Below are 576,716 nucleotides of genomic sequence, written 5' to 3'. Positions count from 1 at the left end.
CAGCATTTAAATTAAATGAACTATGATTTAATTAAGTTCAGACCCTATTCCTCTACAAACACAATACCCCTGATCCTACATTAGAAATTACTAATCACTATTTTTTTTTAACACTTTTAAAACTACAAACTATATTTAAAAACATAATAACGGTTTTACTTACAATAGTCACAGTTACAATTGTTATACTAACTAAAATATATTATGAAAAATATATTTACTACATGTATTTTAAAGTAAACAATAACAAATGCAACAATGTTCTTACAAATAATATTATATACACACCGAAAAACAATATTCCTACCTTAGATTTTTTAATGTAAAAAATATTTTTGATACAATATTCATGTCACACTATATTTCTATTAAGATATTTTGGTCATTCACCAGTCATCACAACCCCCCAGTCTGTCCATTACAGCTTAGGCTGTTTTTGAATCAGGTGTATCAGTCCACACTGACTTTTTGGGGACAACCATTGACTTTTTGGGGACAACCATGGATACACAGCCCAGAGGAAAATATCAGGTTTTACCAGAGGGTAGCTGGACTTTGGCCATCCCAGATAAATATAGCAGTGATCCTCACATATTTCAAGCCTTTTCTAGCACAAATGTACCCACATTTTATTTCCCACCCCTATTGCTTTTCAACAGACAAGACAAAAGTTCCGTTTTTGATGCCCTATTTATGAAATATGCTATGGTATGGGCAACATTTTTTTTTATTTTGAACCAGAGTCCCTGCTTAGAAAATGACAATTTATTCCTCCAAACATTTAGAGCTAGTTTAAGTAAGTGTCAAATTTTAAAATCAGCACACACCAGTCTGGTTTGTCGGCTGCAAGAGACTTGGGGGCAGATTTACAAGCCCCTTGCGCCACTTTTGCATCATTTTTAACATGGAAAAAATGAAGCAAACGTGTTGCAAGGGGCTTGTAAATCTGCCCCTTAGGACCTAGTGAGTGACATAGCTCATTTCCAACAATTTACTTCTAAATCTTCATGGATGGATAAGGCAGTTGCTGCTGTTCTTTTTTTTAAACCAGCGATTTAAAGTAGATATTAAACATCCCATCATTGGTTAAAAATAGGCCCACAAACCCAACTGTTTTAGTCGATCTTACATTGCAGATCGATGCACAATTGGGAAGCTGCAGAGGGGAAAGGCACAACACAGTTTATAAAATATCACTTCAGTTTCCAACTGAGAAGGGATCTGAAGAAGATCCTAAGAAAGCACCCATGCCCTTCGGGGATTTTTGAAAACTCTTATCAAAATGTGAGAAGGATAGGAAACAACAGGAAGGTTTCTGCTTGTGCTGTGGCCCTCTTGAAAACTGCACCCCAAACTGCCCGTGCTGCAGGAAACAAGATGGCTTGGTCCTGAAAGACAGAACGGCACTAAGCATATCCTCTTTGGAAAGATATGTCACCATGAAACCACATTTTTCCTGCCCTTGTTTTGGACAACTAAACAAGGTCGGATTGCTTTATTAGCTCCATTCATTGGCATCTTGAATCTTTAAATATCAGATATTGCAATGAAACTTCCATTTACCTATTACATTAAAGGCAGCCAAAACCTATTTAAGATGGAACTATGCTCAGCTCCAGGAAAGTAGAGGCTGAGACCAAGACTTTAGTTATGGTGGATAATTCAGGGAATCTACAGGAATTACAATGTGATATCATAGACGCACCTGGATTCACTATGATCCTACTGCATAGATCACAGATCGCTCCGTTCCATTACTGCCTGAAAATGCTACACATAACAGTTAATCTATGTTCTCTTAGCTCAATTAAGCCAGCAAAGCATTTTACCAAAACCTGATCTCAAAGGTGCCTGCAATTTGGTATGCATATGAGAAGGAGAGGAATAGAAGTCTACCTCTATTATCCGTTATGGACATTTGGAATATTTTGTAATGGCGTCGAGGCTATACAATATCCCTGCAGCATTCCAACACTTGTCAATGTCATCTTCAGAGACATGTATCTTATTGTTTATTTAGATTACATCATGTGTTTTTCTAACAACAGTGATAAACGTTGGATTTACCTTCAAGAAATCATTTAACATTTCCAGAAATGTCGTCTTTATGCAAAACCTGAACAGCGTGTATTTGAAACATCTGGAGGTGTCTTCTGTGGCCTTTTTTTGTATGAGAAGGGAGTCAGTGTGGACCCCAGCAAAATTAAGACAGTCCAAGAATGGCCTTATAAAAAAATGTAAAACAAAACACTTTCAAAATTACTAGAAATTCATATCTAACTTTTCCGATATCACACTTACCCAAAAGGGAATTTCCTATATTTGTGGAATTCCCTATATTCGTGTAGCCTTATATCCACTTGCCGTTTCTGGCTGATCCTTCAATACTGCTGAACTGAATTATGCCATCTATTATAGAGAGTTACTTGTTATAAAGGAAGCTTTTGCACACTCAAGGCAATACATGGAAGGATCATTACACCCAGTTCTAGCATGAACAGATCATAAGATTCTCTAGTTTCTCAATCAATGGAATGTGCAAATTCACAGCACGCCAAATGTCCTTTGTTTTAATCTCAGTTCCAATATAACATCTCATACCGTCTTGGAAGTTGACCTGAGAATGCTGATGCACTTTCACAGCAAATAGATGAGACATGGTCAAAATAATGCCTTCCTTGATTTGAGTTGAAGAAGAGTGGCTGAGCAATAGCTATTCAACTATGCCTCTCAGAAACAGAAAAGTTGGAGAAGGGTTTGTGTTGCATTTCAAGATAGCTTGTGATGCATCAAGTTTGGCTGTAGTTACCAATTCAAAAACTTTAATGTCAGAGTGTTTCGTGGTGCCATGACTAATTGCCAGGCAAAAGCAATCCCTATACCTAGCAAGGAATTGCTTAAACACTATTCATTTTCTGGATATTAATAAGAGAACATCATTGCATGTAGTGAAGTGGTGTGGCTCACTGGTTAGAGGCGGCAGACCCGTAAGCAGAAGACGGCCCGGGACCAGGGTTCGATTCCCGACGCCGCAGGGTCGTGGACCAGGGTCAGCTGGCTCGATAACTCTCGCCTCTGTGCCTACTCCAGTCAGGGACCACACTCGGCAACTCTGGGCATTAGCTTGCCTCATCTTCACAACTGCCCCCCCAGACCACCGGGATGCTTGGTCGCACCTTAGAGATACCCATTAGGGACCACCTCTCAGGGTGAGCCAGGACGGGTTCCCCAGCGGTCGAAGCGCAGAGATACTCCTCCGGGAGTCGATTCTAGCGTATATAAACCCACAATTAAATTAAATTAAATGTATCACCTTTTTCGACTCACCCCTTGGATGCACATGATATTGGAGAAAAAATATTGTAATGAGCACTTTTTTGAAAATTAATTTTTGTTTACAGCCTTGAGAAAGTTACATTCATGTAACGAAACATGTGTCGGCTGTCATCGGCTCTTCGCCAACCACCACGACCGGGAAGGCCCTATGATTAGGACCTCTGTTTTGGCTGCAACTACTCATCTGGCTTATAGTGCTCGATTGATCTGTCATACATGCATATAATATGATTATTACATGTACTGTCTACTGAATTACAAATACCTAGGAATGTTATGTTTCAAAAATGTTGCTAACTACCATGCTAAAAGATTGAACAGAGACAATACTAAATTCACAAATACTCAATAGTTTGATGTTCTCTTTTTCTCTTCATTTGATAGACTTGTAATGTTCTCTCACTAATGAAGCAATCGCTGTTGTAGGACTCTCAGTATTGGCCATTTAGCGAAATGCAAACCGTATACTGTTGAACCTACAATTTAGAGTGCCGAGGTACAACCATTTTTCTAAAACCGTCTTGGAAGTTGACCTGAGAATGCTGATGCACTTTCACAGCAAACAGATGAGACAAGGTCAAACAAATGCCTTCCTTGATTTTAGCCATATTCGGGTTTCTAGAAGAGTTGAAGAAAAGTGGCTGAGCAATAGCTATTCAACTATGCCTCTCAGAAACAGAAAGTTTGAAGAAGGGTTTGTGTTGCATTTCAAGATAGCTTGTGATGCATCAAGTTTGGCTGTAGTTACCAATTCAAAAACTTTAATGTCAGAGTGTTTAGTGGTGCCATGACTCAGTAATTGCCAGGCACCCAGAGTAAAGAAAAAACTTGAGTTGTTGAAATGACTCTTCTGTTGTACAGCCTGGACACAACTTACAAGCAGGCGAATATCAAAATCCTCTAGGAACATTTGCAGTCCCTTTCCACACCTTGCACTCCATGGTCCCTTATATTAATGGATTTGATTGTGGAACTTCTTATTTCTGAAGGATGTACACCAATCTGGGAGCGATTTACTGTTTCATCAAACAATTACCTACAGCCCCTTATTTTATTAAGGATGTTATCTAACTCCATGTTTTGGCAGATGATATTGTGACTTTTGGGGCTCAGTTAATTTCAAACTTTTAGACAGAACTCTTGAAAAGTTTAGGTACACTCACACATCTGTCCACAGTTACCTTCCTCAAATTAATGGACAACCTCAGCAGTTAAAACAGTCCCTTGAACGGTATTTGAGATGATTGTTAATGCCAAGCCCAAGTGATTGGGTGCAGTGGTTATCTTTGGGTGAATTTGCAAAAGGTAATTTTTATACAGTGCAATGTATGGTATACATCCTAAACTGTTACCATTCTCTACTCTGTTTCTTTTAGTTCAATTTCTCCTCGCATTATTGCAGAAGTGACCCACTAGGTGTGAGGTTAGTGATATTCTTGACTCCACAATATTACAAGGGCAATTGCAGTACCTATTGTCTTGGAAGTGTTATGATTCTTTTGAGAGGTCTTGGGAACAAGCAGAAATTATACATTCCCAATGAATACTATCTAAGTTCCATTGGCCATTTCCTTATAAACCCAGACTTTGCCCTAAGAGGGGAGGTGTTGGAGTGTATGGCCATATACTTGGTAATTTTTAAGATGGCACATGGAGGGGCAGAATCAGAGTGATATAGGGCCTTGTTTAGGGTTCAACATATTGTTTACTCTGCAACAAATGTGCCGGATATCCTGTCTGCCATATTAAAAGTGCCATTGTATATAAGGCACTTGCAATACAGTCACAGGACATCTGTCACATTTGTGATGGAGTAACCCATCTGGAGAGCTGTAAAGTTGTCCCTAAATCCTTAACCTTAGTCTCATAGCCATGGGCAGTCCCATGTAGAGAGTAGAAAGGGTTGCTAATTTAGTAGAGGTTGGAGAACCAAATGATGATTATGTAGGGATTGTAATAGTTCCCTTGCCACTTAAACATTAATCTCATGAAACTCACTCCAATCTTGATGTTCTCACAAATGGTTGACTTACTGTTTCTGAAGCATAATTGGATTTAAGAAGAGTTGCAAATACAAAAATGATAAAAGAATTTGCTTGCTTTCACATTCATTATAGGTCAAAACAATGCAGTGAGTGATAATTAATTTTTACTTACAAAGTTATAGTAGCAAGAAGTACTCCAAAGTATTCCCAAATCATGATAGCTAACAAAAAAAACAAGTTGCAAAACGTAATCTTCTATTCCTGTTGATATAGAAAAAGCGTGAAATGCCCCGAACTAACACAAGACATGAAATGAAATGAAAATAAATGTGTTAAGCGCGGTTGCTGCCCACGGGCGTCCAAGCGCTGAGTAAAAGCAGAGATGTGACGGAACAGGGGAGATTGGGACTAGGAGGGTTTGGTGAACAGTAGGGTTTTCAGCTTTTTCCGGAATGAGAGCAAGTCAGGGTTGGACCGAAGTGAGAGGGGAAGAGCATTCCAGAGTTTAGCCGTGTTCAACGAGAACAGCCTACCCCCGGTCCTGGCTCTTTTCACTCTGGGAACAACTGCCAGGTAAGCCTCCGTAGACCGAAGGTTCCTGCTAGGGTGGTAAGGGGTGACGAGGTTGTTATTAATTGCTGATCCTGTCTTCCAAAAGGCCCGATGCGCAATACACAGCGCCTTAAAAGCCACTCTATGCCTCACTGGCAGCCAGTGCAGGCTTTTCAGTCCAGGTCTGGCTGACTGGGTTCGCGGAATCTGGAGTAAGGTACGTGCAGCGCAGTTTTGTACCACCTTTAGCTTCCGAAGAGTCATCTCAGGGGCCCCTACGTATAGAGCGTTGTTTGAGTCCAGGCGGGACTGGATGAGGCCTTCTACTGCCACTTTTTTGGCCTCTAGCGGCAGAAGTGGGAGGACCTTCCTCAAGGTTCTGAGTAGGCCAAAACAGGTGGCGGACAGCTTGGTAGCCTGAGTGGAGAAGGAGAGCTTTTTATCTAACCATACTCCCAGGCTCTTGACACTTTCCTTGGGGGTGGGGGGGGGGGGGCGCCCAAACCGCAGGGCCACAAGGAAGTGAAAGGAACTGGCGAGGCTGGGCCTAGGAGCATGAGCTCTGTTTTTTCTCCATTCAGCTTGAGGGAGGAGTTGGTCATCCACTCCTTGACGTCCTCTAAGCATTTCAGCAGACCTACCGGGGAATGCCTGTTGTTCTCTTGGGCCAATGAAACCACTAGCTGAGTGTCGTCGGCGTACGACACGATTTTAATGCCGTACGGTTCGACTACCCCAGCCAGCAGTTTCATGTATACATTAAATAGCACAGGGCTCAGGGAAGAGCCCTGCGGAACTCCGCAGCTGAGAGGTTTGCTGGATGACATTGTGTCGCCGTCGAAGATCTGGAAAGATCTGTCAGACAGGAAGGAGTCGAACCACCTTAATGCGTCACCTGAAACTCCGATGTCATAGAGACGGTTCAGCAAGGTGGCATAGCTAACCGTATCGAAGGCGGCACTTAGATCAAGGAGGATCACTGCCACTGATCCTCCCTGATCCAGTATCCTTCGAGATTCTTCCGTGACTGCTAATAAGGCAGTTTCAGTCCCATGCTTTGGTCTGAAGCCTGTCTGGGATGTGTGTAATAGGGAGTGGTTCTCTAGGAACTGGACCAGCTGGGCATTTATATATTTCTCTAACACCTTGCTAGCCCAAGGAAGGAGTGAAATGGGGCGGTAGCTGGAGTGGTCATCAGGGTCCAGATTAGGTTTTTTCAACAGCGCCCGCACCATGGCTTGCTTCCAGGCTGTGGGGACTGAGCATGTGGATATGGACGAGTTTAGAAGTTCCAAGATTACAGGCAGGGTAGCTTTGCCTGCCTGCATCAGGACTTCTGGAGGAGCTGGGTCACATGATAATTTGATGTTGCTATTGTGGGGGAATAATTGAAGGGGTTTATGCCTGACAATAAATTAAATACTTATATCACTTGGGAAAGTTAAGATGAAGAGAGTTTGGTGTGAAGTGTAACTCAAAATCACAAAACTGAGGACTAACCAAGATGATATTCACAAGAAAAACCAAATTGAAGGCAGAGGGTGAATAAGCCCATTACTTAGGCCCTCATTACAAGTTTCCTGTTAACTCTACAGGGAGATACTAAGGTCAGTAAGAACCATACTACCCGTTATCTCCCCTTAATTTAATAGAGCTTTTGAGTTGAAGTCCCCGGAAAGGCAAAGAATGTGCTCAACCTGAAATTACAGAGCCCTTTATGGCAGCACCCCATACTAGGAAGTTCATAAACCTTGTTATAATCGTTATAATTGTATTCAGATTAGTGAATCTGAATTTTATACACCTGAGGAAGAAGGGCTTCCAGATTATTCCTAGCAGTTGCAAACAGAAACAATATCTAAGCTCCTTCAGGAATATTTATAGTAGAAGAATTCATTTGAAACATAATGATGCTTGTGAAATAGTTGATTAAGGGTCGAAAACGGTTATAAGTCTTCTAGATTCGTTATGAATGTATTTTATGAAACTGTTAGACCAGGCACCATTTGCGTGGGTCTCCTGTCCATTCTTTTGCTGTTGCCTCATGTATTTTTGCTGGTGTTAGATGCTTTGGGCACTGTGCCACTGCTATTAAGTGCCACAGTGCAAGTGCTCCCTATTGTAAATTGATGTATTAATCAGTGGTTCCATGTTTGGCTTTTTGGTTTACTTGTCAGACTCTAGTCTAGTGCACTGAGTGTGCCCAGGGCATGTAAATCCAAATGCTGCTGGTGGGCCTGCAGCACTGGTTGTGCCACCCACAGAGGCAGCCTTGTAAAATGTGTCTAATGTCTGCCATTGCAGAGCCTGCGTGCAGTCTGGAACTGTCATGCTGACTGGGCAAGTGCACCTACTTGCCAGTCCCTAAACCTTCCCTTTTCTTCATATCAGTCAGCCCAATGGTAGGCCCAAGGGCAGGGTGCATTGTAAGTATAAGGTAAGACAAGCCCTGGTGTGTGTGGCATGTCCTAATAGTGAATTACTGCCATTTTTGTTTTTCACTATTGCAAGGCTACCTGTTCTTCACAGGTCAGAATGGGCTGTTAGAGTTATTACCTTTTATAATCCTAACTGTTTAGAGAACATGGTGGAAATTCGAGTTTAGTATGCCTGAACTCAGAATAATAATGCATCTTTTAGTGAAGTTGGTTTTAATATTCTGTGTTTGCGAATACCATTTTCAGAAAGTAGGTATTTGCTTGTATAACCATTCAAACCTGCCACTGCTAGGTTGTGTACTCCTATGTCTGGTTTTGTGAGTGACAGGGCTGGGGGAATTCCAGGAGGCAGGCTAAGTCACCCAGTGGTGAATAGAGAGATCTGCATCTAGATGGGAGGGAGGAGTTGCACCTGAACCTTGAATAGGGCTGTGCCTGCCTCCCACAATGCTGGCTCCACCCCTTGGGGAGCGGCTGATGTCTCTGCACTGCACACTGAAAGAAGAGAAGGAGTCCTGTAACCAAAGTGCCCCAGGACTGTACTTGCCTTCCACAATGCTGGCTCCAGCTCCTGTGGGGCGTCTGATGTGCCTGCCCTGCACTGTGAAAGGAAAGGAGAAGTCTGGTAAACAGAGTGCTTCAGAACTGGTTTGGACTGGGCAAAGGCCCCTCTCCCCTCAGAGAACAAAGGATTTTGGGGTATAAATATTGGGACTCAATTATCAATTCAAAAATACTTTATTCGGATTGCAAGAAATCCATAAAAGTCACACATTTACATAAAGGTACATTTTAAAATAATTACGCGATTTCCTCAAATAGTTAAAAACTGCAGTTGTTTTCCAAGCATTAATGTAAACAATCAATGTGATTCAATTATTAAAGTGCATTCCAATTTACTAAAGTGCTATTGCAGAGGGGACTATAAGGCACATGAGAGTTTCAGGGAGATTCCATTGATTTTCGTGCAGAGAAGATGACTTTCAGAAATGAGCTTACACGAAAAATCAGTTCATCATTTTCTAATTTTAAAAGCATGAGATAGGATTGAGTCAGGGAAACTGGTCTTTGTTTTTTAAAATATGGAACTAAAAACCACTTGATGTATTTCATAAAAAATTTACAATGAAAAAAGAAGTGCAAGTCATTTTGTCTGCTGTGTCCATCACAAGGGCAGGGGCGTAACTCATTTCCAGAATTCATCGTGCTGTGGCCCATTGGAAAACAAAGTGAGTATTTTATGATTCCAGCTCTTAAACGATATCATAACGCCCTTTCCCAGTTGGTCATAGGAAGTCTTAGATATAAAGGGATTTGTTTTGGAGAAAAGTCATTGTTTATATTATTCACATATAATTTGACAGTTTGTTTCTGCAATTCTATCTCCAACCTCTTTTCCCTGAAGAGGGCGTAGAGTTCAATTTGTATATCCTTTTTATCTGTGCTCTTAATCTGGGATGGGTCGTTAAAAAGATGGATTTTGCCAATGCTGTCTAGGCTTTCCTTTGTCGCCTGGAGCCATGGGATACTCATGCCTTTGTCACTGGCTAGACATTCGGACACAATATCCTGTGTTAGAGTAGCACGGTCAGCCAAAATAATGCAGGTCGCGTGGCAATAAAATCAGTTATGTAAGGCAAATTAAGTTCTGCATGGCAAATGTACCCGGATGAAGAGATTGGGGCTCCAAGCAGTTTTCTACATAACCGGTTTTCTTCTGTCTGCAGGCTAGATGGTTTCACTATCCCCCAAATCTCAGCGCCATAGGTTGCTACCGGGACACATTGCAGTCTGTATATTTTCACAATTGCCTTAGTTGTTTCTGACCTCTTTGGCCGTGGCAAGGCAAGGATAGAGTTTATGGCCTTTGAGAACTTGCCTGTGGCGTGGGCAAGATGCCCACTCCACAGGCCGTACGCAGCAAAGACCATACCTAGGTAGGGAAATGATTTGGTAGAGTGCAGCTTCTCTTGACCAATCGAAATGGAGTTGAGTTGTTTGGCCCCTGGCCCACAGGTCATAATAAAAGATTTTTTAAAATTCACTTTCAAGTCCAAGTTCCCCATAAAAAGTGCAAAGCTCTTGACCAGGGCACGTAGGGCATTCGGTGTTAAGCCCATAATCACCGCATCGTCGGCATACAGGAGTGCGGGTAGCAGATTCCCTTGGACTTTCGGGACATCAGTTGTCGTCTTTTTCAGGGAATCGCTCAGTCCGTTTATGTAGATGATAAACAGCAGGGGTGCTAAAACGCACCCCTGTCGAACGCCTCTTTCTACCTTGATTGCCCCTGAAATCTCATCCTCCGAGCCAATTCGTACCTGGGCTTTAGTGTCCGCGTGTAGGTAAGCTAGGAAATGTACCAAGGATTCATCAAGGCCATAGGAGAGAAGTGTCGCCCACAGTTTCGACCTATTTACTAGGTCGAATGCGGACGACAAGTCCATGAAAGCTAGATAGATAGGAGAAGCCCTGGCTATGGTGTATTTGCCTATTACAAGATTAAGATTCAGGCATTGTTCTGTTGTCCCGACCCTGCTTCTGAAGCCCATTTGACATCTGTCCAGCACCCCTGTTTCTTCGGCCCAATCATTCACTCTGTTGTACAGCACCCGGCCCAGAATTTTCAGGGTGTTGTCTAAGAGTGAGATGGGCCTATAATTTGCAGGGTCAGATCTTTCACCTTTTTTGTAGATAGGCACTATTGTGCTTGTGGACCAGGTGTCAGGGATGGTGCCCATCGGTAGACAGTTGAAGACATTGACCAGAATAGGCCCCCAAAAGTCTGGTTTGTGTTTGATTAGGTCAATTGGGAAGCCATCCGGCCCTGGCGCCTTGTTCCCGAGGCTTTGATTGATGGCCAAAACTACCTCCCCCAAGGTTATATCTAATGGGCTCAGTTTACCATAGTTGCAATCTTCTATAGAAGCAGTAGGGTTGGCATATATTTTGGAGAAATGTTGCTCCCAATGCTGGCTTGAAATGGTGCAGCTAATTGGTGACAACTGTTTCCCCATATCCCGCATCTTCCTTACAGCAGACCAAAAGGTTGCACTATTTCCCACAGCAGCAGAGACAATTAATTCATTCCAGTGTTCCTCTATCATGGTGGCCTTCCTTGTCCCTATAGCTATTTTTGTAGGCTTGCCTGGCGGACCGTACATCTACTTGACTCCTCGGTTTAGAATTTAGCGCCCTACGAAGAGCCTTATTTGCCGCTGAACAGCAACTATCGAACCACCTAGGCTCGTCATTATTTTTCCTGTAAGGGACTGTCAGGAGAGTCTTAATAACATGACACAGATTTACAAAGTCTTTGACTATCCTTTGGTGGTTCCCATCAGTAAGTGAGCAAGAGTCAACTATCGATTGGTGGTTGCTTATGATTATGTTCATAATACGTCCGCAGTCCACCCCTTTCCACTTTAGCTTTAAGTTATCAGTTGATGGCACGATGTCCCTTGCTCCCAAGGTGCGGGGCGGTGCTTGAATCGGGCCCAGTCTTAGACTAATTTCCAATGCATTGTGGTCTCCGAAGGCTGTTTCTACAACTCCTGCCAGGGTAACTTTGTCTAATAATTCCACAGACATGAAGATGTAATCTACCGTGCTGGAAAAATCTCTCCCTCTGAAAGTTGGAATATATGCAGTTTCACTATTTTTGCATGTGTCCATTATATTCAATAGGGTGTGTGTATTTATAAAAATGTTCAGTTCATTTCCACGTTTGGTAGCCCTATCTGATTGATTTGCACCTGCTTTGGTTTCCGTCAGTTTGGCATTGAAGTCTCCAGCTAGGATAATCCTATTGTTCGCACGGTTGTTGGCTGATTCGGTTATTCTTGTAATATTCTCGAATAGCTCTATGTAGTTCCTGTTAGGGGTCGAGTGAAAATCGTTATTGTAGAAATTAATCAAATAAAACGATGACCTACATGTGAACTCGATTATTTGAATGTTTGGGCTTTTAGTTGGTATTAATTTGATTGCCCCCCCTAGAGTTATCCTGAATCCAATCAGCAGACCTCCCAGGCGTCCAAAGACTGACTTCTGTGCACTGATGCTGTGACATTCAAAACCCTCTATAACTGTTTCAGAAGTAGCCCATGTCTCTTGTAACATTATTATGTCTCTGTTGGATATGAATTTTAGCCATTCCTGGTCCAACACCCGTTGTTGGAGTCCGGCTACATTCCAGCTGATGATCTTTAATACGCTGTTAAGGTTTTTATGAGGGTAGGGATCTGGAGGGTTGGATGTTACGGGCCCTTTAGTGTTACCAACTATCTGATCTTCTTTTACTAGTGGAAATCTCAAATGATTTTGGGTCAGTTGTGTGCTTGGTCTCTCCTTATCGTACACATCTATGTTTTTAGTAGAGTCAATAGGAGAACCCTGTTTTGTTCCCTCCAGTTCAGTGTACAGTGGCCGAGATGATGATGGGAGTCAATCAACCATCTCAAGGCTGCTGAATCTATTGAAAACTGGTATTCCCCAGTAAGCATCTCTACTTATTATGTTTCTTTGAGGATATCTATGGTTATTTCGCCCCCACTCGCCCCAGTTGTTTCCCACGTCTTTTTGCCCCACCTGGCGCCAGTCTCCCTCAAAGGCATGGTCGTACTGGTTGAACCTATCAGAATTCCTAGATGGGTAGAAGAAAGAAAGGTGCCTTGTTTCTATCCCTTCACTGTACCCCTCACTTCTCCATGAACAAATGTGTTCTACCCTGCGTGGGTCATCAAAGTTAACAATCACACAGTCACCTTGTGTTTTCTGTGTTTCGCGGCCCACCCACGGTACTCTTCTAACTGTTAGGATTTTGCTCCTGCAGTATGGGGGTAAGGGTCTGTTATTGTTTAGCCAATAACTGACTTTATTTAGTAGAGACCAGGTAGGTTCTTCAGTACTGTCTGCTATCTCGGGGACTCTTGGGACTCTGATCCCATGAAATTAGATCACTTTGGAGTACAAGAAGAAACCTTTACTGAGAAGAGGAACCTGAAGACACTGAGGAGAGACTATTCCCAAGCTGAAGTGATGCTTGGGGGATTGGCCTGCAGTTGTTGCCTTACTGCCAAAGGAAGGAGAATGAAACTTTGTGTACTTTGCTTTCAACTTGTGAAGTATCTCCAAGGGCTTGGAAAATAGCTTGCCTCCTGCTGAAATCTCAGGGACAACAGACTTCACCCCCCAGCTCCCCAGAGTTCTTCTGGAAGTGTCTACTGCTGTTTTGGGCCTTCTGAGGAACTGCGTGTCGCAAGGAGCTGGAAGCGCGACTCAACAAGAAGAAGCGTGTTGCCGTCACTGTGCCTGCCATTGCGACTCTGAAGGAGGCTGTCGCCGCTGGAACTGTCGCACTGCACAGCATCGGAGGGAAGTGTGCCGCAACGAAGAAGAAATGTGTCGCGGTCACGGCTGCTGCCTTCGCAACTCTGAAGGAGGGTGTTGACGCTGTAGTTGTCGCACTGCACCGCATCAGGACAAGAATCTCGCAACGAGGTCCGAGCGTATCGCCGTTGCTGTGCCAGCCGTCGCAACTCCGAAGGAGGGTGTCGCCACTGGAACCGTCGCACTGCACCGCATCAAACAAGAGCACCTCACACCACCGAGAAGCGCGCCGCCAACGGAGCTGCTGCCCTCGCATCTTGGATGTCGCCGCTGTAGGTATCTCAATGCGCCGAAGCTTCACGCATCGTGCGAGGAGAGCGTCGCGGCTGGAGCTGTTGTTGTCGCATTGTAAGGGTGTTGCCGCTTCAGTCCAAGCATTGAACCGATAACTTCTCGCATCCCCCTGAAAAGAGTGCTGCATCTGGAAGATCTTCACGTCTTTATTTCTTTGTATCTGAACTTTGCCACATTTCCCATCGCTGCGACATTGCTTGTCGTGGAAGCGCAACGCAACCTAAGGTACATTGAACTAAGCGTAAATCTACCATCTTGAAGTAATCATAGTGTGTATTTTTGTTGTTTATGGTCTTGTGGTAACTCTATATAAATTCTACTTATTTTTTATATAAAACCTGTGTGGTGTCCATTTGTAGTGTTGTCACTGGGTTACTGTATGTGGTCACAACTGCTTAACTTACAACGCCTCTGAAGTAATGCCCTTCTGCTCGTGCCAAGCTACCAAGGGGGCGAGCAGCGGTTATTTTAGGAGTGTAATCCCCTTATCCTGACTAGAGGAAAGGGTCCCTATGTGTCACAAGTACCTACCTGTGCCAACTAGAGACCCCAAAATCTAACAGAAATGATCAGCAGCAGTGAACATTTAGTCAACTGTTAATTGTGCATAAAATCTACGATAGTGATTCAGCGTTTCTGGGTTCATAACTCTACCTTTTCTACCTCTCTCTACTTACTCTTGGTCCTCCATTTGACCTTACTTGTCATACTGAGGGGAAAGAGAGTTAGTATTCTTTGTCAAATCAAATACATTTAATAGTGTAACCCATTTGGCTATGCAATGAGGACCAGGAATCAGTAGCCAAGCATAAGAATGTTTAATACAAATTAGTGATCAGATTCAAAGAGATAACTCTTAAGACCATGTTATAAGGATACAAAATGACAACGGGAAGTCCAAACCTCCTAAATAAATTGAGGCAGACCAATATTAAACAGGAAAGCCATTCTGTGGCTGCTAAGCAGAACAATACCATTAGGATCTGATGCTCAGAAAACATCTTAAGTTCTCAAAATCTAATTCTTCCAAGCACAGTCCAAAGCACAGGAATGGTTTGATTCTCTAAAGAGTGTCAGATATCAAAGAGTTCCATGTAAGAAATAGGGAAAAGGCACAGAAGCTTATGTAGGACAAGTGTTAGCATCTCAGAAGCTTGGTCAAGAGTTTTTAGAAGGTCAGGAAGTTCCTAGGAAGGTTCTGCTAATTGAGTCTATAGAAAGGGGTTCAGCAAAGTAGTCCAGAAAAGGATCAGTGAAGTTAGTCTCCTCAAAGGGGACAAGAGCATCTATCCTCTCCAACTGGGTTGTCAGTAGACCATAGTCTGTGAAGTCCGTAAGTGAGACCCCTTTGACCACATAATTGTCGTGTCCATTGTTTTTGTTCCATTTTCCCCATTGCAGACCGCAACAGCCATAAAAAGTCCCACACTCACTAGACATGAGAACAACATTTCTTTCTCACACCCACATAAAGAATAGTGCTTTCATTCGCCTTCTGGTTTCCCATGTAATTTTGTCAAGGTCTGTTTCTCAGGCTATGTATCTATCCTTAGTACAGAAATGTATCTATTCTAAGCTAACAATGCATGTGAATACCTGCAAGAAAGCCATGTTAGAAGAAAATGGAATAAAGGATATTATAAAAATGCAGCATGGTGAAATACAGACCTAAACTAAAAAGTTGAGTTAACCATTAAACTTTGAGGTGCACATTTAATATGCATGTGCACAATTTAACATAAACAAATTTAAATTACGTAATATATTTAGTTATATTGTATAAGACTTATTGTAAATAATGAATTCTGCAAAGGTAAGTATGATTGAGAACTTCATTTGAATGTACATTCGTGCAACCTTAATGCATACAGTATGGATTATGGTTTCAATTGCGACAGTCTTCTACACAATCAACGATGGTTATTATCAAATTTACAGCAATTATATTGTATACAGAGAATATAGCACACTTTAAAAAAGTCAGGTTTCTTCATCAGTGTAGGCACATTATTTATTAAACAAGGATGGCGTTTACATTATTCAAGCTTCATTAAAACATCTTGAGCAGCATGGTTAAACATATATTTATGAATGCATTCTCTAATTTTAAAATAAATGCACTGAAATAGTAATGTAGCGTGTAACTTTTTCATCAATCATTAAATCAAGTATGAAACATGTGCTAGATGCACGTTCATTTCGCATCTCTGTGGACATTTTCTATCATATTGTTGTGACGTGCGCTGCACCAATGGCAAAGAAATCACACATAACTAAGTTGTTCCTTCCTGTGAATATCTATTAAGAAGCGATATTTTTGTATTTTTTTTAACAACACTATTGTGAACACAATGGCCCTTATTTATGAGGCCTTGCGTCAGTTTTGCGCCGCCGGTGCGTCACTTTTTGTGACGCACCAGCGGCGTACAAAATGCGCCTTGTTGCGCCATATTTAAAAAGTGACGCATCTAGGTAGATGCGTCACTTTTTAAACCCCTGCGCCACATTATACCTGCGTCAGGTATAATGTATGCAGAGGGGGCGTTCCCCCGCAAAAAGGCTCGTAATAGTGACGCAGTGAAATCTATGAGATTTCACTGCGTCACTTTTAGGATGCTGTTGCGTCAAAATCTTGCACCTGCCTCACAGCAGGCGTAAGACTGACGCAAGCCCTTTCACATGGGGCTTTCCCCATGTGAAAGTACGCATTGCTGGAGTTGCGTCACTTTTGTGACACACTCCAGCAATGCGTCACTTTTGTGCTTACAGATGCGTCAGAAATACTGAGGTATCTGTAAGTCCTTGCGACATGATTTTTTTTTTTTTTTTTTTTTTTTTAATCCTCATTTTGCGATTATATAAATAAGAAGGTTTCTGGAGTCTGATGAAAAACTTTGCCTTCACAGCCCCAACACTTTCCGAGATTACCTTTCGGGGTGTATCCCTTTCATTGTTTGATCCATCAGTTTTCCTCCACTTACCCTTTATCTTTTCCAATAATACCATTGGACGATCGGGGGGGAGCTAGCCAATTTGACTACTCGGCAGATATCATTTCTACCTGGTATTATGGGTTATCGCGTATAATCATTGGATTTATTATTCATGACCCGGTAAGTGATATTAATTACTTTGGAAATACTGCTCCCAAATTTCCCAAAAGTTTGTTCTCTTCGTGTATCCCCTGTTTCTGTCAATATTATTGATTTTAATGGTGTAATTTAACCAGTTTGTGTAACTTGGAGCGACCGGTTTAACCCAATTAATACAAATCTCCCTCCGGGCTAACAGCATTAATACGAAAAGTAAACTTTCCTGTTTTTTACTTAACTTATTTCTGCCATCACCTGTGTTTCTGTATATCCCGAAAAATATTAAAGAAGTACTTACAGTTATGTTGGTTTCTAGTATCGTATTCACTGTCTTACCAATCTCCTCCCAATAGTTATTTATTACAGGGCACTTTTGAAACATATGTATATCGTCCGCACTTGCTTCTCCGCATTTGGGGCATAACTTAACATTGGATCCTTTAAATTTGGACAGTTTCTTTGGAGTCCAGTATGCTCGATGAACTGTAAACAGGTGGTTCCTCCTTAATGGTGCTGACTTTATACAGGACCAGCATTTCCCCATTGATTCTTGCCATATCAGTTGTAAGTCTATCTCTTGATCCGGTATGTCTTTTCTCCAAACTTTTTCCGGGATTGTAAACTCTTCCTCTCCTGATTCAATGAGTACCCAATACCACTTTGATATTTCTTTTCTTATTATTGTAGTTCCTGTCATTTCGTTTTCAAGTGTTTCGTTTCCGGTATTTTTCTCTTGTAATGACTTCGCCCAGTTTGATAGCTGGTAATATTTGAATTTTGATATCTTACCATCTGTTAATTCATATAACGAGTTCCATGGGATTATCTCATTTCCTTTTAGGATTTGTCCCCATAGCATAATTCCTGATGTTTTAAGTGGTACTGCTAAAGAATCTTTTAAGCATTCTGGTGACCCTGGTGAGTCCCATATAGGTGCTTTTCCACTGTAATAAGGTATATTTACCGAAGTTCTTATTTGAAACCACAATTTCGCGGCGTTATATAAAATCTTCAATTTTATTTTTTTGAAAAATTTTGGATGTCCAAATTTAAACAAGAAATGATCTGTTTTTTCAGTCATGTTTTGCAGGAAACTTGGGTAATCTTGATACTTCCTCAATAATGGCCTAAAATTCTTGAATTGAAAGGACTTACAGTACTCAAATAAGTCCGGACTTGCTATCCCACCTTGATCTTTCTTCCTCTTGAGTTTACTCCAGGCTATTCTCGTGCTTTTTGAAGCCCAAATAAAACTTGCGATTTCACCCTGAATCTTCTTCAAAGATTCTTTTTTAAAATCCAATGGTATTGTATTGAAGAGGTATGTATATTTTGGAATAATAGACATTTTTATTATGTTGGATCTCCCCAAGAAAGTTAATGGTATGCTTGACCATGTTTTAAGAAGTCTTCTCATTTCTTTAGCTATTATCGTTAAATTTAGTTGCGGGACTTTCTCGATTTCCTTTACCAAAGTAATTCCTAAATATTTTAGTTTGTCTCTGCTATACGGTGTAGGAGGATTACAGTTCCAGCTCATTGCTTCAGTTTTTTCTTTATTCGTCAGATAGCCTGAGACTTTACCAAAATCACTCATCAACTCATCCAATGCTTGATAGGAGCTTTCATAGCTTGTTGTAAATACCATTAAGTCATCAGCATATAATGCTACTTTCTTTGACCAATTTTGATATTCAAATGCAGAGATCTGAGTATGATTCCTAATTAACGTAGCCAGTGGCTCTATATAAAGATTAAAAAGTAACGGTGACAACGGGCAACCTTGCCTTGTGCCACGTTGTATTTTGATGTTGTCACTCAGGTTGCCGTTGATTAGTATTCTAGCTCTTGGATTCCTATATATTTCTTTTACCACATGGGCGACACTTTCCCCCAATTCGTAATTTCTTATGGCTTCGTTTAGAAAATCCCAGCTTACCCTATCAAATGCTTTGGCAGCGTCGTAGGTGATTATAGTAAGGGGAAGATTTTTGGAAGAGGCAATATCAATTGCTGCGAATAACTCATGAGTAATTTCGTGAATTTGCCTTCCTTTTATAAACCCTTTCTGATCTATATTAATCAAGCCAGGCATAACTTTTGCAAGTCGTTTTGCTATAACTTGTGTGACGATTTTATAGTCGCAGTTAAGTAGCGATATTGGTCTATATGACTCACATGTTTTGGGATTTTTTCCGGGTTTTAGAATAACACTAATTATCGCATCATTCCAGGTATCTGGAATTTTCCCATGATCCATAAGTATATCGTTCATTAGGTCTGTTAGTTTATTGATTAGGTGCTCTTTTAATGTTATATAGAATTCGTTCGGAAGTGCATCTGGACCAGCGGCTTTTCCTCTTTTTAAGTTGTTTATCACTTCTCTAACTTCCTCCGGTTTAATCCTTTGATTTATCTCTGTCTTTTCTTCGTATGTTAGTTTTGGAAGGTGAACAGCTTCCAAGTATTTACCAATTTGCTCCTTAGTTGGATTTGTGTCTTCTTCATATATACCAGAGTAAAATTTTGAGAACTCCTTTCTTATTATATCGTCTTCGGAGGTTTCTTGTGCTTGTTCTGATATCTGAATGCATGATATATTATTCCTAGATTGTTCGCGTTTTGTTTTCCATGCCAATAGTTTCCCACACCCTTCTCCGTATTCATAATTTGCTAGTTTACTGTTTTCCCATTTTTCTCTCACAATGTTTTCTAAGTAGTTTGCTAGCTTTTCTTTTAACTCTCGATGTTTTTTCTCTAGTTCTTCTTTTTTGCCTGGAGAGGATTCGTTCTCTAGCTGAAGCTCTGCATTTTTGATGTTTAATTCCATCTTTTTGATATCTAGTTTTTTAGCTTTTGCTTTATGTGCTCCTAAGCTAAGTAATTTACCCCTTATTACGGCTTTGTAGGCGTCCCAAGTTATTTGTTTTGAGGTGCCTATTGCATTGTCTTCAAAATAATGTGATGAAGTAATTTCTAGCTGGCTGATATATTGTTGATTGCTTAGTAAGGATCGATCTACTGTCCATCTAGAAGGAGTAATATCCTTAGGTAAAGATAAAGTTAATTTTACTGCTGAGTGGTCAGATAAATGTGCTGGAAGGTGTTCGATTTTTTTCACTATATTTTGTAAGGATCTGTTTAAGAGGAAGAAGTCTATCCTTGATTTGTGTCCTAGTTTTTTATTCTGAAAAGTGAAAGGATAAACTTTATCTCCTTTTTGTGACCACATGTCTTCCAGGTTTAAGTCGGTTTTATATATGCTTAGCCATTCCCTCATCTTGGGTAGATTAAGGTGTTTATTTGGGGGTAATCTATCTTTTTTTGGGTCCAGTATTATGTTATAATCTCCTCCTATTATTATGGGATCAGATGTTGAAAGAAGTTCCGAATATAGGTTTTGGAGTGGTACAGGATCATCTATATTTGGGCCATAGTATCCTGCTATATTAACCAACTTGCCTTCTATTCTTATTTTTGCAACAGCCCATCTACCTTTACTGTCTACTGTCTTGCTTATGACTTAAGCCTTTAGAGATTTTTTAACAATAATTGCTACCCCCTTCACGTTACAATCTTGTGTAGTATATATACACGTCTCCACCCAGTTTAATCTTTTTATTATCTGTTCCCACTCAGCACCAACAAGGTGAGTTTCTTGGAGTATAATGATCTCACTCTCTGTCTCCTTTATATACTCCAAGATTTTTCTCCTTCTATTGGGGGTTCTTAGTCCGTTAACATTCCATGAGAGAACTTTTATTAATTTTTCTTTTGTCATTTCTTTGGAAAATTTTTTATATAGGGGACTGTGTTAAGGCAATCTTGTATATACATCCTTTGAAGCTCCAGTTTTTGATTATGAGGATAAATTTTTTCTGGTTTTTTCCCTAGTCGCTCTCCACGCACACACCCAGGCTCCGGCGCTCGAGGGAAACTGCCGTATGGGTCCCAGCTTCACCGGCGTGCCTAGCAGGTAACTGTTTATCATTACTCAAAAAGAAAGGTCTTTCTGTTAGGAATTTCTCGCTTTGTTGATCCCTCTAGTCGAGAGTCCGCATAGTAGCATTCGGAGGAATTAATCATTCATTTTCTCGAGCGGTGAGTCGGAGCTCCCGACCGAGCTTGCTAGCCGGCCGCCATCTTCCTCCCAGTGACCTTCGTATCAATCCCCCGTCCTTGCGACATGATGCGTCATACATTAAATATGACGCATCATTGGTGTCGCAAGGAGTGTGCAGTGAAAAGTGACGCATCGCTGTTTTCACGCAGCGATGCGTCTCTTTTCATAAATGAGGCCCAATGTTTTCAATATTTTTGTACTTACCTTTATGAGGATAGAAAACCAATACTTCTGTAAACAATATTTTGTCATCATATTTCTTTTACACCATATAGTTGATTCCGAAATTACGTTAGTGATCCTTCCACCACGCCTATAACCTTGTCACTACTTTACCTTCTTTGTCAGTAGATCTGCTGAGTCTTCAGTTCTTCGTTTTTAATGTTGAGTATACACTCCAATAATCCAAAGTGAAATGGTATTTGGGTTCATTTTCATTTATTAACAACGGTAACTAACTTTAACACTGATAGGCAAGAGGACCCCAAAACTGAAAAAAGAAGCAATCACTGGTAGTTAAAAGACTGATGATAACTCAGAACTAAGGTTTATGAAGTCAGGGCTAAACGTTGGGCGCTCGGCTAACAGAAGGACACAATTACATTATCACATGAATGTATTGCCTCATTACTAATTAGTCTGTCGTGTTATTGATCGTATAGCTTAGTGTATTTGTATACGCCACACAAATAGTCGGATAGGACATCAAGTTTTTTTCGGCCTCTGTCAGATTAAATTTCAATTAATGGGACCTTATTCCGAATTCTATGTTATCGGTAATTTAATGAGACAATGTATCCCTTTTACATAGACGTAAAGTAACAGTTTAAGATCCATTGGATACAGATAAGAAAAACATAAAGAAAATAAATAAAAATAGTTCGAGCACCCCGTAATTCATTTTGCTGCTCTCCAGGATGGCATGAAATTGTGAGCAGATGTTCTATTGCTCTGTGCTAAATTTAGTCTTTTTGCAAGTGCCTCATTAACGCACGGTGTTTACCCAGTGAATGTTGGAATATATACATCCGTTCCGGCTTCCTAAAATGCTTATCGTCATGTGCTCCCAGCTGTTTAGCCACTGAGGATGAATAGCCCAAACATCAAGCATGTTGGTACGCAACACACAGTGGTGTAAATTCCCTTTCACTTATATGAAGGTTAGCCAAACTCCTGATTTCCATTTCCGCAACCAATATTGTTTCCTCTTCCTTAAACTATCTTTTTGATATCAGTAAAACAACTAAAATTGATGTTGTGTTCCTGAAGGGTGATCCAGAAATTAAACTCTACAGATGCATTACCGACTTTGTGGTTTTATTAATCAGCCATGCAGCACCAGAGTCGACTCGAACTGCGAACCAAAAGCAGCTCTGGCAAAAATGTTCACACCAGCTCCAACTAAAATGTTCAAACCATCTATGCACTTTGATATTCCTTTCTCACTCTTTCTCACTCCCTTTTTCTGTTTCTCTCTCTCTCCTCTTTGGTCGGTTGTGCCTTGCCCAAAGCACCATGGGAGCTGCACATCGAGGCAGCGACCGCTGACCATCATAAACCGGCCTCCAATGTCTCCAGCCCCGGCCCCCCGGGGAAATGACAAACAGAATAAATGGCCAACCCGGCCCTGAACAGTACAGTGTATATTCTGCAGCTCTCAGTGTCAAATCAGCTCTAAACTTCAAAGCTCTCTTCCAAGAACCGCGACAAGTGCACAGTGCTTCTCATACCTATAGCTGAGCCAGAGCACCATCACGTGGCAGCAGTTACAGAACACCCATGCTGTGCTTAACCTACCTAGAGCAGTTGGCGTGCAATGTGCTGTCATTAAGTCATTAAGACAAAGTGTCACCGTTGTTAATTTCCTGCTGTATTTTTGTTGGTACTGTCGGCATTGCTTAGTACTTTCCTTATGAGCACATGCGAATACCACGCTCTCTCATTAAGCCGAAATCCGGCGTATGCCTCCTCCAGCTGCATATCTGATGAGCATATTCTCCCAGCATGGCTGCGGGAGGCTGCTCGCAACAGATGCTATGATACAGGCAGAGAGCGTGAATCACATTGTAGGTAATGGTCTCTGTTTATAGGACGGGGTTTCTAGACCTTCATCGGCTTCGCAGAGTTTTCAGCTCATTTTCTGTACATTTTCATTTTTAGTCATGTGTTTGAATTCAGTGTCAAGCTATTCTCATGCTCTTCTTTGTACGTTGCTCGTAGAAATAGTTTGCAATTACATTAAGTACCATGTGTAGTCCTGATGCAGTCTCATATGGAACTATCAAACCTTAAATGTCTTAGACTAAGAATCCAAGAGAAGATGGAAGGAGCCCTGCGAGGAATGAAGGTGCGTAAATTCTGCCAAAAGTAGTGGTGGAATGATATGAGGCTTGAAGATCCATCACCAACTGATCAAGGGCCTAGTTTTGCATAATGGCGTCCAATCAGTAATTAGGAATATTTTATAATTCATAACTATTTCAAGTAAAGATAGTTCTTGACAATAGTCATGTACAAAATCAATTATCAGAATAGCTTCAATGTAAAGGCTGATTGCACACTTTCTTTCATATCCACATCACACCTCAACTTTCTGGTCATTCCCCCGTTTCAGAAGATGAGGCGAGGGGGTGCTACGTTCTCTATACCAGCCCCTCGATTCTCGAACTCCCTTCCATTTGATATCAGATCAATGGCCAATTACTCCATGTTTAAACAACTCCTGACATGGTTTTTTACTCAAGCATATAAATTCGTTTATGAGCTTTAAGTTATATTCTTTAATCAGCGCAAAGAAACCCGATGGTGAATGCTTTATGTATATTTTTAACATAACATCCAAGTATGGAATGGTCACCACACCACTGTTTTAAGAAGAAACACTCAATATAAACCGAATTTCACAGCTTTATTCTTCTTCTTGGAACACCTCAAGGGCTGCAAAGATTTTCTTCCAAGAAGGAGTTTTCACAAGCATTGTTGATATGCGCTTTTTTGGACCATTCAAAATACTTTAGTAATCTATGGGATCTCAGATGCCTATGAAATGAGTTACATGTGCAATAATATGGAGCTATTCTGCATAATGCACATTGTTGGATGTAATGAACATGCATATATTGTACAATCAGGAGACTGTGTTGCTGAGGTGTGTAGATGAAGGGCGTTGGTGTTCCATTTCCTAGTAAAGTGCAACAATAACCTGTGTACATTAGCTGAAATGTAAAAAGAAAAATGTGCAGATGGCTCACATCAGCACCAGAAAAACGTCACTCAAACCTTCATCACCATCTATCTGGTCTACAGCAATGCACCCTACTCTAGAATCACTACCAAATCCTGAAGAGACTCCAGATGGTTCAGAACTCAGCTGCCATATTCATCCTCGACCTCCCCAAACGGACCCACATTACCTCCCACTTCAGAAACCTCCACTGGCTCACCATCCAGAAAAGATGGCAATTTCAAAATGCTGACATACGCCTATAAGGCCCTCCTGGACCAAGGACCAGCACACATCAACCACCTTCTGGACTTTCACCAACCTCCCAGACACCTACGCTCCACCTCCCTCACCTTGGCACAGACTCCCTGCATCTGCCAAAGTCACAGTGGAGGACAATCCTTCTCTTACCTGTCTGCCAAGTCCTGGAACAACCTTCCCCTCCACCTCCGCACGTCATTCTATCTCCCAGAATTAAGAAAGAGACACAAAACCTGGCTTTTCAACTGATCCCAGCAAGAACCTAATGTCTGGATACCCTTTCAGGGGATTCGAAACACTACACTAATCCGAGTTGGTTGATTACAAGAGTTAAAAGAACTGGTTTTGCTACATGAGCTTTTCTCCTTAGAGGATGGACCCTATTCGAGTTGTACAAAAGTCATAGGGGCCGATTCACAGAACTAATCTGAGACAAAATCCTAAATTTACAACTTTTGGTATTCACAGAAGGCACTTACTACTTTTGGTATTCACAGAATGCACTTATGACTAGTAACTTTACGTCCACAATCAGGCAGGAAATTCCACACTTGGGCTGGAATTTCTGCATCTGGATTGGGAATTCCACATTTGTGCCGGGATTTCCGCTTCTGGGACAGAATTTACGATTTTAGGCCAGAATTTCAGAATCTGGGCCAGAATACTCGCATTTGGACCAGATTATCATTTCAAGTGCCTTCCATCCCCCACCATGCTCCAGCTGATGTCAATCAACACTAACTGGAAGACCAGCACCACAAACCATAAAAAAGCAGCATATATTCAAGGGACAGGTTTGGCCACAGAGAGTTCCTGGTGTCATTCGCTGTTCATCTCTACAGGAAAATGTTACAAATGAGGAGGAGGAAGAACTTTACTACTGAGGAGACCACCATGATTGTGGTGTTCATTATGAGGCACCACAAACGCCTATATGGTCTCCCACCTTACTGCACCAGTGGCACACAGAAGGCAGAGCTGTGGCAACAATGAGCCACTGCTGTCTCAGCATTGGGTCAGGAGAGGCGCACAGTCCAGGACATCAAGAATAAGTGGAAGGATGAAAAACAAGAGTGTAAAGGAGAAGTACTCCAGGATCAAGTCGAACAGGATTCTCTCTGCCTCACACTCTAGACCCCGCCTCTGTCTCACCCCACTAGAGGAGGATATCCTTACTACAATCCACCCTCACATGCTCCATGGGTTGCCTGTGAGTGATGTCCACAACGTGGTACCAGGTAAATGGGATAACAAGAATAAGTTATATGAAAAGATTGTCTGTGTTGCACTGCCATCGTGAGTAAGGAAGCTGTATATAAAAATATAGTCAGTCAGAGGCTCATGTGTTTCCCTCTGTATGTTGCACCGCAAGTCCCAGAATACTTTGTATTAGAAATGGCAAATCCCTTTCCTACTATATAAAACATGGGCCCAGTACTGCTGCCGAACATACCTAACACTCTTAAGTAGCAATTGACAAAGTGCCCCTTCCACTTATCCAGACGCATCTGGGTCAGTCAAGAACGTAATGGGGCGGGGTTGCGGTGCAGAGGAAAATCAAATGACAACAGAATAGGGAAAATAAATACAAATTAGCCAAAAAGTAACTCACCTTGTGCCTGCGAAAATCACAAAGCAGAAGGTGAGAGAATCTTTATTTTAAATCATTTAATTACCATATTCTGTTGTCTATTTCCCACCCTGCCACGCCATTAAATCCCCAACGCCTCACTGCTCCTACGTGCAACGGCCTTGGCAGTACTTCACAATACTGTTAGCATGCAGAAGATATGAGGCAATGTCTGACAAGTTCCACATGTACATTTTCGATTTGGTGTCTTTTCTTTCTTCTCACCTATTGACACATTCAGCCAGAGTCAAGACAACCACAATAGCAGAGGTCCCTGCATCTTCTGGGAGGAAACAATATCACCCTGAGCAAGGCATACCACCCTCACAACTGTTAAGTCAAACTGGTCAGGAGATGGTCAAAATGCATACGTAGTCAGCAGACAACAGAGGGACATATAGGGCCTGAATCTGAAAGGTAACCGGAGAGGAAAAACTAGCTTTACAACTATTGGAATTCTGAAGGAACATTTACCTTCAGCAAATGACATTTGTGAATAGCGAAAGACAAAATATAATATATCTAGGCTCATCATACCTTTGTGTTTTGTGAACATTACATGTATTCCACCAATAGTTCCAGAACTGTGAACTCATTCCTGGAATGGAGTGACACCACAAGTCAAAAGGGAGTTCCCACTATATTGTAATTAATTTTGTAGATTAAATCAAGAAATCCAATGCTAACAAATATGACAATGATGAACAAAAAGTGAGATACAATTGTCTGGAGTATTGAGAATGCATCTACTGTCCAACTTAGAATGTTTTTTCTATACATGGAATTGTCCAATCTACCAAGCTGGTCATATATGTTATAATTGGATGCCAGGGTTTTTGGCCTTTAACAAAACACAATAGTGGACCTTACTTCAGGATTTGCAGTTGTGTCAATTTGATAGACGTTGCTTCTAGGCAGTTGGGCCATTATAAGTTAAATGTGGGATCACTCATGATATTTAGTGCTACACGCTTCTGCAACGGTAGTGCCCACAACTGCTTGTGCTTAACTTTTGTGCTTGAAATTGAGTGCATCACGTGGCAGCAGAAATGTAAAGTTGCAATCACACTTATCATGGTAGGTCCAATTATGTCCTCTCCGATTCCAACACCCACATTTACTTCTGCTACAAGGTTGGCTGTGACATCTGGTCAGGGACCACACACTGGGCAGGTGCGGGGCCCTGGTAAGTAAACAGAAGAATAATGTACCTGAATGCTCATAAAATGTACCTTTAATGTCCACTGTATGTTGTATGTGTTGTACAACACTGTTGTCCTGCATCACAATATTCTCACATATGGCATTTAATCACATACCAGATTAGACCATGGTTACTACTGAAAGGATGACACAAAATGTATGCCAAGTGAGTGCGGAATAGACATAAAATAGTACATTGTGTCATATGAAGTGTCCTACACACTACTGGATTGCAATTCAATGATATGAAAACACTCTTGCAAAATATCAATGGTAAAATCACATTGAAATTGATGTGGATGAGGCTCGCACTGATGCCAGTTGTTTTTTTAGATGGGTGTATGGGCTGCTAAGGCACATCTTCAGGAAGTGCAATTTTCAAATCATTTGGCTGAAAAGCACAATGCAAATCCAGTGCAGGCGGCAACCATCAAAGCTTTTCAACTTACCCACAATGTGGTATCCTAGTCAAATGTTGCATTCTGCTGGCCTCCTCTTCTACTGTATTCACATATATATAAGTGAGTGCTTGACATATGAGGTTAGGATGTCTGCTGTACAAGACACCATCCATTGTCAGCTAAGTACTACCATGTGGTTGGAAATGGAGTATGTAAACAGAGGACAGTCAATGTATGGACATGACAAATGTGTGATCTCTCATTCCAAAATGAGCTTTGTGACTTCATGGGTAGAGAAGCACAAATGAGCCACATTCTGTACCTGACTATTGCACATCTCACACATGAACTCGGCAATGCAATGTTTGAACTGTTGTTCAAATGTGATACTGGTCAGCCTGGTCATGTACAATCCTTTTGACTTGTGCACAGACATTATACTCATGAAACATGTTAGTCTGAATAGTGAAGGTTTAATCAATGTACTGCGGAGGAGTCCTGATCATTTATCCCCTTCCTTGAAATATCAGTAACCTTCTCATGCAAGTTTGTCCTTTGATGTGTCATCTCATTGATGTCAGTGCTGTGTGGGGTCAACAGCTGGCAACTGCTGCATGTGAGCAGGGGACCCACATGTAAAGTCCATGAGGTAAACATGCTGCACAATGGCCATGAATATCTGATCAATGGTAATAGAGAATGACATGCACTTGTTAACTCATGGCTACCATCTGGTGTACTGAAATATGGACATGTATGTCTCATCACAGCTGCAGACAAGCTGACACCAGTGCAGCATACAACACCATCCCGGGAATGCATGACATCCTGGCTGCAGCAGTGATACCCTCTTGTACCTGTCTATCAGGTAATTGTGGCGTGAAGTGGTTCCCTATCCTAGATTACTAAACCATGACAAACATCAAAATCCCCTTCTGCATAGAATCTGCAGTCTTTGTTTACAAAGTTACATACATACTATAAGTGTCACATGTGCCTGTTTGTAAATTAGTAATGCAGATCATTGAGAATGGTGTCACTTCCCTCTCCAGCTGCTGGATCGGGAACTGCTCCATCAACTACACCTAGGAGGAGCCAGGTTCAGCAGTTGACATCAGGGGGGATCGCAAAGGAACAGAAAGCTGTGGCTGGTGAGTTTGCTTGTACAATGTACATCTCCGTCTAACACATAAGTGCCCTGGTGTGAGCTGTCATTTGTAGGGGTACCCAAACCAGGTCACATGTACGTCATCTGTTGATGCAAAGTACAGTTAATCCAACCCATGTGTTGCATTTCATCTAATGCTAGATCATTTACTAATACGGTTGCGACCTTAGGGGTTGATGACGATGAGGAGGGTGGACCTTCCACCAGTGTTGGGCGACGGGCAATCAGAGGGGAAAATCCACTGCTCCTCCAGACAGTTATGTCGGTTTCAAGGACTACGCAAGAGGAGGAGGAGGAGAAAGTACCTGCGGATGAAGGATTGGAAGATGATGGTGACCATCCTCTCCGGGGATGACAATTCTGATGCCATGGACAGAAATCTTACCACATTGCTCAAATCTTGCAAGGCACCACACCCTCCGTCCAGCAAAGTGCCTCACAGTCTTGGTGGTTACCCTACATGCTCCTCCATACACAGTGTATCCCAGGCATCCTCTCCACCATCTGGGGGAAGGACAAACCCTATCCCCTGGGCGCCATTCCGCTGTCCACAGGCTTCCACCTGCCACCCCCACTGCCTTTGGACCTCCTGGTCTCATTCATGGCCGACCCCTGCAGAGAGGGCCTGCACCTGGCTACGGGGGCCAGTGGGAGCAGGACTTCTTCCAATAGCAGTCAGATGTGAGGCAGGACATTCTTGCCATAGAGGCTACCCTATCAGACATGTCTGAGTCCCTACAGGACATGCTCCAATTCCCTCAGGTGGTGGACAGACTGACCAATGTTTTGGATAATATGGATAGACCTTGGCAAGAAATGTCCAAGAATATCCATCCAAAGGGAAGGGAGTGCAAGACACCATGTCTTGGCCATGAAGATGATGGAGTGCATGCTGAAAGTGATCCAAAGTCTCCCTTCTCGGTCAACGCACAGAGGATAGCCATCAAATCTGCCTCCAGCACATTATACCCACACACCTGTACCACCAACTGCACAGAACCACAGCAAGGGTACACATCCACAATTGCGCCCTGAACAGGCACTCCCACAACATGCACAACCACCAAAACCCTCTGAAAAGGTAGTCCCATCACATGCACAACTACCACCAACCCCTGAACAGACACTTTCACCACATGCACAACCACCACCACCCCCTGAACAGCCACTTCCACCACGTTCACAGCCACCACTACCTCCTGAACAGGCAATCCCACCACGTGCACAACCACCACCACCCATGAACAGTTACTCCCACAACGTGCACAACCATCACCCCCTGAACAGGCACTCCCACAACCTGCACAACCACCACCACCCCCTAAACAGGCACTCCCACAACGTCCACAACCACCACCACCCCCTTAACAGGCACTCTCATCACCTGCACAAATAGCCCTTGTCCACGCACAAACACCAACTGTACATATACCATCTGCCCCTGCACATGAACTTCACCCTGTACAGGCACATGCACAACACCCACCTACACACAGGCGACAAGTCAGACATGATCCCTCACAGCAATCATCAACTCCGAAATTGCGAAGTCGCAAGCACGATCACCATTGACAATATACCAAAAACTAATTGACCACTTTGAATATGTGTAAATAAAAAGTAATTATCTTCACAAGTCAAGATTCTGTTGCATATCATGTCCTGATAGGCAAATGTATACCAATTTTGGTAGCCTAGAAATGTGAGGATGTATGTGTGTGTGAGACACATTTACAAGTGTAGCCCCGTCATTGCTGCAAGCCATAATGTGCAAAGCAGATAACTCACAAAATACATGTCCATATTTTGTACAAGACATTCACAATGAAGTCAAACACGTTAAAGAAAGTTGGATTCAAAAATATATTTTAAGTAAATAGAAGTGTTTGTTTTGAAAAACAACAACAGTCCGTTTGGAAGGGAGAAAGGAAAGCAAAGGATGATCTAAATACAGAAGGAGAAGGGAACTGGATTGGGGTGGGGCAAAAAAATATAACACATCAGGGAGCGTCAGGGTGGCCAGTCTATTTACAAGGGGAAAAGTAAATAATTGTCCACAAAGAAAAGTATGTCCAACAGGTCAAGTGTCCTTCTGGTCATCCTCTAATACCACAATGTCCAGATCCTCGGGTCCGATGCGGGCACATGGCTGGCCGGTGCAGGAACAGGCACCACACGGGGTTGGGACACACAAGGGGTACGGGGGAAACAGTGTGGGACAATGGACAGGGGGAGACCTTGACGGTGGTGTGGGTAGGAGGTTGGGAGACAAAAGACAACATGGTTGCTGCCAGGGAATTGACACTGGCAGTGAGGGTGGCCAGAGCTCCGACAATTTCCTCGCACATCATGCGTATCTCTAGACACATATGCAGCATGATGCAAGAGGACATGTCTGGCTGATCCTCACATACCCACATCAATTTTTCTGGGACAGCCACAGACAGTTCAAAACCAAGAACACACTGGGGGTCTATTTCAGAGCCTTTCGTACTCCAGAAGAAAACGCACACTCCTAACCAAGTCAGTGGGCGTTACTGAGGCTATATATCAATTAACTTACTCATATCAATCAATCAGGAGTTTGTTAAAGCGCGACTACTCACCTGTGAGGGTCTCAAGGCGCTAGGGGTGGGGGGGGGGAGGGTGGGTACAGGTTCCATTCCATCAAGGAGGGGGTCTGTCGAAGAGCCAGGTTTTGAGGTTTCTTGCGAAGATGCGGAGCGATGTTGTCTGTCTGAGGTGGAGCGGAAGGGCGTTCCATGCTTTGGCCACGAGGAAGGAGAAGGAGCGGCCTCCCGATCTGGTCTTTCTGGTGCGAGGGACCATGGCGTAGGAAAGCTGGGTTGATCGTAGGGTCCTTTGGGGTGCGTGGAATTTGAGTCGGCTGTTCAGGTATGCTGGTCCGGTGCCGTGGAGGGCCTTGTGTGCGTGGGTGAGCATCTTAAAGGTGATTCTCGCCTCGACGGGGAGCCAGTGGTTTGCGCGCAGGTGCTGGGAGATGTGGCAGTGTTTTGGCAGGTTGAGGACCAGTCTTGCGGCGGCGTTCTGGATGTTCTGTAGCTTGCTGATGAGGTTTTTGTTTATTCCGGCGTAGAGTGCGTTGCCGTAGTCGAGTCTGCTGGTAACCAGGGCGTGAGTGACTGTCTTTCGGTGTTCGAGGGGGATCCATTTGAAGGTCTTACGAAGGAGGCGGAGGGTGTGGAAGCAGGAAGATGAGACAGAGTTGATCTGGCGGTCCATTTTGAGCTCGGAGTCCAGGATGATTCCCAGGTTGCGTGCGTGGTCTGTGGGGGTTGGCGGGTTTCCGAGGGCGGTGGGTCACCAGGTGTCGCTCCAGGCATCGGGGTTTGGGCCACTGATGAGTACTTCTGTTTTGTTGGTGTTTAGTTGTTGGCAGCTGTTTTTCATCCATTTGGCGACGGCTTCCATGCCTTCTCGAAAGTTGCGTCTGGCGGTGTTGGGCTCGTTGGATAGGGAGAGGATGAGCTGGGTGTCGTCTGCGTATGACACGATGTTGAGTCCGTAGGTTCTGACGATGGGGGCAAGTGGAGCCATGTAGACGTTGAAGAGCGTCGGGCTGAGGGAGGAGCCCTGGGGGACTCCGCAGGTGGTAGGTGTGGGGTCCGAGAGGAAAGGGAGGAGTCTGACCCGCTGCGTCCTGCCGGAGAGGAAGGAGCAGATGCAGTCGAGGGCCTTGTCCTGGATTCCTGCATCGTAGAGTCTGCGTATTAGGGTGCAGTGGGAGACTGTGTCGAACGCCGCTGATAGGTCAAGGAGGATGAGGGATACTGTTTCTCCTTTGTCCAGTAAGGTGCGGATGTCGTCTGTTGCGGCGAGGAGGGCGGTTTCCGTACTGTGGTTTTTTCTGAAGCCGGATTGGGAGGAGTGCCAAGATAAGCAACCCGTAGGTAGGGATTCACTTCAATTGTCGAATAGACCCATACAGAGGAAAACTGGATGTTCATCAACGTCAGATGTAGATCATGCATTCTCATTTGGTCATCCAAATAGGAATGGTGTGTCTCATGATCATTGAGACTAATCCATAACCTATGCTTATCTGGGTCTCATCTCCAAATGTTGTGAAGACCATGCGAGCAATGATCGTGATGGAGTCCGGTGCAGTGCAGAAAAATAAAGTGTGGTGAGATTAAAAAAGGATAGAAGATCAATACAAAGCTTTAATATAACTTGATCTCTCCCTTACTAAAAACAGGAACAGTGCAAAGATGCAGTTTAACCATATAACTGCATATATCCGGCCCACATGTTTCAGCCTCAAGGGAACCAAATCCCACGGCTTTCTTCAGGGCCACAATCCTTAACGTTTGCTACTGCATATCAAAAACGTGAAACATAACTAAACCAATCAAAGGATACAAATGTGTCGTAAATGTTTCTCTCAATCCTCTGTATCAACCAGTATCGTTAGTATCTGTTCACAAAAGAAATCAGAAATATATAACATAAATCCCAAAGTAAGGTTGCCTCTTGGTCACAGTCCTCAAATAAGTGACTGCTCTTATTAACTCACTATATACTGACCTGCGTTGTACAGGGAGTATACCTCACCTCTCCTGGTACCTTGCTCAGGATAAAATGAGGCCCCGCTCTGAAAAAAGCAAAGAAAGGGATGAAAGAGAAGCGGTAAACAAAAGTGAAATAGTCTTCTCTTGACTGCCTTAACTGATACCCTTATAATCTTTATACCTTTTTGAGCATACACCAGGTCTCCAACAAAACGAGAAAAACAGGCCCTACCCCAAAGCATCCCAAAAGAACCATCTCAGTCTGTGCATTATTTCATCAGAGCTATAAAAGTGCTACGCACGATGTATCTATTTATTGTTACAAATTGCTATCGTTAGAGGGGACATAATAAGGACCCTCTCTTCGAAATCGAAACACCCTAAATATCTATTCTCACTCTCCTCAGTCATTACTTGCTTGTTAGAAAAAGCCTTTAGCAGTAACCCTACTTCAAACACCTCAAAGCCTCACCTGTCCGTCGTTGCCTCGTAGCCTTCAAATGAGCTCAGGGGGAGGCAGGATTCTGGCTGCTTAAAAAGTGTGTGTGCAAGGGGGAGGAGTCTTTCTCGTAACGTTCAACTGTGTGAAATCGTGTCATAACATATAATGTTATATACCCCCTTTACAGAATGCACGCCGTTCTGATGTTGTTAAACTCGCGCTTGTCTTGTTGTTTGTCGGACGGGGATCGGATCTTGTCTGGTGCCTGATCCGACTGGGAATCCCTCTCGCGAGAGCAGCGCGCCGGACTACAAAAATGCGTCATAACGCGAGTCAGTGTAGTTCTGAGGCTGTTTCGCCAACCGGACTTGAAAAAAGCGGATTGTCCGATAAATTTTGTAAATCACGCTCACTACTTCTATATTCACTGTAATAGGTAGGGCGTGTAACTGATAAAATTACATCTATTTGAAGATGACGCCATTAACCCCGTAGGTAGTCCTGATCTATGCATACTTCACAAGAAACTTTATTGAACCCTGTGAACACATGAGGGCAATGGAGCATGTCTGTTTAGGCAGAGCTGAAACATTGACACTGTCCAAACGACGCAGCTACATAGATATAGTATTATAGTTCTGTGAACAGGCGATAGGAACCGTCACAGCCACAGACAGAACAACACACAGAGGAGTTTGGGTGGAACATGAGAGGTGGGGTGCCTCATGTTCGGAGCCAATGTTGGGGTCAACCTGGCAGCTATGACAAGGGGGACAGGTTGCCGGGGATGCAGCTGGAAGCTCCGATGGAATGGGTGCCTCTAGAGGTAGGGAGGGGGTGATGGCAGGCCTAAGTTGGGTAGTAGCCTGCCCTGGAGACACCTCAACAGAACTTACATGTGAATTGTCCAGGGGAGAGTAGCTCTCCTCTCTCCCTGGCCAGAGGTAGCCAGTTCTCCCCCCCCCATCACTTCAATGTCAACAGCTTTCACCCGGTACATGGCACCAGAGTTGTCTTCCTGATTAGTCCGGGTGGGCGCAATCCCCATGCCCCCGATGTTGAAGGTCCCGCCTCATTGTCCTCTTTCTCACTGCTGGAAAGAGGTCGTATCCGCCATTGCACCAAAAATCTCCTGCTCTTAGTCTGAATCTGGTCCTGCTGTTGTTCCATTTGGCCTGGTGTGTCCACTGAAATGTAAAGAAAATCATGATGTATTGTTTGTACACGTCAGGACAAGACACATACCTAGATGAGCTTACATCACGTGTATGCTCACTGTCATCTCCTGATTTGAGTCTGACATGGACATCTCACGAGATTATTTGTGGCTTAAACAACTGTATTGGCCAACCCTCAACTTTGGCATTCTTGTGACATATGGTTCTGTCACTGCTACATGGGCAGGTTCCAAATCCAGTCTACAAAAGGAGATCATAGAGAGTTCAGATGGTATTGAAAAGGGCCTGTGATATGGAGTTTCAGCACATTTATGTCTGGACAAATGTTATCAGCTGTGTAGCATTGTATGGGACAAGACAAATGCCAATTGTGGGTCACACATCCACATAGGGTCTGGGCTACTTGGTTTACTACGTTGTGAGTCTAGCCTTTTGATATTCCCTCACAAAAGCTGACAATCCAGTTCTACATATTGGCTTCAGTCACTGATAAGGTTGTTCTGTGCACCAGTGAACAACAATGGGTAATTGTTACAGCTACCTGTACAGGAAAAATGGCATACAAGCCACTGAGGGTAAGAAGTGTGTCAGTGGACACACTTGGCAAAATTGGACACACTTAAGAGTGAGGCAAGGATCTCATAGTCTGTCTTGACTCCATGGCACACGATGATCTGTCTCAATCAGAACCCAAACTCAACAAATGTAATGCAAGTCACAGCATCCAATACCCATTGGCCTCTCATACACACACTGGACTGTGGCTGTACCATTCCTCATCCAATGCACACATCAGTTATGATTCCCTTGGTTTACTGCTAGTGGTGCTGGCAGTGCAAATTTCAGAACAAATGCATGTGTGGCTCAATTTCCCAGTTGACATGAAGAAACTACAACTCCCAGAATGCACTCTGGCCTGTACAATCCATAAGCCAGAGTGAGCCTTTTGCTTCATGATGACTGCAGCATAGACACAGAATAGGTGAATGGAGGCATAGAACACACAATGGTACAGCTCTGTATTCACTCACATCATACTTCAGACACATATTGCATATAATACACTTACCAGGTCTCTGCTGCTCAAGCGCCTACAACTGAGCATGGAGAGTCGGCCAAGCTGCACGCAGGACCCTCCTGTTCAGGGGAGAGAGGCGAGGATGCTGCATATGGTGCTGGGAAGTTTGGCTCACTAACTCCTCAGCCTTGTGCCAGGCCCAGCGTTTTAGGTCCTCCCATCGCTTGCTGCATGCCCTCACATTCCTGGTGTGAAAACCCATTGCACTGCAGCGCTCACCAATGTCGGCCCTTAGCCTGTCCACCCATATAGCTGAGGAAATTTGGGCAGCACCCCCTCAGCAAAGATGTCTAATTCCCTTTCAGTGAAAGGGGGTGCTTTCTCCTCATAACCCTTAGCCATTTTGGGGGAAATAAGTTTGAAAAGAGCAGCAGGTTGGCAGAGGATCTGATCTGTGAGAGAAGATGACTCAGAATGAACAGAAACAGAAAATGGCTGTCAACAACTTCCTGTGATGTATGTCCTGTCTCCCACTTCCTGTATAACATTTCCTGTATAAAATGTTGTGTTCCGGTTCATTTTCGGAGATTATGGCCCGAAAACGAAATTTTTGGTTCCGAAGCATCAGATCCGCATGCGCGGTGCTTCGCTTCGGAACCAGAAAGTACGTTTTTGGCCGTAACCCCGATATTGAACCGGAATTCATTATTTCATATAGGAAGTGGGAGACAGGAAATATATCACAGTAAGTAGTTGACAGACATTTTGTATTCATTCTGATCCATCCAAAATCACAAATCAAATCTACTGTCAACATGCTGTTCTGTAGTGGAAAAACCTGAAATGACTATGCAAGAGAGAATCATAGACATGTAACAAAAGAGGGAACAGACCATTTAATGACATTTTGTTCAAGACAAGTGGTGGGCTGACACAACATCAAACCCCAGATAAGTTTTCTCCTACTTTACATTATGGGTCATGTAGTCCATATTTAGTGCTCAACACATGTTTGTCGTATTACAGAAATTTGGGGGGAAGCAGTGCTGTGTAACACAGACACATTGTGCCAGATTCACCTATAACATCGTCACTCATGTTGTGGGCCCATCATCTGTGGAGGAGTCAAATCTATTGAGGGCAGAGGCTCTGAGAATGCAATAGTTATGCCCTTTTGTGATTTAGGAACCCATCCCCATAAGGTCCAGGAGGTCTCTCAAAACATGTACAGTTTATCCTCTGCGTCAATAGATTCCTTAGGGGCATCCACTACACCAGTGGCAGTTTGCATAGGGTGTGCTGCAGGGCAGTGGGGCAGGGTGGGGGGTAGGAAACTTGGACATATGACGGAACGGAGGAACGTAATAATTACTTTCCTCCATTCCGCCGTGTGTCCGAGTTTACTACCCCCCACCCTGCCACTGCCCCCGCCCCCACCCCGCAGCACGCCCTATGCGAGCGGCCACTACACCAAACGTATCACTGACATGAGCACATGACCTGAAGCACGGTCAATCTTTCGACTACTGCTAACAGCTGTGGTTTACATGCAGTTAGTGTAGCTGGCAAAGTAGTTTCGGGAAGGAAATTTTGGACAGTCGTAATTAACCAACTTTCATCATTGACAACAGACTGCAAACCACATTTTGTCCATGACACAACAGATTGCTCATGTGAAAAACGTGTCAACCAACTGATCACGGACTTGCATACCCTGACCTTCGTTATGTGCAATGGCCTGGTTTCCCAGATTCAGAGCTAGCCGAGGTACAAGAGGTATGTGTAAGCCATGCATTAAAGCTATGTTGTGCAAAACGCAACAGGCTAATATGATCATGCACATGACTTCAAGAGAGTACAGCAGCCCACCCCCTGTACAGTCAAGACATCTGAATAGCGACTTCAACAGCCCAAAAGTGCTCTCTATGATGGCTCGAGTCCGTATGTGTGCCCTATTGTACCTATGCTGCGGTACAGTGTTTGCACGTCTGCAAGGGGTGAGGAGTTGTGGGGAGAGTGCATACCCAGTGTCACCTGAGACGGGAAGAAAGGGCAATTGGTTACATTTCCCTCTTTGTTTTACACAGGACATGATCTATACTTTGGTACATGCAGTGTCTGTTGAGATCCTGTATGTTGCTTCATGATTCTTATTGTACAATAGTTGCTAATGTAAGGTGGTATTCAGACATTTGAATTGCACATATCCCTCATTTTAGTGCTTGGTACTTACCCAGTAGCCACATGTTGCCAAATTCTCCCGCAGCCATCCACCGGGCAAGAAGTGACATGCTGAATACGAAGCAGTCATGGGTACTGCCTGGAAACACTGCATGAACATCAATGAATCTCGCACTGGCATCACAGACAGCTTGCACATTGATGGAATGCCATTGGTGTATGTTGCAGAAGATGTGTGCAATGCAGCGGGGTGGCTGGAGGGCCACATGGGTACATTCAATTGCACCCAGCACACGTGGGAAGAGAGCAATCTCTAGCTGCCCTTTGTCTCACTGCCAATGGATGGGGCATTCCTGTGTGGAGGTGGGCTCGGGTAGTAAAGCATCTCAATACCTGATGCAAGCACCACGATTGGCTTGCCTGGGAAATGCCCATATGGTCACTGGAGACCTTTTGGAATGACCCAGTGGCAAATAAATGGAGAGCAGAAAGGATCTTGAGATAGGCTGGAATGGCATGGGAGCTGCAGCTCAAAGTGTCAAGTTCCTGCTCCCACTCACATACCACCTCCAAGGTAACTTCTGGAGGGAAAAGGTATCTGACCCTGACATCTTGGCTGGACATCCCAAATAGGTTGATCCTTTGTCTAAAGATCCTCTCTACTCTCCTCCTCCTCCTCAAGTCTTCTTGCCGCATGGCAAGGGGAAGAGCAACTATCACATTCAGCGACATGTTGAAAGGGTTTGTGTGTGTCTGCTCTGCATTCATACATGCTGCAGGGCTTGGGATAGGCTGCAGTGTGTCAGCTGATGCATGGTGGGGGATGGTAGGCACTTGAACAGGTGTTTACCCTTGAGCAAAGTGATCAACAGCCAGAGTGCTGGTATTCCGGGCCAGAATCAGAAATTCCGGGCCGGAATCGGATATTCCGGGCAGGAATCCGAAATTCCAGCCTGGAAGCGGAAATCCCAGCAGAAATGCAGAATTCCCGCTCCGGGTGCGGAAATTCCGGAACGATTGCAGACGTAAAGTTAGTAGTCGTAATTGCATTTTGTAAATACCAAAAGTAGTAAGTGCCTTCTGTGAATACCAAAAGTAGTAAGTTTAGGATTTTGTCTCAGATTAGTACTGTGAATCGGACCCATAGACTTTAGCCTGATAGCTGGGAGTTGTTGGAGTATGAAACTATTAGAACACACTATATTAAAAATATATCTGTAGATCATCAGTAAATATCTATAAATCTGTGTAAATTTCCATGAATAGTCTATGTTTTGAAAAAGTAAATGTCATATTCAAATTAAAAAAAGAAGACAATCTATCAGACAGCCACTGTAATGAAATGGGGAACTTTATCCACATTTTATGACAACTAAAAATCCAAGTATGAGAAGAAATGCTCCTGATTACGTGTCGTAAATTCTTTAAAAACACAGCTCACTTCATAGACAAGAATGCTATGTTTCAATAAAAGACTAAAAAAGGCTCATTACAGATGTAAACTGTTCCTTGTCCCTTTGCCAATGTTTATAACAATGTGTAAATGCAGCATCTGAAAATGTAATGTAATGTAATGTTCTTAGGTATATTCACATCACAGACAAGCTGTACAATCCACGCACTATGGAAGAGAACATTTTCCATGGTAGTACAGCAAATGTAGACAGTGAGCAGAACCGGTAGTTCCACATGCACTAAATTATGCAAATACACATATGATATATGTTGAAATGTAGAATTGTACAATTTTCCTTTTACATAGATACAAATTCAAGCAAAAGCAAAACTCTCCTCAACTGCTGACCTCACCCATCTTTACTCAAAGAAACAAAAGCACGAAGACTGGCTCATCTGTGTGGGCACCAACCCAGCAGACTATGGTACTTACCCAGTAGGAGATGGAGCGCCTGCCCACTTATTTAATAAGGGGCATCTCCCTAAGCGGGGTAGCAACACATTTGTGACAACAGGCAGAATAGATTTCTGGGTAGATTTTAATGATGATATCTATGTTTGATTTTGTGCAAAACCAAAACGGGGTAGGAAATAACTGACTAACCATTTTCTAAGAGAACACATTTGAATTCCTTAGATTTTTTGGGCTTAGCAAAGGGTCAAATGCGTCCCTAAACATGAACTTGGCCTCAATTTAGGGCCTGATTCACAAAGGTAAACATTTACTTTTTTGTAAGTTTACGATTGTTTGCTATTCACAAATGGCCACATGCATCAAAGTCCGTTTTTGCGATTCCTAATTTGCGATTTTTACCGAATCGCAAATAAGGAATCGCAAAACGGGATGCATGATTAAAATTGCATAAAATTTGCGATTCGGTAAAAATCGCAATTTTTACCGAATTGCAAATATTATGCGAATTCCAATTTACGATTTTGCAATTCCCATTGATTCCTATGGGCCAAAAGGCCCATAGGAATCAATGGGAATTGCGAATTCGCAAATTAGAATTCGCAAAATGTTGATGCATTCCATGGGTGCAGGGGGGGTCCTTTGGACCCCCCCCTTCACCCCTGAAATTTATTTTGAAGTGCATGTTTCAAACACACATGTCCTAAGGACATGTGTGTCTGTAACATGACAGTGTTTTAAAATGCAAATTAGAGCATTTTAACACTTTTTCGCAAATTACCACGAGGTTCAACCTCATGATAATTTGCACCCCAGATTTGCGAATTCACAATTTTAAAATTAATCATGCATTGCTTTTAAGGAATAGCAATTTTGCGATTCCTTAAATGCAATCGCATATTTGGAATTCGCTAAAAATAGCGATTTCACCAAAAATGCTTGATGCATCCCAGAAACCTATTTAGGAATCGCAAAGGGCCGATTTTACCGAATCGCACCGTTTGCGATTCCTAAATTGCTTGATGCATGTGGGCCAAAGGGATTTAGGAGTAGTACCTTTACCAGTGTGGAGTCGCTGCAGAAACTCTGGACTAGTAAAGATGCTACTCGTAAATCCCTTTGTGAATAGCAAAGAATCGTAAACTTACAGAAAAGTGTACGTTTACCTTTGTGAATCAGGCCTACAGTTATTTACTGGCTAAAGTGTCTGTGGAATTAAAAAAAGGCAGCTGGGGTAAACATACCATAAACAAGGATGGTGAAAAGCAAGAAAAAATAGGTGATGAGATAGAAACTGAAGTAAACACACCAAACTGATCAACTTTAAGAAAGTTAAAATGCTTGCTGCAGGAACCTATCCAAGAAGTTCCAATCACAGAACAGTTTGGTCGTTATCCTAGCTGTTTTAACAAAAAGTGAACATTTGAGGTTGCGTGCACAGGGGATACATTAAAAAAGTGCCGCTATCGAAAAGAAAGCATTCTAATGTTCACAACAGTTCATATTTAAAAGTAGTGGGACATAGTATTAATGAAACCAAATGTAGGAAACTGCATTGTACCACAAGGAGAATCACAAAACCTGAGGGACAACTCTTAGGTATTTAGGAAAACCTCATTTATAGAAGTGAGAGGTTCTCTTCAGAGTAAATCTTCCACACTTTTTGAACAATATAAAAGAGGGTATGTGCTTGAACAGGTGAATGTTTTGTTTATATACCAGTTTAACCGCTACATAACTATTATATGGAGAATTCTATGTTTTTCATCAAGCATTGCAATGTGCCCATACCAGAACATCTTTTCAATAAAATGCAAACGCTACTGAATTATTTTATTTGAAGGAAAGCAACTAATTCTAAGAGAAGGACGCTCTCTTTTAAAGTTAATGAATGTGCAGACTGAAGCAGGATGTGGGGATTTCACTATGGGGATGCTTGCCCAAGTAGATGGACACCCAGCAACGTTTTGGTTATTTACAAACTATATAGAATTTCACTGCTTTCTTGCATATGGGCAGGGATTTGCCCCTGTCAAGGACAGGAGTTGGGGCCAATGTACTAAGAGACAAGCACCAACAATTAGCGGCCTATTTCTAGTTTTGCAATGCAACATATGTACTAATAGGAATTACCACAAACTCTCCAGGAGCAGTGGTTCACAGAACTAACTACCTAATGAATATTAATTAGGGAGGTCACTATTTATTACCCTCTGGGAATGACTATAAACACAGAAATAGTGACCTGCAAGGAACAGCAAACCACCATCCCTGTGGTTACATTCCCAAATGGGATTTTTTTAAAGAAGTCTGTGTTCTTTTAAAGGGTGGCCTGCGGCCAGACCTTGCACCCAGCTCCTGCATGCAGCAACCCTATGCAGTACAGGACCTTTGGCATTGCACGGCAGGAGAGGAGGGGTTGGACAAAGGGCTTGGCCTTAGGCCGGACCCTGTGGCCAATGCACCCACCGGCAGCCAACTTCACGCCAGGGAAAGCTTTTGCCGATGGACATAGTATTGGCCTTTGCGTCCTGGAGATCATATCCCTGGGCCAAAGCATATATCTTAGGGAGAGGGGGGCATGCAATCCTCCCTTCAAAAACCTTAATACCTCCATGGGACCCCATCGCAGGAGATTAAATTCAAAAAATGGTGGAAGGGGGCTCCATGGCCACCCCTAAGAATGAATAGGCCATGGGACCCTATCCATCAGGGCCTAATTGAAAAGGAAGGGAGGAATCCAGTCCCCCTCCCTGACCCTTAGCAGGCCCAGGGACCCCATTCTCCAGAGCCAATGTCAATACAAAAGGGGGCTATGTGGTCCTCGTCGCTGAGCATTATTATGCCCCAGGGACCCCATCCCTGGGCCAAAATACAATTCCCTGCACACATCAGTGTGGGCTGGAAAACAGAGCACAGATCTGCTCCCAGCATTTTTAAATCTCCCGCAAGCTGGTAGCAGACTTATGGCTTGCTCCGGTTTGGCGGGAGATTAAAAAAGGCTCTTGACAGATGGGAGCACACACATTTCCCTGCCCATGCTGGTGTGAACAGGGAAACTACTGTGCCCCTGGGGTGGGCTCCTAGGGGCACAATAAGTGAGCCGGCCCCAGGGGGTGGGGTCTTTGGGGCCTTTAGAGGCTCAGGGAGTGGGGCCACATGCCCCCTCCTTTTTATTCTAAGTTTGGCCCTGTGGAATGGGGTCCTCAGGCCCTTTTAATGCTTGGGGAGGAGGGCTGCCCTTTTGTTACATTTAAGCAGCAAGGAATGGGTCCCAGGGCCCAATTGGGCTCAGGGAGGGAGGCCATGCACCCGCCTCCAATCATGTATCAACGTGACTGCAGTGGATGGGGTTCCTGGGGCATTTACAGGCTCATGGAGGGGGAACACAACCCCTTCCCTTTATCAAAATGCAGCCCTGGGGGATGTGGGTCCCTGGAGCCTTATTAGTCTCGGGAAGGGAGACCATGCCCCCCTCTACCCTTATGTAATATATGAACCAGCATTTCTCCCACACAGAGGGAGGAGCTGCTTTTAGCACGCTCCCTCTGGGCGGGAGCAATATGTGTTATGTTTGGAAAAAGAACACTGTTAATATTGATAAAATTATGTAGATGCACGCCGTGATATATGTATGTATAACAACGAACTAGCATTGCTGTTGTCAAATCCACCTGATATGACCTCCCCATTAACCCCGGTCAGGAGTACGTGGTCTGATCGGCCTTGCGGCCTAGGCCTGAAGCAACTGATTTACAGATCCTAGGTGAGGTGATACGTAACCCTTACAAAAACACGTGAGCAGGAAATCCCAGATCGATTCCACAGATAGTCTCAGGAGTGGCTACAATAAAACACTTTTGGCCAGAGAGGCATGCATTCCCAAAACACCATAAAACCAGATGCCACACTAAGGGCCTGATTATGATGACAGTGGGACTGCCACCGACAGCCCGTCAGTCACAATCCCACAGCCATCGCAATGAGGTGAGGCCAACCGCCACAGATCCGATGGACACAAGAAGCCAGTCAGACCGTCAGAAGGAGTTGTTTTCTCTACAATGGTGGCAGTGCCAGCCAGGCACAGCTGTAGAGAATACAATGTCAAGTCAAGTCAAACAAGCTTTATTTGGTGCAAAATATACCACCATAAGAGCATTCTATTCAGAGGAAACAGTTACAATTTTTAAAAATAAAAGTATACAACCAAATTTAAAAACAGCAAAACTTCATGGTCAGTCAAAAGATCAAGGTACAGTACATATTTGCATAATACATAGTGATAATAAGCAAGATGACCTATGTCATGTAGATACAAAAAGTGCAAAGTGCTATTGTATATCCCGATATAATGCACAGTATAGAATAGGTGAGGTGACCTGTAACATATGGATACATAAAGTGAATTGTGCTATAGTATGTCCCAGTAAATGGTACATGAGGTAACTACATACACTCGTCTGGCTTTTCATATAACAGTGCATCCAAATGTGAATAAATCTTAATGCCAATCAATTCAATTCAATTCAATTCAATACATCTTTATTCAGCTATAAAATATCCATAGAAGCACAGGTCAAAATACCAGCAAAAATACATACATTCATAATCAATGCACAGTATAAAATGCAGTAGGCAAATGGGAGCTTGTAGTATATAACAAAAAACAACAATAACATAAATATATTAAAAAGAGGAAATGATATGCAGATCAGCAGTATCATATAATAAAGTGCAATTAGTTGTTTAACAAATAGCAGCATGATATAATCAAGTCAAGTCAAAGATCTTTATTCGGAATAAAACATCCATAAAAGTGCATACAGGATATAGTTGCAGAAAAATACATTACAATGATATAACAACCAACAGAGACATAATCTGACCAATTCTACAAAAACACAGGGATGTTTTTTTAAAAACAGTATATACAATTAAAAGATTTTGAATCAGCTAAAAATAGCGACAACAAAAGTAAAAGCTGAGCAAATATATATGCAAAATACAAATGTGCAAATTAGTAGAGATATAAAGTGCAAAGTGCAATGTGCAAATATTATCCATCGATGTGCAAAGTAGCTCGTGAGTGAACAGCAGCTTTAAGAAAACAGCTCACTCTGAATATTATTTCGTCTGAACCCAACAATAATAAGGTCCTCAATGCCATCCTAAAATCCGACAGGTCATGTTTCCGACAGTAAGGCATTAAATAATGAGCAGTAAACAATTTATAAAAGTCACAGAAAAACAGGAAATGCATAAGACATGTTTCATATTTGGGTTACATAAACAACTTAAAGTTTCCAGATCTTTGTTGTAACCCAGGGGGAAGTTTAATAAATTTACAATACTCCCATCCCGAAAGCGGAACAGTAAACTCTTGTTCCATCTACCAAGGTGCAAACGTAGGTATTTCTGGGGCAGGCCAGGGTGACTGCTAGAGGGCTCCAAGTGGCCCATATACTTTATAACAGTACACTTTGAGAAGTTTTTCCTTTCTCGCTCCTCTCTGTAGAGATTATATAGAGCCCTTTCAATCAGGGTCTTATGTGAACGATTTATAAGACTAGGGGAGGTAAACAAATGTCCATGCCCTACACTCATTAAACATTCATTTACAGCTTTTAACCACGGTATACAATGTGCCCTATTACATTTTAAGCAGTCCAAGATTATATCGCGTGTCAATGTGGCAGCCGGATTCGTCCATATCTTTAGCCAGAAAAGGGCTGGCCTTGATCTAACAAAGTCCTCTATGTATGAGATGTTTAATTCACTGTGACATATATAGTTTGAGGAACAAATAACCCCACCCAACACCTTCCGAAAAAAACTATTTTCTTCGGTCTGGATATAGATACAGTTAGTATATCCCCATACCTCTGCGCCATAAGTGCAAGTTGGAATGCATTGAGTTTGATAGATCTTTACTAATGGCACAATCACATCTGCATGATTAGGTTGGCGCAGGGAAGTAATCGAATTTATCGCTTTACCTAGCTTGTTCCTTGCGTAAGAGACATGTGGTGGCCAGGAACCAGTGTTGGAGAACAGCAGTCCCAGATATGGGAAGGTGCAGGTACTTTTCAAAACATTTACCACTGATATAATCTCAGTAATTTTGTACTTTTTCGGGCCACAACTCATAATGAGGGATTTTTTTTAATTTGTGGTTAAACCTAAGTTAGCCATAAAACTAACAAAACCTGAAATTAAAATACGCAGTGCCTTTGGGGTGCGGCCCATTAGGACCGCATCATCTGCGTAAAGGAGGGTAGGTATGGGGATCCCACTTACATGTGGTACATCTTTTGTTTGGGTACTCAGGGAACTGCTCAGTTCATTAATATATAAAATAAAAAGCAGGGGGGCCAGCACACATCCCTGTCTGACCCCCCTGCCAATGACAATATCGCTAGAAACTTCGCCAGATTGGTTAATACGCACACGTGCTCTTAGGTCGCTATGAAGGTAAGATAAAAAATGGACCAAATAATCATCTAAACCATAATTAAGAAGGACGGACCATAAGCGGGAACGATTTACAAAATCAAAGGCAGAACTTAAATCCATGAAACCAAAATATAAGGGGGATTTTTTTGAGATGTTATATTTTGCCATTATTAAATTCAGGTTCAAACATTGTTCTACCGTGCCCACACTACTGCGGAAACCTAGCTGGCTTGGGTGTAGAATATTACTTTCATCTGCCCAAATTCTAATTCTTTTAAAGATTACCCTACCCAGGACTTTCAGGGTGTTGTCAATTAATGATATCGGGCGATAGCACCCAATATAATAAGGTGCAATCAAATGTGAAAAAATAGCAGCATTGTATAATAAAGTGCAATCAAATATAAGCTACAAAAAGAGGAACATGGTATGCAGAGGAGCAATTTCTTACAGAGCACCATCCAAGATAAGAGTTTATAACTCATGTCAAATAGCAGCTTGATGTAATTAAAAGCAATCAGATATGTTATGGGGTGCTCATTGAGGCATGTGAGAAAATAACTTACACAGAAGATCAAATCATCCCTGTTAGAACCGGCTGTCTCTAGTTGGCAGAGGTATGCACTTCTGACAAATAGGGACACACCTTTTCTAGTCAGGGCAAGGGGATCACACCCTTTGATAACCCCTGCTCACCCCCTTGGTAGCTTGGCAGAGCAGACAGGCTTATCTCAGAGGCTGTGCGTTAAGCATTTATGACCACATACAGTAATAAAGTGAATGCACTACAAATGAACACGACACAGTAGTATTATAAAAATAAGGATTTTTATATAAGGCTTAGCACAAGACCAAATAACGACAAAAATATACACAATCTTGATAAATACTCTTGGAAGGGAAAATAATAATCCAAAGGTAGTTTCTTCTTTAGCACAAAGTATTTTCGTATCAAAGCAACTCTTCTTCTTGGAAACACAGTTCTTGGCAACAAGGTAACCCACACGGGAGTTACACGACGTCGAGGCAAAGTTAATCCAAAGGTTCGGCGTCGACCGCGAGGAGCGCTACGTCAAACCTGGAGTCACACGGACCCCCAACAACACAGTACCTTAGGAAAATGAAGCACACGATGATCAGCGGCGTCGAGCAATCCGGCGTCGCGTCTTCGGTGTCGATCAGGCCTCAGCAGGCGTCGTTGTCGATGATGCAGTTGCAAGAGTGAGCAGCGCTCACGGCGTCGAGAGGGCACGAAGTCGATGCGATCAGCAGCGGTGCAGACACGAGGTCCCTTGGAGCTGGTGCCGAACTCACTACTCACTGGCGTTGCTGCTGGCGTTGATCAGGCCCGGCGGCCGGCGTCGAGGAAGCGGGACACTTGAGCCGTCACTCACGGTGTCGAGCTGGATTCGGAGACGTCCGTCGGCGTCGAGATTGCTGGTGTCTTTCAGAGGTGCTGGATTCAGAGGTTCCAGCAAAATAGCACTTGTAGTAGGTGAAGTCCTTTAGCCCTGTGACTTCAACAGGAGACTGGCACTCTTCCAGTCCTTGGAGATTTTCTTAGCAAGCGTGAGAGTACACACACAGTTCCTTTCTCCTGGTTCCTTGGCAAAAATAAAGAAGCACTGCAGGATTCCCCCCAGCAAACAGCACACCGGCAGAAGGGGTAGGCAAGTCCTTAGATCAGCAGGCCTCTTGTCCTTGGTTTCAGGGTTCCTTGTCAGAAGTGATCTAAATTCTTGGTTCAGGGGTCCTTTTCTTATACCCCTTTTTGGCTTTGATCCCTTTGTCCATGCAGGGGAATTTCCCAACATCCTGGGTCTGTTGTGGGTGGAGCCAGGCAGAAGCACCTGGCCTATTCACTGAGCAGGGCTGGGTCCTCAGACGCCCAGCAGGAGGTGGAGCCAGCATTGTCACTGGCAGGAGCAGAGCTATCGGCCTCCTGGTAGGAGGTGGGGCTAGGATCGTCCATGGCAGGCACAAAGCCATCAGCCGCTTGGCAGGAGGTGGAGCCAGCATTGTATCAGGCAGGGCAGGCTATCAGCAACTACTCTCCCCCTACTCTCAACGTAAATGTCCCACTCATCCCACACTGACTCATCCAGACCCCTGGAGCCACCCAGCTCCTGTCACACACACGCAAAACCAGCAGAAACCAGAAATGGTTAGACAAGAAAATAGACACTTTCTAAAAGTGCTATTTTCAAACCCAGAGTCCAAAAACCATCCACACCAACGGATGCGTAATTAAACCCCGAGTTCAGGGATACCAAACTCGACATTGCACCATGCTCCCCGAGCCAGCTAGGATCATAGCATTAATAATCCCGGCGGCCCATTCTAACTAACGGAGAGCAGGTTACCTCGCAATAGTGAAGAACAAAGATGGCTGTAATTCACTATTAGGACATGCCAAATTGGTCAGGCGTGTCCTACCTTATACTTACAACGCACCCTGCCCGTGGGCCTACCATAGGGGTGACTAACATGAAGTTAAGGGAAGGTTTGAGGGACTTGCAAGTAGGTGTACTTGCGCAGCCCATGTGACAGTACCAGGCTGCACGTAGGTCTCGCAATGACCGACCCGTAGACATTCTTTTACGAGGCCGCTCTGGTGGGTGCCACAACACGTGCTGCAAGCCCACGAGCGGCATTTGCATTTACAAGCCCCAGCACTCCTGGTGCACTAGACTAGGGAATGATAGTAAACCAAATAAGCCAAACATGGAATTCAATCGATACATCAATTTAACATAGGAAGCACTTGCACCGTGGCACAGATCAGCAGTGACACCGTGCCCAAAGCATTATCCAGCAAAACATCGTAAAACAGTGGAGGCAAACAGAAAAATGGAGGAGAGACTCAAGCCAATTATGTCAGGTCTAACACGTGTCCCCTCCAGCTGAAATGTGGGGAGAACTACCCTTGACCTAGGGAGTCATCATCACTAAGGCGGAAAAACCTGGACAGACCATCAGCATTGGCGTGATCCGTACCAGGGTGGTGTTCCACTGTGAAGTCCATCCCCTGTAGGGAAATGGACCACCTCAACAGTTTCGGATTCTCACCCCTCATTTGCATCAACCATCTGAGGGGCCTGTGGTCTGTCTGAACCCGGAAGTGAGTCCCAAACAGCTAGGGTCTTAGCTTCTTCAGCGCCCAGACCACAGCAAATGCTTCTCTCTCTATCGCACTCCACCTCGTTTCCCTGGGAAGTAACCTCCGACTGATGAAGGCTACAGGCAAGTCTCGGCCCTCTTCATTCACCTGAGCTAGAACAGCCCCCACGCCATGCTCTGAAGCGTCCGTCTGGACAATAAACTCTTTCGAAAAGTCGGGCGCCTGGAGTATAGGTGCTGTGCACATTGCAGTTTTCAGGGTATCGAAAGCCGTTTGACAGGCATCAGTCCAGATCACATTTTGTGGCTGCTTCCTGGAAGTCAGCGAAGTCAAGGGGTGCACAATGTTGACAAACCTCCTGTAATAACCCGTGAGTCCTAAGAAGGCTCTCACCTGAGTTTGGGTTTTGGGCGGTGCCCAAGCCAGGATGGTATCAATCTTGGGTTGCAGGGATGCAACCTTGCTGCTCCCTACTTGGTGCCCCAAGTACACCACAGAACCCTGCCCAATCTGGCACTTACTGGCTTTGATTGTGAGGCCTGCTCTGCGCAGGGCCAACAACACTTCCTGGAGGTGGTGCAAGTGTTCCTCCCAGCTGGCGCTGAACACTGCGATGTCGTCCAGGTAGGCGGCACTGAAATCCTCCAGTCCAGCCAAGACCTGGTTGACCAACCTCTGGAAGGTGGCAGGGGCATTCTTCATCCCAAAGGGCATCACCCGGAACTGGTAGAGCCCATCTGGTGTGGAGAATGCTGACCTCTCCTTTGCCCCATCAGTTAAGGCGATCTGCCAGTACCTAGACGTCAGATCAAACGTGCTAAGGTACCGGGCAGCCCCCAACCGATCTATGAGCTCATTAGCTCTGGGGATGGGGTGCGCGTCAGTCTTCGTGACTGAATTAAGTCCTCGGTAATCCACGCAGAACCGAAGTTCTGGTGAGGCACCAGGCGCGGCAGCCTTCGGGACCAAGACCACTGGGCTGGCCCAAGGACTGCTAGAGGACTCAACCACCCCTAACGCAAACATTTTGGAGACCTCCTCCTTAATGTATGCTCGGACCTTGTCAGTCACCCTGTAAGCCTTGTGCTTCACAGGAGGGCTGTCTCCGGTGTCAACATCATGGACACACCAATGAGTGACACCCGGAACCAAGGAAAACAGATCAGGGAATTGTCCCAACAGTTGGCGACAATCCTGTTTCTGCTCAAGGGTCAGTGTGTCAGAGAGGACAACACCATCCACTAACCCGTCTTGCTCTTTAGCACACAGGAGGTCAGGAAGAGGCTCACTCTCCTCCTCCATTCCAGCATCTGTAGCTAGGAGCATGCCCACTTCGGACCTTTCTAAGTGGGGCTTCAAACGGTTGACATGCAGGACCCGCAAGGGGTTCTTGGGAGATTTCAAGTCCACCAGGTAGGTGACATCGCTCTTCTTCTCCACAACCTTAAACGGTCCAGTCCACCTGTCCTTGAGCGCACAAGGTTCCACAGGGGACATGACCCACACTTCTTGACCAGCCTGAAGCTCTACCAGAGTGGCATTCCGGTCGTACCAATGCTTCATCTCCTCCTGGCTGGCCTCCAGATTTGCCTGAGCAAGATCTCTGAAGCGCCGAGTCTGGTTCCTAAAGGCCAGCATGTAACTGTATACATCCTGGGGAGGTTTCCTGGGAGATTGCTCCCAGCCTTCCTTGACCAGACTCAAAGGTCCTCTTACTGGGTGACCATACAAAAGCTCAAAGGGGCTGAACCCTAGAGACTTCTGCGGCACCTGTCGGTAAGCAAACAACAGGCATGGCAAGAGGACGTCCCATTTCCGCCTCATTGGTTCTTCAAGACCCATGATCATGCCTTTAAGGGTCCGATTGAATCTCTCAACCAACCCATTACCTTGAGGGTGGTAAGGAGTGGTGAACTTGTAGGTTACCCCACACTCCTTCCACAGAGACTTCATATAGTTGGAAATGAAGTTGGTGCCCCGGTCTGGCACAACCTCTCTGGGGAACCCCATGCGGGAGAAAACGCCCATCAGTGCCCTTCCCACCACGGGGGCCGTCACTGTTCAGAGAGGGATGGCTTCCGGGTACCATGTGGCATGGTCCACCAAGACCAGGATAAACCTGTTGCCCAGGGCTGTCTTGGGGTCCAGGGGCCCAACAATGTCAATACCCACCCGGTCAAAGGGGGTACTGACCACTGGAAAAGGTTGGAGAGGAGCCTTCTGCTTCCTTCTGCTTTTCCCACTTGCCTGGCAAGTGTGACAAGTCTTACAATGGATGTCTACATCCCTGCGCATCTGAGGCCAATAAAAATGGGTGACAAGCCTGTCATAGGTCTTGTCCTGCCCCAGATGTCCAGCTAACGGAACGTCATGAGCCAAACCCAGTAGGAAGGCTCTAAAGCGCTGGGGTACCACCAGCACACAGGCTGACCCAGGCTCAGCAGCCTTAGGCTCGCTATACAGGAGGTCGTTCTCCCAGTAAACAAAATGTGACCCTGACTGATCACCTGAGGATTGGGCTGAGGCCTGCTGCCTCATACCCACAAGAGAAGGGCACACTTTCTGTTCGGCACAGAATTCTTCCCTGGAGGGACCACCATCCTGCTGCCAATGGGTCAGCTCGGGCAGGACTCCCAGTTCAGCAATTTGTTCCCCTGTGGGCTCCAGGGCATCCCCCTCAGGGTCTACCTCCTCCTGGACCACGGGAACTACGGGGGACGGTTTCTCGCCCCTCCTGCCTCTTCTCTTCACAGCTGGGTCCTGGGCCGTATTTTCAGGCTCCGGGATCCCATCAACACCCTTACTCGCTGTCATCGATCGAGTGGTTGCACACACCCACTCTGGCACACCCAACATTCTCAAATGCGTCTCCCTCTCCACCTTAGCCCAAGGGGATTCTTCTAAATCATTGCCCAGGAGACAATCAACAGGCATGGCGGGCCTCACAGCAACTTGAAGAGTACCTGAAACTCCCCCCATTCAAAGGAAACTTGAGCTACCTCACACTCTTTCTGGGAGTTGTCGGCAACAATCACGGGGTAGAATGCGTGGGGAACCACCTGCTCTCTGGACACCAAGTGACACTTGACAGCTGTCACACTCGCTCCGGTGTCTCTGAGAGCTTCCACTCTATGGCCATTAATGGTCACCCACTGCCTATATTTACTAATGTTACTAGGCAGAGGGGGTGGAGGGACCATTTGCATGTCTCCTAGCGAGACCAGGGACATTTCTGCGGGACCCCTCCCACCAGGGACAACCATCTACTCCCCTCCCAGGGCTACACTCGCCAACTGACGGGGGGGTGAACGCGGCGGTGCATTCGAATTCTTCATGGGACACTGGGGGTCATAATACCGGTGTCCCACCTGCCCACAAACGTAGCAGGTCAGGGGGCCCCTATGAACAGGTTTACCCGTCGGGGCCCCTGGATTCTTCTCAGGGGGAGGCTGGGAACCTTTCCCTTGGTTCCCTTGGGGATTACTTTGGGGCCCTTTCTGGGACTCCTTCTGTTTACCCTTGTCCCCCCCACTCTTCTGCTGGGGACCGTGCCCACCTTTGGCTGAGTCTCCCACTGGACCCTTGTGGACCCTGGTACTGACCCAGCGGTCCGCCTCCTCAGCAAGTTTTCTAGGGTTAGATATCTTGCTATCAATAAGGTGCTGGCGCAGCTCTGGAAAACAGTTATTAGACAAATGCTCCCAAGCAAACAAATCATAAAGAGCTTCATAACTTTCCACTTTGCTGCCTTTTACCCAACCATCCATGGCTCTGCAAAAATAAGACACATATTCAACCCACGTCGTACCAGGCAACTTCTTACATTCTCTAAAAGCTTGTCTGTACTTCTCGGGGGTTAGGCCATACCGCAACATTAAAGCATCTTTCATATGAGCATACGACATCCTATCCTCAACAGGCATGTCTAACAGGGTATCTCTTCCCTCATTCACAAAGCGACCCCACAACCCCGCTCCCCAATCCTTCTCAGGGACCCGGTGGGCCAACAATGCTAACTCATATGCTTTAAACCATTGACCAATATCTTCATTCTTATGATAATCTTTTATCACATATTTGGGAAAATAAAACCTACTTTCTGCAGGCACAGATGGGATGCTGCCACCAGAGGGATTCAATTCTAACTTCTTAGCTTGGATCTCCAGCTCCCTCAACCTGGTATCACGCTCCAAAGCTAACTTTTCTCTTTCAAAATCCAACCTTTTGGTCTCCAAATCAGCTTCTCTTCTACCTCTTGCATTTTCTAATTCCAACTGCCCATTTATCTTTAGCCTTGCCATTTCCATGTTGTATGCACGCTCCTTCGCATTTTCTTCTCTTTCTTCAGGGGAAAGACCTTTGGAGGAAACACTGCTTCCGGGAGAGGACACAGGCCCATTCACTGGCGCCTCCTCATCCCCTTCCACTGGCGGTTCCACCACCGGATCAGTGTGATCTCTGGCCTCTAACCAGGCCTGCAATGCTTTGAGATATTCCTCTTTTCTTGAGATGCCTTTGGTAGGCACTTTCAACTGCTTGCAAAAGGATTTCAGCTCCTTTAAGCCGTAGTCGTTTATCTTCGCTCTGTAGAATTCCTCCACGACAACAACAGGGGTAGTGACTCCGGTGTCACTCTTGGTCAAAACTTGCAGTGTTCAAAAAATCAAGCTTCAGAAAAGCGGAGAACCAAAAATAGGATCCTTCCAAATTAGATTGTGGCTGCGCTATGGTCTGCTTTCACTATGTAGCACACACTAATCACTGCACATGGGTCATAAATGCAAGGTTCAAATCTTCACCGCTGCGTCCAATGTTAGAACCGGCTGTCTCTAGTTGGCAGAGGTATGCACTTCTGACAAATAGGGACACACCATTTTTAGTCAGGGCAAGGGGATCACACCCTTTGATAACCCCTGCTTACCCCCTTGGCAGCTTGGCAGAGCAGACAGGCTTATCTCAGAGGCTGTGCGTTAAACATTTATGACCACATACAGTAATAAAGTGAATACACTACAAATGGACACGACGCGGTAGTATTATAAAGATAAGGATTTTTATATAAGGCTTAGCACAAGACCGAATAACGACAAAAATATACACAATCTTGATAAATACTCTTGGAAGGGAAAATAATAGTCCAAATGTAGTTTCTTCTTTAGCACAAAGTCTTTTCGTATCAAAGCAACTCTTCTTCTTGGAAACACAGTTCTTGGCAACAAGGTAACCCACACAGGAGTTACACGACGTCGAGGCAAAGTTAATCCAAAGGTTCGGCGCCGACCGCGAGGAGCGCTACGTCGAGCCCGGAGTCACACGGACCCCCAACAACACAGTACCTTAGGAAAATGAAGCACACGATGATCAGCGGTGTCGAGCAATCCGGCGTCGCGTCTTCGGTGTCGATCAGGCCTCAGCAGGCGTCGTTGTCGATGATGCAGTTGCAAGAGTGAGCAGCGCTCACGGCGTCGAGAGGGCACGAAGTCGATGCGATCAGCAGCGGTGCAGACACGAGGTCCCTGGGAGCTGGAGCCGAACTCACTACTCACTGGCGTTGCTGCTGGCGTCGATCAGGCCCGGCGGCCGGCGTCGAGGAAGCGGGACAGTCACATTTGAGCCGTCACTCACGGTGTCGAGTTGGATTCGGCGACGTCCGTCGGCGTCGAGATTGCTGGTGTCTTTCAGAGGTGCTGGATTCACAGGTTCCAGCAAAATAGCACTTGTAGTAGGTGAAGTCCTTTAGCCCTGTGACTTCAACAGGAGACTGGCACTCTTCCAGTCCTTGGAGATTTTCTTAGCAAGCGTGAGAGTACACACACAGTTCCTCTCTCCTGGTTCCTTGGCAAAAATAAAGAAGCACTGCAGGATTCCCCCCCAGCAAACAGCACACCGGCAGAAGGGGTAGGCAAGTCCTTAGATCAGCAGGCCTCTTGTCCTTGGTTTCAGGGTTCCTTGTCAGAAGTGATCTAAATTCTTGGTTCAGGGGTCCTTCTCTTATACCCCTTTTTGGATTTGATCCCTTTGTCCATGCAGGGGAATTTCCCAACATCCTGGGTCTGTTGTGGGTGGAGCCAGGCAGAAGCACCTGGCCTATTCACTGAGCAGGGCTGGGTCCTCAGACGCCCAGCAGGAGGTGGAGCCAGCATTGTCACTGGCAGGAGCAGAGCTATCGGCCTCCTGGTAGGAGGTGGGGCTAGGATCGTCCATGGCAGGCACAGAGCCATCAGCCGCTTGGCAGGAGGTGGAGCCATCATTGTATCAGGCAGGGCAGGCTATCAGCAACTACTCTCCACCTACTCTCAACGTAAATGTCCCACTCATCCCACACTGACTCATCCAGACCTCTGGAGCCACCCAGCTCCTGTCACACACACGCAAAACCAGCAGAAACCAGAAATGGTTAGACAAGAAAATCGAACCCAGAGTCCAAAAACCATCCACACCAACGGATGCGTAATTAAACCCCGATTTCAGGGATACCAAACTCGACATTGCACCATGCTCCCCGAGCCAGCTAGGATCATAGCATTAATAATCCCGGCTGCCCATTCTAACTAACGGAGAGCAGGTTACCTCGCAATAGTGAAGAACGAAGATTGCTGTAAATCACTATTAGGACATGCCAACTTGGTCAGGCGTGTCCTACCTTATACTTACAACGCACCCTGCCCGTGGGCCTACATTAGGGGTGACTAACATGAAGTTAAGGGAAGGTTTGAGGGACTGGCAAGTAGGTGTACTTGTGCAGCCCGCGTGACAGTACCAGGCTGCACGTAGGTCTCGCAATGACCGACCCGTAGACATTCTTTTACGAGGCCGCTCTGGTGGGTGGCACAGCACGTGCTGCAAGCCCACGAGCGGTATTTGCATTTACAAGCCCCGGCACTCCTGGTGCACTAGACTAGGGACTGATAGTAAACCAAATAGGCCAAACATGGAATTCAATCGATACATCAATTTAACATAGGGAGCACTTGCACCGTGGCACTGATCAGCAGTGGCACCGTGCCCAAAGCATTATCCAGCAAAACATCGTAAAACAGTGGAGGCAAACAGAAAAATGGAGGAGAGACTCAAGCCAATGATGTCAGGTCTAACAATCCCTGCTCAGCTTAAGAATTTCCATATAGGCTATTCTATAATCAGTGATGGCAGTTGCCTTGAAGAAAGGGATCAGAAATTGTTTGGTGTAGTTTTGATAAAAATTACAAAAGTATAATTTTTTTTTAGCATTGATTGATTGCTGCGGTTGCCACAAGGGCAGGGCCTTTGCTCAAGATTAACAATAAAGCCTATAGGGAAGCCCTAGAAAAGTGCCAGCCCTAAGTCGGAAGAACAAACTTCTGTCCCAGCGACCTATATTCTTTAAAAGATAGCTGGATGGCAAGTGTGATGAGGGCAATTAGCGTCCACCAAAGACATATACCTTGCAACTGACAATTTCGAGAGTTCTGTTGCATATCTTGTATTACCGTATTGTTCATATAGAGCCTCCTGCATGGTCTTTTTATTTATACCCTCCAAATCACTTGGATTTAAGAAGATATGTTCGTGATTCACTCTATTCAAACTTTTTCTATCAGCGGCAAGCCATGGTATGTCCCCGCCCTTATCACATTTAAGGCAGTCAGCTATTATATCTCTTGCTAAGGTCGCTGCCGGGTTTTGCCAAACTTTTAGCCAAAATATGGCGGGTCGAGCCCTTATATAGTCTTCAATATAAAACAGTTTTAATTCCTTGTGGCAATCAAAATGTGAGGAGGAAATTGGGGCCCCCAAAAGCTTTCAACAGAATCTATTATCCTCTCCCTAAATACTACTACATTTTGTAAAGCTCCAAACTTCAGCACCGTATTGCAATGGGGATGCACTGTGTTTTATACATTTTATTTATAGATAGCACTAACTCAGTTCTTTTAGATTGCGGGAGACACAAAATTGAGTTGCTGGCCTTTAAATATTTACTCCTGCTAAAGGCCACATGGGCTGACCAGGGCTGACCAGGAGCCATTGCCTGAAATTACTAGCCCCAAATATGGGAAAGAACAAATGCGTAAGAGGCGTTCAGATCCTGAGGTAATTGAAATGATAAGGTGCTTTTTGGGGCCACGGGCCATTATACATTTTTTTTAATTAATGGAGAGATCTAAGCCAGCCATAAAATCTACAAAGCCACTAACTAAAGTTTGTAGTGCTTTCGGTGTGCAGCCCATTACCACTGGAGCATCCACATACAGTAGGGCAGGGAGTATGTAACCATTGATTCTCTGGACATCGTTACTAAGTTCGGACAGTACAATATGTAAATCATTGATGTATAAAATAAATTGTAGAGGGGCCAGTGCGCACTCCTGCCTGGCCCCTCTACCAATATTAATGTCCCCTGAAACCTCCCCGTCATTACTGATCCTCACCCCTGCCTTCAAGTTCATGTGCAAATAAGCTAAAAAATGAACTAAAACCTCATCCAACCCATATTAGTACCGCCCACATGCGTGACCTGTTGACAAAGTCAAAGGCTGAAGTAAGGTCCATTAAAGCCAGGAAAATGGGAGTTTTCCGAGCTATAGTGTATTAAGATTTATGCACTGTTCCACAGTTCCCAATTTACTTCTAAAACCTAGCTGGCACTTATTTAAAATGTGTTCCTCCTCCGCCCAAGACCTGACTTTGTTAAAAAGGATCCTCACAAGAATCTTAAGTGTATTATCAATCAGGGAGATCGGTCTGTAACAGCTAGGGTTGGATTGGTCCCCTTTTTTAAAAATCGGAACAATAATGCTGGTAAACCATGTGCTAGGAATAAAAGTATTTGTTAAATTATTAAAAACATTAAGTAAAAGGGGCGCCCAGAACTCCAGTTTATGCTTGATAAGTTAAATGGAAAACCTAAGCTTTGGTTAATGGCATCCTCGACTTCTGACACAGGTATTTGAATCTACAAAGCAGCCTGAAGGTTGAAGGGGTCCTCACTCAGTGGTGGGGCTGTATATGTCTCCATTCATTCCTATAGGCTTCACAGCCCATCGGAATCAATAGGGAATCGGTAAATACCGAATTCAAACGATTCGGTATTTCCACATCTGGAAATACCTACATCTCCCCCCTTCATATTTACCGACTATGAAATACCGAATCGGTAAAATTCTGTATTTCAGAGTCGGTAAATATGATTTACCTACATCTGGCCCCTAGATTTGTATAAAAATAGGTATATTTTATATAAGGCTTAGCACAAGACCAAAATCACGTAAAAATAAGCCACAATACTATTAGCAAGTTAAGAGTCCTTCAAAAATGCGTGTCTTTATATTCCATGCGCTTCGCGCTGACTGTGCGGCTCTTTTGGGGAAGATCGTATACAAAAAAAAAAGAGTTAACTAAACGTTGCGGACTCTCTGGTCCGGTGCGCACACAGTCAGAGTGCCAATCGTACAGTACCTTTAGGTGGAGTTCAGCTCGGACGAGGCATGTAGGACACGGAGGCGTTCCAGGTGGGTTGTCGACCCTTGTCGATGCGGACCAGGCTCGGTACGGGCGTCTTAGGCCAGGCGTTGAGCGGGGGTCACGGGGTTAGGAGCGGACGGCCCTGAGGTCGAAGCGCTCACTAGTCTGTGCGGTGTTCGAGCTGTACCTTTACTAGCGGGGAGGCCTTGGAGATGCGAACAGCTCGGCACGAGGCGGCCGGTAAGTGGCATACAAACCGTTCTCTCAAGTGCGGGGCGGCCTGTGGGATCCCAATAGCGTGGTGCAAGGCGGCCGGTATGCTTCGAGCGTACGGGCCGTACTCAGCCCTGCGATGCGCTCGGATCCAGACTTCCAGCGGCAGGGGTGCGGCGAGCAGTGCGGCTCAAAGGGGGAGGGTGAAGCAGAGTGCGGCGGCCCTTGTTGGACGGTGCGAGTTACGGTTTGGATTGGAGCGGAGTCACACGGTGGGGGGCGGACAGGCATGGACTTCAAAAGCGGACAGGGGTACGAGGCGCACTGAGATCGCGGCTCAAGCGGCAGGGGAGATCTTAGAAGGTCCCGCAGCTCGGTGAAGGCAGAAGGAGTCCAATGGTCCTGGGGCTCTGTTCAGGGGACAAGCTCACCCACAAGCCCTTGGAGATTGTTGAAAGCACAAGTTGAATAAAGTCTCTTTAGTCTTTTCCTCTCCTCTCTCAGCAAGGCAACTGCTGCAGGCCAATCCCCCAGGTCAGGGACAGTACTCCTCCTTGCAGCTTTCCCAGTTCCTTCTCCTCGGGCAGAGGTTCTTCTTTGTTCAAGCAGGATCTAATTTCTTAGGAGAAGGGCTCCAATATTTATACTACAAATCTTTTGTTCTTTCAGGCCAGGGGGCCTTTGCCTAGTTTGGTCCAGTTCTAGAGCACTTTGTGGATATGCTTCTGACTTCTTCTTTCAGGGTGCAGGGCAGAGACATCAGACGCTCCACAGGAGGTGGAGCCAGCATTGTGGCTGCAGAGCACAGCCCTATTCAGAGTCAAGGGGCACTCCTCCCACCCATCTTTGATGTAATCTTCCTATTCACCACCTGGCTGCCCAGACTGTCTCCTGGAATTCCCCAGCCCTGTCACTCACAGAAACCAGACAGCAGAAATGGTTAGGCAGGCAAATACCAACTTTCTAAAAGTGGTATTTGCAAACACAGAACAATAAAATAAACTTTGCTAAAAGATGTATTTTATTATTCTACCATTTTTCCTGAGTCTGTTAGGATCATAGGATGTAACAATTCTAACAGCCCATTCTGGCCTATGAGAACAAGTAGCCTTGCAATAGTAAAAAACGAAAATGGCTGTAATTCACTATTAGGACATGCCACACACATCAGGGCTTGTCCTACCTTATACTTACAATGCACCCTGCCCTTGGGCCTATCATAGGGGTGACTAATATGAAGTTAAGGGAAGGTTTAGGGACTGGCAAGTAGGTGCACTTGCCCAGTCAGCATGACAGTACCAGACTGCACACGGGTTCTGCAATGGCAGACCTTAGGCACATTTTACAAGGCTGTTTCTGTGGGTGGCAAAACCAGCGCTGCAAGCCCACTAGCAGCATTTGGATTTACAAGCCCTGGCACTCCTGGTGCACTTTACTAGGGTCTGACAGTAAACCAAATAAGCCAATCATGGAAACCAATCAACATATATACTCTATACAGGGAGCACTTGCACTGTGGCACTGATTGGCAGTGGCACTGTGCTCTGAGCAGCTAACACCAGCAAAACACATGAGGCAACAGCAACAAAAATGGAAGGGAAACCAACGCCGATTGTGCCAGGTCTAACACACATGTAGGTTTGCATTAAGTGGTTTTCAGATGTCATGTTCTAAAGAATTGAGCATGGGTCTAGTGGGAATGGGCTCAACTGATGTTTGAATAGGCAACAGTCAATCCAGGCTGTCTAAACCTGACAGAGCTCAAAACCTGTTATGCACCGTATGCGGTGGAATGACAAAGGTGTTTGGTCCCGGGGTTGGTTTGTAGAAAAAGCCCTGGGGCAGTGACCAGCTAAGGGATAGTACTGTTAAGTTCCTGTGTCATTAATATCGATCTTACCAGTTGATGACAACACAGTCTCCCTCTTGTTCTTTGTTAAAGATCCAACCCACCCTACCCAGCGTACCATTATGATGTTTTTAATGTTTGTCACCCTAAACCCTTTGGGCCTCATTTATGAGGCTGTGCGTCACTTTTACGCCGCCGGTGCGTCACTTTTTGTGACACACCAGTGGCGCAAAAAATGCGCCTTGTTGCGCCATATTTACAAAGTGACGCATCTAGGTACATGCGTCACTTTGTAAACCCCTTTGCCACAATATACCTGCTCCACGTATAATGTATGCAAGGGGGGCATATCTTACGCCTGCTTCATGGCAGGCGTAAGTCTGACACAGGCACTAACAACATGGGACTTGCCCATGTGAAAGTACACATTACTGTAGTTGGGCCACTTTTTTCGTGACACACTCCAGCAATGCGTCACTTTTGCGCCTACAGATATGTCAGAAATACTGACGTATCTGTAACTCCTTGCGCCATGATGCATCATATTATAAATATGACGCATCAATCATGACGCAAGGAGTGCGCACTGAGAAGTGACGCATCGCTGCTTTCACGTAGCGATGCGTAATTTCTCATAAATGAGGCCCTTTATGTTTACCAAGCCAATCAGCGCTTTTATTTCGCAATTGGTCCCAAGTCTCAGTCTGATTTTTTCTGAGCCTGCTAAGACTAAGACATAGGGACATGCTGCCGGTGGTAGGCTAAGAATTTCTTTACAGGCTTTAGCAAATGTCCCGCTAGCATGATTTTTGATAGTGGTAGTCGTGCTCTGTGTGTTACACCCTAGAGTGGCTTTATATGTGGGATTTGTGGTGGCAGCACGATCAGCTGGGTGAGTTGGTGGGTGTTGCCTATTAGTACCTCCTGTAGTCAGTGATTTGTCCTGGGCAGGTATGGCTTCTGTTGTTGGTTTGAGCACATTGCACTAGCGGACTCAATTTGGAAACTTCCCCCTTGTTGGACGGTCAATTTAGGAATATTGGTGTGTGTACTTAGCTTGTTTGCCAATGACTCCAAACGATCTAAGCGTTTCCAAAGTGCAGTGAAATTCTTATCTACCAGGTCTCTGGCACGTTCTTATACAGTATCCACTATAATATCTATTGATGTATCACCAAGTCTAAAACGAGTTGGAGGGGCTACTATGGACTCAGTCTGAGTGTGGATTGAGTGATTTAATGTTTCAGATGAAGGTAAATCAACAGTAACATCGGCAGTCTCCATGTTCACAGGGGTCACCGTGCTTTGGATCCATGAGCTCAGGGTGGTGCAAGGTTGTTTTAAACGGGTGGTTGTTTCCTCTTGGAGCTGGTGGGCTTAGTACAGTTTTTTTGTCTTTTTGCCCCTGTGTTTACTGGGTTTGGGGAGACATCCATATTTGGTATGATATCCTTGTTGCAGGCCACTGCTTGGAAATCCTCAATAGCCCATTACCCTCATTGCCCTAATTGCTTTCCTTGTTACAGCCCCTTCCCAAGATTGGTGAATGCCAAGTGGTGCTGAACAATACATTTGCTGTATTTATGACTATTACAGATGTGTATCCACATGCTATACAAAATGTGCTGTCCTTGGAATGCTATGAAAATTGTTTACAAAAAAAAATTGGTGTTGAGGGGGGATAATATAATCATCTTGACCCTCCCCTGCTAAAAGAGTAGTCTGTGGAGCTGCCAGTCCCAAGGACACTCGCCTCTCGGTTAAATCAATCTCAGTGGCAACAGTATTAACTACTCTTTCCAGCATGCTGTTTATGGAGGTAGAGGGGCGGGAGCTTGATATTATGGTACGTTTACCCATAATGTGATATTTCAGCACTCACAGTTACTAAATATGAGAAACAGAGCTTGTAGATAGAGCCTGTCAGAGGGGTGGCGCCTCCTCTGGTCTCTGATGGGTGCAGACAGCCCGCCCTTGGCCTGGGCTTTGCCCGGGTGCGACTCGGGCACTCCAGTGTGTGTCCCACGCTGCGGGAGCACCGCTGTGCTTATGTAGGCACCTCCTGGCGCCTGAGGTGCTGGCAGCGTTAGTGTGGCTCTTGGGGCCGCAAGGGGTGCTGGAAGGTGTAGTCCACTTCCTCCCAGTCACCCGGTGTCAGCTTTCCTCCACCCCCAGATGGGGGAAACAGCAGCGGTGTTGACGGCAGTGAAAATTATCTCCTGTGCTGCAGGATCACCGGTGTGCTTATGTAAGCGCCCCCTGGCGCTTCAGGTGCTGGCAGCGTTAATGGGGCTCACGGGGCCACAAGGGGTGCCAGGAGGGGTAATCTGCTTCCTCCCATTCAGCCGATGTCAGCTTTCCTCCACCCCCAGCAAGAGGGAAACAGCAGAGGTGTTGACAGCGGTGAACATTTGCTCCCCTTTTTATCATTAATATAAACAAAATGAGAGTGTTCATAATTTTCTCATTTTCCAGACCACATACCAAATTAAAAACATTTTTAAAATGAAAAAGCATATTAGATAAAAATAGAGGTTTTAAAACTGATTTTCGGATATCCCTATAAAAGCTACAAAAGAGTGTAACATGCAGCGTAGATTGGGGGACTTTCCATCACACAGGTAATTTGAGAGTTTGTGACGCCACTTTTCCATTTTAGGAAATTCTATATTATAATGAAGTGTGCGATCCTAAGCATTGTTAAATAAAATCTGTGTTGAATATTTCTTACCTGCGTTAAGTATATCGGATGGGCATTCGCACCATATTTTTGGCTTCAACCTCTTTTATGCATTCCCTAGCATACATATATCTTAACTTCAGGTCACTTTTGCTGTAGTCCTGGATAGATGCAGGGTTCTTTCAATCAATGTCTACCTTACAGCATTTTAAGATGGAATAAATATGCTCTAATTAGGGGATTTTGCTGCTATGGTCGAGGGCCAGGCAGTCTAGGATCACACCCCTTTTAAATCTGGTCTCATCTTTGTCCCATATCCCTTGCCAAAGAGTGATCCCTTCCACATTTATTAAATCAATTAAGTATGGTACAGATAATTCTTTATGTACTATGTAATTCGCTGTATTACTAGGGATCGCCAACAGTTTTTTCAGGAATTTATTTTCTTGGATTTGTAGAGTAGCAGTATTGGCTCTCCCCATATGGCAGCCCCATAACAAACACCTTGTAACACACCTGCTTTGATATAGGGCAAGAATTTCCCGTTAAGGGTTTGTTTCCTATTTTTGCTGAAAATCTACAATGTCACTTTCTGCCAGCCATTTCATAGTGGTTCACCTGCCATGAAAGGGCAGGCAGAAAGGGACATTGGGGGCCTGTAGCAGGCTTCCCTTCCCCCCCTGGCCCTCAGCTGTGGGTGTTGAGGGCATCTATGGTGCCCCCTACATGTCCCTGCACAATGTGGCAGGCGCCGCATGGTGCCTGCCACGTAGTGCAGGGATATGTGTTGTGTCCCCTTTTTGTACAGCGGCGTGTGCTGCAGCCAGCAGCACCCACCGCAATGCAAAACAAAGGTATTGTGACCGTCATGATGGCGGTTTCATCCTAATGCCTATTGCAGGACCGCCAACAGACTGTCGGGTGGTCCCATGTACGAAAGGATGGTGGTCGAACTTAAGCCAGACCACCATCCTAATCAGCCGATAAGTTAGGAACACTCAGCCAGTTAGAACACAGCATGCACACTACGCGCATTGATCACGTGTTCCCCATGAAGGACATCTGCACACGTACCCACTGACCCCACATTGTGTCATTGCAAGATCAAAAGCCACTTGCACTTCTTATCGAATGACCAGATGAATGGCCCCATGACTAGGCAACGATTTCTGTCTCCAAAAGAATGTACAAATTGTTTTATGATGCTACATGTAATATATAAAAAGACCGCCAAAACTAATGTGCTTTGAGACAGGTTTCAGACACCGACTTTGTTGGCTGTTCTACTGGCAGCTGTGTTTAATTAAGCCAACTGTTCCTGTTTTGCCAAATGCCTCTTGTCTTTTATTTTTTCAAGGTTAATTCATATTCGATGAACATTTTGGAGAACCAGATAGGAGAGATTGGTTCTTTGAGCCAGACTTCAGCTGAAGGAACAGGACCCTGCTTCCAAACATCCAAAGTCTGGTCATCAGATCATGTCCCTCCAAAATCACGGGAGTAACATGTTCTCTGGCAAGAAATCCCTGACCGCCGCCAAGGGTGGCAGAGCCAAAGCATCCTGGAACCAAGGGAGAAAGAGGCTCTGGAAATGAAATGGGTCTGTAAATGAGCATCGCAGCCCCCGCACATGATGCATGGACAAGCTCACCAACCCAGCTTCTCGAATCAAAAAACACAGGACCTATGAACATCGTACAAGGGAGCAATTGGCCCCATCCCAGTCATTGCCACATCCAAATCACACGTGGGCCACAGAGCAGCTTCTCACCCCCCACTGGTATACCACAGTAAAACTTGCACTACAAGAGACCTTAGGAAGGCAGCCATTGACCTGCAAGAAGCAGTTTAAAAGTAGCCCAAAAACAGCCAACTCAATTAGAGAAAACCTTGTTACATGCCACATGCAGCAACCAGAGGGGCATACATGTATCCTCAGGACACATTGCAATTACCCACAACCCCAAATTGTGACACACCCCCTTCTTTTACAGCACGCCATGCATGTGTACGTCAAATGGTACCACGCATCAAGAAAACTACACACACACACACACACAAATGCACAAGCACACTAGCCAGTGCCACTCATTCTGCTAAACACTCTTCAACTGTGTGACCACTGTGGAACAAAAGCACATACTGTTTATGACCTGTGAGGAAACATGAGGTGGAAAATCTGTTCATACTTGAATCCAGAACTAAGGGCCTTCTTACGAGTTCGGCGGTCCTGACGGTGGCCAGTCAGGAGGCGGTGAGCCCCATCCGTATTATGAGTTGGGCAGATTTGCTTTGAGAAGACCCTAGCTGGACCGCCGGCACGTCCAGCATACTGGCGACCACTACGGGAGGTGTAAGGCTGCCTCTATTGGGTGGTACAGAAGTGCAACACCACCCTCCGAATTACAAGTTAACTTCCTGAGGAGCCGACCGCAGCAGTCAGACCGCCGCATAAAGGTCACCAGAAACGAAGGATCTGGGGTGCATACTCACCGTTTTCCAGTTCTTCCCAGCAGATTTCAATGTTTATCCCATTCTCTAGCTCCCCCTACACAGTAGCATTTTCACCCGAAGGAATCTGACCCCGTCTTCATCAAAATACAGGGGAGTGCATTGGTACCATGTACCCATTACCAGGATCACTGAAATAATATCGTGACACAAATATAAACTTACCAAAATATATAGGAAAAAATATAGAATGCAAATATATTGAATCCCTGTCTCCGAACAAGTAAGTACAAAAATATTGAATCAAAAATATTGTTGTAAAAAATATAGCTAGTCAAAATATCGATTTTATGTCTTAAAAGTAATTGAAAATGAATGTAATAATAAATATAATTAACTTAAACATACTTAAAATACTTAAATAACCTTAAAATTAATAAATAATTAATGTAAGTAAAAATATATATTTTTTTAATACGTATATATATATGAACATATTATTAATAAAAAATATACAATATTTTTACCATTGGATAGCGTAGGGGTAAAAATGACTATTCCCACTCCAGTGAGTGCAACAATAGGGAAAGCGTTGGATAGCGTAGGGGTAAAAATTACTATTCCGAGTCCAGTGAGTGCAACAGTAGGGAAAGCGTGGAATAGTATATGGGTAAAAATGACTATTTCCACTCCAGTGAGTGCAACAGTAGGGAAAGTAAATACTTCAAATATGAATAAAAATAAATTAAACATTAATACCAATTACAAATTCATTAAAAGTAATTACCAATTTATTATAATATAATAATTAGTCAATTAAAAATACAAATAAAAATGTATTATTAAAAATAATTACCTAATAATACAAATTAATTACCAGTTACCAATTAATTAATTAACAATTAAAAAATAATTAAAAATTAATTCAAAATAAATACCAATAAATAAATTAAAAAATTTAATTAATTACAATTAAATTACTTCCCACCCTATTCCACTATAAAACCACAACCCGCAACAGAAAATAAATTAATAAAATTAACAGATTATCAATTAATCAATTAACAAAAATTAATTACCAATCATAATTAAATTATTTACCAATTAAAAATTATTTAACAATTAATTCAAGATAAATACTAATAAATGAATTAAAACATTTAATTAATTAGAATTAAATTACTTTCCACCCTATTCCCCCATAAACCCACAGCCTGCTACAGAAAATAAATTAATATCATTATCAATTAATCAATTAATACAAAATAATTACCAATTATATTTTAATGAATTACCAATTAAAAATTAATTAACAATTAATTCAAAATAAATACCAATAAATAAATACAAATATTTAATTAATTATAAATACATTACTTCCCACCCTATTCCCCTATAAACCCACCGCCTGCTACAGAAAATAAATTAATTTCATTATCAATTAATCAATTAATAAAAAATAATTACCAATTATATTTTACTTAATTGCCCATTAAAAATTAACTAACAATTAATTCAAAATAAATACCAATAAATAAATACAAATATTTAATTAATTATAAATAAATTACTTCCCACCCTATTCCCCTATAAATCCACAACCCGCTACAGATTTATATTACGCAAAAATTAAATACCATAAAATTAATTACTTAAAATAAATGATAAAATAAATATACACTTTTCACACATATACTAACATAAAAAACACTTAAAAAAATTCGATATAATTAAAAAATCCATATTAACTTACCTCAAATTCGATACTTTTGTTGACTATACTCTGTCCATTCGATATTTTGTCCAGTCCATATTTTTAATTCAATATTACTGCAATTCTATATTTATGACTCCATATTTTGACTGTATACCCCATTACCAGTACTGCCCACATATGGGCAGCCGCGGCCCGTGTAGGAGTTGCGGTGGGGCAGACAGGCGGGGCGGAGGAGGGGCAGGTTGGGGTGTTAAAAACAGGCATATGGATAATTGGAGGTAAGTAAACAATGTAATTAATAAAACGAATTTCGTAGCATGCCCTGCATCGCAAAATGCGGGTGAGACACGCTCACCTCGAGGCCACGCCCCCTTCAGCTGAGTTAAAAGCGCGCTGATCAGCGAGCGCGTTAGACTACTCGAACCCTCCTGAGGCACAGCCGGGAGTTAGAATAATTGCGCATTTGCACATTGTTACCTTTTAAAACTTGTGTTCTGTTTTTAAAACTAAAATCCATTACCTGCACCCGTCTTTGCCTGAAAGCACTCCTTTCAGCGGATCTAGCGCTGAGAGGGAGAGCTCGTGGGTTATCTGCCAGCCGCCATCGCCCACGCTGAAACTAGGAACACGCCCACCTCGAGGCCACGCCCCCTTCAGCTGAGTTAAAAGCACGCTGATCTGCGAGCGCATAGTCTACTCGAACCCCCCTGAGGCACAGCCGAGAGTTAGAATAATTGCGCATTTGAACATTGCTACCTTTTAAAACTTGTGTTCTGTTTTTAAAACTAAAATCCATTACCTGCACCCGTCTTTGCCTGAAAGCACTCCTATCAGCGGATCTAGCGCTGAGAGGGAGAGCTCGTGGGCTATCTGCCAGCCGCCATCGCCCACGCTGAAACTAGGGACACGCCCACCTCGAGGCCACGCCCCCTTCAGCTGAGTTAAAAGCGCGCTGATCAGCGAGCGCGTTAGACTACTCGAACCCTCCTGAGGCACAGCCGGGAGTTAGAATAATTGCGCATTTGCACATTATTACCTTTTAAAACTTGTGTTCTGTTTTTAAAACTAAAATCCATTACCTGCACCCGTCTTTGCCTGAAAGCACTCCTATCAGCGGATCTAGCGCTGAGATGGAGAGCTCGTGGGCTATCTGCCAGCCACCATCGCCCACGCTGAAACTAGAGACACGCCCACCTCGAGGCCACGCCCCCTTCAGCTGAGTTAAAAGCACGCTGATCAGCGAGCGCGTTAGACTACTCGAACCCTCCTGAGGCACAGCCGGGAGTTAGAATAATTGCGCATTTGCACATTGTTACCTTTTAAAACTTGTGTTCTGTTTTTAAAACTAAAATCCATTACCTGCACCCGTCTTTGCCTGAAAGCACTCCTATCAGCGGATCTAGCGCTGAGAGGGAGAGCTTGTGGGCTATCTGCCAGCCGCCATCGCCCACGCTGAAACTAGGGACATGCCCATCTCGAGGCCACACCCCCTCCCTGCCCCATAATAATGTGCATTTACCGGAAGCGCAGCGGGCGCGACGATTGCGCGCCGGAGGCGCGCATAAGGCAAGCTCGTCTGCGCTCGTCATCGCAAGCCCGGGCCTAGGGCTAGCCCCCCTGTAACTCGGCCTTCAGATCCCATATACTACAGCGCTGAAACCCTCCATAGCCTCAGGCCATCCTCCAGCATCTGTATTCGACATAGTTATCAAGCTGACACCTTGCCTCAAGCTTGCCCCGAATGTTATCACCCCCATAAACCCAAAATAACTTCTGAACTTCTGCACTAACTCACGCACGACTTCCGCATGTTCTTATTGAACTGCCGTTCCCTACCTAAACACAGGGCTGAAATAGCGCTTCTAATAGAGGAACACACGCCAGACATACTGTTTCTAACAGAAACCTGGCTTTCCTCTGACGCCGACCCCGCGGTCGTAGACGCTCTTCCACCAGGCTTCCAAATTATTCGGCAAGACCGTCCTAAAGGGAGAGGAGGAGGCCTGGCAATTATTCATAAAGAACAGCTTTACTGCCGAGCTGTCCCTGAAACTATCCCGGACTGTGAGAACCTCGCCTTTAACATTGAACTCTCACCTAACAGCTGCTTCTCAGGCACTCTTATTTACCCCCCCCCCCGGCCCCGCGAAGCAGTTCCACGTTAGTCTACCCTTTAGCGTGACCGAACGAGTCAGCGCTACATCCAATATTACCCAGCTAGGCGATTTTAACCTTCACTTTGACTCTTCTTCAGACCATACAGCCTCGACCCTAGCAGACGATCTAGCAGCACTGCAACTTACCCAACGTGTTACTACTCCCACCCACGTGAAGGGCCATTTGCTGGACCCGGTGTTCAGTAACTGCTCTGACCTGCTAACAAGTTCACCTATTCCTCTGCCTTGGACAGACCACTTCTTGGTCCCCATCAGCTGGACTGTGCTTAAGCCCTCACCACCTGTACCTATCACGAGATTCATGCGAGCCTGGTCCCGCCTAGCAGTTGATAACTGGTCTAGCAAACTTGCTAGCAGTCCACCCCTTATCAACGATGATCCTGGCCTAGCCAACCAGGCATACGTTAACTGGATTACTCAAACTCTAGATGACACACTCCCTAAAAATAAAATTACGCTCAACCGCTCCCACAAAACTGCACCGTGGTACACGGAGGCTCTCAGGGACAAGAAACGCCTATGCAGGAAATCGGAGAGACGATGGCGTTCTGATTACTCTGCAGATAATAAAACCCGCTACCGAGAATCCATCAGTGAATATAAAACTCTAGTAAAAGCGGCCCAGGCTACATATTTCTCAGAGAGAATTCTGCTTGCAAAGTCAAAACCTAAGGAAATCTTTCAAATCGTAAAAAAATTAACGAAACCCTCCCCCAGCCTGCAGGCGGTAAAATCCACTGTAATAATGTTGCTGAGTTCTTTCACCAGAAAGTAAACACTATCTACTCAGCCTTTCCCCCCAAAAACCTCACCCACTTAGCCTCACCTTTTGATCCCACAAGTCCCCCCTCTTGTCAACATCTACCCATTTTGACTCACTTTCCTCCTTTGGATCTCGCTACCCTTGAATCCTTAGCACGGAAAGTAAAACCGGATCCCCTGACGACCCAGCCCCGCCAGACATAATAATAGCAGCCTCTCAGACCACTCTGCCCACAATCAGGGAGGTTTTAAACGCATCCATCTCCGCTGGCACTGTTCCGACCGTTTGGAAGCAGGCTATGGTCAGATCTTTATTGAAAAAGACTAATTTAGACCCTACTGACCGACCCATCTCCCTGCTCCCATGGGTGAGCAAGATCCTGGAAAAATATATAAAACAACAGCTGGTAAACTTCCTAGAAGACCACCACTTACTGGATCCCACCCAGACAGGCTTCAGACCGAAACACGGGACTGAGACCGCCCTCCTCATGGTTACCTAGGAAGCCAGAAAAATCCTGGATCAAGGAGGATCAGTGGCAGTGATCCTCCTTGATCTCAGCGTGGCTTTTGACACGGTCAACCACGACACCTTGCTGCGCCGTATGTCCCAGGCCGGGATTAAGGACAAAGCCTGGTCATGGTTTAAGTCCTTCCTAGAGGACAGATCCTTCCGAGTGTTCGAGGGTGAGTCTGTGTCCACAAGCAGACCTCTGAAATGCGGAGTCCCCCAGGGCTCCTCTCTAAGCCCCGCACTTTTTAACTTGTACATGAGGCCACTGGCTGATGTCGTCCGCCCATTTGGGATTAAGATCATCTCTTATGCGGATGACACGCAGCTGGTGGTCTCACTGGCGCAGGAAGCCAACCTGCCTGCACCAGGTGGGCTTAGAGAATGCCTAGAGGAGGTGAAGACCTGGATGTCCTTATCGTCCCTCAAATTGAATGGGGACAAAACGGAGTTGATGCTCCTAGACCCCCCAGATCTCAGCCTTCCCGCCTCTCTGTGGCCGCCCTGTCTGGGTTCCCCTCCAACTCCAAAAAACAATATTAAGAGTCTCGGAGTCTGGCTGATCAGATCTCTGTCCTTTAACGTGCAAGCCACAAAACTCTCAGCCACCTGTTTTGGCATCATGAGGATGTTGAAGAAAATTCTCCCCCTCCTCCCCATGGAAGCCAAACAGGTGGCCATACTGGGGCTAATACAATCACGCCTTGACTTCAATAATGTGCTCTACCTTGATGCCCCAGAATACACTCTGCGAAGGCTCCAGATAGTGCAGAATTGCGCAGCACTCATTTTGCTTGATCTCCCCCGCAGACAATCAGTGAGGGCCGGGCTGGTAAGCCTTCATTGGCTACCGGTGCACCAGAGAGTTATGTTCAAGGCAATGTGTATAGCACACCAGGCCTTCTGGAACACTGGCCCCAGGATTACTCATGACCTAATCACCCACTACACTCCTAGCAGAAGCCTCCGCTCCAGTCAGACCTTCCTCGCAATGGCCCCTAGAATAAAAAGGTCCAGATCAGGAGGCAGGACATTTTCCTATAATGCAGCCAGGTCCTGGAACGCCCTTCCACTGCATCTCAGGGCCAACCCCAATCTTTCTGCGTTTCACAAACAGCTGAAAACCTTTCTATTCATACTGCCCAACTAATTCTAACCTAGCCTCCCTTTTGGGGCTCTCTCGCGGGTTTCTGGTTCTGTTAGCGCTTGGACACTTCCGGGCAGCAATTCGCGCGGTATAAATTCACATCCTATTCCTATTCCTATTCCAATTATCCATATGCCAGTTTTTAGCACTCCCCCCTTGCCCCCCCCGCCCCGCCTCTCTGCCCCACCGCAACTCCCTACACAGGCCACAGCTGCATATGGGTCGGACTCCGGCAATGCGTAGGTGGTATTTTTCCACATATATCATGCACATTTGTGTATTTGACAGATGCAGTCAGAATGTACACACAGGCATTGATATATAGAAAAACCTTACCCCCCTACGCAAGACCACCACGGCGGGCGGAAGGCCACAGGTGCAGCGGTCTCCTAACAGTCACAGATGCAGTCCTTTGGCAGTCGGACTGCAGAACTCCTACAAAAAGGCCCAAAGGTTTGCATTTCAAGGCTCAGTTAGGTGACCTCTTGTGTAGGCTACAGGCAAACAACAACATAAAATTGTCAATGTTCTATAAGTGACCAGCTGACCACTGCTAACATGAGCTCATCTGGACCCTGCTATTGGACTTTGCTGGAGTTTCAATACTCAACTGGTGTTTTACAGTTTGTGGAACCCTTCGATGTGTGTTTATTATCCCGTTACTGATTAAAATCTACTATTTGCAAAAGCTTTAATCTCAGACACCTTTATAGGAGCATGAGACAGGTGGAAAATCAACATTGGAGCCAATAAAAAACATGTTCACTGTGCTAGGAGTTTCCCACCAGCCCTTCATCTGTTTCAATCTGTTTCAATATGAAATCACTTTGTGTGCTTTCTGGACACAGGCTTCATCCTTGTGTGGCTGCAAGAATTTTCCTGAGGGATTCATTCTGGTTTTTAATTTAAACTGGGTATCAGCTGGTGGATGGATGCTACCCGTGCTGCATATTAGGTTTTATTGAATGTTGCTCGACCTCATGTAGCAGCCTTAGATATTTTGCTTCCAGTGTTGTTTTCCTCTTTCTGATGCAAATTAAATATAAATATAAAAAGCAGTCTATCTTTGTTTTACCTTTTTGTATTGTGTTTGTTGTTTTTCAAGAACATAGGGCCTGATTACGATAACGGTGGGACCCCCATCGACAGCATGTTGGTGGAGGTCCCACCATCATCGTAATTGGATGTTCTGCCCGCCACAGTAGGAAGGCGGGCAGATGGGTGGTGGTCGGAGAGACTGACCGCCATGGATCCTACAGGCGCAAGGAGCACGTTGGTCCGTCGGAGGAGCAGCAATTCCTACAATGGTGGTGGTGCCTGCCAGGCACCGCCATATGTATTTCAATGTTCCCTTACACTCGCCCATTCATGGTGGTGAACTCACCATGAAAAGGGAGGCAGAAAGGAACATTGTAGGCCCGTAGTGGGCTCCCCTTCCCGCCAGGACCTCACATTTGGGTTTTGAGAGGCACCATAGTATCCCTGCACCATGTGGCCTTGTACTGCAGGGATATGTGTTATGTCCATATTTTGCACTGCGGCATGTGCTACAGCCCTCAGCACCTGCCGCAGTACATAATATCATATGCACATTGCGACCACCATGGTGGTGGTCGCATCCTAATGCACCCGGCAGGACCTCCAACTTGAAGTCGGGCGGTCCCATTTACGAAAGGATGGCTGTCAGACAAATGTCTGACCGCCATCCGAACTGGCCCCAGAGTCATTCCAAATTGTCAAAATCAAATCAAAAATAAAAATTGTATGGTTTTCTTTTTGATTTATCACCAGTAATTGTAGTATCCAATTCTTTACACTTTTTTCAAATGTAAGGCTGTATGATCTGTCCCTTATGTAACAATCAACCAGCCAAGGTATTCATCTAAAATGTTTTACATTGGAAGTACCATTATATTGAATGTTTTTAGATGGTCAAGTAGCCTCAAACACAAAATTACCTAAAGTTACACAATAATACCAATTGTTAAGCAAACTATTTAGTTAAAACATGTATGCTCAACGAACATTATTTGCCACAGATGATTATCCTAAACACTCTAAGGGCCCTATTACGAGTCTGGCTTTCCGAGGACCTGCCAGACTCATGTTGGTGGGGCAGATCTAGCCACTGCGGGATCGGTGGTCCGACCGTCTGCTTACGACCTGGGTAGTTTAACCGCCTTAGGACTGCCAACTCCGCCAGGGAACCGACATACACTGGTGTTGGAGCAACAGTCGGAGGCTACAATCTGCTTGGTCGGACTGCCATAGTCCCACCAAGCATATTACGAGTATCTTCTCTGTTTTCATGGCAGTTCTACCACCATAAAAACCTTGGTGGAGAGGAAGCAAAGGGGGCCCTATATGGCGCTCTGTGCCTCCACTGCATGTGGATACACACAGGAAAGGAGCATAACATGTTCCCCCTGTGGGCATGCACATAGGTTCCTGCATGACACGCGGCCCACCTGCCGGACTACTTGTAAGTTGGAATCTGGCAGGAGGGCTGGTAACCTTCGTTGGGGCAGTGGAGTGGTGGTTTGCCCCGCAGCGCCAACGGGCTGCCAAAAATCAGAATCGGACCCTAAGTGTAAGTTGGCCACAAATACAGGCAACTATGTTAGAAAAATGTTCGGTGGGGACCTAGAGCCATTTTCAGATAATTTGCAATGGAGTGGTGTTATGATAGAACGGTTTGTTGTGCCTGGTTGGTCTTTTAATTTTTAAACTTTGTATCTAGTTCAAAAAAATTCTTCCTTCCACATGACAAGGCAGCAGGTTGTAGGGGATGAGGGCTACAGGTTTTCCAAAATTCTGCAGATTCAAAGTTGATGCTCGGAGAAGTTCATAGTTGGTGAATGGATATTTTTAGGCCCTTTAAGGTTGCAGTTTGTGTGGATTGGTGTGTAGACTTGCCAAGGTCATCCAGTGGTCTGGAAGCCGAAATTCAACAATTAGCTTCACATATCTAGTAGGAGATTCCCAAACAGGAACATTGAAAGTAAACAAGACACCACAATTAACACTTGAGAGTAGGGACTCACCCCAAAAGACTACACTATAGGGCGAACATTATGGTGACTTGTTAATGGTCATGTGGTGCTCAAGTTAAAAGTGCAGCTTCCATTGTGGATTTAGACACACAGCACATCACACAACAGACCCTTCCCATCACTTCTTTTGCCTGCCTAAAACAGTGCTACAATTGATTAATTCACATGCCCTCTGTGGTCAAGGAGAACAGATCCTGAGTTGTATGTTTCATCCTCCAGTACAGCAAGCGCTGTGAGGAAGTATGTTGTGGATACAACATTTATGTCTGCCACTACTGATTATGTGTGTCTGTGTCTCCTGAAATAAATGTAAATTTGCTGCAGGCTCTAAGTCTCATAAAGCAAACAATCACACAGTGACCCTCACTCTTACAATCTAACAAGGCAAATGCATTTCCATTTATGGTAAGCCTGGGTAACCACACATATGTACATAGTGGAAACTAAACCTCTCCTCCTCTTTGGTCAGTAGAAAGAAGTTCTGTTCCAGGTATTCTGACATACAAAAAAGAGCCATGTTCAACTATCATCTGACATGCTTGTGACAGAGGTGGTCCCTTTTTAAGTTTAGAATGTTCCAGAGCTAATCTAAAATTAACTTCATGCCACAGATAACAAACCACCTCTACAAGCCCAGCCCTGTCTTGTTGCTGTTGAAGGAGTGTTCGTAAGTCATTTAAGTTATTCCCTTTGCAAGTATAGTGGATGAATAGTTATGCAAATCAATTAACTTATTCATGTTGGGTCGCCAAAGTTCACACTATGTGGGTTGATGATGCCAAAGTGTCAGTGCCCGTGCAAATATCACAATTAAAGAGATGTTCAGGAATTATTATCTGTAACTCATAATTATCAATGTTTCTATCGGACTGAATTGAGCAATATTGCTTCAATTTGGAGTATATGACATAGAAACACAATGAAGCGCCATGGAGTTATTATTGTGAATTTACTTCAAGGGGCCATTACATGGAGCCTGAAAATGATGTTGTCCGGAAAGCAGTCCAACCGAATCGGTTACAGAATTCTTTCCGAATGACTCTGGTTCGGGGAGTCCAAACGACCAATTTCAGTGGGCCTGAACACCATTCGGTCAGACTCCCATTGACTTCAATGGGAACCTGTCTTCCAAACTAGAGCACAGGCTCCCATTGAGAAAAGGGGCGGTTGGGGAAAACCTGGCACCCTGTAGGAGGCACCGCATGGTGCCTGCCACACTGTGCATGCAGGTAAAGGGGGACCCAAGGGTACCCCCATGGACCTGATTTTGAAGGCCCAGGGTGAAGGGGGGCCGGATAAGTGCCCCCAAAGTCAGATTCCAGCAGCCAATCCGTGTTGAAACAACCCACTCAGAAAGGCTGTCCGAATCAAGCATCCTACTTGCTTGTGCGGAAACATGGCCCATAGACCTGTACGAGTCGGCTCCAAAAGCCGTTCGGAACTGAGTCGGACAGTTTTAATGTTTTCAGGACATCATGATTGGTTGTCTGGAAATGGGTCCGAGTCGGTCGGTCGGTAACAAGGCTTCCAAATCGGATTTGACCGAATCAGATGCCGTCCAGAGCCTTTCCGGACGGCATCGTAATCGACCCCTTGGCAGTGGATGACCCTTTACATCCTACCAAACATTGGGTTACAGAAATATTCCTATATACTTACATGTTTACAGCAGATTGTGATGGAAACACTTCTGGCTCCAGGAACCACTCAAAACGCATATATATTTTCCAGTTCTTGTTTAAAGTTTGCAGGTGTAAATCATCCTTCAGTACACATAAAAAGTGGGAAAAACATAATGCTGACTGGGGCTCGATGGCGGCCGGTCAGCTGGCCGAGTGAGCTGGTGTTCGGGTTCGCTCCATCTCTCCAGGAGCTGCCCGTGCTTCATGAGCGCCCGAGGAATCTAAAGGATACCGGACTTGTTGTGGCAATAGTCATCCTAGAAACCGGCCTGAATAGGATGTGCTGGCAGCTTTGTGCGTATCGGAACAGTTTGAAACGGACCTCGGCGTTGTGCTGTGATTCAAGCAGGTCGTTCCTCACGCAGCAGTGGCTGCGTTACCTGTGGTCTGCAAAGCCTCAGAGAATGCCGCCGAAGCCCCAAGCAAAGAGCCTTCCACGGGCGGCGGCAAAGTCTACTGCCTCTACAGCAGGACCAGCGGCAGCGGCGGCGGCTTCCTTAGCTGCATCTCGAACAGCCTCACAGTCAGCCCTTGCAGGCCCCGATATCCCGAAGAAGGGGCAGACGGGGGTCGGTAAAACATTAAAAGCAATTCCAGTACCGGCAATATTTAAATCTCGGAGCTTGGCAGGAAAAGGCACGGGGAAAGTCGCAATTCCCCTCATTTGTGAAACAGAGCTGGCAGCTACAGGTGGAGCAGCCGATACCGGTAAGACAGATGCAGGCACGCTGTTCCCTTCCCCAGTGGTAATGTGTGGGAAGGAAGGCGGGGGGCTGCCTGGGACTCTTAAGTCACAAAAAGACAATGTACAGGCGATGAATAACCAGGAGGTGGCTCCCCCAGGTAATGACTCTGTTTCAAGTTTGGATATTAAAACAAAGGGGGTTCTGGGAGATGTAGTCCTGGAGGGCCCAACAACGCAGCCACAGATTGAAGTCTCTCATAACGCTTCCCTGCATACACCAGTACCACCCAAAAGTGCTGATGGTGATCATGATGGGGACAATTTTTTTTCTTTATCAGAGAACACGGGATCTTCAGCAGAAGACAACGGATTGGATAAAGACTGGACTGATGACGATGAGGGCAGCGACCTGGGGGATTGGCGTACTAATGAGATATTGAACTCTATCTCTATGACCAACGGCCCTTCCACAATCCGTAAGGCACCTCAAGACCCTATTACAGATGCAGGCTCTCTGACCTGGGATTATTCGTTTTCTAACCAGTCAGCGCTACAAGTCATGGATCATGAACAAACTCCTTACCCCTCGATTTCAAATACTGGCTCTACCCCAAAGGAGATTTCGTTGGCCGTAATATACCAGACTATTATGGCCCATACAGAAGAGACGTGCCAAGAGAGCGCCCGGGCACAGGGGGCCTGTCGCAGGGTCCAAAATTCACTGCGGAGGGTTATTAAGACTTGTACAGACATAGCTTCCAGGGTTACGGAGGCAGAAGCAAGGATTTCCACGATGGAGGATGATTTTGTGGCACAAAAAAGCACGGTAGATGAAATTCAGCTGCAGAGGGCGGACATTCAAGCAAAGCTTATTGATATTCAGAACCGGGCTCGGAGGAACAATTTAAGAATATTGGGGGTTCCTGAGGGGGCAGAAGGGTCAGACATCCGCCAGTTCGTGATTGACTTATTCACAGAAGCATTCCCTGAAGTAAGGGATTGGGACTGGCGTCTTGAGATCCAACGCGCCCATCGTTTCCCTTTCAAATTAAAGCTTCGCCCAGGTCAAGCAGAGAATAGGCCCCGTGCTATAATGATTTGCATGCAGAATTTTCTAGCACGAGAAAAAATCTATGACCTGGCCAGGCCTGATAGACAAAGGTCGGGGAAAGGCTGTCAGTTTTTTGTAAGGCCAGATTTTTGTCCGGCCACGGTAGAACGGAGGTGGCAGCTCCGTCAACTGATTAATCCTTTTCAGGCTAAGGGGGCGCACGTATTTTTGCTTTTCCCGTCCAAGCTTAAAATCGTCCACCAGGGTCAGACCAGGTATTTTGAGTCTGAGGTTCAGGCCAAAGCCTATTTGGACACTCTGAAATAAAAAAGCAGAAATAAAAGCATCTAGTTCAGAGCTTTTGGTTACTGACTGTAGGGTCACTCCTCAGGTTACTAGTAAGATCTCCGTCATTTATTGAGTTGAATATTTAAAAATGGGTTGCTTCTTAGTTGGCGCTACTAGAGAGTTATGCTCTTGTTGGTTATTTTTGGTTGAGGCACGGGTGGCGGCAGCACCTGGGGGGTGGGGTGAGCTCATACCAGTCTCCTCATCACTGGAACCTCGGTTCCTGCCTAGCGTGGGGGGTGGAAGGGGTAAGGGAGAGGGGGAGGGTGGGTCAAAGGGGGGGGTGGAGTGGGGGGGGTGGGGGTTGGGTTTGGGGCGCACAAAAAAATAAAAAGCTTGAAAAATGTTTTTTTCTATTATGACAGTCATTGCAATGATGTATTAAACCAAAGACGGAATTTAAATGTAATGTTATGGGTAAAAATGAAAATTTATAATGGTGTCAGTTAGGGTAAGCATAGCATCATGGAACGTATGTGGTCTAAACAATGGGAAAAAGCGCGCTCTTTTCGAAAGTGTAATCCAGACATTGCATTTAGAAGTGTTGTGCCTGCAGGAGACCCATGTCCCTTGGAATAGGAGGGATTGCCTTAAAATCCCTGGGTTTGAATTAATAGCATGTTCACAGCAGTCCTCAACGATACGAGGTGTTGCAATTTTAAAGAAACGGGGACTGGGTACTTGCGTGAGATCTAGTCAGGATCCAGGGGGGAGATGGGCAATAGCTTAACTGTTGGTTAATGGTTTACCTTTAACGATTTGCACAGTATATAGCTCCAACTTGGATGACCCTGCAGAATTAGAGTATCTCAATGTTGAATTGGCCTTGTGGGCTCGGCCTATATGCTTCTGCGGGGACATAAATATTAACTTGCCTGCAAATTTCAATGTCGCAGGGGGGCAGAGCTATGCGGGATTAAAACCTAGAGTATACAGAGCCCTGCAAGGTTTAGTTCAAGAACATTGTCTGACTGATATTTGGTTTCACCACTGCAAGAACTTAGATGGTTCTACATATTTCTCAGCTCCTCACAAAAAAATGGTCCGGTTGGACTACTTTTTTGTTTCAAGTCAATTAGCAGAAACCACAACAATTTTTATATCGCCCAGAGTTATTTCGGATCATAACCTACTGACTATTAACTGCTCTTTTACGGGGTCTGCTAGTGCTCCCAGATCCTGGACGTTCGAAAGGAAATTGTTGGTGGAACCATCATATTTAGATCATATGAGACCCTGGCTTATAGAATTTTTGAATATTATTAGAGGTTCTGCCCCAAGCAATGTAGTCTGGGATTCATTGAAGGCTGCAGTTCGGGGCAAGACAAAGAGCTTTTCATTCTTTCGTCAAAAGCAAATTAGGGAAGCAATTAAGATGCGTATGGATGAACTGCGCAATGCAGAGGTCCAGCTTACTGCGGCGATAACCGGGGGACTCGACATATCTCAGTTGCAGCTACAGGTTGCTTGCATTAAAGCCTCTTTGCTTGAGTTCCTTGGCCAGGACCTTGCAGCCAAATACTTACAGTTTCGATCTATGATGTTTGAGCATGGCGAAAGATCTGGCAGGGTCCTGGCCAAACGGCTTCATCAGCGAGGCCTGGCTAATGGCATAGATAAGATCCAGGACGATCATGGAATTATTCAAGATACCCCGGAGGGAGTGCTGTCAGTGTTTTCAAAATTTTATCATACCTTGTATACGGAGGAAATCAGTGCAGGTACGATAGAGTCAGAGTTCGATCCTTTTATTAAGGAACTCAGCACTTCAAGAATATCGGAACAGCAAAATGAGATTCTTGCAGCACCTATTGAGTGGAAGGAGGTAGAGGCAGCTTTAAACTTGTTAGCTACTGGTAAGGCAGCTGGCCCTGACCTTATCCCACTGGAATTCTATAACATATTTAGGGCGGAGATCAAGGATGATCTTTTAACAACTCTGAGGGATGCACAGCAGGGTAGGATTCCAGATTCTTGGCGGTTTACTACAATTATTTTTCTGCTAAAAAAGGGTAAACCGGAGCTGGACCCTGCCTCTTACCGCCCAATCTTGCTCATAAATGCGGATAGTAAGCTGTTCTCGAAAATACTAGCGATAAGATTGGCGAAAGTAATTATCCCCTTAGTATCCATCCGGCAACACGGATTTATCCCGGGAAGAAATACAGCGGACCATGTGTGCCGGGTTATAGCCCTTTTGGACTGGGCTCAGACTACGCGTACTCCCCTTGGCGCAATCCTGTTGCGTGGGGCTTCCTGTGGAGGGTTCTTCACTGGAAGGGGTTCTGTCAAAACTTTATTGTAGCAATGCAGTCATTGTATATCGCTCCCCGTGCAACCCTGTCTATATCTGGCTCACAATCAAGACCGTTTGATATTACCAGGGGCACCCGTCAGGGGTGTCCTTGTTCGCCTCTTTTATTTGCACTTTATATAGATTTATTTATTAACAAACTGGAATTATCATTTAATATTCCTTCTGTTAAGGTAAATTGCGTTGAATATAAAGTATTGGAGTATGCTGATGATCTTATTGTTCTTACTAGTGATGTTATATCAGCCTTTCCAGACATTAAGGAACAGGCAGATTGTTTCGGCCGTATCTCAGGATGCAAACTTAATATCCAGAAAACGCAGGTAATCCAGTCTTCTACTATGGGTCTTTCGGATGCACCAATTGTACAATCTACAACTTACTTGGGCATCAAAATCACGGCTGCAGTGGAGCAAATACCGGAAATGAACATATCACCTATAATAAGTACTGTTAACACCACTCTGCGCAGGTTAGACAACCTACATCTTTCGCTTTTTGGCAGGAGGAACGTACTTAAAATGCTCATCCTACCAAAATTTCTATATATTTTTAGATCTATTCCGCTGGAATTCACCCAGACTAGTCTTAACAGTGCAGAAAGATGTTGTAATAGATTTTTGTGGAGTTATCGTCAGCCCAGAAGGGCTGCTAAATGGATGTGTTTACCATTGGAAAGGGGAGGGTGGGCAGTTCCCAGTCTCCTGCTGTACTATTGGGCTGCATTTCTTTAACACTTGGGTCAGCCAATATTTGGTCAGCGATCTCCACTTCCGACGTCACTTAGTCCTTCTATATTTGAGATTGGGTAAGGGGAGGAGGCCAAGGGGATTCTTTCTTTAATCATTGAGCCCAGTTACTATAAAAAAACCAAGTTCAAGGTGATCAAAGCAATGTATTCAATTTGGAGGAAGGTGCGACGGAGGTGGTTAATCCCCAACATTAACTTTTTTACACCTCTGACTGCTGATAGGCTGCTGCCCTCCATTTTCCAGGACGCAGTCACAATAAGGTGGAGATCGCATGGTAAATTTACTTTGGGCGATCTGGCTCATGAGGGGAACATGGCTTCATTTACTTATTTGAAAGAGAAGTTTGGTTTGGGAACACATGAGTTTTTTAAATATTTACAGTTGCACAGTTATTTATCAAGCCTTCTGCATACTTCTCCGAATGCACTCACGAAAAATGCACTTATGGATCTTATACTGAGGAAAGTAGGTATAGGGGCCCTTGATCAAAATCTTGTGGCGGGGCTTCCAGATGATCTTTCCTCCCATTGTATGAAAACAGATCTTAAATTAGGAATAGTTGGCACAGACATTGGTCGGACCTTGGAATTTGCAAATTCAGTTTTAATTTCAGGGAGCCTTCGTTCCCAAAGCTATATGGCTTTACTCGACTGGTATTACACTCCCAATAAAATATCTAAATGGGGAGGGGGAGTGGCCCAGGGTTGCCCAAGGTGTGCTCTGCCAGCAGCTAATGATGTACATTTGTTTTTTTCATGCGCCAAAATTGAAGAATTTATTCGAGATATACAATTCTTTATTAATAATTCTTTAAAAATGTCAGTTGACATTACAGCAGAACTGGTAATAACGGGTCTGAGACACAAAGTGCTAGGCCGGTTTGGGAAGCTGCTTTTCTCACTATTGCAATGGCATTATTACGGTTATGTATCACCTCTGAATGGATTAACCCGGTTCCCCCCACCTTCCCGAACTGGAGAGCAAGGATCTTAGCTACCTATAATTTAGAATCAGCGGTATTTTTGAGAAGTGGGAGGAAGAGACGGGAGAGGGGTGGGAAAATATGGGCACCATTCAAGCAGTGGTTGGATAATTAATAGTTTACTTTCTACTCTTTGGTTTGGCTTCTTAGTAGTCGCAAGTGCATTCCATGATACTGCTCGTTACTATGATTTAAATTCTTTGTGGTACTATATGTAAAAATGTATTTCACTGCCATGTTTGGAAATCTTTTTCTTTTTTGTGTAAATGTTGTTTTTCAAGCTTTTTTTTTTTAATAAAAAGTTATAATAAAAAGTAAAAAAAAAAAAAAAAGGAAAAACATAATGCTTATATTTTGTAATATGGGAACAATTTACCGGACAAGAGCTCTGCTTTATCTTACACGCACGAAAAGCATTACTCTATGGTACAAGGCTATTTTTTTAGGTATGTGACTGACAAAAGTATGGAAGCAATGGGTGAGATGAAGAATGTCCCATATCTTAATAATTGATATGCATTTTAAAGTTAACACTTTTAAACAAGACAGCACTGCAACTTGCCTTGCCGAAAAAATTTTGAAAGTGTACCCAAAAACATCAAAATTATGACAGTTAACATTTTCAGCCTCCAAAATATAAGAAAGATTTCATTAATTCTTAGTATATGTGGTACTTTATAGAATAAAAACTAAGATTATAATCATTTCCTAAACTATACATAGATTGTTTCAAGTGGAATTGGCAGGGAGCAGCTGTTAAAAGCAAAGTAGGAACATTCAGCATTGCTGGAGCGACTTTGCTGCCTCAATTACATGGCCTCAATTCCACGGCCCATGCATTCAGAATCTGACATGGCAGGTAAACTGCTGCCGTGTCTTATCTGCCATGAGCGACCTAGGTGCCCCATACTAGCCATACTGCAGGCCTCAAGCAACTACGTGCACTCGCAGAGGGCAATACACAAGGGTTTCAAGCAATACTATATATCCCAATATCAATCCACGTTTGCGTTCTGCACCTGAGGACATCCAAGCTTTCTTGGAGCATATGTTGCTTCCCAGTGCTACATTCGATCAGCACAAGCACCTCAATGAGAAAATCACCCTTCGCAAGATTCTGTAGGACATTAGGCAACTAGCCACTGGGAAAACTCTGGGTCCTGATGGACTATCGCTTGATTTCTATAAAACATGCACCACGTTATTGATCCAAAACTGAAAACATTATACAATGACTCCATGGCTGCCTCCCTCCTCCCGTCCTTACTGAGCAAGGTTCTCCTCATTTCGCTGCCCAAACCATGCAGAGACCCTGAGAAGCCACCTCCTACAGGCCATTAGTGCTATTCAACACAGACTACAAGATTTTAGCAAAAATCCTGGCTGACAGCCTGGCCCCTTTGGTTCCACAGCTGGTAAACCCAGACCGAATGGATACTTTCGAGTCAAAAACACCTCCCTACTCACACGGACGTTCTTTCGGATCCTTGAATTTGTCCACACTGATTGGCCATACTCTGGATGTCCGGTGCTAGACCTGGAGAAGACCTTTGTTCCCTGGAATGGGCCTATCTCTTCTAGGAGTTCCCCCGCTATCGGCTGGGCACACGGTTTACCCGGCTAGTCCAACTGCTAAACACAAACCTAACTGCTAGGGTCAGGATGGGGCAACTCATATCTGATCCCATACAGATCCATAGGGGCCCCCATCCGGGTTGCCCATTGTCCCCGCTGCTGTTCTCCCTAGCAGTGGACCACTGGCACACATCCTAAGGGATGGGGGCCTACAATGGGGGATTTCCTTAAACAATGGACAACATTTAGTGTCCCTCTATGCAGATAATATGCTTGTATATATCCAGGAGGTTCAGAGCATACCTGCCCATATAGCCCATGCACTAGACAGGCTTGCAGTGGTTTCTGGAATTAGGGTTAACTGGAGCAAATCTAGAATTTTTCCCTTTGTGGCCAATACACCTGATTTCAGATATATGACCAATGGTGTTCTCTTACTATTGCAATCCAATACCTTTCGATACCTGGGAGGCTGTATGCATCATACCCCATTAGATCTACTGGATGGTCATTTGGACTGAGCAGTTACAAACCTGGTGTCACAAATGATGTTCTGGCAGTCTCTGCCCTATCTGTGGCGGGACACATTGCCTTGTCAAAATGGTCATGCTACTGCGACTCCCATATTACTTTGCCAACTTCCCCTTATATATCACTAAACAATGTTTATACACATTGAAACAATCCCTGGGAACCTTTATCTGGCATGCCTCTCGCCGTGCAGTGGCCATAGCAAAACTATACCTCCCTCCTGTTTGAGGTGCCCTGGAGGTGCCAAACTTTGGACATTACTATTTGACCCCTTTGCTGCAATGGGTGTCCTGGTGGATGGGGGGTTGACAACTGGAGGAAACGGCCGTCCTTGATATGTGTGGCGTACTGCTGCTTCAGATGAAGTCTCTTTCTCAAACACTCGACGAGGCCTTATGCACCAGTACTCCTGATCCAGGGCATGCCGTGTGGCACTGCACTCACCTCACAGCAGAAACTTAGGGCCTCAGGAGGTCAGGAGCACGCCGCAAAGCCGAAGGCATCCTGACCACCGCATTACGACATCACCGTGGGGCTGACGGTGTGTCAGAGGAGCAGCCATAGTGGTGGCATTCTTCGGCTCCAGGAGAGAGCCTGACGTCAATGCCCACTGCATTGCTGTGCCTCTTCCAAGTTCGGTGCACTATTTCCGTGCACCATGTCATGCATGGCAAACAGTGCACACCAACAGTGCAGGCATTGGGGGGGTACAACCTGGGTCCCGGCCACAGTCCACATAGGTTTATTATCCCTGGGGTCCTTTTTTGTGGCCCTTTACGGTTCTTCCTGCAAACCTATTCTTGGTGTTGTCCCCGTCATTAGAAGGTCGGCAGAAAGATAAGACATAATTCCCACAGTGGTGCCCATACCAGTCCACCAACATTGATCAAGGTTGTCCCCACGGCTGTCATCAAGGGAGCTCAGATCTTGGCAGTGGTGGCTGTCTCTCCACCCGCCTTATAATCCAGCAGTTGGACTGCCAGGTATGTGGGCAGTTAGACCTCCAAAAACGATGGCAGTTCCTGAACTTCTAGGGTCATAATCAGGCCCTAAGTCATTGGCATGGTGCAGGAATACACATGCTCGGTGACTTGTCCATTGATAGGTTCCTCCTGTATGTGGAGGAGCTAATTGCAGACATCGGGATACCCCCAGGACAATTCTTCCCATACAAATCAATCACTCAGTCACTGACAGCACACTGGAGTTACATGCAACAGGAGCCGCACATACACTTAACACCGCAGTACATGCATGTGATTGGAACCGGCCATCACCTAATCACCTAGAGCCTTATTTATGAAGGCCTTGGCCACCGGTGCGTCACTTTTAAAATGGGAAAAAGTGACGCACCGGTGGCGCAAGGCCTTCATAAATGAGGCCCCAAGTGCGTTGGCTAGCCAGCTCCATGCACACCCACAACGCTACCTCCCCTGCTGCATTGCGCCAGCACTAGGACACAGACCTAAGCACCGACATACCGCCGGGGAGTGGCAGCGCCTTGTAGAATATCCTACTCTGGTGCCTCGCAATGATCACTTCCGCCTTTTACAGTGTTATGTGTTACATAGGGCACACCTCACTTCTCAAAAAATTAAGCTATACTTCCAATGCACTGACCCAGCCTGTCCAAGCTGCCACACAGTAGATGTGGACTTTATCCACATGTTCTGCCCAACGCTTTCTCAGTATTGACTTGAGATTATGGCCCAACTAGCTAGATGCATGGGACACGGTGACCTACATAGCTGGAGAACCTGCTTATTGGACCATATGCACTCTACCAAGAGAAAAAGGAATAATGCTTAGTTCATAGATCTAGCAACTCTTCTTGCCAAGCGTCAAATTACACTTAGATGGAAGTCTCCCACTACCGTTGCTTTTCATAAGTACATGGACGGAGACTAAGAGCAGCTGCACAAACATCCCATAGTGGCTACGTGGGAGACCCCCAAGCATCACACGACACAGCGATCAACCCTCTAAAACTGCACCAGAGGGGCACACAAGTGCCCATGTATAGATGTTCAGAGCCGAAGGCGAAGTGTGTGTCATATAGGCTTGTTCCCACATTCAAGTTAAGCAGTGTTGGGGTACTACAGATGTATCCTGACTTTTGAAGAGAGCTGCAGGTTCATGTAAACTAATGCAGTTGTTTAAAAGAAAGAAGACTTTTATCTCTTAACATGTATGCAAGGATCCACAAATGCCCAATAATATCAGAATATTAGTCAGCTGCTTCTGAGGAATAATAGGGAACTGAACTAATGTTGATCCATGCTTATTACTACCTGACTGTTGTTATCAATCCATATTGTTTCTGATTCATGGGAAAACACGTAATAAAAAGAGTTGATAAAAAATTGCTACAGATAGAGTTAAGAATGCTAACATATCATGAACATATAAGATAAATGTAATTTATTGGAACCTAAAACAAAAACTGTTACAAATGCAATTTAGAAAACGTTTTAACAAAGTTCTGAATGTACAGATTGAACCGTATTGTTGTTTTAATTGCTCATTAAAAGAAAGAGTATATCAAAATATGCTGCCCAAGAAGCACATTTAAAATGTACTTCAAAACCAGTCTACTGAATTTCCCACCTATATTTAACAATTGGTAACATTTCCAGTTGATTAAACAGGAAACGATGTAGCCTACCCAAGTTTACATTATGTTCTTCTAATAAGTATTGTTCTTAAAGTATTAGTCAAGCACCAGAATCTCACGTGTCTCACTAGAGCGTGTCAAGATCAATTTTAAGAACATTGGTCCGTCATATGTGGCTTCTTGAGGTATGTACAAAGTTATGGAGTCGTTGCAAAGAACTGGTAATTATATTTCATTGTGTTTTAACTCCAGGGACTTAGACTTACCTGTTGTTCAGTAAGAATATATGTAACAGTGAAAATTAAATTTAAAATATCTTTTTCAGGTACCAGCATTGGAGGTGATCAAAATAATTATTCACAGTTATTCATTGTGCATTAGAGTCTTGATGATTCTTTATCGACATATTCTGGACTGTGGGATTTACAATACTTGAAACAGTAAATAGAGACAATAAGCAACCAAGGTTGAGGCCATATAGCCAGAATTAAATGTGCTCTGAGCCCACAATGAGCAGGAATCAATCCTTTGATGAGACAAATATTAAAACCATTTCTGACACAAGCAACAGTGCTGTAGATGGAAAATGACCATTCACGAATACTTAATCATGGACAAATTAAGAATAATACATTATATGTTTTAAAATGTTCATTTAATGGAATGCATTGATAATAAGCAACCATGCTTTTGTTGTTACAATAAAGACTTTGCAAAACATTGGCTTTACATTATAGGAACACCAGAGACAACAATGTGGGTGGATTTTGATTGACAACACATTAAAAACATATTTTGAGTACTTGGAAAAATGACATTACAATCAATTAGCATGCACCCTAAATATTGAAGTTACAATATTGATGATACTAACATATCAAAGACAGAATATCAAGAGTATAATTATAGCAAAGTAAGTAATGGTACAGTATACCATTTTTTAAATAAATATATTAATGAAAATGAATAAAATATTGTGTTTAAAATATTGTTGGTTTTAAAATCATTGTTTATATATCTTTTATGTTTGGAATGTTTATTATGTTTATCTTTATAGTATTTTTGAATTCATATTTGTAGTTTTTTTCATTTGCAGTTTTGTAAAATATTTTTTTTAATATATTTTTGGGTGATTGCTGCTACATTTTTTAAATTTTTTAATTGGCTATTAGGAATATTTAGAGCTTGGGTGGGTAGTATTTAAAAATGATTGTGCTTACAGTTTTAAAAATATAACATTTACATATAGAATATTTTTTTAATATGTATATAACCAATTTTTTTGAGGTTGTTGGGTAAGATAGAGGCTTAGGCTGGGATGCATTTTAAATGCAAGCCATACAAGTAAAAAGTGTTTTTTTAAATTAAAAAAAGTATGAATAATAATTTATTTTATTAGCATTGTTTTATTATTTTGGGTTGTTGGCAAATATGGGGAATTTGGGTGGGTAGTATTTTTTTACGTGTATGTGTTACAACAAAACATACTTTTGATGTAAGTGAATGAATTTTATTTGTAATATAATTTATCAAAAAAGAATTATATAAAAAAGTATTTGATTTTTTTAGCGTGTGTTAGATTGTTATTTTTAGTGTTATTTTTGGAAAGTTTTTAAAAATAGTTTTTTGCTTTTCAAAATTACATTCAGTATATTGTAATGTTTCAAAAAGTGATTTTAAAAAGAAATTGCAAAGTAATACTTAAAAAGTATTTTTTACCATACAGTAAAACATCTTTTATTCTTAAATTATGATTTTTTTTTTAAAATGTGTTTTTTCATCTTTAGGAAATGTGATTTGAATAATACAATATATGTTTGCTTATAAATCATTTAAATTGATCCCTCAGGGGGTCATTATGATGTTGAGCGGATTGCCTTTGCCAGGCTGGCGATAGTCAACGCCGGCCTCCGGAGGCAATCCGCCCGACATCCACATTAGTTTCCCCCCCCCGCCATATTAGTATGGCGGGGGGACCTCGGCGGACGGAGAGACCGTCTGCCGCTTTTCTGCCCCGGTCGCCTTGCGGCCAGGGCGGAAAAGGAATAATATGGTAGCGGTGTCTATCAGACACCGCCAGCAATATTATGATGTGTGCATTTAAGTGCCTTTTCGCGGCGGCGATGCCTCCACTGAAAGGCATGCGGTCTTCACTCTGGGGGCCCCCTGCGGGCCCCCAGAGTGATAGAGAGGTGGGGGTGCACACAGGGGGTACCTGTGGTACCCCCTTGATTTGCATTTACAAAGCGTCAGGCACCGCGCGGTTCCTGCCGCTTTGTAAATGCAAATGCTGAAATGCATTTTTAGCATTGTGGCGGGCGGTGCAGAGAGCACCGCCCGCCAAAATGCTAAAAATACAGGATGTGCCCGCCACTGTGGTGGGCGCATCCTAATACTCCCCACAGGACCACCGCCCTTATGGCGGGCGGTCCGTATTACCACGAGGATGGCGGGCGGGCAAAGTCCACCCGCCATCCTAATGACCCCCTCAGTTTCCACTAATGTAGATTATATTGAATTGGGTATAGTAAATCGAAACCTTTTAATGTCCCCCAATGTAGCTAAAGTTGTTCTTAGACAGCTTTCAATAGTAATATATTGAATAAATAAACTGTACAATTTATATTGTGGTATATACTTTTTGTTTTATTTATCATAAAACAAAAATCATTTATTCCAATTTTTTAATTAATTTTCAAGTATAGTTCAATTTCATACACATTTGTATTGTTTTTACATAAAGATGTGTTTTTATGTCAAGAAACATATAGGTATGTGTTTTAAAGATATTAAACATATTCACATTTTATTCATGATTCTCATAGCACTTAAACATTATTTACACATTTCTATTTTTAATAAACATATAATTTTTAGATGGTTCACATTCGTAACATGTGGTTAGATTTTAGACAATGTATTCCTTATTATACATAATTTGTTTTTCAATTTTAGACAAACGTTTTACTTTTCAATTAATAATGTACAATTACTGTTTAAAAATTGTATTCAAAGAATGCACTGAACGTTTGTATTTAATACTGAAATACAATACAACATCCTTTTGAAAATAATACTTTTATCTTTTCTATTATTACCATTGATCTCTATCAATTAGTCTATTTTTTATTTCTATTAGTACACCGTTACTTTGTTGTATCTATAGGGTTTTAGTCTTTTTTTCAATAGCTTGAGTTTGGAGCCATCATAGTAGGAGGGGGTTCACAGTGTTGTTGCTTAAGGTAATAGAAGACTTTTCTAAATTTTACTCGTCCATGTAAAATTTAGTGGCAGTATTTACGGTTAATAACTATTTTCTAGTGCATTTAGTTGTGCTCTTGATGTAGGTAGCCAAGCAAATACAAAGAGATGATGGACGGAACGCTGAAACTTTTCAGACACACACCCCCAGTCACAGATCTGGGTTGAATCCATCATTGTTATTTAGCTCACTTCGCCACCTAAGACCCAGCCATATACAAATCAGTCTTGACCCTGTTCCTCATGGGAACAGTCCCACCTGAACTGCCAAGCCAGGTTTTCCCTGTTTCATATACAGCATGCATCTTGCCTTGTATTTTCTCAGAAACCTCTTAAGCTTTCATTATTATAAGAACAGTAGGATTATTATTAGACTAAGGAGGTGATTACGATGGCAGAAAGACAACGTCTCTGTGATTGGGACGGCCTGCCTATAAGGCGGCGGTACCGCACATCAAATTACAATGCAGCCGCCACTATGGCTGCAGCACCCGCTGCAATGTTAAAAATGCAGGTTTTGCTTTTCCCTGCACTACGTGGCAGGCACCCCGTGGTGGCTGCCACATGGTGCAGGGAAATGTAGTGGGGCACCATAGGCAAAACGAAGGTCCACCTGCACAAGGTGGGCCCGCCATGAGCCCACAAGGTCAATGCCTGCCAGCCTTTCCATGGCGGTTCCCGCACCAAGAAAAGGCTGGTGGGGATGCAGCATCCTAATGTGGTGGCTGGTGCCTGCTAGGCACCACCACCATTCTAGGGATGCAGGCAGGTCCGACAGGCAATCGTAACAATTGCCTCTGTCGGGCCAGTGGCGTACGGGCTTTCTGCCCACCAGCACATCTCCCGCCATCCTTACCTGGCAGACGTGAAATGGCCTTACAATGTTAGTGAACCCACCACCGGCACTCTATATGGTGGCGGTACCGCACATCAAATTACAGGCCGCCACGATGGTGGCGGAAAAATGCAGTTTTAAAATTGCGGCGGGTGCTCACTGCAATGTTTAAAATGCAGGTTTTGCTTTTCTCTGCACTACGAGGCAGGCACCGTGCGGTGCCTGCCACATGGTGCAGGGAAATGTAGGTAAGTGCAAAACAAAAGTTCCCTTGCCCAGGGGGGCCCACAACGGGCCCCCAAAGTCAATCCCTGCCAGCCTTTTCCCTGCACTACGTGGCAGGCACCACGCGGTGGCTGCTGCATGGTGCAGGGAAATGTAGGGGGGCACCATAGGTAACACGAAAGTCCCCTTGCACAGGGGGGCCTGCAACGGGCCCGCAAAGTCAATGCCTGCCAGCCTTTCCATAGCGGTTCCCTCACCAAGGAAAGACTGGCAGGGATCCAGCATCGTAAAGTGGTGGATGGTACTTGCTAGGCGCCGCCACCATTCTAGGGATGCAGGCGGGTCCGACAAGCAATTATAACAATTGCCTCTGTTGGACCCATGGCGTATGGCCTTACAATGGCAGTGAACCCACCACCGGCAGCCTGCCGGTGGCGGGTTCACCGCCATCGTAATCACCCCCTAAGTTACAGGCTACTTATTCATCAGCTTTATGTATTATGGTCGATGTTGAATGTATATGTGGGCATATCTTCAATTTTATGTCTGTTTGAATTGTTTTGAATATTCACACTTGCTACCCAATAATTTCTGAAAATATTCCCAGCATTTTACCAAAAAGTGAACTTTACTAAGATTTAGAAACTATTTTTTTCTAACCATAAATGTCTTATTGAATGCAAGTCCTGTTTCAGGATCTAGCTGCTACCCTGGTGTTTCTCTATTGAACTAAATCAATAAAAACAAGCATCACAATATGTCAGGAAAAACCTTTTTTTTATCTCAAACTGTTTTTGAATCCAGAATTAACTATTTGAAAATGTCAGCAACAAATAGTGCTGTCAATAAAGTGCATATTCAATATGAGATAGGTGAAGTGCTCAAATATTGCTTAAACATATTATATTGCTTCAGTTGTGTTTTGGTAATGAATAATAGCATTGTGTGACTTTGGAGGATGGTCTTGTATCCCTGGCTTATCAGACACCATCTGTCAACACTTCCCTCTTTCTCCACTGCCTCATGCCACAGGCGGGTGAGAGAATAGCAATGAGCTGGGAGAGAGATTGCCTTGGCGAATGACCTTACTCTCCTAGTAGATTCTCATTATTGCCTACCTACATTTACCCTAGAAGTAATTCATCCAGCTAAGTGGGTCTCTCAATAGGTTATCATTACACAGAATATACTCCCCAGGAGATATTCATTATTTCCCTGTTTATCTTTTCCCACGACGTAGCAGAGGAAGGCATTGCAGGCCAGTCAACAGACAAAAAGTATTGGGACACTTGTTTGATAAATCCACCCATTTCTTTCACAGCTCATCCTCATTCTTAACTTACATTCCTTCAGCCCACAAGTAGCTGAGGGGTGATAAAGCACTATGAATGGGCTGAGCAGAGAAGGGGGTGGCTGGCTTTAGCCGTCACAAATGCTAATTTCAAGTTTCCTAAAATGTTCCATATTGTTCTTGATACAGCTTTTCTTTGATTTAGGCGTTCTTCATCTAATGAGCGAAAGTATAGGCGCCTGCTCTCTCTGCCCTTTGCCTCCTCAGCAGGTGCCTTGGCTCAGGCACCCCTACAGCATCACCCCATGACTGTTAAGGCAGACACACTGCCTGCCTCCAATCCCTAGACCCCCATAGCCTTCTGGCTCTTTGTAACTGCCTGGAATGCCCCTTGACAAGGGCACCTCCAGTCAGAACTCGTCTACAGAATATATAGGAGAATCCTCTCCTCCAGAGCCACCAGCATGTCTGCTTCTACTGTCCACAGAGGTTGTTAGGAGGACACAAGAGTCCAACAGCATCTAAAGCTGCCACTACAGAGAGGGCTTTGTCCACATGAGGTCTCCTTCCTCATCTTCTGTAGTTCCATTTTCTTCTAAACGTTTCTCCCATGTGCAATGGTTTTACTGTGAAGGTGATAGTTCTAAAAGGTGGGAATCGCTTCCCAATCCAAAGGTGCCACATACCCCCTCTACCCTGATAGACACTTTATAAGAGAAATCAATTGGCTACTACACCTCTTTGCACTGAAAGAATCAACCTTTTGTTTGTAACAGCTCTCTTTTGGGCTTAGTTCTACACCTAAATGCTACTGAAAACTGGTTCCTTCCCTCCAAAACTTCAGATGGGAGTCCCTGGTGTGAGTTGTGCCAGAGTTCTGATGCCCCCTTTGGTTCTGTGAGAAAGGCTTGGCCAGGTCTGCCAGAAAGGTAACGGCTAACCAGCCTATGCAGTTTTTCCCTCCCTTTTTCTTCTACCAGGCGAAGGCTTAATACCCCTCCAAATGGCTCTGCTGTCTGAGGGTGACTTAACTCTCCCTGCTGGCAGTAGACTAATTAATTTGTCCGAACAGGGTAGTTGAAAGTCCGATCTGATTCAGGGCTGCAATTTACTGCAAAACCCAAAGTGCATGCAGGAGTGCAAACATGGCGAAATCAATATTACATTTCCACTCTGGACCGTTTTTAGTTTATAGGAATGGACTTTCTTATTTTATCTATTTTGAACCAATGTAAAGTGAATCTTGGCACTCAGTTTTCTCCTAGAACTGGGGCTCAAGGGCTGCTTGTGCCCCTACTGACCTTTACATGCAGTCACATGATGAATTTCAGCACTGGGCAGCTGTTTACTTTAGGAACGATGTTAAACTAATGGGCAAGCTTTTATTTACAGTGGGGTGATAGGGTCTGTGCAGCACAAAGGAGTATTTCTGAATACACAGACCTAAAATCTAGGCTCACTTACAAACTACAATACTCAAAAGAAGCAACGGTGAGGGCAACACACACTGTAGCACAGAAAATAACCCAAATTTGTAATAGAAATAACACAAATGTCTATTCTGATGCAGTATCCGCTCTGAAACCTCCAAATGGATCCACCGTCCTAAGATCCAAAAAATGTCAAATACAATTCCAATAATTAGAGGGAGCGGTCCATACTTCTTGAAAATATCACAGGGCCAACGAATGTTGATTCCCAATTTTATTGTTCACGTTTAAATCACCAACTGACGACAGCTTATTCAATCAGTTTCAACAAATAACGAATCCAAATTTCACCCAAAACATCAGACAGCCGGCGCGTTTCGTCCTATGCAGGACATCATCAGGGCTGTTAAAATATAAATCAAACAAAAAATGTATATTACACTTTTGAAGTTACAATAAACCAATGTTACAATATTGTCATGAAAACACAGTCATTTAAACTTAATGCCTTTCATCCTCCCTATTTAACAGTCTGAAGTATTGCAAAAGTTTTTTCAACATTACAGCGCTTACATACCATTACAAATTCATAGATGCTGTATACCTCAACCCCTGCCTATTTGGCAGTCCGAAGTATTCAATTGAACTTAAAAGATCTATTATCCCAGCCTCACAGAATCAACACATACTGTGGTGTAACCCAAAAACAGCGAAACGCCTACCTTTCAAAATGATCAGTTTTGTGGGATATATCTCTCTAGTCCTCGTTATCAATAAGTATTAAATCGTGATTTAATATATGCAATAAAAACATCCCAATAATATACATGGTACATGTGATGAAGAGTTAATTATTGCTGAGCATTACTCTCATGTTCCCTAACCTAAGTTCCACTAGTATCTCACCTTTTTAGTGAATAATATTCCAAGTCCGGACCTCAACTTCCCTTTATTATTCTCCACGTCTTCTGCTAAAGTCTCTGTAAGACATAACATAATGTCTACCCATTCACTATACATATACATTCCCTATTACCATGTACCATAGTGGCTCCCACTAAAGGCCCCAAATCTGAGCTTACCATTTAAATATCCATAATTCCCTTCAGCGTTTCATCCAATCACCAATCTCTATTTTTCCTATTTAAGCCTGAAAAACACATGTATATATATATATAAATTAAAATCTCATGGACATGCTTACTGCTTCAACACCCATATTGCTAATAGGGCCAACCATCACCTCACCTCGTTACTTCTCTCTCCTGTAGTACCTAATGCACACAAAAATAAAACCAAGAATACAGCTCTCAGTCTCTACCTTTCATAGGTTTGAAACTGTCCAAACACATCCAATAGCCCCTTCTATTTACCTTATTTCACCATCAAGAACGTTCAAGATCCGGGAAGTCTCAGTCAGCGGCGACGGTCATATATTCAGTCCTCCGTGCAAATAACTCTCTATCTTTCCGGATATTTAAACACCTAAGCAACCAATCAGTGTCATTCACCTTCGCGCTCAAATCCCAAGTGTAGCTCTCTCTCTGGTCCGCTACACACCGCTTCCTTTTATACCTTGCTCAAAGTAACATTCAGTCATGGAGCATATCCGGCTAGGGCGCTTATCCTTCAAGCGGCCAATCAGATTTGCGTATTTCGTTCTGACCCCGTTTGTTCGTCTCATCCAGTGTTAAACGAGCGAAGAATTAAATCGTTAAAAGTAAAACATCCAACTGTGCTATCTCAAGTTGCAGTCCTCTAACGTTCAAGCATACATGGCCGCGCTCCTACCAGTGACTTGAAACCTAACGCTAGCCTCGAGGTTGTTTTTGTTTACCTCGGTTTGTTCTATATGCAGCCTGCCAATCAGATTCATTCTGGCCTCTGCGTCACACCAATCAGCAGCCGTGCTAGTGATCAACAGGGTGAATTACAAGTTTTGCATTTGTCTGATAGATGTCTGAATAATGATGAACTGTCCGTCTTGAAAAAAGGATTGTCTTTCTGCCCTAAGTATGAATGTAACTTTACGGATTTGGAAATTGATTCATTTCATTTCTCACGGAAATTGAAATTGAAATGTTTTTTTTCTGAACATGAGAGGCCTGTCAATGTTAATGTAACATCGAATAAAAGCTGTGAAATGACTATCAATGATTTGCGAAACACTCACTTGTTACTGTCTATCACTGAGGGGGAGGATTTGGAAGAGGGAGATGTGGCTGTTTTATTGAATGTACAGACTGATTATAGTTGTTCTAGCAGTTTTAAACCTAGATCCAAGTTTATTCCACAAGGGGGACAATTTAAGGCAATAGATTTGTATACAGTTAAAACCCTGGAAGAGTTACACAGAATACAGGATTCAAACTGGAAGAAAAGGAAGAAAAACAAAGACAATTTGACATTCGGTGAACGTATGGCCCTCAGGGATCTGAGATCAGACAGTAACATAGTTATACAGCCCTCCGACAAAGGGGGTAATATTGTTATCATGAACAGATCAGATTATAGTGGGGAGATTAAGAGACAATTGGAAGATGGGTCTTGTTATGTCAGATTGTCCTCTAATCCTATCGCTAGGGCAGCACAGGAAATAAATGAGAGATTATTCACTTGGAAAGAGGAATGGTTGCTTGATGAAGCAGAATATACATATCTCAGCATTAGTAATCCCTCCTTTCCTTTTATTTACATCCTACCCAAGGTGCATAAATCTAGAACCAAACCACAGGGTAGGCCCATATTTTCGGGGATTGGTAGCTTGACTGAACATCTATCTGAATTTGTAGATTCTTTTCTTAAACCCCTAGTTACCAATCTCCCCTCGTATATTAGGGACACCATGGACGTCCTAAATAAACTAGAGGATGTGACATGGGAAGAAGGATATACCCTGGTCACGATGGATGTGGTGGGGCTATATACGTGCATTCTTATGGATAATGGTTTGACAGGAATGAAACATTTTTTGGGCAGTAGGAATGTGAGCTTAAGGGAGCATTCTAACATGTTGACTGAGATGGCAATATTGATTCTGACGAACAACTATTTTTTGTTTGAAGATGTATGGTACCATCAGATAAGGGGGACTGCGATGGGCTCCAGGTTTGCTCCCTCTTACGCGAACCTATTCATGGGTTGGTTTGAGAGGGAGCATGCCTGGAGCAGAGGAGCGTACAAATGGGTAGACAATATTTTATTCTGGACTTGATTTATCGATGATGTCCTTATGATATGGAGAGGATCAGCCAAAGATTTACAAGACTATTTTCAATATTTGAACCATAACGATTTCAATGTTTCCTTAACCATGGAACACAGCCAGACACATATAGTGTTTTTGGACGTGGAACTAAGTAAAGAGAAAGATAGAATCATCAGCAAATTATATAGAAAGCCTACTGCTACCAATTCAATCCTCAGATCTGACAGTCACCACTCTAAATCAGTGGTTCAAGCAATTCCCTTTGGGGAGATGGTGAGAATTAGGAGAAACTGTAGTAAGAACACAGATTTTTTGTTGGAATTAGATGCCTTGCAAGACAGGTTAACTTAGAGGGGGTATAAAATATCGGACCTGAATAGAGCAAGGAACAGGATCTTTGGGGTAAATAGGAAGCAAACATTAACCCAGAAAATGAAGGATAAGTCAGCAGTGAGACGTATAGCCTTTGTTACTAGATATTGTGAGAATAGAACAGATATCTATAAGGCTCTGAAGAAGAATTGGAATCTTCTTAGAAATGTCCCACAATTGGAAGCGACACTTGGGGATGGTCCTGAGGTCATCTTTAGGAGATGCCCCACAATTAAACAAATGGTCAGCAGGAATTATATAGAACCCATTAAGAAAAAATAGACGGATTGGCTATCCCAAACTCCTGTGGGTTTTTACACTTGTGGCACTTGTAATGTTTGTGAAATAGGATTGAACAGGACTAAGGAATTCAGTTTTAATACTTACCAAGTGTACACAGTCGGGAATTCATTAATTGTAACACAGAGGGCGTTGTATATGCCATATTATGTGAATGCAATCAAGTGTACATTGGGAGTACAAAGAGAAAATTAAAGCTGAGAATACAGGAACATGTCCGATCAGTAATAAATCAAGATGCAAAATCACCCATTTTTCAACATATCAAAACAAATCATTCTTCAAAGAATCATATTAGATTCCATGGGTTACAGAGGGTAATGCCATCGAAATGAAAGGGGTGATTGGGTGCTGCGACTGCGACAGCAGGAGGCGAGATGGATCAGTCGCTGTAGGACAGTACAACACGGACTCAACACTGAGCATGAGCTTCATTACTTTCTCTGAGTTGTTAGGAGTAGATTCAATAGTACATAGTCTCTTTCTGAAGGATTTCTCGTACATAGGACATGCTTGGTGAGCATTAACAGGTTGAATCCACAATAAATATCAGGAATAAGAGTAATTGGAACAGCTGACAGTCTGCAGCTTTGATTCTAAGTGTGAATTGATAGAATATGAAATTGTAATGCTTTAGAACATCGCACATGGTCAAACAGAAGGGTCATGTGCAACTCTTGATCATAAACGCTGTATGGATGGAATAAGGGTATGCAATGATGTGAATATTGCATATAATTATTAGGACCATATTTGGCTGTAAGGTCCCATAATGAGTGGTATATTAGAGTACAAGGATGAGGACCACTTTGTGTGGAACGCAGAAAGGTGATTTTCACACCGGTAGGGGGGCCTGCATAGTTTAATAAATCATTTGTAAATTTAAATACTGATATTATTACTGCAGACAGGCGGCTGTATAATCGAGATATAGCATTTTGAATGAGCTGGCGGTTAGTGGTAATGTAGACACTTCGACACGAGTTTGAAAATAAGAATTGAACCGCAATTAGGTTGGCAGGAATAGCGCGATTATGATTGGGTCGACGTAAGACACAATATCAAGCTTTAATGATAGGCCGGATTTAGAGTTGACCGATATGAATGGAATAAATTAAAAGTCAGTGGAAGACTTGGTTTGTAGCTGTACAAACAACTTGTAGGATATTTGGACGGGCACGGCTGCTGATTGGTGTGACACAGAGGCCTGAATGAATTTGATTGGCAGGCTGCATATAGAACAAACCGAGGTAAACAAAAACAACCTTGAGGCTAGCGTTAGGTTTTAAGTCACTGGTAGGAGCGCGGCCATATATGCTTGAATGTTAGAGGACTGCAACTTGAGATAGCACAGTTGGATGTTTTACTTTTAACGATTTAACTCTTCGCTCGTTTAACACTGGATGAGACGAACGAACGGGGTCAGAACGAAATACGCAAATCTGATTGGCCGCTTGAAGGGATAAGCGCCCTAGCCGGATATGCTCCATGACTGAATGTTACTTTGAGCAAGGTATAAAAGGAAGCGGTGTGTAGCGGACCAGAGAGAGAGCTACACTTGGGATTTGAGCGCGAAGGTGAATGACACAGATTGGTTGCTTAGGTGTTTCAATATCCGGAGAGATAGAGAGTTATTTGCCCGGAGGACTGAAGATATGACCGTTGCCGCTGACTTGAGACTTCCCGGATCTTGAACGTTCTTGATGATGAAATAAGGTAAATAGAAGGGGCTATTGGATGTGTTTGGACAGTTTCAAACCTATGAAAGGTAGAGACTGAGAGCTGTATTCTTGGTTTAATTTTTGTGTGCATTAGGTACTACAGGAGAGAGAAGTAACGAGGTGAGGTGATGGTTAGCCCTATTAGCAATATGGGTGTTGAAGCAGCAAGCATGCCCATGAGATTTTAATTTATATATATATATACATGTGTTTTTCAGGCTTAAGTAGGAAAAATAGAGATTGGTGATTGGATGAAACGCTGAAGGGAATTGTGGATATTTAAATGGTAAGCTCAGATTTGGGGCCTTTAGTGGGAGCCACTATGGTACATGGTAATAGGGAATGTATATGGATAGTGAATGGGTAGACATTATGTTATGTCTTACAGAGACTTTAGCAGAAGACGTGGAGAATAATAAAGGGAAGTTGAGGTCCGGACTTTGAATATTATTCACTAAAAAGGTGAGATACTAGTGGAACTTAGGTTAGGGGACATGAGAGTAATGTTCAGCAATAATTAACTCTTCATCACATGTACCATGTATTTTATTGGGATGTGTTTATTGCAGATATTGAATCACGATTTAATACTTATTGATAACGAGGACTAGAGAGATATATCCCACAAAACTGATCATTTTGAAAGGTAGGCGTTTCGCTGTTTTTGGGTTACACCACAGTATGTGTTGATTCTGTGAGGCTGGGATAATAGATCTTTTAAGTTCAATTGAATACTTCAGACTGTCAAATAGGCAGGGGTTGAGGTATACAGCATCTATGAATTTGTAATGGTATGTAAGGGCTGTAATGTTGAAAAAACTTTTGTAATACTTCAGACTGTTAAATAGGCAGGATGAAAGGCATTAAGTTTAAATGACTGTGTTTTCATGACAATATTGTAACATTGGTTTATTGTAACTTCAAAAGTGTAATGTACGTTTTTTGTTTGATTTATATTTTAACAGCCCTGATGATGTCCTGCATAGGATGAAACCCGCCGGCTGTCTGATGTTTTGAGTGAAATTTGGATTAAATATTTGTTGAAACTGATTGAAGAAGCTGTCGTCAGTTGGTGATTTAAACGTGAACAATAAAATTGGGAATCAACATTCATTGGCCCTGTGATATTTTCCAGAAGTATGGACCGCTCCCTCTAATTATTGGAATTGTATTCCACTTACAAACTACATGTGGTGTCAACGTATAGGGTAATGGGTGTTTTAACGGTATGTTCAGCTGGCAACAACAATAGAAAGTCACGCTGCACCAGTCTCACAATGGTTAAGCCAACAGGAGGGGCCTGATTCACAGAACTAACTTAAGACAAAATCATAAACTCACTACTTTTGGTATTCAACCTTCAAGCAGGCTTTAGAACGGGGACTGGCACCATTGAGCAGACATTTCGCCTACTTATGCTCTATTGGAAAGTAGTGGTGCTGGGAGGGGGCAGTTTGTACTTGGTCTTCATAGACCTACGCACAGCGTTCGACCTGGTCCCACGAGCATTATTGTGGAATGTCCTCAATGGGTTAGGCTTACCATCCTATTTGCTAGCCTTACTCATAAAATTCCACGATAGCAATTTTGCCCAAATTAGATGGGGTTCCCAGTGCGAAAAAACACCTTGCATCCCGGTGAATAGGGGCGTCCGCCAGGGCTGTGTGCTTGCCCCCACTCTGTTTTCTCTCTATGTTAACGGAGTGGTGGAGCATCTTTTACAACATCTATCTGACGCACCGTCCCTGGCGGGGAAGAAAATCCCGACGCTCCTATTCGCGGATGACACCCTTCTAATTTCTAAGTCTCCAGTGGGCATCCAAAAATTGTTATCTAGCTTTAAGTCCTTCTGTGATGATAAAGGTCTGGCCATAAATATAGGCAAGACCAAGGGGCATATTATCAAGCCTGTGCGCTAAAATTATCGCTGCTTTATCGGCCGAAAACGGCCGATAAAGCGGCTATAATGGGCTTGATAATATGCTCTATGGAATTCCAATCGAAGCACATGTTAGATGTGAAGACATCTAACATGGGCTTCGATTGGAATTCCACAGAGCATATTATCAAGCCCATTATCGCCGCTTTATCGGCCGTTTTCGGACGATAAAGCGGCGATAATTTTAGCGCACAGGCTTGATAATATGCCCCCAAGTTCCTTGTCCTCAACCCTCCCAAGAAAGCAGTTGTTCCCCCCGTTCTAGACTCCGTCCATCTAGAGAGAGTCAAGGAATTTGATTATCTGGGCATACGACTTTCCGACTCTATGAGCTGGAGGGCACACCATCAGAAGGTGTTTCTTGCTCACAAGAGGGTAGCAGGAGCCCTGCTTAAACAACAGCGTGCCTCCCCATTGAAACCTATTGGGGCAGTCCTAGATATCTATAGGGCAAGGGTTGTAAGCGCAGCATTATACGGCGCAGAACTGTGGGGCTCACAGAGAATTGATACCTTGCCCTCCCTTGATAATAATTTCCATAAAGACCTCATGAGGCTACCCCACAGTACTCCCACAATCCCCATTTTTCTAGATGCGGGCTCCCGCCCAATATGTGACCAAGCAAAACTACGCCCTCTTTTACTATGGTCCAGAATATGGAATGTCCCCGAACTCCACAGCTACGCAGATGCTCTGGAAGATCTTCTGTCCCTTCCAGGATGCTACAAGATCACCTGGCTTAAGGAAGTTAAGTGCCTCCTTTACAAATTGGGTTTAGGAGATGCTTGGGATAATATATCAGCTCCCTCAAAACAATTACTAAAAAAGGCATACTGGTCTTGGGTGGACAACGAAAGAATGTGCAACTCTAATCACTGTAAATCTGTCGCCCAGTTTCTGTTATTTAAAGAGCTCCCTTTTAGGGAACCCTATTTGGATTCAATCCACAATTCAGGTGACAGATCACTGTACATCAAATTCAGGTTAGGTGTACTCCCTCTCGGTCAATTTACCTCGACCTGGAAGCCGCCCTTACAAACTGTGCCATTCTGTCCCTTTTGCGATATGAGGGTTGAATCTGTTGCACATCTGTTGTTCGAGTGCAATACCTATGTAGCACCTAGAAAGTTGTGGCTGAAACCCCTATGCAGGAGTTTGGGAACAAGATCTCATCTGGAAGCCCTGCGCATATTGCGCTCTGATGCGAGACCCTTTTTCGCCTGCTGCATGGCAAAATTCTTGGGCTGGGCCTGGCGTATAAGAACTGCAAAAAAATTGTTGATACAGTAGTATGTTCTTCTCTTCTTTTGCTCCTTCTTAAAAACTACTTGATTGCTTTTTATAATGTTTATTGTTAATTATGTTGGTCATCATACTGCCTGTCTCAATTATATTTTTAACTGATGTGATGTGCTGCTTTTATGATATGTTTTTATATCGAAATAAAGCTATACTTACTTACTGGTATTCACAGAAGTTAGGATTTTGTCTTCAGTTTGTCTTAAGACAGACTTAAGACAGACTTAAGATAGACTTAAGTTAGGATTATGTCTTAATACAAACTTAAGACAAAATCCTAACTTCTGTGAATACCAAAAGTAGTAAGTTTAGGATTTTGTCTTAAGTTAGTTCTGTGAATCGGGCCCGAGGGCATGCGAGCAATGCATGCATGGAAAAACATGCATGACGCCATGCACACAAGAGAAATCACAAGAGCCAAAGCTATTTATATGTACATGTGCACTGCATTGAGCAACACACAGGGGAACAAGCACAATGTATGCAAAATAATGCATATCTCCTTGGTTTGACACCCTAAGAACAGTTTATACATGGTCTTCATTTTTTGCACGGCCTCCTATGTATGCCACCCTTGTACATAGGGGGCAGCGTAAAAATGAATTGGTGTTGTGGTGGAACGGCCCCGCAAACCCCACTGCCCCCCCTTCATGCTAAGCATACTGTGAAAGGGGGCCTTATGTACAAGACAAAGTTAAGACATGTTAACTGGCTTAACTCTGACTTGTACATAGGACGCAGCCCCAATTGCCACCACAGCGACAGCATATGTGTTGTTGTTGTGGCAATAGGAACTTGTACATATGCACCTATGAATGTACATTGTCATGCTATCTGCTTGTACACCAATACAATGCATGATCATACTATAAACACACATACAAATGCATCTCCCCTTTACGTTGCAAAGGGAAAAACATCACCTCCTGTACAGCAGCCCGTCCCACTCTTCAATGATGAAGAGGACTTAGCAATCATTGACCAGGACACACTCAAACATCTGCTCAACTCAATTAGCGCCCCATCTCCGGAAGCATGGCCATATAGCAGTGTTGTGGAAACTATAGCCCCTGCACAAACAACCCCACAGCTGTCTCCCATGACCTTGAGGGCCCACTTCTGGCATTTCAATGTTATGCTGTAGAGGTCCAGCAGGAGATGGCTGGGCAGGTGCAGATGGGGTTTGACAGCCTGGATGCAAAATTAGATGGTTTACGTGGGTGTCTCAGTCCCATTCGGAACCACCTACAGACCATCACAGACACCCACAGTCCGCTCCATGCTCTCCAGCATTCCATGACTGACATTGCTGGAGTACTGACTCAGAGACAAGAACAACTGTCCAGTCTGAGTGGCTCCAGAGATGTCAGCAGGGAGTTGCATCACATGCAAATGAGAATGGGGAACATGGTCAGATGCAAGCCACACTAATGGCAGCCATGGATGAACACCACATACACATTGCTGGAATCTTTCATGCCCTACACCTGCTCGTTACAGCACTGCTGCATCATGGTTTGGCACAGATGAAGGCTGCTGCCACTTCAACATCCACATCTCCTCCCGCTTTTGTGTCAGTGCCTCACAGTGCCGCTGACAGTCTACCACCACGCACACCGAGGCACATGACATATCAGAGGACGAAGATGTTGATGATTCTGCAATATTGCTAAGAAGAAAGTAGTAAAATTCATCAATGCTAAATGGTCAATTTTGCCTTGGATCTGTGCTTAACATCATTCCAAGGAACATCATCTTCCAATGTCCTCTACTACATACTGTAACACTCACCTTGGAACTCAATATGGACTGCCATAATTTGTGTTGTACGCAAAGACACTGCTATCAGCCTGCTGACTGAACTCTGCCTCTTCTTCTGGCCATGTTCCACACAAAGGACTCTGTCGAGCCCTCCACTGGGCATTTATGAAATGTGGGGGTTGTTTGACTAAGTACTGTGGCAGCCAATGCACATGCTAATTAAAACCTAAAATTTACACAGGTGTGTGTTTATCATGACCATTCAGGTATAGAAGTCTGCAAAAATGTTGGAGCAGTGAATCCATACCAATGTACACCGAGTGACACATGATAAATGTTCATGTTAAACTGTGTCACTGATATGTAGTGAGATGACTGGGCATGTGACATCCAGCCGTGCCCTTATTGATCGACTATAACCTACTAGCAATATCTCAACATTGCTCACCGTACATGATGGCAATAGGCACATTTGGAAATCGGTCCAACTCAGTCGCATGCCACAAGTAGTGTCTCCATTTAGCATTGATAACATGTCTCACTTGGCAGATCTATTCACCCTCTATGGGGAGGGCAGAGCTTGTAGTGATGGGGGTCATTGCATGTCACATTCCAAGATAGCGATTCAGAAAAGGGGGTGGTGATGAACAGAGTGTCTGAATTAAGCAGACCACTCTTACCCAGTCCAAAGATAAGGGCTTGATCCATCACCGTTATTTATCTCACTGCACCATCCTAGCTCAGAACCTGGCTATATGCAAATCAGTCTGTCCCTGGCCCAGTGCATCATGGGAACAGGGCAGACTAAACTACCAAGCCAATTCTTCACCAGAAAGGAGACAAGCTACCGGGGACCGGTTTCTGGCATTTCAGCCGTCTTCGGCCCGGCTTGCTTGTATCCTGATGGTGCAGTGAGAAAGGGACTCATGTCTGAGTATACCCTGCCACACCTATAGTGGCCAAAAACGATTCAGAAAAGGGGGTGGTGATGAACAGAGTGTCTGAATTAGGCAGACCACTCTTACCCAGTCCAAAGATCAGGGCTCGATCCATCACCATTATTTATCTCACTGCACCATCCCAGCTCAGAACCTGGCTATATGCAAATCAGTCTGTCCCTGGCCCAGTGCATCATGGGAACAGGGCAGACTAAACTACCAAGCCAATTCTTCACCAGAAAGGAGACAAGCTACCGGGGACCGGTTTCTGGCATTTCAGCCGTCTTCGGCCCGGCTTGCTTGTATCCTGATGGTGCAGTGAGAAAGGGACTCATGTCTGAGTATACCCTGCCACACCTATAGTGGCCAAAAACGATTCAGAAAAGGAAGTGGTGATGAACAGAGTGTCTGAATTAAGCAGACCACTCTTACCCAGTCCAAAGATCAGGGCTTGTTCCATCACCGGTATTTATCTCACTGCACCATCCCAGCTCAGAACCTGGCTATATGCAAATCAGTCTGTCCCTGGCCCAGTGCATCATGGGAACAGGGCAGACTAAACTACCAAGCCAATTCTTCACCAGAAAGGAGACAAGCTACCGGGGACCGGTTTCTGGCATTTCAGCCGTCTTCGGCCTGGCTTGCTTGAATCCTGATGGTGCAGTGAGAAAGGGACTCATGTCTGAGTATACCCTGCCACACCTATAGTGGCCAAAAACGATTCAGAAAATGGGGTGGTGATGAACAGAGTGTCTGAATTAAGCAGACCACTCTTACCCAGTCCAAAGATCAGGGCTTGGTCCATCACCGTTATTTATCTCACTGCACCATCCCAGCTCAGAACCTGGGTATATGCAAATCAGTCTGTCCCTGGCCCAGTGCATCATGGGAACAGGGCAGACTAAACTACCAAGCCAATTCTTCACCAGAAAGGAGACAAGCTACCGGGGACCGCTTTCTGGCATTTCAGCCGTCTTCGGCCCGGCTTGCTTGAATCCTGATGGTGCAGTGAGAAAGGGACTCATGTCTGAGTATACCCTGCCACACCTATAGTGGCCAAAAACGATTCAGAAAAGTGGTTGGTGATGAACAGAGTGTCTGAATTAAGCAGACGACCAGTCTTACCCAGTCCAAAGATCAGGGCTTGATCCATCACTGTTATTTATCTCACTGCACCATCCCAGCTCAGAACCTGGCTATATGCAAATCAGTCTGTCCCTGGCCCAGTGCATCATGGGAACAGGGCAGACTAAACTACCAAGCCAATTCTTCACCAGAAAGGAGACAAGCTACCGGGGACCGGTTTCTGGCATTTCAGCCGTTTTCGGCCCGGCTTGCTTGAATCCTGATGGTGCAGTGAGAAAGGGACTCATGTCTGAGTATACCCTGCCACACCTATAGTGGCCAAAAACGATTCAGAAAAGGGGGTGGTGATGAACAGAGTGTCTGAATTAAACAGACCACTCTTACCCAGTCCAAAGATCAGGGCTTGATCCCTCACCGTTATTTATCTCACTGCACCATCCCAGCTCAGAACCTGGCTATATGCAAATCAGTCTGTCCCTGGCCCAGTGCATCATGGGAACAGGGCAGACTAAACTACCAAGCCAATTCTTCACCAGAAAGGAGACAAGCTACCGGGGACCGGTTTCTGGCATTTCAGCCGTCTTCGGCCCGGCTTGCTTGTATCCTGATGGTGCAGTGAGAAAGGGACTCATGTCTGAGTATACCCTGCCACACCTATAGTGGCCAAAAACGATTCAGAAAAGGGGGTGGTGATGAACAGAGTGTCTGAATTAGGCAGACCACTCTTACCCAGTCCAAAGATCAGGGCTTGATCCATCACCATTATTTATCTCACTGCACCATCCCAGCTCAGAACCTGGCTATATGCAAATCAGTCTGTCCCTGGCCCAGTGCATCATGGGAACAGGCAGACTAAACTACCAAGCCAATTCTTCACCAGAAAGGAGACAAGCTACCGGGGACCGGTTTCTGGCATTTCAGCCGTCTTCGGCCCGGCTTGCTTGTATCCTGATGGTGCAGTGAGAAAGGGACTCATGTCTGAGTATACCCTGCCACACCTATAGTGGCCAAAAACGATTCAGAAAAGGAAGTGGCGATGAACAGAGTGTCTGAATTAAGCAGACCACTCTTACCCAGTCCAAAGATCAGGGCTTGATCCATCACCGTTATTTATCTCACTGCACCATCCCAGCTCAGAACCTGGCTATATGCAAATCAGTCTGTCCCTGGCCCAGTGCATCATGGGAACAGGGCAGACTAAACTACCAAGCCAATTCTTCACCAGAATGGAGACAAGCTACCGGGGACCGGTTTCTGGCATTTCAGCCGACTTCGGCCTGGCTTGCTTGAATCCTGATGGTGCAGTGAGAAAGGGACTCATGTCTTAGTATACCCTGCCACACCTATAGTGGCCAAAAACGATTCAGAAAATGGGGTGGTGATGAACAGAGTGTCTGAATTAAGCAGACCACTCTTACCCAGTCCAAAGATCAGGGCTTGATCCATCACCGTTATTTATCTCACTGCACCATCCCAGCTCAGAACCTGGGTATATGCAAATCAGTCTGTCCCTGGCCCAGTGCATCATGGGAACAGGGCAGACTAAACTACCAAGCCAATTCTTCACCAAAAAGGAGACAAGCTACCGGGGACCGGTTTCTGGCATTTCAGCCGTCTTCGGCCCGGCTTGCTTGAATCCTGATGGTGCAGTGAGAAGGGGACTCATGTCTGATTATACCCTGCCACACCTATAGTGGCCAAAAACGATTCAGAAAAGGGGTTGGTGATGAACAGAGTGTCTGAATTAAGCAGACCACTCTTACCCAGTCTAAAGATCAGGGCTTGATCCATCACTGTTATTTATCTCACTGCACCATCCCAGCTCAGAACCTGGATATATGCAAATCAGTCTGTCCCTGGCCCAGTGCATCATGGGAACAGGGCAGACTAAACTACCAAGCCAATTCTTCACCAGAAAGGAGACAAGCTACCGGGGAACGGTTTCTGGCATTTCAGCCGTTTTCGGCCCGGCTTGCTTGAATCCTGATGGTGCAGCGAGAAAGGAACTCATGTCTGAGTATACCCTGCCACACCTATAGTGGCCAAAAACGATTCAGAAAAGGGGGTGGTGATGAACAGAGTGTCTGAATTAGGCAGACCACTCTTACCCAGTCCAAAGATCAGGGCTTGATCCATCACCGTTATTTATCTCACTGCACCATCCCAGCTCAGAACCTGGCTATATGCAAATCAGTCTGTCCCTGGCCCAGTGCATCATGGGAACAGGGCAGACTAAACTACCAAGCCAATTCTTCACCAGAAAGGAGACAAGCTACCGGGGACCGGTTTCTGGCATTTCAGCCGTCTTCGGCCCGGCTTGCTTGAATCCTGATGGTGCAGTGAGAAAGGGACTCATGTCCGAGTATACCCTGCCACACCTATAGTGGCCAAAAACGATTCAGAAAAGGGGGTGGTGATGAACAGAGTGTCTGAACAGACTAATTTGCATATAGCCAGGTTCTGAGCTGGGATGGTGCAGTGAGCTAAAAAACGGTGTTGGATCTAGCCCCGATCTCTTGACTGGGTGAGAGTATTCTGCTTAATTCAGAAACTCTGTCCATCACCACCCCTTGTTGTTAAATACATTCCAAGATAGAGCACACCACATGCACATAAATGACGATTTGCTATGGCACATATTGCCCACCTGCTATTGGAATCACAATGTCTGTTTCAGTGACGCTGTATTGGCAATAAGGACTTAGCCTCAAGTGCAAATCTATTGTCAGACACCTACAGTGGCTTAACAATGCCTTGGGAACAAGAAACCCTCTCATGCTGTGTAGTGGACACTGTGAGCGTGATGTTTGGAAATAGTCCAGAACCGAACAAAGCAAGGAGATATAGCAAATTCAAAATTAATGTTCAGGTTTCCCATGCACAGCACTTGTGATGAGATGGAGCTTTGACCAAGTACTGCTTCCTGTGGTGCATGTGCATCTGCAGAGGTACACTTTTTTATATTAAATTGTAGCACTCAATTAGATTACATTGTTTTACAGGCTATCTCTACCTGACCCTCCCACCCTGAGTGCAATCTTTGCTTTTTGCCCTGTTCCCACCATTTCCTCTCTCTCAGCTCTGCTTACTTCCTTGCACCTCACGTTGATTTCCTGTCCCCATCACTGCTTTCATTGCTTCTTTCCCTGTTCACCTCCTCCCTCCTGTCGCTGCTCACTCCCTCACACCTCACATTGCTTACCCTGTCCACAGATCCCCCCTGACCCCATCACTGCTTTTCCCACCATAGCAGCTTTCTCTGTTTCCCCCACCTCCTACCTCCCGTCCCTGCTCAAGCCCAAATTGATGTAAATGTGTCCTCTTGATAAACCGTGAGCTCTGTCCATGGTATACTTTGACACTTCGCTCCTTACTCCATGACCATGACTGACTGATTGCCTGATATACTTGTAAAGTGTGCAATTGCCGCGGCGTCTTGGAACTGAGGTGAGTAGATACCGATGCACAGGCTTGCCAATCTAAGAGCTTAACCATTAATGACTGAATAATTTTATTTGAACTGTCTCTAAATGGGAAGGATGGCATGCAAATAGAAAGAGTCAGTACACAAAGAGGTAATGAGTTAACTTATTCCTACCATCATGGAGCACCCTCTAGCCCAATATTCACAGTAGCTAAGCAACTACCCATGGTTTTTGACATAAAACCCATTCTAGTAACAACAGTAGACATAGTTTTGCACTAGAGAAAACCTCCACTAGAGAACAGGTGTTAAAATGGAGAACTGCTATCATTTCTCCTAACTTTTCCAACTTTGCATGTGTCCTGCACCGCACAGCACACATCCAACGTGGGAAACGTTTAGTATTTTGAACTGAAAGTGCACCCTTTCAGTACAAAACCAATGCTAGACTCACACAGACACTATTGCATTATGCCACTAAGGTGCGTTTGTGGGGCTCAGCAGCCTAATTGTGTACTAGCACTAAGGAAAATGCACAATACTACCATATCTTCATACATATGCCACTTCCCTGATCTCTCCCTCTCACACAACACAGTGCAGCAACTTTGGGGGCTGCACTACGTGGTGTGGAAATGTTGATAATGTTGGCCTGACAATCCAAAAATCATAGTGCTTTATTTGGGTAACATATTAATCACATTTAACGCTATTTTAAAAAAAAATATTTTATTGGGTTTGAAAGTTAACCAGACAACCCGGCCGACACATCTGTTCCGGGAAAATAACAATACAAACAAGAATGCAATATTAAAAGAACATGCCTGCCAATCAGATTCCTCCCCCACCCACAAACCTGACATTAATTGTCATTTACACAAATGTCCTGGAAGCCAAATAGGTCATCAAAACCAGTCACCCGGCTACTCCCTACCCCCCAGAAAGCTCAGATTTAATCTTCAAATATGCTGTGTATGAGACGAGCTGGCACCAGGTCTACCTTCCCATAGTCTGCACACTTCTTCTATTTTTTTTAGTGCTTTGAGGGCATCCTATTGCATGGCAGACTGCTATTTCTAGACCCATTTAGTGGTCCATACCTCGCTTCCACGCAGCCAGTGATGGTGGCATCTCAGCATTCCTCTCTTTGGCTATTCACGATTAGCAAGGGTCAACCCCAGGCACAGAATGGACAATATATACCTATGCCGTGAGGTGTAAGAGGGGTAGCGTCTGGTTTCTTGGGATCAGCCAAGATAGAATCTCGCTCCCCACCAGAATCTATGCAATTTAGAGCAGTTCCACACTGTGTGGTGTAATGTGCCCACTTTAGCACCACACCAGACACAGGCCAGGGAGGCAATCACACCCTTACACCACGGACAATGGCCGGTAAAGTATATTCTATGTAGATATCTAAATTGGATCAATTGGATCAATTGGATCAATCGGATTAAATGGAGCCTGGTTGCGTTGGCCGCCTACCACGGCATGCCCAGGACCTCTGTCCATTCATCATACTCCAACGTCCGCATCCCGTGCCGCACGAAGGATGCCAAATGGGCCTGGTTGAATAAAAAGAAGTGTTTGATACATCTTTGCTACTTTATGGTCTGCCAGGTCTCCCAAAAGAAGTTTGTCATCTAGTATATTAAACTCGGGGCGTGTCTTCAGTGTGGCAATGTACAGAGACAATGTGTGGCAGAGCTGGAGGCATCTGTGGAATTGGCTGCAATGGAGTTGATACTCCGCCTATAGGGTTTTGTATGATTTGAGGACAGTACCCTTCAGAACATCTCTCAGGGTAGATAACCTGATGAGGTCCCAATACCGAAAGCTCACTAGGGCAGTCACTTGTGGAAGCATGTTCTCCTGCCATAATAGTGTTTGCTCCGTCAGCTTGCCCCACCATTTTAATTGTTTAAGTGAAGAACACCACAAGTTCAAAACTAACCATGTTGCCAAGTGAAGGCCATGCTCCCAATCCCCACCATACAGATTCTCGGCCAATTAGGAGTCCCCTATAGCCCTCCTATCTAGGCCATATGGAGGGCCACCCTGTGTGTCATACCACCAATTGGTTATGATAAGGAGTTGTGGTGACTTGTAATAGAATGTGAGATCTGCAGTGCTGATACCACCAAAGTAGAAGGACTGAAAGTACTTATGAAGTGCAACACGTGTTGGGTGCCTCTTTTTCATAGGAACGAGTAGAGAATGGAATTTCATTTACAGAACCATCGTCACAGGATGGGGTCTGGGAAATTCTGAAGCTGGTAGAGGAATCTTGGTAGAGATACCATCTTAAAGATGGATGCCCACCTGGTCAAGGACCGGGGGAGCACCGGCCACATTTTTATGTTTTCTCCAAGGAAGGCCTGCAGCAGCTCTACTTTAAGTGCCCATGCCACTTTCTCATCTGGGGATACAAAGACACCCTGTATTTTAATCCGCTGGTGCTAATTCTCAAGCCCACTCAAGTCTCTGGGTGTCAGTGCCTAGTACAAACACGGTGGATTTTGAGGTATTGATGTAAATGCCAGAGGTCTCTCTGAATATCTGGGTTCCTGTGGAGTACAGTGCTGTGAGGAAATAAAGGACATCATCGATGTATAATGCTATCCTGTCTTACAGCACCTCGTCCCATTCAAAACTCAGCATCTGGGTATCCAACCTCACTCAGACATGGCCACTGCATGGCCAGGGCAAACAGCAGGGGGGACAGCAGCCCTGCAGTGTTCCCTGCTGTATAAGGAATGATTCCGAGCTGGTTTCAATCTCCCGCACCGATGCCCACTAAATCCATATATAATAACCGGAAACAAACAATGCATCCAGGGCCCACGTTGAGGAGCTGGAGGAGCAGGAATAAATATTTCAAATCTACGTAATCGAATGCTTTGTCGATATCCACCAGAAGGAATGTCGCTGGTTTTGCTAGCCTTTCTGCCAATGCCATTACATTATATATGGACTGTATGTTGTAGGAGGTCTCTCTGTGGGGTATGAATCTCACCTAATCTGGATGGACCAGTTCTGGGATGTGCTGTATCAACTATCAACCAATTTGCCAGCGCTTTGGCCAATATTTTGACCTCTGAGTTGAGTAGCAAGATTGTGCAGCAGGAAAAAGGGTCATCTCTCGGCTAGCCCGGCTAAGAAAAAAACATGATTCCTGCACGATGCCAGTCCAGTGGCATTATGGACTCGGCTATTGCAGATGCAATTGCCCCCAGCATGTGATTTCTGAGTTTAGCATGTATGCATCAAAGAACTTACAAGGGAACCCGTTTGACCCAAGAGCATTGCCAGTGTTCATGTCTGGCACTGTGAGCAAGAGCTCTCCCCAGTGAGTTTGGGCTCCAACTGGCCATGGGCTGCATGGAAGAAGACCCTGAGTGGCAGGGCGTGTACAAAGTCCTCTATCTGTATCTTGATCAGTACTTCCCTGACAGCATAGACTTTTCCAAGACGGGATGCAAAATAACTGGCAATCTCTATAGGGTCAGTGAGTAGTGTCTCGGACCCATCTCTGATCAGGGGGACTGGAGGAGATTGGGGATGCCCTGACACAATCTATGGAACATTTAACTCAATTTGTCATCCCATTGGGAGATACTACTTTGAGAGGCCTCCTACACCAGTCATACCTTGCAGATCAGCGGTTGGTAGTATTGTTGCTGTGTCAATTTGAGCTGTCTGCGAGCGACTTGTTCATCTTGTTGGCTGTCTAATGTGTCTAATTCTGTGATCGTTCTCTTGAGGACTGCCAGCTCCTTTCACCTATACCGTCCCTCTGTAGTAAGGTAGCTAATGCCTTCCCTCCATAGCGTGGGTTTTGTGGCCTCCCATAAGGTCTCTGGGAATGCCAAGGAGCCTATATTATGTGTAAAGTAATTGTCAATAGAGCGCTCTGTAAGATGGCGATAATCAGGGCTCTGGAGGTGCCAATGTGAGAGGTGCCAGTGGAATGCTGAGCGCTGATGGCCCACTGGGAGCTCCAAGATCAATGGGGAGTGATCGAACAAGCCTCTGGGAAGGACTGTAATATGTGATACTCTATGAAAGTGTGAGCTTGTGAACAGGAAGTAATCGAGTCAAGAGTACGAGCCATGGGCAGCAGAGAGGAATGTCTAACCACCTGCTGAGTCACTATGTGATCCCTAAACATCAGTCAAGACCAGAGCCCGTATGAAGGAGGATAGGTGTGTCGCACCCGTCTCCTGAGGCAGGCCCTGGGGCACCAGCTATTCATGGCCTGGGCCACTACTTTGTTTCAGTCATCCTCTCAGAACCGTGAGTTCGTCAGGCAGTTGAGTTAACACCATAGCTGTTGGACTTGGCCCTTATGGCAGGTTCACCCCTAAACTTTTTGCTTTTAATTATGACCTGGTGCTAGTTATTTTTGGCTTCTGCGCACTTTACTACTGTGTCCCAGTGTAAAGTGCGTGCGCACTCTGAGTGTGTGTGGTGAGGTTGGCCTGCCCTCCCATAGGAATGCATGGGGAATGAGAAGGTCCATGGTAGTTCCTGATGCGTGGGGAGTGCAGGGTCAAATTTGGTATGTGCGGACTCGTGAGATTGAATGCTGCGCGATGATGTGTGCGGCGATAATGTGTCTAGTGTGGAAGTGCCACTTCTAGAAGTTATGATTCAGAAAAGGGGGTGGTGATGGACAGAGTATCTGAATTAAACAGAACACTCATACCCAGTCAACAGATCAGGGCTTGATCCATCACCGTTTTTTAGCTCACTGCACCATCCCAGCTCAGAACCTGGCTACAGGCAAATTAGTCTGTCCCTGGCCCAGTGCATCATGGGAACAGGGCAGACCAAACTACCAAGCCAATTCTTATATGGGGAAGGAAACAAGCTTCCGGGGACCGGTTTCTGGCATTACAGCAGTCTTCGGCCCGGCTTGCTTGAATCCTGATGGTGCAATGAGCAAGGGACTCACATCTGAGTATACCCTTCCACACTTATGGTGGACAAAACGATTCAGAAAAGGGGGCGGTGATGGACAGAGTATCTGAATTAAACAGAACACTCATACCCAGTCAACAGATCAGGGCTTGATCCATCACCGTTTTTTAGCTCACTGCACCATCCCAGCTCAGAACCTGGCTACATGCAAATTAGTCTGTCCCTGGCCCAGTGCATCATGGGAACAGGGCAGACCAAACTACCAAGCCAATTCTTATACGGGGAAGGAAACAAGCTTCCGGGGACCGGTTTCTGGCATTACAGCAGTCTTCGGCCCGGCTTGCTTGAATCCTGATGGTGCAATGAGCAAGGGACTCACATTTGAGTATACCCTTCCACGCTTATGGTGGACAAAACGATTCAGAAAAGGGGGCGGTGATGGACAGAGTATCTGAATTAAACAGAACACTCATACCCAGTCAACAGATCAGGGCTTGATCCATCACCGTTTTTTAGCTCACTGCACCATCCCAGCTCAGAACCTGGCTACATGCAAATTAGTCTGTCCCTGGCCCAGTGCATCATGGGAACAGGGCAGACCAAACTACCAAGCCAATTCTTATACTGGGAAGGAAACAAGCTTCCGAGGACCGGTTTCTGGCATTACAGCCGTCTTCGGCCCGGCTTGCTTGAATCCTGATGGTGCAATGAGCAAGGGACTCACATCTGAGTATACCCTTCCACGCTTATGGTGGACAAAACGATTCAGAAAAGGGGGCGGTGATGGACAGAGTATCTGATTTAAACAGAACACTCATACCCAGTCAACAGATCAGGGCTTGATCCATCACCGTTTTTTAGCTCACTGCACCATCCCAGCTCAGAACCTGGCTACATGCAAATTAGTCTGTCCCTGGCCCAGTGCATCATGGGAACAGGGCAGACCAAAATACCAAGCCAATTCTTATACTGGGAAGGAAACAAGCTTCCGGGGACCTGTTTCTGGCATTACAGCCGTCTTCGGCCCGGCTTGCTTGAATCCTGATGGTGCAATGAGCAAGGGACTCACATCTGAGTATACCCTTCCACGCTTATGGTGGACATAACGATTCAGAAAAGGGGGTGGTGATGGACAGAGTATCTGAATTAAACAGAACACTCATACCCAGTCGACAGATCAGGGCTTGATCCATCACTGTTTTTTAGCTCACTGCCAGAAACCGGTCCCTGGAAGCTTATTTCCTTCCAGTAAAAGAATTGGCTTGGTAGTTTGGTGTGCCCTGTTCCCATGATGCACTGGGCCAGGGACAGACTAATTTGCATGTAGCCAGGTTCTGAGCTGGGATGGTGCAGTGAGCTAAAAAACGGTGATGGATCAAGTCCTGATCTGTTGACTGGGTAGGAGTGTTCTGTTTAATTCAGATACTCTGTCCATCACCACCCCCTTTTCTGAATAGTTTTGTCCACCATAAGCGTGGAAGGGTATGCTCAGACATGAGTCCCTTGCTCACTGCACCATCTCCTCGAGCCGATGCAGGAGGATGCTGTGGGATACCGTGTCGAAGGCGGCGCTGAGATCTAGCAATATCAGCGCCGCCGTTTGACCAGCATCCAACCTCGCACGGAGATGTTCCACCATCACAAGAAGAGCGGTCTCCGTGCTGTGCCCAGCACGGAAGCCATTTTGTGTGGGGTCAAGGGCGTTGGTCCTGGCAAGATGTTCTGACAGGGCCAGATTGACATGAGCCTCTGTTATCTTTGCCGGCCAGGGTAGCAGCGAGATGGGACGATAACTTTCAGGTTTAGACGGGTCCAAGGAGGGTTTTTTGATGATCGGGGACACCACCGGCTGCTTCCACTTAGCTGGAACTACACCCGACTCCAGGGAGAGGTTGACGAGGGAACACACAACAGAGCGTCCCATAAAGGCCTGGTCTCTGAAAAGAGCAGGCCTTACTGGATCAGATGGGGAACCAGATTTAACTTGCAGAGCAAGTTTGTCGAAACCCTCCGAGGTAAGAGGGGGTAATGAAAGCAGGGTAGACTGATGAGATGTCCCACCGGAACTTCCCAATTCAATCCCTACGCTAGGGAATGCCCAATAGATTGCTTGGACTTTTCCCAGAAAGTAAGAAGCAAGGGATTCACAATGGGAGGTGGAGCTCACAGCCACCGAGGTAGTCCGCTTCGCCATGAGGTCTTTCACAGCCTTGAAGATGGCCTTCGACAGGTTTGCGCTGTTTCGGAATTCTGCAGCATAAAATGCCGCTCGAGCTCGACAAATAGCCCGATGATAGAGCTTGACGGTCGCGGCATATGCAGCTTTTAAATCAGCCCCATACGTCTTCCACCATGCTCTCTCCGCCCGTCTACAGGCTCCCTTCAGGGCACGTAAGGCGCTGTCGTACCAGGGACTCGACTCTCTGGTATTGATTTTACTCGATACGATGGGAATCAGAGTGTCCAGAGCCCTGGTAAGCCAGGAACAGAAGAGGTCATAACCCTCTTCCACGCCATTCAATGGACCCAGCGGCTCCTCTGTCAGAAGACGATGGAAGTCTTCAAGCCTGAGTTTGTTCCAAAACCTCCTAGGTACCCGTCTAGCTGAAGGGGTGGGGGGAGTGACAGATATGGGACAAAGAATGGACACCAGGAAATGGTCAGGCCACGCTAATGGAGAAATGGATGTAATTTTAATCTCCGGCAGATTGGTAAAAACGGGGTCGAGGATATGTCCCCCTAAGTGGGTAGGCTGGGAAACCAACTGGGAAAGTTGAAAGGCCTCTAAGTTTGCTGAGATGCTGCGTACCGTCAGATTGGAAGGGTTATCGAAATGTAGGTTCAGGTCACCCAAGATGGAATAGTTGGCGCAATCTGTGATCAAAGCGCCCACAGCGTCGGGGAAAGAGTTTCTGAACACCACATCGCTACCTGGCGGACGATACACCACCATCCCAGCGAGCGTAAACTCAGGGCTGACAGAGATCTTAAAAGAGGCACTTTCACACCCGGCAATGTTGAGGCCACTCCACACACAGGGAAAGCAGGACCTGACTATAAGAGCAATACCCCCACCTCTGGAAGATCTATTCAAGGTGAACATAGAATAGCCAGGGGGGCATGCTAGATTGAAAATAGCAGCGTCCGCGTCCTGGAGCCAGGTTTCAGTGATGGAAAAGATATCAGGGGCTTCATCCTCAATTAGATCGTAGATGTTTTGATGATGTTTCAGTGCCGATCTAACATTCAGATTTAATATCCGCAGGAAGGGGGGGTATCCTTGATGCGGAGAGCATCTGAAGGGTTTTTCCGGAGGATGGACCCCGGAGGGTCAAGCGCCCAACCATTGCAGGGGCAGCGGTACGGGCCGCAGAGCGGGTGGACAGGTGGAAGAAAGCAACTATGGCTCACCTGACCGATGGTATAGAGGCTCTCTCTAGAGTATGTCAGCATCGCGACGCGGAATGATGAAATACCTGCCACAGCCCAGCTACCCGCAGCGTCCCGCACGGCCTCTGGGCAGGACTCTGGCACGACTCCGGCCACGCGGATCCCGCTACGCTACGCTAGGGGAGGAGCATTAAATGTCTGTGTAATAAAGGTGAAGTGACTGTCTGGCTTGTGATTGGCTGGAGCTGGCTGGTGTGCCTGGCTCCAGGACTCAGGATGGGTCTGCCCGGTGGTGTATAGAGAGATTTACAGTCAGATGGGTGGAAGGAGTGCACCTGGGACCTGAATAGGGCTGGGCTTTCCCTACACAATGCTGGCTCCACCCCCTGTGGTGCGACTGATGTCCCTAGCCTGACTAGTAAATGGGGAGAGGGGAGGAGCACAACAGAGTGCTCCAAAACCAGCTGCGTCTGTTTTTACCTTAACCCTGCACCCTAGACAAAGGATTTATGTGTATAAAAAGGGGCTGTGACCCCTTGCAAAATGTTCTTGTTCCTGACCTGAAGAGGGGGGCCTGCAGCTGCAGGGCACCAGGAGGATACCACAACTAGGGACTGCCTTCCTGCCTGGAGGGCCCTGTGAGCTGGACCCCGGGCCCAGCCGTTGCCCCCCTGCCTACCTTCCTAAAGGACTTGGCCTGGACTTGTAAACTTTGTTTTCCAAAGCGCTTGGGAAGCGCTTTATTTCTACTTTTCAGGTGGAGCGCCTGGTATTCCTGAGCAGTGCTTCCTGTTTTTACCAGCAGCCCGGAGCTGCAATTTCAGTCCTGAGGGATTCCCCTGGCGTGGGGATCCCCTTACACTTCGATCCTCGGCGCGGGGGCCTACCCCGCCTATTTGCCGCTTTTTGGCTCCTTGATTTTCGCGGGTGCTTACCCGCATATCTGGCCCTTGGAGATCCCTAGCGGGTGCCCACCCCACCAGGGACCGTGTTCCTAACTCGGTAGCCTACCCCGTATGTCAGCCGCAACCACTGATTATTTAAGTGACGAGCGGGTGCCCATCCCGCATTGCCAGCGACAGCAAAGAGGAATTCCCCGCCAGGCCCGGGCGTCCAGGAATCCAGGCCACTGCACCTGACTATAGGCGGGCTCTGCACATCATTTCTACTTCTTTCACGCTGCCAAGGAAGAAGGCGAGACGTGGGAAGAAGACTACGGAAGCCGTCTTGTCCTGAGGTCTTCCCCATCCCAGTTCCAGGAAGAAGGACTGGGAGGAGGGAAACGCCACCTGAGTCCCCTGCGAGTAGGCACCAGGAAGCTCCGGTGAGTAGGGCTCCGGGTGGGGCCATTATTTTGCGAGTCCCCAGAGCGGGACTCCAACGTGAATGGGGGCATTGTTTATTTAAAGACTGTTGGGCTCCAACGATCCCGGGGGCATTTCTATTGGTAGCGCGGCCCCAGCTGGCAGCGGGTCGCTCCCACAGTGGTGGCAGCATTTTCCTGGCAACGCAGAGCCCGGTTGGTCCAACCTGGGGGCATTTGTTTATTTAGAGCCTGCAAGGCTGCCACGTGTTTGGGGCACAGTTGGTCCAGAGCCCACGTGGTTCCCACGTTGTTTTGGGCACTATTGTTTGTTGAGAGCCCCAGAGAAGAGCTAGGGAGCACACTGGTGCCCAGGCTCAGTTCCCCAGCTGCCCAGCACTTAGTGGGCAGCTGCTAAGTTCAGGCTCTGAACCTTTGCGCATTCTTCTTTTGCTGCCTGCGCAGCCTGCCCTGACTTTGCTGGACACAGGGCGTTTCAGCCCCTGAGAGGCCAAGTTGGCCTAGGGACAGTTTCAAGTGTTGTGCCCTTGCTAGGGGTACCTGTTGATGCCTTATGTGACTTTTGCGCAAATGTGATACTTGCCTAATGTGATTTATGCAATGCTTTTTGCCTATACCTCTAAATGTATTTCTATGCTTAGGAGGTTGTTTTTCCTAGTAGACTCTATGCCAGTGAGTTCCTGGTTCCCTGTGTGATATATGCCTAAGGTCGTTAGGGTTGTGTAGTGTGTTCCTACCTTTTACCAGTGGTTACTGGTTGTGTTTCCCAATGATTATTCTGTGCTACAATTATTCTATGTTCTAAGTGCTATTCCTACAAAGTGCTAGTTCTACCAAGTGCTTATTCCTGACAGTGGTCCATGTGGCCCTGTCCTGTGTATATAATCCCCTTTAAATCCTGCCCGTGCCAGTTGACACAGTGTAAAGTGTGTGCTTATTATCTAATGTGTTTGGTATAATACAAAGGCTATTTTTATATATAACCTAGTGCGGAGTTTCCTTTGTGATGGGCCTTGGGTGTTGTTGGTGGGTGCGTGCGCAAACTCTTTACACATTGCCTCAGAGATAAGCCTGACTGCTCGTGCCAAGCTACCAAGGGAGTGAGCAGGGGTTGTCTTTGGCGGGTGACTTCCTTGCCCTAACTATAGTTGTGGTTTCTGCCTGGCTTTGGCGCAAGCCTTAGCCAACCAGAAATCTCAATTTCTAACAATAGCTCTGTCATAAATTCTATGAAGGATTGTCTGGGTAGGGTGTTTATACTTATCAGTGTGAGAGGTTCTCAGTATTCGTACTTGTAACAGCCGTAGAGGCCATGACTATCTGACCATGTCTTAATGTGTTGAAAGAGGTTTGTCTTTTTGTTCAGCATCCTCAGGCCCTTGGGAACCATCGCAAACCAAACCCTGAGTGATATACCTGGGTGTATCTCCTTCTGACTAGACAAGGGACTTTGGGGCAGATGTAGGAGCCCTAATACCGGTCTGTAACGCCCGAACTTGGCCGTTATCGACCCATATTAGGTTTTTCTGATGTAGGGGGCCTATATTTTCCCGATTCTGTAAATTTACTGAATCTGTAAATTTACAGAATTTGTAAAATACCGAATCGGTATATTTACCGATTCGGTAAAACCATATGTAGGTGACACTCCTAAGAGTGCCACAGGCCCTTAAGAGTCGGTATTTTACCACCCAATCCTATTGGGTGGTAAACTACCGAATTCAGGTGTGCATGCACATCTGTGCATGCACACCTGTGCAATGTGACACACAGACATGCCCTTAGGGCATGTATGTGTGCCACATGGCACACAAGCCTGTACTTGGGGTGCTAGAGGGTGTCAACGTGACACCCCCTGCACCCTTGCTAGATTCGGTATTTACTGATTCGGTAAATACCGAATCGGTATTGCCCATTGATTCCTATCTGCTTCAAGGCCCATAGGAATCAATGGGCAATACCGATTCGGTAATTACCGAATCGGTAAATACCGAATGTTAACGATTCGGTAATTCTAAATTAAAATTTTGCTACATCTCCCTCCTTCTAATTTACCGATTCATAAATACCGAATCGGTAAAATTCGGTATTTATGAGTCGGTAAATTAGAGTTACCTACATCTGGTCCTTTATTCCTGACTAGGTGGGTTTCTTCTATCCCTCACCCACTTTGCCCGATAAAGGACTGCTCCCCTCTTAATCTTATCGAGTAAGCCATTGCCATTCCAGAACACAACACGGAGCTGGTCAACCTGGGCAGACCTTCTAGGGGCACTCATGTCCAGGGCTTGTGGCGATGTATGTCGCTGGGAAGGGTCGTCATCAAACAGGCATAATAACATTAAACCAAAGAAAATTAACAATAAACACAGTGTCCATGCTAATGCTTCTGCAGTTATGGTGAAAACTGATTTCCTGATCCCCCCTGTACTTTGAGAACAGGAAGTATCTGTCACAGGGTAGACCACAGCTGGAACCTAATGGAAAACCCCACTAGGTCCACCCCAATGGATTCCCATACCCAACATTAACTCTAATATGCATGGTTGCGCGGTCACATGTATTAACACATCCCATTGGGTGCATGGGAAGCATCACCAGTACGTGACTGTCGCCCTTCATTTCTTCGGGAATCAGAGCCTAGTGCCCGAGGGGCTGAGGGTCCGCCCAACACAACGGGGTCATCAGTTGCTGGCCTGGAGTCTCTCCACATTGAGCGGGACCTAGTGCAGCATTTCGTCACTATACTACTGGTCTCTATTCACTGGCTGTTCGGGGAGGAGTCAGAGTTAAGGCACAGAGGGGTATGAGGTTTAACGTTAATCCTTTGATTGGTCCCCTGGAAAACCTCCTCCTGTGTATCAAAAAACAATGTCTGTAATTGGTACAGTACCCTAAGTTTCTCGGGCTATAGTAGAGTATAGTAGAGGTGTGCACAGCAGCCAGGGTGCCTCACTCTGGGCCAGGGTGCCTGACTCTGGACCACGTGGTTCACGGTTCGATCCCCAGTGCCGGTGGCAGGTTAGCCCAGCACCTTGTGACTCTGGGAAATAGCTTGCTTAATCTTCCGGCGGGCCCCCAGTGCCGGGACACCTCTCTGGAGGTAGCTGCATGCTTTACAGATGCTGGTATATTGACAGTTTAGGTCACAGAGGCGTGTTTTTGTGGCCTGGAAAGACCAGCGTTGCTATTGAACCAGCCCAGTGTAATCCAGTAAAATCATTATGGAACTTGATTGGTACAGAAGTTTGTCTTGGGTCTGGACATATTTGAGGATATTGTCTCTGTTCAAGTAATTTAAAAATGTTGCGATGACTGGTGTAGATCTAGATTCCGCGGGGGGGGCATTGCACCAGGACCTGATGAGCTCTCTCAATAACAGAGGAGATGGAAAGGGTCCCAGATGGTAGTAAGTCACAGAGCCACTAGTCTAGTAAAGCACTCCGTTGAGGATCCCTCATACCCATTCAGGACCCCGACAAAGTGCAGATTGTTGTGGCGTGCCCTCTACATCTTCCACTCACGCTGCTAATTCCCTGGTCACAGAGGTAAGCTTAGCCATAGTTTGTTGTAGGGAGGTGACTGAATCTTCCACTCCTGAGATCCTGGCCTTCATTTCTGTAATCCACTCCACTGCATTTTTAAGGTTCTGGGAGAGCAGTGTAACCTCTAAGCCCACTGCTCCCATCCTGCATCTAGGGCATCCCAGTACTGTGTGATGGCCGCCAAGAGAGCAGGGTTATCTGGAATCATGGGCCTGTGGCCATCAGCTCCAACTGTGTTGAATGCCCCCCAGGTTGAGGGTATTTCTCTAAGGTACTCTGCCTGGCATCGGGCAGCGCTTTGTCGTTTGCCATGTTGTCCGACAGGGGTTAGTGCATCTGGTTTTCTCATTGACCAGCCAGGCCCCCGCATCAAGGCCGTCGGGCGGCACGTGCAGTCAGGAAATCACTATGCGCTACTATACCCTGCTAAATTACGCGTAAACAGAAGAGGTCACTCGCACATATTTACAGACCCCAAGGAACTGCAACAGGCAATGAAGCGATGGTTGAGGGACCAGAACTCGGACAATGTGGATGAGCCAGACGTGGGTGAGAGTGGCAGTCGTCTAGATGACCAGGACTGAGAGACTTATGTGGCATTGATATTTGCTGCTCACTGGGGCTTTGGTTGGCGAGGTTGCCCCCGAACGGCCCTGAGGCATGGCCACAAGAGATAGCGGACTGAACTCCGGGGAATGAAGACTACAGACAGATAAGTGATTTGGGGCAGTGGGGAGGGGGGGAGAGGAATGGTGACACGGACACTTGGCTAATGTTTATTTTTCACAGCACCCCGTTCTGAACACTTGTGAAATGCTTTGTACTGCACAGCAGACATATGTGGTCCAGATTTTTATGCATAGAAGGGAGTAGCGGGGATGCTATCGATACAAATTAGGAATAAGAATGCGTTGCTCTGATTATATGACCTGTGCATGGCGGGAGCAGGTGAAGAGCTGAACGAGTAACCTGAGATTTGGGAAGAGACTATGACTCAAGGCTACCTTGGCCCCTGCGCGTTAAGCATGGTTGTACTGTTAGTATTCAAAGATGGGGTTCTGATGGCGGGGAGGGGGGAGGGCTAGATTTATCATGGGCCAGGTTGGGGTAGGTCTGCTGTGGGTGGGGGTGGGGGGAGTTGGGAAAAAGTTCGAAGAGCTACAGATTGTTCCGCCAGCCAGAACAGTGAATACATGTTGCACTTCAGTGCCTTGTTACTATTGTCCTTCCCTACAGCACAGATGACCAGTATTACAGAAGTGCATGACAAAGGTGCTAGGGAGACCTTGAGAGCTCTAATTTGGAATGTGAGGGGATTGAACGATCATCGGAAACTCTGGAAAGTGTTGGATTATTTGCAGAGGCACTACATTGACTTAGCTCATTCAGGAAACGCATCTCCCTCTTACGAGCAAAATGCTTCTATGTAAGGGCCTATCGGGTAACACCACAGTGGCGGGACTCACAACACACTCTAGAGGGGTCCTGACATAGATAAATCCTAGATCTAAATTAGCGTTGTTTGTTGCTGGCAGACTCAGAGGGCAGGTATCTAATTTCGAGATGCACGGGGAAGGGGCATGACCTCATTGTTGTCAATGTGTATGGTCCTAACTACGACTCCCCAGATTTTTATGAGAATCTGGCAAAGTGCTGCCGAGAATATTCCATGGCGCAAATGCTCTGGGGAGGTGACTTCAATCTCGTGATGGATCCATACTTGGACAGGTCTTCGGGCCCTCTGCGTAGACCCTCTGCGGCGGCTGTGACACTCCAAGCGGAGCTCCTAGCGTTAGACCAAGTTGATGTATGGAGAAGCAGGAACAATAGCAAGGGAGGGTACATGCATTATTCAGCATATCACGACATCCATACTAGGATTGACTACTGGCTGGCCTCCTTCTCAGTCTCTAGACACATACAATCATGTACGGTTCTGTCACGCACTCTTTCAGATCACTCGCCGCTCCTCTTGGTTCTGGAGACCCCGCTAGTTAGAATTCCCCCTTTCACATGGTGCTTTCCCCGTCCTCATTACTAGATGAAACCTTTCAAGGAGAGCTAGCTGTAGAGATTTATTCCTTCTTCGAAACGAATATAGGTTCAGTTGATAGCTTCCAAACAGTTTGGGAAGCGTTCAAGGTATTTATACACGGAGTAGCTATGTCAAAACACTCAAGTGTCCTAAAATCAATACGTCAACGTTTGAAATATTTAGAGACGCAGCTAGCCGAATTAGAGAAACAACAGTTGAACGGCCCCATCCCTCCATAGCGGAAGAAATCAAGACCCTTATTGCAGAATTTAATGAAGAGGCAGACAGGGAAGTACGTCACATGGGGAAATATGCGACAGCGAGAACATATGGGGAGAGTGAGCGTCCAAGTTCCCTCTTAGCTAAAATACTGCGTAACAGCAAGAGCACCCCGAAATTAACTGAACTAGAAACGGCTACTGGTGATACAGTCACGACAGATGATGAGATTTTGAAAGAGTTTAGAGACTTCTATTCAGGGCTGTACACGTCCAGGATGGAGAATCTTGAGGCGGACATGGATGACTATCTAGAGCACATACAAATGCCCTTCTTAACAAATTAAAAACGGGAGTTCTTGATGTTCCCTATACAAAAAGATGAGATATCGGACGCACTAGCCAGTATGCGCGCGCACAGTGCTCCTGGGGCGGATAGACTGACGGTGGGGTTTTACAAGGCATTCAAAGACAAACTAATCCCTCAGCTGTCTACTCTCTTTGACGATGAATGTGTGGAGGGAAGTATGCCACAGTCGATGCGAGAGGCGTTAATAGTGACCATTCTTAAACTTGGCAATCCCCCCAATGTATGCGGTTCGTATAGACCATTGTCTCTACTAAATGTGGACGCGAAAATATACGCCATGATTCTTGTTACACGGCTGGCTTTATTAGCCCCTGAGCTGGTTGCCCCGGAGCAAGCAGGTTTTGTGCCAGGTAGGAACCTTACATACAATATTCGCACTGTACTCGGCACCATACAACATGTTAGGCAGGACGCGAAGGCCGTTGCCATCTTCCTGCACATGGAGAAGGCCTTCCACTCTGTGGAGTGGCCATTCATGCTGCGGGTCCTGCGTCGGCTGGGCCTAGGTGAACCGTTCTTACGAATGATTGGGGCATTGTATTGGAAGCCAACGGCAAGACTACGCATAGATGATCGCGTATCCGACCCCTTCGAGATTAGCAGGAATACTAGACAATGCCCGCTCTCGCCCTTACTATATGCGTTAGTTGCAGAACCATTGGCTTGTGCACTTAGGGAGTATCACTGGCACTGGGGGGTAAGTTTCTCAACGTATAAAATTGTCATCTCGACCTACTCGGATGACACATTGCTGTATGTCCGAAATCCGGGGGTGAACCTAACTTCAGTATTGAGAGAAGTGGTTCGTTTTGGTGTGCTATCTGGGCTCAGAATAAGTTGGACTAAATCAGTGGTGTTCCCACTGATGGAACTTTTTGATATGGAATACCCACTGCATTGGTCGACGGACCCGGTGCAATATCTCGGCATTATGATACACACGGATGCCGATGTCCTTTTTCGCGATAACTACGGTGTAGAATTCAGTAAACTTGAAGATGACGTAGAGAAGTGGTGCAGACTCCCGCTATCATTGATGGGCCGTATAGCCATTATGAAAATGGTGGTGCTGCTCCGGTTCCTGTTTCTATTTAATAATTTACCCATTGTACTGTCGAAATCTTTCTTCAGAACCCTGACGAGGCTCATGGTTCGCATGGCTTGGGGCGGGAAGCAACCAAGAGTGCAATGGACTACGCTTACGGTACCATACGAAATGGGAGGACTTGGAGCTCCGGAAATGGAACGATATTACAGAGTAGCTCAGGCTGCCCATCTGCACACGTAGATACACGGTGGAGCGAACATACCCCATGTGCGCATGGAACGGCTGTTCGCGAACCCTCTCCTGCTGCCGGCCACGATATGCACCCCCATGGACTGCAGAATGGGAGTCATGGACTCGATCACCGCTACAAAACACGCATGGCATGCGTTGCTACAGGCCAGAGATGGAACCTTGCTGTACTCCCCTTTGATGGTCGTAGAATGGGCATTGTGGTTAACGTCAGTCGAGGAAAAAGGTGTAGTCCAAGCGTTGCATGGGCTGGGAATTAAGACAGCGGGTGAGCTAATTGTGGATGGAAAGGCGCGAACTTGGGGACAAATAGGACTCACATCGGACGGGACTTCGCTGCTACAGCGTTTTCAATTTCACAGGGTCCGCAGTGCGCTGATGGACCTATTGGGTCCGGATCTGGAAGGTACCGGAACTTACCCACGTCATTAAAACAGTATCATCACAAAAATTGATAGCTCACCTATATAAAGCAATCGCACCGCACAGATGTCGGGAACCCTTGAAAGCCAGGCTCAAATGGCAGAGGGATTTGCAGATCACGATAGATGACACTATGTGGAAATACTGCTGCATGAGTACCAAGAGACTGTCATTGAATGGTCGACACCGGCTGATTCACTTTAAATTCTTGAAAAGAGTGTACTACACTCCAGAACCGCTGCACAAATACGGCCTTAGACAGTCATCTAAGTGTAAGAGATGTCATGCGCCCAATGCAGACCTCATTCATTTGGCGTGGGGGTGCCCGAGAATACGCACATTCTGGGAGGAGGTGATTGCGGAGATGGGAGAGATACTGGAAATAGAGCTGCCAGCTGACCCTGCCCTGGCGCTGCTTGGCCACTCCAGGGGTCTGCCTGTGGCGATTAGACGACTGACGGACATGGGCATGCTAATGGCCCGACGAGTAGTAGCACAAAGCCGGATGAGGGGCCCGCTCCCATCGAAGAGAAGGTGGGCTCGCGACATGCTATATTGCTGCACGCAATCGGAGCACTATAGTGAGCTAATCCCTTCTACGAGTCGCCCAAGGAACTTCTGGAGCCTGTATCAAACCTCTAGGAGCACTAGGGAGAGTGCTCCCGACACACAGACAGACAGACAGGAGGAGACGGAATAGTATTGATACGGGAAGCGGTGACCCTTATACCCCCACAACTTGTGAATTCCCAGATGGTTGGTGAAGGAGGCTGGTCAGGGGCTCCGTGATATGCCGCAGACAGTCAGCAACTAGGGCTAGGCGCCCCTGGGTTGTTCTTAGCACTTTCAGACCGGGCACTTTAGGTCGGGACACTCACTGCTGACCCATACTAGGGGGCACTATACTTAGGGGAGGGCATCTGAGGGCAGGCGGGACATGTAGGAAGTGCGTAAGCTGGGGAACAAGTTAACGTTGATGGGGGGGTTCAGGGATTTACATATTGGGGGGGGCAGTTTTAGTGGGATATACACAGGTGAGGGTAGATACAGAATACCAAAAACACACCGCTGCCACTATTATACAAGGATATTTTTCTATGGTGCAGACTTGTTAGACGCTAAGGAACACAGCAAGTTGGTACTAAAGTGTGATTATAGTCAAGTCGAATTATTTTTTTTTTTGGTTCTGGATTGTGTACGCCGCCGGACCCCAGGGATGTCGGCACTTTGGCTGTGTACTAGTGGGCTGCTCCACAGTCCAGCTATTTATGTTTTCGCTGCCGGACCTTGGGGTTGTAGGCTGCAAGCTGTGTATAACCTTCAGTTGGCAAATAAAGGTGTTTATAAAAAAAAAAAAAGTTTTGCATGTTGTTTGGCTCATCCATACTCCTAGTGCCAAAGCGATGAAGTGGTGATATGCTTTAATAATATCTTTTTCCCTTTTCCGTTTTCTGATATGAGTTCTTTTATTATAGACTTGCAGCCCGTCCCGACGTTGTCCGGGTATGAATTGCTGCCGGCCAGTAGTATATTGTTTTGTAGGATTTCGTTTTGATAGCATTTCTTACCTGTGACAGGCCTGTGAAACGCTCCGATTCACAGTGCACTGCTGATGCACTTAAGAGTGCGCGTTCAGTAGTGTGTGAACTCGAGTTTCCCTACTTTATTTTTCCTTGCAATATTATATAGCGTGAACTCGATAACATGGCATGAGCACAATTTACATTACAGAAGAACACATTCATTTGTGGTAGGCACTGGGAGACAAAGCGATTTGCCTGGAATCACAGGATGTTGAGCTGATGCCGAGATTCGAACGTAGCTCCCCAGCTCTAAAGTTCGCAATTCTAGAACTTGTGGCGGGAGATGTGTCTAAAAGTGTATGTCGGTGCTGGCCATCAATGAGAGAGACCTGTGCATTTTTCAAATTGGTGTTGAAAAAATATGAGTATGATCCTGGAGATGTGGGCCGCCGTGCCACCAATGTACTTACCGGGGGAGGGTAAACACCCATTATTCCGCAACTTTATTTCCGCATACCATCACTCCGCATACTTTCATTACGAAAGTACCATGACTCCGCAATGCCATTATAACTCATGGAATTACATTTTATATGCTTTTACCACGCATCCTCCTCCGGTTGCGAGTCTCCCCCCCGGCCTCTCTGCAATTCTTTCCTTAGCACGCCCTCTGAGGTCATACCTCCTCTTTTTCAGGTCGTCTCTGGAGCGCTGGGTCACTCCCAAAATTCGTTGTAAATGCATGAATGGAAAAAGCATGGGGCCTTATTTATGAAAAGTGACGCATCGCTGCGTGAAAACAGCGATGCGTCACTTTTCACTGCGCACTCCTTGCGACACTAATGATGCGTCATATTTAATGTATGACGCATCACGTCGCAAGGAGTTACTGATACGTCAGTATTTCTGACGTATCTGTAAGCGCAAAAGTGACGCATTGCTGGAGTGTGTCACAAAAGTGACGCAACTCCAGCAATGCGTCCTTTCACATGGGGAAAGCCCCATGTGAAAGGGCTTGCGTCAGTCTTACGCCTGCTGTGAGGCAGGCGCAAGATTTTGACGCAACAGCGTCCTAAAAGTGACGCAGTGAAATCTCATAGATTTCACTGCGTCACCATTACGAGGCTTTTTGCGGGGGAACGCCCCCTCTGCATACATTATACCAGACGCAGGTATAATGTGGCGCAGGGGTTTAAAAAGTGAAGCATCTACCTAGATGCGTCACTTTTTAAATATGGCGCAACAAGGCGCATGTTTTACGCTGCCGATGCGTCACAAAAAGTGACGCATCAGCAGCTCAAAACTGCGCAAGGCCTCATAAATGAGGCCCATGTTTTTTTTTAAAGTTTGGATAAGGTAAGTATGGGTATAGGGGTATATGTTTTGAGGTACTGAGGTATATGTTTTGGGGTGTTTGGGTATTTTAAGGGTTCAGATATAGTTTTGGGTTATGGGGTACAGGGGTAGTTTTAGGGTTTAGGGATGGGTATGGGTTTTGGGGTACCGGGGTATTTTTAGGGTTCAGGGCTAGGTTGGGTTTTGGGGTATAGGGGTATTTTTAGGGTTCAGGGGTAGGTTTGGGTTATGGGGTACAGGGGTATTTTTAGGGCTCATGGCTAGGTTTGGGTTTTCGGGTACAGGGGTATTTTAGGGTAAAGGGGTAGGTTTGGGTTTTGGGGTACAGGGGTATTTTAAGGGTTCAGGGCTAGGTTTGGGTTTTGGGGTACAGGGGTATTTTAGGGTTCAGGGGTAGGTTTGGGTTTTGGGGTAGAGGGGTATTTTTAGGGTTCAGGGCTAGGTTTGGAATTTGGGGTACAGGGGTATTTTTAGGGTTCAGGGGTAGGTTTGGGTTTTTAGGTACAGGGGTATTTATAGGGTTCAGGGCTAGGTTTGGGTTTTGGGGTACAGGGGTATTTTTAGGGTTTAGGGATAGGTTTGGGTTTTGGGGTACAGGGTATATTTATAGGGTTAAGATGGGTTAGTGTTTAAGGGTGTTGGGGTATTTTAAGGAGTAAGGGTGGGTTATGATTATGGGGTGCAGGGGTATTTAAAGGGAGCAGGGTGGACACCCGGAGCTGGAATGTACAGAACCTGGGAAGAAAAAAACAATGAAATATTGGGCACAGCGCTTGCTTTTTTTAATAATCCTGCACCCCGCACACGCCCACGCCCCCAGCACACGCTCACAGCACACGATATGAGATATGGCATGAAGGGCAGAACGTACCACATGCCCCCAGCGTTTATCACGCCCCCAGCACATACCCACAGCACTACGCAGACACGCCCACAAGGGACTACTTTGCTGGCACGGTTCTTTTACCTTTTAAATGTATATGGTGGGTGTCTGCATAGCCTATATCCTTCTGCTGCAACTGCCCTTTCCAACGCTGTATTGGGTGTTGTGATTGGTGCTGTGGTTCCTGAGCTTACCCGCCTCAAAGGTTTGGGCTCTCCGTTTATTATATTAGTATGGATATAATGTATCTGTATCCATGCTAAATGCTGTTTTTAACATTGACAGGGGTTTCTTTTCTTGCTATTTATCTTGAGTTGCTATGACTGTGGCTCTAACAACGTGAATGTGATTGATGGTATTTATTGTTTTTAAACTATATTGATTGTGTTAATAACTTTAATCTTGTTGTATTGTGTTTTATGGATTATTATCAACTAAATAAACATTTTGTTTGATTTGAGACCAAGGCATGGAAAGTTAAATGTCACCGGTAAACTGCAGCACATGTGCCGCTCAATACGCTAAAAAAGAATTCATGTCTTTAGTCCTTTTTTTGTTAGAGTTTTATATTTCACAAACTAATCCTGAGACATTGGGTATCAGAGCGCTTTACATAGCACCAGTTTTGTTACAGAAGGACACGCTCATTTTTATTAGGCACGGGGAGATTAACCCCCAGATGCATCAAGCATCCATTTTGCGATTCCTTATTAGCGAAAAATAATGAATCGCTAATAAGGAATAGCAAAATGCTATGCAAGAATAAATCACTTTAAAAAGAGCGATTTCTTAAAATTCCTTAATTGCGATTCGCAAATTGCGAGTCGTAATTAAGGAATACTTCCCTTTCATTCCTATGGGCCTAGAGGCCCATAGGAATGAATGGGAAAACATTCTCAATTTGCGAATCGCAATTAGCGAATCGCAAATTGAGAATGTGATTACAAGGGTGCAGGGGCGTCCAAAGGACACCATGTTGCACCCCTGATATTGATCTGTGCACATATGTTGTGCACACACATGCCCCTATGGCATGTGCGTGCGCAACATGAAACTTTGAAAAATGCACTTTAGTGCATTTTTCAAAGTTTTTGCAAATTACCATGAAGTTGAACTTCATGGTAATTTGCGAGCCCTATTAGCGAAATCGCTTTTTTAAAAACTTTAATGCATTGCATTTAAGCAATCTCAATTTGAGATTCCTGAAATGCAAGTAATCGCAATTTAGGGAATTCTTAATTTGCGATTTTTGCATTTGGGATGATGCATCCAAAATGCAAAAATACAGGTTGCAAAGGGGCAGATTCTGAGAATTTTCCCCTTTGCAACCGGTTTTTAGCTTCATGCATCTGGGCCTTAGTGATTTGCCCAGAATCACATGATGTTTAGCGTTGATGCCGAGACTCGAACCCAGTTCCCCAGCTTCAAAGTCGACCACTCTAGCCTTAAGGTCACATTGTTCCTGTATATTCTGACTGCAGCAGTTTCATATCCTGCTGGTCAGCCTGTCAATATAATCCATTTTGAATAGGAAAGATCCCTACTTTTGTGGAAGAACAGACAAGGACTGGGCCTCCTCTCTTTGACCAGTGTGGAGTCTTGAAGGTATGGACCTGATATGACTTTTACCTAAGGGTGAAAAATGGATCTCCTGTTTGACTAAAGGGACACAACAAACTGCAACAGGCCATTTACTTGAGTGGCCATCTGAACAGTAGCAACTGAACATGGACTGCTTGTGACCTCTTTTAGAGTGGGTCCTGTCCCATGTGCACTGTCTTTGGGGTCCTGGGAGCCATAGAAGTGAACAGGAACTGATCAAGAAAATAAAAAAAAGCTGGGATTTTTTGACTTCCAAGACTTCCGGAGCTACAGCAAGATTTCACTGCAAATATGTCTGATTTCAAGAACACTTTGTCAGATATCACTGCATACTTCCCCCATTTCTCCACTGGTTGATTTTGAGCTCCAATTCTTGACCAGGCTAAGGTTAAATAAGTAGTCATCCAACAAGAGGACATCATCAGCCACAGAATTGTAATTGTCTTAATCAGAGCTTTTTGCACCAAAACCAATGGTTTCAGTCCACCTCATCCAACAACTAATCTAACTCGAGCGGACCTTGCCAGACACAGAGTTCAACCTTGCCCCCCTGCAGAATTTGTAGATAGAATACTCTGCCTCAAATGTGACAGGTATTCAGTCTGCAGTACTACAAACGCTGCAGGATATAGTGCACTTGTAATAAAGCAGATAAGTATCAATCACATTTTTGAAGGAGAAACCCCTCTGCCAGCCTCAAAATCATGCCCTTAGTGAGTAGCTAAAACCTTTTATCAGGATGACCCACAATCCGGCCTCCACTCCATCGCGGGTGATCTGAAATCGGATGTGGGTCGCAGTCAACCATGAACAGTGACTTCTGACTGCTGTCCCAGCGACAGCATAATAAATGAGTAGTAAAACTAAGGGGCACATTACGATAGCGGACGGACTTGCGTCCGTCCGCGAGCCCTGAGTAGGAGGGAACGTACGCCTGTGCTGCGGCATTCCCTTCTGTGCAATTAGGATGTGACCGCCACCCTGGCGGTCACATCCTCTATATTTAACATTGCAGCGGGTGCGGCTTCAGGCTGCACCCGCCGCAATGTTAAAACGCATGCATTGAATTTACATGCACAAAGCGGCAGGCACCGCACGGTGCCTGCCACTTTCTGCATGTAAATTCAGGGGGGTACCATAGGTACCCCCCATGTGCACCCCCACCCCCCTTCACCCAGGGGGCCCGCAACGGGCCCCCGAAGTGAAGATCCATATGCTTTCCCACGGCGGAGAACCCGCCGCGGAAAAGCATGTCTGAGAAGCCATCCTAATATGTCTGGCAGTGTCTGAGAGACACCGCCACCATATTGGAGCTTTTCCGCCACGGTTGTAAGCCGACCGCGGCAGAAAAGCGGCGGACTGAAACCAAGACCCACCAGCCATCCTAATGTGGCGGTGGGTCTTTGGTGGGTCCGCAGCAGATTTTCCGCATCCTCCGGGCCGGCGGTGGCTTCCGCCGGCCCGGAGGATGCGGAAAATCCACGATCCTAATCAATCCCTTAGTTAGATAACTATATAATCAGAAGAATGCAAATGGAATTTAGGTAGGTTTTATGCTAATAGAGCAGGAATGTGTGATGAAATACGTGTGGGCATGTTTTTGGTTTTTCCTAAATTTAGCTACCATTGCTAAGTGTTATTTAATAATTATAATTATTCTCATACTCATGAATTATGCATAATAATAACTGATCATTGCAAAATTCCAACTGTTGTGAGTGTTCGTTTCTGGATACCACAGTAAGGCTTTAGCTATGGTTCTCCTGGTAGGAGAGAAACCCACTGACAATTTATGTCTGACTCCTATCACTCCCTATCTAATAGAGCATTACTAATTACAGACCAGGTTGAATATACCTGTTTAGTCTCCATTTCTCTGAAAAGAGTATGAAACCTATTATTTCCTTGTGAGGCTAAGGATATCTACCAGCGTGCCCTCTAAACTTGAAAATTCTATCTATTATGTATCCTGTCACTTGAGTCTACATGGTACCTGCTCATGCTGAAAAGAAGGATGTTTTAACCAGTTCAATTCCTAGTTCAGTCTCACAAAAATGGGTATGATTACGCATAAGGCACCAGAATACCATACATCAGTACAAAAAAGACCTAGACTATGTAGGCACTTCTAGTTTTATCCTTTTCGGATACACCATTTATTGCATTATCATTACAAGGCTTACTCCCCTTCCATTAGTTATCGGGGTAGTTGGTATATCATGGACTTGTGCCTCGTTTGAACAATCGCCCGATTCCCACAAAGTAAAATTCAGTTGTAAGACAACACAAAACACACACTTAAATATCAAGCTGTGATGTGTGAAAACTGAAAAAAGTGTGTGAGAGCAAAATGGAACCTCACGGGCGCACCACCAACGGGAACCTGGCAGGTACTCACCATGCATATGCAGTGAAGGAAGACCACAGATTAACCAAAAAAGTGTCAAACTTTACTTGCCCATTATTAGTAGTATTGGTTGGATAGTTAGTAACCATAACTACTTCCTTTTTAACCTCCACACCCAACACAAGAGACAGAATAAAATTGCATATCTGTGTTGTAGTGTGGTTTTATATGTTGTTTGACACTTTTGTGGTCTTCCTTCACTGCATATTCTCACAAAACTATCCTTTTTTGTGTTTCTTGGACACATTTTCTTTTCTTTGAGCTCAATGGTGCCAATGGCGAGAACAGGGCAATCCTGGTGAGTACCTGCCAGTTTCCCGTTGGTGGTGCGCCCGTGAGGTGCCATTTTGCTCTCACACACTTTTTTTTCAGTTTTCACACATCACAGCTTGATATTTAAGTGTGTGTTTTGTGTTGTCTCTGATTTTTACTTTGTGGGAATCGGGCGATTTTTCAAACGAGGCACAAGTCCATGATATACCAACTACCCCGATAACTAATGGAAGGGGAGTAAGCTTTGTAATGATAATGCAATAAATGGTGTATCCGAAAAGGATCAAACTAGAAGTGCCTACATAGTCTATGTCTTTTTTGTACTAATGCATTTTTGAGTGGAGTGCGACCTATGACTAGCTTTACCCTCTAAGCTCCTGTCTGATTTAATACCAGAATACCATAAACAAACTATTTTCTTGCAGAAATATTGTGACCTAAATATAGTTTACAAAAATATCTCCCCACTGAATTTAATAATAGAGCATCTTCCCCAGTGAGACAATATTTTGGTAGAAGATATTTAGGACAATATATTCAGATTGTACACTATTTTTACTAACAATGAATGTCCTGAGATAAAACCATAATTAAGATATTAACCATCTTTTATAAACACAAAATGTTGCGCAAAAACAAAAGTAAATACCACAGAATACTACCGTGCGTATGTAACTCATCCATTAGATTGGATTAATACTGTATAGTTATCACAACACGCAGCTGCCTATTTAATTGGAGCGAGGGACTGTTGCGGTAGAAGGGGATGGGAGGAGATGCAACAAAAACATTTTCAACAGTAATGTGGCAGTTTTTATATTGTGGTGAGCCCTGCACTCTGCTATTCTATTGAGAGTGAAAATTCCACCCCCAGCAGCACTTACCTGGAAAACGCTGTATTCTGGGACCAGTAGTTCCGATGAACTGCAGGAGGGTGAGCGAAGCCGAAGGAAGGGGGCGGAGCGGATCCCCACCAATGGGGAAGGGGCAGGACTTATATATTTTGAATGTTTTAATTGCCTCCTGACTACAACAGTCATCTGAAGAAGGCCGACAAGAGGCCGAAATGCATTATGCCGCCATGTATTATTACATGCGTTTTCTAGCTGTTCCCCTGTGTGGCCTGCACTCTTTTCTAAGGGGGTGTTGGGATGTTATTTCACGCTTGGCCAGCAGCGTGACACGAAGGCCCCCGCATCACAAGTTGGCCACGGGCTTTGCTGGCTGCTGCCTCGGCGGACTGCTTTTCTTCTGAGGGATCGGATGTCCCGTGGCCCGCCTCTGCAATCTGGGATGTCAAGGGGCTGCGAAACGTAAGGCAGGCTGTATTTACACCCCTGCCACAGCCAACATGGACACCTGGAGCGAGGGACTGTTGCGGTAGAAGGGGACGGGAGGAGACGCTACAAAAACATTTCCAACAGGAATGTGGCAGTTTTAACATTGTGGTGAGCCCTGCACTCCTCTATTCTATTGAGAGTAAAAATTCCACCCCCAGCAGCACTTACCTGGAAATTCCTGCGATAGACAGCATTAAATAAACAAGCGCACTTTGCGTTTATTTATCGCAGTCCTAGTAAATATGCCCCTTGAATTAACATTGAAGTACTGATAGTGAACAGACGAGGGAGTGAGATGCAGGGCAGGAAGTAAAGGGGGCGATAAAGAGATGTGTCTATCACTGCCAGAGTTATGTATTTATCCCAGGCACGGAGAAGGCTGGCTTAGCCAATTCTTATTTAGCCCTCATACATTACTCCATAAGGGCTCACCATAAAGCACATTGTAGAAAGTTCTGATAGTGTCCCCAAATTGTTACCTATCTGTATGACATGGGACACCTCAAAGTCTGCACAGATATAAACCCTGTTATGATCTGCGCCTTACCCTGTGTGGATAGCCGTACCAGAGTTCAAAGGAACAGATGAAAATGCATTTGTATCAATTTTTGATTTTTGGAGACTAGAAAAGTGTTGTCTGCAGTTTGTGTCCCCACATTTGCACAGTACCTAAGAATACATGCTATCCTCACAGTCTTTTGAAGTAGAGACACCCAAGATAACGTAGGGGGATACTATTTGCAAACACTCTATCTTCAAAATCTTTTGAAGTAGAGACACCCAAGATAACGTAGGGTATACTATTTGCAAACATTCTATCTTCACAATCTTTTGAAGTAGAGACACACAAGATAACGTAGGGGTATACTATTTGCAAACATTTCATATCTTTTTCTTACCTATAAGAAGCTGCAAACATCACATTTTGTGAAAAAGTACTTTTGCCTTACACATTGATGGTCGTGAATACAAGAATCTACTTTAAATGGCAATGGTCCTACCATCCAGCATTCCCACGATTCTACTAATAGAAAGAACAGTTCACATATGTGGGCAGGCCTACCTCACAAGACGGGAACAGTGTGAAAATGTCGTCATGGGAATTTCAATGTTAATTGCACGCAGGGGATGGCAGAAGTGTTTGTCATCTTGAGAGAGGAAACTCATGTATCTGCCACTAATTATAATGGACCAATAGTGTATCATACTCTACCCCCAGAAGTTGGAAAATATTGTTTGAGACCATAACTCCATGTCATGAAGGCGTGGTGATTACAAAATTACAAAAGAGGAATCAGTGTTGGGATTGTTATTTGTATTGGTTACCTGCTACCTTCACATCTGACAATACCAAAATATCATCAATAGATATTGTCTCCAATGATTGGTGAAGGTATGTATATAATACAATATTGAGAACAAAATTGTGGTGCTACTGCCATAAAGGGCCCAGAATATTAATAACTTGGACCTTGAGTAAGTCCAGTACAACACACTGCCAGCAAGTGGCACTGCAGCACCCATTAAAAATAATGAAGTCAGAGAAATAAATAGAATCCTATAGTAAGTAATCTTACAATAAATTATTTCAACTTAAAAATATATACATATTTAATTTAATGTTTAAAAAATATATATATATAATAATAGATATTATTTTCCTTGAAAATAAATGTAACTTTATAGTACATTATTTTAAATTATTTCTATGCCTAACATTTTGTAGATTTTACTACATACTGTATAAAAATACAGACATTTTAATAAAGATTCCCTTAATCTTATTATTTAATATATATAAATTAATAAAATATGCAATTCAAAATTAAGGTAATAGTGTAAAATTACTGGTAGACCTTGCATCATCGGCGTGAGTCTCCCTTCCATTTTTGTTGGATTGCCTCCTCTGTTTTTGATGTTTTGCAAATACAGACATTTTAATAAAGATTCCCTTAAAAATGTATTTTAATATTATTTAATATATATAAATTAATAAAATATGCAATTCAAAATTAAGGTAATAGTGTAAAGTTACTGGTAGACCTTGCATCATTGGTGTGAGTCTCCCTTCCATTTTTGTTGGATTGCCTCCTCTGTTTTTGATATGTTTTGCTGGTTTTATGCTTTTGGGCACTGTGCCACTGCTATTCAGTGCCACAGTGCCAGTACTCCCTATGTTAAATTGATGTACTAATTAGTGATTCCATGATTGGGTTTTTTGGTTTACTTGTCAGACCCTAGTACAGTGCACCATGTGTGCCCAGGGCTTGTAAATCAAAGGCTGCTGGTGGGCTTGCAGCACTGGTTGTGCCACCCACAGAAGCAGCTTGTAAAGTGTGCCTCAGGCCTGCCATTGCAAGGCCTGTGTGCAGTCTGTGACTGCCAAGTCGACTTGGCAAGTGCACCCACTTGCCAGTCCCTAAACCTTCCCTTTTCTTCATACCAGACACCCCTAAGGTAGGCCCAAGGGCAAGGTGCATTGTAAGTATAAGGTAGGACATGCCCTGGTGTGTGTAGCATGTCCTAATAGTGAATTACAGCCATTTTCATTTTTCACTCTTGCAAGGCTAACTGTTCTCCATAGGCCAGAATGGTCAGTTAGATTATTACATCTTATAATCCTAACTGACTCAGGGAACATGGTGGAAATTCGAATTTAGTATGTCTGAACTCAGAATGATGAAATACATCTTCTAGTGAAGTTGGTTTTAACATTCTGTGTTTGAAAATACCACTTTTAGAAAGTAAGTATTTTCTTGTCTAACTATCCAAAGCCTGCCCCTGCTAGGTTGTGTATTCCTTGTCTGGGGTTTGATTGACAGGGCTGGGGAATTCCAAGAGACATAATGAGGCAGCCCAGTGTTGAATAGAGAGATCTGCATCTCAATGGGAGGTTTTGCACCTGAGACCTGAATAGGGCTGGGCCTTCCCTCTACAATGCTGGCTCCACCTCCTGTGGTGTGGCTGATGTCTCTGCCCCGCACTGTGAGAGAAGAGAAGGAATCATGTCAACAAAGTGCACCAGGGCTGTGCTTTCCTGCCACAATGCTGGCTCCACCTCCACCCAAGAACTTTAGATCACTTCTGGGAACAAGAAACCTTTTGCCAAGGAGAAGAACCAATGAAGCTGCAGGAGTTTGGACTGCCCCTCTGCCAGTGTGCTGTTTGCTGGGTTGGCCTGCAATGGTTTCTTTATTGCCAAGGGAAAGGAGAAGACATTTTTTAAGGACTTTCGACATCTACAGAACATTCTCCAAGGGCTTGAATTTTTGCTTGCCTCCTGCTGAAGTCTCATGGACAAAAGACTTCAGGGCATATTTACAAGGGCTTTATCTCTACTTGTTTGGCCTAAAAAGCCAAAAAAGCAGAGATAAAACCAGCGCCCTATATACAGAAGAGTGCTAACATGCATAATCGCATGTTAGCACCCTTTTTCCAAACGCCTCCCTTTGCATCTCCAATGAGATGCAAAGTGCGATGCAAGGAGAAGAAGCGTGTCGCCGCCGCAGCTGAAATCGTCGCGCCACCGGAAAAGCGTGCCGCCGATGCATCTCCCAGAAAGTGTGTCTTCGTCGAAAGCTGCCTGCTGTCACATCACCCGAGAAGCGTGACGCCATCGAGAGAGCTGCTATCGCATCACCGGAGAAGCGTGTCGCATGGCCTGTGGCGGCTCCAAAGTACATAGTCGTCGCAAGGCTGCCAGGGCGCTTACGCATCATCATCGCAGCGTCATTGAATCATCGCATCAAGAGCGCCATCTTCTTGTATCGCACCAGGATTATCACATCGAGACACCATCTTGCAAATCGCAACAGGACCGCAAGCCGAGAACCTACGCATCAACCCCACACCGGTAAGGATCACGACGCATCCCTACTCTGCGCAAGCATTGAGGCACAACGCATCATTTCCCCCAGATCACGGAACCTACGCATCTCCACTTTTGCAAGCCTTTGGTTCACTTTGCGTTACGCATCCAGGTACTTTGTTGAGAACTTTGTCGCATTTATCATCAACTTGAACTAAGTAACTTTTACCATCTTTAAGTCAACTTTAAAGTACAGTATTGTACTTATTTTTATAGAACCTGAGTTCTGGCCATCTGTATTGTTTTCACTGTATTACTGTGTATATTCACAAATGCTTAACACACTGCCTCTGAGATAAGCCCGTCTGCTCGTACCAAGCTACCAAGGAGGTGAGCAGGGGTTATCTATGAGTGTAATCCCCTTATACTGACTTAGAAGTTAGGGTCCCTATTTGGACAAAGGTGAATACCATTGCCAACTAGAGACCCCCAGATCTAACAGTTACCACTAGTAACTTTCCACATGTTGACAGAGTTCATGAAGGCAAAGATCACCCTATGACAAAGTAAAGATAAAATGTAAAAAGTTTATTTCACTTTAAAAACAAAATGATTTTATGTTTAATATTAACATAAACATAATTCTTTTTATGTATTTATTTTAAATGTAGAACAGAACAATTGTTAATTTTTTATTTAAATATACCAAATAAAATTGAAAATAAAAATGTTAAGTTCTATTTTGAAATTCACACCTGAAGTATAACCTGTATATTTACTTGTGTTAAAATTACAAAATATAATAGGTTTTTTGAGAAATAATTTACATTTTTAAATTCAAAATAAGTTATCAGAATTTCACCATCAAATAATATATATATTAATTGTAATAACATTGTTGTAACATTAAATTAATTTATGTTAACATTAATTCCTGCCGGGATTCTATCTAAAGTCATTGCTTCCAATATTTTCCATGGAGGGGGGATATTGCAGTACCAGTGGTTGGTCATGTGTGGTGGCTTAATCCTGGTCTAAGCTGGAGTACATTTGCTGTAGTGTTGGCTCCTCTTTGTCTGTAGTAACTTTAGAAGTGTGGATTGTGAATTGAAATCGGCTTACTCTTTTGTGGGTGGGTGGGTGTCTGTCCCTTGATAAACTGCTATCTAGCCCTCCCTAAATCCTCTGTGATTTGCTGTGCTTCTCTGTGTGAATTTTCATGAATATGCCTCTAATTCTGCAAGTTATTTCCCATTTTCTTTTAAATCTTTGAATAGGATGTATTTACTACTCGCGATAGATACCTCACTCTGGGGTAATAGTGGGGGCTATCTTCAATGAAGTGGTGGAGCGTGCCACTCGCCTCCTAGGCTATGCAAAAAAGCAGACACAGGCACGTCCCAGGCCCTGGTGCTGCTTGATCTCTCGGTTGCATTTGACACCGTTGACCATGAAATCCTAGTTGACCGTGTCAACAAGACAGGCATCCAGGGTCCAGCTCTCAGCTGGATAACATCCTTTCTAAAAAAACGCACCCAGGCAGTCCGCATCGGCCACTTCACAGACCCCCAAACTAAAAACTACATGTGGGGTCCCACAGGGCTCGTCCCTCTCCCCCCACCTGTTCAACCTCTACCTCCTCCCACTAATAAGATCCTTGAAAGAAAGAAGAGTGATCATCTTTAACTATGCCGACGACCTCCAACTTCTGTTCAAGATTGACAACTCTCCCCAGTCAATCTCTGTCTTTCAACCCACCATGACATTCATTTGCCAATGGATAGATCATAATCATTGAGAGCTGTACCCCGGTAAAACTGAACTGATACTGACGGGCGATGCACACAGACTGTAGGGCCCACATTACTGGCCAAATAACCTAGGCTCCCTCCTACTAACACCACCTCAGTAAAAAGCCTTGGGGTCACCATTGGCAATGACCTGTCCCACAAAACACACATAGGCACTGTGATCTCCACCTGCTTCCTGCAGCTACCGAAAATAAGGAAGATAAGCAGGCTACTATCTCAAGCTGCCTTAGTCCAGGTTGTGATAGCCATGGTCCTATCTCGTCTTTACTATGCAAACACCACGTTCCTGGGACTCCCACTAGGCCTCACTAGGCGACTTTAACTGGTACAAAACCAAGCGGCAAGACTAATATTTCAACAACTCAGGTGGGCAACATGTTACCCCTCTCCTTAAGAAACTGCACTGGTTGGCTGCCTGGTGTGCAAATCCCTAAACGGTCGCATGCACCAAATTCATTGATAACCACATCTCCGGATACACTCCCTCACGCAACCTCCGCTCAGCCCATCTTCACCTCCTCACAGTGCCGACCTTTAAGCTGAAGCGTCAAGGGGGATGCAGGTTTGCAACCCTGGCCCCTTGACTATGGAATGCCATCCCCTTGGAAATTAGACTTAGCACAAACCTGCTCAATTTTAGGACGTCTCTCAAGACATGGTTATTCACACTTGCTTATAAATGATCTGCCTCGGGCTGGCAATCCCCTAGCCTCTATAGCGCCAAGAAACCAACCTGTGAATGAGCGATCTACAAATAAAATAAATTTTTTAAAAATAATTTTAAAAACTCTGCCACTTCGGAAACACAAGGCTGCACCATATTCACAGGAATGTGGTGCAGCCTTGGGTTTCCCCCTGCGATGGTGCTAAGTTCAACAACTTAGCGCCAACACAGGCACCCTTTCACCAGAGTGCAAGGGTGTCTGTGTGCAGGAGAGGAATGTTTATGTGCAGGAAGATGTCCCTTCCTGCACATAAACAATCCTAAAATGCAATTCTGTCACTTTCATGTGTGCTGCTTTATGCAGCACACATAAAAGTGACAGAATTGCATTTTTAAAAAAAGTTTGTTTATGTACAGGAAGGGACACCTTCCTTTTCATATACAAACCATGGCATTTTGCTTTTTCCATGTGTGCTGCACAAGGCAGCACACATGGAAAAAGCGAAAACGAGGAGAAATAATGCACTTCTCCTTTTTTTCCAACTTAAGACCAGGGTTTCCATGGTCTTAATTTTGGCTTTACCTCCTATGTGCGGCACCCTTGTACATAGGGGGCAGCGTCAAACACAATGGATGATGTTGTGGAATGCCCACCACAACATCCACTGCACTCCCCTTTCATGCTAACCATAGTGTGAAAGGGGGCCTTATGTACATAAGGCAAGGCCCTATCGCCACAGGACTGTCACATAAAGTGACATTCCTGTGGCGCTAGGGGCTTGTACATATGCCCCAGTATTTTTAAATATACCATCCTATTCCGGCAAACTTGTATTGAGGGCCTAAGTTGCAAACTTACATGTGTGAGGATCTCTCCATAGATAAGATAGGAAAGGTCTGGATATGTTTACTCGTAGCTTTGTGAATTGCATTTTGTAGTACGTTAGTAGTATTACTATAGTACTGCATAATCCAGTTTGTGAATCAGACCATAAGTGTATTTTTTTCTCAACTGCAGAGAACTCTTTTTAACACGCTTGGAAGAAAGTAAAGCACAGCCTGCTGGCCACAATTCATTTCTGTAATCTGTAGATAGCAGGATAGATAATCTACTGACTAAGCCACTTTACCATTACAACAAACCGCATCAGGATGGACTGATGGGACCATGCAGGGAACAAAGGGTCTGGATAATTGATGTTATTTCTCTCATCATGTCATAGTTGTAAAGAGGCACAAGCTCACAAACAAAACAAATATATGTGTAAATGTCGAGGAAAGAACGACATTTTAGGTATTTATATGCCAAATCCTTTCACAGTTTTAAGAATAAAGGACAATCGATATTGCCTGAAAAGTTAGTGAGCCCCTGAAATGTCAACCATCTAGTGCTCCCCGATGGAAAATGTGCTAATCTCATCCACAATACCTAGTTCATATCGTCCAGTGCTCCCACAGTGCACAACATGTTATGATCATTTAGTGTGCACCACCCTATGCATCCCGGTGGCCCAATGAAATCAACCTTTTTTCTTCTGAGATGCACATCACCTATTGGTTACTGATATATTACACTATATAATCCATCCTGTGCCCCTGCCTCACAGTTAGATATGACTTGTGTTCTACGTACTTTGAAACATTTATGATTGTATTTCTATTTGTACTGCTTCTTTTTGTACAGTTCCATTGAACTTTATTATAACTGATGTCTGTGAATGTGTGACTGTACATTGTTTGCCTATTTGTGCAAGTAAACGATTTGCTTTTCCATGCTTGTTTAGACTAATAATTTGAATAAAATAAGTGGCAAATCGATCCGTTCCTTGGGAAAGCTTTGGTGTGTTTTTGTGTGTGTGTAATAGGTTAGGTTAGGTATAGGCACGTGAGAGAGTTCAGCTGGCAGGATGGCTCAGTGAATTTACCGTAGTGATCTGCAAAGAACTATAGATCACATGTTTAAATCATGGCAATGCAAGTTCAGGCTTCGATTCTTTTGAGGCTGTTACCATTGAGTACCATTACATTGAATAGTGAAATATGTGCTCTACAATGCTTCGAAATGGCAGAGATTATGTATAAAACACTATATTAAAAAAGTTATTATTAGTATGCAACATGCAAAGAGCATCACTAGTAATTCTAATCTGTCCACATGATGACATTAATTTCTCTCTCTTTTTTCGAGGTGTCTCAGAGTGATAGAGGCGCACATACAGATTTAGATGCCATTCCAGCCTAAAGGAATTGCGTTCCACAATGAACTAAAACCAATCACTTTAAGCAACATTTTGAAAGAGGGAAAGCATCTGCATACCGTACCTCTCCTCAATACTGGAACTGGAAATACTTTACTCTGTGGATCCTTGGGGGGGGGGGGGGGGGGGGGGGGTCAAGGTGGGCAACAAAAATGAGGTAGAATCACAAGGGATGGAGCCATAAAAAGCAGTCTGACAGTCAACGTAAACATTTATTTACATTTTAAAAAAATATGCCACAAAGAAATGGGCATCAAGGAGAAACGTGACAGTAAATGCGTTCTGGCTGAATCAGTTGCAAAGGATATAGGGGCATATTACCAAGCATTAGCGATAATTATTGCTATTGCTTGGTTAGAGACAAAACTTTACCGCTGAGCTGCGGCGATTTTTACCGCAAATAAACCTTGGTATTACCAAGGTTTAACGCAAATGCGATAAAAATCGCCGCAATGCATGAATATCGCTGAAAAGTCAGTGATATTCAGGCATTACCGAGCTAATGCTCTTAGCCATGTTATCCACCTCCCATTGGATAACATGGCTAAGAACTGCTCAGGGCAGGTGTTAGCTTTTGGAGATATTCGCGCTTAGCGCGAATATCTCCAAAAGTTGGTAATAGGAGATAGCGATGTTAGCGACTGTTTTCAGTCGCTAACATCTTGGCACGCCCACTTTGCATGCCATTAGTGATAAATATCACTGACATGCAAAGTGGGGCCCAAGATGGTCGCTATCTCCTACTAGCTGTCGCTAACTGGTGTTAGCGACAGCTAGGTGATAGGGAGATCATTTTATCTCCGCTTTCTTGGCTTTTAAAGCCAAAAAAGCGGAGATAAACCCCCTTGATAATATGCCCCATACAATTTAGAATATCTTATAGAGTTAAAGCGCCTGCCACAGAGATATTTGGCTGCCCGATAAATCTTAAGGAATATTAATAATAGTAAGACAACTCCGGTGGGTGAAGCACTTACTGGAGAGATCTGTGTTTTGAATTCGTCAAGTTTTGACTCATAAAGTAGCAGGGGGTTAATGTGTCTCCTGCAAAGCACATCCTGTAGCAGGCAGATGACAGATTATTATACTATGTAGATAGGTAACTGGTTCACTGCCTTTGACAGAGAGATCCTTATATTACTTACAGTTCATAAATTGTAATCCTTATAATATATCATAGTGGACTATGAACCAGCATCAAGGACCTGCATGCAAACTGCTAGACATGGGTTAAAGTGGAGTCATAACAAGTGTCTGCCTTTATTCCCACACAGCATTTGCATCTAGGTTTTAGGCTGCAGATCACTCCCAGTCAGGAGTCTACTCCAACATAAGGAGGGCTGATGACCCTTTAAGTTGCCCTTTGATTTGGGCCCAAGCTTGAAAATGAAATAAAAAGGTCTGTACGTTGCTGGTCCTAGCAGGTAGTCCTCCTGAATTGTGTACCGGTGTTGGACAAATCACACTGGAACCAATACATCCTGTTTCACCAGAGTCAGATGGATGCCCAATATGCTTGAAGACCAGCTGCCAGATCAGGGATCCGGCTGGTTTCCCTTCATTCCAGCACTGCCTCCCCTAAATACTTCCCACTACATCTCATTCCATCCCCCTCTCTCACCAGCAGGTCTGCCACGCCCCTCTCTTCCCTGGCCTTCCCAGTACATATTACCATATCACTCATTGTAAAAAGGTGACTCTGTGAGCGGGTGGGGATGTTAGCCTACAATGTTCTCAAATCAGGCATTTCTTGTCAGTTGTGCTGGTGGACGTGATTCAGTAAAAGTGAGTGATTGAGTTGTCAGTTACCTTCTCTTTCGCTCCAAAATAGTCAGCATCTGAATGACTTGAATTAAGATGATTTTACTCCTCATTTTATTTTAAAATGTCCCAATTTTGTCAACTTGCCTTGAGACCTGCGGGAATTGCTTAGCGTGACTACCAGCAAGGGATACCTGGTGGAAAGGAGAGTGCCATTTTTTTTTAATAGAGCAATTTAACAGTGTGTGATAAAAGAGGAGTTGAAGGCAAAGAGAGCATATTTCAGACTTTGCTTTGGTGAGATTGATGGGTATCCTGTCCTGACTAGACTCTTCGCTATTATTCCTTTGTGAGCCACAGACTTTGCAACATGTTCAAACACAAACAAATCCAGGGCGTATTTGGCATTCTTCAAATGACAAGGGGGCATATTATCAAGGGGGTTTATCTCCGCTCTTTTGGCTTTAAAAGCCAAGAAAGCTGAGATAAAATTATCTCCCTATTACCTAGCTGTCGCTAACATCAGTTAGCGACAGCTAGTAGGAGATAGCGACCATCTTGGGCCCCACTTTGCATGTCAGTGATATTTATCACTAATGACATGCAAAGTGGGCGTGCCAAGATGTTAGCGACTGAAAACAGTCGCTAACATCGCTATCTCCTATTACCAACTTTTGGAGATATTCGCGCTAAGTGCGAATATCTCCAAAAGCTAACACCTGCCCTGAGCAGTTCTTAGCCATGTTATCCAATAAGAGGTGGATAACATGGCTAAGAGCATTAGCTCGGTAATGCATGAATATCGCTGACTTTTCAGCGATATTCATTCATTTGCGGCGATTTTTATCGCATTTGCGATAAACCTTGGTAATACCAAGGTTTATTTGCGGTAAAAATCGCCGCAGCTCAGCGGTACATTTTTGTCTCTAACCAAGCAATAGCGATAATTGTCGCTATTGCTTGGTAATATGCCCCAAGGTGCTTTGCCATTCAGTAACAGTAAACAGGCCAGACACATTGAAAAACTATGTTGCACAATTACCATCCAAATGTACTTGTATCTTTGAAGAATTTCAGTAGAAGCTATAATTTGAAACAGGTTCTTAGATCTCAAGGTACATCTGAGGCCATACATTGCTCCCATGATGAAACATCCTATTTTGGGTTCTTCATAATAAAGAATATATGCATTTTTTCTGGCTTCAAATATCACTGTGTTTTGTCAATTCTCTCTATGTACGGGCATGGGGGCTGGGAGTAGGGGGCAGGAGGTGCTGCAGCACCTCCCTCCAAAATATAACCTTGCAGATGTTCAACTGGAGAATGAGCAATAAAGGTGCCTTTAAATCATTTGACAAATTGCTTCTTATCCTTTTAACATGAAGATAGGTATTTACTTCGTCTTTCTCTAATTGGAAACTTGTAGAGCTAAGGAAATGGCAATCATGCTGGGGTAGAGAGAGTGAAAGGAGAAACTTTAGGATATCTAATTATCTCTAAACCCAGAATTACATTTAAATATGTGCAAGTGAACTAAATAAATTTTTCAAGCAATATAAGGAAAGAACAAACGAGCCACATTTTTCTGAAGTTTGATGGAAACAAGTAGACTTACACCCCTGATAACAGTGACTTTGAATTAGCAAGTTCAGGATAGGAAACAAAGAGCCACATGTAAACGTCCTTTCCCCTGGAATTTGACATCATTTCTTTTTGCCAAGAAGTAGAGGCTGCGAACATTTTAAAGTGTTTGGTATGCCCATTTTTGTGGGCCATTTTTCTCAAGGTAAGATGTTGAATCAAACATGTTAGAGCATGCTGAATGAGGCACGTTGTCATATACATTGAGTACAAAGAAATATAAAAAAATCAGAAAATCTGACCAGAATAGGAACCGAAGCCTAGTTCAAGTTGGAACCCATGACAAGTGCATACTGGGACAGTGCAAGGCTTGCCAAACCCAGCAAAGGATGTCAATACCTATGGAGTCAATAAACTGTAAGAGCTCCAGACTTACACAACATGCAGGGCATAAAGAGGCAATGCGTTCATCACCTTTTCCTTTGAAAGATGTCTTCATGAAGCACTCACATGCAAATGACCAGACTTGTCCATTATTACTAACATCACCCTGGATCGAATAATATTCCATACCTTGTTGTTGTATGACATAATATATCACTGACGTATGATACTAAAATATTGTCTGAAAAATAATGAAAACCAAATATATTGAATTTCTTAATCCCAATGTATTAACCATAATATTGCCTACAAAAATATTGTCATAAAACATATAGAAAATCAGCAAATATTGAAAACTGAACCTTAGAATATTAAACTCTGGAGAAAAAATAGAAAATAATTTAAAGCAGGAAAAATATTGAAAATAAAAATATGAAATAATCGGAGCTTTTGCAACCGCAAAATAGCTTTTAATTGTGTTCAGAAATCCAAATTGTGTTTCAGTAACACATTACCAAATCACAAACTAGGTGGGGGCCTACATATCGATTTGCAAATTGAAAAAAACATGTTTAGGGTGTTCTCTGAATTTGCGATTTCTTGTGATATGTATCAATGGCTTGTGCTCAGTAATTGGAGTCCCAAATCATTGATAGGTTACCAACACAGCAGAGGAGGTGGTACCCCATTCACAAACGGGAAGGGCTTCTTTAGGGAATCCCTTCCCTGCTGTAAATAAGCTAAAAACAAATCATGTTTTACAAGTAGGCAGTTGTACCTGGGACCACAGCTTATTGCGAAAAACAATAAGAAACTTTTCTTTTGTTTTTCTTAAACACATCCGGTTTTCTTTTAAGGAAAACAGGCTCAGTTTAATTTTTAAAAAGTTGCATTATTTAAAAGTCATCACACCTTTGGTGATCTGCTGCCCCCAGGAGGCCACCAACCCTAGTATGACAGTGATTCATAGTGGATCTCAATTTACAACCTACCACATGCTCATTGATGAGATAGGTCAAATTGCAACCTCATCCGAAATGGAGGTTTGTGAACCAACATGTCTGAACATATGTCGGTTCGCAAAAAAACAGTGAATTCTGAAATCGTCGATGCACAGATTGCAACTACTTTTACAGAATTTATTGTTCAAACATAGGCCCTTGGTTTTTTGCACAGCTCTGTCACAATAATACAATCATGGTCTCTTTTGTCTATTTCATGATCAAGTTCCTTTAGCAGTGGTCTGATTGAAATGTTTTCTGCTGCCACCATAAATTGTTCAAACCGAGTTAAATGGCTGTTTGTATGATGCTGTGTATGATTCAACAATCTCTCAACTGAACGTGGATGAGGATGCTTCAGAGTCTGCTTGAACATTATTGGTACACTGCAATGCTCACTGACTTTATGTTGGGAAAAAGGGTGGAAGAAATTAAGCTTGGCATGATAGAAATTCTCTGCTCATGCTCACAGTGGTTTGAACTGCTCAGGCAGAGGGTTGGTTGTTGATGAAGAAAGGAGTGAGGTAAGATACTATTGTTGGAGTAACCCCATCAAACCACAGGTAGTCCGAACACCCATTTGCAGAATTAGGGACAAACCCATGACCACTTCCAACCCATCATAGCTTAATGAACAAAGTGAGATAAGTTCTCATCCTGATTCTGCATAGAATATTGTCACTGCAGTCAGTCTGCAGAAAGACTCTGAGCTCACAAGGACTGGGGGAGGGCAAAGGTTCTTTTGCACCACAGCCTGGGTGCAAGTAGACTTTGAGAGAGCAAAATGGTACATGATGCTGATGAAGAAATATTTGCCACTAGAAGAAAACTTCAATCATAAACTGCAGTCTCTTGCCTTGGCACACTCCTCACCGTTTAGGATAGATGGAAGCCACATCCGGGGTGGCCCTGCTGTACTTGACTAAACATTTGCAAAGGAAGAGGTAGTCTGCAGGAGAAAGTAGCCAGAGTTTTGGAGTAGGTTAGAGTAGGCTTGATAGTGAGGATGTATGACGGTACCACGCATACTTTTACAACGCGTACCGTTACCACGCTACTTTTACCACGCAAGTCGTTACAACGACTTGCGTGGAGGGGCGCTGGATAGTAAATTATTTAATTTACTATTCCAACTCCAGTCCCCGTGGACTCTAGGGAAAGGAGTTGGATAGTAAATTAAAGTATTTACTATCCTGGAGCGCCCCCCAGCGCATTTCGTTGTAACGACCTGCGTGCTAAAAGTAGCGTGGTAACGGTACCGCGTTGTAAAATATGCGTGGTAACCGTTGTATACCGATAGTGATCCCATCTGGAGGTGCATTCAATGCACTGCATGATAACTCTTGGATGATAGGCTACACCATTTAACATTGAGCTCTGTTTTACAACCTGACTTATTGCACACATAAGTACTCTCAGTGTGTGTTAGATGTACTATGGGGCAGATTTACAAAAACTGGTGCATCCCTGCATATCAGCAGGGATGCGCCAGTTAAAGTGCGCCATGCCACCGCCACTATAAATGCACCGCATTTACAATGCGGCGCACCATGGGGGCAAAAACGGATCTGTGCCATAAAGGCGGCATGTTGCTGGAGTTGCGTTGCAAGCACGACGCAGCTCCAGCAATGCTCTGGGGGGCCCTATTCTTACAATGCTTACAATTCTTACAATTCTTACAATGCTGCATCAATCCTTACGCCTGCTTCAAGCAGGCGCAGGGTTTTGATGCAGGATGGGCCCAAAAGTGACTGAGTGAAATCTTGTAGATTTCACTCAGCCACTTTTAGGAGGAACGCCTCTTTCGGGCGCAGGGCTTTACAGCGTAACACATCTCCCAGATGTTTCACGTTGTAAATAGTCTGCACCATTGCGCATCTTTTGCGCAGCTGCTGCATCACAAAAGTGACGCAACGGCGGCTTAAAAGGGGCGCAAGGGGCTTGTAAATCTGCCCCTTAGTTTTTAATGGATATGCTAGACATTAGAATGAAAAAATACCCAATTAAATTTATAAAAGTTGTGTTCAACGCCACTCTTCACAAATATTTATCACTGAGCTTTGGTAAATTTAAAAGGTAGCGTCCTGATATCAGAAAGCTGGTGCACAATGAACCTGGCCTTTGCATTGAAATGCATTGGATTGAAAGAGGTTCACCTGAGCAGGTCTGCCCATTCTGCCACTCTGACATTTTTCCAGAGGGCTGCAGGCTAGAAGGCTGCTTTCAACCTCGATTGGCTATCATGACCCAAAAATTGAAGCCAGAGAGGCCAACTTTATTGTCTTGACTTCATGCAATGTAGAGGTAGGTAGAAAGTTTTTTCCCATGCGTCATATTGTTTTCCAGTCCGGACCTGAGGTTCATAACGAGAAAATGGAACTGCTGCAAAAGCGGGTAGGGTTACCCTTGAGAACTTTTTCATATTGGTCATGGAGGAGCCAGGAGTGTCCCCCTCCCACAAGCTAGTACCAGACATAAATGTGACACTTTTGGGTACCTTCTTCAGAACAGAAGAGTGAAAAAGGACTGCACCGGCTGTTAAGACGAGTGAGGTACTACGAAATGCTGGACCTGCTCACACCTGTACTCGGGACAAAGAAGTGGACTTCAAGGGGCAGTTGGCTGATCTCCTGCTAAGCTACAGGGACACAAGAAGGTGCAAGAAGCTCATTTTCTTGAAGAGCCAGCTGACTAGGTGGCAATGCCTTAGACCTTACTGGTGGTTTCTGCTGGATTGCTTATAGAAGTGCTGTTGCTGAGGTCTTGGAACTCTTGGCTGTGTCGAAGTGTACTCCTCGTAACATCCTGAAAAACCTGGGACTTAGAAACTGGTTGGACCCAAAGACCTCTGCAGGAACAGGACAAACCCGCCAAGTCAATCTGACGAAGGTGTATTGCAGCTGGGCCAAAGATTCACGCTGCTCCTGCTCAAAGCTTTTTCTTAGTAGCTACTCTATTGCAGCGGGACCTCGTGGAGAATGCTTTCATCCTTGTAGAGGCTTTTTTGGCTTCAGCTTGTAACCTTGCCCTACTGGAGGAATCAGAGTGCCAAAAAAGTGACTAAGGGCATGATTCTGATTTTGTTTTTTGATTAGTATTTAGATGTTGTAGCAATAGACAGTATACCGCTGCAGCAGCAGTCTTCTCTGCTGGCTAACAGTACTCCATTGGGTTTGGGCCGAGCCGATTTTGGTTCCAGTTGTGCTGGCGGTGTCCTAGCAGCAGTTTGCTGAAAGAGTGACTTGCTGGTGGAGTGGAGACTGGTAAGTTCAACTTATTAATGTGGCAATACACATATTGTTGCAAGAATCCTGCACAGAGACCTAGGACATCAGTGAATTGTGGTGTACCAAAAACTCACCTCTGTACCTAGAAAAACCCCAACCAGCTAGCATCAGTGTCACATTAGCTCTTCGTCCTATGGCATAGTAACCAATGATTAGACAACCTAGAACATGCGACTTAGTACGAACTCAGGAATGGTGGGAAGTGAGAACACTCTTTTGTTATACTCTCATACCAGTCCACAACAGGAGTAAAGAAGAGACACGGTTAGGTTAAAATATTTATTTTAACAACGTGATCTCATGTGCAGTATCTTAGCCAACGTAAGCAGACATATGATTAAAAATAATATGGTCAGCATGGTTACAATTTCATAAAATACAAAAGGAGAAATCATATTACAATGATGGTGAAAATAGGTCTTATAGCACCTAGTTTTAACACCCTCCCTATATAGTGGAGAAGTGTGGCTCAGGGGTTAGAGGCGGCAGACCCGGAAGCTGAGATCGGCCCTGGACCAGGGTTCAATTCCCCGCCTCGGCGGGTCTTGGGCTAAAAATTCCACGGTCTCGATAATTCTCGCTCCGGTGCCTTCTCGACTCACGGGTTCACGCTCTGCGACTCTTGGCAATAGCTTGCTTAATCTCCACAACGGCCCCTCGCGGTGGGATGCCTGGCTTTCACCTTGTGGATACCCTGCCGGGGCCTCTCACAGGGGAATACCAGGACGGGTTCCCTAAGCAAGCGCCAGGATGCCCTTTGGGTGACAGTTTGCGCTATATAAGTACACCTACATTTACACAGGAACTATATATTATAAACTAAAGAGGGTTTCTTAGGCTTCTTAGGGGGACCCCATTACCTTTCCGCTCAGTAAGAGTAAATCACATTTGGATCAGCCAAAGCTCTCCGCATCCCTGGAAACCGAAAATCTTCCAAGTGTGTGAAATCATGGCAAGTGTGTGATAATAAGGGCGCCAGAATCTTAGTTGGCTCACAGCTGGCAAATTGTTGTGTCTAGAAAGAGTTACTCGAACATGTTGAAAAACAGCTAACATGTTTTGATAAGCTTGATGGCTTCAGCCCTCACTGTGCAGACTAGGAGCAGGATGTAGGTCTAGAGATGTCGAAAACAAAACCTTTTCTCATGTGTAGACCTTCGTGAAGGCTAACTTACAAAAACAGCTATGGGGTGTCGAGAACAAAAGCAGCAAAAGGTAAAAATGGCATTTAAACTTCTACTAAGCCATGCTAACATAACTTGCACGCAAAGCAGGCCTTAGGCCATACTACACCCTCCCTTGATCAGGGAACGCACAATAAAGGAGGCAAGATTCATACAATGCAGAGTTCAGGTTCGAATGAAACAGAATCAAGTTCAGGAATTTTGCCAAACTTGCTTTTTTTGGAGTAAAAATCCAAATTAAAAAGTAACAAAGTCAGTGAAAAGAATCACGGGTGGCCACGATGTGAAAAAGACCTAATAAATAAATAAAAACAGTAAGGCATCATAGAAAAAAAATCTCAGTTCAATACGTGTCTATCAAGCAGAAATAGTTGCACTTAAATCCAACAGCGTATATGCACAGTACGTTGCAACCACCTCCAATAGGAAGTCGTTCTCATCATCCATGAACGTTTCAGCCATCCAATCAAGAAACGGAAATGAACATACATATTCTTCAATAAACGGAGCCTCTAGATCCATCAGAGGACAACTCGGGATTGCTTCAAGATACCTGCGTGCCAGAAAGTCATTGGCCGCAGTCCATATGTTCCAATTGCCTAGAACCCCATGAGCCGCTGCGCAGGCCATAATCCTGAAACTAGAACAATCTATTTCGTGAGCATCTAAGGGACTCATTAGTAGATTAAAATCCAGGTCAGGAGACACCGTGTTGCAGAGACACAAATCCAGGGCCCATTCAATTCCACAATCCAGGCAATGGAAAACAGGCTGCACGCAAGTAAAGTATAAAAACCGGAAAGATAAACACTACGCCACACTCAGAGTCGCCAGAGGCAGCAATCCATAGTAGTCTAGCATCCGGTTACGAAGCTGGAGCAGTCGTGGGGCACAGACTGTGAATCCATTCTGAAGTAAAAAAATTAACAGCAGCACACCCGCTCCTAAAGCGAGAATTAACGGAAAGCCACCGAAAACAATCGAAAAAGAATAATGAAAAGATACTGGGATCACACCAAATATAGTTTGGAATGAAGTCACAAGGCCAGAACTTTAAAAAAGTGTGCCAGGCGCATGGTCGACGAGGCATTAAAGATTGTGTGAATAAAAGCACCGAAATGGGGGGGCGTGGCCTAGCGGGCGAAGATGGCGGATGTGGCTTGTTAGAGCTCCCGTCGGTCCAACATTAATCCGCAGCAATTATCCTGGCCCCCGGACCCAAGAGGCGTTACACCTACCTCAAATGGTGGCGGAAGGTGTGGAGAGCACGTCGGTGTGCCGGTTTGGGCTCCTGTGCCATCCGAGGCTGCTAGCACAGCTGTAGCCCTTCGGGGCCTGGTCCCGGCGTGTGCGACCGGGGCCTTGAGTTTGGAGGTGACCGGGACGGGCGTCCCTGAAACAGACCTTCGGCGGCGGACTTTGGTGCCGCCTGGCTTGGTGGTATTGGAGTCGGAGTGGGGGTCGGGGACCCTGGTGCATTCCCTCTGCCTCCTACGTGGCCGGCTGCAAGGTGGGGACACGGAGCGGCGACAGAGGCCTGTGTGCAGGCCTTAAGACCGGGGCCTGGATTTTCGAGCTCACCGGCTGCGTCGGCTGGGACCTGGGGCCGGTCTGCACGGCGAACTGGGCGGCCCGGCTTGCAATCTCGGGGCGGCGCCGACATCCTGGTGGTGCTCTCTGCCCAGTGACCAACTGTGGGCCCTGCCGGAGTGCCATTTGGACCCCTGGAGGAGCTGTGAGACGGAAGCTGCTGCGATTTGGCTCGGGCTGTGAGTACTTACGGCCCCATTGGGGGTGGATGCTGGATCAGGTGGACGGCGTGGGATTGGAACTGTGGCGCGCTGGGACCCCCCCCCTGCTGCGGAGCCCCGGATGCGGTGGGCCGCCTTTGGCTGGGACTTTCCCCTGGGGCCGAGGGAGCCTGGTGTCTGGGTCCCTGACTTGCACTGCCTCCTACTAGTGTGTGGTAAGGCCTGGGCTGCCCTGAGCGTTCTGGTGAGCCGCCTGGCAAGGTGGTGGACCCCCTGGCACCCGGAGTGGACTCTTAAGAGGGACCTACTTGGCACCAAACTGATGTCAGCTGCATAGAGGCACCGGGGAGATTGCTGCTGCCCTCTGGATGTACCTTTGGTACTGAGCTGGGGTCCGGTGCGAACCGACTTTTGGTGGAGGAACCCCCCCCTTTTGGATTGCCATACTCTGGCACTTAGACTTTATCTGACCTGTCTTACCGCTGACCGTGAGGAGCTCTGCTGTTTGCCGGAGTGGGACTGCCCTCCCTGTGTGACCCAGCCATGACCAAGGGCGGTGGAGGGAGCGGGTCCACCAAGCAGGGACCCATTGACAAATTTACCGGACCTAGTGGGGGGCTGGTGCTTCCGGGGGGGGGGCAGAGTGCTGGGCCCGACAACGTAGCATTGATGGCAGCGATTACCCAGTCTCGAGACATGCTGGACGCTAAAATAGGAGCGGTGGGGGCTGATGTCACTCTGTTGCGACAAGACCTTCGCAATGCTGTAGCCCGCATTACAGAGGCAGAAACTAGGATCACCGGAGTGGAGGGAGATGTGGGGACCCTGAAACAGAAGGTGGCAGCCATAGAGAGACTCCAGAAGGGCTTGGCGCTCCGGGGGGAGGACGCGGAAGGGCGGGCACGCAGAAACAACCTGCGCTTCGTGGGCTTTCCGGAGGATTGCGAGAAGGGACACATGGATGGCTTCTTGACACAATGGCTGGAGAGCTGGCTCCCCCCGGATGCCCTGTCACGATGCTTCATGATTGAACGCGCCCACAGAGCCCTGACGCAAAAACCGCCGACCGGAGAAAGACCCCGTTTGGTCATAGCCCACTTGCTGAACTACCACGACAGGGATGTCATTTTACGGGAAGCAAGAGCCAAGGAGACACTCATGTTTGAAAACCACAAAATAATGATCTTCCCTGACTATACTAAACTCATGCAGCAGCAACGCTACTCTTTCATGGCTGTTAAAGCTAAACTGCGTGGTTTGAAGATTCAGTACTCTTTGCTATATCCGGCCCGTCCCCGGGATCATCTTTCAGTCGAAAACTCACTTCTTTGATTCCCCGGAGGAGGTCTTCAGGTGGACTGATGAGACAGTCAGGGTTCGGCCACATGTCCAGCCGGGTCTGGGCTCTGGCCCGTCACGCGGATCCTCGCAGGAGAGGAGCGACCCTGCTACCAGGAGTAAGCGACACAGGAAGTCCAGGTCACGAAAGCGATCCTTCTCTCGTAATGGCCGGCCCGATGAGACACAACTTGACACTGACCAGTCTGGTAAAGAAAATTGAACTCTTGGATGTGAGTGCTTCTACAGATCTCGAGGACACACCGAGGGGATGGCTCGAGGATGGTTTGTAACTACCTGGTTAACTGTTCATTGGGCGCTTGGTGCTGTGGCACGCCATGGATGGTTTCCGGGTCCTACCCTGGCTTGTGACATTGTCGCCAAACTGTCAAGGTGTCATAGACTAAAACTGAGGAGGGTAGGGGAGTGGGTCCGGGGTGCTGGTCTTATGGGGCTGCCTCATTCCATCGGGAGGGGGGTGGCCCTGAGGGAAAGGTTCATCGTTTGGGGGAATAGTTGGGATCTATTGGTATGGTCGGCCTTGGGCGCTCTGTTTTGGGCCTGAGGTTCCCCATGCCGCGACAGATGCTTCAGAGTTCTGTGGAGCGTAGGGGTGGGGGGCAGGCACCAGGGGTTGGTATGTTGGGGATGGGGTGTTGGGGGAGGTCTGGGGGAGGTCTGAGGGGGTCAGGGGGTTTGCACGTGATACCTAATGCCGTACCATTACTTGAGTGGAGCGTCTGTACTGGGTGCTGGGGTCCTCCGGGTCATTTCCAACTTGTCTATGACTGATTTACCGCCTTTGGGACTCCCTAGGGAGTCAATGACAATATTAAGCTGGAATGTCAGGGGGATGCTGAACAAAATTAAGAGGGGGGCGGTTTTGCGATGGGGTAAGCGGGAGGCGGCTGATGTTCTGTTGTTGCAGGAGACGCATATGATGGGGACAAAGGTGCTAAGCCTGCAGAGATTTGGTTACCAACAGGTGTTTCACGCCGGGTTCTCCAGGGGTTCGAGGGGGGTTGCTATCCTAGTTCACCGCAGACTGGCTTACATTCATGAGCAACAATGCTGGACCCGCAGGGTCGCTATGTCTTTATCAAGGGTATGATTGGCACTAAATCGGTGGTGTTTGGAAGTATGTATGCTCCTCCCCCGCTGCAGTGGTCCCTGGCTGAACGGCTGTTTGAAGTGTGGGCGGACGTCCCGGAATCCCTGGCTGTGCTGGGCGGTGACTGGAAGGATGTTATGTACGTTTGCATGGACCGTATGAGGTTGCAAGGCACGGTGGTAGCGGCTGCCCCTACTAAACTGAGTGCGGCGGTTGAGGGACTGGGCCGGGTGGATGTATGGAGACATATGCATGCCACGGTGAGAGAATATACATATGTATCTGCTGTGCACGGTTCCTTCTCTCGCCTGGACTACATTTTCATGCCGGGAACATTCCTTGACAGCGAGAAAGAAGCCAAAATTCTGCCCAGGGGACTGTCCGACCATTCTCCCGTCGCAGTACAGTTAGAGCTACATAGGAAGCGTCAGCCGTTTCGGTGGAGGATGTCCTCGTGGCATCTTCAACAGGCAGACTATGTTCAACACGTGCGTGGCGCAATTGCCCATTACTGGCAGGAGAACCTGACCGAGGGCGTTGCCGCAACATTGGTCTGGGAGGCTATGAAGCCCACATTGAGAGGCGTAGATATCGCGTGGTGCGCGGCTGCTCGTCGCCGTCGTCGGGAGGCCATCGTTGCGGCGGCAGCGCAGGTTGAACGCCTAGAACAGCGATGCCAGAGAGAGGGGAATGGGGTGGTGGTTCGGCAGCTCCTGCAGTCACAACAAACCTATGCGTCCATCTTGATGGACGAGGCCCGGCAGGCGTGGCTGGCCACGCTGAGCAGGGTGTACCAGTGGGGAGATAAGTCCTGTACTATGCTACATAGATTATGTCAAAACGTCATACAACCTGTTACTTTACCGAGTCTCACGGACAGGGAGGGATTTTCTATCACGGACCCGGCTGTGTTGGCGACAAGTTTTGCCCACTATTACGCTGATCAATACGCCCAACGGGATTGTCTCCCAGCTGATGCGATCGATAAATTTATTGCGGATCTGCCCCCTCGGGCTGTATCCGATGACACAAAGAAATCCTTGGACCTTCCCCTCACGGCAGAGGAGCTGGGTGAGGCCTTGGGGCAACTTAACACGGAGAAAGCGCCCGGACCAAGTGGCTTCCCCTGTGAATTCTATAAAAAGTTTCATCTCCAGCTGGGGACCCACTATAGGGAGGCGCTGGAATTGGCGAGGGAGCAGGGCCGCATGCCAGCAGACTGGTGCCACGCTGAAGTGGTGGTCTTTCAGAAGCCTGGTAGGCCCCCGGACCGTCACGAGTCGTATCGCCCCATATCCCTACTTAACTTTGAGGCTAAATTACTGGCAAACGCTCTGGCTAACCGTCTCCTCCCATACGTGGCTGATCTGGTACATCCGGATCAAGCGGGCTTCATGCCGCACAGGGCGACTCGGCACAACATCAGGCGGGCACAGACGGCCATCGACGCCATACGGGCTTCTGGGGAACGGGCGGCCTTATTGCTGGCGGACATTGATAGGGCTTTTGACTCGGTCAGCTGGACCTACCTATTTGCCCTCCTGCCACGCCTTAACCTAGGCCCGGTGTTTATTTCTTACGTCAAACTATTATACACTGACTTGACTGCTTCCGTGCGGGTGTCCGGGGTGATCTCGGAGAGATTCTCGGTGGCCCGGGGGACCCGGCAGGGGTGCCCACTGTCTCCCTACCTCTTCGCGTTGGCCATGGAGCCCCTGGCCTCTTGGGTGCGTATTGATGCACAACTCCGTGGTTTTGTATGGGGTGGGGGACTTTCCGATAGAATTGGGCTCTATGCGGACGATGTCCTCTTCTTTCTTACAGATCTCAACCGGTCTGGCCCCCGTATCTTGGAAATTATGCGCATATTCGGTGCGGTATCGGGGCTCTTCCTCAATCCACGTAAATCCACCCTTTGGGTATTAGGCGAGGGTTCCAGTCTCTATCCCTGGGCGTCGGCGTTGCAGGTGGCAGCTGTGGGACTGAAATATCTGAGAGTCTTTCTGTCCGAATCCGCTGACATAGCGTGGGAGCGCAATGTGCTGCCGGTGTGGGAGAAGGTTCAGGCAGACATCAAGACGTGGTCCCGGATGCCTCTCACGATCTACGGAAGGTCTGCGATCTTCAAAATGGTTGCAATCCCGCGTATGTTATACCAACTACAGAACCACCCACATAAGATAGACCCTCAGTGGTTTCGCCGGGTCAACTCAGTACTGGGCCACTTCCTATGGGCATGGGGCGCCGCCAGGGTGGCACTGCGGGCATGCTTCCTATCCACTTACTGTGGAGGCCAGGCTACGCCTGATCTCTTATCCTATTATCAGGCCTCCCATCTATTAGTTCTTAACGAGTGGTGGTACGGAGATAGAGGAGATCCTGCTTACGCCCTCGAGCGTTCGCTGATGGGCGACGCCACGCTCCACACATTATTGTATTCAGCCAGGCTGTGGAAAAAATTGCCTTGGGCCACACAGGTGGTCTTCCTGATCTGGCGCCAAGTGTTGCGCCACATGGGATGGTGGGGTAAACTGACAGTGGAGACCCCTTTGTGGAGAAACGGACTGCTTCCTGCTCTGTCCTCCTTATCAGGCTTTGGAGACTGGGATTCCATTGGAATCTCCTCCCTTGGACACGTCCTGACTGGGACTACACTTAAATCCTTCCAGGACCTCAGCTCAGAATTTCAAATACCCAAATCTCAATTCTTTAAATACTTACAATTCCGCCACTCGCTCGCCCCAAGCTTGGTCGGCCTGGAGCAACTACCGGAATTCAGTCCTGTGGAAGCCAAAATCTTTATGGGAGACCTGGGAGACAAGAATGTGTCCCGAATCTATCAAATCCTAGTCACTCATTGCTCCGCCTCTTTGCTCCCACTCAAAGAGTCCTGGGAAAGAGATGTTGGCCCCCTTGATGAGGGCAATGCGAGGGAGGCCCTGGAGTCCCCACGTGGAACTGCAATCGCAGTACGTCTCCGCCTGATCCAGTTTAAATACCTACACAGGGCATACTATACTCGGGAAAGATTGTGGAGGGCGGTCCTGATTGCATCCCCAGAGTGCTTGCCTTGTGGGACTGAGAGAGGTACGCTGTTGCATACGGTTTGGTCTTGCGTTGGTCTGACCCGGTTCTGGAACGGGGTTTGGAGCTGTCTGTCGGAGATGCTGGGGTGGGATCTCCCCCGCTCTGTTACATGTTCTAGAGAATGTGGGCGGGAATATCTACAAACGCCACCTTCTGCTGTTGGGTCTAGTGGTGGCTAAGCTGGACCTGGCAAGGGCTTGGAAGAGTGACCGTGCTCCGCCACTGGGGGCCTGGAAAGCAGGTCTTGATTATTTTATGGGGCTGGAACGGCCCGTGTTTGAGGCCAGAGGATGCCCACGGAAACACTTTAAAATATGGAAGCGGTGGGCAGACTACAGGGGGTTGACTCTGGAACCTCCAGCTGCCCCGGACGAAGGCTTGCCTACTGTAGAGGACCTTCAGGCCTAGAATGACACTCAAAGATTGCTATATCATAATCAATTGACAGAGCTGTTGTGATCACGTGCATGGGGTTAGGGTGGGATAAGGGGTGGGTAGATGGGACACTGGGTAGTTGGGGGGGACTGGGGGTGGTAGGGGGGCTTGTTTTCCTGTTCCTTTTTAATTTCCTTTCCTCCAATTGATTGGGTTGTATGTATATTGAAATGTGCTTTGCTACTTGACAGTGTCTTCCTGATTGTGGAAAACTGTGATTATCCCTTGCCTAATCAATCAATAAAACCTGTTGTGCAAAAAAAAGCACCGAAATGCAGGGGCAGGTCTGTGTTTAATAAGGCATTCACCTCAGTACAAGTATTTGCAAAGTGAAGGACGAATGGCTCACGCGCAGATGTAAGGCAGACCTCCTTGTGGGAGAAAAGAGCTCTTATTTGACTCATCTTGTTGAACTCTGCTTTCAAGGTTGGAATAGAAGGCCAGATGGAAACATCGAGCCTCCCATGTGGAGGAGGAAACAGGACATTCTTACAGCAAACTACACGTTGGGAAACTGTAACTATATACGGAATACCAGCGAGCATACCACAGTATTCTTCATTATTTAATAACAAATAACTACCATTTGCAAGCAATGTGAAAGTTGGTGTAATAGCCGAAGTGGGGGTGCCTTTCAAAACACACGCAGGATTTGGTGCCGTAACATTACAAGAACCTTGCAATTGCAGGTTTCTACAGACTAAAGAGTGATCTGGTGTGGATGCGCAGTCTTCACCTTTTAAATAAACCTCTTTTCCCTCTCGCAAACACCTTTATGTAAATGGGAGATTCCACACTTCATCTAAAAAGGCACTCCCTAAAGGTTCAAATTTGACTATGGCATAGTGTTTCATTCATGACTCAAATTTAAAGAGTTATTAACCCATGTATGAGCCAAACTGCAGAATTCGACTCGGCCACTGAAAACGGAAATGGTTCCAATTTTTCAATATGCAACAGTTAAAACGTGGCATCTTTAATTGACATAAATTGTTGTTTAACAGTCAAATTAGAAGGCAAAAATAACGATGTTGTGTTCATGTAATCCCAAGGCACCTTTGCAGATTTTAACGTTTGAAGAGTCCAAGCAAACTGCATTATAGAGCGCAATTAATTTTGTCCATGATACAGAACTGCAACGTCGTCTTGCACAATATCAACAACAGATGAAACAATATTGTCTAATGTGTAAATAAGGGAAGAAAGTGTGTAAATGCTATTATCTACAACGGCAAGCACTTTTTCTAAATTGGCCTGATCTATAGCTCTGAGCCTAGAAGCAGATTCAATCTGGGACAGCTTCCAAACCTCGTTGTAAGCAGCATATATCCATCTTTTCGATCTGCCTGCTGCAGGACCTTTAACAAAATCATTTAAGTCAACGGCGTCAGTAAGTTTGGATAAATGCAGCTTAACTGATGCCAAGGTTGAATGTCTGAGCCAACTCTGGCATAATTTGCTTACAGAATAGGTGGTGACTGAATGTTGAGTCTGAAAACGGGGATCCACTCTAACCTCTGTATAGCCAGGGGTCAGACCCCGTAATTTTGTGTGGGTAAGTCTAACCTTGGAAGAGGACTTCTCAGTCATCTTAAAATGCATCAGTGTTTGATTGATTAAAATCAGTAAAATAAGAAAACTGTTTCAAAAGAGTTTTGGAGCTGCCTTCAATTGGTGCGGGACAATGTTCCCACTGTGTGTAGTTAACCACATTTCTAAATGAATTTGTCTTATGCAAAAGGTGATTCCCAAAATTCTGGTAACAGTACAAATCACCATAGTTAGCAGACTCTAAATATAAATCCTCAGCATCGAAGGCAGCATAATATTTCAAATCAGAAAGTAAAGCCTGTACGGCCTGGACGTCCCAATCATCAGAGCGAATATTTTGTTTAACCACATCCCCTATAGAAACATGGAGTACATTGGGAACATTAATAACCTCTGTGGGCCCATGAATCTGGAACTTTACAGCATCCCACACAATCCCATCTAAAACGGGCCAAGCAGTTATATTCACAAATGTCTGGTCCCTCTTCATGATGTGCGAAGAGGAGTGGGGGGCCAAAGTTCCATCAATTAGTCCAATTGAAGTTTTTTCTTGAATGTAGCGTCCATTAATAAAACGAAAAAAATACACCACAAATCCAATGGACATGAATACAAATATTGAGAAAAGCACCAGCCAAATGTAAGTCCTAGGGGGAATCAAAGTTTTTTTTTTTAAACCACGTGGCAAAAATTGAAACTTTTGAAGGGGCTTTAGATGTTGTAGAGCCAGTGTAAAATGAAAAACGTGATTGTGTAGCCACATGGGTCTCCAAATCAGAAATAGACAAGTCAGTGGGGTAAGTATATTCAGTATCATTAAGAGGATCACCAGCAGTTGAATTCAATAAAGGATTCACAACTGTATTCATTTCAATGGCAATATCAGGCCCGATGGCAGGATCCGGGACCAAAACGGAGTGTCGCACCATGGCTGGACACAAAACCGCAGGAGTCATACTATGAAGAATCGGCCACCCTGTGTAGTTTGACATTGTCAATGGAGATGTGCCTGTTCCCCTTTCGCCCAGGAAGAGGATATAACATGACTGTTCGTGTACCCTGCACGCCAAGCACAGGAACTGGAGCTCGATAGGAGGGACTGAATTCCTTCTTGTTCTCGATCTTCTCTCGGATCAGTTCTCCAACTTGGGGTAACCAGCCAACTACCGGAATCTGCAACGCAGCATCTGATGTGGAGGGTAAGTGTTCCTTTGCAAGACTGTCTCTGGTCTTTTGTAGGTTCTGTAAAACATTAGAACGTTCATCTACGTCAAAGGATGCGGCTGTCACCGCTATGGTTAAACCATCATGGACCGGAAGAAACATTTTGATGCCAAGGAGCATTTCGTATGGGGTCCGCCCACCCAGAGACATTCTAGGGAGATTATTTAGTGGACGCTGTATGCTAATCCGGTGGTTAAGCCAGTCTCTGCCAGTACCTATAACCTTAGCTGTCAAGGATTACTTTAAGTCACGGTTCATCCGCTCCACAACACTATTACCCTCAGGTCGGTATGAAGATGGAAATTTGACCTGGACCCCCAATGAAGCCATGGGGTCCTTGTATGCCTTAGAGGCAAACGCTGGACCCTGGTATAAATGGAAGGTACCACACGCACAAATTCCCACGCAAATCCCTTACAACAGTTCTGGATTCAGCACTCTTTTGAGGCCACAACCACACTAAGCGCTTGCAAGAGTCAACTGCTACTAAGATGTACTTATATGCAGTATCTGATGAGAAAGGGCCGCAGTGATCTAAATGAACACACGCAAGTGGTTTATTTGATATGTACAACTGAGTTTGGGGGGGCGTGCAGCAGTAGAAGGTTTAATTTGCTGACAAATGCCACATTGAAGGACATATTCACACGTTTGTTTGTACAAACCCCGCTACCAATACCGTTGCTGGAGAAGAGACACAGTAGCTGACACGCCGACATGCGAAGAGGCCATCCCAGCGTGGGCTGCTGTATTCAAAGTCTGCCTGCGCTCTATGTTGGGTATTAACCTGTTACCAACGTCGTTATTTCTCACATAAGGAACTTTATCAGGACTTAAATGATAAGAGTATTTAGAAGGGAATCCTCTAGGGTAATTACCTCTCTTCTCTGTTGCGGCAATAGCTGCCAAGATGCCATCATCAATCTTACTTTTGGAACGTGTAACCGCTGCCACTGCATATGTTGCAACTGCTGCCTTTGCAGCTTCATCCGCCAGACAGTTGCCAACAGCGTGAACTCCAACACGCTGGTGACCCAGAGTATGAATTACAAAGAGAAGTGGCAGCCTCTCTTTAAGCTCAGCCACTCGAACCCAGATCATTTTATGTTTTATTGTTCGACCCTTAGAGTCACGATAATCATTTTGAGTCCAAAAGGGTAGATTGTCATTGTATGATTGAACACAGTAGTAAGAGTACTTACAATAAGAGTAGTCACACTGGGGTCCATGTACTCCAATGCAAGAATCAGAGCACAAAGCTCTGCCGATTGGGCGGTACAGTCCCCTAATATCTGTGTATGGACGACCTCAGACTTGAATTCACCATCCACCATAGTACCAACAACAACATTTTGCAGGCCGAAGAATATGCATGCTTTGAAACTGTAGCCGCTTGCGCACTTCTGTCAGTGTAAATGATACAACAGAAATCCTCAAGTGGGCTCATAGTCAGAGGAGCAGGATGAACAAATTCATACTGCAAGAGCTCTTGCACCTGCAGAGAGGAATAAAAAATGAACGCGACATCCGGGGACGTCAACGACGTGGCCCAATGTATCCACTGAGGGTGCAAAGCTTTAGAGTTGGTCCACTGGCTTTCGTCACAGCCTCTAAGGCAGGATACGGAGTAACAACCAAAATGCGCTTTCCATGTGACAGTGCACGTTCCTTAAGAATCGCCATTTGCACTGCTGTCAAAACTTTTTCCACAGCGGAAAACCGCAACTCAGCTGAATTGTACAAGTGTGACTTGTAAGCGATAGGGACTGTGTCACCCTCATTAAAAGTGAGGTATGTGAAACCCACTGCCCCAGGCACGAGTCTGATAACCAGGTTGGTATGATTATCACAAGTCAACAAGAATTTAGATTCAAGAAGATCAGACTGCAAGGATTGAAAGATGGCTGAATATTCAGGCAGCCAGCACGATTTGGAAAAAGAAGGTTGTATCAAGGCGTAAGGAGGCTTGATATGCTGGGCATATTCGGGAATGTAGGTACGTCCAAAAATTCAAAAAAGCCCATAAAAAATTGTCGTTTTTTCAGTGTTGTGGGAGCTCGCAAAAGTGCGCATTTCTCCAGGAAGTGAGGAGCCAAACCTCTACCTTCATTGTTGAGCTTGTAGCCCAGGAACAACACTGTGTACTCTGCAATTTGAGATTTTGAAAAGCCAAAATCCGCAAAATTACAAACTATGCGGTCCACCCGGCACAGATGCGGCCATAATTCGTCGTCTGTGAGAAAGATGTCATCCACATACGAACATGCATCTGTGTTGATCCCCTCCAAAAGAGAGAAAACACTGGCGACAAAGATGCCAGGACTGTTCTTGTAGCCCATAGCCAAACGGCAAAATTGGCACTGTTTGCCACCATTGGTAAAAGCTGTCCATTGACCACTAAGAGGGGACAGCTTGTGGGCAAAAAAACTATTGGATATGTCAAGTGTGGTTTTAAACCTTTAACGCACAAGACTATCCACAAGAGCAGAGCTGTGAGTATTCTGCACCGCGCACGTGCGACAATGTGAGTTTAAGTGGCGGTAATCAAATACCAAATGTTACGAGCCATCTGACTAGGTCACAGTAAAAAGAGGGTTATTCATCGGAGACACAGACGTTTCAATTACACCTTGATATTGCAACTGTTCAAGGATTTCCACAATGGAAGCTTTTGCTTCTCGCCACATGGGGTATTGGGGTTGGGGCCGTGGTATTGACCGCAAAGGAATCTCATGTTGAGGGGAACATTTGTCCCATCCACAGGGAGTACGGTACAAAGGCGGCGCAAGCGCCTTAACCCAATCTTCTGCAAAATGCAGCGCCTTCTCTTTCGGCACTGTGTGCGCGAAACTAGGGAGGATTACCTCCTCCCCTTGGGGAGCAGCTAAGACAAAGGGTGGGGTCCAGTCGACCTCCGCTAACAATATATCATAGGTAGTAGTAAGATTTTTCCAAAATACCACTTTTATGGTACTTTCCATGTCACCTTTAATTATAGGGACAATGTCATAAAGTCTGTCAGGGGGAGCCACTCTAGTGTCAGCTGTCTCAATTACAACAAAGGTGTCAGTCGCTGTCACCTTCAGTAGTGGCCACAGGGCCTCTTGCACTATGGTAATCTCCTCTGCGATGTCCAACAGTGTCAGTGCCCATGTCTGATTCCGAAGCTGTATTCTCACTATCTGTGGCATATCTCGCTGTTACCACAGCAATCAATCAATCAACAATTTGTAGAGCGTGCTACATACTCGTGAGGGTCTCAAGGCGCTGGGGAGGGGAGGCCTCTGCTGATCGAACAGCCAGGTCTTGAGAAGTCTCCTGAAGGTCAGCAGGTCTTGAATCTGTTGTAGGCTCAGTGGGATGGTGCTCCAGGTCTTGGCGGCGAGGTGGGAGAAGGATCTCCCATCAGTGGTTGTTCTTCGGATGCGCGGGATGGTGGCGAGTGCAAGGTCGGCGGAGCGGAGCTGGCGGTTAGGGATGTAGAAGGAAAGCCGTCTGTTGAGTAGGCTGGGCCGGTCTCATGGATTGCCTTGTGTGCGTGGATGAGGAGCTTGATGGATATCCTCTTGTTGACGGGCAGCCAGTGCAGGTTTATCAGGTGGGGGTGATGTGGCTGTGGCATGGAACATCGAGGATCAGTCGTGCCAAGGCATTTTGGATGCGTTGCAGTCATTTGATGAGCTTGGTCGGGGCTCCTGCATAGAGGGTGTTTCCGTAGTCAAGTCTGCTGCTGACGAGGGCCAAGGGCCGCACGCCCGGCCTGCTTACAGTCTATAAGAATGTGCCGGAGCCGGTTTGGCCGACTACTGGTCATTGTTTTTCGTTGACTGAGCCCGCTTCCGACGGTTGTCTAGAGATGTGCTACTCTGGTGTCTGCGTTTCCGGGAGTTCCGTTTCCTGGTGGTTTCCTTGGGATCTGTTATGCCGACGCTGAGTTCTCACCTGTCTCCATCCCCCCAGCCACTCCTGCGCAGCTTCAGGCGTATCAAAGAACCAGGTGCTGATGTCAGCCACCACCTGCAGACGCGCCGGGAACAGCATCGAGTAGGGCAATTCTTTTGCTCTCAACTCCTTTTTCACAGCCATGAAAGTCTTCCGGCGACGGGACACCTCAGCCGTGTAGTCCGGAAAGAAGGCTATTGTTGAATTCTGAATTTTAATAGGTGGTGCAAACCTGGCCGCCTGGAGTATGGCGTTCCTGTCCCTGAAATTAAACAGCCGTGCCAAAACTGGTCTTGGTGCTGCTCCCGGCTTTGGCCTGCCGCCCGGGACTCTGTGTGTTCTCTCCACCGAGAAGAAGTTCGATAGGCCTTTTGGCTGGAGTCTGGTTTTGATAAGGTCCTCTACGTATAGGTCCATCGCTCGCTTGCCTTCTGTTTCCGGCATTTCAAGAATTTGAACGTTGTTGCACCTCGAGCGCCCTTCCTGGTTGTCCAGTCTGTCTCTCAGTTGTTTGTTCGCGGCTTCCATGCGCTCCACCGCCAGCTGTAGCTTCGAGGTATCTTGCACTTGAGATTTCGTGACCACCTCCACTTGCTTCACTCGTTCCGTCATTTTGTGAAAGTCTGCATGCAAGAGATTCACATCTGAAGAGATTGAGCCTACCGTAGTTTGCACATTCGATAGGGCTTGCATTATATCTTCTAGCGTGGCTTTCTTCCCCCGTCTCCCTCCGCGGGTTTACCTGTAAATGAGCGACCTTCCGTGTGCGCCGGGGCGTGCCTGTCGTAGGCATATTTCTGAAGCCGTGCCTGTGTCGTGGAATTTCTGGGCCCTCTGACGGCCATGGCAGTCGTCGTCTCGGTTCTCAGAAGTCAGATATGGCTTCCCTGGTCCAGGTCTTGTCTTTAGTCTAAGTGAGCGGCGCCACGAAAGGCCCCCCGGCACGCTTCTCCCTCGGCAGGTGTCTATGAGGCCAGCGAGTACGTGCCCCAGTCGCAAATGGTCGCCCGAGTGGCTCCCGCGGTGCCGTCACCACGGGGTCGTTACAATGCAGTACTGGTTCTCCGTGGTTCAGTCTGAGACAGCCGCACAGCCCCCACTCTCACGCTGTGTGCTGACCCTCGGCAGGCAGGATCATCACAGAACAGCTCGTATTTTCCCACGTGAGTCCTGGAGACCTGTGTGTACAGACCGGGGGCCCTGGCGGAGCCTTGCCCTCTGGGCTTGGGGTCTCTGCGTGATGTCGGTGTTGCTGCCTGGCCACGTTTTTTTATTCAATATCTCCTTTGCCCTGCCGAGTCACCAACAGTACCCCCGGTGATGGAAGCAGGTGTGCCGCCGTTGGAAATGAGGGGGGGAAGTCACGGGTGCGGCGAGAGCAGCCTTTAGGATGATGTATTGTGTTGCGGTGCCTCACTGCCTGTTTCGAGTGCTGCGGCTTTGGTGGTTGGGCATTAGGGACGTTTTCCGCCCTCCACTGCTCCCGACGTTTTCCGCCCTCCACTGCTCCCGACGTCACACTGGAGCTACGGCTATGTTGCGCTGGGTGTGTTCCTGCACCACGGAGGTAACGCCTTATCCAGCTGACTCCGATCCACCCCGGGGCGTTCTTCTTCGTTGGCAGATGCGCAGCTTCCGGCACCGTCTCCCGTCCAGTCCGCACTTCCGTTCGGGCCGACGGGCACTATAGGGCAGTGATTCAGGCCACTGGACAGGCCGCAGATGGCGAGAGTGTGTTTTCTTCGGTTCCCAGCAATGGAGAGCAACCGGAGTTTCGCCGGACGTCTCCACTCGGGTCCCAGCCGCGGGACACCCCCCCAGGAGGTAAAACAGGATTGATGAGGTAGTCGAATTTATGTGGCGGGCCGTCTTCCTCGCGGAGCTCCTCAGCTACACCGCTGCCATGGATGGCCGCTAGCCACGCCCCCTACTCTCTGCCTTTTAATAGGAGAATTGAGACCTCTAGCATTCCATGAAACTAACTTTAACAACATAATAGATTATGAGAAGTAAGAGATATCAGAAACATATCAAAAGCTACCAGAAAATGTGGATTACGAGAAGAAGCATAACGAAAGTAAAGTATGATGAACAATAAGAGTTGGGAAAAGACAATCAGCTAGATTCATCAAAGTGAAATGGGCTCGTAAAGGGCCAGATTCTGAGAATCTGGCCCTTTGCGAGCGCAATTTTTGCATTTTGGATTCATCATCCCAAATGCAAAATTCGCTATTATACAATTCGCAAATTTGCGAGGAATTGCATTTAAATAATCTCTATTTGAGATTCTTTAAATGCAATTCATGAAACATTGAAAAATTGCGAAATCGCAATTTTGGGCCGCTATTTACCGCAATGTCAAACCTCGTGGTAAATAGCGGAAACTTAGAAAAATGCACTTAAGTGCATTTTTCTAAGTTATATGTTACACACACACATGTCCTTGGGACATGTGTGTGCGTAACACCAGCATCCAATATCATTTCAGGGTTGCAACAGGGTGTCCTTTGGACACTCCTGCACCCTTGAAATCGCAAACTCAACATGCGAATCGCTAATAGCGATTCGCATATTGATATGTCTTCCTATTCATTCCTATGGGCCTTTAGTCCCATAGGAATGAATGGGGAGTTATTCCTTATTTGCAATTAGAAGCTGTAGAAATCGCTATAAATATTGCGATTTCTACATGAATCCCGTTTTGCGAGTCTGTAATAGCGATTCCTTAATGATCGCTATTACAGACTCGCAAAACATGCCGATGATGAATCTATATGTATATTAATAATTAATTGAAAAGAAACAAATAGAAAGGGGATATCAGTAACACCTAAATAGTAAAGAGCAATTTGACAGGTAAGACCTGTTAAGTAGACGGAGATAGAGTCAAAACCATGATTTAGAAGACAAAGATGAATAAAGAACTGAAAAGTGGTAAAAATTATGAATAATAGAAGCTGGAGAGTTGTAACATGAAAAACAGAATTAAAGAGATAATACAAGAAAGAGCAATGAAAAGTATTACAAAGAAAAAGAATACAAATGACACCTGAGAAGAGAGGAGAACGAATGGATAAAAAAGAGAGGAAAAAGAGGAGGAACAAAAATAGGATAGGAATGTAGGAGGATGACATACCTACATAAGGAGAAACTAGGTAGGCACAGGAAGAGGGTCGGAACCACATGGAATGGACAACACATTCGGGTTCAGCAAAACGGAAAACCGGGAAGACACCATGAGACTGGGGTGAAGAAGCTGTAGAGAAGAAGCATATCAAACATTAGAATGATGTGCTAGAGCGAACGTGAACAATATTAACCAAGAGTGACAATGAGCACATTTTCTAAAAGCGAGCCATGGTAATTGTAGCAAAAGTATAACAAGAGCAAGGATAAAGCAATGCTTGAGCTACCAAACATTAAAATGGAGAAAACGGCATCCAAACAATAAAGTTAATGAACAACGATGTCAGGTCCTGAAAGAAGAAGGATGACCGAAGAATCCATAGCAATCGGTTTGCACGAATTAATGAAGCTTTGTAACCGCAGAGGCTCTTCATATATAGTTGTTCTGTTATTGTAGGTAACTTTAAAAAGGCAGGGATGAAACAAACCATATCTGGCCCCAATTGAATGAAGGTCAGCACGCATATTCAAAAAAGCCTTGGGTCTATTGGCAGTGGCATTAGCATAGTCCTGTGCGAAAAACATAGAGGAGCCTGACCACGTGATTTTGGAGAAGCTCTGACCGCTGAAAGAACCTTTAACAAATCAGTGTATTTTAAGAAGTATATGATAACTCCTCTTGGTTTTTGTGAGGACAATGCATGAGATGGAATGCGTCCCAACCGATGCGCTCGCTGAATGTTAAGATTCGTTCCCTCTGGCATGTGGAGCAATTTTGAAGAAATGATTTGAAAAAAGCAAGAGAATCAGCTCTTTCAAGTCCCTCTCCCAGGCCATAGATGCGAAGATTGTTTCGTCTGTTGCAATTTTCCAAGTCCTCTACCTGTTTTTGAAGCGTAGTAACTTGAGATTGGAGATGAGAAACATTCACACAAGTTTCTTTCAAGGAGGAAACATTTTGTTCGACTAATGAGACACTTGTTTCAAGTTGAGACCAATTGTCCTTTAAGAGTTGTAGTTTGCTGTTAGTTTCTTCCATGAAGGGTCGAAGAGCTCTAATTTCTTCCAATAACAGTTCCATGGAAACTGGCGAAATTGATTTAGGTGGTAATGGAGGGTCTTTTTTTAGTCGTTTATTGTTAGATTTCCCTGGGACCGTAGGAGAGGGTTCCATTTTTATTTCGAGCCTTGAGGAGAGGATGCCAGAGAATCTTCGAGCAGGGAGAACGTTGAATTTTGCTTTGATTTTTTTTTATATAAATGTGCTGTGGTATAGAAAGTGAAGAATGTGGTGTTCTTGTTCTGCCCATAAAGCACTTTGAACACAGTTTGCATTAATGCGTGCACAGAGTCAGGTATGATGGAGTAAAGACCACAAAGAAGAGAGGTGAGCTCGTGAGGAGAAGAGTCAAAACTTAGACATATGCGTAAGCCGTTAAAATTAGCTGGGAAGACTCTTGTAGTGAAGATAACAGCTGTTAAACAAGTTAAGTGCACTCTTCAAAGCAATAATGTGGTGAAGGTAAAAATAAAATACACATTCTAGAGGGTCATTAAGGGACCCTTGTTGTTTTAATACACCGCCACCACCAGTTGAGCAAAAATCAGTTAATGACAGTCAGCATGAAGTAATAGCATTCTAGCTTGCAAGACAGGAATTGTCCATTCCAAAATACACTGAGAGGAGAAGAGAGCGATTGTTTCAAGATAGAGGAGGCACTACAGCCTGAGAGCTTGCTGTGAGGAGAGGATGAGAGTCTAGAATGGCCTCTGCATAGGTTGCAATGAGGAAGCTGAAACAAGGACCAGAGTGTGCAACGCCTCTCTAAATGCTTCAAATCCTTCACTGAGAGCAGCTAAATAATGATTCTAGCAAGCTGATATCGTAGTGGGTGGCATTTGTGTAATATTCAGCATCGTTGTGAGGAGACGCGCGATAAAATAAAAATGGCGGCCACAATGGAAATGGAGCCGCGAAATCACTTATTATAGGAAATTAAGTTGCTTATCTGTCACAGCAGAAGTTGTCGAGGGTCTCAAAGCATGCCCTGAGTCTTCACATGCTCATATAAGGCTCCAGCAGAACGATAAATTGCTCTGAAATGCCGAGTCTTCCTGGTGAGCCGCGGAGCTTATCCAGTGCGCCTTCATTCACCTCGGGCACCAAGCCACACCCCGGCGTTTAAACTTCTAATAAGCCATGCTAGCATAGCATGCATGCAAAGCAGGCCTTAGGCCATACTGCAATATGTGTCATGTTTGCATGTAATACATATGTAGGCAAAGTGTTATGTCCCTTAGTGTTACGTATTGCATGCCACTCACACAGCATACACACACTATTAAATACCCACCCACAGGCACCACTAGTACAATACTCCCAAAACGGCAACAGCATTTTTTTCTTTAATTGTCAATACAGGTGTGTTCAACTTCCCTCAATAAGTAGGAAAAGGAACACTACTTCATCACACCTAAGAACAATATTGCATGTAGGAGCAATACAGAAATAGAATAGGCTATTGCAATTGTCAACACATGATACATAGTAGGACAATTGTACAAGTAGCATACTTAAAATCTCGGTGACAATGGAGTCGTTTGGAGTCGTGGTAGAGTCGGAGCAGCAAAGGGGGGACCTGGATAATGGGCTACAAGATGGAAGCAGGAGAAAATGTAAGTTTTTACCTCATTTCCTTCGATTCTGCCAATTCAAAAGAGGGGGGTATTCCTGCCACAGTTGTCTAGACCGAAAGGCACATTGTAATCAGCTTGGCAGGAATCTTGGCCAGCGTAATGCCGGCAGCCACTTCTGCCTATGGCGCTATCAATGCGGACAAGGATAGCGGCGGGACTGTTGCGGTCCTTCGCATAGGGACCTGCCAACATCTAAATCAGACTGGTGGACTGTTGACTCAGCGGGCTGGAAGACCATTGAAAAAGCAACAGGAGGACCTGATCCGCCAACATCTAAAACAAGCCCTAAGTCCATACGTAGAAATCATCACTGGGGAAAACACCAAAAATATCCAGCCAGCAAAAAACCTTCTTTATACGTGAACTTTTTCTCATCTCTATCTCTGCCTTCTCCCTCTCTCTCTTTCTTTCTATGTCTCTTGAATTTTCCGTTGCCTGTTACTGTTACCTAAGACACACTCCTCCATTGGATAATCGTACACGGAATAACAGGATTTCTGAGACCTGGGTTAACTTTTGTGAATCCTTGCAGTCGCAAATCTAAGTACTTGTGCACCAAAATGAAACTTAAAAGCTCAAAATCCTAAGCTAAACAAGCCCTGTTTATAAAAGAAATTACACTCATTTGTGAAACACAAAATGACTTCACTTTAGATGAAAGGGTCTGAAATAATGCGTCATCTCGCACACCCACACAAGATAAAGATTATTTTTCAGTTGTGTGGTTCTCCAACTTGCCTAGAGCTAGAGCAATTTTGATTCTGGCGTTTAGAGAGTAACCATGCCAGCTGCACACTTTAATGCCACATCAACAGTTTAAGTGCTGGAGAAAAGCCACGGAAACACTTGTAAATGAAAAATGAAACACCCTTTTCAAGGCGAAGTGGAAAAAGGATCAATCACAAACTTGGTGCCTGTGTTGTACACATGGAAAATCATATCCACGTGTCTGTTTACCATGATAAATCTACCCCGTAAAAAACTCAGTGCAGCTCATGCTAGAAGATAAAAGCTTTGGATTTTCTCTCTAAAGACTGTTTACTGCTTTGATCTACAAATGTTCGGTCTTGCATACTTTTTATCCCTTTCATTTCATCAAAAATTGAAACTCGCATCCTAGAAAAACGTTTAGATGATATAAACTCTGTTAAGTATTTCTCGATGTTTTCAAAATGTCAGCAATTCTACTGAGACTGTAAGATCTAACCAATACATGACATAGATAATTTTGAAAACAGTATATTTGGGATCATTTTTTTTCTCATTTAACGATCGAATTAAAACTATTGTGGTAATGAAGGTTCATTTTTCATATCATGTGGATTACTGTTCATATCACATTCCGAAATGTGGCGTCAAACAACAGTTCTTGTCTCTGTTGCTAAAGAGGATAATATTTAATACATACATTCACAAACATAATGTATTCTCGCTTACCTTTGTAAGGTGAGAGTAATCACTTTTAAGCAGAGGTCATGAAAGTGAGACATTGAGCGCCCACGTGGAGCAGCCATATTGAATGTAATGCTGAATATGTTTGTTTGAAGCCAGCTTAATCATCACTGCACACTGGCACAGGTATAAATCATATATTGGCAACAGCTACACCACTACAAGCGCTGCTCGGGACCCCTCCTTGGTGAACTGAGGCTGAAAATAATTTTCAGAAAAAAGGTTAAAGGTCTTCCACAAGCTAAGATATTGAGGGGCAGATTTATGTTGGTAATGTGCCACGTTTGCGTCACGCAACTGCGGCGTAAACGTGGCGCATCCCTATGACCAATTTACAACGTGACGCAATCTAAAAGATTTCACTCAGTCACTTACGGGCCAATGCTGCGTCAAAACCTTGCGCCTGCTTGAAGCAGGCGTAAGGTTTGAGGCAGCTTTGTCAGATAGGGCACCCGAGCCTTGCTGGAGCTGCGTCACGCTTGCGACGCAACTCCAGCAATGCGCCACCTTTACGGCACAGATGCATCACGCATCTGTGCCATTTTTGCACCATGGTGCGCCGCATTGTAAATGCGGCGCACCATGGGTGGCGGAGCTGCAGCTCAAAATAACTGGCGCATCCCTGGGGATGCGCCAGTTATCATAAATCTGCCCCATCATTTATTGAGTATATAAAGAGCATTCACGGTATTGAGATCATCAAGTGTTTTATATGTGAAAGGCGTGGCTTGACCGACGAACGTAGCTAGCAGCCTCACTCTAGAACACCCCCTATCATCAGACGAGAATCTGGCATACACTCCCCGTCGGGGGGGTGGGGGGACGGGGAATGCAATCAAAAGTTGCACCATAGTTGTGTGGGGGTGCTAGGGGGCTTCTTCCTGGGGCCCCGAATGCCCTATGACCACGGGTGAGGATAAAGGCCTGCAGGCATTCCACAGCCCGGTGGCTTGCAGAAACCACTCACCCACGACGTGCCCCTATGGACAGTCGGGCAACTAGTGCTAAATTTCGGGGGGGGGGGGGCTGAAAAATATATTGGGCGGGGGGGCTAATTCTTCCCACCACAGACAGAGTGGCTGTAAGAATGGGTGAACACACAACAAAAGCCTCTTTTGCAATTAATGGTCTTTTAAAGACCTGTTAAGTACTCTGGTGCGGCTGCAATTAAGATGCTCTCCAGCCCGCGAAGACGTGTCAGCCCGGGCTGACACACAGGACGGGGGGCTAAAGCTGACTGGGTGTGAGTGTTTGATTGATTCAGATGCTCAGTCCATCACCACCCCCTTTTGTACCGCTTATGCCCATTTAATGGCCAGAGCTTCCCTTTCAATCTGGGCATATCTCATTTCTGTGGCAGTCAGTGCCCGACTGCGTTAGCGGTGGGCACCCATTCCTGTGCTTCTGTCTCCTGCATGAGGACGTCCCCAAGTCCTACTGGGCTGGCATCCACGACAACTTCTGTGCGTCAGTGAGGTCTAAAGTAGGCTATGATCTTGTCGTTGATAAACGCCTCGTCTTCTTTCACCGTCCACGTCCAAGGATGCCCTGCCTTGGTCAGCACGCATAGGGGCTCCGAAAGAGACGCCAGATTCGGGATGAAACTACCACATTAGCTGGCCATTCCAAGAAAGCTTCTGACCTCGGTTTCTGAAGTCGGTTTTGGTGCAGATCTGATTGCCTCTGCTTTCTTCAATTTGACCTGCAGACCGTCTCTCAAAAAGATGTATCCAAAGAACTCTACCGATTCTTGGTACAAGGAGCATTTAGCTCGATGAAGTGTGAGCCCATGATCGGCTAGGCGCTGCAAAGTGGCACGGAGGTGGATGTGGTGCTCCTCAAGGGTTTTGGAGAAGATTAAGATGTCATCGCTTAGGTTTATGAAGCCCGACAGCCCAGAAAGTGTTTCCTTTATGGCATTCTGAAAAACCTCTGCAGCGGAGGATATGCCAAAACTCAAGCTTTTGTAGCGTCGAAGCCCGACATGCGTCGAAAAAGCTGTCAGGATGCAGCTCGAGCTGGTGGTAGCTCGCATTAAGGTCCAACTTTGAAAATCACCAGGCCCCATTCAAGTCTGCTACAATATCGTCCATGGTGGGCGTCAGATGCCTTTATCTCTTGACTGCCTTGTTTGGGAGGCACATGTCTACACATAGACGTATGGCACCAGCTTGCTTTGCCTTGGGGCGCGACGACAAGAGGGGAAATCCACGGCGTCTGGCCTGACACTTTTTCAATGACGCCGAGTTCTACAAGTTTTTGCAACTCTTCTTCCAGCTGCGGCCGCAGGTGAAATGGCACCCTCCTGTGCCTTAACGCTGTTGGCCGCACCGTGTGATCTATATGTAGTTTAAAAGTTTTTCCTTTTAGGCATCCGAACTGCTGGAATAGTGCAGGAAAATCCTTTACCAGCATGTCGGTGTGAAGTTTGTGTACTTGATTTGCAAAAAACACCAACCATGAAAATGCTGCCAGTGAGTAAACTAAGGCATGTTGCCTCTGGACCTGGAGATAAATGCAGGGGGGCACATGTGTGCCAATATGTGTGCATGCACCCCCTTTCCAGCAGGGCATTTACTGCACAGTCCATGCCCTGCAGTAATAGGCTATGGCGCTCCCTTTGCAGTGCCTTTCTAATAGGCACCACCGTGGGACCATCCTCCAGATATCATCTGGGGCTTGGTGGTTCAGGAGGAATGCTGGGTAGTGTACGGTTATGTACTCCCTGTAGAGGGGGGATGTACCAGCATTCCTTCTTTTCTTTTTTCTGTCGGTGAGATAGATCATCTCACTTGTTGTATGAATGGGACGAGGGCAATGGGACCCAGAGTAATGAAGATTACCGGTAAGTGATTGAACATGACTCAAGAACTGGCGCATTCACTGTGGTTTTATGACTGGAAAATCGGTCCCACAAGGTAATTCCGTTATCCATGGGGTTTTAACCGTAATTACACAGACTAGTGTGACATTACTGTGCAGTAGTAATGCTAGCACAGTGCAACTTACAATTTGGACCATAGTTATTCATTTTATAGCCAGGTTTCAAAAGCAGAGTTTCCTGCTCAAAAATCTAGTTTATTGACTATTGCCAACCCCCCTGGCTATGGCTTCCGTTGTAATTATTATCTGACAGTATGTCCAACAATAACACAAAACGAAAAAAATATCAATAATAAGGGAGCAGAAAAAGTAAGACGTAAAAAGGTGCCCTTGGCATTGAATTACCTTGTTCTTGCTTGCTACATGTTTCCTAGCAAAGCTGCTCTTGTATTCACACTAAAACGCTCGATCCTGGGTTGTGCATTAACAAGACATGACGTAATAAACAAGTATCGGCCGCACCATCTCGTACGAGTAAATCCAAGTGAATACACATTGCTATAATTTTGTGGACACTGATATCGAACCGTTTGTCATTTCTTACATGTACCTCATTACGGACCTGTCGCAGGAGAATGTTTGATTACGGCTGAGATACCACATCTTATCCACACGACAAGGGAACCTTGGGGCATATTATCAAGGGGGTTTATCTCCGCTTTTTTGGCTTTAAAAGCCAAGAAAGCGGAGATAAAATTATCTCCCTATTACCAAGCTGTCGCTAACAACAGTTAGTGACAGCTAATAGGAGATAGCGACCATCTTGGGCCCCGCTTTGCATGTCAGTGATATTTATCACTAATGACATGCAAAGTGGGCGTGCCAAGATGTTAGCGACTGGAAACAGTCCCTAACAATGCTATCTCCTATTACCAACTTTTGGAGATATTCGCGCTAAGCGCGAATATCTCCAAAAGCTAACACCTGCCCTGAGCAGTTCTTAGCCATGTTATCCAATGGGAGGTGGATAACATGGCTAAGAGCATTTGCTCGATAATGCATGAATATCGCTGACTTTTCAGCGATATTCATGCATTGCGGCCGTTTTTTATCGCATTTGCGATAAACCTTGCTAATAGCAAGGTTTATCTGCGATAAAAATCGCCGATATGCGGCGATAATTTCTGTCTCTAAACAAGTTAGAGACAAAAATTATCGCTAGTTGTTGGTAATATGCCCCCTTCTTACTTGTTTATTGTCCTCCTTTATGAATGGACCTTTTCACGTTCATATTAAGCAGATGTATTCCACAAGCATCGACAACGTAGTTACGTAAACGCAAAATGTAGATTACCACGTAGGATGGAAACAACATATTGGCAAATTACGATGAGTATGACTAGCGCTCCAAACGACTAATATTGAGCTTTCTCTGGTTGACACCGCGGGACTTCCAAAATTAGAAAAGAGCGTCATTTATTCCGTTTGTCCGGTCTCTCTGCGTAAAGGTGATTACTGGTGAGGTGGCAGGCTGAGGCTGCCTCATCTGTTCTGCTGATCAATTATTATAGATGAATGCAAAGGTAAATGTAACCTTTCTCAGGGACACTCTAACTTAGAAGGCACTTTGGGGACCATAACTCTAGCCAATTAGTGTCGCTTTGCTGCATTAAAGGCACGAAGAGGCGACTAATGTGTGCTTTTCCCACTGTGTGGTTCAATATGACAGATCATAAGGAAGAGTTACTGCCAGCACAAAAGGAGATTTCCTTTTGTTTAAGGAAACAAAGAGCCAGAAGAGGCTTCCTGGACGGCAGAAATGGCCTGACAGAAAACCCAGCATCTAGTTCCAGAGACTCATTTGTCACTACTTGTTCTAATCTGGGCTCAGTGTTTCAGCAGCCTCATTTTAAGGTGTTGCTAATGTTAACTCTTATGTTTCGCAGAGAGGAGCAAAAACTGAAGTTGGAGCCAGCAGGCTTAAGTTTCTGTCCAAAGAAAGCAATATAAATATGCTGGAAATTTTCTTTTGCATAAAAAAATGGCGCATGAAGACAGATGTTTATATAGTGGAATTTAGGACTAACTGTCGCAACTTAAAATGCAATTGATTATAAATGATCAATAGATTATTCACAACTCAAATTAGTTGCTCAAAATATTTCTTGGTTGATGACTTATTAAATGCACTCACGTCGAACAAGGATCTGAGGCTGTGTGTTGTATGATATTGTATTACATCGTTTGTGTAGTTGGGGCATTTGTGAGGATTGAACTGCGATTGATGCTAATAAAATCTTGGACGACCAATTGTCTGGTTGCTATGAGTAATTGATATCAAGACATTGTTGCTGTTTCAAAGAAGTCCGTTATTTCAGCCAAATATTCAATATTCAGACATTTAGAGACGTACTTAAAAGAAAATGTCGGAGAGTGTTTCTTCCTGTACATATACAATCCCTAATGTGATTTGTTCCTTCTACGTGTGCTGCATACATAGAAGTAGCCAAGTGTCATTATTTGATGATTGTTTATGTGCAGGAAGGGACAGTTTCCTGCACATGAACAATTATTAATGGTGTTTTTTCTCTTTCGATGTGTGCTGCAGAATGCTCTGGTGTCGATATCTCCTTGTAAATTTGCCCCTTGCTGTTTGCACTTTCTCATCTGCCAAACAATGCAGAATGCAGCACACATAGAAAAAGCAAATAAAGCAAAAACGAGGTGAAATAAAAGTATTTCTCCTCGTTTCGCCATTCTAATGACTTCTCTTGAGTGGGGTTCGTTTTTGGCGCTGCTTCCGATATACACCTCCCTGTATGTCTGGGGCAGCATCAAAAGAAATAGGTGTTGCAGTGGAACACTCATTGAACGCCTGATTCACACTATGGGGCCGATTCTGATGTCGGACCAACATCCGTTGGGAACTGGAACCGAACAACCTCCTGTCGCCTAGTCCAGCCCAGGAAGTAGGATGCAACTGAACCCTGTACGGTCGCAATCCTATTCTTAACAGTGGGAGCATGCATTTCGAATGGAAGGCATGCTCACATTGCAAAGTGCAGAGGTGCAGTTCATCCCTGCACTCCATGGCAGGTAACATTGCCATTCGGAGGCCATGCACCGATGGGGGCCCTGCTGGGGAAAGTAAGATTCCCAAAGCCTTTTTGTGTTGGAAAGGCTGGCACAGAAAGGCAGTGGAATCTTCAATCGGAATCCTTCGGCCTGAGGGATTGATGGAGGATTTTCAAAAGGCAGCTGGGCTGTCCGAGCCCGTCGGAGGACAATCAGCAATCCGGCTCAGACTCTTTTCCTTTCTGACCCCATCAAAATGGGTCGGTCAGAAAGGAATCTGAAAGGGCAATTGTGATGTAGGCAGAATGGCTCCGACCCACGGTCGATTCCATTTCCCACTGCATCGGAATCGGCCCCTAAGTGATGCGTGTAAAGCAGCCCTATTTGAAAGGTGGCGTTAAGCCATAAAAAGTAACAACTCTGCTTTGTAAATATGGAGAGATGCATATTACCATCAGAACATCGCTAAAAGTGAAGTTCTGGTGTCGATATCTCCGTGTAAATTTGCCCCTTGCTGTTTGCACTTTCTCATCTGTCAAATAATGTCACACTATAGTGAAGCTATCCCAGTAGCAACAAACATGATGGAGTCCTTTACCCTAAAGTGTGCAAGGCACCATGCAAGTTTCACACATTTCTAACTTTCACAGCCCTTCCATAAGCATGCGCGGGGCTGTAAAAGTGAGCTATGCATCAGGACTGCTGCACTAGGATGAAGTTCACAGATTTATGTAATTGTGGATTTTTGGATATTGCACAACTTTGCTGGCAAATGACTTTTCCACCAAAACGCTTTTAGCAGAGAAATTATCAGCTAATTTATTTGTTTGGGAATTCTGCTGCAAAATTTGTTGTGTTCAAAATTTTCCTTGATAAAAGCCTTTTTTCTGGATTTTTACCCTTAGTTTTTTCATACTTTTCCATCTTCTTATAATTTAAATGTTGGCAAAGGTTAAAAAAATACTTCATGAAGTAGAAGGTAGTGAATTTGTCCAAGAGCCATGACAATTCACAGAATGCATAGAGAAATAATTTACTAGCCACACATGAAACACTTATGTGGAGCAAAGGACATCAATCACATAACAGTTCACTAATTGTAGCACTGTTATGACTTCTACCACTGCTGGCCCATGACCCTGCCTCCAGGCAGGTCGCTTCCCACACCGCGCAGCTCCACCTGACTACGGATGTGCTCCCAGCCCAGCTGCTGCCGCTGTGACCAGGGCTCTACACCTGCCATAGGCTCTGCTCATTTTCCTCTACTTGTTTCATTGTGCTGTATTACCTCTCTGTGCCATTGTATTGTGCCTGTCTTTTTCTGCCTTGCATTTATAACGTTTTTCTGCCCCCACTGTTTGCTCTTTGCCTCTGCCCATCACTTGCCATTCTCCCCTGATTCCCGGCTCCCGCTGCTGCGTCCCATGCTGCCCCGCCCCCTCGTCCTCCATTGGCCTCCCAGCTGCACCTCCCCTCATATGGTGGCCGCTGCGCGCCGCGCCGCAGGCGCGACTAAGGCAAGCCCATCTCCGCCCGTCCATGCCTGGACCACGCCCAGCACCAGAACCCCTGGCCCCAGCACACATCACAACGCCCAACTCCGCTACGATACCAACACCCTCCACGCACTCAACCCCGGGTGAGAACACACCTGCTACCAGGCCACCCCGAAGCGCACCAAAGGACCCTTCACCTGCCACAACTGCAGATTCACCAGCATCCAGCCTACCAAACCACCAACCAAAGAACCCAGCTACCTCAGATGAATTCTTCTCAACACCCGCTCCACCTGCAAATACACCGTCGAACTCTGGTACCTTCTCGACTCCACCTCCCCAGACGTCACCTTCCTGACAGAGACCTGTATGAACCCTGCCTCAGCTCCCAAAATTGCCATAGCCATCCCGGAAGGCTACAAGATCACCCGCAGGGACCGCCCCAGTGGCTTAGGAGGAGGTATTGCCATCGTCCACAGGAACACCATCAGAGTCTCGACCAACACCCACGACACCCTCAGTACCACAGAACACATGCCCTTCCAGATCCACACTGACCCCAACAGCACCCTCAGAGGAACCCTCATATAGAGAACCCCCGGACCCCGAACACAGTTCAGCAACTCCATCGCCGACTACATCAGCACACACGCCCTCGCCTCCATGGACTACATCCTCCTCGGGGACCTGAACTTCCACCTCGAGAACAACAACACCAACTTCACCACCCTGACTGACAACCTCCCCAACCTCGGACTCAGACAGCTTGTGCCAACACCAACCCACGCCGCCAGCCACATGTTCCACCCCATCTTCAGCGTAAGCCCCCACATCTCCTTCAACCACACCACCGAACCCCACTGGACTGACCACCACTGCATCCACTTCACCTTCAGAAAGCCCACCACGCACCACCGCACCCAACAGATGCCTTGACGCTACTGGAGCAAGGTCACAGAAGACCAGCTAACCAACACCCTCGCCCAGAACCCACCCACCGACTCCACCGACCCAGACACCGCTGCCCGCAACCTCAGACAATGGATCAATGAATACACCAACGCCCTCGCCACACTCAAGACACCCTCCAACAGCCACACCAACTAGAAAGCCACCTAGTTCACCGAAGACCTCCAGGCCTCCTAACGAACATGCTGAAAACAGGAGAAGAACTGTCTCCACGAGCGGACACCAGACAGCTATGCAGCCCACAAGAATGCCACCCGCAGACACCATCAACTCATCAGAGCCGCCAAAAGGGCCTCATTCAAAGACCGTCTGGATAACAATGCACACAACAGCAAAGAGCTCTTCAACATCGTGAAGGAACACTCCAACCTCAGCTCCAACACCAGCGACATACCTCCTTCACAAGACCTGTGCGACTCGCTGGCTACCTTCTTCCACCTCAAGATCGCCAACATCTATGACAGCTTCAACACCACAACTGCCCTGACAACCACCGCCCCCATGACCACCACCTACACCAACCGCCTGCTCTCCTTGACCAGCATCAACAACGAGGACACCAGCGAGATCATGAACACCATCCATTCCGGATCACCGCTGGACCCATACCCGCACCACATCTTCAACAAAGCCAGCACAGCCTTCGCACCCCATCTCCGGAAAGTAATCAACATCTCCTTCGAGACAGAAACCTTCCCGGAAATATGGAAGCACACCCAGATCAACGCCTTACTCAAGAAACCCAAGGAAGGCCCCAAGGACCTCAAGAACTTCGGACCCATCTCCCTGCTCCCGTTCCAGGTGAAGGTCACGAGAAAATCGTCAATAAGTAACTGACCCACTTCCTCGAGGAGAACAGCATCCTGGACCCGTCCCAGTCCAAGTTCTGCAGCAACCATAGCATCGAAACTGCCATCATCGCTGCCACCAATGACATCAGGACCCTGCTTGACAATGGAGAAACAGCAGCCCTCATCCTCCTGGACCTGTCAGCTGCCTTAGACACTGTCTGCCACCGCACACTACGAACATACCTGTACGCCGCCGGGATCCAAGAGAAGGCCCTGGACTGGACCACATCCTTCTTCTCTGGCAGAACTCAGAGCCTCCGCCTCCCTCCCTTCCGCTCCACTGCCACCGAAATCATATGCAGCGTACCCCAGGGCTCTTCCCTCAGCCCAACACTGTTCAACATCTACATGGCACCCCTCGCCCACGTCGCCCGACAGCACGACCTCAACATCATCTCCTATGCCGACGACACCCAGCTGATCAACTCCCTCACCAAAGACCCTCACACCGCCAAGACCAACCTCCACGAAGTAATGAAGGCCATCGCTGAATGGATGAGGAACAGCTGACTGAAGCTGAACTCGGACAAGATGGAGGTCCTCATCCTCGGCTTCACCCCTTCATCCTGGGATGACTCCTGGTTGCCGACAACACTAGGAACAACCCCAATACCCACTGACCACGCACACAACGTAGGGGTCATCCTCGACTCCACCCTCTCCATGACCAAGCAGGTTATGCCGTCTCCTCATCCTGCATCAACACCCTCCAAATGCTCCGCAGGATATTCAAATGTATCCCCACTGAGATGAGAAGAACAGTCACCCAGGCCCTCGTCACCAGCAGGCTGGACTACGGAAACGCCCTCTATGCAGGAATGTCGGCCAAGCTCCTGGGGCGATTGCAACGCATCCAGAACATGTTGGCACATCTGATCCACGACATCCCCCACCGCAGCCACGTCACACCCTACCTGAGAGACCTGCACTGGCTCCCTGTCAACAAGAGGATAACCTTCAAACTCCCCATCCATGCACACAAAGCTCTCCACAAGACCGGCCCAACATACCTCAACAGATGACTCAACTTCTACACCCCCTCCCGCCAGCACCGCTCCACCAGCCTCGCCCTCGCCACAGTCCCCAACATCTGAAAAATGACCGCCTGTGGCAGATCCTTCTCTCACCTCGCCCCGAGGACCTGGAACACCCTCCCAAACAACCTACGACAGAGACAAGACCTACTGGCCTTCAGAAGACTCCTCAAGACCTGGCTCTTTGATCACTAGCAGCACCCCCCTCCCCGAGCGCCTTGAGACCCTCACGGGTATGTAGTGCGATTTATAAGCGTCATGATTGAATGATTGATTGATTGACCAGTGCTAAAGTGCTTGTGCTCATTTCCCTGAACATAGTTTTTCACACTTGTCATGTTTAATTTACATAGAAGTCCCTGGTACAGTGTACTAAATGTGCCCAGGGCCTGTTAAATGTTACTAGTGGGCCTGTAGCACTGACTGTGCCACCCACTTGAGTAGCCTTGTGGACGTTATTCAGGCCTGCCACTGCCATACCAATTTGGCATTTTAAACCCCTTGTCAAGCCTTAAGCTCCCCTTTTTATACAAGTAGGTCATAGGTAGTCCATTGGGCAGGGTGCTGTGTAATAAAAAAATAGGACATGCACTTTTAAGGTTTACATGTCCTGGTAGTGAACATTTTCTGTAATTCCCAATTGGAAGGAGGTGGAGCTGTCATGTTTAGTACCTATGGAATTATAATGATAAATCATCATTAAAGCTAGAGTCAAATTTATCTTTACAATTTTAAAAATGCCACTATTAAAAAGATGGCTTTTTTCTGCTCTTAGACCTGTGCGCCTGCAGCCTGTCTCCAATACAGGTCCTGGGTGGGTGACAACTCGGCTTTGTGCACTTCCTCTAGCCAGCCACACATAGAGTTTAGCTGTCGCTTGATGGGCCATCCAAATCCTGATGGGTCATTCTGGGCAGGATGGGAGATAGGAGCTGTACACAGCCTCACACTTACACCTGAAGAGGCTGTGTCTTGTTCCCACACAAGGGGCTGCATACCATCATGTTGTGAATCTGGAGCCAGGGAAGGAGGGGAGGACCTCTGTGTATTTCAGAGCTCTTCTTTGAAGTCTCCCCTACTTCAAAGGCACCAGTGGGCATAAGAACTTGACTTCTGACCCTACCACTTCAGTACACTTTTGGAACTGTGGGTACTCTACCAGGAAGAAGGGCTTATGTGCTGCTGAAGGACTGCAACTCTGCTGGGCTGCTGCTCTAGAAGAACTGCTTTCTTGCTGTGCTGACTTGCTGCCTGTTGCCCTCTTTGCCTGAGTGAGAAGCACTGGACCACTTAAATCCGGAACTGGAATGACTCCAAGGGCTTGCTGGCTTGCCTCCTGATTGAACGCTTAAGGACATAAAAGACTTCCAACTCACCTGTTGCAGCACCTGAACTCTGCCATCTGTGAGTCTGCCCTGACAAATTGTGTCACCCAGTCCTGGACCCTTGGAAGGGAGCTTAAAGTGCTACTACAACAGAACCCATGCATCGCCGTCAATGCAAGGACTATGAACCAGCTCATTTCCTCCATTGCAGACACATCACCACCATTGTGAGGATCTCCAACTGCGCGATGCATCAACTCCATTCTTAATGCATCTTCACTGTTGCGCATCTCGGAACTGACGCATCGCCTACCTGTCTGGATCGATGACGTGGAATAGCCGCACCTGCATCTGCACCTCGCATCTTGTCTTCTATGATAACACAACTAAGGTACTTTGCAGAAGGACAAAGCTGGTCCCTGTATACGACCTTCACTCCATCTAATTTGGCCTGAACCAGATATCCTATTTGGCACTTTATGCCTTTAAGCACTACATTTCAGTTTAGTATTTAAAAATACATTTCTCTGGTTTTACTTATTGGATTTCTGCTGTTTCGGTCTTGTTTTGTTCCTTAAATTAAGCGTTATTCTCCTAACCAGATGTGGTATCTTTCTGTGTGATGTTTTCACTTATTCCTGTTTGAAGTGTTGTACAAATACTTTTCACATTGCCTCTTAATTTAAGCCTGACTAATCTGTGCCAAGCTACCAGGGAGTGAGCGCAGGTTAAATTAGGGTGTGTTTGTAACTTACCCTGACTAGGACTGTGGTTCCTGCTTGGACAAGGTATATACCTCTGCCAACCAGAAACCAATTTCAAACACCACTAAAACTTCAAAACTAGAGGTTTTTATACACATTTTATGCAAAAACTGCAGATTCAACATGACATGATCATGGTTAGATTGCATTAGCAAATCAGAAGCAGCTTCTTAATATTTGAAACTCTTAGCATTAATCCACTTCTTAAGGGTATTAAAAATAGCATTTTGTTGGTACTCTGCATTATATAAAATCTTCTTTCTCATGTTTTGCTGCATTTCTAGGGCTGTTGGAACGCCCATTCAAAAGTATTTCTGATTCTGCATATTCTGGCCTGAAATCTGCACATTACTGCTCTGTGTTTGTGAAATTTGTTCAGAATTTACCTGAATTTTATTAGGGTTTTGTCTACATTCTCTCTTCCAGTGTACGATTCTCTCACAAAGATGGCACGCTATATTCTTTTTCAACATTTCAACAATCACATTAGTCAAATCTCTCTTACAACTTTCCATCATCTGATTAATTTCTTTCACTCCATTCTATACAAAATTTGTATTTGAAAACATTTGATTCCATAGCCCTTTCTCAAACTATCTTGTCTGATCCTCATCTTCTCTTTTAACTTATTCTGCTTTGCCTCAAAGTAATCACTACTATTTTTCACCAACATCAAGATCTTATCTGCTAACACAATTCACTCTTTTTAATATAATTACTGATCTCCGACCTCAATCTATTCACAAAAGCAGAAATGAAACCTCGAACTCTGTCTTTTTCTGGATTTTTGACTCCACTATGTTTTTCGTATATATGCATTGACCTTTCATTAAAAGAATTGTTTGATTCCTTGGGTTACTGTGTTCGTCTCAAAATCTTATGCAATCTTATGCCAATTTACATCCTTTTCAGGAACTTGCTTTTTCAAATACTCAATTGCCGCTTTGTATTTTTCTGCTATTACCATAGCTGGCAAATTATTAGGACCATTGCTAATCATCTCTTGTGTTGGCTATCCAACAACAACCTTACATTCTAACCACAAAACTCCTGGGCTTACATTTCAAATAACAAATTTCAATCAGTTCATAACATCTGGGAACTGAGTGTCCGTATTCTGGGTCCTCTTGCAAATGGCATACAAACCAGCCCTTGTCGATGGGTTATGCACAACATTCTCTCCATGAATTTCACTTGAAGGAAATGCCAAAAACAAGTTGATCGCTACCTCTGAATTGATTGTGACATTTCTTGCCTTTCCCTCAATCCTTTTCATTTTTTTTATTTGCCTGCCCTTCTTCCATCTCTCTCAATATTTCTTCAAGTTACTCCAGTTTCATGTTTTCTCAACTGAGCCTAATTTGAGTCCTTACAGTAAATACACCTATTTCTCTAATTTCATCATGTGTTAATTTCATTTTATTATTTCATTTTACGTTTTTCATTTAGCCATTGTCAATTTCTAACTCATTAGCTAATATCCTGTTTGCCATGTGCTTCATTAGCACATCTGTCAGCTTCTTTTCTCAAACACCTAATTTCATCAGCATTGAGTCAATAGCATATTAAATCCACATTCCCTTGCAACATTTTGCAAGTTTTAATTTAATGATTCCAATACAAAACTCTTTAGGTGGCAGCTCTACTACCAATGTTCACACAGGAGTAACCTGTGTCTGAATTTCTGACAAACCACGTCCACTAGTACCTGGCATTGCTGCTGTCACTGTAACTTCTGCTGGTGCGCTCAATGCCACCCCAATACAATATGGTAGTATCTCCCCAAGAACCTATTTTGAACCCCTACAGTAGTATGAGTAGTATGATCAATCTGTATTTGGAGGAGGTCTAGAATCCAAAAGCTCACTTATAAATGTATCATCATCATCTGTCTCCACATCCTTCTTTTTTGTTTTCTCTTTACCCTACTCTTCCTCAGTAACTATAAAAGGGAAGGTCTTTACACATTCATTGATGTCTTCTATCCATCTCTTCTCCTGCCTATCGAATTTGAAGAAGAGGCCAATGTCTGAATGAACCCTGTACCTCTTTGGAGGTTTTCTCTTTCTCAGTAGCCATGTTATCTCATTTATTAAGCACCTCAAACTGTGCAGGTCTGGGAAATGGTTACAGATCATTCATGACTTGTCTAAATAAATTTGACTTACTAATATTAAAAGTACCCTCTTATGAAATCTGGAAATTCTCATTATGTATGAGCAATGTATCTATTTAATTCTAAAATCCAGATAAATGTATAGTAACCAACCCATGCGGGCAACTAGAGCCAAATTTCGGGGGGGGGGGGGGGGGGGGGGGTCTGAAAAACATTTCGGGGGGGGGGGTCTAATTCTTCCAACCATAGAGAGAGTGACTAAAAGAAGGGGTGAAAACACAACAAAAGTCTAATTTACAAGTAAATGGTCTTTTAAAGACCTGTTAAGTACTCGGGTGCGGCTGCAATTAGATTGTCGCCAGCCCGCAAAGCTGTGTCAGCTTGGGCTGACGCACGCCCCGTGAGCCCAATGGGTGTTGCACGCCTGAACTAACCTATCTCATCATTTCATAGGATGGCATTCCTTCGACTGCCATTGTATGACCTTCTCTATGCACATCTGTAACTTAAAGCTTAGTCAACAAACTTCCCCTTGTTCTTTCTCAAAATGAGCACACGATAAACTCCAAAAAACACTTAAAATCCACACAAACTTTTTAGCAAACAAAAACCTATTTCAGCATGGTTCTTTCAAAGGTCAACCTATCACATGCTGGCTTCGTCAGAAGCCAACCAATCAGAGCACTGCTTTGTGATGACGCATCATAATTCCCAGCGCATGTCTCTGTCTGTGTAATCAATCACCACTTGACTTATCAGTGAAATAATTGTAAAACTTCCAGCACTCCTCCATGCAAGCAATCCTCCTCCCCCTTCATGCACTCCCTGCTATGAAACATCAGAAACTTCATCTATTCTAATAAAATGGAAAATGTGGTATAACTATATTACATTATCAATCACACTTTTAATCCACCTAATTAAATTGTTTTAATGCATCTTCTTTAGTTCATCATTTACGACAATATGCATCATTAAAATCACAAATTAGCTTAAGTAATTTGCCACTAGAATTTGCACATAAGAAAACACTTTACCAGTAGCTTCAGCTGGCATTTCTCTTTTTTCATTAATGAGATTCAGGTATAACAGTATCATAGATATGACTTAAATTGACCTTTCCACATATGTAAAATATACAATTTATTTTCCATGCACATATAATCTCATTCTATAATTACAATAAATATGATAAATAAAGTTAATACTCATGACATCACCTCTCATAAACCAAACTATCATTGAAAATGCAGTTGCCTTAAAATCCCATAAAAGGCAGAGCTATATAGATAACATTTTAAAAAGCCACTGAGTAGAGCAAGAGGACATCACAATTCTTTTAATCCATTTTCAAACTGCACCAGTTTCTTCTGGTTGGAAATATTCCCCCCAGAGCTTCTCAAACTTTCTTACTCCCCCAGTTCGAATTGCATATTGTTGCTTGCTTACTCTAAGTCGCCTCATCTTTTGTAGCCAATCCTTCCATGAGGGAATTATCTGGTTTCGCCAACTTGGGAGTAGAAGGGATCGGAAGACTGCTTTTAAAATATATACAATTTTTACCCATTCATCAGAGAGGCCCAATCCAGGGTCAAACCCCAAGGCTGTCAACCAGATAGTTGGACCCTCATTAACTTTGCTGAAAATAACCAGATACTGGCATATTTCGGTCCAAAATCCCTGTATTAATGAGCACTAGCTAATCATATGAGTCCAGTTTGCCGGGGAGTGTCTTACGCAGTGGGGACAAATACCTGGGACAGTGGGATTGATACACATTAAGAAGGCTGGGTTTCTATATAAAAGCCATTTCGAAAAGAAGAGCATCCATCGCCAATTGGCCGCTCTTAAAACAGAGAAATTCAATATATTGACCTCTTTCCAGATTTTTTCTGTCATATCAAGACTTTTGACTTTCTTCCATTTTGTAACCACCTTTTGTGTGGACTCGGAGTCCTTACAATTAGAGAGGATTCTCTTCCATTTCCCAGGCCATTTAAAAGCCATGCTACTACTTAGTGCTAATATCACCTCCTTAGTAATAAGGATTAATCCTAGGTCTAAATCCTGTAAAACATTCTTAAGCTGGCTAAAAGACCTGGAAAGTGGAATATCCTCTTGCGTACACTGTCTTACTTCACAAAGAGTTTGCCATCTATCTCCCCTCAAGAAAACACTCACTGTCCAATAACCTGCTCGCCCCCACCTTTGAACTATTTCCGAAGCTAGTCTTATCTCTAAACCTGTATCCATCGCTGCCAGAGATGTCGCCGCATGTACCTGAGGGATGGAGTATTTACTGTAAAAAATCCTTCCGTTTCTTGAAGCGCCACTTCAGGCTCTCGGACTGTACTTTTTTAGGCAATTTGGTTATTTTTAACACATCCAAGATTTTAAATTCCTTAAACATCAACTGCAAGAAATTATTTACGAAAAGACCTCCAAGAGCATTTAATTTAAATCTAGATAAATATTGTGCAAAATAGGCATTATAATAATCTCAAAGAGTAGTAAGGGCCATTCCTCCATTCTCACAAATATCATACAAAGTGCTAAGTGCTATTCTATGTGCTTTTTTTGCCAAATAAAAGATGAACGGTACAAAAGGGGGTGGTGATGGACGGAGCATCTGAATCAATCAAACACTCACACCCAGTCAAAAGATCTGGGTTTAATCCATCACCGTTCTTTAGCCCACTCTGCCACCCCAGCTATTCTAGGTGCTTTTTTTGCCAAATAAAAGATGAAAACATCGACTCAACCTTTTTAAAAAAGGAGGTTGCTAAAGACAAATCGAATGGCAGAAATTAGGAAATTAAAAAGAGGGAGCACTGACATTTTAATTAAGGAGACTCTCCCTAGAATAGTCAAAGGGAGGGATATCCATCTGGAGAATAACTTCTGAACCTTCGTGAGAAGAGGAACAAAATTGAGATCAAACAAATCCTCAATTCTCGAAGAGAACTTTACACCTAAATATCTCTTTGGGAGGGAATTAGCACACCTGACCAAGTCAGGGTATGCGCAGGGCTCGGTGATATTTAATAAGTGCATTGGCATGTAGTTTTTGGTTGATACTCCGTTTTGAGAGATAAAGTAGTTGTTTCACACATTGTTCTTTTGTACGGCTCGAGGTGGTTTGAGTGAGGTCTTCATTAATGAGTGCGTAAATGCGTTCAGTTTCTTCGGTTCCAAAGGCAAGTGTGCTCGCTCTTGCTTCAGTTGTTTTTGATATTTCATCGTACTGCATTGTGCAGTGGCTTAGGGGCGTGCTGCCTGCCTCACGGGGGGTGCGAATAATACTAAATTGGTAGTTGATGGCGTGGCACACAGCTAGTGTTTATTTAGGATTTTCATATAGTTTTTATGGATTAGTTTGAGTTTTGGGTGCTCCAGCAAGTGACGTAACCGTCCATGTACGTCGCAGTTAGTTACCGGTTGAGTGCGTTACAGGGTGTAAACGCATCCTTGAAGTTGGGCACACACATCAGGTTCGTCATATGAAGACAGGTTCCATTGATAGTTATGATGATCAATTTGTTTAATCAAAGATTTATCATGTTCTTTAGTTGTAACAGTTCGTAGGTAAATGTTTTCCAAAATTTTTATTCAACCACAAAAACATCCTTAAAGGTGATCTCAAAACTTTCTCAAGGAGCTCTGTGAACACAATGAGACGCATTTACAATTCAAAACGAAACTCAAATAAAATTGCATTCCAATAGGAACACATTACTGACCCTGAAATTTATATGCTACTACGCGGTAATCCAACTGAACAATATAAATCTGAACTAACAGATCTTGTGACTAAAGCACATGAAGAGGGCACCATCGATGATCGCACTAAAAAATATCTTATCGTGGAACATCCGAAAAGTCCGACCATAACCATGCTCCCTAAAATTAATAACGATCCAGTGGACCCCCCATTTCGACCCATTGTGTCAACTAGAGGGTCCCTCCACGAACCGATTGGTAAGTTCCTTGATCGACACTTGCAACCAATAGTAACGAACATCAAGAGTTACATCAAAGATACCACCGAATTTCTCAAAAAACTTTCTGAAATAGACATAGTAACTGAGGAACACCTCATCCTATGCACCGCTGACGTCAAAAGCCTCTACACATCCATTCCCCATGGAGGTGGCATTGAAGCCATAGAAAAAGCTCTACTGAACAGTAACATCACAAATCCACTACAAACCTTCCTCATGGAACTTATGATATTCACATTATATCATAGTTACTTCACACATGACCAACAGTGGTACCTTCAAATGTCCGGCATCTCAATGGGCAATTGCGCAGCACCGAACTACGCAAACATCTATATGGCAGAATTCGAGTCAACCCATATCTACGCCAACCCAAACTGGGCAGACAACCTAAAACTATATGTTCGTTACATCGACGATCTATTCTTTATCTGGAAAGACACCCGTGAAAACCTAGAATCAGCCTTGACTGATCTGAACACCAAAGACAATCGCATTATCCTCACATGGAACATCAATGAGCACACCATGACTTTTCTCGACGTCTTGATTAACATCACAGAAAAAGGGTTGGAAACAGACCTCTTTCGCAAAGCTACTGACCGAAACAATACAGTACACCATACCAGTTTTCACCAAAATTCTCTCAAAAGAAATTTAGCATTCAGCCAAATGTTACGAATAAAACGCATCGTATCAGACCCTGAAAGATGTAAGACTCAAATGGAAGAAATGGCCACCAGGTTCCTCAACAGAGGTTACCCACAAGAGACTATAAGCAAAGCCATGGAAAGAGTATTCACTATTAAACGTCACGAAGCCCTCAAAGGATCCACGAAAAAAGAGGAGAAAAGAACAGTACTAGTTTCTAGATACTCTACTTCCAGTAAAACATACAAAAGTATCATCCTCAGGCACTGGCGCATACTGTCAGCTGAACCCGACTTTGGCAACCTATTTCAAAGTCCCCCGATCTTTGCTTACACCAGGTCTGAAAACCTGAAAGAAATCATGTCTAAAAAACCAATGGAACAATTCTCCTACACCGGCACACGGCCGTGCCTCAATTGCAATAGTTGCAACAACATCATCAAGGGAAACAGCATAAACCACCCCATGAGAGGATTCCAAATTAAACTACATGTGGATGCAACCTGTAATTCAACTAACTTGATCTATCTACTCAAATGCCCATGTGGTATGATATACGTGGGCAAAACTACCAGAAAAATAAAAGTTCGCCTAAACGAACATAAATCAAACATTCGCACCAAAAACCAAAAATCAAGCATTGCAATGCATTTCAATGAATTCAACCACAGCATGGCCCAGTTAAAATTTATGGTGCTAGAAACTGTTCGCAAACAAGAAGGAAAAGACAACAATAAAATACTCTTACAATGAGAGACAGCTTGGATCTACAGACTTAAGGCGATGAAGCCATACGGTCTTAATGACCGAATTGAATTTAGTTGTTTTCTGTAGTACCATATGGTACATATGTTTCACCGCATCTTTTGTATATTTAGCTCAAGGATTACTATTGCACTGTGTTTACATTTCCTTGTACTACCCACATTGCCTATACACTCCCTCTCAACATGGCTGCCACATTCTCTGTTATACCCTAGTCCCTCTTCGGTCTTCACGACCTAACCACATGACCGGCCCTTCATGAACCGACTCATAACTCCCCTTCCATTTACTCCGCTAAACACTCCGCGAGCTACGCGCAACTCCGCCGCCACGAACCTTTGAACCGAACTTTCTCACTAAACCAAGTAAGTCGGAGCTCCGACATAGAGGCGTGTTGCTTGTCAACTCCGGGTCTCACTGCATCTAACCTGCTTTTTTACCCGTCTCTGTCCCCCATAGACATATCTCCTTCCATGACCCAGACACGTAAGTGCTTTCCCCAATTTTTTTACTTCTCCCCCATGTCTTAGTTACCCGCTCTGGTCTATTAGGTACTTAAACCCCTCCCGAACCCACACATGTCCCTCATGCATGCTTTTGCACACTGAGGTTAATGCTACACTATTGGAATGCAATTTTATTTGAGTTTCGTTTTGAATTGTAAATGCGTCTCATTGTGTTCACAGGGCTCCTTGAGAAAGGGCAATCTCTGCCCGAAATGCATCGGAGCATGTTTTGAGATCACCTTTAAGGATGTTTTTGTGGTCGAATAAAAATTTTGGAAAACATTTACCTACGAACTGTTACAACTAAAGAACATGATAAATCTTTGATTAAACAAATTGATCATCATAACTATCAATGGAGTCTGTCTTCATATGACGAACCTGATGTGTGTGCCCAACCTCAAGGATGCGTTTACACCCTGTAACACACTCAACCAGTAACTAACTGCGACGTACATGGACGGTTACGTCACTTGCTGGAGCACCCAAAACTCAAACTAATCCATAAAAACTATATGAAAATCCCAAATAAAGACTAGCTGTGTGCCACGCCATCAAGTACCAATTTACAAAAAGAAAAGAACACATTTCACCAGCCCTAAAGTCCCTAAACTGGTCACTGTACGAGGCCAGAGTTCACCTAAAAATTGCCAGCATGACGCACAAAGCCCTCCAGTTCAAGACCCCCATCTATCTGGCTCAAAAACTAGAACTATTAGGGGACTGCAGAGCATCACGAAGTGCAAGCACAATGCTCCTGAAACCACAGCTTTTCCACAAAAAGAGATCGAGTAACAGAACCTTCTTTGCCATTGCCCCACACATTTGGAACTCTCTTCCTTCACAAATCCGTACAATCTCCTTGACCGCTTCCTTCAAAATAGAAGTAAAAAAATCCTAATGCTCAAGTTCCTGCCTGAATAGGCCTTGACTAGTAGACTACATTGCTGCCCTCTATTTGCTCACCTTGATTGACTTTGGACATGATTATATACCCGGGAATACCATTATTTAGCAAGAATTGTACTTATATATGTTTGAATGTTCCTCACCCATTGCTGTTTCTGCCCGAAAATTCATTTTACGGTTTCGGACACCTACCAGATTATTGCTCGCATCTTGTATAATTATGTGATGCACAAATGTTTTTGCTTCCCAATACTGTATCCCTCTAACCCAAAATTGTGAAGCGCTCTGATACCCATAAGGGTCATGTTCGCGCTATACAAAATTCTATAAATAAACAAAAAGTAAATAAATATAACAGGCTAATTTTATATGACAACTCCATTCTATATACTAATTATTGGCATTTAAGAAAAAGTGGATATAAACAGAACACGACTGGTTTCTGTTTGGTAAAATTCCATTTACCAGCTCAAAATGAAAATCTGTCATTTTACAGCAAAAGGACAAGGAAGTCCTTTGAGTAAATATGAGCCTATTTAGCAAAACTTACAGCTATAATTTAAGGCCAAACACCAAAAACATGATTTTTGGGCAAAATTATTCTATTTTTATATTCACACTGAAGATCGTGAAGGAGACAGCTCCCAAAGAAGGAGCACAGGAGAGCGTAACACTGCTTATCTAAAGGATTACTCACACTAGGTATGATCTCAACCAACCTAACGGCACCATTGTATTAACTCATGTCAAGAGAACAAATCTAGGGGCATATTACCAAGGGGGGCGATAGGCAATTATCGCCGATTTAGCGGCCTTTTTCGGCCGCTAAGCTGCGATAATTCTATCGCCCTATTAGCAAGCTGTCGTTAACTGATGTTAGCGACAGCTTTTAGGCGATAGCGAGCGGTTTTGGTCCCGCTTTGTATGTCAGCGATGTTTATCGCTAATGACATGCAAAGTGGGCGTACCCAACCAGTTAGCGACTGAAAGCAGTCGCTAACGTCGCTATCGCCTATTATCAAGGCAGACATAGCGTTGGAAATATTCACGCTAAGGGTGAATATCTCCAAATACTAACACCTGCCCAGACCAGTTCTTAGCCATGTTATCCAATGGGAGGTGGATAACATGGCTAAGAGCATTTTGTCGCTAATGTGTGAATATCGCTGTATTCTCAGCGATATTCACGCATTTCGCTGCTATCCCTGGATATTTTAGCACAATGGAGAAAAACGTTGCTAATAGCATGTTTTCCACGCTAACATATCCAGCGATAGGCAGCGATAAAAAAATCTGCGCTAAGCCTATTTAGCTATAAATATCGCTACTTGTTGGTAAATGCCCCCTAGAGTATTGTGCAAAGTAGGTGGATCCTTGTTAAGGACGAGAACCCTCACTCACCCGAAGGTGAAATGCTTCATTATAGGGTTCCCTTCTCACACTGGGGCTGCAAGGTCCAACTCTCCAAAAAGAATGGAAGAGGAGCTTAGGTGTTTTATTTGTTAGTCTGTAAGAGGGGACCAAAAAACGAGTGAGTGAGGGGCAGAGTGCAAAAATGAAAAAGTAACTGTGTGAAATTTTTTAAAACCTATTCACCTATGAGCCTTTGTCTTTCCTCAGGTAACAGCTGAGCTTGCCACTGTTGTAACTTTGTCGTAGAGACTATGGTTGGTTTTGTGGCCTTGCTGTGGTGGAAGCTGTCACAACTGGTGTGTTTCCTGTTGTGACAAACTATTGTTACAGCTGTTGTTGCTAATGTGGTGACTGTTGAGGTATGCTGTTGAAGGTGCTAATATTGCTGCTGTAGTGACTTCTCTGGTTAAAATGATATTGTTTCTGGTGTGGTTAGAGCTCAGATTGATCTACTCCCTGACGAGGGACGCGCCGGAGGATTCAATGAAGCACTGGTTGCTTCTTTAAGTAATTTTGTGAAGCAGAAGAGGTCTGCAATAGAGGAATGCCTTTGATTGGCTCCTTTCTTGATGTGTCCTTGGTGAAAAGACTCCAGGCATTGAGGTTTATATTAACTCTGTGGGAGAGTGTGCAATCTAATTTCATCATCTCTCCGAGAAATGTTCTTAAAAAGGCTGTAGGATCCTGGTTTATAGTCCTGATGAAGACCCCACGTTGATGTTGCCTACACACACTTGTGTATAGGGGGCTGAAGGTCGACATTAACTGCGCAACCGTTTTTGCCCAAATAGACACTTTTATGCTTGGAATGAAAATCACAGGCCTTATTTATGAAGGCCTTGCGTCAGTTTTGTGCCGCCGGTGCGTCACTTTTTGTGACGCATCAGCAGTGTAAAAAATGCGCCTCGTTGCGCCATATTTAAAAAGTGATGCATCTAGGTAGATGCGTCACTTTTTAAACCCCTGCGCCACATTATACCTGCGTCAGGTATAATGTATGCAGAGGGGGCGTCCCCCCGCAAAAAGCCTCGTAATAGTGACGCAGTGAAATCTATGAGATTTCACTGCGTCACTTTTAAGACGCTGTTGCGTCAAAATCTTGCGCCTGCCTCACAGCAGGCGTAAGACTGACGCAAGCCCTTTCACACGGGGCTTTCCCCATGTGAAAGGACGCATTGCTGGAGTTGCGTCACTTTTGTGACACACTCCAGCAATGCGTCACTTTTGCGCTTACAGATACGTCAGAAATACTGACGTATCTGTAACTCCTTGCGACATGATGTGTCATACATTAAATATGACGCATCAGGAATGTCGTAAGGAGTGCGCAGTGAAAAGTGACGCATCGCTGTTTTCACGCAGCGATGCGTCACTTTTCATAAATGAGGCCCCACATGTCCATCTAGGGTGATTTAGTTTATATGGATGCTGAAATAAGTCTTTGTTGGTTTGTTATTTATGTATAGTATTTAGATTTTCTATTTTTGTTGATATTTGTGTAATTTTTCAGACACCTTTTTATGTCACGACAATGTATTTTTATATTTCCTGTTCTTTTCTAAATTTGTACAATGTTTATTTTGACCTCTCGTTCATTAATATTCATATGGTTATAAATCATATACAATATATGATTTTCTAATATATTGTACACAATTTTTCAGGTTAAATTGAGTTTTTGTCATTTGTGTTTTGTATTAATGTTTATAGTAAGTTGTGTGTTTTCATGCATCATTAATTGATAGTCCTACTTCAGTGAGGACAAATTGATCTAAAAAGTAATTTCCTTCTTCATGGTAGAACCTCTGTCCTTTTTCTGCTCCCTGACGAGGCAGCTTTGGCACTCCTGTGGTCCCTGCTGTCAACATGACAGCTCTAACCACTGTTGTGCTTATAGCTGATGTTGTGGCGGTGGCAGCTGTGGTTACAGCGCTATTCAATACTGTTCTCTGTGACCTGATGGCAGGTCTTGTTGCTGCCTACGTAGCAGTAGGTGTGGCTGTTGTGGTTCCTAGAATGGTTACAGCAATGGTTTATGTTGTTGTTTACACTGATGTGCTGGAAGCTGTTCTTACTGTTGTGGTCACTGCCATGGTAGTACTGTGGTAGTACTGTGGTCGCTATTGTAATTCCTACTTTGTTGGTAAGTGGGACTCCCCATGCAGCCCTTCTTATAAATGTGCCACCAATGTTCTAGAGTGCACCGAGCTCCCTGTATAGTATTTATATTAGAGATGCTCGAGATTACAAAGCGTGATTACTTTTTTATCTCCTCCTCACTGCAAAAACATAAAGCTAAATATGTAACTGCTGAAATTATCACTGTAACCGTCCTCTGTTTTGTCTTTTTTGCCAATAAAGTTCTGCATACATCTAAAGCCTTCTATAGCCATATCTATAAACTGAAGGCTGCAATAAAAGGAAATACCTCTGAATATTAGCAAATGTACTTTCCTAGTCATTTGCATTTTAGGAAAATAGGCCATTTGATCCTTTCTGCAGCCCGGAAATACAATTTTTGCGCAAAATAAATAATGTGCCAGTCTTCTCCATATTCTGATAAGGATGTTTGTATTTTATTTTTTATCAATTGGGCAACGCTTTATAAAAGTTGTGATACAAATAGTTACTGTTCATTGGTGCAATGTTATTAGACAACTTTAATCAGAAGCCGATTGCACCACACAAGAGGACCTGGCAGGAGATGAGGAGCGGGGGTTCAGGATGAGAGAAGCTTCTGTTAGATGAGGGCTCACTGGGTCTATTTGTATAAGGTGCTTAATTTGTAAAAATTAAAAAAAAAACTGTGCCTAAAGTTTGTTTAGAAGCCTGCTGCTGTACTATTGAAGGTCGGGATGCTGTATACTAAGGCTGCGTAATCTTGAGTCCACCTCGTGCTTCATTAATCACTAACTCTTTAACTCTTGAAGGATATTTTAGATGCCTTATTTCAACGTTTGTGATTGTTTTTCTGTCTTTCTCTTCCTCCTTCTTCCTCCCTTTTAGTTTTTTGTTCTCTTGCGCTGGATCAAAGTTTGTTGAGAAATAATAAAAGCTGGGCCCAAAAAATGAGTGCCGGTGTTCTCCGTCCTGCAAACACCAGTTCAAACTATGTACCGGTGGTGTGATTTAACAATGTAAGGCTAAAGAAATGTCCAGTTGGAGGATAACATCTGTCAGAGTGTCTCATTACCGGAGTCATTCTCAACCTTCCATGCAATACACACATCGTTCCACACCTCAGGGAGTTCCATTGTTTCCCGATACACAAATGTGCTCAATTCAAACCTTGCACCCACACATTCAAAGCACTGCACAACACAAACTCCTCTATAACAACCATCCAGGCACCACCACTCCTACTACAACACATCCCACACATGTGCAGAAACAAAGCTGCAGGTTGAGCCATCTCTTACATTACATCTAAAGCATGGAATGACCTCCCCCTTCACACCAGAGCCTCCTCCTCACTTCCTGAGTTCCAGAAGAATCTGAATACTAGACTCCTTGAGTAACCCTGCTCTCCACCCTATGATGCAATGTCCTCACACCTGCTCAGTGCCAGGACACCCTACTTGATGATAGCATGCTCTAAAATACCCATAACATAACTCTGCACCACTGCTTCCATAGCAGCGGATTCTGCTATAGGTATTTGGTGTGAGAAAGGTAGAGAACAAAGTGAGGGAGGCCACAAGATGGGCCGGGTCGGTAGGATGTAAAGCATTATCTCTTACAGTACAAAGCATTCTTTCCTTAAATCAGAGATCACCTCACTAGGTGATTTCACTTTCCATTTAGAGAGTTGTATGGATCCCGAAACTGAATTGCTGCCGCATATACCTGCCAGTGAAAGACCGCCGGCTCAGCAGGATACTTTATCCCAGCAGTGCCGGCGGTCTTGTGTCAGTCCAACAGCTGCAGTCGTGAAAGTGCAGGTGGTACCACAGTGTGACAGTGGTCGGACCGCCACCATGGGTTTGGCGGTCTCATGGACAGCTAAACTTGTTGTAAGACCCAAAATCAGGTTCTCTATCGGACTTCTGTCCACCTATGATTATTCACTTAGTGCCCAACGTAGTGACTTCTTAATTTTTAATGCTATGTTTAGCTCAGGACTTTTTTCTAAACAGTGAAAATCAGCCTCAGTCCTTCCTAAATTAAAACAACCTAACTCAAATGCACTGGACCTGAACAGTTATCGGCCCATTTCCAAGCTTCCCTTTCTTGCAAAACTGGTAGAAAAGGCCATGAATATGCAGTTGGCCCTTTTTTGGGAAAGCAACCATTTCTTAGATGACCTAATGTTTGGCATTCGAAGTGGTCATAGCACTCAATCAGTGCTAATTGTGGCCACTGAGGAAGTCAGCGACAAGGTGGATAAGGTTGGCAATGCAGCCCTTATCCACTTGATTTTTCTGAAGCATTTGAAACGGATGTATGATGTTACAACGCATACTTTTACAAGGCCTATCTTTACAACGCATTTTTTACAACGCAACATCCATTACAACACATTCCATTACAACGCATGCATTTACAACACATTTTTAAAAACTACCTTTACAACGCATTCCATTACATCGCATACTACCTTTACAAGGCATACCATTACAACGCATAACATTACATTGCATGTAAGGTAAGTATTGGATAGTGTAGGGCTAAAAATTACTATTCTAACTCCAGGGGGTGCAACAGTAGGGTAAGTGTTGGATAGTGTAGGGGTACAAAAATTACTATTCTAACTCCAGGGGGTGCAACAGTAGGGTAAGTGTTGGATAGTGTAAGGGTACTATGTGTTGTAATGCTATGCATTGTAATGGTATGCGTTGTAATGACTGCATTGTAATGACATGCGTTGTAGTGGTGTGCGTTGTAGTGTCATGCGTTGTAATGGTTGCGTTGTAAATGCATGCGTTGTAATGGATGTTGCATTGTAAAAGTTTCGTTGTAATGGTAGTGCGTTGTAAAACTTGCGTTGTAAAGGTTGTTTCCCATTTGACACTGCCATTCATAACCTTTTGATTGACCAGTTACAAAGATTGGTAACCAAGGGTGGTGTAGCCCTATCCCTGTTGCATTACTTTATCATGGCTCACATTCACTCTGTCTTCTTTGAAGATTTTACATCTGGGCCCTTTACCCTGCCATGTGGAGTTCCACACAGCTTTTCATTGACCCAATCCTGTTCAATCTGTATGTTACACCTTTGCCACTTTTGATCAAATATTTTGGGTTGTCTTTAGAATTCTATGCTGAAAACACCCAGATTGTGCTCTTACTCTCCAACAAGGGCCCGAATATGAGTGACACCTTTCGGAACTGCATGAGTTCAGTTAGCCAGTGGAGAAGCGTGGCTCAGTGGTTAGAGGCGGCAGACCCGGAAGCTGAGATCGACCGTGAACCAGGGTTCGATTCCCCGCCTCGGCGGGTCTCGGGCTCAAAATTCCACTGACTCGACAATTCTCGCTCTGGTGCCTACTCAACTCACGGGGTCACACTCTGCGACTCTGGGCAATAGCTTGCTTAATCTCCACTACGGCCCCTCGCGGCGGGATGCCTGGCTTTCACCTTGTGGACACCCTGCCGTGGTTTCTCACAGGGGAATACCAGGACGGGTTCCCTAAGCAAGCGCCGGGACGCTTACGGGCAGCTGTGCGCTTTACAAGTCCAGCACATTTACACGCCCAGCACATTTACATTGACAACAAGTGTCTTGAGTTGAATTCCTCTAAGACAGAAGTCATCCAATTTGGTAACAATACCTGGTTCTGGCCTAATGAGCTGGGTTCCCTTCTGACACCTGTCAAGAAGGTCAAACACATTGGCATCTTGTTATATGACAGACTAACCTTTAAAGTTAACAAGGGTATTTCTACATTGTTTTTAACTTTACGAATCATCCAGACAATCGCTTAATTCCTTCCCTCTGATCTGTAAAGGTCAGTTGTTATTGTACTAGTTTTATCCCAGAATAGATCATTGCAATGGCCTCTATCAAAACCTACTTAAACGTTTGTTGAATAAACTGTAAATCCTTCATAACTCTGCTGCTCAGATGCTTCTAAAAGCTTCCAGATTCCATTCCACCTTTCAAGCAATTAGTAAGTTACTGCTTGTGAAGCAATTGATTGTCTTCAATGCTCTCAGTATCATATTTAAAGCACTTCATGTCATTGATCCAGCTTATCCAAACGGAAATTCACGAGGCACGAGTTTTGTTATCTGCACAGTTCAAAACTGGAGCTTGCTGCCTCAAGATTTGAAAGCGGCCACCTCTCCGTCAGCTTTCAAGAAATCTCTAAAAACCTTGCTGTTTAGTCACTAGATGCTGTAGATGATTGCCAAATTCTTGTCACTTGCAGTGCCAAGATGGCCTAGGGAATTTGTTGCCCTATACAAATGTAAACTTCGATTCAATTCAATTCAATGTTACAATCATGCACTTCTGGAAAGTAATTTACTTTCAGGAGTGCCTAACTAAAACTTGATTACCACAAGTACACAGGCTAATTTACTCAGCCACACCCAAGAAAAAAGCAAAAGGCATGTGCTCATGCTAAATTTGATAGATGGTTTATGAAACTAATGCCAGATGTATCAAAATTGGATTTTGCAAGTCTATAATAGCGAATTTTACCGGTTCCCTTTAATAGACTTGCACAATGAAATGTATGTAGGTTTCTGCAAATATTTTGCAATTCGTAAGTATTCCTTAATTGCGACTTGCAAATTGCGTGTCGCAAATAAGGAATGGCTTCCCATTAATTTCTGTGGGCCTGGAGGCCCATAGAAATGAATGGGAATTGCATGCGCAATATGCGAGTACCCAATAGGTACTCGTAAATTGCGCATGTAATTTCAAGGGTGCCAAAAAGACACCCTGTTGCACCTGTGAAATATGCATGTGTGCACATGTGGTGTACATACATATTAAAGTTAATAATGCTTATAAAGCGCACTGCTACCCAAAGGTGTCCTGGCGCTGGGAGCTGCCTATTTGGTTACTGAGGAGAACTGACTGGTCAGAGAAAGAGCCAGGTTTTAAGTCCCCTTCTGAAAGAGAGGAGCTCAGTTGCATTTCTGAGGTGGAATGGTAGGCCGTTCCAGGCCTTGCGGCACAGCTAAAAAAGCTCCTACCCCCCCCCCCCCCAGGTTGATCTTTTTGACGTGGGTAATAATTATTTGTTTTGCCACGGCCAAGAGCAATGCTCTGCCTACAGCATACCATTGCACGTGTTGTCCCATATAAGCAGGACCATACCCCTTTATTGCCTTAAAGACAGTACAGAGAGCCTTAAATTCAATATGTTGTTTCACCGGGAGCCAATGGAGGTTATGGAGTCTGTTCTTCACTGAGACAAACCCTGGGGTGACCAAAAGCAATCTGGCTGCTGCATTTTGTACAACCTGGAGTCGGTAGAGATGTCTCTTTTGAATGTTAAGATAGAGGCCATTACAGTAATCCAGCCGTGACAAAATGAGAGGTGTGACTACTGTCCTGAGACTGTCCTCAGGAAGAAGAGATTTTTTTTTTCTCAGGATCCTAAGAAGGTAGAAACAAGAGGATACGACCCAGCTAATCTAGTCCCCAAACGAAAGATTTTGAGTCCACAATCACCCCCAGATTCTTCACATTCTTGGAGGGTGCAGGGGCGAGCCCATAGCCTCAGGCTACCAGCCAGGTGACCAGAGATTAGTGGCATTACCAAAAAGGATAACAACAGTTTTCCCTGCGTTTAGCTTAAGGCAATTTGCTGACATCCAGTTTGCTACTGCTTGCATACAGTCATGGCAGCCTCATCCTTTCTCAGCCTTTTTGCCCTTTTGAATTGACAACACAATTTGTGTGTCATCGTCATAAGAGGTCAGCTGGAACCCAAAAGATCTTATGAAGGCTGCCTGCAGAGACACATACACATTAAATAGTGTAGGGCTAAGCGCAGACCCCTGCGGTACCCTGCAAGGCAGGGAGAATGGCCTTGATCGATCTTTTCCCAGGTCCACCGTTTGGGTGATATCGTTGAGGAATAATTTTAGGAGGTCGTAGGCCTTGCCTTGAACCCCCCCTTACGACCAATAGGTCCATCAACACTTCGTGGTGGACCTTGTCGAAGGCCGCAGAGAGATACAGCATAATCAAAATTGCGGCTCCTCCTTGATCTAAAGCTTCTTCAATCTCTTCTGTGGATTTAATCAGAGACAATTCGGTGTTGTGTTCAGCATGGAAGCCAAATTGCGTTGTGACCAGTAGACTGTTAGACCTTAATTGGGAGTTCATTGCCTTTTCAATCATCTTAGCCGGCAGCGGAAGACGAGATATGGGTTTGTAGTTGTTTGGCTCTTTGGGGTCTAACATGGATTTCTTCAGAAGTGGGAGGATTGAGGCTATTTTCCAGGTTTTAGGTAACTGACCCGAGTCAAAGATGGTATTAAAACCGGGGCAAGAGCAGACCCGATAGTGTTCGGGACAAGTTTGACCACTGATGTTGGACATGGGTCTAAAGGGGAACCAGATTTAACTACCAGCATGAGTTTGGTAACATCTTGAGCCTCCAGTTTTGTGAAGCTATCTAAAGTGGAAATTAATTTGGTGTTCCTTGGCAATCCCCATGTTCCAATCTTGGAGGTCCTCTTTTGACAGATTGCAAAAGGAGGAAATAATGGTATCTACTTTTTGCAGAAAAAAGCAGGCTAGTGTTTCACATATTTCAGGGCCACTCTGTGTTATGGGGTTCACTGGAGTCGTAAGTTTGGATATAGTTTTAAATAGCTCTTTTGTGGAAGATTTGGCTTTACTAATCTGTTCCCCGAAGTACTTATTTTTTGTATCTAGAAGCACTTTTTTATAACTAGAGAGACTTTCCCTAAATTCATGTTTGTGCGCCACATGGTATTTAGAAAATGCTAAATTGTGCATTTTTCTAATGATTTGCAATTTACTACCAACTTAAAGTTGGTGGTAAAATGAAATTCCTTAAAGCAGCGTCGCAAATTTAAAAGTGATTCCTGTATTGCATTTAGGGAATTGCGATTCTCTAAATGCATTTGCAAAATAGGTAATCGCAAATATTGCGATTCCCTATTTTGCATTACCTTTCGGGATGATACATCCCAAAAGGCTTTTTTCCTGTTCGCAAACGGTCCGATTCTGCGAATCGGCCCGTTTACGAATGTGAAAATGCTTGATACATCTGGTCCTCAGTACCTTATTATAAGTTTGGTGGTGCAGAAGGGAACTACCCTATTTCTGCACTGCCAATCCGTTGTAGGAACTGCTCATCAGATCACTAGTTTTCTCCTGGTCGGGCCGGAGGTTGTTTGGAATTCCCAGGGCAGTGCCTATGAAATGGGCATCACAATGGAGACATCAAAGGCAGTGCATGCATGGCATGAACTGAGGCATCCATGCTGTCGAGGTACTTGTGTGAATGCACTCAGGAAGGCACATGTATGCATCCACATCCATGAAAAGTGTGGCAAAGATGCAACTCATAATGCCCTACCAAGCATATTGCGACATCAAGACCACTGCGCCACTGGCAGGAATCTCTGATCCATGGTATTTGCAGTGGTCCCAAGGTGGCCTGACCATCCTGGTCTTAATAGGTGTGTTGAAGATTGCCACCGCCGTGCCCTTGTGAGTCTTGTGATCCATGGACCGCCAGACTCTTAATAAACACCTAAGCTAATTTTATACATGGTTTATAGTGTTCACAATTCGCCATGAGCATTGATTACTAAATTTAAGGGCCTGATTACGAGTTTGACAGTCTTACAGCAGACAGTGCAATGCGCCATCCACTGTAGGACCACCAAACCCGTGGTGCAACTGCCTGCCAGATTAGGAGTTCATAAAAGAGCCACCCAGGCAGACCCCTGCTCTCAGAGCGCTGCATGCACCTTCCGCATGGTGTGGCATAAATTTCACATTGTGCAGGAACTGAGGGTGCAAATCCAGAGGGGCACTCCAGTTGCCCCCTCCCCCGCATGCACCCCCGGGCCCTGATACAGCACCCTTTAGTTGCCATACCACCCCCCATTTTATAGCAGGCTCACTGCCATGAAAAGGGTGGTGGTGAGGCAAATCAAAATATGCTTGGCTGCACCGCTCCAGCAGCTCCAGCATATTTCTTTCTTTTAATGCTGTGTGACCACAGGATCCTGAATCCCTGGTGATCGCAGCGGTCCTGGGTTGGTCTGACCACCGCAGTCGTAATACTGCAGGTGGCTGCACAGTGCATTTGTGGTCGGACCATCACCACTGGTATGGTGGTCCATAATCAGGCCTTAGAAACCATTTACAGTTCTGGCATGCCTTTCAAGAATTCTAGGAGAGTGTTGCAAATCCCTCTTGCCGGACCTAAAAAGATATAAGAAGTAATAGATGGACAGAAAGAGGGACAGCTGGGTGTTTTTAGAGAACGTATAGCAGAGAGATGAAGGACTGAAGCAAGGAAACAAAGCAAAGAAGACATCTCGGAGGACAGGAATGACGGAAACAAAGAGGGAGGGTGGACATTGTAGATGTGATGGAACACAAAAGGTCATGTAGAGAGGGTTCATTAAAAAATCACGTCATGGGAGTCTGGTTATATTAAACCTGGCACAACACAATTATAATATTATCTCGCAATTTTTTTAACAAATAGACAAGTTGATGACTCAACATTAAAAATGCTTTGTTTGTGCTCATCTATGCGACCCTAATCAAAGTCAAAAGACGCATTAATCTGATTCTGCGCTTCCCCAAGTTTAGACTTATTTAAGCTTTTTATCAACTCACGTTTATTATTAGAGGCTACATTTGTTATATCTTTTTTCATAAAAATGCATTATAGCATTAAACTTTAATCCATAAAACTTTCATCTTCAAAAGACCTTAATCCCTAAAGGTACAAAAGAAACACATCTGGCATTTAAAAAGATCCCGTGTATTTCACACAAATCCGTGGCTTTAATCGTTAAGTGATCTGCAGTTGTTTCTCTGCATGTAAACTGCTTTGAAGTTTTATTTTGGTGAACATTAACATTTTAACGAATTTTACGGTTCAGTTGTGAAGTCATTCTGTAGACTAAACATATTTACTTAATCCTTTACGACAACGAGCTCTTAAATATTCAAATAATTTGCACTTGGGTGCACTTTTTCAAACACTTTGTTCAAGAGTGAAGCAAACAGGGTGAATAACCTTGAGTCCTGCTTTTAGCTGGAAATGTCTGACATGCTCTTTCTAAAGCTCCTTTCATTATGTTGTGCATTTAAAAGACTAAAGTGCTTTAAAATACACAGCAAAATCTATGTAAAATCTGCGCAACTTACACGTAACTAAATCTTACCTGCGAAGAATGCTGCAATTATTTATAAGAAATAAATAATATATAATAAAACATTTCCCAACTAAACAGCAGAGGGCAGTAGGGGTACTAAATTAAAAAATGCGTTGGGTACAGATGGAAGGCCAGTAGTCTTAAAGTAAAGACAGGGACAACGACTACTATGGTATCATGTAGAGGTTGTCATGTGGCAATTCTGAATCTACCATCAAATGCTGCTATCTATATTATGGTCGTTCCATTTTTTGTTTTGTTGTTTTTTGCTCCATCTATTTTGCCACTAGAACAAAGACTGCTGGTGGTTTTTCCCCAGCCCAAAATAGTGAGCCAGAATCAGTAGCTAAGCCGTATTTACAGGAAAACACACCCAAAAAAATGTGATAAATTATGGACAGACACCCACAGCTCTCTGAATGTCATAAATTATGGATCGAAAATTACAAATTGCGTCCTGGCAATACATAAAACTAGCAAAAAGCTCTACAAAACAGTTTAGTGGCCGACGTGGGTCTTACAGCATGCCCCCACTCCGAACTGCAGCTTACGCACTTTGTGCAAGTTGAGGAGTGTATTGTTCTGCCTCTTCTCCAATCCCTGAAATCCGGCTCCCCCGCTGACCCATGCCCAGCCCGTGTGCTTCCAGAGGTGGCGGAAACGGTCTGTAGTGAGATCACGCAGATACTGAATCTCTCCCTGGCTTCAGGCAAAGTGCCTCTCGATTGGAAACGAGCCAAACTTCTGCCGCTTCTGAAAAAACCGGGACTGGACGCCTCGGTCCCTGGGAACTATCGTCCCATATCCCTTTTGCCAGCACTTGCTAAAATCTGTGAGAAAGTGGTTCTTCAGCAATTGGAGAGTTTTGTAGAAACTTCCAGTGCCCTCCACCCTGCCCAATCGGGCTTTAGGGCGACCTATAGCACTGAGACTGCGCTGGTGGAGATGACTGAGGCAATTCGGGAGTGTTTAGACGGAGGCAGCAGAGCGGTCCTGATTTTATTGGACCTCTCTGCCGCGTTCGATACCGTCCCCTACGAGCTCCTCCTCGCCAGGCTGTCTGCTATTGGTATTGAGGGGGTTGTTCTGGCCTGGTTGTCCTCCTTTCTCTCTGATAGGACACAGCAGGTCTGGATGCCACCCCACGCCTCTGAGCCTAAACCTCTTCTCACAGGGGTCCCTCAGGGATCCACTCTTAGTCCCCTACTGTTCAACATTTATATCACCCCCCTGGTTTATCTAGCGGAACAGTATGGGGCTAAGATTATAGGGTATGCAGATGATACCCAACTACTGTTTACCTGGCCAGATGATAATCTGGACACGTCGGCAGTCCATCTGTGTTTGTCCTCGGTATTTCGCTGGTTAACTCAGGCCCAGCTGAAGTGCAATGAGGACAAATCTGAGGTGCTCTTTTATGGTTCCTTTCCCCCTTCGTTCAGGAAGACGCTATGGCCCCCAAACATTCCTAGCCCGAAAGAGATGGGGAGACCTGCGAAAAACCTTGGCATCTGGTTTGCAGAGGACCTTAGATTTGCGGACCATATTAAAAAGCTGACGGGTACCTGCTTTGCCACGCTGAGAATGCTTCACAAATTCTTCCCTTTGCTCCCAAGGGATGCCAAGGAGACGGTTGCTCGAGCTCTCATACTGGCAAGGCTGGATTACGCGAATGCACTGTTCTGTGGCATTCCGGCCTACCTGGTGAAACGTCTGCAAATCATTCAGAATGCTGCTGTCCGTCTTTTATTTAACATCCCGAGATGGAAGAGTGTGCGCTCTGATCTTCACACTCTTCATTGGCTTCCCGTTGCACAGCGCATTCTGTTCAAATCCCTGGTGATTGCGTTTCGAGCTATTCATGATCAAGGCCCCCTGTATCTAAGAAAGAGATTCACTTGCTATGCCCCCGCCCGCACCCTCAGATCATCTACTCTGTTTAAACTGTCTCTTCCTCGCTTTAAACGAGCCAGACTCGGCGGTCAGTCGATCTCCGTGATCGTGGCTCGGGCCTGGAACGCTCTTCCTCTTCAGCTTCGCTCTATGCAAACTGTGACGTTATTCAAGAAAAATCTGAAAACCCATCTATTCAAGAGTGTAATCTAAGCTGTCTTTTCTTTCTGCTGCTTAGTGTACCCGTCTCTCCCAAACCCGCGCCAGGATACTCCCAAGTAACGGAGCGCGTTACAAAACGGTTTATACATACATACATACATACATACATTGCAACATGCCTTAAAGTGGACCTATCTGACTTTATCATTGCCACCATAAGTCTACCAAATGTCATGCTGCAACATCTGTGCAAACATTAAAAGCTCAGACATCACAAGTTCTTCTGTGTGGAAATCAACAACACCAGCTGCAAAGAGATGCAGTTCACTGATGCAGCACATCTAAAGAAGCTGCGCAAGACACCTCCTCAAAGGAAACAACAGGCAGGCTGCTGCGACCACATCCATGTGCTAGATTAGTTTCTGAAGCATGCCATGCCGTATAAAGAGAAGGATTGCCAGGCTTACAGTCCTTATCTGACAACCAAGCAGCTCCATAAGAGGGAGATAGATAGGGTCCACTACACTTGGCTGTATTGCACCAAGAAGTTAAAGACCTATGTGCGCGCTTTACATGGACCAAATAACACAAATCATTAGGATTACTGAAGAGAACCTGTAAACAATCATCACCATCGTAACTCCCATACTTCCCACAGTAAAAGTGCTAGCTTGAAGCCAGTGTTCTGCCGGCAAGGCATTTCATCCCACAATGTTCCTAGCCCCTGGTTTGCTACTTCCGGCATTCTAACAAACACTGACACAGGTTAATGGTTCCTTGCCAGTGGTGGCTCCTCCGCTAAGACGGAGGAGAGTCGACCCACTGCTCTGCAGCAGTGAAATGAAGAAAAAGTAAAATGATAATCACTCAACAGCTTTGCAGGGTAGGGTGTAGCTACTCTGAAAACAGGAGCAGGGGGAGGAGTGGTCAGCACGCTTTGAAAGTGTGCATGAATGTTTTGCCGGTCTGCCCGGGTCAGCCAAACATTCATGCGCACTTTGCATGTTCGCCATCCAGGCTGCATTACAGCCTGGGTGGAGAACATGCCCAGGCTCTTATTCTCTGGCTGAACACCGAACCACGGTGCTCAGACCAATGACAATACATTGCAGCATTGTGGTGGGCTTAGGGGAGCTTGGATGGGCTTCCTCTTTCTCTGCGCAGCTGTGCAAAGGAGAGAGGAGGTGAAACAGGTACGAAACGCGGTGGTAGGTACATTTTTTTATCCCCACCCCTGCAACCCACTAGTTCCAATCTGTGCCGGCCATCACTGGTTCATGCTAAGGCATGCTAATCTCTCCAAATGTTATGCAACACAGTCTATTTTCTTACTCCCCCTCTCGGGATTGGATCCACATAGAAGCACTAGTTGTGCATATTTAGGAGACTTTTGGACCAAGACCCCCAAAACCTATTTTTACACACCAAAATGAAGTAAATTGGTCTCATGGTTCCAGAAATATTACATCATCTCTGCAACACATAAGCCATTTTTAGGTCTCGGCTAGAAGCGAGCGAAGCTCGCTCTCGCCAGAGACCTATAGTTATCGGCCCAGCTTCCGAGGAGGACAGCACCTGGCCGCGTGCATTTCTGCCGAAGGAGGCGATTTACGCCGGCCACGCGCGCGCGAACACGCACGCTGTGGCCAGGTGCTGTCCTACAGGAAAGCAGCCTCCCACAACTCAGAACGCTGCTCCTGCTCACGCCTGCTCCCAGGGCATTCACTCTCTCATCTGTGCGACTTGGTAGAGCAGCTTGTAGTGTTCCTCCCTCTTCTCAAAAGTACACAGGTCGCAGTCTTCTCTTTATGCAGGATGGGCGGATCCCCTGACAAATGTTGGTTCTTTTATTTCACCCACGCTCGCCTGCCTCCCATTGATATTAAAGCATTTCTGGTGCATCGAAGCATCGAGGGAGGGAAAGTGCTTAAGTTTATTTTCTCTAGCTACAAGTACACCACATGTGAAAATGCATTGGTCATTGTAGCATCACCCAAACATAGATAGTACATGCTGCTTCTGCATCGAAAGGCATGACTCAGTTAACCTGCTCCTGCATTCAGTGGTAAGAAGAGAGGAGTTGGCCTAACGGCTAGGGCGCTAGACCTCGGACTTGGGGAACACGGTTCGAGTCTCAGGAATATCGCGAAAACCTCCTGTGATTCAGGGCAAATCCCCGTGCCTCACAAAATGAGTGTGTGTCCTTGTGTAATGTAATTGGCGCTATGTAAAGCGCTCTGAACGTATTAAAAATCTATTTACATGTGAAAATAATGTGCTTTCTTTTGATACTCCATTGTAGTAACCCCACTGGTCTTTTTAGGTCTCGCGTCTGCGATGCCTTTGGCGAAGCCATATGCATCGCGCAGGCGCGATACTATAGTTGCCGGGTCTGCTTCCGAGGAGACAGGAGACTGGCACACGCACGCTCAGGAAAGGGATCGGAGCCGGCCGCGCGCGCGCGCGCGTTCCCAATCTCCTGTCTCTTTGGGAAGCACACAAGCAAGCCCAGCAAGCCCCGACAAGGCACCACGAGCACGTCCCACGTGGGCGCCTACCACTAGGACAACCGCAGCAGCAGGACAGCCCCGCCGGAGAGCACGCGACCCCGCGCAGCCCGCAAACTGCAAGCGGAAGCCGGGACAATTATTTGAGGCGTTTCTGCCGAGAATGTGGAAGAAGGGCCTGCATCATCTATGTTACAAGGTACAAAATAGCGTCCTTGCAAAACCGCGCAGCCCGCAAACCGCAAGCGGAAGCCGGGACCCCCCAAGGCCACCCCTGCAACACCTCCCACCCCCGACACGCCGAAACAACCGGAGGCCCCCGCACAATGCCTGCAGCCTGCCGGAGCAAGGAGCGCCCCCTAAGCGCGCTACTCCACCGCCGCTTCCTCCCCCCTCCCCCTCCCAAAGACAACCCAACCCTATGGACACGCGAACCCTATCCCCATGCACTCACTGCGGCACGCACCCTGCAGCCCTCAGCACCCCCACCAGCCGTTCTGCCCCCAGGCCAGCAAACCGTGAAATCTGAACAGGTCAGCGGCCGCGCGCCCCAACACAAACCCCCCCTCCCCGCAAATGTGTATTAATAGGAACGTATTAACTGACATATGTATTTTGTTAATCTGTCGTGGATAATCAGTATTTGAGATTTATTTTCTTTGGGCTTTGTAAGAAAATGTAAAGGTGAACGTATTTATGTGAAACTTGTCATTTCATGTAACATGAGTTATACTTGTGTCGCAATCCGATCATTAGGGTTACGTTCACCACACCACAGTTTTCACACCCATTATGTGTCTGTTGAATGGGAAAAGGACATAGACAATAGACACTTTAGTTCCACTTTGTGCATAGTACTACTTAGCTCACACATTTTTACCCTATCATTCAACCCCGATGCGCAAAGTACCCCAATATATAATAGGCTCAGGAAATATTTGCGCTTGGCTTTTCTTTTGACCTTTTAAAAAAATTGTTAGCATGAAATCTATTGACTCTGTAAGGAGTTAAAAGTTGTTGCGCACTGCTGGTCTGGACTTGTATATTTTAAATGCAAAGCTGTTTATGACAAAACCGTCATAATTGCTTCAGACTCTACACTATAAGGCAGACACCTCTCACTTTCTGCAGTTTCAAACATGATGCAGAGTAAAAGACACTGACATTTACAAAATGTTGACTTTTTATGCATTTAGCCCGGGTTCATTCTTATTTTAATTACATTCCTAGCTATCCAACAACAATAACCTATCACGCTTTTTTAATGTATCAATATTCTTGTATCGGTGATTAATGTAACTAGTGGTATTTTCAATATCTGCATCATCTTTTGATATTTAGATCATGGCTGTGTTTTTTATATAGGATGTTGTTTAACACATAACTATAACAGATTTATTTAAATCATTACAATAACTGCAAGAAACAACATCTACTCAAGACATTAATAACTCACAAAATATAATATATCCTTTTTTTCTTTCCCATTTTATTTTAACTTCTTCTCTCTTTGCCTTTGTACCACTAATTTTCTTTTTGCCTTACACCACATCCTTTTCTTGTTGTCTTTTCTCTCTTGCCTTCTTTCCTCTTTCTCAATTCTGATTTCCTTATTTGTCTCTTTATGCCGTTCTCTGTCATTCTTTTTTCTTCTCCTTTCATTCATTCATTTCACTGTTTCGTTTTTTCTTCCTTTAATTTTCTTCTAATGTATCTTTTTCCTTCACTGCCTTTCTTTTGCTCATTTCTATATCTATTTATCCTCATGTATTTCTTCTATTTTCATATCCTATCTTTCTCTGCCTTATTTTTCTTTCTTTCTCTCTTACATGTTTTTCTGCACTCTGTCATCCTTCTCTCTCTGTCTCTTTCTCTCCTCTTCTAATTTTTCTCTCACATTCTCTATCTCTATTTATTTCTCATTCTTTCTCACTTTTGCTGTCTTAGAGCAAAGGGGCAAAAACTGATCCTCAGGGACCACAAATGTACACTTTTTGCAGGACAGCTCATGTGTCATCAATGCTGTGTGCTGCTTGTAGCAGGAATAGGGTACTCTAGGGGCAGTACCCAACGCCCTCACTCTAACTATCACCCTCCCTCTATCTATCCATCGCCCTCCCTCTATCTATCCATCGCCCTCCCTCTATCTATCCATTGACCTCCCTCTATCTATCCATGGCATTGGAACCGTTTTTGGAAGTTTAATTTTCCTCTCCCTCCCTCTATCTATCCATCGCCCTCCCTCTATCTATCCATCGCCCTCCCTCTATCTATCCATCCCCCTCCCATCGCCCTCCCTCTATCTATCCATCGCCCTCCCTCTATCTATCCATCGCCCTCCCTCTATCTATCTATAGCCCTCCCTCTATCTATCGCCCTCACTCTATCTATCGCCCTCACTCTATCTATCGCATCACCACAGCATCACTCAGCACCACCACAGAACCACTCAGCACCACCACAGAATCACTCAGCACCACCACAGAATCACTCTGCACCACCACAGAATCACTCCGGGGCACCACAACATCACTATGCGCTACCACAGCATCACTGAATGCCACAGCATCACTCGTCGCCACCACAACATCAATCTGTGCAACCATTCAACAACAACTAGTTCAAATATGTTCTCTTAATGTTTCAAGCTTTATTACAAATGTCACAAAAAGATGTTAATATTTCACTTCTGTTCTTGGATTTTCATCACAATAAAATACACTGAACATAATCTTCACAAAAGTTATTTACAAAAGTTTAAGCTATTGCCATTATAAATCACAATAACTTTTATTTAAGTATTAATTATTAAAAAAATGAAGACATTGTTATTTGTAATATCAATACATTTAAGTCACGTAAATACAACACATATTGCATTACAAATGCTATAGGTGTCACATTTGCGAAAGTTATAACTATTGGCATTGTGAATGACAAAGCTATTAATTTCGCTATTTTCAAAACCAACACATAAATACAAGATTAGTCATTTACAATACCAATAGCTCAAACTTTCCTAATGCAGGCCTATTGCATTGCAAATGCTTGTTTTTAAATGTCAACGAGAAAAATGTATCCAGGATTAGCAACATCTACCCAAGCTAAATTATTTCTCTAATGATACAAAAACACAAATCAAAACTTTAAATCTCTGGACAACAATTTCTTTTCGGAGGTATATCAAGGGGTCAGGACAAACAACATATGTTTGTGGTTTGCGGTTTTTGTTTCGTGATCACAATGGCTGCACACCGAGGAAATGTATCTTTCCAGCAGAGACTTTTATTTGAACTAGTGTTAGACTATGTAGTTATAGTTTACCATCAGCGATAAGCTCCTTTGATGTACTCCAGACATAGTAAGTGCAGTGATAATGCTCTGGATAAGAGTAATTTCCTTGAAATGAAGACGGTTACTTGAGCGGGCACTGAAACATGTTGCTAGATGATTACTTCATCACTTACAAACCTGTGGCAGCTGGCATCTACATGGGATCACTGAAATTATATCGACCTCAAAAATATCGAGTTGCCATAATATCGTTGACAAAATATCGATGGACAAAATATCGACTGGCTATCTTTAAACAGGTAAGTACAAAAATATCGACTCTAAAATATCGAGTTACTAAAATATAGACTGTAAAAATATCGGGTTTTTTTTGTCTTTAAATTAAGTTAAAACTAATGTAGTAATAAATATATTTATTATAAACTTACTTAAAATTAATAAATTAATGTTATATTAATAAATATTTATTGTAAATTAAAAAAATATATAAAAATAATACATATATATTTATATAATTATTTTTTTATTAAATAAACATATATAATAATTTTACCGTAGCATAGCAAAATAGTTAAATTTTATTGTAACAACTGTAGTTAATTCTACAATAGCTAAAGCGTTGGATAGCGTAGGGGTAAAAATTACTATTCCCACTCCAGTGGGTGCAACAGTAGGGAAAGCGTTGGATAGCGTAGGGGTAAAAATTACTATTCCCACTCCAGTGGGTGCTACAGTAGGGAAAGCGTTGGATAGCGTAATAATGAATTGTTAATTATTATTAATTTACATAATTAATTAATTATTATTAAATTACTTCCCACCCTATTCCCCTATAAACCCACAACCCGCTACAGATTTATATTATACAATTATTAAAAAATATTAAAAACTACCTTATTTTCGATTTTTTTTTGTCTATATTCTATCTAGTCGATATTATGTCTAGTCTATATTTTTGATTCGATATTTTGGCTATTATTATCGATATTACTCGATATTTTTGTAGTCTATATTATGTCTAGTCGATATTTTTGCTAGTCTATATTTTTTACTCAATATTTTGTCCAAACGATATTTTGGAATCAATATTATGTCTGTTTACCATCTACATGGATGGGAGGCCAGGGGCACACACAGTGGGAAATATTATTTAAAAAAAACCTTAGCTGACTCGATGCAACGTCCTCGCTCCGGACCTCTCCGTCACTGCAACCAAATGCTTTAACTTCCCTGCCCAATCCCGGCGATGCCCACATGCAGCATGTAAGCAGCACCAGAATTGGTGGGAGTGGCCTCACTAAGTGCTCCACAGCGACCTGGAGGCCTGCACTGTAGCTGGGTTGAGAGGATTTAAGTGTGCATGTGCGACTGGCCATTGCAAGACGGCCAGACAAAAATATATGCAAACTTTACACAGTGCACAGCTAGCCCACCCTTCCTGCTGAGTGACATGCTGCTGTTACTCAGCAGCAGGCTCGTGCCCGTCCTCATGCCCGGGACAGGGGATAAAAAATAAAATGGCACTTAAGTACCATTTTATTTTTCTTCTTTGTGGGGATTTATAAGTGGGGCGACATTCCTCTTCTCTAAGGGATGAGCCGCCTCTGTTACAAACTAGCATTGCTGCACTCTACTGAGGCATCCAGACAAGCAGAAATGAGTATTAGAAGTTGCATAAAAAAGGCTTTGAACATATGTTTACCAAATGAATAAATAAAATTATTCTAACAATTTCAGGCATGTGAATGTGACCTGTTGAAATGTGAAAATGTGGTGGAAAAGGGAAAGTGTGAGATACACAAGCTTCCCAAGGAAATGGCAGACCAGCCATGGAAGAGAGGCTATTAAAACTAAGAGGCTCATTACGATGCCGGACGGAAGCCCATCCATAGTGTTGGCTGTGGTGTAAAACGTCTTTTTTCCCGCCCCTAATGCGTATGTTGGAACAACCATATTACAATGGGCCCACAGAGGCCATTCTCCATCTGACGTGGTTTTACCAGCTCCATATGTTTTCTCGGTACGCAAGGGTGGCGGACAGAGCCTATAGAGCAAGACCGGCGTGCAGAAACATGTTGCATCCACCAACCAGATTAAGATGTAACAAACAGCCCTTCCCACCGCGAGGTTAAAACCACCACATCGTGGATAGCCGAAGCACAACTACGGAAAGGAGTAGCCGACCCAGAACACATCCAGACCTGCTGAGCTGCCGCGGATCCAGCGCTACAGGTCTTTCCGCTGCTCTACCTGGTGCACCTCCGGCAGATAAGATGCCGCCACGCCCAACAGCAGAGGTACATCCCAAACACCTCCACGCATGCAACCCCTGTACATCTACAACTCCCAGCAAGCGTGCAGGCCAAGCCAGCCCCACAATGTATGTGGCAACCTGCCAACTGCAATGTGCGAGTCCCCCTAATTCACATAAGTGACACCCTCTGGTCCCCTAAAAGCAAGCGGGGCCAATGCCGTGCCCTGCCGATGCAGAGCATCCAAACCGCAACAGTCAAAAATGTAATCCAATGGCAGCTCCCATTGGCAGATGGCGCATTCGCATAGGCGGTGCCACATCGCGTCGGCCAGGAAGCGCTGTCTACAATCCTGCATCACTCAATTGGGGCCAATGCATGTTTACGCTGTGGACCCCAGCGACTGCGCCTGTAAACACATCATGCATTTGCATTGTCGACATGCAAATTGCAATAGGCATGGCAAAACATCAGCCGACAGTAATGTGTGCCTCAAGTGGAGGCATTCCTAGAGTGTGACCTTTGATTCAAGTTGCACACACATGGCTTGTCCAAGAAAAGGAGAGTGAAATTACATTCTATGTCATACCTTATGGCCAGCATGGTCCCCAATGAGTCAAGGACTCCAAAAAACCAAAGGTCTCTCGCACTGTACCAATGTAGTGTAATGAAACTAACAACCTGTTAACACTGTCTATATTTCTCTTGCTATGTGCTTAGCGAATCCTTGGCCATGGGCCGTCTTCTGTAGAGCCAGTAATGTAGGCTAACAAATCGAGGTGTCCATTTAGTGCAACTCAGACACACTGGTAATCCCTAGTACTTACAACGCATGTACTGATGTGGCATGCAGTGTGTCCAGCTGCCATTTCCTGTAAATGTCTCGCACATGTCATAAGAGTGCACATGTGTAGCAAAAAACTAATTGGCTGGATGAAATCATCTGTCATTCACAGCCATGTGTGCATGTATACACAATTCATGTGTTTATGTACCTCATGAAGGTGAACATGGCAATGTCTGTCACGTGAAATCACCACACAGTCACGATGTACTGACCCCATAATGTTCACATTTGTTTGCCCACCATGCTGAATATATATGTATCATTGTCCAGCTGAAACTCACTGCCCTCATTTCCTAATGTGATTGTGTATTGTGGGACTGTAGTCTGAGGCCATGTAGTGACAGCAGCCACATGCAAATCCGCATAGATGCTTCAAATCATAAGTGGTGTGGCATCAACCATAGGGCAGACCGGCCTTGATGTAGCAGTATACTATATGCCTTACACATCAAGCTACTGTGGATGTTGATCTATTGAGTATGTCGAGTGAGTCAAGAAAAGTAACGTCTGTATGCATGTCACTTATGCATGTTACGTGTCCAAAATTCAAGGCAATGTTGTGCTTGTGTGAGTCTTCGCTTAAGCCACATCTCCCATTTATGACTCATCTCATGCATGTGTACCCTAACAGGATACGTAGGAGGAGACCACCTATCTTTTGACCTGTCCTACACCTGGCAACGATGGAGGACATCGACATCATCAGGAAATTATGTTTGGATAGCCTCACACTGCGAGAGCTATGTGCTCATTTGGAGCCCCATTTGAAGCCAAAGCGAGCATATCCTGATGCATTGTCTACTACAGTGAAAGTGATGGACGCACTGCATTTCTTTGCCAATGGGTGTTTCCAGTACAAGGTGTCCAGTGCCGGTGGGATGTCATGGCCCATGTTCAGCAAGGTGTTCAGAGTATCACAATCGTCCATGGTTGATGAACCCATTGAGGAATCCAACAACACCCGGGGAAGTCCACTACAATGATGCCTAGGGGGGGACACATGTTGTGGAGCGCACTTTTAGACTGCTCAAGTCTAGATTTAGGTGTCTAGACAAGAGTGGTGGTGCACTACTCTACTCCCCATAGAAGGTGTGACAGATTGTAGTCGCCTGCTGCATGCTACACAATCTGGCTTTGCGCAAGAAGATCCCCCTGATTCTGGACGATGATGAGCCGCAGCAGCAGCCCCTTGCTCCAAACCCACCCATGTCCGGTGACGATAACAGTGGTGAGGAAGAAGGCCTTGACATGCGTCAACATCTCAGCGCCAACTACATCCGTTGAGTGTACATTGACAATGAGCAACTATGGCTGTGTCTTTGTGCTATGCTGTTGGCTCCCTAACTTTGAGCATTGTTGCAGGGATTCTGTCCGCACACAGAACTATGCGCAAGATTAGAGGACTTGGGCAGGATGGGACTGAGTCATCCGACCACCTGAGCACCCTTAAGCACTGAACCTAATAGCCATAGTGCCTCACTAGCTCAATCACTCACTGTCAGTGATAGAAGCGCACAGACACCCCAGGACACAACTCTCTCAGAACTCACAGGAATAGCATTAACAGGATGCACCCTGTCACCCTACCTCTTATACTTGTCCACAAGGGGTTCATTTGAAGACAAAAAACAGTTCAGAAGTTTTATTTCAACTACTGTGTAAGAACATGCAGTTTACAACCCCAAAGTATATGAGAAACGCATTTTGCAAATAAGAAAGTTGGTATATCAATAAGCACTCGAGATAAAGAACCACAAACCCATCCCCCTCCCCCTTCTGGAAGAACCTGTATAAAATGTCCCTAAACTATGGGCTTTGTCAGCAGAACACACTCCTCAGCCCATAGATGGTCAAATGTACATCACATGTGCTCTGTCGCTCTTCTCTCTGGATAGTCCCCTCCCCTAGTGTGCGGTACCTAGCTCACTGCCCCATAACATCTAAGAGGCACCCATGGTCACTCGCAGCTGCGAGACTCGGTTGAGTCGTGGTGATAGGGCCTGACCTGAACAGAATGACAAGGGACATTGTTCGCCGACCACAGACAGAATGTGCAGACAGTACTCCAGGAGCGCGGAGAGATCTGTTGACAGTTCCCATGTGACAGACATGGCCAAGCTACTTGCAAGACTTCAAAGTCATGGATTTACAAGTGCATCAGCTGCATGATGGAAGATGGACACATGACAACTTCCCTTTTCTCTGTTCTGTGATACCAAGCGAAACAGACAGTAGAGGTCAGCAAATTCAAAGCTAATGCAGACAGGGCCAAAGTCAGAGATGGCTGAGAACATTTGTCAGAAGGAGGCGAGAAATGTTGAGACAATGTTGAATTAGTTGCCAACAATTCCAGATTCTGGTAGGTAGTTACGGATCCAAGAAGGCACATGCAGCTTCGAAGGCAACCAGTTTCAAAAGACGATCCATTCCAAATCAACTTCAGCAAAAGGGACCGCCATCCAATCCTGTAGCATGAAGGAACAGATGTGTTCCTCGCACCACGCAAACGAAATTAGCATTTCATGGAAAGATGGAAGTGGCTCAATATAGGCATGGCACAGGAGCCATTGCGCAAACGCACAAGTGCAGCTGGCAGCCTGTCTGACACATTGAAAGGCATCCCATAAACGGCTATCCCCAGAACAGTTCTGGTGGTTGGCCAACAAAGGTCTCCCCCACTGGTCACAATCCAGATCAGCAAGAGATGTGTTGGAAAGGCAGAGATCCATGGCCCATTGAAAGGGGCATTGGCAACAGTATAATACAGGTTGCAAGTAGGTGAAATAGGCATAGCGAAGGTCAGCCTATAACTGATGCGGAACACAGCCAATGTTATACATCCAAAGACAAGCTGCATCCATTCACGGTACAGTTGCAACTGACGGCTTGGCCTGGACCACAGAACTGGCTGCCAGCTCATGAGAGGAGCCGGAAAAACCAGTAATCTGCAGTAGTGGGAAAGGGTTGATGTGAAAATACCGAATGCAGTCAGAAAATATGAGGAGTGACACCCGGTAGGGCTCTATTAATAGTGTGCAACAAAGTGACAAGGCCAAAGCCAACAAGTAGAAAAAATGTGCAAGGTCTTCAGTATCAGATGCTATTGATACTTGGTGTGTCAGGAGCCCAAAAACAAGTGGGAGAGTTGTGTATAGCAGACAGTTAATCGTGCAGGACGGTCAAGGCACCTGGGAATTGAAGGTCTCATGGCATGATGTGAGAGTGACTACTTGTTGAAACGAAAGCCCATTGAGCCTACATCACTAATAGAAGTCTGCTTTCCTTGTGGGAAGGTGAGGCTGCAACTAAGTAGCCAGAAGCACATATGAGGGATTAAAGAGAACATTGCTACAGCAAGGAACACGCAGTGCAAGCGTCCCTATTTACGGGACACCTTCCCGTAACCCGCGGCAGTTGGGGTCATTCAGGATAAGATAACTTCCATTGAGTAGAAGATTTGGCTTGTGTATGTCATCAGTGACTGTTGTTCATGTGGAAACAAATGCACAAAAACAGGACAAGACCCCTGAATAGCCCTGTGTAACCGTACTTGAGTTTGTGAATGCGACAATATCACCTTTGGCCACATGACATGATGTGTTTTGATGCTGGCTCTTGTGGGATTCATTGATTGGTGCTGTGTGTGTTGTAACAACCTATGTCATATCCATATTGATGTTATTAGGGGGATGAGAGCACACTACTTCGCCTCCCAGCACGGTTCACCCCTAGGCATTCTGTTAAATGTAGTTCTGTAAAAATGCTTACTTGCAATGTAGCTTTAAGTGTGTCACCTGAGTTGGGCAGTGAGAGGTAAAGTGACATTAGTGTATTGTAGCAAATTTCTCAGCAGACACCAATCTCAATGGCATAATTTTGTGCAACATATGTGTCTAGGGATTGACAGCACTGACCTGCATCCTGCCATGGTGACTCATTTCCATGGAAAAATAAGTAAGCATTTAAACTCCAGTGATTGTACCAGGAGGCTGAGGGGTAAACTGTGCTGGGAGGTGAAGTTGTGTGCTCCACCCCCCTTCTGTCCATGTTGATGGTGTGGGCCTGTGTTAACTTTTATGCATCTTTTACAGTGTTGCCTTTGGCAGTGTTTTCCTGTACTGCCATCATATGTCAAATCACTGTCTTTTTTTGTGTGGTTTCAGGTTCCTCTACTCTCTCACTGGATTGTCGCATTCATGTCTCAAAATACATTGCAATGTGAGTTAACATGCTACTTACTATGATAAACATTCCTCTTGACACAAAGGCATACAGGTGTGATTTGTGTTTATTTGTAAATGAGTGATAGGTGAGGGTTGAATTTGAAAGTGATGGTACATGGATGGTTTGGATAGAACACACAATGGTGGGACTCCACAGTCCAACACTACACTCCCATCCTTCAGGCAATGTGGGATCAGATTTACAAAGGCAATGTTCGATGTGACACTGGTGACATCAACGTTGGCTCAGAGAACTGATATGGCACGGTGCTTTCGCATGTGATGCTCCCTGGGACTTATTTGGATGCCCCATCAGCCGTTTGGCTGGGAGGAACCTGCTACATGCTCGGAGGTGTCTAAGGATTCGCTTTGATTTGACTTACCCCTGCCTGTGGACACTGCTGTGGTTTTGGGACAACCATCCGGCTGGCCACGAGGGGGTCAGCTATTTGTTGCATGTTCCTCAGGACACCCACAAGCTGGCACATGTACTCTGCAATTTGTCCCAAACGAGTGTCCATGGACCTCTGCAGGAGGTGGAGTTCATGCAGTTTGTTAAGGACCTGGCCCATCTTTCCCTGGTTTTGCTGGTATGCCCTAAGGACAGTTTGTACGGTGGCCTGGGTCTCAGTGTCATTGTCCTCCTGTGACTGTCCATTGGCTTACCATCTGCCCTGCTGCCAAGGACATGTGGCGGCACCTGGCAATGCCGCCGCACACTGTCCTCATCATCCTGAGGCTGCCTGGTGGTATTAGCTACAACTGGCACAGGGACAGTGTTGGAGGCAGCGATGGTGATGGTGGTGGTGGCAACCATACAGGCTGGAGCTGCAGTGGTCAGAGTTTTTGTTGCAGCTGTTGTTGGAGTGGTGGTGGTTGTGGTGGGGGTTGGGGGCAGTGAGGGCCAGAGAGTGAGCTTGCCCAGGCATGCCAGAGGGGCCAGGTCAGTCTTCTTCATCCATAAAAACCAGGGAGTCTGCATCTGAGGGTTCTGCTCCTTGGGTGGGAGACTGGATGGGCTTGTTCATTGCACGGGTGCCTGCTGGCGAGTCACCTGTTGAACAGAGGTTGGATTCTCAACATGGTTAGTACACTGCACAACTTTGATGTTCATGTTTGGCACATTTCGATTGAGACTGCATGATTTTTCCTCTAGGCATTACCTGTCATTCCTAACAGTTTGTCAGTAGTGGGACATTATGTGGAGGTAAATACATTGCTCATCAGCAATGTGACATGGCTGTAGCAACAATTTCATATGTACAGATATTGTATTTCCAAGTACATTTCCTCTGGCACAAACGTGTTGCTCATCCACTTCTGTTCATGCTAGGATATTTCTGACTTTGCTATGACTGTTTGTCTACTATGCCACATCTTCCTGATTTCTGTTGTGCTTTTTGTACTGGCCTCGTGTGGTTTGTCATGTTTGACATGCATGTGTGGTGTTGATGTGAGCCTTTATGCATTGGGACAATGGTACTTGCACATTAGGTTTTGGCCACTACGTTCCTGGGTTTTACTTTGCAGTGACATGTGACTTCATCACTGACACTGTTATTCATGTGAACTCTTAACGGTGGTTTCTGTGTGGGCACTGGATGCAACTTATGCAGCTTGACAAAGTTGGCTCACAAGTGCGGGATGTGGTGGTCAGATTGCTCCCTGCTGATTGGGAGGGAAGACAGAGGGCTTTGTGGGAGTTGGGGTCTTGTTGTCAGGTCCCAACAATTCCCTACCGACTAAAATGGCTACCTACCTGTGAGGTGAAGCAGAGGGAGGAAACGCTAGCCTTATGAGACATTCATGTTGACAACGTGCATTCTACATGAGTTTGATTTGGTCTGGCAATTGGCTCACTTGTTGTGCAGAATGGTACACTACAGTGGGATGTGATAATTTTGTTTGTACTTACCAGCCTTCACTCCCCCCTAAATTCCTGTGAGACTCTTGGGATGCAGTATGGTGAGCACCTTCTCCTCCCATTCAGTGAAGGTTAGTGGTGGCATGGGAGGGCCACCACCAGATCTTTGGACTGCCTTGTGGTTCCTCTGGCGCCTTGAGGTTGACCCTACAGCATTGACTTTGTTGTGGATCCTTGTCCACATCTGGTTTGAGCATGCAAGTGGGATGTGTTGGACCAGGCTCCCATACAAATGTGGGGGCATATTATCAAGGACAGGCGATACATTATCGCCGCTTTTATCGGCAGGAAACTGCCGGTAAAGCGGCGATAATGGCCTTGATAATATGCTCTATGAATTCCAATCGAAGCCCATGTTAGATGTGTTCACATTTAACATGGGCTTCGATTGGAATTCATAGAGCATATTATCAAGCCCATTATCGCTGCTTTATCGGCAGTTTCCTGCCGATAAAAACGGCGATAATGTATCGCCTGTCCTTGATAATATGCCCCGTGGTTCTACGCTTATTATCTCGTCTACCATCACTTTCAACTCACTGTCTGTGAATTTGGGCATTTTCTGTTTGGCCAAGGTGCAGTTATGTGAAGTGTTATGTTATGTTATGTTAATTTCGATTTATATAAGCGCCAAATCACCGACAGGTCTCTTAGCGCTGGCTTTGGGACCCCGTCCTGGCTTTCCCTGCGAGATAACCCCTACTGGGCATCCCCAAGGTGAAGACCAGGCATCCCATCGCGGTGGGGCCATAGTGGAGATTAAGCAAGCTATTGCCCAGAGTTGCAGAGTGTGAACCCATGATTCGAGTAGGCACCGAGGCGAGAATTATCGAGTCCCATGGACATTTTAAGCTCAAGACCCTGCCGCGTCAGGAATTGAACCCTGGTTCCGGGTCTGACCTCTGCCTCAGGGTCTGCCTCCTCTAACCAGTGAGCCACACTTCTCCAAGTGTGTTAGGTGTGTAGGTGGGAAGTGGTGCTTTGTGTAGATGGGTGTATGTGATGTTGTGCGTAAATGGTGTCCTGTCTTTCTGTGTGTAACGGATGCTGGTCCAGGAGGGGTTGGCTTTGAGCTGTTCTATGTGTGTGTCTCCAAATGAGTGATGTCCTCCAGGTGTTTCTTCTATGCTGGGCATGGCTTACATTGCCAATGGACATTTGGGGTTGTATCATTGTGGCGTGTGTGATGTGATTGAGTGCAGTGTTGAGTGCAGGCACACTTTGTGCATCGCTGTTCAGTTTGTTACTACCGCCATTCATTTGGTCTATGCACAAGCAGGGAATTCAGAATGCAATGCTCCGTCCTCCAGCTCCGCGGTTTTATCGTAATTGGCCATGCGGCATTCTGTGGCAGGAGCAGCCATTTTAGTCCCTTGATCTGCTTTGCCCATCTGTCGCGGTCAGATTTGTAACTTTTCCAAGCATGGCGGACGGTAATTTGTGAGTTCCGTCCACCGTGTTAGGATTTTCCGTGCATTGAATCATAATTTGACCGATGCGGAGGGTCCTGCAGGTGGATTTTTGCCACTAGCATGATGGACGGAAGCCTTTTCCGTCCGGCATCGTAATGGGCCCTTAAGGTACTTGCTGCAGATAATGACTCTGGTTTGATGGAGTGTAGACACATCAAACCAGGTTTCAGGATTTTGCATTCTTGTGGCTATTGGCAAACAGCGGGCAAAAGCTTGGTTGCAGCACAGAATCTATTTGAAATGTCTATCAAAGCATCACATTGTGTGAACATTTTACTGCTAACTACTGAAAGCACAACTTTGATGAGTTTCAAACTGAGTGAAATGTGTGATAGAGGCTCCACTGAATCACCATCTCACAAACTATTTGCCATATGAATATCTATAATGACAATAATGCATTGTGACATATTTGTTTTCGCTATTGAGAACTTGAATTATTGATTAAAATAAAGAAACTGTGAATTATATTACTACTAGGGTGTACAATGCAATGGAAAATTTAGAAACAGAGGGAGAGGGATTAAATCCAAGGTACACACCTGATAGTGAAGCTGGGTTGATGTATTGTGACGACAAAACAAAGTTTCAGAATCACGTTTTTGCTGGAGTCGGTGCTCGAGGGAGATGCTCTTTTGCAGGCCAGGTTGCTATTACAGATAATGCAGCATTATGCCATGTGGATATTTCATTGTTTGCATCCCAAAATGAATACCTATCATGATATGCCTGAAACCCAGATGTGAGGAAATGTTTACGCCGTGAATGACTGCAAAGAAGATAATGCATTTAGACATGCAAATTTTGGCTAATAGAACCTGTAATTCAATAGAAAATATGAGCTGCCATATAAACATCAATGAAGTGTGCAATGAAACGGGAGACCAGAAACAGAGAAAGGGCCTTTAACGCTGTTGAACACTTGACAGTCATTAATTCTAATTAGTTGGCGTGGAGCTACAACCAATGTGCTGCATTAGTTAGTAAATTCACAATGTTTAAGGATTTAGCATAATTCTCAAGAAAAGGAACACATATGGCAACATGAGACCAGGCTTCAGAAGGTTGTAAAAAAGTCAGTGTAATTGTGTCCCAGGCCAAAGTAGTGAGGAGAATATAAACAATGAATTCAGACTTCAAACTGATTTCGGCTTGTGACTGTCCAGCTTCAGTTTCTGGAATAGTGAGAGTTATGTACCTATTTAAAACAGATCCTTTGTAGAGGACTAGTAGAATCACATCTTAGTCATACGTGTGATGAACAGTGCATGCCATATATGTGTACCTACAACAGAAATGTGTCACTGTGGTCTTACACACAGTGCATGTACTAACCCAAGAAAACTTGACGCCAGTTATATGAGATCTACAAAGTAAGGCTTGATTAACGTATCAATTAGTCAGTATTTGTAAAGCACTGATAAGCACCCACAAGAGAATCCAGGTGCTAGGTTGCTGTTCTCAGTTGAAAAGCCAGATCTTGAGTCTCTTCCTGAAATCCAACAGCAAGGGTGATGTCTAGAGGTGGAGAGGAAGGCCATTCCAGGGCTTGGCGGTGAGGTAGGAGAAGGAATTGCCTTCACTGTGGCTTCGTCGGATGTCCTTGTCTGTGTAAGGGAGGCAGAGGGATGGTCTCTGGATGTTTGGTGGAAGTTCAGGGGGTGGTTGAGGTATACTGGTCCTAGGTCGTGGAGAGCTTTCTAGGCGCGTGTCAGTATCTTAAATTGGAATCTTTCCTGGATGGGGAGCCAGCGGAGGTCCCTAAGTTGTGGTGTAATGTGGGTCCATATGGGCAGGTTAAGGATCATTCTGGTGGCTGCATTCTGTATTGTCTTTAGACTCCTCATGAGCTCGGTGGTGGTTCCAGCATACAGTACATTGCCGCAGTCCATTCGGCTGGTGTCTCAGGCTTGAGTGACAGTTTTCCTCATGCTGATGGGGAACCATCTGAAGACTCTTGAGGGCATTTGGAGAGTGTGGAAGAAGGTGGAGGAGGCTGCGTTGATCTGTTGTTTCATGGTGAGTTTGCTGTATAAGATGATGCCGAGTTTGCGAGCATGGGCTGTCTGTATGGGAGTGGTTCTGAGTTTGGTGCTACCAGGCGTCAATCCAGGGGGAGGCATTGACAAGGATCAGCACTTGGTCTAGTCAGAGTTGAATTTCAGTCAGCTGTCCTTCATCCAGTTAGCAACATTCTTCATACAGTTCTGTAAGTTGGTCTTTGTGTTGGTGGGGTCTGCTGAGAGCGAGAGTACGAGATGGGGTTCTGTCTGCAAAAGATAAGATGTTGAGATTGTGTGTTAATTTAACTCAAGATGTATAATTGTATGAATATAACTCAAGATGAGTGAGCCAAAAATATATGTTTGTCCTACATGGGGATTATCATTATCAAGAAATTGATCACATTTATTTTAAGAAAGCACTACTTTATGGAGACATGCTCTGACTAAAAGTCTTCTTGACCTTCTTCGTGGACCTTCAGCTGAATGCTGTAGCCAAGCCTTTACTGTCTGCTTTTCATTGCAGAGAGAGAAAAAAAAGTGATGAGTAAAAATCTTAAAGATATCTGTGATATTGGTAATTACTCTCGGCCTCATTCCAGACCATAATTATTTTGCTCACGGGTATTACACCAGACATGGGGCAAACATATCAAAACTAGCCTTTGTCCTACTCCAACACAAACACTTCATTCCGAGCTAGCGGGACGTCCCCACTGAACGGACAGGGGCACAACCCCATACCAGTGTCAGTTCTCTGAAACAGTGAGCATGGAACCCACGTCTCCCATTGAAATTGGATGGTTGAATTGAACTGAAAATTGTGACCTGTTTGTTATAAGGCAACCTTTTATGCATTTTAAATGCAACACATTATAAAATGCAAATAAGTTGTGCACTCAAAAAATGTATTCCAATGTGAAAAATAATGCCTGTCCTAGATCACTACAAGTTTTCCAGAAATTTTCACAAAAAGAATCCATCCGTGTCATGCTGCTTCTTCACAATGAACAGTGTTTATCTGCTCTAGGGTATGGAAAATGAAGATTTCACTAACATAGGCAACGAGATAAAACAGAAATAGATGCCTTAGGTTAAAGATCTCTTACAGTACTGTTTTAGGATGCACTGATTGCGTTATCATCCTACAATGCTGTGCAGAACCGCATCTTTTAATCCTATTGCTAATTTGTATTCCAAACTCTGCGGAAATGTGAGATTATTTTTTGGAAACATGTGCATATTATTTCATATCAGATTGCTTATTACTGCTTCCTCATTTCCTGACAACAAAGTTTCTTTACTGTAACAATGTTTTACCATGGTAAAATGCACACCATGTCACCTCAGTTTGGACCCAGCTATATTCAAATCGGTACAGGGAGGACCTGGCTTGCCAGTGTGGACTGGACTGTTCCGACTGGAGCAGGATCAAGACTGATTTGAATATAGGTGGGTCCAAACTGATGTGATATGGTTTGCAAAATAATGATGGATTGGGACGCGGCCCAGAGTAATCACCAGTGGCTGAGATTAATTCAAACATTCCATCCATTACTTTTTTGTATATTTTTCTTTGTATTACTTAGCATCAAAAGGGCATTCCGAGGGGGGCGGGGGTGATGCATGGTCATCCCCATGCAACCACACATGGGTTTTGATGCAAAATCCTATCTATGAAAAAAAGGAGACAGGTCTTTACATCAAATAACGTCCTTTTGAAATAGGTACAATCAAGGACAAAAGCTTTTTCTCTACTTTTTTCCGATTTTGCATGTGTTGTACTATACCGCACAAACACAAAGTAGGACACCTTTTAAAGTTACTGCAAGCATAGTATGTTTTACTGGAAGAGTAGCCTTCCAGTACAAAGCCTATTCTAGACTAATGCAGACAACTGTGCACTGTGGTGCAAGGATGTGTGTGTGGCACTTTGCAACCTCATTTTGCACCATCACTAGCGTGAGGGGAGGTGAGAGATATTTCTCTGTAGATATAGTGCTGTCCTGATCTCTCCTTCTCATGCAGCACAGCATTTTCGGCTGCTTCACTGCGTTAGAATTTAGTAAATAGACTCCCATATGTACTTGAAAACATCCAAATAGTTCACTTTTAATATCTGTCCAGGAAGGTTCACAGACTAATGCTCCAACTCCAGAGCAGAGCACCTATTTACACTTCTGTAGGTATATATTCAACACAGTGAAAATGCCTTCCTTTTTTAACCCTCTACATCACCAAAACATGTCATCTAAGTGCCTCCAAGATCTATACCAAATTTAATATGATATTGGAAAAGGAATCTTTCCGAAAATGATGGTGTAATTGGGATTTGAAACAGAAATTTGTATATACGCATTGTTGGTGCCACAATATCACAGTGTCTGTGCTCCGCCCTTCAGTTTGTTGGTCATCTGTGTATTTATTATTTGCAGCTACGAGGTAATTTTACTAAACAGACAAGGAGTCGGCAGTATCGCTTCGTTAATTAGGATTCAACCGCCTTGACGGTGGGCCTAAAGTGCATACTTCATATTGCAGGTTTTTAAACAACTATGCACCTTGTGTGAGGCACCATGCCGTGCCCACCACACAATGCATGAATGTTTGAGGAGGTACTACAGGTCCCCCATGCCAAAGTCAGACTTTTTATTGTTGCCATCTCCCCATAGTAAGGCTGTCGGAAATGTGCATCGTAATCCTTACGGCGATGCCTGAGCAGTGTGGAGAAGTGTGGCTCAGGGGTTAGAGGCGGCAGACCCGGAAGCTGAAATCGGCCCTGGACCAGGGTTCAATTCCCCGCCTCGGCGGGTCTTGGGCTAAAAAATTCCACGGACTCGATAATTCCCGCTCCGGTGCCTTCTCGACTCACGGGTTCACACTCTGCGACTCTGGGCAATAGCTTGCTTAATCTCCACAACGGCCCCTCGCGGCGGGATGCCTGGCTTTCACCTTGTGGATACCCTGCCGGGGTTATCTCACAGGGGAATACCAGGACGGGTTCCCTAAGCAAGCGCCGGGAAACACTTTGTGGGTAGCTGTGTGCTATATAAGCTCAAAATACATACATACATACATACATACAGGCAATGCCTCCATTTTGGGGATTGAAATCCGCTCTCTGCCCCAAAGGGCTACTTGAACCTGTCAGTGGTGGAGAGCATCCCACCCATAGGCTTCAGTTGGACCACCTGTATCCTAATACGGTGGTCACATTGATCCCTCAGATGTCGCGCGGACTGACCACGATGAGCTGTAAGATAGCTTTCCAGCCGACATCGTAATGAGGCCCATAATGAAGAAGCACATGCAAGCTAGAAAAGGTGTATTTTAATCTTTTCTTTGAGTTCAGATACTTTTCAGTGAAAAATTTAATTAGAGAACATCCGTCGACGACACCGGGCAGAAGATAATCTCCTTTGCTGAGTCTCAATTATAACGAAAACCATTTCCTTGGAAAAATTGAAGATGAATGAAGAGAAGAAAAAGGGGACCAAAGATTTTAAAAAACAGTAAGGAGAAAAAGGGGCAAGAGTTATAGTTCTATGGTATAATTTGGGATTGAAGTACCAGAGTATAGACATAAATAAAGGTGCTAGGTTGTAGGGATGGATGGGTATTATTACTTAGGCATAGGTAGGGTGGAGGTAATATGGTATAGGTTCTGACAAATTGACTAGGGTATACGGAGGGGTACTGTTAGTGTATATACAAGCATCTTAGTAGTGATAGAGGTAAAGATGCTAGGGTGCAGGTGTGGTATAGGTACTGAGATATACGAAGGGGCAAATAGATTAGTTTATAGACAGGAATAGAGGCACTGGGATTTATGTAGGGTTTAAGGATTGAAGGTAGAGATTGGGCAAGAGGTAGTATTTTATAGCAAGGGGTACAGGCACTATGGTGCCAGTAGCGTTGGGGTGCAATTGGAGCGCTATGGTCAGAATTATTAGTGTGTAAGGAGTTTAAGGTTTTGGTGTATATGCAGGGATAGACATGTTAGGGTTTAGTCAGAGCCATATATACTTAATTAACAGTAAGGAAGAGATTCTTGGGCACAGATTACCAAAGTAGGCACAGATAGGCCAGATCTATGTCAGATTTTCACAATACACTAAAAGCGCTGAAATCAAGGAATGAGGGGACCCGAAGTAAAAGATCTTCCGTGTGATTAAAAGCTATTGTTGTGGTCAACATGGGTAACGCAGGAAGTTCAAGCAGTGTTCTACCCGGAAGTGACTTCCTTGCAATTTGGTTAAAAGACTACACCGTTAATCGATGTAGAAAACTGTAGAAAACTGTAGTACAACGCTGTTGTTACGTGAATGTTCAAAATGCTAATCTAATTTAAAAACAAAAGGCCAGTAGGATAGAATAGGTCATAGTGTTGTTAGAAATGTGGTCTGCGTGCAATATTGTCTAGGTAGTCTAAAGCTACCATCAATGAAAACTGTTGAGTTTGACCCAATAGTCATTCTGACATTTCTTTTGATCTTTTTGAAACATACAGGTTCATACTACATGTCAATGATTGCTCATTCTCATTTCTTGGAAACTTTGCTCCTTCCTCAAAATTTGCGGGAAATGATAAAGGTTTGGGTGAGTTTTTCAGATTGATTTGTTGAAGGAGTTGTGCCATCCCTCTATGGCATCATTAGTCTTTGCACGTCCCTCTCAGCAGGTTGTGTAACAGTTCCACCATTCAATAAAGATCCTTGGCTTCCTCCTGCAACCTGACCTGCTTAAATGGCCAATCTCTTTGCCCTCAAAGCAATTAAGTAAGGGTGCCAATTTGTCATTGTTAACTGTAAAATACTCAGATTCAGTAACTGACGTGTAGAATTCATCCACACTGTCAAGAAGTACAAAGCATAAAGCAGTTAGTTCCTTTAATTCATACTGCAGATTACAGTCTGAAATATAATCCCTAACTTACATTGTTTTTTAATTTTTCTCAATATGCCTCCGAAAAGTGAAGAAAACATCCTTGAATTTTGGTATCAGGATATAATTTAGTAATGATGTTAATCACGATTAATTCAAAATCAATTATCACTTTTCTAGGACGTTATTGAGTGTTTTAGATTTTACCACTGTCAAAAATTCAGGGTATGTTGAGGATTGCCTATCAGAGAATAAGCTGTAAAAGGAACTGTAGTGTTATTGATATTGCCATGAATAGTGTATATTTAGGTGAATGGATAGAGTGTGGATTTAAAAGGTTCCATCCATCATCCAGATATCACTATTCTACAAAGTTACAAGGTAATGGGGTGTGCTAAAGATTAGTATCCTTTTCTGAGGGTTTTTGTTGTTATACAAAAGAAAGGCTTAGAGGGTCATTAGGATATCGGACGGATCGCCACCCCCGGCCCTGCAGTGGCGATCCGCCTGCCAAATGTCTCTGGTTCACCCAGCCATATTAGTATTGCGGGGGTACTGCGGCGGATAGAAAGACTGTCTGCCACTTTTCCATCGGTCGGATTGCCGGGCGGGCGTTAAAGGGACACAATATGGTGGCAGTGCCTTGCAGGCACTGCTATCCATATTAATATGCCTGCGGTGTATGCCTTTCCATGGCGGAGACTCCGCCATGGAAAGGCATGCAGTTAAAACTTTGGGGGCCCATTGTGGGCCCCCGGGGGGTGGGTGCACTTGGGTTGTACCATTGTCATGCACACATTGGGAGATACCGCGCCATGCCTGTCATGTTGTGCATGCCAATGCACAACATGCATTTTTGACATTGTGGCGGGTGTTGCACAAAGCACTGCCTGCCACAATGTTAAATATGTAGGACGCGACTGCCAGGGTGGGTGTTGCATCCTAATGGGCACAGCAGGACCGCCGCACCTCTAGCGGTGGTCCCATTTACTGTTACGGTGGTGGGCAGACACATCGTAATGGACCCCTTAGTTAGTAAAGGTTACAGTAAGTGCAGGGGAAATGTTAATGTCTGAGTAGGTCTGGGATGTTACACGTTGTGGGTTATTTGCCTGTTTTTTCTTTTAATAATTCTGCGGAGGTTAGGAATTGTGGGCTCAGAACTTTCTACATGCATAGGAATGTTTTGGAATACCTATCTCTAAGCTGAGCCACATGGTTCATGGAAGGTGGATTTCAACGTTTTGATTTGCTGGATGTTCTCTTTTAACCTCAGTCTCAATTGCAGAGGCAGAGTGGTTATGCTTGGTGTTTTTTCAACAGTGTCACCAAGACTAACTGCTCTGTCTGTGCAATAAGTGAACATAATAATACTGCATACACCTCCATTGACTCTTGGGCTCAGTTAATCTCTTCTTACAATAAAGGTAGCCACCATACTTTACCAGTCAATTGCCTCTGTTAGATTTGATGCTAGTTCCCTCTCTTCCTGTTGCAATATTGTATTTGTCACTAAAACAGGGGATAAAAAGTAATTTTGTGTCAGAGTTTTTACAAATAGAAATGTTTATTACTAATAACTAATAAATGTGGATATTATTTCTTGGCTGGCTATTGACTTTTCTAAGAGCATGTTCTTTATTCCATTGCTGGACTCTGATGTTTTCACTATGGGCCTTATTACGACTTTGGTGGTGCTGTGCCAGCTTTGTGCTAGCACAGCACCACCAAAGCCGGGCAAAGACCACCCACCTGATTACTGCAGGCAGTCTGTGCTTTTGCCGTTCCCATGGCAGTGTCCTGAAAAAGGACACAGCAATGGGAATGGCAACAATTTTTGAGCACGGCATGCACTGTGAAGTCCATGCTATGCTGGAACTGGCGGTGCAGGCAGGTTATGTCCACCTGAATCCATCCTTTTGGCAGGGGGTATTGGGACCCTGTAGGACCCCCTTTGTTTCCTCACCCCCAGCCTTTTCATGGTGACCTCACCACCATAAAAAGGCTGGCGGTGGAGGAACTTGAAATATGCTCGGTGGAACTGCGCCAGTCTTGCTCAGCATATTGTATTTCTCCTCTGCCGCGCCACTGCCGGGGAATGGAAGTTTCCTGGTGCAGCTGATGGTCCACCACTGAAATGATGCAGAAAGTCATTATCCGGCAGTCAAACCACCGCCACTGCAGGTCTGGTGGTCCTTGGACCACCAGACTTGGAATCAGCCCCTAATAATTTGTACTGTGCTTTGTAGTTGACCCCTGTAACCAGAAAGACAGGTTTTATAAATAGTTAGTGTCTGTGTTTTTATATTTGTTAACTTCTTTGTTTGACCCAATAGTTTTTTGGTGGTTCCGGACTTTTTATAAGTTCATATCGTTGAGTGGGGTTACTCACTTCTTGGTGTAGTTGGGTTGGCCTTTAACCGAACAAAGTTGACATAAACAGAGATTTTCAAATTGATTGTTATTCAAAGTTGGGCCCTTTTTTTACATGTTTTGCTTTCTTTTCTTTAAACTGGGAACTTAAGAGAAATCTTCTGGTTAGTTTGGGCTGAGCTTGAGCTGAGAGAGTAGGTTTTGCAAACATTTTACATTTCAAGGGATCTCACTTTTTGAACAAGGGCTGGAGTAGATGGATTTGAGTCATGATGATGTTTTTGGTTTGTCCTTTTAACGGGTAAATTGTAAATCCTGTGGAAAAAAGTATAATTTCTGTTTGTTTTACTGTAAATGCATTACTTTTCATGATCAACAACTGACTCGCAACTTCCCTGAGGCAAGCACCCGGTGGAGTTGGACTAGTGTTTAGCCCTCCAACCACTGACACACACCTTCCCTAAGACAGACACCCAATGGAGTAGGAATAGTAATTTTGCTACCCACCACTGACCAGCACCTTCCCTGAGGCAAGCACCCAGCTGAGTTGGAATAGTAATTTTTCCCCTCACCACTGACCAGCACCTTCTCTGGGGTAAAGGTCACCTTTTTTAACAAAGTTTTGTTTGTTTTAGTAAAACAAATATTCAAACACACAGTGGTTTGCCTCCAGGTAATGTTCTTCATTTTTAAGGCTGTGAATTGGCTAGAAAATGTAAATTAATATTAGGTTTGGAAATTATTGGTGTTCTTATTAAGTGTGTTTTATGTTAACGTTTCACTTACTTGAGTCAATAGGTGGCAGTGTCTGTATAGGAAACTGTTATTTTTCTCCTCACATCTCAGCAGCGTGTGGCCTAACTGTTCCATTAGCTTCACGCTAATTTACGACCTAGCTGCTTTAAATATTTCTCTATGCAATGCTGGACCTACGCCTTTACTATGGTCAGATCACTTTTTAGTTAGCTTAAACAGGTGGTAAGACATGAGTCATCGTCCTCCACAACTGATGCAATCTGGTCCAGAAACGGGAAAAAAATCCATGTTTATTGTCTTAATGCCCACCTGCTGGACTCTAGGCCAAACTTAAATTCAGTCAGCACGTCAGACGCGGACATCATTCATAGTTGTACTCACTGTGTCTATGAATACATGTATTCCTTTAGCTAAGAAGAAAACCAAGAGCCATCATCCTCCTGCCCCATGGTTCTCAGATAAGCTTAAACTAGAAAAAACAAATGTAAGGTGTTAGAGAGGCAGTGGAGGAAACACTATGGATCAGCTGCAAGGGGGACTTACAAACAGGCCATTAAAGGCTATCAGGTACTATGTAAAGCAGTGCAAGCCGAATACACTAAGAATAATATTCTGCTGTCTCAAAATAATTCTAAACTACTTTTTAAGGTGGTGTAAGAACTGTCTGGCGCCACACACCAATTGGAACCTCCAAAGCTAACAGAAACGCAATGTGAAAAACTAACGGTGTATTTTAATGATAAAATTGATAACATTTATTCGGAATTTGGCACAAATGGAGAACGGCTTTCTAAGCCTAATCATGTTTCAACAAACTCTGCCTCTTTCAGTGGGTCATTAGACACTCAGGAGAGTATATTTAACAGTTGGCTCCCCCTAGACACAGCGTCTTTTATGGACACCCTAAATAGCATCAGATCAGGATCCCCTAAGGACCCCTTCCCAATTTATGTTCTAAAAAAACTGGACCCTTTGATTCCGAAATGGATTAGGGAACTTCTTAATGCCTCACTTGAGGAGGCAATAGTGCTGGCTATCTGGAAACATGCAATGATCTTCCTTTTACTAAAGAAAGCCAACTCCGACCCGGAAGTTTTCTCCAACGTTCGCCCTGTTTCTCTGCTTCCCGCATTTTCCCAAATTTTTGAAAAACATGTTAACAACCAATTGATTCAATTTGTGAATTCCCAAAATATCCTGCATCCGTCCCAATCCGGTTTCAGAACAGGTTTCTCTACCGAGTCGACACTCCTCGGAGTTACGGAAACTATCCGTCAGCGATTGGACAAGGGTGACACAGTGACACTCATCTTGTTAGATTTGAGTGCCCCTTTTGACACCATATCACATGAGAACCTTATTCAAATTTTAAATTCCAAGGGTATTGGTGGCGCTGCTCTGAAATGGCTGGCGAGTTTTCTATCAAATCGTACATTTCAAGTATTCTCAACGGCGACTAATTCCAGTCCTCCTGTCTCTCCATGTGGAGTTCCACAGGGCTCTATTTTGAGCCCTTTACTTTTTAACATTTACATTAGTCCCCTGGCAGCTATAGCAGAAGAAGCCGGGCTTACAATATATTCTTACGCAGATGACACACAGCTTATCTTCTCTTTATCTACAGATGATACTTCTAAGGTGCTTTCTCTCCAAATATGCTTACGAAACATTGCTAGATGGATGCTTTCAAATAAACTGAAATTGAATGAAGGAAAAATGGAACTCCTCATTCTTGGTGGCATTAAAGATCTTTGGGGCCCACAGCACTGGCCGTACCAAATCTGTCTCCTTCCCCAGCCACCGCAATCTGTTCGCAACCTGGGCATTATTATAGAAGAACAACTGTCCATGCGACAACAAGCGGTTAAGGGCACCTCAACATGCTTTGCCATTTTGAAATGGTTAAAAAAGATTCTATGGATGCTGCCACCTGGGGCTCAAAAGACGGTGGTCCAAGCCTTGATTATGTCAAGATTGGACTATGGGAATGTCTTATATCTAGGGGCCAACAAGGATGTCATTCGCAGGCTGCAATTGGTTCAAAACTCTGCAGCCAGACTCCTACACCAGCTTCCTAGAATGGCCCCATCACCTGGCCCCTTTGAGACTTACACTGGCTAAGGATTGAAAATCGATCTAAATTCAAAGCACTCTGTTTTATGCACAGAATCAATGCTGGGATGGTGCCTCGCTATCTTAGTGCTTTAGTTAAACAATACATTCCCACTCGCCTTCTTAGCTCCTCCAAGCAGGCCAAATTTGTGACTCCTAGGTTCAAACTGGCTCAGATGGGTGGTCTATCTTTCACCCAGTAGGCCCCCGTTCTGTGGAACTCATTACCACTTTCACTCCGTCTTGAGCATAACTATGTCAAATTTTGGAAAAGTATCAAGACTTGGGTATTCAATCAGTAAGCTCTAATGGCTGCTCCTTCTCTTAACCTGTGTCCGTAGGTGTCGGGAAACCTCCATATAGCTGTTGCTATATATTTAAATATCATAAGTCAGTGTACACCTGAGTACCAAATGGTGGTCAGCTGAATTTATACATTTTTTTTAGGTTTTTTCGAAAATTTTAAAGAAAATATGTTTTGGAGTGTATTTTTTCACGTGATTCAGACTCTGACAGAATGTATATTTATCATGTATTGTGAAAAAAGAAGGTCCTTTTCATTCCTTTTTAGAACAACAGCCATTTGTGTAGACTTTGGCTGTACTGCTAGAGTGAAAATAGTGAAAGGACACCAGTTTTTTTGTATTTGGAATGCACACGCTGCTTTTAGTATTGCCAGTACTAAAAGCATCTATGTGCTAAGTAATACCCCCACCAAACCATACAGACACACATACTGATACTAAAAAACATCTAATAACCCATATACACACACATGTAGCTACTCACCAACCCATGCAGCCACTTATACACAAAGTGAAACACTGATACAAACATTTAAATATTTAAACAATACTCGCAAATATATGTATTCACTAAGATACACTTAATAAGCCAGTTAACCAATCAATTTTTTTTTAAAAAACATCCATTAAGTCACTTATTTAAACATTTATTCTTCCATCAACCTTTACATATACATATATAAAACATATTTATTTTACAGAAAGACACACATTCACTGGATGGTGTCATCAGTGATGTCATGAGTGATGTCACTGACCATGTCATGAGTGATGTAATCTGTGACGTCATGAGCAGTGCATTGCAGACGCGCAAGTTATAGTGAGTCCAGCTAACTATACGTGGAATTTCAAAGGTTTTATGTCAGTAAAATTTCCAGCTAACTATAACTGGTGTGAAACCTATGGTTTTTTCAGTGAATTTACTAGGTTTTTAAAATGCTAATTCCTAACTATATATAGGGCCTCAAACCTATTTTTTTTCAGTGAATTTCAAATTTCATATCTCTATAGGTATGAAATGTAATATTTTTTATAACGAATTTTATATTTTATAATTATGTAATATATATATATTTTTTTTTTATTTGGTTGCCCCGGTGCGCTCCCAGGGCGCGTACCGATGTGCTCACCGGTAAGCTCAGTGCTATGGCGCGCCCCGGGGCGCGTACCGGTGAGCGCTATTTCCACGAACGAAAACAACATTGTGACGTATCGCGTAGCCGCGTGATGCGTCATATGACGCACAGCGTAAGCGCACCCGGAAGCACGCATGCGTATACGATCGCAAAACGTTCTGACGCGCTTACGCTACGCGCCCCGGGTTGCGTAGCGTAAGCGCGTCGGGTCATGTGACCTGAAAATAACACTTTTCATTGGTTCACAACACTTTTGGTTTCAAAATGATGAAAGCCCTGCTCATGTGACTTTAAAATAACACTTTTCATTGGTTCACAACACTTTTGGTTTCCAAATGATGAAAGCCTTGGTCATGTGACTTGAAAATAACACTTCTCATTGGTCCAGAACAGTTTTTTTTTCCAAATGATGAAAGCCCCCTCCTTTTTTCTTTATTCTGACTTTGTCCTTTGACTGAGGAAGACCTGTTTGGAGATCTGTATCTCATATATTCTACTTAAAAATGGCTACAGTAGCAGCAGCAGCTGGATCATCTGCCTCACCACCACCACCACCACCATCAAAAAGACCACTAGAAGATCACATTGGTGGTCAAGAAAAAGAGGAGAAGGAGGAGGAAGAGGAGGAAGGCTCAAGGCAGTTCCTGCAAGAAGTTCATCAGCCCTACAAACCAAAAGAGCACTTCGTATGGCAGTTCTACAAAATCCCAAGGGGTTTAAAAAAAGTCAACGCTGCGAAGGTGACTTGTTTGATTTGTGATGCTGAGCTGTCCAGGGGGAACCCTATATTCCTTTGGGAATCATACCATGATTCGGCAAATGATCCGTTGGCACCCAATCAACTATTCTGCTGCAGAGGTAAGGGACCTCTGCAGTAAGCAACCCCCATCATCATCTAGACCCTCAACATCAAAAGAACCAACTCCTTCGGGTTCAGAGGCAACAGAGACAATGCCTATCATACAACCCAAATTTAACGATTTTAAAATCATGTGCAAATATTGTGGTAAGTTAATTTGCTATGGTGAGCAAAGTGTTAAACTTATCATCTGTGCTGGGGATAACAATAAGTGTCCGAAAAAACCCTAATTTTTTGAAGAATTTTTTTTGCTCCAGTTGAGCCATTTACAATTCCCTGTTTTTTGTTCCTCCCCCAAGAAAATACAAAAAAATTATAAAACTGTTCAGAAAAGCCATAAAAAGTAAAAAATGTTAAAAAAACAATAAAACAATATAAAACAACAAAAAGAAAAAAAAAGTTCTTTTCAGAACTACCTCCCATTTATAAAAAATGACTTACATTTTTAAACTCTGCCATTCTCTTTTCTCCATGGTGCGCTCCCCGGTGCGCTCCCCGGTGCACGTACCGGGCGCTCCCCCCGCGCAAATTGAAAATGTTTTTGTTTTTTTTTTGCCCCGCGGTGCCCTTTTATAGCCCCCACATGAAACCTAGAGGGTCAATGGGGTCTACTCTGCCCCCTAATGGTCTTTTCCCACTTTGTTTTGGCCACCTCTTGTGTCTCGATCCTACCGAGACACAAGATGGCAGCCGCTCCGGACCGTTTGGAATGTTTACCGACACCCGAGAGCCAATCAGCTTTCCGTGCGCAAGTCGCTTTGTGTGCCCGGTGCGCTCCCCGGTGCGCGTACCAGGGCGCTGCCATAGATATATATATTTTTTTTAACCTAAATTACTCAAAATCGACTGGAGCACATATTTTGAGACGTAGCAAAGGCACATCGGGCTACCATTCCCTATAATTTTGCTAAGTTTGGTGGAAATCCATTCAGCCGTTCGGGCTAAAAGTGAGGTCGACCGCCCGATGTATATTAAAATGGGGAAAACACGTTTTGGGACCCCCCTTTTATCTCAGCCCCCGCTTGACAAATCCCCCCCAAACTTTCAGGGAAGGACCGGGGCACCGCAAGGCCATTTTGAGGAAATTTTCAGGCAGATTCGTCAACTGGCGCCAAAGTTATTCCAAATAGAATTTTGAGATTTAACATTGAAAAAAATCCTAACTATAACTACCTACTGGCGACCGCCAGTAGGTAATATATTTCTCTCTATATATGTATCTACAAATGTGTGTGTCTCTCTCTCTCTCTCTCTCTCTCTCTTGCTCTCTCTCTCTCTCTCTCTCTCTTTCTCTCTCTCTCTCTCTCTATATATATATATATATATATATATATATATATATATATATATATATATATATATATATATATATATATATATATATATGTATGATGTGATCAAATTCACGGAAGTGACCGAAACACGTCATAGCATGCTGGAGCTGTGAAATTAAATAAACAGAAGTTTGGCACGAAAAGAGGAGTCTGTACCCTTTGTTTTCGTTGGAGCCTGGACGGTGGGGGAACTTGTTGTTTGTATATATATATATATATCTATATATATTACCTACTGGCTATCGCCAGTAGGTATATATAGTTAGGATTAATTCCCTATGGCATTTCTGAAAATTCTATGTCTAATAACTTTGGCGTTTGTGGACGGAATCGGCTGAAATTTTCAGGAAAATGGCACATTTTGTTTCTGAGCAGCCCCTGAAAATTTGGTGGGGTTTCGTCAAGGGGGGGCCGAGAAAAAAGGGGGGTCCCAAAACGCGTTTTTCCCATTCATTTTTTTCCATAGGGCGGTTGGACTCACTTTTAGCTCGAACGGCTGAATGGATTTGCACGAAACTTGGCAAAATTGTAGGGACTGTTAGCCCGATGTGCCTTTGCTAGGTCTCAATATATGTGCTTCAGTGGATTTTGAGAAATTAACGTTTAAATCAAGATATATATCTGTAACAGCGCTCCGGGCAGCGATCCGGTCCGCTTACTTTTCGCGTTTCGGAACTTTGCGCGCAGAAAGCTGATTGGCTCTCCGGTGTCTGTCAACATTCTAAACAGTCCGGAGCGGCCGCCATCTTGTCTCTCGGTAGGATCGAGAGAGAAGAAGAGGTGAAAAACGAAGGGGGAATTTAATGAAAGGGGGCAAGGTATCCCCCTCTTGACCCCCTAGGAATGTTGTTGGGGTTATTAAAGGGTCCCGTGGGGAAAAGAAAAAAAAAATGATTTTTCACGGTAGAAGCGCTTCACGGGCCGCGAACTGGGCCGCAAACTGGTAGCGAAACGGGAATTCGCCATTTTGTGCTTCGTTAATTAAATTACTAGGTATAAGGGGGTGCGGGAGACGTATCCTAATCCCCTATGTTTCCTGAGGGTGGCTGAGGAGGCTGATATATGTTGATACATCTCTTCCAGCGGCTGTGCGTGAGCTTTTTTTTTTTTGCTGCGTGACAGTCCGGAGCGGCCGCCATCTTGTCTCTCGGTAGGATCGAGAGAGAAGAAGAGGTGAAAAACGAAGGGGGAATTTAATGAAAGGGGGCAAGGTATCACCCTCTTGACCCCCTAGGAATGTTGTTGGGGTTATTAAAGGGTCCCGTGGGGAAAATAAAAAAAAAAATGATTTTTCACGGTAGAAGCGCTTCACGGGCCGCAAACTGGTAGCGAAACGGGAATTCGCCATTTTGTGCTTCGTTAATTAAATTACTAGGTATAAGGGGGTGCGGGAGACGTATCCTAATCCCCTATGTTTCCTGAGGGTGGCTGAGGAGGCTGATATATGTTGATACATCTCTTCCAGCGGCTGCGCCATCTTGCCTTTTTTCCAATGCCACAATTTTGTCGTGCACGGCAGCCATTTTAGATGCCAGGCTGGTCCCAGGCTATCACCTACCCCTGCGGATGTAGTTTATGGCCCCAGCTGTAGAGAATTCAGACATGCCAACCCTCCCGATTCAGGCGTGTGACTACTGATTTCAGTGCTAGTCTCCCGCCTCCCGATTTCTGCAAGCAAAAACCCGGGGGCATATTACGAACAACTAGCGATAATTTTTGTCTCTAACTTGTTTAGAGACAAAAATTTTCGCCGCACATCGGCGATTTTTATCGCAGATAAACCTTGCTATTATCGCAGAAAAGTCAGCGATATTCATGTATTATCGAGCAAATGCTCTTAGCCATGTTATCCACCTCCCATTGGATAACATGGCTAAGAACTGCTCAGGGCAGGTGTTAGATTTTGGAGATATTCGCGCTTAGCGCGAATATCTCCAAAAGTTGGTAATAGGAGATAGCGATGTTAGGGACTGTTTCCAGTCGCTAACATCTTGGCACGCCACTTTGCATGTCATTAGTGATAAGTATCACTGACATGCAAAGCGGGGCCCAAGATGGTCGCTATCTCCTTTTAGCTGTCACTAACTGGTGTTAGCGACAGCTTGGTAATAGGGAGATAATTTTATCTCCGCTTTCATGGCTTTTAAAGCCAAAAAAGCGGAGATAAACCCCCTTGATAATATGCCCCACGATTCCTTGGGGGTTTCAGCTGACAGGGCTTGGTATTGTGTTACATGGTAATTTTTCCAGGAAACGTCAGAGGGTCGATGCAGGGGTTCTAGAAGAGGTGATAAACCATTTAAGCCTCATGAACAAGCGCATGGTCTTTTAAAGATTTGTGAAGTACTCGGGGCGGCGGTGTGTGTGTGCCCTCTTTCAGGAGCGGGCGGGGGGGCACTGCCAGCAACTTGCCAGGTCAGGTAGTGTTCAACACGTGCATCACCCTTTCTCTGCCTGCTATTGCGCTCCATGCTTCGGAAAGGTAAGAAAAAGAACGTGCATTTGAGTTTGAAATGTCCGATCCTGCAGCAGCACACTTCCAAAGCCCACACATGACAATAACCCGATTCAAGGCCCTATTCACCCGTTTTAAAAAAAATAGATAACACTCCAACAAAGTAAGATTATAAAACTTTATTAACTTTTAACTATAATGAACGGAACAAAAACTAAAAACATTTAAACATTTTTCAACTCAAAAAGCAACAATGGTTAGAAGCTGTCTTTTGTGCGAATAGTCCCAAGGCAGCACAACGTGCAGAGTTCTGGACGGCACCCAGGTGATGTCGCCTGGGTGCCGCACTGGTTTTGGGATCCTACAATGCAGCACAGAAAAACAGCGTGGGGCGTCCCGGGTGGTGCGGGGGGAGGCCTCGTCAGTAGCGGTCTGTTGTGCGAATAGTCCCAAGGCAGCAGAACGCGTTGAGATGTTGATGGGACTGTGTCCAGTGTCCCATGGCTGACACAACATGTACGACAGGCACCCAGGTGATGTCCAGTAAACTGCCGGACTGGTTTTGGTATCCTACAATGCTGCTCCGAAAATTGGCGTGCGGCGGCCCGGGGGGGGGGGGGCGTGGGGGAGGCGGCGTGAACGGGCCTCCCCAGGTGGCGGCCATCTAGCTGAGTTGCGCCCGCTCTTGCGGCTACAGCGTCTCGCTCACCATGTTGTTGAGTTGCTCCCACTCTTGCAGTGCAGCGATAGGCGGCTGCCACATGGCTCTTAAAATGGCGGACGGCTCCTCGGTTTTGGGCCTGGTCCACTGAAATGGCCCTGGGACACCTTGGAACTCGGACGCTTGCCTGTTAGGGCTTGGGCTCCATTCTCGAAAAGCGTCCCCTCAGCCGTGAAGATTCTACAACAGTCTTGGGGGCCCCCGACTCCCGCAGGCTTCCGGTGGGGAGCGGCTGCCATGATTGCTCGCGGAATGACCACGACGGAGCCACGAGATGGTGGTGCTCTCATGCTGACGCCAGCTTCAGTCTGAATGATCCAGAAACAAGGTGGGGCTTTCATCGTTTGGGAAAAAAAAATGTTCTAAACCAATGAAAAGTGTTATTTTTAGGTCATATGACCAAGACTTCCATCTTTAGGAAACCAAAAGTAAAATGAACCAATGAAAAGTTTTATAAACAAGTCACATGACCTGTTATGCGGCATAGGGCTACAAAAAGCGTAGAAAATCCGTTGGCACGTGAGGCGGCGTCAGTAGTGAATAGGTCGGAACCAGCACAAGGCGCCAAGATCCGAATGGCAAGTCCTGGATGTTGAGTGCCTCAGTTGAGAGTTCTGAGCAGTGCTTGCAAGACTGTCTGAAGCTTATTTGCACCTGCTGCAGCTTCACTATTGCCCTGGTGTGGCCAAAGGTCGCACATGACATAGGCGGCCGGCTCCCGAGGTCCGACAGAACTTTTTTCCTTTTCCTTTCTGCTTCTTTTCCTACAATCCGTTTCATCTGAAGACACGACCAGGTCCCTGAATGTGTGTAGGGGGACGCTATTGATTGAATGAAAATGGCGGCTTGACACAAAGCTGACTCAAGCGTTACTGTTGATGCTATACAGACAAAAATTGGTTTTCAGTTTGTACATTCTTCATGTTTTTTTTTTCCATCCAAGTCTGATTGAGAGTTTGTAGAAAAATGGCTTCAGATTTTCCACATACTACTCTTCAACATTCTTCCTAAATGTAACAATGTGAAACTCACTAGGAGAACAGCTGTTTCTGTTTCCTTTCAAAATGCTGCCAACAATATTTTCTGAATGGAAGACACCATCTTGTAGCATAAAGGGCTGAAAGGGGTTCTGGTCTGGCCGATGGTTGGTGGAGACATTTTGACTATATCTTGGACCTGCCCGGCCTCGCCCAAAATGGCGCCGGTATAAATGGGACTCGTAACTCCTTGCCCGCAAATGTATATCTAGAAAATGTTATTGTAAGTGGCCCTGTCGTATTTTAATTACAAAATGTACGTCCACCGATTCCGCAACTGTTAGACACCTTTGTTCTTGCAACCTAATGGCCCGCTCGTTACGTTCTTCTACAGTGTAAATGTCTCCTCATCATATACGATTTCAGTTTGCTCCGTGGCCGGCCCACGTGGTTATAGGCCCGTATTTGTATACTGACATTTTCACAATAAAGGTTTTTAAAACAAAACACGGTAGTAGTATTTACATTGGTAAAGTTTTTACTTTTAGTCACTGTTTTCGAATCAGTAAAAGGCAAGTGAAATAAAGCAGTCCAATTACATGACGGATAAAAGGTATAATATGTAGGAACGCAGTAAAGATAAATGGTCAAGGGCAGTTGTGTTTTTCATGTCTGCAACATAAAGTGATCGAAGCCGCGCCTCGGATCACTTCCGGGTGCGCCAACGCGGCGTGTCATATAACGCATTACGCGACAACGTAGGTCAAGAATATAGTCAAAATGTCTCCACCAACCAGCGTTTGGAACACAACCCCTTTCAGCAGTCCAAAAAGTTCTGTTAAATGACAACAGAGGGGACAGGCAACAAGAACCATCAGTCAAAGAGGGGAGGGCAAGTTCTTCTCTTCCGGGTCATGTTGGGGCGCTACCGGAACTAATCGAATTGGTAGTCTACAGTGTTTCTGGATGTTTCAGACTAAAGCTGGCGTCAGCATGAGACCACTACCATCTCGTAGCTCCGTCGTGGCCATTCCACGAGCAATCATGGCAGCCGCTCCCCACCAGAAGCCTGCGGGAGTCGGAGGCGCCCAAGACTTTTGTAGAATCTTCACGGCTGAGGGGACGCTTTTCGAGAATGGGACCCAAGCCCTATCAGGGAAGCGTCCGAGTTCAAAGGTGTCCCAGGGCCATTTTAGTGGACTAGGCCCAAAACCGAAGAGCCGGCCGCCATTTTGAGAGTCCTGTGGCAGCCGCCTATCGCTGCACCGCAAGAGCGGGAGCAACTCAACTACATGATGAGCGAGACGCTGTAGTCGCAAGAGCGGGCGGTAAACAGCTGAATGGCGGAAGAGGCACAGTGTAGCAAAAGCGGGCGGAATGGCAACTGAAACGGTAAAGGGGCGCCCCACTACAGCGTGTCTTCAGGTCAAACGGATTGTGGGACAAGGTTCAGAATTGAAGAGTCATCAAAAGGCAAAAAGTTCTGCCGGACCCCGGGAGCCGGCCGCCTATGTCGGGGGCGATCTCAGGCTACACCAGTGCTATAAGACTTGGGGAGGGTGTCGGAGCCAAGCGTCTTCTCCGAGTCCATGGCCATCACACCGCCCCTAAGGGGCCTCCGTCAAGCTGTTTAGGAAGGTAACATATCACATTGTTTTCTAATGCAGTCAGGTCCACAAACGACACTCACTTACTTTGAGAATAGTGAAGCTGCAGTAGGTGGAAATAAGCTTCAGACAGTGTTACAAGCACTGCTCAGAACTCTTAACTATGGCACCCAACATCCAGAACTTATGCCATTTGAGAATGGCAGTGACATCGAAGCAACTCAGGGACCAAAACCATTAACGTACTTTCACGTATGAAAATCTTACTTGGGGAGGGGGCAGGAGCGAAGCGCCCCCTCCCAGTCAGCGCCACCACACCGTATGTTGAAAATTTGAAGCCATCGTTCTACAAAGTCAACCCAACTTGGATGGAAAAATCTAGAAAAATGTACAAACTGAAAACCAGTTTTGGTCTGCATAGTATCAGTAGCAACGCTTGAGTCAGCTTTGTGTCAAGCCGCCATTTTGATTCAACAAAGCACAGGCATTGAAAAAGGCTCAAACTCAGAACTCTGAACTATGGCACCCAACATCCAGGAGGTTGCCATCCGGATCTTGGAGCCTTGTGCTGCTTTCGACCTATTCACACATCGGTCCACTACTGACATCATCTTATAAACCAACGTTACGTAAATAGTTTTTTAATAAAATGTTTTACCCTGTTTCTTTGCTGGTGTGTTGTCTATATTTTTAATATTTGCATAGGGTTTGTCGTTATTTTGTGCGGGATGGGTGATGGAGCCGAGCTGTCTTGCAGCCCTCATGGTGTGGAGCTCAGTTCATCTCACTATTTTCGTATTTCTCATGAAGGGTTGTTCCTAATATTTCTATTTTAGAGAGGTCAAAAAGAGATCCAATTAGTGGCCTACTGATTTTGCTCGATTACTTTTATTTTTTTACACGATTTTTCACTATCTGCAAAGACTAAACAGAGTATTGCGACTTTGTGCTTGTTTGTAAATAGAGAATGATCCAAAGAGAACCAATTCTAAAACAGTAAATGCTTGGACAACAATCAATCAAATGGAGAGACAAGCAGGCACGACGGATTACAACGGGGGTAAAGGCCTGCGTTAACTACCCTTCAGTATCTGCAAAGAGAGAGTACTACTAAGACAAAAGAGGGGAGGGGGGGTGCAGCGTTCAAAGCACATCAGCGTGCATAAATACGAAAATGTTTTTATCTATCACGTACTTGACATTTTAAAGCTTTTCATATTTGCTATTAAAAAACCAATGAAATTCACAGAAAAAACCATAGGTTATAGTGGATATATAGTTAGGAATTTGCATTTACAAAACCTTGAAAATTCAATGAAAAAACCATTGGTTTTAGGCCATATATAGTTAGGGATTTGCATTTACAAAACCTTATTTTACTCGCATAAAACCATTGAAATTCCATATATAGTTATAAGCGCTAACTATATATCGCGCACCCGCAATCCACTGCTGATGATGTCACATATTACATCATTCATGACATGGTTAGTGACATCACTGATGACATCACTGATGACATCTCAAATGACATCACTGATGACATCACTGAAAACATCTCATTTGACATGACTGATAACATCACTGATGATATCATTCATGTGATAATACGATGAACCTCTTCAGACTCTAATATAACCTTAGATACAATCAGTGTAAACAGACACTCACAGACTGTCACTCATCCATGGAGTTACTCACACACCTAGTCAGTCATGCAAAGAATCAATCACACCTCCATTTCCTCAACTATACAGTTATACAAACTTTACTTATTCAAACATATACTAACACATATTTACTCTATTATACAATCCCTGATACAAGTTCACAATGATCCATACAGCCACTCACACATTCACTGGCTCTTATGCACAGTTATTTATATATGTCAACTCTCACATGTACTGTGTTTTACATATGTACTTACTTTGACATGTAGCACTGAGATATCCATTCACTCACCAATACACTCATGCACACAGTCAACCGCCCATACAGCTGTTTCCACATGCACTTTTGAAACCATACATCTAGTGAATCAACTGCTCACACATCTATGCACAGAGTCACACACCTCCCAGCCACCCACACACACACTCAGTATCCCATACAAATACTTGGGCAACCAATCAATAACCCATATAGTTACTCATATAGCTACTTATCAACACATGCAACAGTTTACAGAACAACAGACATAATGATGCACAAATTAAGACAGTTTAGTCACTAACCCATGCACTCAGTGAGACACATTTAATCACTCACTCATACAGTCAGTCATGCACCTACTAAATCCTTCATCCAGACACTTATATATCCACTCATTCTTCAATATGTAAGAGATATTTTAACTTTACAGAAACATACAGTCACTGGATGTTGTCATCAGTGATGTCATCAGTGATGTCATTTGAGATGTCATCAGTGATGTCATCAGTGATGTCACTAACCATGTCATGAATGATGTAATATGTGACATCATCAGCAGTGGATTGCGGGTGCGCGATATATAGTTAGCGCTTATAACTATATATGGAATTTCAATGGTTTTATGCGAGTAAAATAAGGTTTTGTAAATGCAAATCCCTAACTATATATGGCCTAAAACCAATGGTTTTTTCATTGAATTTTCAAGGTTTTGTAAATGCAAATTCCTAACTATATATCCACTATAACCTATGGTTTTTTCTGTGAATATATATATATATATATATATATATATATATATATATATATATATATATATATATATATATATATATATATATATATATATATATATATATATATATATATATATATATATATATATATATATATATTCCGCTGAGTGGGGTTGTCCAAGTAGCGGGTAGCACCCGAGCCTGCGTGCGCCTTCCCCAAGGCGTTAGTTGGTATGGGCAGTTGCGTGTTTGTAATAGGCCCGACGCGTTTCGGAAATTTATTTTCCTCATCAGGGGCCAGCAGTAAAGTGCACGATGTCTACCATCTCCCTGTATGAAAACACGCATTGTGCTTATGCCCATACCAACTAACGCCTTGGGGAAGGCGCACGCAGGCTCGGGTGCTACCCGCTACTTGGACAACCCCACTGAGCAGAATACATTAGCGGCGGTCCTGCCGCTGGGTAGCACCACCCCGAAGAAACGGGGGCCACGAGACCCTCTATCCAAGGAGTCTCGTATGTGGAGCTGCGCGATGGATGAGGACAGGAGTGATGTTTGGGGGATCATGTTAGAGCCTTTGGAACGAGCAGTAACTTGTAAGTGCATCCATCCAGGATATATGGACTACATCTCCCATAAGCACAATGCGTGTTTTCATACAGGGAGATGGTAGACGTCGTGCACTTATGGCCAGGATGCCCGCCACCCCCTCCCAACACCACTTCCCAATGGGAGAAGACAGACACAGGTTTGAACTTTTGGAAGGCGGGGGGAGTTACCCCCCCGGCCGTATTTATTAAAATATGAAACAAAATTTAAAACATTAAATAAAAGTTTCATGAATTATGTACAATTTTACTTTTATTACATTTTGATGAAGACATGTTCTTTGGCTAACCTTAACAGATCTCTAATACAAAGGTTTCCTAGCCGAGTCTAGCATCCTGAAAATGCATACATTCTAAATTAAAATTGTACATCCTAGCATTAAGGGCCAACGGCAAGGTCTTAACCGGTGTCAGATCCCTACTACCAAAATCCCGCCCTCACGGTGTGAGTGGCGCATGCGCAGAGGACTTTACCCTTATTGCCAACTGCAACTTCCCTTGTCGTGGGGGCCCCCTTTCACTCGACGCCATCTTAAAGGTCGTCCGAGTTCCCGTGTGAGGTATCTGTAGGAAGGACAGCGTGGACTCCCCCCATCCCCACACTTTCTTCCGCCGTCGCGGATATCCGGCCCCCGGGAAATTCGTAGGAGGGGCATCTAGCCGCCTCCCCCTAGGCGACCCATCCTTAGTGGGTGCCACCTCCCCGTGGAAGGGGCCAATGGCCGCCTCCCCCCAGGCGCTCCCATCCATTCTGGGTGGCACCCCCCTCTAGGGGCCTTGAAATTACTGCTCACCGATCATGACCTTACCGCCCGACCAAAATAAATACGACAGTTGTTTTATCTACTAAGGGAAGAAAATTCTGACATAGCCTTGATGAGTCATCAACTTAACCTTTCTATAAAGGAAAAAATTGTCCTAAAAGCAGAAGCAACATCATTATATGAAACATTCCCTTACTTCTCTACAAAGGAAAAAAGGCCTATACACTTCTTTCTAATCAAACTTTATTTAAACAAACATTGCCATAGGGGCTGGTGGGTGGGTCAAAATTGCTGCTTGTTCCGTCGAGGGCTCACGAGCAACGAGTTGGTGCAGCCTTCAGAGCACAGGAACAAGAGGACGCTTCTTCGGATTCCCGCTCTTTTATCCGTCTGCGGGAGGGAGGGGACCCTCCTCCGGTACGCCTACTGGGTGTGGTCTTCCGTGCGGGTGTCTAGGACAACCCCTCGAGGGCGGGAAAGGGCGCGCCCCGGCTACGCCACTTTGGGCATACCAGCCGAGCCACGCCCCCGCCCAAAATGGTTTCCCAGGGGGATCGGGGCACCCAACCATACGTTCGGGGGGACCGAGTGGCCGCCCCTTTCCATATGCCCGGGATGCCCACCACCCCCTCCCAACACCACTTCCCAATGGGAGAAGACAGACACAGGTTTGAACTTTTGGAAGGCGGGGGGGAGTTACCCCCCCGGCCGTATTTATTAAAATATGAAACAAAATTTAAAACATTAAATAAAAGTTTCATGAATTATGTACAATTTTACTTTTATTAAATTTTGATGAAGACATGTTCTTTGGCTAACCTTAACAGATCTCTAATACAAAGGTTTCCTAGCCGAGTCTAGCATCCTGAAAATACATACATTCTAAATTAAAATTGTACATCCTAGCATTAAGGGCCAACGGCAAGGTCTTAACCGGTGTCAGATCCCTACTACCAAAATCCCGCCCTCACGGTGTGAGTGGCGCATGCGCAGAGGACTTTACCCTAATTGCCAACTGTAACTTCCCTTGTCGTGGGGCCCCCTTTCACTCGACGCCATCTTAAAGGTCGTCCGAGTTCCTGTGTGAGGTATCTGTAGGAAGGACAGCGTGGACTCCCCCCCATCCCCACACTTTCTTCCGCCGTCGCGGATATCCAGCCCCCGGGAAATTTGTAGGAGGGGCATCTAGCCGCCTCCCCCTAGGTGACCCATCCTTAGTGGGTGCCGCCTCCCCGTGGAAGGGGCCAATGGCCGCCTCCCCCCGGGCGCTCCCATCCATTCTGGGTGGCGCCCCCCTCTAGGGACCTTGAAATTACTGCTCACCGATCATGACCTTACCGCCACAGGCCGGATAGTTGACCGACTATCCGGCCCCCCCACTCCTCCTAAAGGTCATGCTTCCTCACACCCCTTAGCCATGCTATGAAATCTCCTATGAGTAAATCATTCCCCTCCCTGGACAAGTGAACCCCATCATTCAGATACATGTGATCACCCCGAATACACCCGTGAGGAATGCTATGCAACTGCGCGGAGCGAAGCAATTTCCCAATTTTATTGTTGACCCTTTTCACTGAGTGATTCAACGCTGACACTGAAAGACCCCCCCCGCCAAATCTTCCTGGAGATCATGTGGGACCAGGCAATCGTGCACCCCGGGAGTTTCTTAGCCAACCAGCTAACTGCCGACAGGATGTGTTCTAATAACACTCGTCTTCCCAGCTTCACTAAGTCATTGCCCCCCAGGTGTACTATGACTATAGATGGCGGTGACCTTTGCCGCCCCAAAAGACCCTCAAAAAACGATTGAAATTGGTCAAAACAGAGCCCGCCCTTCCCATGGAAGGTCACTCTGTACCCGTATTCCCCAGATGCACGAGTCGCATCACCTGCCTTGAATACGTCCCCGGCGCGCCTCACATATGAGTGGCCCACGACCCATACCACTCTCTCGCCAGTCGGTGATCCTCGACCTCTGGTCTCCTGATGTTGGGTCGACTTCCAATTCCGCCCCGCGTGACAGGCTCGCGAAACTGTAATTCAAACAAAAGACAAGAAGCGTGAGTGCATGTCAATTGACCTTCACAACATGTGCAATCGCACATACCTTTTGAAGCAATTCGAGGACCAACGGCCCAGCTGTTTTACTTCCTCCGCACTCTGACCCCGGGCCGTAGCCTCAGTAACAGCCCCTATCCTAAATGAGTGGGTCCCAAAATCACACGGGTCCATGCCTGCGGCAGCGATTGACAGTGCTAGCACCCTCTGAAACTGAAATCTCGTCAGTGGGGTGCCATCATTGTACCTAAGCAGGCTCCCCCCCATCTAGCAGTCCTCAGTGCCAAGTATTCCTCTAAACACTTTATCGGACAAGTGGGAGACCCTCGTGCGCGCTGCACGACAACACTATCTCCCATAGCTCCCTGGTCTGTCTTGGACCTGGCTATCGAGATTACCATCGAATCACCCCTTATTTGTAAGTGATCCCTGCAAAAGCCTCCCTCCATATCCTTCTTGTTCCTTGCTACGAGCTCGCTTACCCGCATAGCCCCATGGAATGCCATGGCGAAAGCTGCCCGGAACAGAACTGCTTTGAAAGGGGAGCAGCACGTCTCATCCAGCTTTGCTAAAAGCAGAGACAATCTGTCTAAGCCAATCGGGCGCCTCGTATCCTGTTTGCGACCCTCGAGGCGTTGCCAGCCGCGGAGTGCCTTCCTAACCAAAAAGGAACCCGTCGGGTCACTTATGCCGTGCAGCTGTGCCATGAACGAAATGGCCGCCATATGTCTATTGGCCGTTGCCGCTGATCGGCCTTCTCTGTGCAGCGCTACCAGGAACCCCAGGAAGGATTCCTCCTGCCCCCTGCTCAGTCTCCCTGTCGGACCCAAAAATGTGCAGTAGGAACGAAACGCTCCTTCGTAAGCCTTCCTTGTCCTGGGAGCTAAGCTGGCTGCCACGAGGTCTTGTAATCCGGGGCACCGATTAGCCATAGCACTTCGGGGAATGGTGCCGCCACTAGGTCCGCTGTGGGTAGATGGCCCCTGAAAGCCTGCATTTGTGAATGAGAGAGTGCATCAGCTGCAAAATTCAGTGCGCCTGGCACAGGTTTTGCACTGAACTGTACATTCAATTTCATGCAACGTAAAACAATTTCTTTCAACAGTCTCAATATCCACTTGCAGCGGGCTGCCTGCTGATTAATGCACTCAACCACAGTCATATTATCCGACCAAAACACCACAGAGCGGTCCCTGAAGTCGTCTGGCCAGGCCATCAGAGCAATCCAAATGGGAAATAGCTCCAAGAACCCAATGTTACCTGTCAGACCGCTGGAGTGCCACCACGTCGGCCATACTTGTGCCGACCATCGGTTACCAAAGATGGCGCCAAATCCCACGCTCCCAGCTGAGTCGGTCCACAAACCTAGTTCATCCGAAGATGCTGGTGGTTTGTTCCACACAACTCGACCGTTGAAGTCTGCCAGAAATGCCAACCAAATGCGCATGTCCTGGCGAACCTCTGCCGACAGTCTCGTACGGTGGTGTCCCTCCCTGAGGCCAACCATAGCTTGTGCAATGGAGCGTGAGAAGGGGCGGGCCATTGGCATCACCCTTAAGGCAAAGTTAAGCTGACCCACTGTTTGTTGTAACTGGTGCAGGGTCACTTTCTCCTTGCCCAGGCATTGCGTCAAGAAAGCCCTAAACTTGGCCACCTTTTCCCTCGGTAAATGGAAACATCCTTCCACAGAATCGAGCTCAATTCCCAGAAACTCCAGTGAAGTAGATGATCCAACCGTCTTACCTGGTGCCAATGGGACTCCGAACTCCCGCATGAGGATGCAGAAGTCCTGCAGCGCCTGCGCACATTTCGCATTGCCGGCCGCTCCCAAGAACAGGAAGTCATCTAGATAGTGCATAACGTGCCTATGCCCCGTGGCCTCGGTGAATGCCCACTCTAAAAAACAGCTGAACATTTCAAAATATGCACAAGAAATGGAGCAACCCATAGGCATGCATTTATCCATGTAATAACTCCCTTGAAACGCAAAACCTAGCAAGCGCTGGTCTCGCGGGTGTACCGGGAGCAACCTGAATGCCAATTCGATGTCCCATTTCGCCATCAGCGCTCCGGGGCCTAGGTGATTTAATATGGCAACGGCATCGTCGAACGATGCGTACCGCACCGAACAAATATCCGGGTCAATGGCTTCGTTCACCGAGGAACCTCTTGGGGCAGACAAGTTATGGATCAGTCTAAACTCCCCTGGGTCTTTCTTTGGAACCACCCCTAGCGGGGAACACACGAAATCCGCCACCGGCGGGCAATGAAAAGGCCCCGCCACCCGCCCCAAGCTGACTTCTTTGGAAATTTTCTTTGCTGCTATGCTTGGGTTCTGTTGGACAGATAACTGATTTTTACAAAAGGAGTCCCCCCGAAAATCCCCCGCCGGGATGTTGAAGCCATATAGGAATCCATTCCTCAACACCCCGGCGGATACATGATCAGGGTATTTGTTCAACCAAGGGGTCAGAGCCATGATATCGACAGGTGTAGGCAATCTGTTCCCAAGCATCACCTCATTCTTCCTCCCGTTCCGCTGTTCTTAGATCTACAGATACTCTCCGGGTGTGAGGAGTTCCCACAGCCCGCACACGCATGCCTGAACCTACATGTTCCCTGGGGCCTGCTACAGTTGCCTCTATTGAATCCCCAACAAACCCCCCGCTTGCCGCCATTTCCACCGGTCTTGGGCTGAAATTCCCCACCGGCGCCTGCTCGTAAGGGCACCGCAGGCTTCTGGCGAACTGACCCCGACCCGCTCCCACCCGGCGAGGACGTACCCGCTGCACCAGGCAAGAGCTGCTTGTGCCATGACACCGAGTCGAGGCAGTCCCAGGTCAAAGATGTATCAAACTCTTTTGCTTTTCGGAATTTCATGTCATATCCTTTCCACTCGTCCCCCTCATACATAGTATAAAAATCCATAATCCTATTCTGGTAACAGGACAACTCGGTCAGCACTTACGGCCTTCGTTCACCCATGACTGCCGTAAATATCGAAAAGGCCTTCACCCAATTCGCTACGGTCTCATCGACCCTAAATTCCGCCATCTTGGCCCGCCATACACTGGGGTGCCATAAATCTTTCTGGGATTTTGCATATTCCATCCCGCGATGGTCAGTCAACAATGAAAACATATTCACATATTTTTCCCCCCATATCAATTCCTTTGTGGCCGCAGGGATGTGCTGGGCCACCCTTTCGCGCCTTGAAGGTAACGAACCTTCCCCTGCCATTGGCAATGTGTGCTTACCGGGTTCTACCGTCGTGTCTGCCGCTTTTTCCTGGCTAACCGCAGGTACTCCTGGCGCCACCTGTGGGGGAACAAGAGGAACACTCGCCATCCCGGCTTCTCTCGACTGCCGTAACTGCTCGATTATTAGTCTAGCCTCCTCGGCCGGGTCCCCCGCGGCCCCTGCCCCCCCGCTTTCTTCTTGAGCCAAGGTAACACGGCCGCTAACTGGATGGCCAGTTCCGGGGGCATCTCCTCATCATTAACAGGGGTAATTACAACCGGGATTGGTAAACCTATATCTGGGTTTGGTACCGGGGTGTCTGCTGGTGTGATGGGGGCGACTGGGGGGCACCTCAGGAACCGGATCCTCCCCGGAGACCGCCCTCCTCTTAATACGCTTCCCCCTACCCTCAGGGACGATTCCCGGCAAGGCCGGGCCCATTACCTTCTTAGGACGGTCTGAGCTGTTCTGAGCTGCTAACTGTTTTTTAACTTCGGCCAAACCTCGACCGATCGAGTCCACTTTACTGAATTTTCGGTCCATGATCGCCATCCGATTCGACAAGGTGCGCAGTACCTTCTCCAACTCGGAGCTCTTTCCTGCTTTTTTGCCGGCCATAGCTTTGTTTACTCCGCTCTAGTCGATCAACGAGGTCCCAGGTCCTTCGTACTCCAAATAACTGAAAGAGAAACAACAAGATTACAAGTTCTCAAAATTGCCGCTTGTTCCGTCGAGGACTCACGAGCAACGAGTTGGTGCAGCCTTCAGAGCACAGGAACAAGAGGACGCTTCTTCGGATTCCCGCTCTTTTATCCGTCTGCGGGAGGGCGGGGACCCTCCTCCGGTACGCCTACTGGGTGTGGTCTTCCGTGCGGGTGTCTAGGACAACCCCTCCTGGGCGGGAAAGGGCGCGCCCTGGCTACGCCACTTTGGGCATACCAGCCGAGCCACGCCCCCGCCCAAAATGGTTTCCCGGGGGGATCGGGGTACCCAACCATACGTTCGGGGGGACTGAGTGGTTGCCCCTTTCCGTTACTGCTGGCCCCGGATGAGGAAAATAAATTTCCGAAACGCGTCGGGCCTATTACAAACATGCAACTGCCCATACCAACTAAAGCCTTGGGGAAGGTGCACGCAGGCTCGGGTGCTACCCGCTACTTGGACAACCCCACTGAGCGGAATACATTAGCGGCGGTCCTGCCGCTGGGTAGCACCACCCCGAAGAAACGGGGGCCACGAGACCCTCTATCAAAGGAGTCTCGTATGTGGAGCTGCGCGATGGATGAGGACAGGAGTGATGTTTGGGGGCTCATGTTAGAGCCTTTGGAACGAGCAGTAACTTGTAAGTGCATCCATCCAGGATATATGGACTACATCTCCCATAAGCACAATGCGTGTTTTCATACAGGGAGATGGTAGACGTCATGCACTTTACTGCTGGCCCCTGAGGAGGAAAATAAATTTCCGAAACCCGTCAGGACTATTACAAACACGCAACTGCCCATACCAACTAACGCCTTGGGGAAGGCGCACGCAGGCTCGGGTGCTACCCGCTACTTGGACAACCCCACTGAGCGGAATACATTAGCGGCGGTCCTGCCGCTGGGTAGCACCACCCCGAAGAAACGGGGGTCACGAGACCCTCTATCCAAGGAGTCTCGTATGTGGAGCTGCGCGATGGATGAGGACAGGAGTGATGTTTGGGGGCTCATGTTAGAGCCTTTGGAACGAGCAGTAACTTGTAAGTGCATCCATCCAGGATATATGGACTACATCTCCCATAAGCACAATGCGTTTTTTCATACAGTAGACGTCGTGCACTTTACTGCTGGCCCCTGATGAGGAAAATAAATTTCCGAAACGTGTCGGGCCTATTACAAACAAGCAACTGCCCTTACCAACTTACGCCTTGGGGAAGCCGCACGCAGACTCGGGTACTACCCGCTACTTGGACAACCCCACTGAGCGGAATACATTAGCGGCGGTCCTGCCGCTGGGTAGCACCACCCTGAAGAAACGAGGGCCACGAGACCCTCTATCCAAGGAGTCTCGTATGTGGAGCTGCGCGATGGATGAGGACAGGAGTGATGTTTGGGGGCTCATGTTAGAGCCTTTGGAACGAGCAGTAACTTGTAAGTGCATCCATCCAGGATATATGGACTACATCTCCCATAAGCACAATGCGTGTTTTCATACAGGGAGATGGTAGACGTTGTGCACTTTACTGCTGGCCCCTGATGAGGAAAATAAATTTCCGAAACGCGTCGGGCCTATTACAAACACGCAACTGCCCATACCAACTAACGCCTTGGGGAAGGCGCACACAGGCTTGGGTGCTACCCGCTACTTGGACAACCCCACTGAGCGGAATACATTAGCGGCGGTCCTGCCGCTGGGTAGCGCCACCCCGAAGAAACGGGGGCCACGAGACCCTCTATCCAAGGAGTCTCGTATGTGGAGCTGCGCGATGGATGAGGACAGGAGTGATGTTTGGGGGCTCATGTTAGAGCCTTTGGAACGAGCAGTAACTTGTAAGTGCATCCATCCAGGATATATGGACTACATCTCCCATAAGCACAATGCGTGTTTTCATACAGGGAGATGGTAGACGTCGTGCACTTTACTGCTGGCCCCTGATGAGGAAAATAAATTTCCGAAACGCGTCGGGCCTATTACAAACTCGCAACTGCCCATACCAACTAACGCCTTGGGGAAGGCGCACGCAGGCTCGGGTGCTACCCGCTACTTGGACAACCCCACTGAGCGGAATACATTAGCGGCGGTCCTGCCGCTGGGTAGCACCACCCCGAAGAAACGTGGGCCAGGAGACCCTCTATCCATGGAGTCTCGTATGAGGAGCTGCGCGATGGATGAGGACAGGAGTGATGTTTGGGGGCTCATGTTAGAGCCTTTGGAATGAGCAGTAACTTGTAAGTGCATCCATCCAGGATATATGGACTACATCTCCCATAAGCACAATGCGTGTTTTCATACAGGGAGATGGTAGACGTCGTGCACTTTACTGCTGGCCTCTGATGAGGAAAATAAATTTCCGAAACGCGTCGGGCCTATTACAAACACGCAACTGCCCATACCAACTAACGCCTTGGGGAAGGCGCACGCAGGCTCGGGTGCTACCCGCTACTTGGACACCCCCACTGAGCGGAATACATTAGCGGTGGTCCTGCCGCTGGGTAGCACCACCCCGAAGAAACGGGGGCCACGAGACCCTCTATCCAAGGAGTCTCGTATGTGGAGCTGCGCGATGGATGAGGACAGGAGTGATGTTTGGGGGCTCATGTTAGAGACTTTGGAACGAGCAGTAACTTGTAAGTGCATCCATCCAGGATATATGGACTACATCTCCCATAAGCACAATGCGTGTTTTCATACAGGGAGATGGTAGACGTCGTGCACTTTACTGGTGGCCCCTGATTAGGAAAATAAATTTCCGAAACGCGTTGGGCCTATTACAAACACGCAACTGCCCATACCAACTAACGCCTTGGGGAAGGCGCACGCTGGCTCGGGTGCCACCCGCTACTTGGACAACCCCACTGAGCGGAATACATTAGCGGCGGTCCTGCCGCTGGGTAGCACCACCCCGAAGAAACGGGGGCCATGAGACCCTCTATCCAAGGAGTCTCGTATGTGGAGCTGCGCGATGGATGAGGACAGGAGTGATGTTTGGGGGCTCATGTTAGAGCCTTTGGAACGAGCAGTAACTTGTAAGTGCATCCATCCAGGATATATGGACTACATCTCCCATAAGCACAATGCGTGTTTTCATACAGGGAGATGGTAGACGTCGTGCACTTTACTGCTGGCCCCTGATGAGGAACATAAATTTCCGAAACGCGTCGGGCCTATTACAAACACGCAACTGCCCATACCAACTAACGCCTTGGGGAAGGCGCACGCAGGTTTGGGTGCTACCCGCTACTTGGACAACCCCACTGAGCGGAATATATGAATATATATATGAGCAGAAGTTGATATGAAATAAACACCCTTGAACTAAGATACACGGAGTCAGCGCCTTCTTGGATGGTGAAGTTTGGTGTGGTATTAATATATATATATATATATATATATATATATTTACATTACCTACTGGCGGTCGCCAGTAGGTAGTTATAGGCAGCACCTATTTTCCATAGGAAATCTGCAACATTCGATTTGCAATAACTTTTGCGCCAGATGACGAATCTTTGCAATATTTTCAAAACTCATGGTGCGCTCCGTCAAGGGGGGGGCGAGAAAAAAGGGGGGGTCCCAAAACGCGGGTTGATGAATCTTCGCAACATTTTTCAAAACTTGTGGGGCGCTCTGGTCCGCTCCTGTCTGGAAAAGTTTGGGGGTGATTCATCAAGCGGGCCGAGAAAAAAGAGGGGTCCCAAAATGTGTTTTCACCATGCAATTTTCCATAGGAACCTTTAGTCGCAGCTATAGCTTGAACTGCTGAACGGAATTACACCAAATTTGGCAAAGAGGTAGTCCTTGGTTCAGACTCGCGCCTTTTTGTTAAATGGTGTAAATCTGTTCAGTAGTTGCTGAGAAAATCAAACGTAATTTCACTTATATATCTATGGCCGCGGTGGATCCACGCACCCTGTGCGCACCCTCCCGATCACGAGCTGCATGCTAATTGGCTATCAACTGGCTGTCAACACTCCAAACCAAGAAGTGTTGACAGCCATTTTGTGCCTCGTAGAACTGAGGCTCAAGAAATCAGTGCAACAAGTTCGCAAAATGTAAAAAGTGGGCAGGGTAGAAACTCCCATACCCCCTAGGCCTGCTTAGGGGGTCCCACAAGGGCAAACTTTATTATTTTTTTTAAATGGCAAAATCCGCGCTTCTTTCATAATTAGCCCCCGTGGTGGCCAAATCCCGGGTGCAAAAATATTTAATGTAATGGGTGTTCCAGAGGGGCCCGCAACCCCAGGTAACGCCACACCCTGGGGCTTTTATGAAATATGTGTGGGGGTTCACAGCCCCCTCTAGCCCCGGGGAACCCCACCCCCTGGGGCTACAAAATAGATGGGTGGGGGGACTCAAAGGCCCCCCAAGCCCGGGGATCACCACTCCCCGGGACTTCACCAGTAAATGGGTGGGGGGGCTCAAAGGCCCCCCAAGCCCCTCCCACCATGTACATAGATGGAGGGGTCACACGGCCCACTCCTTGTCGAGGGCCCTGGGGTCTGCCACACCCAAAGGGCCGGCTCCTGCAGTGTCTCTCTGTGCCCACCCCGGGACACTGCTGTTTGCTATGGGAGGGTGGGAGCCTCGTGGCTCCTGCCCTGTCATAGCAAAGTGTGGTTTGGATTTTGAAAGAGAGAGCAGGGAAACCTGCTCTCTCTTTCAAAATGCAAACCTGATTGCTTTTCCATACGGGAGCTGCATGTCATGCCAGGGTCGTCGGCTCATTGAACTGCAGTGCTTAATTTGTGCTGGTGCTTAGCAATGGATTTTAAGCCACCTGTTCCTCCTTGACTGCATTGAATCGTCAAGTGTTGCCTCCCAAGTGGGACCAATGCAGAGCAGTGTCCCCACATTTCACTCCCCCAGCTTATTGCGCTGCTGCAGCGCTTAGTCGACTAAACAAGCAAGTAGCAAGTAGCGCAGCAGCAGGCCTCTGTTTTAAACCAAATTTCAGTAAGTATGATTTTGTTTTCTTAACAGGCACCAACTGTAGAGCTAATTTTTTGGTATTTTGAAAAATGCCAGAAACCGGTCCTCGGATGCTTGTTTCCGGTCCAAGGAAGACATGGCTTGGCAGTTCGGGCTGGACTGTTCACATGAGGCACAGGGTCAGACTGATTTGCATATAGCCATGTCTGAACTGGGGTGGCAGAGTGGGCTAAAGAACGGTGATGAATTAAACCCAGATCTTTTGACTGGGTGTGAGTGTTTGATTGATTCAGATGCCCTGTCCATCACCACCCCCTTTTGTACAGCTTTTGGCCGCCATAAGTGAGGCAGGGTATGCTCAGACGTGAGTCCCTTACTCACTTTGCCACTGGATTCAAGCAAGCCGGGCTGAAGACGGCTGGTATGTCAGAAACCGGTCATCGGAAGCTTGTCTCCGGTCCAGGGAAGACATGACTTGGCAGTTCGGGCTGGACTGTTCCCATGAGGCACAGGGTCAGACTGATTTGCATATAGCCATGTCTGAACTGGGGTGGCAGAGTGGGCTAAAGAACGGTGATGAATTAAAACCAGATCTTTTGACTGGGTGTGAGTGTTTGATTGATTCAGATGCTCCGTCCATCACCACCCCCTTTTGTACCGCTTTTGGCCGCCATAAGTGTGGCAGGGTATGCTCAGACGTGAGTCCCTTGCTCACTTTGTCACTGGATTCAAGCAAGCCGGGCTGAAGACGGCTGGAATGCCAGAAACCGGTCCTCAGAAGCTTGTTTCCGGTCCAGGGAAGACATGGCTTGGCAGTTCGGGCTGGACTGTTCCCATGAGGCACAGGGTCAGACTGATTTGCATATAGCCATGTCTAAACTGGGGTGGCAGAGTGGGCTAAAGATGGATTAAACCCAGATCTTTTGACTGGGTGTGAGTGTTTGATTGATTCAGATGCTCCGTCCATCACCACCCCCTTTTGTACCGATTTTAAAAATAAAAGCATTTTCAGAAAGGGAGTGGGGCAGGGTTGGGGGTGAAGATGGCCCTCTCTACTTCTCTGGGTTTTGGGATGCCCACAATCCTGTCTCCCAATTAAATAGCGATGAAGTATTTAGTGAAGCCTACACTGTGAAACGTTTCACGAAACGTGAAACAGCAGTGTGTGAATGGGATCAATAAAGAATTGCCTACTGACCAGCACTGAGCAGGCAAATTGTGCATGGGTTTTTGAACACCAGTGCCTGCTGCTTGCAGTCTCTCTTGAGGTTAATTCGAAGAGTTGTGTACTCCTTTTGCTCCTACACAGCTCTCCATCCTCTCTGTTTGCTTTCCCCTCTGTCATCAAGAGGCCCCTGGGGGGATATGACGGCTTTCCTACAGCCAGCACCTCTGAAAAGCTAGAAGAGCTGGTAAAGAGTCAGCCAGGGTATTACACCTACCGTCATACAACTCAGTACTGAAAAGACATAAAGTGGAATCAACACTATATGCAGAATTTAGGGTCGGACTGGGACAGAAAATAAGCGCAGGCACCAAAGTAAAAGTTGCCTGTGATAGCAAATACTTGTTTGACTATTCAAAGCAAAAGGAGGAAAACTTGTATCGCTGTAATAGAGGGGATGCGGATGGTAAAAATGGAGAGGAAAAAAAGCGGGGTCTCACCCATTCTTTTAAACGAGGCCTCCGGTGGGTAATGTTCCGTGGCCAATCCAAATATTGTATTGCAGCGTCTCTGTAGGATTGGGGATCTTAATGTCACATGTGAATTGGGTGTGGAAGGCCACAGAGACGTTTTATAGTCTAGGAGAGGGCCACTTATTTATTTATTTTTATTTAAAGTGTTTTATATAACGCTGGCTAGACCCAAAGGTATCAGAGCGCTTTACATGAGAATCAACAATGTAACAGAAAATGATCAACAATTAAACAATACATCAAAACATAGGCAATACAAATTAGGAGAGGAGAGAAAGGAGAGAAAAAAGTAGTGGAGGGGGCAGGGTAGGTGACAAAGGGAGGATAAGGGAAGAGCCAACAAGGAGAGACGAAAGGAAGTCTGTCTAAAGATCAACTGGGTAGGTGACGACCAAGGAGGGAATCCACGGCCCATCTCCCCTCTAGCTAAACCAGGTAGCTCCACTGGGCATCAGACAAAATAGTTCAGTCTCAATACATTCAGAGAAGGAGAGACATAACTAGAGGGAGGATGCAGGAAGAGACCACAGGAGAGACAAAAGGAAGTCTGTCTGAAGACCGACCGGGTAGGTGACGTCAGACAAAATAGCTAGATCTCAATTTACGAGGGAAAATTCACAGATAAACAGGATGGTGACTAAGGGCCAATATAGGTGAGGGCAAAGGTCGGGGGGGAAAGGAGACAGGTGAGGGGGAGGAAAGGAGAACGAGAAGAACTGTGCCCAATGTCCGGCTAGGTAAGTGATGGTCGAGGGGGTGAGCCTAGGCCAATCTCTTCTATAGCTGTCTAGCAGCTCTGCCAGGCATCAGCCATGTAGCTCAGGTCTCAGCGATACTAGTTTTGCAAAGTTACATTAGATACAGCAGCCTAGTCATACATACAATAACACGTCCCAATAGAGAATGGGGGAAAAGGGGGAAAGGGTGAGGGGAGTTGAAAAATAGGGGCTGGGAAGCATGTCAATTCTGGCAGACCGGCAGTGGAGGAACAGTACAATATGAATGCCCAAAAAGAGTGAAAGGGACAATAGCACAGGTGGAGTTACATAGTCATTAAGTCCAGTGCCAAATTCGATCACAGCGTTGGGTTATCTTAGCAAAGTTGGAGGACCATAAGGAGGGGGTGAGACAAGGGAGCCCCATAAGTGGACAATCAAGTCTGGAGGGGAGAGAGCGTCCAAGTGGGGGCAATCCCAGGGCAATGGGCGGGCAGTCGGCCAAAGGTGTGGACCAGCGATAGGTTGTGATTGAGGAACCGGTCAAGGCAATCAAGGTGGAGTGCCTGGAGCCACAGTCCCCAACAACCTCTGCACAAAATGGCAGACTCCCAGATCACCAGAAAATGAGCGCCCAAAAAATCTGAGGAGCAAAAGCCAACCTCCAGGAGCAGGACTGGTTGGGGAAGGCAGGCGCAGGACCAAGAGGAACGAAGGCTGCTGGAAATCGGTCCCACCTGGACCAACGTCTCACAGGTCATCAAGAGAAGTTCGGCAGTGGAAAACTGACCCTATCTGCTGTAGAGGCGGGGGAAATCTGAGTCGGGGCCCTGACTGCAGCCTCAATGAGTTGTCCAGACATCGTGTGGTAGACATGCCCAACCTACCAGACTCTTGTGTATATAGATCACAGTGTGAGGTTGTAGGGAGGAAGGCTTCCCTGATACATTCAATTGCCGCCAGCTTGTCAGTAAGTATGAGCAAATTTTGCAGATTTGAGGTCCGCGAAATCTAGCGAAATGGCAAAAAAATCCACAAGTTTGCGGGAAAATCTGTAAACTTGCGGATTTGCACAAATAAATGGTAGAGTTCTGTTTATACTGGCTATTCAGTAAGTGCTAGCTCGTTGGGTAAATGTATAGTGCTTTTCCTACACTGCAGCTGCTTACAGGGCCAGAAGAGTTGTCTTCAGTGACCACGTGTGTCTGTAACTTTGCCACCGTGCCGAAAAGCACCGAGGTCCCTCGAGTGAGCTGTCCATCATAGTGAGGAAAGGGCACAAAGACGTTGCTTACCCTAGTGTGTGGGGGGCAGGGCCAAATGGGCTGGGCTTCAATTCGAGTTCACATGCCTCTTGTTTATAAAGGGTCAGAGACCGATCAGAGCAGCAGATGAGAATGAAGCAGCCTCCTGGTCACAGGAAGTACAAAGTGATTGGGCTCGAGAAACTCTTGGATCCAAAGACCTCCATCAAGGATTACATCTAATTGTAGACGGTAGATATAGGGAGGAAGCACACCTGCCTAGCCTCGACCGTGCTCACTAGTTGTTTGGGCAGATTATAATGCGTTACTGAACTTGAGCTTCAACTCGGGCATGTGCAAAAAAATAAAAAATCCGCCCACGAGCAGATTGGCTGATTTTTCGGCAATTTCGTGAGATGCACGGATTGCAAAATTACTGAAAATATGCAAATTCTGGAGCAGAATGGATTTTGCGCCCATACTTACTTGTCAGGCAGTGCCAAGAGTGAGATCAGGGATGTCAAGAGACACCTTAATTTCCGTCAGCGGCAAGGAGACAACCGCCTTGGAACGCACATATCAAAAAGAGCTAGAAGCAGATTGCCCTGACCAGTGTGCGAAATGCAGGATGTTCAGCACACATACGGAGGGGAGTGCCACCATCACAAGGACAGGCAGTGATCACAGCTGCTGAACTGACCAAGGGTCACTGTCGGCAAGCATTTAAAATAAACATTACCTTGGGAGCACACTGAAAGACACCAGATGCTGCAGTTACTCCGGTCTGGCTGGGGTCCAACCAAACCGATGACTCTGCTTCCAGCACAGAAAGGCTCCTCTGCCGATATCTGAGCGGGATGCTCGGGAGCAATCAGAGTGCGACCTCCAATCCCACTCACGAGAAACACCGATCGGTGCGTGCTGTGGACACAGGGAATCGCAGAACGAACAGCACAAGGGTCGAGTCCAGGTAAGGTAGGTGGCGGCTAGCGGGGGGAGGGCCAGCCAGCTCATCTCCTCTCAGCCTTCCCGGGTATTGTTTACAATTGTTCTGGGGGTTCGAGGCCAAGTTAAGTCCGGGGATCGCCATACTCCGGGTCTTTATTTAAATATGCAGGGTGGGACTCAGCAGTCCCTGAAGCCTCAGTGATCTTAGGCACTGCCTTAATTGTTCTGTAATCACACGGGCAGTACTTCTGCTGTTATAAAGTGATACACTTTTGGCACTTTTGCAGTTGTACAATTACCCAGGCTTCATTTGTCTAACAGTTAGTTGGATTATGTTTTGTAGGTGCACTCTAATATTAAATAATGTTGTGCTTAAAATCTCCAATAAACAGATGATTATCACAATAAATAATAGACACGTGTTGTCAGAAAAAGAAGACCTATACACTCAGTTATTTATTTAAAAGTAACCTTTATTTAAACAGAAATAAATAGAAATGTAACTTTAATTGAACAGTATAATAAAGAAAAACGTGGGTTGGACTTCAGTGGAAGCAGCGAAGGAAAACTTCAAGAGAAAAATGAAACATAAGAATATTAGCTTTTGAGGGAGGAGCTACGCGGGCATCCAAGATGGTCGCGTGAGCAGAGAGCTCCCGGGACCCGCGCCGCCCTCATCGATCTATCCTTTCGATATCCTGATTATTTTGATGGGCTTTTGAAGTACTACTCTTGCTGATACTGCTGCACTTTTCAGGGCTGGGATCGGACTCTGGGAACCATCTCTACGTCTTCCCACGTTTTCTGGCCTAGCCCCGGACGGGACCGGGGTCTCTGCTGCTCTGGATGGCCGAGATGTAACTCAACAACAACGGTCGCCTGGCATCTGCTCAACCGGTGACGTTGTCACTTTCGCTTTCGGTTTCCCTCTGCCTCCGAGCTGACTACCTAGGAAGCGATCCGCATTCCTGGCTTCGGTAGTCTAGCGAGCTGTGCCCTCTGACTGTAGCCCTGGGCCGGCAGGATGCGATTCTTCGTCTAAGTCCTGCTTTGGAGACCAGCGGACCGCTGCCATTTTCACCAGGTACGGGAAGACCCTCCGGGGTGCTGATTCCAATATGGCGGCTAAACCCGAGACGGAGAAACGCAGGACGAAGGTGACTACCCGTGGGGGATCGGTCCAATCCAACGTAATGGACCGCTATACTCAACCAAAAGGCTCCCCCAATGCTGCCGGCCGTAGTCTTGAGGACCCGAGGACAGATCTAGTAGCTACATCGGAGGTGTCCCTTCAAGATCTCATGGCCGCCATTGCTGGGATCAAGACGGACATTGGACAACAGTATGAGGCCATTGTATCCAAGATTGACACAGTGGCGGTGGATGTTACCCTTATTAGAGCTGACTTGGCTAAGACTAATGAGAGCGTCAAAGCCTTGGACCTCAAAGCCACCAGTCTGGTTACCGACATGGCGGAAGCACAATCGGAGATCGGTAATTTGCGATCATCACACGATCTACTGGCCAGACGCATGGAGGAGTATGATAACAGGGCCAGACGGAACAACATTCGCCTCGTCGGGGTGCCGGAGGACAGTGGTGCTGCTTCTATCGATCTCTTGGTCGAAGAATTAATTGTGACCAAACTTGCTCCCGCAGGCCTCAGTAAGTTCTTTGCGGTCGAGCGCGCGTACCGCTTCCCGGGTGGACAGACCAAGCCGGGGGCTCCCCCGAGGCCTATCATTGCTAGCCAGGCTATTCCACTTATGGGACCGGGACGCCATCCTTCAGGCCTCTCGTAGACATGAAATTTGAGAACAGCTCCATTTCCATCTACCCCGACTTCACTCCTCAGGTGCAACGGCAACGATTGGGATTCCTGGGTGTGAAACGTCGATTGTGGGATTTGGGACTTAAGTACGCAATGTTGTTCCCAGCTCGCCTTCGCATCGAGTATAGAGAATGTACTTTCTTTTTTGATCAGCCAGACAGTGTTAGCGATTGGTTGGACTCATTGCCCAAGGAGGATACAGAGAGCGGAGGCCCCGGAGGCGCGGACGGAGGTGCATCGGCACAGGAGTGACATTTTGGTTCCTGAGGTTCAATCCTGGGTCATATTATCTACAGAGTATGGTCTATATGCTTTCACTGTTAGGCCCAGGGGTGGGGCGGGGTAGGATTGTCTCTCCCTTCCTCCTTAGGGGTTCTTTGTGTAGAGTTTGATGAAGGGTCGACAGGCACACTGCAGTTTGGGGTGGCTTCTAAGTCAGCAGGGGTGCAGGGTGGGGGGTGTTGTAACGGGTTCTTGGTTGGGGGTGGGAGGGTTCTGATTGTTCTTTGTGTTTTGTATATGTTTTCTCACATGGTATTTTTTCATTTGCTTGTATCCTTAGTTCTGGGGTTCCGGGAGGGGGTGGTTCGGGGGTTCTACGGGAATGGGGGGAGGTGATATGAAAGTGCTGTCTTGGAACGTTAATGGTCTGGGAGACAGGATTAAGCGTGGTATTGTGCTTCAATTTATTAGACGCCATTCCCCTGATGTAGTTTTGCTGCAGGAGACCCACTTGATGGGGAACGCTTGTAAAGCCCTGGATCGCCGAGGTTACCGACTGGTGGCACATGCGGGTTTCACTTCCGGTTCCCGGGGGGTTGGCATAATGGTAAAATCCTCCCTGCCCCTTGAGATAGACGAAGTCACACTTGACGATCGGGCCGATATGCTGCTGTTTCGGGGCGGTGGGAGGGAATGCTGATTGTACTTGTTGCTGTTTATGTTCCTCCGGGACTCCACGCTACTACATATGCTGATCTCGGACCCTCCTAGGGCGTCCGGACGGTGTCCTTATAATGGGTGGGGACTTTAATTCGGTGGTTTCAGGTGAATGTGACCGGCTGCCCCCCAGGGTTTTGCCTTCGTCCCAATTGTGGCTCACTGAGTTGATTGAGATTTTTGGGTTAGTGGATGTCTGGCGGATGTTGCACCCTACACAATCCCAGTACACTTTCCACTCTAGTGCCCACGGCAGCCTCTCGAGGATTGATTATTTTCTGATGTTAACTGCTAATACCTCCTTGGTGTGTGGGGTGCAACATCTTCCCAGGGGTATCTCTGACCATTCCCCCCTGTTACTTGAGACTTCGGTGGGAGGCTGTTCTGGAGGTAGGGTCCCCCCTCTTCATCCCTGGCATTTTAGGAATCCTCAGCTTCGTTTAGACCTGGTTAAGGCCATTGACTGTTACTTTGACGAGAATGAGGGATCCGTTTCTTCCCCTACTATCTTGTGGGAGGCTTTCAAGTCCGTCATACGGGGTTCCACATTGTCCTTTATTGCTGCTAATAAAAAGGCCAGGAGAGAAAATGTGTTGACTCTTGAGGCAGAAATTACTTCGCTTGAAAGTGGCTTGGGTGGTGATGATACCCCTGCAATTTTGCATTCCTTAGCGCTGAAACAGGCTGACTATAGGGCCCTGGTGACTGACGCTGCAAAAGTGATGCGTATGAATCAGCTGGGCAGCCTCTATGATGTGGGCGATATGGCTAGTAAGTTGTTGGCGTGGTTGGATAAATCTGAGCGATGAATCGGGTGGTGCCCGTGATAACCCGTGAGACAGGAGTGTGTGTGACTGATCCGGGGGAGATTGACGAATGTTTTGTGGACCATTTTCAAACAGTATACCGGTCTGTGAGTGATCGAGATGAGGCTGACTCTCGCTTGCTTTTGCGTGACATCGCGCTTCCCTGCGTGTCGGAGGAGGATAGCTCCGCTCTGGATGCGCCTATTACGGTGGATGAGATTGCCACTGCCATTCGGTCCTTGCGATCAGGTAAAGCTATGGGGCCCAACAGTTTACCTATCGAGCTATACAAACTGCGTCCGGACAAAATGGCGACCCATCTGCACACTATGTTTGTTGATGCTTTTGAGGCGGGTATCCTCCCTTCCGAACACCGTTTGGCCACTATAGTAGTCATTTACAAGGACGGCAAGCCTCGTGATCGGTGCACCTCATACCACCCTATCTCGTTGCTTAACGCCGAGCCTAAGATCCTGGCTAAGGTCCTTGCTAATCGCTTACTGACAGTTATCTGTGACTTGATCCATCCGGATCAGTCCGGTTTCATCCCTCATCGGAATACAGCGCTTAATCTCCGTAGACTCCACAGCGTTCTCGCGAGAGCTGGGACCCTTACTGAACACGCTGTCGTGGCCTTCCTGGATGCCACGATGGCTTTCGATACCATTGAGTGGCCATATCTGTGGGCGGCCCTTTCGAAGTTTGGTTTTGGCCCTAACTTTATCGCGTGGGTGCGGCTTCTGTATGAACAACCGTTGGCCCAAGTCGTAGTTAACGGTAGAGTTTCTGGACCGTTCGCATTGGGGCGTGGCACCCGACAGGGATGCCCGCTCTCTCCACTTCTCTTTGCCTTGGCATTGGAACCACTTGCGGCGTGGCTTCGATGGGAACCCTCGATTAAGGGGATCCGGTGGGAACCGGACCTGGAGGATCGCGTCTCTCTGTACGCAGACGATATTCTGCTCTATTTTATCTCACCTCAGAAATCCCTCAACATACTCTTCGATGTTCTTACCTCTTTTGGGAAGAACTCGGGGCTCGTTATTAACTGGACCAAATCGTGTGTGTATGTTATAGCGGGAGAGCTACCTCCACTACCTCGTAGATTCCCGATCCAGGTGGCAGAGACTGCGTTCAAATATTTGGGGATTTTCATTTCCATGGATTCCTCTGTGCAGTATGATCGTAACCTCTACGCTCCTCTTCGTCTCCTCAAACAGGATGTGCAGAGGTGGCGTGGCTTGCCTCTGTCCCCATTAGGACACGCAGCACTTTTTAAAATGATGTCCCTTCCCAGATTTTTGTATGCCTTGCAGAATTTTTTTGAACCCGTTCCCTCCCGTTATTTTCGCGAGGTTGAAGGTCTTCAGAGGCAGTCAATTTGGGACGGACGAGCTCGCATCTCCCTATCTAAACTCACGCTCCTGTGGTACGATGGTGGCATAGCCCTTCCGGACATCAGACCTTACTACTGGGCCTCGCAGCTCAGCGCGATTAACCACGTGACGTACTCCCCGGGGCCCACTCCCGCCTTCGCTATGGATAAACTCCTTTTGCCGGCCGGCAACTTTAATAGGGCCCTATATTCGAAGGCACCACGTCGCCTTCTGACTGGACCTACGAGATGCGCCGTGCGTGCATGGAAAGATGTGACTGTGGCCACAGGTTGGAGTGATAGATTGACGCGAATGACTCCGTTATATGACTCAGAGCGGTTGGGTGGCCTGTGGCGAACGAAATGATTTGACAGATGGGAAATGATCGGTATTGCAGGGTGGAGGATCTTTGGGCCAGAGACACAATTAAGTCCTTCGAGGCACTGAAGGTGGAGTATCCACTGGATGATAGGGAATATTTTCGTTATCTTCAGGTGCGTCACGCCTTGCTCCCTGTTTTTCACCCTCTGGACGGAAATCCCCCAATCATCTCCGCTCGAGGATCGGATTCTGGACGGCCATGTGCCGGACAGCATGATTTCTCTAATTTATGAAAAACGTATTAATACTAGGGCTGATCTTTTGGTGAGGCTTACGGCCTCTTGGACGGCGGATGGCCTCGAACTGGATGATGAGGACTGGCGAATGGCGATTTCCTCCCCCAGGGAGGTGGCTATTCCGGCCCGCCTTCGCTTTGTGCAGTTAAAGATCCTCCACCGAGTTTACATGACTGGTACGCATCTGGTTCGGATGGAGTTTTCGACTGATGGGCTGTGTAAGCGTGGATGTGGTATGGATGGCACCTTTCTTCACATTCTATGGGACTGTCCGGTGATCGCCGCTTTCTGGTCCAGAGTGCATGATGTAATGGGGCGAGTCACCGGGGTCCCCCTCCTCCCTGAGGCGAGGCGCTGCATGCTTAATGTGTGGGAGCCTACGGATTGTACGGCTGCTCAGACCTTCTGGATCACTCTGGGCAACATGGTTGCCAAGAGAGATATAGCGCAACTCTGGGGCTCCCACAGACCACCTGGGATAGGTGCTTGGAGAGAAAACATGGAATGGTGCATGTTTCGGGAGAAAACGGTATATGAGGCTCGGGGCCGGCCCAGGAAATGGGGTAGAATTTGGTCACAATGGAATGAATACCGTGGAGATATTTGTACCCCACCACTTGATTTTACTGCTACCATCCCCTCATCCCCGTGATTGAGGTTCCTATAGACTGGCTACTATGCCTTTTCAATAATCCTCTTCACCGTCTCCCCGCCCCCCAGAAGGATGCCTTTATTCTTTCAGTTTGATCTCCCCCCTCCCCCCCTCCCGTACCCTAGACACTGTTCCCACCATGTGAGTGTTTGTGTTGTTAGTTTCAATTTTCATCAAAATTATAAAATGAAACCTACGTTATCCTTCCTCTGATGTTTGATGCCAATGCACCGTAATGATGTTACTTCTGGCTTTTTCCGCAGCGCAATGTGGTCTGGAATATTGTCGATTGTCATAGCGGCTGGCCCGATTGGGTTGTAGGCAGACGCTGTGTACTGTGCATACGATAATAAAGGTTTAAAATAAAAAATAAAAAAAGAATATTAGCTTTGTGGAAGAGGTAAACAAAGCTAGTTCGAATGAAAGGACCATAGTTAAAATGAAAGGTAGGTGGGGTGGGTGGAAGGGAGAAGGGGAGGGGAAGTTAAAAAAAGAGAGGGAGGAGGAGACAGAGCGTGGGCCTATTGCACTCAGCCCTTAGTGTTTACCCTCCGTCACCCGTTTGTCTAGGATGCTGGGGTCTGTTAGAAAGAGTGTGGTTTAAGAAGTCCTTAAAATAAAATACATGAAGCCAGAGATTATGGGCCATATTATGAAGGAAGGGCAATAACATTATTGCCGCTTTAGCGGAAGAAAACTGCAGCTAAAGTGGCGATAAGGGGTTCATAATGTGCCCTTGCGAATAACCTTAGAAGCTCTCCGGTTTTGGTGTGAACATGGGACTCTATTGGAATTCACAAGAGCATATTATCAACCCCTTGTTCTCGTTTTAGCGGCAGTTTCCTGTCGCTAAAGTGGTGATAATGTTATCTCTGTTCTTTGATAATATAGTCCTACATTATTAGTTACAGGAAAATTGCTTGCAGTCGCCTGTGCACCCAGGGTGCTGCACCCCAACCCCTTCCCCTGCACTGTGTTCAATGTAGGTCTTGCAGACTGAAGCTTCACTGCTCACCTGCCACCACTGGTGTGTCCCACGCACTGTTGGTGCATGCTCCGAGTCTTCGGTACGTTTCTATGGTAGACCAGGTCTCTAAAATGGAACGGCGTCTTGATATTGCCATGGAAGGTGTTAAAATGCTCAGGGCATAATTGGGGGGAGAGCTCCCGCTCAGCCCATTTTGAGCCAATCAATGGAATTTCTGTAAAGGGAGAAATAATTTAATGCCGGAAACATTTGGAGGTAAATGAAGGTTTATTTCAAGCTTGATAGATAATAGGAGTTGAGTGCATTCTTCGTTTTCGAAGTACGATCAACCAACTGTTAGTGGCAATCGTGGTTCAAAGAGGAGTTGGATTGCATAAGACTACACAAGGTTAAATAATAATATGTTATGGCAAGGTTTACATAGAAAGGAACAGAGCGCATGCTAGAAGCATAATGTTCGTGTGTAATGCAGTGGCGGGAGCCTGTGTGCATGTACACTCAGTAGGGAAGTCACTACAGTGTCCTAAAAGCCAACACCACGTGACAGTAGGGCAGCGCTGCCCGCTGGCTCACGTCTACAGTACGGCCCAGCAGGTCCTTAAAATTAGACCAATGTGAGTGAATGAGGTCAGAGATCACATCATTACAGACTGCAACACCGCTTTGCACACTCAGGGTAATGCACCCCACCCCTCCTGCAGAGCCGCCCTCAACAGGTGTCTGTAGTGCATCGCTGCCCGTAGGCTCAGGCCTACCTTATGGTACAGCTGGTCTTTAAAATGAGACAGAGATGCGACTGCTTGAGGTGAAACATCACATCTCAATATCGCCAATTTGCACGTTTGCAGTCTGGCTGATGCATCCCACCTCTCTCGCAGCATTGCGCTCAAGAGGTGTCTGTAGGGCAGCGCTGCCTGCTGGCTCAGGCCTACAGTACAGTGCAGGTCTTTAAAATGAGACAGAGATGAGACTGAATGAGGTCAGAGATCACATCATTACGCATGGCAATATCGTTTGTGCACACCTGTGCAGTAAGTGTGATGCACCCCACCCCTCTCGACGCACTGCGCTCAATTGGAGGCCCTGTGCACCTAGGCCACTCTGCTTACCTGCTGTCATTGTTGTGTGAGCAAACACTTCAGGCAGCAGAGCTCACAATTCAAGTGGAGTGTTGATTGTAGGAGAGTGTACACCTTATGGATCCCTTTTGAACACAACAGAGAGTTGGTTTTACAACTTGGAGCACGTGCTGTCATTGTTCTTGATAATATGGCCTTATCAGTTAAGAATGAGAGAGGAAGAGTCAGTGAGAGAGAAAGTGTATAGAGATAGAGAAAGGAAGAGATGGAGATTGAGTGTTGACACTGGAGAAAATCTTCGCAGCTCACCTTTCTGCCACCGGTGTGTGTCCAACCATATACCGAGTCATAGTGCACCCTCAAGTTTAGTGATCTGAAATATAGTAAATAATTAGTAATTGCAGAGTACACACAAATGCGCACGCGTAATTCTCTGTTTTGCTTCTGTGCACCCAGGCTGCTGCACCCCATCAACTTCCACTGCAAGGAGGTGTCTGTGCGCTCTTTTGCTCCCAGGGTGCTGTACCCCATCTACTCCCACTGCCCAGCAGTGACTTCCCATTCCAGCACACCCAGACTGCTGCACACCATCCATTCCCACTGCTTGGAGGTGAGTGCCCATTCCTACGCACACAGACTGCTGCACCCCATCCACTCCCACTGCCCGGAGGTGATTGTCCATTCCTGCGCACCCAGACTGTTGCACCCTATCCACTCCTACTGCTCAGAATTGACTGCCCGTTCCTGCACACCCAGACTGCTGTACTCCATCCACCCCCACTACCTAGAGGTGTTTGCCACCTCCTGTGCACTCAGGCTGCTGCACACTATCCACTTCTACCGCACAGAGGTGACTTCTCGCTGCTGCGGAAAGAAGATTCCTCTGCTCAACTTGTGCCACCGGCGTGTGTGAAAGAGGGTCCACCACGTGCCGAAGCAACCTTCTCAGGCATTGTCAGGATGTCCACGCATCATCGCAGGTTATACACGCGTTGAGCTCTGGTGGTGTTGGGGGGACGCCAATTTGTGAAACACAGCCTGTTAGATAAAATGCAAGATAAGATTGTGCATCATGCGTTCATCAAAGGAGAGAGGAAGAGAGAGAGAGAAAGAGTGAGAGAGTGAGACTGAAGAGAATCTTCGCAGCTCAACAGGTGTGTCTCCCAGCACGTGCCGGGACATAGTGCACCCTGAAGCTCCACATCTGAAAGATAGTAGAGACTTAATAATTGTAGGAAAGTCCCGTATGCAGGAATGAAAAGACAGAGTCTGTAATACTCTTGATGTGGATTGATCCTCAGAACATGTCTTGTATGCAGCAAGTATAAAGCTAGAATGACTGAACTCCCGTTATTTTCTACTTCCCAACCTTCTCACATATAAAACATAACATTCCCAAAGCAACGCGCGGCAGCCACAAGCTGTGAGAGAAATGTCACGCTCGTATCTGCATGCTTCGATGCTTGCAACACACCTTATATCCTTAAAAAAAGCATTTGCAATGCAATAGGTCTCACATTATTAAAGTTTGAGCTATTGGCATTGCTAAATAATGCAACATCAATAACTCAAACTTTAATAATGCGAGACCTATTGCATTGCAAATGTTTGTTCTATGAAAGAGTTCAACTTAAAGTGATATTGTAGAAACCATTATGTATGACACAGATTTTTTAACAGGAATAACATGAAGGAATATGACTGGTAAATGCCACTATTTTAATCTAGACTATAATAACACTGCCCTCTCACACCCCCCTCCCCATCCCCCATTAAAAACACAAACACCTGCACGGTCCAAACTATTCTAATGGGCTTCGATTTATCAACAATTACTAAAATATTCTATCGATTGTAACTAGTTACTGGTCTCCAATCTGAGTGAAATGCTTGTTAAACTTAGTATTCTCATGTTAATTCATACCTGCCCTGCCAAGTCAGAACTAGAATGTTTTCTGTCCCCATCGCTCCACCACACCCTCCCAAGGCGATCAGTGCCTTATGACTCAGAAGCACTACCTGTGGTATTAGAAACTTAAACGTTCATGTGACCACCGGTAGGCAGCACTGCTACTTTGCCACCCTGGTGCTCGTATCCTGGGCACCTCGCTCTGAAACATTGCACTCAAACCTGATTCCCCAAGTGAGTCAAAGTTATCATCTATAAATGATTTTTGTGCACGCAGAGGAACAAGCAACCTCGGATATCTGTGCAGTGCTAAATGCACTCAAGGGTACCTCCTTGCTGCGCTCATCACTCACATCCTTCAAGCACTCATCAACACCTGTTCTAGTTTAAATGTGTAGAAGCGTGACCTGCCTGCCCCGGAACTGCAATAGGCTCTCTTGTTGGGGGCCAGCCTTGGAAAAGGGTACCCTACACAGAAGGGGTGATCCCTTCTGTGCTATCAATAAGGATTGGGTGAGGGAGGCGGTGCGGGGGCCACTCCGACCCACATCAGCAGCCTCAACAGTATGGAAATGCTTGCACTGTTCATGAGGAAAGCTCACGTCTCACCCGAGGGCTGGGCGTCGCTCACCTATGTCCCCGATGATAATATACGCATAAGCCATAGTAGCGCCGCCCACTGGATCATTTTCAAAAGTCAACAGATGAATCTCAATCGGATCTAATGCTTACACAAAAACATCATCAAAGGTTTCATCAAGAATATCACACCTGATATCGTCAACATTCACTTCTTCCACTTCAATAACGTTGCTCATAAAAGCTATGTTGATCTCTTCTACGACAATGTTAGTATTTTCTAAATCGTCTTCCATATTGCTTTCTGGATTTTCCATTGTAAATGTGTTATGCTGACCTCCTTCTACAAAAACATAAATACTTTATTTTATATTTTTTCCTAATACAGAACACAAAACTAGCTTTAGCAACTAATTTGCCCTTTAATAAATATTATATAAATACCATTCTCAACTATATAACATTATATAATAATAAATATTTATATGAACGTACAGTTTTAAAATTTCTTATATTACCAAACCAGTCACTCCTTATCACTATCTGAAAAAAACAGGCTGTTATTATAAAATACAGAAGCGAAAAAAGTACAATATCTCTATTCACCTTACCTGGTCCAAACTACTACATGTGTTGTAGTGAAATGCAAAGAATACTAGAACACTCAGTATATTTATCTTTTAGGATTTTCTAATCTATATAAAAGATACAAACCATCTTTGTAACATTGACATGCATACATAACGGAAATAACAAAGAACAATTATTTAATAACCTATCCTACTCTATCTCCATTCCTTATCTATAATTTAGTCTAACGCTACTAATTGCCTACTCCTTCGTCTTTTGAACTTGCCTATCTTTTAGTGTTTATCTGCAACCTTTGTGCTTTCTCTTCAGGAATATCTCTGAAGCAATTCAAAACGGGTCCGAGCTCCGGAACGTCGTAGGTGAAGTGCGCACTCGTTAGGGAGCGCGCGCCTCACCATGGATTCCACACAGGTGTGTGGTAAATGACTAGACCACCACGCGTCTTTTCTCGACACGGCCATATTTGAATTCCTCTGTTGCACTAAAGCACTTCAAGTCTATTTCCTTGTGGATTCTTCATCTCTCGTGCGCCACCTAGGGTTTAGATAAGCCATTATCGTATCCACTGATTAATTACGGGTTTTGACAGGTACACTCACTATATAATTTTTTGAAATGTCTTTAAAAAATACAAATCATCTTTACACACTAATGTTCTCCAATCCTTGTTTTGTTATTTCAGCTCAGTTAAACCACATTCCATCGACCATTTTGAACAGTTCTTTGAACTTACCTTCAGCATAATAAATATTTAAAAAAATATATATTATTAAATTACCATCTGTGGAAGACACAAAAAAATACAGTGACAAAATATCATTTACAATAGAAAATAATTTGTAAACTATTACATTTGCCTTTTTTGCTGTTCTCAGAATATATTGAATTTCACTAGAAACAGTGACTTCAACACTACTCATCACATAACAGCCAATAAGATTATCTTAAAAAAACATTCAACATTCTCAATAACAATCTAAGAAATAGAAATAAAACATATCTTAAATGTTTTTTTAAGAGCAATTTCTTACGTAAATATGAAACATCTCAAACAATCATAAAATAACAAAGCATTATGATTGATTTCCATACACTGTAAATAATGTTACTTAAAAATATATGCTGACAAAATACACAACAAAAACTCGTTATGGCTTTCACATACTTTTCCGCACGGCCAAATAGTATGCGCCAAATTCTTACTTTGCAAACTGTCCAATAGTAATCCTGAGCATCTGCCTCCCAGCCTTCTGATCTAAAAAACACCAAAATCAATTCCTCCGTCCGCCAGTCTTAGTCCCTCAACCCAATACTAATCAACATCTACATGGCCACCCTCACATAAGTAGCCCACCATCACAATTTAACAATATTTGCTACACCAACATCACCCAGCTCATCCTCTTCCTCACCAAAAAGCGACATACCACCAAAAGCAACCTCCACGACACAATGACGGACGTCACCAACTACATAAAGAGCAGCTCTCTATAAATGAACTCAAACAAAATGAAGGTACTCATCCTCAGACCCACCCCCTCAGCCTTGGACGACTCCTCCTACCTAACTACACTGTGGACAGTACCAACACCTACCAACCATGTCCACAACATAGGATTCATCCTCCACTCCTCCCATCTCCTCGTACTGCTATAACACACTCCACATACACCGCAAAATTTACAAGTGGATCCTAACCAAAACAAGAAGAACAGTGACACAGGCCCTCATCAGCAGCAGACTACACTGTGACAACACATTCTACACAGCAATTCCAGCCAAACACCTGCAATAACTACAATAAATCCAAAATACCTCCACCTGTGTGATCATCAATGTCCCCTGCTGCGGACACATCACCCACCACCTGATACAGCTACACTGCCTCAGTATCAACAAGACGATCACCTTCAAGCTCCTCACCCTCACTTACAAAATACTCTACAACACCAGACTAATCTACCTAAACAGCAATAATCCAGAAAGGCCAAATTTTGATCTTAAAATTTTGGCTTTAAATATATTAGGTAAGAATTAGGTAACTCTTTAGGCGAACGTTTCTTAAAAACTAATTGACTATCATTACAATGTATCCAACCTTTCAGACACCTTAAATAAACAGTGTAATGTCCAGATGTTGTAGAAAGTCCATCATGAAAAATAATTGCAACACCTACAAAAGTTCTTCCTGATATTGAAACTTGACCAACTACAACATTTTTAATTAAAGTTTCCAATTTTCTGCCATCACCTCTACAATGTTGCAGCATTAAAATTACATACTGTCCATATCTTTGTATAAATAATGTTGATGACATTTCTGATTTACATTGGCTACACTCCATGTTTTGACTTGCTCCTCTAATTAGATTGTTTAAAGACACTGATTTACAATCAGGTAAAGTCAAATATATGAATCTTTCAGTGTCTATGTTAGTGCTAAATGTAAACAAACAATTTTCACAGTCATGTTGTCATTTATAAGAAAGGCCAAAAAGGTTTTCAATATCTATACCTTCATGTTCCAGTACAGCAAGCATAAACATTAAAAATTCCTGACAATCTTGCTGAATATTTGCAGTAAATTGACTAGAACCAGAACATATGTCCAAAACATTTCGAATATCAGAAACACTTTGTATTTTACTTTTATCACTACTACATTTCTCATAAACAGAATACAACAATGAACAGAATCTTTTGCCCCGATTTTCAACAATTTGCTGTTTCAAACTTTCAAGAACAAAAACAACATTAACAACTACATTAGCATAACAGTTGACACACAACTATTTTCAATCCGTTAACCAACATTCTCTCCAACACTGTCCTTTTTCTTTTTGCTTGCAGGCGCAACTTCATTTGTTTTTTTTCTTTCTCTACATTTTCACTACAGTTATTCTCAAATCTTCTTTTTCTACCTACCACACGCTTTTCAAATACTGGATATTTACCTAAATTAGGTGCATATTCTCTTCTTAACCTATTATACTCTTTCACACAATTTACATCTGCACTAACCTTTGTCTCATCAAAATCAATTAAGAACAATCCAGATAAAGTTCTGGCTCGAGACAAAGCAACATATGCCATACCCTCTTTAAAAAAGTACTTGCAATATTCACTAAAGCACTATCTACACTTAAACCTTGAGATTTATGAATGGTCACTGCATACACCAAAGAAACAGGAAACTATTTTCTGTGAACATACAAATCTTTTACAAGCAAAAAACGAGCTGAACAACGACTAAATTGTTGTACTTCTTCAATTTGATCAGATTTGATTTTCAAAAATTCAACACCATCTCTATTTATGTAATTAATGAAATCAGCAACTTTACCAATTGCTCCATTTACTAAACCTTTTTCCACATTCAAATTACGTCGTAAAATTACCCTACAGTTTACACATGCATACAAATTCTTTGCTAAACCAGCAGTTTTACTTATCAATTTCTCTAAAGAATCCAATTTCCTCTTCAACTTTTCACTCAAAATAATAGTGATTCCTTCATGTTCTATTTTATCAATAGCTTCCAATTTTCAAATGTCTTCATTTTCCAACTTCAACATTTCTTCATTGAATTTAGAACATTCACGTAGTGTTGGCATTAAGCAGATTACAGATTTATTTTCTGCAATTGTCATGTAGATTTTCTCTGGCACAATATTTTCATTCGGAAACAAATTGGAAAGTAATCGTCTCTGTAAAGCTTGTTTGCCACGTGCAGTCATTTTTCCAATTCTTATATCTTGAAGAATAGTTCCATAATCAACATCATTTGCTTGTCGCATATTTCAAATAAGTTCCTTAAACTCAAAATATGACCAAATGTTTACATTTCCAATACTCCCAAAAGATTTTCCAGTATCTTCATGCAGCAGTGTTTTAAACACTGGTTGTCCTTTTACAGGAGTAAGTTGTAGAAGATCTCCAAAAACTATCACGTGCTTTCCTCCAAATAATAGGTCATACTCTGTTTTAAGAATTTGCTGCATTCTTACCGTGCTTACCTCATCAATAATAAGAAGTTTCATTTTCCTCAAAACTCTCGAAACTTCACAACAACCTTCTCCAGATAGCTTGTGGTATTCTAATTTGTTTTCATGCTCTACTGGTAGCATTAATAAACAATGTAAAGTAATTAATTTAATATTGTGGGCTACTAACCCAGTTGGAGCAGTGACAACACAAGACAAATGTGACTCCATTGTTTTGTGTAGAAAACTTCTGATTACTTTAATTAAAAAACTTTTGCCTGTTCTAGCTTGTCCACTCACGTACTTCTCATGAAGTAATCCATGGTCAATCTGTTATCTCACTTGCTCATATATTTCGTTCTGCTCAAGATTAGTTGTTTTCTAAGTTTTTAACCTCTTCTTGACCTTGATAATTTGCGGTTTCCACCTCTTCCATAGCAGTTGCTGTTTCATTTTGAACAATTGGTTCTCCTAGTGGATCCTGACTCAACGGAGCAGAAGTTTGACTCTCTTGAGAACTGTCTCTGGCAATCTCAGCTGCAATTGTAGCTTCCAACATTTTCACATAAATAGCAAAAACAGCACATTGTATAGTATCTTTAGTTGCATTGAAAGAATCTTCATAGCTCTCGAAATCTCCAAGTAATTCCAATTCTGAACGCCATGGCTTGAAAAGTTGCAAAAGAGCTAAATAGTAAAATTCCCTTTTGTCAGGTGTTTCGCAACTCAGTTTACGGTGATTAATCAAATGACCTTTTCTTTGTTTCACCAGACATCCTTTGAAACCAAACACAGCATATACACCATTATTGATGTTTTCTGTAATATTCCGTTTAAAAATATAGGGGCCGATTAGGATTGCGGATGGATCGCCACCGCCATGCAGGCGGTGTCGATCCGTCCTCCATCCGTGCCTGTCCGCCACCTATTTCCCCCCTGCCATATTACAATGGCGGGGTGACCGCGGCGGACAGAAAGACCATCCGCCGCTTTTCCTTGCGGCGGAAAAGGTCTAATATGGTGGCGGTGTCTATCAGCTATATTAGGATGGGCTTTGGGGAATGCCTTTCCATGGCAGCAATGCCGCCACGGAAAGGCATACGGTCCTTGCCATTGCGGGCCCCCACGGTGAAGGGGGGGTGCACAGGGGCGTTTCATGTTGTGCTTTGAAATGCACAACATGCATTTTTAGCATTGCGGTAGGCGGTGCTTTCAGCACTGCCCGCAGCAATGTTAAACATGCGGGATGCAACCGCCATTGTGGCGGGTGCATCCTAATTCAGCGCACGTGACCTCCACCATTATGGCAGATGGTCCCTTGCCACGACAGGATAGCGGACAGACACAGTCCGTCCGCCCTCCTAATCGGCCCCATAGTTTTGCAGCACTTCAAAGAGACAAATGTTCTCAAGATGATGACTTCTATTTGCATAATATGTATCCAACATATTTGTTTTCACAATATCTGTACTTTCTGGCTCTTTTTCAGCTAAATATTTAATTTCTTGTACAGATTTAAGAACTCGGTTATGTGTTCCAGCAAGACCTAGACTCACCCAAATGATTCTTCTTGATTTGGAGCATAGACTTGCAGATGATAAGCGATCCGAACATTCATTCGCTCCAATTTCTTGATGAGATAACATCTTCAAACTGTAAGTATATAATTTCTTACTTAGACTCTTCTCGTGGGAAATCTCCGCCCACATTTCCTTCAATTCCATCTTTTCTGATTTTGTTATGTGCGATGTTACATATCGAGCAACAGCAATGGAATAGTCTGCAACATATTGAATATCCATGTTAGCATTCCACATGGACAAAATGACTGGGTTATAGTCATTTATGTATTTTGACTCTTCATTTCTTCTTAAGTTGTAGGTATTTTTTGGAGACTTTCTTGTGATAGTATGTCACAAAGATGACATAAAACTGTTCACTCTTCCTTTTGATATTACTGGACGTGGAAATGCAAAACGACATTTGGTGTAGAATTTGTCCTTAGATTTGTACTTTCGACGACAGTATTTCCCACAACGATGGCTTTGGAATCATAACACTTGTTGTCTTAAGTCCTTATCTTGTGTACTTTTGGGTATATCTCATGTAGCATATTCTTCAATAAAAGACAGCACAGTATCATCTGAGTCTGTACCAAATTTGGGAGCATCTTTGATCCCTATTAGCATGTGTATGTGAGGAGCACTTCTTGCTTGATACTCCTTTCTCCAAAAGAAGTCCAAAACATCTCCAAGAGGAGGATTTTTTTTATTGGTGATAAAAGACATCATAGCTTCAAATCTATGATTTCGATTTTCCTCTCGAAGAAATTGAACTAAATCATCACAAGCATATTCAGCACAGCTTAGAGTAAGGAACCATGTAGGAGTTCCTAAGTTCCTTAGCATACATTTGAGTTCTCCATGATGACGGAACCAGTACTCATTAGTACCACGCTGACACACCATGAGAATAATTAGCTGAGATTCCAAAACATTGTTTTTCTGCACTACTTTATCCATCAATTCCTTTGCCGAAACATTTTGCAGATGTACACCTGTTTTCAATATATGGTTTACTGCATAAGAACGTCCAGACAAATCACTCTCAAACAAAAGATGAAACAAATACGGAATACGTTATCGAAATCTTGGATCTTCTGCAATCTTGATGTCCGGTATTCAGATGCAGGAATCTGCACAGGTCGGTCATCATATCATCCTCCTTTTACTGTGGGAAACAATTGAGGGAAACAACGAGCTTCCAAGCTTTTTTCCCATACACTAATGGGATTTCCTTTTGCTTCTTTCATTTGGAATACCTCTATAGTATTCCCCATCACTTCTTTAAAATGCAGTGGATGAACACTGTAATGTTCGTAGATTTCTTCAGTTCTGGACACATCCACTTTTTCAATTTGTCCAGATGGCAAGTCACTATCTTCTTCTACAGTTATTTCTTCTTCTCTCACATACACATTTCTGTAATGTTCATTATTTTTTACCAGATACAACGTTGCCTTTTTCACTTTCTTAACATCCACTATTTCTTGCCAGATTTTCTTACTCTTAGTCAGAACGCCATTAACAAGAATAACTAAAAGCTCATCCTCTACATTTTCTACACCAATTGTTTCAATAATTTTCTTTAAATCTAGAGGCAAATATGCAACTCTTCCCTTTAGTCACCTCTGTAAATCAGAAGAAGGTAATTTTCCTGTTTTAGGCTCCATACGAACAATAGCTTGAAATGGATGCACACATTGCAAAAGAATAGACTCATAGGTATTTAAATCCATCAGTTCAGAAGGAAAATTTACCAACTCAAGATTATTATGCACAGCTCTAGCAGGCATTTTGTTCTCATCTAATTTGTTATAACAATATTTACAAATATGCTGATCAGAACCCAAATAAAAACAATTCTCTACCAACAAGTAATTTGCAAAATCCTTCCACTCATTATTATTTTAATTTTCACTCTTTAAATACAAATCAACACTCCTGGTCTTATTTTTATAATGAGTTCGTCGACAACAGACACAACAATAATTTGGGCAGTCACCTGAAATCACCTTAAACTTTGTAATTTCTTGCTCAAAATTATCTGTACTAAAATGTTGTACATTCTCTTCTACATTTCCTTCTATTAATATCTCAATTTCTGCACTCTCTTCCTCAGGAACAAAATAACTAACCTCAATCTCATCACAAACATTCTTTACATTTGATACAGATCCATGCAAAAGAGCACTGTTCAACATTTTTAACAGTAGAGCTGGAGTTTTTGCATAATACAATCTTCTGACTAATTTCCTCATTTCAAAAGGATGCACTGCTAACATCCTGAAATGGGGAAAAACACTTCGACATACTTTTTTAGAAACACAAGCCAGAGAATGACCTTGCAGACCAGTATTTTCTCTTACTCTGCAAGGGTTTAGTCCTTTTCAACATCTTAATCTTTTGTTTCACACTTTTCTTTGTATAGTTACGTAAGAAATTGCATAAAAAATCAATAAATTCTTGCAGTACACTACACATACTACTACAATTCCAAGTGTACACTGGAGCTTTAGGTCGTCTCCCTAAAACTTCATCAGCTAACACCTCTTCTGCATTTCTAGGAACAATTTTCTTTTTCCCAATAGGACAACCATTTCTAACCTCAAAAGCATGACCACTAGTGTCAACTGCATGCAATAAATCATTACTCTGAAGATAACTTTCTTCATTAAAAAAGGCTCAGAACTTGAACTATGTTTCCATTCACCCAAAAAACCTCACAAAAATTACTTCTGTTAATTACTCTTCTCCACTTACTTTTGGCCTTCATTAAATGGATTGGTTTATCTAGTGATCGAATTCTTTTGATCACTAAAATAAACAATGTTGCTTTCAATTCGAAAGCTTTCTCAACCACATTTTCTATACCTTTTTTCTTCTTATAAAAACTGTTTTTTTTACATCCCTTAATTTCTTTAATTCAATTTAACAGAACTCTATGAAAAAACATTTTTTCCTAATTTCCATAAAATGGGTGTTTCCTCTATTTACTATACACTATTTTTCTGCAGTTGACTTTCCATGATTGTTCTCTTTATTCTTCTTTTTCTTTTTCGTTGCAGACACACTAATACCATTCTTTACTTTGAGCCCACTACTCTTACAGCCTGATTCATTATACTCCCGTTTTGCGAGCTCCTAATAGTGATTCATAGCGAATCGCTATTAAGGACTCGCAAAACGGGATTCATGTAGGAATATGCAAAAAAATGCGATTCCTACTAATTCCTTATTTGCGATTAGCATATTGCTAATCGCAAATAAGGAATAACTCCCCATTCATTCCTATGGGCCAAAAGGCCCATAGGAATGAATGGGGAGTATTCCTTATTTGCGATTAGCAATTAGCTAATCGCAAATAAGATAGCGATTGAAAGGGTGCCAGGGGTGTCCAAAGGACACCCTGTAGCACCCCTTAAATGCTAATATGAACAGGGGTTGCGCACACACATGTCCAAAGGACATGTGTGTCTTCAACATGCAACTCGGAAAAATGCTTTTAAAAGCATTTTTCTGAGTTATCGCTATTTACCACGAGGTTTGACCTCGCGGTAAACAGCGGCCCGAAATTGCGATTTCGCAATTTTTAAATGGATGATGAATTGCATTTAAGGAATCTCAAATAGAGATTCCTTAAATGTAATCCATCGCAAATTTGCGAAAACGCAATTACCGATTTTTGCATTTGGGATGATAAATCCCAAATGCAAAAATCTCACTCGCAAAGGGCCAGATTCTCAGAATCTGGCCCTTTGCGAGACAAATTCAGCTTCATGAATGAGGCTGTTAGTCTTTAATAATTTCGTCAGAAACATGTTCCTTCCCTTACCAGGACTGTTTTTCTTTTTCTTAACACATGGTTCTTCATGTAAATCTTGTGGATGACTTCTCTTCAAATGAACACCTTTCTTTCGTTGTTTCTTCTTTTGACATTTGGTAGGCATGATACTGTTTTTTCAGTATTGATAAACAGAATCTATTTAAAAAAATATATATAACATTACAAAAATAAATATATGAAATACTCTATAATATTACTTATAAGAACAGAGGGACGATTATGACAAGAAATGTGAGACTATGAAAATAAAAGTACTTACAACAAGAGAGGAAGAGTATGAAACAAGGGAAAATATAACGAAAAAGGGGGAGTATAAATAGACACTGCAATATAACGGGATAAAGAAAGTATGAATAAACTGGAAAGTATCAATAGGTAAGGGAGACAATGAAGCGAAAGATGGAAATATGAGGAGAGAAGAAACATAATAAGAAGAAAAAGAGAAACTAAGAAGACAGAGGGAGCACTATAAAAAGACAGAGAAAGACTCTAAAGAAAAAAGAAGGAATATGTGAAAAGACACGAAACTATAAAAACAAAAAAACAAATACTAGCAAAGGACAGCGTGTATAAGGATAGACAGAACAGTACCAGAAGAAAGCACGAAGAATGTAGGGAAAAGTGGAGCATAAGAAAAAAGGGATGTACAAGAACAGAGGATACAGTCTGAGGAGAAAGGAAGGAGTACAAACAGATGGAATATTATGAAGAGTGAAAAGTGTATGAGGAAAGAGGCAGAAGTATGACAAGAGAAACAAATATAAAGAGAGAGATCAGTATGAAAACACAAAGAATATGAGGAAAGTGCTGCAGAGTGTGTGCAGGGAGTCAACGAGGAGTAAGAGAAGAGAGCAAACAATATCAAGAGATTTAAAAAGTATGAACAGAGACGACAGAAAATGAAAAGAGAAAAGGAATATGAAGAAAAAGAAGAAAATATGAACTCACAGAGAAGGAGTATAGGACAAAAAAAAATTATAAGAAAAACTCAATACCTCAAGCAGACATGCACAAGTAAGAGAAAAGAGAGGAGAATATGAAAATAGGAGGGAGTATAAGAACAGGGGGGGAAAATGAGGAGACGAATATGACAAAAAGAAAAGACGGCAATATTAGTAGAGAATGCAAAGTATAGGAAAAGAGAGGAGAAATGTGAGTACAGAGAGAAGAGTATTAGAAAAAAAAGTGTGAGAAAACAATAGAGAGTATCTACAAAGAACAGCGAGAATAACAAGAAACAGAGAAGATAAGAACAGAAGAGTATATATGAAGAAAGAGGAAAGACTGTAAAAAGACACAGACACAGAAATGTGGGCAAAAGACAATCATAAAGGAAGTCTGACTGTATAAGGAGAGAGGGAGTACTATGAGAAGACAATAAGAACTATGACAACAGTGGTGAATATATAGACAAGAGAGAATATACAAAGATGCAAAAAGAGGAGCAAGTATGAAAAAAGTATAAAAAGAGAGCAGAGTATAAGAAAAACAAGATAGTATAATGATAGAGGAAGGAGTAAGACGAGACAGGAGGGAGTATAACAAGAGAGTGTAGAAAATATGCAGAAATGTTCGAATATGGGGCCATATTATTAAGCCTGGGCGATAAAATTATCACCGGTTTATCGGCAATAAACTGCCGCTGAAGTGGCGATAATGGGCTTGATAATAGGCTCTATGGAATTCCAATTGAAGCTCATGTTAGAGGTCCTTCACATCTAACATGGGCTTCAATTGGAATTCCATAGAGCCTATAATCAAGTCCATTATTGTCACTTTAGTGGCAGTTTCCTGCCGATAAAGAGACGATAATTTTATCGCCCAGGCTTGATAATATGGCCCATAATTCCTTAATATACACACATGCACAATGTGATATTTCCCAAAAAATTATAAGATCATACATTTTACCAAAACACATTCACTACCGTAAAACGTTTAAAAACGTGTGAATATAACTCCTTAATGTACATACACATGCACAGTGTGATATTAGACACAAAAAATGAGACCATGCTTTTTACCATTTACTTCTGAAAAACGTTTAAATAAATATACATATTCCATATATATACTTACAACATTTTAGTGAACAGCACTGACTCATTTTCCAAATACATATACAATTTAACAAATTATTTCTGCCACTATTACATCAAAAAAACGAAGGGGCATATTATCAAGGAGCGGTGTTAAAATTATCGCCATTCGATAAAATGGCGATAATGGGCATGATAATACGCCTTTGTTAATTCCCATACAAGCCCATGTTAACATCAGAACATGGGCTTCTATGGAAATTAACAAGAGCGTATTATCACACCCTTTACCTCCGTTTTATCAGCCTTTTTCTGCCGATAAAACAATGCTAATTTTAACACCTCTCCTTGATAATATGCCCCTAACACAATACAACAACAAAGATGCACAAGAGGCTTGTAAATCAACTCTGACTATATACAGAGGGAAAGAAACAAGAAAGAGGACAGAACCGGGAGTTTCAAGAAAAAAATTAATATGAAAAGAAAGGGAAGAAAATGAGGAGACAGAAGAAATCAGACAAGAAACAGGAAAATATAAAGACAAACAGGGCAAGTATGACCACAAAGGACAATATAAGAAAAACCCTGTAGTACAGAGAGGGAGAAAACACTAAGAAAAGAGAGAGGGAAGTATAATAAGAAAGGCTAGAAATTATAGAAAAAGGGACAAATATAGGGCCATATTATGAAGAAAGGGCGACACATTATCGCTGCTTTTATCGTCAGGAAACTACTGCTTAAGCGGCGAAAATGGGTTTCATAATATGCCCTTGTGAATTCCCGTTGAAACCCAGGTTAACACCATAACCTGGGCTTCCATCAGAATTCACAAGGGCATATTGTCAAACCCATTATCGCCGCTTTAGCAGCAGTTTCCTGCCGATAAAAGCGGCGATAATGTATCGCCCATAATTCCTTAATGAACACAGATACACAATGTGATATTAAATAAAAAAACATTACAGCATGCATTATAGCAAAACACATTTATGACTATAAAACGTTTAACAAGGGACGAATATAGGGGCAAATTATCTAGACAGGCGATAAAATTATCGCCGCTTTATCTGCAGAAAACTGCCGATAGAGAGGCGATAATGGCCTTGATAATATGCTCTATGGAATACCAATCAAAGCCCATGTTAGATGTGAAGGACATCTAAAATGGGCTTCGATTGGAATTCCATAGAGCATATTATCAAGCCCATTATCGCCGCTTTATCTGCAGTTTTCTGCCGATAAAGCGGCGAAAATATTATCACCTGTCTTGATAATATGCCCCATAATTCCTTAGTGTACAAAGATGCACCACACACATTCCCATACAATTTATCAACTCACCTTTCAAATTGATTTCCAGATCAAGAAGAATACCACTCACACAGTAGATATTCTTATACAGAATCACTCTAGTTCAGTGTATCCATCAAAACCACAAAATGGAACATTTTCCATCTCATTTTACACATACATACATATAAACAACCAATTAACATCATTCACACATTAATTCAAAACAAACACACATTTCTATTGCTTTAACATTGCAAACCTTTCCAACTGACATAACTTTCCACCCTACCACCAACAGATCATGCAAAAGTCAACTGTCAACAGAGGTCAAAAGTTTAGCACTGTATAAAACACTCCTCCTCAACAATTTTAGACTATGCATAAGCACTTACCTTTAAGTACCAATACAGAGAAAAGTTCTCATTACAAGCAACCAACATATAAAAACATAAAATTGATAGATATCTGAAAAATATATATTTTTTATTGATTTTTTCTTGCTTACGTATGCTTATGTGAAACGACTTTCAGAATTCGCACAGGTCACGTACACTAAATATACCGTAAAAAAAATAAAAAGTAGCATCTATCACTAATTTTTGTCAATCCCCGGGGAACCCATCCCCCGGGGCTCAAATATAACATTCAGGACTGTGGGGGGAGTTCCAAAACCCCCACGGTCCCAGACGGCTCCCTGCGTCCTTCAGGAGCCGACATTGCTTGTTGTCAGAGAGACCAGTTTACATGCTGTTCTCTCAGACGAAAAGCAATCTGCTTTCCTACTTGAAAGAGAACTCTCGCCCTACCATAGCAAATAGCAGTGTCCCAGGGATAGGCATCCCATAACACTACAGCAGCCAGCCCTGTTAGGTGGTCGTCCCCACGGCCATCAAAGTCTCAACAAAGCCCATACAAACCTTTGACCTTGTAGATCATTCTAAACTCCCCTAAGCAGTCCTATGAGGACAGGAAGTCCTATAGCAAATAGAAAACTTTTCCTGTCAATCTACACACTCAATCTACACACATTTACAAATAAATAAAAAATCACATTTATTCCCACATTAAATCAAAACAAAACACATTTTTATATTGCTTGAACTTTTGCACCCTTTCCAACTGACAAAACTTTCAACCCTTCCCCCATTCCACAATCTGCCAATTACAAAAGAAACACTTCAGAAAACATCTAACTCAGCACACAGGTGAAAAATTAATCATACATTGTTGCAAATTAAAACAGCATGTGTGCTTGACTTGAGAATACACCGGCTTATCTTATGTAATGTTCTTTTCTATCAGTTTTTCTTAACCAATAAAAATCAGGGGCCTTATTCATGAAGGACTTGCGCCGCCGGTGCGTCACTTTTAACATGGGAAAAAGTGACGCACCGGCGGCGCAAGTCCTTCATAAATAAGGCCCCAGGCTTTTTAAAAACAGAAACATGCATCTGTAAAATAAGTGACAATAGGGAGCTAGTCTATTTCTCAGCTCTTATTATTGTCTGTGTAGAGGGTGTTATGGAATTTTATGCTACTGATTTTGAGCATCTATGATTACCGTTTCTTGCCCAACAGAACCATTGTTGTTTATATAAAGGAGAAAAGTCAGCACAATTATAATAGAATAGAAAATAAAAATAAAAAATACTTCCACACTCAACAAACTCGTAAACAGACTTCACAGTTTAATTTAAAAGCACGCTACCACAACTAGTTTTTGAAACGCATAATACCATAAAATACATCACAAAATAGGCTACATACATGGGGACTGTATTGTAACATCACATACAAAAAAGAAAGCCACTCTTATGCTACCAGGAAAACACAAGAACACTATAAAGCCCGAATTTCCATTGTAGTGATTTCTTAGTTGCAGGTCTAGTTGTCAGATCGACACACACACTCCCTCATGACTGGTATACACCCACACCACACCCATTCAGCATATCCGTCACTACACATGTGACCCTATGTATAAAAAAGACGGCGCGCACGTGTTGTACGCCTTTTTAGAGTTGTTCCCAAGGCACCGAACAAGGGGCCCACTACTACATGCGTGGCCTCTTTGGTCACTGAGTTAGTGGTGCCCGAAGCACTGAGCGGCTGAAGAACCTGCGATGATGATAATGGGAGCACGAGTATGTCGTTAGCCATAGATATATCAAGAATCAGCAAAATATATGAGACTTCTTTGTTGGAGATCAGGACTACATCATGCAGAAGGTGTCTTTTCCACGAAAAGGTGAGGAGTGATGCTTGAGTATGCATCGGAAGGAATAAAAGGGTTGTAGCTGACTACATACAAAAATGCGACTTAGTATTTAGACAAACGCACTCCTACAAAATGTATTAATTTACATGTTTTTTTTTCCCAATAGCAGTTACGTTTTATAATCGCTGAAATGTCCGGAATATATTCACAATACAAACAGTTCGTAGAAATCTGACAATCAACGTCTATAAAAGCGTGATATTATCTAACTCCAAATTAATATAGAAAGAATTACCAATCATTACATCTTTCTTTTAATATCTTTTAGATGTACAGCTTCAGGATGGATTATGTAACACGGACAACGGCAATAGCAGAAGGTGAGCAAAGAAGCTTGTTTCTGAAACAACAAGTAGTTATCTGTCAAAGGAGACAATATATAGTATGCAGCAGGCGCAAAAAAATCATTGGGCTAACTGGGCTTCACCTAGGATGAGATAGCTTCCTGAGCCCACTCACAGTCGCACCCCAGTACGTCACAAAAAAAATCTCAACTCCAGACTCTGCAAGACAGTTTTAATGTTGTTTTCTCTCTCTTTCTTTCTCTCTCTCACTCTCTGTGGCATCATTTCTCTTTCTCTTTTAAACTTATAGAACTCCACTGGCCGCATTGTTTATACAACAGTAAGCTCAGAGGCCTAGATATACAATGCCTTCATTACAATGCATTAGAAATAAGTCGGCGTATTTACAATCCTGTTGTGCCACTTTTCTGTCAGTGACGCATTAGGAACTTTCATATAGACACCACTTCAACGCTGCACTATAACAGAAGTAAAATGTACCAGGTACACTGCACACGTAAAATCGTACTGTTACCTTGACTTGTAATGCTTCATCTCATTTACTCACATCTACATAATTCTAAACTCTACATTTCTTTTTTAGTTTGCAGATTACCAATCCAACGTCCTTTGGAGTCCACTTCACAATTTCTTCATAATATTGTTTTTTTAAAGTTATTATACTAGTTCTTTATAATATAGTTATCATTAAGTTTCGTTTACAGTTATTCTTTTAATAAAAGTTAATTAAAAAAAACGACATAATTCTTTTTTTTGTGGGGGGTTGACGGTCCACAATAAAAATAATATTTATAATGTTGAAGTGCTATAGTAAGATTTTCAAGAGTAAGATTGAAAAGTACTGACTTATATTTTCTCTGGGTACACTACAACATGGTAAAGAAATCAAACTAATACGAAACACTGTGTACAACATTTACAAACCTCTTACAACATTTTCCCATGCAAACCTACCACCCTACAAAATTAAGTGTGGGCCTCAATGATGCCCCTCAAACCACGGAAACAATCACCCCACAAAAATTTCTATATTGTATCAGAGGGACTGCGTGCCCTCCGTCTGGTGCCCTGGAGTCCACCACGCCCAGACCCGGTTCCTGCAATGCCCTGGGCGTAAACAGCCATTACAACGTGGTCATAACCATGCGTGATCATCACCACTAAGCCATTAGCATGCATATGGCTTTACCACGCATGCCTTTACCACGCATGACAAACGCATAATGTTAATAATATCTTTGTTTTGATGAACACGCGTTGTAATGGCTCTGGCTTATGTCCTTCAAATCAGTTTTTAGGTATACATGTGACCAAGTCATAAGATCGGAGGCCAAGGACAAACACCATGGTGTCTGTGCCAGGAAATCTCATGGATCTTAGAAAAGATAAGTGGAGAGTAAAATGAAAGTAACAGGTATAATTAAAGTAACGGAGAAAAACTACTAAAATGGCGGTGGACGGATTATCTAATCAACGTTTGGCGCCTTGACACTACATTTCAAATAAACATAGATACAATATGTTTATTAATATATTACAAAAGTATAGCAGCGGATGACACACACGGCCTGGGAAAAAAAAGCGGCAAATTTAGTACCTGAAATAAGGAGAGGTTTGCTTGGCGAACTTGAAGAAAAAAAAAACGTGGGCTTGGAAACAAGGCTAAGCATGCGTAGAGAGTACAACTGGTGCACCCAAAAAACTGAAAGTTTTACACACTATCATAGAAATATAGCTCTTATTTTGACCAGTAAAGTTAGTTCTTAAAAAAATTCTTTTTTTTTTTTTTAGCCCTAATGCCCACACGATCGCAGACGGCTCCCCGCGTCCTTCGTGAGCCCGCATTGCTTTATCAGAGATATCACCTTATATACTGCTCTCTCTTTTGAAAAACAATCTGCTTTCTTGAAAGAGAGAGCAGATTAACTTGCTCTCTTTTTCAAATAGGAAAAAGGTTTCCTGTGGTAAAGTGAAAGCGGCGCCGGTACTGCCCTACCATACCAAACAGCAGAGTCCCGTAAGTACGCACCCCGAGACACTGCAACAATGGACCCTGGGAGATGGTGGACCCCTGGGCCACCAAGTGTTCCAGGAGGGGGGCAGCGCGACCCCCTCCCAACATTAAAAAACCCCGGGGAGCGCAGGTACCCGGGGCTGAAAGGTCATTTTACATATTACTGCCCCAGGAAGGTGTCGGTTCCCGCGACGTGTACGGGGAGAGAAAGAGGGAGAGCTGAAAACACACTTTTTGAAAACATTTCTTTTTACAAAAAAGCCTCGTCGGGGTGACGGTCCCCGACACTGAGGGGAAGAGGACCGTAAACCCGTGCATACTTCAAAATAAAACAACAGGGGGGTGGCGTTCCCTGGTGCTCAGAGCACCTTACAAGCACCCCACTATGAAAAAAATTGCTCCCGAAATTTGCCCCCCCGACTTACTGAATAAAATGGACCTCTATTTTTTATTTCCCTTTTCCACCACGTACGTATACCATACGTGTACCCCCCAATTTTGTATTTAAAAATAAAAATTGATCCATGTACGACCCCCTGAGCAAGCCTAGAGGGTCAGGATGTTTCTACCATGCCCCCTTTCGTTATTTCTCAACTTTGTTTTTCTGTTTTCTTCTGAGTCGCTTCTAGCGATGAACAAGATGGCTGCCAACACTTCCTGGTTTGGAGTGTTCACGCACAGTGGACAGCCAATCAGCATGCAGCTTGTGCTCGTAATTGTACGGATTTCCATACGCGTGCTGTACTCTGTCTCTAGATATCCCTATGATTTTACTTGTAATTTTCTAAGGTACTACTGAACGGATTTACCCCATTTAACAAAAAGCACAATCTGCGAACAGAACTCTACCTCTCTGCCAAATTCCGTGTAATTCCGTTCAGCCGTTCGGCTGTAGCCCTGGCTAAAGGTCCCTATAGAAAATTGCATGGGAAAAACATGTTTTCGGACCCCCCTTTTTTCTCGGCCCCCACTTGATGAATCACTCCCAAACTTTCAGGAAAGGAGCGGAACCAAGCAGGCCATTTTGTTGGAGAAAATCGTGAAGATTCGACCACCGACGCCAAAGTTATTCCAAATAGAATGTTGTGGATTTCCTATGGAAAGTAGGTCCTAACTATAACTACCTACTGGCGTATGCCAGTAGGTAATATATATATATATATATATATATATATATATATATATATAGAACACCAATGCTGACCACGAAAGTATTCAGCGGGACACATGCTCTGGGCTCATATGAAGGAATTTATTGGCAAAATTGCAGTCGCTTCCTGAAGCCTGTGAAGAATAGTGGCAGACGCGTTTCTGGCACCAATGGCTGTCCTCAGTGCCAACTCCACAAGTAAAGCAAAGTTCCCAGGGCCTTAGAGATTGCCTCAATATCTGCAAGCTCTTGGCTCCTCCTCCTCCAGGTGAGTTCAATTAAAGCGTTGCACCTCCCAGGCGCACTGCCTGATGGAACTTGCAGTCCACGAGGTCCCGTATACACAGTGTATGGGACAACAGACTCACTTTCGTGCCACCAATTGCTTGGCGTTTACTCCATTGTCCACCGCAGCGATCCTGGGCACATTATTCCGGCCATACCTTCACACGAGCCCTTGTCAGGCAGCGCAATGCCGCCTCCTCTCTCCCCTTCGCGTAGACACACACCAGCTGGCAAGTACCTTTGCTTGGGGGGGCGCCGCGTTGTGTTTCTCACACCATACCATCAGTTCAGCTGATCACGCAGAGCTCCAGACCAAGAGGGCGTGCCCCTGCCGGTAACAGCCATCCCCGGCTACACATAGAACACCAATGCTGACCACGAAAGTAATCAGCGGGACACATGCTCCGGGCTCATATGAAGGAATTTATTGGCTAAATTGCAGTCGCTTCCTGAAGTCTGTGAAAAATAGTGGCAGGCGTGTTTCTGGCACCAATGGCCGTCCTCAGTGCCAACTCCACAAGTAAAACAAAGTTCCCAGGGCCTTAGAGATTGCCTCATTATCTGCAAGCTCTTGGCTCCTCCTCCTCCAGGTGAGTTCAATTAAAGCGTTGCACCTTCCAGGTGCACTGCCTGATGGAACTTGCAGTCCACGAGGTCCCGTATACACAGTGTATGGGACAACAGACTCACTTTCTTGGCCCCAATTGGTTGGCGTTTACTGCATTGTCCACCGCAGCGATCCTGGGCGCATTATTCCGGCCATACCTCACACGAGCCCTTGTCAGGCAGCGCGTATGCCAGTAGGTAATATATATATATATATATATATATATTCGATTCACCGCTCAACGCTACCGCATCCCAGTTCTACTGCTTCGACTGGACTCTCTGAACCGACTTTTTGTGCAAAAACAGTGTTTTATTCCATCAGTTTAACAGAATAACACCCAAGCAGTTCCACATGACGCGTTTCGCCTCTAGCCAGAGGCTTGACCACATGATATATATATCATGTACGGCGGTCGCCAAGTAGGTAGTTATAGTTCGGATTATTTTCAATAGGGAAATCGCAACATTCTATTGGGAATAACTTTGGCACCGGTTGAGGAATCTGCCTGAAAATTACCTCAAATTTGCCTCGCGGCGCTCCGATCCTTGCCTGAAAGTTTGGGGGGGGATTCGTCAAGCGGGGGTCGAGAAAAAAGGGCGGTCCCAAAACGTGTTTTCCCAATGTTAATTTCCATAGGGCGGTCGACCTCACTTTTAGCCCGAACGGCTGAATGGATTTCCACAAAACTTGGCAAAATTGTAGGAACTGGTAGCCCGATGCGCCTTTGCTATGTCTCAAGATATGTGCTCCAGTGGATTTTGAGTAATTTAGGTTCAAAAAATATATATATCTATAAGCGCGTCCCGGTACGCGCACCGGGGCGCGAACCAGCGCGCTACGCGAGTTCACGTGCGGAAAGCTGATTGGCTCTCGGGTGTCTGTAAACATTCCAAACAGTCCGGAGTGGCCGCCATCTTGTGTCTCAGTAGGATCGAGACACAAGAGGTGGCAAAAACAAAAAGGGGAATGACCATAAGGGGGAAGGCTAGACCCCCCCTGACCCCCTAGGTTTGATGTGGGGGCCATAAAAGGGCCCCCCGGGGCAAAAATATATTTTTTTTTTTTTCGATTTGCGCGGGGGGAGCGCCCGGTACACGCACCGGGGAGCGTAACGGGGGGAAAAAGAATGACAGAGTTTTTTAAAAATGAAGGCTTTTTTTATAAATTGGAGGTAGTTCTGAAAAGAACAGTTTTTTTTCTTCTTCTTTTTGTTGTTTTACATTTTTTAAAATATTTTTTTGAACATTTTGTACTTTTTTTGGCTTTTATGAACTATTTTATATTTCTTCTGTTATTTTTCTGGGGAGAAACAAAAACCAAGGATTTGACAACGGCTCAACTGGAGCAAAAAAAAAAAAACAGGAAAAAATTATGGATTTTTGGGCATTTGTGGTTGTCACCAGCACGGTTGATTATGCTTTGCTCACCATAGGTGATGGTTTTCCCACAAAAAATACAAGTGATCTTGTATTTCCCAAACTGTGGTTGAATTTTTGGGACCATCTCTCTTGTCTCTGGTCCTGATGGAGTGGGTTGCTTTCTTTTGGAGGTGCTGGGTGAAGATTGGGGAGGGTTACTGGCCAGTTCTCTCACCTCTGCCGCAGCATAGTAGTTGGGATGCTTGCGCTGCATGTGGCGAATCATGGTGTTATTGCCAAATAAGTATTTTTTGTTAGGGTTCCCCCTTGAAAGTTCCATGTTACAGATGAGGCAAGTCACCTTTGGCACATTCACCTTTTTTTGGCCATTTGGGATGGAAAAAAACTCCCATACAATGTGTGGCTTTGGCCTATATGGGGTATTGTCTTCTGGCAGGAATGTCCTCCTCCCCTCCTCTTCCTCCTCCTCCTCTTCCTCTTCTTCATCTCCACCAGTGCACCAGTGTGGTGTTGTGGTGGTTTTCTTGCTGGTGGTGGTGGTGGTGGTGGCTGAGATGCTCCTGCTGCTGCTGCTACTGAAGCCATTTTTCAGTCAAAAAAAGTGCAGAGAGGTCTTTCAACAGGTCTTCTTCACTCAAAGTACAAAGTGAGAATGAGGAAAAAAGGTGGGGGCTTTCATCATTCGGGAAAAAAACTGTCCTGAGCCAATGAAAAGTGTTAATTTCAGGTCACATGACCAGGGCTTTCATCATTTGGAAACCAAAACTGTCCTGCACCAATAAAAAGTGTTATTTTTAGGTCACATGACCCGACGCGCTTACGCTACGTGCCGCCGGGCGCGCCTCGCGTAAGCGCGTCGGATGCTTACGTTGCGCGATAGTATGCGCTCGAGTGCTTCCGGGTGCGTTTACGCCGTGCGTATCACGCGGACGCGGCTTCGCAATACGTCACGATGATGTTTTCATTCACGGAAAAAGCGCTAACGGGACGCTCACTGGTAGGCGCCCTGGGGCGCGCCGCAAGACTGCGCTTTCCGGTGCACTCACCGGGACGCGCACCGGGAGCGCTCCAGGGCAAAAAAAAAACAAACGATGAACAATATACATAAAAAAAATTCACTGAAAAAACCATAGGTTTCACACCAGTTATAGTTAGGAATTAGCATTTAAAAAACCTATTAAATTCACTGAAAAAAACATAGGTTTCACACCAGTTAGGGTTAGCTGGAAATTTTACTGACATAAAACCATTGACATTCCCACGATATAGTTAGTTGGACTCACTATAACTTGCGCTCCTGCAATGCACTGCTGATGACGTCACATATTACATCACTCATGACATGGTCAGTGACATCACTCATGACATCACTGATGACACCATCCTTGTGACAGAGTGACAGACCTCCTTTCAGTGTTATGTAACCCTTGAAACACATATTCAAAAATAGAAACTAAAATTTTCAAAAAAATAGAGATACCCATACCAGTTACAACAACCAATTCAGTAATACCACAATCTATATACACATCCAATCATTCACCAACAGTTCTATATAGCCACTCATAAATATATTCACTCATCATATGTAGTGAAACACCTATACATCCTGTTACACACCGACAGTCATCCAAATGTTACTCACACACATAATCACACATGCAAATAAACTATTGAAAATCAATTTATTTGCATATACAGCTATACACACACTACCACCTTACTTCTAAGGAAACTTACACATACTTAATATCTTAAACAATCACTTATAGACACACATACTTATTTAAACAGGAACTCTTATAATCTCTCACTCTCACACATCCTCACTTATATACATCAATACTCACATATACTAGAATAAAACATATTTAGTTACTAATAAAGACACTAGTGAGACAGTCATTCACTCACTAACACACAATTATACACACTCATCCACCCTGACAATCCAACACATATGCTGTCTTCAAAACACATACAAACAGTGAGTCAGTCATTAATGCTTCTATGTGCTAAGTAATAACCCCACCAAACCATTACAGACACTCATACTGATACTAAAAAAACATCTAATAACCCATACACACACACATGTAGCTACTTATCAACCCATGCAGCCTCTTATACACAAAGTGAAACACTGATACTTATATTTATATATTTAAAAATTACTCGCTAATATACGTATTCACTAAGATACACTTAATAAGCCAGTTAACCAATCCATGTTTTTTTTGGAAAAACATCCATTTAGACACTTATTTAAAAATGTATTCTTCCATCGACCTTTACAAATACATATATAAAACATATTTATTTTACAGAAAGACACACATTCACTGGATGGTGTCATCAGTGATGTCATGAGTGATGTCACTGACCGTGTCATGAGTGATGTAATATGTGACGTCATCAGCAGTGCATTGCAGGCGCCCAAGTTATAGTGAGTCCAACTAACTATAACGTGGGAATTTCAATGGTTTTCTGTCAGTAAAATTTCCAGCTAACTATAACTGGTGTGAAACCTATCGTTTTTCAGTGAATATATATAAAAATATATTATATATATATATATATTATATATATATATATATATTACCTACTATATATATATATATATATATATATATATATATATATTTTGTTTTTTTATTAACCACCAAAGTAATCCCGTTAGCGAGGGCACACTTCTCACAGCTGGTGCGAGTTTCAGGGACGGGCTTTCCCTGTAATTATTTCACCACCAAATGAAATTATACTCGCACTCGACCAGGATTTCGTTTTATGGCAGGTTTATTTTAACAGTGTACCATTACAGCACACTGCTTTTAACTTACGCGTTTCAATCTTACGATCTTGATCACGGTTACAAACATTTGTCCCTCCTCAGTTTCAACCTTTTATACCAGATAGTCATGACAGCACTATTATGATGCATTATGGTACTGGTAGTTACATATTGCAATGATTACATTTTTTTCATATCAATTTGGCGGTATATACATGATTGCATTATATTCCTGGTACTGTTCTGTACAAATGTATTTGTCTGAGTTAATTTATACTTGTGCTTTGTTAAACATCACAGATTGATTCATGTTTGATCTCTCAGTGAGTTAAAACGGATAGACATTATTACATGCATCCATAGTATGATAGCATGTGAATACCCAGTTTAGAAAGAACAGTGCATTCTTAAACATGATGTTGCTCACATTGTAAGATATATAGGGACCCTATAACCCTGGTAACCATAGACGTCGTATCTCTTTACACGTCGATAAATCATGAACTTGGCCTGTTAGCAGTAAAATGCTTTCTAAAACAAAAACCTATAGAACAATTGAAGCATTATGGTATGCTTGTTGAAATGGTAGAGATGTGCCTTAAAAACAATGTTTTTCTTTTCAACAAGGTACACTATACTCAAGTCTGTGGGAGTTGCCTGCTCTCCAAGCTATGCCAACCTAGTCATGGGTTGGTGGGAGAAAATGGTTGCTTGGAGAGAAGGAAATGACCGATGTGCAGCCAGAGTGATTCTCTGGCTGCGATTCATAGACGACCTATTCCTAATATGGAATGGACCACACAATGAATTTCTGGAATATTTGGAAATCCTGAACAACAACGAAATAGGATTGAAATTCACATACAGCATAAGTACAAGTGAAGTAGTTTTCCTAGATACAAGAGTATATGTCCACAGTGGCCAGCTAGAAACAACAGTACACAAAAAAACAACAGCCACGAACAGCATACTACATGGACAAAGTTTTCATCCTGAAGTACTGAAAAAGAATATACCTTATGGTGAATTCATCAGGATGAAGAGGAATTGTTCAAATCAAGGTGAAATGGATAAGAAGTTTAAAGAAACTGCAGCCAGATTCAGCAAAAGGGGATACAAAAAATGTGACATCGAACGAGGTGAAAAGAGAGCAAGAGAAAAGAATCGAATTGAAACATTGATCCCACAAAGAGAATTAGAAACTGAACCAACCACAAAGGAACCAATCAGAATGATATTGACTTACACTAAGGAGAGCCACAAGATACGAAAAAGACTACAAAAATACTGGCATGTTCTGCAAAAAGATCCGGACATAGGCAAGGAACTTGGCCAATTTCTACAAATGACATTCAGAAAAGCACCGTCTTTGTTGGACAAATTGGTTAATATCCACTTTGAAGAAAAGAAGAAAAAATCTAATAATTGGCTAGATGAAAGACGGAATGGCTTCACCAAATGTAGCCAATGTAAGGCCTGTCAAGTGGGACCTAATTTAACCAAAATAAAGGACCCGAAAGGAAAAAGCTTCACTGTAGAAGGCACTATCACCTGCAAAACAACACATGTGGTGTACCTATTACAATGTTTTTTTGGCAAAAGATACATCGGAAGCACCATCTGTCCTCTACACAAAAGAATATTGGAACATATCCGAGCAATTGACAATCGTGATTTAAGCTATGCCATGGCTAAACACATGCTAACCCATGAAAAAGAAAAAAGGACATGGAAGGATATGACGTACCATGGACTAGCAACAGTACAGATAAAAGAGAGAGGTGGAAATAGACTGATGACCTTACGCCCATTGGAGTCGAGACGTATCATTCGATTTAAAACAAAAAGCCCTGGTGGATTGAACGGGGATGAAGAACTTTATGTGCACCTTTGAGTAATCTTTACCACCCTAGATACGTTCTGGTCAATACTAAGACAAATGTGGATCAACAATGTACTATGTATACATGTCTCAGAACTTGGGCACTAAGTCCCTATATATCTTACAATGCGCGCAACATCATGTTTAAGAATGCACTGTTCTTTCTAAAATGGGTATTCACATGCTATCATACTATGGATGCATGTAATAATGTCTATCCGTTTTAATTCACTGAGAGATCAAACATGAAACAATCTGTGATGTTTAACAAAGCGCAAGTATAAATTAACTCAGACAAATACATTTGTACAGACCAGTACCAGGATTATAATGCAATCATGTATATACCGCGAAATTGATATGAAAAAAATTTCATCATTGCAATATGTAACTACCAGTATCATAATGCATCATAATAGTGCTGTCATGACTATTTGGTATAAAAGGTTGAAACTGAGGAGGGACAAATGTTTGTAACCGTGATCAAGATCGTAAGGTTAATAGCAATGTGCTGTAATGGTACACTGTTAAAATAAACCTGCCATAAAACGAAATACTGGTGGAGTGCGAGTATAATTTCATTTGGTGGTGAAATATATATATATATATTCACTGAGAAAACCATAGGTTATAGACCATATATAGTTAGGAATTAGCATTTACAAAACCTTGAAAATTCACTGAAAAAACCATAGGTTATAGACCATATATAGTTAGGAATTTGCATTTACAAAACCTTATTTTACTCACATAAAACCATTGAAATTCCATATATAGTTAGTTGCACTAACTATATATCGCGCACCCGCAATCCACTGCTGATGATGTCACATATTACATCATTCATGACATGGTCAGTGACATCACTGATGACATCACTGATGACATCTCAAATGACATCACTGATGACATCACTGATGACATCTCAAATGACATCACTGATGACATCTCAAATGACATCACTGATGACATCACTGATGATATCATTCATGTGACAATACAATGCATCTCCTCACACTTTAATATAACCTCTGTTACATCCAGTGTAAAATACAGAATATAATTTTTAAACCATTGACACACCAATACTAGTTACTACATACGCACTCACTGATTCCTAAGTCTACACACAGATTCACTCATTCATACAATCATTCATACATACAATCACTCATCTTTACAACACTATCATATGAACTCATACACCAATATAGACACTCACACTCTGCCACTCATCCATGGAGTTACTCACACGCCTAGTCAGTCCTGTAAAGAATCAATCACACTTCCATTTTCTAATCAATACAGTTAAACATAGAGTACCTTACATTTTCAAACATATACTAACACATACTTACTCTCTTATACAATCATTGATACAAGAACACATTGATTTGCACAGTCACACATCTCCCAGCCAGCCACACACACACTCAGTCTCCCATACAAATACTTCGTCAATCAATCAATAACCCATATAGTTACTCATATAGCTACTGATTAACACATGCAGCAGTTTACAGAACAACAGACATAATGATGCACAAATTAAGACAGTTTAGTCACTTACCCATGCACTCAGTGAGACACATTTAATTACTCACTCATACAGTCAGTCATGCACCTACTAAATCCTTCATCCAGACACTTATACATCCACTCATTCTTCAATATGTAAGACATATTTTAACTTTACAGAAACATACAGTCACTGGGTGTTGTCATCAGTGATGTCATCAGTGATGTCACTGACCATGTCATGAATGATGTAATATGTGACATCATCAGCAGTGGATTGCGGGTGCGCGATATATAGTTAGTGCAACTAACTATATATGGAATTTCAATGGTTTTATGTGAGTAAAATAAGGTTTTGTAAATGCAAATTCCTAACTATATATGGTCTATAACCTATGGTTTTTTCAGTGAATTTTCAAGGTTTTGTAAATGCTAATTCCTAACTAAATATGGTCTATAACCTATGGTTTTTTCAGTGAATTTCATTGGTTTTTTAATAGCAAATATCAAAAGCTGTCAAATGTCAAGTACGTGGTAGGTAAAAACATTTTCGTGTTTATGCACGCTGATGTCCTTTTAACGCTGCCCCCCCCTCCTCTTTTCTTTTAGGAGTATTCTCTCTTTGCAAATAGTGAAGAGTAGGTAACACAGGCCTTTGCCCCCGTTGTAATCCGTCGTGCCTGCTTCCCTCTCCATTTGATTGATTGTTATCCAAGCATTTATTGTTTTGGAATTGGTTCTCTTTGGTTCATTCTCTATTTACAAACAAGCACAGAGTCGCAATACTCTGTTTAGTTTTTGCAGATAGTGAAAAATTGTTTAAAAAAACAAAAGGAATCAAGCAAAATCAGTAGGCCACTAATTGGATCTCTTTTTGACCTTGCTAAAATAGAAACATTAGGAACAACCCTTCATGAGAAATACGAAAATAGTGAGATGAACTGAGCTCGACACCATGATGGCTGCAAGACAGCTCGGCTCCGCCACCCACCCCGCCCAAAATAACGATAAACTCTATGCAAATATTATAAATATATACAACACACCAGCAAAGTAACAGGGTAAAACATTTTATTATATAAGTATTTACATAACTATTTTATACTTTTTGTTGCCCGATCCGGCTAGCTCAATCGATCGAGCATGAAACTCATGCACTCTGATAGCAAGCGTTGCTGCTGATGCTATGCAGACCAAAACTGGTTTTCAGTTTGTACATTCTTCTAGATTTTTCCATCCAAGGTTGGTTGAGTTTGTAGAACGATGGCTTCAGATTTTAAACATACGGTGAGTTGGCGCGGACTGGGAGGGGGCGCTTGGCTCCTACCCCCTCCCCAAGTAAGATTTTCATACGTGAAAGTACGTTAATGGTTTTGGTCCCTGAGTTGCTTCGATGTCACTGCCATTCTCAAATGGCATAAGTTCTGGATGTTGGGTGCCATAGTTCAGAGTTCTGAGCAGCGCTTGTAACACTGTCTGAAGCTTATTTGCACCTACTGCAGCTTCACTATTCTCAAAGTAAGTGAGGGTCGTTTGTGGACCTGACTGCATTTGAAAACAATGTGATATGGTACCTCCCTAAACCGCTTGACGGAGGCCCCCGAGGGGCGGTGTGATGGCACGGACTCGGAAAAGACGCTTGGCTCCGACCCCCTACCCAAGTCTTATAGCACTGGTGTAGCCTGAGATCGCCCCCGACATAGGCGGCCGGCTCCCGGGGTCCGGCGGAACTTTTTGCCTTTTGATGACTCTTCTATTCTGGACCTTGTCCCACAATCCGTTTGACCTGAAGACACGCTGTAGTGGGGCGCCCCTTTACCGTTTTAGTTGCCATTCCGCCAGCTTTTGCTACACTGTGCCTCTTCCGCCATTCAGCTGTTTACCGCCCGCTCTTGCGACTACAGCGTCTCGCTCACCATGTAGTTGAGTTGCTCCCACTCTTGCGATGCAACGATAGGCGACTGCCACAGGACTCTCAAAATGGCGGCCGGCTCTTCAGATTTGGGCGTGGTCCACTAAAATGGCCCTGGGACACCTTGGAACTCGGACGCTTCGCTGATAGGGCTTGAGTCCCATTCTCGAAAGCGTCCCCTCAGCCGTGAAGATTCTACAAAAGTCTTGGGGGCCCCGACTCCCGCAGGCTTCTGGTGGGGAGCGGCTGCCATGATTGCTCGTGGAATGGCCGCGACGGAGCTACGAGATGGTGGTGCTCTCATGCTGACGCCAGCTTCAGTCTGAAACATCCAGAAACACTGTAGACTACCAATTCGATCAGTTCCGGTAGTGCCCCAACATGACCCGGTAGAGAAGAACTTGCCCTCCCCTCTTTGACTGATGGTTCTTGTTGCCTGTCCCCTCTATTGTCATTTAACAGAACTTTTTGGACTGCTGAAAGGGGTTGGGTTCCGAACGCTGGTTGGTGGAGACATTTTGACTATATTCTTGACCTACGTTGTCGCGTAATGCGTTATATGACACGCCGCGTTAGCGCACCCGGAAGTGATCCGGGGCGCGGCGCGCAGCGCGTAACGTAAGCATAACAGGTCATGTGACTTGTTAATAAAACTTTTCATTGGTTCATTTTACTTTTGTTATTTTAATGATGAAAAGCTTGGTCATATGACCTAAAAATTACGCTTTTTATTGGTTTCGAACATTATTTTTTTTTAAACATATATGTTATAATGTTCCAGGCTAATGTACTTTCCCGGAAAATTTACAACTGTCCTGCAAGTAAAATATATTCCTTTTTCGAGAAAAAGGGCGTTTCTTCGTCCCATGACGGAGCCGTTGAGTAAAAGAGGCTCGGCCTGCTGTCTTAGTCGCCGATACGCCTGATTATCAGATTCTTATCGATCACTTTATGTTGCAGGAGTGGAAAACACAACTGCCCTTGACTATTTATCTTTACTGCGTTCCTACGTATTATACCTTTTATCCGTCATGTAATTGGACTGCTTTATTTCACTTGCCTTTTACTGATTCGAAAACAGTGACTAAAAGTAAAAACTTTACCAATGTAAATACTACTACCATGTTTTGTTTTAAAAACCTTTATTGTCAAAATGTCAGTATACAAATACGGGCCTATAACCACGTGGGCCGGCCACGGAGCAAACTGAAATCGTATATGATGAGGAGACATTTACACTGTAGAGGAACGTAACGAGCGGGCCATTAGGTTGCAAGAACTAAGGTGTCTAACAGTTGCGGAATCGGTGGACGTACATTTTGTAATTAAAATACGACAGGGCCACTTACAAAAAAATTATCTAGATATACATTTGCGGGCAAGTACCATGGGTGACGTTAATTCGAACTTTCAATAGTACAGTAATCAATAACACATCAGAACTTAATATCAATAGGGATGTCGAAATATTCAATCAATTCTCGTCCCCGCCCGCCATGAGTATCAAAACTGCATTCATATCTCGTGATATCAAGGTTGTTCAACCAGTACACAACAAGGAGTTACGAGTCCCATTTATACCGGCGCCATTTTGGGCGAGGCCGGGCAGGTGCAAGATATAGTCAAAATGTCTCCACCAACCATCGGCCAGACCAGAACCCCTTTCGGCCCTTTATGCTACAAGATGGTGTCTTCCATTCATAAAATATTGTTGGCAGCATTTTGAAAGGAAAGATAAACAGCCGTTCTCCTAGTGAGTCTCACATTGTTACATTTAGGAAGAATGTTGAAGAGTAGTATGTTGAAAATCTGAAGCCATTGTTCTACAAACTCTCAATCAGCCTTGGATGGAAAAAAAAATCCTGAAGAATGTACAAACTGAAAACCAATTTTTGTCTGCATAGCATCAACAGCAACGCTTGAGTCAGCTTTGTGTGAAGCCGCCATTTTGATTCAATCAATAACGTCCACCTGCACACATTCAGGGACCTGGTCGTGTCTTCAGGTCAAACGGATTATGGGACAAGATGCAGAAAAGAAAGGGAAAAAAGTTCCGCCGGACCTCGGGAGCCGGCCGCCTATGTCATGGGCGATCTTTGGCCACACCAGGGCAATAATGAAGCTGCAGCAGGTGCAAATAAGCTTCAGACAGTGTTACAAACACTGCTCAGAACTCTCAACTATGGCACTCAACATCCAGGACTTGCCATCCGGATCTTGGCGCCTTGTGCTGGTTCCGACCTATTCACACATCGGTCCACTACTGACATCACCTCATAAGCCAACGCCGACTTTCGGCGCAGCATTGTAGGATGGCCACACCAGTGCGGCAATTTGCTGGACACCACCTCGGTGCCATCCGGATCTCGGCGCGTTCGAGTCACTGTACCGCAAGAGTGACCGCAACTCAGCTGGACACGCCGTCTTTCGGCGCAGCATTGTAGGATGGCCACACCAGTGCAGCAACTTGCTGGACACCACCTCGGTGCCATCCGGATCTCGGCGCGTTGTGCTGCCTTCGGCCTACTGTAGCCGCAAGTGCGGACGCAACTCAGTTGGACGGCGAGTGAAACGCTAAGGGGCGCCCCACTGCAGCCGAGGAGCCTCCTTCTTGGGGGAGACGCACAGCCCCCACTGACTGACGCGACCTTACAGGCCAACGGGGCGCCCCACGCCGACTTTCGGCGCAGCATTGTAGGATAGCCACACCAGTGCAGCAACTTGCTGGACACCAACTCGGTGCCATCCGGATCTCAGCGCGTTGTGCTGCCTTTGGCCTATTCGCACATCGGTCCGCTACTGACGCCGCCTCACGTGCCAACGGATTTTCTACGCTTTTTGTAGCCCTATGCCGCATAACAGGTCATGTGACTTGTTTATAAAACTTTTCATTGGTTCATTTTACTTTTGGTTTCCTAATGATGGAAGCCTTGGTCATATGACCTAAAAATAACACTTTTCATTGGTTTAGAACATTTTTTTTTCCCAAACGATGAAAGCCCCACCTTGTTTCTGGATGATTCAGACTGAAGCTGACGTCAGCATGAGAGCACCACCATCTCGTGGCTCCGTCGTGGTCATTCCGCGAGCAATCATGGCAGCCGCTCCCCACCGGAAGCCTGCGGGAGTCGAGGGCCCCCAAGACTTTTGTAGAATCTTCACGGCTGAGGGGACGCTTTTGAGAATGGAGCCCAAGCCCTAGCAGGCAAGCGTCCGAGTTCCAAGGTGTCCCAGCGCCATTTTAGTGGACCAGGCCCAAATCCGAAGAGCCGTCCGCCATTTTAAGAGTCCTATGGCAGCCGCCTATCGCTGCACCGCAAGAGTGGGCGCAACTCAACTACATGGTGAGCGAGACGCTGTAGCCGCAAGAGCGGGCGATAAACAGCTGAATGGAGGATGAGGCACAGTGTAGCAAAAGCGGGCGGATTGGCAACTGAAACGGTAAAGGGGCGCCCCAGTACAGCAGATGAGCCTCCACCTGGGGAGGCCCGTTCACGCCGCCTCCCCCACGCCCCCCCGGGGGCGCCCCACGCCGTTTTTCGGAGCAGCATTGTAGGATACCAAAACCAGTGCGGCAAGTTACTGGACATCACCTGGCTGCCATCCACATCTCAGCGCGTTCTGCTGCCTTGGGACTATTTGCACAACAGACCGCTACTGACGAGGCCTCCCCCCGCACCACCCGGGACGCCCCATGCTGTTTTTCTGAGCTGCATTGTAGGAAACCAAAAACCAGTGCGGCACCCAGGTAACATCACCTGGGTGCCGTCCAGAACTCAGCACGTTGTGCTGCCTTGGGACTATTCGCACAAAAGACAGCTACTGACCATTGTTGCTTCTTTTTGCCAAAAAATGTTTAAATGTATTTACAGTTTTTGTTGCGTTCGATATATTTATAAGTTAATAAAGTTTTATAATCCTACTTTGTTGGAGTGCTATATATTTTTAAAAAATCGGGTGAATGGGGCCTTGAATCGGGTTATTGTCATGTGTGGGCTTTGCAAGTGTACTGCTACAGGATCGGACATTTCAAACTCAAATGCACGTTCTTTTTCTTACCTTTCCGAAGCATGGAGCGCAATAGCAGGCAGAGAAAGGGTGATGCAAGTGTTGAACACTGCCTGGCCTGGCAAGTTGCTGGCAGTGCCCCCCCCGCCCGCTCCTGAAAGAGGGCACACACACACCGCCGCCCCGAGTACTTCACTGATCTTTAAAAGACCATGCGCTTGTTAATGAGGCTTAAATGGTTTATCACCCCTTCTAGAGCCCCTGCATCGGCCCTCTGACGTTTCCTGGAAGAATTAGCACGTAACACAATACCAAGCCCTGTCAGCTGAAACCCCTGAGGAATCGGGTTTTTGCTTGCAGGAATCGGGAGGCGGGAGACTAGCACTGAAATCGGTAGTCTCACGCCTGAATCGGGAGGGTAGGCATGTCTGGATTCTCTACAGCTGGGGCCATAAACTACATCCACAGGGCTAGGTGATAGCCTGGGACCGGCCTGGACAATCGGACACAGAGGAAGAGGAGTGTCAGAGGGTGCGGTAGTGAATAGGGTGAAAGGGAGGTGTCGGGCGGGCACAGGGTGTGATTCTCAGGGAAGAGCAGCGCAGATGGGGGGAAGTTTATGGCCCATGCATGAGAGAGAGAGCGGGATTGACCAGTGCGTGGGGGAGATGCTTGCGAGGGTGGGGAGCCGTGCTGAGAATCGACGGCGTGCAGAGAGTGGGTCTGGTCAAGGCATCTAAAATGGCTGCCGTGCACGACAAAATTGTGGCATTGGAAAAAAGGCAAGATGGCGCAGACAATGTTTATCAATAAGGATTCATTTATAACAAAATATTTTATCGCACTGACAAATTGGCGGTCAACACTTCCTGATTTCCATCGAATCGAACGTTAACAGACGTCACGCAGCAAAAAAAAAAAAAAAAGCTCACGCACAGCCGCTGGAAGACATGTATCAACATATATGAGCCTCCTCAGCCACCCTCAGAAAACATAAGGTATCAGGATACGTCTCCCGCACCCCCTTATACCTAGTAATTTAATTAAAACGAAACAGAAAATGGCGAATTCCCGTTTCGCTACCAGTTTGCGGCCCAGTTTGCGGCCCGGGAAGCGCTTCTACCGTGAAAAATCATTTTTTTTTTTCCCCACGGGACCCTTTAATAACCCCAACATCATTCCTAGGGGGTCAAGAGGGGTCTACCTTGCCCCCTTTCATTAAATTCCCCCTTCGTTTTTCACCTCTTCTTCTCTCTCGATCCTACCGAGAGATAAGATGGCGCACGCACAGCCGCTGGAAGACATATATCAACATATATGAGCCTCCTCAGCCACCCTCAGAAAACATAAGGGATTAGGATACGTCTCCCGCACTCCCTTATACCTAGTAATTTAATTAAAACGAAACACAAAATGGCGAATTCCCGTTTCGCTACCAGTTTGCGGCCCAGTTTGCGGCCCGGGAAGCGCTTCTACCGTGAAAAATCATTTTTTTTTTTTTTTCCCCACGGGACCCTTTAATAACCCCAACATCATTCCTAGGGGGTCAAGAGGGGTATACCTTGCCCCCTTTCATTAAATTCCCCCTTCGTTTTTCACCTCTTCTTCTCGCTCGATCCTACCGAGAGATAAGATGGCGGCCGCTCCGGACTGTTTAGAATGTTGACAGACACCGGAAAGCCAATCAGCTTCGCATCGCAAAGTTCCGTTTCGCGAAAAGTAAGCGGACCGGAGCGCAGCCCGGAGCGCTGTTACAGATATATAGCTTGTTTTGAACGTTAATTTCTCAAAATCCACTGGAGCACATATATTGAGACCTAGCAAAGGCACATCGGGCTAACAGTCCCTACAATTTTGCCAAGTTTCGTGCAAATACATTCAGCCGTTCGAGCTAAAAGTGAGGCCAACCGCCCTATGGAAAACTCAATGTTAAAAACGCGTTTTGGGACCCCCCTTTTTTCTCGGACCCCCCTTGACGAAACACCCCCAAATTTCAAGGGCTGCTCAGAAACAAAATGTGCCATTTTCCTGAAAATTTCAGCCGATTCCGTCCACAAACGCCAAAGTTATTAGACATAGAATTTTCAAAAATCCCATAGGGAAAAAATCCGAACTATATATACCTACTGGCGACAGCCAGTAGGTAATATATATATATTCACTGAAAAAAACATAGGTTTCACACCAGTTATAGTTAGCTGGAAATGTTACTGACATAAAACCATTGAAATTCCCACGTTATAGTTAGTTGGACGCACTATAACTTGCGTGTGTAATGCACTGCTGATGACATCACATATTACATCACTCATGACATGATCAGTGACATCACTCATGACATCACTGATGACACCATCCAGTGAATGTGTGTCTTTCTGAAAAAATAAATATTAGTGAGTAATGTTTACATTTTTAAATATATGTATTAGTGTTTCACTTTGTGTATAAGTAGCTGCATGGGTTGGTGAGTAGGTACATGTGTATGTACATGGGTTATTAGATGTTTTATTAGTATCAGTATGAGTGTTTGTATTGTTTAGTGTGGGAATTACTTACAACATTGATGCATGAGTGACTGACTCACTGTTTGTATGTGTTTTGAAGACAGCATATGTGCAGGACTGTATGGGTGGATGAGTGTGTATATGTGTGTGTTAGTGAGTGAATGACTGCCTCACTAGTGTCTTTATCAGTAACAAAATATGTTTTAATCTGATATATGTGAGTATTGATGTTTATAAGTGAGTATATGTGCGATTGTAAGAGTTCCTGTTTAAATAAGTATGTATTTCTATAAGTAATTGTTTAAGAGAGTGAGTATGTGTAAGTTTCCTTAGAAGTAAGGTGGTAGTGTGTGTATAGCTGTATTTGCAAATTAATGGATGCTCAATAGTTTATTTGCATGTGTCATTATGTGTGTGAGTAACTTTTGGATGACTGTCGGTGTGTAATAGGATGTATTGGTGTTTCACTACATATGATGAGTGAATATATGTATGAGTGACTATGTAGAACTGTTGGTGAATGAGTGGATGTGTATATAGATGGTGGTATTACTGAATTGGTTGTTGTAACTGGTATGTGTATCACCACTTTTTTGGAAAATGTAAGGGTCATATTATCAAGCCTGTGCGCTAAAATCATCATCATCAGTCTTCACATCTAACATGTGCTTCGATTGGAATTCCATAGAGCATATTATCAAGCCCATTATCGCCGCTTTATCGGCCGTTTTCGGCCGATAAAGCGGCGATAATTTTAGCGCACAGGCTTGATAATATGCCCCTTAGTTTTTATTTTTCAATATTTGTTTCAAGGGTTACTTTACAGTGAAAGGAGGTCAGTCTCTCTGTCACAAGGATGGTGTCATCAGTGATGTCATGAGTGATGTCACTGACCATGTCATGAGTGATGTAATATGTGATGTCATCAACAGAGCATTACACGCGCAAGTTATAGTGAGTCCAACTAACCATAACGTGGGAATTTCAATGGTTTTATGTCATTAAAATTTCCAGCTAACTATAACAGGTGTGAAACCTATGGTTTTTTCAGTGAATTTGATAGTTTTTTTAAATGCTAATTCCTAACTATAACTGGTGTGAAACCTATGGTTTTTTCAGTGAATTTCATAGGTTTTTTAAATGCAAAATTCCTAACTATAAGTCTAACTTTATAAGTAAGACTGTTAACGCTCTAGTTGTTCTTGAGAACACTCTGGTACATTCTATCATTGGGCTATAGTTGGGCTACATATGGCTGATATTTGGGCAGCATTAGTATTTTTTTGTCTCTGGTGGCCATCTTTGGGCTACATTTGGGCTGCAACATATATATAGCCCAATGTAGCACAATATATATATTTTTTTAAGTTATTTTTCGTAAAAAACACTTGAGTATAGCAAAGGCACATCGGGTTACCAGTCCCTACAATTTTTCCCATTTTTAAAAAAAAATTATGTATTTTTTATTATTTTTCTTCCAAGGAGCGCTCCCGGAGTGCGCCTCGGTGAGCGCCCCGGAGAGCGTACTCGTTTGAAGCGCCCCGGGGCGCGCCCCGGGGAGCGTCCCGTAAGCGCCAATATCGCGAACGAAAACATGATCGTGATGTATCGAGTAACCGCGTGATGCGTCATATGATGCACAGCGTAAGCGCACTCGGAAGCACGCATGCACATAAGATCGCAAAACGTTTTGATGTGCTTACGCTACGCGCCCTGGGGCACGCCCCGGGTCGCGTAGCGTAAGCGCGTCGGGTCATGTGACCTGAAAATAACACTTTTCATTGGTTCACAACACTTTTGGTTTCCAAATGATGAAAGCCCTGCTCATGTGACTTGAAAATAACACTTTTCATTGGTTCAAAACACTTTTGGTTTCCAAATGATGAAAGCCCTGGTCATGTGACTTGAAAATAACACTTCTCATTGGTCAAGAACAGTTTTTTTTTCCAAATGAGGAAAGCCCCCTCCTTTTTTCTTTATTCTGACTTTGTCCTTTGACTGAGTAAGACTTGTTTGGAGATCTGTCTCTACTGTATTCTTCTTAAAAATGGCTACAGTAGAAGCAGCAGCTGGAGCATCTGCCCCACCACCACCACCACCACCATCAAAAAGACCACCAGAAGATCACATTGGTTGTCAAGAAGAAGAGGAGGAGGAGGAGGAAGAGGAGGAACGCTCAAGGCAGTTCCTGCAAAAAGTTCATCAGCCCTAAGAAACCAAAAGAGCACTTTGTATGGCAGTTCTACAAAATCCCAAGGGGTTTCAAAAAAATCATCGCTGCAAAGGTGACTTGTTTGATTTGTGATGCAGAGCTGTCCAGGGGGAACCCTAACAAAAAATATTCCTTCGGGAATCATACCATGATTCGGCACATGATCCGTTGGCACCCAATCAACTATTCTGCTGCAGAGGTAAGGGACCTCTGCAGTAAGCTACCCCCATCATCATCTAGACCCTCAACATCAAAAGAACCAACTCCATCGGGTTCAGAGGCAACAGAGACAATGCCTATCATACAACCCAAATTTAACGATTTTAAAATCATGTGCAGATATTGTGGTAAGTTAATTTGCTATGGTGAGCAAAGTGTTAAACTTATCATCTGTGCTGGGGAGAACGATAAGTGCCCGAAAAAACCCTAATGTTTTGCACAATTTTTTTTTGCTCCAGTTGAGCCATTTACAATTCCCTGTTTTTTGTTGCTCCCCCAAGAAAATACAAAAATATAAAACTGTTCAGAAAAGCCATAAAAAGTAAAAAATGTTCAGAAAAAAAAAAAAAAAACAACAAAAAGAAAAAAAAACAGTTCTTTTCAGAACTACCTCCCATTTATATAAAATGACTTACATTTTTAAACTCTGCCATTCTCTTTTTTCCCCGGTTCGCTCCCCGGTGCGCTCCCCGGTGCGCGTACCGGGCGCTCCCCCCGCGCAAATCGAATTTTTTTTTTTTTTGCCCCGCGGGGCCCTTTTATAGCCCCCACCTGAAGCCTAGGGGGTCAGGGGGATCTACTCTGCCCCCTAATGGTCTTTTCCCCCTTTGTTTTGGCCACCTCTTGTGTCTCGATCATACCGAGACACAAGATGGCGGTCGCTCCGGACCGTTTGGAATGTTTACAGACACCCGAGAGCCAATCAGCTTTCCATGCGCAAGTCGCGTAGCGCGCCATAGGACGCTGCCATAGATATATATATTTTTTTAACCTAAATTACTCAAAATCCACTGGAGCACATATCTTGAGACATAGCAAAGGCACATCGGGCTACCAGTCCCTACAATTTTGCCAAGTTTGGTGGAAATCCATTCAGCCGTTCGGGCTAAAAGTGAGGTCGACCGCCCTACGGAAATTACCATGGGGAAAACGCGTTTTGCGACCCCCTTTTATCTCAGCCCCCGCTTGACGCATCCCCCCCCAAACTTTCAGGGAAGGACCGGAGCTCGACGAGGCCATTTTGAGGAAATTTTCAGGCAGATTCTTCAACCGGCGCCAAAGTTATTCCAAATAGAATTTTCAGATTTAACATTGATAAAAATCCTAAATATAACTGCCTACTGGCGACCGCCAGTAGGTAATATATATATATATATATATATATATATATATATATATATATATATATATATATATATATATTTATATATATTACCTACTTGCGGTTGCCAGTAGATAGTTATGGTTAGGACCTATTTTCCATAGGAAACCTGCAACATTCTATTTGGAATAACTTTGGTGCGGGTTGACAAATCTTCGCGAAATGTTCAAAACGTATGGCCCGCTCCGGTCCGTTCCTATCCTGAAAGTCTCTGGGTGATTCGAAAAGCAGGGGCCGTGAAAAAGGGAGGTCACAAAACGTGTTTTCCCCATCCAATTTCCCATAGGAACCTTTAGTCGCAGCTACAGCCCGAACTGCTGAACGGGATTACACCAAATTTGGCAAAGAGGTAGACCTTAGTTCAGAGTCGTGCCTTTTGCTTAAATAGTGTAAATCCGTTCAGTAGTTCCTGAGAATTCGAAAGTAAAATCACATATATATCTATGGCCGCGGAGGATACGTGCACCCTCAGCGCACCCTGCTGTGCATGAGCTGTATTCTTATTGGCTGTCAACACTCCAAATCAGTAAGTTTTGGCAGCCATCTTGTGCCTCGGTAGAACCGAGGCACAAGAAACCTAACAAAAAAACGCTAAAAACGTGAAAAACGCAAAAAGGGGGCAGGGTAGAAGCACCCTGACCCCCTAGGATTGCTGAGGGGGTCCCATGAGGACCCCCAGGGCCCCAAAAAAATGTTGATTTTTTTTAATTGGCAAATTCCACGTAGAGTGCGCGAATCTTGCCGATAAAAAAATGAAGTGCAGGCTTCCGCACTTTGATGCGAATTAGTAAATCCCCGGGGGTATGTTTATAAAAATAAAGTGTGGAGGGGGGAGGCAATCCCCCACACACTACCTCGGGCACCACCACCCACGGAAAAAAGCATGTATTACTGCGGGGGGCACACGGACCCCCTCAGCCCTCGGGGACCAACAACCCCCAGGGCTTAATAGTATATTTTGGGGGGCCTCTAAGACCCCTGAGACCCGGGCAAAGCCACCCCCGTGGCTCGACATAATTGAGATTGCGGGGGCACACTGTTCCCCCACACACCTTGTCATGGCCCTGGGGACCACCACCCCCGCAGGGCCAGCTCCTGCAGTGTCCAGTGGAGCCCACCCCTGGGACACTGCTGAGTGCAATGACAGGGTGGGAGCCTCGCGGCTTCCTCCCTGTTATTGCAAACTGCTTTGCTTCATTGAAGCAAGAGCACAAGAGCAGGGAAACCAGCTCTCGCTTCAATGAAGCAAAGCAGATTGCTTTTCCACATGGGGAGCAGCATGTTAGCTGCTCCCATGTGGAAAAGCAATGCTGGCTCCCGCAGGAGGCGGGGAGCCGGCTGGGACCATGGGGGGGTGGGGACCCCCCACAGTCCCCAACGGAGAGAGCCAGCCCCGGGGATGGGGGTCCCCGGGGCTAGAAGTGACCCTGGAGGGGGGCCACACGGCCCCCCTCCTCAAATAATAAAAAAAAAATAGAGGCAGGCCGCCCCAGGGGGATGGAGTCCCTGGGACCATAATAGGCCTGAGGAGGGGTGCCAAGAAGCCCCCCTCAAACTTTAAAAAAAAAAACAATGGCCAGGCCCCCAGGGATTGGGGTCCCGGGGCTAAAAGTGGACCAGGAGGGGGGCCGGGCAGCCCCCTCCCAAATTAGAAATAAAATGTTCTTTTTTTTTTAAAGAGAAAACTGGCCTCGGGGGATGGGGTCCGTGGGGCCATAAATGGCCAGAGGAGGGGGGCCACGCAGCCCCCTTCAACATTTTTGGCCATGCCCTGGGTGATGGGGTCCCCGGGCCGATTATGGCCTCGGTAGAGGGCCCAAGCGGTCCCCTTCCCGAATTTGAGATTTAAAAAAATAAATTAGGGGGCAAGCCCTGGGGTATGGGTCCCCAGGGCCAAAGAATTAGAAAAACAAGAGGGGCTACACAGCCCTACTTCTTAAAAAGAAAATACCGGCATTGCGCCAGAGGCCACGCCCCTTCTTACAGCACTCTCCAAATGCACCACCTGGCGTGTTTGCAGAGGGGGAACAAATTCCCTTGAATATTGGGGGTCCCTGGGGGCCAACTAGCCCACCAGGAACATCCAGGAGGCCCCAGGGGGTTGCGTTGCACAGAGGTGTTCTGTGGCAATGCCCCTTTTACACCTCTCTGCAATGCAGCTCTGTGGTGCTTACTAGAGGTAGCTGGTGGTTTAGTTGCACCCCAGGGACCCTCAGTATTCAAGGGGAGTTAATCCCCCAACCTAAAAGTGCCACGGGCGCGTTTGCAAACTGGTGAAGGGAGGTGGCGGGGCTTGAGTTCACATATGTGCAAGCACACCCTGTTGCGCAGTTTAAGTTGGGGAATTAATTCCTTGTCAATCCTGAGGGTCCCGGGGGCCAACTAGCCCACCAGGTCCCTCCAGTAAGCGCCATGTACAAAGGGGTATGGCCTCTGAACACCTCTCTGCAACGCAGCCTCCTGGTGTATACTGGAGCTACTTATGGGCTTGTTGGCTAGTAGGAACCCGGTGCTGCATCTTTTAGCCCAGCATTGACCCTGAAAAGTAATTCTAACCGTACTTACCATTAACTTGTATTTCCTTCCACTGGAATCCATTGTCTGGTTTTCACAGCAACGTTTTTAAGTGTCGATTATCAAAATCTGCAAATATTCCTTAAAAATCGCCTGTATGACTTAAACACATACTTTCAACTGTTTATGTTTATAGGAGATGCACCAGTGCCAGATCCAGGATCCACCACTGAGTAAAATAATGTAACAATAACACTATTTACCTGCTAAGTGAATTTCCTTTCATAGGATAACATTGGTGATTCCATGTGAAAAGCTTCTGAGTGTCAACTCTTAAAATACACTAATATTTCTTAAAAATCACTAGGATCCAGTCCTGTGGTTAGAAAAGTAATCCATAAAGTAACTAATTGCATTTAACTAGGAATTCACATTGAGCTCAATGTTGCATTGCAAAAATTGTAACTACTGTACTTAAAAGTCTATTGCCTCTTTGCAAAGTATTTAAACTAAAGTCATTCATTCTGAGAAAGTATATTTTGTAATGTAATGTATAATGTAATTATAATGTAATTTAAAAAATAAAATAGCTAAAAATAAATAGTTTAAAAAATGTAGTAAATCAGTATAAAAAACAAATATATAAGAATGAATACATTTAATATTTGTCATTTACAAAACCTTTGAAGTTCACTGAAAAAAAACATAGGTTTCAGACATGTTATAGTTAGGAATTAGCATTTAAAAAGCCTTTGAAATTCACTGAAAATAACCATAGGTTTCAGACATGTTATAGTTAGGAATTAGCATTTAAAAACCTTAGAAATTCAGGCACTTTATCAACCAGGATGCCTTGCAACAGCCCACATGGCCAGGACTTACCAACTTTGAATAAATGCAGGTGTGTAAACAGAAGTCTTGCTTTCCATTAGTGCAGCCATTGAGAAGGGGCGACAGTTACGCCCAAAACGCGTCTGGCAAGCTGAAAGAGTTGGCGTGGAGCAGACTGTCACAGCGCCACGGGCAGCATTTCAGTTTTTAACCCTCCCGAGTGTGGCTTCCCAAACAGGGCAACTTGTGTTTTGTAATATATATATATATATATATATGAGGAACCACAAAAACACCAGGGTCCGTGTTGGAATTGCGTTTATTGGCGACGCGTTTCGACCAGACGGTCTTTTTCGATAGCCAGCCACATATAGACACAATCACCATTTTATACATAAAGCAGTGCTCAAGGGTAGTGGTGAAAACTGAGGTAGGACCACAAAATTACCAATGACTACAATTCATGAAAACTACTTGGTAGTACACGGTCTCATACTTAATACATTGCTAGAATCAGGAATTTTTTAAGTAAATCAATAATTGAATTAAATACATGAACACAAATCACGTACATTTTAATTTATCATGGTTTTGTTTAAGCAGGTCATATTGATTTTTCATTTGTTCAAGGTAACACAATTAGAATGATACCAGTGATGTTAATGACACATACAATGACCATAATGGTGAAGGCCAAGTGACCTATGATTCCCAGAATCCTGCTAGAGTCCATATGTTACTACCACATTATCTCCATCCTGTTCTGGTTGAACCATAAAGTTCGATGGTCAAGGGTGAGGTGGAAGGTGAGTTTCGAGTCTCAGCCATGTGGCCAATTCATCCATATATTGATTATAGGTAGCTCATTAGTAGTCTAAAGAGAAACTACGTGTCCCCTAAACGGGGGGTCCTCCACAGTTTAAATATCAGACTGCTCCCGTGTTTGGAAGAGCCCCTCCAAAGAGATAGTCAAAATGAAAGAAATTAAGGGTGAAAAAGGTTGCCAAAATGCCTCTTTCAGCACTGTGAGTTATAAAAAACGTGAACCCTGTGCTGACTGTGGTTCGCCTAGCCAGGCAAACACCTGACAGTCAGTTTGGTGTGATTGTGAAAATAAAATTGTGAAGTGAGGACGTGCCTGTGAGGGAGTCAGGAAGAGTTAATTATTTTACTGGCGGTAGTGATGGGATGCTCGCCCACGTGTTGGCCAAAAGTGGTTCTGAGGTTGACGTTAACTTTGGCATTAGGTCTAAGCTTGGATGTGAAGCTTCCAACAATCTACCCTACACCAGAGAGAGCCCTCTCTGGGCGGGGTTGTGAGAAGGATAATGCAAACACAGAAGCTGGGGGAGGGGGAGTCAGGCAAACAATGGACAAAGGGGCTGATGGAAAATTGAGGAACAGGTGCAGTGTTAAGGCAGATCTTCCGGCTTAACATAAGGTTCTCAGCCAATATGCATGTATAGTTCCTCATCCTCGTTTAAACCAAAAGGGTTTCTTGAATCCAGATGGATGATGTACCGTGATTACAGGACACGTAGTTGTTTGAGACGGTTACCCCCTCTGGGATTCACTGGAACTTTGTCAATGCCAAAAAAGGAAAATTGGTTAACATCACTGTTGTGGAAACGTAACCAGTGGCGTGCAGTAGCATAAGACATATCAACATTCTTGAGTACCCTCATGTGTTCCAAAATTCGCTTCTTTATTGGGAAGATGGTACTCCCAATATAGAACTTGGCACACGGACTGGCAATCACATATACACAATGGTCAGTGTTACAATTCATGAATTTCCCAATGTTCTTGCTCTTACCAGTGGGGAGAGGATAGGATTTCACATTCTTACTAGTAGTACAGGCCTTACATTTGCCACACTTGTAAAAACCTTTCTGTTCTTTTAGCCAATTCTTATTCTTGACTGGACCCTCAAAGTAGCTCTTCACTAGCATGTCTTTTAAAGAGCGTGCTTTTCTGTAGGTAACCTGGGGTTGCCTGTTGATCAATTTCCCTATCGTAGGGTCACTCTTAACAATATGCCAATTTTTTTTAGGATTCCTCGTACCTTGCCTGCCTCCACACTATACGTTGTTATCATCCTGACATTGTTGGATCCCAGGTTATTGGGGTGAATAACTATTTTTTGCTCAAAAGTGTCTCCCTTTTCCTGGCTTTAGCTTTTTCTTTGGCTACCCTCAGTGCCTGGTCCGAGTATCCCCTGGCTTTAAACCTCTGGGTCATCGTGGTCTGTTCTTTTTCATAACTGTCATTAGAGCTACAGTTGCGTTTGGCTCTCAAAAATTCTCCATATGGAATACTATCCTTAAGGCTCTTAGGGTGGTGACTTTTGGCATGTAAAATGCTGTTACCGGAGGTGGGTTTCCTATACAAGTTTGTCTGAATAGTCCCTTCTACTATTTTAACTGTGACATCTAAGAAATCTATTTCTGAGTAATCTACCTTGTTAGTGAATTTCAGATTCACATCATTCTTATTGATGTTCAGAAGGAATTTGTTCAGATCAGATCTTGTGCCATCCAAGATCAGAAAGATATCGTCGATGTATCTGGTATAAAATACTATGTGGCGAGTGACATCAACATTATCCTCTGACCATAGGGTTTGCTCTTCCCACCATCCCATCAGCATGCAGGAAAAACTGGGAGCAAAGCAACTCCCCATAGCAGTACCCACCTCTTGCTTGAACCAGTTGTTCTCAAACAGAAAGAAATTATTCATAAGGCAGAATTCCAGCATTTTCAAGTAGCGTTTCCGTTTGTTTTAGGTAGAAGATAGACCGGTCTCTCAAAAAATGTCTGCATGCTTTTAAACCATCAACGTATTTAATACACATGTACAATGAGACCACTTCTATCCTAACCATGCAGAAACTGTCCTCCCATCTGATGCCCTCAATCTTAGTGATGACATCTGTGCTGTCTCTACAGAATGATGCAAGGTTTAGTACATACGGGAAAAGAAAAGTGTCCAGAAAAATAGAGGTGCTTTCTAGGAGACTTGCCGATACAATGGGCCTCCCAGGTGGTTGTGGACTTTGGGCAACATGTAGAAACATGGGGAGACCGGATGCTGTACACATAAGAATCTAAAATCTGATTCAGCTAGTAGGTTCTTACCTCTCCAGTTTCTAAGTTTGTCATGATAAGTAGAAATACTGGTCAAATACTCCTCCCTGTTAGATCTTCTATAGTTGCCTGATAGTTCCAGCTGTTTCCTGGCTTCCTGTCTATACAGATTGACATCCCACAAAACAACATTGCCCCCCTTGTCTGAGGGTTTAATTACGCAGCCTGGGTCAGCATTTAGAGTGCTTAGAGCTTTTCTTTGTTCAAATGTGAGCTTGTGAGCGTGTTTGTTCTTGCTCTTCTCCCATAAAGAGAGAAGGTCCTTACTGACAACGTCATGAAATGTCTCTAGGTTATCATGGGGAGTAATGGGATTAAAAGTAGATTTGGGCCTATGACCTGTTGCACTACGTCCTCCTAGTGTCAATCCCATTCTGTCCAATACCTCCAAATCATCCAAGCTACTCACATCTTCTCCACACAATTCAAATGCACTTGCTAGGCTGTCAACATCCTGAATCTGCAAAACATTAGACACCTGTGTGCTCCAAACTGTTTCATTGCTCCCTTGCTCAAGCGCACGTTTTTTCTTAAGTAGAAACATTTTCATATATATATATATAATATATATATATATATATATATATATATACATATATATATATATATATATATATATATATATATATATATATATATATATTTATCTATATTACCTACTGGCGGTCGCCATTAGGTATATATAGTTAGGACCTAGTTTCCATAGGAAATCCGCAACATTCTATTTGGAATAACTTTGGCGTTGATTGAGGAATTTGCGTGCAAAAAAGGGGGGTCCCAAAACGTGTTTTCCCAATGGTAATTTCCATAGGACGTTTAGACACGGCTACAGCCCGAATCGCTGAACGGAATTACACCAAACTTGGCAAAATTGTAGGGACTGGTACGCAGAAGTGCCTTTTTTTTTAATTGGTGTAAATTCCTCAAGTAGTTCCTGAGAAAATCAAAAAAGAAAAAATATATATATCTATAGCAGCTTACTGTAAGCTTACTGTAAGCTTACTGTACTCTGTACCATTCCGAGCACAAGCTGCATGCTGATTGGCTGCTAATGTCTGTCAACACTCCAAACCAGAAAGTGTTGGCAGCCATCTTGTGCCTCGGTAGACTGAGGCACAGGAAAGCCGAAAAACAAAGGTGCAAAACACCCAAAGGGAGAAGAGTAGAAGCACCCTGACCCCCTAGCCCTGCTCAGGGGGTCCCACAAATCGCGGGGTACGCGTACATGATAGCACCTCATTAAAAAGCATTGCACTAGCCACTAGTCAACGTAGCGGGAAAACCTCTAAAATCAGGTCTGGAGGTCAGAGGCAATGTAAACATACGCGTTTGAAAAGACGTCATGTGGTTCCAGTAATTTTCCTTAAGCGGTGTTTGATTGAACTCCAAAATTGCAGCGCCCACATGGTGGAAGGGACGGGACGCGGCAGAGTGCAAGGTTGCCGGTCTAGTGTTTCTTCGCTCACAACTGATGCTGCAGGTGAGGCGCACGTTCTGATAACGAACTGCGCACTTCAACTGGAATCGTTCACGAAGTCAGAGTGAAGTTCCGGAGTTCCGAGTTTTCCAGAGAAATCTTCAATTTCTTCATCCGAAGGTATTCAACATTCGCATGCGCAACGAGGGACAAGAAGTAAGAATCTTCAAGCCTCATTCTAGACTGTATTGAATCATTTTTGACGCGCCTTGCGTCCTCAATTTAAGGCGTTAGCAAGTGACTGAACTTATACGCCGGAAGCTGTTTTTTCTTTCCTCATAGTTTACTCATAGCTGGGGTTTTTGTCTTTTTGGAATTATAAATTTATGTTGTGAACTACGGAAAACTACATTTATGGACTACGTTTACAGAGCACACCTCAACTCTGTCAGGTCAATAGAAAACCTGGTTTCAGTTGAAAATTAGTGAGAGAGAAGCAATTGCCTGTGGTCCAAGGGTAAGCGTTTTGATAGTGTAAAATATGACTCTGAATGTTAAACAAATTGCATGAAATTAAATAGGGTTTCCTTGCAGGTGATACCAGAAGACCCAGAAGACCAATACAACGAGTGTACTCCATCACTCGAGGGCAGACTCTCTTCTCTTTTGTTATTTTATCCACTTCCCCTTTCCCTTCTGTTTTAGGGGTTACCTTGACATTGCCGTGTCGGGTGGCTTCTGAGGCAGAGGGGCGTTTGGACTAAGCGTCGACTCCTGTGGATTCAGCAGGCCTTCCTGACAGATCTAAGGTGATTTTACCATGTGAAAAAGCCTTCTGCTGGGATATCATGAATCATGTTTGAAAGAAAACTATTACCTCATGCTTTTCCCACAGTGGTTTGGAAGGGGATCTATAAGCTAAACTGAAAGCATATTTTCTGTAAATTCACATTATCTTTCTCAGTCATGTGAGAATGAAGTCTGACATTCTCAGTAAAACATGTACATCCAACAAGGACAGAGACTGTCAGTTGATTCCTTTGTGTTCTACTGCAGCCTCCTAGAGTGTTCTAAAGAACAACTAGAGCGCTAACAGTCCTTCTTATTACAAAGGAATGGCTAACCTGAAGCCATCTTGATTGGATTAAAGTGGTAACTCCTAAAACATTTAATTTAAAAAGGAACACAATGAGGGGGTATATTTTGCCATAGAAAGTATGATTAGTGCTGAAGAAAGAAAAATTAGGGCACATTTTGAGTGACTCAAATCCACTTCTATTTCATTAAAAAATTCTGACATGCAGTCTCCCAAGATGGCCACCAGAGACAAAAGAACCCAAATATCACCCAGATGTAGCCCAAGTATAGCCCAATGACAGAATATCCCAGAGTGTTCTAAAGAACAACTAGAGCGCTAACAGGCTTACTTATGACAAAAGTATGGCACACCAGAAGCCATCTTGATTGGAATGAAGTGGTAAGTCTGAAAACATTTAATTTAAAAGGGAACAAAATGAGGGGGTTCATTTTGCCATAGAAAGTATGATCAGTGCTTCAGAAATAAAAATTAGGGCACATTTTGAGTGACTTCTCAAATCCTCTTCTATTTCATTAAAAAAATTCTGACATGCAGACTGAAACATGCACTTTGAATACCAGCAGCAGACTTCCCTGGTGAGCATTAGCTTTACTACAGTGATCTAATGAGAGACTAGAGTGCTAACATTCAGAATTTATGGCAAATGTGTGACACATCTGAAAGCCTTCTTGATGGAACCAAAGTAAAGAAGCATTGAAAATGCAATAGATCTCGCCCTCGTTTAAGTTAAAGCCATTCTGTTTGTAATGAGGTGGCTTTTTAGCTTTGCTTTTATTAGTGTTTTTCAAACTTTCATGTAAATAATATGCATATGTATGCATATATGTATATGTATGCATGCATTTATATTTGTACTTATATAGATATGCAGATTATATATGTTTATATATGTCTGTATTACCTACTGGCGGTCGCCAGTAGGTAGTTATAGTTAGGATTTTTTTCAATGTTAAATCTCAAAATTCTATTTGGAATAACTTTGGCGCCGGTTGACGAATCTGCCTGAAAATTTCCTCAAAATGGCCTCTTTGAGCTCCGGTTCTTCCCTGAAAGTGCGCAGCAGTTCTTCACACTAAGAAGGCAGCAGATCAGACTGGGGCACACTAGAGTGCCTTTAAGCCACGATGAAATCACTTATCATTGTGGACCCTTTTAAATATGATGGCAAGTTTGCGGCACCCACTGTGGGTTAACACTGGCAACCACTTAAACTACAAGTCCCAGACTGCATGACGCTACCAAGCGAATCAAGACCACTTAAATTATTATTATTATTATTATTATTATTTATTTTTATAGAGCGCGTAGTCACCCGGAGGTATCCCAGCGCTAAAAGATCCTATCTCTTCAGGTCAGTGGGACAAGGGGGAAGGGGGGGGGGGGAACAGAAGATCGGAGTTACGGACAAGCATGATTCATTGGGGAAAAAGGTGGGTTTTGAGCCGCTTCCTGAAGCGAAGATAATGTGGTTCGAGTCTCAGGTCGCGAGGGAGTGAGTTCCAGAGGCGTGCGGTGTGGACTGAGAAACGTCTTCCTCCTGCACGAGCTTTCTTAAATCTGGGGGTAATGATGAAGTTTTCCGTGTCCGAGCGTAGGGGTCTTGAGGATTTGTAGGGTTTGATGAGTTTCCTGAGAACAGGGGGGCCTTGGTTTTGCAGCAGTTTGTGGGCTAGGCATAGGGCCTTGAATTTGACCCGCTCCCTTATTGGAAGCCAGTGGAGGAGTTTTAGTGCAGGTTTGGCCGAGTCACTGGCAGGGGTATTTGTGAGAATCCGGGCCGCGATGTTCTGAATTCTCTGAAGCTTGTTCAGCGTCGCTTCGGGGGCGCCCAGGTAGATTACATTGCTGTAATCAAGCCTTGAGAGAATTAGGCCTTGTATTAGCAATTTTTGGGAGCTGGGGGGCAGGAGGGGCAGGATTTTCCTCAGCGATTTCAGGAGCCCGAAGCAAGTCCCGGCTACTTTCTTTGCTTGCACGCTGAACGAAAGATTGGTGTTGAGCCACAGACCCAAGCTTTTTACTTCTTCTTTTGGCTCCGGGGGGGGGGACCCAGACACACTGGCCAGATGTCCGGGGAGAGTGTGAGTCCTTTCTGGCCAAGGAGCAGAACCTCAGTTTTCGTCCCGTTTAGTTTTAAGGCTGAGTTGTTCATCCAGCGTTGGACCTGCGTAAGGCAGTTAAATAGATCTGCTGGTTGTTGTTTGGGGTGGGATAGTGACACAACTAGTTGTGTGTCGTCAGCGTAGCTGACGACGCTCACTCCGAACGGGGTGATGACCTCCTTCAATGGGGACATATAGATATTAAATAATGTGGGGCTCAGGGAGGAGCCCTGAGGCACGCCACATTGGAGGGGAGTTTCGGAGGAGCAGGTGTTGTTTTCCCAGATCTGATAGGTCCGTTGGGCCAGGAAGGATGAGAGCCAGGTTAGGGCGGAGCCTTCCACACCGACTCTCCTGAGCCTTTTGATAAGGAGGTGGTGGTTGACGGTATCGAAGGCCGCACTCAGGTCGAGGAGGATCACTGCCACTGATCCCCCATCGTCTAAGAGTGCTCTGGCCTCCTCTACCGCAGCCAGGAGGGCGATGTCCGTGCCCTGCCCTGGTCGAAAGCCCATCTGGGAGCTTTTTAGCCTGTTGTTGTCCTCCAGGAACGGGGAGAGTTTTTTATTAACCAGTTTTTCAGCAATCTTGCTGATTCCTGGAAGTAGGGAAATAGGCCTATAGTTAGCCAGATTTTCAGGATCGAGGGAAGGTTTCTTTAGTAAGGCTTTAACTACTGCGGCCTTCAAGCTCGGGGGTACGGCTCCCTGTTGGAAGGAGGCGTTGATCAGGTGGGTAAGGGGGGGAACAATCGTGGGAGCTACCTCCTTGAGGATCCGAAGCTGGGCGTCCATGGGAGATCCGCTTTTTATGGAGTTAACCGTGTTTCCCACTTCTTCGGGCGTAACTTGACCCCAAGAAGAGAGACAAGTGGGAGTCAAGGTTTGCGGGGGGTCGTTTTCCTCGCACGGAATCGCAGGGGGGATTGAGTCAAGGATTTTATGAATTTTTTCATGAAAGAAAGTAGCCAGTTGTTGGCATTTTTCCTGATCGGCCTTAGGGTCTGGGGGGTGTCTCGGTCCAGGTTCTGGGGTCTTCAGGAGCTCTTTTAAGATGACGTAGGATTCTTTGCTGGAGCATACCGCTTTTTCTATTCTATCCTGGAAGAATGCGCTCTTGGTTTTACGAATAGTGGTTTTGTAGATTAAGAGCGCGGTGGAGTAGGCGTCTTTATTTGCTTTCGACTTATCCTTCCTCCAGTAGCGTTCTGTTCTCTTGCAATCTTGGCGCAGGGCTTTCAGCTCTGGGGTGTACCACAGAGAAAGGGGATATTCTCTTAGGATGTTTAGAAGTGGCAGTTTTAGGGAGGAGTTTGTCTAGTGACGAGGTAATCCACTCATTAAACTGTTTATCGGCTGTGGCCGGATCGGTGGAGAGCTCAGGGGTGGAGTTTGAGAGGTCGGTGGCCCATTCCCTAGGTGCAAGTTTGTGCCACCGTCTATCGGTGACCTGGATTTTCAAAGTTTGAGGGTTCGTAGTGGGTACTTCCCAGGAGATAGGGACAAGAAAATGATCCGTCCAAGGAAGGGTCAGGGGTGGCCTGGTGATGATGGTAGCCACATTAGTGAGGATGGGATCCAGTAAGTGTCCCTTCTCATGGCTAGGCTCATTGTTGACCAGTCTGATATTAAGTGACGATAGGTCCTGAAGAAGATCGGAAGCTATCCGGTCCGTCGGGTCCGTGAAATGCAGGTTCAGGTCGCCAAGGATAAGAAAGTTAGAGGCAGAAGATGCTCATTGTGAGACCGATTCGATGATGGCATTGAGGAATTTTCCAGGAGCACCTGGGGGGCGGTAAATCAGTAGTCCTGACAAAGAATGAGCTGGGGAGGTTTGAATGGAAAAATGGCAACTTTCACAGTCCTCGATGTGGGCGTTGGAGGTTCTACAGATAAGTTGTTCCCTGTAGATTATGGCTACCCCCCTCCCCTCCCTTTGGGCCTGTGTAAGGCTTGACAAAGATAGCCTGGGGGGAGGGCCATGACGATGTCCGAGTCAGAGCTGTCCGATAGCCATGTTTCCGTGAGAAACAGCAGATCGAAATCATGGTCTAGAATTAGCAAGTTTGTTTTGAGCGCATGTTTAGGAAGGGAGCGGCAGTTGAGAAGTCCTATCTTGAGTCCGGGTTTAGCTGGATTCTGGGGAATAGGATTGCAGCGCATACAGTTAGAGAAGGGTTTGCCTTCGGTGTGCGTGTGGTAACAGGCCAGGGTTTTTTCCGGTTGGAGTGCGCGGAGCATGTCTCCTGAGTACACCACGCGGTCAGGAGGGACATCCGACAGAGTAGCTGGGCCTGGGTCCGTCTGGGTACAAAAGTTTAAAAATAGCGCTCCCGGCTGTGCCTCAGGAGTAGGGTCTGATGAGAGCTCAGAATTCGCTCTGCTTATGAAGGCAAAGGGGGCGTGGCCTGGGGCGAGTGGGCGTGGCCAAAGACCGGCTCACTGGCTGCTGGCGATGGTGAACAGGGCGTTCCCTCTGCAGCGATTAGCTCTGCTGCGTGGGACAAAGGAGAAGCGAGTGTGGTCTCCCTGAGGATCGATCAGGTGAGAGAAGGGTGATCGTGACACAAGATAATAATACACAAGTTTTAAAATCACAAGTATACAAAAGTTTAAAAATAGCGCTCCCGGCTGTGCCTCAGGAGTAGGGTCTGATGAGAGCTCAGAATTTGCTCTGCTTATGAAGGCAAAGGGGGCGTGGCCTGGAGCGAGTGGGAGTGGCCAAAGACCGGCTCACTGGCTGCTGGCGATGGTGAACAAGGCGTTCCCTCTACAGCGATTAGCTCTGCTGCGTGGGGCAAAGGAGAAGCGAGCGTGGTCTCCCTGAGGATCGATCAGGTGAGAGAAGGGTGATCGTTTCACAAGATAATAATACACAAGTTTTAAAATCACAAGTATACAAAAGTTTAAAAATAGCGCTCCCGGCTGTGCCTCAGGAGTAGGGTCTGATGAGAGCTCAGAATTCGCTCTGCTTATGAAGGCAAAGGGGGCGTGACCTGGAGCGAGTGGGCGTGGCCAAAGACCGGCTCACTGGCTGCTGGCGATGGTGAACAGGGCGTTCCCTCTGCAGCAATTAGCTCTGCTGCGTGGGGCAAAGGAGAAGCGAGCGTGGTCTCCCTGAGGATCGATCAGGTGAGAGAAGGGTGATCGTGACACAAGATAATAATACACAAGTTTTAAAATCACAAGTATACAAAAGTTTAAAAATAGCGCTCCCGGCTGTGCCTCAGGAGTAGGGACACGTGAATAGGACTGTGAGGCAAGCCGGAAATGATCGCAATCAGCCACCACACCCAGAAGAAAGAGCAGACAGCTCTGAAACGTGTCGGTGAAAGGCTGTAAATCACGGATGAAATGCTACCTTCAACAGAAAGCAAATAAAGGATGCGTGCATACCTACTGCTGTGGAGTGCTTCTTTGCTGCAGAGCATCTTGAAATACAATATATATATATATATATATATATATATATATATATATATATATATATATATATATATATATTACCTACTGGCGGTCGCCAGTAGGTAGTTATAGTTAGGATTTTTTTCAATGTTAAATCTCAAAATTCTATTTGGAATAACTTTGGCGCCGGTTGACGACTCTGCCTGAATATTTCCTCACAATTGCCTCTTTGAGCTCCGGTCCATCCCTGAAAGTTTGGGGGGGATTCGTCAAGCGGGGCCTGAGATAAAAGGGGGGTCCCAAACCGCCTTTTCCCGATGTTAATTTCCATAGGGCGGTCGACCTCACTTTTAGCCCGAACGGCTGAATGGATTTACACCAAACTTGGCAAAATTGTAGGGACTGGTAGCCCGATGTGCCTTTGCTATGTCTCAAGATATGTGCTCCAATGGATTTTGAGTAATTTAGGTTCAAGAAATATATATATCTATGGCAGCGCCCCGGGACGCGCTCCGGGGAGCGCCCCGGGCGCGACACGCGAGGTGCACATGGAAATCTGATTGGCTCGTGGGTGTCTGTAAACATTCAAAACAGTCCGGAGCGGCCGCCATCTTGTGTCTCGGTAGTATCGAGACACAAGAGGTGGCCAAAACAAAGGGGGAAATGACCATAAGGGGGCAGGGTAGACCCCCCTGACCCCTTAGGTTTGATATGGGGGCTTTAAAAGGGCCCCGCGGGGCAAAACATTTTTTTTTTTTTCGGGGGGAGTGCCCGGTATGAGCACCGGGGAGCGGACCGGGGAGCGGACCATGGGGAAAAATGAATGATAGAGTTTTTAAAAAATGTAGCCTTTTTTTAGAAATTGGAGGTAGTTCTAAAAAGAACTGTTTTTTTCTTCTTTTTGTTGTTTTATATTTTTTATATTGTTTTTTGAACATTTTGTACTTTTTTTGGATTTTCTGAACAGTTTTAGATTTTTTTGTATTTTTCATGGGGAAAAACGAAAAAACAGGGAATTGAAAATGGCTCAACTGGAGCAAAATACAAAAAGAAAAGAAAAAATTAGGGTTGATTGGGGCATTTATGGTTGTCCCCAGCAAGGACGATGAGCTTTACGCTCTGTTCTCCGTAGGAGATGGTCTTCCCACAATATTTACAGATAATTCTGAAATCTGCAAATCGGGGCTGAATGCACAGCATCGTCTCACTTTCCTCTGGTGCAGACGCAGTGGGTTGCTTCCTTTTTGAGCTGGTTCTTGTTGATTGGGGACGGTTACTGGCCAGTTCCCTCATCTGTGCAGCAGAATAGTTTATAGGATGTTTGCGCTGCATGTGGCGTATCATTGTGTGGTTCCCAAATAAATATTTTTTATTTGGATTTCCCCTGGAAAGTTCCATGCCACAGATTTTGCAACTGACCTTGGCTGCATTTACTTTTTTCTTCCCCTCTGGGAGAGAAAAAAACTCCCAAATAATGTGTGGTCTTGGCTGGTATGGGGTATTGTGTTCTTCCAGCCATCTTGAACTCCCCTCCTCCTCCTCCTCCTCTTCCTCTTCTTGAAGACCACCAATGATATCTTGAGGAGGTCCTTGTGGTGGTTGTGGTGGTGGTGGTGGTGCAGATGCACCAGCTGCTGCTACTACTGAAGCCATTATATTGAGCAAAAAGGTAGAGAGAGCTACAAACAGGTCTTCCTAAGTCAAAGGACAAAGTAAGAATAAGGAAAAAAGGTGGGGTCTTTCATCCTTTTGAGAAAAAAAATTTATTGAACCAATGAAAAGTGTTATTTTCAGGTCACATGACCAGGAGCTTCATCATTATGAAACCAAAACTGTTATGAACCAATAAAAATTGTTATTTTCAGGTCACATGACCCGACGCGCTTACGCTACGCGCCCCGGGTCGCGTCGCGTAAGCGCGTCGGATGTTTACGTTGCGCGATCGTATTTGCTCGAGTGCTTCCGGGTGCGCTTACGCCGTGCGTATCACGTGGACGCGGCTACGCGATACGTCACGATCATGTTTTCGTTCGCGATATTGGCGCTTACGGGACGCTCCCCGGAGCGCGCCCCGGGGCGCTTTATAAAAGTACGCTTTTCGGGGCGCTCCCCGGGGCGCGCACCGGGAGCGCTCCAAAGCAAAAAAATTTTTTTTAAAATAAATAAATAAATTGGGAAAAATTGTAGGGACTGGTAGCCCTATTCTCAAGTGGTTTTTACGAAAATTAACTTTGAAAAAAATATATATTGTGCTACATTGGGCTATATATATGTTAGAGCCCAAATGTAGCCCAAATGTAGCCCAATGTAGCCCAATGTAGCCCAAAGTTGGCCACCTTTGATTTTCAAAGGTTTTTTAAATGCTAATTCCTAACTATAACTGGTGTGACACTATGTTTTTTTCAGTGAATTTCATAGGTTTTTTAAATGCTAATTCCTAACTATAACTGGTGTGAAACCTATGGTTTTTCAGTGAATATATATATATATATATACACATACATATATATAAATGCATATGCATATATATGCATATATGTGTATATGTGTGCGTGTAGAGAGAGGTAGAGAGGTAGAGGTAGAGAGGTAGAGACTAGTAGAGAGAGGTAGAGAGGTAGAGAGTAGAGAGTGAGTAATAGAGAGTAGAGAGTGAGTAGTAGAGAGTAGTAGAGAGCAGTAGAGAGAGTAGCAGAGAGTGAGTAGTAGAGAGTAGTAGAGTGAGTAGTAGAGAGTAGTAGAGAGTGAGTAGTAGAGAATGAGTAGTAGAAAGTAGTAGAGAGTAAGTAGTAGAGTGAGTAGTAGAGAGCAGTAGAGAGTGAGTAGTAGAGAGTAGTAAAGAGTGAGTAGTAGAGAGTAGCAGAGAGTGAGTAGTAGAGAGTGAGTAGTAGAGAGCAGTAGAGAGTGAGTAGTAGAGAGTGAGTTGCAGAGAGAGAGAATAGTAGAGAGTGAGTAGTAGCGTGAGTAGTAGAGAGTAGTAGAGAGAGTAGTAGAGTGAGTAGTAGAGCGTGAGTAGTAGAGAGTAGTAGAGAGAGAGTAGTAGAGAGTGAGTAGTAGAGAGTAGTAGAGAGTGAGTAATAGAGAATAGTAGAGAGAGAGTAGTAGAGAGTGAGTAGAAGAGAGTAGTAGAGAGTGAGAAGTAGAGAGTGAGTAGTAGAGAGTGAGTAGTAAAGAGTGAGTAGTAGAGAGAGAGTAGTAGAGAGTAAGTAGTAGAGAGTAGAGAGTAGTAGAGAGTGAGTAGTAGAGAGTAGTAGATAGTGAGTAGTAGGGAATGAGTAGTAGAGAGAGAGTAGTAGAGAGTACTAGAGTAGTAGAGAATGAGTAGTAGAGAGTGAGTATTAGAGAGTAGTGGCATAGTAGAGAGTGAGTAGTAGAGAGTAGTGGAGAATATTCCAAAGTTTGACACAGCACCACTTGCACAACAAGTCGAACAAATCATATCACTTTGAGTCCTTATTGAAGCGCTGAATCCTGATGTATATTCAAATGCTTTTATTTTCCTTGAGTTTATGTACCATAGCCAGCCGACGCGTTTCGTTCTGTACAACAAAACTTCTTCAGGGCGTTCTTATTTCCTTCAAGTTATGTTGGTATCCTGTTGTCATATAACTAGATATTTCTTCCAAATGTTAGACGAGACGTAAGTACATTCTTATTCAAAGTGACTAGGTATCAATTTTCCCCACACAATTCGGGCAGACTTGAGTAATTTATAGCATTCTCAAAGTCAGTCTTTCAAAAATTCCAAAGTATAGGACATGATAATCCAAATCCAAATGTTTCTCAAGAAAAGGCATTTTTAATCGTTCAGAATATCAGCGTTTGGGCAGATATGACCCACGGACACGGTTTATGACTTTTCTTGAGAAACATTTGGATTTAGATTATCATGTCCTATTCTTTGGAATTTTTGAAAGACTGACTTTGAGGATGCTATAAATTGCTCAAGTCCATTGATGCTGCTGGGAACGCCCCCAGCAACACACATTGCACACCCCTTTAATGCAGGACACTGCGTTAAAGGGACTGATATTTATCAGGCAGGATTACGCCACAAAAAGTGGCTTAGTCCTGCCTGATAAATATCACTCAGTCTTCTGCGCCACCGGAACGTCACAAAACGTGCATCATTCATGACATGGTCAGTGACATCACTGATGGCATCACTGATGACATCTCAAATGACATCACTGATGATATCACTGATGACATAATCCATGTGACAATCAAATACACCTCATTACACACTAGTATAATCTTTCATCACTCACTGTAAAATAGAAAGTGCCATATTTGAAACCATTGACAAACCAATAGAAATTTCTAAACACCCACTCAGTTATTCATAGAACTATACACACATCTAATCACTTACCTATAGATTCAGTGTTATATGCAGTGAATAATCAACAGAACACTATCAAATATACTTATACGCCTATTTCAACATTACACACCAGCACACATTGTATTCACTTATAAAGACATCCTTCTGACTTATGCAAACAATTGATTATACTTACATTTACTCACCTACACACTTATACAAACACCACTTCATCTATTTACATAGATAGTAACTCACAATTAGTGTGTTATAAAATCACTATTACAAGTATACCGTTATCCATATAGTGACTCATACAATAACTTAGTCTTAGGCACACTTAATTAGATATAACTGTCACATTCACTGCCTTTTTTTCAAGTTTAATGGAGATGTACCATTGAGAGAAATATTTCATCACCACCACAACCATTAACATATACACTCACTGAAACAACTGTTATAACATGTAGTCTTAACCTCATATACCTACTGAATGAACTATTCACACATTTTTTGGCAATCACACCCCCCCCCCACCAAACCACATAGACATTCATTTACCCATATAAATACTCAGTTAGGAAACCAATAACAAATATAGTCTTTAACATAGCAATTAAGACAAAGCAATAAAGACTTTCACACAGTTTAGTAACTACACATTATATATAGTTAGACTCTACAAATTAGTCAAGGAAACAATCAATGACACTGTTACTAAATCCACCATCCACACATTTATATTTATATATCCACTCATTCTTCAATGCAAAGTAGTGTATTTATAATACATATTTAAATATCAAAGCAAACCACATTCACTGGATGATGTCAACAGTGATGTCATCAGTGATGTCACTGACCATGTCATGAATGATGTAATATGTGACATCATCAGCAGTGGATTGCGGGCGCGCAGGTTATAGTGAGTACAACTAACTATAACTGTGGAAGTTCAATGGTTTTGTATGAGTAAAATGTCCAGCTAACTAAAATATATATATATTTCTATATACGTGTACGGACGTGCCCGGACCTTCGCGTGCGCAAGCTGCATGCTGATTGGCTGCCAATGTCTGTCAACACTTCAAAACAGAAATTGTTGGCAGCCATCTTGTGCCTCAGTAGACTGAGGCAGAAGAAAGCAGAAAAACAAACGTCTAGAACTCAAAAAGGGGGTAGGGTAGAAGCACCCAGAGTCCCCAGGCCTGCTCAGGGGGTCCTACTAGGACCCCCCAAGGCAAAAAATAAATAAAAATTGAAAAATCGCGGCGTGCGCGTATCGTGCACGCACGGGTTCGCGTACGTATGCGTACGGTACACGGACGGTGCGCGTACCTTTCCAAGAAAGCTGCATGCTTATTGGCTGTCAACACTCCAAACCAGGAAGTGTTGGCAGCCATCTTGTGCTCATTAGACTGAGGCACAAGAAAGCAGAAAAACAAATGTGTAGAACACAAAAAGGGGGCAGGGTAGAAACACCCTGACCCCCTAGGCCTGTTAAGGTGGTCCCACAAAGACCCCCAAGGCCAATTTTTTTTTTTAAACCCGGTATGTTTTTTTTTTAAATTACCCCCCAGGGGGACCAAATTGCGGGGGCATAGTTATAAAGAAGTGTGGGGGGGTGCCCAATCCCCACCACACTGCCCCAGGGACTGCCGCCCTCCGGGGCAAAGCAACACAGCCCCCTGGCGCATACTGGAGGCTCCTGGTGGGCTAGTTGGCCCCCAGGGACCCCCATTATGCAAGGGGAATTAGTTCCCCCTCTTCAAACATGCACGGGGCTGCGTTGCAGTGAGGTGTAAAAAAGGGTGTCGCCTCATTACACTTTTCTGCAATGCAGTCCCCTGGCGCATACTGGAGGCTCCTGGTGGGCTAGTTGGCCCCCAGGGACCCCCAGTATGTAAGGGGATTAGTTCCCCCTCTGCAAATGCGCCAGGGGGCTGCGTAGCAGAGAGGTGTAACAAGGGGCATAGCCTCATTTAACCTCTGTGCAATGCTGCCCACTGGCGCATACTGGAGGTTCCAGGTGGGCTAGTTGGACCCCTGGGGTCCCCAATATGCAAGGGGAATTAGTTTCCCCTCTTTAAACATGCATGTGGGCTGCGTTGCAGAGAGGTGTAAAAAAGGGTGTGGCCTCATTACACCTCTCTGCAATGCAGCCTCCTGGCGCATACTGGAGGTTCAAGGTGGGCTAGTTGGCCCCCAGGGACCCCCAGTACGCAAGGGGAATTAGTTCTCCCTCTGCAAACACGCCCGGGGGCTGCGTTGCAGAGAGGTGTAAAAAGGGGCGTGGCTTCATTACACCTCTCTGCAATGCAGTCCCCTGGCGCATACTGGAGATTCCTGGTGGGCTTTCAGGTCTTATATAGTTAGGAATTAGTATTAAAAAAACCTTTGAAATTCACTGAAAAAACCATAGGTTTCGGGCCTTATATAGTTAGGAATTAGCATTTAAAAAACCTTGCAAATTCACTTAAAAAAACATTGGTTTCAAGCCTTACATAGTTAGGAATTAGCATTTAAAAAACCTTTAAAATTCACTCAAAAACTATAAGTTTTAGGGGTGTTATAGTTAGCTGGACATTTCACTCATACAAAACCATTGAATTTGCTCCTATGTAGTTAGTTGTACTAACTATATTTCGCGCACCCGCAATCCACTGCTGATGAAGTCACATATTACATCATTCATGACATGGTCAGTGACATCACTGATGACATCTCAATTGACATCACTGATGACATCAGTGATGACATCATCCAGTGAATGTAGTTTGCTTCGTTATTTAAATATGCATTATATATATAGCAATTTGCATTGAAGAATGAGTGGATATATAAAAATAAATATTGGGATGGAGGATTTAGTATCAGTGTTATTGACGGTTTACTTGACCAATTGATAGTGTCTCACTAAATATAGTGGATAGTGACTAAATTGTGTGAATATCTGTATCACTTTGTCAGTACCACCATTAGAAGCAGAACACAAAGAAAGCTATAACACCCTAAAAAACAAGGTGGTGCACTGGTTGCACCAAAAATGTGATTTCCCAGTGGGTCATGCGGACCAGATACTTTTTGCTAGAAGGGTGAACTGGATAGGGTCCTCAAGAAAGACTGTATTAATATTAACTTTAAGAACCTGCCATGGGCACGAAAGTCCCTTGAAAGAGTAGCTACAAGTCCGTATACCGAACACATTGCCTCGCTTTATCCCCTTGGTTATTTTTATAGACATCTAAGTTATCCATTGCTAGGGGGCAGGAATACTAGTTTGAGTAGATCTAATACAGTATCCAATCCTCAGATATACTCTGGTTTGCCTACTTCTAATAGATTTCAATTACTCAGTACCTTGGATTGTAATGATTGACTGAATACAGCTTGTACACCCGAAAGAAGGGTGGGAGTTACTAGGCTTTTGGACACAGGTCCGTCATTAGGAAGTGGGCCCAATAAAGATACTGATGTAATCACTATGTCTAACTGTCCTTTAGATGACAATATTGTACTCATGCCCCATGGGAAGTATGAAGCCTCTCAAAAGAGGGATAATTTTGATATGAGTAAGGGTTTTAGAACAACTGCAAATACATCTACCAGTGTTTTATTAGATGACAGTTTAGAGGTTATAGGTGAAGATGCCATCAGTGCCCCTATCCATCAAGGAACCTCTCCATCTGTATCACATCAAGGCTATACTATAATTAGTTGGAATATAGCCGGAATTGCAAGAAAGTCCGACGAGTTAGGATGGAAGGAGTTTATCAGTTGATTTGATATAGTATGTTTGCAGGAAACCTGGAGTACTGTAAATGTTTATTTTGACGGGTTTACTGCATATAATTTGCCCACAACATCTTCTTCCTCTGGAAGAGGAAAGGGGGGACTGCTAATTTTATTAAAAATAACCTACCGGTGAAAGTTAAAGGAAGTATCAACATAGGGCATCATTCACAACATAGGGCATCACCAGATACTCTGGTTGCATTATAGGGATGACCAGGATGTGTTGTTGATAACATTTCTATAATAATATATTTAATTCTACCCGTCATAGCATAGTTCTAGAATTGAAACTGGAATTAGATAAAATGGCTATTAGGGAAAGTATGTACTCGAATATTGTTTGGCTCAGTGAATTTATTGTTAATATTTGCCCCTTGTCGATGACAAAAGTGTGTGGGTGTCAAAATGAAGAGGGTAATGATTATTTACACTTTCCTCATACTACCTATGGCAATACCCTGAATGCAGTACTGACAGAATTTGATTTGGATATTCTGCAATGTGCTAAGGATAGGAGTGGACAGGAGATTCCAATGTTTACAGGAAGTTTTGCACATAGTTGTATTGACCATGTTATAGTCTCTGCTAACATTGTAAACCTATGTTTTATCCCGCAGGTTGCTGATTTGCCAATGAGTGACCATAATTCAATTTTAATGCGCATGTATATATGGGAGCGTGAGACAGTTGAAACATGTACTGTTATGAATAACATCATTCTGTTATGCCCCAATGGTACAAGAATAAAATGAAGAGGCGCCAACTCTTGTGAAATGTCAAAACAAATCGTACAGGCGTGTGTCAATGAAATAGACGACAGTTTACTAGTTGGGACCGAACCATATAAGATCCTGTCTAATTTTCTTAAGATCAATGCATGCATCACTAAATTATTGACCGTGATGTCATCCAGGAAACAAATACAGGCCAGGGGCTGGTTTGATCACTCTTGTACTATCTCTCTGATACGTCTGAAAATAGCACTCTCGAATAAACCAAGGGACAGTACAGCAGTCCACGCTTTCAGAGTAGAATATAATCTTAATCTAAAACGAAGAAAGATGGAGCGCCAACAAGAGGTGTGGGACAACCTTGCACTCGCTGCTGAAATCTCAAATAATAAGCTTTTCTGGGATGCAGTGAATTCTAAATTAATTAAAATTGAATCGGTCCCAGAACTTTTAACTTATGTGATCTGTGAGGAATGGGTGGCCTATTTTTCCAGTATTTTTAATCCTAGCAGTACATCCACAGTAGATTCAAATATCCAACACTATTGGCCTATTATCCCGCTAGATTCAACCCTGGATGAAGTCTTGATAGGTATAGGAAATACAAAAGAGGGGAAAGCACCAGGGGCTGATGGTGTACCCATTGATGTATACAAAGCCATACCGGAATTGTGGGGACCCATACTTACTAGAGTTTTTAATGCTGCTGTAACCGAGGATTGTCCATCCTCATGGGGGGAATCTGTTAATATTCCCATTTTCAAAAAAGGTGACATATCTGAAGCAAAAAACTACCGTCTGATCTCTTTACTCGACTCCTCGGTAAAAATTATGAGCAGAGTCTTATTGTTAAGACTGGAAGAGTGGGTTTTGGATAACAATATTATGGCACTGGTACAATATGGTTTTAGAAAAGGGTTAGGTATGTTGGAACAGTGTATTAATTTGGAACTTTTAATTGGAAAATATACTATTATGTTTTGAGGATTTAAGAAGTGCATTTGATTTGGTAGATCATGGAGTTTTATGGTCTGTTTTACTTAATCTCGGGCCCCAAAACCTATTATTTATTTCCTGGCCAGGTTGTACGAATATCTATGAACCAAAGTTCGTTACGACCAGAAGTGCAAATGTACCCCTAATTTTAATGTAAAACACGGTATCCGTCAAGGCTGTGTTCTAGCCCCATTACTTTTTACTTTGTTTATTAATGAAGTTGATGCTACTCTTAAGATGATACAGGCGGACTCTCCAGTGGAGGGTGCCAGTCCTGCTTTACGCGGACGATGTCAAGCTTTTATCCAGAACACCTGTAGGCCTCCAGAGGTTAATAGATGGGTTTGCAGCTTTTATTAATAAGAGGAAGTTGCTGATAAACAAAACAAAAACCTTTACAATGGCATGCGGCCCGAAAATGAAATGCCAGAAACCTTTCTTTATCGAGGGTAACAAAATACAAACAGTTGATAACTTCTGTTATTTGGGTACTTCCTTTTCTTCAGATGGGAAATGGAATTATGAAACATCCCAGGTTCGGGCTAAACTGAGGAAGAGCATATACGGTGTTTTTAAATTAGCTACCAATTTGGGGGACCGCTGTATTAAAGATATGATTGAGATTTATAAAGCGAGATGTACATCTGTTGCACTTTATGGGGCTGGGCTTTGGGGTTACGAATCTTGTCATGATATACAGGTGGAAGAGAACTCCTTTTTAAAGAATCTTTTATATCTCCTGGCTTCAGCCTCCTCTGAACGTATCCATTGCGAGGTAGGTCTTAACTATCTGAGGGATTTAATAGCCTTGAGACCGCTTCAGCTATGGAAATCGTTATGGCTAAAAGAGGAGACTATTTTTACCAAGTCCATTATAAATGAATGTCTACGCCTTGAAAATTACTTGAAGATACCTTGGCTTAGTTATCTAAGTAAAATTCATGGGGACATTTTTGATCAATCTATTTTGGGTATGCATAATGAAACTTTAGCTAAGTCAAAACAGGAGTTAAAGAACACCATCCTGTCCCATAAGAATGTACGTAGGAGGGAAACAGTAAGGGAACAAACCACTTACCAGTTTTACCATCTATACATAGATACGGTGGGTTTCCAAGCCTATATTTCACTTATTACAAGATCTTCCCATCGTTATGTACTTAAAAGATTTAGGCTAGGTCTTGTGCATCGTCTGGTTGCGTTCCCTACGATGAATCAGTACCCCGTTTCCCCTTGTCCCTGTGATGGGATTACAAATCAGAGCATGTTGCACTTTTTGCTTTTATGTGACCTCTTTCTGACTTTTAGGATTGCATATCTCAAACCTTTGTGTAAGAAGTATGAAACTAATACCATTAATGCTGCTATGATCCTACTTTTTGCACTCAAAGAACTTGATATTTGTTTTTATACTGCCACAATCATTCTCAGTGCAATTAAGACTAGAAAGAGTATGCTGTTCTAACGCAAATTTTACCCCCCATTATGTTGAAGAAGTTCTTTCGATCATGCACCTTGCACTTCAGATTTTGTACTATTTGAGCCCATGTGATTCGATCACTTGTTACTATAACCATGTTATGCTGCTATGAGTCTATTGTTTACATCTGGAGTTATGTTATAATCTATGCACTTTAAACTGCACTTTGCAAAGCCTTGGTGTTATTCTTAACTCTAACTATGTAAAGCTGCTACGTGTTTACTGTTTACATTAAGAGAACTGATGCAATGTACGATGTATAATGGAAATTAGTAATCGTAGGTCCTTTTAACATGTATACATATTTTTATCAATTTTAAACTGTCATGTGTTCTATATTGTGTTTTTATGGTTTTATGTCCCAACCTAATAAAGCTTGTTTTGACTTTGAATTTCTGTTATGTAAAGGATCCTGGGTAAATATAACGGTTTCTTTACAGCCAGTACTTTTCAACCCTACCCCCAAACTGCTTACTTCCTGTTACCATAGTAACAGTTCATGGAACAGTTAAGTTAGCAAAGAGGTTAGAAGTTCACCACACAATGTTGGTAATCGAAACAGTTACTGTGCTGGAGTTTTAAATTTTTTCAATAGGAACCTTTAGTCGTAGAAGAAGTCAGTGGAAAATATAATAAAAATAATAGCAGGGGTGCACTGGGGCCCCCACTGTCCCGGGGCTTCACTCATATTGGGAGGGGGTACAGTAGGCTGAGGAAATTATATCGAGAAAACAACAATACGGTTTGTTGCAGCTTTTCTTTAATATAATGTAGAAAAATGTTTATTTATTAGGCAGTATTCACTTTTGTTACAGATATAGTCACTTTGTTACAGGAAATGTATTAATATTTAGAACGGCGTGTTCTGTGTGTGTGCGTGGAATAAATTTAACGTTTAATTGGCTAAGGTACTCCAACAACAAGCTTAATGTTCATCGGATGCGAACTATTGAAAGTAGAAGTGTTTTCTGCTTTCACTTCTGCTCCAGAGAGTAGCAAGGACATCTTATTGGCTTACATGTTGGCTTACATGTTGTAAGGAGGACGTTCTTGAGCTTTATGTTGGTTGGTTGCGAACTATTGAAAGTAGAAGTGTTAACAGCCATTCAGTTCCGCTCTGTGGAGTAGGAGGGCCATCTGATTTGCTGACGTGCTCCAAGCTGTAAACTGTTGAAAGTTGAAGTGTTGTCAGTGATTCCTTCCCTCTTCGCGGAGTATTAGGGACATTTCATTGGGTAATGTGTTCCAAGCAAGACCTTATGAAGCTTAATGTCTATTGGCTATGAAGGTTTTGGCAGTCATTCCTTCTACCTCTGCGGAGGAACATGGACATTTTATTGGCTAAAGTGTTTCGAGCACAAGTTTGTGACGCACTTCCAAAGGAGTATGGGAAAAGAATAGTAGTAGAGGGGAGGTTAGGAACACTATTACCTCTGTACAATGGTCACAAGGTGGTGGACAGGGATTATGAAGGTAAAAAGTGTTTTATATGTTTTAAGGGCCATTTATATAATTGCCGTGTGGTGTACAAATCACGGCTGTCTTGTGGTGTTTTTTTTATCAAGTTTGCGGTTGGAATACTTCCCAGGAGCACTATTTAATTATAATGAGGTGTTTACTTTTATGATGGGGAGGTGTGGTTGCGCAGCAAAAGTTTCAGTCTAGGTTTGAAACAGTTTTTATTTAGCAAATACAAATACACTTACTTCAGAAACTGATGCTGTACATATAAAAGGGGTCATACAACAAAAGAAGAGAGGTCTGGTCAGTCACAAGGCTGCCAGGAATATGGAGCAAAAGATAAGAGGGTTTTAACACAGTCACTCTGATTGAGTAGGAAGGCCCTCACACCGACCTGGTCAGTGTCATGCTTCATCATCGGGCCCCACCGAAGAGACCGAGTGTCTCTTCGGTGTGCTGCGACGCCAGAAAGACTGCGGAGCTGGTCGTGTGGGGAGGACGTGTTGTGAAAAATAGAGATTAAGAGTGCCTAACAGGGTATCAAAAAAACTTTAATGAGTGATCCCTAAGACACGTGTAGGTGGTATATGTGTCTGAATTTAAGTGCCAAGGTTGTTAGGATTTGGTTAAATTCAGCTAAATACCACGTGGTTAAATTAATCAGTCAACATGTTTCTGCCGTACTAGTGGTATGTATTCACCAAGGCATTCTTCAGGACTATACCCCGGCGGTATGGACACTCTAATAGTCCACCCTAACCTGGGGACGTGAAAGTGAAAAAAGAAAAGTGAAAAAAGTGCTTAAATATTAGAAGAGCAAATGCTCATTCTGAAAAAACCCCAAATTCAGGGGTGTATCAGCACTTTAAAATAGGGCGCTACTAGCACCATGGGTCTCGGGAGGAGGATTGGAGCGCGCCTGGCACATCGCCCTCAGCGCTCTCAACCCGCTTCTCAACCTGCAAGAATCCTCAAAACCGGACCCCGATGCGCCATGAATTCCACTGAGATCACCATAACTGTTAATATTATAATATATATATTAACAGTATATGATCCCTAGGGAAAAACACACTAACAACTGGAAAGTGGTGACGTTGATTGTAAATGTTTAGGGTTCGCGCCGACGGGTCACCAACACCTCTGAGGCAAAGTACGGTGTCAATATTATAATATAGAAAGTCATAATATATAAGCTGAAAGGAGCAAGAAAAGGAGAAATGTTTGCTGTAATCTATCTGTTTTTGAAAACATGCTGCTGACATTACAGAGAAAAAAGGGAAAAACATGCAAAAACTCTTTTTTCAAGATATAAATGTTTAAATATTGACAAATAGCCCCAAATTATAACTATCTACTATGCCATAATGAAACAAATTACAATTCCGGAATATGTTTGTTTACGCAAAACAAGAATCCGATGCTAGAAAAGGGAACCTGCATCACAGATTGGCGACGCAGACATAACTCGCAAAAATGAAACTAATCGTACAATAGGTGTGGTTTATAATGTTTTTGGTTGTTTAGTAGTCTATGGAAGGAAGATTGGGCTCCTCCTATGTAGTGATGTCATTTGAGATGTCATCAGTGATGTCATCAGTGATGTCACTGACCATGTCATGAATGATGTAATATGTGACATCATGAGCAGTGGATTGTGGGTGCGCGAGTTGTACTTCGTACAACTAACTATAACGGAGGAATTTCAATGGTTTTGTATGAGTGAAATGTCCAGCTAACTATAACACCCCTGAAACCTATGTTTTTTTCTGTGTATACATATATATATATATATATATATATATATATATATATATATATATATATATATATTCAATGAAAAAACCATTGGTTTTAGGCCATATATAGTTAGGGATTTGCATTTACAAAACCTTATTTTACTCGCATAAAACCATTGAAATTCCATATATAGTTATAAGCGCTAACTATATATCGCGCACCCGCAATCCACTGCTGATGATGTCACATATTACATCATTCATGACATGGTTAGTGACATCACTGATGACATCACTGATGACATCTCAAATGACATCACTGATGACATCACTGAAAACATCTCATTTGACATGACTGATAACATCACTGATGATATCATTCATGTGATAATACGATGAACCTCTTCAGACTCTAATATAACCTTAGATACAATCAGTGTAAACAGACACTCACAGACTGTCACTCATCCATGGAGTTACTCACACACCTAGTCAGTCATGCAAAGAATCAATCACACCTCCATTTCCTCAACTATACAGTTATACAAACTTTACTTATTCAAACATATACTAACACATATTTACTCTATTATACAATCCCTGATACAAGTTCACAATGATCCATACAGCCACTCACACATTCACTGGCTCTTATGCACAGTTATTTATATATGTCAACTCTCACATGTACTGTGTTTTACATATGTACTTACTTTGACATGTAGCACTGAGATATCCATTCACTCACCAATACACTCATGCACACAGTCAACCGCCCATACAGCTGTTTCCACATGCACTTTTGAAACCATACATCTAGTGAATCAACTGCTCACACATCTATGCACAGAGTCACACACCTCCCAGCCACCCACACACACACTCAGTATCCCATACAAATACTTGGGCAACCAATCAATAACCCATATAGTTACTCATATAGCTACTTATCAACACATGCAACAGTTTACAGAACAACAGACATAATGATGCACAAATTAAGACAGTTTAGTCACTAACCCATGCACTCAGTGAGACACATTTAATCACTCACGCATACAGTCAGTCATGCACCTACTAAATCCTTCATCCAGACACTTATATATCCACTCATTCTTCAATATGTAAGAGATATTTTAACTTTACAGAAACATACAGTCACTGGATGTTGTCATCAGTGATGTCATCAGTGATGTCATTTGAGATGTCATCAGTGATGTCATCAGTGATGTCACTAACCATGTCATGAATGATGTAATATGTGACATCATCAGCAGTGGATTGCGGGTGCGCGATATATAGTTAGCGCTTATAACTATATATGGAATTTCAATGGTTTTATGCGAGTAAAATAAGGTTTTGTAAATGCAAATCCCTAACTATATATGGCCTAAAACCAATGGTTTTTTCATTGAATTTTCAAGGTTTTGTAAATGCAAATTCCTAACTATATATCCACTATAACCTATGGTTTTTTCTGTGAATATATATATATATATATATAACATTTCTATGGCAAAATGAACCCCCTCATTTTGTTCCTTTGCAAATTAAATGTTTCAAGTGTTAACACTTTATTCCAATCAAGATGACTTCAGGTGTGCCATACTTTTGTCATAAGTAAGACTGTTAGCGCTCTAGTTGTTCTTTAGAACACTCTGGGACATTCTGTCACTGGGCTATAGTTGGGCTACATCTGGATGATATTTGGGCTACATTTGTTTTTTTTTGTATCAGGTGGCCATCTTTGAGCTACATTGGGCTACATTGGGCTACAATTGGGCTCTAACATATATATAGCCTAATGTAGCCCAATATATATTTTTCAAAGTTAATTTTCGTAAAAACCACTGCAGCATATATCTTGAACATAGCAAAGGCACATCGGGCTACCAGTCTCTACAATTTTGTCAAGTTTTGTGGAAATCCATTCAGCCGTTCGAGCTAAAAGTGAGTCCAACCGCCCTATGGAAAACTCAATGTTAAAAACACGTTTTTGGACCCCCCTTTTTTCTCGTCCCCTGCTTGACGAAACCCCCCCAAACTTTCAGGGGACGCTCAGAAACAAAATGTGCCATTTTCCTTAAAATTTCAGCCAATTCCATCCATCAACGCCAAAGTCATTCAACATAGAATTTTCAGAAATCCCTTTTCAAAAAAATCCTAACTATATATACCTACTGGCGACCGCCAGTAGGTAATATATAACATTTCTATGGCAAAATGAAACCTCTCATTTTGTTCCTTTGCAAATTAAATGTTTTAAGTGTTAACACTTTATTCCAATCAAGATGACTTCAGGTGTGCCATACTTTTGTCATAAGTAAGACTGTTAGCGCTCTAGTTGTTCTTTAGAACACTCTGGGACATTCTGTCACTGGGCTATAGTTGGGCTACATCTGGCTGTTATTTGGGCTACATTTGTTTTTTTTTGTCTCTGGTGGCCATCTTTGGGCTACATTGGGCTACATTGGGCTACATTGGGCTACATTTGGGCTCCAACATATATATAGCCCAATGGAGCCCAATATATATTTTTCAAAGTTAATTTTCGTAAAAACCACTAGAGCATATATCTTGAGACATAGCAAAGGCACATCGGGCTACCAGTCCCTACAATTTTGCCAAGTTTTGTGGAAATCCATTCAGCCGTTCGAGCTAAAAGTGAGTCCAACCGCCCTATGGAAAACTCAATGTTAAAAACACGTTTTGGGACCCCCCTTTTTTCTCAGCCCCAGCTTGACGAAACGCCCCCAAATTTTCAGGGGCTGCTCAGAAACAAAATGTGCCATTTTCCTGAAAATTTCAGCCAATTCCGTCCACAAACGCCAAAGTTATTCGACATAGAATTTTCAGAAATCCCATAGGAAAAAAATCCTAACTATATATACCTACTGGCTATCGCCAGTAGGTAATATATATATATATATATATGTATACACAGAAAAAAACATATATATATATATATATATATATATATATATATATATATATATATATATATATATATATATATATATATATATATATGTATGTAAAGAGACCAGCGACTGGAGTCAGTGATAACGATGCCAGTGAAACTCACACACAACTGTTCTGATTTCCAACAGCCGCAATAAATCTTGAAAAAGGGCACCCGCTTCCTCACACTGGTACTGCATTGGTGGACATGAAGGCCAAGTTGTAATACTTATCAGGGGAGGGGGGAAGGATCACTTGTCCTGCATAACTCTGGGTATGCTGTGACTGTTCCGAATCGTCCCAATATTAACCCTCATGCACGTGCTGGTAAAGGTGTGGTATAAAGCGGTATATCTTTTTGTCCGCCGTCCCTCGCACGTGAGTGCATAATCATTGGGTTGAATAAATAATTTTTCTGATTAAGAGAGACAATTTTAGCCATCACTTTTTCACAATCACTAATCACTACTGTGTTTAACAATGGGTAATGCCTCCTGGATGGAGGTTGCATGACAAAAAACAACCCAATGATTATGCACTCACGTGCGAGGGACGGCGGACAAAAAGATATACCGCTTTATACCACACCTTTACCAGCACGTGCATGAGGGTTAATATTGGGACGATTCGGAACAGTCACAGCATACCCAGAGTTATGCAGGACAAGTGATCCTTCCCCCCTCCCCTGATAAGTATAGATAACCAAAGGAAATTGGTAGGATCACAAATTCCTTCTTCCCTCCACATTGATACAGGCCAAGTTGTAATGTCACAAGAACCCTGAAATTGCCCTATAGGATCATATTATACATGGTCTCCTTTATGCATTTTTTTACATGATTGTAAAGATTAGCATCAAGCTGAGTTTTGTTCAAAGTGTAGCTAACAATGGTCTCTGATTGGAATCAGAATATTTATGCATTGTTTAACTTTCTTGAAGAAATTGTTGATATAAAAAATGGGCAATGGCGAGGGTCAGTGGTGTTTTAGGTGATTCTGTGGCTGCAATGTTTACCACATAGTTATGGATTAAGTGTATTTGCCATATATTTTGCCACACAATGAGCAAAATTTGCAGATTTACCCAAAATATTTTTTCAAATCGATAGTAATATTGATAGAAAATGTGCCTCATAATTTATATTTTTAGTGCAACCTTGCCAGATAATTTGGTCCTTTATGCCATACAATCGCAGTAGCCCTGATAATGTTAAAGCTCTGCAGAGAGGCTTGAAATGTCATTGTCATGAATAAATTAGTATTTCACTGGCAACAATCAAATATTTCCAATGTTTCATGGTTCCCTATTAAAAATGGGTTTTTATACCACTGCAAGTAGATATATACAGTATACAGATACTACTGAAAAGTTGATCCTCTCTCATCACAAAATTACATATTGTAAGATGTCAAAGTGAAGGAAATTACACTTCTTAATGAAATAACCAATTATTGCTTTTGCAAAGGTTTTTCTAAATCGTCTGACAAAAACTAAAGAATTATATGCAACAACGCAACGTCTTAACTAACAATCATTACCTGAGATTTGCAGGATTTCAGATAAACTTGTGATCTCTTTTATCAAAGAGTAGTAGTCACTTACATTTTGTCAGATTTGGCGTTCTCTAGTTGGCAGAGGCAGGTACCTTTGACCAAATAGGGACCCTTGCGTCTAGTCAGAGTAAGGGGCTACTAAAATAACCCCTGCTCACCCCCTTGGTAGCTTGGCACATGCAGACAGGTTTATCTCAGTGGCAGTGTGTAAAGATTTGTGAAAACATACAGGGGCATATTATCAAGGGGGTTTATCTCTGCTTTTTTGGCTTTAAAAGCCAAGAAAGCGGAGATAAAATTATCTCCCTATTACCTAGCTGCCGCTAACACCAGTTAGCGACAGCTAGTAGGAGATAGCGACCATCTTGGGCCCCACTTTGCATGTCAGTGATATTTATCACTAATGAGATGCAAAGTGGGCGTGCCAAGATGTTAGAGACTGAAAACAGTCGCTAACATCGCTATCTCCTATTACCAACTTTTGGAGATATTCGCGCTAAGCGGGAATATCTCCAAAAGCTAACACCTGCCCTGAGCAGTTCTTAGCCATGTTATCCAATGGGAGGTGGATAACATGGCTAAGAGCATTAGCTCGGTAATGCATGAATATCGCTGACTTTTCAGCGATATTCATGCTTTGCGGCCATTTTTACCGCATTTGCGTTAAACCTTGGTAATACCAAGGTTTATTTGCAGTAAAAATCGCCGCAGCGCTGCGGTAAATTTTTGTCTCTAACCAAGCAATAGCGATAATTATCGCTATTGCTTGGTAATATGCCCCACAGTTACCAAGTGACAACACTACAGATGGAAACCACACAGGTTGTATATCAAAAATAAGTATTTTTATATAGACCTAACACAAGACCACAAACGACAAAAATCCACAATACTGTACTTTAGAATGGTAGAAATAGCATGGTTCTCTTTAGATGGTAAATGCAACACTTTATGTTCAATGTACCTTTGGATGTGTAACGCTATAGAAACAAAAGAGGTGCAGGGAAGGTGATGCGTCCCTTCCTTTCACGCAAGAACAGGGATACGTCGGTTCCTTACTCCGGGGGAGGTGATGCGTTGGTTCCCTACTGCTGCTTAGGGGACGGGGATGCATTGGATCCTTACCGGAGGGGAGGTGCTGACTCAGTTCTTCTCCGCGTGGGGAGGTGATGCATCGGTTTCTTACTGGGCTTCTGAGGCAATGCGACCTGCAGCGCCACGATGTGATGATGATCCGGTGCAATGCAACAATAATGGCGTATTCTTCTTGACAACAAAGGAGCGATGCATGCACACCCAATGGCCGTGCGGCGACTCTGTGAATCTTCTGAGCCGCAACAGGCCCTGCAACAAGCTTCTCCCGTGATGCAATGGCATCTGCTGAGACTGTGACACTCTTCTCCGGTGATGCGTGGAACTCTCGGTGATGCAATGGCAACAGCGGCAGCGGCGACACCCTTACTCAGTGATGCGGTGACAGCAGCTGCGGTCGGGACGCGTTTCTTCTCCGTGAGTCACGCTTCCAGCTCCCAGTGAGCGCTTCTTCTCCGTGAGTCCCACTTCCAGCTCCCAGCGACACGCAGTCTCTCAGGAGGCCCAGCACAACATCAGGCACTTCAAATTCCCAGCAAGGGAACTCAGGGGAGCTGGTTGGTAAAGTCTGTTATCCCTCAGGCTTCAGCAGGAGGCAAGCGCAATTTCCAAGCCCTTGGAGAACTTCTACAAGATGATGAAAGTTGCACAAAGTCCTTTCTCCTTTCTTTTGCAGTCAGGCAACCACTGCAGGCCAATTCCCCAAACAGCACTCAACTTAGGGATAGTCTCCTCCTTCAGTTTCTCTCTGGTTCCTCTCCTCAGCAAAGGTTCTTCTTTTATTACCAAGAAGTGATCTAAAGTCCTGGGGTCTGGGCCCCAATACTTATACTACTATTTTCTTGGTTCTCTAAAGGCAGAGAGTGTCTGTACCTAGTCCAGACCAGTTCTGGTCAGTCCTGGAGCACTTTGTTTACAGGATGCATTCTTTCCTTTGACAGTGTGGGACAGGGAGATCAGACACACCACAGGAGGGTTGAGCCAGCATTGTGGAAGGCAAGCACAGCCCTTTTCAGGTGCCAGGTGCTCTCCACCCACCACTCTACATGCAGATGGATCTATACAGGACTGTGCTGACTCAGCCTGTCACCTGGAATCCCCCAGCCCCTGTCACTCAAACTCCAGACTAGGAATACACAACCTAGCAGAGGCCGGCTTGGATAGTTAGGCAAGCAAATACCTACTTTCTAAAAGTGATATTTCGAAACACAGAATGTTAAAACCAACTTCACTAAAAGATGTATTTTATCATTCTGAGTTCAGGCTTACTAAACTCGAATTTCTACATAGTTACCGTAGTCAGTTAGGATAGTAAGATATTATAATCAAACTGCCCGTTCTGGCCTATGGGGAACAGGTAGCCATGCAAAAGAGAAAAAAGAATATGGCTGTAATTCACTTTTTGGACTTGCCACACACATCAGGACATGTCCTACCCTTTATTTACAATGCACCCTGCCCTTGGGCCTCCCATAGGGGTGACTAATATGCAGATAAGGGAAGGTTTAGGGGCTGGCAAGTGGGTGCACTTGCCAGTCAATGTGGCAGTTGCAGACTTCACACACGTTCTGCAATGGCAGACCTGAGACACACTTTACATGCTGCTTCTGTGGGTGGCATAACAATTGCTGCAAGCCCACCAGCAGAATTTGATTTACAAGCCTGGGCACCCGCAGTGCTCTGTACTAGGGTCTGAAAAATAAACCAAACAAGCCAATCATGGAGTCACTAATCCATACATTAAATTAACATAGAGAGCATATGAACTTTAGCACTGATCAGAAGTGTAAATTGCCCTGTGTCATTAAACAGTCAACGACAGGTCAGAAAAAATACAGGAGGAAGGCAAAAAGTTCAGGGATGACCCTGCATAAAGGGCCAAGTCCAACACATTTAGTAATAGCTTTTGCAACACTCACCACATTGTTCAAATAATATCATACTGTCTGTTGTTTTGAAAATGGCAGATAGGCCTAAAACTGTTGCTAATGATGCTTGAACATCTCCTTTTACAGGAACACTTGATCCTTGATGTTTGCGGGCACCGTATTAGCAATCCCTCATGGGAGGAAACCTAGTTGTCAATCTTCTAGTAATTGTTTTTCTAGAAAGGCTACCGCTCTGACTGGGACCGCCTTTTTCACTGCCATGGACTGATCTTAAGAGTAGCTGTTTTTTTTGGAGGATTATATTAAAGGTAAAAAACATCTCCTCTAGCCCATTAAATAATAATTGGAAGACGTGAATTGCCATTCTCTCCAAATGTGTGGCACATACTTTTCAATCACAATTGTAGCATTTTTCCTCTAGTGATGGGTCTTAGAACATGCCTCTTTTTGCATGATCTGTCCCATTTATTTGGCTGATTATGCTGTTTTGTTTACTCTGTCCACAGGGACTGTGCTAAATAGGCTTCAGTAAATGTGTTCTGACTCACAAAACATGTTGAAATTGGCTATGCTCTAAATGTTCATGTTTAACTTACCTGTAAGTCCCTAGTATATGGCACAAAATGTACCCTGGGCTTGTAAGTTACATGTCCCTAGACTGCAAATGTGGCGTCGAAATAACCCCTTTGACATGCCTTATTCCTTTTTTTAAATAGTGATAGGTCACTCCAAAGTAGACCTTAAATGTCAATAAGGCAGGGTGTATGATACTTAGGACATGTAAAAGTTGAATGTTAAAAATGTCTTTACTGTGACAAGTCTCTAAAAGCTGTTCACTGTAGCAGGGGTAGCTGCTGCATTGGAAATCATTGGGATGCATCATTAAAGTTATGCCCACCTCAGAATGGGATGAAAAGCTCATTCTTGGACTACTTAGAATATTTATTACAAATCCAATTAATTAGGTAGAGGGGGGCATTCTGGGATTTTTTTGTGGTACGGCAGACAAGAACTGCTGTCAACATAGGTAGGGTAACCCCTGGGGATGGTTGCCCTATTTGTTAGGGAGGGCCAGGAGTATCCTTCACTCACAGCCTAGTGATAGGCATTAATGTGACACTCCTGAGAACCTTTTTTAGAACACTACTGGACTTGTAGAAGACAAAAGAAGCTCTATGCCTGCTATTGTGACCTACGTGGAGAACCCTAAGGGTGGGACCTGCTCCCTTGTACCTAGGAAATAGAAGTGGTTCCAAGGTTCAGTTGGCTAACCTCCTGTTAAGCTACAGTGAATCTAAAGCTGAAAGAAGCCCACTCTCCGGGACCAGCTGACTAGTTTCAATCAGACCTGCCCTGTTGGAGTGAATCCTGAGCTCTAAGTGCTGTTGCAGAGGCTCTGGCATCCTTCGCTAGTGTCAGAGTGTACTCCTCCTGCCTAACTGTAAAACTGGGAACTTACAAATCTTCTACATACTGTTTGCCTTGAAAACCATCAAGAGAGGGGGAGCAACCTGCCAGCTTATCCACCGAGAGTGCATTGCCAGAGAGCCTAACTTTTATCACAGCTCCATCTATGTTTTCCATTAGACACGGAATCTGTCATCACTAGGAGGGCCTTATATTTCATCCCGCAGCCCTCTTCGATGCTGCCAAAGAACTACAGAGGGGCAAAAAGTTTAATTTCTTCTGTCAAAGCTTTTCTGTCATAAATCGATGGTTTCATAGAGTCTTCATTTGGACATCAGATTACACAGATCAAACATCTTCTCTCAGCCCAAGCCCATTGCCTGTCTTCCCCAAAGGCTGTAGACTTTAAGCAAGTAAACTTTCCACCAAAATGAAAATGGTCCCTGTATCTGAGCCGAGCTACAACTCGCTCACCTGAAAATGTTCCCTTTTTTGGCCTAGCACCACAAGTATCCCACAGCTAGGGCATTGTGCTTTTTGGAGCTACTTTTAATTAAAAGTTTAAAAATCCATAACTTAGGTTCCCCTTATATGGATATTTATCATTTTAGTGTCATTTCGTTCATTAAACTATTTTCTATTTTCATAAATTGAATTATTATGTTGTGCTTTCTACTTTTAAACTGTTTTGGTACTTCTAAATGCTTCACATATTTTCTTAAGTGAAGCCTGTCTGCTCTGTGCTATAGCTACCAGGGGCTGAGGTCAGGACTAAATAATTGAAACCTTTACTAAACCTAAGAAGAATAGTGACATTATTACTGATGGGGGTTGGACTACCATCCACCCCAACTAATAATGCACTTTCGCACAATGCGTTACTTGTCGTTATTCAACACAGTAAGTGGTTCCATTGATTTGTGGCAATGAGTCCCTAAGATTTCAGACTCAGTTCATTTTCAGTGGTAATTAAATATGCTTATAGTGAAAGCAAGCACAACCAATGTCTAAGGTATGCAATTGTTTTAAAGAAAATTCTAATTGTCATACATCACATTATCATAAGGTCCCCAAAATATGATTTGCCTTATGGTTCAATAATACATAAAATGGTGTAATTGGGTTTTTGATTTCATGAATGAACTCTCTTTCAAAAGGTCATATTACATTTATATCACTATACTTGGTCTTCTATAATGCTGGTCATTGTATGGCTTTTAACTGGCTATATGTCATGAGCATGAGTTTTGCTCTGCTCGGGTTTATCATTGAAAAGCACTAGCTATGCTTAGTGTTGTTGGAGGAAAAACTAGCACTCACTCAATGTCAGCATCATAACATTGGGCATGTCATTCATGTGCTCCTATCTTGCAGGCATATTTTTACTTAACAAAGGGTACAGTAACAAGGGACAGGGGCGAAGAAAGAAACAAATCAAAATGACCACTTCATAATATCCTCTAACAGAGGGGATTCGACTTGAGGCTCTTTTAATTACCCTGCAGGGTAACAGGCAGTCTTTTAGGGCCAATGACACCCATTAGACACCAAGGGCCAGATGGGTTGGATACCTGTGGATGGTGCTCATCGGAACTAGTAGGTGGACTCAAGTGAGGAGAAGGCCCCAAGTATGAGTCAGGGCTGCTACACAGCAATTTTGGATGGATTATCCGCTGCCGCTGTTGACTGTGGTATGAGGACCATGAAGAATTGAACTCTGTACTCTGAATTATTATATTCCCTTACTCAGCGCTATATGTGTGGCCTTGTAGCCCTAAAACAGTGCCTTTTAATACATGGTAACCAGCTTCTTGCTCCTGCCATTCACCCCTGCAATATCTGGTGTTTGCTGCCATGCAAAGGCTCAGTCTTGTTAGATTTCCAGGTATTTGCAGTCTCTGCACATGTCCATCATCTGTGTAACTGCACTACATTTTTCTTGGCACTACTAGAGTTAGGGCCTGGCTTGCTTGCTCATGGTGATTCACTACTGTGCACCATCTGGGACTAGCATATGATGGTCAATGTTAGAAATCGGGTCACTGGTTGACTGGAATGTGAGCCCTGGTCAAGCAACAGCCTCTAACCTAACCTAGTCAGGGTAAGGAGCAGGCAATCCCTAAATTAACCTGCGCTCATCCTCTAGTACTTTGGCACAGAGCAGTCAGGCTTAACTTAGAGGCAATGTGTAAAGTATTTGTGCAACACTTCAAACAGTAAAACAATGGAAACACCACACTAAAAGGATCCAACACAAGGTTAGAAACATGAATCTGACTTTAATTAATAAAACAAGACCAAAACAACAGAAATCCAATGAGTAGAACTGGAAATATTGATTCTTTTAAGCATATACTGAGAAATAGTGTCGTCAAAAAGCATAAAGTGCTATTGGGGACATTTGGTCAAGCTCAAATGAGACAAAATCACAATTTCAGACCGACCGTGATGGAGCTCGGGCTGGATACAGGGGCCCAGTTAGGCCAGCTGTACAGAGTGCCATAAATCCTGGTTGTGCATTGTGCAGCTGAGGCGATGCATTGTCTGTGAGACGCTGCAATGGTGCAGTGCTCAGTCCTGTTGCGTTGATATCTAGGATACTGTAGGAACTGGGGCGTTGAGGAGGCTTGTGAGTTAGAGTCCCATGGTGGGTATCTGATATGCAGCTGAGTCAATGAATCAGTTCTGATGAGCGGTGAAAATGCAGTGCAGAGTTTCGTCATCCTCATCATTCAGTGACAGTTCCCAACACAATGTGTCAGTCCCCAGATGCAGGTTGCAGCAGCGATGCAAATCTTTTGTGACAGGTGAAATCCACATTGCTCAGCAGAGAAAATGCATTGGTTCCATGGGCAAGCACCTTAAGCCCCACTAAAAAGAGTCCATGATTGAATGGCACCACTTGGCAGGGTAGACTCACAAATAGCAGAGTCCAGGTGCAGGGATTGGAAGCCTCTTATGTCCCTGAGGCTTCAGAGCAGGAGGCCAGCCAACCAGACGTTGAGCCACTCTGGGAGATGCAAGAGATGCAATTACAGTCCTTGTCACCCTGGACCGATGGCAGCAGGTAGCAGAACAACATAGCAAAGCAGAAGTCCAACAGACTGCAGTTCAGCAGAGTGGCAGTCATTCAGCAGCACAGCAGCCCTTCCTCCTGGCAGAATATACAGTATGTAATAAAAAGGAAGCTTTGGGCCTAGCAAAAGGTTTATTCTGCCAGGGTGAAAATGGCAGTTTAGAACAGCACATACAATCTCTCCAATGGTAGCACTGAACCATGTTTTAAGGACTACTTAAGTGGGTGGCACAATCCGTACTGCAAGCCTACTATTGGCATTTAAAGTATATGCCCTGGGCACGTGTAGGGCAATTTACTAGAGTCTTATAAGTAAATAAATATGCCAATTGGGTATGAGGCAATATACCCATGTTTAGAGGAGGGAGCAAATGTACTTATTGAGTATGAGACAATATTGCCATGTTTAGAGGAGAGAGCACATGCGCGTTGAGCACTTTACCACCACCAACCAGTGCTAGAGGATGGTGTTCCACCGTAAAGTCCATTCACTATAAGGAAATGGACCACCTCAACAGTTTGGGATTTTCGCCCCTCATTCGCATGAGCCATCTGAGGGCTTTGTCTGAGTGAGTCCCAAACAGGTATGTCTCAGCCCAAATACTATAGCATAATGGGAAAGTTAAATGTGCCAGTCAGGTTTAATCTTGACATGTTTTATGGGTCAGAGTACATGCACCGGGTACTGGACAACAGTCCCCATGTGTTCAAGTTCAAGATCACCAGCTGGTAAGTATCCAAAAAATTAAAACCTTGGGGTGACTACCCAAAAAGTGGTCACTTTGTAACTCTATTCGAACCTTAAATGGGCACAGATTTTTTGGACAAGGAATCTACTTTAGCCTTTATATAAGTCAACACTTATTTTGCATAAGTTAAAACGATTTGGATTTAAGCATCAAAAAGCAATTTTCAATTATTTCTCAAACATTTGGTGCACTGCATACCAAAACTGTTTGGTAGGTTTGTTGAAGTATAGTCTAGTCTTGTGTAGTTCATCCAATATTTAATTGTCACTGCTCGGTTAGAAAGTACTGTGACACCAGCGTAGTAATCAGTTAAAATTTCCGTTGTGGACCAACATAGGGTCAAGACTCATGTTGTATAATTTAAAACAGGATAAACAAATCAAGCTATATTGAATCGAAATAAGAAACTAAACCACTCGCATTCTTGCTGAATTTAAAAGTAATGCCCGATCTTTTTCCGTCACTTCAAGGGTATATACAGGTATGTCAGTGAACGTAATGCTTACTTGCAAACAAGATACGAGAACCACATGACAAGCAGTTTCATTAATTTATAGTCATGGAATTAGAAGCAAAATCTCCCTGGAAGTCTTGTTAGAGGAACCCTTATAAATGTTTTGATGGCTCTGTGTACTGTATTGTGTTATTGTTCCCATCAGTGGCACTGTTTTCACAGTATAATTTTCTGCGAGTTTTATGCAATTGACCTTTATCCGGCGTCTTGCTTGCCAGACTTTCCTCAAGCTTTGCAAGAAGAAACAGGCTTTAATGAAGGTGATTTGTATGGCGGAGACAGGATTTTTGTCCACGGAACCATAATAACTGGAGAAGAGCTGATCTTTCAAACCTGAGTCGAATAGCATCTGTACCACCGCATGGGCGTTTTAATTGGATGCCAGCAGGTAGTGGGCTTTCAGTTTAAATTATCTCATTCTTCATAAAATATCGGAGATAAAAGCTCATTCTAGCGTCTTTGGTATGATGTTGCATTTTTCACCCACCTACACACATACCACACACAGACAAATACAATTACGTAAATATGATAACTCTTTGGGAAGCATTATTTTATTGGAACAAAGCAAAAAACAGGCGACGCAGGTGCAATTCATTCATTTAGTCAGCAAGACCTTACCAAAACTGATGAGAGGAATTTAGTAGAGATTGCACATTTTTGATATTTAGCGAGAATTCCCCGAAAAGTCATTTACCTTAGGGCTGGGTTGGCGAGTATCAATCCAAGCTGATCGAAACCCTGCCGATTTTTAAGGGTAGCCGCAAAGTCTGCATTTACGGAAAATGAACCAAATTGGAGATAATGTTCATAGTCAGTGTTAGTCCAGAAGTTCTGGCAGAGTCCTAGTGAAGAGGTGCAATAAACAGGGCAGGCTGTAGCGCTGGTGGCGCCTGGTGCAGCAGTGTGTGTTGGTTCCCACCAATGACCACCTCCTGCATGGATTCCCTCGCTGCCACCCTTTAACTGTGACTCTCAAGTTTCCATAACCATTCTCTCTCAGATCCATTTATTAGTTATAAAGTACCACTGTGTAACACTGTATAGGGTGTCAGAGCACTTTACATCACACACACTACACAGAGACAATCGATCATAGGTGTGCAAATCAGTGTATTGGAAATGTTACACAATACAGAGGACTACAAGGTGGAAGAGTCACACATCAATCATAGTGGTAGGCAGGATAGTTTAAGAGTGCAAACTCAGGGGAAGCATACATTCAGAATTTAAAACGTTACATCAAGGTTGGGGGATCTCTTTCATAAGAATTGATTTTTCCCAAATTAACACTTGTTGTAACATCAATCTAAGCTCTAATCTATACTTTGCAGTGTGCATGCAGTTCTTTGATGACAGTTAATAATTCACTGTTTTATATTAGAATTTTAACTTATAAACTGCAAGTAACAAAAGGATTTTAATCCTCTGTGCTACTTTATAGTGAGTCAAAGCTTCCACTAGACACAACTCCGATCTCTCTCCAGGAAGAACATTAATCAAAGGAGGTATCTTGCCATTTTTATTGTTGCCCGGAAATTCCTGGAGGCAGGGGGAGAGGGAGCAGATGCTTTTAAAAATTAAATAAACTTGCACAGATAGTGCCCCCTGAAGTCAGCAACCGGGGCGGTGCCACAGTTTGCACTGCCCTTGAGCCGGCCCTGTAAATGAGCAATAGGGTCATAATGATTTCCCTCATCTGGCTGCCAGAAGGCTGACTTTTAAGGGGGCTATTTAGGCACAGAGGCACATATTTAGAAGGAGCTAGTGCCGCCCCAGCTCATTGGGCCTATCAATCAATAGCATCAGGCTGGAGATGATGGAGAAACAATGAAAGTTTCATTGTTTCTCCATCAGCATCTTCGGCAAGTTACGGCAGCGCATCGACAGTACCCGTACAGCCGCGCGCTTGCGCTGTTTTTCCACATATGGGGTTGGATCCATGCTGTCGCTTTGCCAATCCTGTATGGCGGCAACGCTACAATCGCACGCGCTAGATCCCTTGAGCTATTCACTTGTGGCATCTATAATTTATATTCAGAAAATTATCTTTACAAAAATCATGACATAGAACTTATTTCATTTCTATGTGTATTGTTAGATGTATTCTTAGACCTAGGGACCACTTGTTTCTCGAAAAACAATCCTTACCCATGATCCCTTATATACCTTTGGGTTCCCTTGTCCTTGAAAGCCTGTAAGGAGTGCGGCAGAGCAGAAAAGTGTTGTCTGCATATAAAAATGCTGGAGTGGTACAGCCAGCTAATTTGGGGGAGCTGTGTATACCCACCTAGAAAAGGAACCACATCATTGATGTATAGTGAAAGGAGAGAGAGGGCGCAAGAACGCCCCCCTGCCTTAATCCACGCTGCACAGAGATAGGGTCAGTCAGGTTTCCACCCGGTCCCTATCTCACCTGCGCAGTAATGTTGCTCTGGAGTCTGATGAGGATCTCCAGCAGGGATGGATCAATTCCCATATCAGGCAGAGTGGACCAAATAAGCTTCTGTGGAACCAGATCAAAGGCAGTCCTGAGGTCCACAAAAGCTATGTAACTATGCTCCCTGAGGTATTTAGCTGTTATAAGGTCAAATCGAAAGAGTGGACCAACTGTGCTAACCCTAGATTTAAAGCCCACCTGAAATGGTGTCAACATTTCTGCCTCATCCATCAGACTTGTAATCTTACCAAGATCTGACAGCAGAATATCTTTTGTGATTTATCTATAAGACTAATGGGCCAGTAGTTGTTTGGGGGGTCCTCTATCTCTGTTTTTGTAGATCGGAATGTTTTCAGCATTTTACCAGGATTCCGCAATCTGTCCACCTGCCAAAATATCATTTGGAAGAAGCCGACACCAGTAGTTAAAATCGAACAAGGTCCCATGGGATTTTATATGGTCCAGGAGCCTTCCCAGGGGGCATGTCTACAATTTCCAGAAAGGTTTCTTAAAGAGAAAATTGCAACAGAGAAGTCTCCTGACTGCATTCATGATCCCTGACTCAGGATGCAAGGCATCCAAACCTATGCTAGTGAGGGCATAAATGTTAGAGAAATAATTGACCCACTGTTAATAAATAATTCTAGGGGACTAATAGAGTGAGGACATCCATGAGAAAAAATATTCCAAAATGTGTGCAAATCATTTTAAATGCACGCCTCAACTAAAGCTTGCGAGTTATAGTCCATCCAGTTTTGATTGGTGCTGGTGGACGTTTATGTATATTCGGACAACCAGGGATCCCTTGTTGTCTCCCCTTTTGACAGCCTTAATTAGGGTGCGCTTTGCCTAGCGACACTCTTTGTTGTACCAAGATGGAGACTTCGCAGGTGGCAAGATATTCTTTCCCTTTTGGGTCTTAGTGCAGTGGAGCTTTAGGCACTAAACAGGGTGGGATGGTAGTCTAGTGATAGTGAACCTTGCACTAGATGGTCATTTGAGGATCTCATAAAAAGCTTTACAAATGCCTGCTTGGGTGGTCATATCAAGGGAAAATTTAAACCATTTTATTGACTTCCTATTGTTATTCAAACTTACTTTAGTTTCTGACTACTGACCCTGAGATTTAAAATTTCAAGAGAAGGGACCACCCAGTTTAAGCAGCAGGGTGCTGTAGTCAATGTCTGCTTGCTGTAGAATTACAAAATCAACTGCTTGGTGCCATACCTCTAGATCCAAAAGGACATAATTGAGTCTGCTGTGACTCGAACACTGTGAGAATGTGTGAGCGCACTTTAGATCTGATGGGAACCTCTTATTGCATGTGCAAATGCCATGGTTCAAAGCTAGGGTGAAGAGTTGCATTGCTACCACTAGCCTGGAGGAAAGGGATTCGATCTCAAACGGGGGAAAACCTAGGGCCTCGTCTTCCAGACTAAAAACAGATGATAGGCATCCAGTGGCTCAAAGGTGAGGTTTAAGTCAACCATGATTATCAACGAACAGCAGACATCTCTCGAGGCCAAAAGGCATGCAAGTTGGAGTAGCATGGGAGAATCCTTATTACGAAGGGATGAAAAGTTATGAAAATTGTATAGGTCAAGCTTACTACCTTTATGTTCTCCCAAGGAAAGAACCACTATGTCATTACCATGGGTGACTAGTGTCTTTACAGTTTGATTCAAGGAGTCCTTAACCCATACAATGAGGCCACCGGAAGGGCCACCAGTTTTTGATGGGGTGGCTTCAAAGTTGTGGTTGGAATACCCTTATCTAAAGCATTTCTCCAATGCCCAAGTTTCCTGCATAATAGCTATATTATGAGCATCAATAATGTCTCCCCATTGGAGTTCATGGCTTTCCCCTTGAGGCCTTCAATGTTCCAGAACAGCAGTAGTGTTGGAGATTCTTTGACTGGCGGTGCAGCAATGGGTTTTACGGGGATTCCAGATGGCAACTTTTAAAGTATCTATTCAGCATACCATCAATCAATCAGGGTGTCTAATAGACTGCGGCTAATCACCCGTTAGGCGGGTTCTGCAGTTCAGTCAAGGAACTAGGGGCCCGATGTAGGTAAAAGGGATTTTCCGATTTCAAAATACCGAGGCGGGCCGAATCGGTATTCTGAAATCGGAAAACGACATGTAGGAAGAAAACAGCGAAATAATACCGATTCGGTAGGCATCGGTATTGTGAATCGCTACGTACCGAATCGGCACGGACCGAATCGGAAAGTACCGAATCGGCTACCACCGAATCGGAAATAGCCGAATCGGTAAAATCCGATTCGGCAATTACCGAATCGGAGGTCTGAAAACACACCCATGGCCAAAAAGCCCATAGGAATGCATTGAACAAACCGAATCGGTAAAATCCGAATCGGTAAAATCCGAATCGGTAAAATCCGATTCGGTAATATCCGAATCGGTAAAATCCGATACAGCCAATGAGGTGGATCCCCCTCCCCCACCCAAGCAGGGAGTGGCAACCCTGGCAGGTGCAGCTAATTAAGAACTTTCTGGAGAGCCTGCCTGAGCTGAACACTCACAGTGAGCAGCAGTGGGAGCAGGAGGCAGAGAACTGTTGAGAGCAAGATGGCAAACACCACTGAGAGCCAGAAGGCTGGCCAGAAGAGAAAGCCAAAGTTCAGTTGCACAGAGCTGCAGGTGTTGGTGGAGGAGGTGGTGAGGGTGCACAGGCAGCTATTCGGGAGGCTGTCCCTCACTGTGCCTGACAGCACTAAGAGGAGGCTCTGGAGTGACATATCAGAAAAGGTCAACGCTGTAGGTGTCACCCCCAGGTCCCTTGATGAGCTTAAAAAACGCTTCTACGATATCCGCAGCCTGACCAAACGAAAGATGGCTGATATCCAGAGGCAAGCTGGAGCGACAGGTGGAGGCAGGAACCCGGCGCCACCCCTCACTGACCTGGAGGAACTGGTGTCCAGCACCATCGAGCAGGAGTGCGTGATCGGAATCGGGACCCTGGACAGCTCAGCCAGAGCTACAGCTACAGGTAAGAAGCATGCGCAACATGACACACCCTACCAGACAGCTCCCCTTTAGACAGAATGCACAGCCAAACCCCAGCCCAGTACTGTTACAACATACAAGAGTAAAGCATCATGCTATATGTAGTCAGCAGAAGGTAGCAAAATATGGCAGAGCAGAATCACAGAATAGGAAACAGTGGAACACATTCAAAGGAGATGGTAAGGACATGTGCAATGCTTTAATTGTACTGACTGCAATACATTGGCACACAATTTATTAATGCTTCTTTATACCTAGGGGCACCATCAGGCGGAGGACCACAGGCAACAGAGGCACCAGCACCAACTACCAGTGCAGTCGCAGGGCCTAGCACGAGTCAGGCTGCCGAGGAGGAGGAGGACAACACCATTGGGCTGGGTAGTGATGGAGATCTGGCAATTGACTATGACTTACTACACTCCCCACAAATGTCAGGCTCACCCCCCTTGCTGTTCTCCCCAGAGAACTCTCCTACAAGGGCCCACCCTGCACCTACACCACCTCCTGCCACGATTATGGCTGTGGCTCCAGTAAACCCTATCCTGGGAGCAGGGGGTCAGGCCCCGGCCACCACCACACCCACACCAGTGGCACCCCAGCCCACACAGCAGGGCGGCGGCAGCACCAGCACCCGGAGGCGTGCCATTCCCAGCACTGCAGCGCCAGCACCGGAGGGCAGTGTCTTCCAGGGCCTTGAAGGGAGTATGGTGAAAATCCAAAGGCAGCAGGCGAAGTCCATCATGGCCTGCCAGCGTCAGCTCCGCCATCATAACCTGCTGATGGGCGAGATGGTGAAAGGTTTCAAGGCGTTTGTAGACACTAACAAAGAGGTAGCTGCAGGTCTTGTCAGGCTGACCACAGCCATAACCCAGTTATGCGGCAGACTTGAGGAGCATGAGCTGTCGCGCAGGCGGGATGCCCGCGTGCAAAACCGCTCCATTAGCCGCCTTGCTGCTGCAACGGCGCAACTTTGTCAGCGCGGTGCCAATGTGGAGTCAAGTTTAACCCAAAACATCGCCGAGATAACAAGGGGAATGGCCCGCATCACTACAGCAATGGAGGCTATGATAATCTCAAACACTGCCGCCAATCCAGCCCTGGACCTGGGGGATGCTGGGGACAGCAGCAGCCGCCCGGCCAGCGCTGCGTCAGAGCCGCGCAGGAGCACCAGGCGCTCCGCAGAAGCCGCAGGACATTCTGAGGGGGGTGAGGGACTCCCCAGTGGGGCTGCCAAGCGCTCCAAGAAGTAGACTGGCCAGGGCGGGTGAGGCAACCCGGACCTTAGACTTTTGTTTTCTTACCTTCTACATTTTATTTTGTTGCACATCAGTGCAGTAACGGTGTTGCAACAGTATTAAAATTGCTTTTTCCCACAACCATTTACCTGTCTGTGCATCTGTACTCACTCAGAAATAGTTTTCTGTAATCTCCTCACGTCTGTATCTGCCATCACTTGGCGTACACACCCCAGCTGGCTGTGTTAGTGGCACAGCATCGTCGTCGTCATGGTCCTCGTAGTCAGACAACTCCACCTCAGTGCCCTTCTTCACCGCAAGGTTGTGTAACATTGCACAGACAGCTATGATCTTGCAGCAGGTGATGGGGGTATACTGCCTTGCACCTCCACTCTTGTGCAGGCATCTGAATCTACTTTTCCAGATGCCAAAGGTCCGTTCGACGACATTCCTTGTGCTTTTGTGGGCCCGGTTATACCTCCTTTGGCTGGGTGTGGAGGGGTTGAGGTAGGGGGTGAGTATGAAAGAGCGGAGGGCATATGCACTGTCGCCTGGAAGGAAAAGGGGTAACATTACACACATGCATACATGTATTACACCTAGCTACTTTGTGTTATGGGGGTCTGATGATGTGTCTCACCTAGGAGGTATCCTTCACCAAATTCGCCAGCCATCAGCCGTGCATAGATGCCGCTCTGTTGAAAAATGTAGGAGTCGTGGGTACTCCCTGGGAATTTTGCTACCAGGTCTGTGATGATGCACTTCGCATTGCAGATCACCTGCACGTTGATGGTGTGCATAGACTTCCGATTGCGGTATATGTATTCTGTGTCAGCTGGGGGGCAAATCGGAATGTGCGTGCCATCTATGCAGCCAATGATTTGGGGAAATTGTGCCATCTGGTAGAAGTCAGCTTTAGTTTGGAGCAGTTCTGCGTGGGTTGCAGGGAAAGAGATGTATTGGTCCATCCTGTGTATCATGGCGTCAAAGAATGTGTGGAAGAACCTTGACAGGCTGCTCTGGGTCACCCCTCCTACCACTGCAACTCCACTTTGATAGCTGCCAGACGCAAGCAGGTGTAGGCTGCATAGCACCTGGACGTGTGCTGGGATGGCGTGTGCCCTTGGGGTGGGGTGGTCCAACAATGGTTTGAGGTCCCTGATGAGCTCAAGAATGGTTTCAGAGTCCAGCCTGTATCTCTGTAGGATCTCTGCCTCTCTGAGCATGAACAGGGTTATCCTCTGTCTGTAGACCTGTTCTTCTCTTTGCCATTCCCTCTGTCCTTCCTGCTGTAGCCGTAGCCGCCTCGCAATGACATAAAAAGCTGCCATCCTGCAAGTTGCAATGCATTTTGGGGCTGTTTTTATGGGTTGGAGTTGGTTACCACCTGATTGTAATCCATGGTAAATACCGAGTGAATACTACCGATTTTGAGCCGAAATCGGTGTTTCTGTGCTTCCCTACATCTCGCCATCTGTCCGAATCGGGGACTTTCCCGATCGGTGGTTCTACCGATTCGGTAGGTTCTCCGAATCGGCTTATGTCCGAATCGGTGTCTCTACCGAATCGGTACATGGACCGAATCGGCTTATTTCCGATTCGGTGTCACTACCGAATCGGTACATGGACCGAATCGGCTTATTTCCGATTCGGTGTCACTACCGAATCGGTACATGGACCGAATCGGATATTTTCCGATTCGGTGTCATTACCAAATCGGTACATGGACCGAATCGGATATTTTCCGATTCGGTGTCACTACCGATTCGGTACATGGACCGATTCGGGATTTGCATCCGATTCGGTGTGTTACCGATTCGTTACATATCCGATTTTCGGTATGTACGTATCGGATTATTATCCATTCGGTACTCATTCCGATTCGGTTTTCGGTCCGATTTTGACTTTTTTCTTTGCCCTACATCTCGATGGCAGTATACCGATCGGTAAGGGCCCAAAATCGGTATTTTCGGCCGTTACCGATCGGTAACGGCCTACCTACATCGGGCCCTAGGTCTTGATATTCTTCCTTAATTGAGGCAGTAAGGGTGATTGCCTGAGAGTTAGTGGAAGAGAGGTCCAGGTGTTCACAGAGAGGTAGGAGAAGGATCTTCCTCTGGCCATGGTCTTGTGGAACCATGGGCTTGTGACTAGGGCCTAGTTGGAGGGGAGGTGTTGTCTGGTAGGAATGTAAAAGAAGAGGCAGTGGTTGAGGAATCCAGGTCTGATGTTGTGTCGGGTCGTGTAGATGTGCATGAGGAGCTTGAAAGGTGTTTCGTTTGTTGATCGGGGTCAGTGGAGATCTTTCAGGTAACTGGAGATGTGGCTGCAGCTAGATATGTCCAGGATAAGTCTTGCGGTGGGGTTTTGGATTCTTTGCAATTTCTTTTAGAGCTTCTGTGTGGTGGTGACATAAAGTGTGTTGCTGTAAATGAGTTTGACGCTGATATGCGCCTGGCTGACTATTCTTCTTGACTCGATGGGGATCCACTTAAAGATCTTTTGAAGAAGGTGCAGTGCGTGGAAGCAAGGGGATGAGATGGCGTTGATTTATTGGTTCATTGAGAGCGAGGAGTCAAGGATGATGCTGAGGTTACATGGCTGATCGTAGGTGTGGGGGGGGCTCTGAGCACTTTGGGCCAACAGGTGTTGTCCCAGGCAGATGCGTTGATTCCCAGGATGAAGACTTTAGTTTTGTCAGAGTTGAGTTTGGCCTGCATCCAAGTGGTGACTGCCTTCATCCCTCTGTGAAGTTGCTCTTTGTGGCTGCAGGTTCGTCGGTGAGGGAGAGAATCAGCTGGGTGTCATTGGCATAGGAGACAATGCTTAGTCTGTTGTTTCTGATGATGGCTAATAGCAGGGCTATGTAGATGTTGAAGAGGGTAGGGGCCAGGGAGCAGCCCTGAGGGAGTCCGCAGCTGATCTCTGTAGGTTCTGAGGAGAATGGTGGGAGGCTGAATCTCTGGGTTTGACTGGTGAGGAAAGAGAGGATCCACTCTAAGACTTGGCAGCGGATGCTGGTACTGTGGAATCTTGTGCAGAGGGTCGGGTGGGATACAAAGTCGAAAGCGGCAAAGCGGTTGAGGAGGATGAAGGTTACGGTTTTTCCTCGGTCGAGGAGATCGCAGATATCGTCTGCTGCGGTACGGTGTGCACATCTCTGTGCTGTAGTTGCTAATGAAGCCTGATTGGGAGGTGTCCATGATGTGGTTTGTTTCAATGAATTTAGTGAGTTGGGCATTGATGGACTTCTCAAGGACTTTGGCTGGGAAGGGGAGCAAAGAGTGGGTCTGTAATTCTTTAGGTCCATCGGGTTTGTCCTGCAGGGGGTTGATCTCCGCGTGTTTTCAGTTGTCAGGGTGGCTGCAGACTCGATGAAGCAGTTGATGGTGCAGCAGAGTTCGGGGGCGATGGAGGTACTGGCTCAGTTGAAGATGTGGTGGGGGCAGTGGTACGATGGGGCTCCAGGGTGGATGTTCTTCATGATCTGCACACAAACAGTAATGAAGTAGAAACACAACACAAGGAAAATCCTAAACCAAATTAGAAAACCAGAGAAAATTTTAATAAACAAAATGATACAAGAACGACAAAGCTCCAATCAGTAGAACCGGGGATATGCAATTTTAAGGTTTTTAGTGAAAATATCACATAAAAGCACAAAGCACCACTCATTGTCATCTGGTTGTGCTCAAGAGGAGAAAAGTCACAATTTCAGACAAACTGCAATGGAGAGAGGGGTCATACACAGGAACCAGAGAAGTCCGGCTGAAAAGTTGCCTTCTAAGTCTGGCATGAAGTGTTCCGTTTGCATTGGAGAAGGCGGCTGAGTGTTGTACACGTTCGGCGCTATAGCATGAAGAGTAGTGCGGGCATTGCAGATAGCCGTCACTTAGATGAAGAACCTGTAGACCGTCATGGGATGTCATTGCTTATGCTTCACATTGGAAGTCATTGTGGGTTGCCATTTCTGTAGCACAAAGTGCAGGACTGCATTTTAATTTGGCTCGGACAGCCTTTGGTGCAAATTGCTAGTCTTACCGGTACTTCTTATTGGCAGTCATCTCAGGCCGCAGAGTCTTGGCTTACACCTGCCCGTTCTGGGTCTTGGGGAGCCCAATCCACAGGATTTTGTACTTTATTTCAGGTGGAGTCCACTCTGATGATAGCTAAGGGTATTGGACCTGAGAGGCTGGCAGGGCCAGTTGTAGGACCAAGCTGGTAGAGTTGCAGCAGGTCAGCTGGGCAGTTGTTGTGTCCCTTTATCTCACACAGGATGCCAGCCAACTGACCATTGGAGTCACTCTGGTTAGCATGTGATGAAGGCCAATAGGTCCAGTCTGTCTACTCATACAGCAAGGTAGGCATTCAAGCAGCAGGGCACTCATCTGGCAGCTGGAACTTTTACAGGCCCAGGAGTGTTCTGAAGAGTGGCCCTGGTTGTTCAATATTTATATCTGTTGCCAGCCTTTTTGTGGGTAGACTACCGGTCCTACCCTGCATCTGGTTTGGGAATGTTTCTTCCCTTCCCCCGTAAAGACTCCAATATGTATTGTGTGACAAAAAGGCAGAGCAGGCTTGGTGTCAGGTTACTTTGTGTGTGCAGGAGGCAAAGCCCTTTGAAGTGTAAGTGGGGCTGGGCGCATCACCTCCCTAGCCAACATGAACATTCAGGATGGTCCATACTGTCCACACCTAAGCACCCTTTATGCCACTCTCTGGAAGGAACACAGCAGGGCCAGTCACAGTCATATGACCAAGGACCCTGGCAGATGGAACAAATGGTTCAGACAAGAAAATGACAACTTTCTAAAGGTGTCAATTTCAGAACTGTGACTTAAAATTCGACTTCACGATTAAAGGGTAATTTAAATTGTAATTAATTTGAGTGCAAACACCACTCTATCTGCTCCTAATCTAAATTTAGCACTTATCAAATGTAATCAGGTAACCCTGTGTTAGTCCCTCTGCTGTCATGGGGTCAGGGTAGGGGACATGATGTCACCTACCACTAAACCATCCTGCATCTTCTCATTTAGGAGGGTGGGTAGAGGTTCACACTGATCTTCCACATCATCATCTGTCACAAGGAGCACTGTAACCTCTGACCCCATATGGTGGGGTTTGAGGCAATTGACATACAAACTTCAGGGTGTCTTGAGGTCCGCCAGGTTGGTTACCCCCTTCACCTCATTAGGTCCAGATCACCAGACATATAGGGCCCTGAGCTCCACTGACTTTATTACCCACACTTTTTGACCTCTCTGAAACTCAACCAGAGTGGTTTTCTGACCATGCCAAAGCTTCATAGCCTCCTTTATGGCTTCCAGGTTCACAGTAGCCTTCTTACAGATGTATTTATCTGAGTTCTGAGAGCCAACAAGTAGCTGACTACATCCTGGGGGGGTTTCTTGGAAGGTTCCTACCAACCATCCATCACCAGCTCACAGATCCTCTTGCAGAGTGACCATACAGGAGCTCAAAAGGACTGAACCCCACTGCTTTCTGTGGCAATTCCCTGTAAACAAAAATCAGTCATGACAAAAAACATCCCTCTACTGCCTCAAGGGCTCTTTTGAGTCCAATACCATGTCTTCAAAGGTCTTGTTGAATCTTTCCACATTCATTTGGTCTGGGGCTGATAGGGCATGGGGAATGTGTCACTTACTCCACACTCATCCCACATTGATTTCAGTAGGCTGACATTAAGTTGGTGCCCCTGTCAGACACCTATTTTCTGGGGAAGTCCCCATCTGGACCCTAGCCACTGCAGGTGCAGCCACATTCTTCAGCTAGATGGCCTCCAGGTACCTAATGGCAGAGTCTACCAAGACCAGGATGAACCTGTTGCTAATGGCAATCTTGGGATCCAGGCACCAAAAAATGTTGATGCCAAAAAAAGTAAGGGAAACATGGGAACCTTTTGCTTCCCCTAACCTCCCACTAGCATGGTAGGTGGACCTGCAGAATGCACCTGAGATCACACTCATCCTAAGCCAGTAAATGTGGGTGACAAGCAGGGCAAACATCCTGTCTTGCCGAGATGTTCCACCAAGCGTACACCATAGGTCAGACTCTGAAGGAGGCCCTGTAGCACTGGGGACCTCCAACACATGGGCTGCCCCTTGGCCGAGGCACCTTAACCTCACTATATGGAATGTCATGCTCCCAATAAATGAGGTGATCCCTGGAGGTGTCACCAGTTGCATGGGCCTTAGCTTGCTGCCACAGGCTCTTTAGAGTAGGGCACTCCCTCTGAGTTTTGCAGAATTTCTCCTTGGATGGGCCTCCCTCAGTTTGCCAACCAGCCAGCTCAGATAGATCCACCTGGCCTGTCATGCTATACCCTGTAGGGAGCAGGGCGTTGCGCTCAGGCTCAGTTTTTTTTCCTGGATTATGGGAGTTTCAGGAGCAGGTTTCCCATGCTCTTTGTCCTTTCTTTTTTTGACAGATACCTGGGCCATTTCTTAAGGATCTTGGCCCCCTTGCCTACCCTCTTGGGCCTTGTGCCTGACCGGGTACATCTCATTCAGGCAACCCAAACATGTCCAGGTGTGTCCTGAGCACCACTTACTTCCAGATGGTGCACTCTAGGTCATTACAAAGCAGAAAAACAGAACACCCACAGGCATTGCCGGACTCACAGCTACCCTCAAGGAACTGAGACCCACACCACTAAAAAGGTACCAGAGTCCAATATAGTGACACTCACAGTTGTTTGCTACAACAATCTGGATGAGCACATTAGGGATTACCTGCTCTGAGGACACCATATGACACATGATAATTGTGATACCAGATCCAGTTCCTCTCAGAGCCTCCATCTGCTGCCTATTGATGGTGACCCACTGCCTATACTTGAAACTATTGGTAGCACATAGTCTTTTTGCACTGTTTCATTGACACTAAGCTAACTTCTGCACCTCCCCTCATGCTAACTAAGAAAACCTCCTCCCAATGCATTCTTCTCTGCAGCAGCAAATCCTATTCAGCAAGACCTCCCGGCAAACGTATCCAGTCTCAAGGATACTTTGTTGGCTATAGCCTGCCCCTTCAACGCACTGGAGATTTTCTGCTTCAAAAGAAATTACCAAGAACAAAGGTAGTCATCTTCACTGCGACTCCATCCAGCAGCTCCCCGAAGATCAGACCTCGTCCTCAAACACCATCTTCTGCCTTGCTCCGCTGAACTCTACCTTCACAGTAAAATGATGCATGACACTGGCAGCAGGCACAAAATGGTTAGATTAAGAAAATGCCAACTTTCAAAAAGTGACATTTTCAGAATGTGACTTAAAATCCGACTTTACCAATAAATAGAATTTTAAATAATAATTCATTTGAGTTTAAAAATCATATTTCTAAAAGCTTCCAATCAGAAGTTATCACTCACAAAATGTAATAAAGTAACCCAATATTATGCAACAGAAGAGATAGTGGTGAAGAACACATTTAGGAGTTTCTCACTACCAGCACACGTAAAACTTAAACCCACATGTCCTACTTTTTAAATAGAATGCACTCTGCCCTATGGGACTTATATGTTTTAAAAATGAAGGTTTAGGCCTGGCAAAAGGTTTATTACCAGGTCAAAATAGCAGTTTAAAATTTGACTACGATCTCCAATGGCAGGTCTGAAATATGTTGCAAAGTCCTACTTCATGGGGGACACATTGAGTGCTGCTGGCCCACTAGCAAAACACACAGAGATGATGGACAGCATGTGGAACAAATCAAACATTAACACCCAGTCAAGAAATCTGGTTAAATCAATCATTCTTTTGCTCACCTTGCCAGCCCAGTTTAGACCCAGCCATTTGCAAATCAGTCTTGGCCGTGCTCCTCATGGGAACAGTCCAGCCCTAACTACCTAGTCAAGTACTCCCTGGACCAGAAACAAGCACCCTGGGTCCGGGTTTGAGGTATCACCCCTTATCAGCCAGGCTAGCTTGAATCCAGTGGCACAGTGAGCCCGGGACCCACTTCTGGTCATACCAGGTATACTTAGAGCAAGAAAGCAAAAGACCCACAGATGATGGACAGAATGTAGAAAAAATCAAATATTCACCTGCAGTGAATAGATCTGGGTTAAATCTATCATTCTTTTCCTCACCATGCCTCCCCAGTTTAGACCCAGCCATATGCAAATGAGACTTGACCTTACTCCTCATGGGAACAGTCCAGCCCAAACTGTCAAGCCAGGACCTCCCTGGTCCAGAAAAAGCATCATGGGACTGGTTTCGAGGTATCGACCCTCATCGGCCAGGCTAGCTTGAATCCAGTGGCACAGTAATCCCAGGACCCAAGTCTGGGCATGCGCGGTGCACTTTGGGCAAAAAAGCAAAAGTCACACAGAGACTGGATGTTTGCAGAACAAATCAAACATTCATCCCCAGTCAAGAGATCTGCTTTGAATCCGTTCTTCTTTTACTCACCATGCCACACACGTTTAGATCCAGCCGTTTGGAAATCAGTATCGACCCTGCTCCTCATGGGAACAATCCAGCCTAGACTGTCAAAGCAGGTCCTCCCTGGACCAGACACAAGCACCCTGGGACTGGTTATGTTTATCACCCCTCATCAGCCAGGCTAGCTTGAATCCAGTGGCACAGTGAGCCTGGGACCCACACCTGGGCATACTTGGCGCACTTAGGGTGAGAAAGCAAATGACACACAGATGATAGCTGGAATTTGGAACAAATCAGACATTCACCCCCAGTCAAGAGATCTGGGTTAAACCCATTGTTCTGTTGCTCACCATGTCAGCCTAGTTAAGACTTAGCCATATGTTAATCAGTCTTTACCCTGCTCCTCATGGGACCAGTCCATCCTGAACTGCTAGCCAGGTCATCCCTAGACCAGAAACAAGTATCCTGGGACCGGTTTTGGGATCGTAATCCTCATCAGCCACGCTAGCATGGATCCAGTGATACAGTGAGCATGGGACCTACTCTTAGTATGCACCGCGTACTTAGGGTGATAAAGCAAAAGACAAACAGATGATGGACGTAATGCATAACAAATAAAACATTCACCTCCAGTCAAGAGATCTGGTTAAATCCCTCATTCTTTTGCTCACCATGCCAACCCAATTTAGACCCAGCCATATGCAAATCAGTCTTGACCCTGCACCTCATGGGAACAGTCCAGCCCAAACTGCCATGCCTGTCCTCCCTGCAGCATAAAGAAGCATCCTGGAACCAGTTTGGGAGTATCACTCCTCATCAGCCAGTCTAGCTTGAATCCAATGGCACAGTGAGACCGGGGTACACGTCTAGGAATTCCTGGTGCACTTAGCACAAGAAAGCAAAAGATACATAGATGAAGGACTGAATGCAGAGCAAATCAAACATTCTCCCCCAAGTTAATAGATCTGTGTTAAATTCATCATTCTTATACTCACCATGCTACCCCGGTTCAGACCCAGCCATCTGCAAATCAGTCTTGACCCAGCTTCTCTAGGGAGCAGCCTAGGCTGAACTACCAAGCTAGGTACTCCCTGAACCAGAAAGAAGCATCCTGGACCTGAGTCAGGGTATCACCCCTCATCAGCTTGGCTAGTTTTAATTCAGAGGCACAGTAAGCCTAGGACCAACACTTCAGCATACCTTCTGCACTTAGGGTGAGAAAGAAAAAGACACATAGATGATGGACAGAATACAGAAAAAAATCAAAAATTCATCCCCAGTCATGAGATCTGGGTTAAATCCATCTTTGTTGTGCTCACCATGTCACCCGGGTACTACCCAAATGGAGGGTAGGGGACATATGGGGAGTCCCATCATAATCTCTTGGTATATTTGTCCCAGCAGTATTAAATGACCCTAACTGCTCCAGAGTAAGTTTTCTCTGCTTGTTCTGGTCATAAAGTGATTGCAAAAGATTCCCTTCCTGTGATATGTGGTCTAGGTCCCGACGATCCAGATCAGTGTCTAGCACCAACCATTTTTTCATCCATACTAGTTGGGCAGCTATATAATTGACGTCTGTGTTCGGAATTCCCATTCCTCCATCACCCAGGGGGTGCATGGCCTTGACTAATCAAAGGCATCTATGCTGTGTCTCCCATATGTGTTCTTATAATAAGTATCTCAGTTACCAGAAGAGTACATGTGGTAAGATCAGGGGTAGAGCCATAAAATAAAGTAAGCAGGGGATAACTATACGTTTTGTGACAGACATGGAGAAAGGGGCAACCAGTGCCCATACAGGAGGATGCAATGTATCCCAGCGACTCATTTGCTATGGTGACAACCTTTAATTTCTCAATCAGTATGGTATATCTAGATCCATAGGTATTCCTTCCCCCTCTCAGGCATAGGTTCTCCCAAGGAAAGATTTTCTGAGTATATTGAAATATATCTCCAACCATTTGCCCAAAATGTACCTTCCTTTATAAAGGACACACAGGATTTATTGAGGAAGATTTCTGACTTTGAGTGGACAGAGAGCCATTTTTGGGTGACATTGGATGTGTGTGGACTATATACTTGTATTTCCATGGAACACAGCATCGGTCTGTACAGCCACTTTTGGATACACGATTGGCAAACATTTTTGAACACACAGAAATGCTATTAGATCTTAGAACTGAGGTTCTGGAAAACAATATTTAAGCACCAAATGGCAAGTGGTACCACCAGGTTCAGTGTGTGCCCATATGAACCCATTTTCCACCATGTTTTGCTGATATTTAAATGTGCCTTTTTGTGAAAATGCATATTTGGAAGGATGGTCCCAGTGAATTCTTGGGACAAATATTATACTGGGAAAGCTGTATAGATGATGTGATCAATAAACATCTGTTATTCAGCGCCTCGAGACCCATGGGTGATAAGTGCGCTTTACAAATACACGTGTTACGTTGTATGTTGTGATCATGTTTTGGTCAGGAGATATAGATGCTCTCAGCAGATTTATTCAAAACTACAACATGTCTTCAATATTTCATTCACATGTGAATACAGTGCACAAGCAATGCTTTTCTTGGATGTGACCATATGGACAAATGGTCAACGACTACAGACACACTTGTATAGGAAACCAACATCAAGTAATTTGGTACTCCATGCCACCAGTGCACATCCACCCTAACAGATACATGCAATTGCCTTTGGTGAAATAATAAAAACTAAACAAATCTGTAGTTGAGCAGATTCGTTAAGCTCAGAACCAGAGAATATCAAAATAATATGTATTACGAGGGGGTTTGATAGAGATATGCTTGCCACCTGACTACTGAAATTGGTCAATATCAAACAGGAAACTCTGACAGGGACTACTGGAAAAAAATCAAAAAGTACTACACAAAGAAGTCTTACTTTCATTACTCCTTAAACTGTACTGAGGTCAGACATTTTCAGAATTTTTGGCTAAGCACTGGCACTTACTCACCCAGGATCACACTTTGAAAAATGTAATTAAAGACAAGCCCACACTAACAGATGGTAGGGGCATCCCCCTCAGCCAAACACTATGCCCCATCTACACCGCACCCGAGTATCTAGTTTGCCATTTCCACGGAAAGGCTTTAATAAATGTGGTACATGCAACATTTGCTGTTTTGCATTGGACAAAAAAGCATATGTGGTTTATAAATTCATGAATTGCAACACCAAGTATGTGGTGTATTACATCCGGTGCATTTGTAACCAGATTTATGTTGGCTGGACTTAGGCCACTGAAGGAGTGCACACAAGATCATTTGAGGGTCATAAGAAACACTACTGCTCATTATCCAGTAGCTGCATACTTTAATACTGTACACAAAGGTAATGAAAGTGTCAACATTGGTTTTTACAGCAAGGATATGTCTGGCCACATGCCCGTGGGCCTTGTAACTCAGGCAACTGAAGAGAAAATAGATCATTAAACTCAGGGCAGTGGAATTGGGTGTAAACATAGACACGGAGTTACATGTCTTTTTGTAATATAGATCGTCTTGATGTTACAGCCTGTGTGACTAGGAATGGAGGAATGGGATCAAGCAAAATGAGGCTGGGATAGGGCATGTTATCACCGCATGAACAATATAATGGATTTCTGTATTTAGCAACCCCTTCTGTCAGTGAGAGTTTTTGGTTCTAATGTAGACATGTTCTGATTTTGACAAATATGTATTATGCTAATGTGGTCACTAATTTGCAAATTGGTGGTGGGGCCTACGATGTATACACAACTTCTGCATACCTCATGACTTTCCATGTCATGGTCTTCTGCTCTTGGCTTTTAAAAGATTTCTTGATTTAATCGTTACAATATGGTGCATGATGGGCTTATACAGCACAGGCTCCAATGTTGTATTGACCATGTTTTAAACCTATTCATTTTTCAAGCTTACACAGTGATAATTGTGCTTATGGACACATATTTTTTCATCGCCCTTAATTGCATGTCATAGTTCTTTATAACTGTTGTTCACTGCGGATATTGATTTTCGTCATATCAGCTCCCACAGCATTTTACGTTTAACTTTTTGCAGAATACAAGCGCACACAGTTTCACTCATCAAGCATGAAACCATAATTAAGATGCTGTAAATTGTGTATTTTATTACCAAATATGTGAGACAGTGACTGGTCCCATACGCCGTGCCATCTGCATTATTGTGGTTGACTTACATTAGTAACGGTATCATCGTGGCGTACTACTTAAATTTCATAGGTTTTTCTTGATGGGTAAATTATGGTTTGCATCCTTTATATTGCACTAGCCCTTCTAACATATTTTCTAGCATGCACGTTGTTTACTTACGTTAGTGTTGGTTGGTCTGATAAAGCATAACAATTACCTGGGCTTTACGACTGCAAGGCTTAATGCGCAGACAAGCTCTATTTAACCCTTATGGATTGCTTTGACTGGAGGTTCAATTTTACATGTTTTATTTCACTTGCAGTAACTTATGGATCGGGTTGGTCATAGACACATTTTCACTGATGTAATGATTGGTTGGCATACAATCACCCCTCTTTTCTGTTACAAAGGACTCATGATTGACAACCGACATACCTATGTTCTTGGTCCACGATGTGTGGTATTAGGATAAATCTTTATAGATACTATCACAACTGTTTTCCTCATCATATTTTGAGTGTTACATAATGTGCTTTCATCGCTTTTTCACTTTATTCTTCAGGAAGTATGGGTTTTCTGACAATACAAGGCATGTGTTAATTTTAGTAACATTGGGCATCACATTTTTAAATCACTGGTACCCCTCCCCCTCCTCTGGGTATAATTTCTTTCAATTTCTATATTTTGGGACTATGTAGGTTTTATGGTTATGATTTCCTCCATGGTACACATGGAGGCAAGTCAGCATGATCACCAGGTGCGATGCAAGAAAAACCAACAGCTGTACATGCTAAATTGTTTTTACATGATTTTGCAGCTTTGAGAAGTCCTGCGGATATAACATTTGTTTGGAGCCTCCATGGTGAAATTGTTCATGCTATGCACAGAATTTTGTAAAAGATAAACTTTACTCACTTGAACTTTGACTACACAAATTGTTTTATCAAGGATTTAATTGCGTCAATAGAGTGTGTGATTTAGCTCTTATTCTGCAAGTCTTTACCCTATAAGAGGTCTTGATGCACATCCCTTTAATGAAAATTTTGAAGACATCCCACTCTATATAGGGCAGGAGGCAGTACCCTCATTCTCCTTAAAATAAGTATCAATCGCCTCTCCTGTCTTTTTTCAGAATGAGGGTCTAGCAGTGCATCTGGTTGTGGTTGTAACATGGGTATAACCATCATTTCCATCTGAACAATAGTGTTGCAAGGAAGTATTCAGTGTTATATGTGCAGTGTGCAAGAGCGGTGGAACCCAGTATCCTATCAAGGCACGTGTGAAGGACGTGGACAGTGGAGTAATAGGAGTATTCTCAGGTCGAAGGGTATATTTAATGCCATAGGTCTGCTAGTTCTCAGCTTGTGGACCATTGTCTAAAATATCGGGCCTGTGATATACTTGGGGAGACTGGAGGGGTGGTAATGATTGGTCCAGGATGCAGTCAAGCACTAGGTTGTAATCGCTTTCCCAAATCATATGCATACTTATGGTTCTGATAAAATGAGAGGATAAGATTTTAGGTACTGCAATTGGCCAGTATTAGGCACATAAACGCTAGCTAACAATAGTACAAAGATAAGTCTTAATCCTGAGCAAGCGAATTTCATTAGTTGCAGACAAAGTTAATAAGACAATATTTGTCCAAATCCAAATCTTCTTCTTTATTTCCAAGAAGTTATCACTTCCAATTGCTGAAAGGCGGTCACTATATATGGAGCACTCTCCGCTGATAAGATACATGTCTTTAGAAGTACCTGTTATCCTGAATAATAATATATACAGATTACTTTTAAATATTATCATAATGCAACCTAATGAGGATTGAAAGATGCTCCATTAACTATATGGCCTGAGGAAGTCATTGGGGGATACCCCCAAGATGAAATACGTGTTGGCTACATCTATGTAATGTCATGAACCATCTGTTAATCACCCGTATCAATTGGAAGTGATGACTTCTTGGAAATAAAGTAGAAGATTTGGATTTGGACAAATATTGTCTTATGAACTTTTTCTGCTACTAACGACAATTGCTTGCTCAGGATTAAGACCTATCTTTGAACTATTTCCCTGTGAACTAGTTTCCGCATGAATATTTGGAAACAAGTGTGGCCGTTTCCCCTTTTTCCTTAGAGCAGCTTATGGAATTATTTGATGCACTTGTCACTTTGATGGAAATGCGCAGACTGTAACCCAGACATGTTTGTATTGTTTCTAGCTAAAAAGAGATCAGTCCCATGTAGTGTCTTCTCCAACTGCATAATCTGCCCTCAGTGTTATTCAGAGTCCGCTGTTTGAGGAAAGGTACCCTTGGTGCCTCCCATATCAGCATGACTCTTGCATACGCTGAGTACGTTGTCCCATAAATTTGGCCTCTCCCAACCTTCTCAAGTTTATGAAGCTCCGCCATTATCAAATGCGTTTTCTGCAAGTGGGCTATATGAGCATGATGGCACTTCATGATGGCGCATACACTATGACATTTTGCTGGGGAGCCCAGCCTCCTCACGTTCCACGTGATAACGTTATATTTGTGGGTCATTATATAGTAACCTCAGAGGAGAACTAATGCCATGATTGCTGTCCACTATTTGTAGTACCAAGGGGGTGGGTCATGTTGGGAGTTGTGGTCTTGGTGTGCATGTCAGGAAGTGCATAAAACAAACATTTTTTGCTTGCGGGTGTGACTCTGTACCATAGTCCAAGCCAAAGGTGCTTCGACCATTTGACAGTTAAACAAACAACATACAAACAACAGCAACTGAACCTTAACTTAGGTCTGCATGCGAAGTGGCATTTTGTTAAGGGGATGAACTTGGCAACGCTTGCTATGAAGCTTGCCTCCACTATCACAAATTCCAATTTTGCACATGAGTGCCCTAATAAAGAACAAGTTGTGACAAGTGGATCTGGCAGTTCAGTCCACATGGGCCCACAATAAAGTCAAATCAAGGCATATGCTGACTTGACGAGTCCCGGTCATCTGTCTCAGTGACTCCCTCCGCATCACTTGATCTAGATGGGGTGCCCGTCCCCCTCCTCAAACGCATATCCACGACCAGAGATTCTCTTTACACTACAGTGTGCGTCTTCGTTGGTGCTCCAGTGTGCTGTGTTAGGCCCAAGCCCTCGTATAGGCCCTGTTGCCGTAGTACGGAGCCGAGAGACATCATGCTCCTCCTCCTCTAGTCATGTCCATACCTCATCAGGCCTGGTCACAAATGTGACTTATTGTTGGATGTGACTCTCAACTTTGCATGGTTAAATGAGCCGTAGGTTATATCCAAGGTTCTTAGCACCTGTTTGGCCATAAACAAGCCCTGACAATATCTCTGCACTGTGGCAGCATAGTCCGGGAAAATTGCACTTTCTGGCTGGTCAGGTCCCATGCGTCGTGGGCACACACCCTTTGCAGGATTTCTGTAATTCAGTAGCCTATGGATCTTGGTGAGGCACCTGGTAGGGGATGTCTGGCCGTAACTCTATCCGCCTGTTCCACAGTGAAAATCCTGGACTGAGTGTTTGTAAGCACCGTATGGATCAGCCAGTCCTTTGTAAAAAGTTTTATGGTGCTTCCTGGTAGGCTATAGCCCAGATCTTGACTCAGCGGGGTCTCCCTTCTGGATTATCTGCCTTTTTCTGCAGAATGTGTATGTCTCTTCAAATTTTATTGACCTTGAATTGCAGTGTTGCCACCATTGGTCTCAGAGTGGCTAGTATACATTCCCTTTTCTCCACCCCATATGTAAATTTCTTGAGAGCAATACACAGCAGGCCTACATCAATGGCAACTGTATCTATTTTCTGCTCCAGGGCCATCTGGAGTGTTGTATGGCCTGCAAAATTATCCATAGTCACAGGTTCACAGGTTCACCCTCCACCCACTCAGCAGAGGTCACATCTCCCACATCTCCATGTGTGCCTGAAAGCTTTGCACCCCCATTGCAGACATTTTGTTTTCCCTATTTTGCCCATAGTGGTTGTTACACCTTGGACCAGGGAGCCCAATCCACCCCAGCACAGTTGTTACGCTTAGTTAATGTTGCAATGTACTTTCGTGGCTTTGGACCACCGTGAGCAATCACATGAGCAGTGAGCCAGGGGCCCGCCGTCCAGCCCACACCCATCTTTCACTCCATGTGGCTAATGTGCCCTTATAGCCTCAGTCTTCAAATGCAAGGGGGTAAACCCCACCTGCCTAAAATATCAACAGGAACCTCTTGATCCCAAGGCCCAGTCCAGCTAGGACCCTCAGTATTGAAGCAGAGGTGCCTATTAATCCTGTCCTCTGTGGCAGAGCACCTTGCGGTCCACCCAGATGCAGCAGTTTTCCTCTTTGACAGCAGTCATGGTGGGAGCAGGTGAGCCAGAATCCAGAGGGCTGCAACCATCAGGAAAAGGGAAAGCCTCCATGCCACATTCCTCCACTGTTGTATGTCATGACAACGCGTGGTATTAACATGCGTTCCAACTCAAGCCCACGTTGACAGTAGGGAAGGTGTTGGAAAGAAAATTAAACTATTCCCTATCCAACAGCGCCCTCCAGTGAAAGTCGTTGTAACGACTTTCGTTGTAATCCCTGCGTTGTAATGGCTGTGCAGGGTAATCCCCGCATTGTCATGGCTGTTCCCCTTCCTCCACCACCCAGAAAACAGAGGCCTCTCTATAGCCTGTCTTCAGCCACTGCGATAGATCTCATGGGCAGCAGCTCACACTTGCACAGCACAGGACATCACACTCCTCTGAAGTGGTTGCCTGCTGCCTCAATCCCACAGCTCTTGATCTTCCTCAGTTTCTAAAAAGCAGCCCGTGACCCGCCTCATGACCTCTAGCCCAACAATTCTAGCCCAAGCGTCCTCCATTTGCCAGCCACACACAGCACATCACTTTCTCCTCCTCTAAAGTCACCGATGGGTTCACAAACAGGTAGCTGGCATATACAGATATTCTAAGTTGATAATGGCAATTCTTGGCAGAGATACAATGCTAGGATAACTGTGGTGGACCAGGAACACTGTGTATCTGCCATCTTGTCTGGTTTTAGCCATGCATTCCTGCTGGAGTGAGTCTTGACCACTTGGTGCTATTCCTGAGATCCTGGCACCCTTGGCTGTTTCTAACTAGACTTCTCCTATCACCTAGAAACCTGGGATTTTTTACATTATTTGGATATCAAGACCACCAGAGGACCGAACAAACTTGCTAACCAAATTCAGCCAAAGCTTGATTTTGCAGTACAGAAGAACTTTCACCCACTCAGAGCTTCTCCACAGCAGCAAATACAGTTCAGTGGGTTCTTGAAAAAAGGTATCCGGCCTTGTCAGACACAGGCGGCAATCTTTCTCAGCTGAAGAATTTGCTGCCCGATGCCTTGTCCCACTGAAGGATTTTGGATTTTATATTTTATGCTAAGCCGCAAGGTAAGTCTTCCATCCTGTTTGAACTGGTGGACATATTCGGCCTCTGCTCCGTCATGGTCAGCCTGAAATCACGCCTATGTCCTGGTCTGTTATGACCAGTTAACCTGCATTGGAGCATAGTTCACCTTGACACTAGTTTAATCAAATCTTCATATCTTATAGAATGAGATTTTTAAAATGTGGTATTTTTTTTTTAACTGTTTTGGTACCTCTAAATCCTTTAGACATTTCTCTAAATTAAATATGCCTGCTCTGTACCATAGTTGGCTGGTTGTGCTCAGATTTAAATTACTGAAACCTTTATCAAGACAGTGGCTTCATTACTTGGAGTGGACTTCAATACACCCCAACTAAGAAACCACTTTCTTACCCATACACACATATTCTGCAATACCCACACATCTGCACACATACTCATCTACTGATATACTCAAAGATGCTCCTTACCTAGAGATGCACACACTAAATTTATTCACATATCACCAGTATCCAGATTATAATGCATGTGTATTAAAACACTGCATAACAGACTCAAAATGCTCAGGCAGTGGCAGAGCATCTACTACCCAAGGTCTACAAACAAAGAGAAATACACACACATGCATACATCCATAAAACTCACATGCCCTCACTCAAGTATGAATATTCATATCATATTGCAGATTTGCAGAAGATAGCACAGAGTTGCCATGAAACGGTATGCTTTGCTACATGTTTGTACAGGATTGAGTCGATATATTTTTAAACAGGTAACAAACCATGAAGATTGTTCCGTCTAATGTGATGTCCCTAGTTCTAACCCATTCTTGCCTTTTATCACTGCTATTTATATGTATCAAAGGGGTATAAAAAGTCTCTTTTTATTTCATACAGACACAATATTTTAGCAGAGTTCTCATAACTAACCAATCAGGAGCAAACCTACTCAGTATATGTAGTGTAGAAAGTCTGCTTTTTCTGCAGGGTCACCCCAAATGTTTTGCTTTAGCTGAGCCCTAAATATGTGCTTGCTTTAGAACAATTGGAATTGTAACCCTGCTAACCAATAGTAAAGTGACTGTGCTCTCATGTTAAACATGGTTAAAGGGGCTTATTCCTAGTAAGCACATTCAACTTGGCTGTAGGCTCCTAGTGTATGAAGTAGAAAAAGCATCCAGAGCCTGCCAGTTAAATGTCACTTCTGGACTGCGGCACATATTGTGCCATCCACAATGGTGGCAGTACAAACATAGCTCCAGGTCCACCCTATTTATCATACAGTGTAAAACCTATAGATCTACTTGTTAAAGTAACCAATTTTGACAGTTAAAAAACGTCCTTTTAAATATTAGTAAATTAATCCTGTGCAAGTCTTGTAGCCCCCAATGTAGGGTGAATGGTAATTAAAAGTTGAACATCTAGAAAATTAATGTTACCATGTCCTTACAGTGATAAGGTCCTAAATGCTATTTGTACTGTCCGATGTAGAAAAACACAGTACAGACTAAAATACTAAAACAATATCTCTGCAATGCGGCCAGCTAAAAAAATGTTTAAATCATTATTTATAGGTATTACAAATCCAATTCAATGGTGAAGATGGATTCTTAATGAATACAAAGCAAAATTTCATTTTAAAAAGTTACCCTCTACCTGCCTGATTTGTTAGAAGACTAATTAGCAAAAGCTTCTTCCAGCATATGCAGAGCCTTGAATATGAGTGAAAAAAGTGTGAATAACCACCTAGTAGCAAATAATAGGCCTACGTGAATAGGGAGAGATGACTCATATGAGACCCACAGAATATTCAGAGCTGAGCTGTGGTGGGCATCCTGTGGCAGCACACTGTCAAATCCTGCTTGATAGGTCTGTGGAGCCACATGTAATGCTTGGGGGCATGCTTGAAAGGGAGAGAAAAGGGTCAAAAAATACTTCTTGTACATCACCTGCCTGGTTTCTGTAGGACCCTGCTTTTGTCCGGCCATACTTGTGTCTCTGGGTTTGTTGTGAGTACAGTACCTGCTTCAAACTGGATTTTAAAATTTGATGTGGGCGGACACTGTTGATTTCCATATGAGAGTCCAAAATACACACAGTCTCACACACCCAAACCTCAAGCTTTATGTGGCAGAAGACTTAATCCATCTTAAAAATGCCATAACAGTAGGGCAAACAGGAACTATTGAAAATGTGGATAGGGTTGCAGCCCATTTATAAGGGAGTGCCCAGGAGTTATTTTAACCCACTAGCTGGTGCTAGGCATAAATGTGGCACCTCCAATCACCCAGTACAAGACACTTTCTAACCATGTGGAAAGTCAGAAGAAAACTAGACCTGAGAGGAGCCCAGAAGGACTAGACCTTCTCAATCTTGTACCTCGGCAAATAGGTGGACGCCAATGATCAGTTGGCTGACCTCCCCTCCTTTGTAGCTACAGGGGGATAACAAGCTGCATAAGACCTTTTCCTGAAAGTATCCACTGACCAGTACTAGACCCAGGCTAGATCTTGCAGTTGGCCTCTGTCGGACACCCAGTGTGTCTCTAAATGCCTCCCGGTCCTGGTGGGCTTTATAGGTGTACTTATGTGGTTGATTGGGACTCAAGATACTAAAGCAAAAGATAAAATATTTGACCTGTCCAAACCTGGTAGTCGTATCCGAGCCATGCCGCATCATAATCAGCCTTAAATAGTGCCTACGTCCCAGTCTACCATGACCATAGACTATCATTGGCACCTATTGTGCTTTAACGTTATTTCTACTTAAAACTTTTCAAATGTATATCTCCTGTTTCCCTTATTGGAGTTTTGTAATTTTGTTGTAATTTTTATGCTCTATTTTTTCTATTTCGGTTGAGATCAGGTTTATTTAGTTACTTAGAGGATTCACCCTGATAAGAGTAGTGATTAATCCTTGAGGTGGGGAGTCAGTTCCCCAAATAAGAATCTAAATTCCTACACATAGTACTAGAAAATATCCATGGTTTTGATCACTGTAGCTTCATTTCTGTATTTTTCCCAATGCCAAGATGACTGGAGACTACAGAGCATTGAAACAACTCTTGCGAGTAAGCAATAACTGTTCAATTGGAGGTTCAAGTCACTGTATATCTAGGGATGCCTTGCATTCCAAACTTAAAAAAGTTATGAATCATAGATCTGTCCTGCTAAGATGTGTAGAAATCATTAAAAATCAATTTTGCAGAAGTAGGATATAAAAACTCAAGAACTATGTTTTTGGAAGGGTGTTGTGGTGAGCCAGAAAGTAATAAAGAACACAAGACGAACACTAATGGGGTCTTTAATATATGTACATGCACACCTCTGTTTGATGTAGGTATGGAGATATCTTTTTTTGGGCGTATAAAATCACAATTTCAAGCCTGAAAATGGCAGAGTACGCTTGTAAAGTAATATTGCATCATTATGGTGTAATGTTTTTTTTGTCCTCATCTCACCTGTAAGCTTCTGCAGATCTTAAAAAAGCCATCCATCCGCAACTGGGCGCCCTATGGCTTACTGCACTAGCTCAGGTTGACCAGACCGGCCCCGATTTTATGAGGGCTAGGTGTAATCATAGGACCTTAGGAGGAGCCAACAAAGATTATAAAAGTCTGAAATCTCGGCCCCAGCTTGAAAGGGGCTGCCAGATGTTTGTAGAGCTAGCCTCACTTCCGTCATGGTCTAGGCGAGCCATAGAATATGGAGATCTTTCCACTTCAAACATATTTCTCTCCTGGCAAGTAGCATCATGTATAGAAGCAACCCACTATGAATCTGTGAAAGGTTCGGAGTGGATATGCCATTGTTTCTAAAGAATACCAAGATAGATTGACCTCAATGTTTACTTTAAAGATGCCATGGAGAGTATCCCCCACCCCCTTCCAGAAGGCTCTTAATATGGGACACTCGTAAATGATATGGATGTCATTAGCATTGAGTGTATTACACCTAGGACATTTTGGGGTGGGTTGCGGGGAAAACTTGGCTATCTTAGCTGGTGTGTAGTAGAGTCAATTGGTGACAAAAAAAAGATTTTTCCTTAGACTGGCTGCTTTAATAAATGTTTATCATAATTTCAGAGGGCTCAAGTAAATCTCCAATGTTGGACTCAAAGAGGGATTGATTCCAGACCGAGGATTTTGGTGGAATATCCAAATCTTCTGCATCTAGAGACTTCTTATACCAAATAGAAATGTAAGCCCTACATGATCAAGGCCCGAGCTACCTCAACAACCGCATCAACTTCTACGCTCCCAAACGCCACCTCCGATCAGCCAGTCATGCCCTCGCCGCCGTCCCCCGCATCCGAAGAACGACAACAGGAGGAAGGTCCTTCTCCTACCTGGCCGCCAAGACCTGGAACTCCCTCCCGACCGACCTACGCCTGACCCAAGACCACCTCTCCTTCAGGAAGAAGCTCAAGACCTGGCTGTTTGAGCAGTAGCAGCACCCCCCCCCCCCCCCAAGCGCCTTGAGACCCTCCGGGTAAGTAGTGCGCTCTATAAATGTCTTTGATTGATTGATTGATTGATTGGCTGTCCAATTGGAAAAGAATCTCTGTGTCCCAGTCTCCAGTTATTTCCCCCTTTCCTGCTTTATACCAAGATTTAGGTTGTACATACTTGAACTTGGAGAACCAGGGGCCTATCTTGACTCTTAGTAAATCCCAAGGCTGAATTCCTTCTGCGTCTACCAAGTCGGACCAGATGGTTATGTTGCCTGCTCTCTTAATAGGTACAGCCAGACTATATTGGAGGCAATCTCATGTCCAAGGGGAATTCCATATAGGTGCAAATTCTGAATAATAACCAATTCTCCACCTGCTTCTCACTTTATACCATGTTTCCAGGGCGGCCCTGAGGGCCTTCAGACGCACTTGGTTTAAGTACCTTGGTGCCCCAAACTTGTATTAAAAGCCTCCTCCACCTCCTCCGCCCTCCATTATAGCCATTTCGCCCAACAGTCTTCCCCACAATGAATCCACTGTTTTAGAAAGTAGCATCTGAAGACCTTTAAATTGGAATGCAACAGAATACCATCTAATGTCCAGAAGAGCCAGCCCTCCTTTAGTGAGCCTACGCCTCAACTTCTTCCAGGATAGCCTTACTCCCTTATCTCCCCAAATAAAGATCCCGGTTTTACTTTGAATCTTAGAAATACATGAGCTGGGAAAGACCAAGGGAACTGCGTTGAACAGGCAAGTCCATTTAAGGAGGATAACCATCTTCACTAGGTTGACCTTCCTGTCGATTGTCAAGGGAAGATTCCTCCATCTATTAAAGAGACGATCAATTGCTTTAGAGATTTTACTCAGATTTATCTGGGGAACTTTGTCTAATTCTTTTACTATATAAATACCCAAGTATTTTATCTTTTTATTAATGGGGGCCTTCCATTGTTCGAAGTTCCAACACATCACCTCCGTTTTGGAGGAGTTAGCTAACTAGCCTGAGAAGGAGCCAAATTCTTCCAGGAGAGCTTCGACCCTCGGGATGGTCGCTCTAGGGTTTGCTAGTGTATAATATTAAGTCGTCTGTATATAGGGCTAACTTACATAGATAGTTCTGGGATTTAAAGGGATAAAATAAATTGTCTAGTCTGATGGCCAGCGGCTCTATATAGATGTTGAATAGCAGGGGTGAAATAGGACACTGCTGTCTTGTTCCCCTCTGGATATTAAAGCTAGGGGATAGCATGCCATTTAACAGAATCTTTGCAGATGCTCCCTTATAGCATTTTCTCAGGGACTGAATAAAAATGGGGCTGAAACCCATAGTCACAAGTACCTTCCAGAGATACACCCAGCAGACCATGTCAAATGCTGCCAAGGGATCTGATCTTACTACGGCCAAGTCGATATTACCTATCAGCAGCTGTGTCTGCTCCTGTATGTATCTCCCGGCTACAAAGCCCTACTGGTCCATATTGACCAGATTGGGGACTAATTTAGCCAGTCTCCCTGCTAAAATACCCATAAAGATTTTATAATCGGCGTTCAGCAGTGAGATCAGAAGATAGGAGTCAGTTATTAATGGGTCCTTACCAGGTTAAAGTATTAGTACTATGGTTGCTTCCTTCCAGGATGTGGGGATCTGGCCTGCTGAGCTATATACTGAGTTAAAAAGGGTGCCCAGTACCGGTATAAGTTCTTCCAATAAGAGTTTATAAACTTCATTTGGCAGTGCATCTGTTCCTGATGCTTTGCTGTTTTTAGATTCTTTTATTTGATTTTTAATCTCTTTTAAAGTTATAGGGGCATCAAGGAGATTACGACTTGCTTCGGTTAATGCTGGCAAAGATTTACCCCTTAGCCACATTTGTATTTGATCTAGGGAGGGGGCTAGGTTCTCTCATTAGAGATCCTAGAAAAGGGAGAGAAGACAGGTCTGCATGTCCTCTACTCTACTTAAATTTTCCCCATTGTTATTTATTATAAGCTCATTATTATTATTCTTTGAGCAATCTGTTCTTGCTTTCCAAGCCAGTAAAGCCTAGGCCTGCTCCCCATACTCAACATGTTTTTGCATGTTCATAATAAGGCATTGTGCCCTGCATTTCTGGTCCAATGTTCCCCTACACTCCTGCTTGGCCCCCTCTAGGTCTCCCTGGACTTTAGCCAACCTTCCTGGGCTCCCCTGGCTCACCTGGCTGAGTCGATTCCTTTCTGTTTCTAATTGCAGGATTCTCCCTTCCATATTACTTAACTCTCGGGCTTCAGCCCAACTCTTAGAGCAGATAAGACCATGCAGTCTGCCCCTCAAGGTGGCCTTAAAGGCGTCCCAAACAAAATCCATAGTCGTAGAGTTAATATTGAGACCAAAGAATTCTAGGTCAGATGATTTAGTAGCCTGTATAATTTCGGGGTCTAACAGCTTTGCTCTATTGAGTGTCCATCTAGTTTGTAGCATTTTACTCATCCTAAGATAAGAAAATTATATTGGGGCGTGCTCCGAGAGGTGACTTGGCAGTACTGAGACCCCCGTCAAACTGTCCAGGACATGCCTGTTTGATAGAATATAGTCTATCCTGGATGAGTGACGATATGTTTTGCTATAAAACGTGAACCCTTGGAGATCACCCCTCTTTGCCCTCCAGATATCCACCAGGTCTAAGTCATGCAATAGATTTTTCATTGTTTGGCAGATCGGGGGAGCCCTTATAAAGTGGCTCTGATTTGACCTGTCTATTAAAGGGTCAAGGAGGACATTAAAATCGCCTCCTATTACCATAAGTGGAGTTGCCATGATGAATTTTGATTGCAACTAACAAATATAGGTTGGATCGTCAACATTTGGACCATAGAAGGAGGCACAGACTAGTTCTGTCCCTCCAAAATCCAATTGTGTAACTATCCACCTCCCTGTATGATCCATCTGCACTGATTTAATAGAAAAGGAAGCCGCTTGCTTTATCAGGATTGCTACCCCCCTGCTATTAATCGTTTGTTGTGAAGAACAAAAATATTTTATCCAGGGAATTCTAGAAAATATTAAACAACATTCTACGAAACTCAAATGGGTCTCTTGTATAAGGCAGCCCTGAGCTGGAGAGAGCTCTAAATACCTCAGTATCAGCCTTTGCCTACGTGGACATCTTAGCCGGTTTATATTCCAAGAGATAACATTAACTTTACTGTCTTTTATGGGTATTCCTGCCGTCAGCTTACAGCCCCTTGGTGTTGACTAAACCAATACTTACTAAGCTTCAGGTGAGACTAGGTATATTTTTTCATTCCATCCACTGCTCCCCACCCTGTGCTCCCTGCCCTCCCAACCCCACTCCTCCTACCCTGTGACCCCTTCTCCCATGAGGAACCCTCCCTTCCAATAGGCTAATCCTATTTGATCACCACTCCCTCCGGCTTCCTAAAAAATATTTGAATGCATTTAATTAAATCAGGGGAACCTTGATGTCAGAAAGCCCCCACATAACTTTAATGTTCTCCCTCTCTCCCATTCACCTCTGTTTTGATTTTGGCTATGAATGCGTCTGTCTCCTCCGTCATGTGGAACAGATGAATCAGGTTATCCCACATCACACGTATTGAAGCAGGAAACCTCAACTGAGCTTTTGCCCCCAAACTTTTTAGATCCTCGAGCCTCTACCCCAGCTCCCACTGTCTTGTTGCGGTGATATGTAAGACATCCGTTCTTATGGTGAAGGGGAATTGGGTTTGTCTCATGGATGTTGATGTAGATGTAATAATACCTTCCTTGAGGGTAGAGGTTAGAATTAACTCCTTAACAGAGTATGACAAAAAATTAAGGGTAGTTGTGTACTCTTTGGATCTCATGTGAGAGATCTATACTAGGCAAATGTTTTAAAACTGTTCTCATTATCAGAGAAATCATGTACCCCTTTATATCTGAACATTCAAGGGCTTCCAGGATATTTAAGAGCCTCAGATTGTTTTTCCTGGAATGATTTTCCAGGCGCTCAAGATCGAATTTAAGTTCTTTGTTTTGGGCCATTAATTTTAGCGTATATAGCTTCCTTAAGTTTAGGGATCTCAGAGACTCTATTGCATCCGTCCTCGCAGGGACTTCTTCCAATTTCTGGGTCAGCACCTCGCACGGCAGTTGGATAGCCGCCTGGTTGGCTTCTGAAACCAAAAACTTGCTAGCCATCTCAGCCTGGTTTGTTTCTGAAACCGTAAACCTACTAGCCATCTCCTCTTTCATGGATAGTAGTAAAACAGCCAATGAGTGAGTTGTAGAATCCAAGACAGCATTATGCGGTGTAATAATGTCACTTGTAGTCTTCAGCTGTTTTCCGTACTGTCTTCCGTACTATCTTCAATTCCCAAAACAGAGTTACCTATTAGAGAGGCTCACTGAGAATGGATGGCTAGTCTGCTCGAGCTCTCAGCTTGCATACTCGGGGAGGGCGGCCTTTCTAGATTACTCGGCTGGATGAAATACCTATCCTCTGAGGCTTCACTCCGCTGATCGGGGTTTTGCTTACATCCACATCTACAAGGCGCTGTGAACTATGTGGACTCCCCTGGGGGGTAACTTGGTCTGCACCCTTCACACTCTTTGTGGGTGCGCCGCTAATCAATGTTGCGCTAGACATAACTTTGTAATTTGTTTTCAATGATGGGGTGATTTTGACCTTTAGGGGCAATATTTTATTCCTCCTGCCTCTTTCCTTACCCTTGCCAACCTCTCTCCCTTAAGTAGCAAGGCCACAGTCCGTTGTATCCCTTTTCTGCTTCCGTTGCCTAACTGATGCTTTAACTTCTGATACAGGAGGGGAAACTCTGGGGGTCAAGATAGACTGAATATTATCTGTGTTAAGGGAGGAGTGGGCCACTCTAGCCCGTAGAGTATATCTGCTAATTTGGGGTGGTGAGGAGTCCGCTTTTGTCAGTTTTACCACTTTGCCTGTCTCCATACAGTAATGGGGCACCTCTCCCCCCACGGGCGCACTTATGATGCATGCCAAGTAACCTTTTACATAAAGATAGATAGGTGCTACAGCTATAACTATTAGTAAGGCTATCTGGGAGTAATGTACGCTCCTTCTTACCTCCACTTAGCCCAATAGTGCTTGCTTCCTTTGAAGAGACAGAGTTCCAATGCCCTACCTGGAAACCGACCTCAGAGCCAACCTCTTGCCTCCTGGAGTCCGCCTGCTGCTCAATACTTCCCCCAAAGCCAACGCAGTAGCCAGCGCTTGTACTGTCCCTGCCTCCGGTGATCCGGAGCAGGAAGCGAGCTGCACCCTGGCGTCTCCACTCCTGTGCCGCTGCTCTCCACCTCCAGGCGGGCTGCGGCAGGGGTCCAGAAGCGCGCGTCCACCGGAGCCAGGAGAGGGAAAAAAAGAAAGCTCGCAGGGCATCACTGTAGGCGAAAGAGGGGAATAAACACTTTTCAATCAGGGCTCCAACATCAAAGACCCCCAGCAGAAAGCCTGAGGGAGCGTGACCGCAGTCGTTTATCTAGCGGCTGCCATGTTCCCTTATTATGGTGTAATGTTATGTGAGAACTAATATGTTCACAGGCATGGGGAGTGAAAGTTCCAGGGCTGGTATGCTTTGCAAGTAGGTGAGCCCCTACAAACCTGCGAGTTTGTGGGTATTCCCAAACTTTACCATAGCACATAGCACATTGCCATGCTTGATATGTTAAGAGATCTACCTGTCAATGGAAGGGGTACATCTGTTTTCAGGGGGGAGTGATGAAAAATGACCACGTGATATATGTCTAGGGAATGGTGCCTCACCATGCAGAAAAATATTTTCCCTTTTAAGAAAAAAGTAAAAAGTTCAAGTGCACTACTGCAAAGTCTGCATAAATTTGTCCATATTTTGTTTATACATCCAGAAACCTCTTTATAAGAGAGGATAATAGTTCTTGATTCACATAGGTAAACTTATGCTTTCATGTAGTTTATGATTGTTTGCTATCCACAAAGTGATTTACGAGTAGCATCTTTACAAGTATTTAGTCTCCATTAAACCATAGGTCTTTTTATTACAAATGTCTAAGAATACTTGCATGTTCTGATTGACTGTCATGGAGAAATCAGGATTTTTGAAATTCTATGCATTGCTAGACTCTTTCCTTTGAAAAGGAACAGATGTATATTTTTTCAGTTTCCTCATTGACATATGTCAAAGAAAGTCCTAACAGCAATGCCAGTGAACCCTTAATGTACATGATATGCCCTGACTAAGTATTGTTTTACTCGTAATTATCGAGACATGTACAATACGTTTATGTCTAAAATGTTTCCAAGAACCTGCTATGGGGGAGGGTTGGCTATTCATGGAGAAGTTCATTATATTCTACTGGATAGACAAGTATAAGGTTTTACTAGTTTTAGTTTAGTCCCAGCCTTGCGAAGCTTCAGCAAGCGCTGGACACCTCTTTGTGAGGTTGCTGTTTTCTGCAGTCTGTACATTTTCATTCAAATCCCATCAAGTAGAGACCACCACTTGTCGAATTTAGAGGGGGTCCCTTCTAAAAATGCTTGCTTGTACACCTCCTGGCGCTGTGCCTCCGAAGACACGTTGATAGTATTGACTTCATTTATTCACCCCAGGAGTTTGAGTATTATAGTTATTCTAATAGACTAATTTGTGTATTCAATAATGCAAGTCCGGCTACAGCTAATGCCGCACTCATGCATGGCACACTGTGACCCCATAACATTGAGCGCTTCCTCTTCACAGAAGCTTGGCTACAAGATGTCTCCATGCCTATCAATATCCAGTTAGTTCCAGAGGGTTAAACAATTAAGAATTCTGATCATACTGGACAAAAAGTATGGATTGGCCTTCATATTCTTATTGTAGATAAACCACCTATGGACTACCGTCTTTTATTACCAGTTTTTATTAACTCTGGGCAAAGCAATACGCTACGCTCGCGTAGATTGCGAAGTTTGCCCAACTTCACAATACGCAAACTGCACGTAGCACAGTGCAAACATGCGTAGCGTAGCGTAGCATAGTGCAGCGGTCATTTTTTGCTTGCTCGCGGTCCTCAATGTCAAGTTGCCGAACGCGAGCAAGCAAAATGATATCCTCGCGAGACTTTTTCCTTGTTCGCGATCGCGAGCATGGAAAATAAACCTCCCGGCGAGATTCTCAACGCAGGGAGGTCAGGTTTCTCATTGCGTGTGGTCGCGCATGCTCGCGACCCCTCGCGATGAGAAACTACCAGTCCGCGTTGAGAAAGCTGCAGCTCGAGTAGAAATCTACTCGAGCGGCAGAAAAGTACAGCTCGCACTGTGCAAGATGCCGTTTTTAATGATTACACAGTGCGGGATGCTTCTCCACACTGTGCAATCAATGAAAACGACATCTTGCACAGTGCGAACATGCTACCACGCAGTTCGTGTAGTGCAATGCGCAGCACGTGAAATGCACTTTGCGTAGCGCTACTACGCCCACCCCTAGTTTTTATCCCAGTTTCTTGATTTTGAAAATCTTTAGATCATGTTTGGATGTACTACCCAGAGCACCAGCACTCTAAGCTATTCAGATTCACTATTGATGCACAGCTTTTATCATGCATAGACTCCACCTCGCACGTCAAAGGAAACTGCTTAGATTTAATTTTCATTCGCGATGTCCAACACATGACATCTTATTCGGATCCCACCGAATGGTCTCACTATTTCATTAGATAGTTAATTTTCCATCTTTTTATTGGGACTAATAACGAGAGAAACAAAGCTTGAGGTTTCTTCGTCGAAGACCACCAAAACAAATGTTTGCTTTCTAAAAATGTGGAACATAAGCTATAACTAGTAACTGAATAACACGGTACGGGTCAGTCAGAGGACTGATTAACCATATTTCACTGCACTCTATGAGGTGTTGTTAATCGTGTTGCCCTACTTAAACCTGTATTAGAATTCGCTCCCCTCCGTGTTTTAGTCAGTCCTTGGAGAAACATAAACGCCTGTGTCAATGTCCTGAGACTAAATACAGCAAATCAAGCATAGAAGATTACAGGCCTATTAAAATACTCCAGAACAACAGTTTGAACATTTTTCCTTCCGCGTCATTTGATACTGCTGATTGATTTAACCAGTTTTTCATTAAACAATTCAGGGCATTCAAAGTTTTTCCGACTGACATATGTAGGGGGGCTACTGAGTTTTGAAGCACGAGTGGCAGATTTAAAGTGCCAGTTGACGCCTTCCGTTCATGTTATTGATTGCACAGATAATGAAGAAAAAACAGTCTCAATTTTTTATTAATTTTATATATAATTGATTCCTTCAGTGGCTCTTAGATATATAGTAGCCGCAATTGAGCGTGATGTTACAAATTCAGTAATTCGTCAAAAAGCTGTGCTCCATGCTGGCTTAAAAATTCTGGGCCATATTACCAAGATGTGCGTTAAAAAACGCACATCGTACATTTCCCTATCGCTGTGTTAGCGCGTCATTATCAACGCGCAACACGTAGGCGATATTAATTCGGGCGATAGCTGGCGATTGGGAACATTAGCGCGTGAAAACAAGCATTGTTGTCGTGCGCTAATGTGTGCCTTGATAATATGGGGGGGTGGATTCAGCTTTATGATCCACACCCCCATGTTATCAATGCCTAACACCTGATCAGAGCAGGTGTTGGGAGACCTATGATAAACGAGATAATCGCAGGTCTCTTTCTCCCAACGCCTGCCTTGGTAATAGGGTGTTACCACCTCCAACCACATTTTACATGTGGTTGGACGTGGGAACGCCCACCTTGCATGTCATTAGCAATGTTTCTCGCTGACATGCAAAGTGGGCTTGAGGCAGGCGTTAGTATGCCCTTGTTAATATGGCGCTAGAAGTATCGCCGCTTTCTCTGCACAATTCGCCGAAAAAGCGGTGATACTTCACCTTAGTAATATGGCCCTCTGTTCTTAACACCCTCACAAAAATGTCTCTCTTGAAATCGAAAACTTCCAGAGCTAAAGACCAATGGCACACTTTCGTTTCCTTTCTAGTATCATGGACTGTCACCGCCCAGCTCCCACAGTTCCTGGAACATCATGATTTGATGGGTAATCACACTTCAGAGTTTTGGACCCAACACATTACTGAAATGCTGCTGGTATCACTCTTGGATAGCATTTGGAGGCACCAGACCAGAGGAAGTTCCCCTTGCTCATTCTCCTGGATCTGTCTGTCTTGTTTGACATTTTTGGTGGGCATACTAAGTATCAAGTCAGAATATTGAGGGCATTACATATGGAAGAGAAAATATTAGCAAGAAAAATATTGACAGGAGGTAGGTAAGTCTAGTCCCAGATTTGCGAAAACGGTCACACAACCCAACGCAGCAACCAAAGTTGCTGTACTGCGTTGTTCATTCATAAAATCTTTATTTTGGTTTATAATACCATAAAAGATACAAACACATACATCCTTGTCAATGGTATTCGGAATAAAATAATGGGAATGTTCCTTACATCAATCCTAAAGGATCAAATAATTCATATTACGATATATAAACAGAAACGGAAATTGGCAGGGGACAAAATTTCACTATTTGACAACTTAGTCAAAAACTATTGTGGTATAAAACTAAAGTGCTAGTGCATTATTAAGTGTCAATTGTCGAGTTGATACAATGTACAACCCTTCTACTATAAACCAGTCTTTTAAGAGCCCTTTACCGCATTATACTATAAAATCAAAATAATAAACACATAAAAAATACATGAAAACCAGATTTAGCAGTAATATCTTTAAAATTAGGGGACTCTCAATTCCTAGAACTCTAATTTGTTTGGACTGTGCCACTCGGGGATGCAGTCACAAGGCTACGCCTTGTTGCTCAGAACTGGCCGAGAAATTTAGCGACTGCACATACAAAGAGTGGTCTTGTGTCTGATTTCATAATATGAAGAGCTTCGTTAAAGCTGTAGGTCCCCAACTGTCTACATGCTGGTGCCAGCCAAGTCCTTCTTGGTCTGGTGTACGCGGGACATGAAAAGAAAACATGGCCTATGGATTCATGCGCTTTTGGGCAAGCTGGACAGCCTTTACATTGGATGTTATCAGCCAACCAGGAATTAGTGTGATCAATAATGGGTAGACACCCATATCTAAACTGAGTATACAGTTTCCTGTCTACCGGCTCTTTGATGATGTCAAAAAAACGCTCAAGCCATTTTCCAGATTTAATATCTACAGAGCATCAGTTAGACTACCTTGGTGTGTTTTCAGGTAAATATTCTGTTCAACCCATATCCAATATAGGGATTTAATTTGGTTTTTAGAGTATGAGGGCGGGGAACCCACAAGCTCATTTGGGAGACCAATAGCTGCCCGGATATTGTTGACCTGTTTGATCCACCCAATTTTTTTTATTTTTAACCAATGCTAAAACTTCATTAAAAGCAGCGGCATAAAGGGCCAGATCGGGAGTGGAGACCAGTCTGTACCAGAAAAGCAAAGCCTGCAGTCTCACTTGGCTATTAATTGATCTAATACCCAAGTCCAATTTCAAGGGGAGGAGGGGGGTGCTTTGGGGGAGTGATACCAGACTCCTAAGAAACTTATTTTCAACTGTCGATAGCAAGTTTGCGTCCACTGATCCCCAGAGTTCTGCCTCATAAAGCACACTACTAACTGCCTTGGAGCTATATAGTTTGAGGGCTGGGGTGACAGGCTTGGTATATGAAAGACAAAGCTCCCGCCACAAAGCCCTGGTTAGCTGTGAGAATTTCAGGGACACTTTGTCTAAGTGGTTCTTCCAGAACATTTTATCAGACAGTTTAATGCCCAAGTACTCGAAAGAGCTGACCCTCTCTAATGGGACATTATCTAAAACCAAGTTTCTTTTAAAAGATTTACAAGGGTTCATCGTCATCAATTTGGTTTTCGTAGTGTTGATGACCAAGCCCCTCATGTCGCAAAAGGCCTTAAATTGGTTCAGGAGCTTTCAAATGCCCATAGGGTTTTAGATACCAGGAGGGTTTAATCTGCAAACAACAATGTAGCTATTTTCTGGTTTGTCAGGAAGGGGGCACCAGCCTCAGTAGAGCACAGGAGATCGGCAATTTGGTTTATGTAGAGGGAGAATAGGTTGGGGGTCAAGACGGCCTTGTTTAGGCAGTATTGCCGTCTTAAAAAAGGTCTTGAACCCTAGTATATAAGGGGGGGTCTGGCACCAAGTTTCCCAGAACAAGCATATTTCTTGCCGGGTGACAAGTTCCAAACAGTGTAGGTAATTGAGCTTCCTACTTATACCCGCCAGGTTCCTGGACAAGATTTTCGTCATTTCACCACTACCTTCTTGGGGCAGGGCCTGAGGGAAAGATGGTGCGTTCAAGATAGGCACATCTCCGCTGTCAATCATTGTAACTAATTATTGACCTCAGGACTTACACTCAGGGCCAATATGAAGTCAGGATCTTGGGTCATCTCTGGTGAGCAATGCATGGACTCCTGGCCAATCTGGTGAATATTGTAGTTGTAAGTGCAGGGAATCAATAGGAATCATACAGTCTGCACTGGATAGTTGGATGGTTGTTGAGTAGTACTGTGGACAGTCAGTTATTCAGCAAGAGTGATGCGGTGTGGTATCCATACATTCCTGTTGCAAGTTACTATCTTGCCTAAGTGCCAGGGGAACAGTCAATCTCAACCTAATTCTCGTAAAAGTCGATAGGGAGGATCTAGCTTCAAGGGCATGCACAAGGTGGTTTGTGGCTAAGGTCAACTCGATTGCATCAACTGGACTCTGATCCTGGATACACCTTTTGGCATATATAATGTCCTCTCTAATTATTGATCTACACCCCCTGTTATGTCTCAGCCAATGTATGGCTTTGTTTTTAAGGAATTCCCCATTCTCATTTCTAAGGCAGGTGGGATCTATTTTGGGAACATTAGTCATGAAGATTGGTATTACTGATGGGGTGTTTGCCAGATGATGTAAGTAACCCTGGGCAAAGCACTACGCTACGCTCCCGTAGTTTGCGAAGTTTGCGCTACTTCGCACTATGCAAATTGCAAATAGCACAGTGCAAACACGCATATCGTAGCGTAGTGCAGTGGTCATTTTTTGCTTGCTCGCGGTCCTCAACGTCAAATTGGTGAACGCGATCAAGCAAAATTGCATCCAAGTGATACTTTTTCCTCATTCGCGATCAGCAACATCAAGTTGCTGATCGCGAGTGTGGAAAATAAACCTCCCAGTGAGATTCTCAATGCGGGGAGGTCAGGTTACTCATTGCGAGTGGTTGCGTATGCTCACGATGAGAGACTACCAGTCCACATTGAGAAACTGCCGCTCGAGTAAAAATCTACTCGAGCGGCAGCAAAAGACTGCTCGAACTGTGCAATATGCTGTTTTCAATAATTGCACAATGCAGACAAGCATCCCGCACTGTGCAATCATCGCAAACAGCTCACTACTCAGTTCGCATAGTGCTACTCATAGCTCGCTTAGTGCAAAGTGCACTTCACATAGCTTCGCGTAGCGCTACTTCGCGAACTACACCCAAGGTTAGATGTAATGCCTGTAGTGATTTGTAATATGGAGGTACGCTATTGTAAGCCTGGGTGTCTGGCCTTGTCAGTTGGCCATTGCTTGCCCAGTCCAGTGCCAGACCTGCATGTCTCCTGCCCTGTATACCCACCAGCCCATATTTGCCCAAAGGAGCCCTAAGAGTTACTCTGCTTCCATTTAACCGTTGGTTATCTACTTCTAGGTGCAACGTATTTCGGTTAGTTTGTTTTTCATAGGAGGTATTGGTCCTCATTATTAAACCAGCCTGGGTAGATACAGCAGTTGCTGGGGGGGACTACTGATAACTGTGAACCTTTACTCTCATCTAATTTTTGACAAAGTTTCGAGACTAGCATGGTGAGTGCCTCAATACTACACTTTAAAACTCCTATTTTCTTCATAAGCTCAAGATTTGATGGTATGCTACCACTACTGCGTTGCCCTGCTCCCTGTGTAGTTTTTAAGTTTAGATCGTTGCTCTCTAGCTGTGAATTATCCACATTAGTATACATTTAGGCTATAGATGGATCATCACTGAGGGGGGCAAAACGATTATTCAAAGACATTTCTTCTAATATTCCAATTTCCCTGGGGTAAAAGGTAATTGATAAGTTTCGAATACTAGAGGCAGCTTTATTAGTCTTAGCTACGAATGGGGGCAGTTTGTTATTCCTAGCAGCTTGCTTAAATATTTTGGGAATAATCCCATACCCAGTATCGGCTAACCCGCTTGAAATATTGGAAATAGGAGGTTTAGTCTGTATAAATTTAATGAGCAAGACATTGGAGCTTAGAGCATGTGAAGTCAGCAGAACTTCACAATCAGTGACAAGAATTTCCTCTCCAGTCCCCCCTTTGCCATCTACGCTCTCGGTCTCTTGTACTGCTGCCTGGGATCGTTTTTTGGATTGTTTCTTACTAGAGCCTCCCAGCCCTACTTCAATCCCTTTCCTTTCCTCCATTGTGACTGCTGTTAGTCGGCAGGGATGTTACCAAAAGTAGGGACATTACTCAACAATAGCAGGGCACTAATACACAAAGAGGTGTTCTGAAACAAGGTGTAAATCCAACTTGAAGTCTAAATTGGTCCACGTTTAGTCCCGCCGGATGAAAGCTACCAACATTGACAGTACCTTTTCCAAATGAGGATGGCCACTGCTTCTGAACCCGCAAAAGTAAGGGGGGTGGCCCAGCCCGGCCTCCTTCGGGCAATGACGGGCAAGGACGGGCCAACCCTTGGCCTGGGCTTCGCCGCACACTTCCCGTGCCACGGGTTTAATGAGGAGCTTAAATGCTCTGGCGGCTGGTGCACTCCTCCCTCCAGGGAGAGGAAGGGTTCCTGGGAGACGTAGTTTCCCCCACTCAGGACCGGCAAAAGGAGCAGCAACAAAGTGACCCGCACCGCGGGTGTAGTGAGGCACTTAAATGAGCTGGTGCGCTCCTCCCTCCAGGGAGAGCTCGGGTTCCTGGGAGACGTACTTTCCCCCACTCAGGACCGGCAAAAGGAGTAGCAATAAGGTGACCCGCGATGCATGTGTAGTGAGGTGCTTAATTGCGCTAGCGGCTAGTGCACTCCTCCTTCCAGGGAGAGCGTGGGTTCCTGGGAGACGTAGTTTCCCCCACTCAGAACTGGCAAAAGGAGCAGCAACAAGGTGACCCCTGCGTTGTGTCACAAGCGGACAGCGGGAGAGCGCCGGATCTATAAAGATATGGCACTCTCCTCCCTGCAACCTAACATAGAATTTTGCTGTCTAGCGCCACGCACACACCTTTTTGCAATAGTTCAAAGGTGTTTGTGTGAATCTAGCATAGATTTTACACTGGAAGTGAGCCCCTCTAGTACATAATACAATGCTTCGTCTTAATTAAAAAAAATCCTAGTTTGGATGTGTGCTGTACAGTGCAGAATGCATACAAAGTCAGGAAAAAGGAAAAAGCAAATAATGCTTTCAACACCGGTTTCAAGTGGCATTACATTTTGGCACAAAACCCTGTTTACTATTAGCAGATATGATTTTGCATCAAAAGCCAAGGGTGGTCACACGGGAACACCCATGTACCATCCATCCATGAACGGGCACTTGATGCAGAGTAACACAAAGCAGCGATTCGCTCTGGTTTGCATTACTGTATCTTGCAAACTAATGCAAATACCAATTTGCATTCGCTTGTTAATACCCAAAAAGATTTTCCGTTGGGTCTGTGTTAGAAAAGTAATGCAAAGCCAATGCAAAACCTTTCTAAATCTGGGCCTAATCTTTTTATACCTAACTCCACATGTATGTACCTAGACATATATGAAACAAAAGAAACAAAGCTGAGGCCCAATTCCGGAGCTGCAGTCTTTTTATTCAGGGAAAACAGCACAATGCCTCCCGTAGCCCAAACATGTTTCAGCATGCGCCTTGATCACGGGAAAGAGGCAGTTCACAAAGTGCTTACGTGCATCTTGTTTTAAAGGGGTAGTCTTTTCTCACGTGACTACTTCAGCCTATGTTTCCCAAAATGCAGCAGAAAACATAAGGTAAGTAACAATGTAAAAGGATAGCTCTTTTTCAATGCACAGAATGTCCTTTGCATTTTCAATTTTTTTCATTTTCCGCTGCAGAAAAAATGTTTCATAAATCCAGATGGAATGCTGCCACGTTGCTCGTAATGTTACTCACAGTTTGCAGTTATGAATGACTGAACGTCTATGATCTAATTACTGAATCTCAACTGGACTGTCTTTTCATCACAGAAACTTGGTTGAAGCCGTGGTGCAACCCCTCCTTAGCTATAGCACTACCTACTGACTTCCACATCCAACGTCTGGACAGACGTGATCAACGAGGAGGGGGACTGGCAATCATTTATCGAAATACTTTTAAATGCTCTATAGAAGAATTGACTGACATAAAAGATTCAGAAGCACTGGCTTTCTCTTTAGCAATCCATGATTCCCTTGTATTCTCTTGAGCTCTTATCTATCGTCCTCCCGGCCCTTCTTCTAAATTTCTGGACTCTGTCGGTGACGTGCTCAGTGATCTAGCTCTCAGGTCCTCTAACTTTACGGTGTTAGGTGATCTTAACCTGCACCTCGAAACTCTAAATGATCCTGGAGTTAGTTGTTTCTTGGACACACTTGAAGTGTTGGGCCTTACGCTTGTGAATTGTGAACCCACTCACCAGGCAGGACATCTACTGGACTGTATCTGTTCTAATCTCCCCACGTTGACAACTAAATCCCCTTGTCCTCAGGTTTGGACAGATCACTTTTTTATTCCCTTTTCTATAGCTGGGACCCGGAAACCCACAATAAACTCCTCAAATTGTAAGGATAAATCCCACACGAAATCCACCCGGACTGGAAATCGTTAGCCACGAGAGCTGATATTGCCGAAAATCTTAAAGATAGGCTTCCTGTCCCTGTTGACTGCACCTCTCTGAAGACTGAAGACTGCACCTCTTCAGACTATCAGATCCTTTGTGATTGGATTGCTGACGTGGGCATGTTGCTTAAACCATCTAATAAGGAGAACTCTAAACCTAGAAATAAGAAAAATGCCCCCTGGTTCTCACCAGCTCTTAAGTCTGAACTAGGTGAAGTAAAGACACTAGAACGAAGGTGGCGCCGTAACTACGACACCGCTGCTCGTCACGTCTACATTGCAGCAAGACGGAAGTACCACGCAGAAATAAAACTAGCAAAAAAATCTCACTATCTACAAGCCATTTCCTTAGCAGGTCAAGAACAAAAAGCAATCTTTGGGATTGTTAAGAATTTTATGAATCCTTCAGCCCTATCGCAAGAGATCCCTCCATCCCAAGAACTCTGTAATGCGATATCTGATTACTTCGACAACAAAATCCTGACTATTACCAAGACGTTTCCTTTGGAAAACACTACGACAATGGATGATCAAGAGATAGTGAAGACAACTTCCCCCTTCCGTCTTGATGAGTTTATCCCAGTGTCTCTAGAAGAAACTGCCAAAGCTATTTTGGCCAGCAAATCGGGTTCCCCCTTCGACCCCTGTCCCCCTCCGGTGTTGCATTACTTAATAGAGATGGTCAATCCTATCATCAACAAAATCATCAATTCCTCTCTAGCAACAGCAAATATCCCCAATGACTGGAAATTGGCAGCTGTTAAGCCACTCCAAAAAAAGGCCCTTGCCGATCCCACCACCCTCTCTAACCTACGCCCTATTTCCTTGTTGCCCTTCCTATCTAAGCTGACTGAAAAGTTTGTCAATAGTCAACTGACTAACTTTTTGGAGAAGAATAACGTTCTCCATCCCAATCAGTCAGGATTTCGGTCAGAACACTCTACTGAATCAGCTCTGTTATATACTGCTGAAACTTTAAGAGCAGCAATGGACCAAGGAAAACAGGCTGTCCTGATCCTACTTGACCTGTCGGCAGCCTTTGATACCGTGTCCCACAACATCTTATTGGACCGGTTGGCTGCCGCAGGGGTAGGAGGACAGGTGTTGGCCTGGTGTAGGAATTTCCTCACTGACAGACGCCAAATAACAGTGCTAGGCCCATATCAATCTGAGGCTAAAAACGTCAGCTCAGGGGTGCCACAGGGCTCCAGTTTGAGCCCTGCCCTATTTAATCTATATATGACACCCCTGATGAACTTGATCGAGTCATTTAGGATCAGTTCTATTTCATACGCTGACGACACCCAACTGATTTTGGTGCTGGACAAAGAACGGCCAGGTGCCGAGGAAGACCTTAGGGACTGTCTTGCAGCAACTTTTAAATGGATGAACAACAACCATTTAAAGTGCAACGCCGGTAAAACGGAAATTCTACCTGTAGGGACAAACAACCCTTTTTCCCCTATAGCATGCTGGCCATCAGATGCTGAAGTGCCACCTAATACAATTGTATCCGCCGGGAACCTGGGTATAAAATTTGATAACAAATTATCCTTTAAACCCCAGGCTATAGCAGTAGCAGGCATGTGCTTCCAAATTATTAAAGCACTCAGGAAGTTCTTTGACCTTCTGCCCCTCTCGGCCAGGAAAACAGTTGCAGTGGCCTTAATTAACTCTAGGCTGGACTATTGCAATGGACTCTATGCTGGAGCAAATAAGATCGTTCTCCACAAATTGCAGATGGTCCAAAATGCGGCAGCCCGTCTTGTACTGCGTCTGCCCCGTAGATCGTCAGTCTCAACAGCCCTGAATATTTTGCATTGGCTGCCAATTGGGAAGAGAATTTTATTCAAACTTCTCCTAATCACTTTCAGGGCTTTTCACCAACGTGGACCAACCTACCTTCAGAAGGGGTTCAAAAGATACCACCCAGCGCGTTGCTTGAGATCCACAAACCAGAACCTACTCTCTACACCCCATTTCAATCTGACCACTAAAGGTGGCAAATCCATCTTCGTTTTGGGAACTAAGGCCTGGAATAAACTCCCCCTCTCCCTGCGGTCTTTTTCTCAAGAAGCCTCCTTCAGGAAGGCATTGAAAACCTGGATCTTCTCTCTGCCTGATGCCGTGTGCCGGACCCTGGTGTAGTGTGTGTGAAGAGATTAGGACATCTTTTTCCTTTCCAACTCTCCATCTGAGTTGTGTAATGCGCCAAGATACTCCTTGGAGTGGAAGTAGCGCGGTAGAAATGTCCATTACATTACATTACATTACAATACATGACCTCCCTGTCAAAAGACCTGGGCCCGGAACGTTCGGCGTAGGAGCTCATCCTACCCAAAGCCCTTCCATCGCTGCCGCTTTATTTTCAATCCATTAGTAACACCATAGTTGGAAAAGCAGCAGTGCGTGGGTCGTACTCCTTCATTTAAACACCAACACAAGTCCCCGTTTTCAGGAGTCTTCAACCCTTCAGGGCGGCCTCAGAAAATCGCGGACATGGATGGGTCCGCCAATCACAAAAGAAACAAAGCTGAGGCCCAATTCCGGAGCTGCAGTCTTTTTATTCAGGGAAAACAGCACAATGCCTCCCGTAGCCCCTACATGTTTCGGCATGCACCTTGATCACGGGAAAGAGGCAGTTCACAAAGTGCTTACGTGCTTCTTGTTTTAAAGGGGTGGTCTTTGCTCACGTGACTACTTCAGCCTATGTTTCCCAAAATGCAACAGAAAACATAAGGTAAGTAACGTTGTAAAAGGATAGTTCTTTTTTAATGCACAGAATGTCCTTTGCATTTTCACATTTTTTCATTTTCCGCTGCAGAAAAAATGTTTCATAAATCCAGATGGAATGCTGCCCCGTTGCTCGTAATGTTACTCACAGTTTGCAATTATGAATGACCTCCCTGTCAAAAGACCTGGGCCCGGAACGTTCAGCGTAGGAGCTCATCCTACCCTAAGCCCTTCCATCGCTGCTGCTTTATTTTCACTCCATTAGTAACACCATAGTTGGAAAAGCAGCAGTGCGTGGGTCGTACTCCTTCATTTGAACAACAACACAAGTCCCCGTTTCCAGGAGTCTTCAACCCTTCAGGGCGGCCTCAGAAAATCGCGGACACGGAGGGGTCCGCCAATCACAAAAGAAACAAGCTGAGACCCAATTCCGGAGCTGCAGTCTTTTTATTCAGGGAAAACAGCTCAATGCCTCCCGTAGCCCCTACATGTTTCGGCATGCGCCTTGATCACTGGAAAGAGGCAGTTCACAAAGTGCTTACGTGCATCTTGTTTTAAAGGGGTGGTCTTTGCTCACGTGACTACTTCAGCCTATGTTTCCCAAAATGCAGCAGAAAACATAAGGTAAGTAACGATGTAAAAGGATAGTTCTTTTTTAATGCACAGAATGTTCTTTGCATTTTCACATTTTTTCATTTTCCGCTGCAGAAAAAAATATATATATATTACCTACTGGCGGTCGCCAGTAGGTAGTTATAGTTAGGACCTAGTTTAAATAGGAAATCGGCAACATTCTATTTGGAATAACTTTGGCGCCGGTGGACGAATCTTTGCGAAATTTCTCAAAGAAGATGTCTCACTCCGCTGCGCTCCGCTCCTTCCCTGAAAGTTTTGGGGGGATTCGCCAAGTGGGGGCTGAGATAAAAGGGGGGTCCCAAAACGTGTTTTCCCCATGTTATTTTCCATAGGACGTTTAGACACGGCTACAGTCCGAATTTATTAGAAATTTGGCAAAAACGTAGAGCCCGGCTCGCAGATTACGCTTTTCTTTCAATGGTGTAAATCCGTCTAGTAGTTGCTGAGAAAATTAAAGTTGAAATCAAATATATATCTATAAGCACGCACGGGTGCGCGCACGCCTGTGCGCGAGTGGAATTCTGAATTGCTGTTTGACGTCTGTCAACAATTGATTCGGAGGAATTCAGGAAGTTTTGACCGCCATTTTGTCAGTGCGAGTCAACATGTTGTAGAGAACAAAGGGGCAGAACATGGAAAGGGGACAAGGTAGAGACTCCCTGACCCCCTAGGTTTTCTCAGGGGGTTCATTGAGGACCCCCAAGGCCCCCCCCCAAATTTTTTTTTTACAAAAATCGCGAGGTGCGGGCACCTTGCGCGCACCACGTTTTACAAGACTGTGAAAAATGATAGTGGAGAGCGTGGAAAGGGGGCAGGGTGGATACTCCCTGACCCTTTAGGTTTTCTCAGGGGATCCATTAAGGACCCCCAAAGCCAAAAATAAAAACATTTTTTTTGCAAAAAAGTTGCGGGGTTCGCGCACCCGGTCGCGCACTGCTATTTACAAGAGTGTGAAAAACTATAGCGGAGAGTGTGGAAAGGGGGCAGGGTGGAGACTCCCTGACCCCCTAGGTTTTCTCAGGGGGTCCATTAAGGACCCCCAAAGCCAAAAAGAAACATTTTTTTTGCAAAAAAGTTGCGGGGTGCGGGCACCCAGTCTCGCACCGCTATTTACAAGAGTGTGAAAAACTACAGCAGAGAGCGTGGAAAGGAGGCAGGGTGGAGACTCCCTGACCACATAGGTTTTCTCAGGGGGTCCATTAAGGACCCCCAAAGCCAAAAAGAAACATTTTTTTTTTTGCAAAAAAGTTGCGGGGTGCGCGCACCCGGTCGCGCATGGCGACAAAAAAAGATAAAAAAAATTGAGTTAAATTACAAGTTTGAGTGTTTACATGTTAGTTGGCTCTAAAAAGAGCTGTTGTGTTAATTGGGTGTTTTTTGTACCTACAAGTAAGTACCGATGCAGAGTCTCATGTTACAGAGGAAGATTCTATTCCCCTCATCCGTGAAATGAACATCATCTCTCCTATTGATGTCTTGCATGTTGTAATGCAAGATGTTGTGGTATATAGAACCCATGCCATAGTCTCTGAGGAAAGCAGAAAAAGATGTATTTACAGGTTTCCTTGCTTTCTCAATCTGTGGACAATATTGATTGGACCAATTCCATTTCTGTCTTTGGCATATATTGAAATACACAAAGGCAGTTTGAAGAAAAAGTGACATCAAATGCCCAAAGGTGTCCTTTAAAAGAATTTCCAGACCTACCCCAGTCAATGTGCCTAGATCATTTCCACCACAGTGCACAATTATGAGGTCAGGTTGTGGGAGATGCATAAAGGTTTTCACCAATGGTATCAATTGCTGACATCTCAATCCTCTCTGGCCAATCCACATAATGTCCACATTTGGTAAATCAAGGTTGGAAATACCTCTGTTTGCTGTATATCTTTCACTCCAGTAAATATAGCTGTCTCCTATAAGCCAAACTTTCATCATTTTCAAGGCATACCCAGTAGTACTCAGATGGGTCTGGAATTGAAATGGCAGTTAGAAGCTGAGAATTTTGAAGAAAAAGTGGATGAGGTTTGGTGCACTTGAAAAACTAGAAATGATTGGTTGATTCATACAATTCAAGATTGAAGACTAGGTTGCATGTTAATGTTTTTTTTTAAACGAAAAATGCTATTGGTTGTGAAAATATCATGAAAACTAACAAAGCAGTGGATAAACAGGTGTGTTTGGAGGTCAATCAGCCTTGCTGGTTTGATTTGCAACATTGAGATATGAACTTTCAACCTGTGTCTTCAGCCAGGTGCAGAATGAGGTGTTACCATGGTAACAGCCAGAGAAGGCAGAGGGTGAAGGGTGAACTTTATGTGACCTTGAAAATACTGAAAGGTACAACCAACTGAAATGATAGTTTGATTTTCAATTTGTGTGGGAAGAAATATGATCGGTTATATAGACGATTATGGGTATTGAGAGGAAATCTGCCATTATTCTGAGGCTGCAGTGACAGAAGCATTATTCAGAGATTCTGCATAAGAAAATCTGGTGTGTGACTGCCACTGTTCTACATCTAATAAAGCATTGTTAAAGGTGAGTCTCTAATTCTTTTTCACTGTGTTTCACCTTAAATTATGCTTTAGTCACTATAACTGTTTCACTCCCTCACAGTCTCTGACTGTTCTCATTTTCTCTCTGGCACTGTTTTCTTTTCTTTCTACTACTCTTCCTTTTCGTTTCCTCACTCTTTATTAAAAAACGTTTGCTCTCACTTACTACTTTTAAATTTCTCTTATTATGTTTCATTATCCTCAGTGCTCTTCACTCATCCTGATATGTAATCCCTCACTGTTACTACTTTTTATTCACTGTCAGTTCTTTTTCCTTATTCTCCATCCTCACTTTCTTTCCTTCAACTGTCACTTTGTAGTTTTGCAAACATTTTTGGTATACTGAATAAATGGTATATAAAATATTTTTAGAGCAGACAGTAATTATTTCACTGATTTGCAAGGGTTTTCCTGTAATCTGTAAAGATGCTGCAGAGATGGAGAGAGGGTATGAGCAGAGACACACATAGTGCAGGCAGAGACAGACATGGTAGATTACATGTAACATCGTGGTCATGTGTCTAAGATCACACTGTGAGTCAAGCTTGTTTTTAAATGAATCTGGGTGAATAATGTGCTTACTTGATGTGTTGAAAAATCATTTCTTGAAGTTAGTTAGGCTTTATGATATGTACTGCTAATGCATCTTAGGCAGCATGTCTGTTAGGTCTCTCAGTTGGTCAAAAGATCCAGGGTGTGCTGTTGAAATGAAAAAGGAATGTTATTTCTTGCTTACATATATATGGTCTATTTTTTGCCAGTAGAGACAGTGAGATGGTATGAGCAGAGACACACATAGTGTAGGCAGAGACAGACATGGTAGATTGCATGTAACATCCTGGTCATGTGTCTAAGATCACACCGTGAGACAAGCTTGATTTTAAATTAATCTGGGTTAATAATTTGCTTACTTGATGTGTTAAAAAATCATTTCCTGAAGTTAGTTAGGCTTTATGATATGTACTGCTTGAGAATCTTAGGCAGCATGTCTGTTAGGCTTCTTAGTTGCCAAAAGATCCATGGTGATACCTTTTGGCAACTAAGAGGCCTAACAGACATGCTGCCTAAGATTCTCTAGCAGTACATATCATAAAGATTGCATGTAACATCCTGGTCATGTGTCTGAGATCACACTGCGAGTCAAGCTTGATTTCAAATGAATCTGGGTGAATAATTTGCTTAGTTGATGTGTTTAAAAATCATTTTTTGAAGTGAGTTAGGCTTTATGATACGTACTGCTAGAGAATCTTAGGCAGCATGTCTGATAGGCCTCTTAGTTGCCAAAAGATCCGTGGTGATTCCTTTTGGCAACTAAGAGGCCTATCAGACATGCTGCCTAATATTCTCTAGCAGTACATATCATAAAGATGGCATGTAACATCCTGGTCATGTGTCTAAGATCACAATGTGAGTCAAGCTTGATTTTAAATGAATCTGGTGAATAATTTGCTTACTTGATGTGTTAAAAAATCATATCTTGAAGTCAGTTAGGCTTTATGATATGTACTGCTAGAGAATCTTAGGCAGCATGTATGTTAGGCCTCTTAGTTGCCTAAAGATCCATGGTGATTCCTTTCGGCAACTAAGAGGCCTAACAGACATCCTGCCTAATATTCTCTAGCAGTACATATCATAAAGATTGCATGTAACATCCTGGTCATGTGTCTAAGATTACACTGTGAGTCAAGCTTAATTTTAAATGAATTTGGGTGAAAAATGTGCTTACTTGATGTGTTTAAAAATCATTTCTTGAAGTCAGTTAGGCTTTATGATATGTACTGCTAGAGAATCTTAGGCAGCATGTCTGTTAGGCCTCTTAGTTGCCAAAAGATCCATTGTGATTCCTTTTGGCAACTAGGAGGCCTAACAGACATGCTGCATAAGATTCTCTAGCAGTATATATCATAAAGATTGCATGTAACATCCTGGTCATGTGTCTAAGATCACACTGTGAGTCAAGCCTAATTTTAAATGAATTTGGGTGAATAATTTGCTTACTTGATGTGTTTAAAAATCATTTCTTGAAGTCAGTTAGGCTTTTTAATATGTACTGCTAGAGAATCTTAGGCAGCATGTCTGTTAGGCCTCTTAGTTGCCAAAAGATCCATGGTGATTCCTTTTGGCAACTAAGAGGCCTAACAGACATGCTGCCTAAGATTCTCTAGCAGCACATATCATAAAGATTGCATGTAACATCCTGGTCATGTGTCTAAGATCACACTGTGAGTCAAGCTGTAATTCAAATGAATCTGGGTGAATAATTTGCTCAGTTGATGTGTTTAAAAATTATTTCTTGAAGTCAGTTAGGCTTTATGATATGTACTGCTAGAGAATTTTAGGTAGCATGTCAGTTAGGCCTCTTAGTTGCCAAAAGATTCATGGTGATTCCTTTTGGCAACTAAGAGGCCTAACAGAAATGCTGCCTAAGATTCTCTAGCAGTACATATCATAAAGATTGCATTTAACATCCTGGTCATGTGTCTAAGATCACACTGTGAGTCAAGCTTGATTTTAAATGAATCTGGGTGAATAATTCGCTCATTTGATGTGTTTAAAAATCATTTCTTGAAGTCAGTTAGGCTTTATGATATGTACTCCTAGAGAATCTAAGGCAGCATGTCTGTTAGGCCTCTTAGTTGCCAAAAGATCCATTGTGATTCCTTTTGGCAACTAAGAGGCCTAACAGACATGCTGCCTAAGATTCTCTAGCAGTACATATCATAAAGAGTGCAAGTAACATCCTGGTCATGTGTCTAAGATCACACTGTGAGTCAAGCTTAAATTTCAATGAATTTGGGTGAAAAATGTGCTTACTTGATGTGTTTAAAAATCATTTCTTGAAGTCAGTTAGGCTTTATGATATGTACTGCTGGAGAATCTTAGGCAGCATGTTTGTTAGGGATCTTAGTTGTCAAAATATCCATGGTGATTCCTTTTGGCAACTAAGAGGCCTAACAGACATCCTGCTTAAGATTCTCTAGCAGTACATATCATAAAGATTGCATGTAACATCCTGGTCATGTGTCTAAGATCACACTGTGAGTGAAGCTTGATTTCAAATGAATCTGGGTGAATAATTTGCTCATTTGATGTGTTTAAAAATCATTTCTTGAAGTCAGTTAGGCTTTATGATATGTACTGCTAGAGAATCTTAGGCAGCATGTCTGTGAGGTCTCCTACTTGCCAAAAGATCCATGGTGATTCCTTTTGGCAACTAAAAGGCCTACCAGACATGCTGCCTAAGATTCTCCAGCAGTGCATACCATAAAGATTGCATGTTACATCCTGGTAATGTGTCCAAGATCACACTGTGAGTCAAGCTTGATTTTAAATGAATCTGGGTGAATAATTTGCTTACTTGATGTGTTTAAAAATCATTTCCTGAAGTCAGTTAGGCTTTATGATATGTACTGCTAGAGAATCATAGGCAGCATGTCTGTTAGGCCTCTTAGTTGCCAACAGATTCATGGTGATTCCTTTTGGCAACTAAGAGGCTTAACAGACATGCTGCCTAATATTCTCTAGCAGTACATATCATAAAGATTGCATGTAACATCCTGGTCATGTGTCTAAGAACACACTGTGAGTCAAGCTTGATTTCAAATGAATTTGGGTGAATAATTTGCTTACTTGATGTGTTTAAAAATCGTTTTTTGAAGTCAGGTAGGCTTTTTGATATGTACTGCCTGAGAATCTTATCCATGGTGATTCCTTTTGGCAACTAAGAGGCCTAACAGACATGCTGCCTAAGATTCTCTAGCAGTACATATTATAAAGATTGCATGTAACATCCTGGTCCTGTGTCTAAGATCACACTGTGAGTCAAGCTTGATTTGAAATGAATCTGGGTGAATAATTTGCTTACTTGATGTGTTAAAACATCATTTCTTGAAGTCAGTTAGGCTTTATGATATGTACTACAGGAAAATCCTAGGCAGCATGTCTATTAGGCCTCTTAGTTGCCAAAAGATTCATGGTGATTCCTTTTGGCAACTAAAAGTCCTAACAGACATGCTGCCTAAGAATCTCTAACAGTACATATCATAAAGATTGCATGTAACATCCTGGTCATGTATCTAAGATCACACTGTGAATCAAGCTTGATTTCAAATCAATCAGGGGGAATAATTTGCTCAGTTGATGTGTTTAAAAATCATTTCCTGAAGTCAGTTAGGCTTTATGATATGTACTGCTAGAGAATTTTAGGCTGCATGTCTGTTAGGCCTCTTAGTTGCCAAAAGATCCATGGTGATTCCATTTGGCAACTAAGAGGCCTAACAGACATGCTGCCTAAGATTCTCTAGCAGTACATATCATAAAGATTGCATGTAGCATCCTGGTCATGTGTCTAAGATCACACTGTGAGTCAAGCTTGATTTTAAATGAATCTGGCTTTAGGATATGTACTGCTAGAGAATCTTAGGCAGCATGTCTGTTAGGCCTCTTAGTTGCCAAAAAGGCTCTATGCTGTGTAATAAATATGTGTGTAACATGGTAATAAAATTAGAGTCTTTTTGTGTTTTTTTAGTGTTTGCTGCTCAAATCCAAGAATCTGGAGTGTAATTGAGAGTGTTTTGAACCTTCAAAACCATTTATAAAGGTGAGTTGCTAATTTGTAAAGGGGATCTATGTTTGTGAGGATTAAAATATTAAGAGAAATTTCTCTCAATGTTTCCACTATTTCTTCTGTGTTGTACCATTTTATATTTTATGTGTACCATGTTTGTATCTGCTTGCACTATTTATGTATGTTGTCATACTATTTTACTGTCTCTCTGCACCATCTTTTTATGGGACTGCTCCGTCTGGTCTTTTCTTTGCAGTCCTGCTTCATCTATCCTCTGCCTGTAACAGTTTACTGTTTGCGTGCATTATTTCTTGCTAAATCTGCATTATCTCTCTAACTCTGGCTGTACCATCTATCTGCACCCGGTCTTGTGTATTTGCAGAGGCCTATTATGATATGGCTGTTGTTGTGTGTTATGCAGTCCTACCATGATAAATCTTTTCCCTCTCTGTCTGTTGTTTCGCACTCTCTGGTTGTACTGTTTTCTCTCTGTCTTCTCTATCTGCGCCTCTGTGAGCTTAATATAGACTCTGGATGTAATATTTCAGTGTCTGTTTCTAGCATTTTTTCTCTGTTGTGCCATTTTATCATCTGTGTGTACCATGTCTGAGTCTGCTTGCACTATCTGTGTCTGTGCTCATACCATCTCACCTTCTCTACTGGCAAAAAGCAGACCATATACATGTAAGCAAGAATTAACATTCCTTTTTCATTTCAACAGCACACCCTGGAACTTTATTGCACAGCATAGAGCCTTTTTGGCAACAAAGAGGCCTAACAGACATGCTGCCTAAGATTCTCTAACAGTACATATCCTGAAGCGTAATTGTCTTCCAAACATGATTTTAAAACACATCAACTAAGCACATTATTCACCCAGTTTATTTTAAAATCAAACTTGACTTACAGTGTGATCTTAAACACATGACCAGCATGTTACATGCAATCTACCATGTCTGTCTCTGCCTGTACTATGTGTCTCTCTGCTCATATCATCTCACTGTGTGTCTGCACCTTCTTTTTTTGTAACTGCTCCATCTGTTATTTTACTTGCAGCAGTGTATCATCTATTCTCTGACTGTAACAGTTTACTGTCTACCTGCGTTATTTTATTTTTTCATCGGCACCATCTCTCTATATCTGTGCCTGTACCCTCTGTCTGCACCCTTTTATATGCATTTGCAGAGGTCTAGTATGATATGGTTGCTCATGCTTAGCATGAAATTTTGTACATGCTGTGCAATTTAGATGCTGAGTGTGCTGTTGAAAGGCAAAAGTAACTGTCTCTGTGGCAAGTAGTAATCTTTTTAGTGAATTTTCATTTGTACATTGTGAGTCCCACCTTCAGTCTGTACACAGTTTGAATACCAGTTTATTGTGCTAAACTCAGAAAATCTATCCCCAGAAATAAATTATAACGTTTTTCAACAGTTTCACAGTCCAGAAAACCCTTAAACAGAACTGACAGTAAGACCCCCTTTGACTGCAGTAATTATTTAAATAAATTGCAAGGTATAGTGTTATGTGTCTAGGAGGATGACAGTGTGAGTCTGTTTTCAAAAAAGAGGAAGGTGGTAGATTAATTTGTGTAGTTAATGTGTTTAAAAGAATGGTAATGCATGTTCTTATAAAATTGGTAAACGTAGTTTTTAGTTATCTATTCATGAAAAAGATATAATTAAGTCTTTATATTTTTTGGGAAGGATCAGCAACATAATCTTATTGGTGCAATGGAAGAGCATCAAGAAAACGTTGCTTTGAATTTTGACATCTCAAGTGATTTATTAGAGGAAGTGAAAGATGGACATTTTCCAGAGGAAAATGATACTGGAAATGAAGATTTCATGGATGAGACTTTGGACAGTGCTTTTCTTGAAGTGGTAGAAGATTTTGAATTGGAAGATGAAAATTTGGTTTATGATGAAAATGAAATATCAGATGAAGTCATGTTGCAAGTTTTTTTGGAATACAAAATGTTTAATGAATAAATTTATAATTTATGATAAAACATTTTTCGAGTCAGTCTCCTTGTAGTATTGATCGTTCATGTGTATAATGAAAATGAGAATAAATGTTTTGATGAAGTGTGTTAGAGATTAGGGTCGGAAACATTAATTACACTATGACCCCTACACCGCCTGAAAACCACTGTACTGTTCTTAACCCTGAAATACTATTGTCAGCAAATACGTCTATGATGTTGACACAGCAATGCACTGTCATAAAGTCAGAAACAGCACTCACTACATGATTTCCTACTTTGTTCAGAGACTGTTGCTATGCCATAATTGTACTTCTAAAGTGAACCAGTGTTTACATTATTTAGTGGTTATAATTTCTATGTTATATGTTAGTAGAGGCCTATAACATTTTTTTTCTTTTTTCACAACAGATTGTAATTTTGTACAGAAAGAAAAATCAACATGCCGACCGAAAATGAAAAAAGAAAACATTATAAACAGACATACCATTCCAAGAGAAAAGAATTAGAAGAATTACGTAATCAACAAAGGACGGACAAAAACAAGAGTGCTCCTGGTAAGACAAGCAAGGATTTTATAAAGAAATTATCTCAAAGGATAATTTTTTGGGACAATGTGGGAAAGGAAAAACAGTTGTCAGTATCTACAAGGAGAAATCAGAGAAAAAAGAAAAATGTTTCCCAACTCTGCGGTGAACAAAATGTTTATAGTAATAGACGTACTAATCAGTTTGCGGAAATCAGGAAGCGCATGTTTTATAATAGAGTCGTTTTGAATTTATTAAAAAAGGAAAACATTTCTAAAAGGAAATCAGCTTTTTATAAGAACAAAATATATATTGAGGATATTGTTAAACACGTGTTTGAGACAAAAAAGAAGTTATTTGTTTTAGTAATTAATAGAATAAATACACTGAATAAGGCAATCAAAGTTTTAAAAGCTAAGAGTAAATGGAAAAGACAAATAAATAGAAGTATTTTTTGTAAAGCTTTTTCTGGAAAATGGATGCATAGTTCTAGTTATGAGCCATTTTTTAATGAAGAATGTAGAACAATGTCATACATTCACCCCAGTACAAGGATCTGGGCCTAAATCCATCGTTTTCTTGCACTCCACACCACCCTGGGTTAGACACTGGCTATATGCAAATCAGCTCTGACCCTGTGCCTCATGGGAACAGTCCAGTCCAAACTACCAAGCCATGTTTTTCCCAGACCGGAATCAAGCATCCAAGGACTGGTTTTTGGCTTTCAGCCTTCATCAGCCTGGATAGCTTGACTCCAGTGGTGTGGAGAGCCTGGGACTCACGTCTGAGTATACCCAGCACACTCGGGGTAAAAAATACAAAAAAAACATAGTTGATGGACAGAATGTAGAACAATGTCATACATTCACCCCAGTACAAGGATCTGGGCCTAAATCCATCGTTTTTTTGCACTCCACACCACCCTGGGTTAGACACTGTGAAGGACTGGGCTAATTTAAGGCCCAGCGGTGCCAGGGAACAACACCTGAAACCTTTGTGGGTTACCTGTTCCGGCGTACAAATCACAGAGACACGGGACACTTCCTTCGGCGTCAAAGATCAGTGTTTATTTACTGCAGGGATACAGAAATCGCTAGAAGTACAACAGAGTGTAGGTTCTGAGAGTCTGCTTCGAATTGTAAAAAGTGGATCGCTCCTTTTATACACATTTTCATCATTGCACAACATGGCGAACAAAAGGTTACAACTCAGTTCCCACAGTAAACTTCAAAAGGACTGCATTCATGTTTTCAGACGCCCGGAACATAATTACAGTAACATTGCCGGTTCCCAACAGTAAAAGCACGTTATCCCACCATTAGGCACATTCCATTCTAGCTGTAAACGAGCTAAAAGAAGAGACAGAAACAGGTGCAAGGAAGACAAAGACTGACAACAGATTGAAAAGAGTGTAGGGGGCAATATCGGAAGCGTGATCACAGGATCAAAGGATTCGAGCCTAACGCATGCAAGGCTGAAACAATAGACCAGCACGGCAAGATGAGCCTCAAGAGGAGCCATCTGCCTTTGCCGTGTCATCTCCCTAGTCATAAAAGCACATTCAAAGGAATATGCATCTTCCGCAAGAGCTTGGGAAACCCAGGGTCATGAAGCGAACATTTGTCCGTTCGCCGGCTACGTGAGGGCAAGAAACAAAATGGATGCCGTATCTAAAATGGAACCCGAAGGTTCAGATGGAAAAACCCACGAATAAGACGAACCCTTCCAAGTAGTGTAGCGAAAAAGCGTACACCTACTGAACTCGTCATTTGCAGTTCGTAGATACCAAACTCGTCCATATTCGAACATGCCCAAAACGTCATTACGATTCCTCACGGAACCTCAGACGCTCCTTTTGCCCTCATGTAGGCAAGCACTAGTCGATATCAGAATCAATTTCGATATTCGTCAGATCATTCAGTTGTTGCTGGAACATTATTCTATCCATCAATGTCTCTCTGGTAACAGATGGCCTTCTTATACACGTTGTAGCACAGAGGCCACATAAGGCTGGACCACACTGTACACAAAGACAACACGTGAACAGAAACGTCACAACAACCCCTACAATCATCAGAATCTTCCAACCCCAAGTCGACATTAGACCCCAAACCATCCTAGAAGCGTCCAGTCACCTTCGTCCACGTGTATGGACTCGGAGATTTTATGCAACTTCGAGATGGCTTGATAAACAGTTGGAGTGTTATCAGGTATGAAAATACAGCAGCTCGAATGGATCACCTTGCACACACCACCTCTATCTGCAAGTACAACGTCTAGAACCATACGGTTCTGCAACGTCATAAGTCTATCCGCTTGATGTTCTGCTGCCAGGTTACCAAGAGCACTTGCAGTTATGTTAGCAGTCGATTCTACCACACGAGTCAACTGTCTCAGGTTCCTACTATTAACCATAGGCCCCCAAAACGGCAGGAGACCCTTAAAGAAGTCTCCTGCTTCTTGACCGGCAGTGTCCTCTTTGCTAATAACGCCTCTCACAACTCTAGTCTTGTGATAGTCTGAGGCAACTGTAAAAGTCGGTGGCAAAAGATTCGCGATATAACATGTGCCCGAGAAGTCACGGGGCAACCACGTATAAGCGCGATCATAACATACAAAATAGGTACCCTTGGCAGTCAGGAAGACAGGGGAAGAGAGCATCGGTAAAATGTACGTCTCAGTACAAGCACTCCCAAGCTGAGCTCTCGGATTTCGACCAAGACCTTGTAGGCAGAAATGACCAAGGTGGGGTACGATCCAGATTGGAGACGAGCTCTTAAGCTGTCTATCACCCACTGACATACTATACTCAACCTCACTCAGATCCTTGTAGGCTCGCACCTCTTCCTCTGGAATAAGCGATGCATCAAAAATATCTCTATCTAGATCAGCAATCGCTATCGCCAAAGACTTGTGGTACGGTCCAGGACCAAGGTCTGTTGAGCGTGGCTCTCGACGAGGGTAGGAATCTAGTGCACTACGGAACATAGTTTGGAATGCTCGAGCTGATCCCTGGGAGCTGTAGGGAAGAACCAGATGCGGAATACTGTTATCCATGGTATGTGGCATTAACCCACACACCCAACAGTTGGTAGTGTTCATAACCAACTGATATTGATGCAGAAGTTGGACAAAGGAATTGTTCATAAATTCCGCACGTCTAACCTGTTCATGTTGGGGCAGAAGATGAAAGGAATGTGGAGAAATAGTGGGAACGAGAACAGAATTCCAATCATGAGAAGGAGAAGTAGGTGAAGTGGAAGGCAATAGTGACTGAATTCCAAAATACACTCCACCCACCATTAGCATAGAAACAGTTAGGAATAACATGAAAACCTGAAACAAAAAATATTTTGTTCGCAAAATCTTATGCAATTTGGATCTTTGCGCCGACATCCTCTCTATTTCCGACAGCTTAGAGAACTCCATCATCTAAAGACCGTCCGTAACGTTCTTGACGCACCTAGTTCTGAGTAGCGATTATCAATTCCCAGGAGTTCCCAGGAATCGACAAAAGTAACCGACCTAATGTCAGAAACCTGCTAAACAGAAGTAGGTACCCGCACGGCCCTACGGCCAACCCGGATGGTAGGTTTTAATCAATTGAACATTCAGTTTATTATAAGTCTCCTAGCTGCACAAAAGAGGAACACACATGATGTATAAAACAAGAATTAAAAAACTCAAAATCAATAAAAAAAAATGCAAATGTTCACAATGTTCGTAGCAACTGTGAGGGGGTAATGTATATTCAAAAACAAAAGGGGATTTTATTTGTCCATGTCACGCGATCGAAGAAAATATCGACTTTTTCCAGGTCGAGTTTGCTCTTCAAACAACGGTTCAGATGGCAAAACAATGTTCGATTGTTCAGATGACAGTTCAGAACTTGAATTCTCCAATGCTGAAGATGAAGGTACAGTTCCAGACGATTCAACAAGTGTATCTGACTGAACTGAATCGTTCTCTACAGGTTGAGCATCACTGAATGGCACGTAGCGTGGAAGGGCATCGGTCTCCGTTGGGGCAAAACCTCTCTTTATCCAGTTATCTGCTGGCAATGGAAGCGGAACTTTTTTCGTATGGGTGGCATGCACCCAATGCTTCCTGCCGTCCAGCCGAGCTGCAGTCCTCGTTGCCAACAAGACTTGGTAGGGTCCCACAAACCTTGGCTCAAGATTACGTTTTCTCCCAAAGTTGCGGGTTACCACCCAGTCACCAGGTTGGAGCCGATGTCCAGGACCCTCTATTTGTGCCGGTAGAGCTTCAAAAACCTGTTGATGAATCAAACTCAATTTAGCAGTCAGATCATAAAGATAGTCAATCAACATTGGATATTCAAGACTGTCAAACTCTTTAGGCCTCGGTATCCCCCAAATGTTTGCAGGACGGCCGAACACAATCTCATATGGGCTAAGCCCTACTCGAGAGTGCACAGTCGCCCTGGTCGATAAGAGAGCTAGAGGCAGTGCATCAGGCCATGATAAACCAGTCATTGCTTGGATTTTGGCAAGTTTCAGTTTCAGAGTACCATTGTACCCTTCCACTAAACCCGCCTACTGGGGATGGTTAGCACTATGAAATTTCTGACGGATTCCCAGGCCCTTACACACACTCTTCATCACACTTCCCACAAACTCACTTCCATTATCAGACCATACAATCCGTGGCATGCCATACCTGGGAAAATATTCCTTGAGTAGAACTTTTGCTGTGGACAGGGCAGTATTATCCTTAAGAGGGTAGGCCTCGATCCATCTGGAAAACGCACAAACCACAACCAAGACATATTTCAGGTTATTGCATCTCTCCATATGGATGAAGTCCAACTGGATAACTTCAAAGGGACATGTAGGAGGAGCAAAATGACCAGGTGGAGTGGGGGTGCCCTTGCCAGGATTATACATCAAACATACCATACAGTTCTTGAGCACTCTCTCAGCACACTTAGCAATCCCATCGTTCTTCCATACAGGAAACAACAACTTACATATACCTTTCGCGCTAATATGTGACATGCCATGGGCCATAGTAACAAAGGCAAGCACATACGCAGCCGGTAACATCCATCTCTGATATTCCCACAGATCAACCCAACATCCATTCACGTCTAACTTCCCCGTACTTTCTTTCCACTTAGTCTTTTCAGTTTTGGTGGCCTCATTCTGAATCGCTTTCACACTCTCAACTATGTCCTCACACATACCAGTCTCCGTCGGCCACCTCACTGAACTCGTAACATACATTTGAGTTGTCAGATTCTTAGCCGTTTCCTTAGCAATCTGATCCGCAAACGCGTTACCACGACCAACATCATCCGTAACCTTTCTATGCGCACTGCATTTAATGATTGCCACCTGCTTAGGCAATGTAAGTGCATCCAAAAGATCGTTCACGAGCTGTCCGTGTTGGATCTTCGTGCCATGCGACGTCATGAATCCTCTTTCTCTCCACAATCGACCAAAGCTATGCGCTACGCCAAATGCATACTGACTGTCGGTAAACACATTCACTCGCTTTCCTTTAGACAAAACACACGCTCTCGTTAACGCAATCAACTCTGCCGCTTGCGCTGAATTCTGACTCAATCTCGCAGTTTCCACAACCGTACTCAACGTCACTACAGCATACGCAGTCGTCACATCGCCATTCGGCAACTTGAAGCATGAACCATCAACATACAAAGTACCATCGGGATCTACCAATGGAGTGTTTTTCAGGTCAATACGACCCTTCGTTTCTTCTTCAGTTCTTAAATAACAATCATGTGGTACTACATCATCTGATTCCATATGAATCGGCAACAATGTCGCTGGATTCAGCACATTACAACGTTTTATCTGTAAATGACTTGCCAAAAGTGTCAACTCATAACCGGACAACCTTGCGCTCGTCAAGTGTTGAGTTTTCGTTCGATTCAAGAGAGTGTCAACTGCATGCGGAACCATCACTGTAAGCATATTATCCATGACCAGACCTGCGGACGGTCGAATGGACACCGCAGCCGCCGCTGTCGCCCTTAGACAACTCGGCAATGCTCTAGCTACTGGGTCTAAGGTCGAGGAAAAATATGCACATGGACGCTGTTTGCCGCCAAATTGTTGCGTCAAAACACTCAATGCACAACCTTCTCTCTCGTGAACGTATAGTGTAAACGGCTTACTGTAATCAGGAGTACCTAACACAGGAGCCGAACACAACGCATCACGCAGTTCAGAAAAACTTTTCTGACATTCTTCGGTCCATGGCAAAGGAGTCGGAACATCCTTGCACGTGAGAGCTAACAATGGCTTCGCTAACAATGAAAAGTTTGGAATCCATTGCCTGAAGTATGACGTAATACCTAGAAAGGCACGTACATCTCTCTGAGTTGTCGGCACAGTCATTAGAGCAATTGCTGCAATTCTTTCTGGGGTCAACCTTCTTCCCTCCTTTGACAATAAGTGACCTAAATAGGTTACTTCTTGACAACAATACTGCAGCTTAGAAGGTGACACCTTGTGATGTAAGTCACATAGATGCTCTAACAGCGATACTGTAGCAGCTTTGCAAATTTGCTCAGTATCAGCAGCCACTAACAGATCATCAACGTACTGAATCAGGGCCGCACCAGCAGGTAACACAAACGTATCAAGTTGACTCTCAAGGGCTTGACTGTAGATCGATGGACTCTCACAGTAGCCCTGAGGTGCGCGTTTAAACCTGAAGCTGCGACCACCTAATGAGAAGCCGAATAGATCTCTGCTTTCCTCAGCAATCGGAGTGCTAAAGAAAGCATTCTTCAGGTCGATCACCGAAAACCAGGAAGCAGAGGCTGGAATCAGGGTCAACAAAGCTGTAATGTCAGGCACCACTGGAAACTGTGGAATCACAATGTTATTTACTTCTCTCAAATCAATGACAAAACGGTACACAGGAGGCTTAGATGGGTCAGTTCGTTTCAGAATGGGTAACACCGGACTATTACACACATATCCCCGAGTTTCTTCGATCACATCCTTGTCGATTAAATCATAAATGATCGCTAATAATGCTTGCTCACCATCAAGAGAGATACGATACTGGGGAATACGTGGTAATCTCACATTTGATTTCAATTGGACTACATAAGGTGGTATGTCCAATAGGCCCACATCATTGGGACCAGTTGCCCATAAAGACTCAGGAAGGGAACTCAATTCCGGTGGGAGCTTATCAGTTGACAAGTACATAGGAGAGATCACTCTCTGACCTAATGTAAGCTCCACTCCCATAGGAGAGCAATACAGAGTCGCATATAACCACTTCAACAAATCCAGACCCAAAAGATTCTCACCACAACCAGTAGTTAAAATCAAAGGAACCTCTAGCTCACGTGGCCCGATCATAAGGGACAAAGGGCTAGAAACTGGATTGCTAACCGGGGCGCCAGAGAATCCAACGGAAACATTCGTTAAGCCAGACAAAGGTGCGCCAGGGAGTTTCGAATGCATGATGGAACTTTTTGCTGCACCAGTGTCCAACAGAAAAGGCTCAACTACGCCCGATGTGGCAACTGCGACGTAAGGCCCTCTCTGATCAACCGGAACTGATACGACTCCCTCTCTTTGTCTATGGCTGTCCTAGTAATTGTTGTCTACACCAATCTCATGCTCGACATAATAGTCATCCACATGATACTGTGCAGATCTACCAGACGATGTATTTCGCTGATCAAAAGAATTGTCCGTATCCGATGAAGGAACAGAACGCTCATTTTGATTTCGAGAGGTGCCACGACCTCTACCTCGAGATGCCTGCTGATGGCCACCACGACCTCCTCAAACCGCGACACCATCCGTTCGGTCACGTAAAACAGGGCAATTGAACTTTAAATGGCCCTCACCTCTACAATATGCACACTGATTATACCCGAGCATAGATCTGGATGCAGAAGAGTCAGAGCGCGACTGCATCCTAGAAGACTGCGCTTGCGGTCGATATTGCTGTTGCGAGTCATTTTGATTCGAGCGTGGAGGATACGCTTGCTGCAATAAAACCTTAGTTTTCAGCTCCTTCGTTTTCTTATCTGCACGATCATTCTCTTCTTTTTCTCTATTTTCATAATATTGAGCCGTCGCTAATATTTGCGCTGTGGTTGAAACAGCCCATGCACTTTCAGAATTTTTTAATTTGTTACATAGCTCAGGCAACAGATTTAACACAAATTTATCGACAAACAGTCGCTGACCTCCCTCAGTGCTCATATCCTGACCACTATGATCGATAAATGCCTCCTCAAATCTAGTAAAGAAATCGGAGACACTCTCATCTTTCTTTTGTTTGCAAGCAGACAATTTATCCCAGTTCACCCTCATCGCTGGCATAAGCGTTTTCATGAGCGTAATAATTCTTTGGGGCAAATCCGTAATTAACTGTTCAGGCTTAGCCCCACCAACTTGCCGCCCATCAGCCGCTACAAGAGCAGCCCAATCACCACCTAACTCAGCTGCATGATTCTCCTGACAAATTTTTGCCCAAATCGGTTGCGGTACTACGTTACCAAACAACATATCAATATCAGCAAGGTTCATAATATAAGCATCCACGAGTTGGGATAGCTCCTTTTAATAACCTGCTGGATTCTTCCGGGGGTCAGGCAAAGATTGTTTCACCTGCAAAACTTCTGATCGCTTCCATGGGAGGTGTATCCAAACTCTCTGGAAGTGTGGCAAAATTGGAGGGTTAGCAGCAGCATTACCTGGCATCCACACTGGGGGAACTTCTCGCATGGGATACTGACCAGATTGTGCTTTCGAATCATCGGAGTCGTCGTCAAACGACACTCGAGAAGGCACTGTGGATCGAAAGGCTAACAAACGCTCTAATGCACGTCGTACATCACCACCTACAATCATACCGTTCGAGAACTGACACTGGAGTTCAGTCAAATCGGGCGGTACGTTATCTAGGTCATCATTATCCCACTCTTCTCTCAAGGATTTGCACATCTCCTCAAACACGAATCTTTGTGTGGGCTCATTAAACTGAGAAAATGTATCGAAAACTATGCGCGGAGTGTACTTAGCAGGATGTCTAATCCACCTACGCGCCATAGTGACTAACGTCTCACTCTCCCTACCACCAGGCATTTGACTTCGCCTCTGAGAGATTTCAGAGACATCGGATTCGAAAAACGATCCGAAAAGTGGAGAATAGAGAGTAGCCACAGAATTAGGTATACGATTACGAGCAGAAGGGGTAGAAGAAAAAAGAACAGGAGCAACGCTATTAGGAGAAAACGCAGGAGCAGTAGGAGTAGCCAAGATAGCAGGAGTAGTAGTAACAATAGACTGAGAAGGTAGAGGAGCAGTAGGAAGAAGGGAAGTTAAAGGAGCTGGGCCCACTTGAGGAACAAGGGGATTCGGAAGACCAGGACCAACGACAGGCTGACCAGCAGAGGCGGAACAACAGGCGGAGGAACAGGAGGAACTACAGGGGCTGCAGTACCCTGTACATAAGGACGTGGTGATTTTAATAAATAGGATAAAAAAGGATCCTCTTTCAATTCTTCTCCCTTCTTTTCAGAACTTGACGGTAAAACCGGATAACATTTATCCACCGCCATACGATGCAATCTGGTAGTAACTTCTGTTTCCTTCTCTTCTTTGTCTTGCTGATACTGTTCTGCACTTTGCATCATCGTAATGATACCGTCTTTCTTACTTTTCTTAATCTGTTTGATTTCTTTCTGTCTGGCCTCTTTGCGCCATAACCGGAAGGAATCAAACATTGCTGGCCTAGCTTTCTTTTTAAACAATTTTGCTTCGAGATTATCTAAAATCTCAGTTGCAAAACTACCATGGGGTGGCCAACTAAGGACACCATAGTTTTTCGTATAATGGATCCAACATTCATTATGTACAATAGGGTCCACTCCATGTCGACTATAGAGCTCATAAATCGGAGTTCCAACTGGAGGTATCGGACATGAGTCCTCCAACCGGGAATCCGTGTTGCAACATTTAAGGAAACCAAACAAAATACTACGGCCAGGCATCGTGCACAATAACCGAGTTTACAAACTTCAAGGGTTATCGAATTATGATATCCTCGCAAAAATACGAGACCCTCGGTTTTTGGCAATTGCAATTGTCAAAGAAAAACCCAACAACTAAGAATCATCGACTAAGAACCACAAATGCAATGGAACCATGCAAACAACCAAGTTTCGACAACAACAACCAAGTATCAGAATACGAAGCAAATGTCACAAAAAGTGACCAAAGAATTAAACTAAGGATTGGGAGCGACCCACAAATACTTAACTGAAAGGACAATGGCGTCACCAGGAAGGCCCGTCAATCTTCTCGCCGTACAAAGGACTACGCCAGGCGCCAAAACAGGTCGACAGTCAGGGCATCAGTCCGTCGCAGCCGTCAGGAGGCGGGAATCTTCGCGGGAAAAATCTTCGGACCACTTATTTCGACAGCAGGATCGATGAAGCGGGGTGCACCTTCCCTCGGAGATTTCACACGAAGTTCCTCGCGATCGACAGGCTTTGGACCGGTACCGCTGATGTCGCCCAAAGTTGGGCGCCAACTGAAGGACTGGGCTAATTTAAGGCCCAGCGGTGCCAGGGAACAACACCTGAAACCTTCGTGGGTTACCTGTTCCGGCGTACAAATCACAGAGACACGGGACACTTCCTTCGGCGTCAAAGATCAGCGTTTATTTACTGCAGGGATTCAGAAATCGCTAGAAGTACAACAGAGTGTAGGTTCTGAGAGTCTGCTTCGAATTGCAAAAAGTGGATCGCTCCTTTTATACACATTTTCGTCATTGCACAACATGGCGAACAAAAGGTTACAACTCAGTTCCCACAGTAAACTTCAAAAGGACTGCATTCATGTTTTCAGAAGCCCAGAACATAATTACAGTAACATTGCCGGTTCCCAACTGTAAAAGCACGTTATCCCACCATTAGGCACATTCCATTCTAGCTGTAAATGACTAAAAGAAGAGACAGAAACAGGTGCAAGGAAGACAAAGACTGACAACAGATTGAAAAGAGTGTAGGGGGCAATATCGGAAGCGTGATCACAGGATCAAAGGATTCGAGCCTAACGCATGCAAGGCTGAAACAATAGACCGGCACGGCAAGATGAGCCTCAAGCGGAGCCATCTGCCTTTGCCGTGTCACCCCCCTAGTCATAAAAGCACATTCAAAGGAATATGCATCTTCCGCAAGAGCTTGGGAAACCCAGGGTCATGAAGCGAACATTTGTCCGTTCGCCGGCTACGTGAGGGCAAGAAACAAAATGGATGCCGTATCTAAAATGGAACCCGAAGGTTCAGATGGAAAAACCCACTAATAAGACGAACCCTTCCAAGTAGTGTAGCGAAAACGCGTACACCTACTGAACTCGTCATTTGCGGTTCGTAGATACCAAACTCGTCCATATTCGAACATGCCCAAAACGTCATTACGATTCCTCACGGAACCTCAACTGTCTGTATGCAAATCAGCTCTGACCCTGTGCCTCATGGGAACAGTCCAGTCCGAACTACCAAGCCATGTCTTTCCCAGACCGGAATCAAGCATCCAAGGACCGGTTTCTGGCTATCAGCCTTCATCAGCCTGGATAGCTTGACTTCAGTGGTGTGGAGAGCCTGGGACTCACATCTGAGTATACCCAGCACACTCGGGGTGAAAAATGCAAAAAACACAGTGGATGGACAGAATGTAGAACAATGTCATACATTTACCCCAGTACAAGGATCTGGGCCTAAATCCATCGTTTTTTTACACTTAACACCACCCTGGGTTAAACACTGGCTATATGCAAATCAGCTCTGACCCTGTGCCTCATGGGAACAGTCCAGTCCGATCTACCAAGCCATGTGTTTTTGGGTTTTTTTGGGAAAGGTTTGTTGAGAGAGGAAAAAAAACACAGCATGGAGAAACAACAAATGAAGATAAACAAATCTTTGGATACTAAGATATACATAAATATTTTAAGGGACATAAAGGAAGTGCATGCACTTCTGCAGGCATGAAGTTGATTGCTCAATGGATGGTTAGGTTACTTAAACTAAGTAGTACTTTATAATAAATGAAAGAATGCGACAGTACAGGGCTGCAGTCATTATGCGTTTTTGCCCATCTCAGCACTCAGAGAAACACTTCGTTCATTAAATTAGTTTGAAAAATAGCAAAGTAAAACTATACAATGGCTGGAGAGATGAATTTAGAAGAAGAGAGCAAAGAAATGCAGAGTCACACTCATTGAAGTTCACAGCAATAACATTACTTAAAAGATAAGTAGAAATGAATGGATACTGTTACTGTATGTTGTTGTACTTGTCCTGTTGAATTTGGGAAGTTGCATGCATCAAGCCATTCCTCTTATTTGCGGTATTCCTCCATTCCATCTGACGCTCTGTCGATCAATGTTGGTGACCAGAAGACACCCTGTCCACTGCCTGCCTGGCGGATGCTGAATTGCGGGTCGCTAATGTGAAGCCTGACTTCATCCTTTTTTCCATTGCACAGGGTAAAAGCCGCCCTGTAAATGTTGATGCAAAAACAGGAAGATATTAAAACACAACTGAGAAAAAAATATAAGGTACGTACGCTATGTAGTGCAAAAATTCACACTTTCAGTTTCAGAATCGACAGTACAATAGTTTCGAAAGGGCGTACTCTGAGTCTCCTTTTGAAGGATTAGTAAGTATGGGCAAATTTTGCGGATCTTTCCCCTCAAGTTAGGTGTAGTGTAAACTACGATTTTAGAACACAATTAGACCTTCCCAGCAGTGCTCCCAGACCGTTAAACACAGACACTAAAATGTAGAATACAACCAATCAGACGACAAAAAACGTGCAATACTGCTACCTGTCTGTGGCCTAGTGGAAAATGGTGACAAAACGTACTTTGAAAATAAAGTAGGCCCAAATCCCTCCTTTCCCACAATGGATTTTTTTCAAACCAATTGCAACCAAAATTAGACATTTTTCGACAAGTGCTGCAAGAATAGACCCCAGAACCCAGTTGCCAAAATCTGGAACACCCCCAAACACATGCAATACTGCTAACTCGAAGTTTAAAATAGTGTCAAACGCTTTCTTCAACTAGGCCCTAACTCCCCTTTGCCACCATGGATTTTCTTCAAACCTCTTGCAATCAAAAGTATCCATACCCAGCGTTGCTCCAAGACCCCAAAACCCACCCACAAACACCAAGAACCCACCCAAACAGCCCCGCAAAAATGCTAAAGTGAGCGAAATGCCTGAAAATGGAAAAACCTTTTCACCTCCGATTTTCTCCAAACCACTTTTATCCGGTATTAGACCTTCACAGCAATGCCCCCAGACCCGTCAACCCAGGCAGAAACAAGTTTAACACCCCCAAACAGGCAAAAAGCAAAAATACAAAAAGTGAGACTTAGCAAATTTCGGGCCTACCTGGAATTCAGTCCAAATGCGCTGTGCAGCTAAGCAAATTTCGGGCCTACCTGGAATTCAGTCCAAATGCGCTGTGCAGCTAGGCCCTAACTCCCCTTTTCCACCATGGATTTCCTGAAAAACAAATGCAATCAACATTAGACTGTACCAGCAGTGCTCCCAGACCCCCAAACTCACCCACAAAAACCTGAAAGACCCCCAAACAGCACCTCAAAGACAGGCAAGTGAGTAAAAACGCAAAAACTTTTTCACCATGGATTTTGTCCAAAACACTTGATTCCGATATTAGACCTTCCGAGCTATGCCCCCAGACCCCTGCAGTTACCCGCAAGAAGCAGAACACCCCCAAACAGGCATAAAGCAAAAATGGGCCTACCTTCAATTCAGTCCAAATACACTGTGCAGCTAGGCCCTAACTCCCCTTTACACCATGGATTTCCTGAAAAAAAACAAATGCAATCAACATTAGACTGTGCCAGCAGTGCTCCCAGACCCCAAAACCCACCCATAAAAACCAGGAAGCCCCCAAACAGCACCCCAAACACAGGCAAGTGAGCAAAAATGCAAAAACTTTTTCACCATAGATTTGGGCCAAAACACTTGATTCTGATATTAGACCTTCCGCGCTATGCCCCCAGACCCCTGCAGCTACCCCCAAAAAAACAGAACACCCCTAAACAGGCAAAAAGCAAAAATGCAATAACTCATACTTAGAAAGTTTTCAGCCAACCAGTAAACATCGGTCCAAACGTGCTCTGCAGCTAGGCCCTAACTCCTCTTTCCCACCATGGATATTCTTCAGATCACTTTCAATAAAAATTATGCTATCCCAGCAGTGGTCCCAGACCCCCAGTCCCCCACACCCTCCCCCACAAATCTAGAACACTCCTAAACAGCCCCCCAAATGCAATACTGGTATATTCAAAACATGGCAAATTGCGCTGTTCACAAAACATTGCTGTTTTCAGCACTTCCACTACTTTGATCCTCTTGAAACTCACCTGGACAGTCACTTGTTCCAGCGATTCACAAGAATCTCAGCAAGGCAGAACAAAATCGAACCAATGCACTCTTTGAAGAAGAAGAAGAAGAAGAAGGTCTACGACTAGTTTTCACTTAGTTTTCACCCAAACACACGTGCCCGCAAAACACCCGAAAAGGCCAAACTTCTGCCAATTCGTGACCAAAGAACACCAAACTCCCCTAAAACATTGCCAACATCATTATGAACGAGCCTGCATCAGGCCCTAGCCCAAGAATCAGCGTGAACCATACCAACTTAAACCCAAAAACCCTAGTAAAACGCACTGAACCCTAAATGCGTAGATATGCTTTGTCTGTCTATGTTAAAGAGCCTAGGTATGCTACATCTGGAGGATGCTTCACTCAGTGGTGCCTGCCTTGACCGTCTGCATGGCCCTGCCACAAGCATGGGCCAAAAATCCGTTCCGCTCAAGAATTTGCGATTTTTCGGTACTTTCGCGAGATTTGCGAAATACCAAAAAACAGCACATTTTGCAAACATAACAGATGTTTGGCCCAAGTTTGAGGCAGTGCCACGCAGATGGTCAAGGCAGGCACCACTGAGTGAAGCAACCTGATGTAGCATACCTAGGCTCTTTGTCAGACAGACAAAGCATATCTAACTGTACGCAGCAAGCCACATAGCCCCAATTTTACATTAACTGCTGTCTGGAGTGGACTCTGCCTGGCATAACAACAACAGTACACTGCCTCACCCTCGACCAATACACACCACGAATAGACAGACATGTAGTCCTGCTGTAGTAGTTGTTGTAGACTGGTTTACTTGTTTGCCACTCATGCATTGGCCATAGTTCTTCCGTAAATCGACGCTGATGATCCATCCATCCCAGTGAGTGACTGTAAAGAAAAAAGATATATTATTTAATCAATCATCATGGTATATTGGCAAGTGAGTCAGCTCCAAGGACATTTTGCATATTTTGTGAAATACAATATAGTGGCCCCTGAATTTGCAGTACAATTTTAATTAAACAAGGTAAAAAACAGAGTTGTTGACATGAGTTACAATAACTGTGTGAAAGATTAAATAATAACTAAGACAAGACATATGAATCATCATTTCATGTACAAAAAACAAAGAGCAATTGGTTTCATCAGAGCCAGACAGCCATTGCTGTCCACTGCATGCCATCTTCTCAATTATTCATTACCTGTTCTACTTTTTGTCCGCATCTTCTTCGGAAAGTGAGGGCCCACAGGGTGGCCTCTCCTGTCAATATCAAAAGTAACTCTGTCAGCAATCAGCAAGCATGTAGTCAGTCAGTAATTTCAGTCCCACTTGAGGGGACTCGTCGTAATCCATCCATCTGCCTTGAGGGAAATGGATAGGGGGAGTCTGGAGGAGGAGTATAAAGAAGCATGATTGAGTTGTGAACTTGTGAAGACAGTGCTGCTGATGGACTTGTTGTGATTAGGTGATTAGAGTTTTGTTGTGGTAAAAGTTGACAAACAAAGAAAGACACACAGGAATAAAAGTGAATAAGCACAAAAAAAGGAAGTCATTTTCAGGGCTCGGGCTCGGTGTCAGGGAAGTGGAGCTCGTCCTCCAACTCCATGAATTGAGAGGGGGAGTAGGTCAGGTAACAGAAAAGAACTTCCGTCACCTAAGTCGGTGTCCTCATCTTCTTGCATGCATTCACGTACTTTGTAATCTGGTGGTATCACGTGCTGATTCATCTTGATCAGTGTTAACCTCTCCACATTTTTGGCCAAGAGGCGGGACCTTTTTGAAGTTACAATGGCACCAGCAGCACTGAAAACATGTTCAGAAGACACTTGTGAGTGGGCAAGACAAATAATTTAGAGCCAGGTCGGTGATCATTGGCCATAGAGCCATTTTCCTGCACCAATACAGCAATGGGTTCGTAGTAACAAAGACCTGTGTTTGGTCATCCAGATAGGCCTGCATCATCAACTCAAGGTTCTCCATGGTTGCTCCACTTTGCGTACCATCTGTGGCCTTCTCAGCACTGGGACGAACAAACTCTTGATGAGTTAGTCAATCCGCTTCCGACAATATTATGTCTTGGCCTGGTGCAGGTGAGGATGATGATAGGGTTGCTGCTGGTGTCGTTAATGGCTGTGAGGGAAAGTTACTTCCTTCGCCCACAGATTCAAAAGTGGAACTTAACGCTGGATCGCCTGCTGATTCAGTTGGACTTCTGACGGCTCCTTGAATTTTCTGCTGATCTATTTTGAATCGACTGGCTGACCCAGCTCTCCAATGTCTCATCAAAAGGAATGAATGCTTTGATGGCCACTGCCTTTTTGTGCCGTGGATCCAGAATAGTGGCACGAATGTAATGTTGTTCTGTATGTTTCTTTTGAAGCCTTTCATTGGCAACTAGGCGGCTTAATAAGTTCTCCGCCAACTGTTATGCAGCTTGCTTTCCACCATCATCTCTCAACGTTGAAGACACTGCCTTCAGTTGGTGCTCTAGCATGCGCAACAATGGGATAGCTTTGCTCAAAGAACAGTCCTCCCTGCTGACTTCACGCGTGAAGACCTCAAAAGGACGAAGCATGTCTGTCAGGCTTTTAACTAGCTGCCATTCCTCCAACTCTAGCCTCAGGTCAATAGAACCTACTGTAAAGATATAGTCATTGATTACCATGCACTGCTCAAACAGACGCTCAAGCATGTAAAAGGTTGAGTTCCAACGTGTTGCCACACCCTGGATGAGTCCTTTGTCTGGCACTTTACGCTCAAGTTGAATGCTCCTCAGCTGCTTCGGGCCTTAAAAGAATGGCTGAAATGTGTGCAGATTCTTCGGCAGGTAGACAGTAACTTCTTGACTTGGTTTTCAGTTTTCAAGAAATCTTGAACAACCAGGTTTATACAGTGCGCCAAACAGGGCACTCTGAAATATTCACCGTCCTGCATGGCCTTAACTATATTACTGCCATTATCCGTGGAAACATAACCACCTATGCGATTTCTTGGTTGCATCCATTCAGAGACCCTACTGTTAAAGTCATCAAAAATGTTTTTTGCAGTATGAGTTTTCTCCATGGCAAACATGTCTAATGTTGCATGTTTCCGAGTAGCTTGAAAAACTGTGTCCAGGTCAACAACTGCACTTGACTTGTCTCTAACCCCTGCAATAGACCCTGCAAAAGAGACCCAGTGTGCAGTGATGCACATGTAATCAAGGGCTTGGCAACTGGTCCACATGTCTGTTGTCAAGTGGATAGTGTGAACAGCACTCTTCTGCAAAGCTGCCCCAATCACCTCAAGCACATCTTGATGTAGTGCTAGAACCGCAACTCTGGCAAAATAGGACCGGCTAGGAACCTTCCATTTAGGGCAGACTGTTGCCACTAATTCTAAAAAACCCACCCCTTCCACGAAAGAAAAAGTGAGAAGGTCCAGCGCAAGCATTTTAGCCAGCTATGCGTTATACAGACGTACCGTTAGGTGGTTGCGTTCAAATGGCGCCTCCGACCAGAACAATCGGCGAATGGTGGGCTGGATCATTTTACGCGATGATGATGATGATGACGTCTTCAAAGAAGTTAGGCCCATTGATGTAGTTTTTCGCATTGGTGTCTCTACAATACTGTTTGTGTGCCTCATAGATGTTGCAGGGGTAGAGGGCGATACCACTGCAGTGCTGCTGCCAGCAGAACTGGGTGTACCAGAAAAACTGTCTGTCGCTTCTTCACTTCCCCCCTGCACGATCAGATTCTCGTCATCGTCAGATGCAATATCAAGTTACATTTGGATTTGTTTTTCTTTTGCCTTCCTCGATCTTCCTCATGTATGCTTCCCAAATGATAGTGTGGTGTTGCTTGAGATGACCTCTCTGGCCTCCGGTACCATAGATGGTACCAAGCTTACCCTGACTAACGGATACTTTACAAATCGAACAAACAACCATGTTTTCCGCCTTTGCGCTAACAGTAAAGAAGCCCCAAACTGGGGACTGGTGATGTCTGCTGAAGGTGGAGGTGCTACTTTGACTTTCAATGCCAGATGAAGTGGAGGATGGGCGTGGCTGAATTCGTTTCTGTTGTTCACTTACAGCACGACTACTTGAGGTCGAGCTGGATGGAGCCCTTCTGACTAAAAAAGATGGGAGCTGTAGGTCGTGTTGGTGTTGTAGTTGACAGTGGTGATACCAGTGCCATGCCGCCCATATCCCGCTCAGCAGCCATTCGGGCTAGGGTGAAAATGTCTGTCTGCTGCATGCCTGCTGGGGCTGGAGTGACGACTGTGATGATTGGGTCATCGTCAGACTGTTCATCAGCAGCAGAAGACACCACTTCTTGTTCGTCGTCATCAGCCATAAGTCGAAGCTTTGCGGGAGCCTTCCTTTTAGGCTTAGCTACCTTTGTCGACTCATCATGGCATGCCTCACTCTCAGACTACATTTGTGGGTTCCAATCAGGATCAAGGTCATCAGAAGGAAGGGGGCTTGAAGAAGATCTTGTAGTAGTAGTAGTAGCCCTCCTTGACCTTTTTCTTGCTGGGGATCTGGAAGACAATGAATCATCATCAGGAGGAGTGGCTTCCTCAGGTGATACCTCCTCTTGAATAACAAATTCCTGATGTGCCCCTACTTCTGGAGGAACAAGCATTATAGGCAGTTTTGCCGCTCCATGAACCTCTAGTCGCACCTCTCCATGCACCTGTCCATGCGCCTCTCCTTGCCGCTCTCCTTGCGGCTGTACTTGCGCCTCTACTTGCACCTCTCCTTGCGGCAGTACTTGCGCCTGTCCTTGCCCATGTACTTGCGCTTGGACTACTTGCACCTGTGTTTGTGGCTGTGGTAGTTGAACACTCGTCAGCTGAGTTACACCCGGCGTTGATTGGATGGTACTTTCTTTTGATGAGCCAATATCACTGGTCGATGGTGATTCAACAACCAAAGTGGCTGCCGCAGCAGCACTCATAGTGGTCTTGGACCTAACTTGGCGTGGTGGCACTGAGCCCAATGAAGCGGAGGTGCTGCTTCTAGCTTGGTCCACGGCGGACACCGCTGCTGCTACAGGCGTAGTTTTTTTCCCCCAAAAAGGTTTCGGTGGGCACACCAGTCTTCTTGGTAGGTGGAGCCAATTGCTTCTTCTGCTCCTTCTTACTGGAAGTGGCACTATCAACTTTTTTCGTTGTGGCGCTATAGCCAACTTTCTTTGTGCCATCTGCTTGAGATGTCAGAAGAGCAGGCCGCAGTTGCACAGGTTGCAGAGTTGTCTTGTCTGTAGCCACACGTGACGTCACGTGACTTTGTGCTACACACACCGCTGCAGGACTTCTTCCTGGCACTGGTGGATCTCTTGTGCACCTAAAAGCAATGGAAGCCAGAGAAACATCAGATATACACCCCAAAAAGTCGAAAAACACTCACAAATCACCACAAAACACTAGGCCCATGCACCACTGAGTACCCCTTGGGCATAATGGTTGAAATCAAGGCAAAGTGGGTGCAGGCCTGAGCACACTGCCTGGCTTAAAAATGGCCCCTTAACCCCCACCACATGGCCAGGCCCTGCCTGTACCAGGCCTCAAAATGGCCCCCACCCACATGCCCAGGCCCCAACACCACCCCAAAAAGTCAAAAAACACTCAAAAATCACCACAATCCTATGCCATCCATGCCCTCAATGATGTTTAAATTCAAGACACCCCAGAGAAAGACTAGGCCCATGCACCACTGAGTACCCCTGGGCCCCCACCCACATGGCCAGGCCCCAACACCACCCCAAAAAGTCAAAAAATACTCAAAAAACACCAGAATCCCCTGCCATCCATGCCCTCAATGATGTTTAAATTCAAGATACCCCAGAGAAAGACTAGTCCCATGCACCACTGAGTACCCCTGGGCATAATGGTTGAAAGTAAGGCAAAGTGGGTGCAGGCCTGAGCACACTGCCTGGCTTCAAAATGGCCCCCACCACATGTCCAGGCCCTGCCTGTACCAGGCCTCAAAATGGCCCCCACCCACATGGCCAGGCCCCAACACCACCCCAAAAAGTTGAAAAACACTCACAAATCACCACAATCCCATGCCATCCATGCCCTCAAAGATGTTTAAATTCAAGATACCCCAGAGAAAGACTAGGCCCATGCACCACTGAGTACCCCCCCGGGCATAATGTTTGAAAGCAAGGCAAAGTGGGTGCAGGCCTGAGCACACTGCCTGGCTTCAAAATGGCCCCCACCACATGGCCAGGCCCTGCCTGTACCAGGCCTCAAAATGGCCCCCACCCACATGGCCAGGCCCCAACACCACCCCAAAAAGTCGAAAAACACTCACAAATAACCACAATCCCATGCCATCCATGCCCTCAATGATGTTTAAAATCAAGACACCCCAGAGAAAGACTAGGCCCATGCACCACAGAGTACCCCTGGGCATAATGTTTGAAATCAAGGCAAACTGGGTTCAGGCCTGAGTACACTGCCTGGCTTAAAAATTGCCCCTTGACCCCCACCACATGGGCAGGCCCTGCCTCTACCAGGCCTCATAATGGCCCCCACCCACATGGCCAGGCCCCAACACCACCCCAAAAAGTCGAAAAACACTCAAAAATCACCACAATCCCATGCCATCCATGCCCTCAATGATGTTTAAATTCAAGACACCCCAGAGAAAGACTAGGCCCATGCACCACTGAGTACCCCTGGGCATAATGGTTGAAACCAAGGCACAGTGGGTGCAGGTCTGAGCACACTGCCTGGCTTAAAAATGGCCCCTTGACCCCCACCACATGGCCAAGCCCTACCTGTACCAGGCCTCAAATTGGCCCCCACCCACATGGCCAGGCCCCAACGCCACCCCAAAAAGTAAAAAAACACTCAAAAATCACCACAATCCCATGCCATAAATGCCCTCAATGATGTTTAAATTCAAGACACCCCACAGAAAGACTAGACCCATGCACCACTGAGTACCCTTTAGGCATAATGGTTGAAAGCAAGGCAAAGTGGATGCAGGCCTGAGTGCACTTCCTGGCTTAAAAATGGCCCCTTGACCCCCACCACATGGCCAAGCCCTGCCTGTACCAGGCCTCAAAATGGACCCCACCCACATGGCCAGGCCCCAATACACCCCAAAAAGTCGAAACACACTCAAGAATCATTACAATCCCATGCCATCCTTGCCCTCATTGATGTTTAAATTCAAGACACCCCACAGAAAGACTAGGCCCATGCACCACTGAGTACCCCTGGGTATAATGGTTGAAAGCAAGGCAAACTGGGTGCAGGCATGAGCACACTGCCTGGCTTAAAAATGGCCTCTTGACCCCCACCACATGGCCAGGCCCTGCCTGTACCAGGCCTCAAGATGGCCCCCACCCACATGGCCAGGCCCCAACACCACCCCAAAAAGTAAAAAAAAACACTCAAAAATCACCACAATCCCTTGCCATCCATGCCCTCAATGATGTTTAAATTCAAGACACCTCACAGAAAGACTAGGCCCATGCACCACTGAGTACCCTTTGGGCATAATGGTTGAAAGCAAGGCAAAGTGGATGCAGGCCTGAGTGCACTTCCTGGGTTAAAAATGGCCCCTTGACCCCCACCACAGGGCCAGGCCCTGCCTGTACCAGGCCTCAAAATGCCCCCCAGCCACATGGCCAGGCCCCAACACCACCCCAAAAAGTAAAAAAACACTCAAAAATCACCACAATCCCATGCCATAAATGCCCTCAATGATGTTTAAATTCAAGACACCCCACAGAAAGACTAGGCCCATGCACCACTGAGTACCCTTTAGGCATAATGGTTGAAAGCAAGGCAAAGTGGATGCAGGCCTGAGTGCACTTCCTGGCTTAAAAATGGCCCCTTGACCCCCACCACATGGCCAGGCCCTGCCTGTCCCAGGCCTCAAAATGGCCCCCACCCACATGGCCAGGCCCCAACACCACCCCAAAAAGTAAAAAAACACTCAAAAATCACCACAATCCCATGCCATCCATGCCCTCAATGATGTTTAAATTCAAGACACCCCACAGAAAGACTAGGCCCATGCACCACTCACTCCACCTGGGCCTACTCCCTAGTGAGGCTTTACAGGCACCCCAAAATTAAAAAAATCAACATATAACAGTGAGCTAAAATTCCATGACATAAACGAGAATTAAGTTAAAAATAAATCACAGAAACAGTTGTATCATGCACCCATGACTAACCCTGGGCCTACTGGATACTGTGGCTACCCACCACAATATATATTTAGTTAAAGTTGTGAAAAAAGTTTTAGAATTGTAGTTGCCTCAACTGCAATGCCTCAAACAAACAACACCAACTTACTTGTAAAATCTCAAGTCCAAAAGTGATCCAAACTCCAAAGTCCAAAAAGTCCTCAAATACAACTCCAGCAGCAGTCACAGAAAGTAATCCTTCCAGCTCAACAGCCAAATGAAATGTGACCAGTACATGCACAAAGCACTGGGAGGAGCCTGCTGGATCGGAACAGGAAGTTGGAGACTCCGAGGCACTTCCTTCCTCCTACCCCACCCCACCCCAAAAAATTGACTCCTGCACCAAAAAGTGCAGTCAAATGTCAATCTGAGGAGTTATTCTGATCAAAATCATCATTTTCACAAGGTTTATGCTTCCTGCGGTGGACGCTTGTGCAGAATGGCAATTTTTGCAATTTCGGGAACGCAAGCTGTTCAAATTTCCCGCCGGAAGTCAGCTGCGCGCCGTCGCCGGCTTTTATGACATACCCGCGTTGTCAAACTCTAGCCGTGCAAGATGGCACGCCACGATAACGTAATTGCGTTCGAAAAACTCTGGCGCGATCACGCAGCAAGGTCAAAAATGGCGCAGCACGCGTAAAACCTGAAGAAAAACAACTCGGCGGACTCAGAATCACGGTAAGACAGCGCCAAGCGCGCGATATTGTATTTTTCAAGCGCGACCAAGCACAATAATAATTAGCTTGCGAATTTGTAATTATTATGGGGTAAATTCGCGCGCGATTCGCGGATCGCGAAATCGTCAATAATCAGCAAATTCGCCCGCGAAACGGATTTTTCGCCCACACTTAGTTTCGACCTGGCAGGTTAACCTACTTGCCAAGTCTAAACACCTCCCTTTTAATATATATAAATCACCCCTAAGGTAGGCCCTCTACAGCCCTATGTGAAGGGTGCAGTGTATTTAACTCCTTGGACGCTCATGACGAGCTCAGCTCGTCATGGTGTACACCTCCATACACTCATGACGAGCTGAGGTCGTCATGAACAATGGGAAAACCAAGAGGTCAGCACAGGAGGAAAATAACACTAGCATCGATGTGGTTAAAAGGTAGAACATGTACCTTTGAGTTTTACTTGTCCTGGTAGTGAAAAACTACTACATTTGTGTTTCCTTACTGCAAGGCCTATTTCTCCCATAGGTTAACATTGGGGTTGCCTTAAAGCATCTTTAAAGTATAATTTTCAATTGGGAAAAGATGTAGATTTGGAGTTTGGTGTCTCTGGACTCACAATTTAAACTCACAACTATGGTGAAGTCTGATTTTAACTTGTAAGTCTGAAAATCGACTTTCAAAAAGTTGGCATTTTCTTACTTTATCCATTCTGTGCCTCTACCTGTCTCTGAATACAAGTCTGGGCTGGGTGACAGCTGGATTTTGTGCATTCCCTCTAGAAAGTCACACAAACGGAGAAGGGATTTGACATTAGCATCCTGATGGCCCATCACCAGGCTGATGGGTCTGTCTGAGGTAGATTGGGAGGGAGGAGCTGACACTTGCACCTGATTAGGTCTGTGTCTGTCCCCACACAAAAAGCTGCATAACCCCCTGTAGTGAGTCTGGAGCCAGGGAAGGGAAGCCTGAGACTTTGCACTCCTCAAAGAACTTTTATATGGCTCCACCCCCTCTATAGGCACATTTGGGTATGAGTACTGGACCCATGACAACATCAAATCAGAACTTGCTGGAACCAAGGACAGTCTGCCAGGTAGAAGAGCTGCTGTGCTGTAGGAGGGGCTGCCAATTTGCTAACTGCATTGCTGTGTTGGCCTGCTGTCCGCAAATTGATGCGCTACAGGAGGGACTGCCACTTTGCTACTTGCTTTGCTGTGTTTGCCTGTTGCCTCCCGGTTCTTGCCTGGGAGTGTGAAGGACTGGACCCATTCTCTACATCCTTGCACCCAGGTTCTGCAAGGGCTTGCTGACTTACCTCCTGTTCTTGAAGTCTCTTGGCCATCAAAGACTTCCTTCAACCCTGCTCAAGCTGCTGGACTGTGACAACTGTGAGTCCTTCCTTGCCTGAGGTGCCAACTCCAGTCTAGGGCCTCAGAAATGGGTTTTTGGCAGCTTTTCTACATTGATGCATATACGATCTTGCAGGATCAGCCCTTCGATGACAACGCAGTGACTCATCGATGACAGCTTTTGTACTGTTGACAAAGCTCAATGATGACAGTGATCCTACTGCTGATGCCGCTCAATGACAATGGTCTGCGTGGTTCAATGATGACAGTGATCATACCGCCAAAGCCACTCAATGATGACACAGCACCTGCAGTTCAACAGAACTCGATCATGACAAGGGAACCCCTTTACGCAGTTCGATGACGACTCATCATGCTCTCAAAATCGGTACTTGCTCCAGCCCAGGCACATATTCAGCGGACCTGTCTGAGTCCCAAAGCTGGCCTGCCCTACATCGCCGTCAGCCTGAACTTTGGATTTACCTTGGTATATTGTGTCTTCAAGTAACCTTTCAGCGCTATTGATGTCCATACACTGTTTTGGGATTTCATTTTTAAAAAATCATATCTCGACTTCTACTTATTGGTTTTTGGCATTTTAGTCTTTTTTTAATCAGATAGATATTGTCTATTTTTCTAAACTGATGTGGAGTCTTGTTGTGGTTTCACTGTGTTACTGTAATTATAGTGTGCACAAATACTTTACACATTGCCACTTAAGTTAAGCCTGTCGGCTCTGTGCCAAGCTACCAGAGGGTGAGTACATGTTAATTTATGGTGCATATCTGAATTACGCTGGCTGGTATTGTGGTCCCTACTTGAACAGGGTGCATACCTCTGCCAACAATTAACCTCAATTTCTAACAAGGCAGACTAAACTCATTATATATTCCCCATAGGGGAACTCTTTTTCAATTTAAGCTAGCTGAGGTAGCCATCATGGCAAGCTGACAGGTTCAGTGCTCCGGAGTGATATCACACCAGTGGGAGAGGGGAAGACATCTCCAAGTGGCACGTGCAGGATATAACTCTATGACATTACCACATGGCTGGCATAACGTATTAAAAGTATTCACTAAATTTTCCTGTTACTGGCACATTCTGGTGTCAAAATGCACATGTAATATAAAAATAATCACAATATCTTGTGTGGAGAAACATGTCTCTTACTTATTAGTGTTCACCTATGTTTTAAACCACCTTATAAGCTGTACCCATCTTTATATAATATTTATCTACCAAGTTATTTTTGAGTGTCACTAGTTATCTAGTAGCAGTGTTTTTTTTACATCCCTCACATTTTCACTAATGCATCACAACTTTGAAATGTTGATTCATTTCTCATGAGCAAAACACATTAACATTGACCCAATTTGCTATGAGTATTGGCTATTCAAACATTACTAATATTACTATACCACAATGTATTTGTATTATACTGACTGCCTCTGGTGACCCTTAAGCACATGTAAACATGCGCAAACAACTTACTACACTTGGCATTTGGATATATTAATTTCATTTGAAAGAGAGGCAGGATAGGAATGTCAGGATCTTGAAAATGCTTGGCCAAAATGACTAGCACTATATTCAACATTGTCTTTGCCTAGCCATTTGGGAGTTGTAAGATATCTACCCCATTCCATGTTTCATCATTCTAAAGGTAAATGTAGTCTGATGACCTTGTAATCTGGAGATGTGAATTCAACATCAACTAAAATACTTTGAATTCAGATCTCTAAAAAGAAAATCCCATTTCTGCCTGTACAGAACCTGTGTAGCACTAATGAGAGTAAATAACATGCTCACAAGATGTTGGGCTTCATTTGTTGTAATTGTATCCCAAACATCCAGTGTTCAAGTCCAGCACATTTTGATTTTGGTACCTCCTTCATGGATGTTTTTTAACAAAGTAGGTTGTCCTCGCATGCTCGGAAACGGAGTAAGTGTAAAATATAGCCCACATTCCCTGACTCTTTCTAGTGGTATCCACTCCTCCCCATGGCTATCCTCATGACCTACTCCTCATATCTAGGAGAGGTGTGACTGATGCTGGAATCTGGTGATCATGCTTCAATCCCTGGCGCCAGTGTCAGATTAGCTCAGCCCCATGTGACTCTGGGCAATAGCTTGCTTAATCTTCCCGACGGCCCCCAGCGCCTAGAGACCCTTAGGGGTGATTGTTTGCGCTTTACAAATGTGGATTATTATACCTGCACCTGTCATCTGCGATTCTACATCTTTTTTGTTATGAGTCACTCCTGAAAGGGAAAAATTGCAAATCCTCTACATGAGGAAATACCCATTTTACACGATCACCCTGTTTTCTTGCCCCCACTTTTTGCTAGCTTTAATGCTTAGTTAGCGACTCTGAGCAGTGGGACACTGACATTCAGTGCCCAGTGTATTTGCTCTGACCCCTAAAGTGTTTGTGCAATTGGCTGATACTTGATTGACATATTTGACTTACCTGTAAGTCACTAGTATATGGTAGTCCGAGTACCCAGAGCCTGTAAGTTAACTTTTACTAGTGGACAGCAGCACTGATAGTGCCACCACTACAATGATATAGTGAAAACATGGCTCTAAGCCTGCCACCGAAGCCTAGCATGGTCATTTTAAAACTGTCAATTTGACCTGGCAAAATAAAACTTGCCAGGCCTGAACCTTCATTTTAATACCTATAAGTCCCCAAAAAGTATGCCCTAAATGCCCATTGGGAAGTGTGCATTGTATTCTTAAAAGTTGGTCTTATATACTTAGATTTTATATGCCCTGGCAGTGAAAAATCTCCAGTCATTTTCACTGTGGCAAGGCTAGCTCTCCCATAGAAAAGCACTGAGTTACATTATACTAAGCATGGGCGTAAAATCTGTTTCGTTTGTGAAATTTGCGGATTTTTGGCAAATTCGTTGTCCACATATCGCACGAATTTGTCCAAAAATCTGCAAATTCGCAAGCTGCGGATTTTTTTGCTTGGTCGCGCTTGAAAAATACAATATTGCGCGCGCTGCGTTGACTTACCGTGATTCTGAGTTTGGCGAGTTGTTTTTCCTCCCGGTTTGCATGTGCTGCGCCATTTTGGATCTTGCTGCGTGATCGCGCGAGAGTTTTTCGACCGCGATTACATCATCGCGGCCCGCCATCTGGCACAGCGAGAGTTTGACAACGCGAGTACGTCATAAGGGCCCGCGATCACGCATCGCAGGAGTAAACAATGCTGAACACGTAGATGCGGCGCGCAGCTGACTTCCGGCGGGAGATTTTGAACAGCTCGCTTTCCCGAAATTGCAAAAATTGCAATTCTGCACAAGAAATCCACTGCATATACCTAAAAATGATGATTTTGATCAGAATAACTCCTCAGATTGACATTTGGCTGCACTTTTTGGTGCAAGGAGTCCATTTTGGGGGGGGGCGGGAGGAATGAAGTGCCCCAGAGTCTCCAACTTCCTGTTCCGGTCCTGCAGGCTCCTCCCAGTGCTTTGTCCATGTCCTGGTCACTTTTCATTTGGATCTGGAGCTGGAAGGATTACTTTTTGTGGCTGCTGCTGGATATTTGTATTTGAGGATTTTTTGTTTGGATCACTTTTGGATTACTTTTGGATTTGAGATTTTACAAGTAAGCTGGTGTTGTTTGCGTGGGGCATTGCAGTCGCTGCAACTACAATTGTTAAACTTTGTCACAACTTTAAAAAATATATATTGTGGTTAGCCACAGTATGCAGTGGGCCCAGGGTTAGTCGTGGGTGCATGATACAACTGTTTCTATGAGTTTTGTTGAACTTAAATATCATTTATGTCATGGAATTGAATAACTCACTGTTATATGTGGATTTTTTTTTAATGTTGAGGTGCGTGTAAAAGCCACACTAGCCAGTAGGCCCGGGGTAGTGAGTGGTGCATTGACCAAGTCTTTCTGTGAGTTGTCTTGAATTTAAACATCATTGAGGGCATGGATGGCATTGGATTGTGGTGATTTTTGTGTAGTTTTTTTTTTACTTTTTGGGGTGTTGTTGGGGCCTCGCCATGTGGGTGGGGGGCATTTTGAGGCCTGGTCCAGGCAGGGCCTGGCCATGTGGCTGGGGGTCAAGGGGCCATTTTGAAGCCTGGCAGTGTGCTCAAGCCTGCACCCAGTTTGCCTTGCTTTCATCCGTTAGGCCCAGGGGTAGTGAGTGGATCATGGACCAAGTCTTTCTGTGGGGTGTCTTGAATTTAATCATGATTGAGGGCATGGATGGCATTGGATTGTGGTGGTTTTTGTGTGTTTTTTGACTTTTTGGGATGTTTAACTGATGTTCCTCTGGCTTCCATTGCTTTTAGGTGCTCAAGAGAACCACCAGTGCCAGGAAGAAGTCCTGCAGCGGTGTGTGCAGCACAACGTCACGTGACGTCACGTGTGGCAATAGACAAAACAACTTTGCAACTCGTGCAAATGCGGCCTGTTGTTCTGACATCTGAAGAAGATGGGCCCAGAGAAAGGTGCCGTAGCGCCTCCGCGAAAAAAGTTGCCAGTGCCACTGCCAGTAAGAAGGAGCAGTAGAAGCAAGTGGCACCACCTACGAGAGGCGCAAGGAGAGGCGCAAGTAGAGGTTCATGGAGCGGCACAACTGCCTGCAACGCTTGTTCCTCCAGAAGTAGGGGCACATCAGGAAATTGATATTCAAGCGGAGGTATCATCCGAGGAAGCCACTCCTCCTGATGATGATCCATTGTCTTCCAGATCCCCAGCAAGAAAAAGGTCAAGGAGGGCTACTACTACTACTACAAGTTCTTCTTCAAGCCGCCTTCATTCTGATGACCTTGATCTTGATTTGAACCCACCAATGCACTCTGAGAGTGAGGCACGCCATGAGCCGACAAAGGTAGCTAAGCCTAAAAGGAAGGTTCCCGCAAGGCTTCCACTTATGTGTGATGACGATGAACAAGAAGTGGTGTCTTTTGCTTCTGATGAACAGTCTGACGATGACCCAGTCATCACAGTCGTCACTCCATTCTCAGTGGGCATGCAGTAGACAGACATTTTCACCCTATCCCGAATGGCTGTTGAGCGGGATGTGGGTGGCATGGCACTGGTACCGCCACCAACGCAGTTAACTACAACACCAACACGACCTACCGCTTCCATATTTTTTAGGCAGAAGGGCCGGCAGGGACCTCCATCCAGCTCGACCTCCATTAGCTCAAGTAGTGGTGCTGTAAGTGAACAACAGAAACAAATTCAGCCATGCCCATTCTCCACTTCATCTGGCATTGAAACTCAAAGTAGCACATCCACCACCAGCAGACATCTCTAGTCCCCAGTTTGAGACTTCTTTAGTGTTAGCCAAAATGCAGAAAACATGGTCGTTTGTTTGATTTGTAAAACATTAGTTAGTCGGGGTAAGCGTGGTACCAACTATGGTACCGGATGCCAGAGAGGTCATCTCAAAAAACACCGCACTATCCAGTGAGATCAAGGAAGCCAAAAGAAAAACAAATCCAAATGTATCCATTGATATTGCATCTGATGATGACGAGGGGCTGATCGTGCAGGGGGGAAGTGAAGAAGCGACAGACATTTTTTCTGGTACACCCAGTACCCCTGGCAGCAGCACTGCAGTGGTAGCGCCCACACCCTCTACCCCTGCAACATGTATGAAGCACACTAAGGGGCAGATTTATGTCGGGAATGCGCCACGTTTGCGTCACGCAACTGCGGCGTAAACGTGGCGCATCCCTATGACCCATTTACAACGTGACGCATCTAGGCAGATGCGTCACGTTGTAAAGCCCTGCGCCACTTGTGGGCGTTCCGGCGCAGGGTGGGCGTTATGGGGCAGGTGCGCATCGCAAAAGTGGCTGAGTGAAATCTATAAGATTTCACTCAGTCACTTTCAGGCCAATGCTGCTTCAAAACCCTGCGCCTGCATGAAGCAGGCGTAGGTCTTGACGCAGCATTGTAAAGATGGGGCACCCCCGAGCCTTGCTGGAGCTGTGTCGCGCTTGCGACGCAACTCCAGCAATGCGTCACCTTTACGGCACAGATGCGTCACGTATCTGTGCCGTTTTTGCCCCATGGTGCGCCGCATTGTATATGCGGCGCACCATGGGTGGCGGAGCAGCAGCGCAAAATAACTGGCGCATCCCCGGGGATGCGCCAGTTATCATAAATCTGCCCCTAAGAGTCTGGGAGAGACACCAATGCGAAAAAGTACATCACTGAGCCTAACTGGTTTGAAGAAGTCATCATAATCATCACGTAAAACGGTCCAGCCCACCATTAGCAGAATGTTTTGGTCGGAGGTGCCATTGGAACGCAACCACCCAATGGCACGTCTTTATAACGCAAAGCTGGCTAAAATGTTAGCTCTGGACCTTCTCCCTTTTTCTTTCGTGGAAGGGGTGGGTTTTCTAGAATTTGTGGCAACAGTCTGCCCTACATGGAAGGTTCCTAGCCGGTCCTATTTTGCCAGAGTTGCGGTTCCAGCACTACATCAAGATGTGCTGGAGGTGATTGGGGCAGCTTTGCATAAGAGTGGTGTTCACACTATCCACCTGACAACAGACTTGTGGACCAGTTGCCAAGCCCTTGATTACTTGTGCATCACTGCACACTGGGTCTCTTTTGCAGGGGTTAGAGACAAGTTATCTGCAGGTGTTGACAGTGCCACAATTTTTCAAGCTAGTCACGTTTGCCATGGAGAAAACTTATACTGCACCTAACCTTTTGGAGGGGTTTAATAGGATGGTATATGAATTGCTGTGTCCAAGAAATCACATTGTTGGTTATGTTTCCACGGATAATGGCAGTAATATGGTTAAGGCCATGCAGCAAGGTGACTATTTCAGAGTGCCGTGTTTGGCGCACATTATTAACATCGTGGTGCAATATTTCTTGAAAAAAGAAAACACAGTCAGCAAGTTACTGACCACCTGCCGAAGAATCTTCACACATTTCAGCCATTCTTTTAAGGCCCGGAAAGAGCTGAGGAGCATCCAACATGAACGAAGACTGCCAGTCAAAGGACTCATCAAGGAGGTGGCAACACATTGGAACTCAACCTTTTACATGCTTGAGCGTCTGTCTGAGCAGTGGGGGGTAATAAATGATTATGTCTAGAAAGTTGGTTCTACTATGAAAGACATGAGGCTAGAGTTGGACGAATGGAAGCTAGTTGCAAGCTTGACAGACATGCTAAGTCCTTTTGAGGTCTTCACGTGTGAAGTCAGCAGAGAGGACTGTTCTTTGGGCAAAGCTATCCCATTGTTGGTCATGCTAGAGCACCAACTGACGGCGGTGTCTTCAACGTTCCGAGATGATGCTGAAAAGCAAGACGCATATCAGTTGGCGGAGTGGTTATTAAGCCGCCTAGTTGCCAATGAAAGGCTTAAAAACATACATACAGAACAACATTACATTCGTGACACTATTCGGGATCCACGGTACAAAAAGGCAGTGGCCAGCAAAGAATTAATTCCTTTTGATGAAGTAGATGTTTCAAAGTACAAACATTGGCTAGCTGTGTCAGCCACTCGGTTCAAAAAAGAGCGGCAGAAAATTCAAGGAGCCGGCAGAAGTACAACTGAATCAGCAGGACATCCGGCATCAAGTTCCACTTCTGAATCTGTGGCCGAAGGGAGTCACTTTCCCTCACAGCCGTTAACGACACCAGCAACCGTATCATCATCCTCACCTGCACCAGGCCCAGCCATAATATTGTCGGAAGCAGATTGGCTAACTCATCAAGGGTTTGCTCGTTCCAGTGCTGCAAAGGCTACAGATGGTACGCAAAGTGGAGCAACCGTGGAGAACCTTGAGTCTCTGGCGCAGGCCTATATGGATGACCCAACAGAGGTCTTTGTTAATCAGAACCCATTGCTGTATTGGTATAGGAAAAGGCCTCCATGGCCACTGATCATCAACCTGGCTCTAAATTATTTGTCTTGCCCACTCACAAGCGCTTGCCGGAGGGCCATGCAGACGATCAAGGCAGGCACCACTGAGTGAAGCATCCTGATGTAGCATACCTAGGCTCTTTGACACAAACAGACAAAGCATATCTAGGGTTTAGGGTTCAGTGCGATTTACTAGGGTTTTTGGGTTTAAGTTGGTAGGTTTCACGCTGAGTCTAGGGCTCAGGGCCCAATGCAGGCTCGTTCATAATGATTTTGGCAAGGTTTTAGGGGGGTTTAGCGTTCTTTGGCCCAGAATTGGTTGAATTTTGGCTTTTTTGGTGTTTTGCGGGCGTATGCGTTTGGGTGAAAAGTGAAAACTAGTCGTACACCTTCTTCTTCTTCTTCTTCTACAAAGAGCGCAGTGGTTCGATTTTGTTCTGCCTTGCTGAGATTCTTCGGAATCACTGGAACAAGAGTCCAGGTAAGTTTCAAGAGGATCGAAGTAGTAGAAATCTGAAAACAGCAATTTTTAGTGAACAGCGCAATTTGCCATGTTTTGGATATACCAGTATTGCATGTTTTTGGGGGGCTGTTTGGTGGTGTTCTAGATTTGTTGGGGTGGGTCGGAGGGTCTTGGAGCACTGCTGGGAAAGTCTAATTTTGATTGCAAGTGGTTTGAAGAAAATCCATAGGGGAAAAGGGTGGTTTGGGCATAGCTGCAGACAGTGTTTTGGCACAATTTAAACTGAGGCCTAGCAGTATTGCATGTTTTTGAGGGGCTGTTTGGGGGGGTTCTAGGTTTTTGGGGGTCGTCTGGGGGGTCTGGGAGCACTGCTGGGATAGTCTAATTTTGATTACAAGTGGTTTGAAGAAAATCCATGGTGGAAAAGGGGAGTTAGGGACTAGCTGCAGAGCGCGTTTGGAGTGATTTTGAGGTAGGCCTCAAATTTTCTAAGTGTGACATTTTACATTTTTGCTTTTGGCCTGTTTGGGGTTGTTCTACTTTTTTTGTGGGTGGGTTGAGAGGTCTGGGGGCATTGCTGGGAAGGTCTAATATCAGATGCAAGTGGTTTGGAGAAAATCCATGATGACATTTTTTTTCCTTTTTAACTCACTTGGGTGTTTTTGGGGGGCTGTTTGGGGGGTTCTAGGTTTTTGGGGGTGGTCCGGGGGTTCAGGGAGCACTGCTGGGATAGTCTCATTTTAATTGCAAGTGGTTTGAAGATGATCCATGGTGGAAAAGGGAAGTTAGGGCCTAGCTGCAGAGCGCATTTGGAGTGATTTTGAGGTAGGCCCCACATTTTCTAAGTGTGCCATTTTACATTTTTGCTTTTGGACTGTTTGGGGGTGTTCTACTTTTTTGCGGGTGGGTTGAGAGGTCTGGGGGCATTGCTGGGAAGGTCTATTATCGGATGCATGTGGTTTGGAGAAAATCCATGGTGAAAATGTTTTTCCTTTTTAGCTCACTTGTGTGTTTTTGGGGGGCTGTTTGGGGGGGTTCTAGGTTTTTGGGGGTGGTCTGGGGGTTCTGGGAGCACTGCTGGGATACTCTAATTTTGATTGCAAGTGGTTTGAAGATAATCCCTGGTGGAAAAGGGGAGTTAGGGCCTAGCTGCAAAGCGCGTTTGGAGTGATTTTGAGGTAGGCCTCAAAATTTCTAAGTGTGACATTTTCCATTTTTGGTTTTGGCCTGTTTAGGGGTGTTCTACTTTTTTTGCGGGTGGATTGAGAGGTTTGGGGGCATTGCTGTGAAGGTCTAATATAGGATGCAAGTGGTGTGGAGAGAATCCATGGTGGAAAAGGAGGGTTTGGGCATAGCCCTAGTTGCAGAGAGCGTTTTCGCACAGTTGAAAGTTAGGCCTAACAGTATTATGCATGTTTTTGGGGGGCTGCTTGGGAGGTTCTAGATGTTTTGGGGTGGGTTAAGGGGTTTGGGAGCACTGCTAGGAAGGTCTAATTTAGTTCTAAAATTGCAGTTTATACTGTACACCTAGCTTGAGGGGAAAGATCCACAAATTTCGCCCACACTTATTTATCTTTGAAAAGGAGACTCAGAGTACGCACTTTCGAAATGATGCTTGTATGTATTGTAATACTGTCGACCCTGAAACTGAAAGTGTTATTTTTGCACTACACAGCGTACCTTATATATTTTTTTCCGTGGTGTTTTAATATCACTTCCTGTTTTTCCATCAACAATTACAGGCCGGTATTTACCCTGTGCAATGGCAAAAAGAATGAGCTCAGGCTTACAATTAGCGACTCGCAATTCAGCATTCGCCAGGCAGGCAGTGGATAAGGCGTTTTCTGGTCCCCAACATTGATCGACGGAGCGTCAGATGGAATGGAGGAGTACCGTGAAAAAGAGGAATGGCTGGATGCATGCAACTTCCCAAATTCAACAGGACAACTACAACAACATACAGTTACAGTATCCATCTTCATTTCTGCTTATCTTTTAAGTAATGTTATTGCTCTGAACTTCTATGAGTGTTTGCTCTCTGCTTCAATTCATCCCTCCAGCCATAATATACTTTTGTCTTTGCTATTTTTTAAACTAATTTAATGTACTAAGTGGTTATTCTCTCTGAGGGCAGATAGGCAAGTAAAATTGCGTAATTATTGCAGCCCTGTACTGTCATACTGTTTCTTCATAGTTAGTACATTGTAGAAAGTACTACTTACTTTTCAGTAACCTATCCATTTAGAAAACAACTTCATGCATGCAGTAGCGCATGCACTTCCTTCCAAAGATTTGTTTATCTTCATTTGTTGTTTGTCCGTGCTGTGTTTTTTTTCCTCTCTCCACAAAACTTTCCCCACATACCCAATTCCCATCCAAGTTTCAAACCCTAACCCTCTTCCCCCAGGCTGTGTGGTTTTTATTGGGGTATAAGTAAATTACAACAATAATTCTACACAACAGCTGGGGTGGAAAAGGTGCAAGCAACCTCCTCAAGTCAATTTTAAGGCAGCTAGATGAATTCTAGGATATTGTAATTCTGATGAAAAAAACAACAATGAGTATTTTAAAATAAATTATGAATTTCATGCCCACCATCGATTGGATCCATTGTCAACATCATCCTCCTATATGTCAAGAAGACTTGTTGTTACGCTGCTGTTTCACTGTTCTTGTTGTAAATTTGGAAAAAAGGGGACCCCTACTCCTAATGCATTCACTACTCGTAGGGAATAAATTGAGCTATTTTTTGAAAAGCGAACAGTAGTGAGCTTAATAATTAAGCCAAAAAACCCAAGGAAACCAATCAACTAATTAAATGAATATTGTGACATATAGAAAAAATTGATAGAAACAAAACTTGCTGTTTGTATACAAAATAGTTTTTTTAGTTTATTTAAATTATTTTCTTCATTTTTGTAGAAAGTTTCGCTTATAAAAATACATATATTCAATTAAAAGGTCAATGACATACATTTTATGATTCAAGAAGATTGTGAAAACATACTGAAAAACAAGGAAAAAGGCGAAAAAAAACGACACAAATGACTATGTTGTTAGGTTGGGCTAGTGGAGTAAGCAAAGCGGTGGATGGAGACTCTACGCACGTTTCGGCTATTGCCTTCTTCAGGAGTCCGTCATTTGCAATAGGACATAAAACACAACACTGAAAAACATATAAAAACCATGTCACATAAACTAGTAGTCAGATGATATCATACAGTTGTTATGAATACATTATAGGAACCTTGGGCCTAGGTCTAATTCATATTAAAACACACTAAACAGAAATTGCCTTATTGGATGTTCATTTGATGTTTACATGTGATACAAAACAGAGCAGCTATATATTCAAAACACGTTTTGCTTTGATTGCATAGGATGATCTGATATATGATACATGGATGCTCTAAACATATATTTGATTTGAATCAGTTACATCCTTTTGTTTACTTCTTTTATTACACCAAATATCTTGGGATCCTAATAGCGCTAAGAGACAGAAAGAGGCATATTGTGTTAAAACTTTGTAGAAGGAAAGAGAAATGTCAAGAAGAAAGGATTGTGAAAGAAAAAACACAAGGTTGGTACGCTAGTAGTACTCCAATGAAATAACTAGATATAGTTATAGTTTTATTCACCTATGTTTGGTAAGTCAAGGCCTTTGAAAGTTGGCATAAAAAGGTGGTTAGAAATAACTTTATCTATGGTTACTTATGTAATAGTTTGGTGGCCCACTATTTGGGCATATTTCGTGGCTTTATTCAGGGAAAATGTATTCAGCTGGGGGGCAGCGTTATCAATACCTTATTGATTGAAAAATACACATTATGTAATAGGCTATAGTAGAAGGATGTGGTAATAGCCAAAAACGATAAGAGATAGTGTGAGACTTCGGACCGGGGTTGTGACTCCACTACGGGGCTCTCGAAAAGATTCGCACACACTGGGGTACTGGATAGTGAAGGTTTTATTGCTTTGTACAAGCGTCGTTTACGAACAGGCACTCTGTAATAGGGTAGGGGTGAGTCCGCCTCCTCCGTCCTGGCCCGTCCTCCTGTTCCTCGCCAGTCCCAAGGTCTTCTGGGTGTCGTAGGCCTTTTCCCGGCCGTCCTGCTGGTCTTTAGGCGCCGGTATCCCAAATAAAGGAAAAGAAAGAAAAAATGTCCGTCTCAGTAATGATGCTGGGTTTAACGTCTCTCAGGGAGGGGAGTGAGGGGAATCACACGTGCAACTTCACACTCTGACTGTGGGACGTGAACCCTTGAGAAACCCCCAAGGGTGTGCAGGGGTGCTTGCTTTTAGGCGGGCTTCCCTCGTCTACCACCTCCCCACGCTGTGTTGTCGGACCGTACCTGGGTGAGCCACACTTCCGTGTTAGTGTGGCTGGGCGAAGCGCGTCCCGCAGAGCCCCCTGGCTTCCCGCGGTAGTCCACCTCAGGTCCGCCGCCGGCTTCCTGGTTGGAATCGACCTGAAGCTCTGACTCGTCTCCGATTCCGTCCGGCTCCACCTTCCTGTTCTCTCTCTGCTCTCCTCGCCCTCCGACCTCCGATCTTCCTCCGTCCTCCGCTCTCGTCCTTCCTCCGACCTCCGATCTTCCTCCGTCCTCAGCTCTCGTCCTTCCTCCGACCTCCACTATTGATCTTCCTCCGTCCTCCGCTCGTCGTCCTCTTCCTCCTCCGTCCACTCTGCTCCGCTGTCTCTCCACTCGCTCCACCAACCTCCAACTCCACCTCCGGGTGTCTCGCACACCTGGCTGGACTCGGGAATGGGCTTTACGTCGTCAGGAGGGGTGTGGCGCCAGTCCGTCTCCGCCCCCTTAAAGGGGTAGTCCCGTAGGTGCACCGCTGCCGGTCGTCTCCGGACGACGTCGGGGGTATTCCACGCCTCGGTATTCTGGGGAGAAAAAGTAGACACATTACTAGGCATACCAGGGGGGCCCTCGTCGGGGTCCCCCGCGTCACACATCCCCCCCCTAGGAATCTCCCGATCGGGGAGAGGGTACCGAGAAAGAAAGTCCGCATGGACGTTCTCGGCCCCCTTCTGGTGCCGGACCTGAAACCGAAAGGGTTGCAAGGCCAGAAACCACCGCATGACGCGGGGGTTGTTTGAAATGTTCCGCGCCATCCATATTAGAGGGGCATGGTCCGTGTACAGCAGGAAAGACCGCCCCTCAAGGTAGTAGCGTAACTTGTCCACCGCCCACCTGATGGCCAGGCACTCCTTCTCAATAGTCGGGTACCTAACCTCCCTCGGAAACAGCTTCCGACTGATATAGAGAATGGGGCGGAGACCCCCCTCCCCGAAGTCTTGGGACAACACCGCCCCGATACCAAAGTCAGAGGCATCTGTGTGCAACACAAAAGGCTTATTAAAGTCGGGTGAAGTCAGAACCGGCCTGGTGGTGATGGCCTTTTTAAGGGTCTGAAAGGCAGTCCACATGGCCGGCGTCGGGTTGTGGAAGTCCGGGCGGGCCCTGGTTTTCCTGAGGGTATCGGACAGGGGCGCCGCGACCTCAGAAAAGGAGGGTATAAAACGCCGGTAATACCCTACCAAACCCAAAAAGGCACGCATGTCTTTTAGAGTCTTTGGAAACGGGGTTTCCGCGATAGCTCGCACTTTTTCCACCTGAGGTTCAATGACGCCATGACCTAGAAGGTACCCCAAATATTTGACTTTATGGTACCCGATCCTGGACTTCTTGGAATTGACATGTAGACCCGCTGACTCGAGCAACCGGAACACGGTATCCAGATGTTGCAAGTGAGACTCCCAGGAGGGACTAAAAATGATGATATCATCAAGGTAAGCGGAGCAATATTGATGATGCCCCCGCAATACCGTGTTCATGAGTCTCTGGAACGTGGCGGGAGCCCCATGTAGACCGAAGGGCAAAACCGTAAATTCGAACAGCCCCTCTGAGGTGGAAAAGGCTGTTTTTCTCCTGTCTTCTTCGCGCAGGGGCACCTGCCAGTACCCCTTCGTCAGGTCCAGAGTACTGATATATTTTGCCTCCCCGAGTTTCTCGATGAGCTCATCGATCCGGGGTATGGGGTAGGAATCACAAGCCGATACTTCGTTTAATGCCCGGAAGTCCATACAAAAACGGCTGCTGCCATCGGGTTTAGGCACCATAACTATAGGTGACGACCACTCACTCCGGGAAGGCCGTATCACCCCTAACCTGAGCATTTCTGCCACCTCTTTCGCTATGGCCTCCCGTTTAGCCTCTGGAATTCTATACGGTCGTTGCTTGACCACGGTACCAGGTGGCGTCTCAATTCTGTGCTCAGCCAAGGTGGTTTTTCCCGGAAGGTCAGAGAAGATGGATGCGTGTTTCCTCAGTACCTGACGGAGCCCCTCCTGCTCACCCTCAAACAATTCCTCGCTGATAACCAAGTCCTCTATCGTGGAGCTGAGAGAATTGGTGGGATTCAGGACCAGATTAGCTGTCAGCGGAGGTGTTCCAAGCCATTTTTTTAACAGATTTATGTGAAAAATCTGGGTCTTTCGGGTGGTGAGACGGAGACGATAGGTCGTTTTACCTATCGTCTCAATGACCTCATAGGGGCCTTGCCACTCTTTGCTGAACTTTTTGGCTATCGATGGCAGCAACACCAGGGCCCAGTCACCTACTTTTAGCGACCTCCATTTTTTTCCCCTATTATAATGGGTCTGTTGGTGTTTCTGGCTGTTCTCCAAGTGGGTAAACGCGAGTTCCCTGATCTTTCCTAATTTGTTCCTCAAATTCGAGCTGTATTCGAGAAGACTTCTGGTTTCACCGCCTTGTTCCTTTTCCCACATATCCTTTGTCATATCCAGCAAGCTCCGGGGTTGTCTCCCATAGAGCATCTCAAAAGAGGAACACCCAAGGCTGCTTTGTCGCTGGCCCCTAATCACATACAGGGCTAAGGGCAACAAGGAGTCCCAGTCGGAGTGGTTTACCTCCACCATTTTCTTCAGGACCGTTTTTAAGGTCCTGTTGTAACGTTCAACCAACCCATCCGTTTGAGGGTGGTACACTGACGTCTTGATCTGGTGTAAACCCAACATTTGGCACACCTCCTGCATAACCTTGGACATGAATGGGGTCCCCTGGTCCGTGAGGATTTCTTTAGGGAACCCCACTCGAGAAAACAACTCGAGAAATTTGTCAGCAATGTTCCTGGAGGTGGGGGACTTTAGAGGAAATGCCTCAGGGAATCTAGTGGCGTAGTCCACGACAACGAGGGCATATCTAAACCCCTTTTTTGTGGTGGTTAAGGGGCCTATCAGGTCCATCCCCACTCTCTCGAATGGGGTCCCGATGACTGGCAGAGGTTGTAAGGGCACCGCCGCCGGACGTTGGGCATTCTTCCGTTGACAGAGGTCACAGGTTTGACAATGTTTTTTTATGTCGCTGTAGATACCCGGCCAGTAGAAGTTCCGGAGGACATTCTGGGTCGTTTTCTCACTTCCAATATGTCCCGCCAGTAGGTGGGTATGGGCATAGTACATTATTTGGTCTCGAAAACAGGCCGGTACCAACAGTTGCATCGGGTCCTCCTTAGAGGGTACTCTATACAAAAGATCCTCTTTTATCAAAAAGCGGGGGTAGGAGAGGTTAGGGTTGGTTAAATTAACATGTGCCTGTTCCCAAGCATTGATGAGTGTCTCGTCATTGGCCTGGGCGAAGCGGAAGGACCTATCTCCTTCCCAGGGACCTGTGGATAGCAAGTTGGGTACTGCATCTCCCTGTTCATTGTCTCGGCCCAACTGGCCTTTGAAGAGGTTCAGGAAGTTCGGATTATCGGTGCCCAGGATCAACGGTTCGGGCAGGGTATCCATTACTCCCACTTTCACTACCATCTTTTCCATACCCTCTAGGCCTAGGGGAATGTTAGCCACTGGATACTCCTTCACGTCCCCATGTACGCATTTAATGTACACACTGTTGTCTGGTACTAACTGGTTTGGAGTCACATATATCCCTTGTATGACCGATTGCTTACAGCCAGAATCAAGGAGGGCCCTGACCATCACCCCATTTACAGTAACACTCACATGGAAGGAGCCTCCTAGTTCAGCCGAGTACAACACCGACTTCGGAAGATAATTAACGTCCATTGGCTCTTCGTGCGCTCTTTTCACGGGGCACAAACGGGCTATGTGGCGCCACTGGCCACAATCGAAACATTGTGGGCCCCGAAAAGGTGGGTGATCGCCAGCCGGGGGTCGGGGTGGAGGAGGGAGGGGTCCCGGGGTTGCCCTCAGTCGTCGCTCAGGTCTTGTCGGTCCTTTGCTTGGCTTCTCCGGTTCTGCACTATGTAGACGAGGTTGGGCCCGGGCGTAGGTGGTTGCCATCTCCATGGCCTGAGCCGTGTTCAGATTAGAGTGCTGGCGTAGCCACCGCTGTGTCCCATAGGGAAGGGCTTCCAAATACTGTTCAAGGTAAATTCTATCCATGATTTGCTCTTTGGTGCTCGTGGATGGGGTGAGCCACTTGTCCGCCGCGGTTTTTAATCTAAAGAATAAGGTTTTGGGGTTGTCTCCCGCTTGTCCCCTCTCCTTGCGGAATCGAACCCTATAGGCTTCAGAATCTAAGCCGAGGTGGTCCAAAATCACAGTTTTGATTTGGGCGTACGGGGTAGTACCATTGTTGTTTGCTACCTGATAGGCCGCCTGGGCCTCTCCACTCAACAATGGTGCCAGGAAAAACGGCCATTTGTCCACAGTCCATCCACAAGCAAGGGCCACCCTTTCAAAATTTGTTAGAAAAGCGTCTGGGTCCTCCCCCGGGACATATTTTTGCAAGGAAATGCCCGCCGGGGTGGGGGTAGCCCTGATTTCACGTACGGTGACCGTGGCGGGGTCTCCCGTAACCCTCATCCCTTCTAATTGTTGTACTACTGAACTTCGGAAGGTATCCCGGTCCAATTGGGCTGCGGCAAGCTGTTGTTCTACGGCCCATGCCAGTTGTTCTTGGCCCTTCACGAGGGCTTGCAGGATCGCATCCATCGTTGTGTCCTCGATGTTGCTCTCTGTTACAATGCCCGCATTCTCCACCACTTGTGAGACTTCGGACCGGGGTTGTGACTCCACTACGGGGCTCTCGAAAAGATTCGCACACACTGGGGTACTGGATAGTGAAGGTTTTATTGCTTTGTACAAGCGTCGTTTACGAACAGGCACTCTGTAATAGGGTAGGGGTGAGTCCGCCTCCTCCGTCCTGGCCCGTCCTCCTGTTCCTCGCCAGTCCCAAGGTCTTCTGGGTGTCGTAGGCCTTTTCCCGGCCGTCCTGCTGGTCTTTAGGCGCCGGTATCCCAAATAAAGGAAAAGAAAGAAAAAATGTCCGTCTCAGTAATGATGCTGGGTTTAACGTCTCTCAGGGAGGGGAGTGAGGGGAATCACACGTGCAACTTCACACTCTGACTGTGGGACGTGAACCCTTGAGAAACCCCCAAGGGTGTGCAGGGGTGCTTGCTTTTAGGCGGGCTTCCCTCGTCTACCACCTCCCCACGCTGTGTTGTCGGACCGTACCTGGGTGAGCCACACTTCCGTGTTAGTGTGGCTGGGCGAAGCGCGTCCCGCAGAGCCCCCTGGCTTCCCGCGGTAGTCCACCTCAGGTCCGCCGCCGGCTTCCTGGTTGGAATCGACCTGAAGCTCTGACTCGTCTCCGATTCCGTCCGGCTCCACCTTCCTGTTCTCTCTCTGCTCTCCTCGCCCTCCGACCTCCGATCTTCCTCCGTCCTCCGCTCTCGTCCTTCCTCCGACCTCCGATCTTCCTCCGTCCTCAGCTCTCGTCCTTCCTCCGGCCTCCACTCTTGATCTTCCTCCGTCCTCCGCTCGTCGTCCTCTTCCTCCTCCGTCCACTCTGCTCCGCTGTCTCTCCACTCGCTCCACCAACCTCCAACTCCACCTCCGGGTGTCTCGCACACCTGGCTGGACTCGGGAATGGGCTTTACGTCGTCAGGAGGGGTGTGGCGCCAGTCCGTCTCCGCCCCCTTAAAGGGGTAGTCCCGTAGGTGCACCGCTGCCGGTCGTCTCCGGACGACGTCGGGGGTATTCCACGCCTCGGTATTCTGGGGAGAAAAAGTAGACACATTACTAGGCATACCAGGGGGGCCCTCGTCGGGGTCCCCCGCGTCACAGATAGCAATTTATTAAGATAATCCCTATACCAGTATGATATTTCGATTCTCGATTATAAAGTTAGCATTATATAACTAAACACGATTACCTGATTCTCTCATATTATTGAGCAGTTTTTTATAACAGCCTATTTATTCAGTGTAAGTGCACCAATTGTATTACATTCTTTCCTTTGTTAAGATATTTCTCTAACCTAAAGAAAAGGATCGGTAGAAGTTAAAAATAGCTATTGTGGGACAATGTCCTTATTGCGAATTGGATTATTATAAAAAAGACATATTATTGTAGGTCTTACTATATGTACCTCATTATTGTACTTCTTTTTCTTATTGATACACTTCTTGAAAGGCTTGCAGAGGTATTGGGGTTAAAACAGTAGATGGTTGACACTACAATAAACGAAAAGAATGTATGTAGTCGTTACGAATAGGGAAAAGAAAGCCTGACAGAGTAATGACATTATCAATGTTCCTGGCTAATTACCTTATTGTTAGGTAGCTGTTACTCAAAACGAAGTTTATAAGGGATTACATTGACAGTCCGATAGAACGTGAGACGGCTGTAATGCCCGATACAATATATTCGTGGTCTCTGTAGAAATGGATATATCTGTTGTTAGTATTGAAAAGGCAGTATTTTTTGTTTGTTCCATTTAGACTAGCTACAGGTCACATTGATATTAACTCAATCCGGGTAAAAGAAAAGAGCATTCTTTACCTGTAGTAAATGCAGATAGCCTATTTCGTTTCTTGTTTTTTTACAGGGCCCGAAGCGTTGACAGACCTTGAGTGTTAAGGAAATTGCGGGGGGGAAAAAAACCGGGGAGTAAAGTGTAAGTTATGTTGAGACCTGGCTTACATTCAAATTTAATACTATACTCGCTAGACTGGGTCGCGCTACATACCTTATCGGCATAAGGCGCCATAATGTAGTTGGGGTTCTGTAGATGGTTTATTTCATTTCTTGTTAGTTAAAAGACTCGGGACGCTGGCAAACCTTAAGGATTAAAGAGAGTGCGGGGGGAAAAAAGACCGGGAAAAGGGTGTAAGTATTGTTGAGACCTGGCTTATATTTAGCTTTTAATACTCTACTTGCTAGACTGAGTCGCGCTACATACCTTATCGGCATCGGGTGCCGTGATGTAATTGGGGTTCTGGATGAACCAAAGGAACGGATACCTGGTTACCTTGTTCCTTATATATCCCCACTGATTTTAAATTAGACCCGGTGTGTCAGATGGGAAGGGGGCATCATATCAGGCAAGGGGTGATTACAGCCAAGGTGTTACGTCGCAGTTTAACCCCATGGGCCAATCGCACACGCGAGTAGTTCAAATGCGGAACTACACGAACAAGGCAACGTATCGGGCACGTGGTGATTACGTCCATAGTGATGCTGCGTATTATAGCTATATGGGCCAATAGGCACACATGAGTAGTTCCACTGTCGAACTACAATTATGGAGTTGAGCCATAGATTACAGGACGCATTGGGAATAATTACATCCTATAAACAGATAAAGGGTGGTGCATAATTAAAACTTTACGTGATATCCATGATAAACAGACCTTATATATTAAAAAATAATTTTATTTAAGATGAATCCGGTGTTTAAAAATAAGCAGAGGCATCATGAAAGTCGCACAATATTTAAGACCATGATATTTCATTCTATATTATGAGATTATAGGTTTTGAATGATTTCATTTGGTAGTAAAACCTATTTGGCATAAATTATATTTTACCTTCTAGTGGAGTATAACGCATGATTGTTGACTACGTTTAACCTATGCAAAGTAATTGAACGAAATTGACTATACATTTTGGGCCTTATTTATGAAGGACTTGCGCTGCCGGTGCGTCACTTTTAACATTGAAAAAACTGATGCACCGGTGGCGCAAGGCTTTCATAAATGAGGCCCTAAGTGTTGTCAATTGGTCATAAGCTTGTTATAAACTGGACAGGTTTATGAGGCGAAATATAGGTGATGGTATACATAATTGCTCCTAAGCTGTCAGTCATTACAATGAATGGTATTCTTTAGATTATTGCTTGCTTCCATGGAATCTCAAAATTGAGTCCCGTGGTTGCTGTGTCTAGGGAAAAAATCCAGTACACCTCTCTCTTTTTTCTAATCTTATCGGGGCATAGTCCTAACCTAGGTTGCACATTTTCAAGAATATACCGCCTTATATTCTCAGGTGAATGCCATATTCCAAGAAATGCGCTACCAGGGGGCATTAATTTTCTTGGTGCAAACTGCAGATTTGTGTTCTGTTATTCTTTTGTTAATAGCTCTGGAAGTTTCACCTACATATCCTTTCTGACAAGGACATAGTAATAGATATACTACGTTTTGGGTTTTACAATTTGTCATTGTTTTACATGAAATTGTTATATTGTTGAATGTAAGGTCTTTCCCTTCAATAGCTTGGGGACAAATCTTGCAGTTACCGCATTTGAAGTTGCCTGTAACTGGGTTTTCACTGGTTATACTTCATTGTACGAATTTTGTTTTCTCTGGCAGTCCTGATCGTACAACTAAGTCTTTTATGTTTTTATTCCTTTTATAGGCAAAAACCGGTTTTGGTATAAGATCTTCCTTGGACTTATTACCATTCAGAAGATGCCAGTTAGAATAGATAATTTGTCGTATCTTGTCATTCAGTAGAGAGTGTCTGGTGATGAACACTAAATGATCATTTTGTTTCGTGCCCTTTTCTTGTAAGATGGATTGACGATCAAAAAACCGTGCTCTTTTAAATGATTCCCGGACAAGCCTGTGCGGGTAGCCACGATCTTCAAATTTCTTTTCCATGACTATAGAGCGTTCATCGTAATTTTGTAGTTTGGTGCAGTTGCGCCGTAGTCTTAGAAATTGACTAAAAGGGATGCTATTTTTTTGGGATGCAGGATGGAAGCTTTTATAGTGGAGCAAGGTGTTATGGGCAGTAGGCTTTACAAATAGATCCACGAAAAGTTGGCCTTGGTCATCCTTGATGGTTAGGTCCAGAAATTCCATTTCGGTGTTACTGGTATGGGATGTAAATCTGAGATTGCTGTCACAGGCATTGAGCCATGCTGTAAACTCATTAAGATTGTCCTCATTGTCGTGCCATATGAATATCACGTCATCGATATATCTCGACCAGTGTTGGATTGTTTCAAAAAAGGGAGCTATTTCATTGAAAATATGAATATTTTCGAATAGTGCCATGTAAATATTTGCAATGGTAGGGGCGCAAGATGCCCCCATACTGACTCCTTTGGTTTGTTTGTATAGATTCCCTCAGAATTCAAAGACATTCTCCTCTAGAACAATCTTGAGGCAGTCTAAGATGAAAGTCACATTGCAATCAACTTCGTATGTGTTGATAAACCATTCTGTTGCCATAATGGCACCATCAATTGGGATGTTAGAGTATAAACTCTCCACATCTAGCGTCACCAGCCATTGTCTTTTTTCATTGAATGCTGTGCCTTCTAACAAATTGATAATGTGAACGGTGTCTTTAACATAACCTGGTATTTTGGATATGTATGGTTGCAAGATGGCATCTAGGTATTTTGACAGAGGTTCGGTAATGCTTCCTATGGTATTAACAATAGGGCGGAAAGGTGGGTCCACTTCATTCTTGTGGACCTTCGATGTTCCGTACAAGCAAGCCATTCTAGGTGTTTTTACATTCAAGTAGTCATATTCTTTTTGGCATATGTCACCATTATTCAAAGCTTTAGATGTCAGTCTCTGTATCTTTTGTTTGATTTTGGCGGTAGGATCTTTTGGTATTGTATTATAGAAAATATTGTCATTGAACATATTTTCTATTTTTGCTGTGCACTTAGAAGTGTCAAGAATAGCAATACCTCCTCCTTTGTCACAACCCTTCACAGTGATAGAAGTGGATTCCTTCAGTGATTAAGCGCTCTGTACTCTTCCACTGTGAGGTTGTAAGGAGTGTTAGGTATGTATTTAGTAGTTGCTATGAGTTTTTTCATGACTATTTGTTCAAAATATGGATTTCTGGGGTCACTTGTTCTAGAGTGGGGGTGAAAATTGACTTAGGTGCTAAACCTGATTTGTTGGTTCCCTTGTATTAGGTTCAGTATTAGAGAAGAAATCCATAAGTCGAATTTTTCTATTGATAGTCACCATATCGCTGAACAGTTCAAATGTATTTAGGCCAGAGTGTGGTACATAGCTAAGTCCCTTGGATAGAAGTGAATATACTCCTTGGTCAGGTGCCTGGCTACTTAGATTAAATATGGGGATAGTTGTCATTCTCTCCAGTAGCGTACATTGCGAGTTTCTAGATATCTGTTTGGATTCATTGGTTGATGTTCCTGGTATTGGCGTTGATGTTCCTGATAGTGAGGTTGGTATTGTGGTTAGTGTTGGGGTTGGTATTGTCCCCTATGTTGGTAGGATTGGCGAGGTTGATATCTGGCTCTGTATTGTGGTCGATAGCGAGGTCGCCAATTGCCCCTACTCTGTGGGCGCTGTCCTAAAAAAGAGGATCTAGATCTTTGGATGAATTGATATCCCTGGTTTTGATATGGAGAGGAACTACCAACGCTGTCTGAGTCAGACGAGTTAGAAAAAGTAGTTACTTTTCTACTCCTCATTCCATTTGGTCCATTTTGAGTATCTGATGAATTAGGGTCCATATATGAATAGAATCCATCTGATAAGTAAGGATATACTTTTTCTTTGTTATAATATTTCCGATCTTTTTGAAATTTGTCTAGTTTTCGTTTTGAGAGGTAGTCAGTATAGGAATTTAATTCTGTTTCTACCTCTTCCAGTCTCTTTTTGATATCTGGTATGATATCTAGTGATTTGATTTTACTTTCTAAATCTTGTATTTTCTGTAGTAATTCTAATAGTACTGTTTTAGCTGTCTCAACTATCAGCATCATCATGTTTGCAATTAGGGACCATTTTTCTACAAATTGTTTTACTTTCATAAAAAGACCCGGGATATTTTTAATTTGAAGACCTTGCGAAATAACTCCGGCCTTCAGATAATGAAGGATATATTTGCCATGTAGCTCAATAAATCTTGCCTTTCTTCTTTAGATCTAGTAGTTTTTGTAATTCTTCATTGTGGCTGGCATTAGATGTATTAATGTTATCAAAATGTATTGCTGCGCCTACCATAGGTACAAAATCTTCTTCTGAAAAACCAAAAGATTTCATATTGGCCATAATGATTTCCAGGCTGGGAGAAATTATTTGGGACAACAAATTGATAAACTAAGTTTGGGAAGAAAAATTCGTGAAGAGTTAGAAAAGAGAAGGGAAACAAAAGAGAAGGGAAAAATTAGGATAAAGGAAACAAAGGAGTGTGGAAACAGCTTAACCTAATACTTATAAGTGCTGATCAAAATACAGTATTTATAAAGTATCAATTACATATAACATTCAACTGCTCCTATTTAAACACAAATAACTTAAATTAATACCAACCCCTCATGGAAGGTCCATGAGTAACACAATTTGGAAAAAGGGGACCCCTACTCCTAATGCATTCACTACTCGTAGGGAATAAATTGAACTATTTTTTGATAAGCGAACAGTAGTGAGCTTAATAACTAAGCCAAAAAAAACAAGGAAACCAATCAACTAATTAAATGAATATTGTGACATGTAGACAAAATTGATAGAAACAAAACTTGCTGTTTGCATACAAACTGTTCTTGTTGTAGCCATAATCATCCATGCAATTCTTTTTTCCCCTTACTTATCTTCAGCATTGTTTGGCTACTGTTCCTCCTCTCAGGCCACTCAATCTCTCATTTTTTTACTTTGTTTTTCACATGCTGCTACTGCTAGTGTGGTACCACTCCTGCTAACACCACAACAATGGAATTTCGGTCCGGGATGGCGTAATCACCATTTGCCATGCAGCCAGCGCTGTGCCTACCTCTATTCTCAAACACGAATCACAGGTAAGATAAGCATTTTGGGGAGGTAGAATAATGGACTAGGTGTCGGAGGAGAGACTGATAGTAGTACTAGTAAAGTACTAGTAGGCTAATTGAATTCACTAATTCTGTTAGTGGCACTTTTGAACACTTTTGGACGTTTTAGTTAATTCATGCTGGTAAGTTTGAGGAAACCAAATGTGCTGTAACCCCCGCCCACCACCCCACAAAATAGGATCAACGCGTACACTATGTTGAAGTATGTAAAATGAATAATGATATATTTCCCCTAACAAAAATAAACTAGTCCCACCCCTCCCTACCCCAAACAATTGTCCATTTCAAATAGTCCAGTAGTCCCAAATAATCCCCAACTCCCGATTCCCAACCCCCCAACAGTCTTTAAAAACGGGGCAAGGGACACAGTCACTTCCGGCGGTGTCTGGACAGGCGGTCACGCCGCTCCTTGCGGAGGCCCCAGAGCTGTTTTTCAAGGTCGTCCACCTTGCGCTCCAGGTAGTCCACTCTTAGGCTTAGGCGGCGCATGCGTGCCTTCCAGGCTCTGGGGGGGGGCAGCTGCTGGTGTTCTTGCAGCGGAGCGGCAGCGGGTGGCTGTCCGAGCACAGCGCCGTGCTGGAGGCTGCTTGCTGGTGGACACGGGGGCAGTGCTGGAGGAGGTTGCTGACGCCCCCTCCTCCTGTTCCTGAGCCCACAGCTGGCTGGTGAGCTTTTTGGGAGCATCTATATGAAGAAAAAAAGAAAAATTATGTAACCAATACTCTTTAACAATAAGACAAAATAATTCAACAGAAAGTTGTCTCACAGTAACACTAGCAATTTGCAAGCACAGTATAACAATTTGGCATGTATCTTTCTGCCGCCTTTGTAGGCCTGTAACAGTGAGAGTTTCAGGAATTCTACTACCAGGCAGCACTATGGACTCAATACATAGTCAGAGAGTCAGAGAGTACACCAGTATTCTTCTTTTTATCTCTACTTTTGCGAAATAAATTACTTGTATGTTAACTTGTAGCCGGCTTAATGCCAGCTCAGTCATCTTGCACCCAAGAAAAAGAGACACAAGCCATGATGACGCAGACTTGCATGGATTACTTTAAGCAGTACATGCAGGTGGGGATAGGGAAGCTCTTACTTTTGTATAGGGGTAGCACTAGCCATACTCGGTTACATCAAGGGCTACTGCTCAATGTAATTTATATTTGGCACTGCCCCCCTGGGCCTTCAGTACTACAAAAGGAAAAAGAAGATTATTCATTTCTGATCATGTATCCAGCCGATCACATGATCTCTTTGCTTATATGATGGATGACTTTAGGTGCTTTGTTGTGATAGATTGAGTGAACAACAGCGATAGTCCACCCATGATTAACACAGCAGAAAGAAAATTATGAAGAAAGGGAGTGAGTGTGGTAACCATAATTGCCGGAGGAAGGGATTTGACTTGATATAATTGTCAACTATACAATACATACACAATATATGCTGTGCTTGCAAAGTAAACTACTGAACTGTTACTTTGGGCAAGGGAGAGTTTCTGAACAATCACAACTTGTAGCATTTGGATTTCCTCTGCTTTGCTACTCTGGCACGGACTTGCTGTTCAAACAAAGTAACACTCTTCATGCACTGAGCGTCTGCTCTACTTACACCTCTGCTATGTATGAGGAAGAAGATTCCATCCAGGCTTCCAAAGTAAACGTCTATCATTCTTCTTAATGTCTCAACTGTAACAACTTTACTTTTTCTCAACAACCAAATAGCACCCTTTTTATCTTGACTTGCATTTCAGTTTCACCAAAATGATATATTGCAATGCACACCACACATGAATTTTCTGATTGACCCACACAGGCAGTCATTTTTTCTTTCTCCTCCAACCATCCTTGCTTCAAGCAGCCATGCATCTGATTCCTTCCTATCAGCCACCTCTGCCTGCATTCAAAAACACGTATCATTCTTTAGTCATAAATGTTACGACTCGCTCGTCCTTCCATTGACCCTAAGTTCTTTCTCTTTTCGTTCATCAAATCCCTCAAGTTCATCTGATATGACTTGGCTTCACGATAAAAGTTTCCCCACTGATTTGAAGTCAAATAGAGGGGGCCATTTCTTACTCGAGAACTACCACTGCTAATGCTATTGCTAAGTCAAAGGTGACTGTCTTTTCCGTGATTGGCTGAAAAAATGTAGTTCCAAATCATGAATTGTTCTTAACAGTACAGTGTACTTGTAGTAGTGTACTGTTTACTGTACAGTACATCATACACTCCTTTGCGAGCCTACTCTAAAATGTCAATAAGTAAGGAGTATAATAATAATTTACCACCGTCCGCCGCTACTGAGCCATCCCCCTCAGCTCCTCCTGGTGGCACCGCCGCATCCGCTGCTTGAGTGGACTCCTCTGTGCTGCTGGCCCCGGCACTGGTGGTGGCAAGTGCTGCATCCGATGTTGTGACGCCTAGAAAAAACATGTGATATTTTTAGATGCCATACACCACCCCCTACTTCGTCTCGTAATGGAAGAGAAAATGTTAAACAATTTTTAATTATTGGGACTGAAAAGAAGTCAGGGAGGATGTTAACTTATATGCTTAGCCATAACATGCAACTCTTTTGGCACAACTGATGAATGCTTGCTCTTTAACGTGCAACATTTTTATAATTACAGTCAGAACCAACTACTCCTCATCACCACCAGGAGGACTTGAAGTTCCAACAAGGTGAGGGCTCCCGAGTCCTGCACAGTCACTTCTGACTGAGGTATGTGGAAAGTCGAACTGCACCTATCATCAACAATGTCCTATTTCTCTTGTCCATACTTCTGTATGTGCAGAATAGTCCCTAAAACACTAGCGGTATGGTATGTGCTACTATCAAATCAAATAGCAACTACTAGCTTATTCTTGGTTGACATAGACATTTTGTTGTTGGAAATTGTCGAAGCACTAACATTAAGAAGACTGGAATAGCCAGCAAGGGCAACCCAAAGGACTGCACTGAGTGCCTCTAGAGCTATTGCTGGATCAGAGTTTTGTTTAACACCGTTTGCCGACTGGGCAAGCTTAGCTACCTACACAGACCGACTCATAAATAATAGTAAATAGTAGTAGCACAGAGAGTGATGGTAGAGAGGCAGGATAAGAAAGTGGAAACAGTCTACAAGAAGATCAAAGACTATTTTGTAAAAAATAGAATTAGGAAACAGTTTGGAATGAAAAGGAGCTGTAAAAGGTAGGGAAGTATAATTATATTAACAACAGAACAACTTACTGGGGTCAGCAGAAGAGCCTGCAGAGGACCGTTCCTGCCCAATCTGTTCCGCCGGAGTCTGGGATGTTGCTGCCTTGCCCCTGGGAGGTGCTGATGACCATGAAATAAACACAAACATGGATGATTGATTTTTGGAAATATTTGATTTCTTTGACCACAATCTAAAATTACCTTGGGGAAACAAATTAGAAACAATTGCACTACATGTATTGACGTATCTGATCTGGTCAACTAGGAGGATACTAGTACAGTATTGCTGGATTCGCAGTCCGTCTACTTGGAAAGTTATGTAAATCACTAACTAAAGCAATAACAAAAAGGTTCTACTATTACTGCCAGCAATCAGCAGCACACGACGTGACAGACACAGCCTGTCATCATGATTGCAGAGCACTAAAGCACTAAAAAATTCCTACCACCAATAACAAGTCATAATATACTGAACCTATCAATCCATCACTATTTCTTCTTCTTAGTGGCAGCAGGAGTACAAAGGAAGGACTAGACTTGAGTCTCTAGTCTCTCTAGCATTACGCAGTTCTGTTAAGTACTACACTCACACATATTCAGGCCAAATGAGCACAAAGTTGCAAACAAGTAAGCATAGTAGCAACACCACTGAGGAGGCGCGCACCTGTAATCACAGAAGCTATTTAAACAATATTTTACCTGCAATGTGATTGAATAGGCAGCATTCTTGCTCTTCGGGAAAAACATACATTAGCAATATAACACAGAGCAGAAGAATACAAAGTAGTTATTAAATAGCTACTCACCAAGGCCAGGGATCTCCACACCTAGCAGGTGGAGCAGGTCCTACTCCCGGTCGAGGACGTCGGCCTACAGGTGTGTTGCTTGGTCGTAGGTGCGCCGGACCCCCGACTCCCTCTGCATGGCCCGGCACACCGTATCCCACCGTTGGTGATGCTCCCGGAGGCCATACCCTTGACCGGGCCTGCCCCCTGCTGCCACGGTCTTAGGGAGGTGGCGCGGAACAAAAAATATAAGGGCGGCCACCTACACTGCGTTGAAAATCTCCCTGGCCACCACTTGCACCCCCCTCAAACGCCCGCATGGGAGCCGGGTGCGGGGTGCGGGACCCTTCCCCTTACTCTTCCTGGCTCCCTTTGGCAGGGTACTGGACAGATGAAGAAAAAAAAATAGGAAAGAATAGGGAGAAAGTAAAGAAAAGTAAAGAGTTTTAAAAAGTAGCTTTAAAAGTAACGAAAAGTAAAAAAAAACACAACATATAGGTGTAAAAAAATAGAGGGATAGAAAATGAGTAAAAAAGATTAAAAAAAAAGTTCAAAGAAACAAAGGATTGCAGAGATTAGGGGAGGATAGGAAAAGCATGCCCAGAACCATACCAATGAATGAAAAACAAGATGGCCGCGCCCATTGAGGACCGCATGGGTAAGTTTGTGCGATATTTCTTCCGCGAGCACGCAAAAACACAAGCGAACCCATAATAGCGCGCCGCACACAACGCAAGCTTGCCAATAGCACCCGGAAACGGAAATACGCAACATGCACAAGATGGCCGCGTCCATGTACGACCGCATGGGTAACTTTGCGGTCGGTGCGCTGCAAGTGGCCCGCGAATACGCAAAAAACCCCGCGAACACGCAAAAAAATCCACAAATTCGCACAAATACGTGGGTTATGCGGATCGTGAATTTGATTTCGCACGAATTCGCGGACCGCAAATTCGCACATTTCGCCCATAGTTACTTTATACCACCTCATAATGAATAACTTCAGACTGGGAATGGCTAGTCTCAAGATCCAAGGACTTAAATTATTAGGAAATTAAAATCCAATCTGATGGTGCAGTCAGATTTAAATTACTTTTAGAAAGTTGGGATTTTCCAGCCTGAAGGCCCCTTTAGCTCTTTCTGAGATAATCCCCAGTTGTCACCTGGCAATGTGCTAGGAAGTGTGAATTTCTCTTGGTAAAGGGAAATAAAGGACCTTGGCTGGGAGGAGGTACAACCTCCTCCTAACAGGATGGACTATGGAGACATTTATCACCAACTGTTGGAGCTTCAAAGCGGCTAGCCTCTGTCACAGGCAAATGTAATTCACGTTGTCGAAGTAGTCAGAGTGGCACCAATCAAAGTGAGGGGAGAGCCCTTCTCAGAAACAGTTTCACAGGGGAAGTTGCTCATTATACTGGAGACTCCTGAGGGGTGTGCCCGTCGTTCTGACTCGGGGAGGAAAGGTTCTGATATCTTATATTTGGGAGGAGAGATGCATTGTGGGATTTTTATAGTACCAAATGCCCAGGAAGTGATGTAAGATGGGACTGGTTTGCCTTTGAAAATGTTACTCCTATTGGTTAGTGAGCCACTCCCGCCAACAAGTTAATACTACATATAAAAGTGGCACTCCTGGCTACCTTACTCAGGACACTGCTTGCTCAGAACACTGCTTGACCTGTGGACAACAGAAGAACTACCGTACCTACTGAACTAAAGGACTGAAACTCAGACAAAGGGCTGAGCCTACTGTTTACCTGTGGAGAGAAGCCCCAAGGGCTGGACCAGCTCTCACTTGCACCCAGGACAGAAGAGTGGTAGTTGGCTAGCCTCTTTTTTTAAAATATGTTTTTATTGATTTATAGCCATTCAAACATAGTACAATACTTTGGGCCAGCGTTACATTTCATAAACAAATATATATAAGAGGTAGCCCCTAAAGGATATAATAACATCCTGTCAAGAAAAACATGCACATCTTCAACATTTTGTATTGATATATACAGTATTGTACTGGGACATAAGTCCTGTCAAGAAAAACATAACACCATAACTTTAACTTGCCCCTCCCCCCCCGAGTCACATAAGGAAAGACTATTTCCTGCTACTTGTAAATCAGGCCAGATGATGAGTGTGTGCAGACACTTCTACAATGCGCTCAGGGTATGAGAGGCCTGTGGACTTGCTACCTCATCAGGATTGTCATCTCCATTATTTTGTTCTTCTGTTACTTGTGAGGTAAGGCCTTTCCCCATGTGGACCTCAGTGATCATGACATATCAGTCCATTGCATCTTCTTCTATTTTATCATCCCTTTGAAACTGTCTCATCCGAATTATCTCTGCCATCGCCCATTCCCGCGAATCCCCAGTCCACTTCTCCAATATGGCAGGCTTCGGACTCAACCAACTAATCACAACCCTTTTCTTAGCCAAAACCAATCTCAACTGGAGGAATCTACATGTAAGCTTTTTCCCTTTAGGTCTAGGAAGTAATCCTAATAACACCTCTTTAAAAGATTTGTGTTGCGTCCACCCATCACTCGATGTAGATTCTCCAGTATTGATCCCCGGAAGAGACCCAGCTCTGGACCATTTCATATCATATGTAAAAACTGGGTGTCACCGTGCCCGCACCTGGGACATCCAGGAGGGTGATCTAGGTATGTTTTATGGAGTACACTTGGTGTCAGGCAGGTTTGGTGTACTATATTAAATTGTGTAAGTTTAAATCTGGTATTTAAACTTATGCTTTTAACCCCTTCATGCACCTTTTGCCATTCTTAGTCCGTCAGGGGATCTCCCAGCACTGCATCCCACTTAGCTTGAATAGGGTGCAGGTGCATATTCACTTCCCCCCTCAGTGCCCTATAAATGTGTGATACCAGTCTACGACCCCCTACTGAGGTCACAAGACTCTGAAGTGTGGTGGTAGTGGGTGGCTCCTCCGGGAACGTCAGCCACACCTCTCATGCGACCGCTGAAATCTTGGCATACTGAAGATATTGCCCCCAGTCAAGATCGAACATTGATTCCACTTTCTCTCTGGTGATGAACTTTTGTCCCAAATATAAATCCCTCATCGTGCAGCAGACCCCCTCTGTCCATCTGAGAATGGACATGGTTTGACTTATTTGTTTAAACGTCACCACCGCCCATAGCAGGGCCTCTGGGGCATAGGATGCTCTTTTCACCGCAGTTCTAAATGCGAGTTCCCAAATTACGGCCACATACCTGATAATACAGCGAGATTCTCTGATACTTGGGATCTCATCATAAGAAGATCTGGGAGAGGGGTCCCCCCGTGAGTACCCTCCAACAACCGCCTCTCCCAGTTGTCAATCTCATCTAGCCACTGGGCGGCGTGTTGCAGCTGTGTTGCCATATAATAAAAGCCCAAACTAGGAACCTCCAATCCTCCCTGTTCCCATCTCCTTAGTAGTGTATCCAGTTTCATCCTTTTCCTTTTGGACCCTGATAAAAAATCCACCAATAGGTGATCCAGCTTACGGAAGTACATCTATGGTATACGGTAGAGGGAGTTCTGCATAGTGTATAAGCAACGTGGGAGAATCACCATTTTAGTTAAGGCTACTTTCCCCATCAGGGACAGGGGTAAATCTTTCCAGAATTCGAACGATTTACGGATACCTTCCACACATTTCCCCATATTGCATTCCAGGTAGGTCTCCTGTGTGTGCGACAGCTTAACCCCAAAATAGCATATCGAGTCTCTAATCCAGGGCATACCACCATGGGTAACTCACTCTCCTCCTTGCCCACCAGGCTCCCCATTGGGAAAAGCTTAGACTTCCCTAGGTTAAGGCAAATTCCTGACAATTTGCCAAAGCCATTTAGCTCCTATCCAAGCTATCATCAGCATACATTGACACCATATGAACTGTCGCCCCCAGCCTAATCCCCCGGTGTGCCATCCTCCATCTAAGGGAGGTCACCAAGGGCTCCATCGCAAGCGCGAAAAGGAGCGGTGACAGGGGGCAAACCTGTAGCTATCTGATACCTGATTGCGAAGCCCGATCCGGACCGTTGAATTATTATATAACATTTTTCACCATCTCAAATATCTAGCTCCCATTCCCATCCGTCCAAGCACCATCCACATATAATCCCATTCAACAGAGTCAAAAGCTGTCAATTCTGCGTGGGGTTTTAAGTGAACGGGAAGAATGGCGCTCTTAACAGTTAGCGGTGAGGTAAAATTGTACAGAATAGATACGGAGCTACCAGGTCTGGGGAAACCCAAACACCCCTGAAACATGAGGGCACGGGCCCACACTGTAAAATTCAAACCAAGTCCTGGGCACACGTTTAGGGAAATGTTTAGGACTGTTAATCAATCACAATCGTATTGCGAGCATAAATAAAAATAAAGGTCATCACCAGTGGATGCTTTTTTTGTGATGTGTTAGAGATTTTCTTCAGACAGTAACCTCATAGGAAAACCAGCCAAGGTGATTGATTGACAGTCCTTAACATTTCCCTAAACGAGTGCCCCGGACTTAGTTTGGAGAGTCAAAAGGCTTGTTGGATATCCAGAAGACACAGAGCCCAGCCCTCCACCCGCAGGTGCGGCGCGTGACAGACATGTCCAAGTCTGCGCAGGTTATGCTTTGTATTGCATCCGGTGACAAACCTAGCCTGGTCTGTGTGGACCAATCGGGTCATGTATGGTAAGAGCTGCGCCGCTAACACACCACTCATAATTTCCTCATCAATGTTCAGCAGAGAGATGGGCCTGTAGGAGCCTGGGGAGATGGGATCCCTATCTGGTTTCAGAATCTTGGTCACTAGCGCTTCCATCATGGTGGCAGGAAGGATCCGCTTATCTAGAGCCTCGCTATACACCACCAACAAATGATCTACCAGCTATGGGGCGAACTTTTCATAAAATTCAGCGGGGAGACCGTCACTCCCTGGGCATTTTTCTGGTTAAATTTTTCGAACGCTGCTAATATTTCCCCCCTAGTGAGTGACACCTCTAGAGCTTCAGCATCTTCATCCTCAAGGATGGGAAATGTTATGTCCCCCCAAAAATCCTGCAATGTCTGCAGCAGAGTCCATGTCACAGTCGAGCATGTCTGATGTAAATGAGTAGCAAATTCCTGTATGATCGCATCCTGGGTATATACCTTGTTTCCCATATTATCGCAAAGCTTCAACTCCGGGGTCTGTACCGTCTCTGTGCGGATGAGTTGTGCCAAGAGTGAGGAAATATAAATTTTATGGTCAAGAAATGTTCCCTAACGTGTACCCCACCGTCTCCATGTACGAGCTTAAAGTGCATGTAACTTCCCTCCTGTGCCAGCTATAAAGACGCAAATACATTTGCGTCCAACGTTAACATGTCCTCTTTCAGATCCACCCTGAATGGGTCGGATATTCCGTTCCTAAATATGCCTTGCCACCGTCTTTGTATGGTGCACTTTCACGTATTCCTGGCTCTATGCGAGTTAGGCCCTGTTTTCTGTCACCGAGCCTCTTTTCAAAGTCATCTCACTGCAACGTGGGATGCCCTCCCCCGTGAACTCTGTCCTACTCCCTGCGAGGCGAGCGGAGCCTGGCTCGGCCTGCCTGCCTGCCAAAGACAGTATTTTACCTTCATGCTATCAGTATAGCCAAGCTCAGCTTCCCGAAAACACATTCCAGTCCAGTAGAATAGATAAACAATCCCCGGCTGCAGAGCAAAGGGCCCGGCCTCTCTGTCTCCATGCAAGTAATTCATAGCTCCCGTTACCATGGTAGGCCCATGGCCCCCTCGCTTTACACACAGACACGTAGGCATATATGCACGCATTCATAGTCAGTATAGGATAGCCTCTGCCCAAGAGACCTTTCCTTCTAGATAATATGGTTCCCAAACATCAGATATCAGATATGATATAGGAACGAGTTGATCTGACATGCCAGACTTCTGTCTCTTTCCTCTAGTGTAAATGTCAAGTCCCCTGCACCCTCCAGCTTTACGTCAATCGCACGTCATGCAGCTGCGCGCGCATCCAGACCTCAGATTTCTGCTGACATTGCAAGATTCTGCCATGTACTCACCCACTTGTGACACTTTCATATGACGTTTCTAGCACACACCTCTGTACACGCTCTAGTTCACGCCTTCTGATTACATATTGCTAACACGTGTGTGTTCTTATCTTGTTTCTCTCAGCTGTTACGCCTTCTGCATTGGTTTTCATTATGTGCATTAAGTATAAAAGTTACGTATTGTCAATAAAGTATGCTCTATCCCTTCCTGAACCCCAGTGGTGTCAGGAATCCGATATCCGGTTCAAGAACCATTCCTTTTTAAGGAATAAAACCCCTAAGAACTCTAACACCACGGACTCTGCGTCTTTCTTTCCGATTGAGTTATTTTATTTTAAGTACTTACCTGCATAGAAATTAGGACAGTAATTAAATATTTACCACATTAATTTGGTGCCCGAATAGGGACCCCTCCCCCACCCCACGCGCCGGTTGGTGCGTTGCAGCCTTGGCCCCCTGCCACAGTCAAGACGGACAACTACGCGTACCCGCAGGATTTCCTGTATCTCCCTCAGACCTACGGAGGTGACGGAGACTGCGATCAGCACCCAGACGAGGCGGTGAGGAGTGCGGAGGATCCCAACCAGAGCCTAGCCAAAAGAAGCAAGGTCCGAGGTGTCAAGAGGCCCACCAGTTCCGAAGTATTCACGTATCGAGTCAAGTCGAGTCCAGTCCGGTCCAGTCCAGTCGAGTTTTCCGAGGCCTTCTGTTCCGTGCTTCCCGGTGAGTACCGTTGCTGGGGACGCATCTAGACGGGTGCATTATTATGTATCCGGTAAAGACGGGTTTGGGTACACAAACACGGTCTGCACTGTTTTAGACAGTGTATCTGTGCTGTTTAGCAGTACATCAGGCATTTAAGTTCTTGCACTGTTCTTAGACAGTGTATCTGTGCTGTTTAGCAGTACATCAAGTATTCAAGGTTTTGATTTTTGTTCTCGTTTTCTGGAATTCAAGGGTAGTTCATATGTGTTCAAAATGTTTCATGTGATAAATGTTGTGGTATGAGTGACTGTTTGATGTACATTACTGTGTTTTTGTGTAACTAGCTGTGTTCAGAGTAAGTAACACGTATCGAGTGACCAGTACCACGTAACAAGATGCCGTTTTTCAATAAACTAAGACAGATAGGAACTAGGAAAGGGATACTAGAGGAAGAAATTCCTGTCCCCCCTAGGGACACTCCTGGAAATTTTATGTACCATAAGCATGGCTTAGATGCCATACTGTATCTAGATTTATGGGCCGATTATACCAAGCACCTAGAAGAGAGACACAGGTGGCCTGCTACAGGAACATGGGATGCCGAGTGCATCATGAGAGTAGAGGAAGCGCTATGGAAAAAGAAAGCCAGACAATCCCAGAAAGATGCCATAGAATTGTGGCGTAAAGAATCGCATAAGCGTACAGAAAAAGCACTCCGAAAAGCAGAAAAACATAGAGAAGAGTCAGATGAGGTCCGAGAAAACGAATTAGTTATTGAAGGTATCCGAGTAAAAGCAGAACAAGTAGACCGCATGCGAAACACTCTTGCCAATGGCATGTATTTAGTGGCCGAGGGTTCGCCTAAGGCCACTCCAGAAATACCGAAAGATCTGCCGCCACCATTGGTTCCGACTAAAGTAAGTCACAGGACCACCAAAGACATATTCCTTGCCTCCTATCTAGACGATGTAGCTCCCGCTTACACCAATTCACGTACTAACGTACCGCCTACTGACGGTAACGGTGGTGGCAACCTACTCCAAGACAATGCCCAGCCTGTACCGCAACAGAGTTTACCTGTTCGAAATCCTGTTCCACCTGTTCCTCCACCACTTCCTACACCTAAGATGAATACACTGAATCCGTTTGGGCCTGATCCTGGTAAAACACCAGTTCAATTACTTACACAGACTCCACAGACAAGTCATGCTCAAGCCTCCGCCTCAGGAGGTGCGACAGGAGGTCACCAGACCCCGCCACAAACACATAGGTTAAACCTTAGGGACATATTAAAGCAACGTACACCCCGAACACCAAGTTACGACATGCTTAAAGAACCCCTTCCAATTTGCAGATACGATCCAGTACCCGGTAAAGACGATAGGATGTTGTTAGCATCTCTACGCTTACGAAAAGTTACAGATTATTTAGTCAAGTCAAGTCAAGTCAGAGAATTTGTATAGCGCACTACATACCCAGAGGGTCTCAAGGCGCTTGAGGGGGGGTGGGGAATTATTTGTCGAATATCCACGTTTTAAGTTGCTTTCTGAATGCCAGGTGGTTCTGGGTAAGGCGAATGTAAGTGGGAAGTGAGTTCCAGGTTTTAGCTGCCAGGTAGGAGAAGGATCTACCTCCCATGGTGGTTTTGTTGATGCGAGGTACAGTGGCAAGGGCTTGGTTGGATGATCGTAGCTGGCGGGAGGGGGTGTAGAAGGACAGTCGTGTGTTGAGGCATTCTGGTCCGATTTCGTAGAGTGCTTTGGATAAATTCCTTGACGATGTTGAAAAGTTCCTTGCTGTTGTGGGCGTTGTTATCGAGTCGGTCTTTGAAGGCGGTTTTCTTGGCCTTTCGGATCAGTTGGTGGTGTATGCGGGTGGCGTTTTTGAAGGCGTCCTTGGTGCTGGTGGTTGGGTCTTTTTTCCAGGCCTTCTCAAGGGAGCGGCAGAGTTTCTTGGATTTCTTAAGATCATCGTTGAACCATGAGGCCTTCTTGCTGCCAAGTTTGCTTTGTCGTTTTTTCAGTGGTGCTAGGATGTCGGCGCTGTTGGATAACCAGAGGGTGAGGTTGGTGGCGGCTTGGTCGGGGTTTGAGGAGTGGGCTGGAGGGTTTAGAAGAAGCGATGAGGAGATCTGGTCGATGGTGATTTTGTTCCAGTTTCTTTGCAGAGTTGGTAGGGGGTGGTTGTTGGGTTTGGGCTTGTTGTAGGTAAAGTGAACGCAGCTGTGGTCAGTCCAGAGGAGAGCCGTAGTGTGGCTGAAGGAGACATGATTGCTGGAGGTGAAGATAGGATCGAGGGTGTGACCTGCGATGTGGGTGGGGGTAGTGATCAGTTGTTTAAGTCCGAGGTTGGCGAGGTTGTCCAAAAGGGTGGTGGAGTTGCGGTCGTTGTTCTTTTCAAGGTGAAAATTGAGGTCTCCCAGAAGGATGTAATCTTTGGAGGGGAGCGCGTGTGGAGTGATGAAGTCCGTGATGTCCTCACTAAATTGTGCGGTGGGTCCTGGTGGCCTGTAAAGGAGGGTGCCTCTGAGTGTGGTCTTGGGGTTGATGTGGATCTGGAAGTGAAAGTGTTCAGAGTTGGTGAGATTGACGTCAGAGCTGGTTGAGATGTGGATGGATTTCTTATGGACGATAGCGACTCCTCCTCCTGTGTGGCCGGTGCGGTCCTTGCGTATGATCATATAATCTTCTGGGATGGCGATGGTGATGTCTGGGGCGGAGGAGGCGTTCATCCATGTTTCTGTAAGGAAGGCGACGTCCGGAGAGATGGTGTCTAGTAGATTCCATAGGTCAATGGCGTGCCTGTGGACCGATCGGGTGTTGAGCAAGATGCATTGTAGGTGGTTGGGGTGGGGAATCTGTGGTGTGGTCGTAGCGGAGTTGTTGTCGGTGCCGATGAATTTGCAGGAGTAGCATGAGAAAGGTCCATGGGTGTGTCCAGGAGCGGCTTGGACGCAGTTGGGGGAGCGGCCGGGGTTAAGGGCTTGGAGGGTGGTGGCATCGTAGGTAATGCGGGAGGGCTGGGCAATGCGAGGGCCAGGGGGTCTGGCGCTGGGCGCGGTCCAGGCGCGGACGGGCGTAGACGGGCTTACCTTTGGCGCACCTTCGGCGCGGGTTTGGCGCGGACGCTGCGCGTGGACGCTGCGCGTGAAATCCTCTCTCATATATAGATAGTGGAGGGGGCGGAGCGTGGGAGGGGCTGCTGGGAGGCGGGGAGCGGGAAGGAGACACGGTCCACGAGTGACCAAACCTAAAATGGACCCGTGGAAACCAAACAGGGATTGCAATCAGAGCGTGTAAAGTAAATAAAAACACTTTCAAAGCAGCGCAATATGCAGGGAGATGCCTTGCGTTGTAAAAACGATACCAGGCGCTATGTTCCCTCGAGGCGCTCAGGGAGTGCAGGCTGCGTCGGAGCGCGATCACCCAGGTAGGCAGAGGGTGTTAGGAGCAGCAGCTGGGGCAGGCAGTCGTCAGAAGCAGCAAGCGGAGCAGGAGGAGTGCAGCAATCAGCCTGGAGATCGTGGCTGGGAGCGTGGGGGAGCGACCACAATGGAGCTAGTCCAGGTGGTCACAGAGGGGTGTGGGCAGGGTCGGGCTGCTTTGCTTGTGGGTGGGAGGGGCTGCTGGGAGGCGGGGAGCGGGGAGGAGACACGGTCCACGAGTGACCAAACCTAAAATGGACGGGCGGAAACCAAACAGGGATTGCAATCAGAGCGTGTAAAGTAAATAAAAACACTTTTAAAGCAGCGCAATATGCAGGGAGATGCCTTGCGTTGTAAAAACGATACCAGGCGCTATGTTCCCTCGAGGCGCTCAGGGAGTGCAGGCTGCGTCGGAGCGCGATCACCCAGGTAGGCAGAGGGTGTTAGGAGCAGCAGCTGGTGCAGGCAGTCGTCAGAAGCAGCAAGCGGAGCAGGAGGAGTGCAGCAATCAGCCTGGAGATCCTGGCTGGGAGCGTGGGGGAGCGACCACAATGGAGCTAGTCCAGGTGGTCACAGAGGGGTGTGGGCAGGGTCGGGCTGCTTTGCTTGTGGGTGGGAGGGGCTGCTGGGAGGCGGGGAGCGGGGAGGAGACACGGTCCACGAGTGACCAAACCTAAAATGGACGGGCGGAAACCAAACAGGGATTGCAATCAGAGCGTGTAAAGTAAATAAAAACACTTTTAAAGCAGCGCAATATGCAGGGAGATGCCTTGCGTTGTAAAAACGATACCAGGCGCTATGTTCCCTCGAGGCGCTCAGGGAGTGCAGGCTGCGTCGGAGCGCGATCACCCAGGTAGGCAGAGGGTGTTAGGAGCAGCAGCTGGGGCAGGCAGTCGTCAGAAGCAGCAAGCGGAGCAGGAGGAGTGCAGCAATCAGCCTGGAGATCGTGGCTGGGAGCGTGGGGGAGCGACCACAATGGAGCTAGTCCAGGTGGTCTAGCTCCAGACCTAGTGTTACCTAGTGTTATTCCCAGGAATGACTGAACACCTAGATAGAATATATCATTTTATCCAGACTGGGGAAGATCCTGAAAGTATTAAAGAGGCCCTGGCTCACCAGAAAGTTGACACTCAAGGTTGTATATTACGCTTCTTCATAAATTGTTTAATAAGAGAACGAGACAGGCCTGGAGTAGACAAGGACGAGATGGACGCACTAAACAAGTGGGGTCAGAATATAGCCGATGGAAAACACGATAAACAGAGTTGTATAGCAAGTATGTATAAAAGAATCAGGAAAGAAGTAATAGAAATACACGAAAGAAAGGAACAAGAAAAGGATGGAGATAGCGACAGGAATAACTCCTCCGAGGAGGACGAACCAGAGGAACAAGACTCTGCTAAAGAAATAATAGCATATGTAGGTAAGGGAAATTACCTTAAGAAAGGCATTCGTCCAGAAAGCAAGAGAGTTTTTCTCTCTGGCATCTCAAAAACGAGTTCTCCTGAATATCTGTTTCAGGTTACCGATAAAATTCTTCAAGAACGAATGGGGTACCATGTACTCAATTCTATGGATGAACAAGAACTAGCCCGGTCAGCAGTACTATGGGCTGACAATCCTAGTACATATAATGATGATACAGTAGCACAGACATTTTTGAACCTTTCCCCAGACGAGCAGAAATTAGCTGGTATATACATGATTCAGCATCTCATCACGTTATACAGACATCAACAGTCTGATCCAGGTCCTTTACCTGATACATTAGAAGCACTACTTATGAATAGATGGAGAGGCCTAAGTACCAGGTTAATTCAAATAATTCTAGAACAACGGCACAGATATAACGCTTTCTTAGGCCCACAATATGTTCCAGCTCCGCCCCCAGAAAGGAAAATGTTTCATTTTGACAGGCAGAATCCTTTACGAGAAGTACACCCAGTTATGAATGCTGATAATACCCTACGACGTGTGTTTGTGTACACACCTTTAACAAAGTTGGAATTGTTAGAAATGAAGAAACTAGTGCCCTGTCACGATAAAGACCCTGCAGGTTTTCACCGAGAACTTAAGGACATGTTACTCATGGGAGATTACACGTATACGGATATTATGAAATTGTTAAAAGTACTGCTGCCCACGGGTATTTACGAGAAACTAAAGGAAAAAGAATGGGAGGTGGGAGACAAAAAGATTATATGGACGGAAATAGAAGACGAGGAGAAAGGTCGTACTCCAGGGCTAGGCCTTGGGGACAAAGCTAAAGCATTACCAGGTTTAATAGTACAGGTTCTGCCAAGATTACTGACAACTAAAAAGGAAGATTGGAACGCAATCTCAGCTTGTAAACAGAAACACGATGAAGATACTAGTGACTTCTATTCAAGATTCGAGAAATGTTTCATTATTAATAGTGGCCTGAAACCAGGTAGCGAGTCATACCCGCACCTTTTTGTAACAAAATTAGTCGAGAATTCCCTGACACAAGTTAAGAACCGTGTATATAAAGTCGAAAGTACATGGCAAGCAAATACGCCATCCCAGATGGTACAAATGTTACAATATCATCAGAACAGAATTAGAGAAGAACAAGATCACGAACAGAGACCTATGAAAGACACGAAAATGAAAATGTTAGTGGCCCAGTCGGTTTCAGCCGACGGTCAGAAAAAGGGTGTGACCCAGACAAGTAATTCAGCAGCTCCTGTAAAAGGGACATGCAACTATTGCAAACAACCAGGTCACTACGTAAACGAATGTCCAGTCCTGAAACATAATATATCAACAGGAAAAACTAAAGAAAGACCACGTCAGCCTAGACAAGACCAGGTCCAGCAACAGACTTCACAGAATATACAGCCTATGCATGCTTCCCCACATACAGCGCAGACCATAGCGGTATCACAGCCACAGCCCATTGCCGCGACCCAGCAGGTTTCGCAGCAGATGTACCAGTATGCCCAATCTGATTATCCCGATTATCAGCGATACACATGAAATAGCCTAGAGAGGGAGGTTGGCTTGCCTCTTATTGAGATTCCTGTAGATCAAGAGGGTCCTTATGTGCATAGTCAAGTATTAGGAAAAGACAGAAAGTTTCTAATTGACACAGGGGCAAGTCGCACCACGATCAGTCACGACGAAGTTCCAGGGGCACCCCTCTCAGGCTCACAGAATGTTTCCCTTGGTTTTTCAGGACAGCCAATTGTAAATGAAGTATCAGAACCTGTCCCCCTAGCAGTAGGTCCATTATCACGTGTTACAGACCTGTTACTCACAAAATCATGTCCAGAAAACTTGTTAGGTATCAAGACACTGAAGGCTCTAGGAGCAGTGATATGTTGTTCTCCGGAAGGAGTTAGACTTTTTCTACGTGACTTTAAGGGTCCCTATGTATTACGGGAGTTTGATGTCAGATTGAAAAATGTACCGAAACACCTGTGGGCACAAGGCCCAACCGATGTAGGTTGTATGCACATTACACCATACCGTGTTACACTCAAACAAGGAGTTGTTTTACCCCGAATCAGACAATACAAGTTACCACCTGATGCTGTAGTGGCTTTACTGGAAATCATTGAAGAGCTCATTGCCCAAGGAGTGGTCGTAGAAACCGACTCCAATATCTGTAATTCCCCTATCATTCCGATTCTTAAACGTACTGATCCCAATGCACCGCCAGTATATCGGCTGGTGATTGATTTACGAATGCATTGTACCACAGTATCCTGTGGTTCCCGACATCTCATCCTTATTGACTGCTATTGATTCAGAAGCGACGTTCTTTACTGTAATTGACCTCAAGAACGCCTTCTTCAGTGTACCCATTGATCCAGAGAGCCAATATCTCTTCGGTTTCAGTTTAAATGGCCGAAGCTTCAAATTTTCACGCGCACCTCAAGGATTCACAGAAAGCCCCAGCATCTATAGCCAAGCGCTAAAAAGACAACTTGACTGTATCCAAATGCCAGTTAACACTGCCTTACTCCAGTACGTCGATGATCTGCTGATCACCGCACGAAGTGAACCCGAATGTGAACAAGCATCACTGACAGTTTTACATTTTCTGGCCGACAAGGGACACAAGGTGTCTCCTTCGAAGCTGCAATTCTGTGTTCAGCAAGTGGTGTACCTTGGGCACTTGCTGTCCAAGTGGGGAAGACAGCTCACACCTGATCGAGTTCAGTTAATTGCACAGTTACAACAACCAAAGACACAAAAGGAAGTGCGGGCCTTTATAGGCCTCACCTCGTACTGCAGACAATGGATTCCTCAGTATGCATTTCTAGCTAAACCTCTGATACAGTTGACAACACAGGAGGCAGCAACTTCGACTGTCCTCCCTTGGACTCAGGAACATACACAGGCTTTTGAGGAATTAAAGAAAGCTTTATGTCAAGCACCAGTTCTAGCGACACCATGTTACAGCAAACCTTTTACACTTTTTGTTACAGAACGTGATGGTACAGCGTTGTCTGTCCTCACACAAGATCAAGCAGGTTCACATAAGCCTTGCGCTTATTTTTCAAGTACATTGGATCCAGTGGCCCAGGCTCTGCCTGCGTGCTTAAAATCAGTTGCAGCGACAGCCTTAGCAATCAGACAAAGCGATTCAATAGTATTAGGACACCAGTTAACAGTACAAGTTCCACATTCTGTAGAAGTCCTTCTAAACCGAACACAGACTCAACACCTGACTATAGCACGACTGACAGGTTATGAATTGACACTATTCCAGCCACACATAGAAATCAGACGCTGTAACATTCTAAATCCTGCCACATTGTTACCCTCGGTTATGACAGAGTCAGCCCCGCATGATTGTATAGAGATCATTAATGCAGTAACAAAGCCCCGACGAGACTTAACAGATGTTGCACTGACCAACCCAGACCGGACACTTTACGTGGACGGTTCATGTATGAGAACAAGCACAGGAGAACTAGTGGCCGCATATGCAGTGACCACCGAAACTGAAGTCAAAGAAACACACCGTATTGATATACTGTCCGCTCAAGCAGCAGAGCTTATCGCTCTGACCCGAGCCTGTATACTAGCCAAGAACAGTAATGTTAACATATACACAGATTCACGTTATGCTTTCGGAGTTGTACACGACTTCGGAATGTTATGGCAAGAACGAGGTTTCTTGACCTCTCACGGTGCCAAGATCCAACACGGTCCCCTCATTCAAGCACTGTTAGAAGCAATACATCTGCCTTCAGGCATATCCATCATGAAGTGTAAAGCACATACTAAAGTTACAGACTCTATTTCCCAGGGTAACGACCTGGCAGACCAAACAGCAAAACATACCGCATTAACTCACACCCAGACAACTGATGTGACAAAGACAATAGTACCGACACATTGTATGACAGTTAGGGATCCCACACTAGATGTAATCGATATTCAGACACATGCTACTCCAGACGAAATCAAGAAATGGACTGAACTAGGAGGGGTCCAGACAGATCAGGGATGGATGACGAAGGGAAAATCTACATGGTTTCTCCCCGACTCTATGGTTCAAGTCATAATAAATACAGCACATAGCCCAGCACACCTGGGAGAAAAAGCTATGTTAGACAGTTTACAGAATCTCTGGTTCAACAAACATTTACGAGCAGCAGCAAAACAGAAAGTGCGTACTTGCATGATCTGTTATCAGTTCAATCCAGGTAAAAGCGTCCCTGTAGAGCAAGGTGGATTTCATCCTCCCGATCACCCTTTTGAAGTCCTCCAGATGGATTATATCCAGATGGAACGTTGTCGAGGATTCAAGTACGTCCTCGTAGTTGTTTGTGCACTTTCCCGTTGGACAGAAGCATATCCAGTCCCAGATTACACTGCCCCGACCACTGCCAAGCAGCTGGTTCGAGAATTCTTCCCACGGTACGGCTTGCCTCGTATCGTGTACTCAGATAACGGACAGCCATTCTCATCCGAGCTCATGAAGCAGGTTTCACTCCTGCTAGGATATCAGTGGAAATTCCATTGCGTCCGACATCCCGAGGCCGCTGGCCTTGTAGAGAGGCACAACCAGACACTAAAAACCCGTCTTGCAAAAATATGTAAAGAGAAAGGGGTCGACTGGATAGTCGCCCTGCCAGTTGCACTATTCTATATGAGAATGGTCCCACATTCGAGATCAGGGCTATCCCCGTATGAGGTGGTCTTTGGCCGGCCACCAAATATGTGGGGGACGCCCATGCCTAAGAAAATAACCGATGTTGACTGTAATATGCTGACAGATTACCTTGCCTCCTTGATGTCTGCACTCCAATCATGTCGTTCACAGGTTGCCGCAGCTTTTCCCGACAACACTGACGTGAAGCCACACGATGTCCGTCCCGGAGATACTGTCCTGATACGTAATTTCGACAGGAGGAGTCCGCTGGAGCCCCGTTGGCAGGAGCCGAAGCTCGTCCTTCTGACCACGAGGACTGCAATCAAGGTCGAGGGCCGCAAGGGGTGGATCCATACGAGTCATATTAAAAAATGTAATGAACTATTGCCAGAGACTGACTCTTCCACCCCCTCAAAGGACTGCCCAGATTCTAGTGACTTTAAACTCCCCATGATAGAGAAAACTCCGCAAGAGGAGTATAAATTAAAATTGCGGTCTAGCAAGTCAGAGAGTTTAATTGTTTAAGTCCTCCCCTAGGTGAATCGGTTAAATAGTTTCTGACATTTATCCCCTAGACCCCAATAGAGAGAGAGATAGAGAGAAACAGATCAAGAAGCAACGATATTGCAAATCTCTCAAAAGTTACTGTATTGTTACCTTATGGATTATGTTTTCTTTAAGTCTTACTATTATTGTCACAAGTATAATTTTGCATATCTATTTTCCTATTGCTACACGTGCACATTCTAATAATACTGCTGAACATTCTTTTAGTGAATTACCCCCTCACGAGTTGTCTTACCGACTTGCGCTGCGCAACAATACATTCATTAGTATGTTACATCACTCTCATCAGACCAGCAACGCTACTAATTGTTGGATATGTGGCCGACTCCCTCCTTACCAGAAATACAGGGGAGTTCTGCCCCTCTTCCCGTACCCGTTCACACACAATGGTTCATGTGGAGCCTGGTTTAGTTTGATTAATTCTTTAGATTCAAATTCCGTAGTTTATCAGGGTAACTGGGTATGGGGAAACCTGAACACAGTTCTGCATAAAATGTGTTATCCTGACAAAGAGGGACTTCCCAAAAGGACAGGGACTGATCTAGAAAACGAAGTATATGGATTTACAATGTGGGCCAGCGATTTGCGGCTTGTGCACCACATCCTGCACTCCCCATTCAAGTCAAAGTTATAAAACTCGTGTGAAAAAGGATGAGCAGATGATGCTCACTACACAGATAAATGGATTAATGAAGATTGATATATCATGAAGGGTCCGTAGGGAACAAGGAGGGAATGAGGAAATATAAATTTTATGGTCAAGAAATGTTCCCTAACGTGTACCCCACCGTCTCCATGTACGAGCTTAAAGTGCATGTAACTTCCCTCCTGTGCCAGCTATAAAGACGCAAATACATTTGCGTCCAACGTTAACATGTCCTCTTTCAGATCCACCCTGAATGGGTCGGATATTCCGTTCCTAAATATGCCTTGCCACCGTCTTTGTATGGTGCACTTTCACGTATTCCTGGCTCTGTGCGAGTTAGGCCCTGTTTTCTGTCACCGAGCCTCTTTTCAAAGTCATCTCTGCCTCCTAAAACTGCAACGTGGGATGCCCTCCCCCGTGAACTCTGTCCTACTCCCTGCGAGGCGAGCGGAGCCTGGCTCGGCCTGCCTGCCTGCCAAAGACAGTATTTTACCTTCATGCTATCAGTATAGCCAAGCTCAGCTTCCCGAAAACACATTCCAGTCCAGTAGAATAGATAAACAATCCCCGCTGCAGAGCAAAGGGCCCGGCCTCTCTGTCTCCATGCAAGTAATTCATAGCTCCCGTTACCATGGTAGGCCCATGGCCCCCTCGCTTTACACACAGACACGTAGGCATATATGCACGCATTCATAGTCAGTATAGGATAGCCTCTGCCCAAGAGACCTTTCCTTCTAGATAATATGGTTCCCAAACATCAGATATCAGATATGATATAGGAACGAGTTGATCTGACATGCCAGACTTCTGTCTCTTTCCTCTAGTGTAAATGTCAAGTCCCCTGCACCCTCCAGCTTTACGTCAATCGCACGTCATGCAGCTGCGCGCGCATCCAGACCTCAGATTTCTGCTGACATTGCAAGATTCTGCCATGTACCCACCCACTTGTGACACTTTCATATGACGTTTCTAGCACACACCTCTGTACACGCTCTAGTTCACGCCTTCTGATTACGTATTGCTAACACGTGTGTGTTCTTATCTTGTTTCTCTCAGCTGTTACGCCTTCTGCATTGGTTTTCATTATGTGCATTAAGTATAAAAGTTATGTATTGTCAATAAAGTATGCTCTATCCCTTCCTGAACCCCAGTGGTGTCAGGAATCCGATATCCGGTTCAAGAACCATTCCTTTTTAAGGAATAAAACCCCTAAGAACTCTAACACCACGGACTCTGCGTCTTTCTTTCCGATTGAGTTATTTTATTTTAAGTACTTACCTGCATAGAAATTAGGACGGTAATTAAATATTTACCACAAGAGTACTCCTAATCTGTCCCCCTCCATATACAATTGTTGCCTGTAAGTAGTATAATTGTGTTTCTCTAATCATGACCAAGCCTCACGGAGGTCACCATGGAGTTCCAACCACTCTGTCATGTCAGCAGGAGTCTTATATAGTACATGCTCTACGGTCTGTAGACGTTTTTCTAAAGTGTCAATATCAGCACTGAGTTGCTGCGGGACTCCATTGGTAGTCCTCATGCAAACCCCCCTAATAACGACCTTCATTGCTTCCTACCCTGTGGATCTAGCAGCTGTGGATCCCCAGTTATCCCCAAAGTAACGACTAAGTGCCTCAGGCATGATTTGCACATATGGGGGGTCCGTAAGGGTCTCAGCTCGTAGCCGCCATAGCGGAATAGGTGGAAGTCCCAGTCCACTGGATAGCATCAACAGTAATGGCACATGGTCAGAGAGATATCACATAAATAGGAAATGGCCTGCATGGCAGCAGACAGGCCGGCAGAAAGACAACAATGGTCAATGCGGGAGAAGGAATGAACTGCTGGGGAGAGAACTCCCTTTTTGTGGGATTACGCACTCTCAAATCATACCGAAGTTGCATACTGTTGGACTTGGCCCTTCTGGCAGGTTCACCCCTAATCTTTTTGATTTTAATCTGTGATATGTGTGGATGATTTTCTGGTCTGTGCGCACTTTTTCCCTGTGTCCCAGAGTAAAGTGCGTGCATGTAGTTAGGCTGGCCTGCTCTCCCATAGGGATGCATGGGGAATGTCTGTGTCCCTGGTAGTTCCTGATGCGTGGGGAGTGCAGACTCGAATTTGGTATGTGCGAGCTCGTAAGAATGAATGCTTCACAATGGTGTATGTGGCATGAGTGTGTCATGTGTAGAAATGCCACTTTTAGGACTTGGCATATTAATGTAAAATATGCCTGCTGTGTGATTGGCTGGAGCTGGCTATTGAGCCTGGCTCCAGGAAGGCTGGATGGGTCTGCCCGGTGGTGAGTGTGAGATTAGCATGTTGATGGCTTGGGAGGAGTGCACCTGGTCCCTGATGGGGCTGGATTTTCCCCACACAATGCTGGCTCCACCCCCTGTAGTGCGACTGATGACCCTAGCCCTGCCAGTAAATGAAATGGGCGGTTGAGCTATCAAGGGTACTTCAAAACCAGCTGCGACTGGTTTCCCCCCACCCTGCACCTACAGACAAAGGAATTTACAGTATAAGAAGGGGCTGTGTCCCCATACAGTTGGTTCTGTTCTCTTCCAGGATCCTGCCAGAGGGGGCTGCTGCTGTTGCTGGGGCCAGGAGGACCGCCACTTGGACTGACTCCCTGCCTGGCGACCCAGTGTGCTGGCTCTGGGCCCAGCCTTGCCCCCCTGCCTGCCTAAGGACTTTGCTGGACCTTTGATCTGCCCTTTAGCGCTGGGAGCGCTTTCCTTTCCCTGCTAGCGCTGGGGAGTGCTGAGATTTCCTGCCCAGCGCTGGGAAGCGCTTTATGTGGGCCCTCGGCGCTTGATAGCGCTTTATTTTCCTTACAGCGCCTAAAGCGCTTTATTTTCCTGTAAAGTCGGTGCCCACCCGGCATTGCCAGCGAAACCGTGTATTTCTGTGCTAGCGCTTTGGGAAGCACTTTATGGATAATTAAAGCCGGTGCCCACCCGGCATTGTCCCGTGGTTTCACCCCCGTAGCCCAGGAGTGTGAAGAGAGCCGCCGGGATGCCGCGCTGCCAGCGACGACCCGGAAGTAGAAGGGGTCACCCGGAAGTCCCGCCCTCAGGCGCCGCAGCGCGAGGAGAGCCCCGCGCTGCCAAGAGGAGACCCGCCGCCGCTGCACAGCGAGACCCGGTGAGTGGAGGGAAGGGAGGAGGGCATCGGAGCACATTGCCGGTGCCCGCCCCTCCCCTTCCGTGTGCGGGCCTGGCCGAGCGAGGCCCCCGCGGTGTTCGCGCCCTGAGAGAGGCTCTTGGGGCGCCTGCCTTTGCTCTGAGTCCCCCGTGAGGGACCCCAACGATCCGCATTTTTGGTGCTTGGAGCCCCAAGGCTCCTGGGGGCATTTCTTCGAGCCCGAGAGGCTCCAGGCATTTCTGTTTCCTGAGCCCCCGAGAGGCTCAGATCGCCCATATTTGTTTTGAGAGCCTGCGAGGCTCAGACCCGGCCTCATTGTTCTTCGAGCCAAGAAGGCTCACGGCGCCATTTGTTCTAGAGCCCAGCGAGGCTCCAACCCACATATTGATTTAGAGCCCTGAGAGAGCCTCTGGGGCCATTTTCATTGTTTTAAGAGCGCTAAAGCTCTAAAGTGCCTATTTGCTGTGTGAGCCCTGAGAGAGGCTCTTGGGGGACACAGGCAGTTAGTTGGTCAGAGACCCATGGCTCCCACGCTGTGTTCCCTCACCTGTGTTCTTGAGCCCACGAGGCTCCAACGTTGTTCATCTTGATTTACAACTGTCCAGCACTTAGTGGACAAGTTGCTACGTTTAGGTATTGTGTTCTTGGCTGCCTGCGCAGCCTGCCTGACATTGAGACTCAGGGCATTCCAGCCCTTGCGAGGCCAGTTGACCTGAGGGACAGTTCTAGTGTGGTGCCATGTGCACCCTGCGCATTGTAATTTACTTGTGTATGTGATTCCTGCTCAAATGTTCTACCTGCACCTCTGAATGTGTTTTAATGCCTCATGTGCAATATGTTTATGTTTTGTCCCCTTTGCTAAAAGTGAACTTCTTAGAGGATTGTTGATGTCCCTTTACCTTTGCTAAAAGTGACCTGCTTAGGTATTTTATGTTTTATCCCCTTTGCTAAGAGTGACCTGATTAGAGGATTGTTTATGTCCCATTACCTTTGCTAAAAGTGACCTGCTTAGGTATTTTATGTTTTATCCCCTTTGCTAAGAGTGACCTGCTTAGAGGATTGTTTATGTCCCATTACCTTTGCTAAAAGTGACCTGCTTAGGTATTTTATGTTTTATCCCCTTTGCTAAAAGTGACCTGTTTAGAGGATTGTTTAGGGTTCCTTCCCTTTGCTAAAAGTGACCTGCTTAGGTGATGGTTTTCCTTCTATAGGTCCTGATGATAAGGTCCTAGTTCCCTGCGTGATTTTTCCTACAGTGTTTAGGGTTGCGTAGAAGGTATTTACTCTTTACCAGTGATTACTGGTTGTGTGCTGCATTTACTATTTTGGTGCCAGTCAGTATATGTTTATGTGCTAAGTGTTATACCTACAAGTATTATTTCTAACACATACCGTGAGGTTACCTGTGAGGGATCTCAACATGCAAAGTTTGGTAGGATCTCTAGAGGGTTCCCTATCCAAATCTCCGTCAAATATACATATAAAATCCCCCAAAAAGAAGGACCTAAGCCCCTAAGTACAGGGTAGCCACCTTTAAGATTGTTGAGAAGAAATCGGGGCAGTCAAAATTAGGGGCATAGACATTGATAATACATATTTCCCTCCCTTCCCACCTCCCAAACAAGGTAACATATTGTCCTTCAGGGTCTAGGACATGGTGAAGGTGTTGGAATGGGACCCCTGATACCACTCATATAAGTGTCCCTCGTGCAAAACCAGAATATGAAGTGGCGTACATATGCCCCCTCCATCTCTTCCGTAGGCTCAATATTGTGTTCCCCTATATATGTGTTTCTTGCAATCCCGCTATTGCTATCCTATATCTCTTTAGGAAGGCGTGTATCTTTCGACACTTATCTAGGCCTGCCAACCCACGAAGATTCCAGTTAAGGACCTTCAAAGTTTGCACTGTCATGACAATAGGACATTAAACACCTACCATATGTTCACCTGAGGTCAGTGCGCCCATCTTGTTTGTTCCCCAGCCTGTGTATCCAAGTGTAATCCTGTGTTACTCGATTGGTTCCCTCATAAAAGAACCATCTTATAAGAAATGAATTAACCCTTACCCCCCCACCTGTGGGCAGTAGTATAAATTGGTATTTGCATCTCTTGTTCTCCACACCAAGCAATACATGCCACCCGAACCTCCCTCCACCACCCTCCCTTAGATGTTTCAAGATCAGCATGTTCTGATTAAGGCATCAACCCAAGCCTTCGTTATCTAATATGTTAATAATTGCGTCTCCTAAATGCTGTGTGACGCCGGGGTGTCAGATTTCTCTCAAGCTTCCCCGACGGTCCTGGTCTCCAGTGGGGGCTTCGCTGCTCCTGCAGCCGCCTGTGCTCTCAGCAGGTAAAATGCAACATCAGACCCCCATTCTATATCTAATAGAAATGAAGGATAGGCCACAGAGAAGAATCTAATTGGAGCAGTCAGGGGTACCGCTCCCTCAATCAAGAAAATAGAGGCCACCCATGGACCATTATGTAGCATTTTTGATCAGATATGTCAGATTGCCATCCTATCTGTAATACAAACAGAACTTATATCTACATTACAGCAGGTAATGTTCAGTGCATGGAGTTCATTTGTGGCCACTGCCGGGTCTGTCGGCCCCTCGTTCAATGTCAGGAGTTGTGTCTGCCAAATCTGGAACCACCTCCGAGTCAGAGGCCTGCAACGTGCCGTCATATCTGACTGTGATATGACCCAGGCTTGTTGTTCTTGTTTGTGGTTTCTGACATGTAGGTTGTCTCCGGCCCATCGAGGAGGACAGCAAAGATGATGTCCCAATAGTACTCGTAGAAGGAACCAGACGTGTCCCATCTGGGGCTCTGGCATCCAGCCAACCACTCGCTTCCCCTGCCGAGAAAAAGAACAACGCTCACCCCTCACTCTCCACCTTGAGTTTCACCGGGAACATGAGGCTGTATTTTAAGTTAAAGTCTCTCAGACTCCTTTTCAACTTGATGAAGGTTTTCCGCTGTTCTTGGGCTCTTTGGGTGTAGTTCGGAAATTTTGCTATGGAATGTCCCTCAAAGAGATATTGTTTGCCACTGCGGGAAAGTTGAAGCAAAAGATCCCTATCCCAGAAGTTGAATAATTTGTCAATTATGGCACAAGGAGGTGCTGCAGGTCTAGTGGGGGCAGCCAGCACTCTGTGTTCCTGCTCCACACTAAAGAACTTCGACAAGTGTTTGGGAGCCATTTCTCAAGTGATCCAGTCTTCAAAGAACAGACTCAAATCCGGCCCTTCTGCTTTCTTGGGAAATACTACAAATTTTAGATTCCCTCTTCTGGAGCGACCTTCTGAATCCTCTGCCCGGTCATTGAGCTTGATCATCTGTCACTTCAACTCCACCACTGTCTCGCTTAGGTTCTTTATTTCTTTCTTGAGGGCCTCCATGTCTTTCTCAGTGGTCATCACTCTGCCAGAGGCTTTCCTGAGATCGCATCTTAGTAAGTTAACATCTATGGCCACAGCATCGATCTTCTTGATCATATCCTCCCTGGTGGATTGGACCACCCAGATAACATCCATCAGTGTTGGTGCATCCTTGGCAGCTTCTGCAATTGTTCCTTTTTCCATTATAAGATCCACACCTCTGTTCTCTGGACCATGAGATATGAGTTGAGCATAATTTGATATCGTTTTGGATTGCAATGTCAGTTTTATCTTCCCCATACTGTTCCGCGAGTTGCAGTTTGTTTGTTTTTATGGTCCCTCTCCGTGGGAAGTGTAGCCAGTCTAAAACTCCTCCCACTAATTCGTACTCCACAAAAGGTCTTGCACATGAAGTACTTCTCTCCTTAACATGTGTAGGCAGGACACCAGTGATAAGCGAACAGTTCTACTATCCTCGTTTCCGGAGTGAGAGCCTCCTAGCCACCTCACCACATTGCCGTCGTCCAAGGTGGTGGGTCCAATCAGGCCGTCCGCGAACACCTGTATAACGTTCCCCCGTGGGACATCTTCAAACCCTTTTGAGGTTCCGTGACAATTATAAGTGGTGTTCTTGACTCGTTCGAATATGGACGAGTTTGGTATATATGAACCGCAAATGACGAGTTTAGTGGGTGTATGCGTTTTCGCTACACTGGCCTGAACCGTTCGTCTTATTCGTGGGTTTCTTCATCTGAACCCACGGGTTCCATTTTAGATACGGCATCCATTTTGTCTCTTGCCCTCAAGTAGCCAGCGAACGGACACTGTCCGCTTCGTGACCCTGGGATTCCCAAGCTCTTGCTGAAGACACGTGTTTCCTTTGAGGGTGCCTTTATGACGAGGGGGATGACACTGCAAAGGCAGATGGCCTCGCTCGAGGCTCATCTTGCCGTGCCGGTCTATTGTTTCAGCCGTGCATTCATTAGGCACGATTCCTTTGATCCTGCAATCATGTTTCCGATATCGCCCCTCTACACCAATCTGCTGTCAATCTTTGTCTTCCTTCCACCTGTTTCTGTCTTCTCTCAAACTTGTTTACAGCCGGAATGGAATGTACTTAATGTTGGGATAATGTACTTTTACAGTTGGGAACCGGCGATGCTACTGTAATTATGTTCCGGGATCCTGAATACATGAAAGCAGCCGTTTTGGAATTTACTGTGGGAACTGAGTTGTAACCTTTTGCTCGCCATGTTGTGCTATGACGAAAAACTGTATAAAAGGAGCGATCCACAGTTGCAATTTGAAGCAGTCTCCTAGAACCTACATGCGTTGTACTTCTTGTGACTTCTGTGTTCCCTGCAGTAAATAAACTTCGATCTTTGACGCCGAAGGAAGTGTCCCGTGTCTCTGTAATTTGTACGCCGGAACAGGTAACCCACGAAGGTTTCAGGTGTTGTCCCCTGGCACCGCTGGGCCTTAGAATAGCCCAGTCCTTCAGTTGGCGCCCAACGTAGGGCGACATCAGCGGTACCGGTCCAAAGCCCGACGATCGTGAGGAACTTCGTGTGAAATCTCCGAGGGAAGGTGCACCCCGCTTCATCGATCCTGTTGTCGAAACGAGTGGCCCGAAGACTTTTCCCGCGAAGATCCCCGCCTCCTGACGGCTGCGACGGACTGATGCCCTGACTGTCGACCTGTTTTGGCGCCTGGCGTAGTCCTTGGTATAGCGAGACGATTGACGGGCCTTCCTGGTGACGCCATTGTTCTTTCAGTTAAGTATTTGTGGGTCGCTCCCAGAGTCCTTGGTTGTTGTTGTTGCTTGGTTGTTTGCATGGTTCCATTGCATTTGTGGTTCTTAGTATTTGGTTCTTAGTTGTTGGGTTTTTATTTGACGATTGCAATTGCCAAAAACCGAGGGTTTTGCATTTTTGCGAGGACATCGTAATCCAATAACCCTTGAAGTTTGTGAAACTCTGCTAGTGTGCACGATGCCTGGCTGTAGTACTTTGTTTAGTTGCTTTAGAAGTTGTGGTGCGGATTCCCGATTGGAGGACTCATGTCCGATACCTCCAGTTGAAACTCCGGTCTATGAGTTATATAGTCGACATGAAGTGGGCCCTATCGCATATAATGATTATTGGGTCCGCTATACTAAAGATGACGGTGTCCTTAGTTGGCCACCTCATGGTAGTTTCGAAACAGCAATTTTGGATAATCTAGAAGCAAAATTGTTCAAAAGGAAAGCTAGGCCGGCCATGTTTGATTCCTTTCGGTTATGGCGTAAAGAGGCCAAGCAGAAAGAAATCAAACAACTTAAAAGAAATAAGTGGGAAGGTATCGTTACGACGATGAGAAATGCAGAGCAGTTTCAGCGAGACAAAGAAGAGAAGGAAAAGGAAGTTTTTAATAGACTACAACGTATGGCGGTGGATAAGTGTTATCCCGTTTTACCGTCGAGTACTGATAACAAGGGAGAGGAAGCAGTAGAGGACCCTTTGTTGTCCTACCTACTGAAGTCGCCACCTCCATACGCACAGGATACTACAGCCCCTGTGGTTCCTCCTGTTCCTCAACCTGTCGTTCCGGCAGCTGCTCCTCAGCCTGTTGCTGGTCCTGTTCTTCCGAATCCTCTTGTTCCCCAAGTCGTTCCTATTCCCTTACCTGCTCCTGTTCCCACTGCTCCACTGCCTATACCTTCTCAGTCTGCTGTTCCCGCTACTTCTGCTCTTTTGGCTACTCCTACTGCTCCTGCTGCTCCTGTATTTGGTCCCCATGTTGTTGCTCCTGTACTTCTCTCCTCTTCTCCGTCTATTCGTAGTCGCATACCTAATGCTGTTGCTAATCTTTACTCTCCTTTTGGACCGATTCTTGGGTACGATGTTTCTGATGTCCCTCAAAGACGAAGTCAAATTCCTGATGGTAGGGAACGTGATACGTTAATAAAAATGGTGCGTCATTGGATTAGGTATCCCACTAAACATACCCCGCGCATAATTTTTGAGACGTTCTCCCAATTTAATGAGCCCACACAGAGATTTGTGTTTGAGGAAATGTGTAAATGTTTACGAGACGTAATGGATAATGATGAGGTAGACAATGTGCCGCCCGATGTGACTGAACTTCAACATCAGTTTTCGAGTGGTATGATTGTGGGTAGTAATGTTCGACGTGCTGTAGAACATCTTCTATCTTTTTGGCCTACTGTACTACCTCGAGCACTGTTTAAGGACGACACCGAGGAGTGGATGGCAACTCCTGGCCAGTATCCCATGAGAGAAGTTCCCCCAGTGTATATGCCAGGTAACCCTGGTGCTGCCCCTCCGATCTAGCCGCACTTCCAGAGAGTTTGGATACACCTCCCATGGAAGCGATCGGAAGTCTTGCAGGTGAAACAATCCTTGCCTGACCCCCGCAAAAATCTTGCAGGATACTATAAAGAGTTGTCCCAATTAGTAGATGCTACTATCATGAATCTTGCCGACATCAACATGTTGTTCGGCAACGTAGTACCTCAACCGGTTTGGGCGAAAATACGTCAAGAAGATCACGCAGCTGAGTTAGGTGGTGATTGGGCTGCACTTACAGCGGCTGATGCATTGCAGGTGGGTGGGGCTAAGCCTGAGCAGTTAATTGCGGCTTTGCCTCAGAGAATTATTACACTAATGAGGACACTTATGCCAGCAATGAAAGTCAATTGGGATAAATTGTCTGCGTGTAAGCAAAAGAAGGACAAGAGTGTCTCCGATTTCTTTACGAGATTTGAGGAGGCATTCATCGATCACAGTGGTCAGGATACGAGCACCGAGGGAGGTCAGAGGTTGTTCGTAGATAAATTTGTATCAAATTTGTTGCCTGACCTCAGCTACAAATTGAAAAATTCAGAGAGTTCGTGGGCTGTTTCTACCTCTGCCCAGATATTAGCTACGGCTCAATATTACGAAAATAGGGAGAAGGAGGAAAATGATCGTGCGGATAAGAAAACAAAGGATCTCAAAACGAAAGTTCTGTTACAGCAAGCGTATCCTCCGCGCTCAAATCAAAATGATTCTCAGCAGCGGAATAGACCGCAATCACAATCTGCTAGGTCACAGTCGAGAAATGACTCTTCCACGCCCAGATCTATGCTCGGATATAATCAATGTGTGTACTGTAGAGGTGAGGGTCATTTGAAGTTTGATTGTCCGGTTTTGCGCGACCGAAATAGTGGTGGTTCAGCTAATGGAAGTCGTAGTGGTCCTCAACAGGCTTCGCGAGGTAGAGGTCGTGGTGTTACTCAAAATCAAAATGAGCGTTCTAATAATTCGTCTGATTCCAATAATTGCTTTGATCAGCGTGGATCTTCATCAGGTAGATCTGCACAGTATCATGTGGATGATTATTACATCGAGCATGATATTGATGACGGTAACTACTAGGACAGCCATAGACAAAGAGAGGGAGTAGTATCAGTTCCGGTTGATCAGAGAGGGCCTTACGTCGCTGTTGCCACATCAGGCGTAGTTGAGCCTTTTCTGTTGGACACTGGTGCAGCGAAAAGTTCCATCATGCATTCGAAACTCCCTGGCGCACCTTTGTCTGGCTTAACGAATGTATCCGTTGGATTCTCTGGCGCCCCCGTTAGCAATCCGGTATCTAGCCCTTTGCCCATTACAATTGGGCCTCGTGAGCTGAAAGCTCCCTTGATTTTGTCTACTGGTTGTGGTGAAAATCTTTTGGGCCTGGATTTGCTGAAACGGTTATATGCGACTTTGTACTTTTCTCCTGCGGGAGTGGAGTTTAATTTAGGTCAGAGAGTGATCTCTCCTATGTATTTGTCATCTGATAGGCTCCCACCGGAATTGAGTTCTCTTCCTGCATCTTTGTGGGCAACGGGTCCCAATGACGTGGGCCTGCTTGACATCTCTCCTTATGTTGTTCAACTGAAATCGAATGTGCGATTGCCACGTATTCCCCAGTATCGTATCTCCCTTGATGGAGAACGAGCGTTGTTAGCGATCATCTATGATTTGATCGAGAAAGATGTTATCGAGGAAACTCGGGGAAACGTGTGTAATAGTCCTGTGTTACCTATCTTGAAACGCACTGATCCATCCAAGCCTCCTGTTTATCGTTTTGTTATTGATTTACGTGAGGTGAATAAAATTGTGATTCCTCAATTTCCTGTGGTGCCTGACATTACGGCCTTACTGACTCTGATTCCAGCCTCCGCTTCTTGGTTCTCAGTGATCGATCTGAAGAATGCTTTCTTTAGCATTCCGATTGCTGAGGAAAGCAGAGATCTATTCGGCTTCTCATTAGGAGGTCGCAGCTTTAGGTTTAAACGCGCTCCTCAGGGCTATTGTGAGAGTCCATCGATATACAGTCAAGCCCTGAAGAGTCAACTTGATGCGTTCGTGTTACCGGCCGGTGCGGCCTTGATCCAGTATGTTGATGACTTGCTGGTGGCTGCTGACACAAGAGGGATCTGCAAAACTGCTACGGTGTCGCTGTTACAGCATCTCTGTGACTTACATCATGAGGTGTCACCTTCTAAACTGCAATATTGTTGTCAAGAAGTAACCTATCTAGGTCACTTATTGTCAAAGGAGGGAAGAAGCTTGACCCCAGAGAGAATTGCAGCGATTGCTCGAATGACTGTGCCAACAACTCAGAGAGATGTGCGTGCCTTTCTAGGTATCACGTCATACTGCAGGCAATGGATTCCAAATTTTTCATTGCTAGCGAAACCATTGGTAGCCCTCACATGCAAGGATGTTCCAACTCCTTTGCCATGGACTGAAGAGTGTCAGAAAAGTTTTTCTGAATTGCGTGATGCGTTGTGTTCGGCTCCTGTGTTAGGTACTCCTGACTACAGCAAGCCGTTTACACTATACGTTCACGAGAGAGAGGGTTGTGCGTTGAGTGTTTTGACGCAGCAATTTGGTGGTAAACAGCGTCCATGTGCATATTTTTCCGCGACCTTGGACCCAGTAGCTAGAGCATTGCCGAGTTGTCTAAGAGCGACAGAGGCGGCGGCGGTGTCCATCCGACAATCTGCAGGATTGGTCATGGATAATATGCTTACTGTGATGGTTCCACATGCAGTTGACACTCTCTTGAATCGTACAAAAACCCAACACTTGACGAGTGCAAGGTTGTCCAGTTATGAGTTGACACTTTTGGCAAGTCATATACAAATAAAGCGCTGCAATTTATTAAACCCGGCGACGTTGTTGCCAACGCATATGGAATCAGATGATGTACCACCACATGATTGTTATTTGCGAACTGAGGAAGAAACGAAGGGTCGTGTTGACCTAAAAAACACTCCATTGGCAGATCCCGATGGTACTTTGTATGTTGATGGTTCGTGCTTTAAGTTGCCGAATGGCGATGTGACGACTGCGTATGCTGTGGTGACGTTGAGTACGGTTGTAGAAACTGCGAGATTGAATCAGAATTCCGCGCAGGCGGCAGAGTTGATTGCGTTGATGAGAGCGTGTGTTTTGTCGAAGGGAAAACGAGTGAATGTGTTTACCGATAGCCAATATGCTTTTGGCGTTGCACATAGCTTTGGTCGATTGTGGCGAGAGAGAGGCTTTATGACATCGCATGGCACAAAGATCCAACACGGACAGCTCGTGAACGATCTTTTAGACGCACTTACATTCCCTAAGCAGGTGGCAATTATTAAATGCAGCGCGCACCGAAAAGTGACGGATGATGTTGGTCGTGGTAACGCATTTGCGGATGAGATTGCTAAGGAGACAGCTAGAAACCTTGCAACCCGAATGTATGTTACGAGTTCAGTGAGGTGGCCTGCAGAGACTGGTATGTGTGAGGACACTGTTGAGAGTGTGAAAACGATTCAGAATGAGGCCACCGAAACTGAAAAGACTAAGTGGAAAGAAAGCACGGGAAAGTTAGATGCGCACGGATGTTGGATTGATTTGTCGGAAAGTCAGAGATGGATGTTGCCGGATGCATATGTGTTAGCCGTTGTGACTATGGCTCACGGCTTGTCACATATTAGCGCAAAAGGTATCTGCAAGTTGCTGTCCCCTGTATGGAAGAATGATGGTATTGCTAAATGTGCTGAGAGAGTGGTTAAGAATTGTATGGTATGTATGATGTACAATCCTGGCAACGGCACTCCTACCCCACCTGGCCATTTTGCTCCTCCTACATGTCCCTTTGAAGTTATCCAACTGGACTTCATCCATATGGAGAGATGCAATAACCTGAAGTACGTTTTAGTTGTGGTTTGCGCATTCTCCAGATGGATTGAGGCTTATCCTCTTAAGGATAATACTGCTTTGTCCAAAGCGAAAGTCCTACTGAAGGAATACTTTCCTCAGTATGGAATGCCACGGATTGTATGGTCAGATAACGGAAGTGAGTTTGTGGGGAGTGTGATGCAGAGTGTGTGTAAGGGCCTTGGAATTTGACAAAAATTCCACAGCGCCAACCATCCCCAGTCAGCAGGTTTAGTTGAAGGGTAAAATGGCACTCTGAAACTGAAACTTGCTAAGATTCAAGCTACGACTGGTTTATCATGGCCTGATGCCTTGCTCTGGCTCTCTTGTCGGCCAGGGCGACTGTACACTCTCGAGTAGGGCTTAGCCCATATGAGATTGTGTTCGGCCGTCCTGCGAACATTTGGGGGGTACCGAGGCCTAGGGCCTTCGATAGTCTTGAGTACCCAATGTTAATTGATTATCTTCATGATCTGACTGCTAAACTGAGGTTAATTCATCAACAGGTCTTTGAAGCACTGCCGGCACAGACAGAGGGTCCTGGACATCGGCTCCAACCGGGTGACTGGGTTGTCACCCGAAATTTCGCCAGGAAGCGCAATTTGGAGGCGAGATACGTGGGCCCTTTCCAGGTCCTCCTCGCCACGAGAACTGCAGTTCGTCTGGAAGGTCAGAAAAACTGGGTGCACGCCACCCACACCAAAAAGGTGCCTATACCTTTACGTGCAGATTCGTGGGTGAGGACAGGATTTGCAGCAACGGAGACCGAGACACCGATTAAATTTGCGCCGTTCAGTGACGCTCAACTTGTAGGAGATACTTCATTGCAGTCTGACACATCTGTTGATCCTTTGCCTTTGGAAAACTCAAGACTTGAACTATTATCTGATCGACAGGACTCTGTTCCGCAATCTGAACAATTATTCGAGGAGCAGACTCGTCCTGGAAGAAGCAGATATTTTCTTCGTTCTCATAACAAAGACTAATAAAATACCTCTTTGCCCCTTTTTCCCTTTTTGAAGTTCACGTTACTCCTTATTGTCACTTTGAACATTATGAATACTTGTAGCCTCTATTAATTTTTGAGTTCTTTTCCACGTTTGTTTTTCCACAGCTAGGAGATTTTGTATTACAATTAAATGTTTGATTAAAGAACCTCACATCCGGGTTGACCGTAGGGCCGTGCGGGTACTTCCTTCTGTTTAGCAGGTTCCTGACACTAGGTCGGTACTTTTGTCGATTCCTAGGAACTCCTGGGAATTGCTAATCGCTACTCAGAACGAAGTGCGTCAAGAACGTTGCGGATGGTTTTTAGAGGTTGGAATTCTCAAAGTTGTCGGAAGTGGAGAAGATGTTAGTTCAGAGATCGACGTTACATAGGGTTGTACGAACAAAATGCTTTCTGTTTCAGGTGTTCCTGCTGTTCTTAACTGTTTCCATGTTACTAGTGGGTGGAGTGAATTTTGGACTACAGTCGTTATCGCCTTCTGCTTTACCTACTTCTTCTTCTGCACCAAAATCTACCCCCACTATTTCTCCATATTCTTTTCATCCTCTGCCTCAACACGAACAGATTAGACGTACAGAATTCATGAATAACTCCTTTGTTCAGCTTCTTCATCAACATCAGTTGGTGATGAACACTACTAACTGTTGGGTGTGTGGTTTAATGCCACATACCATGGATCGGGGAATTCCGTATTTGGTCCTTCCTTATAGTTCCCAGGGGTCAGCTCGAGCATTCCAAACTATGTTTCGTAGCGCACTAGATTCCTACCCCCATCGAGAGCCACCCACTGCAGATCATGGTCCTGGCCCGTACCACAAGCCTTTGGCAAGGGCGATTGCTGATTTAGATAGAGATATCTTTGACGCATCGCTTATCCCAGAGGAAGAGGTGCGAGCATACAGGGATCTGAGTGAGGCTGAGTATAGCGTGTCAGTGGGTGATAGACAGCTTAAAAGCTCGTCTCCGATCTGGATCGTACCCCATCTTGGTAATTTCTGTTTGAAAGGTCTTGGCCGAAGTCCACGAGCTCAGCTTGGGAGGAGTGCTTGCACTGAAACGTATGTTTTACCAACACTCTCTTCCCCTGTTCTTTTGACTGCCAAGGGTACATACTTTGTATGTTACGACCGCGCATATACATGGTTGCCTCGTTACTTCTCAGGCACCTGTTATATTGCGAATCTGTTGCCGCCGACCTTCACGGTTGGGTCGGACTATCACAAGACTAGAGTTGTGAGAGGCGTTATTAGCGAAGAAGACACTGCCGGTCAAGAAGCAGGAGACTTCTTTAAGGGTTTCCTGCTGTTTTGGGGACCTATGATCAATAGTAGGAACCTGAGACAGTTGACTCATGTGGTAGAATCGACTGCTAATATCACTGCAAGTGCTCTTGGTAATCTGACAGCAGAGCTTCAGGCGGACAGGCTTATGACGTTACAAAACCGTATGGTTTTAGACGTTGTTCTTGCAGATAGAGGTGGTGTATGTAAGGTGATCCATTCGAGTTGCTGTATTTTCATCCCTGATAACGCTCCAACTGTCTATCAAGCCATCTCGAAGTTGCATAAGATCTCTGAGTCCATACACGTGGACGTAGGTGATTGGACGCTACTAGGATGGTTTTGGGGCTTGATGTCGACGTGGGGTTGGAAGATTCTGATGATCATTGGGGTTGTTGTAGCATTTCTGTTCACGTGTTGTCTTTGCGTACAGTGTGGTCCTGCCTTATGTGGCCTCTGTGCTACGATGTGTATAAGACGGCCATCTGTCACCAAGGAAGCATTGATGGATAGAATGATGTTGCAGCAACATCTGAATGATCTGATGAATATCGAGATCAATTCTGATATCGACTAGTGCTTGCCTACATGAGGGCAAAAGGAGCGTCTGAGGTTCCGTGACAATTATAAGTGGTGTTCTTGACTCGTTCGAATATGGACGAGTTTGGTATCTATGAACCGCAAATGACGAGTTTAGTGGGTGTACGCGTTTTCGCTACACTGGCCTGAACCGTTCGTCTTATTCGTGGGTTTCTTCATCTGAACCCACGGGTTCCATTTTAGATACGGCATCCATTTTGTCTCTTGCCCTCAAGTAGCCAGCGAACGGACACTGTCCGCTTCGTGACCCTGGGATTCCCAAGCTCTTGCGGAAGACACGTGTTCCTTTGAGGGTGCCTTTATGACGAGGGGGATGACACTGCAAAGGCAGATGGCCTCGCTCGAGGCTCATCTTGCCGTGCCGGTCTATTGTTTCAGCCGTGCATTCATTAGGCACGATTCCTTTGATCCTGCAATCATGTTTCCGATATCGCCCCTCTACACCAATCTGCTGTCCATCTTTGTCTTCCTTCCACCTGTTTCTGTCTTCTCTCAAACTCGTTTACAGCCGGAATGGAATGTACTTAATGTTGGGATAATGTGCTTTTACAGTTGGGAACCGGAGATGCTACTGTAATTATGTTCCGGGATCCTGAATACATGAAAGCAGCCGTTTTGGAATTTACTGTGGGAACTGAGTTGTAACCTTTTGTTCGCCATGTTGTGCTATGACGAAAAACTGTATAAAAGGAGCGATCCACAGTTGCAATTTGAAGCAGTCTCCTAGAACCTACATGCGTTGTACTTCTTGTGACTTCTGTGTTCCCTGCAGTAAATAAACTTCGATCTTTGACGCCGAAGGAAGTGTCCCGTGTCTCTGTAATTTGTACGCCGGAACAGGTAACCCACAAAGGTTTCAGGTGTTGTCCCCTGGCACCGCTGGGCCTTAGAATAGCCCAGTCCTTCACTTTCTTCCAGCTTCCAAGCCATAGGGGTAGGACCCTGAATCTTCTCTTTCTCTGTACAGGCTCTCCTATACCAGACACATCTGGACATCACAAGATTCAGGCTGCCCTCCTCTCAGTCACCATAGCACTGCAGCTAGTCATTGCCCTGGGATCTCACAGGATTCATCAGTCCTCTAGTCTGCACCACACAGTTCCGCATGCTGCATCCGTTGTTGGGTTCCCGCAGTCATGCTGGCTTCCCTTTACCATACTGTGCAGATCTTCAATCCCTCTTAGGGGTCTCTTCTTGTGTTAGGTGCAACTCACCTCCGCTATCAGAGGTTTATTTTGCCCCCTGAGTCTTGCCAGAGTAGAGAAATTCAACTTGAAAGCTGCATGATACCTGCAGTTCCTTAGCGCAGTCGGGCAGTCCACTACAGGTTATTGCCAGGAGAATCTGAATTGCTCCCAGTGCACCGCACTGGTATCTTCTGCTGTGCTTGGGAATCCGGTTCTTGAGGGCTGGTGGATTCAGGCACCAGCATCTGTCCCCTCGTCACCACGACCTCCGCTCAGGGGATTCACCTATGGGCCAGTTGTGCCCTATTCCTGGGTAGTATCACTCCTCACCCTGGGGAATCGAGTGGGGGCACACCATCATCTGGGTATGTAAGGCAGGGGCTCCCACCGTCTGTGCCCGCCGGGTCCATGTCACTCTGCATCAGGCATTGGCCCTCGAAACGGCACCTCACCCAACAACTCCTGTTCCTCCGTGTAGGGCTCCACCGCTGCGTCATGGCGGCCCGCTGGTGTCACAGCCTCTGCTTTTGCCTACACCTGGGCTCAGGATCACCGCCGCAGAGCCCTGGTACGCTCTCTTCACTCTGGCACTCAAACCTCCTCTCCAAGCCTGCATCTCAGCTCCCCGCAGCACAAAATGGTGCTGCTACATAGTACGGATGATACCGCAACTCCGGTATCTACAACATTGTTCTCTCCTCTGCGACCTCAGCTTGTAGATGTGTGGGAGTCTGTAGTAGATCAGAAAACAGCCTGGGCTCGTTATAGGGGTAAGGTTATGCAGGATTCTTACTTACATTAGGCTGTTGCATGGAGCTCGGCTAAGACGCGTCTAGGTGGCCATGATGCCAAGCCACGCCCCCCAGTTGGCCATCCTTTTGTTCAGATACAGAGTCACAAAAAGCAGCATACCTCTCTGAAGAGCCCAGCTGACCAGTTCAAACTGGACTTGCTCTGAGCCCTGCTGGTGGCTTCCCATTGAGTGAGTCCTCCACCCCAGTGGTGTCCTTAAGGTCCTGGGACTCTTAAATAAATGTAAGTGTGTACTCCTCCACATGTTGTACTCTAACAACTGGGAGTTAGAAACTTTATCAAGGATTGTTGCCTGGAGAACCAACATACGACCAGGACCAACCTGTCAAGTTAATCCGCTGAAGGTCCGTTGCCAGTGGGCGAAAGATTCATGGTCCTCATGCTTGGAGCATTCCACAGCACCAAGTCTGTTTCAACAGGATATCACAAAGGTGCTATCCAACTTTGTGGGGCAGTTTTTAGCTATCACTTGGAGACTTTTCTCACTGGAGGAATCCGATCTCTAAAAAAAAGACTAAGTCTGAAGGTAAAAATCTTTACCAGGCAAAGGCACCAAAAATGTCAGGCCGGCTGTGGACTTTCCTTGGACACAATTTTTATTTCTCCTGCTCAGAGCTTTCCAGCCAAAAGTCAATGGCTTACCAGGACTTTATCTATGGCTATCCGGCTTCCTACACCCATTTTGGACAGAGCCAGTAGCCTTGCCCCACTGAGGATTTTCAACTTCCACTGCAGAGACTAAGGGCCCTATATAGATCGTGGAGGATAGAATACTCTGTCACATTAGATATAATGGGATCATAATATGGCAGACAGGATACCGTTTGTCACTGAGTATTCCCCTCCCCAAGATCTAAATCAAGCCATAAGTCAGAAGGTTAAACTTTTCACTGGGCCAAACCTGGTCCTTGTACCAGAACTGGGCTCCAACACACCACCATTAACTTCTGACTTTGACCCGGTATAGCACAACCAGATAACACACACTTTTTGGTACTAGAAAACTTTAAAAGTTATAAAAATCATATCTCCGATTCCCCTGATCTGATTTTCTTATATTGGAGTCTACTTGTATATTAAGATGTATGCTATTTTTCTGCATTGGTGTAGTATGTTTGTGCTGTGTTCTTGATTTATTGACTCTTTTGGTACAGATAAATGCTTAACACTTGTTTGTCTTAGAGTTAAGCCTGACTGTTCTGTGCCACGACTACCTCGTAGAGAGCTACATTTTAATTTCAAATAGCCTAACTGGACCTGATACAGGATAGTTAGATTATTGCTTGGTGAGGTATCATAACCACCCCGGCTAATAATCCACTTTCTTGCAAACTATTTATCGTTATAGGCATGACATGCAATTATGCTTGAACATTTCAAGAAAAGACGTAATGCCAAATGCACAGAACAATACTCCTGTGTAAATTAAAGATTTATATCCATAACAAATCCATAAAAGTAAGGAAAAGTAAAACAATTGGACTGAACTATTTTGGTCACCAGCAGTGACTGTCAAACGACCACCACTAATACTGCTATTTAACATGTTAGAATAACGGCTACTTATACTAATATATTGTGCAGCACGTGGTGAATACCCAAAGTGTAGCATTGCGTAAATTAGAAAAATTGTACTGTGCCCTATGTACTGTCAGGCGTCGATGATATGGTCAGCTACACTTGCATTTCCCATGACACTAAATAGAATGTTGTGTTGCACCGCAGTAGAAAAGCGAGTGAGCAGTGTCTTGCATGAGTTCTGTGTTGGAGCCACCATGAACTAATCTAGCAAACTCTCTAGGTGCAGGCAACTGCCATGTTTACATCACATAATATGTGTAATTTCACCGAATTTACCAAACTGTACTTAAGGGAATATCATCTGATAATCCTCTCACCAATTATTAACGTCTGTTTTATTTAGTTTAGGATTCCATATATATCAAGGTTATACTGCTGTTAGATTTGGGGGTCTCTAGTTGGCAGAGGTAGGTACCTTTGACAAATAGGGACCCTTGCGTCTAGTCAGGGTAAGGGGGTACATTCCTAAAATTACCCCTACTCACAGCCCTTGGTAGCTTGGCACGAGCAGACATGCTTATTTCAGAGGCAGTGTGTAAAGCACTTGTGAACACATACTGTAACCCAGTGACAACACTACAGATGGACACCACACAAGTTGTATATTAAAAATAAGTATTCATTTATATAGATTTAACACAAGACCATAAACAACAAAAAATCCACAATACTGTACTTAAAATGGTAGAATTAGCTTAGCTCTGTTTAGGTCTATGAATGCGACACTTTGAGTCAATGTACCTTAAGATGCGTAGCGCTTCTACAATGAAAGTGCTGCAGGGATGGTGATGTGGTTGTTTCTTATATGCAAAGACGGTGATGCATTGAAGATCTGGTGCAAAGAAACAAAGTTGGCATCTTCTTTTTGATGCAACAAGCTCCTCCGATGTTGCGAGATGTCTTGACCCGATGTGACAGCTACAGCGGCGACATCCTTGTTCAGTGATGCGACGAAAGTGGCTTTGGCTACAACACTTCGATGCAAGACACTTCGGCTCGATGCGACACCTGCATTGGGGACACCCTTGTTCAGTGATGCAACAACAAGCGGCTGCGGCACGCTTCTCCATGGATGCAAGGTGCTTCTGCGATGCGATAGCTACAGCAGCAACACCCTTGTTTAGTGATGCGACAGCAGCGGCTGAGGCGGCGACATGCTTCTTCGATGTTGCGAGATGTTTCTTGTGATGCGGTGCAATACGTCAGCAACAGCGGCGACACCCTTGATCAGTGATGCAATGGCAGCTGCTGCGACTGCGACACGCTTCTTCTTCTTGTGTCATGTTTCCAGCTCCTTGTGACATGCAGTCTCAGAAGGCACAAAACAGCTGCAGGCACTTCCAAAGAACTCTTGGGGAGCTGGTGGTTGAAGTCTGTTGTCCCTGAGACTTCAGCTGGAGGCAAGCTCTTCTCGCAAACCCTTCGAGATCCTTACAAGTTGATCACAGTACACAAAGTTCCTCTCTCCTTTCTTTGGTAGTCAGGCCACCACTGCAGGCCAATCCCCCAAGCATCACTTCAGCTTAGGGATAGTCTCTCCTCAGTCTCGCTGGTTACATTCCTCAGCAAAGGTTTCTTCTTGTTGTCTAAAAGTGATCCAAAGTTCTGGGGTTTGGGTCCCCTCTTTTATACACAGTTTCTCTTGTTCTCTGAAGGCAGAGAGGCCTTTGCCTAGTCCAAACCAGTCATGGTCAGTCCTGGAGCACTCTGTTTACATGACTCCTTTCCTTTCACAGTGCAGGGCAGAAACATCAAACGCATCACTGGAGGTGGAGCCAGAATTGTGGAGGGAAGACACAGCCCTATTCAGGTCTCAGGTGCAACTCCTCTCTCCCATCTAGATGCAGATCTCTCTATTCAGCACTGGGCGGACTGATCCGGTCTCTGGAATCCCCCAGCCCCTCTCACTCAAACTCCTGACAAGGAATACACAACCTAGCAGAGACAGGCTTGGATAGTTAGACAAGAAAATACTTAGTTTCTAAAAGTGGTATTTTCAGACACAGAATGTTAAAATACATCTTTTAGTGAAGTTGGTTTTATCATTCTGAGTTCAGGTATACTAAACTCAAATTTCTACGTAGTTCCCTGAGTCAGTCAGGTTTATAAGATGTGATAATCAAACTGCCTACTCTGGCTTTTGGGGAATAGGTAGCCTTGCAATAGTAAAAAACAAAAATGGCTGTAATTCACTATTAGGACAAGCCATACACATCGGGGCTTGTCCTACCTTATACGTACAATACACCCTGCCCTTGGGCCTACCATAGGGGTGTCTGATATGAAGAAAAGGGAAGGTTCAGAGACTGGCAAATGGGTGCGCTTGCCCAGTCAGCATGGCAGTACCAGACTGCACACAGGCTCTGCAATGGCAAGCCTTAGACATACTTTTACAGGCTGCTTCTCTGGGTGGCACAACCAGTGCTGCAAGGCGATGGCGGTCCTGTATTTGGCCAAATACGAAAAAAGATTTGTGGAAAACAATAACCCTTTTAAAGAACGAATTAGCCAATCGTTCCGCTATATTGACAACGTCTGGCTCCTGTGGCAGGGGAGCCAGGCGAAGTTATTAGTATTCCATGAATAGCTGAATGCTAGACACCAGGACATAATATTTTCTATTGAATATAGCCAAACAAAGATGACATTTCTGGACCTAGAAGTTACATGCGTAGAAGGAGAACTCAAAGCATCCCTGTTTAAGAAAAAAACAGATAAAAACACTATTTTACATCACAAAAGTGCACACCCTAGGAGTCTCAAGGCAAATTTGCCTTATGGGCAACTGCTACGCATAAGGAGAAATTGCACTGAAATAACTGAGTATGAACATCATGCAGAGAAGTTTTGCGGGGAAATGGTGCAGAGAGGGTACCCTAAAAAACTTTTAAAACATTCATTTAAAAGGGCTCGATTCACTCCCCGGGAATGTCTACTCCAGGTTAAAGAAAAGCAAGAACTGGACAGACTGGTCTGTGTTACCACTTTTGGGCCAGACACCCATAAAATGAGACAGATGGTTCTCAAAAACTGGCACTTACTAGAGGGTCTTGAATGTCCGTTCCTACGCCCCCATCTTTGCATATAAGAAGAACCAAAGTATAAGACAACAAATTGTGCGAGCAGATATTTTGTTACCAAAACCTAAAAATACCCTACGATCACACTGGAACATGAAGCCAGTGAAAGGACACCACAAATGTGGCAATTGTGTTGCTTGCCCTAACGCCATCCAAGGAAGTGAGTTTGTCCACGATGGAGTGAAATGGAAACATCCAATTTTTACAAACTGCAAAACAAGAAATGTTGTTTACGTAATTAAATGTCCATGTAATAAAATCTACATTGGCAAAACAAATCAGCAAGCTAATACCAGAATTACCCAACATAGATCTAGGCTAAAAAAGAAAGTCATGACGGCCCCCATGGTAGAACACTTTGAGGAAAAAGGGCATGGCGAGAATGAGTTTAAATGGTCAATCCTTTTCTGTATGAATCAAACTAAACGTCCGGCAGATGTCGATAGAGTACTGCTGCAGAAAGAGGCGTATTTGATTCTAAAATTTAACAGTACACAAACGGGCCTTAACAATTTATCAGAAATCTCTAGGTTATGAAAATACAGTGAGTTTTCTCGTTAACCACAAGCTCGTTTTTTCTTAATAAAAAATGTTTTTGTTAGGCATGATGAGTATAATAAAGAACTGACATGGGCTGAATATGTTAATTAGGCATACACATAGAGAGCTAATATCGACTAATTTGAGCCTTGAGAGATGGAGGGGAGTATCCAATGGGAATCAGGCTAGGCAGAGGAACCACAAGTACCAGGATTCCATTGGCCACATTGAAATACATAATGGAAGAGTCCAAGATGGCCGCTACAGTGGATACAATCGGGATAGTGACGGCTGGTGGCGGGAGAAAGAGGTAATGTTTCCCTTCCCCCAGTAATGATTTGAAAATCATGCTCGTAGAAATCTCTAATGTGAGTATGTTTATGCATCAGGAATCGGCTAAAAAACGTGACCGGAGGGCATAGTGGGTCCCAGAAGAGAAGCGGTCCAACAACACGATCAGCGAGTTCACCGCGATAAATAAGTACTTGCCGCTTTCTCGGGGGGGCACTCAGTAGTCATGTCCTGCGATGTAGACTAAATACTGACCCTATCTTTTCACAGTGAGCCCAAGGCATGAGATGATGAGATAAAGGAAAAAGAAATTAAGATAGAGCATATGAGGAATGATACAACCTGCCTTGAATACATTGTAATACTCTACGTTGAAATAAGGTACGACCATCCCTGTCAGTCCGAGAGGACACCTTGACCAGTTTAACAATGTTAAAATAATGTCCAGCCTGTTTAGAATAATAATGTTTTGTCTGTAGGAACAATTGATACAACCAAGCAGCTATTGGACGGATTTGATTGCAAAGATTACTCAGTTATCCCAAATCACGCAGGTAGATATGCGGAATCTCTCAGTGTGGGGAGTTTGTTTGGGGATAAGAGAGGGTGAAATCAATCAATAAACAAAATTGTATTGTTGTTTACACCTATTGCAGATAAATGACAGAGCCCTGATGAGAATCCAAGAATTTGATTACTTGGATTCGAAACGCGTCGGCAAAATCTAAGGAGCGAAAACTCTCATTGATTGAGTAAACCAGCGTTGGCTGGGTACAAATTTGGTCACCTTTTGGTGAAATAGTCCCCATTATCTGACTTTGTCTGAAAGCTATTCTTTTGAATACTGATTTTTGTATATTAATTCATTGAAGTACAAAAACATTAAGATGTATTGTTTGCTGTGTATGTAGGATGTTTATGTCTCATTTATTTTTCCATTAATAGTTATGTCATGTAATATGCATATATGTCATAAATAGTATTGAATATATATATGTGTCTTTTTCTTTCACAAATTTGATAAAAAAGAGTTCATAAAAAGAATTGAAAAATCGTAGGGGTATAAATAAAGGTACCCAGACAAACTAAAATTAACAAGTCAAGTCAAGTCAAACAAGCTTTATTCGACGATTGTCATAAAAGCAAACAGTACGTATAGAAGTTTAGACATATAAGTAAAGTTTAAGAATTGTACATATTTACATGTAAAACCCATAAAGTCAATATACAGTTAAATCCATTACAACTATGGAATTAAATAGGTATACACATGATTAAAAATGTGATTTCGGTACAGTGATTATATATTAATCTTTGAACATTCTACTTCTGATAACCCAGGCCCAGCCCAAGAATTTTGCCACGGCTATACAAACTGTCATATCAGTACAGGAACGGATAATGCGAACTGCCACCGACCCCCGGTCGGTACCCATTAGCCTGCACATTGGGCGAAGCCACATTCTCCGGGGCTCCATGTACACTGGACATTCAAATAGCAGGTGTCCTATAGTTTCCGGGCGAGCTGAACAAGATGGATAAACAGCCTTAGCCCCAAGAAACCATCTACTAGTGAATGCCCCTACCGGTAGGCTCCCAATCCTCAGTTGAAAATATAATTTACGGTCAAGGGGTTTTAAGATAACGTCCCAAAAGGCTTCCAGTTTTGTCACATCCTTAAAATCCAAAAACATTCCGGTCAAAGACCCAGGGTCAATAGATCTGTAGGAACCAGAAACCACAAACTGCCAATACAAGATCTTTAGAATCTTCTTAGGCGGGAACCTTGAGTTTGTAGGATTCCCCCACAGATCCCGCAAACCCATGTTAGTCAAGAGGCCCCGAATATGCTCTAACCACTTGATCTTATGAAAGATGTCACTACGAATAATATCAAGCAGGCCCCTTGCAAAGATCTCAAGTTCCGGGTTGGTCCAGATCCTCCTCTAGTATAAGACTGGACGAAAGGATGCTATGAGCGCTATTGGGGATTTCCCTAGATCATAAAATAGGGGTTTCATAGGGGTACTCTGGGGTAATTTTATTAAGTTCCTTAAAAAGGAATTTTCAGAGATTGACATCCCCCTGAGACTTTCACATCCCTACATTTCAACCCCGTACAGGGCGGAGCTAACTGCTTTACCATTATAGACTGCCAGTACCGGAGATATTGGCTTAGTAAGGGACTTCTGATGTTCAAGGCACAAGGCTCCAGTTAACTGCCTATGTCTTAGGGTGGCCAGTTCAATTTGTTGTTTCCAAGACAAATTGCGGTCAATACATACACCCAGATAAGTAAAGGCTTGGACCCTTTCCAGAGGACGCTGATTCATGTTCACAGTACCCTTAAAAGATGTAGAAGCATTAAAAGTCATAAACTTTAATTTCTGCACGTTTACTTCTAAACCCCGAGCGGTACAAAAGTCTTCAAAAAGCTTCAAGCCATTTTGAAGCCCGCTAGGAGTTTTTGAGACTAAAAGGCAATTGTCGGCAAACATGAAAATAGGGACTTTTGCTCCAGCAAGGATCGGTGCATCAATATTGGAGTCAATTAAAATTTTTGCCACATCATTAATATATAAGGAAAATAGAGTTGGTGCCAGGACGCAGCCCTGACGTACTCCAGTTTCCACTGGGAACTGCGGCGCAACATTCCTAGGACTCCCCCACCTGATCTGTGCATATTTTTGCTCATGGAGTCTTTTTACCAACGATAAGAGAGGCCCTGGCAACCCCATGCCACTAAGGACTCTCCATAAAGTAGAGCGAGGAACCAGGTCAAATGCCGCTCTTAGATCTATAAAAGCGGCATATAAACTTCCACGTCCAATCAGCACGGTCTTCCAGTACAGCATGGCAAAATGCAGCACCTGGTCGACCGTGCTGATTGAAGTTCTAAACCCTGCCTGCAAGTGGGATAAGATCTTGCCTGTTTAGAATAATACGTTTTTGTCTGTAGGAACAATTGATACAACCAAGCAGCTATTGGACAGATTTGATTGCAAAGATTACTCAGTTATCCCAAATAACGCAGGTAGATATACGGAATCTCTCAGTGTGCGGAGTTTGTTTGGGGATAAGAGAGGGTGAAATCAATCAATAAACAACATTTTATTGTTGTTTACACCTATTGCAGATAAATGACAGAGCCCTGATGAGAATCCAAGAACTTGATTACTTGGATTCGAAACGCGTCGGCAAAATCTAAGGAGCGAAAACTCTCAGTGATTGAGTAAACCAGCGTTGGCTGGCTACAAATTTGGTCACCTTTTGGTGAAATAGTCTCCTTCTCTGACTTTGTCTGAAAGCTATTCTTTTGAATACTGATTGTTGTATATTAATTCATTGAAGTACAAACACATTAAGATGTATTGCTTGTTGTGTATGTAGGATGTTTATGTCTCATTTATTTTTCCATTAATAGTTATGTCATGTAATATGTATATGTGTTGTAAATAGTATTGAATATATATATGTGTCTTTTTCATTCACAAATTTGATAAAAAAAGAGTTCATAAAAAGTATTGAAAAATCGTAGGGGTATAAATAAAGGTACCCAGACAAACTAAAATGAACTCTTTTGGTTTTGTTCTGAAAAAAAGTATTGGAAAAAGAGTGGAGAGTGGGCATTTTGTGTATTTTTTCTGCAAGCCCACCAGCAGCATTTGGTTTACAAGCCCTGGGCACTCCTGGTGCACTGCACTAGGGTCTGACAGGTAAACCAAACCAGCCAATCATGGAATCACTAATCCATACATCAATTTACAATAGGGAGCACTTCACTGTGACACTGGACAGCAGTGGCACAGTGCCCAAAGCATCTAACACCAGCAAAAATACATGAGGCAACAGCAAAAAATGGAAGGGAGACCCACACCAAGGTGCCAGGTCTAACAACTGCTTTTCACAATTTTATTAGATTTGGCTTTAAATGGGATGCTGAGAGAGGTCTTGTTCTGTTACCACCTCATAATATCCTTGCAAAGATTATCAGGTATTTGTTTCAAAAAGTTGATTGGTGCTACTGTTTGTATCAGATCAAGTCACATAGCATCACTTGACTTTACACAAACGTCTATGCTAAACTTTAGTAAATCTTGGCAACAGTATCAATACAACCTAAATTATATTTATCTATTATCTATGATCCATAAAAGAAAGTCACGCATCGCAGTGGGATGGTGGTAAAACATTGGTGGGCATATTACCAAGCAATAGCGATAATTATTGCTATTGCTTGGTTAGAGACAAAAATTTACCGCTGAGCTGCGGCGATTTTTATCGCAGATAAACCTTGGTATTACCAAGGTTTATCGCAAATGCGATAAAAATCGTCCGCAATGCATGAATATTGCTGAAAAGTCAGCGATATTCATGCATTACCGAGCTAATACTCTTAGCCATGTTATCCACCTCCCATTGGATAACATGGCTAAGAACTGCTCAGGGCAGGTGTTAGCTTTTGGAGATATTCGCGCTTAGCGCGAATATCTCCAAAAGTTGGTAATAGGAGATAGCGATGTTAGCGACTGTTTCCAGTCGCTAACATCTTGGCACGCCCACTTTGCATGTCATTAGTGATAAATATCACTGACATGCAAAGTGGGGCCCAAGATGGTCGCTTTTCTCCTACTAGCTGTCGCTAACTGGTGTTAGCGACAGCTAGGTAATACGGAGATAATTTTATCTCTGCTTTCTTGACTTTTAACGCCAAAAAAGCGGAGATAAACCCGCTTGATAATATGCCCCTGGGATCTCAAACATATTACCTCATGCATATGGAGGTGTCTTGTTAATTGCTCATATTATGTCGGCGCATTTGTTTCCCATGTCCATATAAACTATAGTGCTTAATGTTCAGAGGGGCGGTTTAATGGAGAGGGCCGATAACTGCTGAGATAAAGATGGACACACCGGCAAAAAAAATTAATAGGAGAATACGTGGAAGGGTGGAAACAAGGAATACATACATCAATAAATATCAAGATGTCACAGCTGTGGGTGGCAAAAGTGGACCATGGGGTACCTAAATATGCATTAACTTAAAATTAGGTAAACATATACGTGTAACCACTAACCATAATTAGGAAAAGGTAAGCATATAAAAACGAAAGAAAGTAATTTTTAAAAATGATAAAAACGACCAAAAGAGATAATTGAAGTGTGAAATAAAATGGTACAAAATTGTGAATGTGATGCCACTCTCTTCTTTCTGCTCCACGTAGGGGGAACCCTTTCCTAGCTATCTATAGTCCTTTGTATTATATTTGCCATCACTTCCTCCAGTGCGCTGCTTCTTGTTTACAATGGTTCTGAAATCTCTGAAAAGGGACAGGAACTTCTTTAATCGGATTCACATGAAGTGAAGGGGGAAGTATTGGACAGTGTGATGAACCATCATTGCACCCTAGAAGATCTCCACATGTTGTAAGCCTCGGGAAGCAACACACTATTGCCTGCAATGAGAGCTACTGCAAACTCCACAGCGTTATTGTTGTTGACAAGACCTTCCTGCAAGGCATTCATAAGTGCCTTCTATCGACAACAGTCAGGATTCATAACTGAGAAGAGGTCACACGACTTGCAAACTTTCACCTCAGTGTTTTCACATTGGCAGCAGTCCTGCAATGAAGATATGGGGTAGGACGGATTGTGGCCTGGCAAATAAATGTTACTGTCTTTCCAAGACTCCAATAGGCTGATTGAGCTCTATTTTCTCATCCTTGGAGGTCTGCTCCTAACTCTTCCTGGCATCCATGTCAGCCCTGCCTCAGTCTCAAAGGGACTATCTTTCAGAGACAGATCCATCTTGCTCAACCATCAGAGGCAACTTCAACGTTCCTTCTTAATCGTTCACTACTTAGATCTGCTGGTGCATTGTGAAGACAGGAAAGATCGGTGTCACCAATGTATCATTACACAAGAATCAAGCATGTCTAACGATGTTCTCTTTACATAGCAACCTCAGCACAAACATGCATACCAGTATAACAAGGTTTAGAGACCCCATTCCCATCCTTTTCCAGAATTATGTCATAATAACAAGTAGTTTGATATTGGTTATAAATTCCCTGGAACTAGCAATTTAAAAAAACATTCTGACAAAACTACAGGGCTGTAATTAGCCATGTTATCACATCATTGTGCCTTGTCACAGCATACTGCCTTTCCCTTGATTGTGTCGAGTTCTGCAAACTGCAGTCTACTTTTGTCCTGCCTGAATGTTTATATGGAAGGAAACTAGTTCATGCTGATATATGTTATTGTGCAACCACATATTACCAATGCTGATCAACCATGGTCAAAATAAACCGTATTCATTTGTGTAATGTGAAGCAGAATACATTCATCAATAAATCAATAGATCCCTCCAAGAATAATCTAAGGATTTTAACTACCATTAAAAAAGTTGGGGCATATTCTCAAGGAGTTGTCGGCACTTTATCCCAGCCAAAGTTATGAAAAATATATCGCCCTATCACCAGTTTACCTGCAATTGCAGCCGCAAAAAACATCGCCACAGATGAGCCTGGCAACTATCGCTAATGAGATGCAGAATAGGCGTTCCCGTGCAAAAAGCAGCGACAACACTACTCAGCAACATTCTCAACCACTAGCAGCCAAAACAGGCGATAAGACGCGTTAGCCGCAGGAAATTAACACCTGCTCTGACCTGGTGTAAAGTCAGAAGACAACCTGCACCAGAAAAGAGAGCCCAGTCCAGAGCCACACCTGAAGAACAACAGATGCCATGGAGCTACTGACCATGCATTCTGGAGCCCCAAGAGCGCAACAACACCCACCCCCTCCACCCCCAGTACCCCCCACCCCACCTTCCCCACAGAGGCCCACTCCCAGCACCCCCAACCCCTAGACAGAGATATGTCACCTCAACGTTACGAACTCGTGAACAAAACGATTAGCCTGATGTCGCATAATTACAACATCTAATATACATGTGTGGTCAGAAAAAGGAGAATCATACATTCATCTTAGAATTTCCAAATCATTTGTTTTATTTAAAATAAACACAAAACAACTATTTTGAAAAGTTATGGTAGATCTTCTCAGGACAATCTGTAAATCACAGCCTGCAAGACAAAATTTCGGATAAGAAGGTGTGTCATGCCCTCATCAAAGGACAGAGAGAGAGCAAGAAAGAGAGAGAGAAGAGAGAGAGAGAGAGAGATAGCGACAGAGACACAGAGGGAAAGAGAGAGGGAGAGAGAAAGAGAGAGATAGGAGTGCAAGGCCAATCGGGCTCTTGGCTCTTACATGCCAGCTGATGCCTGTTAAATCACTATTGGTGCACACTAAGTCCAAGGCCTGGAATCAAATGCAACACAAAGGCAACATCACATTTCAAAAATGCAAGCAGTAATCAGACTAACATTAGGTATGAAACCTCCTTTGTCTCAATACACAAGACGGAAAGATATCTTAACCTCCGACCTTGGTCTTGAATGCGGCTGGCACCCCCTGCGAGAGATACCATACCAGATCTTGACGACTCCCACTCCACAAACTGTGCTAATGAAAGGCCAACTTGTCCACACCCCACACGCAGTTGTCCCTGCTTGAGGTACACCTGCATGGGATGCCCTTGACACATAAAATAACCCATATGTCCAAACGTTGCACACCAATACGACTCATTGATTCGAGCTGCGGCATTTCATCCACATAACTGCACCGGTCAGACGAGTACCAGTGCTAGGAGACCAACAAGCGCAATGGCCGGCAATCTTGGGTCCATGCAAAACCCCTGTCACGTGGAACTGTACCGTGCATGAATGTTGCATCCTTTTGGATCACTGCCACTGGCAGTGTTGCACATCAGTTACCGTCTGAGTTTCCATCTTGCATACGTCACCTGCGTCCAGCCCTGGTTCCACTGTCGATCAATCACATTAGAGTGGCCCATGGAGGTCTGCCTATCCAACACACCAGTAGCTGAACTGGATTATGACTTGTCTGTGCACCTCCTGTTGGCCCACGAACAGGAGTGTAACCGGAAAACCTGTGCATGGGAATCCTTGTTCTTTGGGGTATGTGCAGGCAGTTATGCATGGGAGATTGCACAACTCCTCGTGTGCAGTGACCACATCCAGGCATTCCCCTATTGGGCTGTGTTGCGGATTGGTGAAACAGTGTGGACGGAGCACAGCTGCCCGGACCAGTTAATGTATTGGCTCTCCCTCGTGTTCCTTGAACTCGACAACAACGTACTCTTGAAACAGAGTGCACATGAAGCTGTGCTTGCATTCATGGATGAGTAATTACGTGCTTGTAGCTACAACTGATTGCCACCCACAGCACAGGTCCCCACACCTTTTTGCATCTTGGAAGAGTGGTCACATATCCCACCACAAAAGTGGACATTTTTGCCACCTCCTGGACTCAGAATGCATGTGCGTGGACCTACGCGTGTGTACACACACCTGTGCATTGTGATGCAGTCCCATGGGCAGAGCTGCACAGCGTCGTTTGCCAATGTTCCCAATTCGCACATACTGCTGAGGGGAGACTACACACATGGCAATGTAGTACAACATGTGACCTTGTAGGATCCTTTCACCTGCTCACTGTCAGCAGAGTACACAGTTGGCGCAGTCTGGTCGTACAGCACTATGCAGGTCCCATGGGCTGTGAGTCCTGTCCCCTGACACGGGGCAATGAGCAGTCGCCAAACATCACATGACTCGTCCAGCAAGGCAAGGTGGGCTGAGCGCGTTGCCATCTGTAATGATTTGTGTTCATTTTTGCCTCCCCATTTCTTCACCTCGACATGTTCCTATGCTGCCTGTAAGCTTCTTAAGCATTGGCCTGAATGCTGTGGCCCTTGCCTTGCCCGTACTGACATGTACAATGCAATAAAGTCTACGCAACTCCACTGTTGTACAACTGTGATGAGTGTTGATTAGAATGACAAATCGTGTGTCTCAATGAGCATTGTCCGTACACAGGGAGGGACTGACTGACGCTTGAACAATGGTGGTGTATCCCTATTGACATCTCCACCTCTGTGAGCCAGACATTGTGGTTGGAATAGTTGCTGGCAGGCCTGTGCTCTTACGTGCCTTCAGCAATGTGAGTATGGTGTCCAACTTTTTGCCATCTAGATCAATGTTATCCATCAAAACAGACTGTGTCCACACAGAGTGTGTGAGTAGGTATGCAAAGAGAAGTTCTGTTGTCACATGTGATGAGGGACACCACATAAGGCCTGCTACAGATTTTGACATTTCTACACACAGCCCTATTTAATACATGGACTTGGGGCTACGTTGGGGGGTTGCAAGATTGTTGTTTATGTGAAATGAGGCCACAGGCAGTTTTCACCTTCACAGTCATCTAATTGGCCATGTGCTCGGGGGTCAAACATGTGCAATGATGTCATTTACCAGGGAGTACCTTTTTGTGCAATCCCGACATCCATCCATACTTTTATACTTGAATAAACATAAACATGACACATCTGTGTGATTTTGAATGTTGTATTCACATTCTGGGGAGTATCGAAGCTGGAGCAGTACATGGCCATGCCAAGACCACATTACATGGTTGCCCAGTGGTGGGCCAACCAGAGTCCTTGGGGGAATGAAAAGTTAATCTGCAGAGGAAGATTTCAGTTCGCAGCCAGATTGCTGTGCAATTGGTAACCAGAGCTGATATGGCAGTCCATGTAGGGGTCCAGGTAAATGTCGCAGACAGTTTTGCGGGCCACTGGGAGGCGTTATTCCAAGGCATGATACATAGGGCTGAATCAGGCAGGGACAAGCAATATGGCGAGGATGGATGCTACTGCGTCCTTCCTCACACAGTCATTACCCTCCACATCTTACTCTTCTTAGATGTTTTCTGTGTCCGGTGTGTGTGGTGGTGTTATGGCTGCATCACTTTGTGCCGCTGACTCAACAGGGTGCAAAGGTGATAGGGTTGCATCATTGTGTGCCGATGACGCATCAGGGGGCAGAGGTGTGTGTAGAAGTTCCTGCAGCAGTTATCTTGCATAGGCTTTGTGGCAGCAATGGCAAAATGAGGATCTGCAAGGCATGGAAGATCCCAGCTACATCTCGCTGGTGTTCAGCCGTGGCAGTCATACTTCCAGCCTGCATTGGCTCCATTGTCTCCATTGTCCTCCTCATCTGTGCCAACTCTGTGCAGTCATCGCTGGATCCTGTCTGACTAGACAGTTCTTGTATCCGAGTAATGGCCCTAGCGATGTTAGCCAAGAATTGTTGGAGAGCATGGTGCGGACTGTGGGTGTCTGTTAGTCTGTTAGGGACTGTAAGCGGTCCTTGATGGGACTCAGACACCCAAGTATGACCTCGATTTTGGCTGCCATGAGGTCTTACCCCACTCGCAGCTGATCAGCCATCTTCTCCTGGCACCCTAACACACGGTGTTGGAATTCCATGTGTTGGTTGTGGGGGTCCTGGGAGACAGCTGTGGTGGTGTGTGCTTCCTGCTGTGTGATCTGTGCAGGTGGTGGGGTCACCTCGGTGTCTTCTTCATCATCACTGAAGAGGTGTGTGTTCCACTCTGCAGGAGGTGGTGATTATCCCTCTGCAATGTGAAGGGGAGATGCAGGTTTAAAGTGTGTCCCATGTATGTTGACGCATTGTAGTTGTTTACATACAGATTGCATGACAATGTACATTGTGACTGTTCTGGTGAAGCTGGCTATTTGATGGAAAACAGTGGACATTTCAACTACATGATGGATGTGAGGTTGTACTCATACATTACCATCTCACAGTGTCATGCAATTTCAGATGTGATTTGCCAGTTTCTACGCACAAGGGGCACTAGTTGTGTCCTTTGGACTGTGGTGTAAGTGTTGCACTTTGTACCACATTGTCGTCAATGTTAATGTGCTGTTATTGCTATATGTGTGTGCTGCATTGTTGGTGAGTTGCTCCTGCAGCTCTGATTTAGCAGCCCCTAATCCCTTTGAGGCGGTGTGCCTTTGACTTGTGTGCTTTTCCAGTGCTGGGATGTTTGCAACTTGGGTCATATGGCTGAGATACCCGCCACCCCCTCTCAACACAAATCCCCAAGGATGGGAAGACGGAAACGGTTCTGAGCTTTTGGAAGGCGGGAGGGAGTTACCCTTCCCGGCCGTATTTATTAAAATATGAAACAAAATTAAAACATTAAAATAACAGTTTCATATCATGTACAATTTCATTTATACAGTACGATGTTCTTGGCTGACCTTAACACATCTCTAATACAAAGGTTCTCCTAGCCGATACTAAACATCCTGCAAATGCATTTCTGAACATTGAAATTGTACATCCTAACGTTACGGGCCAACGGCAAGGTCGTAACTGGTGTCAGATCCCCCATACCAATTCCCCCCTCACTTGTGAGGGGCGGGCGCACAGAGGACTGTACCTCTGTGCCAACTTCCAATTTCCCTTGCCTTAGCGGGGGCTCCCTGTTAACTCGACGCCATCTTAGTGGTCGTCCGAGGACTCGTGTGAGGTGTCTAGAAGGTAGCGTAGACCCCCCTCCCACCCCACACAACTTACCACACCTGCCGTCGCAGATGTCCGGGCCCGGGAAATTCCGAGGAGGGGTCCATATCCCCTCCTACCCAGTGAAGGGGCCTATGGCCGCCTTCCCTTTTGGCGTCCCATCCTTAGATGGGACCGCCTCCCGTTTGAGGGGCCAATGGCCGCCTCCCCCCGGGCGCTCCCATCCGTAATGGGTGACGCCCAAACCTCTAGGGATCTTCCAATTACTGCTCACCGATCATGACCTTACCGCCACAGGCCCGGAGAGTTGACCGGCTATCCGGACCCCCCACAAAACTCCTACTTAAAGGTCATGGCTACAAATTCTTCAACCAAGCTATGAAGTCTCCTATGAGTAAATCATTCCCCACCCGGGACAAATGAACCCCGTCCTCCAAATACATCTGATCCCCCCTGATACACCCATGCGGAATAGAATGCAATGTATTCGTACGAAACAATCTACCAAGTTTGTTATTTACTTTCTTCACAGAATGATTTAAAGCAGACACAGAATTAGCCCCCCGCCACACCTTCCGTGGGATCATGTGGGACCATGCAATTGTGCACCCAGGGACCCTCTTTGCCAACCAACTTACAGTGGATAGTATTACCTCGAGAAGCACTCGCCGACCAATGGTCACCAAATCATTGCCCCCAAGATGCACTATGAGTATAGATGGCGGTGACCTCGTCCGCCCTAACAAACCCTCCATAAAAACCTGAAACTGGTCAATACAGAGCCCGCCCCTTCCATAGAAGGTCACCCTGTACCCGTATTCCCCAGCCATGTGAATCATGTCACCTGCTTTGAATACGTCTGCGGCACGCCTCACGTATGAGTGGCCCACGACCCACACCACTCTGTCCACAGCCGGTGTCCTTTGACCGCTGGTTCCCAGGTGTCGGGTCGACTGCACAGTCTGCCCCGCCTCGTAAGCATGCGAAACTGTAAAACCAAACAAAAACAAGAAGCGTGAGTTCATGATATTAGCTTCACAACATGTGCAACCGCACGTACCGTTTATAACAATTCGAGGACCAACGCCCCAACTGTTTCACTTTATCAACACTCAGACCCCTGGCTGTGGCCTCAGTCGCAGCCCCTATCCTGAAGGAATGGGTCCCAAACTCACACGGGTTTAACCCTGCGGCTGTAATTGCCATCGCCAGCACCCGTTGGAACTGAAACCTCGTCAGCGGGGTGGCATCGGCGTGCCTCAGTAGGCTTCCCCCCCATGCTGCCGCCCTCTGCGCCAAATATTCCTCAACGCAGGCTACCGGGCACATGGGCGATCCGGGAATCCGGCGGACTACTACACAATCGCCGTTTGCTCCTTGATCGGTCTTGGACCTGGTAAACGAGACTACCATTGTTTCCCCTGTAATGCGGATGTGCTCTCGGCACAGTCCCCCCCGTATCCTGCTTATTTCTTGCTACCAGCTCGCTTACCCTCATAGCCCCATGAAATGCTAATGAAAAAGCGGCTCTAAACAGTACTGTCTCATATTGAGATGAACATGTTGCAGGGAGTACTGACATCAACAGGGCCAACCTTTCCAGACCTATCGGGTGCCTGTCGTCCACTCTGCGACCCTCGAGGCGTTGCCACCCTCGCAGCGCCTTCTGAACCACAAAAGACGCTGTGGGGTCCTGGAGACCATGAGCTCGTGCCATGAAAGAAATAGCGGCCCGGTGCCTCTGTGCCGTGGCTACTGATTTGCCTGCCTGACGTAAGGATAACAGAAACTTCAGGACATACTCCTCTTGGCCCCATAACTCCCCCCCAGCAGAACCCAAAAAGGACCAATAAGAACGGAACGCCCCTTCGTATGCCTTCCTTGTTCTGGGAGCTAGACTCTCTCCCACGAGGTCTTGTCGTCCGGGGCACCGAGAGACCAGAGAGCTTCGGGAAAAGGTGCCGCCACCGGGTCCGCTGAGGGTAGGAAACCCCAGAAGGCCTGCATACGGGAACGAGAAAGCGCATCAGCTGCCTGATTTTGCACCCCTGGCACATGTTTTGCCCTAAAGTGGACGTTTAGCCTCATACACAGTAAAACAATTTCCTTCAGCAATCTCAAGATCCATCTGCAGCGGGCAGCCTGACTATTGATACACTCAACAACGGTCATATTATCAGAGCAGAACACCACAGCGCGGTCACGAAATCCCTCGGGCCATGTTTTCAAGGCCACCAGAATAGGGAAAAGCTCAAGAAATCCTATGTTACCTGTGAGCCCATTCTCGTGCCACCATGCCGGCCAGGTTTGTGCCGACCAGTGATTACCAAAAATGGCGCCAAATCCAACACTCCCTGCTGAGTCTGTCCACAACCCCAACTCCTCCGAGGAGACCCCGGGTTTGCTCCACACGACCTGACCGTTGAAATCCGCCAGAAATGCCAACCATATGAGCATGTCCTGCCGGACCTCAGCCGAGAGCCTTGTGCGGTGGTGGCCTTCCTTAAGGCCAACCATGGCCTGCGCAATCGAGCGGGAAAATGGGCGCGCCATTGGGATCACTCTCAGGGCAAAATTCAGTTGACCCACGACCTGCTGTAACTGATGTAATCTCACTTTGGTCGCGCTAATACATGCTTTAAGCGATGCCTCGAATTTCGCCACCTTTTCCTTGGGCAAGCGGAAGCACCCCTGTTCGGAATCGAGCTCTATTCCAAGAAACTCGAGCGAAGTAGACGGCCCCACTGTCTTACCGGGTGCCAATGGCACGCCAAAGCGCCTCATGAGATCACAAAATTCATTCAAAGCTCGTGCACACTCTATGTCCCCAGCTGCCCCCAGGAACAGAAAATCATCAAGATAATGCATCACATGAGTAAACCCTGTTATTCTTGTGAATGCCCATTGCAAAAAACAACTGAATCCTTCAAAATAAGCACAAGAGATGGAGCAACCCATTGGCATACATTTATCCATGTAATAGCGACCCTGAAACATGAAACCAAGGAGACGCTGATCGTCTGGGTGTACCCGGAGCAACCGGAACGCTGACTCGATATCTGATTTAGCCATCAGCGCTCCGGGCCCTAGGCGATTCAAAATGGCGACGGCCTCATCGAAAGATGCGTACCGCACCGAACAAACTCCCGGGTCAATCGCATCGTTCACCGAAAGACCCCTTGGAGCTGATAAATTATGTATCAACCTGAATTCCCCCGGATCTTTTTTGGGGACTACACCGAGGGGTGAACAAACAAAATTAGCAACTGGCGGGTTATCATATGGTCCAGCAACCCGACCTCGGGCCACCTCTTTACCAATCTTTGCTTGCACCACCGCCGCATTCTGCTGCACCGATAGTTGATTCTTACATTGTGCTTCACCCTGAAAATCCCCCGCCGGGATGCGGAAACCATATGAGAAACCATCTCGCAACACCCCAGCGGAGATATGATCTGGGTATTCGTTTAGCCAAGGGATCATTGCCATGATATCAACCGGGGTCGGTAGCGGCGCCCCCTGGACTATTTCAGACCTGTTTGGCGCTACCCCTACTCCCCGTATCACTAGTCTTGGCTCTGCACGTATTCTCCGGATGGGAGGGCTGGCCACACCCCGAACATTCGTGCCTGAATTTACAAGAACCCTGAGGCCTAGTACATTTGCCCCTGTTAAAGCTCCAGCAGACCCCTTTTTTCCCTGTGCTGCCGCTAGTCCTTGAGTCCCGGTCAATGCTGGAACTTGCTCTAAAGGGCGTCCCTGACGAATGGCGGGAATATCCGGCCATCTCACCCCCCAACGCTGGTGACTTCCCCATTTCCATATTTTGCCATGAAATGGAGTCAAAACAATCCCATGTCAGGGATGAATCATGTTCCTTGGATTTACGAAATATATTATCATAGGCAAACCATTGATTTCCTCCATTAGTTTCATAAAAATCCATGATACGTGTCTGATACACAGCCAATTCCCCCAACAAATCGGGCCTACGTTCCCCCATAATTGCAGTGAACATTCCGAACGCTCTGCCCCAATTGCCTATCGATTCATCGACTCTAAAACCAGCCATCCTGGCTCGCCACACACTTGGATGCAGAAACTCTTTCTGGTTTTTTACATGCTCGATTTCGTAGTGATCGGTCAACAAGGAAAATATGTTTACATATTTATCTGCCCATATCCTCTCCTTTACCTCCTTCGGGATATGCTGCACAATTTTCTACCTCCTTGAAGGTACCGATCCCTCCCCAACCATCGGCAATGGCTTACCTGAAGCTGCCGCTGTAACTGTCGACCCCGCCGTACCAACGCCTGATCCTGGTTGACCCACGGGCGCCTGCGGGGAAACAAAAGGACAAGGTGGTTTTGCGGCCTCCCGTGATTGCCGCAACTGCCTCATTAATTGCTTGGCCTCCTCGGCCGTGTCTCCTGGAGCAACGGAACCCACGCTGTTACTACCCAACCATGCCGCCAGCTGGGTGGCCAACTCCGGGGGCATGTCCCCCTCGTTCACTGGGGTAACCACCACAGGGATCGGCTGCCCCTCGACGGGAACCGGCATGGGAGCCTCCACCGGTCTGGGAGGGCTCGCCGGGGGAGCCTCCGGAACTGGGACCTCGTCTTCATTTGCCCCGTTCCTGGCCCTCTTTCTTCTCCCGGCAGGGGCCGCCCCTGGGATGGTTCTTTTTGGTCGTCCTGTACCATCCCTGGCCGCCATTTTCCTCTTCATCTCCGCCATGTCTTTCATCAGCATACGGAGCATTTGGTCGGTGCTAACTTTCTTCGCGACCCTTTTGCCCGGCATTCTCCTCACGTATAAGGAAGGTCCTGGACAAGACTTGCAGCGCTAGAAGAGAAAAAAGAGAAATTACAAATTTCAAAATTGGCTCTTCGTTCCGTCTCGAGCTCACGTGCAACGCGGGGGTGCAGCTTCAGAGCACAGGAACAAGAGGATGCTTCCTTGGCTTGTCGCTCCTTTTATCCTTCGTCGGGCGGGCGTAGACCCTCCTCCAATCCGCCCCCCGGGCGTGGCTGGCGGTGTTGGTGTCTAGGACAACCCCTTCTTGGGCGGGAAAAGGCGCGCCCCAGCTACGCCGCTTCGGGCATACCAGCCGGGACACACCTCCCACCCAAAATGGTTTCCCGGGGAGATCGGGGTACTCCACCATACGTTCGGGGGGACCGAGTGGTCGCCCCTTTCCATTTGTACTCTTGGACAGATTTTGTACTCTTGTGCATTGTTTGTCTGCAGTTGTGTTTTGACATCATGTTTTGTAGGTGCACATGGACATGTCAGAGTGTGACCTGCTACTTTATGGATGTGGTACACACTCAGCCACCTCAATGTCGTGTCGTGCACCATGTCATGTATTTTGACTGCAGTCATGCTATCGGTCATGCAGTGTCACTTGCATTGTCAGTGTGGCTCACAGAGCCGCTGCTTTTCTGGATTCAGCACATGTGCCTGGGTAGGTTGTGGGATTGGTGATAGGGAGGGGGGGCCCCTTTGTGCACATTGTGGATGGGGATCTACTTGGTGTTTCTATGTGTGCTGCAGTGTGCCAAGGGTATCAGGGACATGTTCCACAATCATTGTGAGTGTTCAGTGTGCTACACATGATTGTGCATGTGTGCCATTGTGCCCATCTCCCTCTGTGCCCCAGTCCCTGGTAGTTACTCACCCTGTTGCTGTTGGGTCAGGTCATGTCGAGCTGTGTCTGTGCTCCCAACTCCTTGCACTGTCTCCACACTGATGACTGTGGCCACCATTTCCTCCAGCACATCCAGCATCTCCTGTGGTGTGGGACTCCCACCGCCAGTTGCCTTTCCTGCTTCCTGTTGGCAGCGAGTTTCTGTTTGGTTTGGCTTTGCACATCATGCCAGTGCCTCTTGACCTCCTCCATTGACCTCCTCAACACTCCAACTGCATTCACGTTGTTCATGATGGACTGTCATATTTCCGTTTGTGTTGCCAATGATGCAGTGGTGGTGACGAACAGTTGTTGCTAGTGTTCTATCACCTCCGTGCCAATGATCCGGTCTTCCTGCGGACTGAAACTCGTCTTACTCTTCCTCTTCTCTTTGCCCTTCCCCAAACACAGGTTCCCCGGCTAGTCTTCCGTGGGGCTAGTGGGGTTCGGGTTGTCCTCTGCACTCGGTCTGGGTGCAGCCATAGTGCTACGCAGTTTGATTTTGTTTGGCTCGTTATCCTGCTACTATCACATGGTGCCCCCGGGTTGGGAATACAATGTTAACACAGTGTTATTTTGTCATGATAGACTGCAATGTGAAGAGTTGCGTTAAGCTAATTTTGTGATGGTTATCACACATTCTTGAGAATATGCCCGGTAATGTGCAAACAAGATGAGATGATGGTACTTCAGGGTAACATATTAGCACTGTTTGAAATTGGGTCAGTGGTTGACTGGAGTGTGAACCCCGGTCAAGCAGCAGCCAAATTCCTTGTCAGGGTTAGGCACAAGCATACCCCAAATTAACGTGTGCTCAACACCCCTGGTAGCTTGGCACAGAGAAGTCAGGCTTAACTTAGAGGCAATGTGTAAAGTATGTGTGCAACACCTCAAACAGTAACACATTGAACACTCACCACAAACAGAGCCACAATAGAGTTAGAAAATTAGAATGATTTTCATAAATAAAACAAGACAAAAATGACAAAAATCCCATTAGTAGTACTAGAGATATGGAATGTTAAGGTTTTCAGAGAATATAGCTTCAAAAGGCGCCAACTGTGGAAATCTGGCTACGTAGGACCGGGACAAAGTCATAAGTTCAGGCCGACCATGATGGAGTGCAGGCCGGCTACAGGAACTCATTTAGGCCAACTGAAGAAAGTACCTTAAATTCTGGCATGCAGACTGTTGTATAGATCTGTGTCGAAGGTGCACCACGCAGCCGAGGTGATGCGTCAGTTCTGAGATGTGGTGAGGCTGCAGTGTGAGGTCCTATTGTGTCGACATTGAGGGTCCCATCAGAGGGGTGTGCAAGGCTAAGCCAGTTTCGGGATATGGCGCACAGTGGGGGCAATGTGTCGGTTCCGAAATACTGCAAGGCTGCAATGCGGATTCTGTCTTCGAGGCTGCCATTGATGAGAAATGCGAGGGCCTGTACCAAGGATGCACATGCGTTTGTGGTTCTGAAGGCGATTTGGGCCATGGCAGCAGTGCAAGTCTTTGTGAGTGTTACAATCCACGCAGCAGGAGTGATCCGTTCGTTCTGCTCGTGGTTGTGCCGCACAGCAGAGGAAGTGCGTCTGCTCCACAGAGACCTCTATTGCACTTTAGGCCCACTTCCAAGGGGCCACAACCTGGGTGGCAACACTGGGCAGGGAGAACTCACAGATGGCAGAGTCCAAGTTCAGATGCATGGTTGTTGGAAGCATGGTATGTCTCTGAGGCTTCAGATCAGGAGGCCAGCCAACTAGCTCTTGAAGTTGCTCTGGATTATGGGTTGAAGTGATGCAGGTCCAGTCCTTCTGGCCCAGATAAGAGGGTGAAGGAAGCAGGTCAGCATAGCAAAGCGGTACTCCAGCAGACTACAGTCTAGTACAGTGACAGTCCTTTGCAGCAGGAAGCAGTCCTTCATGGCAAAATATCCACAGGACCAGAAGTACGCAGAAGTAGTAATGTTTGAGGTTGATGTTTGGTACCCTGGTGCCCTAGTTCTGGAAGGTGGGAGAAACTTCTAGACAGTGGCTTTGAAGTGCAAGGAATTCTCTACCCCCCTTGCCCTGGATTCTAGCTGGCTGAAGTGACAATGCGCGGTCTTTAGGCCGTTTCTGTGGTGGTAGGACACAGCCTATTAAGATGTAATTGAGGCTGCGTCCAGCTCCTCCCTCCCATCCTGCCAGTGATGGCGCATGCAGTCATACCTAAGCTTCCATTGTGTGTGACTGTCTCAGATGAATATACAAAGCCCAACTGCCAACTACACCCAGTCATGTGACTAGAGACCGACTGTAGGCACCAAATGGCTAAGGCACGAAAATGCCAACTTTCTAAAAGTTGCATTTTAAGACTTGTAATTTAAAATTCAACTTCATCACAAGTTAGGATTTTAAATTAGGATTCCAAAGACATCAAATATGATCTAGTTATCTCTCCCATTTGGAAATTACACGTAAAAAATGTAATGAGGCAACTCCAATGTTAAACTGTGGGAGAGATAAGCCTTGCAGTAGTGAAAAATTCCAGTAACAACTCCATCACTATCAAAAAACAAGGGGCCAATTTATTAACACCTTGAATGCTAAAGGTAATCCTCCAGGATGCTGACTTTTCTTGATTCCCATTGTTCATGACGAGCTCAGCTCGTCATGAGTGTATGGAGGTGTACATCATGACGAGCTGAGCTCGTCATGAGCGTCCAAGGGGTTAAAAGCCGCAGTACTGTGTGTCTTTAAAATTTTATGAAAGCTTGTCAACAGTACATAAAAAAGAACAACAGAATGTAATGCATGCACATTATTGACTTTGGAGCCAATTCTGTATCAATGGGAAACTGAAAGAAAGGGTCCCTGCAATGTCTTAATGAGCATTAAAATAAAGATAAGATTTGCAGGGCCATTGGAGAAGCAGCAGTGTGCAGAGGTGCTGGGGGACGGCATGGGGAGATAAGGTCATTTACAAAACAAATGAAGTGGTGGGGAGCCATACTGCCAAAAAGCTTGTGCCACACACCCACAAACAAAAGTGCTGGTTGTGAATAAAACAAGCAAAAAATAAGCAACTTACCCACTCAGTTAAAACTCACCTAATGTGATACCCTCCAAAAGTACGGGAAACGGGTATTAAAAATAATTTCCAAATGACGCTCAGAGCTATCTTTACACACACAATGACAGAGATGGGCTAAATAAATGGTTGCATAAAATGTTTGGAGAAATAGAAAAACAAAGCAAAAAAATCTGCTTTTTTTCTCAAAAAGAGAACTTAAAATTGTTGTCTAAGCAACAAGTGTATTTATAATGTTTGAACAAAAGTTCCCTATTTTTTGCATTGTTGATAAGAGGTGAGGGTGTGGGGAGATTAAGTGAGGACAGCAATGATGGGAGGGAGGGGCTGTGCATGAGGAGCCAACAGATGGCCAGAGATAGCCAACCAACAGAATCAATCTGTGATGTGCGCTGGGAGGGAACCAAGCACCCAAAGGTGGGAAAGATGGACACTATTGAGAAACTACAGTAAAGGAATTTTACCAACTAACCAGAAGCACTGGGTGTACTGAAAAGCCCATAGAGTGACTACAGCATGCCTTTGCAGAGCAGCACAAGTACTGCTCAAGCTCGACCTAAAAATGGCAGAGCTTTAGGAAGTCTAATCAGCAGGCACTTGCTACCAAAAATCTTTATTGAATTTGTAAAGGGTGCCCATTCGCCACAAGCTCGCAATCAATTGCTTCATTTGTGAAGGTCAATCGGATGCCCTCTTCACTTCACTAGCATCTGTGCCCAATGCACAAAAGGCAGAAAGTAAAGTGGGGATAAAAGGAAATAAAAATGTTTGGGGGGGCTGAAATAGGAACAAGGATGGAGGATAAAAGTGATAGAGCAAGCAATTCTAAAGAGACATTAGAAGGACAAACATGGAAAAAAAATAAGGAAAAGAACTGCGTAAAAAGATGGGGAGAAAAGAAGCATGCAGAGAAATAACAGAGCAGAAAAAACATGCAGAGTTGGGTGTAATAAAGAATTAATGTGGAACATAGTGGACAATGGTAAATGGGTGGAAAAAAATATATCACAGTATAAGGGAATGAATGAGAAAAGCAACCTGAAATGATGGGCAGAAGAAGAGAGAAAAGCGAAAGTAATGAAAATAGAAAGCAAGTAGAGGGAAAATACAGAAGCCTTGTCTGCTACAAGTAAAATATGAGTGAGATATTAGCAGGGGGTGAGACACCTAATGCAGAGTAGTATGTGCAATCTACCGTCCGCCGACTCGAATCCTGGGGAAATAGTTCAGTGGTTAATATACTGCCTACAGCCATAAATGTGTAGGCTGCAGCCAACCGGTCCTCATGCCAGCTCCCCCTATGACCTGTACTAGCTTTACTGTATTTATAAATATAGCTCTTACTACAGCCTTCAGTTAAAAAGTATAAATGTTGTTCTACTCAAAGAAGGCCCAATGCAACACCTACCCCTGAATATTTTTTTGGGGTGTCTCTTACTCCACGTTGTTATTTTTGCCAGTCATTGTATGTTGTGCTGTTTGTCTGAGACTGTGGTGCAGTTGTTGCAGCTTTCAGCATCTTCCTTGCAGTCTATGCTAATAGATGTATTTGATGCTAATGCTGCAGCTTTGTTTTATTTTTCTGCATGTTGCAGTCCAGACGTGTGGTTGTGTTTGTGTGTGTGTCTGATGTATGCCCACATCTAACTGATTCTGATGTTACTGGCACTTGCGCCCTGCTCTTTTTTTGCTTATACACAAGACGTGCCCATATGCAAAGAAAGAAAAAAATGTTTTACTCTCCCCAATACACTACTCTTTCTCACCCTATACCTCTCTCAATATATCCTCTACCTCCACTCTGACTCATCACAAACCTCACTCTACTACTATCATCTCCCAAATAACCGTTTCTAGAGCCTTTCCTTTTCTATACCTCCTGGCTCACTGCAAACCTCATTTTCCTACTATGATTTCCCAAACTACCCATTCTAAGTTTTTCCCTCATGTATCCCTACCTTGACTCATCCCAAACCTTTTTTTTACTGCTATAATCTCCTTAATCCCTTTCTAGAGAATCTTCCCTCCTCCGTCTCTCCTTTTTACTCATCCCAAACCTCATTTTACTACTATGAACTCCAAAATAATACTCTCTAGACTCTTCCCTCTTCTATCCCTTCATTACCCTATACAAACCAAATAACAGCCTCACATGTCCACCACTCACATGAACTCATATTTTCACTATATTAATCCACCTCTAATCTTTCGGTACCAGAGTAGTGTGCTACTCGCCAGAAAGCTCATTAACACCTAGTCAGGGGCAGAAAGCTCTATATAAATACAATTACAATTAAGAGTATTCACTACCAGGACATGTAAAACGTATATGTGCATGTCATACTTCTTAAATTCTTAAATACATTGCACTCTGGGCATTCCAGGGCCTTTCTTAGGGTGACTTATATGTATTGAAAAGGAAGGGTTGGGCCTGGCAAAAGGTTCATTTTGCCAGGTTGGAATGGAATGGCAGTTTAAAACACACGCAGACGTGGTTAAAGGGCTACTTAAGTGGGTGGCACAATTAGTGCTTCAGACCCACTAGTTGCATTTGCATTTCATGCCCCCAGCACAGATAGTGTCCCTTTGCTCTGGACTTACAAGTAAATTAAATATGTCAATTGAGTATAAGCCAATATTACCAAGTGTAGATGAGAGAGCACACGCACTTTGGCACTGGTTAGCAGTGGTAAAGTGTGCAGAGTCCTAATACCAGCTAAACAAGGTCAGAACAAGTGGGGGAGGAGGGCAAAGAGTTGGAGGGAACACCACCCTAAGGCTGACAGGTCTAACAAGCACCTAATGATGAGCTCATCATATTCATTGAGTTGGTGGCAATCCTCAAGGTAATACATCTTGGGCTAGCTAGATGTTCACCTAGTCCAAAGCTGTCATCCATGTGCGCAATGGAAGCATACATTTCTAACCATATGTGGATTCCACTTTACATCTGCCAGCATATCAATACATAAGTACATGACTACTCAAATTAACATTAAATGTAACAGATCTGTAAGTGTTAATCACTAAACACATAAAAAAATATGAAGGTTAGTTTATTAGGCATGGGAAAAATATTTAACTTTACATAATAAATATTAAGTTCGCAAGCATTAATCATAATATGAGATTTACGTCAAGCAAGTGTATGCAGACAGGATAGGTTTGCAAAACCACAAGGGTAACCTAAGAATTACCAGGAGCCTAGTCAATAAATGTGCATACAATGTTTAAGGAAACATGATAGTTCCCAATATTTGTTACAATGACAATAAACAAGAGATCTTTTATAAAATGTCTTTTTTTAAAAAAAACATGAAGTAGGGAGTTTACCACCGCTGGGGTAGAACCAAAACAAGTGTTAAACAGACAAAATATTAAACATACAGGCAAGAAAAAAAAAATGCCCAGTAAACATACAGAAAATCAGGGTCACTTATTTCAACAGAAAAACACTTCTGCACCCAAACAAAAATGTTTTTACAAAATCAAATGGGTCAGAGTGTGGGTGGATGGTGTTTTGATCCCTAAACAGTGTGGGATCATCATCAGGACAATATATAATTTGCCTAAGACATAACTCAATGGTATCATGAAATTATTAACCCATGTTGAGGTAAAGAAGTTGGGGGGGAAAAATAGGAAGATTGTTTTGAAAAAACATGAATATTCGTTCATTTTAGGTCCTTACGTTCATTTGATCTTTAAAACATTCAGATTTATTGGAGTATGTGGAACTGAAATCATAATCTTTAATGAGGAGGAATCATGCACTTAGTGGCTATGGAGTGGTGTCTATCCAGACGTCCTTACATAGTAGCAGTGGGGTATGGTATGTGCTCAATAATCATGCATGCTGGTGTAGGAAAATTCCATATTCCCTGTCAAGAGTATAATACCTACTGACCTTGTGAATTTTCCTTCAGGAAAAGGAGAGCACAGCATGACTGTGAGGAGTGAGTTACTTTGAACAAAACTGAAACAATATGAGCCTGAGCAGTACCAATGGCGTTATAGAAAGGGGGAGGAGATGTGAAGCAGAATGTACCTGTGCCAACAGCAGTAGGTAGGTCTCTTTTTTAGCAAACAGAATCTGATAGCGGGTCAGAAATTGTCCATTTAGGTAAAACCCACAATGGGGGGGTGGTGTTCTCAAGGACAGGATGTGTGTCCTGTGCGGTTATCATGAGGATTTACAGGTCACAGCCTGGGAAAATGAAGTAAATCATAGTGTAAGTCAAACTATATGAAGACAGGAGAATGCCTGTCTGAGAGCTATCTGGGAATGCAAATTACCACTGCACGATGAGAGCAGTGTGAAGGGGAGCCACAAAGTAATAAATGAGAGCCGTAGTGTTCGCTGAATGTCGCATGATGTGAGGATAACCGTGTATAAAATTACGTGGCTTTCTTAATGTTACTAAATTGGTGTGGTATTTTTCTTGCATTGTATTTTCACTTTTATTACTGTTTGAGTGCTCCATCAATACGTTCAGTTTTCTACAAAATATACATGCATCATGTTTTAGATAATGTATTATGTGACTTTAGGAATGTTCAAATCACACATTTACCCTCGAAACTGCTAAGTGTACCGATAGAAACTAGCACACATATAGTCCAGGTTATTCTAGTCAGTGTTTATAAAGATAATTTTTTTCTTTCACCGCTAAGAACGTTGTCAGCAATAACCCTGGGCGGACAACTACACTACGCTCGTGTAGTTTGCGAAGGTTGCGCTACTTTGCACTACGCGAATTGCATGTAGCATAGTGCGAATACGCTTAGCGGTAATTTTTTGCTTGCTCGCAGTCCTCAACATCAAGTTGGCGACCGCGAGCGAGCAAAAAGACACCCCGGCAAGACTTTTTCCTCATTCGCGATCAGCAACATCAAGTTGGCGTTCGCGAGCGTGGAAAATAAACTTCCTGGCGAGATTCTCAACGCGGGGAGGTCAGGTGTCTCATTGCGAGTGGTCGCGTATGCCTGTGACCACTCGCGATGAAAAACTACCAGTCCGCGTTGAGAAAGCTGCAGCTCGAGTACAAATCTACTAGAGCAGCAGTAAACGACAGCTCGCACTGTGCTAGATGCCGTTTTCAATGATTGCACAGTGCTTACAAGCATCCAGCACTATGCAATCATCGCGAACAGTGCACTACGCAGTTCACATAGCGCTACGCAAAGCTCGCATAGTGCGAAGTGCACTTTCCGTAGCCACGCGTATCGCTACTTTGCGAACTACGCCCTGGGTTAGCCAGCAACCTAGAGTGAAGAGATTATTGCAAGGAATATCATGTGACATAATAGAAATAGTGAATCATAATCATGTTGACAATGATCTAAAAAAGTATTCCATCTTTGTAGATATACATTCCTCCATAATACGGGTTTTGAACTGGCAGGAAGATCAGATGCGGTGCAGATATCTTATGTGTCTGTTTTTCTCTCTCTTGTCTAGTTCACCTCGCCCTGTGATCTACTGCTGATCTGTATATTCACTTTTTTCATGGTTTCATAGTTACTTCTGGGTCAAAGAAAATGTGGATATTAGCATCTAAATTGAAAATGAGTGACTTTCCCGAAAACGTGCTCAAAGGATGATTTCAGTCTTGAGACACCACATGTCAGGGTTGAGGGGTGTTCTCTACAGGATGCACTGACTCTCACCCACCAAGGTGGTATGCTTCATCATGGGGTCATGCTCCACATTCATCTGCATCAATTCCCATTTTAAAATAGCACTTAACTCAACTCCAGAGAACTCAAAAGGCTGAACAAGGGAATTGGATATTTGCACATTGACACCAGAATCTGTGGCTGACATTATAACTGGCACAAAGCGTTTTGCTCATTCCATACATGGGATAATATTTTTCCAGTCTAATACTGTTGTAGGATTGACAATTGTGGACTATGTAGCCTGGGAAAATAAAGTCGAAACAGAGATGTGAATATGTTGAGACCACATAACACAATTGATGGTTTTCATGGAAATACAGAAGACACACATTCCTTCAAAATCTATATTCCCTGAAGACGTCCAATAGAACGAAACTCATTGGCTGTGGCTGTAATTATTATTATGCTATAGAAGAAAACCTTAGGAAAACAATAAAGAAGAAAGACGAAACCTAATTAATTATATTGGACTTTTTGTGTTTACATTTTGGGTGCACTGTTATGTTTATCATAATGTGTGTTTCTGCTTTGCAGAAGTGTCGCTATCATCTGGTACTGCATCGTGTGAACCAAATCAGTAATAAGGGCAGTCTTGGATGTGAGATTTACATTACCTATCAGCTATGTTAGTTACTTGACACAATTAAATAAAGTAATATGCTCTTTCTCCATAGTGCTATTCCCTATTTTGAAACCTTTCAGTAAAGTGCTGAGTAGGCAACCGCCAGAAAGCACCACATGACCAGTGAGTAAGCAATATATTTTTTTCTAATTGGTTCAAGAAAACTTCTTTAAAAAATTATCAAAGAAAATAAAGCTGTATTGTCTTCCATCAGGAGTCTAGGGAACCAACGGTCAAAACGAAACATGCAAAGGTGGACTATCTCACACTAGACTATTGGAAAATATCACTTTATAAATGGCTCAGAAGGGAAGTAAGCTTAGTACTAATTTATAAACCAGAGAAGGCCAAATACTATCATATTCCTACTGGAAAAGCAAGCTATAATTATACGTCAGTGAGAACCTGCTTCCCCTACCTTGCCATGTTGGTCCAGTGGCACTGGCCTTGCTTCTCGTGTTCTGAGGCATCCTGAAGACATAACTGAAATGTTTTCTTATTTCTTTCTTTCTTTCTTTCTTTCTTTCTTTCTTTCTTTCTTTCTTTCTTTCTTTCTTTCTTTCTTTCTTTCTTTCTTTCTTTCTTTCTTCCTCCTTTCTTTCTTTCTCTCTTTCTTTTCCATTCTTTGCCCTTTCCATAGACCTTCTATCTCATATCTTGGAATTTTGTTTCACGAAACTGGTACTTGGTCAAGTGCGGTGAAGGTACGAACGCTCTTGTTCTCTAAGACAATCATGGCATTAAAAAGTTTTACACGTAAATTGGGAATGAAACCAATCAGGGAAATTTTAACTGTGTACAATGCGACGTGTGTATCTGTGGCACTGTATGGAGCTGGCCTCTGGGGTTATACCAATATAAAGTCACTTCAGATAGTCGAAAATAAATTTTTAAAGAACATCCTATCACTTCCAGAGAGTTCAGCGAACTCTATATGCAATGATGAGTTGGGGATCCCCTATATAATGGACACAATTAGAGTACAACCCATCTTACTATGGCACAGAGTATGGACAGTGAACGAATGTGTATTAAATCGAGCCATAATACAGGATGTCTTAAAAATGGGGAGAGCAAATGTTGTTGAATGGCTAAATTACATCAAAACGTTCCTTAATGAAATAGACCGTTCACTCTATTACAATGATCCGCTTTCCATGGCAAATATTTCTAGAAAAGACCTGAAGACACTATGTATGGAATTCCTCAGAAATAGAAGACAGCTTGATGAATCGAATAAAAATACTGTCACTTCTCATCAATTAATTTTAATAAGCGACAAATTACAGCCATACTTAAGTTTATATATGTGTAATTTTGATAGACTACTTTTAACACGTTTTAGAGCTAACATTGTTTTTAGATTATTTACTTTCCCTGTAATGAATACATGGTCCAAAGAACTCCCTTTATGTCCCTGTGATGAAATATCTATGCAATCGAATATACATGTTCTATTTTTTTGTAAATTCTATACGCTGCCTCGTAGAAAACTGATTGTCCCCATTTTAAAGGAAATGAATGTGAACAGATGTCGCCTAGCATATTTAGTACTGCAAAAAATGGACAATGTTTTTACTGTGGCTTCATTAATTGAGTATTTTAAACTGGTTTTTAAATTCAGGAAGTCGCTTCGCTTGAATGAACTGTAATAGTGTAAACACTATGTATTGTTTTTAATATCCTCCTACATTGATGTAATACTGTGCAATGTAAATGAAATATGATTGCTGTTGCTTTTATGGTTATACCTTTTTAGCCGAATAAAGTACTTTTTGACTTTGACATAGACCTTCAGCAGAAAATATAGACTTCATGTTGTCTCCGGGAGGGGCTGCACTCAACCATGAGATGTTACCAGGATCCGAGGTTTCCTGAGGTTATGTCTACTGTCCCTGCGGTTTTCGAGAAGTGTTATCCATGGTTCTGACTGTACAGAGCAGCTGTTAAAATTTAAAACCTTTTTTTCTTTTACAAATGTCGGAACAGTAACTATTTTCTTATATTATTAGGTATGGGCCACTCATGGACTCTTGATAATACATTTCTTATTACAGTTTAATGTAGGTAACGGCTTACAAGTAATAATAAAAACAACATGAATTATCTTAAACTCGCTAAAAGGCACTGAGGGGAAATTTCCAATAGAGTTTCTAATAATATGCAATTAGTTCATATTAAGGATTGGAACATTGCTCCACAAGCAAAAGATTCTGCAGCTGCATTGATTAAACACACACATTTGATTAATTAGTTCAGAGTACTTCATAACTTAGATCAGGGGTCTCCAAAATTGTATGTTGAGAGAGATACTTTTAATCGTCGTGAGGTACTAAAGGCCAAGCTAATTGCATATTTTTCTGAAAGACCCCCAAGGCCAGCTTCATTGACCTAAAGCCTAATTTCTTTTGAGGTCATACTCTGCTTTGAACAAAATACTTGGGGCCTCATTTATGAGGCTGTGCATCACTTTTACGCCGCAGGTGCGTCACTTTTTGTGACGCACCAGTGGCGTGAAAAAATGCGCCTTGTTGCTCCATATTTACAAAGTGACGCATCTAGGTAGATGCGTCACTTTGTAAACTCCTGCGCCACGTTATACCTGCACCAGGTATAATGTATGCAAGGGGGGCGTATTGACGCAAGGAAGGGTCGTAAAAGTGACAGAGTGAAATCTATGAGATTTCACTGAGTCACTTTTAGGACACCGTTGCTTCAAAATCTTGCGCCTGCCTCACAGCAGGCGTAAGACTGATGCAGGCCCTTTCACATGGGGCTTGTCCCATGTGAAAGGACGCATTGCTGGAGTTGCGTCACTTTTGTGACACACTCCAGCAATGTGTCACTTTTGCGCTTACAGATACGTCAGAAATACTGACGTATCTGTAACTCCTTGTGACATGATGCGTCATACATTAAATAAGACGCATCAGGAATGTCGAAGGAGTGCGCACTGAGAAGTGACGCAGCGCTCCTTTCACGCAGCGATGCGTCATTTCTCATAAATGAGGCCCTTAGAGTTCCCTAGAAATACTGAAAGAAATGACTTTGAATTTGTGTGGTCACCAGGCTTCAAGACCCTTTCAATTTATAGCTGTTACAGTAATAATCATTGTCAGAACTCACCCAATGAAGCACTAATGGTGGCAAAGACATCTCTAGGGAGAAGGCAATAAATAGCCAGTGGGAGAACTGTACAACATGAAACCTGGAATCAATCAATCCCCAGTCTTCAACAAACTGTGGGGCATATTACCAAGCAATAACGATAATTATTGCTATTGCTTGGTTAGAGACAAAAACTTACCGCTGAACTGCGGCGATTGTTATCGCAGATAAACCTTGGTATCACCAAGGTTTATCGCAAATGCGATAAAAATCGGCCGCAATGCATGAATATCGCTGAAAAGTCAGCGATATTCATGCATTACCGAGCTAATGCTCTTAGCCATGTTATCCACCTCCCATTGGATAACATAGCTAAGAACTGCTCAGGGCAGGTGTTAGCTTTTAGAGATATTCGCGCTTAGCGGGAATATCTCCAAAAGTTGGTAATAGGCGATAGCGATGTTAGCGACTGTTTCCAGTCGCTAATATCTTGGCACGCCCACTTTGCATGTCATTAAAGATAAATATCACTGACATGCAAAGTGGGGCCAAAGATGGTCGCTATCTCCTACTAGCTGTCGCTAACTGGTGTTAGCGACAGCTAGGTAATAGGGAGATAATTTTATCTCTGCTTTCTTGACTTTTAAAGCCAAAAAAGCGGAGATAAACCCCCTTGATAATATGCCCCTGTGTGCTCCTGACCTCTGTAGTGACCAGCTAAGGCTGCTGGCAGACTACTAAAATCAACCACACACTAGGAGCTACAGGGGGATAAAATGGTCAGGCTGCCCCCCACACAACGTATTACAAACCAACAATAGGCCTGATCATCAAAGGTTACACCAAAATCTGCGTATCCAACACTAGAGGGGTCACCTAAAACTCTTATAACTCCCTCACACACTTATCTAAGTCGCTGTGTTGTGGTGGATCTTAATTAAAATACTATACCATCATAGATCCACCCAATTACAAATGAAAAAGTGTGGAACAGAGAGAGATCACCTCACGGTAACAACACCTGGTTCTCGTCAGCAGGTCTACTTATCATCATCGGTTACTTTATGTCAGAGAGGAAAGAAAAGAAATGTGTGTGTGTTATTAACAAAATCTCAAACCCATGAAATCAACATCAATATAGAAACCAGCGGTCCCCTTGGTGTTTTTACCATGAGGTGCTCTCTCTCTGTTCCACACGTTTTCATTTGTACTTGGGTGGATCTATGGTGGAACTCTAGTTTCACTATGAACATTTATTTTTAATGATAATGAATGCTCATGCACAGGCGTCATAGAACTTATCCTAATCCTTGATTCAGCTCTCTCTTGTTAATGTAAGTCACATTTACAACATAATCAATACATACATACACTAATATTTGTTTAATTGGATAAATATAAAATTAAGTGTTAAGCATAATGATTTGTGTGGCATAAAGCTAACACTTCATTTTACATTACTCCCAAAATCTCAGCGTTTTAACCAACATCTCTGTTTTTAAGTACAAATTAAGTACAAATTGTCCCTGGTCACAAACATGGACCAGGAACTTCATTTTACATTTCCCTCATTAGGAGAAAGTACCTGGCTCTAGTTTGCGAGCTAGCAGCAGCAGCTAGCTCAAAAAGAAGCTGCTATTTTTAATATAAAAAATAATCTGAAACGCTGCTTTATTTCCATTAATAAATGTAATCATTAAAATAAGAGAGTTTCACACTGTGTAAAAGAAAATTTAATAAAACCTTTAATATGCTCTGGAGCAAAATCTGCTTACTTTCCCTGAGGCACCTGGCCTATGCAGGTATTAGCCCAGGGCAGGAGCTCACTATGATTATGCAGCTACTAATTATCAGGCTAGTCCAGGGCTTACTGATCGATCTGCTGCTCCAAGCGCAGGTCAAATATTTAGTGCCAGGCTGCGAATGGCAGAGGCTGCAGGTCCCAGTAGCAGTTCAATACTGCTTGTACCACTTGCATGCTACTAGTCTTTCTGGGACCTAATGGTCCTCTCCAGCACACCTGCTGCTCTAAACCGGTACACATCGCCGAAATGTAGCAGGTACAGAGAGCGAGATAAGGAACAACATCATCCTCTTAAGACCACCCTGCCCCAGCTAAGCTCAGTTAGGCCAATCTAAGCGGCTGGTTTGGGAGAGGGCAGGCAACAGCTATTAAAAAAAGGTCTAAAAATATTAAAAAGAGTAAAGGTCTACACAATTGAGATGCTGGTGTGAGCTACTCATGGGGTGTCGGTGAGCTATCTGTAGCTCGTGATCGACTTGTTGGGGACCGCTGCATTATATGTTTTGCCTCACGTCCTCCAAAATTGTAAAACTTATCTTTCCTTATATAAAAAATCTAAGACCACACCAATGTTAAGTTGTCATAGGCATGCTTTGTAAAATGTATCTTTTTGTGGGAACACAAGTTATCGCTTTGAATATGCACATAGTGACTACACTTTTGTATGGTCTGGCTTGACAATGCAGTTATCACCAGGCAACTAGGTGAGAATTACTAGCGAAGTTTTAGCTCCACCCACAAGTTGGGAGCCAGGAGTATGTGTTTTGATTGGGAAGAAGGTGTGTGCTTCCACTAAAATGTGCTTGTCCTCCAAACAGCTGTGATAATTTTGATTATTTATGCAGCTGCTTGAGCTTGAACCTGCAGGGTTACGCAAATGCACTGTAGTGCTATTACAGGGACTTATATAACTAGATCATTTATGTTGTTTTTCTCTGGCAGCAAGCAGCACAAATGGGAAAGGGCAGTCATTACTACATGAACTTTAGGTCAAGCTTGACTGTGCAATTGTCACCTACCTTTTGACGTACACAATATTATTCTGCTTTTCTTTGCTTCCATACAATTATATACTAATTCCCATGATATTTCATTATAATCTTCCACATTACCATGCCACATTCTTTTAAAGCCAGACCTATTGGTTTTGTCTACCCTTGTTTCTAATTGCGCTTATAAATCAGCTGCCACACATGGCAATTATACATGTAACATTATGTCCCATAGTCATGCACATAACAAAAGCATGAAGTGGTCCAGAAAATAAACGTATATGCATCTCGGTTCAAGTTCTCAAACTTAAACTCTTATCCTCCTTCGGGTTGACATCTGCATCGCAACCCTGTCTCCTCAAATTCTCTGTAGTTATGTCATATGTCATTTGGCATTTAATGGATGCACAATACAACAATAACTCATTGCAGATTCTTGGACAATGCCCTTTAGGTAGGAACTAGCAGAGGGGTGCATTATCTACCATAGTCCAACATGCCCTATTGACTCTAGAAAAGTGTTTCACAAACTGTGAGCCACGTTACACTGGTGGGCTCACGAGCGAATTGTTGATGGGTCTTGAAAACCAGAGCAAGAATTAAAGATGCCCTTAACTTTTGTGTTTAACTTGTCACATTTGTTGGTAATTCAAAGACAGAGGTCAAGTGGCGGGCTGCTTTATTCTTTTAACCCGTGATTTTTTTTTCCGCTGACTGCAAAGTGAGAGGAGTTTTTAAAGTGAACTATGTACAATGAGCAATGTTATTTTTGCAACACATAACAAAATGTAAATACCTGTAAATGAAATATGTGCATCCAGCAGGTAGGAAAGCAAAAATTAAGCACCTTTTTTGTAATTCTGAAGTGTAATGGAAACAGAGATTTTAATAGTATCAAAACACTTACTTGGTGATGCACAAACGATAAATATTACCGAAACCGAGTATCGACAGAATTTTATTTATGTGCTATATTGTTGCAAAAGTAAAACTGTATGTCTGTGCAAAGGTTTTGGCTATTTCAATGGAAAATGAGCTGTCTGAAAATGACAATGTACTAAAACAAGATGCTTTAGTTACGGGGAACATCCTTTACAACGCAACTTTTACCACGCAGTGCCTTTACGACGCAACTATTACAACGCAAACCATTACAACGCATTGCGCTGGGGGGGGCTCTAGGATAGGGAATAGAATCAATTTACTATCCAACACCTTCCCTAGTGTCCACGGGGACTGGAGTTGGAATAGTAAATTAAACTATTCACTATCCAGCACCCCAAAGCGCTATGCGTTGTAAAGGTTTTCGTTGTAATACTTGCGTTGTAAAAGCATGCGTGGTAAAAGCATGCGTTGTATTGTCATACATCCTTTAGAAACATTTAAAAATTGTCCTACCTCATATCCATTAACGTAGGTGTGTTGCAAAAGTTGTTGTTCTAAAGAGTGGGTTATGGTTCTTCAAAGTTTGGAAACCACTACTCTAGAAAGCTAAGAGAAAAGCACATATGTCTGGGTTTGAGGAAATGTGCATGCATTTTCACTCCCACAATGGTACAAATATTAGTTACCACTCTGTCTCAAACGTCCAGCAGAGCAGTGCACCTGTGGCATTTCAATTCAAAGTCAGAGCTTAACTTGTAGAGAATGCCAGTCATTTAAAGAAGCATTGCAGAGCCTATATGGCTGGATTTCAAGTGCTAATGCATACAACGATGTTATGTTATGTTATGTTATGTTAAAATTACTTTTACCGCGCACGGTCACCAAATGGTTTCATGGCGCTCATAAACAATAACAGGGGGCAGGCGGTATGATTACTCAAAAGCTAATTGAAAAAGGTGAGTTTTAATAAGTTTGCGAAAGCAAGAATAGTTGGGGCAGAGTCGGAGAGAAATAGGAAGGGAGTTCCATAGTGCAGGGGCAAGAAACGAAAAGCACGAGCCACCATGCTTTTTACGTTTATACCTGGGGATAATGATTCAGAAAAGGGGGTGGTGATGAACAGAGTGTCTGAATTAAGCAGACCACTCTTACCCAGTCCAAAGATCAGGGCTTGATCCATCACCGTTATTTATCTCACTGCCCCATCCCAGCTCAGAACCTGGCTATATGCAAATCAGTCTGTCCCTGGCCCAGTGCATCATGGGAACAGGGCAGACTAAACTACCAAGCCAATTCTTCACCAGAAAGGAGACAAGCTACCGGGGACCGGTTTCTGGCATTTCAGCCGTCTTCGGCCCGGCTTGCTTGAATCCTGATGGAGCAGTGAGAAAGGGACTCATGTCTGAGTATACCCTGCCACACCTATAGTGGCCAAAAATGATTCAGAAAAGGGGGTGGTGATGAACAGAGTGTCTGAATTAAGCAGACCACTCTTACCCAGTCCAAAAATCAGGGCTTGATCCATCACCGTTATTTATCTCACTGCCCCATCCCAGCTCAGAACCTGGCTATATGCAATCAGGCTGTAATGCCAGAAACCGGTCCCCGGAAGCTTGTTTCCTTCCCAGTGAAAGAATTAGCTTTGTAGTTTGGTTTGCCCTGTTCCCATCATGCACTGGGACAGGAACAGACTAATTTGCATACAGCCAGGTTCTAAGCTGGGATGGTGCAGTGAGCTAAAAAACGGTGTTGGATCTAGCCCTGATCTCTTGACTGGGTGAGAGTATTCTGCTTAATTCAGAAACTCTGTCCATCACCACCCCTTGTTGTTTAATTATTTTGTCCACCATAAGCGTGGAAGGGTATACTCAGATGTGAGTCCCTTGCTCATTGCACCATCAGGATTCAAGCAAGCCGGGCCGAAGACGGCTGTAATGCCAGGAACCGGTCCCCGGAAGCTTGTTTCCTTCCCAGTGAAAGAATTGGCTTTGTAGTTTGGTTTGCCCTGTTCCCATCATGCACTGGGACAGGAACAGACTAATTTGCATACAGCCAGGTTCTAAGCTGGGATGGTGCAGTGAGCTAAAAAACGGTGTTGGATCTAGCCCTGATCTCTTGACTGGGTGAGAGTATTCTGCTTAATTCAGAAACTCTGTCCATCACCACCCCTTGTTGTTTAATTATTTTGTCCACCATAAGCGTGGAAGGGTATACTCAGATGTGAGTCCCTTGCTCATTGCACCATCAGGATTCAAGCAAGCCGGGCCGAAGACGGCTGTAATGCCAGAAACCGGTCCCCGGAAGCTTGTTTCCTTCCCAGTGAAAGAATTGGCTTTGTAGTTTGGTTTGCCCTGTTCCCATCATGCACTGGGACAGGAACAGACTAATTTGCATACAGCCAGGTTCTAAGCTGGGATGGTGCAGTGAGCTAAAAAACGGTGTTGGATCTAGCCCTGATCTCTTGACTGGGTGAGAGTATTCTGCTTAATTCAGAAACTCTGTCCATCACCACCCCTTGTTGTTTAATTATTTTGTCCACCATAAGCGTGGAAGGGTATACTCAGATGTGAGTCCCTTGCTCATTGCACCATCAGGATTCAAGCAAGCCGGGCCGAAGACGGCTGTAATGCCAGAAACCGGTCCCCGGAAGCTTGTTTCCTTCCCAGTGAAAGAATTGGCTTTGTAGTTTGGTTTGCCCTGTTCCCATCATGCACTGGGACAGGAACAGACTAATTTGCATACTGCCAGGTTCTAAGCTGGGATGGTGCAGTGAGCTAAAAAATGGTGTTGGATCTAGCCCTGATCTCTTGACTGGGTGAGAGTATTCTGCTTAATTCAGAAACTCTGTCCATCACCACCCCTTGTTGTTTAATTATTTTGTCCACCATAAGCGTGGAAGGGTATACTCAGATTTGAGTCCCTTGATCATTGCACCATCAGGATTCAAGCAAGCCGGGCCGAAGACGGCTGTAATGCCAGAAACCGGTCCCCGGAAGCTTGTTTCCTTCCCAGTGAAAGAATTGGCTTTGTAGTTCGGTTTGCCCTGTTCCCATCATGCACTGGGACAGGAACAGACTAATTTGCATACAGCCAGGTTCTAAGCTGGGATGGTGCAGTGAGCTAAAAAACGGTGTTGGATCTAGCCCTGATCTCTTGACTGGGTGAGAGTATTCTGCTTAATTCAGAAACTCTGTCCATCACCACCCCTTGTTGTTTAATTATACCTGGGGATAGTCAGGAGGTTCTGAGTAGTGGAACGAAGGTTTCTTGAGGGAATGTGACGCTTAAGGCTGGAGGAAGTGAAAGCCGGAGCAAGAGCAAGAAGGGCCTTAAAGACAGTACAGCCCAGCTTAAAAATGCAACGGGAGGCTACTGGAAGCCAGTGCGATTACCTCAACAGAGGTGAGACATGTAGATATTTGGGCTCTTGAAAGACCAGTCTCACCGCCTGGTTCTGTACCAGCTGAAGCTGATGAAGATGGTAGGCAGGAATCCCAACATAGAGAGAGTTAGCGTAGTCAATATGGGAGGTGACCAGAGCCATAATGACAAGTATGAGAGCCTCAGTCGTGAGAAACCTACGGATTTTGCAACGGTTTTGCTACGGATTTTGCAACAATAGCACATTAGAGGGTGATACATAGACCCAGCAGCAGGGGACAGAGGATCTATAGTTAAAACATAGACCCCAAGAAGTTCAGTGACAACAAGTGATTACATTTGAAAGGATACACCCAATACCCAACAGCATAAGGTGAGAGATGAATTCACCATTCGGCTGAACCACGGCGGTGCTGACAAAGTCTCAAGCCTCTGAAAATCCAGTGGTTGAAAGTGGTGCACTCAAAGCCCACTCGATGATATTGTAAGCAATAGGTGTGTTTAACAGCAGCACTGTCGAAACCTAAACCTAAAAATGAAAATGGCATTAAATTGACATTGTGCTTAAAGCATTTATTACTACACATATGTTATGTAAAAGTTTGTTTTTCTATAGCTCGATGTTGCTTTCAGTTTGAAGCCTGATGTTTATTCATACATGTTCCATTTTAGACACCCACTCATATTTTTATCGTATATTGCAACACAATCTAATTCTAATGAGAGATACTGCCGGTTTCTTACATTTCAAAGATCCAGAAAGCAAAGTTCAATAACTTTGGAGGAAATTCCATCGCCTCCAATTCCAAGAGTCTCTAAGCCTAGAACTATCAAGTCTGCAAACTCCAGGGACACAACACCCTCTTTAATGCTTCAGGGGCTGTGACAGCAGTTCAGCTCAGCTCCCACTGAACCCTGCATCAGCAGACGGGGAGCAGACATTCTCCCCCAAAACATACCTGCCCTGAATCCCTTCCTCTGACCCCACATTGCTCTATGTCCCAGCCCTCCTGCTGCCACTTTCTGCCCGGAATGTCATAATCATTGGTTTTCGATGCAGGGATATAGGCTGGAATCAGAGATTCTGGCTGGCATTATCGCCCACACTAAAATGAGGAACACTCATATAAAGAGGTTTGGTATTTCGCACCATGTAACCCCATCTTTCCAATTATTTGCTACAGTCCATCCCACACATTTTATCAAATCTGGGTTATGTCAAAATATGCCCTGATTTTTTTCTTTAGGCAGATAGGCAACCGTTACATAAATATAAGTCTGAGGCGGCAGACCCGAGAGCAGAGGACGGCCCGGGACCAGGGTTCGATTCCCGGCGCGGCAGGTTTCTGGACCAGGGTCAGCGGACTCGATAATTCTCTCGCCTCGGTGCCCACTCTGATCAGCGATCACACTCGGCAACTCTGGGCATTAGCTTGCCTCATCTTCACTAACGGCCCCACCAGACCGCCGGGGATGCCTGGTCTCACCCTGGAGATACCCATTAAGGGACCATCTCTCAGGGAAGCCAGGAAGGGTTTCGCAGCGGTCGAAGCGCCTTGGGACCCTATGGGTAAGTAGTGCGCTATATAAATGCCTATACATTTACATACATTTACATACAGCAAGGAAAAGTTTTGGTGTAGTCTCCTTGGATTGTTTACTTATATGGGGCAGGATGTGCTGGCATGCTTGACTTGTTAACAACTACAGGAGGCACATGTAGTCCCAGTGGAGACCTGAGAAAATGTGGTAACATATAACAATGTCTCGACGGAAATCAATAAAGGGATACATTTAAAGAGATGATTTATTTATAATACACATTAAATGATAACAAGACTAGTTCCAAGAATATAATTTAATGCAGTAATATTGTTAAAATGGAGAATCAGATCAGATTTGCATAAATCAGGTTGCAGCCTCAACCATGTTTGTACAGTTGTGTATTAAATAGTGAAAGCAGCCACTCAGCCTGGACACTAGTGGTAGGTTAGTTTTCAGGGAGCACCTCTAAGATGCCCTCTGTGTGCATTTTTCATTAAGTCCCACACTGGCATCAGTGTGGGTTTAATGTGCTGAAAGTTTGATACCAAACATCGCAGTTTTCAGAGTAGCCATTATGGTGCTATGGAGTTCGTAATGACAAAGTCCCATCAACATATACTCTTAATGGCAGCCCTGAACTTACAACGCCTAAGAATGGGCCTAGACACTGTAGGAGTAAAGGGCTCATGCACCTGTACCCTCACCACTGATATATTGCACCCAGCTAGAGGGGTGACTGATCTATGCTAGGGCAGTGGGTTGTAGACATGGCACACAGGGATGTGTAAAACACAACCAATGTCACCGGGTCTAAACAAAAAAAATGTGGTACATACAACTAGAGAAGTATTAGTGCATTTCCATATCAACAAATGAAAGAATTGGTAGGTGTTAGAACCGGCTGTCTCTAGTTGGCAGAGGTATACACTTCTGACAAATAGGGACACACCTTTTCTAGTCAGGGCAAGGGGATCACACCCTTTGATAACCCCTGCTCACCCCCTTGGTAGCTTGGCAGAGCAGAACAGGCTTATCTCAGAGGCTGTGCGTTAAGCATTTATGACCACATACAGTAATAAAGTGAATACACTACAAATGGACACGACACAGTTGTATTATAAAAATAAGGATTTTTATATAAGGCTTAGCACAAGACCAAATAACGCCAAAAATATACACAATCTTAATAAATACTTTTGGAAGGGGAAAATAGTTCAAAGGTAGTTTCTTCTTTTAGCACAAAGTCTTTTCGTATCAAAGCAACTCTTCTTCTTGGCAACACAGTTCTTAGCAACAAGGTAACCCACACGGGAGCTACACGACGTCGAGGCAAAGTCAATCCAAAGATTCGGCATCGACCGCGAGGAGCGCTACGTCGAGTCCGGAGTCACACGGACCCCCAACAACACAGTACCTTGGAAAATGAAGCACACGATGATCAGCGGCGTCGAGCAATCCGGCGTCGCGTCTTCGGTGTCGATCAGGCCTCGGTAGTCGTCGATGTCAATGATGATGTTGCAAAGAGTGAGCAGCGCTCACGGCGTCGAGAGGGCACGAGGGCGATGCGATCAGCAGCGGTGCAGACACGAGGTCCCTTGGAGCTGGAGCCGAACTCACTACTCACTGGCGTTGCTGCTGGGGTCGATCGGGCCCGGCGGACGGCGTCGAGGAAGCGGGACACTGGAGCCGTTACTCACTATGTCGAGCTGGATTCGGCGATGTCCGCCGGCGTCGAGATTGCTGGTTCTTTCAGAGGTGCTGGATTCACAGGTTCCAGCAAATAGCACTTTAAGCAGATGAAGTCCTTTAGCCCTGTGACTTCAGCAGGAGACTGGCACTCTTCCAGTCCTTGGAGAGTTTCTTAGCAAGCGTGAGAGTACACACACAGTTCCTCTCTCCTGGTTCCTTGGCAAAAATAAAGAAGCACTGCAGGATTCCCCCCAGCAAACAGCACACTGGCAGAAGGGGTAGGCAAGTCCTTAGATCAGCAGGCCTCTTGTCCTTGGTTACAGGGTTCCTTGTCAGAAGTGATCTGATTTCTTAGTTCAGGGGTCCTACTCTTATACCCCTTTTCGGCTTTGATCCCTTTGTCCGTGCAGGGGAATTTCCCAACATCCTGGGTCTGTTGTGGGTGGAGCCAGGTCGAAGCACCTGGCTTATTCACTCAGCAGGGCTGGGTCCTCAGCCGCCCAGCAGGAGGTGGAGCCAGCATTGTCACGGGCAGGAGCAGAGCTATCGGCCTCCTGGCAGGAGGTGGGGCTAGGATCGTCCACGGCAGGCACAGAGCCATCAGTCGCTTGGCAGGAGGTGGAGCCAGCATTGTATCAGGCAGGGCAGGCTATCAGCAACTACTCTCCCCCTACTCTCAACGCAAATGTCCCACTCATCCCACACTGACTCATCCAGACCTCTGGAGCCACCCAGCTCCTGTCACACACACGCAAGACCAGCAGAAACCAGAAATGGTTAGACAAGAAAATAGACACTTTCTAAAAGTGCTATTTTCAAACCCAGAGTCCAAAAACCATCCACACCAACGGATGCGTAATTAAACCCCGAGTCCAGGGATACCAAACTCGACATTGCACCATACTCCCCGAGCCAGCTAGGATCATCGCGTTAATAATCCCGGCGGCCCATTCTAACTAATGGAGAGCAGGCTACCTCGCAATAGTGAAGAACGAAGATGGCTGTTGTTCACTATCAGGACATGCCAACTTGGTCAGGCGTGTCCTACCTTATACTTACAACGCACCCTGCCCGTGGGCCTACCATAGGGGTGACTAACACGAAGTTAAGGGAAGGTTTGAGGGACTGGCAAGTAGGTATACTTGCGCAGTCAGCGTGACAGTACCAGACTGCATGTGGGTCTCGCAATGACCGACCCGTAGACATTCTTTTACGAGGCCGCTCTTGTGGGTGGCACAACACGTGCTGCAAGCCCACGAGCGGCATTTGTATTTACAAGCCCCGGCACTCCTGGTGCACTAGACTAGGGACTGACAGTAAACCAAATAAGCCAAACATCGAATACAATCGATACATCAATTTAACATAGGGAGCACTTGCGCTGTGGCACTGATCAGCAGTGGCACAGCGCCCAAAGCATTATACCAGCAAAACATCGTAAAACAGTGGAGGCAGACAGAAAAAATGGAGGAGAGACTCAAGCCAATGATGTCAGGTCTAACAGTAGGCACCTTGGGATCCCTACCAGGGTACCCATCAGTCACCACTCGGAACTGCCCTTCATCATTTGGGATTCCTGTTTGCCATGTATTAGGTGCAGCAATGGTTCTTAATAGAGGTAAGATGTAAAAACCTCTGATGAGCCTAGTGCTGCCCTATATGGTTGGAGTGTCACAGGCCATTCGTTGGCTGGAAAAAAGAGAGGGTGACTGATATGCAGTGCAAGTGAAAGAATAGTGGTAAGTGAAACTAAAATTGGGTGAGGGAGCAGGAGAAAATACCTTTATTCTGTGCTTTGCTCGCTCCTCCAATATTAAAAGCAGTAAAGGTAAATTAAACAAATATTTACCCAGATGTAGTGGGGGTCAACATGTTTCTGCAAATCTAGGGACTACAGAGTCCATTGCCTTCATCAGGACCTAAGTTAAAGCTACTGCAAAAATAAATAGTGAAATGTGTACTAAAGAAAATGTGACTACATATAACAATCTGCAACATGAAAAAAGATCACCTGGATCCCTAGGTATCGTCTTGTTTCGCAGTAGATGTATGTCACTGGTGGAGAAAGACACAAACATCAAAAGAATGACCACATTAGTTTAAATACGGTTAACATGTGTTTAGTACATTCATAACCACAAGTAATATTGTTCTCAAAAACATATTGGTTTCTTAGGTTAGCCACATGAAGATACTGTAAATTCTTACATGGGAGAGTATGTACTTCGTCTTACCATTAAAGTCGAAGTAGGAGGCTGCACCTCGCCTGGCAACGGCTCAGGATACGAGGGAAGTACCGCTCTATTGGGAGGAAGCAAGGAACAAGCAATGTCATCGCCTCCTTAGTTTGTCTGAAAACGAGTACGCACCGGCACCACTATAGGAGAGCAGGGCAGATACACATTGATTATTGTTAAAAAGGAGGTTGTCTAATTAGGATAGTCAGAATCGGCATGTGTACCTCATGCTGCTCGGAATCAATGTATTGAAAATATTTTAAGTCCGATACAGCGCAGCACATGTCTTTGCTCAGGGTACTGTTAGAATAGTGCAGCAACCCGGTAATGGTTGAATGCGGTAAATGGTTTTTGCAACGGCATGTAGTAGCGAGTGAAATCCTCGGCATCCGATAGTAAAGGGAACTGCTGAGGGATATCGCCATAAAGCAGCAGCTCGGTATTGGATAGAATGAGCCAGGTCTGCTGTGAAGATAGTTTTCACAGCGAAATGCAATAGCGAGTAAAATACTCAGCATCCGATTGGAAAGAGAAGTGCCAAGTAATTACAGCAAGGAAAAGCACAGGTTACTCGAATTGCTTACCTCTCCGTCTGTACTTCGCCGCCTTCCTCTGAACCGATGGGGAGGCAACGAAGTTCAGCGGAGGCTTCGGTTAAAAGCCTGACGCCGATAGGTCCATGCCCGGTCAGGTGATCTTGGCGGACCAATCAAAGGGCTCGGGATGGATGTGATTTGAAAAGGACATAACCCGGGCTCTGATAGGTTGGCAGAGGGTCACATGGACGGGCTTTGTGTTTATAATGGCATTGTTCATTGGTCAAACCGTGATCGGTTGCCATGGGACACAAACTTGTTTATGTTGACTAAAGCAAGTGAGACAGTGAATAGAGTCTTCTCTTAGAGAAGAAACAACAGTGATCATAGAGACGTCTCTTGATGTAATTCACCAGCAATATGTAGTATGAGCGGACTATTAAGCATGTTATGTGTTTGGTCTATGAAAACCGATTAAATTCGTGTCACTGAATGTTTTAAATGACGCATTTTCATAAGGGACATGGATGTACTCAGGAATGTGTTTGGTCTATGAAAAACTGATTAAAATCAGTGTCACTGGTTGTTTTAAAAGAAGAACCATAGAATACATGGATATAATCAGGAATATAGTAGTCATTCATAGACCTGCCAATGTCAATTCGTGCTGTCACTCAAAACTCATGCTAGTGGCTGAGATGACAAAATTAGAGAGTGGACCAAGGAATCTCATCATTAAGTCTGCCTCGGTTTGTGCCTAGCTTGAAGACCCATTTCTGTTCTTTACGCATGAGGAAGTTGGTATGATCGGTTACATGCGGAGGAATGTAGGGCTGTTCAAGGACAGTCCACACAAAAGCAGTAGGATCGTGTTGTTTCTCTATGAAATGATTCGTCAACTTGGTGTCCTGTTTTTTACGGCGAATCGTACTTTTGTGCTCGGAGATGCGGATCTATATCTTCCGAGTAGTCATTCCGACATACTTAATTATGAATAAAAGTCATAATTCCATACATTGGGTAATGGCTACAGAAGTCATTGGCACACCATTGTAAATATTTGTCAAGAAGATAATTAAGAGGTAAATGTTGATTTTTAATATGTAAGATGTAAAGAGGTTTGAACATGCTTTGTCATTCTCTCTTTTTTTTCTATTTTTATTGAGAGTTCATGAACACAATGTAAAAGACACTATACAAATCATTCAATAATACAAATTCATTATAAATACGCTCTTCCAGCAATGTTAAAAAATAGAAAAGTGCAAAATCAATTTGCCAGATCCCATTAATTTAAATCTGATAACATAGAAATGAGTACCATTGGCTGGTTAATTGATAATCAACATCAAAAAACAAGGTTGGTGAAGGGTCTAAGGGGAAAATTATTTAAAGACCAAAGGACAGACAAACCCCTTATAAATATTAGCTCTTGGACCCTCAGTGACCTTGAGGAACACGTTCTTAATAGAGGACTTGGGTTTTTACCCACCAACATGGGTGATCCCTTTTAGTGTGTGCAGGTCTTCCTACGAAACTACTTATAAATATTTTACAATTGGCTAATACTGCAGTTTCCACTACGGTCCTATAGATACCCTGTTTGTGGGCTGGTCCAAGCACTGTGGCACACTTCCTTTGAGAAGCAGCCACTTCCTGTTCTAGTAAAAACAATTCCATTGGCTGATACTGCAGTTTCCACTCTGGTCCTACAGCTATGGAGCATCCTCATTGGCCCATGTAATACTTATTAACTTCCTCCCTGTTCCAGTCAAGTAAAAACGATTCTATTGGTTGATAATACAGTTTCCACTCTGGTCCTACAGCTATGGAGCATCCCTATTGGCCCATGTAACATATATTAACTTCCTCCCCTATCCAGTCGGTACCTCCCCCGCGGCTCAGGATCAGTCCAGGGGCACAGACGGACAGGTGAGGAAGCGATGCCAGCCAAGCTTATGCAGCTCTCTAAAGCAAAGCGGTTTCCTACTTCATACTTAGGAGAGCGCTTATTTTCCAGCTTTACACAGCGAAGCGTTTCTCTATTTTCATTCTTAGGAGAGCGCTCTGGATATCAGCATATAGGCTGTTGGATTACAATTACAAAGCGGAGTTTGATGAGCTCCTTATGCATTATTGTTACTAAATGAACTAGGTTCGCTATCAGCCAGCCTTGAAGAGCTTTTTTCACTGCTCTTACATTGAAATATTGTTAGAATCAGAGATTTGTTATTAACTGTGTATCACTCTCACGGCATCCCTTGCAGTTGCTGTCTGTCATGTACTCAGAAACAATGCCTAGGTTTTTAGCACTTTGTGCTAGTGAATCATTAGTATGGATGTGATCTAACCAGACACCCACTATTCTATTTCACGAATTAGAGCGGGGCCTCCAACCCTGAGCAGTGGCCAGGAAGAGGTGAGGCTTTCTCCCAAGCTATTTTTGGGTGAGTAAAAATAAATGAAAAAACATTTCTCTTTCATTTTGGAGAATGACCTATTGGCATAAAGAAACATATGGCACAAAAATAATAGAAATGTGTGTCTGTGTTCTACCTATTTGTTGTCCCTTGTTGTGTATCTTCCTTTTTAGGAAAGAATCCTAAATACCTTATGAAACAGACATCCCTCGTCTGGAAAATCCAATGTACGGTAGGATGTTTTGTATCATTAGTTTGAGTTAATATTTGCTTTTTTCACTAAGCTTAGGTCAAGCTTAATTGCAGTAGTGTTTACGAGGTCCTGATGAAAGCCGGGTACACTTTCCTACAATGGCTGAAACATGTTGACCAAATACCATCCTTAATAGACATTTATTGTGTCAAACTGTCTCACACTCATTTTAATCTTGACACCATGATTTTCCCTTATAAAGTTTTCCTTAAATCATGGTAGCCAATTTTACATCTCACTTTTTGACTCTTTTTGCAATTTTTTTTCTCACTGCAATTTAACATCCCACACCATTCCAAACTGATTTGACTTTTGGTATGATCCATCACTGGTGGTTCCTTAGGTTTGGAGAAGCACATAATTCCTACAGGTGTGTGGCTCCTTAACCGGACCATCTTTGGTTCTATCCCAGATGATGAAGCTCTGCCATATGGGTGGGCTGATGGGATTCATTTCCTTTTTGTTGCACACACTTTATAGGTAGACAGAGTCTGTCACATTTTTCTTTGCCCCCATTAGTTGTACAGACCATTGACAGTCCTTTTGTATTGGTTAATTAATAAACCAAATACATTGAGCCATAAAACATGGTACATAAGATATCAGGAGAGATAATATGACAGGATATGTCTGTACATAAAGATTGAGATAGAACAATAGTCATAAGCAATATCATATATCCTGAGGCATTACTGGCCACTGTATATACCCAATATAGTCTAGTGGCCCTCCAAGCGACTACAGGTGCCCAGATCTTCAGCCCCATTTCTCTTGTTTTTTTACCCTTGAGTACATAGAGTGCCGCTTCAACATTATGCATTCCAAACAGCCTACATAATCACATTTGAAAGGTTGGGGCCTCAGTATCTTTCCAAGCGACTGAGATTAATATGCGAAGTACAGCTGTTGAGATAAAGACTAAAGCTTCAATCTCAATATTTAAGTTCAGTTTACTATCACATCCTACAATCATCAATGTTGGGGATAGATCCATTTTAACGTCTAGCAGCCCCTCCAAGAATGGCTCGATCTCCGTTTTAATTGGTTCAAGTTTCTCGCACTGATAAAACATGTGGATGATATCAGCAGGTCCTTTAGAGCATCTGGGACAGTTGTTATCCGCCCTCTTTCCCCAATCATATAACTTGGAGGGAGTGTAGTATAAGTTAAATAATGTTTTAAAATGCTGCGCTCTTTAATTAGAAGAGCATAGAAATCTTTTATCCATTAAGAGGGCTCTGTCCAGGTCGATATCCGGATCATTCAATTTAGAGGCCCAACCTGCCTCGGTTATAACCATATCATCGGGAGATCCCTCCATGAATAGCCTTTATTCTCCCTTGATTCTACGACCTCCCCCCTTCAAATAGTCCAAAGGGGCAGACCTCTTATCAAGAGTAATACAAGGCCTCCTTGATTTGATTGTATTAACCAGCTGAACATACTTGTAATCTTGGCTTCCCTGCAGAGAGTACCGCTGCTTCAGATCTTCCAGAGATCTACACTCGTCCCTTACCATTATTTGCCCCAATGTCACAATACCCTGTCGCTCCCAATATCTCCAGAACCCGTCATCACACAGATTAGGGAAGAGACCAGAATTCCAGAGTGGAGTATGGTGATTGTATCGAGGAATTCCCAGAGCTTCTATACTGTCACCCAGACCCCCATGTACCTTCCAATAGTTTGCATCTTGATTTTTTGTAGTACCTTCTTTCTGTTCTCCTTAATAATACCCCGATTGCCTCCCTGCCAAGTGCCAGCTGAAAGATAGCAGAGATAGCGCCTTGTCTGTTAGGGGTACCCACCGGATCAAATAATATAGCCATCTGCGTAAGGAGACAAGACCAGTGGTAATACCTAAGGTTTGGCAATCCCAGGCCTCCCCTTTCCTGTGGCAAGGACATGTATTTACTGGATCTTCTGATCTTTCCATATTGCCACAGGAAATTCATGAAAATGGCTTCAATTTCCTTAATATGTTTTTCCTCTATTTTAAAGAGAATCGCCCGGAATTTATATAGAATCTTAGGGAACATGGTCATTTTGATAACATTGGCCCGCTTTGCCATGCTTTGTCATTCTCAAAGCTTGGATAGTAATTAATTCAGTTTTGACCAGGCTCTCACTTTTTCAGTGGTGGTGTTCAGCTCTTTGATGAGGTGTGAAATGCCTTTCAAGGGAGAGAATAATAGACTTGGTGTGCTGGTTGCAAGGCAGGGAAGAATTGATGAAACACTATTGGCTACGAGCTATTTTTTAATGTATGAGTGGACAGGAACAGTAGACAGCATCACATAGAACTGGAAAGGGCTTTAACATTGGAATATGACTAGCAAACAGGGTCCTTATATGAGTAAGAAAAGGTCTGTTTGACGGTGGTCTGTTTCTGACCAATCTGTTTCCAATCCCAAGAGGAGAGGACCTTGCCTCAGAATCAGCCAAAGATGGTTTTAAAGGAAGTTGCCTCATTTCAATTAAACAGCTTTTGAGTGGGACTGAGGAGCACCACACAATCGTATTATAGCCCTGCCGCTGCAAAATACCCTAGAAGCAAGGATTCCTGTGATTCATTTTTACTGTGAAACAAGATGAAATACTGTAGAAGGAGGTTGGTGTAGCTTGGTATTTTTCTTTTCACTGGGTTAGTAGTAATCACTAATTATTTTCTAGAGGGGGTTTCCCTATCATCCATCTGAACAGGAATTACATCACTGGATTCCCACCACAAATTTTCTTCACTTATTGGAGGCTGCAGTGCAGACATGCACCAGGGGTGCTGCTGGTGCACCATATGTGCCCAGAGCAAACCCATCTGCATCTCTCCACACCCCACCTATGTCAAGCACCAGGGCCCTGGTTCTCCTTACACCCACCGAGAGGATCTGGCAGTACAGTTCGGGCAGGACTGTTCCTTATTGGAGCAGGTTCAAGACTGATTTGTATATAGCTTGGTCTTCATCTAACATAGAATGGTGGGCAAAAGAACAATGCTTTGGAAATAAACCCCAAGTGATTGCCAATGGTTAAGGATATACCCACTGTGTCACTGAAAACAACCATGCTATTCCCAACTGAGTAGCCCCAATCAGTGAGAAACTGGTTTTGGGTTGCTGGCATTCTGGTTCAGAGAGGATCTGCCTTGGCAGATTCAACTGGGCTGTTCCTATTGGAGCAGGGACAATACTATTTTGCAAATGGCTGGTCCAATTTAAGGTGGCATAGTGGGAAAAAGAGTGATGGGTTGGAATGCTACCCCAAGCGATTACCATTGCTTAGTACAAGCATCCTCCCATCACCTTTTTGTGTGTTTGGTGTAACGCACTAAGTGGCCAAGTGTATGCTTATTGTGCCACTGTAACCAAGCAACACCTGACTGAAGTGCCCCAATCAGGAAGAAACTGGTCTTGGGATTCTTGTGTTTCAGGTCAGATAGGACCTGGCTTGGCAGTTCAGGCTGAACTGTTCTCATTGAACAGGGTCAAGACGGATTACCACATGGGTGGGTCTCATCTGAGTTGGAATGGTCAGCAAAAGAATGATGGGTTTCCCTGCTACATTGTGCAATTGTCAATGATTAGATTTATTGCAAAAAACATTGACAGTTGCTCCCTTCTACATCATTTGGTGGAACACCAGTGCTGACTCTTTTTAAACAACACAATGATTTCAATTGCAATCACACATGTTAAATATTGTGATCGATAATTAAGTTGTATGCTCGGATTTAAAATTATTGTATTGTTTAAACAGAGTCAGCACTACTGTTTGTTCTTTTGATGTTGTGGTGGCCTCGCCTTGGTTTTGTTAAATTGGCCTAAACCCTAGTTAGTCATTGAACTTCACCAGGAGTTAAGAAGCAGCACAAGTGTGAATGTATAGTGTCAGTAGGAGTGAACAGGTTCTTTTTAAACTTTGCAAACACAAGGAGATGATGGAACGAGCTCTGAAACTTTTCAGACACTCATCCCCAGCAACAGGTCTGGGTTGATTCTATCATCGTTCTTTAGCTCACTTCACCACCTCAGTTCAGACACAGCTATATGCAAATCAGTCTTGACACTGTGCCTCATGGGAACAGTCCAGCCTGACTGCCAAGCCAGGTCTTCCCTGAGCCGTAAACAAGCCTCCTGGGACCGGTTTTGTGGTAACACCCCTCATCAGCCAGGTTCACTTGAATTCAGTGTCAAAGTGAGCAAGGGGCCCATGTCTTGGCATACCCTGCCAACTTAGGGCAAACATAAGGAAATGGTGGACAGAGCACTGAAACTTTTCAGACACTCATTACAGTCACAGATCTGGGTTGAATCGATCATCGTTCTTTAACTCACTTCACCCCCTCAGTTCAGACCCAGCTATATGCAAATCAGTCTTGACCCTGTGCCTCATGGGAACCGTTCAACCCTAAATGCCAACCCAGGTCTTCCCTGAACTGGAACAAGCATCCTGGATCCGATTTCGGGGTAACACCCTTCATCAGACAGGCTAGCTTGAATCCAGCGGCAAAGTGAGCATAAGACCCACTTTTGGGCATACCCTGCCAATATAGGGCAAACAAAGCAAACACTAGGAGATGATGGACGGAGCGCTGATAATTATCAGACACTCCCCCAGTCACAGATCTGGGTTGAATCCATCATCGTTCTTTAGCTCACTTCGCCACCTCAGTTCAGATCCAGCTATATGCAAATCAGTCTTGATCCTGTGCCTCATAGGAACAGTCCAGCCCAGTCTGCCAAGCCACGTTATATATAGCTGGGTCTGAACTGAGGTGGCAAAGTGAGCTAAGGAACGATGATGGATTCAACCTAGATCTGTGATGGGGGTGAGTGTCTGAAAAGTTTCAGCTCTCCATCCATCATCACCTTGTTTTTGCTCTTTTTAACATTTGTCACTGAAGAGAGGCCTACAGGCCCACTCATTTTAAAATGGCTGCAGTTTTGTGCTTAACTCACCCTTGGCCTACATTGGTTTGTTGTGAAGTTCTGCACATGAGTGTCATATCTGCGCTGGGTGTACGTGTGCCTTGGAAAGTTACAATGCAGGGATAATGCAGCACTGAGCACTATGTGCGTGGTGAGTGAATGTACTAGGTGTATGTGTGCCCATGAATGGTACTATATATTGAGGATGTAGTGTTGTGCAGTGCGTTCATGGTAAATGCATGTGATTGATGTATATGTGCCTAAGTACCTATGAGTGGTCCAGCACATGAAGGATGGTGTGTTGTAGAGTGTGTGCATGTTAAGTGTATGTGCTGGATGTATGTGTGCCTATGAATGGTACTGTGCTTAGAGGATACAGTGGTGTATGTGTGTGTAGGTGGTATACATGCCCTGCGGATATGTGTGCCCATGGATGTTTAAAAAACAGATGGAGGGCTCTGGGTTCCATTTTGGGAGACCCAGGCTTGCATGGTGAGTCCGGAGAGTAGGTAGAAAAATCCCCAGGCAGATTTGTGTATTGCTGCATTTGTCTAAGCTGGCTGGAGCACACACTTTAGAGGGGAGATCCAGGCTTCCCCAGGTACACTTCCCAGGATGCTATTTGATTTAGCAAGAGGTCACAATGAAGGGTCTGGGCACAACGTAGAAAAGAGATGGGGCTGATAAGTGATTCATAAAGAGTAAGGCAAGGGCCCTAGGCTAACCTTTATTACACATATCTATGTGACTGACATCCAGGTGAGTTCTAGTCACTCCCATGGCCTGTGTTGGGGCTATCAGATTTGGAGTCACTCCTTCTGTGACAGACAGTTCGTCAGAGAAAGAAAGAGCAGTGGAGTGAATACTTCAAAAGACGCAGACCTCCAACATAAGACTTCCAAGACTCTAAATCACATTTGGTGTTTGGAAATGGACCTTAAACAGTGGAGTTTGAGACCCCTAAAATTGTCATCTTTCAAGCAATCAGACAGGCTATTTCAGTAGGAGAAATACATAAGAAGTCTGCCTGTAACAAGGACTGGGGGCTTAGGCCTGCTAGCCTCCCAGCTGAAAGAGGGGACATTACCTACGGAATCCAAGACCAACTGCCTGGAACCTGGAGCACCAGCACCTGCCTACTTGCCAAGACCAGTTTGCCCTGTGAAGAAGAGGTGAGTGTTGGAGGGAGTGAGGTCCAGTGGAGAATACAGTTGAGGGGACTTCCTTTGCGAGGTGAGGAGATGGTTGTCGCATTACTCACGTGATGGCCCATTTGCAGGACAAAGTTGACAATACCTAAATGACAGATGAGTGCCGCCATGAATTGAGCCTGGTGCTACGCTGCCGCAATCCGGGTCAGAGCCCTGCATATTGCAAAGCCAGAGACTCCGTATTCCAGAAGGGGCTGCTGTCAAAATACTACCATGTGGTAAGATCCTTAACCTTGTGGGGTAGAGTGCCACGACCCCATATGTCAAGAGGGGCTTCTGCAAAGAACTTCTCTGTGCCGATCAGGTAGGAACCCATGTACTAGAGTGGCCTGTATGCCAGAGGTGGTCATAGGGAGCATCAAGAACTGTGACCTGAGCTGCAACCTCTACCAGAGAAGGACACCATGGGAGTCGCTTCACACCATCACCCAGGTGAGGTACCCACATCAGGATTATCACAACCTCAGATATGTTTTTTTTAATTCTATTTCCTGACTATACAGTCCCTGTAACCTTTGTTTTTTTCAGTGAAATTCTACGTTTTTAAAAATTCTGTTTCTAATATAGAACATCCCTAACACATTTTAGTTTTTAAGTGATTTTTGAGATTTTAGTTACTAACTATAACCTGTAATGTTTGAGAGTGAGTGTCTAAGTGGTTGTATGGGCAGCTGAGGGAATTTATGAGTAGCTGTGTGGATCTGTAAGTGAATGTCACAGTGGGAGAATGCATGTATATGTGGTTGTCTCAGTGTATGAGATGGCTTATCAGTAGGTCTGTGAGTGATTGGAGGAGGATAAAAGCTTACCTGCGCCTTTATTCAAGAAGAGTCTACAGTTTTGCATAAAATGTGCATCAATAGGGGTGTTTTTAACAGGTTAATTAGTAATTGCTATTCGGTTGGTTAAATGTGTAGTGCATATTCTACAGTATAGCTGTGTAATGGGCCATGATGAAATGTCTCTCCAGTGACCTGGTGTGCATATCAGCAATGTAGCTGATCTTCATACATCTTTATCCTGAAACATGTGATAACATGAATCTTCCAATAGAGAATAGAGCAAGAGTACAAGAGGTGTTTCGCCTTCAAACAAGGGTACATCATCTCTTCTACATAAACTAAGTGCATCTTTGTTTGGTGGAGATGTCATCATATTCTTTGCCATCAAATGCACATCAAAACAAAACTAAAGAAAATGTGCTGAGCAGCCATTTATTTAGCTGTATATCATCCTTGGAAAAAGTGGGTAGAGGTTTCCTTGCTACTAAGGTTGATAGGACAGGGCCAAACGGCTGATTTGGTGTTTTTCAGTATTTATATACCTATAAAAATATTAGGGTGAACCAGTTATTCTCTGTCGTGGTCACTACAATTTGCATAGTGATAGATGAATGATGTATTCACATTCAGCCACATGCATCAAGTGATTTAGGAATCGCAAACGGTGCGAATCGCAAAAATCGTCCGTTTGCGATTCCCAAATCACTATTTGGGATGCATCAATCCAAAACTACAAGAAATCGCTATTTTTTGCGATTTCAGAAAATGCGATTGCATTTAAGGAATCGCAATTTGCGATTCCTTAAATGGAATACATGACTTTTTTTTGCGAATTATGTAAAAAATGCCATTTTGTGCATTTTTGTAACTGTCATCTTGTGCACACACATGCCCTTAGGGCATGTGTGTACACAACATATGTGCATAGATTGATTTCAGGGGTGCAACAGGGTGTCCTTTGGACGCCCCTGCACCCTTGAAATCGCAATCTCAATTTGCGATTGGCTAATTGCGAATCGCAAATTGAGATTGTCTTCCCATTCATTCCTATGGGCCTTTTGGCCCATAGGAAACAATAGGATGGGATTCCTTAATTGGGATTCGCAAATTGTGAATCGCAATTAAGGAAACATAAGGAATCGCTAATAAAATTGCGATTTTTTGATGCATTGCCGTTTGCGATTCCATAATTGCGATTCCTTATTTTTCGCAATTAAGGAATCGCAAACGGCAACAATGATGCATGTACCTGACTGATCCTACCATTTGGAATAATGTTTTAATGTGGAATTGTTTTGCATAAAACACACTTACTTTGCCATCACCAAGCCCAATAAGTTAGACTCAGTTCCATTTTACTAAAATACTCTATCTTGGTAAAAAAAACAGATGTGCCTAGAAAGTTAGTTTTTTACATTTTTAAAATATTTGCCAATTTGTTGTGAAACGTTTTAATACATGTATTCCGGAACCATGGTTATTCGGCGAAATGGGTGTGATTTTCAGAAAGTGTAAAAAATATCTATATACATATTGTACTTAATGTTTGTGGTCAGTAGTTTACTAATATAACATTGTTAGACTTGGCATCTTCTGGTGTGCTTCACCTGACTTTTTGTTTTCTGACCTCCCGGTTTTGACGCTGTTTTTGCTGGTGTAATGATTCTGTGCACTTTCCTCACTGCTGTCCAGTGGTAAAGTGCAAGTGATCCTGTATAAAATGTGTTATGGATTGGTGTTTCCATGATTGGCCTATGTAATTATGTGTCAGTCTCTAGTAAAGTGCAATGCGAGGGCCAGGGCCTATAAATCAAATGCTGTTGGTGGTCTGCAGCACTGGATTGTGCCACCGATGCAAACATCCCGTAAAGTGTAACTCTGGCCCGCCATTGCAGAGCCTGTGCACAGCCTGGGGCTGCCAGTTTGACTTGGCAAATGCGCACCCCTAGGGTAGGCCCAAGGTAACCCCATGGGTAGGGTGCATTGTATGCGAAAGGTAGGACATGCCCTTGTGTGTGTGGCATGTCCTGATAGTGAATCACAGCCTATTTCGTTTTTCACTATTGAAAGGCTACCTGATCCCCATAGGCCAGAGTGGGCAATTTGATTATAACATCCTTTAATCCTAACTGACTCAAGGAACATGATATACATTTGAGTTTAGATGCCTGAACTCAGAATGATAAAATGCATCTTTTAGTGAAGTTGGTTTTAACACTCTGTGTTTGAAAATACCACTTTTAGAAAGTGGGTATTTTCTGACCTAACCATCCAGCCTGCCTCTGCTAGCTTGTGCATTGTCTGTCTGGTTTGTGAGTGACAGGGGCTGTGGGAGACTCCAGGAGACAGGGTGAGTCAGCACAGGGCTGAATAGGCACATCTACACATAGATGGGTGGGAGAAGTAGCACCTGAGTCGGAATAGAGCTGTGCTTGCCTTCCACAATACAGTTTCCACCTCATGTGGTGCGTCTGAGGACCCTGGCCCACACTGACAAAGGAAGAAGGTGCACACTGGCAGAATGCACCCGAAACTGGTTTGAACTAAGTCCAGGCCCCCCTGCCTTCAGAGGACAAAGGAATTGCTGGTATAAATATTGGGGTCCAGACCCCAAGACTTTAGAACTCGCTGGAATCAAGGAACCTGCCAAGAAGAAGAGCTGGAAGAGCTGCCAGGAGGAGTACTGCCCCTTTGCTGTATTGTTGCTTTGTTGGGTTGGCCCGCAGCTGCTACTCCTGCCTTGGGCAGTGAAAGGACTGGACTGAACTTCCTCTACTTGTCCTGAGTATCTCCAAAGGCTTGAAACAGAGCTGGCCTCCTGTTAAGAAATCTCAGGGACTGCAAAGACTTCACCACACTGCATCAAGAGGACACCGCGCCCTGCACCGCTTCCACTTCGCATCATAACCACAATGTCACCAGCACCGCAACCAGCCAGCACCACATCGAGCACCGTCTCTCCCTTCACCGCAAGCATTGGTCTCACCGACGCCATCTGAACGAAAGTCACTGAGCTACTGCTCGCACCGCATCGAGGGACACTGCATCGTGCACGATTACACTTTGCATCGCAAATGCGACAGATGCCAAGACCGACTCGCACCTCCGTGTGAGTCGCACTAAGAAAGGTACTGTCAACGAGTCCGTCCCGCTGTTGCTGGCCTGTACCGACGCGGTCAGCTGGATCTGTGAGACTCTGTTGTTTTCAGCATCGCTGTAGGCTCGGACCAAGCTACAGACTCGAACGAACTGTGTTTTCAACGTATTTTTACAATTTAAAGACATCTTGCAAATTAACTATTTCTAAAATACTGTATTTTGGATTTTTATCGTATTTGGTCTTGTTTTGACCAAGACCAAATACGATAAAAATCCAAAATCAGTGTTTGCCTGGGTATCTTAATGGATGCATTAGGGTATTTGCAGCTGTGTCTCTATATGTGTATCAGAATGTACCTGGGTGTGTTAGTGTATGCATAAATGTGTGCCTGAGCATGTCAGTTTATTCATCAGTGTGTGTCATTGTATGCATTAGTGTGTGCCTGAGTGTATTACTGTATGCAAGAGTGTGTACCAGGATATCTCAGTGTAGCTATCGCTGTCTGTTTGGGTGTGTCTGTGTATATATCAGCGTCTGCCTTGGTGTGCTACTCTATACATCAGAATATGTATGTGTGTGTGTCAGCATATGGATCACTGCCTGCCTGGGTGTGTCAGTGTATGGATCAATGTATGCCTGAGTATTTTAGTGTATGCATTTAGTGTATGTGTAGCTCTGTTACTATATGTATCTGAATGTACCTGGGTGTGTGTCAGTGTATCCATCAGTGTGTGCCTGGGTGTGTCGTTGTATGCTTGAGTGTCTGAATAGTGTGTTAGTCTATGCATGAGTATGTGCCTGGGTGTATCATTGTATGCATCAGTGTGTGCCTGGGTGTCTTATTGTATGGGTCAATTCAGGACTAGGTGTGTTAGTGTGTGATTAAGTGCATGCCTGGGGGTGTCAGTGTATGCATTAGTATATGTGTGGCTATTTTACTGTATGCATCAGAGTGTACCAGGGTGTGTTATTTTATGCATACTGGTGTGCCTGGGTGTGTCAGTGTATGCATAAATGTGTCCCTGGAAGTGTTACTGTATGCATCAGTGTGTGCCTGGGTGTGATATTGTACGCATGGGTGTGTGCTTTAGTGAGGTAGTGTAAGCATCAATGTGTACCTGGGTGTGCTACTATATGCATTAGTGTGTGTCTGACTGGGTCAGTGTATACATTGCTGTAAATCTACCTATGGCCTACATTAGGGGACACTTATATGTAGAAAAACGGAATTTTAAGTCTTGACAGGGTTCTAAACACATTATTAATGGACTATTCACACACCTACTCTCAGACCCTCACAGACACTCACATACACCTACAGAGATACTCATACACCCATTCATAATCCCACAAAAACACTTTGACGCCCACTCACAAATTCATTTGCTCACAATACTTTTATAAATATCATTCACTCTTTCATGAACTTCATGTACACACATACCTTTTCAATAAATTGTTAAACTACACTCCAATTTACATAACTGTTAAATGGGTTGGTTGGTCAGAATATATTTTTTTGACTTCAGATTGTACTCTCAGGGACAATGTGAAAATTAAGCATAAGAATGTTACACCACTCTCATGCAAAGCAACAATTAATGGCAAACTTTTAATCGTTGCTCTCAGTGATTCTGTCACAGTTAGTAAATCAAAATGTCCCTTTCATATTTTACTTTTGTTTTTGTACTTCTCAATGGTCAGCTTTTCTTAACCCTTTCTTTAACTTCAGTTAAGAAGCCCATTCTGGTAGTAGTTTTGGGCATATTTGCGAATTCTCTGTGAGTGATGTCACTGACCATGTCATAAGTGATGTAATATGTGACGTCATCAGCAGTGCATTGCAGGCGCGCATGTTATAGTGAATCCAACTAACTATAACGTGGGAATTTCAATGGTTTTATGTTAGTAAAATTTCCAGCTAACTATAACTGGTGTGAAACGTATGGTTTTTTCAGTGAATTTAATAGGTTTTTTAAATGCTAATTCCTAACTAGAACTGGTGTGAAACCTATGGTTTTTTCATTGAATTTCATAGGTTTTTAAAATGCTAATTCCTTACTATAACTGGTGTGAAACCTATGATTTTTTCAGTGAATTTACTGGGTTTTTTAAATGCTAAATCCTAACTATAACGTGGCTGAAACCTATGGTTTTTTCAGTGAATTTACTAGGTTTTTTTAAATGCTAATTCCTTTCTATATCGAGTTTGTAACATACGATTTTTTTTAATTTGCTGTTTTGTGTGAGTATTAATTAGTATTATTTTTTTGTATAATATTATTTTTATTTATTTATTTTTTTTCATTTTTTCCTTCGGCGCTCTGGGTGCGCGCACCGGTAATCTCTCTGGAAAGCGCACCCAGAGCGCTACTTGCGTTCGTGTAAAAAAATATGAATGAAACGTAAATAATAACGCAAGACATTTAGTACTATACATATAAAAGCAGTTTTTTTGAATAAGGAAATGAAAATAATTTTGTATTTCCGTGAAACTATCAAAACGTCACTTAGGTGCCCCACGTAAGCGCCCCCGGAAGCTACGTTTGCGCCGCGTATGCGCCCCCGGAAGTGCCTACGTTCGCGCTGCTTATGCGCCCCCGGAAGCGCACCGGTGCGCGCAGCATCAGCGCATCAAGTCATGTGACATTAAAATAACACTTTTTATTGATTGCTAACAGTTTTTTTTACAAAGAATGAAATCCCCACCCATTTCCTTCACTTCTTCTTTCACTTTTGTGACTGAAAGACCTGCCTTTTTGCTCTCGGGTCTTTGTAAGATATCTTGGATAATGATGGCTGCCAGACCATCCAGCAGTGAAGATGACTCTGAATTCATTGATGAAGAGCCTCCTCAGCCGAAGGTCAAAGAGCATTTCATCTGGAAATGTTTTTCCATACATGATGACCAGAAGAAGGTCAATGCTCCTAAAGTGGAGTGCAGGGTCTGCCACACAGTCCTGTCACGGGGTGACCCCACTAAGAAATATTCTTTTGGGAACTCCACAATGCTTCGCCATGTGGAGAGGAGGCACCCCCAGAATTTTGCCCGGGAAAGTGTCAGGGCTCTGGCACAAGAGGTTCCCAGTGATGGGGCCTCTACATCAACCGGAGGAGCAACTACTTCAGTGAGGGGGCGATCGCAAGAGCTGGTTCCAAACATTCAGCCTGCATTTAACAAAGGCGTCCTGAAATGCAGATACTGTGATCAGCTACTTACCTTTGGGGAGCAAAGTGTTCTGCTCATGGACCGAGCATTGGAGAACCATCTCTGCCGTTCCCAACCCTATTTTTTGGGGGGTTTTTTGCTCCTGTTGAGCAGTTTCCATTCCCTGTTTTTGTTTTTGTTTTAAAAAAAGAAAAAAGAAGAAAAAAAAAGTTCTTTTCAGAACTACCTCCAATTCTCATCAAAGAGCTATATTCTTAAAAAAATGAAAAAGAGCAAGTGAAGTGGAGTGCATTGATAATAGAAAGGAAAATGAGTAAGAAAGAACAGAAAGGTATGAGAGGAGAAAGGAAGTGAAGTAGGGGGACTGAAAGAAGGTGAGTGTTGGGAAGGAAAGTAAGGAGAAGGAGAGTGAACATGGGGAATGTGAATATTCAAAGAAAATGTTGAAAAGGAACGGGGGTGTGGAAGGGTAAGAAAAGATGCATTGCTGGAGTTGCATCATTTTTGTGACACACTCCAGCAATGCATCCCTTTTGCGCTTACAGATACGTCTGAAATACTGACGTATCTGTAAGTACTTCCGACATAATACGTCATATATTTATTATGACGCATGACTAGAAGACTGAAGGCCTCATTTATGAGGCCATGCCTCACTTTAACGCCACCGTTGCATCACTTTTTGTGACGCACCAGTGCTGTAAAAAATGCACCTTATTCAGTCATATTTACAAAGTGACGCATTTAGGTAGATGCGTCACTTTGTAAACCCCTGCGCCACATTATACCTACGTCAGGTGTAAGGTATGCAAAAGCGACGTATTGACGCAAGAAAGGGTCGTAGAGGTGACGCAGTGAAATCTATGAGATATCACTGCGTCACTTTTATGACGCTGTTGCGTCCAAATCTTACGCCTGTATCACAGCAGGCGTAAGACTGATGCAGGCCCTTTAACATGGGGCCTGGCCCCATGTGAAAGGATGCATAGCTGGAGTTGCATCATTTTTGTGACACACTCCAGCAATGCATCACTTTTGCGCTTACAGATACGTCTGAAATACTGACGTATCTGTAAGTACTTCCGACATAATACGTCATATATTTAATATGACGCATG

The sequence above is a fragment of the Lissotriton vulgaris genome, chromosome 6 (assembly GCF_964263255.1).
Source record: "Lissotriton vulgaris chromosome 6, aLisVul1.2, whole genome shotgun sequence".
NCBI lineage: Eukaryota > Metazoa > Chordata > Amphibia > Caudata > Salamandridae > Lissotriton > Lissotriton vulgaris.
Note: the sequence above shows the minus strand (reverse complement) of the source record.